The sequence below is a fragment of the Archocentrus centrarchus genome, chromosome 19 (assembly GCF_007364275.1).
Source record: "Archocentrus centrarchus isolate MPI-CPG fArcCen1 chromosome 19, fArcCen1, whole genome shotgun sequence".
In the NCBI taxonomy this organism is placed as follows: domain Eukaryota; kingdom Metazoa; phylum Chordata; class Actinopteri; order Cichliformes; family Cichlidae; genus Archocentrus; species Archocentrus centrarchus.
The window spans coordinates 11,264,203-11,770,900 of NC_044364.1; the positions used below are offsets into that span (position 1 = coordinate 11,264,203).

The following is a 506,698-nucleotide window of genomic DNA, read 5'->3' on the forward strand; positions in this document are numbered from 1 at the left end:
TTTTGTTTTTCAACTCTCAATGCCATCTGTTGAGTAATGAGTCACCTGTGAGGTCTGTAATGCCAGCACACGCGTCTCTCTGTGGGACTATCATAATTGCTGTCAGAGACAATTAGGATTCACCTCATTGACAACGCAGACACACCCATATCCATGCAAACACGTGTTAATTGCAGTTATACAAATCCCAAGGAAATGAATTGGTAATCAAGTCGCATATCTTTCTTTATTTTGCTTTGTCCATCCAAAGTCACAGCCAAGAGTCATAAACTAAAACACTCCTCTTCTTTGTAGCTCTGGGGGTCATTGTTTAATAAAGAAAGGTCTTAAAGGATTTTGTTGTTTTGCACAAAGTTGGCAATTAGCCAGCAGAGGTCAAGACTTCAAGATCAACTTAGCTCATCAGATTACTTACATTGAACTTTATTAGGAATTTACACAGGCCAAGACCTTTTTCACCACCAAGTTGGCTAATTTGATTTGGTTTTCTCAGTTGAGAGGATTAATGATCAGCCAAATAGCACGGGTCAGACTGACATCTCTGTTAAGGTAATATATACTTTATTTATCCCTGATTTGGAAAAAGCTTCTCTTACAGCAGTAACTATAACAATATTTTTGAAATCAACAAAGCAAAACAAAATGGATCGCCAAATGTAGTAAAAAAAAAAGTCACCACAGTCATTACATGACGAGTGTTGTAAGAGTGCAAAGTTGAAATACAATGAGAGAACAGATGATTCTTTGGTAGACAGATGTATTGCTGAGAGTTATTACATATGGCATAAAGGATTTAACATGTCTGTCCTTGTGTGTACAGTGCTTAACAAATTCATTAGACCACCTGTTATAAAAACTTCTGAATTGCCTGAACTGAATTTTAATTTTAGACCCAAATTTGAGCCGGCACATTGAACTTCTCTCAGAAGTCAGACATGAATCAAGCATAACATTCAACCACTAAAACTCATTTTTCAGGAATGCAAGTAAATAATTGTAATTTGGCGTCTCATTAATAATAATAATTGTGTGATTTACTATTTTGCTTTTTTTGTAAAACAGTAAATTTGATAATTTATGGATAACTATATTTTTTATCATTAAAAATATCATTTTGATTAAAAAGTTTGCACATACTGCTGGATAAACCATCACAGAAAGAGAAAAGATGATTTTAGTAATTACCAATATTGTTAATTTAGGGCAGCAGTGGCATGAACCTTACACTGGATGGTGGTCTAACAAATTTCTGAAGCACTCTACATCTGATTTAGCAGTTGTACACAATGACATAGTGCTCTGACTCAGATTCTTATCATTAGAAATAATTGGACAGAGTGAGAATGTAAAGAGTGTAACAAATTGATAGTTCTGTCTGATATCACGCAAATCCTCCTCCAGGATCCCTTTTTACCTTGTAGAGAGGCTGGACTGAAGTATAATGTAAAGCAAGCATTTTCCTTTGAGAAAATATATTTTTTCCTCTAATTTTTCTGTGGGTATGTGAAACAAAGTATCCACATTTCAATCTGCATTGCTACAGTCTAACACTTGGAAATTTGAACAACCATTTGGTTTTCTCATGTAGACTGTAAGACTGATTAAATGAGTAAGTTATTCCTACATGATCTCACCATTAGCAGTGAGAAAGATGTTAATTTAAACGTTAAATGAGTAAAATGCTTAACACTGTAATTACTTCCAGTGCCTCTGCTCCCACCTTTTTTCCCCCCTGCATGTCTGTGAATAACACACAGACACACACAAACCCAAAAGTTCATGCACCCACTCAACCAAGAACATTCAGACACACATACAGTTGTCTGTTAATCAGAGTAATTGTGTGAATGTGCGCATGCCTTATTATAGTCAGTTTCACTGGGCACCTGTGTGTATTTGTGTGTATCTTGGGGTCATGGCAAGGTCAGCAGCTCTTTCTGACACCAGACTTTTCAATGTTCATTTAAGCGCTGCACTAATTATTGCACTGATAATTACAAATACATTCAATATCTGTGGGCGCACATATTTGTCTGAGGTGATTCAACACATAATGAGATGGAAAGAAAGGAACAGGAGAGATGCTAATGCGTCACAGGAAGACTTGATGGGATGTTTAATGAGCAGCTTTGTGTGTAAAAAAGACATTCATAGAAGTGATGCTGCACAGCTACAGTCTAGCAGATGTTTACAAGAAGCGCAGTCACAGTAATATGTCTGTTCAGTGCTAGCAGAACAAACGTCATTTATTAATGAAGCGCTTCAGGTATTTTTAAACCTGAAGTGCATATATCTATTATTTTTTTCTCTAAAAGCAAATGTACTGCCTAAACGCAGTGTTTCCAATGCATAGACTTTACTTTGGCAGATCCACCAGGTATATTAATGGCAGCTAAACAACTTACTTTAGCCCTTTTTTTTTTGTATCTGTCTGGGAGAATGACTCAGTCCGCCACTGATTTACCAGTGCACAATACTTTCTTATTTTAAACATCAGGGCAACTAGAATCTGCTGCAGGTGGAGAGCTGCTTCATGTGCCAGTACAGTGAACATACAGAGGCTGTGATGCAGAGCGAGGACTATTGTCACCAGCTGAAGTCTAAGACTGTGGAGATAAAGTCTGGCATGGGAGACTGGAGGGAGAGGCAGCTGAATACATTCATTTGATATTAATTTGTATCACAGTAACTGGCACTTAAAAATGCTTGCATTATACATTATAATTCACTGCAGAAAGCTCTCTATATGTGCATACACAGCAACTTCCCTATTATTCACTGATAGTACTGGTAAAACTGGCCAAAAATAGGTGCAGTGCTGTGGAAAAGTATTTTCTCCCATCCTGATTTCTTAGTTTTTTGCATATTTGTCACATGTTTCAGATCATCAAACAAATTTGAATATTAGACGATGATAATCTAAGTAAATACAAAATGAAGTTTTAAAATGATGTTTTTATTTATTAAGGAAAATTTTATACCAGCATGGTGGTGGTAGTGTGAAGGTGCTTTGCTGCTTCACGACGACTAGCTGTAATTGATGTGACCATGAATGCTGCTCTCTACCAAAAAATCCTGAAGGAGAATGTGGGGCCATCAGTTTGTGCCCTGAAGCTCAAGCACACTTAGGTTATGCAGAATGACAGTGATCTGAAACAGACCACCGAATCTGCCTCTGAATGGCTTAAAAAAAGAACAAAATAAGGTTTTTGGAGTGGTCTAGTCAAAGTCTGGACTTAAATCTGATTGAGATGCTTTGGCAATTAAGTATGTCAATTATGACTAAACTTAAATTGCAGAAGTGCTTCAGCACATTGACAGAATCAAACGTCAGAATCAAAACATGACCTGTATAGTGAAACATATTTGGCATTGAACCTGTATTAGTTATGGGAGTGGAAAAAGGCATACATGTAAAAGACGGGAAATAAACCAAGCTGGGCCAATAACAACAGGTTTATTAATTTACAATGAAGCACTGCTTTTTGTGCACATAAACTCCAGAATATATCCTTTAATTAAACACATAAAACATCCTTCGTGTTTTTGTCCTTGATATTTCTCTGTTAACTCCCCGTTATATTCCTGCTATCTGTGTGGCAATCCACAGGTCTGTCAGTTGGTGAGCGAGTTTTTGTTTATCCATCAGTAACCTCCATCTTTTTTACTCTGTGTTCTCTTTCTCAGAAGTTTCTGAACTTCAGCAAGTGTTTTGTATGACTTACAGCTATATTTAATTGGCATTTCCTCTTGGCAGGCCAATCAAAGGGACCAAGAACATGAAATCATCACGTTTCCCCCGGCTATCGAATGAAATGGTTCCTGTGGTGTCAAGATGAGTGTGTTCCCATGACGACCATATGAGTTTTTGTTCCCGTGGTGATATGAAACTTATTCAAGTTCTTTGATTTCCCAATGGACCAGAATGAGAGAGAAAGAGAGAGAAAAGGAGAGAGTTGGTGGGAAGAAAAATAAATCCAGAAAGGAGGGAAAAAGAAAGAAGACACAGAGAAGACATGGAGTGAGAAAATGGAGTGATAAAGACAGATGGATCAAGAAAAATTGATTTTGAGAGGAGGGGGTTGGACGGATGAGAGGTAGCGATAGACGAGTCAAAAAAAGAAAAAGAAAGGTAGAGGCACAGGACGACTGGCATGGCTGAGGGATAAAAACAGATAGTTGTTTTTCTGGTTTTCAGGATCAGTGAATTGAACAGCCCAGCAGCAATCTTAAGTTTATCTCCAAGTTTTATTGCAGATTCATCCATCCATCCTTCCATCCATCCATCTATGCATGCATACTTCCATTCGTGCATCCATTGGTTTTCCCTTCCTTTTTTGCTTTCATGCTTCTGGTAATTGAATTCTTCCTATAAGGAGCAGATTTAAGTTTTGTTTTATTTATTTTTGTTTGCTGCAGGCCTGTTCAAGTAAAACAATCTGCTGTTTATCACCAAGTTAACTTGCAACCCAAACTCCTGAATAGAATTAGATAGATAGATAGATAGATAGATAGATAGATAGATAGAGTATGCACAATAAATAGAATACAAACAATGGAGGTAAAATTATAAAATAATACAAACTAAAATGATACTAACAATACAGACTAACAAACTATACTATTATACTATACTATACTATTATGCAAACTATACTAAGCTGTACAGGGGCTTAGTGCTTTGAGAAAAGGAAACAAAACAAAGAACACAGGAATATGAATGAGACCGGTAGTGCAATCTACATATATAAATGTGCAGAGGCAGATGTGCAAACAATGCAGTGCAGTAATACACAGTAATATATAGTAGTAAAGTGATAAAGTTTCTGATTTATGGGGTGCCAAATATCAACATAATTATGAAATGATGTTATGTCTGTTATCGTTCTTCAAGTGAAGCATTAGCAATTATTGCCAAACCTTAAATAGTCCAATGTTTTTCTTTCTTAAAAATTTGTGAAATTAAAATAAAGTACACCCTCTTTCAGTTCAAGGTTTTATGTATCACGGCAAAATACAACCTCAGAAGAACTACAGCACATGGCAGGATACACCATCTCATAACAAAAATTGCAGAAGCACTGTGTGAAAAACGAAGTATATACACACACAGTAAGATCATTAATTATTTTTTTTTCCAGGTTTTCATTCAAGACACATGATTAAAAGGCCAAATATATGCACCAGACAATGTGAGGCATGCAGTCACTTTCTTAGTACTATAAATTCTTGACAGATGTATGTACATTTAAACACCAAACATGTCGACAGTGGCCAACTGTGAGCATGTTTGTTCAAATCAGCAAACACTGGCTTATGTCTGTAAAACAAATGTCTTGTTGAGTACTTAAAAAGTGTCAGTAACAAACAGAGTGGCACAGATTGCATAAAGATGTGTGAGAAAAAAGCAGGAAGGTATTTATATTAGTTGTTTATGTACTAGAGCGTAACTTGGAAAAAAGTATCTTGGACATTATCCTGGAAGTACTGAGCCCGTGTCCAGCAGTGCCATAATTAGCAGAATTTGGGGTCATATGAATGCTGCTAATACGCTGGTTTCAATAATAGGTGAAGAATCCCACATAGCAAACTTTTAATCATTTGGGTTATTCAGACCTCTGCTCAGGGTAAAGCCTACAGAGTCCTGGGAAGAGGACTAATTAGTCAAAAGGAATGAAAACATTTGTGTCGGTGGACTATGGGTGTGTGGGACTAGTCGGGGGGTGGGGGGGTGGGGGGATTTAAGTGCACTGGCAATGCACTCTACATCTTATGTAAGTTCAGTAAAACTTTCTAGACAAAAACAAGAAGCCAGCAGATAAAGTTGACATTATTATTCCATTTGTGACTTCCATTACATTTTTATGCATAGACTTGATTAAAATAAAAAAAGAAAATCCTGAATTTAGCCACCAGGAAAATCAGTGTCATATTCATAAATGAGTTTCAACTTATTACTGGAAGTCACTGAAAGAGTTCTGTTTTGATGAACTGTGCTGCCACAGGTAAGGGCATTCGAGTGTTTGTCAAAATATATTTATTCACAGTAAGGTGAACCGCACCTTTATCATTAAGAAGAGATTTATTTTCTAAGTTAAAAGATGATAGATTTCACTTTAGGCCTTATTTAGGCCCAGAAACTGGACGGCAGCTCCCTGGAGCCTGTTTTCTACTCAGCCTCTCTTTAGCTTTACTTGAGTCTATAAAGAGACCAACAACATATTTTCTTAAGGAAGCAAGCGGACTCAGCGAGTATGTAAAAGCAAATTTGCATGTGAACTTCAAAGAAAAGGTTAAGCAAATGCATGTACGAAGGCAATCGCTGCTGTGGCCTTTTCACCGAAAAATCGTGTCAGTTTGCTTAGACTCGCTGATTAGATGTTACTAATCAAAGATCACTGTGACCAAACAAAACACAGTTTTTCATCACAAGTAAAGAATTAATCGTTTGATAATCATTTTTCTGTTCATTTTTCATCTCCATAAGTCACAAGGAACAGAGGGAGAAACAGATGCAAATTTTTGCTTGGCTTGTTCGAGGCAAACAACTGCAAAGCATATTTCCAAAAGATGTACTGTTCGGATACATCAAATCTGATCTGCAAACTAACTGCATGCTGTTCAACAGTGTTGTAATCGTTGTGCATTCAGAGACAACTGAGCAAACACTGATTAATTTTTGAGAAGATGCTGAGGAATGTGAACAGTGTGAGGCAGGTAAAATGTAGCATTGCCTTCTATCTTCTTTTTTCTACTGACAGTCTGAGCCAACAATATCTTTTTGTTAACATTTAGATGAAATAAAACTTTTGCTCACATGCTCGACCTTTTTTGTCCACTCACTGTTTTGTTAAAAGGGCCCTAATGTGGATTCCTTTCCAAACAGCCTGGTGCAGCAGTCTGGAAACTATGTGCAATTTGTTGTTCAGATTCCCTCTTCATGATTCTCATTTGAACAAACAAAAGAATTTAAATGAGGCTTAAAGCAAACTAAACCCCCACCAATGGCATTCTTTTGCCAGGTAATCTCTAGTGCATGTGTGTATGTAAGTGTCTTGTCTGTCAAGTGTCAGGTATGAGTATATAATTCAGCTCTTTCATCTGGCATCACAAACACGTGGATAATTAGGCCGCTGCACGCACACATGAACAGCTAACACAGGCTGATTGGACGTGCGTACTTGTCTAAACCCTAAGGCTCCTGTGCACCTGATACTGCAGGAATGAGAACACACGCACACACATACAAGATGCAAATGTGTAAACATGTCTACATGTGAACACACACATAGCTCGAGATTACCTAGCTCCAGGATGTTGTTGGCATTTGTTCTGTTTGCAGACTTGAAAAAGAAAGATATTTTTGTAAATGGGCCAAGAGCAGTTTTTATTTATTTTTTAATTGAATGATTTTTTTCTGGTCTAGTATAAAGCACTTCATATTCAGTAGTTAACTTTGATAAACCATCTGGATGTAGGTAACTTATTTCTATTGTTTTATGTAATTCCACATGAATTACATATATATCATATTCATTTTTAATAATATTTTTCTTCATGAAAAAATATTATTAAAACCAAATAAAAATAAACAGTAGAATAAAGAAATAAAAATATTAAATATAATCATCATCATCATCATCATCATCTTCATGAAGCTTATAAGGCTGCCTGTTGGTGACTGCCTCAGATTTCAGATGTTATCTGACTTTTTCTAGTGTATCCCTGGAGCTTGGTGGAGTCAGTGTGTGTGTGTGCAATGTGTGAAAAATGCATATACATTTACATTGGAAGATCAGATCATCTTATCTTTTTATCCCACTCTCCTACTCTTACTCTGTAACATGCTGTGTTGTCCTTAGCATCCAATAATCTGCTTTATATCCAGTGTGTTGCTCTGTTCTTTGCTGCGTGCATCTGTGTTACTGCTGTTGCAATTTCAATTACCCTAAAAAAAATTTAAAAAACAAACACTTAAAAAAAACATATTTTTTTAAGAGGACAATCATTTATTTTTAGATATCTTTGTGATCTTTGGCAAAACACTCCTTTTCTAAGGTGATATTTTATTTTTGTGAAATTGACTTGAGGTTTTGCTGGGTTGTGAGTATTACTGGCAAAGTGGTTCATACAGTTGCATGATGAATAGACTTGATTTAGTTTTTCATCTTCTGTGTGGCCCTGCCTTTTTCTGTCTCTTGGCAGATTGAGAAAAACAAACTTATCTATTTACTTATTTATTCATCCTTGGTGCTGAATGATGATATAAGGCTTTAGAAATAAATAGTCCAACAGGGACAGACAATTTGATGTTAGGCTTAACAGATGTGCCAAAACACTCTTGGTCCAGAAAGTAACCAGGAAATCTAGGCCTATTAAGCAGTCATTTGAGCCTTTTTTTTTTTGTTTATCAAAAACATCATAATACAGATGAAAAAGCAATGCTGCTTGGTGTCTAATAACCAAGAAATGCTGCATATGTTTGAAGGACACTTTTTGGACCACACCCTTGGCAGGAAAACTTGAGATCTTAGCACTTCATAGGCACAGCTTGATGGGAGAATAATTGCATAGTGAAGTATTTGTCAGTCTATAAAACTGGAACTGTCTAAAACAAGTCTGCTTAAATTAACATTCAGACATAAGTTTATAAACTTAAATGGAAAGTTCCCCTGAAATGTATGTGACAAGATCCACTACCATGCTGATGGGCTTAAACAATAAAAAAAACAAAATTTGGTGTGCTTTCACAATTATGTTTTTTCTTTATATAAAAATATTTGAGTGAAGACAGTTGCTTGATTAAATTGGTTGTAACAAATTACCTTTTGCTGATGATGTCAAGCAACTAAAAAAGGACTACAAATGATGATCATGCTGATTGCTTTCCGTGAATAAAAAAGGGGACTATCGGTCGTGGTCTGGTTTCCCCTTTGTCCTCTTTCCCGAAACATCAATTCTGTAAGGTAGCATCTCTTAAGCACTGGGGCATAGAGCCAGTGCATGACCAATCGAAAAATATGAATCAGATTTAAGTTGAATGAAAAATGTAAAGCAGAATTAAGTGAAATGATTCTTGTAGGGAAAACAAATATGGAAGCTTGCTTCTACCACTAAAAAAAAAAAAATAAATAAAAAAAATTGCCATCTTTAACTCAAAATTTCGAGAAAACAACTCGAAATTTTGAGAAAAATAACCCGAAATTTCGAGTTAATAAGTCGAAACTTTGAGTTACATATCTCAAATTTTCACGCTAATAACTCGAAATGTTGGCTTAGTGCTGCCAATCAGGAAGCTCCATGATCCGTACATCATTTTCTTGTTAACCGGAAGCAGGAAGCTGAAGGTATCAGCTGTTCCACAGATGGACATGAAAACACTGATGCCTTACTTTTTATGCAGCTTTTTTTTTCCTAGAACACATTTTGACCATTGATGGTCAAAAAGATGTTGACAATATGCTCACGTTTGCTAGAAACTGCCAGCTCACTGATACTGTCGCTACCCCATTTTGAAGGCGCATGCGCTGGCAGCATCTGCTTCCTGATTGGCAGGGCTAAGCCAACATTTCGAGTTATTAACACAAAAATTGAGAAACTGAGAAACGTGACTCAAAATTTTCAGTTATTAACTAAAAAGGTTTGAGATACGTAACTCAAAATTTTGAGTTATTAACTCAAAATTTTGAAATTTCAAGAAAATAACTTAAAATTTTAACTTAGTAACTAAGAATTTCGAGAAAACACGAATGGCCATCGCAGGACGATTTATTTTTTTATTTATTTATTTTTTTCTTAGTGGCGGAAACAAGCTTCCATAAACAACAGTTTACAGATGCATTGGTGGGGAAACTCAGCCCTCTCCATCTCCCCGCAAAGTTGATCTACATAAGATAAGTAAGAATGCAGCAGTCAGGCTGTCCATTAGCTGGCCTGCAGTGCAATATGACAAAGAGGAGGAGAGGGATCTATACAACAGGAAAATACTGCCCACTTCTCAGACACCCACCAAGCAGCTCATGCCCAGTGTCCCTGCATGTATGAAAGAGATGAGGCATTACTGGGACAAACTCTTTCACCACAGAGTTCCCGTCGAGGGCTATTCTGGCTTGGAGATTGTCAACGGTGAGGATTTGAAGCTCATCAAATCCCTGGTCGTGGAGCAGTTGATCGTGTCATTGCTGCTCGTACTGTATGCTCACCAAGTATTTGAGAGATGGTACGCAGCTAGTAACATAATTCCTTATAAGTGATCTGTTCTAAATGTGTTGTGCTTGCTTTAGGATTTGCTAGATAAGGGAAGACCATTTCAACTAATAGTGTATTTAGCTGCAGTTTCAGCCTGTCATGTTGGTTTTGGTAATGCATCTTTTGAACCTTTACAGTATGTTGACTTAAAGGCACTTTCATTCAAAACTGTCCCATTGCTGGCTTTGACATCAGTGGAAAGGACCAGTGAGTTGCATGTTTTATCAATCCACATTTCCTGTCTGCAGTTTTCCCTAACTATAATAAGGTGGTTCAGCACCCTAACTCTGCCTTCAAGCCTAAGGTTAGGGAGTGTACGTATAGCTCCCCCACACTTTCTCTATTAGCTTTTCACTCCCTGCCATTTGCTGATGAGAGCCAGCTTAATTCACTTTGTCCTGTTCACACATTAGGCATTTATCTAGACAAGAATAAGGGGTTTAGGAAAAGCAACCAGCTCTTTGTGTTCTGGGCTCCTTCTCATAGAAAGAAGCCTGTGTCCCACCAATATTTGCCACACTAGGTGGCAGAGGCTATTGTGATGACATATGAGTGCCATGGACTGCAGCACCTGCGTGCATTGAAGGATGTTTCTGTGGGGGACATCCGTGCAGCTGCTAGTTGAGCATCCCCACACAAATTTGTCAGGTTTTATTCCCTTGATGTGACTGTGCCCTCCCCCTCAGTGCTTAGTGTGGGCACTTAACTGCATGATGACCTTTTGGACTAGGTGCGAGCCTGCCTGGGTCAAGGTATTATAAGGTTTGGAGCATGCAATCCAGGAGTGGGCTGTATTTTTCATAAAGAGATACCAAGCGAGATTGAACCTTTTCTTTCTTTCTTTTTTTTTTTTGCTTGACCCACAGTAAGTGTGTCTCAGAGGAAACAATAGTCAGGCTTCATTATTTCAGCCTGAGCCTTGCTTTTGTTTTTTTCTTTTTAATCATTGTCACTCTAGTGGAAACACTTTGACCTTTTCTGGCTTGCTCCTTGGACGCTATTGTTTCAGTTTTTTCTGTTAGCCTTTCGTCTACTTGCCTTAGCAATACAGGACTTTCTTACATCTCCACCACTTTCTAAAGGTAAACCTGTTTCCTCATATAGAGAAATGGATGCTTGGGAGTATGCAGATTGTGTGCAGCCTGCACAAGCGTTACACCGATGTGCAATCAAACCATTACTTAATTATAATAAAATGCTGGGGATGTATGCAGCTAGCTGTGTTCAATCTCTGTGCTAAGCAAAGCTGATTGTAGAGATTTATTTATCTGAAGAATTTGTTGAGTTTTGTTTAACTGTTTTATTGCAGACTCCCAAATATTCATTGTCAGTGAAAACATGTAGTGCATTTTAAAAAATATCCCTTTAAAAGAATATCAAGTGGGAAAATACTGTACCTGTAGTTGATTTGAGAATTTTTTGATTTTCTTTCAAATACACAAAAAATAATTATTTAAAGGGAAATATATGCAGGTTGTAAAAATCCAACTACCAGAGAAAGGCTCCAGCTGTTATCCAGTTTTTAGTTAGTAAATAATCATAAAGGCTCACAGTGCACAAGGGGGTGTTTTTGAGAACTTGGCATCTATTTTCACTTTCAAAAATCAGAGTTGTTTAAAGACTGTTTAACAGGCCAGATGCACAGAGCCATATTGCACACACATCCACGTTCTATTTCTGCTCTGCACCATCTCTATTGTGGATCATCATAGATGACTGCATGGATGATACTTATGAGTGAAAAATAAAGGCAACATAAGAAAGAATGTTATTTTATACACATGGCATGTCCACTGATGTTCCTCTGGTTAAATAATTATGAAGAAGCATTGGATGTCTTCTGACTTCAGATCAATAACTAATCACAGTATGACCTTCATATAAAGGCATGCACATATACACACAAAGACACATATACAGTATATACAAAATATACAGTTGGGATGACTTCCCTATCTGGGTATTTCTTGGCATATAAATTCAGTTTGTGTGGTAAAGGATCTTCATGGTTGGAGCCCCATGCCTTAAACACCTCAAGGATTTGTGCTTTCTACTCTGTCCTTGAGGCCCACAAAACTGTTCACAGTCCCTGCTGCCACCCGTGCATTACTTAGCTCACAAATGGTAAGTGAAGCACTTAGAAATCAATATATCATTTCATACTTACCTTCTGAATAATTAGAAAAATTACTGTAAGAGAAAAAGACCATCAACAAAAAGGACCTGGATTACATAGTAAAATTCTGAATTTTGCAAACACCTCTCTTTTGGTATTTTAGCCTATTTCTCGTGCTCACAAGTTATACACTAAGTGTCAGTGTCTTATGTAAGATAACTAAAGGGTCAGGACTACTCAAGCATTCAAGCTTTGTACACCTGAGCACTGCATAGGAACTGCGTATAATAAATGTGAGACACTCAATTCAGCCATCAATGTATATCACTTTTTGTGCTAAAATGTAAATGAAAAACGTTCCCATTTAGGAAAAGATGCCTAAACAGAGATAAAAGTGGAGTGTAAGACTGGAAGCAACTGTGTTTGCACAAACTATGTTGACATTTTTGGTAACTTTGCCTCCACAGCACAAACGTGAGGGACTGATAACTAAAATTTATATTTCATATTTACCTTTTTGATTGAACAATTCATCTGTGTTTAGTATATTTCCAACAGCACTTGAAGGTATCAGAATAGGTGCAATAGCGATGGGAATCACTACGGTGCTGCACATTGATTTCAACAGAAGTGATGCTTGTTGCCCGAATGTCACACTGACTGCTACAAGATAACAATCAATTTTTGGCATTTTGTTACATCTGCCTCTGGGTACAGTATATATATTTTTAATTACCTGAATTCAATGCAGATTTGTTCTGTTACTTTCCAGGTTCATTTAGATTCAGTTACAATTAATACAGAACCCAATCATCCTGTTGTTGTCACTCTGGGTTCCTGCAAGTGAGAATGCACTAAAGTAAAGTTGACAAGGTGAGGAAGACGGATGAGTGACATTCTAACATTTGCTTTTTGATTTTCTGGAAAAATAAACACTAATTCACAGAGTCTCATCAGCATACACAAATGGGCCAGTGAATATTTTTGATCCCCTGATATTTATCCGGCAGGTGAAGGAAGAGTAAAATACAAACAAAACATCTGCTTCCTTATTATCACTAAAGATTAACTCTAACATGACATAAGTTGCAATAACTTATAATACAAAGTGACAAAATCATTAAAAAAGCATGGATCCCATTTTTATATAGTGAACTGCCATTGCATACAGGTTATATTCAAGTTAAGTGAGTTTGTTAATTTCAGAAACAACACATATTTACAGAAACAAGTAGACTGTTTATTTATTATTTCTGAATATTTGTGTTTATATAAAATATTGTCTGCATCTAACAATGTTAGATCCACTTCAGATCTCTGGGGGTCTTGCCCTTTGGTCGTACGGGCTCCATCTGGGGACTCCCTCCTTCCTCCTCTGGTGTGTGCACGTGGTTGCCATGGGGATGTGTGGCCTCAGGTCTTCTGAGCTCCTGGTGGGCTGTGGATGGCCCGTGTCCCCTGGGTCTTTCTCTGTCTGCCTCTGGATCCCCGGGGGGCGTTGTTGTGACTTCTCGCCCTCATTATTGAGTGTGTTTCATGATAAAGACACACACACACACTAGAACACAACACAGTGGGATTAAGTGTGTGTGTGTTTACATATACATTTGTATATAGATATATGTGTATGTGTGTGTTTCTGGTACTATACACTGCTGTTCTACATAGATCTGGACCCCCTCAGCCAGCTCATCAGCAAGACTGGCTACAGATACCAACTACAGAATTTACAAAGTGGAGAAAGACAGTAATGTCAGCATCTGTCATGCCTATAACAACAATGTGGTTACGGAATGAACGACGACTCTTTTCTTCCTGCCTGTCAAACCTGTCAGTGTCATATTGCTTGGACAGTACTAGAATTGAATGAATAAATAAAATAAAAATATTAAAAGAGAAAAATAGAGCTCTTCTTGTAAAAGAAAATATGTTTGGCACAACAATGCATTCGTATCATGATTCTGATTGCAAAAGCTGCCAGACAAGACAGGCTTTGAAAAAAGGAAAAAAAAGAAAAAAGAGAGGAAAAAAAAGAGAGAAAGTTTCACTTACGTCGGCTAACAGCAGCTAACAGTGGGGAAAAACAACAGCACTCACCGACAGAAGTCCAAGTATCGTGTCCTCAGACAGAAGTGAGCTTCACTGACTCGTCTCATATCGGACTTCTTTGGCAAAGCATTACAGCCTCCTCCAGAGTTAAACGATGTGAACACCAGCTGTGGTAAACAGTGGACTAACAGCCTACACTCACTACAGATGAGCAGCAGCAGAGCTGTTTGTCCTACAGCAGTCACTGTAGGTATGATTATGCACTTGAAATGGGTGGTGTAAGAAAACATCTCATTTGACTGAAGTCTGCAATCTGCTGACATCTAGCAGTGAGATTTTAGACACTGTAACAATACAATACATACAATAACAGGAATTATTTTTTATTTTTGTTATTCCATAGGGCCAAAAATCAGAACCATAGTTTTATTCTGGTCAAGCTCCAGGGCACTTGATGAATCTAGGATTGTACATCCTCTGTGGAATCACAACTAGGTGTTTTCATTGTAACAATGAAGACACCCCCCATGGTAAAAAGGTTCAATTATCAAGCCGTGAGGTACTCCACAGAAGACGAGAAGAGCGGCTATTATAAAAACAATGAATGAACAATGAAAACAGAGGCTGACCTGTGTTAGAACAAATCAACAGCACTATTATAAGAATATTAGAATTACTACTTCTACAAAGTTTAAAACAATCAAAACTAGGTGTAACAAATCAGGGAACAATAAGTGGATCACATATTGTTATCATCACAAGTCCTAGCAACATCAGTAAAAAGACTTATTTTTTTGTGTAATTTAAATTGAAAAGTTATTACTTATTAAGCAGTAAGGCTTTGGTTTAATAAATAAAAGGTGTCTTTGGGTTTTATTTCCTTTTCATTTTTTTCTCCTGGTGCACCTCTTTAATCCCGTGTGTGTAAATTTAGTGGCTGGTCACAGCTTATCACATATTACTTGCTTGTTGTTTGTTTACACCACTGGCAACACAGCCAGCAATAAGCTCTCCTGTGTGTGCGTGTTTGTATGTACTGTATGTATGTGTGTCTGACTAAGAGAGAAGGCGAGAATAACAGAGGGAGGCACACGGCCCTGTCTGTCTATATTAAAAGTTTCTCTCAGAAAGGGACTGTTTTTAATTGTGTCTGGAGGGTGCGTTTGTTTTGGTGTGTGTTGACCTCCCTGAGTGCATGCAGATGGTGCCTTGAACAAATATGGCCAGCAGGACCCACATCTGCCGATTTGTCTGGCTTTGCTGATCACTGTAGTCTCAAGGTTTACCTATATAACAGGATTGTTTAGATGGATGCACAAAGCCCTGACCCCAGCAGCATCCAGGACCTTTAGGATCAATTGTAATGCTGACTGAGGTCCAGGCCTTATCACCCAACATCAGTGGCTGACTACATTACTGCTACAGAGTGTGAATTGATTAAAATCACTGCAGTGGTGTGCTTCCTGGAGTACTTTGATGCACTAGGTTTTGAAATAAAAGTCCCAAAAGCCTGGATGTTTTTCATCTAATGGCAAACTGTACTTAAAGTACAGAAAGGGATAAAACAAAACAACAACAAAAAACCTAAATAATACCAACTGAAAAATAATCGTAAGGTAGTTTTCAAGTGTAATACCTGTAAAAAAACAAGCAAACAAAAAAACAATAACTTTTTCTCATCCTAAATGAATCTCAGACCTCATGTCAATGTGGATATATTAGTTTGAGTTTTGAATTTTTATGCTACCGCACTGGTGACAGCTGTGGCCGGAGGCATTATATCTTTAACTTTTCTTTCCATATCTACTGTCATCTGTCTATACTTCCAGATTCTTGTAAAGGGAATATCTTACTTAATAAAATACATTTTTTTTTTGACTATCACAAAAATGTCACAGTTGTCTGATGAGATAAAATGACATTTTATATCAAATAGGTCTGTAGTGAAGTCTGAACAGACATGGATAATAATTCCAGCTTCAGGGGTTGGCGACAGGCTTGTCAAAACTGGCCAAAAATCATGTTCAGATTTTTTTTTTTTGTAAACTTTTTGGCCACAACAGCTTTTATTGACAGTCTATAGAGACAGGAAATGGGGAAAGATATAGGGGAAGACATGTGGGCAAATTGGCGAGAGGCCTGGACTCAAGCCTCCACTGCCTGCACCGCAACGCGGCATATACATGTGGTTGCATGCTCCACCACTGAGCCACCTGGGCGCCCATCATGTTCGGATTTTTGATAAGAAAAAATGAACACACTGTGGTCTTAAAGGGATGGACATGGCCACCATCGATACTCGGGTAGACTGTTGAGTTTAAACAATGATCATTTGGTACTAAGGGGCCCAAAGTGTGCCAAAAAATATCTCTCACACCATTACATTAATCCACCTGCAGCCTGAATTGTTGATACAAGACAGGATGGCTTTCATGTTGTTTATGTCACATTCTGACCCTACCATCCAAATGTTGCAGCAGAAATCAAGACTCATCAGATCTGACAATGTCTTTCTAATCTTCTGTTGTCCAATTTTGGTGAGCCCATGCATCTGGTGTGGTCTTCTGCTGCTGTGTCCCATCCACTTCAAGTTCTGGTGTCTTGAGCATTCAGAGATGCTCTTCTGCATACTTTGGTTGTAAGGAGTGGTTAAATGAGTTACTCTTGCCTTACTATCAGCTGGCCATTCTCCTCTGACCTCTGTTATCAACAGGGCATTTTAAGAACTGCTGCTCACCTATATTTTCTCTTGTTTGACCATGTCTCCATGTGTAAATGCACTGAGTTGTTGTCATGTGATTGGCTAGTTGAATACTTGCAGCAAGAGCTTGAACAGGTGTTCCTGTTAACCTGGTTGGTGAGTATATAACTACTTTTATCTACATATTACAACATAAAGTAGGCATAGCAAGGACATTCAACATCCTGATTGGACCCCACTGTGAAAAACAAGGAACAGCAATTTAACTTTTTCTCAGTATGATGTGAAAAATTACCAAACCATCAAAGCTCTGCGGTGCTTCAAGCTCTTATCACTAGCTTGTTTTCAATTAGCACAGTTAACGAGCTGTCTGCAAATCAGAATTCAAAGATTTTCCAACTTGGACTCCAGCTGTAAATTGCATTCTCTGTATCAGAGTTAGGGTGTGAAATGACATTGCTGGTGACATTTTCCAGGTCTAAACTGACACTTCATTGGGCCGAACACTGGTAATTTTTTAAAATATATTATAGACACAAGCTTTTTAGACATGAGTGTTAAGTTAGCTAATGCATGTTTTAGCCTGCTCTTACCACAAACCATTTTTAATTATATAAAAAAGCCTGAAAATCTGATATTTGTTTATGTTCCTAATTAAGGTAGACCAAATTATGTTCCCACCAGAAACGTGTCTGGAGGAAACCAAGTTTGTTTTTTGGGGGTTTTTTGTAGTTCATGCAACAGATGACTATTCAAATAGTTTCTGCAATTTTTTTCTTTATTTTTTTATTTGTTTACATAATTAATTTATAATAGCTGTTGATGAACCTGTTTTTCATCTTTTAAATTTCCACCACCAAGCATGTAATGCAGACTTTGCAGGATTCTTATGAAAATACTACCTGTAGAACATTTTATACAATGGGAAAAAAAAAAACAACCATCTAATCCTTTTACAATAAACAATGAACCATCTTCTTCTTTTGGCTGCTCATTTTAGGGGTTGCCACATTGGATCATCTGCCTCCACCTCACCCTATCCCTAGCATCCTCCTCTATCACACCAATCTCTGCATGTCCTCCTTCACTACCTCCTCTGAGGTTTTCTCTTTTCCTCCTGTCTGGCAGCTTCATATTCAACATCCTTTGTCCAGTGTATTCACGATCTCTCCTCTGCACATGCCCAAACCAGTGGCCTTGCTTCTCTAACTTTGTCTCGCTGTCTCGCTGATGTACTTGTTTCTAACCTTGTCCATTCTGGTCACTCAATGAAAATCTTAACATCTTCAACTCTGCCACCTCCAGCTCGGCCTCCTGTCTTTTTGTTAGCACCATCAGCCCCAAACCATACATCATAGCAGTTCTCACTACACATATTTTTCCTTCTCAGTCTTCCAGTCATCACATTCAGTCTCTCACACTTTCCAGTACACAGTGAATATATTTTCCCTTTCAGAATTTTTACTTGAATCACTCATCGGTATGCTCTTTTCCATAGCAAAAATGAGTTTTCTTTGACCACATAATGTTAGCTATATTGAATATGGGCTTTCTCACTGCGTGAGACTGTGTGTGGATCTGCAGGTGACAGTATGCGGTAGAGTGTGCCTGAGTCTTTGGTTAATAATTGAAAAATGTCCTCAGGGCATGGCAAAGCGACGCGAGTTACTGTGCCCCTGAGAGAATGGTGCATTAATGTAAACTAGCATTCAGAGAGACAGCATAAAGATAGCAGTCATGAACAAATATACATGATTAGGCTGTTTTCTGTGTTACACAGTACTCATCTAAACCTGTTATGTCAAACAAACAACCCACAGAACAGAAAGATATCCAGGACGCCTTGCTGGGTGCTTCACTCATTCACAGCAAGCCAGTTATTTAAACTATATTTAAACTATTAAACTATATAGGTTGCTTTTTGACTTCATATTAATTTGGATTTTATTCTTCATTAAAAAAATTAATATAAATTAAGTTATTTAAATTTAAAGATAATCTCTGGCAAGGCTTATCTTTATTGTATCTTTAAAAGACATCAAATTATAACAGATTCTTCACCCACTTAGGTCATCATATCAGTAATATTATGTTAAGGAAAAAAAACCAAAATAATTTCTAAGGTTATTCGTCCACTTATGGTCTTTTCTTTTCAACAGACTAAAACACAAGACATACACTCAAAGGCCACTTTATTCAGCACACCTTGCTAGTACCGGGTTGGACCCCCCTTTTGCCGTCAGAGCTGTCTCCATTCTTTGTGACATAATTTCAACAAGGTGCTGGGAACAGTCCTCAGAGATTTTGGTTCATATTGCCATGATAGGTGCTCTATTGGATTTCCATTTGCCATTCTCAAGAAACCAGTTTAAGATGATCTGAGCTTTGTAACATACAGTGTCATCCTGCTGGAAGCAGCCATCAGAAGATAGGTCCACTGTGCAACAGTATTCAGTTAGGCTGTAGTGTTTAAGTGATGGTCAACTGATACTAAAGGGCCCAAAGTGTGTCCAGAAATTGTATCCCCCAAATAATTCCATTGCCATCATCAGCCTGAAGCAATGGTACAAAGCAGGATGCATTGTTTTATTGTTTATGTCTGTATGTTGCAGCAGAAATCAAGACTCATCAGACCAGGTGATGTTTTTTCATTTTTCTTTTGGAAAATGCCTCGGCTGATGATTTTGCTGAGCCTACGTGCAGTACGAGCCTCAGTTTCCTGTACTTAGCTGACAGGAGTGGTATCTGATGTGATCTTATGCTGCTGTAGCCCATCTGCTTCGAGGTGTTGTGCATTCAGAGATGCTCTTCTGCATAACTCGGTTGTAATGAGTGGTTATTTGAATTACTGTTGCCTATCAGCCTGAAGCAGCCTGGCCATTTCCCTCTGACCTCTGATATCAACAAGGGATTTTCACTCAGAGAACTGCAGCTCATTCTCTGCAAATGGTTGTTTTGAAAAATCCCAGAACATCAGCGCTTTCTGAATACTAACAGACCAGCCTGTCCAGCACTATTAACCATGCCGCATTCAAAGTCACTTAAATCACCTTTCTTCCCCATTCTGATATTCAGGTTGAACTTCAGCAGGTCATCTTGATCGTGCCTACATGCCTAAATGCATTGAATTGCTGCCATGTGATTGGCTGATTAAATATTTGCATTAACGAGCAATTGAACTGATGCCCCTTATAAAGTGGCTTTGAGTGGGTATCAAAGGTTGTATGAATAAATAAAATGGACAGTTGTTACAGCATTTCACTGGGTATCATCAGTCCTTCATAGACCATACAGTACATGGTATAAAAGCACTCTGTGATACTTTGTTTGTATCAATACCTTTAATCTTCTGGGTTAACAAACCTGCATGGAGCTCAAGAGCTAATTACCTATAAATTTTACACAGAATGTCTCCTACACTAGGTGAGGTGACCAATTCAAAAGAAAAAGAAAAACTAAATAAATAGCTGACAGTTTCCTTGGGTCATTTTTGCATATTCCTTCACCTGCCCACAGCTGTAACAGTTTTGATGTGACCTTGACAGCTGTATTAACAATTCACAACACGTTCTAACAAAATGGGATCTTTTGGCTGATATGTCGAACGAATACTCGGGAGAATTCACAGCGGCTCCAAATGCGTTGCCTAAAGCGAACCGTCATGAAAAAAAAGAACAAATGTGTCACGCTTAAAAAGCTGCTTCGTAAATAATCAAATTGTCACAAACAAGCAAGTTGAGAAGTAATGAACTTGGTGTGTGTAGTCATTATTATCCCAACAAAGAAACTGTCAAAATGATTTCTTTCTTTGTTTTTTTGTTTGTTTCTTTGTTTTGTCTTTTTCTGAACTTGTTATCAGTGATGTGTAACTAGGGCACTGCATCTCACATAAAGGAGCTCATGTATAATGTACTTACTTTTACTTTTCAGGTATGGCTCAGGTGATGGAGAATTCTGCAGCTCTCACACTGCAGTTTCTCCAGGACGTTGAGATACACTGCTGGCCTGACCAGGGTGCATCCCAGCGCTTACCCAATATCAGCAGGGACAGGCTAAAGTTACTCAATTGGAAGTGGTTAAGAAAATGGAAAATTTGCAGGTTACACAACAGTGACATGTGACTTCGGGGGATGACTCTGTAGCTGCAGAGCTTTTTAGTATTTTTTTTTTTTTTAGCTTTCTCTGTTTTGTTTCTTTTTGTTTTGCACAAAAGCTTCTCAGTGATTCTGACACACATTACATTTTTAATTGCACATTTAAGGGCATGGATGATGTGCATAACGACACCTACATGCTCTGAAATGTGATCAGTCCTATAGGTTTATGGGAGGCCACACCGATATCGATCACATAACATGAGGTATGAAACCAAGTTTGATGTTTGCACTGGACAATGATAATACTTACTGAAACGTAGGCTAAGAGGGACAACTAGTCAGGGTTGTGGAGGTGCTGGAGCCTATCCCAGCTGCCATAGGGTGAGAGGCAGGGTACACCCTGGACAGGTTGCCAGTCTGTCGCAGGGCTAACACAGAGAGCCAAACAACCATTCACACTCACGCCTATGGGCAATTTAGAATCACCTCTTTGAACTTTGAACCTGTCTTACTGTGAGATATAGGGCCACATTTCAAAAGAAATTCTTATCCCACATTAGAGGTTGTGTGGCACACTGATGTTATTTTGTGGGTTTAAGATCAGTTTATGTCATTCACTTTGGGAAGAAAGTAAGTCAAAGACACAGAAAAAAAAAGGAAGAATGAAGTAATCACTCTTGTCTCTTCTTCTAAAATGCCATCTTTGTAATGACCTGCTGTCACTTGAAGGGAAAACTTCTCTGAATTTAAATGTGTAATACTTACTGTTAACTTTCTGCTAAAAATTCATGTAATTACCATTTAATCACCACATTGCGAAAGGCCTTTCACTCTGATGCTTTATGTTTCAAAAACTCTTCCTCAACTGCAGCTCATAGCAGCAACACATTTCAAAAAGAACGTCGGTGAAACACTTTAAATGGACTTAGTCATCTGAGAGTTTTGTTTTGTGCAATAAGGGCACAGAAAGGGAAATTGCCTGTGTATACAAATGGCTGATGTGGTTAATAAGATGTAAATGTGTTTTTGATTCTCCTTTTTAATATGTAGATTTGTGGAAGTTCAGTGATAAACACCACTTTCCTGGATGATTTTACTGGTTTCTTCACTTTCCTCTTTAGGTCGAGGCATAACTCAGTAAAATGCAAAATACTTTAAGACAGTGAAATGGCTAAAGCCGCAAAATATAAAGCTTAGACTGCAGTTTTGCCAGTAGGCTGTTCCATGGATAATTGCTTTGAAAAATTGCAGAATTATCCCTTTAACTGGAAACCTATTCAGTGCCCTTGTTGGTGAAGTGAATGTGGATATATGAGTGTGTGTGTGTAACTTCGGTACGTTAAGTGCATGCTAATGTGTAAATGGGCTTTTGTGCCTGTTTGTGTGACTGAATGTATGAATTATTTACTAGTAATATCTCATAAGAAGTATATTATACAGACTGCACAAGACAAAGCCCTCCTGAACCCCATCACTGACTATAATCATAGCCTACAGCCACACAGTGGGAGACAGAGAAAGCTGGGGAGAGGGAAATAAAAGTGTCAAAAAGGGGGGGAAATGCAGAAATGGAAGAGAGTGCTTATTCCTCCTCACTCTGTCACTTTTTTGCATCTTTTTTTGCTTTTTCTATTTGCTTGTTTTTTCCTCTTAGGTTTGATTTATTTTTCTGTGATCGGTCTTTATGAGATTATGTGCACCTAAGTTGCCAGCTTCGGTGCCACAGTGCGAAAGAAAAAAAAAAAAATCAGAGTTTTTTTTGCTGAATTGAAAAAGAAACGTCTATCAACGTCCATCTCTCTGTCTGCTTTACTGCCTGTTATCATTTTTCATGGCATTTGACAATCTCACCGAGAGACAAAATAATAAGAGTTTCATGGGTCACATCATCCCTTATTAGAAGCAGATGATGACAAACTGGCCTCATTCTAACAACTGATCTGCCTGAGCTGCTCACTCGAGCAATCAATCAATTACGGTAATTTTACATTGATCATAGCCAAACTGTCCATATATCAGATGCAAGGCTGAATGTAAAACTGCTATTCTTTTCCATTAGAAGAAAGGCTTTTAATGTCAAAATTTTTGATCTCCTTGTCTTCTTTTCTTCTCCCTTTCTCTCTTTTCCCTCACCCTTTCCCTTTCTTCCCCCTCTGTCCCAGCTGTCAGATAACTACTGTTAAGTAGTTCAGGGGTAGACCCATCACTCAAAGTCCCTCTGTGCCACTTACAAAAAATACTAGCCCCACACTTATGATTGATATTCTTCTATATGTCGTCTCCTTCACTCTACCAGCCATCCATCAACCATCACACCTAAGTTTCATCACTCAGATCAGCAGCTGCTTTAGGGCTGAGGCAACTACAAATGTCTAAGTTTAGATCATTGCTGCTTTTGCAGCATCCTTGCCACTTAATGATCCATGTGGAAGAAATGTAAATAATTAGTAGCAATAGCCTTGCATTGCTGGGTGTGGCTTGTTAGTCTAAGATTTACCATTATAATTTAATTGCAATTAAAATGGTTTCCTGGTTGAACATATAACTGTTTAAATACCTCCGACAGAGAAATAATATGGACAAGTATCACACTTAAATTTACACTAATCAGCTATATCATTAAAATGGGTCAAGTAAATAACATCAGGTTCTGATGCATTGATTAATTGGGAAATCTGAATCCTGACCAAATACTCCCCCATAGCATTTCCCTGCAGCAGCAGCAGCGTTCATCAAGTGGAACAAGTCAACAAACCCAAAGTGCTGACCCAGTTTCCAAACTCCCCATATGCCGGTCAGATCAGGAATCCACATACAGTATGTGCCAGTCACTTCAGTCCACCTCTCTAGGTTCCTTGTCCGTGCCCTGACAAGTCAGCAAGTCAACAAGGCAAACACTTTTATTGCATTATTGTGTTGTATTGTGTGTTAATCAGTGTACAGTATACTTCACTGTTAGCATTTTTAAACATTAACAGTCTTCACTTTCTAAGATTTTAAGGATAAGGACTATTCAGTTCAATTAAATTTTATTTATATAGCGCCAAATCACAACAAACAATCGCCTCAAGGCGCTTTGTATTATAAGGTAAAGACCCTACAATAATTACAGAGAAAACCCAGCAGTCAAAATGACCCCCTTATGAGCAAGCATTTGGCGACAGTGGGAAGGAAAAACTCCCTTTTAACAGGAAGAAACCTCAGGCAGAGCCAGGCTCAGGGAGGGGCAGTCATCTTCTGCAACCGGTTGGGGCTGAGGGGAGAGAGACAGGACAAAAGACATGCTGTGGAAGAGCTTATGAGTTGAAGTTCTAACCATTCTCAGTTGCAGTATAGCGCTGCTATCATATGCCTAGTTTTTGTGCCATACTGTATGTTTTAGAGAGGCTCTTACCAATATATCAGCATTTTTAATGGTCAATAAATGAAAATTAAAAAACTACAGAAGAGATTGGAGAAACATCCTTCAACCATGTTATAAGTGTTGATGCTGCATAGTTTGCATAGATTGTTGCCAACTTCCCTGTCAGCAACACAAACACAACCACCAGCTGATCCGAGAACAGTCACAACTTACGATATTAAACCAGGGACTCATAAATAACTATACATAACAAATGTTAATGAAAATTTGTTTATCTTTTGTGTGTCTGAAAGGAAAATATTTTCAGTCAATTCATCTAATTTTTTAATCACCAAATATTGCTGTGCTGGAAAGCCATGTTTTAGAGTAGAGGTGTCAGGAAGCTTGTTTGCCAGGTGTGATGCTAACTTTTGCAGGCCTGCATTAAAGCAGACAAACACAATGTTTAATCCATGAATTTTCACTTTCTTCTCTATAGTGTATGTCTCCTCTAAAGGTGCTAAAAGGCAAATTGTGTTTTAATAACTTTTCTTGGACCATTGCACTTCACTTTACAATTTAAATCATTTAGAAACAACAGTGTGTGACTACACCACCTCTGAAATAATAAATAAACAGGACTATTCTATTATTATAATCACTTTCTTGTAAAACAGCTCATGAATGGAAACATACACATTTAATGCTGTCTAGAATTGTACAAATAACCTCTTTATGAAACCTTCTGTGTGCTAAATGGCCTTTGAGGGGAAAGAGTGGAAAAAAAAACACTGATGGGAGATTATCATTTTTTATCTTCTTAATCTTCAAGTCTGGATAAGTCTGCCTAATTGGGTATTCATTTGGTCAAATCAAGACTCTGTTTAGAATGATCCCCAATTAACCCATTTAACTCAAGTTTGGTACCCCTGGGAGGAAATCTCACATTGTTTTAAAGCTATTGTGATCTGAGTTTAAACTCAAATGTCTTAAAAGTGTGCTAAAAAATACTGAATGTTTTACAGGAAATCATTAACTCTTAACTTTTTCATTAACAATTAAAGAAGTGCCAACAAAAGTCCAAATAGTGGCTTTTCAAAGATTCTTCTTTGTTAAATAATAATAGAAATGGATTTTTAAATAAAAAAAAAAAAAAAAACAAAAACAAATGACAACAGTGGAAGTGGGGTTTTTTGTATCTTATGAATAACTCCCAGACATCAGCAAAGAAAGTTCTCTTGTAAATTTCATTTAGACAGTCTATATTTTGTTAAGTTCTTTGGGGCACTTTTATCAATATGTCACCATTTATCCATGGCATCTAGGCAGCTTGACTTGCAAAAATTGCTACCTTTTTTCTTTTGAAGCAATAGCTTTGATAACTAGGAGCGGGTTCCAAGGTAAGTAGAGTTCAAATTGATGCTGTCAGCAGAAACCACTGTTTCCTTTAGAAAGTGATACTTAAATTTTCTTAAAAAAACATACCACAATACCACAGAGTCTCCCCTCTACTAACACTCTGCTCTGTCTGTCAGCTCTGAATTTTTCTGTGTCCCCAGCTCTCTTCGCCTGTCATTTTATCTGTTGGTCTGTCATGCAGTGCAGCTCAGGTTTGAGCAGGGGGGATTAGAACCTACAACCATTTCTTCCTCTTTAATAGGATTTGACAGTGAGGGGCCAGTTTCCGTCTAAGTAAGTGTGTGTGTGTGTGTGTGTGTGTGTGTGTGTGTGTGTGTGTGTGTGTGTGTGTGTGTGTGTGTGTGTGTGTGTGTGTGTGTGTGTGTGTGTGCGCGTGCGCTCATCAGGGGTGACATGGTCTCTTGCCACATAAAAGTCAAGTCTGAGGTCATTGGTCTACTAATCCCATATGCCTTGTGTGTCTGAGTGTGTGTTTCCGTGTGCATGCTGGTGCCCGCGTCTCTCATCTCGGACTTTTCATGTCGTAATCCTCACGGGATAAACTTTGTGTGTGTCTGTTGAAGCATGTGACTGCGCACATGTTGAGGAGGGGAACAGAGAGTCAGAGACAGTCTCAAGTTCAATCCTCATTGGATATCCTCTTAGAGCATCAAGTGGCAAAGAGGAGACATAGTGTGTGCGTATGCGCCCCCTCTCACTTTATGAAAGGATTTGTCTTGTTTGAGAACCCTTACATGTCTTGAACTATGATTGGAGTGGGCTCATGCTGAACTTCATTGTTGAACGCATCAGTTAACCCCTTCTTGCAGCAGCTGTTTTGGGTGTAGTTCTACCTGAGTTTACAATTCAGTGCTCAATAATGTCTCATATAATCTTTTAATGGCTTTACTGTTTCATCTCAATTCCATTAATTGAAACATGTGCAAACATACATTGAAATACAACATATAAGGCAAAAACGTCTTTTGTACAAATTTAACAAGCTAGAAAGTCAATATTTGGTATGACCACCTTTATCTTTCAGCACAGCTTGAACTCTGTGAGGCAGCTTTCTGTAATTTCTTTAAAAACTAAAGAAATTACAGGAAAGTAATAGTTCCCCAGGCTTCTTGAGGGATATTCAAAGCTCTTCTTTGGATGTTGGCTGCCTTTTATTCTGTTCTCTGTCAAGATGATCCCACACTGCTTCAACAATGTTGAGGTCCAGGCTCTGGGGAGGCCAATCCATGACGGATAGTTTTCCATTGTGTGTTTTTCTATCCAGGTATGCTTTTACTCCAGTGGCAGTGTGTTTGGGATCATTGCCAGTCAGATGCTTTCCAGATGGTATTGCAGGGTAGATCAAAATCTGATGGTACATGTACTTTCTGCGTTCATAATTCCATCAATTTTGACAAAATCCCCAACATCACTGACTGAAATGTATCCCTAAACTATGTTTTATTAATGGTCACTGTTGTACCTCTTTCCTGACCTCCTCTGTAGTTACTGATTTTTTTTTAATAAAAACTGTCTTTGATTTATGATCCTATAGAAGTCTGTGGGAAAACAGCTTTCTGTCTTGACCTCTGTACATGCTTTCCTGCCATGTTTATGGGTTCAGTTTGGTATCACTCATTTTGGGTCATACCAAATTTAAAAAATTAAGTCGATTTTGAAAATCTCACTCATACTCAATTTCAAAATGGAGGATTTTCTGTGGTATGAAACTCATGCTCACTGGCTAACAACATATCAATCACAAATCAGTAACCAGTGAGGCTGGGGTGAGGTTGGGGTTTCATAGTCAGACCCACCCCTTCTCGTCACATCTGGTTTTTTGCAACTAAGTTGGCGACAGCAACAAAATCTATCTCAAGGCTTCATAACTGGACTTCAGAAACCCATTGGTTACATCAGAGTAGCTACATTCATCATTTTTACGGTCTAAAGTTCTATGGAAGGTCTATGGAAACCTGCTTCAGTTGAGCTTGATGTTTCCTTACACATATAAGAATGATTCCCAGGCTCTTCCTCACAGAGAGTGGTAGAGATTATTAATTTAACACTGGTATCAGATCAGCGCTTGGTATTGACAGATACAACAGCTGAAGTATTAGTATTGCTCAAACCTTCACATAGATCCACCATGCTTTAAAGATGGTGTCAAGCACTCCTCAGTGCCTCTTTTCTGTTTGTTTTTGTTCTGCAGTTTAATAAATATTCATCTTTTTTGAAGAAATTTTTAAACTTAGATCTGTCTTTTTATAGCACTGTGTCCCAGTCTTCCTCTGCCATGTCATGCCGTGTGTTCTTCAGCCCATCTCTTTCTTTTATTGGGTGGTCTTGCTTGCTTGTGGCTTTTCTTTGCAACCTTGTCCAGCAGGCCAGCATGCTGGAGTCTCTTTTTGAATTGAGTTTTTTTATATTATTATTATTATTTTTTTTTTTTGCTAATTGAGACCCAGTGAGGCAACTTTTTCTTTTGTTTTTGTTTTTTTTAAGACTCTGACTTGCTTGTCCTCTTGGTCAGTTTCCCTGATAGAACTTGTTTTCACTATTCTATGAAGTATGTTTGTATCTTTGTGCTACTTTAAATCTATAACAGACCCACAAAGGCTGATGCAGCAGACACTCAATTTACCAAATTTATTCCTTCTTCAATCAGCACAACAGTTTTTAGCTGCGCTGACATAATCAGCCTTTTAACATGATAAACTTCCATTAGGGAGCACAGTGTGTCATTTGAACGCAGGAGGCTGTTGTACATGAGCCTCCGCTGGCTCATTTGATGAAGATATTCCATCAAAAAAATGAAAGATTCGATTATTAATAAAATCCTAAAACATGTATTTGCTTAGTGACCTGTTAGGATGAGTTGTGTGCTTAAGATCTTTGTGTGAATAGGTCTTTCTTGCCAAGCGGAACAAAAATAGGAAAGGATGCTGAGATACCTGAATATGAGGATTCCACAGGATTTAAGTGCAATGACCAAATGTCCCCTTGTTAGAATTTACCCATGCAAGGTAAAGTCATATGCTTGATGACTCAATTTCATAGTGCAATATTGATATAGCCTGGCCATCTCTGTTGACTGGTGCCCTGTTTGAGCTGTGCTATGCCACATCATTATCCAGGCCACCTGCTTGTGGCTCGACAGATGGGAGAGGCTTACCTTGTGCGCCCCCCGACTGACAGCTCAAGCAGACGTTTGTCAATGACAACCACAACAAACTCTGCATGACACTTGTATGCTCAAAACACTTCCCATATGTGGCTTTCCAATGTGCAAACCCGTATGTGCCGCTTTTACCTCAGAGTCGGTGAGAGAAAATGCACGAAGAAATGAAAGGCACGAAGAGGAGGGTTTAGACAGCGCGGGGGTCATCTACTTTATACAGCGCTTATTTTAGCTGGAGAAACAAAAACAACAACAACAAAAGGATTTCCATACATTGTCGTACTAGAGGAGAAGCCACATTTTTTTGAAAACTTCAACAAAAACAGAACAATATGCAACATGACTTACATTACCCCTTGGTATAAAGCACAGGATGTTTCACAGCTCCAGGCCTTTATACAAATTACATTATGACTTTGTAAAAGGCATACTTCTGTTAAGCCTCTCATGCAAAGTTATTTTCAACCACTCTAGATACTTTGCTCTAGGGAGCCGTCTTTCTCGCAGTCAGTCAACTAACTCCAGCAGCAATGAACTGCCACTAAATTTTGTACAGATTTAATGGTCCTTGGACCACAATTTACTGACTTTGGAGATACTCTGTTTCACTAATGTCACAATAAGGTTTTTTTTTTGTGTGTGTGTGTCCTCTACCAAATACACTGAAATGACTTTGTATGGGCTCTGACTTTTCCTTTAGCAACTGGCACCCAAATTAAAAATACTCAGTTAATCATTTATTAACCTTTATGTAGATTTGATTTCAAATGTTTTAATTTATTTGATGGTCTAACAGCTGTCTGAGCATGCCAGCCTTGCCTGGGGAAAGGTAACCATCACAGGGCGAGCAGAGACAATTTCTGCCTTTGGCTGCCATATAGAAAGGACGCTTATATAAGCGCATTCACGTATGTAGTATGTTAAAAGGAACATCATTTAGTGCTAAGCAACAAAGATTTGCATGCTTACGCAGGATACTGAGATACAGTGACAAATATGCTAAACATTATATTTGCATCAGTGTGTTAAAATTGCCATTAAGTGGATGTTAGCATGCAGATCATGAGCTCACTCCCTGGATGTAGACTCTTTAAAAATCAGATTGCATGGCTTGAGAAATGGTTTTAGCATCAAACATGGAACAAAAGTTCAGTTTTAGTCCAGCCTCTTTTGATTGCTTCCTGTAAGAGTCTTTTTTTTTCTTTTATTATATTGAAAGTACAATTAAAAGTAAGCAAAATAAAATTAATGGTTTCAATCGTACTTAGAAGCACTTTTATTTTACCACAGCTCAGTACCCTGTTGAGCCATAATCTGTGCAGTTTATGTGTTGGCCAACTGTCCCCTTGGTTTTGTTTATATTATGCAATATCACTTGTTATTAAACTTTATGATCTGCAGTGTATATTCTGCTGAGGCAACAATGCAGCGCTGTTATCTAACTCGTCTAACTCGCCCATTTTACAAAAACATTGCAGGAATGCTACACAGTTCAATTGCATCATAAATCTCACATTTAGTCTTGAAATTAAGACATTAAGTCCAGATTTGACACTTGAATTACCTGTCATCTTTTTGCAGAAACTACCAAAATAGTATTGTTCCACTTTTAGTAACACGTTGTGTTCAGGCCGATCAGAATGCAGTAGTTTCTCATAATCTGCAATCATCAAAGAATGAAACACTCACTCAACATTATCTCTATGTAGGCCTTGGGCTGCGTGAGCAGCAGTAACACTAAGCTGTTTTCTGACGCTGCTAAAGCTCCTGCTCTCAAACTGGGATGTCACTGAAAATTACTGCTTCCTTTGTGTAGCTACAAAAAAAAAAAAAAAATGCTTATGACATGTCTGATATTAATACTGGAGAATAAATATAGAAAAGATGCAGAATCAGACACATTTTGTACCTGAATACACATTGTCCGTGCACTAGCAGGGCTCTTATGTAGTCTGTGAGGCAACTGTACAAAATAAACAGCTTAGGATGACATAGTCATGTGGGATTTAAGCCTGAGATTTGAGGTAAGTGTGTTTGCACATTTTTTTCTTTAGGCCCGATCAAACAGTATTGTGCTCACTGGTCTGCGGGATTTTTAAATCTTTACCTCTTTCTTACTGCATTGCATAGTTATGACTTTCCTCTTGCTGCTTTCTTTTTTAAATCTTTCTTTTTTAATGCTCCTCGAAGGCATAACGGGAAAAAATGCAAACACACACACACAGGTCTTATAGTCTAAATCACTCTCATACACGCAGTCACATAAATTTGCAGATGCACATAAAGAGAAAGCAGAACTTCTGATTTCCGAAACGTCATTCACGTCGCTGTTGCCTAGGGGATAGCTGTTTTTGCCACATATTCCACATTGGTGCTTGATAAATGCACCCTATATGGTGCTATGTGCATTCAGTTTGAATTTGAACCAGTGTCTCCAGGGTAATTAGTAATAGATCACTCTTCAACATTAAATTTTTAAATGTTCCATCATTTATGTTTTGTTTTTGTTGCCTCTTTCTCAACCCAAGCAAGACTGATACCATCCAAAGACTCTGAAATTACTTTATCTTAAGGACATTTTACATGCATGTTCAGAAACTTTATAACTGTTGAACTTTGTAAATCTTAATAATATAGCAAAAATTTTGTTCCACTATATAATTCAGCCTGTGACATTTTTACAGGCTGAATTTCACAGGAGCCAATAAATTGGTTGATATTAGCTATTTGCTAATATCACCCAATTTATTGGCTCCTGTGATATATTGTTTGATATTAGCTATATGCTGATATATCAGTATCTGTATTTATAACCAAATAAACCAAATAATGACCAGATAGGAGAAACACCCTTCATCCATGCTATGAGTGTTGATCTTGTATAATTTGTTCAGCAGACTTTGGCAGAGTATAAAAGAGTAATCCACAACTTACTGTGTCAAAAAAACAAGATTAGTTTTGTCATATTAAGGTACACCTAACAAATGTTAGAGAAATCTGTTTGTGTTACCAAATATATGTGTTAATATCAGCCTTAAAAATCACATATTGGCTGGGCTCTAATTCCAAACCTTTCAATGGGTGACATACCAGAACTCTAGCAGGACTATAAGCTAAAGGGCTATAAGACAGCAGATGAGGCCCTAGTCATGCAAGTTGAGGTTTTAAAGGTTAACATCCAGGATGTTAAGCAGCATATTGCAGGTCAATAGAAGAATGTAATTGAGCTTCCTCTAAAGCTCGAGGCAGAAGTAAAGTGAACTTCAGAAAACATGAGCTTGCAGACTGAACCAGGCACCCATCAAAAAGTAAGGCAGAGAAAAAAAATGATATGCAGAAAGAATGAAAACAGATCAGGGGGATCATTCAAGGGCTGACAGACGAACAGGACCACCATCAAGAGTTGAAAAGGCTGAAAGCAGGACTTGAGGAGCTAACCTCAACCAATCAGCCAATGGAACTTGAGCTGAAAGCTGAGGAAGAAGTCAGTCAGGCTCTTCAGAAAGAAACTGCTCAGCTGAAAGAAGAATTGAAAGAGCAGGAGGCCCTTGAAATTGTGCCAGATCCAGAAAATCTCAGACAAGAAGCTCCCAAGCATACTTCTAAAATCAATAAATTCATGTTTAAGAATGAATGGAAAGCTCGACCAGCTATCGAGTCCAAGGTCTGCTTTTGTGAGTGATTGAAATTGGATATCTGCTTCTAAAAGTGAAGTTTTTTAGAATATAAATTCAAATTGCCGGATGTGATTGTTTCGCACCAATATGGGAACAAAAAATAAATACCCCAGTCCATGGATGAAAAACTGATGAAAAATGTGGCCAAGAGAATATGATTTCCTGGCACTAAAGTCTGAGCCATCAAACATATTCTCACCCCGCTGTCTCATTCAGATGCAGTAGAAGATGTTACAGCTTCAGCAACTTCCTGATGACCTCAACTGTTGATTTGTTTTTCTGATGTTTTCTACTTTAAATTCAGTGTCCGTATATCTTATCCATGCACTGATTATATAATTACAAAATCTAACAAGTTAATCAATTTCTCTGAGGCATCTTAATTACTGTTGTGGAAAAGCATTAAAGAGCATCAGGCAATGGACATACTTCATTGTTGTTCTTATATTGATTAATCATGGTTCATTAATGGTGGTGGGTGAACATACTTTGTGAGAAATGAAAACGGCCAGAGATAGACGGTAATATTTTACCATAAGGAAGTCATAGTCTTCCTTCTGTGTGCAGTTGTTTTGCGTGTGTTTCAAAGGGACTGCTGTTGCAGCCTAATTATCATCCAGACAAAAATATTATTTTTAGTAAAGTTCAGAACTGACAGATATTTTAGGTTTCCTTCCCCCCTATCCCTTAACTGTGTTGTCTCTTTTATTTATCTCCTCTCCTCCTCTTCTTGACTTTGCTGAATGTCAAGGGAAAATATTGGCTTAAGATTTTTTTTTTTTTTTAAGGTGGACTCACAGATTCGTGAATGTTTTTCTTTCTCTCCCCTTTGCTGCCCAGCTCCCAACACTCATCCTTTCTTCTGCCTGTTTTTCCCTTCTTCATAACACTGCTCGAAATATAGAGCCATAATTAAAATGATCATCACAGCTATCAAGCTGGTAATGACCTCAACAAAACAGATGAATGTTAAATCAATAAGCACAGACCTTTGCGCATAATTATTTGGGCCTTTCTTATTCGTACAATAATAATTTCATTGCAGAGGGAGACAACCAAAGTAATGGAGGTGTTATTATATTAAATTATACACATAAAAACATATTGTTTTTTTGCAAAAGAAAGATTGATCTTTAACTGGACAGCTCATTTAGCTGAAACGATTTACCGAGCTGAAATGTCCTCGTGAAATCTTGGGTTCTCCAGTTGGTGTTTTTAAGGGCTTTGAGCTGGCACTGATTATAATTCATTGCAATCCTGTTTATTATCCATGTGGATAGTGGGTCCTCAGTCATTGTTAAGTTACCACTTAAAATCTTACAACCAGAGAGGGGTCATAGTCTTTTTTTCTTTGGACTTTTCATAGAGTACCATTGAGATTCACTTTAGCTCACTTGCTGCCCAAGTGTAGCTGCTCAGTGGAGAGGTGATTAAAGTTTAGCCAAGAGAGACAGATGTGCTCATACAGACAGCTGTGGCTCAGGAGGTAGAGCGGGTACTAATCAGAAGGTTGGTAGTTCGATTGCTGGCTCCTCCACACTGCATGTTGAAGCATTCTTGTGGGCAAGATACTGAGCCGCTGAGTTGCCCTGATGCATTGGTGTGCAAGTGTGTGAATGTTAGGTTAAAAGTGCGTAGACATAGAGAAAAAAAAAAAAGCATTTGCATGAATATGCATGCATAACATTATGACCTCCTGCCTAATATTGTGCAGTCCCCCTTTTGCTGCTAAAAGACCCCTGAAGATCTGCTGTGGCACTTGGCACCAAGATGTTAGCAACAGACCCTTTAAGTCCTGTAAGTTGTGAGGTAGGGCCTCCATGGATCAGACTAGTTTGTCCAGCACGTCCCACAGATGCTCGATTGCTGGTTCACCACTTTTCCTTCTTTGGACCACTTTTGATAGATACTGAGCACTGCAGACCGGGAGCACCCCCAAAAGAGCTGCAGTTTTGGAGATGCTCAGACATAGTCGTCCAGCCATTATAATTTGGTCATTGTCAAACTTGTTCAAATCCTTTCACTTGCCCGTTTTTTCTGCTTCTAGCACATGAACTTTAAAGACAAAATGTTGCTTCCTAATGATGAAGATATAATCAGTGTTATTCACTTCACCTGTCGGTGGTCATAATGTTATGTCTGATTGGTGTATGTGTGAATGCAAAGGCCGTGGGACTGGACTTTAACCTAGGCTGCCCCACACTCAGCCATGATAGGTTGTACATGCCCGACTGGGGCACCCTTTAGAACTGTGTATGGGACAAATGAAAAATATGACCTGTTGATGGCACTAGATTAAACATTTATGGGCTCATCAAAGTTATTACAGGTGAACCGGAGGGCACTATGGATGTGTGACCAAATATAATAGCAATTCATCCGTCAGCTTTTAAAATATATGAGTGAGTGGGGAGTTTGTTTTCTCAGTTGCTCTTTCAAAGTCAAGAAGACACTTTCAGCCCCAGCTTTTTCAGGTGTTGTGACTAAATTTGACTCTTGTGGAAAATATGAATTCTATCTGTTCATCACTTTTATATATGACTTTTGGGACATGATTCTTCTTCTTCTTTTGGCTGTTTTTTTTAGGGATCACTCTCGTGCTCACTCTATCTCTTGCATCCATTTGTGTCCCACCAATCCTCTGCATGTCTTCTCTGTGGTCTTCCTCTTTAACTCCTCTTTATCTCTTTATCTCCATCTTCAAAATCCTTTGTCCAGTATATCCACTATCTGTCCTCTGCACGTGTCCAAGCCATCTCAGCCTTGCCTCTTTAACGCTGTCCCCAGATCACTCAACCTGAGCTGTTCCTCTCATATACATAATTCCAATCGTGTCCAATGATCCTCATTTGCTATAAAGCAGGAGAACCGAGTGTCTAAAGCCTGACTGCCTGACTTGATAGAGGCTTTATTCCTTTCATGTACAATGTTTTGCCAGGGAAAACAACACACACAATCTTTTTTTTTTTTTTAAAGAAGAAGAAAATAAAATGAAGCCAGCAGAGAGGCACGATAACGTATTGACACAATTAGAGCGACTGAGCCAAGATAATAAAGTGAACTAATAGAGATAATTGAATTTTGTATCACTCTCAGTTATAATTTCACCTTCACTACCTACAATTACCATCTACCTCTCAGCCATGGTATGAATTTGATGATTTGTCTTTGTTTCTGAGTTGCTTAATCTCCTTCTCTCTTCCCTCTGGTATCCCTCCCTCCTCCCCCTTCTCTGCTCCTATAATTTCCTCCCTTTCCTTCTTCTTGCCTTTTTTCTTTTAAACAGCTCTTCCTCTTACAGCCTGTTAACTGACCCTCTGAATGAGTTTAATTCCTACAAATCAATACAAACAGACACACATGGATGAACATTACCCACACAAAAGGAAGTCAAGCACATGTGCAAACATGTATAATCATACAAGACTGCTCGACCACTGTTGTGAATGGGGAGGTGCTGCTGGTGTGTGTGTGTGTGTGTGCGCGTGTGATTGTGTGTGTGTGTGTGTGTGTGTGTGTGTTCATGTGCCTACATGGTATAAACGTCTCCAAATTTCCTGTTACTTGTTTAGCTGTTTGTTTCCCGCTACATGTACCAGACTGCCAGTAAGTGTTTGTTGCTTCCATTTCCTTTAATAAAGGCATGATTGCTTCTTTTTCATGTTGCACACCACTTTGATGCCGTCAGGCTTAAGGACTTATAGTGAATCGTGTTTAATGCTGCTTTTTCTTCTTTTTTAGGGATTGTCTGCCTCCATTTCACCCTGTCCTTTGCCCAACATCTCCATCTGTCTCACCTCTGCACGTGTCATAACCATGTCAGCCTTGCCTCTCTAACTTTGACTCCAAACTGCTCAATCTGAGCTGTCCCTCTGATATATTAATTTTGATTCTTGTCCATCCTAAATAAAATATTACATAAACCGTGTTACATTGCTTCTTAAAAAATATTGCTGCTGTTGTCACCACAAATAGAAAGCACCGTGCATCTCATGCTGTTGGAAGAATAATGTTCCCAGTCTGCATATTAAAATATGATTTATTTTATTTTATTTTTTTGCTGTCAATACTGTGTATGCATGCCATTTTTAAGTGTTTACACAATGGAGCCCAGAAGTAGAAATGCTAAGAGCTGGAACAGGTTGAGCACACGAGCGCTGTTCAGATGGGATTAATTTTACCCACCTAATATTATCACAAGACCTCTGTGTTTGCCGAAATATGGTAATATTCAGTGTAGTTTTTTTATTTTACAAATTACAGACACAGGAGATTCCAGGAGGATTTAGATCACAGACGACCTCTGCAATTATTGCAAATTACTAGAGGTACCCTGGAAATAGTCCTGTGTGAATAAGGATTTACACAAAATGAAAATAAGCCATTTGGCTTACTGCGTTTTAGCACTGAAACTGTCGTGATGTGTCTTCATTTACTGAGGACGTCACCTAAACTTAAAAAAAAAGAAAAAAAAGATGGAGGGTAAAGAGAAAAGTACATGGCTGAGTGACAAATGAAACAAGGAGAAGACAATGAGCAGATTGGGATCTGAGAGCAGTGATACTGAAGACTGACTGAGGTGGTGAGATAGATGTGATTGACAGGAAACAAGCAGAGAGGGAGAAAGGATGAGAAAGGGAACGAAGGAGACACTTAAAGACAGAACAAGGAAATTTAATTTCTTTCAAATCCATCCAGGTTATTAAGAACCCTTTATCAAAGCCTGCTTGAAGTTTAAAAAAGATCAGTGGACATCCCCAGAATTACTGCTACATCATTTGGGCTTACACTGCGGTCAAAGTTAGGTAACTTTTTAAAAAATTTCTTTCTTTCTGAAGACTCTCACTACTAAGACTCTAATGCAACTGTAATATATGGGTCTTATCAGGGCATTGTTTAGTGGTAGCTTTAAATGTGCCCTACAAAATGAAAACTTGTGACCTTTACTGTGTGAGATACAGTACTGCCCATATCAGCCCTATCTCACAGAAAGCATTTAAGGTTTCTATATTAGAAGTCTATTCATTTCCTGCCAGGGCAGCCTGCCTCAACAGTAATGAAACCTTGAAATGTAAATGTAGCAGCCCACGCCTTCAAACTTTTTGCAAGTTTTTAAGTGCACCTGATGGAACTTTAAACACAAGTTTAAAGATATCTAATGGTTTGCAGGAGTTATCACACTCTCTGACCCTTTTTTTCTAATCTGGCAAGAAATATGTCGTGCAACATGTCATACTATAAACACTCATGTCAAATAAGACAAGATGCCAAAAGTGCACAAATTTGATTGTTAGGGTTATATAATATTTGGTTATATAAGAACATATGTCAGTGGAAAAACTAAAGAAAAACAAACCGAAACATAATGCATCTAAGTAAGGTTTTGGACAAGAACAGAATCCATTCTTTTTAATGGTAACCACTCATTATATGTATTGTTAACGTTAGTGGAGACCACAGTCTAACTTCAGTCCACAATCTCCCATATTTATTCAGCTGGGTCAAGATCTGGTGACTGCAAAGGCGAGAATAATTGATTTACGCAATTTTCATAATTTCACTCCAATCAGAATACAAATATTTGATTAAAGAATTGAAGTGATGATGCAGAAAAACTGTATTGATTTCCACTGACCTGACCCTTCCTACTCAATGCACTCACTCAACTCAAGAACTCAAAGCATGCCAGCCAATGGAGTCACTGGATCCTCTCACCGAATGGGTCAGGAGTTCAGATTTTTCCTTTAATATGTCATCCATCTGTACTGTAACTTCTAGTTCTCCCTCACACATACAGTCTCTCTGTCGTCCTCTGAAAATGATCTCCCCGCTGCCCTCCCTTTATCGCCGACCTCAGCTGTCACATTATCAAAGGAATTGAAGAGAAATTGCATGTGTGTGTCTGAGAGGAGAAATGATCTTTTGTCAGTATGTGTCTAAGGGGGCTCTTTAACTTTTCAGCCCATTTTAGGCTGGGATGCAGCTGAGATTTTTTTGACTTCATGCCAAACTCCAAGCTGATATTAAAATAGATCTTGAATAGAGCCTATTTTCAAACTACCAATTCCTTTTCCTTGTCTGTCCTTGTAATCTTCACATATTGACATTTATCTGTCAATTTAAAAGTTTATTCTGAGTGTCCAAAGTAGAGAATAAAAAAAATATTTAACTTTTTTTTTTTAAATGTTACTGCACTGATTTTCTGCTTATTGTGGACATTGCACACAGACTCATCGTGGAATAGGTCCTTCACGGTGAAATATGGGGAAAAGGATTTTTTTTTTTTTTTCCTGAGTCTTTCTCGTCTGTACAATCCAATCTGTTCCCAGATCCTCTTCTTCTGATGGACAACATTGTGGCTATGTGGAGGTAGATGAGTCCCTTCTCCAACTGGATTGGCAGCTGCTTACAGTCACGATTTTCAATGTGGAGCACCATAATCTGCACAGATGCACAGTCCAGACTGTTTGAACTCGTTCTAGGCATTGTGTAAGCTGTCAGTGCCACAATGCGTCTGAGGACAACCTGCTAGTTTGGAAGAAAGCACTAAAAACTTTATTATAGCTGTTTTCACTGCAGAATACATATGTGGTTATTTGCTCATTCTAAATATAGCATCTTATAGTTAAAAAGCAATGTTGGCATGTTTATTGCTTTTTTTATTTTGTTTTATTTTATTTTATTTTAGTGAGAGTTTATGGACTTTTGCGCTTCAGTACTGAAGTAGCAGCCAGCAAAACTGTCAGTGGATTCAGGATGTCACAAGGACTGAACTGTTTGTTTTTAGACAGACTAAAGAGGAACTAACCATAAATTAAAAATAACATCATATACAAGGACAGACAGCAGCTCCTACACAAAATAGAAGGAAAACTTTTCAAGTGTGTGTGTGTGTGCACGCACACTTTTCCTTGAGTGTAGTTCTCTCACAGTTGTCTTCTTTACTTTTAATATTGAAGATTTAGGTGATAACTTAATCAAGTAAATGTAATTTTTGTGGCATTGCTCTGGAGATACTAATGTCAGTCTGTCTTTCTATATGCTAGCCACTGTCTGTGGTTTAGCACAATATCTTGAAGAGTTCTCAGAAGATGAATTCTAATTACTTTTGTGATCTCCTGACTTTCCCTCCAGCACCACTAAAAGGTTTATCCCTATTTTATTTTTTTTTAAGGAAAATGCCTCATGAATTTAATGCTTGATATTAGTAGTGCAGACACATAGCAAACATTTTAATTTCCATAATGAATTCTTTTGACAACTTCATCACCACAATCACAATAAGCCCAAAGTGTTGTCTTTAGGCAGTCTAAATTTCCCAAGGTATTGGGCACTTATGACTGAAAACTGTAGAACATCATTTGAGTAGCTGATGCCAGTTAGGGGTTGATGTTTGATATGCCATTTATTTATTTTGCATGGAAAAGGCTTATGTCTGAAGCCTAACCCACACAGGCTGATAGGTCAGTGAGCCCTGACCATTTGGCAAGTGGTTCCTGGAAGCTGCTGACTGTCCCTCTATGAAACTGGTGACAAAGAAGGTGCTGCACCAAAATCCTCCTCATGATTGCTTTTGTTGGTAGCAGATTGCCGTGGTTGCCTGTAGTTTGCATGGAAGGTACTGACTTGTCTGCACTCACCAACTACTAAGGTGTAACTTTTACTTTGAAGGCAAACAGTCTCTGCTTCCAGTTTGTGTCACACAGTTCCACTATCGCTTGTCAAGTAGTTGGCCAGTGTTTTCAGACAAGTTGGCATCTTCCATGCAATCTGCTAGCGACAATCCAGCAACCACTTGCCAACTGGTTGGAGAAAACACATTTTTTCCTGGTGGCCAGCATTATCAGGGAGTCACTGACTGGCTTCTAGGCCTCCGTGAATGGAGCCTAAGTGACCATTGCATGCCCAAGCCCACCAATACAAGCCCCTTTAACCAAAACTGCTTCTTGATGTGTTGTATTGACTTCCTAGTTAGTGCGTTTCCCTAGAAGTGCATAGAGAAACCAGGACGGTTGATCAAACTATCATCCATGCAATTAGTGGATAACCCAACCAACTAACGCAGCTGGTGTTGCAAATTTACTACTTAGCTTCTGAGCAGTCATATGTGCATGTACATTTAATGTCTAGCTGAGGCAAAATGTGACAGTGAAACAGTAATTAGTGCAATGCAGGGTCCACTGACTGCTTTAGCATGATGTCACATTGAAACATACACACATGCAGGTATAGAAATATCTATAATGATGCACATTTCTTCATATATAGCCTGCACTTACACACATCATCTGCGAACATAAAGTCTGCGTTACGCCCTCTTGCATTCAAGCTCTTTTGCTCATTCATGCTCTCATGCATCAGTTCATTTTGTAATCCTTCTCTCATTTTCACGCTCACATTTTCTGCCTCTGTTTCTATTTCTCTCTGAAAAACTCACCCACCCCTACACACACACACACACACACACACACACACACACACACACACACACACACACACACACACACACACACACACACACACACACACACACACACACACGTCTTAGCTGCCACAGTGACTAATGAGAATATGTGACAGCGCTGGCGGTAAGTGAGACGGAGAGCAAGTGGAATAGAAGGACACCTGAATTTGTCATTGAGGAAATGAGAGGTTACGGGGTTCAGTGCTTTCAACTTCCTCCTGCCCAACCAATGCCTGATGAGTATTTAGAATAGAGTTACAGATAGGGAAGACCACATCTGAAAGACCTAGATATGAATGTGACCTCTGTCTTTTTTATATTCATTTATCTTTATTCAGTTTGGTTTCCTGCACATCGATCTCTGCCTTAATTTGGGCCTTCCCCTCTTTCTAGCTATTTCACCAGCTTGCTTTCTGTCATCTCAGTCATTCCCTGCCTTTTCCCTCCCCTTTGGTATTCATTTACTGTCTCTTCACCAACACACACACTTTGTTTGTCTCTCCATAGTCCCTATCCCTGCTCTATTATCATCTATTCTACCCTTTGTCTTCCTATTTCCTCTACTCATCTCCCCTTTTCTTTTAATCCACACCCTCATATTTCTCTGTCTCTTTTTCTCAGGTGGCAGAGCAGATTAGTGGTTAGTGAGACTATCCCATTACTGTAAGGTTACAGATTCAATCTCAGAGGCAGACAGTGTGCGCATCAACATCCATGAGTCCTGTCAAAATGTCCTTGAACAAAATGTTGAATATACACCTGCACAGTCATTGTAAGTCGGCCTTGATAAAAGCTGACTGTCAAAATTGTAAAATTTCGCTTTTACTGTCCTTGACAATATCCGCATTGCACTCATTCTGTACTTTCTCCTTCATCCATCATAAGGGCTGTTATTACCCTAAACCATTATTTCCCACAATATGGGTGGCTACGTAGAGGCCTATAGTCTGCTTCTGTTAAAATTTTTACATCTAAAGAGAAGAAGGTTTCTTTTAGAGTTACAACCAGTGATCCATTTATAATTTACTGTATTAATATGAGTTATTCTAATAATTAAATGGTTAATAATTTTGCCTCAGGAATCATATAAATATAGTGGTGTCAGGCCTAGTTTCTCAGAGTAGACATACTATCCAAAAGTATATGGAACCAGATGGACTGCCCAACAGATTGTAAAAGCAGGACAAAGGTGGTGTGTGCGCACCATGGCATCTGCTCTTCAGAAGTAAAGTTAGACGTTAAGTCTTCTATTTATATTTTTATTGCCTCACAGCAATAAGATTTCTGGCTCAAACCTCCTGGTCAGTTGAGACCTCTTTGTGTAGAGTTTGCATGCTCCTCCCCATTACTTTTGAAGATATTAAGGTCCCGTAAGTCTGCAAAATGTTTATTTCAAGTTTCAGCTCAGATCATTTATTATTCAGTGACTGCATCCCCCTGGTTTTGCAGCTGTTAGAATGCCCTTTAAATCCAGATGAGCTGCTGCCCAAGCCCCTTTCACAAAAGGGTCTGTGAGTGGTGGAGAAAAGTTAATGTTAGTAGCCCAGATGTGTTACGGGAGCTTCGAAAGGGTTTGTGAACCTTGATGTGAACTGTTTATATTTCAGTCACTGTGCATAAACAGTGTTGTTGTCAACCTATAATTCACAGCTCTTCATGAGTACTATCTCAACTTTTTTTTTAAACTCTCTTGTCTGGTAGCTTAAGCAAGCAAAATTATTGTCTGCATGGCCTGTTGTGCCAAACGCCTTTGCTGTGCCAAGAGGAGCTCTATCGTAGGCTACGAAGTATCCCCTGGAAAGGTCATCAGTGTATTACAGGGCAAACACACACACACACACACACACAGAGGCAGAGAGCCATTTCAGCTTATGGCAAGCATTTCTTTAGATTGTGGGAGGAATGTAAAGTTCCACCTAAAAAAGGTTCAAACCCAAAGCCTTCTTGCTGTAAGGTGACTGCACTAACCGCTGCAGCACAGTGCCTGAAATCAGGCCAGTAATTTTTTACAAACCAGCAAATAGGCCTGGTTCCCGAGGAGAGAACCTTAATATAGAGACTGGCATTTGTCTTTCCGTGCATGCCTGTGGTAGTCTAAGGTGCCACTGAGATGTGTTTCTCCTTCATAAGTGAGATTGCTTTCATTTAGAAGAAAAATTCTCCCTTATCATCTTATATCAAACAAATGAACAAATCATCTTGTAAATGGAGAACAAAATGAGGTTTTGTCTTCTTTCTGCCAAGTGTCCTAGAAGACCATTTGCCACATCCTTCTTATCTGGCTTTCATAGGTTTATCACTTGGAGAGAAAATATCTGTTTTTGAAGGGATGAAAGGCATCAATAGGAAAAGGCTTTGAGTGTGTGAAAGCTCCTTGGAAGCTTCTGTCAAGTACTTAAAGTGTGAAAAAGCAGCTTGCAAGTATAATTTATCATTTTTTTTTCTTGATAATTATAAATAGATGCTTGTGAGTGGTTTGCATCTTCGCTTTGGGCAGTATTCCATCACATCAGAGGGCGTGCATCATGGTGTGTACATGATCTCTGTATGTATCTATCGAGGCCAACATTGGCATATGCTCCAAGGCCATTGCTTTCATTAAATAAGCTTTCAGATTGACTTGACAAGGGTTTATTAATATGTTATATGCAAAACAGTGCAACAGAAACACATAAACTGACTCAAAAAAAAAAAAAAAAAGAGAGCACAATCATGAATAATTTCATGAATTTCTCTGCATGTGGCCCGCTCTGTCAAACAGCGCTTTTCATTGTGCAGTAGGTCTTGCTTCGAGCTTTAGGAAGACATTTGTTTTTGTCACAAATCAAAAGGTACTCTCTCTGAGATTACAGGGACAGCATAAGTTTTTCTTTGAAGCCCACCACATAGGCAAGCCTTCTCCCATACTCACCTCATGCTCTAAACACAAAGTCTTGGACAGGAAAACAAAGGAAAAAATACCTCAAGTGGAACCTGATTTTTTGAGGCTGAGTTGCAGAGATGGCAAACAGCTTTCTGTATTCATTTGAAATATAAATTACTAGTTGGCATTAATATATACAATATAAATTAATATTTATGAATTAAAGTGCATATATTAAGATTCATGCAGTTGTCCCCATGTTTGCATTTATGCTCATTTGCTTGTGCGTCTGTATGCCTGCTGCCCCTCTGAGTCAATGACTGCAGCTTTCTGGGGTAACCTCTAACTCTCACCAGTCAATATTACAGCAATTACCGCCAAAGCATAAAATATCAATATATGGCATTTTTCAGAGGTCAAACTAGAATTTTGCTGCCCTGAGAACCCACACTGATATGAGCCGCCCTGCAATGTTTTCTCCTGAGTAAACTGTTAAGTAAGACTTTAATAGTCATTGATTTCCTAATGCAATCATTTGGAAAGATTTAAAGGCCTCCCAAACTGACTTTGGCTTGTTACTACAAGTGATGGGGTTCCTAGTATGTATGCATACATTTCTGCTAAGTTTCAGTTTTTGTTATTTTAGATGACATTTTTCTTCTAACAAGTTTGGGGGGGGGGGGGGGGATCTGTGAAATTGTGATGCCATGTGGTATGTGCACCAGATGTAGCAATCTTTGGATCACAGTGTGAAGAGAACATTTTAACATGTCACAGGGGAGAGGATTCAAATGCGTGACACAGACCAGGATTAAAGTCCAACAAACCAAGGTCATTAACAAGTGAGTCAAACAAAGCAAATAATTACAGTAAGCAGCAGGCTAAAGGCCAAAAACAGAAAAATCAATAGTAACACGAGGGAAAAGAACCAGAAAATGAAATCAACCAAACCACGAGGAACACCAGGAAAGGAGAAGCTGAAAGTAGGAATGCACAAGGAAAACACATAGAAATGGCTTGAAAGCTTGACAGCTAGGCTGTACAAAGACAATCTGGCAACTGGGAGGTGGAACAGCTGGTGCTATGGATATCTACTGAGGGGGGTCATTAACTGAGTGAACACAGGTGTGGCAGAAAATGAGTGGTAAACAGAACAAAGAACAGAAGCAAAACTAACAGGAGAGCCAGAACACCAGGGATTAAACAAAAAAAAAAGGAAGATGACATAACCAGACTTGAACATACCCAAAATCTAAAACCATGACAAGCATGCTTCATCGGGCTTCCTCACACCTCAGGATTTCTAGGCTCATAGGACAAAAATAACAAAAAGGGACGATTTTCAGGGTTAGTGAGACTCCGGAAAATTCCAGGGTGTTGATTTTAGAGCTAGAGATTACTTCATTCATAATTAAGATGCATTATTTTTTGATGATCGAGGTTTTTGCTTTTGAAGTTTTTCTGAAAGACTGTATGAAAAAGAATGTATGCTTTTGTTTATTAGCTAAGGGTTAGTTTATAGTCTTTGCAATGCACAGTTAACGATCAGAGGGGGGGTTATAAATGTTTAATTGAATATGTGATATTTATGATAAAACATGAGGTATTTTTAGCACTGTCAGTCAGCATGACAATAAATAAATCAGCAAGAAGGAAATAACAGGAAGTGAAGGAATACAGCTGCTGGTAAAATTGTTATTTATCCTAAACTATTTCCATTTATAACTTTTTTAAATTTGCCACAGAGAGCATTTTAATTTGACTCACCATGAGCACTCTAAAGTACCCTTATAATCATCTTTGAATTCTTTAAGTAGGAAAACAAAACTGTGAAGCTTAACAGTGTGATTTAGATCACTTTAGAGCAGTAGGGTTTCATCATTTCAGAAACAAGCTCTCCACTGGTGTTGCTTAAAGAGGCTTGCTGTTAAACCATAAAATTTCAAAAATCAGGAAAAAAAAATAATAAGGTGTAAAAGAAAGCATCGACAGCTTCTTTTGATCTTGAAAACTACGACCGCTGTCTTTGAACAGATTGAAATGCTGGAACTAGGGTCCATCCATCCATTTATTCATCCATCCATCCATTTTCTGTCTAAGCAGTCAAAGCCCAAACCTCCCTCTCCCTGGCCACCTCTACCAGCTCATCTGGGGGTACACTGAGGCATTCCCAAGCCAGCCAAAAAAATATAATCTCTCCAGCTTGTCCTACGTTTGTGTCGCAGCCTCCTTCTTGAAGGACATGCCCAGAACACCTCACATGCCCCAGAAAATGCCCACTAGGTATTATAATCAGATGCCCAAACCACCTCAACTGGCTTCTTTTGATGTTAAGGAGTAGTGGCTGTACTCTGAACCCCTCCTGAATGGCTGAACTCCTGACCCTATCTCTAAAGAACCCAGCCACCCTTTAGAGAAACCTTATTTCCACCACTTGTGTCTGCAGTCTCATTCTTTTGGTCACCACCCACAGCTCGAGACTGTAGTGAGGTGTGGTCAGAGACGTAGGTCGATTGATAAACCGACAGGTTTGCTTTTTCACTCAGCTCTCTCAAGCTGACTTGAGTGACCTGACCAGTGTTGTTGTGGAAATATTCAGGAACATTTTTTGTGGTTTTGACACTGAGGAAAAGAGCAATTAATACGCACAGTGACCAGACATATTGCCACTAAAGGCTATCCTCCAATATTTATGCCATTACTCCAGTCCACTCTCTTTTCCAGATAAGGTTAGCCCAATTCTTTTGCCTAAAGTCTAAAAAGGAACAGCCTGACCCTGTCATCTTCAGTTAGATAGATAAAAGCCCTGACAGGCCTTTGGGCTTGCACAGGCAGACATATGAGACACCTGAGCTGAAGCCCCAAGGTCAGAAAAAAAGACTACACTGTATGTGACCTTCTGAGCCCCGACCAAATTGAGAGACCTGCTCTAAGCTGAAAAATCAATAAGAGGCTGTCACAATCACTTATCATTAGAACTTAGGAGGGACTTCACTTGGCATGATTCATTCTCAACTGAGTAATTTTGGGCTTAGAAATACTTTATACCACAACTCTCCAACTGAGCTCGGGTCACTTCAAACAAGTGTGTGAAGAACTGAACTCAACTGCACAGTTCATTTCTCTATTACAGGCTTTTGTTATGTATAAGAAACAATTTTAGAACTGTTGAATTTGGGAGTTTTGCACAAATCACAACAAAGCGTCAAGTGTTGGAGATTAAACTAAGGAGGCTCAGTGTTATTTAACCCTCCGCATCAAAGTCCATCAGCCATAAGCACATTAACCATAGCCATGAATCCATAGTAACAGAAAAGGAAAGCAAACCACTTAAAGCTAAAAACTTTGAAACAATTCCACAAGCATATATTTATCTCTCCTTGTCTCCTCTCTGAGGGGCAGCTCTTTGTCCTTGTGTGTTTCTCTCAGTAAAAGCAGATCAAAATCTGCGCATCAGGAGGTCCAACATGATTTTAGCCGTTCACAAAGAGCGGCAGAGTGAAAGACAGTGCACATCTCAGTGTGTTGGCATTATCTGTTTATACAGAGAGACGTAAATATGCAAGCACGCGGGCTAACCAGCACGATGGTTATCACAAACTGGGCTCTTTGTGTTAGTGGGTCCATGAGACAGACAAACAGACCTGTGTAAATGATGTCTGTTGTGAAATTGCTGCTGTGGAATGAAGGTCACCGTTTTAGCATATCTTATTGTGCCGCATGAAACGGGAATCCAGCTGCATGAATAATGCATTCAGAGATGAAGTTGTCATGTTTGATGCCGCTGAGCTGAAGTGCAACTTATTATTATAGGAGGTGATTGGCAGATGATAATGACAAGTGGTATCGTGGATCGGCTGTTTGATGTCACACGCTCCTTTGATGTTCGGCTGAAAAAAGCAGGATCAAACACAAACAAACACGGATATACCAAATCATAACAAGAAAATCAAAGTTTGTCTGTGGCACTTGACTTTCTGAAGTTTGCTTAAAGGAGCAATTATGCCATCACTGATGCAATATTAGGTCAAACCTGTATATATATTTTTTTTTTACAGTATTTTTTCCTGATAATGTAAAATTGCAATTTTTTTTAAGAATATTCCTTCCAAAATCTTTCCCACTCACACCATGACATCCTGAATTAAATGCTCCCAGACAAGTCGGCTAAAGAAGTGTGTGTTTACCTTGTCAACAAGAAAAACAAGCACAGCGCCTGCAGCAACTATTTAGGAGCACTAACGCTCTTGTCAGAGCTAGAGCAAGTGTTACTGCCTGCCTGACAAATGTACAAACATAATATTTAATGTACCACTACAATATGCAACAACAAAACAAATAATATCCCGACACAGTTAAAATGCCTGGATTAGTTCTACTCTAGCATATACTATCCGAACCTCATTTGATTCACAATCCCAAAGCCATCAGTCACTGACAAAAACAGGCATTATAGTCCATGCATAGGGAGGAGAAGATGTACCACACAATCAAAACTAATGTCTCATATGTGGACATGCTTGTGTTGATCCGTCTGCTCTGAAGTTGTAGTTTAATTATTCATCAGAAACCCAGAAATATGGATAAAAAGCAACTGTTGTGTCTACAGTAAAACCAAAATTTAATTAAGGAATCAGTCAAGAATAATTGAAACACTGAAATATAATGCCACAGCGAGAACAGCAGGGTGCAGTGACTGCCGCCTTGCTGGCAGGTGTACAACCTGTTGCTGCTCGTTTTAAGCTCACTGTGGCTCGTCCATCGTGTTCCAGGGCTGAAACAACGATTAGCTGTTTTTTTTCTTTTTTTATTTAGACAGTGACACAGTGATGAATAACTAAAGTAAACACTAATAACAGCGTTGAATGCAGGTTTCATGTGGTTGCTTCAAAATAAAAGATGTCCTGTGTACAGCTGAGTGCAGCAGCAATATGAAATGTTCATTTTGCATCAACAGCAAACTATTACAGCTCTGACATTGTGTAAAGAGAGCAAACAGTGAACAGTGGGGCTGTGAACAGCGAAATGAAATTATACTGAAGGCATATCTCGTTTCCTGCGAGTCCCCAGGGTGAAAATGATGGACTCTGCCATTTAAAATTGAAACTACACTACAATAAGAGAGGCAATTACTGAACTTGAATACAATGAATTGCTCTCGTAGAACCACAAAACATGCTTTCATTAAAATTATATAAAATTTTATTAAAACTTGAAAATACTTTTTTTAACGGGGAGATTGCATTTGACTCAAACGAGAATGTCGAGTGATGAAATTTTTAAAATGTTGGCACCTTTGGATACACCCCCACCACCCAATTCATTAGTTACTCCATGGATTTATGCATATAGACATGTTTTAGACAACCTGCTGAAATTCAAACCGAGCACCAGAATGGGGAAGAAATTTGAATCAAGAGACTTTGAACGTGGCATGGCTGCTGGAGCCAGGCAGGCTGCACTGAATATTTCAGAAATTGAAATATTTTCCTGCATAATCATCTCTAATATTTACAGAGAATGGTCTGAAAAAGAGAAAATATCCGGTGAGCATCATTTCTCTGGGAGGAATGCAACTGTACCTCAACTAGCCACTTGTATGCAGAAGAGCATCTCTGAACCCACAACATGTCAAACCTTGAAGCAGATGAGCTCGGGCAGCAGAAAACCGCACCGGGTGCCACTCCTGTCAGCTAAGAGCAAGAAATAATTCATAATTCATATGGGCTCACTAAAACTGGACAATAGAAGATTGGAAAAATGTTCCCTGGTCTGATAAGTCTCCATTTTTGCTGTGCCAGTCAGATGGCTGAGTTAGAATTTGGCATAAAGAACATGAAAGTCCATCCTGCCTTGTGTCTACGATTCAGGCTGCTGGTAGTGGTTTGACAGCGTGGGGGATATTTTTTGGCACAGTTTAGCCCCCTTAGTACCAATGTCGCAGCGTACGAGAATACTGTTGCTGACCATGTCAATCCCTATGTGACCACAATGTACCGATCTTTTGATGGCTGTTTCCAGAAGGACATGTCATGTCCCAAAGCTCAGATCATCTCAAACTGGTTTCTTGAACATGATAATGAGTTCACTGTACTCAAATGGCCTCCGCAGTCACCAGATCTCAGTCCATGCCTTTGGGACGTGGTGGAACAGGAGATGGATGTGCAGCCAACAAATCTGCAGCAAATATGTGATGCCATCATATCAATGTGGACCAAAATCTCTGAGGAATGTTTCCAGCACCTCGCTGAATCTATACCACAAAGAATTAAGGTAGTTCTGAAGGCAAAAGGTGGTCCTTTGATTATGTAGCACTCTTTGTTCTTTTTGTCACTCTTTTTTTTGTCTCACCTCAACATCTCTTTTTTTTAAAATCAACAACTGTACACACTTCCCAAAGTTATCCTCTTCGAGATTCCTTGTTTTTCTTTCTCTCCCACCATCTAAAAGAAAAGATGTATTGTGGCATTGTCAACATGACTTCTTATTATGGAGTTAAGTGAGTATAAAATTGACTTTGGGCCAGAATGTGACAACTCTCTGAAACCAATTGTGGTTTGAGTCTGCAGGGTTGCTTATTTTGTGTGTGTGTGTGTGTGTGTGTGTGTGTGTGTGTGTGTGTGTGTGTGTGTGTGTGTGTGTGTGTGTGTGTGTGTGTGTGTGTGTGTGTGAGAGAGAGAGAGTGTGAGTGTGATAGAAAGCATGTCTTTGCATATTCTTGTGTTTCATCATGTCTGCTGTTAACGACATAAGAGCAAGTGTGAAAATCAGTAACAAATTGGCTTTCAAGTTGGAGATCTAAAGGGTACAGGAGAATATAATTTTACCTTCTGGGTTTCTTACCAACACCTGTGTGGACACCAACTACTTACTTACTTTACAAAACACTGTGGTTTTGCATGGAGACAGTGCAGAGTGTTGTCAGTTTTAACTGAAAACAGTAATTTACAGATCAATATGGCAGTTAACTTATTCCTACTCATGCAGTCCATTTTGTCATTGGGAGACATGTCAGTTTTTGTGCGAAGATGACAATAACTGCACATTTATGTATTTTAAACTACATTTATTTATTTACACAGACCTTCATAAACACACAGCTTGCACAACGCCTACTGTATCTGAATCAAGTGGATGCTTATTCTGTATATTACAGAGTTTTAATATCCTTTCAGTTTAATCCAGCCTACAGGAACTAGCCACTGCAGTTGTACAAGCTCTTGTTAGGGAAGCTGTAACCCTCAGTGAGCTTTAGATCTTCCCTCAATGATGTGCATCAGCCATGTGGTTAAGGCACTCCACACAAAGATCAATCAGTTTGAACCTTGCCCTCTTTGCTGATGGCCTTTATAGGGCCAGCCTCTGAGTTTACACAAGCTGACATGAGAGGAAAGTGGCAGCTGAGGAACATTATAATACCCCAATGGGAAATCCACTTTCCTGTGTCCCGCAGTTCCAAAGGGAATGTCAGAATTGTAAAATATAGTTTTGTTTCCTGTCACAGCAAACATGTAGTGTAGTATGTGAATGTATGTGAGAATTTGAGATTGAGGCTTTATTAGTTATTCATAGAGTCTTCTCTGTAGAAACAATACAACATTACACTCATATACACACCAGTACGGGGTACGTGCTGTGCTGACAAATCAACAATAAATGCAGAAAATCAGCAGCTTGCATGCTGCAGGGCTTCTGTTTTACCTATTTATTTATTTACCATGAAAACTGCAGCATTTTGAACATGCCTACTCTGTATGAGACAATGATACACATATTACTAATGGCATAAACCAGTGACATGAATGTAGTGCCCAGTCAGGACATATCAATCAAGAAATTAAGGACTATAATTGCCTCCCATCCATCCATCCATCCATCCATCCATCCATCCATCCATCCATCCATCCATCCATTTATTTAAGGGTTCAAGTGTTGTGCTTCTGCATACCTTGATTGTAATGAGGGGTTATTTGAGTTACTGTTGCTATCAACTCAAAGCAGTCCAGCCATTCTTCCACAACATCTGTTATTAACAAGGCATTTTTGCCCACAGAACTGCTGCTCACTGGCTATTTTCTCTGTAAACCTTAGAAATGGTTTTGTGGGAAAATCCCAGTAAAGCAGCAGTTTCTGAAATCCTTAGACCAGCCTGTCTGACACCAACAACCACTGCACGTTCAAAGCCACTTAAATCACCTTTCTGCCCCATTCTGATGCTCAGTTTGAACTTCAGCAGGTTGTCTTGACCAAGTCTACATGCCTAAATGCATTGAGTTGCTGCCATGTGATTGGCTAATTAGATATTTATGTGAACAAGGAGTTGAACAGCTGTAGTTAATGTAGTGTCCAGTGAGTGTATTGCTCATATGCACAGGCCATACATGCATATATTGTAATAAGTATTAGCAGCACACTGTTTAACTGTACTGAAAAACTACAAGAAAATGTATCAGCACTTATCGGCAGATTAGATTGTTTTATCAGTTTTCAGTGCTTGAGGTTATCTTGATCTTTATTTTTTTCTTAATAGGAAACTGCAGTACTCTGTTTTTTGTGATGATTGGTCAGCTGATAAAAACAACAGTTGATGTCACAAGTGCTCTGCTGAAAAAGGTCAGTTGTTTTCAACTTTTGAAAGTGCTCTGCTCAGCCAAAAAAAGCAGCTTGGTGTAGAGCTTTTTAAAGGGCAGCCACATTCTGAGCATCTGATTGTTTTTTATGTAAAAAGCATCTCTCTCACACACACACACACACACACACACACACACACACACACACACACACACACACACACACACACACACACACACACACACACACACTCTCATAGAAAAATAACTTGCAAGCCGTCTGCTCTGTTCTGGGACACGCAAATGAGATGGATTTCTGCATTAACCAAGAAAATGGCGGGGAAAAGAGGGAGAGAGAATAACAGGTAAATGGGAGGGAGATAAGTATAGACAGAGAAGTGAGCGATTTAAAGGAGTGACTAAAAACCCAGAAAGAAAGTGTGTGAGAGGAATAATGTAAGAGAAGTTAGGAAGAGAAAGAGCTCTCAAGTTCTGGATAGCATAACCAAGTGAATGAGAACGAAGCAAATAGAGAGAGACAGAGGGGAGGCGAGATTGCAGATGTCATGTTGATGGATGGGCTGACATTTCTCCTACCCTCACTAATGCTATCTCACTGCTGACACTGCTACTGTATGCTAACGCACAGGGACATGCATACACTCTTAAAGTTTTATCGTTATTGAATCTTTAACATACACATTGACGCAAGTGTGGTCTGCTGCTCTCACCCAGTCACCTCGATGCTTTTAGATTTTCTCCTTTTTCTTTTTTTGTCATTGCATTTGTTTTATTTTCAATGCAGAATCATGATCGTGCAAATATTATCTGTGCCAGCAGATATCAGGCCATAATCTAACTAGCAGGGCCTTAGGATTGTGTCTCTGCTTCGCAACATAGTCACACCTACAGCAATGTATCCACTAAACAAACTGGACTACAGCAAATGAGCAATCAATCCTGATATTTTTAGCGGGGTACCTAAAAGAGACACCAAAAGTAGGTTTGCAAACCATTTTGGGAAACCAGCAACATGGCTATCTTGAAATATGGTCCAGCTTTCTGTCAGCTACTCGTTTCATTGTCCTTGTTTTCCCAGGAAACATTTAAAAGTGGAATGTGTGATCTAGTTTGAATTGCAGATAGCATTCAGGTGGCAGTAATCGAGATCTCCCTCCTACAGACGGTTTACAGTTCATGAGGCACATAAATGGAGCCACTCGCATGGGTGCTGTATAATCTCTTCCTGTTTTGTTTTGAAAGTACTCACCTTGTTTTATTGCTTTTACTGTAATTCTACTTCCTCCCTATGTTTCTTTATTCTGACAATTTAGTTGATGGGCTGCACCATCAGCTAATTATCCTCCCACTATAAATAAAGCCATGCTTCATATATTCCTCAGTCTGCCTCAGCACTATTGTTGAAAGTTCCAGTATTTTCCATTATTTCAGTGATTCTTTCATGTATGACTGTCGGCCACTGTTTGATTTCTGCTTTTAGAGTCATCCCCATGAGTTTTACTTGTTGGATTTTTGCATTTTGTATTTTTAGGCTGTTTTTGACTCTGCCTTCTGCCTGCTACTTTGCTAATTTGCTTGCTACAGAGACTGCCTACTTGTCTATGACCCCACTTACGATCACTATAAAACTGCAGACTTAGACCTGGGCACTGTTTATTCTTGCTTCTGATTCTATCGTTGGTTCAGCACTTGGAGTTATTTGCATATCACCTTTAATACACAAAAGACCATTTAATGTGTTAAATGACTATTGAAAGAAAAAAATAAACTAATACAGGCTTTTTTTTTAAGTGAAAATGTGGTGGTGTCATAGGGTAGAAAAAAACATGTTTAATGAAGCAAGCAATTAAAGCTGTAAGAAAATAGTTTTTTATTTAATCATTTTGATCCTATCTGTTTGCAGTATAACAGGCTCACTGTATGTAGAGTAAACATGTATTTATGCTGTCAATAATACATTTTTATTTTCGCCAATGAAGTGATGTGGATCAGTTTCTCTAAAAATCATCTGGATGTGAAAACTAATTCAGTTTTTTGATAAAATAAGGGAGGTTTAACTATTATGGAGTCACAGTGAGCAATAAACCCTTGCACTGTTTTTCAGTTATATTGTGGAGGTGCTGTTAGTACATTAAACACTGAAGAATCACATGACAGATGAATAGATCCATTAACAACTTCACTACTCAGAAGATCAATAGCCATTGCCCTGTGCACTAAACATTTCATGTGCAAGCTGGGTATTAATCAAACAAATCAATTAATGAACTTGCCTTTGACGTCAACAACAGATCAAAGCTTATCTTACTGATAAATGGTTAATAGTTGCTAGCTTTCACACATGCACAGTGACACACAAATGTTGCTGTCAAACTCCATTCTTAAAGTAGCTACGTAGCACTTTTAATGGATGTAACTCAACCATGAGGAAGAAGAAGTCCATGAGAAACAACAGCAGTCAAAGTTCCAGTTCAGAATGAGCTGATATGTGTGAAACACACTGTGCTGGTCTTTTAGTTTCACATTAAGAGATATGACAACAAACCTTAACTTCTGCTTTATTTCAGCAAATGCCCAACTGGGGTATGAACCGGTGAAATGAGATTAAAAAGTTACTCACAGAGATGCATACTTTATACATATCCAGTCATATGAGAAACTAAGTACAGCATTACTGCTTCCATAGAACTTCAGAGGGTAAGTAGGAGCCAGATGCTGCTAATCAAATGCACTTTGATTAACTGATCATCAGTAAGTGTGACCACCTCTCTGAATGAAGTAGGTCTGGCACTTTGCTGATCTGGAGCATTCAGGTGTGAATGCCACAATCTACCCAGAAGTGGATGTCCCAGCAAGTTTACCCCGAGATCTTAGAGAAACAATTGTTGCTGCCTTTGGAAAGCAAATTCAAGACAGTTACCAATTTTCCCAGCATAAGGAAATTCGCTTCAAGGTCAGGATGCGCAATACACAGAGAAACCGCAATAAAAAAAAAAGAGCTACATCTCAGAATCTACAGGTTAACGTGTTAAATATTAAAGGTCATGACAGTACAATTAGAAAAGGACTGAACAAGTATAGTTTGCTAGAGAGGGTTTTCAGGAGAAAACCACCTCTCTCTAAAAAGAAGATGGCAACACAACTTAGATTTGCAAAGATTAATAAACTACAAGACTATCAGTACAAACACCACTAACTGGCAGCATAGTGGTGAAGGGGTGATCATTTGGGCTTGTTTTGCAGCCACAGGGCCCAGGCACCTTGCAGTCATTGAGTTGACCATGACATCCTCTGTATATCAAAGTATTCTAGAATCAAATGTGAAGCCATCTGTCCTATGGCTGAAGTTTAGCTGAAATTGGGCCATGCAACAGGACAATGATCCCAAACACAGCAGCAAATCTACAACAGAATGGCTGAAAAAGTAAAGAATCAAGGTGTTGCAAAGGCCCAGTCAGACCAAGTCTAGAGCTCAACCTGAGTGAAACGTGGTGGAGCTTTACGAGAGCTGCGCATAAATGAATGCCCAGAAACGTCAATGAACTGATACAATATTATAAAGAATAGTGGGCCAGAATTCCTCCACAACAATGTGGGAGACTGATTGTTTCAAGTTATTCCTGTTAATATCCTGGATCTACAAGCAACTAAATCATGGAGTGTAATCTTTTTCACATGCCTATAAGTCAGTAGAGAAACAGTATAGATTTGGTGTAAAATTAACTGAAATAATAAAACAACTAATCATTCTATCCATTGAAAGGTAAATATTTAGGGGCCTTTATTTCTAAGCATTATTCTAGGAACCTTTTGACTGATTTGGTTATTATTTCAGAATCTGAGCACAACACCAAACCTTCAGTTGCCAAATAATATGGACACTGACTGAGACGGAGCTGACCGTGTCAATAAAAAAGGAAAGAGTTCCACAGAGATTAGCAACTGCATTAATATCATGAAGCCTAAAACACTGTTCTCTGTTTGAGTTTTCAGAGTAAAGCAATGCAAGGTGAATTCAGGTAGGACTTGTATATTCCTGAAAATGTTCCATATAATGGTAAATTAAATTCTCTTTTTGTGCCTTTGAAGTGTAGGCTATGATCAAAGGCAGGGCTGCGAGCCGTATTTCTGCCATCATGAAGAATCCTCTTGACTCCGCAAACATTTATGTGTATGTGCGTGTCTGTGCGTGTCTGTGCGTGTGTGTGTGTGTGTGTGTGTGTGTGTGTGTGTGTGTGTGTGTGTGTGTGTGGGTGTTTCACTTTTAGAAAACAGTTTATGATCTTCTATATTTAAATTCAATGACCCAGGGGCCTACAAAATTTATTTTTAAATGATTTTCAAAAAAAAATATTCAGCTGTCAATCTGAAAATAGAGCAATGTGTATTTTGTAGAGATTGGAATGTTTTTGGGGTTTTTTTTGAGTTACAAGGTTCCAACTGATCGTCCAGCTGTATTACATTGTTTCCCATAGAAATACAACAGGAAGTCACAAGGCTCAGCGCCCCATGTTGTGGTAAATACAATAAATAGGATATGCCCAATTTATTTTAATCCCTAAACTTAACTGTCTTGGATGTTTTATTTTGTTAGAGAGTCATGGGAAGCAAATGAGCTAGAATTAGTCTCGTGGGTCATGTCATTGAAGGATGCTAAATCCATGTTGTCTTAATTAAAGCTCAGTGAATAGATGAAAATTAGCATTGCCCAAAGCCTCTGTGAACAACACCACCGGGAAAATAAAGTTTTTCAGCTAATAATTATGGTGATTGTGCATTTTAGTATGAACAAGGCTTTCCGCGGGTACAAGCAAAGCAAGCTATTACAGCCATCATCAAGGGAAACGCCAAACTCTTGATGGAGCCATCAGTCACTTTGAAATTAGGGACAGTTCACATCTCAAATGTAACTTATTAAACAAAAATCCTGAACAAACTGTAAATCTTGTGTACTCATTTCTGTGCCATGGTGAGGCCTCTTCATGTCTAGGGTGTAATTAGCATTATTTATTTCTCTAAACTGTGTGTAGCAGGAATAAAAACTTCATTTTTTAACTTTTTGTAACTTCTTTTTAAAGACACAAGTCTCATTTGCAGCCTTAGAATATAAAAAATTGAATTAATAGACCTTTTTTTTCTGACAGCTTATCAAGGCAGTGAGGTACTGAACACCACTGACAGACTTTCTAAATTATAGATTTCTGTGTGATTATGGCTGTATGTACTACAAACACAAGTCCCACTAATGCATAGTGGGCCTAAAATGCTACCTACAGGTCTCCTGGTGAGCATTAAAAGTATACAGCATATTAGTCCCATTTTAGATTAACTTTAGTGGCTCTGCTTTGCAGGTTAGGATTGATTTTAAAGTGTTATTGATCACATAAGGAACAGTTTGGACTAGTTCCCAGCCAAAGCTCCCTTGGCAAACTGCTTCAGTCATTTCACCTTTAATGCTGAAGACTAATGCCAACTTTACAGCAGATGATCCTTGAAGCACTTTGAGAGTTTGGGAGATTTTAACAACATTAGGACAGATATCTTGGGGTGCTGTATGAAAGAAAGTGTAGGGAATCAGTCAAGTGGATTCCAAGGGCTGCAGAGCATATATAGTTTTACTGTTTCTGCAAAACTTAATAAAAAATGTTATTTATTATGGTTTATGCATCTGTTGTATATTTTCAGAATGTGTGTCTGAATTCTTCTTAGATTTTTACTTGGCTTTCATAAGTCTCCATAATACGGCCACTTGATCCGCCACATGAAAATAACAGAATGGTGGCTGGTTCTTGGAAATGAAAAATAATTGAATATTGAATATAAACCACAGGTGCATAAACTGTAGATAATGAAACAATGCAGCACAAAACTCGACTTTTAGCACTCAATTAAATGAATCATGTTCCTTTGATTAGATGAGGTGCACCAATTTAGATTTTCACGACCAATAATTGTGAATTCTGTCATGGTCAATAATGACTAAGGGTGGGGGGAAAAAAATCAATACGGCTTAGTGTTGGAATATTTTGTGTGGCAATGTTGTATCTGTTATGAGCACCAGATATCAATATTCCTTTTGAACAGAAAACGGTCAACTTTTTTTTAATGTGAATGTGATGGCTTTCTTTGATTTCATGTTCATTTGTCTTTTATGTGTATTAACACCTGTTACTTATATGTTTGAAATAAGATTTGATTGATTGGTATAAATTGCAGATTGCAAAGCCAGAAGATGCTGTCGAGCTGGTTTTTTTTTTGTTTTGTTTTGTTTTTTAGTGAGGTCAGTGTGCGGCAAGTAGTTTGGTAAAACAAAGACAAAAACAGAAAAATATCAGAAATGTGCCACCCATTTACAGTGCTGTGAAATGTATTTGCCACCTTCCTGGTTTCTTGTCAGATCATCAGACACATTTAATATTAGACAAAGATAACCAAAGTAAATACTAAATAAACCTTTTAAATTATTTTGTTTATTAAGGGGAAAAAAAGCTATCCAAGCCTATCTGGCCCGATATGAAAAAGTAATTGCCCCCTAAACCTAATAACTGTTTGTGCCACCCTTGGCAGCAAGAACTGCAATCAAGCATTCACATCACTGTGGAGGAATTTTGGCCCAAAGTGCAGAACAGATGAATTGCAACAGTTGAAACAAGGGTTCCCAGTAGTAAAGTCTCAACCCAGCGGACAACTTCCAAAGTTCTGTTTCTCCACGAATCTCTCTTTTCCAACACAGAGTCTCACTCTCTCCAAACATCCAGATTAACTGTGCAGAGGACAAGATGAGGTAAGTTAATCATGGCAGGTTAAAAGGTGAAACAACAAGCAAGAGAACCGGTTTTACTAGCTGTGAAGCTGAGCAACAATCCAGAAAGACTGAAAGTGTTCCACCACCTTAAGTAGCAGCAGGATAACAGTAGATTGGAAACAGGTGAGCTTGTTACCTGCAGGTGTGAGAGCAGAGAGGTGGGAATCAGGACCAGTCCTGCCCATGAACACAAAGCAAGGCAGCACGCTCACTCCAAACTTATTCACACTGATCAAGGAGAGAGAAAAGACAGAACAAGAGAGAGAGACAGAAAGTGGAAAACAGCACAGGAGGACAGAGGGACCATGAAATGGCAAGTCATCCAGGTCCTGAAGCAGCAAAGCAGCCCCAGACCATCACACTACCATCACCATGTTCGATGGTTGGCATAATGTTCTTTTTATAAAATGCTGTGTAGTTTTACACAGATGTAATGGGACTCAAGCCTTCCAAAAAGTTAGCTTTTGTCGTGTCAGGCCACAGAATATTTTCCCCAAAAGTCTCAGGGATCAGTGGTTTTCACCTTGGAACTCTCCCATGGTTGCAATTTTTGCCAGGTCTCTTCTTCTCTTCTTGTTGAATCATGAACACTGATTTTAACTGAGGCACGTGAGGCCTGCAGTTCTTTAGATGTTTCTGGGTTCTTTTGTGACATCCTGGATGAGTCGTTGATGCACTCCTGGAGCAATTTTGGTAGGCCAGCCACTCGTGGGAAGGTTCACCACTGTTCCAAGTTTTTGCCGTTTGTGGGGGATATGGCTTTCACTGTGGTTCACTGGAGTCTGAAAAGCCTAAAAAAAAATGGCTTTTGTAACAGATCTCAAAACTGATAGATGTCAATGACTTTGTTTCTCAGCTGTCTCTATATTTATGTTTTGCTTTTGAGATCTTTTAGCCTACTTCACTTTGTCAGACAGGTTCTATTTAAGTGATTTTTTTTAATTCAGTAGGTCTGGCAGTAATCAAGCCTGCTTGTGGCTAGTGAATTATACTCAGCTTTCCAAAAAAATGTGGTTAATCATTACATAATCACGAAGTGCCATCATTTAAAAATTCCATTTTGTACTTGCTCAGGTGATCTTTATCTAATATTAAAATTTGTTTATCTGAAACATGTGAGACAAATATGCAAAAACAAAACCAGGAGGGAGGGCAAATATTTTGTCATGGCACTGTAAATCAAACATATGGACTTTTTTTTATTTTAACAAGGATGGAACAAAGCAGCTGAATATGACCACATGGGATATAAAAGCAGGGTCATATCAAAGTAAAATAATCTGAGAATACCTGAGAATCCACAGTGGAAAATGAGGGAAAGCCCCCGTTTTCCACTGCAGATGTTCATAGTATACTTAGATGCTCAGGGACACTGGAACCCAGGTGGGTGACACAGCTGAACTCAGGCTCTACAGGAAGTGAAGCATAAGTTTTAGGAAAGTTTGAGTACAGCAGAAAGGGTTGCATTAACTTGAGAGTGAGTAAATGAATTACACTTTACACTGTGACTTGATATGACCTTGTTTTGGATTTCCAGTTTAGCCCTTTTACTTAATTCTAACTTAATCAAACTTGTTTTCAGTTAATTTATTTAAAGTAAAGTCAAAGACCTCATCATCTCAGTTTACATTCCAAGTGATTACATTCTGGAGAGAAACTCAACGATTCCTTATGAGCAGCCACTTCAGTGTTTGAAAATAACTTTTTTTTTTTTTTAACTCTGTCCTGTCTGGCAGGTTTTGCAAGCAGAATTATGATAAACTAGAGGCAGACAGAAAAAAGACCCAGTTGTCCCGGGCCGCCCGAAGCCCCCCCAAGAGCAATGAAGACCCATGGCTACACATTCCAATGACAACTGCTTGCCCACCCCAGCAAAAAGGGAGAGATGGCCCCAGATGATTCCCCCCAGCTGATGGGCAAGAGCCCCAGAGAACCCAAGGCAATTAGAAGCCAGACGCCCCACCCCACCACCCACAACCACCACCCCATTCCGGCTCTTTCATTTTTAATAGGAAGAAACCTCTGGCAGGAACTGCGCTTACAGAGGATAGCCATCTGCCTTGGCTGTTTGGGGTGAGAGGAAAGAGAAGGCAGAAAAGAGGACCATGGAGAGGAAACATATAGCAATAAACAGTCTATAGGTTTGTGGGGCCACAAACTGCAGCTCAAGGGCCAGACACAGGAAACAGAGGAAAAAGTTTAAAACACAAAGTTAACACCGTGCAATACTGGCATACAAATGCATGGGAAGTGAAAGAGAGCAGAGTAGAAGTGCTCATTGCATCATGGTTCCCCAGCAGCCTGGGTCTAGCGTAACAAAAGGATGATTCAGGTCACCTTAGCCAGCCCTACCTGCAAGCTTTGTCAAACATCAAAGTTTTAAGTCTTAATAGCCGGGTGGTTTGCCTCCTAAACCCAAACTAGGAGCTGGTTCCACAGGAGAGGAGCCTGATAGCTGAAGGCTCTGCCTCACATTCTACTTTCAAAACTTTAGTAACCTCAAGTAAGACTGCACTCTGAAAGCATGCTGTGTCTGTGCTATGATATACTCTAAATTCTGACTGAAAACCCTTTTTAAAACAACCCTTGCTGTGCAAATAGTAACATAACTGATTTGCAACAACCCTTCCGAGGGTTTTAGAAATAAAGTATAGCTTCTACAGTATAATTTGCAGGTTTGCCCTTAGGTCCAGACTTGAGGAGGAAATCATTAACTGCAAGGAATTTGCATTAAAGTATTAGAAATAACTCTTAAATATAATATTAATTCATCAGTTTTAGCATTAACTGTGAAACTGAGTGTATGCCTCCACTGTTTTACAGATGATATTGTATCTTCTGGATTGAGCCATTCTAAGCTTCTCCATAATCGTTTTTTCTTTCTGTCATGCTGGTACAGGTTGATGTGAGTTCCATCTGTCTAAAGAAGGCTGTACCACAGCTGGTCTATTTTTTCTAGATGATACTGGTAAAGCTTTACGTATCTAGCCTTTCTATTCTTAAGGCTGCTGAATGTTTGCCATTGTTGAAAATCCTTGGACTTAATAATACAGTAAGTCAACCTCTTGGAGGATGAAGAATAGCTTACACCTGTCCATGAAACACATTTTTATTCAATTGTCCTTTGTTCTGCTGAAAAGAGATGACTACATATTAATTTAATTCCCAAAGCCTTCATCATGCATTCGATGGGAATACTCAAAATTCAAATTGTACATTGCTGTGCAAAAATCTCAAACCATGCCTCATTTCTTTATATTTTATATTTAGAATAATGGGAAAAAGGTGCAGTGATTTACTGAAACATGCAAACATAAAGGAAATACAGCATCTAAGGAAAAGACTGAGTTTGTACAATTCTAACAAGCTTGAAAGTTATTGTTTGGTATGACCACTTTTAATCTTCAGCACAGCCTGAACTATCTGAGCCAAGCTTTCTTGTAATTTCTTCTAGTCTTCAGGAATAGTTTCGTTCTCTGTCAAGATGATCCCAGTATGATGCCTGCTACAGGATTGTTGGGGTCTAGAATCTGGGGAGACCAATCCATGACTGATAGGGTTCCATTGTGGTTTTTCTATTCAGGAATTTTTTTTTTTTACTGCATTTGCAGGTGTTTGGGATTATTGCCATGCTAAAGATGCTTTCCATGTGGCAATGAATGGTGGATCAAATCTGATGGTACTTTTCTGCATTCATAATTCAATCAATTTTGACAAGATCCCCAACAATACTGGCTGAAATGCAGCCCCAAACCATTACAGAACCTCCCCCCATGTTTTACAGATGGCTGCAGACACTCATTGTTGTATCTCTCTCCTGATCTCCTCTGTACATACTACAGTGATTTGAACCAAAAGTTTCAAATTTGGATTCATTACAGATGTATCTCTCAGGTCCTGTTTCTTAAAGACATGACTTTCAGGTTGTGTTCATCTGCTGCAGATGAGTCATAGGTTAGTCTTAAGTGGCTTAACAAGCAACAGAAATTCCTCTGACAGTGGTCAGGTACAAGGACTGGATTGAAAATTAGTTGGAAAAAGCAGCCAATGTCCAAAGAAAAACCTTGAAATAACATCAAAAAGCCTGGAGAACTATTGCTTAAGACCACTTTTAAAAAACACAAGAAAGTCTGGAAGCAAAATATAATGAAATGAGCTTTGGCTCAAGACTTTTGCACAGCCTGTACTATAACTTAATATGTTTGGCAGGCAGCTAAAATAAGAATAATCCTGTATACTAGTATCCAAATATTTATGGACTTCACTCTATATTATAATGTTTTCAAATATTTATTAATAACATGTCCTGTACAGTCAGGTTATGATGTAGCTTTCTGAATGATTCACAAACAGCAGACAGATGGGTGTAGTCATTTTTTAAAGAGGAATGTGTAGCCACTGGAAAAATAACCTTTACAGCAAGCAGTAAAGCATCATTTGTATTCAAACTGCCACCAAAAAAAAAAAACATCTAACACAATGAACAAAAACAGAAACAAATTTGCATTTGCATTGTGCTAACTGTATCATTTACTTTAAAAACTCTCTATTTGATGGCGAGGCTCAAATATATATGTAAGTCTACTGAGTCTGTGACAAAAAAATAAGAAGCTTTGACTAAATTCTGATCAGATTCCTTGGCCAGGGTTCATGCATTTTTAAAAATGTCCTTCTTTCCAGCGCATCATTTAACACTCTATTGCCTTTGATACTTTCTAAATTCACCACTTGGCAAACAGGCCAATGGCAAAGCACTGTTTTCTGAACTCCTTGTTTTCAAAGATGCTCTCCACAGGCAATCGTCATTTCACACACAGCCACACACATGCATTTGTGTGAAAGAACGGGCAAAATGCCTTTAAGAAAGTCACTCATAACCATCCAAACAGAAAAAAAAAAAAAAAAGCTTGGAAGTCTTCATGCTGCTTCTTCCTGTGTTTTAGCATATACTTTATTCTTTCCTCTAACATTCACACACATTGAGCATTGAGTGTGTTAGTATTGTTTCCTCCTGTTGGCAGTTGTGTGACAGCTAATTAAGCCCTTCAGTAACATGTCTGCTCTGGCACAACAGACAGACATTAGTCACTCTTATTCTTCACACAAAACATACACACATGCACCACACACGTGCACACACACCCACACCCACACACACACACACAAAACACGCACGCAGATGTGTTCTAGCACTTCAGGGGACATTACATTGATTTACTTACCTAAATCGAACCTGACCTTAAAGTAAACGTTACTCACACCAACCTTAAAGTGAGTCTTTATACTGAAAGTCAGTGATTATCATGATTCCCTTATTTCATCCCCCAAAACCAAGCAGATCCCCAACATGTGGTAGTGAAATTTGCACTTTTGAGAGAACATGTACACACATGCATGCCTTCACACTCCTTTTATGTGGTGTCAAAAAGCTACTGTGTGTCCTCAGAATATATTTAACCTATTTCTACTGGGAGAAGAGCGCGCGCACGCACACACACACACACACACACACACACACACACACACACACACACACACACACAGATACTCATTCATCATTCTTTTCTCCATGCATGTAGACATGCACATTCCTCTCCATCACTTATTTCTCTAATGTTAAGAGGTCACTGCCTGGGAGTTGTAGATAATAATGAATTATGATTTTGTGTGCGAAAGCACACCCACAACTACATTTTGAGAGGTTAACACACATTTAAAAGACTGTCTGCGATTATATGTGTTTGTGTGTGCTTTTGTGTGCAGTGTGCTGATGTTAAATATTCACTTGACAGGCCATAAAGATGGATATCTTCTCATTACATTCATAATTACATGACCTTTAGGAAGTCAATCAAAATGGATGTGTATTTTCCCCAAGCCTTTGAACCAGTAACAGCGTCACCAGCATAATACTCAGTGTGTTTCAGATCTGTACTATGTTTTTCGCCACTTAATTACATCTAACATGTTGACACTGAACCTATCCTATTTAAATTCGATTGGAGTCTCTTGAGCTCTGCATGAAATCTTCCCCACCAGCTTCAAACTGGTTCATATATTCTAAAATATCAGAAATATCCATGTTTAAATGTGAATGACACAAATCTTTGAAAGACAAAGTGGAAGAAAATGAATAAATGGAAATTGAGTGCACTTTAAAAGAACAGCTTCTTTAATAATTTAAGATAATTTGTAGATATTTGGGTATATGTTTTTTGTTGTCCCTCTTAAAACAATTATTTTAATTTCAACTGTATTGCCACAATGTATGTTTAATATAATGACACACTTTTTTATGTTCTTTCTTTTGATGTCTTGTCCTATATCCTTGCACCCACTTGGCCAGCTTCCTTTTCACTCTAGGGTTTTTCTCTTAATGAAGATATATTTGGGAAGGTAGCTGAACAGTGCTACAGTTCTATCACTTGAATGACACTTTCATCCTAATCTGTATAAGCATACCAGCGTACACAGTGCTTCATTTTTACACCTGGGAATTGCGATTTTTGCCTTTGTCGGGTTTTATTTTTATAATTAAGATCTCACTTTGGAGATGAAATTCCAGGTCTATTTTAAATCCAAAACCTTACTGGGAGAGAAACTTTTTTTTATTCTTGAGATGCGCTCTTTTGAAGTTCATCTTCTTTTTTTTCCACTTTCTTAGTTACACCAGTCTCTAAAATATTTGCAACAACTCTCTAATATTGGTTCCAAATGTCAGAATTCATAAAGATCTATTATTGTTTGTATGTTTAAGAACTCTTGTAGAATAGTGTCAGAAATACCTTGTGTACACATATGTCAGTGAATCTCACATAGGGATTGAATTTGGTTTCTTTTATTAGTATATATGATAAATTCAATATAAAGGGTAGGTTATGCAATATAAAATCAACCTTTAAAGTACCGAATATTCATATGCAGTAATTAAGCCCTTGGACTTTATACTGTTTTACATGTCTGTCTAATATCAAAACAGCCTGATAATGACAAAATGATCCTAGTAGCCAATTATACATTTGTAGATGAGACTGTTCAACAACTGGATGTGTATTGTAAGTTTTAAACGAATGCCGATGTGGCCATGTCGGGAGCTTTGTGAGGCTATACTTACGTGATACCAGGTACTGCAATAAAAGTAAATAGCAGAAGATGACATGAGGATGGATAACTATGATGAAAGATACAGCCACAGCACTGTTAAAATAATAATTTGGCTGTATTAAGGCCTTAAACACAAGGCCTTAAACACAACCAATAAACTATAACAAAGAAAACAGAATAAAATCAAAACATAAACAAATATATTGGCTACTAATATATATATATATATATATATATATTATTATATATATATATATATATATATATATATATATATATATATATATATATATATATATATATATATATATGTGTGTGTATGTATGTTAAGCACTATATGAAAAAATCAGTGGGTCATTTAAGGTCACTATTGTCCAGTTCAAATGGCTGGTTGATCTGAAGCAGGTGGTTAGTGTGAAACTAATGCCCTTAATCTGTGTTATAGAGTACAGTTTTTCTGCTGCACTTAAGCACTCAGTATGCAGAGTTCAGTTCCATATAGGCTGTGACTTGTCATCCACTACAAATGGAAAGTTATCAATCTTCTGTGGGTCTCTGGTAGGTCTGTAAAAACTCTGTTCTCTATATTCCAAAAGAAAAAAAAAACCTGACCTAGAGAATTAAGTTTACAAGTTTAGCCATAAACATTACTGCTTAAAGAATAAAGCTAAAGTGTAATTAGCTCTATGTTCCATTGCTAAATTAGTTACACACCCATGAAATAAAAATGTTCATGATACAGAGCAATCTCATCCTTAATTAATTCCAGAGAATGAATCCATACAGCTCATTTAAGGCAGGAGCATTATCCCTTTGTGTACCCTTTATCATAAAAAATACAAGCAATAAAGCTGTAAAACAAGAACAGTCCATGAAACTACTGAAATACAGGACAAGTAGATATCTTACTACTCACAACAGACCATTTGTGCAGCAAAAACACAGCGTGAGTGAGCGTAGACCGTTAGCTTTAACAAACTATAAATTTACACTGATAAATTTAGCAGCGTTAAAATTTAGCATGTTGGTTAGGTACCTTATTTGTTCAAAGCTACCAACCATTGAAAAGTAGCATACATTAACATAGAAATGGACTTCAGGCCTGCAAAATCAGGTTGGAAAAACAAGCATTAAGTTTTCGCCTGCTTTGCTGTTTGAAATGACAGCGTTTCTCTCATGTAGCAGATATAGCTAGGTCTGGTGCAGTGCTCTGCAACGCTACCAGCATTCAGCATTTCAACTCTCAAGGTTTTATTCTAATCTGTTCATCTACTGTGGATTAAAGGCCGAGGCTGGCAACGATATCCCTGACATGCAGATTTTGAGTAGGTATGATTTTCAATGTTTAACAGCTTGGTGTATTATGTCACTCTTTGCCGCTTACAAAAGTGATTTCAGTCCTCCACTGAAGGGCCTCGGTGGACAAATGTTTCACCGCTGTTCATCTGTCGGTCTCTCAGTACGATTATGTGAAAACCAACAGACTGAATTGTGTTCATCTGAGGCAGGCCATGGGCAAAGAAAGGCCCCATTCAGTTTCTTGATGCATACTTTCACTTTCTTTGGAAATGTGGATTTAGCCTTGACAGTAGACTGCTCTGCTCCTAATTTCACATACAGCACTCTCTGATCTTGCTTGGAAATGATGAGTTATTGAAGTAAATTTATTAACTGAACTGCTAGTGGTTCTTCAACCAAAGTTTGTAAAACATCAAAGGAGCCACAAACAGGATCAGTGTAACATGACTTATTTTTCTGTACTGCAGTGCCAGGCTTTTCAGTTATGTGCATTTCAATTCCGTAATGAGTTTGAACAGACTATAAAATCTGGGTGTAAGTGTGACAATTGTGTCTTGTGACTGGATGCCCCTCCAACTCTGAGGCAGAGCAGATGTTTGAGAATGCTTTTTACTCTTTTCACAAGCAACCTCTCTGGTGGTGCCCTTGACAAAGCACTTAACTCACCTGCTCCAGCTGAGCTGTATTGAGCAACTCCCCGAAGTCACTTTGTTAAATTAAATGAGGGTGATACAGGTTGTACTGAAAAAAAGGGCTGCCAGTGCATCTTTAGTTAACAAAAGGTATGAAAAGACTGATGAGACTGCAACAATTTTGTCCAGCTTTTAGTTTTATCTTTAAGCAATCTTTGGCATATTACAGTTTTGCTTTTCTTGGGATTGTTCTTGGATTTCTTGGGATTGTAGTCTAATACAGCTACTATCTGCACCTATTTTCTCTCTTAAAATATTTTTGCCTTTGCTCATATTTATATGGACACAGATATAACAGGTATAACAGGACAGAATGACTGTTATCAGATGTTCTTGTTATTTATGCTGCTATACAATTGACAATCAGGGATCATCTTAATACAGTGAAATGTTCTGCTTATAATAATTAGGTCTTCCCATTCATGTAGATGCCACTTTGACATGCGCCACCTTACAGTAGAGTCTACCTAAGACAACCAGCAACCAACCACACCATGAAATCTGCTCAGGTACAGCTCAAGGAACACAATGGTACACAATGGTCCACTGTATAATCAGGGACAACGCAAATGTCCTCAAGGTGCGATCAGCGCTATTATATACAATAAATAGTTCTGTCACTAGTTAGCTAACATAAAGTAAAGTGTAAGTCTGTTAGCAGCAACCAACCCAGTGATGTCACGTCTGTACTGGCACAAGATGGGGCTACACATGCTCTAAAAGCTTGAACTTTAAACACTTAGTTCTTAAATCCAATTTCACAGCCAGGGTGTAAATCTATGACAGTCTTTTAGATTAACCTCTATGCATATTGTATATTTTAAATGAGTGTTCATCTCAGGAAGTAATTTTATTTAAGGAAACACAATACTATCAAAACTGCCTTTTAACCAGAACAAAAACACTGCCTTTTAAACCAGAGACAATAGAAAGGATGATTTTTTTTTTTCTGTTATGTATCCCTGTGTCTCTGACCAAAGCAGCACAACTGAGTAAGTAACTAATAGCAGCATCACTGTATATATCATCTGTCTGACTGCCTCACTAATGGACTGATACACAGATTTACCCATGCTGCCTGTCATATTGACTGACATGACTGATGCATTACGTGACTGGTTGAAATGACCATCTGACACAGCAGCTAGCTGACAGATATCTCTAGCTTTCTGACTGACTACACAACTGAAAAATCTAGAGAGTGACTGGCTGTGGGGACCGCTGATGGACTGTCAGTATATTCTTAATAGAAGGTAAGCAGCCAACTGTGTCCATGCCATGAGAAGCGTGGTGACCAGTGTGCTAATAGCATGACCTCTTACATAATGCTAAAAGGAGAGGAGGCAGGAGGATAGAGTAAGAGATAGTGGCAGGATAAAGGCAAGAATGCGCATGAAGAGAAGAAGAAATGTGTTTAATACAAAGAAGAAACTGTAAATTGTGGTGAGAAAAGGCCCCTCTTTTTAAGTCTGTTGTCATGGATCTGAAGAACAGGCCACACAGCTGTTAAGGACAAAGAGGAGAGACTGATGAGAACCAGACAAGGAGAATTAGAAGATCAGTGCTTTCAGTATAGAATACAGGCCTAGAAGGAAGGAAGGGAAGACACAAGAGCAACACCTGAGCATTGGGGTAGTTAAGTTTCACATAGGCTGACTTTGCAAAAAGATTGTCTCTATGTCCCTTTAGGCAACACAGAATTTTGATTGGATGCATGGTCATTTAATGTGTGCAGTAATGCAGCTGAGTGTCAGTGTCATTATACTTTTATAGTAAGTGTGCCTGCCCCAGCCTTCATTGTGAATGTGCGTCTTTGTCCCCCTGGGCAAAGGGCACAAGCAATGAACGCTATACCATAAAAATCCCTATATTCAAGTATGAATCAAGTACGTGAATACCATCTCCTTGAATCGTGTTCACCGCCTGGGAGTTAAGTGACCGGTCAGTCAGCTGTAGAATAACTGTGCCTGGCTCTGGTTTTGGGACAATGATTACAACTTTAAAAATTAAACACTGTTTTCATAATGCCAGAGATAATAATGTTGTCAAAATGTATTTTTCAGTAACGTAAATACATAGTGCATTTGAATTAGGGGTGTAAATGTTCCTCAAATGGAAAATATTTTTGCTGTATCAAAAGCTGTTTTCACTCATTTTTATTGTAACAAGCTTCGATGTATAACTGGCTAAATATATATTCAGTGAAATGGAAGAAAACATGAAACTAAATAACAGTGTTAAAATTGCATTGTTTGACCAGCGTGGCATCATTTTTTCTGCGCGGTTAAGTTAATATAATTAAAATTACATTAACTGTGAGAAAGCTGCTGTTTTACTGTGCATGCTGTATAAGCTGTGGAGTTGTAATGTCACATGAAATAACAGTGTTGTTTAAACCCATCTGTGTTCAAAAATCATATGTAGTTCAGGGTACAGTTATTATACAGTAGAAAAATAGAGCAATAGATACAATAAAATAGAAAATTATCATGAGTATAATTCATGTTGTAACTAATTCATGAAAGGGATTTAAAAACTTTTGACCGCAAGTTAGTGGGAATACTCCTTTAATGTGCTCTTCCCTCCTCTTCCAGCGAGAGTAGTTACTGTAGTGAGACCAAAGAGGCGTGACACAGTTGTAAAAACATCAGGAAAATTTTCGTGTTTGCTTGAAAAAATATGGTTTTCTCACCCGAGAGAGAGAGAAATAATAAGGTGACCGTTGAAGCTCTGTGAATAGTAACCAGGGAAGTTTCGGTGAGTTTATGATGCAAGTTGAGTCTGAAAGAAGTGGGTTTTTTTTTTTTTGACAAGCAAACGAGGTAATTGAGGCTTTGGTTTTTGATCGGTAAAATTGGAAACCTGAATGCATAGACTTTAAAGTTGTATTTTGAGTTCATGTGAATAAAACCAAAAGCAGATACACTCAGTTTGCATGATGATTTGAGTATGATTTGAATTACATTAAGCTAGCGACTAGAGGAAAAGCTGCTGCTGCCACTTTCCTTATCTCAAAGAGGCAGAAATTGTTTATTTTCTTTTTTTACGGTAATTCTTGTGTTGTAAATGAAGTTTCCTGCATGGCCTGTTGTGCAGGCCAGTTGTTTTTAAATGTATTTATTTAATTACATTTTTTTCTGGGAGGGCTTTCTGGGCATCGGATGAGGCCTGGACGCCCCCCTCCCTCCTTCTTTGTTTCTGTGGTGGCTGCAGAGAATGTCCAAGACATAGGATGGCAAACCTGACCCACAAGACTCACACTTAAAGACACTACCGCATGGTTACGGTTTGATATTACCCATAAAGCGAACAGGATTAGGATCCCCTTCTGCTGTCTGGTTTGAACTGATCACTGAACTGAACTGAAAGTGATATTCTGGACCATAATGTTGAGGGTTGTTATGTCCTAATGTTTTTTTCTTGTTTTGAGCCAAAATTGATTTTGATGGTGTTCCAATGCAACTCTTAAGTGATTTTGTTAACATTTTATTTCATTTCTCATACAAGGAAAAAACTAAAACTCTATTCAGGTTGACACATTTGTTAACAAATGAACTCATACTACTAAATTGGGTCTATTAACCCTGCATGGAACAGACTGGTCTGGAAAGAAAGATTTTAAATGAGCTCTGATTCCTAAACAAAGACCTAAAGCTTTAAATAAACAACCTATCTGTGGAATTTGAAACAAAGTGGGGTTAACTGAAAGGTGCTTTGAGTTAAGGAAATTAAGTGTGAACTACTTAACACTGACTGTGACTGTATTTGTTATGTGTTTTTGTTTTATTATTTGAAGGTTTCTGGCTCTGGTCTTTTCACTGCACTTTGCTCGGCCACTCCTGTGAAACAAGAACTGGTCCAGTAGCGTGACATAAACATAGTTAAGAATAAAGCTGAAATGAATCATATTCTTCTAACACCATTGTGTTTCATCAGGGAACAATGGCAAATGCACTTATGCCACAAAAGTTGGTGTGACACAGCAGTGGTTTCTTGCTGCAGCCTGAAAATGTGCCTCTATTAAGCCATTCTCTTTTCTTATACCACCTGAAATTAAAGGGATACGTGGGACACTGAAGGCTGCACCAATCCTGGAGTCCCAACAGCACATCAACACTGAACAATTATGCAAAACCCTGCATTATGTTCCAAGCTGCTGTTTTTAAATGAGTCATTTTAGTGCTATGTGCACAATGTCAAAATTTGTTTTGGGTTTTTTTTTTTGTCAGTTCTGAAGCAAGTGAGCTGAATGGGAGATGATGTGGAATTCTTACATTGCTTTGACCTTTGATTTTAGCTCTTCAGGCCAGAGTGCCTGTTCTAGTTTGTGCTATTTGACTCTTAAAAATAGGAGTTCAGCTATCTCATATATTCTCAATCAAAACCTAAACTTTATTTCATGCATTTTATTTTCAAGCAAGTATTCAGCTTATACAAATATAGAAATACAATATATAAGGCAAAAACAGTTTAAACATTATAGGCTTGAGGCCAGTACCTTCACCTGATGCTTCCCTATTCCTCTGGACAGTTCACTACACTCAAGGCCTTTTAAAAAATCACATTAATAGCAGGTACCCAAATAAATCTTTCTTCCCTGGCAGCAATGCCATGCAAAGTTTGAAGAAGTGTAAAGGTAATCCACCTTGCATCTTCCTCCACTACCAGGCACACAATAATGCCATACAAATGATTTAAGGTGCTGATAAATGGAAAGAGATTTGGTTACAGTCATCTGCCAAGAAATGTAACTAGCTGACAAAATGTAGTTGAGATCTGTGCCAAAGTCTCCTCTAATATTTTGCTAGGAAAATGGGAAATGAGTGCAGTGATTACTGAAAAGTGCAAAACATACAGGTAAATACAGTATATAAGGCAATTTTAGTGCCCTTGAAAGTCATTATTACCTTTATTCTTCAACACACAGTCTGAACTCTCTTAGGCAGCTTTCTTGTAATTTCCTTAAGTAGTCTTCAGGAAGAGTTCTCCAGGCTTCTTGAAGAACATTCAGAGCTCTTCTTTGGATGATCCCACATTGCTTTAATAATTTTGAGGTCTGGGCTCTGGGCAGACCAATCTGTGAGTGATAGTTTTTTGGAGGGGGGGGTGGAACCTATCCCAGCTGGTCAGGTACAGGAACTAGATTGAAAATGAGTGAAAAAGCATCCAAAGTCCAAAAAACTTTGAAAGACTCTCAGGAAGCCTGGAGAACGTTTGCTCAAAACCACAAATGAGGGGTATCTCAAGACTTTTGCACTATACTTTATATCGATTATCCTGAGGTCTATAGCCTGCAGTGTTACTGTGCCATCATGAATATTCAATCCCTTCAAACCAGTGCTGCTCAGATTTTTCAGCTTCCTACAGTTTTCAGCTGAACAGGCTCACTGTAGTACATGGGTATTAAGCACATCACTCATGGCAGTTGCAGGGAGGAAAGAAGTCCAGATTTCCCCATCTGGTCTCCTACTTGATGTTTTATTCATTTGAATGACCCTGTTTCCTGATCTATGATCTTAAGAGACTCAGCTACACACACCAATGTCGCCACTCTCCAACATGCTCTGCAGACTTTTCCCTGTGCTAATGCACAATTTCTAGGTAACTTTCATGAACATTGGGTCTTAAATTTGAAGATCACCTTAAACATTGCATGAACCATGTGCCCTGTAAGTAAACACTATAATTCTTTAATACGCTTTACACCGTCTGACTTCCAAAACATTTGTTCAAACCCATCCTGATTCCAGCGACTGTCTCTGTCTGTCTGTGTCCTTCACTATGGCTCATTGTGATTTTCATATCTTATTGAAGGACTGCCCTTACTCTTTCAATGAGGTGCTGTTGTGCTATTAGTGAGGCATACACACACGCTGACATCTTGAGTGAGCAACAAGGTGAGGAAAAACTCAGGCTGATGGATGTAATTTTCCTTCATCACTTCTTGTCCTTTCAGTTTTTCTTTGTGAACATGTCCTCTGTTTGCCCTCTCAAACTCATATTCACAAAAGTAAATGAAAATTAAAGTGCATTCATGTTTTTCACCTAATTTATTTGCTCTAGTATAATTTCAGTGTGAGTCATAGGCTACTGAATATTGCAGGTGCTTTAGGCTTCAGTCACACAGGCTGAGAGACCCATTTGTGAACCCCTGGTAACCACCTATTGCTATGGAAAAAATGTGTATTCCCTGACAGGTAGTCGATTGGTTCCTAGGTAAAGTCGGTTGCAAAATGGTTGCTGCACCAAACACCTCCTTGTGACTGGATTAAAGGTTTGCACGCTTCCATTTAAACTACAACAATCTACTAATGACCAAAGCAATTGCAAGGAGGTTTTTGTTGCAGCACTCAACCTTCCAATTTTACCCAGGAACTACCAGGTTTGGTTCCAGTCAGCAACACCCTGGCACAACCACATTTTTCCCTAGCAACATGTGGTTGTGCCAGGGTGTTGCTGACTGGAACCAAACCCCGAGTGCACCTGATTTTACTGCTCCTCACATACACACTGCATGCAGAGTGGAGCTGACAGCTGGTAGACAACATGTTATGTTGCTGTTGGTGCTTTCTCTGTCACTATGTTTGATTACGCCTAACATAATGACAACTTACCTGACCACACCTTGTGGTTAATTTAAAACTACGGCTAATGCATTGTATTGTAAGCAACATGCAACTGAATTGAATGGATGAGTCATAGATCATATTGATTTTTGAATTTCATCACTAAGCAACTTGTTGTTTTTTTGTTTTTTTTTGGTTTTCTTATGCAATCATTTGTTTTCATTTTTTAGTTCCTGCTCCAGATTTAATCTGGACATCTGACCTGCTGTTGCTGCAGACCTTTTGAATTGAATATGTATGGCCCTCCAGTAGATCTCTCATTTAAAGATCTCAACAAAGTTGCAGGTAGTATATTTTATAGTTCTTAAAATGTTAAGTAAATAACCTAATGGTGTTTGTTTGTTTGTTTTTTTAATATTTCTTCCATTACTGATTCTTAAAGTCCTCTAGGGGAATTAACTATTTTGTAGGAGAGCTCTTAGAATTACAATTCCAGTTAACTAGATTTAATGTGCTGCTGCTTTCAAAAATGCATGGAACACTGCAGTGTCCACATGCTAACAAACTGAGTCCCACAAACTCAAATTATGGTTTTAAAGCATTTGAAAATAAGAGCCTCCAAAATGACTCTTATTTCTAAGTATAAAATGCAGGGATTGATGGCTTCAAGCAGCAGAAATAAAAATGCAAATATATAAATAACAAAGCTGCCTGTATGCTGTATCAACTCTTATTGCTTTATTTTTGGTTCAGATGCAGTGGCAGAGCAACCTCAAAGTCTTCTTCGCCCCTTAACCACAAATTCAAAGGGGAAGTACCTGAGCCGCTCTCTGCGTTTCAGTAATAACAGCCTCACTGACCTTGTTGGCCTCCAGTACACGCTCAGCCACTTTATCGCACAACCATCAAAGCTTGGATGGCTGGATCTGTCCTTCAACAAAATCACCTGTATCGAACCTGTAAGAATGCTTCTTTCCTTTCAGCATTTTTTTCCCCCGCTGTTTTTAATGTACGATTACACATACGCTATTCATTAATAGTACTGTCACGGTCTCTGTTTACACTACAATGTACTTTTTATGGCTTCATTTGTTTACAATCAACATTTCTCTTTCAAAGATATTGTAATTTCAGATGTCTTCACAAACGAACCAGAATGTTGTTATATTTAAATTAACAACTAAGCTGTGTTGCAGGTTTTGTGTGAGCTGAAAGAACTGTGTATTTTGTATCTTCATGGGAACAGCATCTGGGACCTGTCAGAAGTGGACAAGCTGGGAGAGCTCCAGCATCTGCACACAATCACATTACATGGCAATGCCATAGAAACATGCAAAGGCTACAGGTGCAACCTCGCTTTCAACAATTTCACTTAAAACAGACACTCTGTTTAGATCTCATATGTTGCAGTGGGTGGAGTCAGATGGGTTCTAGATAGTTAATAGAGGTGGGACATCCCACCATACTCGAGTTATTTTTTGCTGCAAAATGAGACTGTCAAGCATACCAACACTGCCACTAAAACCTGCTATAAATGTTGCCATAAGACTGAGTCAGCTTGCTATCAGCCTGCTATTGAATGAGGTCAAGCTGGTAATTACATGCAGTCTGTTTCTGATAATACAGCGATTAACTGTGATAAATGGCCAGAAATCACATATCTCTTGCTGTCTACATAGACAGAGATTGACACTTAACTATTGCATTTGCGCTCAGCAACCTTCCTGTTCTATAAGAATATAACCAGAATACAACCAGCTGGCCACCAGTTGAGTCGAGTCCCCTTGAATTGTACTCATTGACAGACTGATGGCACCATGTTGGCAATCTGTCTGTGTTTATCAATTAGACAGCAATTATTGAAAACTTTTGACGGACTCTCTGAGAGTGGCTACAGTCAGTCCAAGTCAGACTGTGACTGTTTGCTGAAAGGTTGCCTCCTATCATGCAACCTGTACAATCCCCTTGCGATCAAAAATAGTCTTGAGTGGTCAACACCCTCAAGCCCATTTAGTCACCACAAGTTGCAGATACAGATTTGTCATTTTTATTTTGTAGCTGCAAGAAGGTTGCTGTTTCCTTGTGTTACTAAACTAGCTTGCTCTGAATTAGGAGGTAGCTTTATCAAGCTAAGTGTGTTGATGAGATGAGCCCTCTTGTTCATAGTATTCCCAGATTATTTTAACTTATTCACTAAAATATTTATATTTGGTGAACCTGTATCAAGGCAATATCACCATGCAATATATCATGATACTATGCTGTATAGACCTTTTCCCCCTAATGGTTAATTGCAAGAGGTTACTACAGAAGAAAACCGACATTTACTGACCAAAAGAAAAAAAATCTGGTGTAAAAAAATTTATAGATCTTGTGGTGTTCTAAGCATAAAAAGAGCATAATCTAACTCTAACTAGACCATGTTTCAGGGGTGTTTTCAGGACTTTTGTTTGATGGAAAATCACAGGGGTGGGAAGGAGAATGTTTGGTCAGAAATATATGCAATGTAGAAAACATTGAGCACAATTTCCAGGGCCATGCAGCCCAGTGCCCTGATACAAGTGTACAGTACACTGTATTGCCAAAAGTATTTGCTCATCTGTCTTCCCACGTCTATGAACTTGAGTGACATCCCACTTTTAGTCCATGGGGTTTAATATGATGTCCCCCCACCCTTTGCAGCTTAACAGCTTCAACTCTTCTGCGACGGTTTTCCACAGGGTTTAGGAGTGTTTATGGGAATTTTTGACCATTCTTCCAGAAGTTCATTTGTGAGGTCAGGCACTGATGTTGGACAAAAAGGCCTGGCTCACACTCTCTCTAATTCATCGCAAAGGTCTTCTATTGGGTCAAGGTCAGGACTCTGTGCATGGATTCCACTCTAATTAGTGATAACGGCCTACTGACACGGCTAGCAGGTGCAGGAGGGCCAGTCTGAACTACACTTATGGGACTGATAACTGTTAATAAAGTGCATTTAAGGACTGATAACATTTGAACTGGCTGAATCCGCGCAGTAGCTGGCTGCTGCTGGGAGGGACTACGATGAATCCAAATCCACTCCAGACATCCACTCCAGTCCACGTCACACCGGAACAGTGTTCCTCAATTAGAACAATGTTAACAACCTTTTTTGACCGGCTAGGAGGTGGAGACGGCCCCTCGTGGCCCTTAACTATGGGTCTGATAACTGTTGATAACGTGCATTTAATGGACTGAAAACATTTGAAGTGGGTGTGTATAATAACCACTAACAGTTGATTGTGGGATATTTAGAAGTGAGGAAATTTCACAACTTGTTGCACAGGTGGCATCCTGTCATGGTACCACACTGGAATCCACTGAGGTCCTGAGAGTAGCCCATTCTTTCACAAGTAATCGGAACACCTGAATTCAATGACTAAATACTTTTGGCAATATAGTGTATTTCATGAAGAGTGGTGCTGCACAAGAGCCTGGAAATTGGTTTGTACTGAACTCGTTTAACAACGAGGCAAAACAAGTATTTAAAATCTACATGAGTGAATGTAATCTATTAAAGTAATAATATAAAAATACAAATTGAGATGTAAAGTAGCTATTTATGCAGAATAATATTTTGGTGTTGATGCCATCCATCTGAATTCTGGTATTAAAAAAAATTTGTAAAAATTTTCTTCATTCAAATATTAACATAAAAGTACAACTAGTACCTTAAAACATCCCCTTAGGCAGATATATTAAAGTGGCATCATTAGGTTGTTGATGACAATAGCAACATGTGTCTTTTGATAGATGCATCAGTGTTTAAGCAGTGCTTTACAGTTATAGGTAGCTGAGATATTTTTAACTAATTTATGTTTAACATGAGGTCAACAAGAATATAAAAAACTCAATTCAATTTTATTCATGTAGCACCAGACATTCACCTCAAGGCACTTCATATTGTAAGGTAAAGACCCTACAATAATAGAGAGAAAACTCAAAAAAAATCACACAACCCCCTATAAGCAAGCACATGGCAACAGTGGAAAGGAAAAACGCCCTTTTATTAGGAACAAACCTCCAGCAGAACCAGGCTCAAGGAGGGGCAGCCATCTGCTGCGACCAGTTTGGGGTGAGGGGAGTGAGACAGGACAAAAAACGCATTGTGGAAGAGAGCCAGAGATTAATAATAAATAATAATTAAATGCAAAGTGGAATATACACACAGATAAATCAGGAAATACACAAAGTAATAAAGAAGAATAAAGTTCTGCTAAAAATTGTTTTCTTATACATATATATATATATATATATATATATATATATATATATATATATATATATATATATATATATATATATATATATATATATATATATATATATATATATATATATATATATATATATATATATGTGTGTGTGTGTGTGTTTTTTTCATAATTTTACTTGATAGTAAATACTTTGGCCTTGATCAGTTATTTAAATGAAACATACTGAGAAGTTCAAAGGTCAGACATCTTATTTGTGGAACTGCCAACAACTTATAGAGATATGAAGTGTGACAAAGAGCCCCAAACTCTACCTCTTTGTAAGGGGTTGCTGTGACTTTTTATTACCTAATTGACATATTTGATAGAAAATAGTTCCTTCTACTTGAATAGATACATTAAGTACCATAACCTGGAAATACCCAAGTATAGAACTTTAAAACAATACATAATTACAGTATTTGCAATAAATAATGTACTAAATTAAATCATAGTATTCATATATCTATTGCAGCACCTACAAATATACAGAGAAGTATCACATTGAGATACGTGATACTTCTGATACCTTATATACCTACATTAGGTATCTCATCTTATTAGGTTTAGACATCTTAGGGATAAAGCTTCTTGATTTAATTTTCATCTCATTTCATACTCTCAGTTATATGAAAAACCAGCAAAGTCCAGACAAGGTCTATTTTACAAAGATTGAAAGGTATCCTTATTCAACATCGCATGAGAAGGCTGATATGAATTCATTACATGGAAACACGCAACATGTCCATGGTGCCCTTGGAGTCAAAGCTGACTTTGATGTGTCCGCTTTTGTGTGTGTTTAGGAATTACGTAATATCTGCATTACCTCAGCTAAAGACAATGGACTTCAGCGGTGTGACACGAAATGAGCGGGCCATGGCAAATATCTGGCATCACCGCACCAAGCGTAGCAAAAACACCAGGGAGAATGAACTAGACCCAGATCAATAAGTCTTTTTGCTGATGAATAAATAAAAAATCTTTCTGCTGAATAAATGTGTTTCTCTTCTGATCATCAATTTGTTGTTTTTTTTCCCCTCTCAGTTCTTCAATTCTCACTACCCCCTGTTATTTACAGTTGGTCTAATAGCTGGTGAAGATTCTCACCCCTATTGGCTGTGGCTATGGTCACCTGCTTGATTATTGCAGCAGTAATTAGGAGGTCTACATCGGGCTGTAGTACCACTAATCAGTCCCACAGTGGTCAGCGTCATGAAATGAAGTCACAAACAGTCCAATACTTGTACGAATCTGCACATGCTGATATGGCTCAGGGGTTATCAGTTGAAGTTGGAATTATTGTGACAGCTTAGGCAATATGAAGGACCTTGCATAAAGTCAACCTCAATGAACTGCATCCCAAAAATACAAAACTCTTTCTTTCCCTATTGGGACATTTCATATTGGAAGTACATTCTGTGGTTAGATGAGTGTAACATAAATTTGTTCAACTCAGAAGGGATCCAGCACATTTGGCACAAACTTTGACGGGAGTACCTCAGTGAATATGTAGTCCTGACTCCAGCAGTAAAGCATGACGATGGCAGTGTGACTAACAGAACAGGAATATTCCTACATGTTGACAATCTAAATCATGCTGCCAAAATCATGCAAGAACTCCAAAAATATATTTTTAAAAAATGTGAAAACTGCCTGATCGTTTAGACCATATGTCACCTGACCAGGTGCTTTGCCCAGTTAAATTAAGGGGCACTTTAAATATATAGTCACAGCCGGAAGTCATAGTCACACATACACCCACATAACAAATGTGACTTGATTTATTATACATATACATAACCAAATTTGGGTCCCTTGTGTTGCCATCTGGTCTTGTTAGAGAAGAAATATGCACCATTTAGACACCATCTTAAAATAATGGCTTAAGTCATTTTTTAAAAAGTTTTTCAGAAAAGACCAAAAAAAACTGAACCAAACATTGAAAATGTGATGATTTAGGCAAAAAATAAAACTTTTGTTAAAAAAAAAAAGAAAAAAAAAAAGACTTCTGCCATTATTTTAAGAGGGTGCCCATTTCTTTGTTTGGTATAGAATCAGTCCATTGGTTTCCTAGAAAATCTTTAATTGGTGTGAATTAAGTAGTGGTCAGAATTTGTGTCAGGTGGTGTAGACATATTTAATTCTCAGTGCAAATCACGACTTTTAGGTGCATAAGACCCCAACTGATACTTGTGTAAGTTTTTTTTTTTTTCTTTGGAAGTATTTAGACCTCTGTTTCCTTTGAAACCTGCACTTACGTGGTTCTTTTGAAACAGCATTTAGACCATGTGTCAAACTGTGCAGTGAAGCCAAAATCAATGAATATCTTTCAGTCACGATGGCAGCTGCTCTCAGCAGGATAGCCCGCTTTGTACAGTGCTTGAGGAAACACTTGCATGCACTTTGCAGATTTTGACGACTAGCTATTGCACATCGACTTCCTTTTTTTTTGACATTTCACATGTTGAAAGCTGTAGTGAAGTAGAATAAATGCATCCCATAAGTCGTCACAGCCATTGTTCACATTTTTAACACTTATGGCCAGTCAGCATAGACCTCTGCCTTAACTGTTTCACAGAACATACAATATTCTTTTGTATTTTTTGAATTCAGAATGACTCAGAGGCAAGTGTATCACGTTCCTCGCATACTGGTTTTCTGCATCACTACACACACACACACACACACACACACACACATATATATATATATATATATATATATATATAATGCCCATATATCATAAATTTTAACAATACAAACAATGGCAGTAGGACACATTTTTTTAAATAGCTCTATATAGCATTATTATCGCTTTGACCTTTAGATCAATCTATTTACCTTGAAGAAGAGTTCAAAGGTCAAATGTGATGATATTTAAAACTTTTATACAATACTTTATATATGTTGGCAATACACACATCATTGTAAGAATCATAGTTTCCAAATTATAAGGTTTTTTGTCAATTTTCATCCAGTAAATCATTAAGTTGACCTTGAAGACCTTGGTGGATGTAAACCAAATTTTAATGGATTGTTAACATGTCCCCACTCTACACCTCTACAAAGTTTTCTTAGAATTCATTGAAAATGTTTCAAACTCTAGTGTCTACAGAAAGAATGACATGCATGCACACATGCATGCAAAACACTACCAAAAACATAACCTCCTTGACGGAGGTAATAATAAAAAATTAAGTTAAAGAAAAATAAAAAATAAGGCTGAGACTGTGCAAAATTATAGCCAATAATAGTGTAAATGGGATTAATAAATAACATGGACGCTATAAATCTGATAAACAGCACCAGGAACGATTGATACAGATGTGTGTGTGGAATCTTGTATCCTGACAGGTGTGTTCACCTGTTACAAAAAGGAGAGCTGTTGTACAGTTTTATAGATACTGGTAGGAATGATTACCTGAAGTGTTCTTTATGTCAGTGAGTTTGAATAAGTCTGAGGGAGAATGGGCTCTGCTGCGTCTGTAGGGTGGAATGAAATGGGTGCAATGGGTTGTCCATGATGGAGAGCAGTCAGTTTGGTGATGTCTTGTCCCTCTCTGACTAAAATACCTCCAGACTTTGGCCAATGATGGTTCCAGCCTTGCGGATTAGTTTGTTGATCCTGCCGGCACTGATGCTGGCCCCACCACCCCTCCACAGAGAACAGAAAAGGAAATGGCACTCGCTCCCACAGACTGGTAGAAGATCTCCAGCATCTTGCTGCACATGTTGAAGGATCTGAAGTTCCTCAGAAAGTAGAGTCTGCTTATCCCCTTCTTGTACACAGTAACACTGTTGGTCCTCCAGCCAGGGCTGTCATTCAAATGAACCCCCAAGTAGCTGTAGCCACTCATCAAACCTCCTTATGTGATTTTTCTTCTTTTTTTTTTTTCTTAATGCCTCAGTCACACCAGCCTAGAGACCTGGCAAGACCAGTCACTATGAAAAAATGCATACCTGCATAGCAAGTAGTTTTCAGTTGTTTACAGACAAGTGATCATCTTCCCTACAAACTAAAGGTGGCCGCTGCAATCTGCTAGCAGTCAAAGCAATTGCATGGAGGTTTTCAGTGAAGCGCTTTATACATCTTTGAGACCAATTTCACCCAGCAACAGTGAGAAACCACCCACAAAAATGAGCATCACAGAAATTACATTTTTCCTTGCAACCGGTGGTCTCTAACCCTGTGTGACTGAGTCACTTTCACAGCGACTGCCAGCAACTGCTTGCAACCAGTCAGGGAATACTTTTGCTTATTTCCCATTACCACTATTCCCTCAAATGCATTAATATTTACACTATTCAACTGTATTTATAAAGAACTAATTTTCTTTACTTTTACAGCAATTTGTTACATTATCTCATGGCTCAACTGCACTACTTAGTTTAGAAATAAGTACCTGTTGTGTAACAGCTAGTGTAAGCTACACCCAGCCAAGTTGTCTGGTTTTCTTTCATTCGGAACAGCACAGCTTGTGCCTTGACAGGATGACAGTTTTATGGTTAAAAGAAGAGCCAAAAGCTGTCTGGCAAATGCCTAATGTCAGGAGGGGAAAAACAGCTATAGCAAATACACAGGATCTTAAATTAATTAAATGTGGTTTTCCACTTGTCAGTCTCTGACATGCATAAATTACGTGGCCACCATCACAAACCACATTCGTCCATCACTGTCCAAGCTAAACACTCTATGTGGTCACTTTCACCACAGCCACACATTCATATTGTGAGATAAAAAAGCTCTTATCTTCCGCACTCCTGTGTGAGGAAACTATCAAAGTCAAAGCTATCATCCCTAAAAGGACCAAACAGAACTGCACCTAGCACCATGTGGCTTTGATGTGGTCTGAGCAGGCAGGCGACATGCACAAATCCCAGTAATCCGCGACACTAAAACTGTGCTGCACCGCTTGATCGTCAGTGACACACTCCCCGCTGTGCCTTTCCTCCCACTAGGTGCTGTTGTTCCCTGCTCCCTTCAGGAGAAGTGACATCACTACAGGACATACCGTGTTTCAGCGGATTGTGTTTGTCAAGTCTGAAAGCTCAAGCTAAAGCAGACAGTTATATTTTCAGGTGGTGGTGGTGGTGGATGGTGGGGAGTTGGAGGGCTGAGATCCAGCGTGGGAGTCATAAAGGACAGAGTCCAGAGAGTTTTATTTTATAAGCCCAGATGTGTTTAATAAATCATTTTTCCCAGACCTAATTAAACACTTACTGCCTAGCCCTGTTAAGCTATTAACATCTGCTCTACCAAATGAACTAGGAAGAGCTCCAGCACTAGATGGATTTAATGGTGGCAGGCAGAATAAATATAGTGTTCTCTTTCATGTTGTTCCTCTTTTTTTTTTTGCTATTTTCTCTCCTTTTCTCCCCTTTCTGTGTGGTAATGTCTTGTTGTCTGACTTTGCAATTGCGTCAGCATATGCTGCTGCTGCTTATCATTTTTTAGATCATTTAGATGGGAAAAAATGCTGTTTCTTTTATCAAAGAGGACATAAGTTATGAAAAAATAGGTATTTTTGTTTCCTCCATGTGGTTTAAGGCTTGTTTAGTGAGTTCCAGTTTAATTTTGAAAAATAGTTGTACTTGCAGTTCTGCCTCCCACGTTTGTTCTGTTTTTTTTTGCCCCTATTAAAATTTGTTAACCCTTACAAAGGACACTGGTACCATGTTGAAAGGTCTGTTACCCACATTGCCCCTGAATTAAGGACCATTACAGAGGCCATGAGATTAAGAAGCCAACTCTTTCCCCATTTGATGGATTATTGAAATGCTAGTTAGCTACTTTGTTCAGTTAAATTCTAATTTATGTTTTGAAATTGTTATAATGCATCATTAAGGGTGCTAAATGGAGCCCGTCTCTGAAAAACCGAAAATCTCTGTAATCCTTTACACACCAAAAAGCTCTATCAGCTGAAAATTATACACCACATTTTGACAGTTCATTAGCTTTTAGCCTTGAAGAAGCTTATATTTTAATAAATATACTTTAGCGTCTCTAAGGTGGTTCAATAATAAAAGATACAGATCTCCTTTATCTCCAGTTTTCTCAAGCTTAAACCCACCACTTTTGACTAGGGTTTGTAAATCGCAATGAGGCAACTTTAGATTAGGGACTTTAGAGTAGGGAGCCTATGAGAGTGCAAACATTCTGAATTAGAAAGATTTACCACAAAAAACTTGTAGTTTTTTGTTTGGTTATGCAATAATTCACCACTGTTATGTGCCCATACTAAGCAATACATATTAAGATCATAATTCATCATCAACAATTTCCTTTGTACTCTATCAATAATGCCCCAGTAAAACAGCATGCTACTATTATGCAAATATCTGTCCCAAATATCTACACTGGAGATGACAGGTGAAAATTTTGCATAACATCTAGTGAAGAACAGCCACAGTTATGATAAAACCCAAGGTGAAAAACAGAACCACTGACTGAATGGCTACAACACATCAAATGTACCTGTGGAGTTTTTCCCTCTTAAATAAAAGCAAGTATTTATACATACATTTCTTGTTATTCACTAAAAAAAAAAAACATTTTGTTTTCTCCAAGTCTGAGAGAAGGTTGAATTTCTTGCATCATAAAATACACTGCTCAAAAAAATGTAAGGAACACTTCGAAAATACATCAGATATCAATGGGGGAAAATCATGCTTGATATCTACACTGATATGGACTGAATAATATGTTAGGAATGAAAGGATGCAAGATTGTTTGATGGAAATAAAAATCGACCTACAGGGCTGAATTCAAAGACACCCCAAAAATCAAAGTGAAAAAATCACGTGGCAAGCTAGTCCATTTTGCGAAAATTACATTGCAGCAGCTGGTATGTTTGTATGGCCCCCACAAGCTTCTGTGCATGCCTGACAACATCGGGGCGTGCTCCCAATGAGCCAGTAGATGGTGTCCTGCGGCATCTCCTCCCAGATCTGGACCAGGACATCACTGAGTGCCTGGACAGTCTGAGGTGCAACCTGGTGGCAACGGATGGACCGAAACATAATGTTGCAGAGGTGTTCTTTTGGATTTAGGTCAGGCGAGTGTGGGGGGCCAGTCAGTGGTCATTTTGTAGCTCTGGCAGTGCTCATCCAATTCCTCCTTGCACAAAGTAGCAGATACCAGTCCTGCTGATGTGTTAAGGACCTTCTACACCCCTGTCCATCTCTCCTAGAGTAACTGCCTGTCTCCTGGAATCTCCTCCATGCTCTTGAGACTGTGCTGGGAAACACAGCAAACCTTCTGGCAATGGCACATATTGATGTGCTATCTTTGAGGAGTTGGACGGCACCTCTGTAGGATCCAGGTATCGCCTCATACTAACCGTAGTGACACTGACCATATCAAAATTCAAAACTAGTGAAAAAACTTTCAGAAAACATGAGGAGGAAAAACATGTCAGTGGCCTCCACCTGTAAACCATTCCTGTTTCTGGGGTTGTCTCATTGTTGCCCCTCTAGTGCACCTGTTGTTAATTTCCTTAACACCAAAGCAGCTGAAACTGATTAACAACCCCCCTCTGCTACTTAATTGAGCAGATCAATTTCCCAGAAGTTTATTTGACTTGATGCTAAACTCTGATTAAAAAAAGCGTTCCTTTTTTGGGCAGTGTATTGTATTTAATGAAGGTGATTTTCTTGAGATTTAAAATCATCCTCTTTTCTTTTTTTTTTAGATCCATGGTTACAACCTTGAAATCTTTACAAATTTTCTTCTTCAGTGTTTTTTTTTTTTTTTTTTTTTTTGGATGTATCAATATGATTCTGTGTTAGTTACTTCCACAACTGATGATAAGCAAATTTGTCCATTCACTTCCCAAAACAATACCAATAAAAGGGGGAGGCAGTGGTTCTAGTGGTTAAAGTCTTAACTGGGAATTTTTAACTTCACTTTATTACCAAAGCAGAAACGGCAGAAATATTAATTGAAACTGACTTACCTCAAACTAGAGGTTATTCAGTGTTCACATTTTTTTTTTTTTCCTTTCGCTGTTATTAGGGCCGAGGAAATCTATTAAAGCTAGACCAAACTCAATGAGAAAAAAGTGAGTTTTAAGAAAAAAGAAATGTTTTTGAGCCAAGATAAATAATCAGTGTAAACCTATATGAATAAAAATCACAAGCTTTAATTAAAAGGTAGAATTATTTTTTTTCATCTATCTATCCAATTAGGTGCAGCTTAGGTCCACACTGCCGTGTCTCTGCAACCCAGAAACCGGCAATTGGAAGTGAATTTCACCTTTATGGCTCAATATTATAAAATCAATTGCATTCCCTCAGTTATGTGATAGCATTTTTAACCACATGCGCCTCATGCTGAGCCACTTATTATTTCCATAATAGCACCACCAGGTAGTCAGTAAAATATCTACTTATTGTACTGACTCACTTGAGCATTAATAATCACTTAATGATAATTCCCTTTTATCCACATTGTGCTTTATTAGAAAAGGCAAACTTCTCTCATACTGGTGGTTTTTAATGATTGGTTCAGGCTTACTGATCTTGGCTTCTGTCCCATGGGCTCAATAGGATTTGGTGTAATCCCAAAGAGCAGAGCAGAGCAGATGGACACTCAGGTAAGATCACTGTGGTATGAGGCTATAATTGGCCTGGCCCTCTGATGGCAAACACCTTTTACTGGAAGCGATATGAAACTTTTAATTTGTGTAATCAGATTTCAATTTAAAGTAGCCAAACTCTGTAAATGTTTTCACATCAATTTATAACCAACAGGGACATTTTTGTTTAGAATTTTTTTTTTTTCCCTCACCATGCTGTACATGGCTGTTACAGTTATCATGAAGGAGCACAAAATGTCTACCACATCCATCATATCCTGACTTTTTCAATAAAGTAATAAATAAAGAAGGTAATTACAAGATGAACTATAACAGAGCTGAGCAGATGGCTGTTTTACAGCTATCACGCCTTCTATCGCATGTTTTATCAGCAAAATATAAAGCCATGAGTCAAATCAGTTCTTAATTTAGGCACACTGTTGTACTCTCAGTACTCCGGTCTGCATCTGCTGCACAGCACTTAGTACTTGAGCATCTTTTTTCAAGATTTAATCCTGAAGTTGTCTCGTGGTAATTATAGATTTTTTTTTCCTGTTTCCATGCAAGATGTTGGTTAAAGATGAGAAATAGTGCCAACATTGTGTTTCTATTATAACACGGTCACCGTACTTATGGAGAGTACAGGGATTTAAAATCCAACCTCCATAAACCAAAACAAGCTGGCGCCAAGCCTTTAAATGACAGCAGATTAACTCCTCTGATAGCTGTTAATTATTTTTTGTGCCACAGAATGACAACATATAAACACAAATATGTTAGTTTTTGTTTATCTAACGTGTACCCTTTCAGATCTCTGAGTAAATTTTGAATTATGATTTGAGGAAGTTTAATTTAAGAAGTTTGTTTATTATTAGCCGACCCACTGTTTGTAGCTATTTTTGTCTCAAATAGGCTCATGTGCAGCTTAATTTTGTTTGCACATAGTCACCACTTCCTAAATACTTAGACCATTTAAACAACTCTGACAGAGGTGGCAAAGGATTACTCAGTTTTAGATCCCCTTCTTTCAGTTTACTGTACTTTGCTGTCCAGATGAGCAAACAGACTAGACACTGACTAAATGAAGTCTGTGTTTACTCTTCTTGTCTTCTCGTAGCCCATTTCTATGCTGATATATTTTCTTTTTTTAGTGCCAATTTGGAGTTTGGGGAAAAGACAATGACTCACAAAATAAATAACCCTTTGCCTTTGCCTGTGATGTCATCTATTCTCAAAATAAATAAATAAATAAATAAGATCAGTAGCTTGAGAAAAATTGTTATAAGGATGGTGTGAGCTGCAGAGGTGGATTTTCTTTAGAGACTGATTAACCCACCCTCCAGACTTATATTCAAGTCTTTGCAGAGATTCTGCAGGATTTCAGCTATGCTTCGGGAATCTACATCCTGTATCTACAAAGAAATTTGTTTAAAAGGAGCTGGCTGTGATGCTTCTTTAGCCAGCATTTTTTTTTACATTTCATCTTATATAGACTTCTGAAACTTTTATGTAGAATGATTTTGAAAATAGTTTAGCAGTACTTGCAGTCTTATACTGATATTCTGTATCACGCGACCATCAAGGGTGGCACTGTGTGGGCGGTTTATGTGAATATTTTTCTATAGCAGGGTCAGTATGGCATTGCTTTCTTGTACAACGACATCCGTGGTAGGTGACCTGTGGGGTAAAATCTTTAACAGTATGCATGGAGTCTCGTACCGAGGCACTGTATTTTTTTCCTCAGAGTTTACACATCAAAGACTGTTTACAGGTCTTGCGAAATATTACAGTATTTGTGAAAAAAAGCCGCATGAAGCCTTTTGTGGTTATAGAACAAGCTGTGCAAAATAACTCAAGTAGTGGGGCCATGTTTGAAAATGAAAAAGAAAAAAAAAAAACCTGTAGGTGTGGGATTTAGAAAGACGAGACCTTACCAGCTCTCTGCAGCCCACTCCTGATCTCTGCATGAGGATGGCGACTTTAGGTTATTTTAACTGTTACCAGTGAATATCTGAATAAGCTGCTCATGGTTGGCTTGTGTTAAAGGTAAAGTGAGCGCCAAATTTTGACAAAAAAGAATGAAAGAAATACTTTTATCTGACCATCATGAATCTGACAGTGCCACTGAAGTGATGCTTAATTGGTGGAGTACTCTTCTACAGTAAGTATAACTTTGAGGTACTTTTCCATTTTACTGCCTCATTAGACATGTCTTGTTCACGGGTCATTTGCAGGTTTAGCTTTACATGGATGGATGCAAAACACATGATAAAATGTTCCATCGCCATAGACTTGACTGCTATTTTATTCACTGGGAACAGGTGTATAAAATAGCAATAACAGGACCTTTGCAGCTACCCTGTGCTGTGGAACAGCTCTTTGGGCCCTTTGTTGCTTTGCTGAGAAGTTTTTGCAGTGTGGTTGTTGCATTGTGCAGCTGAGGGAGACTGCTGCCACTGAGGAGTGCCAGTTACTGGGATAACTGTGAGTCTAATGATAATAAAGTTTAATGTATAATGCCTGGATAATGTTTAATGAAAACTTTACTCCTTGGACTTTAAGTTGATCTGCACCTTTTAGAGTATGTATCCTAACTGTATTTAATATGCTTCTTTTAAACACCTGCCGTGTTAGGATTACATGCTATCTTTAATATATTTTTTATATTTTATATAATTATATACTACAGTACCATTAAAGAGACCTGATCAAATTAGCAGTCAGTCTTCAGAAACGGAGACTCCACCCGGTCCTGCATAGTTGGCAGGGTGTGCCCTTTTGCTGTGGAACTGCACACCTGTAGAATGGTCTTTGTTGCAACGCCAAAACAAAGAAACATAACCAGATCATTTTTAGTTTTAGCTCTGATCCATTTACTGTATTTCCACTGCCTTTCAGTCTGTAACGAAAATAAAATGTGTTCAATTTCAGGGCAGATATGTTGTCCTGATTGAATCAATTTCAGCCGACTTGTGGTTTTCTTTCTTTCTTTCTTTCTTTACTGCTTTTTAAGAGTGTGATAGAGTACTGATTAATTAAAATTTAATAGGATAGTCTTGACAGTGATCCAATGCTTCCCACTCCGCCATGCGACGCAAAGACTAGAGCGGAGCGGGACACAGCAGAGCAACCACCCGGTAATCCGGGCGCTTTTTGCCGTTGAGATAATTAGATTATGGCGCACCGATGGTACACCGATCACCATCTCTGTAGCTTGCTGCTCCTGCGGTACATACACAGCTACCATAAGACAAGTAGTCTCTCTCTGACTGCACAACGCCTCTCTCTTCCTTCAGCTGGTGTCGCTGGGTCTCCCTCCCTCTCTCTCTCTCTCTCTCTCTCTCTCTCTCTCTCTCTCTCTCTCTCTCTCTCTCTCTCTCCTCGCTCTCTCTCTGGTTAGGAAAGCAAGGGAGATATACTGTTACTCTGTCTCTCTCCTACAGAGCTCGTAGTTACCTTGTGACTCTCAGACTGGGGACTTAAACTAAAGAAGACTAGAGAAGACGAAGGCTCTGAAGAATATCGCCTCTTTTTTCTTCTTTTTTTGTGACTTGAAAATAAACTACTCGATGTTTCTCTCGTCTTGAAGGAACCGGCAACGGAATTTCCTCCACCCCCTCCACCAAAGTGGGGTCAGTCCTTATCCAAGCGGGCGGGTGGATGAGTTGTGTGGATGTTATTTCCTGGATTTTTTTCCCATCGGGCTGTGTGTTACCGTGGCCCAGAGATAGCAACAGTGTGCGGAAAAGTAGATTTGTATGTTAAACATATGGCTTCAACGAGGACAACACGGTAAGTCGTATAATGCATCCATTTGGAGCCCGTGTTACTTTACTGGCTGAAACATCTCTGACCTATAGTGTGTGTGTGTGTGTGTGTGTGTGTGTGTGTGTGTGTGTGTGTGTGTGTGTGTGTGTGTGTGTGTGTGTGTGTGTGTGTGTTGCTCCGTAGTGACTTTAGGCACCCAAAGCCACCGTTTCTGTTTCATGTATTTGCCTGCTCCTGGCTGCTGCTTCTATTTCTAGAACATCATAAACCCACACAGTTCAAACTCCTCCGTGGGGGTCTATTTTCTTTTTGGTGGAGATGAAGCAATATGCATTCGTATGGAGACAAAACATCGTTCCTGTAACCAAAATAGGATAAAGACGGATGCATGATTATAGGTGGTGACACCTGCTCTAAAAAAAAAAAAAAATCTTCCACATTACAGTATATTAAAGTACTTTGAATAGTTGAATATGTGAGCTTTTTTCTCTTCTGTTTATGCCCCGATGAGAAAATTCGCTCTCCGTGGTGCTGAAACAGGCTGATGGGATTATTAATGCTGGTTTAGTAAACTGACGTCGACTTTGTACAAGACGACTTTGCATATTTATAAGCAGTTCGCAGCTTTAATCTATTTCAAATCTTGTCGAGATATTGATTATTATTACCGTGCTATGATCTTAATAAGAGTAGATCAATAACGAACTTCCGTCATTTTTTTTTTACCTGCACGGCCGTTGCTTGATTGTTTTTTCTTTTTCACGTGATTAAGGTGGATAAACTGAATTAATTTGTATTTATGTTGGTCTTAAGGTTAAAATCCATTCTAACCACGTGGTCTATAAGTCACTTTTTAAGTGAGCATGTGTTCCCAACACTCTCTTGTAAGTGATCATTCTCGTGTCATTTGAAAGAGTGAAATTCATTTTCAACAAGTAGACAGCGAGAGATTCCACGCTACGGTATGTGGGCTGTCTCTGGACCGTCTATTGCAATGGTCCCATCCGAAGCAGGTTACCTCACAGCAGCCTGTGTGTCTCGGATTATGAAAAGAAAGAGAATCATCCGATTACTTTAAATTACGGCAAGCTGTCGCCTCCTCAACACAAAACAACCAGCCAGGGGAGAAAGTCAGAGGTGGCATGAGATAGGGGTGATGTAAAGTGTGTGTAACAAGTAGAACATGTTTCTGTATTTTTTATCCTTTTAAGCTTGATGCCGATGCTCTTATAATTGCCCGTTTATTATAAACCTAATCCCGGACAGAGTGTCTGCATAGTAACCTTTATATTATGTGACTCTTGCTCAGTCATGTGTGAAAGTGGCTGGCACACACAGGTAGAGCTAAGCAGTCAGTAATGACAAAAAAACAGTACTGCCGCGGTGATATTGTGAAGCCAAGTAAGAGGCTGTGTGACAGTGTGCTCTGTGGCATTGCTTGCTACCTGCTTGTGCATTGTGGTTTGCTGTAAATACAGATGCAAGCAGGTTGTGTGTGTGTGTGTGTGTGTGTGTGTGTGTGTGTGTGTGTGTGTGTGTGTGTGTGTGTGTGTGTGTGTGTGTGTGTGTGTCTGAAGAGAGGGGTCAGACAGACAGAATGTGTTTTGTGAACCTGGGACCCATCCACTCCTCACCATGTCAAATCCTGTTAGTCACGCTGGATGACAGAGGCACCAGGACTTCGATTTAAATAACTGTGGCTTAGTCCTTGCCTATGAATGGGAGATTTTCTATGAAGTGATCTTTTTTTTCTTTTTAAGTTAGTTACTTATTAGTGCAGAAGAAATTTGCTTTAACCACCCCTTCATTTAACAAAGCCTCTGTCTTTGCTTTACCAGGCATGACTGTAACTGTTGCTTGAATCTTAAGTCTTGCACTAACTAAAACATGCCGTTGTTTTTTTGTTTGTTTGTTTGTTTGTTTGTTTGTTTGTTTGTTTGTTTGTTTGTTTGTTTGTTTGTTTGTTTGTTTGTTTGGGGGGGGGTATGTTGTAATCCACAGAAATTAAGCACAAATTCAATTTTGCTTAAATAATTTTTCATGATGGAAGGATGGATGATGAATGGATGGATGGATGGATGGATGGATCATTTTTTCATGTCTTTTAAAACTTTTGGGGGAAAAAAGCATGTCTTTTCTGAGTAACCTGGTCTAGACATTCTGAGTATTTTATGATCTGAATGACAGAAACCCTCCTGCGCTGTCAAACAGATAAAGCTCTGCTGAGTTGAGGGATTATCATTAAAAATCTGGCAATACTTAATTGATGCTTTCTGCCTGGTTTTTGGAGTGGTTCTCAATCAGGGTCCGTGAGACTCAGAAAATTTAAACAGACTGTCTGGCAAGGTAACTCCTCCTAATCTAGATCCCAAGGTTCACAATTAGCAGTCACTGCTTTAGTCACACTACTCCCAGTGCTTCTCTGTTTCACCTGTTTTGTTTTAAAATGAATGCGACATTGATGTTGAGTCCTTTCGGATCCAGTTCTTACAGAGTTTTGTTCTTCAGTTTTGTACAGTACAATCCACTGCAATAAAAGAAAAAAAAATGATTTGAGCTATTAAAAATGCATTAAATGTCAAAGGTTTGAGAGGCGCTATTAGAAAATCAATACAAAACATTTCATATTGTACCAACATGAATTTCACACATGATGAAGCAGAAAACACATTAGAAACAAATGGATCTCAAGAATGTGAACGTGTACAGGAAAAGTTCTGCTCTTGGCTATCTAAGCTTTTTATCACCAGCTGCCTAGTTTGCTACTTAACCAACAGAAATATACCTAGTCTGTTAATCATTCCTTGAATCAGATGTCTTCATTGTTTAAATAAGATAATCCAGTAGTTGCTGCTTGCTTTTTGTTACAGGTATGTGTTAGTAATGCTGCACCATGTGTGAGAAACAGAACAAAAAGGGCATCAGTTGGGACTATAAGTGATGTCTCTTTTTAACATTATTTTTTCCACCCATCCATCAGTTTTCTTCTGCCTATCCAATTCATGGTTGGGGGGCTGGAGCATATCCTAGCTGTCATAGGGAAAACGGCAGGGTACCTTCTGGACAGGTCACCTGTCTATCACATAGCTAGCACAGAGAGACAGACATCCATTCATGCTCACATTCATTGCCAATTAACCTAACCCAAACTGGACTCTGGGAGGAATCCAGAATACATGAAGAGAACATGCAGACGCTACAGTATTAGTGGATTCAAATCCAGGACCTTCTTGCTGTGAGGCAGCAGTGCTAACCACTGCACCAGACTGACACATATGAAGGGTAACTGATGATCCCGGTTTCCACAGAAGTTCTCATAGGTGTGAGTCATCGCTATAGACACATGGAGATCCCCCACCAACAGTATCAAAAACTGCGACAGCAATGAAATACTCATTCAGTTGTCTTAAATTCTGCTTATTTGGTTGAGACATTTTGACCTTGCACAGCCTAACAACATGCAAATGATAATCAGCTGGAGTTTGACTGATTAAACTGTCACATTCAGCTGAGAATGAACTTCTGGGTTGTACAGCCGTATTCATCGTGCCACTTCACCTTTCTCTGTGTCAAAGTATATTTGTCTTTCAATACTGAGTCAAGTTCAGGTTTTCTTAAAGATAGGAAAATATGGCTCCAACCATCAATACATAAAAAAAAAAAAACACTCTTAATCAACACTTTTTCAGTCAATTGTTGAAATTGGTATTTGCATTTCAATGTAATGTTTTAATTCAACACACCTTAAGATGGACTAATTCTTAGACCAATACCTGGTCTACATGTTCCAGCGAACAGGATGGTTCTATAAGACAGCTGCAGTTAATGCATCGTGATTTCTTACTCTCTTTGATCATAGCTGACATAGATAGCAGTGTGACTTAATCATCAGATTTATTCCAAAGAGTGTTGTGCAGTGATTTTGTTTTGTCCTAATTTCTCGTGAGGGCTAGAAGGGCTTAATATTTTGATACCTCTTTTAATTCCAACACTAACTATAATTACAAAAATGGGCCTTATTATTATTATAGCTTTATTTACATCAACACCTCACACTTGTAATATCTGCTCACTCTGCATTTGGCCCAGTCCCCCCCCCCCCCCCCCCCCCCCCCCCCCCCCCAGGTGGCCAGACTACCTATTAGAAAGATGTCATGTTGAATTAGCTACACTCGTGTAAGCAGGCCTGACTATTCATATTGCTGAGATGTGCAGTTTTTATCTGAGTGTAGAGGTATGTGCAGCCTTCGGAGACATTGGCCAATTTCTTGTATATATCAAAAGCATATGTTCTCTACCTGATCCTATTAGGGATTTTGCAAATGTGCCATACTCTCTTCAGTGGCTATGCATTACCGGCAGAGTGGATCCAATTTCTATGTCTATAGCTGATTTTTAAATACACGTTATGATTAGAAGAGCTTGTGCTTTTGTTCATTTTGTTCAACAGAATTCCTTTTCAGTGCTTCTTTCAAACAGAGTTGTCATGCCTCTGCTGGGAGGTACTGTATATTGGGCTTAATGCTCACAACAAGCTGTTATAGATATATCCTCTTTGAGTTCGTCTGGCATCTCTACGCAGGAGCAGCTGCATCAAGCTAAAAACATATTTTGGTTTATGCTACACCCTGTTTGGTTTATACACACTACTTAGGTACACCTGCTCAACTGTTTAATGCAAATATCTAATCAACCAATCACATGGCAGCAATTCAATGCATGTAGACAGGAGAAAGCCAACCTGCTAAATTTCAAACAAGTATAGGGAAGGAAGGTGATTCGAGTGACTTTGAACTTGGCATGGTTATTGGTGCCAGACAGGATGGTCTAAGGATTTCAGAAACTGCTGATCTGCTGGGATTTTCCCACACAACCATCTCTAGGGTTTACAGAGAATGGTCAGAAAAAGAGAAAATATCCAGTGAGGGGCAGTTCTCTGGGCAAAACTACCTTGTTGATGTCAGAGGAGAAAGGCCAGACTGCTTTTGGTTAACAGTAACTCAAATAAGCACTCGTTACAACCAAGGCATGGAGTTGAGTATCTCTGAGTAAACAGCATGTTGAACATTGAAATGGCAGCTGCTGTAGATGTTAGATTCAACTCATTGTCATTGTGCACACAACAAAATGATCATTCCAGATCACTCATCCAGAGATGAGCATCTGTGGTCATGTAGCCAGAGACTGGTGCTACCGTTAGGCAATGTGGTTTAAGTGTCTTGCCCCAGGGGTACAACACAGCGCAGGGACAGGGGCTCAAACCAGCAACCCTCCGGCTGTAAGGCGAGCACCTACCCACTGCACCACTGCCACTTGAGCAGAAGTCCTCACTGGATGCCACTCCTGTCAGCTAAGAACAAGAAACTGAGGCTGCAATTTGCACGGGCTCACCAAAATTGGACAGTAGAAGACAGGAAAAGATGATGCCTGGTTTGATGAGTCTCAATTTTTGCTGTGACATAGGTAAGTTCAGAATTTGGCATAAACAACTTGAAAGAATAGGTCAATCCTGCCTTTCATCAACAGTTCAGGCTGCTGGTGGTGATGTAATAAAGTGGGGGATATTTTCTGGCACACTTTGAGCCCCACAGTTCCAACGGAGCATCATTTAAATGTCACAGCCTACCTGAGTATTGATGCTGACAGTGTCCATCCCTTTGTGACCACAGTATAATCATCTTCTGGTGGCCACTTCCATCAGAATAATAATCAAAACTGATTTTTCATAACATGAAAATGGGTTCATTGTACTTAAATGGCCTCCTCCAGTCACCAGAGCTCAATCCAATTCAATCCAATTCTTTGGGATGTCAGAGAACAGCAGAATCACATAATGCATGTGCAGCTGACAAATCTGCAGCAACTATGTGATGCTGTCATGTGAATATGGAGCAAAATCTGTCATGAATGTTTTTAGCACCTTGTTGAATCTGTTTTTTTAAGACAAAAGGGGGTCTGAACCAGTACTAGCAAGGTGTACCTAATAAAGAGACCAGTGAATGCATATTAATCCGCTTTCTTCCAAGCAACACAGCCATCATTCGACCTTTTTTTTTGTAAGTAAGAAATAGCTATTTATGGTTTCAGACAATTCTAACAGATCTACTATATTTAATTGCTGTGGAGCCAGTTGAGAATACATAAAACTCTTGCTGCTGGCAGCATGTTTATAAAGAAATCAAACATTGTGCCCAACATAATGAAATGCATATTGGATGCCAGTCTATTCTGTGAATGTTTTATTTATTCACAGGAATAAAGACAAAGATGCAAGTGAGAGTTTACTTGAGCTTATTTATTCTTATGTGGGCACTTCACACTGGGTAAAGTTTTGCCTGACTTCAATTGTTATGCTCCAGCTTCAGTGCACATGTAGCTGATCCTTATTGACATTTTGTTATTCTGTCTGAAAGATTGAGTTTATATTCAACAATACAACCAAGCTGATTGTTCCTAACAGGATTATCTGCCAGCTTGCCAAAACACAGCCTTGAATCTGCATATCTGGCAACCCAGGCAGGAGAAACAAAGAGACAAATTAGCAAAAGCTGTCTAACTTATTTTCTTTGTGACCAAATTTTCATTTTGTTTATTACTTGCGAAGGGTGTTACAGATTTGATTGAACTGTGCAAAACAAGCAACCACTTTTAATAATTCTAACAGTCAGTTTTCAAGCAAAAACAAAAAAAAGAGTAAAGAAAAACTAAAAAAAAACAAGGGATTTAAGATGGAGTTGTTGTTATACTTACCTTCATGTCCCACCCTAGATTCCAGTTCCCACAGGATTTGCAATTTCTGAAACTGGGTTAAAATTAGTTTTTGGTTGTCGGTAATGGATTTCTGCACAAGAAGAACCTTACTAGTGTGAGTCTCATGGTGAGATTAAATAAAACTCATTTTAATCCTGTGTGGTAAAAGTTCTGAGAACCCCCTGCCCCAGTTTAATACCCGAAGTAGCTTTCTATCTGATCAGGGGCTCCTAAAGCTCTCCAGTCTTGGACCCAATATAGAGAGAATTTGTCGATGAGCCTTAGACATGGTAGACACGCTACAATGTTTGCTATGTGGATTCACCACCTCCGGTGTGGATACTTACTCATAATTTGACATATTGATGCAATGATACATGGCCAACAACAGTTAGTTCAATAGCAATCTTTTTAGTGTGGATGGGACTTTAAAAATAGGACATAACCAATGGGCAATGACTTAATGAAGTACCAGCCTTTCACCCATGTTGCATCCACCTAGGGCAGCATCCTTTTTCACCAGTGTTCTCAAAACACAGCTGCAGCAGTTATTTGAGGTCATAACTCCATTTATTCCTGAGTATAACAGCATCTCGGGAACAAAATAACATTTTCAGTGTAAATCAATTTGACAACGTAAATGGACATCAGACAGGCAAGGCAGGTATAAAATAATTATTTCTCACAGCAAAAAGTATGAAACAAAGACCTTGCACATATACAATCCACATAAACTACGAGACAAAATTTAACAAGAAAAATGTCCTGACAGGATATTCAATAGTGAGTTAATTACAAAATGATATATTTACACTTTTGATTGTTAATAGGCAGAACAATTGTATTTAAATTTACACTTATAGCTGCTCTTGTCAATATTTTGATTCAGATAAAAGATAAAGCAACTATGTGCCATGAACCAAGTGTCACTAGTAGTGATGAATGCAGAGAGCATTTTATACAAGCATCTTAGATTTAAACTAACTGTCTTTGTTTTCCACACCTTACCTTTGTAATCATTGTTAATTTAAGGAGCACTGGCCAGCTGTAAACACAGACAGATGCAGCAGGCGATCAAAGTATTACCAAACCAGGTTGTTTTTCTGAGGGTTCTTTCTAGTAGACCACAAAAAAGTTAATTAATAATAGAATCAAAGTTCACAGATTGCCAAGAAATTGTCTCAGAGTTGCAGTGTCTGCTGGAGTCAAAGGCATGCAAAAGGTGCCTGCTTTAAAAGGTCACTTTATAATGATGTTCAGTTGTAAGTCATTTATAAGCTTTTCGTTAATGATAAACTAATCCTTTACAAAAGATTAATATGCATTTGTAGACCATTAATAAGTGAATATCTGCCTGTTGCTGTTGAAAATAGCTATAACAGTGGTGACAGTAACAGAAAATTTGTGGATGGTTAAACAGTGATCCTTTAAATATCATCCATAGGCAATACTTCCTTTTACCCAAGCATCCAGAAAATCTTTAATATACAGAGATAAATAATTCATCAGCTGTGTATTGCCTTCCAAACATAACCCTCTGCCGTGCCTCAAATGCTCTTTTAGCTCCTCTGTAGAGTGATGGGTGTGTATTCATGCACTATTATTGCTTGCTGTATACAGCATGGTGTTTGTTACAAGGCAAACACTTTATATATCTGCATTGTCCGTTATCTATGAAGTCTTACTTTCTCTGAGAATTTGCTGCATTTGGACAGTCACAGATGATTGTGCTGGAAAGTTAGCATTTCTCATTTAAGATCAGAAGATGCTCTGTGGCTGTAGTGTGATACACTCCAGAGTGGTAGGCACTTTTATCTAAACACACACACACACACACACACACACACACACACACACACACACACACACACACACACACACACACACACACACACACACACACACACACACACACATCATCCATAATTGCCTGCAAAAAAATTCCACAGTAACTGACGTAAATAAAACAGGAGGTGTGAGTGAGATTTGGTGTTTTTATGCATTTCTTTATGATTCATTTGCTGTTTTCTGTGTGTCTGGGACAGAATATACAACTATCTGTAACAATAGAACAGTGTTTTTGTGTATGTGTGTGTGTGGGTGTCTGTGTGTTCGCAGCCACATGCTAAGCCACAGAAGGTTTCCAGTGTTAAGTCTCCCCTCTGGCTCTGTAAGAGAGAGAAGGAGGGAGATTACAGTGCCTATTGCCAACTTCAAAGTGTCTGCTGGTGTTGTGCCAGGTCAGCATGTTTACACAGGAGAATTGGTGTTGGGACACACACGATCATAGTCACACACACACACACTCTTCTGCATGCACATGTGTAGACACACCTTATCGCCTGTTCTGGCTCCTGAACATGCACGTACACACAACGCGCACACTGCCCACAGTGCATTGGTCTTATCAGTGGTCCCAGTGAGTTAGGGGAGACATTTAATCAGGGTCAGCGCACAGCTCTTGGCATCAAACTGATTCCACCATCTCTCTGTCTCTTCCTCCTCTCTCCATGTCTTTTTTTTTTTCAACACTCACTCACTTTTTCATGTAGTTGGCTAAATATTGCCCAGCAACAAAGTTTTGTTCCAGAAAAGTTAAAACTGGATCACTGGAGGCTTAAAATAGTGTAACATTTGTAAATTTATAAACTTTCCCAGCAACTTTTGGAAAAGACTGTAATAGTGTTGCCAGCTTGAAAGATACTGACTTGGACCGGTATAAAAAATAAAGTGGTTTGCGTTAAATCAGTAGTTGGACGTCCTGGGAATTGCATATATTTGCTTCTGCTGGTGAAGTGTTAATTGAAAGGAGTGTGATTGGTTATTTTGGCATAACACAACAGCTGGAAATGGGATCTGTCCTACAGTTACACCTAAAGAGATCACCTAAAAAGACATTATTGACATAAAAACAAACAAAATGACAAAACAAATAGATTCTTCTTAATTTTACTTTTTTTTAAAATTCTGAGATATATGTATATACACTAATTGGTCACTTTATTAGGTACACCTTGCTATTACTGGGTTGGACCACTTTTGCATTCATAACTCACTCATTTCTTTACGGCATAGATTTGGCAAGAGGCTGAAAACATTCCCCAGAGAATTTTGGTCCACGATGGCATGATAGCATCACACAGTTACTGCAGATTTGTCGGCTGCACAGCCATGATGTGAATCTCTCATTACACCACATCCCAGAGGTGCTCTATTGGATTGAGATCTGGTGACTGTGGAGGTCATTTGAGTACAGTGAACTCTTTGTCATGTTCAAGAAACCAGTTTGAGATGATTTGAGCTTTGAGACATGGCTCATTATCCTGCTGGAAGCAACCATCAGAAGATGGGAACACTGTGGTCACAAAGGGATGGACACAATTCCGGTAGGCTGTTGCATTTAAATGATGCTCAAATGTTACTAAGGGGCCCAAAGTGTGCCAAAAATTATCCCTCAACCATTATACCACTGCCATCAGGCTGAGGTGATCTAAGCTTTCATGTTGCCTACTCATGTTGACCCTACCATCTGAATGCAGACTCCTCAGAAGAGGAAACATTTTTCCAATCTTTTGGTGAGCCCATGTGAATTTCCAACAAGTGGTTATTTGATTTCCAGTTGCCTTTCTATCAACTCAAATGACTGTGGTCATTCTCCTCTGACTTCTGGCATCAGTAAGGCATTTTCACACAGAGAACTGCTGCTTACTGGATATTCTCTCTTTTTCTGACCATTCTCTATAAAAACCTAGAGATGGTTGTGTGGGAAAATCCCAGTTGATTGGAACTTTCTGAAATACCAAATATCATGATACACTCAAATTCACTTAAATCACCTTTCTTCCCCAATATGATGCTCTGCAGGCAGTTTGGCAATTGGTTGGGTTCAAATCCCGGTCAGAACATGCATCTATCAAGGTTCCCCACGCTAGACCCTCAATGCTACCCAAGCCTACCTCGGAAAATGAGAAAGAAACACATAACTAAAGTCGTGCCGGCTTAGATGTCACCTGGCTTAACAAGCTCTGCGTCAGGTGTCGAGGAAACAGGCCATACTGATGATGAGTGGGCTAGTGGAACAAGGCATCCACAGACAAGAACTGAGAACATGGAATTGATGGTATGCTACCATGCCAGCTGATTCAATGAGATATGCAGAATATATATGCAGTGTTGCATTGCTGGATGAATTTTAGGTGTGGGAATTTTCCAGTGTTCAGTAAACAAAAACAAAGAAGCTGAAATCAACTTGACTATCTTTATTCAAAACTTCGTCTGGCACAGAGCAAGAATCAAAATTTCTGGGTGATTTAATTTGAAGAGTTTTACATTTTAAATGAATTCAAATCATTTTAAGGTCCCAGGAAGGGAATGCTTATGGATATAAATTGAAAAACTATGGGAATAGAAACAGACAGAGACATATAACTATACACTTCAGATGCCAGTTATGGCGACTTTAATGCTCACTTTTGTTTTGAACAGCAAACTTAATTATTCAGTAACTTCTAAAGAAGCTTGGAGCTTCAAGGTTGTGGACCTTTAGTTTAATTCCTTACTGTTGGAATTCTCAGGTGTTTCTCACATTCCAAATTGCAAAAAGCCTTGTTAGGAATGAACACATCTTTACACAATAATATGTTGCAATGAGTAGCTTCAGCTGAGCCTCATTCAGAGTTTTCTTTAAAGACAATATGGCACGACTGAGCATCAAGTGGAATCCTAGACAAGCAGCGAGATTTTAGTAGGATCAGCAGACTGTTATCTGAGCTGCTTTGTCAGCTGTGTCATGTCAAAGTGGGGCAATGCTGTCTTTGTTTTTATGAGATAAAAAACAGTGCGGGTTTTTTTCCCCCCTTTTTTAGAGCATTAACAACTTAATGTTCTTTGATGTAAAGGATCTGATGTATGTTTGATGAACATGCTGTGACTAAGAAGATAATTGAAAACACAAACACTCACCTTGTCACCTACATATTTATCAGATTCCCATCCAACGGTTTCTCTTCTTCTTGTCTTTCTTACACTCTGTATTCTTCTCTCTTTTTTTCCCGCACCCTTCCAGCAACCTAAAACTGGCAACTTTATGACCAATTATTTTCACCTGTTCACCCGTGTGTTCTCCCCCGTCCATTCTTCATTCTCCCCCGCTGTTGTTAATATTTAACAAAGCTGTCAGATTTGAAGTGTATTGAAGATGGTAAGTGTTTCTCTGTTGCTATCTCTGAATACCCATGACCTTGTTTTTCAAGACAATGTTCATTTTAGATAGCATTTTTCTTTTGTTAATGTTCTTTGAGACAACAGCACTTTTGGATGATTGTTGACTTACATGTTTATTGCTTGTTTATCAAGAATATAAATTTCACCTAATGTAAAATGTATTTATATTCTCACAGTTTTTTAAAATATCTTTCATCTTAGATGGAAATAAACTAAAAGCATCTGAATAATGTGATCCAACAAAAACAAAACAAAAAAAAAATCATAAATTGTATTTACCTAATCACTCCTTGAATAATTTATAAAATAATGATTGAAATGGAGCTTTGTGCCCAAGTCCTGTGCGTGCTGATCAGTGCTCTGCAGATCATTGGATCAGCAGCTTTGCAGCTAGACTCAGGTGACAACATTTAAGCAGTGTTGGCAGCTGTGAGCTGTGTGCAAGCCTGTTCCGGGGCAGTGTGTCAGGCCTGCATAGTGAGTGTTGGAATTAGTTCACTAGGCTGACAGAGGCAGGTTATATAAGTCTGAAATTTTAATGTAGGGAATTCACTGAGAACAGAGAGCCCTGGTAGGAGCTAATAGTGGCATGTGTTTGATTCCATGCCAACTACTTGCAAGAATGTGTTATAAATGTGTCCATTACTCATGAATGCCTGCTTAACAAAATGGACAAAAGTAACTTTGGAGTGATAGAATTTAAAATTTTCAGAGAAACCTACAGGTTCTTGAAATGTAACATTGTAGACAAGCAGAAGTTTTTGCCTCTAAATTTCAACCCCCATTTTTTCCATCACAGAAGTCTGTCATGGCCCAGTAGACACTTATGATAGATGTCATTCCACGTACGCCTACAGTAAATGAGTGACAGGGGTTCCCTTCATATAAACATCCATATGTCATTTCTGACAACTAGTTGGACAAACTCACAACTTTTGGGATGTTTCCTTCCATTTTACAAGCTATAATAATATGGTAGCTGTGTAGGTGGTGCCATTTTTTTCTTAGACCCTATATACATTTCAGAAAAAAGAAATATTTAGTTTAAATTCTTTACATTATGATCAATTAGATTATGATTCTGGCTTTAAACAAAATATTTATAGACTTATAAAAATACATTAAAAATGCAATTTATAAAATTAGGGGACAAAAATAATAATGGAAAAGCAGAAATTTCTGCAACACTGTTTAAGCGGTGAATAGGGACTCTGAACAGGGGTAATACAATAATACGCACAAATGTTTAAATATTTAATATCTAATTTTGAAATGCAACTAGTGCATGTCCATGTGTAGCTTCTGTTGGGCAAAACATTAACCGCTGACCGCTGCAAGTTCACTCATTGTTAGCTGGAGTTTTTCCAAAAGAAAAAAAAAGTATCTGACTAAGTGAAGTTGAAGCTGATATGACATTAGAGGTGAAATCAACCACATTAAATGAGATGTGAGATTTATTGCCACCCGTACAGTTATGTGACTGTGAAATAATTGAGGAGAAGGGAGGTGAAGGCTATCTGACTGATCAGCCATGGTCACTAGTGGCAGCACAATCTGTCATAGTTAACACCTACTTACTCCATGTTAACCATGGGGCATGCGTCATTATTCACTTCCTCACATATGAATGGCAACATGCAAATACACCAGCACATGCACACTGACTATGCTTCATTGTGTGATGCATTGAATATCTCTTGTATCACCAGCCAGGAACGTTTTTTTTTTCTTTTTTGTTTTTTAAATCTGGTAGCACAAAGATCTGTCCAGGAAGAGAAAAGGAAAATATTTATCAAGGCTTAAAAGAAATAAAGGGTCAAGAAGAGTATAATTTTCCTGTTCAAGTATGTATTTCTTTCTAGATTTTTCTTTCTAATTCTATTAATAAAGGAAGACAAAAACATCATATTAATACACAGCCAAAACCATTAACTTTTTATGCTAGATTTGCTGCTACTCTCCTCACATACAGATCTCGGACTCTCATTATCTTCCCACTTGTCAAACCTAATGAGGAGCTAGGCTCCATATTTTGGTGTAGAACAAAGACAAAAGAGTGGTTATGGCTATATTGACACATTGTTCAGCTCAAAAAGAAGGTGATTGGACTTCTTTACCTCTCATCCAAGAGGATTTTTTAGTTCTAAAACCAATCCCTGTGGAATCCCTGGTATTCAAACCCTACTGGGGATTGTCCCATTTGAAGGTGGTCAATGACCCAACTATTAATTATGTGCATCATCACATGACCAAGGTGTGATAAAAGGTATGGGTCATTACCACCAGGGGTTTCGAGTGAAACCACTGTGAGACCTTGCTCCATTCCATCATGTGAACTATTGAGGTTGCACGAAGTAAAGTAAGGTAGTAAGGTATAGTAAGTAGCTTCAACCTCTACTGTGAGTCAAGGTCTTTCACATGACAATCTTTCACAATGGACATAGGACATGGCCTCTTTTACTCCTCATTCAAACCATCTGTCTTCTCAGTCCAAAATGTGAACACTGGCATCCATGAATGAGTGTCCTTTATCCTTTAGGTGCAGATGTACAGCTGAGTCTTGTCCTGTCAAAGTGGCTCTTCTATGTTGTTATCATTCATTTGTGGAGTGGCTGTTTGGTCTCTCCAATGTAGAGGTCTGAGCACTCCTCACTTCACAGCATACATTGTATTGCTTAGCATGTGTTTGGGAGTTTTGTCCTTGGGATGAACCAGTTTTTGTCTGAAGCACACTGGGATGAGATGCTTGGAGAAAGTTCTCCTGAGTTTGTCTGACAAATGTGTTACACAAGAGATGAGAATGTTGTTCCATTTCTCATTTTCTTTCTCCCTAGCTGGTGTCTGACCTTGTTTTCTGTGAATCTTCGCTGATTTGATGAAGGCACAGTTGGGCTAACACATGTTTTAAGAGCTTTCTTTACGTGTGTGTGTGTGCTCTTTTTCTTTCCCTTCTGCCTTAGAGGGAATGTTTTATGGCTGGTGTTGCAGGGTCCTGGTCATGCCAAGTTTGCATTTCAGTGGGTGGTGAGATTCAAAGAGTAGGTAGTGGTCTGTGTGTGGGGGTACCGTTCCTGGACTCGAGGTGCTGTATATTATAAGGTAAAGACCCTCCAATACTAGAAAGAAACTCCAACAATTACATGACCCCTATGAGCAAGCACTTGGCAGCAGTGGGAAGGAAAACCTCCCTTTTAATGGGAAGAAACCTCTGGCAGAACCAGGCTCAGGGAAGGGCAGCCTGGTTGGGATTGAGGGGAAGGAGAAGGGAGCAGAGGGAGACAGGACATGCTATGTGCTGTTTTGGACTTCCTGTTTTATTTTGGTAATGTGTTTCCTTTTGTGTCCCCTGTGCTTTTACTTCATGTCGTTGTACTGTCTGCATTTATATTTTATTTTGAACTAAGAGTTATTTGTGAAAAGCAGCCATACTGGCATACCTGGCAATCACCAGTCTCTGGAAATGTGTGTATTTCCCAAACATTTTGAGTTGTTGCTTAAGCTTTCTGGCTGTTGCTGAGTTAATTTGGTTCCGATGAACATGTGGCACCAAAAACTCTTTGTGATTGCCTTGGTTGCCTGTAAATTGCTGTGGCTGCCTGTATTTTCCATGGAAGATGCCAACTTGTCTGCAAACACACAGAGTGATATTGAAACATGAAAAAGTGCAATACAAACCAGAAATGGAGAACATTTGCCTTCAAAGTAAAAGTTCTGCCTTACCTCAGCAACCAATATATTGCAAAAGATGCAGCATTTACTTTGAAGGCGAACAATATCTGGTTTGCGTTGCACTTTTCATAATTGTACTGCTTTGCGAGTAGTTGGCGAGTGTTTGCAGGCAATATGGCATCTTCCATGCAAACAGTCAGTGACATTAATCTGCTGGTGACCAAAGCAATCTCAAAGAGGCTATAACTTTTTGTGACCAATTTCACTTAGCGACTAGCAGCAACCTTCAGTGATGACTTGCCCACCTGTCACAGAACACACATTTTACTCTAGCCAGTGGTGGTTGCCAGGGTTTGCCGACTGGTCTATTGGCCTCTGTGACTGTGGCCTAACCCTATTCTCATGTCCCAAAATAGTTCTGGCTCTGAAATGACAAGACAGCAACTGCTACAATGCTATAATCATTTCAAAACTGCAGTCCACAAACCATTGGATAACTGCATCTGTTACACAGACATGCAGTCTTTGGCAATAACTGGCTTGAGGTCTTGAGTTAACAGATATTTGCATCTATCTGTCAACCATCTGGTAAATGAATTGCCACACCTGCTCATCCTGTGCACTTACTTTCCTATGCCTTCTCAGCTACTTCTTAAGAATACAGGAGCAAGTAGAGAACCTTGACTTCATTTACATTCATCATTCTCATACTCACTGAGGAAACCCTGATAAGATTTTCATTCTGATACCAAATGAACCTTGAATTCAATTCTAAGTTTTCTCACAGCCAGCCAGCCTAGAGCTGTTTTTGCATTCAAAAAGCAACTGAAAAGAGCTTAAAGGGATTTGTTTTATTAAAAGACCTTAAAGACAACTAGACCTTAGAAGATTTGACAAAACATAGTCAGTGAACAATTCGTTGGTTGTCCTTTGTGGAATGAATACATTGGATATGCAGCTAAATTGTCCTCATCTGACTTAACTTCCCTCATTCTCTCTCTTAGTGTCCACTAATTTAAATCTCTCTTGCTTTATCGCCTTTGCTCTAAATTTAAATAAGTCATTTGCATGACTGCAAGTAGTATTGCTGTGGCAGTGTTACCAATGTATCATTAAAAGGAACACATTTACACCTGACTGCTTTTAGTGCTTTAGTGCATAATTATTTGGAATATCAAATATGTGACACGCTGTGATATTTGTTAGTTTTCTCCCTTTCTTTTCCTGTAACTCTCCAACACTCTTTTCCGCCAGCTGTTCTTCTTTTATTTTTAAGTTATCGTATTTATTTTGTCATCAGTCTTTTCTCTTTTTATTTTTCTATTCACAGTTTGCTTCCACTCTTTTCATTTTCTTCTTCTCTTTCCACTTCCAGCTTCTCTCTTTGCTGTCTTGCTTTGCCAATTCAGTGTATGTTCACAAATTGTGTTTCCTTCTTTTTGCATCGCAGTTGACACAACTAATCGATATATATATTTCCGCAGCCTACGTTTTGTTTTATTGTGCTTTCCACCTCGGCAATAGTAGACTGATTACATCTGGAAAAGGAAAGCCCTTTGAGGCAGATGCGAACAAATTCCACAAATTGCTTCATTTATTTGGTAGCACTTGAGGTAATGTAACTGTGACAAGTGTCAGTTTTGTTGACATGAATATGTGGCAATGTAATGCTGTCTTTTAGTATTCTAGCTCCAATATGGCTTCAAGTGCTATTGAAAATATTAAAAATTGCAACACAGTGGAAAACAAACTGGAGACCTTATAATGACAGCTTGTAGTGAGAGTTCGTTTTAACGATACTGAAAATGTGACGTCAAGCAAACATTAAAACATCTCACTGCTATACCAACAGTTAGCTGGCTTTAGTTAGCAATAAAAATTTTCAAGATTTATTAAATAAATCTTAAATTTATTTGGATATTTAGTTCAAATGTAGTGTTTGTGTTGAATGGGGGCAGCTGTGGAGGGATGGTCAGGTTACTTTCTTATATTCTTGTTTATTCTTTTCCGTTTGTTTAGCTGAAAGCTTTAGTTTCTACAGCAGAATCTTATTTACTCTGACTTCAACTCTTTTTTCACTTATTAAATACCCTAAATCAGTGTTAAAATGCATGCTTACTTTCTGTCTCTTACTAAATCTTTTTTCTGTTCAGTATTTGGGTGCAGTCAGGAAAATTGTGTTATTTGCATACCATCTCTTCACACTAGCAGGTGCCGAATGTCCCTGTGACACTCGGTGAGGCTGGCAGAACAGTGTGAGCCTGGTCAACACACCGTGTGGAGTGTGTTTGTGTTTCTAATGCTGCTGCATTATGTCCCTAATCAGCATGTTGCAATCCCATCGAAAGTGTTATGTTAATAGCCGCTCAAACTCCAAATGCAGGAGCACGTATTGCTGCAAATCTCATCTATATGTATTCTCTCGACTTCATTTTGACAGCATTATGCAAGCTTATGCAAGAAAAAAAAAAAAAAAAAAAAAGCAGACTCAAAATGTTGTCTACATGTGCAGGATTATTGAAAGCTACTCTTGTTTTATGTTTCAAAGCCTGCTTATATGCTGAATGCTATTTTACACAAAAATGAAAAAGTTTGAGTCAAAAGGAATTGGGGGAAAAAACATCAGCGTGCTTTGTATTTTGCTGTTCTGTCACTAAGGTTCTGTTACAGACCATCCTGCAAGCAGAGAGTCGCAGATCACTTGCTCTCCGTCCAGCACACTTGAGCTTGACAGTAAACCCCACAGTAAGTTGCTCAGCATAAGGCTGTCAGCCATCTGTTGGAACTGAAATAAGAGGGAAATTTCTTGTCTTGTCTTGGCAGCATACGAACTGTGAAGGATACAAAGAAAAACAGACACTGACAAACAGACATGCACATACACAAGCAACGCAGGCAGACAAACAGACGGACTGACAGAAAAGACATAGACAGATGTCGGCTGTGACAGTAAAAGGAAAATATTTTGATTTTGATTTGTTGTCTTTTTCTGTACACACACATACAGTCATAGTGACAGCAAGAACCTCTCATCAGTCACGCGCAACGACAGGAAGATGATCACAAAAAGGAGCTGAACAACTTAAAACAGCATGTCAACATCTCTATTCTCATTTACTCTTTCAGGTTAAGTTTTTTAGCTTCTTTATCTTACTATTTTTAACAAAAAACATGTTATCTATCAATATTTCATCTGTCTAAAGGCCAAAGCTTTGTTTCTTCCCTACCCAAAGCATCTCTTTTTTATTTGTTTACTTGTTTCTAATGCTCTTTAACCTTTGTTTGCCATTGTTTCTACCTTGTCATCCTCTGTATCCTTTCATCCTGCTAGCTATACCCACTTGTCATGTTCTCCCCACCCTGTGATCATTATCCTCTTGTTAAGATGTGACATATCGACCTCTGATAATAACGCTTCCAGGTCCAGGCCTTTAATGCATTGCCCGAGGCACCTGTCTTTCTGTGCTCTTCGTCTTTTTATGTCCACAATTGTCATCCTGCCTTTTTACAGACTTTTATTAGGACTGTTTATTTCTAGCACATCTTTAAGCTGAACTTTTAAATGCTCACAATGTCGCATACACCAATATTTTAACACTTTTGAAACTGTCCGTCTACTTAAGATTTGATTAGGAGTTTTTGGGAATGGATAAATGAAACCCTGACAATCATCTCCCTGGTAAAACTGGTTGTGGTACAATGACAAAAACTGAACCATATACAGTATGAACAGACGCTGATGTTTTCACATACAGCAGAAGTTGGGTCAGACTGTTTCTTACAAAGTCAGAAATATGGAGCAGGTTATAGCAAAGAGGAAAGAGGATTCAAATTGGGAAAAAAGATAGCAGAAAACAATCCTTGTACACAAACTTTTTCTTGGTAGAAAATCTAACAGGGATGTAGAGGTGATGTTTAAGAAGTACCTTGAACTGCTAACATGGCAACTTCTTTTTAGAACTATTTTTCACCCGTGACTAAACGTTGAGAAAAGACTGACAGCCGTTGGTGATTCACTGTCCAACTTTTTGCTTGGTTATCTTTGTTTAGATAAGTTACAGCTGCACATTAGATTTTGGTTTCTTTCTTTCTTTTTCAATCACAGGATGAATAACATTGAAAAATACCTATTATGTAATAATGCTAATTAGCTATGCACTCGGGTTGCTAATGCAACTTAGCCATTTGGAGTATTTCATATCTGGTTAAAGCATGCTAGTTTGCGGAGTGATTGTTTGGATAAAGAGTGGACCAGAAATACATTAGAAAAAAAGTCAAGGTATGAGCCAAACCTTTAAATCAAAGGAGTCGCCTTTTAAGTTCAGAACTCAAACTCTGGCTCGTTCCTATTCTCTTTTCTTCTCTGTCGATCTTGACATGGACAAAGTCTCAGTCTTTGGTTTGACTTCCTCTTACCTTAAGTAATCTCTTGTTGTCACTTCTTTTTTTCTCCCCCATCCCGCCTCTTGTTCTCTGTTTTCCCTGCTTCCCTTTTCTGTTTCCACTGCATTTCCATGTTTCCTCTTCGTTTCCTTTGTGTGAGCCTCTCCCTCTCTCTCTACCGGGTGTATTTCCGCTCCTCTCTGGAGGAATAAAAGTTTTTGAAGTTCTACCAGAGGAGAAGCGCCTTCAGCCCTAATACACTTCATCCTGGTTACTGATGCTTACAGCATGGCCTACTATTGTCTGCCAGAGTGCTCTGTCAACTTTAGCAGGGAATTAAACATGAGGCAGAGACTCTGCCCAACACAGACATGCACACACAGAAGGAGTCTCACAGTTGTGATCCAGAACTTTTTTTTCCCCACTGAGACAAGTTCAAAAATGTATATAAAAATGTGTTTTTATTGATACTATGAGTTTCTTAGATGGTTTACTGCTGTATTATATTCATTCTTATATTGACTGTGTTTGTGATATAGCTGTCAGATTGAGCCAAATTGTGTTCCTTCCCTGTAACTGTCTAGTACTTCAGACTTTTATTACATCAGCTTTCACAACACCGGCAAACACTGACGAAGAGTTTTGTGGTGTAATATAGTATACATGAATGTGGCACAGCTCTCCTTAAATAAGGCAAAATCGGACACTTTGGTGTAGTGACCAAAGCAAATGTAGTGCTTCAACATGAACTGCAGCCCTGTCATTGGCACTCAGAGGGTTAACACTACATAGTTATAATGCAAAAATACTTTCACTAACCATTATTAGGTATGTTATGTCATGCACGATGTAAAAACATCTTTGATGTTAGCTCTAGCTGCAAAGACTCCACTGTTAAATCTTTAAAAAAGAAAGAAAGAAAGAAAGAAACTGAATTACCATTACTGTGCTGCTGGTTTACTGGCCTTTTGAACTTAATGCATGTGCAGCATGCATTGTGAATTGTAGCAATGGTATAGTAAAGTTATATATATTCAACCAGGAAAGCCAATTGGCATAAAATCAATTCTGTTGCACCACTACATTCCTTTGTAAAGAAGAGTCCCCCCCCTGTTTTTTTTTTCCTTTGATTACACATAAATGTGGTATCCTTTAAAGGGGATGCCTGACTACAGCAAATTTGGGACACATTAACTTTATCAATATCACTTTAAAATAAGTGGCAGCCCTTTCAGCCCATCAGTTTTCTCAAGCCTAATAATTCTGATAAAGGCTGCTGTGATTTTCTGTCTGCATCTCTTTCACTGTGATTGATCTACATTTAGTAAGGAAACTTTGGTCATGTTGTTTGGCAGAAGCAAAGTGTAATATTATTTTACTGAGGCAAACTTTCATTCAGAAGAACTTCCTCATCTTCTCCTGAGCTTGCATATAGGCATATCATATTCAGTGTTGACATTTAGGCTTATTGAATCAACAAAATACATCTGTATTAGATCAGTATGTGATTACAAATATCTATTGATTTACCATTCCCTGTTGATTGATAATAATCAAATTTAAAATCGTTCTGTTCACATACAAGGTCTCTGTGCTCGTCCTGCTAGACCTCAGCGCAGCTTTCGATACTGTTGCCCGTAACATTTTATTATAGAGATTAGAGCATGCCATAGGTATTAAAGGTACTGCACTGCAGTGGTTTGAATCGTATTTATCTAATATGATTCAATTTGTTCATGTAAATGGGGAGTCTTCTTCACACACTAAGGTTACTTATGGAGTTCCACAGGGTTCTGTGCTAGGACCAATTTGAGGCCTTGTTTACACGAAGCCGTTTTCACTGGAAACGGTGTCGTTTTGATACCTTTCAGCCTTTCATTTACACGATCGCGTTTCAGAAACGATCCGCGTTTACACGATGAAAACGATGTAGTTCCCATGCCAGGCCACAAGTTGGTGTTGGTTTTTTCTTTGCAAAGTTTGTTTATGCAAGACACGCATGCGTGGAGTTACATAGTAGGTAGTGCGGCAAATTGTTCTTTACTTACAAAACGACCAATGTGAGAGGTTTTGTGTGGACTGACGATGAGGTTGGATCGCTGGTGCACACAACGCTGAATTACAAAATGGTAAAACACAAGAAAAGCATAAGAAGCACTCGTGAATCCGCGAGTACTGTTTATCAAATCAAAAAAACTGTGGCCGTCGTAACCATAGTGCGCATGTGCGAGTCGAGCGTTTTCAAATCACCCAGGTTTCAAGTGTTTACACGAGAATGCAAGCCGGTGCATTTCTGAAACGCCCCACTCTGGACCCCGTTTCCGAAACACATCGTTTTTACTCCATTGTCGTGTAAACAGAAGAGCGAAACGCATCAAAACGACACCGTTGTCGTGTAAACGCAATGCTGAAACGCATCAAAATGACGCCGTTTCAAAATGAAAACGGTCTCGTGTAAACGGCACCTTATTTACACTATACATGCTTCCCTTTTGCAGTATTATTAGAAAGCATTGCATAAATTGTCATTGTTATGCAGACGATACCCAGCTTTATCTATCCATGAAGCCAGATGACACACATCAATTAGTTAAACTGCAGGAATGTCTTAAAGACATAAAGGCCTGGATGACCTCTAATTTTTTGCTTCTAAATTCTCATAGTACCAAATCACCCTAATAGAGCACTTTGCTCTCAGACTGCTGGCTTACTTGTGGTTCCAAGGCTATTTAAAAGTAGAATGGGAGGCAGAGCCTTCCACTTTAGGCCCCTCCTTGGAACCAGCTCCCAGTTTGTATTTGGGAGACAGACACCCTCTCTGTTTTGAGGCATAGGTTTCTTCCTGTTAAAAGAGAGCATTTCCCTCCCACTGTTGCCAAGTACTTGCTCATAGGGGTTGTCTGATTGTTTGGAATTTCTCACTACTGATGTAGGGTCTTTTCCTTATAATATCAAGTGCCTTGAGGTGACTGTTACTGTGATTTAGAGCTATATAAATAAAATATAATTTAATTTAATTTAATTAAAACAGTTCTGTGCAAAAATCTTCTATTCTAGACCAAAAACAAGACTTGATTTTGGCCATGAAATTTTAGCATTCTGCTAACACATGTTGTTTGGTCCATTAAGGATTTATGATAGGACAGGACTCAGACACAGATTCTGCAGTAGTTTCATCTGAGTGAATGGTTGCATGTTGGCTGTGTCAAAGTAAACTGGCACATTATCATTTGCATCTGAACAATGCATAACTACCTTCTGCACAGAGGCATGCACACAAAAACGAAAACCCTGCTAGTGCTAGGAATGCTAACAGCAGCAGAGCAAGCTGGAACTTTGTTGTGCACAGTACAAACTACAACATAATTTAGCCGCAGAATGTGATTAATTGATGCAATTAATCACATTCTCCGGTGTGTATTTAAGTGCAATGAATCAATCGATTCATTGCACTTAAATACACACACAACATTTGTCAAGAGAATGTCTTGACAACTTTTTTCCTTTAGCTTGTATTATGTTGTGACTGTTTTCCTAGTGTATTCTTCAAGACACTATAGCTGATTAGTCTGCTCATTTGTTTGTAGTGTATCTCTAACACTTATTGGGTTTTCAGTTTATTTCATGTGCTATGTATATTTTTTGTGCATTTCATAGCTTTACAAAGTTACATGGCCTAAATTCCACTATAAAGGAGTTCTTCAAACTACCCTGTCTAACATACGGTGCTGGCTGATTTGCATTGTTTGTAGTCCCACCCTGTTTCCTGCAACTTCTGTATGTCATTATGTAACACAGTGGCATAATTTCTACCTAGCCTTCTCAGTTGGCCCTTTTAAAAAGAATAAACAACTGCCTCACTTGCAGTTTTAGATCAAACTTGAACAGCTGAACTCGATCTGGGCGTTTCATGTTGGAAGGGGGAGAAAGAAAAGATCTGTAGCTGTGTAAATTTTTCATAGAAAGTGATACCGCATCAGTATACAGGATGAAAACAATCATGTGTGTAATATGGGCACTCAAAGTGTTGAAATATTTGGCACTCATAAAAATGAGACCCAACTGCCCTCATGCATAACACCTCTGTGATAGACCCTGAGGCAGTTTTTTTTTATTTTTATTTTTATTTATTTATTTTTTTTTAATGTCCGTATCACCACATCGTACTGGAGTAAACACAGTTTGCTCAAGTAACATAAAGGTAACTGTAATGTCTATAAGCATGGAACAAAAGAAAGAAGCCCAATAAGCACAGGACCTCACAAAATGACAGGATGGGGTCACCTTCCAAACAAGCACATTCATTTATAGAACTTCTCATTCAACAATCATTACCATTGGACCAGCTTCTAGATAAATCACACACTGGCATGTCTTGATTTTCAACAGAGTTTTCAATTCTTTATAAAAACCCAAAGATAAACTGCTCACCCATCTTCATCTTTTAGGCCTTGTGCTCAGCAAAGTCACTGACAACACTGCGAGTCCAAAGACCTGGCGATATAATCATCCTCTCTTCTCTCCTTCTTTTTTTGAACACCACTTTTTTGCTTTGGTTTGCTAAAATGCTGCTATGCAGAGAAACTATTCTATAAGACACTTGCCAAAAGCCAAATTGTTGCATATTTGACGTCTACAAGTTCCTGTACATTTTCCACAAAACAGGAAGTTTAGGAAGTGCTATACTACATTTCCCAGCATTTCCCACCTATGCCATCAAAACATTTCAGAAAAGCCACCTATTTTTAATCAATGGAGTTTAAAAATAAGTGAGTAAATATTTGCAGCTAAAATTCAATTTATAAGTTAAATGTATACTGCATAAATAAAGTTAGGTTCTATCACAAGATAGAACCATGCCTTAAACTTTAGTGTAACACAGCAAATATATGCATTCTGTGCAATGTAGAGGGACCCACTTAATTCTGAGCTGCTTTTACCTTCTGGGCCCTGGGGTATTGTCCTGGTTGCCTCATTGGAAGCTGAGACAGCCTTTCTCTGTTCAGACAGCATGTTTCTACAATATCCGAAGAGTTCTAAGATTCCTGCAGGCTTTCTGTGACACTGTCATATCTAAAGCACATGTAGAGATGGAAAAACTTGTTATTAATATGTCATACTCGGTTAAGAGAATCATTTAGTATAAGAGGCACTCTTTAAATAAAGCTGCTCTCAGTTCAAGTCCCAGTGACTATGGGGTTTCCCCTCTGAGGTTTGGTAGAATATCACAGTTATATTTTCATTGTCAGCCAACTTCATCCCCACTCAGAGGGTTGGGCAAAAGTAATTTGACTCTGTCACAGGAATTTCTGCCATGGGAGATTCATAAATTAGTCCCTAATTAAACAGACAGCAGATTTTGCATGAAGGGGAGCAGTTAATGTTGTCCAAACTGAATAAGCCTAGTTGAGTTCAGTATCAGTATATTAAGGACCTACTCAGGGTAATCTTTTATGTAGATTAAATAATGTTCTCAGTGTGACTATGGAAATAAGCAGATAAAGAATGAAACAAGCCAATGCTAAGAAGGTTAAGGTGCTTTCATAATATAATTCACTATCTTGTGTAATTCACGTAATTTAATTCTGTGATTGGAAGAAATTAAACAAGATACACAGTCAGTGTCAATGCTTGTAAGATGTATCCTCCATATTCATATGACATATCAGGAGCTAAAGATGTAAATAACTCAAATGTGCAGAAAAATATACAGTGCTGATAATAATAATAATAAAAAAAAGATGAAAGCCCAGCATGGAGGTACTTGATTTGTTATTATCAATGTTACTCAATTCTGTATTTAAGTCATGATATTTAACGCACAAATATCGCCATGGTTTGTGGGAATTCTGGTCCATTAAATGCTAAAATTGCAAGGGTTTGCACATTATTGGACATTTAGGCTTCAAAATACTTAATAGGCAGACCTTAGATCATGCATAAAAGAGGTCAGGTGTGGCTCATACTTGACTGAGGGTATTAGATTAATGTGGAGTTGTCTGTCAGTCTCACGACTGTTTTGAAGACTAAAAGATGTTTTTTTGGACTTAATTGAACTCACTTTATATGATGCTGCTACAAACCAATCCAAGACCAATTAATAGATATGTACACATAGAGTCAGTCAATATACAAATGTTTCTTTAACTTCAAAGGAACTTTTTCCCCTTCATCTCTGTGTTCTCCCTATGACATTAGATGAATCTCATCCTAAGCGATGTATGCACACGCACACACATGCACACACAGAAAGGCTGCATACACACCAGCTTATATTTCTCTCTTCTCTGGAGCATTTCAAATGTGGCACATTTTCCACTGCAAGATCTGAGATGTTTTTAGCACCACTGGCATTTTACATTGCACAAAAATATTTCCTCCTCTCTCATCATCCACAGGTTTCTATATTTCCCATTGTGGTGGCAATCCCTGTGAAACAATCATTTACTTTCATACACAAGCACAAAGATTGATCAAAGATGTTAGATTGCAGTGAAATGGCTGTGAGGTACAGAAACAACGAATATTAAATGTTATTTGAGCTTTGAATTGTGAGGGTGTCTCACTGTGGTGGTGTAATGGAGAGAAATGTCAATATGGAAACCATCTTTTTATACTGTGGGGATACATGTGAGAAATCTATGCATAGATTTTAGAGATGTCAAACTGCTTATGTGAGGGTGAAGTGTTTTTCACCTTAATTTGAGACTAACCATATCCATAACCCTCTGCATGTTCTCTCTGCTCTCTCAGAAGACTTGCAATTAAATACTTATGAAACTCCCTGCTCCCCGTTTCTTTTAGTTGTGGTAAGAATTTCTAAATGTGCTTCCCCATCGCACTTCACTGAAATCCAAGCCACAGGTATAAACTCAGCACCTGTGAATTTACTTGAATAAATAATTTTTTCTCTATTTTTCACTAAGTGAGGCCGCCAGACGTTTTTATGCTGCTGCTTTCAGTGTTGCGCCCTGCACAGCTAAAAATTAGTCAATTGATTGTGACTGTCTGCTATCTCTCTCTCTCTCTCTCTTTGCACAGCTGGATGCTTGGTGAAGCATGGTGGTGAAGATGGTTAAAATGCATTTAACGGGGCTGCTGTCATGGGGCTGGTGCAAATGGCCAAGTGTAACAGGAACGGGAGTCCTATGTCTGCTGCTGCTATCAACCTGTCTTGGCCAAGACACGGAAGGTAAAGAGAATCTCTCTTTGCATCTCCCGCTCCCTTTCCTCCCTCTCCACTTTGTCCCTTTGTCTTGTCTGATGGGTCTCATAAATCAGATTCGAATCAAATCTAATATCAGAATTGCGCATGACTTTTTTGACTCTACGTATAGGCAGTAAAGTGCAGTGCATGGCCCAGGATTTTTGATTTTTTTCATAATTCATATGTGTGATGGTCAAAGATAAATAGTACATTATGCAATAAGACATTGTGTAGGGATCTTAAATATAATCACTTTTCCTTATACCATCTACTGCAGGCTTTTTCCTGTTTACATTACATTTTATACCCATTTTTATCAATACTTCAGAATTAGTACCATCTGCTCAAGCCACACTTAATTATTGATTCTATTTGATTTTACAACTTACAAGCAGTGTACCGTGTAACAATAGCCCTCACTGCTCACTCTGAAAAAAGTACATTTTTATCTCAATTATGCATAAAATGATGATAAGCCTTTATTTTTTTCTTGCCAGATTACCACTACAGCTCAAAGTGATCTTGGCTCAGCAGACTGAGCTATATTTCAGCTGTTGAAATCACAGTATGATGATCTGAGTATTAAAAGTAAAGTGATGAAGCTGTAGGTGGAAAGGAATGGAATTAATGGTGTTTAGGATGTACACTTGAACACAGTTGTTCGGTGTGTTCAGCAGGTAAAGTCTTGGAGGAGTTGCTACAGTTTGTCTCAGTTGCTTCTGTCTGTTTATGCACTCCCAGACTGACTTGATGAAGTTGAGATCAGGACTCTGCGGGGGCCATACCATCTGTTGCAGGACTCCTTGTCTCTGAAGATGGTTCTTTATGACTCTGGCTGTATGTTTGGGACTGTTGTCATGCTGCAGAATGAATTTGGGACTAATTAGACACCTCTCTGTTGGTACTGGATGATCGATAAGACTAAAAAATTGCTAGTAAACCTCACAAGGCTCAAAAAAACAGCTGGAGACTTTCAGACTTTTTACCTTGCTCTTATAGATCATGCAAACCTAAACATTCACTATTGCAGTTGCACAGCAAACCAATCTCAAAAGTTAGAATTACCAATTTAATAGAGGGCTTTTAAAGAATAGTATATGTGTTTTAAAGAACACACATGCTAAATTTTATGGCTCCACTTGTTGTGGTTTTGGAGTCTATTATAGACCAGAAAGGTATAGCCAAGGGCATAATATGAGTTTCAACATAAATGTTTAGGTGGGTGTTACGATGCTGAAGTTGTTTTGCAGTTTTGCAGTCCTGGTGATACAGAGTGTCTTTTGTCCCACCTCAAAACATGTCAGTAATCGGCAACCAGTTTAACATAAGCAATAACTAATGGGAAAAAGCTGCTACAATAAGTTATTGTAATGTTGGAAAAAGTATCCATATTCAGATTTCTCTGAGGGCAAGCCGAAGAAAGGTGAAGGCTAAATGAAGTCATCACCCATGGGAGAGCTCAGCATAATACTCTCTTGGCTTTCTGCTCGATTTATCTGAATATTAATATTCCATTTAACTCTTAGTCCTTAAGATTTATCTGGTTGGCATTTAAGTGACAGGAGCGTTAGTCAAAGGTGAGCATCTTTGAGTGCCTATGCTTCTGTGCAGATTGAAGGAGATCAGGCACTGATCAGCCACAAAATGAAAACAAAACAAACTCGCCCCAGGTTCTGGTAACTTGCCCAAAAATAAGTTTTAAAATGACTCAACTGGTTGCCAGCTGGTTGTATTCTGGTTATATAAAAGGAAAGTTGCTGAGTGCCTGTCGTTTTGTAGTTAAATCACCATCTTGCAGCCACTACATTATTATCTGTGGTGGAATTTCTGAACTTCTGTATTAAATGTATGAGGTTTTGACTCTGAATCTAAGTAGTTAATGTGAATTTCTGTTTAAAGTGAATTTCTGTGTATGTACACAACAATAGATTTGCATTTTTTCACAGTTAATTACTGTATTACCACAGTTTGCATGTAATTGCCTATTTGACCCCATTCAATTGTAACCTGATAGCAGACTCACTCCATCTTATTGCCATTTTAAGCAAGGATTTCAAAGGCAACTAGATCGCAACATCATTGCACATAGTTGCAATCATTTTGGTAGTGCTGCAGTCTCAAACTTCCGTTTCCCCCAGTGTGCCTGTAGCAATTACACACACTGAAATGGAGGAGTAGCCTACAATAGTCTTGCAATGTCTCCCTGTAAACTTGTGGTAGACAACATCCAACCCTACCACATATGCCCACTTGGATTCAGTTACACCGGTAATGCTGCTATTCTGGTGGAACTGCTTATAACAAGAATAGTATGTTTTAATGAGTCTGGATCCCCTTTTGACACTTCGTGTTATACTCAGTTTTGGTCCTCTCATGACATGAGTGCTGGTGTTTTATTAATGAGCCCACGTCCCAGGATGAGCGGTTGCTTTTAGCTGTTTGGACCCTCGCGCGACAAGGGTACTAGGATATTTTAATTAGCCTTGCTCCCTAGGTAGGACTATATTTACTCACTTTTCATTTGCCAAGTGTGAAGTGTACCAGTATATTTTTTAATGAACCTCAATCCCAAGATGATTAAATATACAATGAGTCAAATCAAGCTTTTGGGCAAAGTTGTTGAAAGTTGTAATTTCCCCAAACCCTTATGCTCCTATTTGTTCTCATCACTAGAAACTTGGCACAACCTCTGATTCTGAATTCATTTTGACTTGTGGCACACAAATCTTACTTTAGCTGTTGCCATCACATTCATACCTAATATTTCTCAGCGTGACTGGTGAGAAACATTAAATTGAAGTTTTAAGTTGACTGATTATGATCTAATTTGAAGCTACATGTGTACATGCTGCTTCACTGGTTATTTTAATTGACTGTGACTTATCGGCATGTGTGAACAATATTCAACACGTGTTGAGTGTGATGTTCACAATGCTCTATTCTAAAGAGTAAATACTTGAATTTGCTCTGTCGTACCCACCTCCATAATTTTCTGTATGAGAGCATGGGAAATTTAAAAAAAGAGAGAAATTCACAATATATAATCAACTCAATGTCACACCTTTCCCTCTTTTTCTTTGCCCTGCCCTGTTATCATAACTTTCTCACGCCAGGAAGCTTTCTAGAAGATGTTCTAGGAAAAGAGTGTGACACAAAATGTCATGAGCGTGACAATCTGCTTCTGCTTACTTCGTGTTCACCATGAGGTGACACTCGCACTGTGAATGAACTCACACTCACTGCTGTGTGGTCAAATTTGCATTGAAAGTGAGGTTATAAATAAATGTGTGGATTGTGGCACATGTGTATGACAAACCAGCACAAAAGCTATAAAGCTGTTAATGTACTGTAGTGAGTACTGTGTATTCACTACTGCTTTTCTGGTACGGGATGTTAAACATACACCATAAAACAGTTCTTTGTGTTTATATTTAACTCGAAAAGCCATTTCTTTAACTGTTTATGAATATGCAGTACTCTGCAAAAGACTCAAGCCGCCCCTCATTTAAAAAAAAAAAAAATGTTTTGCTTTAAAGGAGCCAGACTTTTAAAGTGGTCTTGAGTAACAGTTCTCCTGGCTTTGTGAAGGCCTTTCAAAGTTTTTCTTTGGACACTGGTTGCTTTTTTCAGTCATTTTCAGTCTAGTCCTTGTACCTGATCATTTTCAGACTAATTCTTTTTTTCTTGTTAAGCCACTTAAAGCTGACCTATAAATCATTCAAACATAAAAAGGCACCTAACTCAAGGGATGAACCAGTGCTGTATCTATACATCACAAGTTTTGGGGTCGTTACTTAAAAAAAAAAAAAAAAATAATGTATTGCACATTGCTCACTGCTTTTCTTAAAAATAATGCAATATGATAATTACTCCCTGTAGACAGTAATTTGTTACACTTCTCATTACATTACTTTTGTGTTACTTTGTAACATTATCTGAAATACGTTGTCACATAATTAAAAGTTAACAATAGAAGTCTTAGGCTACAGTGCCACACGTCAGCACAAATGCTCATCCTAATGAGGGCATATACAATCTCTCTGTGTTTACATACGAACACGAAACCAACAACACAAAGCAACGCTGAAATACAGCCCAAAGAGACTCCAAAACAATCACCACAGTTACTCCACTGTAGAAACATGAACAGGTAGAATTGGATGACACAGTGGTACAAGCCTGAATGCTCGTCACTGCCCTCAAATTCAGGCTCTAGCTGCTGGGCTTTGGTCAGCAGACACTCAGCCTTGACATCACTCTGGGTTCTTTGCTAGCTTTGTGTTAGCATACTGTCTGTGCAAGTCTTTGTAGAGTTGATGACGTGTTAGCAGAATAATGCAATTGTTTCTGTCCTGGACGCAGTGTGCACTTTACCACACATATTGTTCTTTTGTACAATAAAAATAAATGTAATCTCCATATCGCCAACAGGTTACATTACTGCATTACTGAAAAACGTAATTACTGGGTGTAACATGCTCCAAAGTGACGTGTTATATACAACACTACACAAAACAGACAACTTCGCAAAGAACAGTCTTATTTTTAGGCACTTTGTCATTAGCAGCCTGTCCCAAAACAAGGAGATTCCCAAATCAACTTGTTCGTAAAAATCACCTAGCCGATAACTTGGGCTATCTCAGCATGGTATGCAGCATGTCCTTAAAAAATTTGAGGAAACTGGACAAGTGGAGGGCAAAAGAAGTAGCATGCCTAAAAATGTGTCTATAGTATGTCACAAGTATCTAAAGCATCCTTTTGATCCACAATGCGTTGCCATGTGAAAAGTACCTGACTGGCAATAGCTTCATTTTTATTGGCTCAGCTGTGAAAAAAAAAAAGTTGAGCTTTTGTCATAAGCCTTGCGTTGACTTCTGTTCTACAAAACCTTTGACATTGGCCATAACTCGAGAACAATGTGACCTTGGATGTTCAAGTTCACACCATAGATGCAGCTATTAAAAATCTCAGAGGAGTTTGCAACCTTGACCTGAAGTTAAAGGTCATAGGTTAAGTTTTCTGAAAATCTTGTTAATATAATAACTTGAGAATGATGTGACCTAAGATGTTCAAATTCACGCCATAAATCAGGGTTCTAGCCAGCGGTTGATTGCCTGCTTGCTGAGGTGTCGTCGCACCGTGCTGAGAATTTCAGCAGTTAGCTACCAGAGCGGATCACTATCGTAACAGTTATCTAGCGATGAGGCAATTAGCATTAGTAAGTGGTTGTTTGGTGCGTTAGGTCGTAACCAAAGTGGATCCCCCCACGGTCGTATGTTTGGTACCGAGAGGTCATATGATCATCCTTACCTTTAATATTTCTCTGGCTAGAACCCTGATAGATGCATACTGTTCAAGCTAAATCCATCAAACTTCATGCACTTGTTCCCTATCACAAGGGCTACATGGTGATCAAGGGACATAAATCTGTCATGTATTTGACAAAATGATCCTTTTCTTGGGAGATGACTGTAACCAAATGTCTTTCCATTTATCAGCACCTTACATTACCTGTATAGCAGTATTGCATACCTAATAGTGGAGAATTACTGTAGATACAAATGAAATTGAATTAGCTTTAAACAAGTTTAAGCTTTGCACAGCATTTACTGCCAGGGAGGAAATACTGTTTGGGTAACTGCTTGTCCATTACTACAAGTTTAATGAGATCTTTTTTCAAAAACTCTAGCCTGCAATATTTTAGACCCTGTTTTATGCAAATATAGCAATCACAGTTTTAAATAGACTTTCTAATATCTATTTGATTATACTTTGAAGTGTTTCACTTTTGGCATCCAAAGTAACATTAAACTGAAATTTGAGATTTATAATACTAGTGCAGTGGCCTCCATAGACTTACAAGACCAAGACTGCTGCAATACTCTACTGTGACGCAGTCTTGTTTCACTCCCAATAACTTGTATTAATCTAAAATTCTAATGCTGACGTCTTATTCTGTGAAATCATCCTCTTGATCATGATCTTCTTTCAGTCAAACTCATCCTGTGACATCATGGTCATATATGATCTTGCAGCATAGCATACAAAGCTATCTGAAGTGATATATTGCGTCATGACTACATTTGCTTTTGATGATAAGGGTTTTGATGATGATGATGATGATTGTTTGCTGAGGAGCAGAGAAGAGGCCCCCAAAATGAGACCACTCCTCATCCTAATCACCTCAGGTGTGGCACTTACTCGTCCTTAGCAGTACATCAACCATGTTTGAGGTGGATGGGATGAAGAGATGTTGAAATGAGCTAAGGACACACATACACAGACATACATTAATTTGTTAGTAAGACATTTTGCACTTGTGTGTGTGTGGGTGGAGTTTTCAAGGTGATTTTAATATTTAATACTGCTTTTCTTGGTTGTTTGGGAATGTCGCTACCATCTTTTTTTTTTTTTTTTTTTTTTTTTTTTAAATCAGCTTCTTTTTGTCCTTCTCTGTCCCTTATTCCCTGGTTACCATTTCCTTTTTATACTCCCATCTCTGAAGTAGACTAGTATTTCTTTAGATTGTTTTTTTTTTTCTCTACCTTTACATTTGTTTTTGGAGCCTTACCCCTCTAACAGTTATTTTTTTTTCTTTATATTCCACTGCCAATACCCCATTTGCTGTCTCTCCATTCTGTATCTTACTATCCACATACCAATTCTTATTTATGAAGATAAGTCAGAGAGGTTTACCACACCATTTGCACTTGACTGACACACACAATTGAAAAATGACACAAAATTTAGTATGGAGAACCTCAGTCTGCATTTGCATGGTGTACTAGTGAAGGACATACTCAAAGTTCCACTGAATAGAAAGAATTCAAAGTTCAAATTAAGAGGGCAACAATGAAGTCAAGGTAGAAAAGAAAACAGAACAAAAATGATTAAAAATGATTACTGTGCAAAGGTCTTGAGCCACCCTCCTTTTCTTTATATTTTGCTAGGAAAGTGTGAAGTAGATGCAACAGTTTATTAAAACATGCAAACATACATGGAAATGGCAGTATATTGGGAAAAAAACAGAGTTTCTGTGATTTTTGAAGTTTGCAAGTCAATAATTGAAATATATTTTGCCATTTTGTCACTATCACAAGCTGTGGCTGTTGTTAGAGCCATTACCTGATTTCAGAAGGAAAATGTTACAGGTACCAATAGGCCAAGCAGAGTGCAGTTCTGGTAGTAGATACAGCAACAACTCAGGGGTGGGAGGAGTTCGGTGAAGTCATGGAACAAGACTTTAAGTCAGTCTCGAAGCATGTAATTCAGACTGGAAAAGTGTAGTAGGATGGTAACCAATAGAGGGAAGATAGTCAGAACTGAGGCAATTGCACTACCAGAAGGCAACATTGCAGACATCGAGGATAGCTACAAGTACCTTGGAATCCCATGGGCAAATGGGAACCATGAAGAGGCCGCTAGGAAAGGTGCAGCAGCCAAGTACCTGCAGAGAGTAAGACAAGCCCCGAAGAGTCAGCTGAATGGCAAAAACCGGATCTGAGCAATCTACACCTATGCCCTGCCAGTCATCAGATACCCTGCTGGGATAATAAGCTGGCCAAAGGAGGAGATAGAAGCCACTGACATCAAGACAAGAAAGCTCCTTACTGTGCATGGAGGGTTTCACCCCAAATCCAGCTCCCTGAGACTGTACACTAAGCGGAAGGAAAGAGGCCAAGGACTAGTGAGTGTCAGGACTACTATCCTGGATAAAACAGCAAAGATCCATGAGTACATCAGGAAGATGGCCACAACTTATCACATGCTTAGTGAATACCCAAGACAGCAGAAACCTGAGGAAGAAGAGGAGCAAGAACAGGAACCATCATGGAAGGACAGGCCCCTGCATGGCATATAGCACCGGAAGTGGCCAATATCGAAAAATACTACCAATGGCTGGACAAAGCTGGGCTAAAAGATAGCACAGAGGCCCTAATCGTGGCAGCACAGGAACAAGCTCTAAGCACAAGATCGATAGAGGGTGGGGGTCTACCACAAGACCCCAGGTACAGGCTGTGCAGAGATGCCCCTGAGATGATTCAGCACATAACAGCAGGATGCAAGATGCTAGCAGACAGGGCATACGTAAATAGAAAGTTATAAACAACAAAAAGAATTTCACTGGTTTACTATCGCAACTGATCGCTATCACCACAATTATCAAAGTGGGCGCAGCTATTAACGCTAGCAAGCGGCCATCCATTATCCAGGGGGGACACTGGATATCGGCAGAAGGGATATATATATATATATATATATATATATATATATATATATATATAAAATTCTTCAGTCCGTATTTAAAGATGACTCGAACAAAAGCTTGCTGTGGATACAAATTCTGGTTGCATACAGGCAACATATGTTGAACATGACACATGAAACAAAAGCAAACGGAGATCTTAACATCGCATTTGCAGGGCATGATGAAATGAATATAATATAAATAAAGATTAAATAATTACGATTCATAATAAATGTTTTTTTTTTTTTAGAACTATTTAGATGCTAATAATTGCTGTATGTGTGACAATGTTTGTGAATAGCTTTGTTCAGATTGGCCCACCTGTTAAGAAGAAGATAGGGCATATACGGCAAATAATATATATAATAATATATATACCCTATGATTATTATAGTAAGATTTTTTAACTTCAATCATACTCTATATTATATGTGTATATTCAATCATAATCTATATGATAAACAGTTTTATAGTATAGTGAATATCCAAACTAGACCTATAGATAACAATGTGAATGCTGCAGATGCATTCTACCAAGAAGCATTTGGGGTTACTGGGAAGGTGTTTATATATTTCCGCTATGTGTCTTCAGATTAACTGCTGTCCGATCACCACCACTACTGCTGTCAGCTGTGTTCAACCCTGCACTGGCTGGGAACAGACCTGACATACTGAGGCAGAGACAGAAAGAGAGAGGGGGGAGTCAAGATAATGGATAAGCCAGCACACTGACAAAGTGGTGATCCCTACAGCACTGAGTCCGTGTGTGTGTGTATACATCTCTTTTTTTTCCTTTTTTTGAGTTCAAGTGGGTTGACAATCCGTTTTCTCCAGAGATGCATCAATCTAACACAAGGTCACACTGTCTTTCTTTGACAATCCCCTCTTTTTACTCCTCTGTTCTTTCTCTTTTTCCCCTCTCCTCTCATCACAACTCCCCATCAATCCGCTCATCACAACTGCCTCCATCATCTCCCCTTTCTCTTCCATTTCAGCCTGCCCTGCTCTACCAATTCTCCCTTCGTTTCTCTTCTCTATTCCCCTGAAATAGTCTCCTCACCAATTTTGTCCCCTCTGTTCCTGCTCTGTCCTCCATGGATGAATGGATCGGGCAGAAAGGATGGATGGGTAGGATGGGTGATGGATGAATGGCTGGCTGGTTGGGTAGAGGAGTAAAGACAGAGAGAAATCGGACCCCAGGGACTGTAGATGGGTGTACCTGCTGATGGAAGCTTAAAAAGAACATGACACAGGAGAACTTTTAAAAGAAAAAAAACAGCCTTTCTCCACTCTGTCTGCTCATGTATTTCATCCTTTTACAACCATGTCTCTCAATTTTTGTGTTTGAAAGATCTTGTAGTATATTTTTAGGAGTCAAACCTGTCAGTCAGCCAGGCAGTCCTGTAGCAAAACAATTTGATGTATGCTTTGTGCTGTACTACAGACCTGACACAGTATTTGATAGAATAAATGGGAAAATACATTAGCCTGGCTTCTTGTTTTAACATTTTCATTTGTTTTAACACTGTGCTTTTAAATGGTCTTGAAAGGCCTTTTGTGCACATTAAGTAAGTTGCATTGCAAAGAATGTGTAATTTAACTTGCAAACTGCCTGAAACACCATGGCTGAACACCCACACATACTGTAGGAATAGTAGCCACATATTGTTCAGAGTATGAAGTCACTGCTCTTCTGTTTAGTGTCCCTTTCATGGAGACACTCAAACCACACATTTATGAAGTATATGAAAGGGTATTCTAGAAGATTTCTCAAGTTATAATTTTTTGCAGATCCACTCTATGCGAGGCTATTCCATCTCCCTTCTTGTTAAATCAATCATTACACTTCAGTCTTTTTCATGAGAGTGGACAGTTTCATCATAAAATGTTTACATCGCTATTTTTTGGGGGGGTGCCAGAGTCAAATTATGTAGCCATCAATCAAGCTTTTTCAAATTCCTCTCTCCTTTGAGAGAGCAATACTTTTTTCAGATATCCGATCAACCCAGACGTCTGTTGAGATTACGCTTCTTCGCCTTTATTGCCACAGTATGTTCGCATATTACTCCAGCATATTTTGCAGTTCACCATCATTGGGTTTTCCTTTTCACTGTCTATACTTCAGGCAAAGAAGCCATGCAAATATATAACAGATGGTAACAAGCAGAATGCAGTCAAGTACAACGTGCTCAAATGAGCACCACTTTTTCTCAATATGGCCTGGTAGAAAATGATTAAAAAGCTTTAGAAACTATTGTGAACTCAGAAAGAAAATTATTTCCCTGAAATCAAAAAGTTTGCAGCCCCTGCATTGCCCTTTAGACGTAATTAGCTTTTGCCACTCATCTGATGTACAACTGGATATATTCAATATATTCAAGTACCATAATCTATTAAAAAAATCATAACTATCAGGCTTATCCTAAGTGCTGAGAGTTCAATCTGTAGCATTTGGACAGAGCTACATTAGCTGTTATCCCTTGTTTCCAGTGTGTAGCTATGCTAAGCTACATTAACTTTAATTGCTTACTGTAGCTTCCTTTCACTCTACAGATAGCCAGAAAGATTATTGAAGTTCTCGTGAAAAAAAAAAAATGTGTGCATGCCAAAATGTGAAGATATTTCTTTGATATTAATTTACATAAATAAAAAATAGAAAATACCGTATTTTCCGGAGTATAAGTCGCACTTTTTTTCATAGTTTGGCTGGGGGTGCGACCTATACTCCGGAGCGACGTATATGTGACATTTATAACACATGAACCAAAATACTCCAGCCACTTGACATCTCCGTGAACTGCAGCTTTAAGGGAGTCTTGCGTAACCTGTGGGCGCAGTGGATGATGGATGGAGAGCACAGCTTAACGGCAACTGGGAGAATGCGCCACCCAACTTTCCTGGAAGTCATTGGATGGATCAAGAAAACATGGGCTTCAGTGACAAACCATCCTGTTGGGATTCAGAAAGGCTGGAATAATTGGAACTGCAGCTGACGACGAGTCTGACTAACGCGACACAGAAGAGGAAGCGGCGCTTCGTCTACGGCGTGTACGGAATTGTTTAGAAGTGACACCGAGGATGAAGAATTCAATGGATTGATGGTTTGGTTAACTTGTTAGTATGTTCTTTATGCTATGGTTATCTGAATAACTTAATGTTACGTTAACATACCGAACACGTGTTCGTTGTGCGTCATGTAGCTGAATGTGCTACGTTAGCATAACGTAGGTGTAACCGTGTTCGTCCTGTTCTTTAATCCATTATTATTTTAAATTGCCGTTCAAGATGGAATTTCTGCTCTGGGTCTCGGATTCTATCAACCCCCCCCCCCCCCCCGCGCCAAAAAAAAAGTGCGACTTATAGTCCAGTGCGACCTATATATGTTTTTTTCTTCTTTATTATGCATTTTTTGGCTGGTGCGACCTATACTCCGGAGTGACGTATAGTCCGAAAAATACGGTAGTTGTTAAAAGACTTCCCATTATTATTTCTACCCTGTAAAATCAGCTCACTATGCATCATTTGCAGGGCCAATCTGAGACATCATTAGATGAAATGAATCAATTATTTAAATGGAGGCAGGCCAAGGTGATGGCTCTAAAGGATCAGGGTTCTCTGTGGTGTTCTTCACTGTCATCTGGGAAGAAAGCAACCTTGGCTGGGCAATCTGTCATGTTAGTCCATGTCATCAGATTTCCTGTCAGGGATGCAACCTCTGCAGACACACAACTAATTTGCCATTGAATTATGTGTAATAGGTAATAGTAACAGGTTCAATAACTTGGCTGGCTTAGTTTTCACCTCATGAATATGTCTGTCTCGTGCGTGTGTGTGTGTGTGTGTGCATGTGTGTGTGTGTGTGTGTGTGTGAGTGAGAGAGAGAGAGGGAGAGAGAGAGAGAGAAAGATTATTTCCCTGGAGGGAAATTAATCTATTGTTTATAGTGAGACAATAAAGTAAATCGACTTGCATGGAACCTTAGATGCTGGTATATCTAATAATACCTTTTTCGCTATTTTCAGCATGTTGGTGAAACAAAAACAAACAGTATGTTTCAGTAGTGGGAGGTCTAACTTAGAAGGTTAGCAACCTTCCGAGCCTTAATTTAATCTTTTCTTGTTTTTATCCATCCATCCACTTACTTAAGTTTTCAGTTGCAATTTGATCAGGTGCTTGCAACAAATCATTTGGGTAGGGTTAGGTGCCAAAACCACTTGGTAAAGGTCATGGTTTGGGATAAAGTATAACATTTCACAGCTTAGACATGTGTTGGGAAGACATTCTGTCATAAAGTCCTGAAGTCAAACCTCTCCAAAGGGCATATCTGGGATAAAGCCTGAGCTGGGGGGTGTGGTTAAACCTGGTGGTCCCATCACAACATCATCTTTCGTTAGTAATCAGAATTTCTTTTATTTCTTGTATTTACTGGGCTTCAGGTTATCTAGGCTTCACCTAACAAATTTCTTATTTCCCCAATAGGTCTATGTTTCTTTGCTATGCCACGCATATGCTGTTTTACTCTACACAAATAAATGTAAAGGTTGGCTGGTCTATGATAGAAAAAAAATCTTCAGTTCACAGTGGGGGAAAAAAAAAAAAACAACATAAGTGGTTAATGAATGTCAAACTATTCTTTTAGTCAGGTGACAATAATACAAGATCAAATACATCAGTTTGTAGTGACTCATTCTTTGTATCCAATCAGCCCTGGCTCAGTACACACACACACACACACACACACACACATAGACAGATACAATGAGCATCTCACAGTTAGCCTTGACCAGTTCCCCCACTGAGTCACGGCCTCAGCATGCATATTTTATGGTAACTCTAGGATGTGTGGGAGCAGACTGGCATATGGGCTAGATTGCATAAACAGTGTAAAGTGGTGTCAGTGTGCACATGGAGTTGTGCGAAACATGTCCTAAGCAACATGCATATGTATATGTGTATCATAGCGACAGTTGCTGAGTTCTGTGTCTGTGTGTATCGAAAACAATACCAGTTGTTTTCAGCAAGTTGAAGCCAGTTTTGACTGTGGGCGACTGTTTTCGTCTTTGGCAGTCAAAGTCACTTCTCTCTCGGTTTTGTCTCTGTCAACTTTGTTCTTAATGGGGATGTTTTTTTTTTTCCCTGCCACAGCTGGCAACCTGTACCTGCTTATTTTGCCTGCCAAATTTAGATGGACTGAATCTGAATAGTAAATAAAGAAGTTATTGATTGAAACACTTTGAGTTTAAGGAAAAAAGATTGCTTGATGACGATAAAACTGAAAGGATTCAAACTTTTGACTTTCTTTTTTTCTGCGACTACTTGTGATATTGTCTGAATTTAAAAGTTTTAAGATTTTTTTTTTATGAGCGCTGCACCTTCAATGCTTCACCCTGATTCCCCTTCCTCAGTTCTCAGTGGAGCTTTTCATCAGCTTGACAGAAAGCTGGCATTAGATGGATTTATTCTCTTGCTCGTGCACAAAGTCATTTCAGTGATTATATTTTTTTTACAAGAAACTTTGAAAGATGAGAGCAAGAGTGTGTGCTTAAAGAAGATTCAGTGAGTGCTTACAGAAAGACAAGTACATATCAACGAGAGAAAAAAAATACACAGGTAAAGTTTTGAAGGTGATCATGACTAGACACTTGCAGGATATGAGCACCTGCATACTTGAGACCATTAAGTGTCCTGTGAGCCACTTTAATGGGTGGAAAAATATGCCTGTGACCTTTGTAAATGAAGAGCAGAGAATTTGAATTTCTATGAAAGTGACTCTTCACCAGAAAAACAGAGAATTGCTTTAATGCATTATTTAATTTGGAAACTGGTAACAGAGTGGCAACACAACTCATTTCATCTTTGTGCAAACACTTGAAAGAATTTGCTTTAATCAATATTGAGCTTGGAAGAATTTACTGCGGCTGAGAGAAACTTTAAATTAGCAGGACCTTAAAAGATTCAGCTCATTTCATCTGGGAAATCTCATCATGTTCATCTGCCACTTTAAGTTACAACCCAGGCTGTTTACTGTTTCATACTGTTTAATTTTTATTATTTGAGGGGGAAATCAGGCTGACAGGTAGAAAGAAGGAGGCAAATGAGAGGAGACAGGGAAGAGAAGAAACGGTGGAGAGAGGAAGATGGAGAAGCTGAGGTGTCCCATAGAGAACAAATGGCTGGTTAGTTATATATGAGGGGCATCAGCTTACACTGAAGGATAAAAAGGCAGTGAAGCAGGGGATACACATCTGTCATCTGCTGTTCACACACACACACACATGCACGCACACGCACGCACCAGCTGGGAGAGTGTGATGTAACTAGTAACTATTGTTCCGTGGCTCGAGCATCTTTCTGGGTTGCTAACCTGAAACGCACCCCTGAAAAAAGCTGCAGAGGGATAAAAGTGTTGTGCATTGTGGTCTGTCACTTTCAGGACAACAGCAAAATTGAAAAATGCTTAAACTTTGTGAATCTATACATTTTGTGGAAGAGCCACTTTATTGGAGGAGACTGCATGCTCTTTGAGTGCTTAGGAAATGATGATGGCCATATCTGCATAACACCCTTGCAATTAAAGCACATACAGCTTATGAATATGTTTAGACAAATCATTTGGTTTGAGGGAGAAAATATTTTCTTAGTTAAGTTATAAAATATTCAAAGCCTGCCTCAAAGCAATGACACAGCTTGACATCCAGGGAAATATGTGTGCTTTCCAAGAGATGAACAGGATTGTGCATGATGTAAGAAAAAAAAAACATATGGGTTACAGAATATGATTCTTCTGCTCCAAACGTCTTTTGCTTTGTATTTCCAGCTATCTATCTCAACAGCCTCATTGTGACCTTTGTGTATTAATGCAATAAGATTTGTACATTTCGTGGACTGAAAAAGAGGGAAAATCTAGGCAGCAATTGTGTTTTATTAATGCGATATAGACAGGTGACAGATTTAAATTAAAACCACCATAAAGTGTCTTATTTAGGTGGTGGGTTAATGAACTGAAAGTCAAAAAACTGATTGTGGCACTTGTGGCTGAGGAAGAAGAGGAGTTTATGTCTCTCTCAGAGTGTAAATGTTTGCATGATGATCAAAAGGCACCATGTGAACTGGTTAATGTGGCTGAGAAATGCTTTGAGAGTACAGCAAAGCATCATGGACAAAAACAATACTGTTGAGAAGTCAGAGGAGGCTGAATCCTTGCAGAAGCCAGCTACTGATTTGACCAATGAGAAACTGGCACTGGTAATTGATAAGGCCTTTTCACGCAGGAAGTGGTGGACTGAAACAATTTTTGCTGTGACTTGCACTGCAGTATAATAGTTTCCCACTGCATCGAGCAAAGTGGGGAACACTTGCATGTTCTGCAATCTAAGTTCAACACTGTTGAACTTTGACCACAGTGTGGTGTGATGTACATTCATATGACCAATAGAAATACAGACTAACAGGAAACTGTCCCACTTTCTGAGTTTCCAGTCAGAATTTTCAACTGGAACACCCCCTCAAATTGAATTTCATCACTGGGTTAAATAACTGCAGACCTGTCGCCCTGACGTCTGTAGTCAAATGCAGTACATGGAAGACGGAACTTAACACAAAGTGAGCATTTAATGCAGGATCAATGAAAGAAAATAGCAGTCCAAAAGCAGAAAGAAAAAACAAGGAGCCATGAGAAATAATTACACCAGGAGTGGAAATGCTTTGAGACTGTGGGAAACACTAGGGAGCACAGAGCAATGTGGGGTAACTCAACAAAGGACAAGGGGAGACTGAGACAATAAATACAAAAGGTAATGAGGCTTGGGGAAACAGGTGGGGAACAAATCATGGATAATGAGACAAGGGAAGTAGAACTCAATATGAAGAAGAGGGGATAACAGAATGCCAAAATAAAACAGGAAGTCACTAAACAGTAATTAAACTAAACATTTACAGATATTTCAATAAGGAGAGATAATTTGAAGGAACTGAACATGATTTATTGAAATACAGAGTTTGAGTAATAAACTATTTGGTGATTAGACTTCATAGCAGAATGGAGTCTAGTGATGGCAGGATTTAGGACGGGACCCCCAGAGTAGACGCTGGTGGTGGCAAAGGTGAAGCTGGTGGAGACATAGACAAGGAGGAGACAGGCCACACAAATGAGTCTGAATGGCAGCATAACAGAAGAGCACACTGTAAAAAATAATACAGTAAAAATGCAGTACAATGTACTGTTTGAAAATCAAGTTATTAAATTTTATTTTGATTTATTTAAGTTGACTTATTTTTTCCTTCACCACAGGATTGGGATTAAGTCAATTTAACTTAAAAATAATCAGGTAGACACATTATTTTATGCTGCATCTAAACATTTGTTATTTACTTTTTAATTAAATCATAAGTAGCATCACACTGTGTACATTATGCATTGGTGCTGTTCTAATATAATAGTACAGGTTAATCAAATGCATTTAGTTTCATTTACTTGAAAAGGGAAGTAAACTTAAAATATTAGGTTTACACGGTTAAGTTTATCTAACCTCTGTAAATACTTTCAGCATTTATATTTACAGTTTATTATAATACCCTACTTTAGCTAGTACTGTAGTCTACAGACTGATGACACAAAACATGATTCAATTTTAACTGCTTAATTGTAATTTTTTTAAGCATCTGAGATTATTACATGGGGCATAGTCAGGTTCCACTTTTTTTAAAAGTGAGTTGAAGGCAGTGTGGAATTCTTCCATAGATTTCAATTAAAGACTATTGGATTGTCATGCCTCTGTCTTATAATATGTGTCAGATTTTACACTATGGACAAAGAAGACATTGATCACCGCTTAGAAAACTCACCATTTTTAGCACAAGGATGAGCTATTTTTGCACCTTAAGACAAATACTTCATATTTTGGAACGTCCTTCTGCATGAAAATACAACAAACCGCAGCACTGACTTGTGATATAATCTCTGATGTCACACACTTGTAATGCTTTATCGTGGAAAGGCAGAGTAAGAGGGTAAGAGACAGAAAGTGTGATCATTGTTCCATGAAGTCTATTTTCTAGGTGAGCAGATATCCATCTTCCACCCTTCCTCAGGGACTTTCCCAACCATCCTCGAGAGCTGTACCGTAATATCGGCCTGTCAGGTGAATGTGGGTGTTCTTTTTTTTTTTAAGTGTATCTCACAAGAACAAGGAAAGGCCTGAATGTTGGTGCTCTTGTTTCTCTGAATGAGGTAGTTTTAAGCTTCTGACCAATTTTGAAATAATTTCTCCTCATTGTAATACAGTAAATGTCAGTAATGGCTCTGAAAGGTATTGGAAAAGCTCAAAGAGATTGGCTTTCTTTTTCAAATCTTACTTTGACTCCCTCGTCTTTGTTCTGATAGTTAATTCTTAACATTTTTTTCCTAATTTCTCTTTCTTCTTGTCCTCTCTTCACTGCTACCTTCCTTTCCCGTTCTCTCCTTCCTGGTGTGGCTGGGCTGTCCCTTGATGCAGACTGGCAATATGAGGGTAAGAGCATTCCTCCTTTTTCCATTTTGCCTGTTAACTGTGTTGTGTTCAGTCACTGTGCTGGTTTATTAACCCCTGCTAACCCTACAGAGATGGTTATAGTGGGTTATGTCTGTCAGTCTTTCTTTACTGTCAGCTCTTGCCTCCCTTACTCAACCTCACCTTCTTTATACTCCTTTCATTCCAATGATGTAATCAGCAGGTTTACTGAATTTCCTCTCAAAAATTAGAAAAATTATGTCATAAGCAACAGATTATGTCTGCCAAGCTCGCACTTGTTTAATCTCCATGCAGTTGCCCTTACACCTTTTCTTTAGTCATTGTACTACAAGGCAGTTAAAAAAAAAAAAAAGATCCCTCCACTAAATACTACCATTTATTCCTCAGCCATTTATGTCGCGTTTACCTTGAAGATGAACAATGATGTTCAACATTCAAAAAGTGAAACCTCAGGATGTATCTTTATATGTTTCTTTTTTCTCTGTTTTTCTACCCAGAGTGTAAACTTTCCCGTTCGGGTCCTCCTGCTACTATAGTTGCCATAGATGAAGAAAGCCCCAACGGTAAAGTATTCTTTTTTCTTTTTTTTCATTACTCTATGTTGCACAAGGAGATTTAAATAATGGTCCATACTCAAGGTGTGACATGCGGCCACTTTAATATGATTGCCACCTTTTAGCGTATGTTAGACAAACACTGTTGAATCATCTTGACCTTTTAAGAGATGCTGATTGGAATAGCATGTGGTCTGCGCTCATTATAATATTCTGTGCCAACTGGGTCATAGTTGAAGCTTCATCTCAATTGTGGAATATTGAACATTACGTTTTTCAGTTTGAACTCCGATTGTGGTTTTCTATGATCATTGGCTATTTCAGTCTGGTCACAGTAACTTCTTGGCATTTTTACTAGTTGCCTGGCAACTAGTAAACTAGTACTTGGACGTGACAACAAGCTCTTGGTTTTGAGGTGAAATGTGATCATTATTGAGTTTTGAAGTTACTTGCTGGTGGATTTTGTTACCTTTGTTTCCCTGTTTCCAGACATTCACATTAAACAGACACCTGCAAAACATCCTCTCATCAAACCAATTACAATAACAAAGTTCTTTGGATGGAATTGTATTGAGCTCTAATACGTTTTAAGAAAATCTTTTAGAGGCTGGGTTATGATTATTTTGTCAGTTTTTTTTTTTTTCGGCCAGTATTATTTGGCTTAAGTCTAAGGTAATTGTATTTTTAGATTTATAGCTAATTATGTTTCCTTTTACCTGAATTTCTCTTCTCTTCTCTTCTCTTCTCTTCTCTTCTCTTCTCTTCTCTTCTCTTCTCTTCTCTTCTCTTCTCTTCTCTTCTCTTCTCTTCTCTTCTCTTCTCTTCTCTTCTCTAAGGCCATCATAGCTCATTAGTGGACCCTGGTTTGATGGCTGTGCCATTTAGACCAAAGGGATGTAAACAAACACAGTCTTAGAGTCTGCATAGGTGTATATTTTTTGTGCAGACTGGGATGTACTGCAGAATCATTTTTGTATAATTCAGAGGAGATTATTTGTTGAGGGATCAAACATTTTCAACTGATTAATTTGTTCCTTGCTTTGGTCAAGTAGATCCGTTGTGCATGCAAATAAAGGTAAGGTATGGATAGACAAGTTGGTCTGTATGCTTAAAGTAGTCTCTTATCTCCACCCTTTAGATTACTGCTCGGAGAAGGTGACTTGTTGCAATGTTTGCCATGTCTACTTTTTCACAAAGTTTTAAATTGTGAGACCTGATTACAGTAATCCTAACTGACATAAACAAAGATTAGCATAGCAGAACCAGACAGAGAGGAGAGCAATGCTTTCTATTCACCCAGCTGGGATATCTATCTGTTGATGGTTTAATACATCACACAAAGCTACGAGCCTGTCCTTCGTTATAAAAAAGACTTCATAGGTCAATTGTGAAGGCACATTTTTACAACCTATACCTATGTCTTAAAATCAAGCGACCTCTAGTACACAAAAGGACATGTGAATAACGTGTTCACGTTTCTCAGTCATATTCCAAAGAAATACATAAATATGTATTTTCTGACATTTCTGAAAAGTCTATGAGAACTAAATGGCCTTATGTGCTACAGGAAAAGCTTAAACATTAAATGCGCTTTTCTACTCTACCTGAACACTCAAAGCACTTTATACAACATGCCTCAATCACACCCATTCATACAAGCACTTCAGCATCTTGCCCAAGGATACTTTGGCATGCAGACTGTGCAGCACCAACCTTCTGATTAGCCACATTACACACTGACATGCAGAGGTGGCAAAAGTGCAGAAGTACAAGTACTTTAACTTCTTAAGTAGAAGTACAAGTACAAATACTCTGGTAAAAGTTGAAGTACTTGTTGAACTTCTTTACTCAAATAAAAGTGAAAATGTACAGGCTCTGAAATGTACTCAAACTAAGAAAGTAAAAGCAACTCTTTGGAGGACGTTTCTACCAGCTACTTTGTGCAAAGCTAACTGAACCTTGTGCTAAATTAATGTAATCATATAAAATAATATTACATGAGAATACAAACGTTATTACAATCTAAATTTTAATCCTAATAAATGTACTCAGCTTGAATCTGTTATGTAGGACACAAGCTGTGAAAGGGAATTTAAAAACAGCTCTATTCTCTGTTGCCTACATTGTAGAAGGTGATGGTGCCTCCACACCTAAACACAAAAATGAGTATACGCAGGGGTTAAAGAGGAATTAGGAAGGTGGGAAGATCAGCTGAATCTCAACTTTCTATTGTGAGCGCTAGTAAATTTTCTTGGTGTGATCAGCTGACCTGCTGCTGCTCTGAGGTTTACTGCTCTGTGTGGATGAACTGAATTCAAAAAGATGTAACCCAGTATTTCATGGCTATCAGCTATCTTGGCTGATTTCCATCCCCTACACTGACCGCAAACAGGTTGTATAAATGTTGAATTCAGTGAATGAATCTAAGCATCAATGGCTTTGATTTAAACTCATCTCTGCTACACTTCATGTAACCTGTGACCCTGACCACGAACACAGCCTCTGTGCATCAGTCCAACAGAGCTATACTATAAATACAGTACAGCAAACTGACCTGTTTATCCTGCATTAAACTGCAGAATTTTCATACAATCTTTGAATTACACAAAGTTAGTATACCTCAGTTTGTTTTGCAGTCCTTACCTTTAACACAAACCTCTCCTCTTCCTTTCCTGTGATCCTTCTTACATCTTTCTCTATCTCTGTGTGATGTTATAGCTCATTCTTTTCTCTCCCTGGAAACACAGCACCTGGAACTTTAGCTAGCAGACACACTGTGTGACAAACTGCAGATACTTTTTGTGTGTTTGCTGATACCTGCCACAACATGTTACTCCCTTTATGCTCGCTCCTCTTCAGTAGCGCTAGCCAAGATGCTGGAAGTTCTGTGACCGCAACTCAGGACACTGGCCCTCGGTCCGATCCACTGTAACCCCTGATGATAGCACTATAAATAATACATAAATTATGTGGTTTTGCCTCTTTAATTTCTTTGTATGCGATAAGCATGATGGAGGATACGCCAGTAGGATTGTCTCATGTATTATTGTTCCTCCATTTAGGCTCAGATTGGTTTTGTGGTGTATTTTTATCATTCAACATCAGTATTTTCTATCCATATTTTTATATCATGTAATCTTACATATATTAATCACACACACTGAATTAATGGTCACACTATATATATTATTTGTCACCTATATTGTCACTCACACACTGGAATACTACATGCTTGACTGCATCATCAAAACTGCATCACCTTTTGATGATGCAGTTTTGATGATGCAGTCTTACAATTCTCATTTTAATCTCATAATTCATTAGAACAGTTTGTACTTTCCTCAATCAGAACTACCGATACCCCCCCCCTCCATGACCCTTAACAGGATAAGTGGAAGAGAATGGATAGATGACAATTCAAACTTTTTTTTTGATATCACACACTGTCAGTGTCAGTAGTGAAATTGCCCTTCAGAAAGCAATTATGAGCCATAAATTCTCAGAATAGTTGGAACAAATAGAAACACATTGTCATGGTCCTGGGTCTAGGACCCAGTGTTCTTGTTTTTGGATTTTCAGAGTCTGTTTTGTAATTCTTAGTTGATCTCTGTGTTGTTTGTATTTTAACCCTGTTTCCTGTGGTTTCCATATTCAGTCCTTGTCGCTGTGTTTGTTCTGTGGTGCACTGCCCTTAGTCTGTCTTGTGTATTGTTTACCTTCTGTCACAGTATCAAGTTTCCGTGTCTTATAGTCCTGGTTTCTGTCTATGTTTAGTCACTTCCTGTTTTATTTTGATAGTCCTTTGTGTCGTGAGTTTTGCATTCTGTTTAGCTTCCATAGTCTTTATAGTCAGATTCTGTTCAGCTATTTCCACTTGTCTCATTTCCCTGCTGTTTATATATTGCCTGTCTTTCTGTTCCGTATCGCATCAAGTTTCTTAGTTTTGTAAATTGTTCTGCTGGCTCCCGTCCAGCTCTGTCCTGAGTCCTGCACTGGGGTCCTGAAACCTGCCTGCCACAGCGTTTCATGAAAAACATGCTGTGAGCTTGGTGTCACAGGTGCACGTCATGGCACTGCTAAATACACACAAGCATAAACTATAAATGTACAGTTTGCTAGGACTAGGAACTGCCTTAATTCTTTGTGGCACTAAATCATCAAGATGCTGGAAACATACCTCAGAGATTTTGGTCCATATCGACATGATAGCAACACAGTTACTGAAGATTTTTCAGCTACTCATCCCAATTTCCTGTTCCACCTCATTCCAAAGGTGCTCTATTGGATTAAGATCTGGTGACTGTGGAAACTACTGGAATACAGGGTTTTTCTGACCCTCTAATCTCCAATGTTGGTGAGCTCATGCAAACTGTAGCCTTAGTTTCCTGTTTCTGCATACTTTGGTTGTAACAAGTGGTTATTTGAGTTACTGTTGCCTTTCTATCAGCTGGCTATTCTCCTCTTACCTCTGACATCAACAAGGCAATTTGGCCAAAACACTACTGCTCATTTCTCTTTTCTGGGACATTCTCTATAAACCCTAGAGATGGTTGTGTGGGGGAAAATCCACTAGATCAGCAATTTTTTAAATATTCTGCACAGCACAGAATATTTTTTGCCATGCCACATTCAAAGTCACTTAAATCACCTTTAATCCCCCCAGTCTGATGCTCAGTTTGAGCAGTGTTTCAGTAGGCTGGTCTTTACTAAGTCGTCATGCCTAAATTCTGCCATGTGATTAGCTGATGAGATATTTACACTGAGCAGCTTAACAAGCATAACTAATAAAGTGGCCAGTGAGTGTATATAGTGTGGCTTTACTGTACAGTACACTATACACTAGACAGTTCTATTGTTGAGAGGTGTGGGACAAAAAGGAGATTTTGACTAGTTAGGGACAGTAACCAAATACTAATGTTAATGCTACACCTTTATTTAATTTTCACACATTGTCTCTGAGCTACAAAATCATTTGTTTGAATTGAAAATACAATAGGTAATATGTTGGCCACATTGTTTAACAATCTGTGTGATTCATTTGTCTGTGTGGTAATTGTGTATATACTAAATATCCAAGAGTGTGCCTGTTTATGGCATAATCTTCCTAATAGGGCTGGTGAAGAATAATTTCGTCTTGGAATAGTTTGTATGCATTATGGCATGTATTGCTCTACAGCTGTGAAATAGTGTTACAGATTTAATAGAGGTTGTAGCTTTAGGGTGATTATCTTGGGTTGGTGTTAGCGAACGGGAGAGAGAGTCAAAGAAAGACAAGAGAGAAGAGAGGGAGACTAACAAGTTGGAAAATGGTTGCTCAATTTTTTTTTTGCATTTAATAGTATCTAATCAGCTTTGCTTACTGCTACTTCTAATATTAATGTACTGCTGTAAATATACTGAAGTTTCTTAATCTAGCTCACGCTGATAATAGCGTAGCTGCAAGCTAAATGAAATAGTTATTATTCTGCGCATTATATGAGGAGAAGCAGCAAAATGTAATGTTTTCAGTGTTTGACTAAGGGTCCAGCAAAGCTGCTTTAGATTATTGTTAGGTTAGGTATTGTTAGTTTTCGAGCAGTGACACATCAGGATGTGACTGAAGTGCAGACAAAAGTATTGGATTAACTGTTTAGTAATTACAGCTGTTTTCAGAGGCTCTAAAGTAACTGGACAAAATAACACGATTTTTAATATACTGTAAGGATTGCTTTTAACACTTGGATGAAAATCCCTCACAGTCAATGATTGCCTGAAGTCTTGAACCCATGGACATCACCAAATGCTGACTTTCCCTTCTTGACATGCTCTGCTAGGCCTTTACTACAGCCACCTTCATTCGCTGCTTATTTGTGGGTCTCTCTGCCTTCAGTTTTGTCTTCAGTAATAGAACACAGTTCTATTACTATTACACAGTTTCAGTTGGGTTGAAATCAAGTAACTGACTTGGCCATTGAAGAATATCCCATTTCTTTGCCTGGTGAAACTCTTGGGTTGTTTTTATAATATGTTTTGGGTCATTATCATTGTACTGTCAATTGGTACTGGCTGATTCTGAGCAGAGAGTATAGCCCTCTCAACCCCACTGAACACTTGTGGGATGAGCTTGGGTGTGCTGTTCATGCCAGAGTGTTTGTTAAATTAATAAATTGTTAAATTGCCAATATGTCTTGTTTCTTCAGACTTTAATCTACCAATCCAATAAATGTCACCAAACAAGGATAAAAAGCAGAATAAGCTGTTTGGCATTGGCAGAGAAGATTTGGCAAGTTTTTCATGCGCACAACCCTCATACTCGACTCTGCTGCTCAACCCACAAATGTATTTTCCTTGCAAATGAAGCACCATTTTAGGGGACATAAACAGGCTTTCCAATATATTTATTGCCAAGACATATTGTGACAACAAAGAAATAACCGATGAAACACAATATTCCCTACTTTTTGATTGTTGATTTAGCTGCTCTTTAAGTTTTTCCTACCTCTGATTTCAATTTTTCTGTCTCTCTGATAGGTTTATCAGAGGTTCTCTGTAGTTTAGTCCAAGTTTAGTCCAGGTTTACTCCAACTTTCTTTAACATCCTGTGTCCAACATATCAACTATCCCTCCTCTGTCCAAACTAACTTTTTCCTTTCTTACATTGTCTCCAGAGTGTTAAACCTGAGCTGTCCCTTTATAATCCTATCCATTTTGATCACTCCCATCAAAAATCTTAACATCTTAAACTCTTCCACCTCCAGCTCCAACCTCCTGTCTTTTTATTAGTGCCACCATTGCCAAACCATACACCCTAACAGGTCTCATTACCATCTTGTAAACATTACCTTTCACTCTTGCTGCAATCCTTCAGTCACAAATCAACCCTGACATACACACACATGTATTCTGTCTGGCTTTTACTTACTTCATTCCTCTTCTCTCTAGTGTATACCTCCACCTCTCCAGGCTCTGTTGCACCTGCTCCCTACACTACAGATCACAGTGTTGTCTGCAAACATCATAGTCCACAGAGACTCTTGCCTGACCTCATCTGTCAACCTGTCAATCACTATTGCAAACAAGAAAGGGCTCAGAGTTGATCCCTGATGTAATCTCATCTCATCCCCACCTTGAACCCATCTGTCACTCCTACTGCACATATCAACACTGTCTTGCTGTCCTCATGCATGTCCTGCACTGCCCTCACATAATTCTCTACACATCCTTTCAAGCTCAATCTCTCTGCATAGCCAATCAATACAAATCCTCGTTTCCTTCCTTAGTGTCCAGCCTCACATAAAGCTCACTCTAAGCCTTTTCCTTTTCCTATGCCACCTCTCTCTTTACCGTACATCTAGCCTACCAGTACCCCTGTCTACTTTCTTCATCTCCCTGACTATCCCACTTTTTCTTTGCTAATTTCTTCCTTTGAATATTTCTCTGTACTTCCTCATTTCCCCACCAAGTCTCCTTGTCTTTTCTCTGTCAAGAGGACACACCAAATACCTTCTTAGCAGTTTCCCTCAGAACTTTAGCTATACATTACCAGTCATCTGGTAATTCTTCCCTACCACCCAGCCAGTCTCAGCTCTTCCCTGAACTCTGTAACATTCTTCTTTCTTCAACTTCCACCATTTAATCCTTGCCATTGCAATCACCCACTTCTTCTTGTGGATTTGCAAAGTCATCCTACAGACTACCATACAGTTCTCCCTTGACACCACTTTGCAGTCTCCTCCCCTTTCAGTTTCACCTTCTGCATAAGATATAGTTCACCTGTGCAGCTTCTTCCACTCTTATACGTCACCCTGTGTTCACCTCAGCCATTTCCATTCTTTTCGCAAAATCCACCGCTATCTGTCCTTCCACATTTTACTCCTTAACAGCATACTGACCCAACACCTCCTCATCACCTCTGTTCCCTTCACCTACATGTTCACTGAAATCCACTCCAATCCCCACTCTTTCCCCGCTGGTGACACCCTCTAGCACTTCATCCAACTTACTCCAGAATTCCTCTTTTTCTTCTGACAGACATCCAACTTGTGGGGCATGCACACATGTCCCTACTCTCACTTCTACAATTCTACCTTTCCTTTCCTCTCATTCCCTCCGATTACACCTTGTCCATCTCCTCTTCCTATGTCTTCAGCATCCTGCTGGTCAACAGCACCAATGGCAGTCCCTGTTGACCCAGACCTTAGCCAATCTAGTTTGAAGATCTTATCTTTGATGATCTGCATTTTGATTGGGCAAAGATTGTATGTCAAATGCTCTTTGTTATGCAACTATACCCATTTTATCCAGTCTTAGGACTGGCACTTGTGCCCCTCATGGCTGGGTTAGTTTAGTCCAACCCTGGGTTAGGGTTATCGCTCAGAAAATCCTGACTTTGTTCATGGAAAGTGAATTATGTCAAATGCAACAATAAAAATGTAGAAATGCCAGCATAGACCTACACCTCCCTTTTCTTTCCCCCCTTATTTATTTATTTTTAATGTGAAAAGCTCTTGACCCACACTGTATCATGTACTATGCCTGTTGTATGAACATAAAGCTTTAATTTACCTTCTCACATACTGAATAAAATAGAATGAGTGAATTCATAATTTCCTGTGTTGAAAGAATGCCTTTGTTTCCAATAAGATTTTGTCTGTGGCTCAGAGTATAAGCCATTTATTTTCCTCTTTGCCCCTCATCTCTGCACTTCTCTTCCTTCTATCCTTGTGAAGGGATTGGTACAGCCTTTTTCAAAATAGTTTAGAACGGTGACACAGATGTCACAAGTAGTAAATGCTACATGACAGAATGGTATGAAACCAGTGATATAGTTGTAAATTATAGGTAGGCAAACTGCTATAAAACCTGAATAAAAGAGTAAAAACAACTTTGATGCTTTTAGAAATTCTAATCTACTGTAATATATCTTTTCTATATGTCTGTCATTGAACTATTTAAGCCTAAATGTAGGTACAGCAAGTTTACCTTGGCCAACCAACATTCACAACTGCTTTTGTCCTTCCTACATAATGCTATTTGTCTTAAATCTCTCCCTACCCCACCCCCTGCCCCCCACTACGAGCTCAAGAAGGAGGTAGATGCGATGATTACTTTTCAGCCCATGGTTCATACCTGGATGACACACTAGCAGCGTAGCCACATTAAGTTAAGCTAATGTCCTGTAAAAAATTCTATTAATGCCCTGCCACTATGCTCATTTTCTCTCTATTTACTCCTAATATTCTCTTTATTCTTTATTTATATCACCCTCTTGTTCAACCCAGTCTTTCTTCCCTTCTGCCATCTTCCTTATTCCCCTTGTTCTCTAAATGCTCTTTGTATTTCTTTTTTCTTAGGCAATTCTTTTTTTCTGCACATACCCCCACACCCTAACGGCTTCATAAGGTTCTGCCTGTATGCTTTAACGCGTGGGTCAATTTAATCAGGTGCTGCTGAGTGCCATATTTAGTCACACATCCTATAAAGTGAGGTCACTGTAAAAAGAGCCCATTTACATTAGATGGTCCGTGGTATCAAATTAGACACAGTTACACAAGATATAGGCACTATTTGTATTTTTCTTCTTTGCCTATCTTGGTGGGGGGGATGGGGGCGGGGGGCTGGGGTCTTAATTTTGCTAGACAGAAGCAGAAAAACCAGCAGGGAGATAGCCAGAAGATGGTAAGGAATGAAAGTCCCTTAATGAATTCCATTTTCTATCCCATTTCTCATATAAAGAAACCAATTTCATTAAAGTTCCTCGTTTATATAAAATCAGCAAATCACAGCAAAGCATTTGACATGGTTTCCATGGTAGCACAGAAGGCCATGACCCAATTTTATGTCTGGCAGATCAGATATGAGATCGCTCGGTGCGTGTGTGTGTGTTTATGTTGTTGTGCGTGCAGATGGGCGTGTGCACACAGACGAGAAGTTTTCCAGCAAGCAAACACAATTCTGCTTGCTTCTCAACTTTTCTCTCTTTCTCCACGACTAAATCTCTGTCTTTATCTCTCACTTCTAATTTCAAAACTTTCTAGGACTCACTTACACACATGCATACACACAGTGGTTTGTAGGTGCACATATGACAGTCTAGAAGAGAAGTTATTTTTATTTTTATTCTTTTGTGATTGCTGAAACACCAAGGCCCATTCTATGAATCAAATTTTCAGTGTTCTAAACTTGTTTATTGAACCAGTGAAATGTTTTTACTTGCAGCCCTTCTTGTATTTTACTTTTTTTTTTTTTACCCATTCCCTTATTTATTTTTATTCATTTTGTTTTTTGTGCAGCACTTTGATCAACATAAGCTGTTTTTAAATGTGATTTATAAATAAATTTGAGTTGAGCACTTAGGCATATTTTCACATCCCCGCCATCATTCATTTTCTTGGAGCCTATCCCAGCTATCATACGGCGAGAGGCAGGGTACACCCTGGAGACCTGCCTGTTTCAGGGCTAACACAGACAGACCGACAACCATTCGCACTCATGGGTAATTTTGAATCACCAATTAACCTAACCCCACTAACTGCATGTCTTTGGACTGTGGGAGGAAACCAGAGTACCTGGCAAAAACCCACACAAACATGGGGAGAACTTGCAAACACAGAAAGGCCCCATCCAAGGCGAATTCAAACCCAGGACCTTCTTGCTGTGAGGCAACGGTGCTAACCACCATGCCACCATGCTGCCCCAAAAATCCACAAAAAATTACAGCACAGGTGTCATGTCTTACACACAAAAAACACAATTCTTTACACTTGTTGCTAATAATCTGATGGACAGTCAGGTCAGGTCCTCCTTTTATCCTTTTGGGTGCTTAGGCCAGCATCAAACTCTGCGTTGCTGTTTCTGTTACTAAGTTTGTTTGTTTGTTTGCTTTTTTTAAATCAACTTGGAGGACCAGGGAGCACTCTTAGTCTGGCCTCTCCCTTTCCACCTGTCTGACCCATGCGACACTAGGCTCCCGCCGGCATAGCTCTCAGTTTCATTGAACAACACACCAAGGTTGTGATCCTCTAGGTGGGTGATGGACAACACTGTGTTCAGTTGTGATACAGCGCGGCCCAGCACTTTGCGGAAAAATGTTGCGACAACAGGGATTTTACTTCAGACACAGATACATGTGTAGCAGTGGAGCCTCATCACTGCTGATTATTCTTGTTGGAAATCAAGCTTGGCTGTGGTTAGTGTATCGTCTGCTTTAACATCATTTTGCATCAGGGTGACAACTTGTGTTGGTATGCCATGTTTAGAGATGCTTGGAAAGGATCAATGTCGTGTTAGCAGCAGTGGACGGTTGTTTCTAGCCTGGGCACAGTTTGCGCACACGCTCTTGTACATTCATGCAATAAAAGTGAAAATAATGTCCGAACTTCTCAAAAGTTGTAGACCGCTCTGCTGTTTTTCCTCCTCCTTCTACAGAAAATGAAATCAAGCACAAGTGCACATGAAAAAGACACAACTGATTGAAGAACTGATTGACTGAAGAGCTAAAATAAGTAATAACATCATTTGTAGGACTGTCTTGCACACACACACACACACAGTTACACACAATTGTGTGTAACTGTGTGTGTCTTTTTCACAATTGTGAAAAAGAGAGAAAAAAAAGAAAAACACCCCATGATTCAATACCTCATAGAACCGCTTTTAACAGCAGTAACTTTCTATATGATACTTATCAGTGTCTCACATCACTGTGGAGGAATTTTGGCCCACTCTTCTTTACAGTGTTGCTTCAATTCACTGAGGTTTGTGGGCATTTATGCACAGCCCACTTAAGGTCCCATCACAGGGTTTCAATTGGATTGAAGTCTGGACTTTGACTGGCCCATTTCAGCACCTTGATTCTGTTCTTTTTTCATTCATTCTGTTGTAGATTTGCTGATGTGCTTGAGATCACTCTCCTGATGTCTGACCCAATTTCAACCAAGCATTAGCTATCAGACAGATGGCCTCATATTTTACTCTAAATACTTTGGTACACAAAGGAGTTCATGATCAATTAAATGACTGTAAAATGCCCAGATCCTTGGCTGTAAAACAAGTCAAAATCATCACTCCTCTGCCACCGTGCTGTGCTGCTGTGCTGTGTTTGATTTTCGACAAAGGTGGTGCTATGCATTACTGTATCCACTTAAGATCTCCACTTTGGGCTCGTCTGTCAAAAGGACATTGTACCAGAAGTCTGTGTGGTTTGTTCAGATGCAGCTTTCCAATCCTAAGCTGAGCTGCCATGTTCTTTTTAGAGAAAAGAGCTTTCTCCTGACAACCTTTCCAAATAAGTCAAACTTGTTAAATCTGTTTGTAATTGTACTGCCATGAACTTTAACATCTAACAGGATAACTGAGGCCTTTAGACTGTGAGACTTAGCTCTTGTTTTTTGTTTGTTTGGTTTTTTTTTTTGCAATTTCTCTGAGCGTTGTTTAGTTTGACCTTGCTGTGAATTTGCTGTGAAGTCCACTCTTTGTGGCATTGTGATAACACACACCTGAATGCTCCAGACCAGCAATTTGTAAAAACTTTGGCTTTTATAGAGGCGATGGCATTTAATCAATTGATCAAGAGCATTTGATTAACAGTGCCTGTCTGCAACTTACCTTCTTGCTTCCTTTGGAAGCAGTAAGGGTGCGCCTAGTCTTTCACAGAACCGCACACAGTCCTGTGAAAACATTCTTCATGTGACCATAACTATAAAGTGATCGCTAAATTTAGCACAGCAATTAAACGCATTACTGCAGTACAGGAATATATAATGTGATTACACAAGTGAGTTACTTTAGAAAGTTTTACAGCCAATACTGTTGATGAAACCACTATAAACCAGTCTGGAGTGCTCTGACTGCACTGGTGAGATGAGCGTGAGGCAGAGTAGAGAGAGTGCATGTAATGGCCTATTTATGCTCACTGTTGTTACCCTCATGAACAGCGGCATGTGCCAAATGTGGCGTGACTTGTTGTGCACCTCTCCATTTTTTTTGACTAGGCATATGCAGCCAGGTTGGAGACATAAGTGTATGAGAAGGTTGATCTTTACCATTATATCAATACTGTTTTTCCCAGCTCTGTCCGAACTTTCGATACATCAAAAAGCAACCATTTAGAAGCACGTAGCTGGTAACTACTTGCACTAGGACAAAGAAGGGTAGAGAGGTAAACTGGAGGTTTATATAAAATGGCTTTATAGAGGAAAATATACCAGTGCTGTTTTCTTTGAATGTCATTGATGGCCTACCCAGCAAATCAGTGGTTTGTCAGAGACTTTGCATTCATGATAAAACCAATGTGGTGATCGCAAGCAAGCTTTAAGAGGAGGAGAATCTGGAAGAAAAGGATGAGAAAGAGCAAGAACGAGACCGCCCATTTCTGCCTTTCCAGAATTACAAAACAGCCACATCAGGGGTGAAAGGACTTGCATCACATGTTTTGCTGTAGTGTGTAATAATTGTCTTTTTTTCTTCTGTATATGTGATCTGAAAAAAAAAAACAATGTTTGGTTTGTTGCTAGTTTTGATAGTCTTTACAGTTCTGACAAAAGGATGGAAGGTTTCAAGAAAAGCACTATGATCCTCGGGTTGAGCCCTGAGTTTCACTGTTATGAAGGTGGTTCACAGAGCAGGTTATCTTAGCCTACTGAGCAACCAATTTGAAGACACTGAAGTTTTTTTTATTGTTCTTTAATGAACAGCAATAAGAAATATAGATCCCTAGGCAACTTTATTCCTTGCATTTTTTTCCCCCTGTTGGCTGCAAGGGATATGAGCCTGAAAATAGCACCTAAGCCTTGTACTTGCTGACCTTATATAAAAGTTACATGTAGGTGAAGCATACTCATTTTACTTCTTTAACAAATAATGTACAGCCACTGCTGTTTTGGGTGCGGCAGCTGTGTTGCCGTATAGTTAATGATATTTTTCTATTATATTTTGATTGTCTTGGTGAAATATGCCACTCTACTAGCAGTAGACCTGTTGATGTTTGTGGCTGACCCTTCTCATGTGAGCATACTGAAAACTAGATTGGGAAATCCTGGGTTGACTTGTCAAGCTAATAGCCACCTTCGTGTAACCGCTTAGGGTAAGTTGAATTTGTTTTGTAGTACAGGGCGCTGCTCTTTATGTGCCATCATCTGTTGAAAGGGCAGATGGGAAGTGAGATGTGTTATTAGTTATTGCTCCTAATTAAGTAATCCATTTGTTGCACTCATGTAAGAACAAATACATGGACACAGAAAGTCTTTGCTACATAATAAAAGCCTCCAGTGTCTAATAACAAGCTGCAGAATGGGGCACAATAGTGTTTTTGATTAATAATGTAGTGCGTAGTGTCTGGTAATGGGTCACATGTTTTGTTTTTTTTATTGGGGGGGTTGGAGCTGTACAAATTGAGTCAAGCAGATACATTTTGATTTATTTTTTATGTAGTTGTTTTTCCCCCTTTTTTCCCTTACATACTTTTTTTTCCCCTCCCTTCTGTTTAAATACACTATATTGTGAAAAGTATTCACTCAACCATCCAAGTAATTGAATTCAGGTGTTCCAATCACTTCCATGGCCACAGGTGTATAAACCCAGCACCTAGGCATACAGACTGCTTCTGCAAACATTTGTGAAAGAATGGGTCGCCCTCAGGAGCTCAGTGAATTCCAGTGAGGTACTATGGCAGGATGCCACCTGTGCAACAAGTCCAGTCTTGAAATTTCCTCACTCCTAAATATTCAGTCAACTGAATATTTACCAAAACATTTTGGACAATTTCATGCTCCCAGCTTTGTGGGAACAGTTTGGGGATGCCCTTTTCCTGTTCCAACAGGACTGCGCACCAGTGCACAAAGCAGGGTCCATAAAGACATGGATGAGAGAGTTTGGTGTGGAAGAACTTGACTGGCCTGCACAGAATCCTGACCTCAACCCAAGAGAACACCTTTGGGATGAATTAGAGCAGAGAGGCCTTCTCGTCCAACATCAGTGTCTGACCTCACAAATGAACTTCTGGAAGAAAAGAACATCACCAAGTATAACAAGGAATATATAAGACTAACCCTAAAGTTATGTCCAGAATCCATCAGTTCATATACTAACAATACAAACATCCTTGTTTGAGTTTCACTGACAGTGTCACCCACAAATGAAGACAACACATTTTTAAAGTGCATTTCATCATTTCTCATGAAACCTACCTTCCCTCGCTTAAATTGTCTTTTCTTCCTGTTTTTATTTGTGTGTCTTTCGCCTTTCAGTATTTTTCTCATTACCAGGTTACTTCACCACCCACCAGTGATTATGTTAAATGAATCAAGTTTTTTTTCCATTTTGCCATCTGTCTTATTAAAATGTTTACTTTCTTATACATTTTGATGTTTTTTTTAATTAGTTTTAGGCCAATAAAAGCAATCAAATCATTAGAACATTTGTTGTTTTCTGTCTGATTTAGTTTTTTGTTTTTTTTACTTTTGTTTTGTTGCCTTGAGTATTCCAGGAATAGTTATAGCAAAAGAAAGAAGAGTAGCCCCACTATCTGGTTCCAAATGCTTTTTTCACCCTCGTGTCACTGTCTTTCTCTCTCCCTCTCTGTTATGCGCTTCTCCATGTAATTGCCCTTGACTGTGGCTACATCCTGCATATTATTTCCAGGTATATATTTAATTTAGAACATGAAGAAAAACTGAGGGTTCTGTTTGAAATGTCCCTACTTCCTTTTCATTTATTAATCATTTTTGGACCAATTTTTCTGTCTGTTTCAGTTTAACTCCAGATAATTGAATTCTACTTTTTCCATCTAGAATCTCGGGACTCTGTGTCTGTCTCTCGAGCTGATGGGTTATTAAACCTGCTTTTATTTTATTTCAGGAACATTGTTGGTGGAGAACATGCAGATCAATGGTGTGGCTGAGGGTCCGGATCGAACCATCTCTCTGTCTTTGAGGGACAACCGTGATTACTGGGTGATTCTTGACCCTTCCAAACAAGCCCTTTACCTAAACAGCACGGGGCGGGTTCTGGATAGAGATGTAAGGCAACTGGGCAGTTTTATTTGAGCTTTTTTTCTTTTTAGTCCTGTTCAGTCACTGTGATATGGATAGAAAGCAAACTCTCTGATGTGTCTTGCAATTCCATGCTATAGTGGCATACAAGTACCTCTACTGTATGTCAGATTAAAAGTGATTAAATTGCTGTTTTGCTCCTACTTTTTCTTTATGACGATTGACCCCAGGAGACCCCCAAACAATAGAAGTTCATTTATATTTCAATGGCTTTTTTTTTTTTTTTTAACTTATACCATGGTTTGCTGTTGTGAGAAATTCATAAAGTTTTAGCTCTTTCTCCTCTAAGTAAACATCCATCATCCTGTTGTTTTGCTTTGTAAAGTAATCCAGCACTTGTTTTTGACTATGTGATTTGGCACAAAAAGTAAATACAAGTCTTTGTGTAGCCTACTCTGCAGTCTTTTTTTTCCCATGATAAATATACTTGATTTACAAGTGTACCTTTAAAATTTGAAGAATCTCTTTCCATTCCTGTTTGTCTCTTTTCCAGCCCCCCTCTTATATTCACTCCATTGTGGTTCAGGTTCAGTGCACCAATGAGCTTATAGGCACTGTGATTTTACATGAGGTCCGCATCGTTGTTCGAGACCGCAATGACAATGCGCCACGTTTCCAGCAGCCCAGATACTATGTTGCCGTCAGTGAGGTAAAACCCTGTCACACACAAAAACATGCACAATCTCTGTCTGCCAAGTAAAGCAAGGGGAGGGGGGGCAATACAATGGAAATTCTTTTCCTCTTTTATCTAAATCAAAAGCCATTTATCAAACGTACCTGCACAGGTGCTGCCAATTGTGGTGGTATGCACTGAAATCATTGATTTGAGACTGGAGATGGGGGGATGTGCTACAGCTCATTCATACAGGAATACAGCAGATCAAGTGTACTGTACACTAAGCTTTTCCAATGCTGTTCTGTCAGTCATGCCCTTTTCTACACTCTATACAGAAAATGCAGCAGCGTATAGATGCACACTGCCTGGCTTTACGTGTGCGTTTTTGCTGTCATACTAAAGTTGAATGTGAGCAATAGGAGGAAAAAAAAATCCTAGTTTTTTGGTGATTTATATCTGTTATTCTGGGGTTTCCAAAATAATCTTTATGATGCCAATCCCACAGTTAGTTTGTTCTCCAGAGTCTGGAGAAGCAAAAATATAACTAGAGAAGGTTCAAACTTAAGCTGGACAAGGATACATGTAGCCTGCTGCCAGCACAGACCTAGCGGTCCCGGCAGAATATCTCATTATACAGTCTTCCACAGCCTGTCCAACTCAATCTGTCTTCTCAGCCTCTCCCTTTCTTTCTTTTGGCCTCTCCTCTGTTTTTGCAGAATACCTCTCCCTCTCTCTTTCTCTCTCTCTCTCTCTCTCTCTCTCTCTCTCTCTTTCTCTCACACACACACACACTTATATGCCCCCTCACCACTCCCACCTCTTCATTATGTCAACTTTTCTCAACCTTTTCCACCTTTTCGCTGCCACACTCTATATATTTCTGGTTGTCGGTCCTTCTTGGTCACCCCGTCGCCTCTTACGCTTTTTCCACTTTCTCATTACTCCTACTGAAATAGTTTCTTCCATTCACTAACAAGATCCACTATACAATTAAGAAGATGCATTGTAAAAAAAAAAAAAAAAAATGTGATCCCTGTGCTGGGCCAAGGTAAATTCATTCCATTTGGTGGTAGTGAGTTAAAATATTAAAATATCTGGGTAATAATTTAAAAGTAGTAGCGCATTTATTTGGATCTGAGGGCAAGTGTGCTCATCAGGCAGACAACTAATTCACTTCTATTGCCCCCAGAACTCCAAAGTTCAGATGAAAGTGGTGATCATGCACTTTCATCTGAACTATCTATTCTTCTTTTTAGCTATCTATTTCTAAGAAATATTGGCTACAAGAAAGTGAGGCAGACTGATGACACAGACAGAGAATATATGGCTATTTATAAGGATGTCTAGGACACAGTTTATGAGTTCACTGTGTATTTTTTCTGAGTACAAGGTGATCACTGTGGCTGATTTCATGAGCTGGCACTGGTGCTTGAGTCTGGAGTTGCTTCATTACAGCTGTATCCAGAAGTGGCAAACTGACAGCTTGAGACATTCTGAAGACCATTGTGAGATCAGTGGGAGGCAGAGATAACCCTGTTGAGGGAAATGATGTAACAAATCATTGGTGCAGCAGCTAAATTAAACTTAATCGTGAATGTTTCTCGTGCTGTGTGGAGATTAAACTTCTGCTTTGACAAGTAATCACGGATGCTTTGGCACATGGCTGGAAAAATATAGCACAGCAATATATAAATTATGTTTGGTAAAGTTCTTTTTTTTTTTTCATGCAATGTGGCGAGTGTACGATTTGCACCCAGAAAGGTTCTCTCAGAAAAAATGAAATCAAAATGAATGGCATTCTTTCTGAATGTCTTATCTGTTCTGTGTATAACAGTGAGCTATCTTTTTACAAAATTTAAAGAAACTAATGATAAAAAAAAAATACTGGCTCACTGATGACAAGTTATTGTAAACAACTGTAACAACAAATTATTGTATAGTAATGTGCAAAAATCTTGAGCCACCCCTCATTAGGCCATCATTTCCAAGACTAAGGCTGTAAGTACCCTGTAATTACTTGTAATTACAGGTATTTTTACAGGGATGTACCCTATACATTGATGTCCTGCATAACTTCTAGATAATTTAACCCAAAAACCAACAATGTTTCCCTGATCCTACATTGTAGGTATGCTTTTCAGAATGATGTACCCTGTAAGTAAATTTAAGTTCTGCGTAATTTCCTGAACTTATGTCCTTAGTCCTGGAAGTTATTCAGGACTTAAATGTACTTATCAAGTATATCCCTGTAAATACATGTACTTACAGCCTTAGTCGCGGGCCGTATTAGAAAGTGTTACCAAATATTTTTCCAGGAAAATGGGAAATTCATGCAGCAATTTATTGAAACATTTGCAAACATACAGTACACAATACACAGTATATAAGGAATAAGAGTTTGTACAGTTCTTATGAGCTTGAAAGTCAATATTTGGTATGACCACTTTTATTCTTCAACACAGTCTGAACTCTCTTAGGCAGCTTTCTTGTCATTTCTTTAAGTAGTCTTCAGGAATAGTTCTCAAAGCATGGTGGTGTACTTTTCATCATTCATCAGCTTCAACAAGATCCCCAACACCACTGGCTGAAATGCAGCCCCCAAACCATGACAGAGCCTCCACTGTGTTTCAGAGAAGGCTGTAGACAATCATTGTTGCACCTCTCTCTTGACCTCCTTTGCACATATTGACAATTGACAGAATTTTTAAATTTGGATTCATCACTCCATAAGACCTGTTGCCACTGATTTTCAGTCCAGTTCTTGTGTAATTTGGCATTACACAAGAACTGGACTTCCTTAAGAACAGCTTCTTGACAGCCACCTTTCCATTGAGACCATTTCTGATGAGACTTCAGTGAACAGCAGATGGATCAGCTGAAGGGGCAGATAAATCTCACAGGTCTTTGCTGGATTTCTGTCCCATTTCTTAAGGACATGCCCTTCAGATGCTGTTCATCTGCATAGATAGTTTTTTAGCCCTGCCACTTTTGTCCCCCACTTGTCCAGTGTGCTCATTTTTTTTTTAAAGATACGCTGCACACCATGCCTAGATATGCCAAGTTTTCAGCTATTTGAAAATCCTGTTGTTGGTGCAAAAATGCTATTTTATGTCCAATAAATAAATTCCACAGAAATTGACCAGGTACAAGGATTGGACTTAAAATGAGTAAAGCAGCCAATATCCAAAGAAAATCTTTGAAAGACCCACAGAAATCCTGGAGAACTATTGCTCAAGACCATTTTAAAAAATGATGAGAAAGTCTAGCTCCTTGGAAGCAAAATATAAAGAAATGAGGGGTTACTCAAGACTTTTCCAGAGTTTAGTTTAGTTTCACCTGAAATCGACATGAATTAGCTACAAAGCATGTTTGGATGGTGTTTGCTGTTGGTATAACAGCGACAAGACATCTTTACCATCTCATGGGCACCATATGTGCTTAGTACAAAAACCTGTAGCTTGGTACACACCGATTTACCACTAAAAAGTCACTACATTATGAGTACATTTATAGGACCAACTTCTGCCACTAAAGGGTTAAAGTTAGAGGTTTGTTTTTGCACTTACTTTTTAAAGCATGTTCCAGATTTTTACAGAATATTCTATTGAATTAATTATACAGTAGTTTGTTAATTCATTTTATACTGTGAAAGGATAGGGGTAATTAACCTATGGCTTCTGCCTACACCTTTTTGGTCATTCCTGTGATCTGTTCTGACATTGACATTTTTTAATTGTGAGCATTTTGGTCACACAATTTTTTACTTCTAGCCGATGGAGTGATGAGTTGTACGAAATCCTCCCACTAGTGAGATGGAGAAAAACAGAGGATGGAACATTTCTTAAACTGCACTGCCTGTCCTGTCACCAAAAACTGCACAATCTCCCTTCTCATGACAAATTTGAGCACAAATATATATAACAGTTATTTTCTGTGCAGTGTCAAGCTCCCCGATAGTCAAAATGCATGTCATTATTTTAAATGTGTCCTTTCTTCAACATTGTCACATACTGTACAGAGAGTAGATGTTTTTTATTATGCTGTTAGAAAGGGAAGAAATACATTTCAGCTATCCCTAAGACAGAAATGCATTATTTTGACTATGAAAGAAGGCAAACACGATGGGAAAGACAGTTAAAGATAAAAACACAGGACCAGCTTGCAGTGTATACATTAATTAATTAATGTACACATTCAAGACATTCATATCCAAATTACCTAAAACTGTGCCTCAGAAGCATATCAGAAAAAAACTTTACCTTGGTTTAATACTGTGGTGGAGGGGATATAGCCCTAAAAAAAAAAATCTCTGAAATCTTGGCTGACGCATTAATGCCTGAATGTCTTAGAAACAAAGTCACAGGGTGACTTTCTTCCTTGAGATCATAAGACAGGCAGAAGGGAAATACTAAACTGTTGTGGGAGAGTATTGATCAACTCTTATGAAAAGAGCACCTGAAAAGTGTCTCCATACAGATTAAAGCAAATGGGACCACAGATAATGATAGTCTAGTTACTGCTAATGGTTTTAATGATTATTTTCTTAATTCTGTTTTGGAGCTCAGTGCTAGTCCTGCAGAAATGGAATCCCCCCATGGTTTTAACTACTAAAACTACTTTGACTTTTGATCACATAGATGATGAGAAAGTAAATAAAATGATCTTAACACTATGAAACACGGGAGCCAAAGACAAAGACCTGGAGTCTTTACTTTTTTTCCCCTAAAAAAAATATATATATAAAGACATTTTAACTACCTCTATTACTCACATTATAAATTTATCACTGGAGGAAAGCACATTCCCTAGCACATTAAAAACCACTATTGTTACTCCTATCCATAAATCAGGTGACAGACAACAAGCTGGTAACTACAGTATAATACTTGCAATTTCAAAAATGGTTGAAGAGGTTATAGCGGAACAGTTGATGGCCCACCTAAACAAAGAAAATCTCCTGCATCCCATGTAGTTTGACTTTAGAGCTAACTATTCAACAGAAATAGCATGCTGTTACTCCATTGAAGTCATTATGGCTCGTCTTGATAAGGGAGGGATGGTGGGTACTGTTTTTCCGGCCCTGCGTAAGAACTTTGATGCAGTTAAACATTCAGTCATCCTCCCTAAGTTGTCTAAATTCCACATGTCTGCCAATTTACTAAACTGGATTCAGTCTTATGTTTCTGACCACTCTCACTGTGTCTGGATAAAAGAAAAAATATCCACCATGCAAAACATTGCAAAGTAGCTACACAATTCATGTGTTACTCTGAGAGAAAACAGTGGCCATGTTCTTTCAGAATAAACATGGTGTTCTCCCAAACATACCTGCAAAAATAAAAAACATAAACATGAACACAATGATTCTATCTTACTTTCATTACTGTCTGTCAAACTTAAAGTCCATTTAATCCCTTCACAAACAAGCTCTTAAGGTTATAGAAAGAAAATCCCATCAATGTCACCTTTGTCATATACTTACTAAATATAATATGTTAAGTTTTGATAATCTAATATTGCATTCAGACACACGTTTAGTGCATGAGGCTATCCAGAATGCTGCTCTGCCATCTTCGAGGAGATTTGTCCAGCTCTCCTGTACATGTGATTAACAGTTTGATATTTGTGTGGCTAAATCTGGTACTGTACAAAGCATCTTCACTCTTTGTGCACATCGTCCCTGAAAGAAAGAAATAAACAAGCAAACAAGACAAAACCAGTGTTGTGCTGAGAGTCTGTAGAGAAAGATACAGAAATTCTCTTTTTCTGTTGTGTTTTCAGCTGACTCCAGTTGGAACTACTATCTTTTCTGGTTTCTCGGGAAACAATGGGGCAACAGACATTGATGATGGTCCCAATGGGCAGATAGAGTACACCATCCAGTACAATCCAAGAGACCCGGTAGGTCATCCATTTGCCCACTGATCTCTGTCAACATGGCGCGCCATGGTTGCAAATCCACTAGAGACCAAGCAGCAAAGCTGCATAAGCAGTTGTAGTGTTTCTCCCTCTTTATTCTTCCTCTTTCTTCTTTTTGACACTGGAGTCTAAAGCTGTAAAAGTTTAGGAAAGTTAACTATTTCTTCTTTGATGTTAGAAGACATCATCATTTTAACCATCAGCTCGAGTTTTTAATATTAAGTTACAAACTGGAGTTCCAATGCACGCTCCTAATGAGCTGCAGGAAAGTTAAGCAAAACACAACCAGCATTCACAGAGGAGGACTCATAATGCCCCATTCATTTTTAAAGATTAAAAATTAACATTAAAACAACATTTGGCTCAAAAATTTGAATAATGCCTCATGAAAAAAAAATGATTTTTGATACTTAAAAATAGTGACTCACAACATTTGATTATCTTTATACTTTAATTAATGTTTAATGCTGTTTAGACTAAATTACTGTTTCAGGGTTTAACTAACTGAGCTCAGTAAGACTGATCATGGGCATTTATGGTCACATACTGCATTCAAAGATTAGTGATTATTGCTAAAGTCTGCATAATTAACTCAAATATAGCACAGTTTCTTTTCTGTTACTTTAAGTCTTCACAAGAAGCTTTATTAATATGATAAAAACATTGTAATATCCTGCAAGCACTGAGGTGCAAATTTTGAGAAAAGTTCATATCTGAATCTGAGGTGTTTTGAACAGATTGCCATCGATTTTTTCTAGTTTATTTTTTCTTTGAGTATTCCCTGGTTCATAAACATTAAAAAGTCTTTAGTTTTGTTTTTTGTTTTTTCTTTGTGCATTTTTTTCCTCTAATGCATGCCTTGTCAAAGCTCTAGGGAAAGAGAAAGGATGGCTGGTCGACCCTGGCTGCGACTCACTCTTGATGTGTGTAATGTATCTGTTTGTCTTTCAGACAGCTAACAGAACCTTTGACATCCCCCTGACACTGTTTGGCTCTGTAGTTCTCAGAGAGAGGCTCAACTATGAGGAAATAACAAGATACCTAGTCATCATACAGGCAAATGTAAGAGTTTTTTTATTTTTTTTTAACATGTTTATTTGTGTTTTATCTGCTTGCACTTTGCAGCTGTTCGAGGTTGATTCATTTTTGTTTTTTGTTTTTTTTCATATATTAAAAATGAAACTTTTGAAAGGAAAGGTTTTCATGTCTGACCTGTTATAAAGAATAGGTGAAATGGGGTAAACCATGTCCTTCATGAGTAGGAGCACAGGCTGCTGCCTGGAGTGTTGTTTTTATGCAAATTTGTATTATCATGATAACATTAATGTTATGCAGCTTTTCTCACTATTTCTGTATTGTTGTGTGAACCTTAAGGGATCTCTTAGAGCATCCTTAATTATCACTAATGCTTCTGTTAACCTAATTGTTTTCCTTTATTTCTGAGCTCTGTTTTATGTTTTATTTATGAAAGTACCTTATAGTTATTTTCACTCAAAGCACCATCATGGGAAAATGGAGCTGAAGTTTGAAGCATCTAAATTGAAGCTTCACAGAAAATTGTTTTTTGTTGCTGATTGTGCCAAAAAAAAAAATTATATATATATATATATGTATATATATATTTTTTTTAAAATATATTTTGTCAAGAAAATCTTGCTTTCAAAAGCAGTTTTCAAAAAGTATTCTGCAAAATATTCATACATGTATGTCTCAAGGCCCATTTACTGTAGCCTGAAAGCACTATTGAGAGTCAACAGTACACTGGTAGATTAATGTGTTTCTGGCTGCTTGAAAGGGTGGCATATTCACTGTTTGTCTAAGTACAGTGTTAAGAGTGTTTTGAGTAGTTTTAAATTTGCTGACTATAAATTCATAGCAACAGCTGAAGTTTGCTGACCACATGCAGCCAGTGAAAAAAACACTTGGAACAAGGCTAACCTGCTAAGCTGCACTTTTATTATCTTTTTTGTAAAGTGTGGTCATTATCAGAGTCAGAATAGACAATTATCAGGGGTATGCTCATTGTCTGACTCATCAAACGCAAGTCATTAGCCAATGACTGCGCAGTGTTCTCAGTTTCAGCTCCATCCCTGTCTTGTCATATACAATTTCCAAACATCAAGATGGTGATGGCAAAAATGCTCAGTTTGGGGCTTCATAACGGAACTTCAGTAATCACAGGAATGTCACAGCTTCTCAGCAAGCATAGCTTATAGCAGTGAAGCCAGCAGGGGGCAACTCTTCTGTGAAGTTGATGGAAATCAAGATGACTTTTTTAAAACTATCTAAAAAAATATTGGGCAGAGTTTAGATTTTTTTTTTTTTTTTTTGCATTCCTTTACTGTTGTCCACTTTTACTCTTTAGCTGGTATGTAACTTCTGGCTTGGTTATTAAAGATTTTCCACCAAAGTGTGTTTCAGGATCTTTGTAGGTACAGTGTTTTAAAGAGATTATTTCTTGGCAGAGGCCCCAGTCTCTTTATTTTACTGTGAAGTAATTGAGAGTATAATGTAATGCAATGATTTGCTGTGATTAAGCAGCAGTAAAACAGGAACTTTAAAAATAAAATTAATTAAGGTTTTATTCCTCTTATCTTGTTTGGCTGTTGTTTAAGTTGTGCAACCTTGGAAGGATTTAATGGCAGAAAACAGTTTTATCTGAACAGAGGTGGAAAGTGTCACCTGATATCTGATGGGAATCTAAATGATTCAAACTTAGAATAGCAGATAATATCTTATGGGTTTCTCTTTTTTTTAAGTAAGAGTGGCTGCATTGTAAAAGTGGAGAGTTTTACTTTTTTGGAATTTTACTGTAGTTGTGCCTTATTTGGCCATTTATTTCTGAGAACATTATAAAATAAAACAAAGTGTATATTTTAATGGTCTTTATATAAAAGCTGAAAGGACAGCAGTTGTGTTGACTTTTCAGGTCCTGTTAACCAAACAGTTCCTTTTGCAGCTGGGTGGCAGAAGAAAAGCAGATGTAAATATTAGATTTAAAAAGATGATACATGACCTAAAGAGACATGAGTGTTTGTGAGAATCTTTACTCTCAGTGTCTCAGTAAGACTGTTGTTTTTGTGATTTTATTTTTTATGAGGGTTTCACTGAAACCCAGCTTAGGGCCTACTGAAGGTCTTCTTTTGAGTTAAAAATGAATACTATGTGAACACATCCATTTTTTATTTTCTGTGTATGAAGGTCATAAATTTTACTGTTTCTTTTTTCAAAAGCCTCAGACCTTCCCACAATACTAACGTTCTCACTAAGAATTCTAAGATTCAGTTTTCTTCTTTCAAAATACTCAGCCATCAGGTGTACTGGTCATTCAAATAAAATCTGTTTCTTTAAATACAGAAAACAAAACTTGCTTGAGTCTTCAGTGGCATGCAAACAAAACAAAGGCTGCCTGTAAGTCTAAACCCATGTGGGAGTTTCTTCTGTGAACAGAATACCAACTTGCATTACACCAATATACACTACTCAAAAAAATAAAGGGAACACTCAAATAACACATCCTAGATCTGAATGAATGAAATATTCTCATTGAATACTTTGTTCTGCACAAAGTTGAATGTGCTGACAACAAAATCACACAAAAATCATCAATGGAAATCAAATTTTTTAACCAATGGAGGCCTGGATTTGGAGTCACACACAAAATTAAAGTGGAAAAACACACTACAGGCTGATCCAACTTTGATGTAATGTCCTTAAAACAAGTCAAAATGAGGCTCAGTATTGTGTGTGGCCTCCACGTGCCTTTATGACCTCCCTACAATGCCTGGGCATGCTCCTGATGAGGTGGCGGATGGTCTCCTGAGGGATCTCCTCCCACACCTGGACTAAAGCACCCGCCAACTCCTGGACAGTCTGTGGTGCAATGTGACCTTGGTGGATGGAGCGAGACATGATGTCCCAGATGTGCCCAGATTCAAGTCTGGGGAACGGGCGGGCCAGTCCATAGCTTCAATGCCTTCATCTTGCAGGAACTGCTGACACACTCCAGCCACATGAGGTCTAGCATTGTCCTGCATTAGGAGGAACCCAGGGCCAACCACACCAGCATATGGTCTCACAAGGGGTCTGAGGATCTCATCTCAGTACCTAATGGCAATCATGCTACCTCTGGCGAGCACATGGAGGGCTGTGCGGCCCTCCAAAGAAATGCCACCCCACACCATTACTGACCCACTGCCAAACCGGTCATGCTGAAGGATGTTGCAGGCAGCAGATCGCTCTCCACGGCGTCTCCAGACTCTGTCACATCTGTCACATGTGCTCAGTGTGAACCTGCTTTCATCTGTAAAGAGCACAGGGTGCCAGTGGCGAATTTGCCAATCCTGGTGTTCTCTGGCAAATCCAAGCGTCCTGCACGGTGTTGGGCTGTGAGCACAACCCCGATCTGTGGACGTCGGGCCTTCATACCATCCTCATGGAGTCGGTTTCTAACTGTTTGTGCAGACACATGCACATTTGTGGCCTGCTGGAGGTCATTTTGCAGGGCTCTGGCAGTGCTCCTCCTGTTCCTCCTTGCACAAAGGCGGAGGTAGCGGTCCTGCTGCTGGGTTGTTGCCCTCCTACGGCCTCCTTCACATCTCCTGGTAGCGCCTCCAGCCTCTGGACACTACGCTAACAGACACAGCAATCCTTCTTGCCACAGCTCACATTGATGTGCCATCCTGGATGAGCTGCACTACCTGAGCCACTTGTGTGGGTTGTAGAGTCCGTCTCATGCTACCACGAGTATGAAAGCACCACCAACATTCAAAAGTGACCAAAACATCAGCCAGAAAGCATAGGTACTGAGAAGTGTTGCTTCCGGAGTGGACAGTTTGATTTACTTGGAGTTATATTGTGTTGTTTAAGTGTTCCCTTTACTTTTTTGAGCAGTGTAATTTAGTCAAAACAAAACCAGCAAAATGTTAAAGACAACAAGCCTGTCAAAGTATGAAAGTACTTTGTCATTTTTACAATAAAAAGAAGCATCTTGGGAAAAAAATGAAAGAGGTGGGGTTACTGTAGCAACACTACTACTTAAGACTAGCAGGTGAACCAAAAAAAAAAAAAAAACAATTTTACACATGATACCAGAAATGGCCATAGAAAGTTTGTTTGCTTTCATTATTTTTTTTTAAATGTATTATGTTTTCTCTTCTTATTTTATGTGGGTGAGATCAAAATTTTAGAATGGAACTTATCTTTGCATTTAAAGTAGAGAAAATGGGCTTCTTCTTTCTCTACTAATTCCGTTAATGCCTTGAACGTGCGGAACACCTGACAGATGTTGAACATAATTTCCTGTGTATATTTTTGAATAATTTTGGTTAATTTGAGCAACAACAGATGGGAGCATACTCACACTCCCAACTATGCCCCTATTTGTTATTCAGCTTATGTGGAATTTGTTTAATCTGCTGTTTTAATGTATAGTTTTCCTAAATTTGGGTCATGCAAGTTAATCAGAGATTCAGGAAGTACATTATTGTGTATAGACTAGTTGAGCAAACAAATTAGTTTCTTATCATATCCAAGCTATCTGCAAGTGCTGAAAAAAGTATGGGAATGCTGTACATTACATAAAATATGTCAAATTAAAAAAAACATCCTTTCAGTATTACTACAGTATTATTACATGTCTTTCAAGGCTAAATCTAGCCAGATAATTGTGCACTATCACCAAACAAATGTAATTAAAGTTCTCTGTCTGTCTAGGATCGAGCCCCTAATCCAAGTGAGCGTCGAACAGCCACCACCACGCTAACTGTGGATGTACTGGATGGTGATGATTTGGGTCCCATGTTTCTACCATGTGTACTTGTGGGAAACACCCGTGATTGTAGTCCCATCACTTATAAGGCTAACGTGCTGGAGCTGACTGAACCGGTAAGTCTGTGTTTGCTGTGTACTTAATGTATATAGTGTGTTATATTTGTGTGTGTGTGCCGCAGAGGGAATGTTTTGCTTTAATTGCTTCTGGTATTGTGCATTACTTACTACCTACAGTTGACACTGTTAACATGTATACACTCATCAACCAGTTTGATGCAGAAGGTACAAATGTTCAACTTCTCATAACACATAAAACATGTAGACATGGCCAAGGCAACCTGCTCAAGTTCAAGCCAAACATCAGAATGGGGAAGAAAGGTGATTTAAGTGACTTTGAATGTTTCATGGCTGTTGATGCCAGATGGGCTGGTCTTAGTATTTCAGAATCTGCATGCCTTGTTAATGCCAGAAGTTAGAGGACATATCTGGACAGCCTGAAGCTGGAAGGAAGGTAACAGTAACTCAAATAATCACTTGTTATAATCAAGGCATGCAGAAGAGCATACAAGAGAGTTCTGAATAGGGGGTTCAACCCAGTCCTGGCAAAGTGTACCTAACAAAGTGACCAGTGTATATATCATGCCTTCAGATTATTATTTTGTACTTATTAGCCTTAGATTACTTAGATTTAATCAGTGTTTTGATAGACGATGTCTATCCTCTTGTCTTCGATCTTTCAATGCCAGTGCAACCCCATGGTTAAAATAAACATATGAAAAATGTATTTACTCAGCTTGGAATTTGACATGTACAGCATTTTGCCACCAACTAGAGAACGTGCAACTAGAATAGATGTTAAAATTTCCCATATGTTCTGAAAAAAATATGCAATTTCATTCTGAATGTGATCTCTTGCAGAACCCATTTAAAGTTTTCATAAACAATTAGAGCCATTTGAAAAGGAACCCTGATATTTTAATGATAGAAAAAAGTTGTCATGCAATGTGTGCTGCAAGTTATAATTTGCATAAAAAGAGGATTTTACTGTGTCTATACAAATGATGAATGAGTATCATTGTGTTACAGAAAATGCCTTGTTAATTTCCTTCAAGTATGGTAAAATTGTATGGTGGATGGAACTGCTTTCTTCAAATGTGTCACAAAATTATACTCTGTGTGGCCTTAAGAAACAGTTCTTGACAAGCAAACTTTATCTATGCTCGTTTTGATAGATCCCGCTATCACTCTCTTTTGTGTGAACAAGTGCTAAAAGGCAGATTCTGCAACACTGTACCCAGTATGCTTACACAGCTGTATGTACTTTTGCACTTGTATCTGTGGCATTTAGCTGATGCTATTATCGAGAGAAGCTCACAATATGACTTTGTAAACAAGAAAAAGTTGCTTTAGGCAAAATCTTCAACTCTGACAAGTCAGCAGTGCATTCATCCCTTACCACACATAGACACGCACCCGCACACACCCTTGATGGTGACAAGGTAGCGGTGTGTTTATGCCTTAATGTGCACCCCCCCTCCATTCACCTACACACACACTCATGCATAAAATAGTGTCAAGCCAGTACCACAGCTGTGGACTGGACACTGTCTTCTTCGTCTCTCTAATTTAGACTGAGATATTTGTCACATGTACACACACGTGCTGACTCTGCTCCAGACAGGCTACGCCTCTGCCTCAAGATCTTTCTTTTCACTCACTCATACATACACACACACACACACACACACACACACACACACACACACACACACACACACACACACACACACACACACACACACACACACACACACACTTCCCTTTCAGCCAGGAGAGACACTCTTGGCTGGGAGGAAAAACAGGAGTAAATCAACTTTACACCTTGTGGTTTTCAGAAGGAGTAAGTGTACATAGACAAGGACAGGGTTTAAGACAGAGCATTAGGGGGATGTGGAGGGTGGGGAGAGGGGAGTGAAAGAGAAAAAAAAGAGACTAGGTAGAAACACACAATTTTTCCTGGGAAAATTCTTGAGGGGTTTAAAACCCGAAGAGGCGCATGAAACAAGTTGCATCAAACGCAAAGATTGTTTCGTATTTGTCGATTTGCTCCCAATACAGAGCCGTTGCTTACTCCAGATGCTTTGCTGATTTCAGTTTTTCTGATCTTCTGCAATCACAGCAATAAAAGATCGAGTCAGTCATATAAGCTATGGTTGCTTGGCCTCTTCATTCTGCAAACTTTATATTCACTATTGATGAATTTCAGACTTCATTCTCTCTTTACAGTAGTTAGGAGCAGTGCAGAAGTCAGAATAAGGCTCATATTTAGGAAACCTAGTTGACTGCAAGTGCCGACATGGTAACCATGAAAGGCAATCATTAAGAAAATACTTTAACAACAGATTACCCTTTGCAAATGACTGCTGTGTATTTACTGCAACTAAAAGAAAGTAATCGGATTTTGTTATCAGAGTTCTCAGCCTGTGAAAGGTTATCTATCTTTTGTAGCTCTGCATGGAGATTTAAAAGACATGAGCATTGCCAGGCATAAAAAAATATAACAAAAGCCTTGTAGGTTATGAAAGGAAGGTGTAGAATAAAGTGACTTTTTTTGTTTTGAAGAGTTCCATTACCAGGAACTAAAATTTGTGGTATGTCAGCCTTTGCCTCAATAGTTTTGACTTCTGTTTCAGTTCAGTGCATAACTTTAAAGTTCTTCTTTTTTAGTGCAAAACACAAACAAAAACTGAGCTTTCATGGTACCTTTTTAGTTATTTGTCAAGGTAGTTCATTTTTCACAGAAAGTTAAGCGCGGCTTTCGGAAAGTATGCATATGTTTTTATAGATTTACTTTGTCCAGTAGTTATTCAAAGTAGGAGAGTCTTCTTTACATCACTTCCTCACCTCTAAATAGCCTCTAGAAGACATCGGCCCTTTTTTGCTTTAGATTAATCCAGCACCCCTCAGGTCTTGAATAACAATGAATAGCTGCCAATCCTGTCCCTGCATCTGGTGGTTGGATTACCACTACACTATCAAAAATACTCCTGTCTGACTTACAGTGTGACTATTTTAGCCATTTTTAATTGTTTCTCTTTAAAGTTATTACAGCAGCTGTAAAATGTCCTCCTTCTCAGTAATTGCTGTTTGTGTACACAGTCATATACAGTATTCAGCCGGGAATGTGCACTTGCACAAACTTAAATGGCCAGCAGGATGCTAGGCTAGGACTGTGCTTTTTTTTTTTTCCCATCAGATGCCTTTGATGCTTTTACTAGCAGTGTCGCAGTGTTGTTAGACGAATGAGCAGATTGTGTGCTTTGACAGTGGCAGCTGCTCTGCACGTTTCAGAATTACTGAGGAGAAAGGAGCAATTTGAATTGTACCAAGCTAACATAAGCACCATTATCAAACCCATCCACAGCGGAAAAATGAGAACAGCTTGCAGAAACCCAAGAGAAGGGGACAGGGTGATGCTGTGCAACAGTTTTTTGTTTGTTTAACAATCACAGATTTAACCTGAGGTATTAATGATCATGTAAGTTGCTGGGTTATATGTTTATACCAACAGCAGAATGTCTCCCGCTGGTTTTGGCGAGGAAGGAAGGACTGAAGACATACAGTGAGATAGGTGAAATTATAGAAAGAATGGAAAGGACAGCAACAAGCTGCTGTTCCTGGTACAAGAAAATTGGTGAGGGGAGGTAAGGGGAGGAATGAGTGAAGAGGAGAGAAAAAGGCACCATAATAGTTTGAGTCCTAATCAGACTGATGAGAGATGACAACCTCAGAGCCTTGGAGCCAGCATAACTATTCTCTCTGTGTGTCTTTCTTCCTCACACACAAACCAAGATGCTGGTCATTATGCCGAGGAGTCGGCTGTCAGGCCATGTTCACACATACGCTTCAAAACTACTGCAGCCTCTGCAGCTCAGGATTTTATAGCTGTAAGAGGAAAAAAAAAAAAAAAACCTGATTATTGAATGATACAGTAAGCAACTCGCCCAAGACTTGACCAATAATTTAGTTTATTACATCACACTGCAACCGACTGGCAACAAAATGCACGACGCAAAGAATACAGTGCCGCGTCTGTGATGTCAGTGCTTTTCTACGCTGATAACAACAAGCAGCAGTGTACTTCCTCATGTAAATGAACATCTGTTATTTATTCCCATATAGTTATATGGGAGTGTGACAAGTCTCCGTTGCACCATGAAATCTTGCCATGCACTTTTGTGTAGCTCAGTACTCGGCACAAAGCCTCGTCTGACCACCGAATGCCCTCAGGGGGTTTTTCCCTCCTCTATTGATCTCCTGGCTGCTCCTGGGATCAGCCACCTGCCTGCACAGCTGCTGCCCATTTGCTCATTAGTTCCTCAGTATATACATATCTATGAAAGGCAGTTTGCCAGGTGCTGCTCCTTAGTTACTGTATTGTCAGAATCATTCATGTCTGCTTGAGACCTGTTGCTGCTGTATATCCTGCTGATTTTGCAGTGTCGGTTTGCTTGATTCTGAAGCTGAGAGTAAGCCTTGAGAGCCTGGCAAGTAAAGAGCCTTAAAATATTAACTTGCTATGTTCTTTTTTTGTTGTTGTTTTTTTTTTTTTTTTTGCCCCTCCCTTATTATTTATTTTTAGTTACATTAGACTCTTCATAAGAAATTTGGTATGACTAAGCTTAAGACTGGTAATAGTGGAGAGTTCATCTTCGGCAGTTTGCTTATAGTTTGCTGTTGTAACCCCAGTTTTACAAAGTTCTGCTGAGCATGAATCAGGCAGAAAAACCACAATATGGAAAACAAAACAAACAAACAAAAAAAATGGGAATTTTAAAAATATTCCATGGTGTAGAAGCTGAAATAATTACATTACAGAGGCAATCACTCCAGAGCAATTTTCATAATGGTTTGAAAGTGTTCAATATAAAATGGCTTTGGCAATTAATAGGCCTTATTTTTTTACTATATTTTTGTAGATTCTTTCCAAAATCATTAGTCGCCTAATCCAAGCACTAAACAGCAATTCAGTGGCAGTGCCAAGCCCCTGAAACTTGTAAGTGGATTTACATTTGACTGTTTAAAATTTAATTTGGACCATCTCTTTTAATGAATGGACATAAATGATGTATCATTTTATAATAAGGCAATGCAATGAAGAGCTTTGATTAAAAATATCTGCATACTGCCTGAGAACTCTGAATGAAATGAGCGCGTTTATAAAGTCAAAATCCCTGCTTTAAAATCAGGTTGTGGTCAAATAGTCTTTTCTGTTTAGGAAAGTTCCTATCTGTGTGAAATGAGCCAGTAAGAATAAAAGTGGCAGCCATGATACGAACTTATATAACTTTCCAAATTCTTAAAAAAATCACGCATGTTTTTTTTTTTTCCATCAGCTGGTTAGCTGGTTCGGGCTTAGCATCAGTTGACGATAGTTATGGTCTCAAATATTTCTCCATGCTTTCTAACTGGCAGTTTGAAGAGAAGTGAGTGACTTCACTGGAGATGTGTCACAATCATACCAAAGTTTGCGTACGCCGGCAGAAAATGCAGTGAGAGTGATGGAGTAATTGATCGTATGAATGATAAATTATTTACAGTGTCACGGTAGTTCTTGTGTTTTGTGTGTGTGTGTGTAAGTGATGTGAAAAATGCTGTCAGTAACTAAAACTGGAGTGACAATCTCGTAGTGACCTGGTTGTCTTTTCGAGGGCTCTAACTTCTTCTTTGCTGCATTAACATCTCCCTCTCTGTCTCCCCTCACTCCTGACAGATTCATCTCCCTTCTATATATTTAAGCCCTCTTTTACTCCACTCCATTACTCCCCATAACTTTGTCTCTGCCCGTGTTTTGCTACCTTCCTCTTCAGGCAAGGAAGAAGGTTCAGTGAAGGCTGGTAGATTTTAAGTGGTGCATGACAGGTGCAGCAGTTAAATATTGTATCATAGCTGGTGTAGGAGCGCAATGTGTATGGTGCATGCATGTCTATGGGAAGATGCTCATATGCTTGTGCACATTTAGAAATTCTTGCAGGCTTGTTGTTCTGCTTTCTTTGGCATTTTATTTCCTGAGTGATCATAATTTTTTCCTATAGACATTTTATATTTCTCCCATCGGGGGTCTTCACATTGCACAGACCACAGCATATTGCACTGTCGTAAGTCAACATTATAGTCTGGCCACATTCGTATGCAGATGGAGCCACATTTTCTAACTCCTACTGTGTATTTGTGTGTGTGTGTGTGTGTGCGTGTGCAATATATTTTCCCATTTATATGCTGTGCTTGTATAATAAATTTTAGTGTGTGGATGTGCATATTTACCCTCCTGTGTGATTTTAAATGTACTTCAATTTTGTGTTTTCTTCAACAATACATTTTCCTGTTTTGCTGCGAAGAGATCGTCTCCCTTTCAGTATAGTTTATACATATAGTTTATACATTAATATAACTTTGGCCAGACAATCAATAATCAAATAATTTCTATATCTTATACTATATGCTCCTTTTATATTCCCCCTAATTTTAGCAGTTGCTTTAAGTAGTACCTGTTACAACTGTTTATTGTAAACTAAGCTCTAATCTCCTCTCTTTACACACAAAGCTGACAGTGAAATGTTAAAGTGCTTTGTTATTTCCCCGTTTGGTTGTTGTTTCATTGGTTTTCTCTGTGTAAAATATTTCTCCAGAGCAAGGTGAATCCCCTCAACGTGACTCCACCCATACAAGCTGTGGACCAGGACAGAAACATACAACCTCCCTCTGACAGACCGGGGATCCTATATTCCATCCTTATCGGTAGGTTGCTTCATTTTTATTAAACATTTTAGGGAGCGATCAATTAATGGCACAATGGTTCAGTGGTTAGTGCTCACCTAAACAATGTTTTGTTTTGTCTTTTTAAACCCCAAAAAATCCCAAATTCCTTAATTCTCTCCTCTAGTTTTAACCCTGATTGGTGTAACATTATTTAATATTTAGCAATAGATTTGACTCTGTACTTTCAAGATGATCTTGTCAAATGTAGATCTGTGCTCTCAGAGTTCATAACCTAGATTTTAAGGCCCAATCCCAACGTCCACACTCAAAGACTCACAGACTTTAAGGTGCGCTCCCACTAAGTCTGTGAAGACTGTCAAATCATCAAGTGCTTGAGGGACATTTTGGGCCCTTTATACACACTTTCCATAAGTTTGCATTTCTGCAGACTTTGCGTAGGGGAATTACCCAGTTTATAGACATTAAACTTGGCATTATGAAAGGAAGCAAAGAAAAAAAAAATTAGGGAAAAAAAGTAAAAAAAAAAAAAAAGAGATGGAGACACATACACTCTCTATATTTAAAACTTTATTTGTTGTTAAACCGTTCAGTTAGGGCTGGATCAGGTGACCCCCAAACCATCCCTTACTGTTGTAGGCTCAGGCTGCTAGGGGACTTCCCATGATACACTGGGCACTCCACTTCCTACTTTTTAAATTCTTATATGCACTATTATATATCATTATCTTTTGTGTTCTGCCCTATTTATTGTTCATGGTTTGTGCTTTCTGTAATTTCTTTCGCCTCACTGTCACTCTCAATTGGTAGCGGCAGATGGCTGCATCTCCCTGACCCTTTTTTTGTTTTGTTAGTTGTTTCTTCCTGAAGCTCTTCCTTCCCACTGTTACCAGGTGCTTTGTCATAGAGGATCTTTGGATCAATGGGGTGTTCTCACTAAATCTTTAGGGCCTTTACTTTACAGTTTAAAACACCCTGAGGTGACTGTTGTTGTGAACTTGAACTGCATAGATAAAAATGAGTGGAATCAAAGTGAATGAATTGACACTCCTAAGTACTACAGGTGCACAGACAGGTGCCATCAGGGTGGAGATTGGGACTGGGCCTAAACTGTTAATTGTTAGAAAATGCTCCCAAAGCTTTTGATGAAGCAACTTAAATATAGAGCAATAAAAAAAGGCTTCTTTTAGACAGTATGCAAATGATAAGAAGTTACAAAATTAAAGAAGTGGAATTGTGTCCCATTAATGCTTCATAAGTATCTAAAGCTAAAATGATTTATAAGGCAACTGTGCACCATACAGGACATCTTGATTACCATTTGAAACTGTAAAATGCACTGTAACAGAAACGTCAACAAGTAAGGATGTGCATAGTCTGTAGAAGTGCAATGATGTGACTTGACATGGGTTTGATTAAATTTCCTCCCCGTGAAACTAATCTCTCTCTGAGTGAGGATTATTTGAGAAAATGTTACAAAGGGCATAAAAGGATGTTGCTGCTTTGCAGCTCATCCAACGTGATGATTCTAAATCTAAAAACAGCAATTATTCTTGATAGTAAGCTGAGGAATGTTTAATGTTAACTGCAGTGGTTTTAGTTCTACTACTTCTGATTTTGAAAGAAAGAAGAATAGGCTTATATCTGTCAAATAGTCAAAGTGCCATGAAAATAAGCCTTTACCATGGCTGGTAAAAGTCCACAATGCAAAAGGTCACCAGAAAAAGAAAGACACAGGGGAAGTTAACAGACACTGAGACAATGGGGAATACATCACTGTTTATACACAAAAGCACAATTATACACAAAAGGGTATCAGAGAAATAGAACACAGCAGGTTAACAAAGCACAGGTAAAGATAATAAAGGACAATGAGACAGAAGGGGAAGTAAAACTGAACATGAAGCAAACAATAACTGCAACTAAGAACTAAAGACAGAAAATGCTGAGGAGATACACAAAGATGAAACTGTAAACAATAAGCAAACTAAGAAACAAACAAAAAAATATAAAAAAACAAAAAACAAAACAGAATTTAAAAGTCAAAAAAACTCAAAACCCTGTATCTAAGACCCAAGGCTATAAACATAAAAACTTTAGTCCAGGTGTACTCTTGCTGCTTATTATACCTTGCCCTCATTCTTTGTGAACTTCCTACAAATCTCCATTATTGCTTTCAAATAAAATATTTAAAAGAATTAAAAGAAAGGGCTGTTGCAAATTTGAGATGCTGAATATATTCCCCTCAGCCTGGATTTCCAGGTATAAGGTCATACCTCAAGAAGAGTATGGGGAACACACAAAGAAATTTATGCAGAACATTTAATTCCAGGTGGAGATACAATGTGCAAACATCTGTATCCACAAACTGTCTTGGAGCTTGCCATCTCTCAGAAGCCAGTCAGATCAATGCTAGCTAGCTGTAAAGATGTAACACAGGCAGACAGAAGTGCACACTCGAGAAATGTGATTGTGTGCATGTGCCTGTGTTGCTGCTCTTTTTACCGGAACTTGATTTCCCCATTGAACAATGTAGACTTCCAAGGCACCATAGTATCTATGTGTGGCATGTGCATGTGTGTGTGTGTGTACCTGCTGAGAGCTGAGATGTTTAAACTGGGAGCATTAGCCAGGCCTTTTGCCCTCTTACTCCCCCTGTCTTTCATACTCCCTCTAGAAACCCAGCAAGCAAACATATATTGATTCTAGCACAAATTGCTGATGCTTCCTCCCCACTTCCATACCAGTATATCTCTTTTTTTGTAAATGTTGTTTATGCTTTGCTCTCACTGTCTGTGTGTGCTGTCTGTTCTCTTCCAGGCAAACCAGAGTCCTATGCAGAATATTTCAGCTTAAACAGAACCACAGCGGAGCTTCTGCTACTAAAACCCATCGACAGAGAGCTCTACCGCAGGTTTGATCTGGTGATCAAGGTGAGAATCAGCAGCAGCTTTTAATAAAAATCAGGAGCCCTTTTAATAAAATTGTGTTCTTGCATGTTTCTTCTGCCTCAAAGAAACCTGCTGGTTCGCTGCATAGTGCTTTTTTAAATGCCTTTAATCCTCAAATATCCATCAAGCTGTTGATCAACAAATTTGTAAGCTTAAATAAAGACTGTTTGTATTAGGTTTATTTATTTCCTGTCAATTAAAAGTAGTCTGCCCTGAACATAATAAATAATTCTAACTGTACAGCATTAGCCCCATGTGTATGCATGTGTAGGCATTGTCTTAGTTTGGCCAGTAATATAATTACACTGTCAAACATATATCAGGTTCTGCTTTACCAAAATTTTAAAAAAGGAATTTCTCTTCTATAGGACGTTTGTGTTGCATGTGACTCTTTCTATATTCTTAAATACTTAGGGAATATTGCAGCTAATAGAGCCTACACAAAACAAAATAAACAAAACTAATGAATAATGAGGAGAAAGGCAACACAAGGGAGTACCTCAACAAGGATAAATAGCAGAAATGCACAGTTCTTAATAAACTACCTAAGGTAAATTAAAAGGATTGGCACACACTTGTGTGTACAAAGCAATTTAGAAAGCTTTTGTCAAACAGAAGGACTTTGTCAAGTAGGTCTTTGGTCAGTTATGTGACCAGGAACCCAATAGCTTTACTAACAGAGCTTCATGTTCTTTATAGAGATTTAAAATCCTTCTCAAAGGACAACCATCAGCGACAATCCATCGAGTCCCTCTGAATGAAAGATATATGAGCACTGGCATTGACTTTACCAGCTGCGTTGAAGGATTATTAGAGCGTGAGGAAAAAATCTGATGTGCCAAAAACCATTTGGGTTGAAGTCCCGATATGTGATGAACACCAAACATTGATGTTCATCAAGCTCACTGGTGAACACCAAGCTCGCTAATGTTGTCCCTGCAGTGAAGCATGGTTATGACAATATAATGCTAAAAGAGTGCTTCTCGCCATCAGGGACATGGAGACTGCTCAAAATGAAAAGGGAACATGAATAAACCAAAATACAGTAATTGTTCTTTTTTTCATGACAATGAACCAAAAAAGCATCCAGCCAAGATGACGCTGGTGTGGATTTGAGACAAGTCTGAATGCACTGGTTGACTTGGAGTAAAACCCACAGAATATCTATAGAAAAACCTGCAGATGGCATCCATCCATTGTGATGAATCTTGAAAGGTTCTGCCAACAATCCAAGAGTGGAAAGCCTGTAGAGACTGAGCCAAGAAGACTCAAAGCTCTAATGACTGCCAAAGTATTGGATGGAAGGTCTGAGTACATTTGTGATGAAAGATTTGAGTTTTCCCAACATGTTTGTATTTGCTCATAGTTATGTCTACATACTGTACTTCTAATGTTAGTTTTCCCAAATGCAAGCAAATGTAGGTGTGTTGTACATTTTTCAACAGTAAATAAGCAGCAATGCCAGCCACTGTGTGGTTACTTGGAGGAGAACTTAATTTTAGGTGTGTTTTAAAAAAAAAAGAAAAGAAAAAACCTTGAAGCGAAGTACACTAAAGCTCAGAGAAATAAATCTTGAACCAACAGTACTTCAGCAGCACTTAAACCTTTGAACTTAAGGTGTACTACACAAAGCTCTTTGATCTCTTTGGAGAAATTGCTTCATAAAATGACTGACTGGTAAAACAGAATCACTGGCACAAACAAGAAAGCACAACTCGTGCTTGTTACTATTCCCAGCATGTTGAACTGGAATGCATTGGTACTGGCAGCATCTGTCATGTCACTGTATATAATTTTGTCAAGCACTGTGAAGAAATACAGGCTTAGCAGCGTGATTTGTGGCTGGTCAATTGCAGAAGATTCAGAGCTAAATTGATTGTTATTACACTTTTCTCTGTTCCCTTTAGGCAGAACAGGACAACGGCCACCCCCTGCCGGCTTTTGCCAGCCTTCAAATCGAAGTTCTGGATGAAAACAACCAGGCACCCTACTTCCTGCAGGCCAGTTACTATGGCTACATCAGTGAGGCATCACCAGTGGGAACCACCATAGCGACCAACACCAGCCTTTCTGTACCACTGGCCATAATAGCTCTGGATAACGATGTGGAGGAGGTATGATGAAAATGTACAAAGCTGTGACTGATTTAAAAACAAAGAAAAAAAAAAGTATCGTTGTTGCTGACTGAACAAAATGTAACAGAATAAATAATGTAAATGTCAACTGAGAAGAATGCAGCACTTTTAAAATGCTTTGGATTTTTAGTATGTATAAAACCCATACAACCTTTTGATTTGTTGCATCTACTTCCTTTATAGCTGAGACCCAATAAGACGCCTGTAGGTATCAGCTCAGTACTTTCCTTCTATTTAACCTCCTTTTGCAGAGTTCTGACTGTGCTTCTGACAACAAAAACACGAGTCAATTATATTAATGCTCACTGGTGTTGTAATGCTACGATTTAATATACTAAATTAAAACAGACCATTTCCTTAGCCTCATACTTACTGTTATATTAGAGTTTGTTTCTGTTGGTAGGCCTGTCAAGCTCTATCTTCTAATGATTTACTGGTTGAAAATAATATAGCCGTTGAAATGACACATGCTTGATTATAGGCAGTCAAAAGCAGGCTTTTTATTTCGACCTGCCTGCTTTTCACACACTGATTTAACAGCTCTGCTCTTTTGTCTATAATTTTTTTTTTCAGACAGAAATAATATACGCTCACTGAACACTATTTATTAGGTACATATTTCAACCATTGTTAAGGCAAATGTCTAATCAGCCAATCACGTGGCAGCAACTCAGTGTAGACATGGTCAAGACGACCTTCTGAAGTTCAAACTGAGCATTAAATGAGAAAGCAAAGTGATTTAAGGGACTTTGAACATGGCATGGTTTGTTGGTACAAGACATGCTGGTCTGAATATTTCAAAAAAAAATGCTGATATCCTGGGATTTTCCTGCACAACTATGAATGTCTCCAGCACCTTGGTGAATCTGTGCCACTGTTACTGGACAATACTGTGTAGAACATGTGTACACGAGAAAATCTGAATCTTGACAGGCCTACCTTATGGCTGCAAAGCTATGACTAAACAATCAGGGCAGGGGTTTATCCTTTGGTCACCTGTTAGAAGCACTTTGGCTCTCTTTACCTTTGTAATCTAAAATCCTACTCTCAGCTGTGTAAATAAACCAGCTCTTGCCTGGAAACAAAATTAAACCATCATGTAAACAAAGCTAGGAGCACGGTGACAGTATTTAATTGTACCATACAGAAATAAAGGATTGGTTTATTGAAGTGTCCATTTTCACCCTGCTTTTTTGCTCTACTGAATCTCAGCTTTGTGCCTTGCTTGCAGTGTGTGAAGTGCCCTATCTAATTTCCCTCTGAATCTGGATAGTAAAACCATTTCCCTCTTAAATTGCCTCTCAGTAATGTAAGATATTTACAGTGCTGCAACATTGTTATCGCCGATGCATTCCCAAGAGCTTAGTTTGTTTAAGATGTAGCATAGGCATTTTGACAAAAACAAGCTTTGGTTCACTGCTTTCTAAAAGACCCCAACAGCTTGGAATGGGCTTAGAGAGGATAATGTGTGCATTTGTGTGTGTTCCTAGGACTGTGTGTTTGTGTCAAGTGATATACATTGAGTTATTTTTAATATTGCTAACCCTGGCCTTTCCTCCAGCGTTAAGCACCAACAATGATGATTAGTCCTAATTGCTTTTATGTGACATCCATCACTTTTATTTATGTGTGTGAGCATAGTATCTGTGTGTGCCTGTAACTCTGCTGCAGTGTGTATGTGCATGCTTATTTATGACTCAATATCCACACCGGCTACATCGACAGTATTATCAGCCCCCCCTCCCACACCCTGCTGAGCCAGCCTTATCTGGAATGAGAGCTCCCTCTCTCTCCCTCATGTACACACACACACATATACACACGCGCACACACTTATACGCAGTACACACACAGAAGAGATGGCTGTGTAGGTAATGTCAGAGGAGGGCTTGGATGAGGATTGCCTCTCCATCACTGAGTATACCACACAGACACACACAAACACACACCCATTGAGCCATCTTCTGAGAATTTGTTATGTCAAGAAAACACTGGGGATGTTTTTCATTCATATTCTTATCCGATCTCTTGTCCAAGCACTTCTTTGTTCACAGCTGTTTTGCTTATGAAGCGTCTGGATTCATGATGTTTTGCCGGTGATGTATTCAGCTTTGTAATATATATATATATATAATTATTTAAGAGAACCACAGTTCAACAGCTGGCTCTTGCCTACTTTTGCTCATCAATCATCCTCTTGGCCAAAATTTTTTAACTAGTTTAACAGGTTTAAATATATAGCAATTACTGTAGATGAGTGTCAGACATGAGGGAATGTTAGCTGAGCGCAACCAATCCCCCAGGGGAGAATTTAAAGGTAAAAACAAAAAAAGTTCAATGTTGTAATGCCTCGATTTATCTTTCTTTTCAACAGACTCGGGATCCGCAACTTCAGTTCTCACTGGACAGTTATTCTCATGTTTTCTCCATATCTGCTATTGGAATCAAAAGATATCTCACACTGGTGCAGCCGGTCGACAGAGAGACGCAAGACTCCTACACATTCACGGTACTCTATGGACTTGATGTCTGTGTGCGCTACACAAAATGTTTGCATGTGAGGGAAAGGGGATAGATAAGTGTCTGAATACATTTGAATAACTCCCCCTCAAAGTCAGATAAAAGCAGGGGTCTTTTTTTTCCTAAAGAAGAGGTGAAAACTGGAAATAAAATGACACCAGAAGAATAAATAAAACAGGGAGACAGGGATGAGGAATTTAACCATATGACTAAGCCTGAATTTAAGCCATTTTACCAGTAAGGCGAGAGAAGTGAAATAAAGTGAGGAGTGGAGAAAATGCAGAGGATGTGAGTACAGGTGAAGCACCAAAAAAAAAAAAAAGAGAAAACAGATCTGGAAATAAGAGAGCAGGAGGTTACAGAGAACACAAACAACAGACCTGCTGTGGAGGGAGGCGGAACGCTAGACATGAAGAGCAAAACTCAAGAGAAGTCGAAGAAAAGGACAAACATGGAATGAGAGCAGAATTTCGCTTGCCTTCATGTATTTAATGGGTGATTTGATTTTCTGCGTTAACATTACTTCTAAAAAATTAGTTTGGAATGACAGTATTAATAATTGTACTGTTGCTTGTATTCAAGCCAGTAATTAATGCCTCTGTCACTTATTGTAGAAATGAATGTAGAAAGCAAGACTAATTACAGTGATTACATTCCTTCTGTGTACACATCTTTCCATATTTTTTGTTCTGCCTCTGTCTGTCATATCTGGTACATTTTCCTCTTCTTCCCTCTTTTGTTGATGTTCTGATGTTCTCCCTGTCTTTATTATCAGTGGAATCTAATCCAGCGGCTTCTTCATTGGTAGGGCATGTATAAGCTTCCGAGCAGAGTATCAAAATGTATCTCAGTATATGATGTACAGCATTGTTACTTCACACAGCAGCTGTTATCTGACAAGCTCAGCCTGGCTCTGTCTGTGTGTGTGTGTGTGTGTGTGTGTGTGTGTGTGTGTGTGTGTGTGTGTGTGTGTGTGTGTGTGTGTGTGTGTGTGTGTGTGTGCACGCAGCATAAAACTACATAGCTTGATGTGTCCTTGAGTGTGTATTGAGCAATTTGGGAGTTAAAGATGGAAAAAGCAGAAGGCCTGGTATATTGATTTAAAGGCAGAGGTGTACAGTAATCATCATGAAAGCCTTGGAGGAGAAATTAAACTCAAGGCGGAGGGAGATATGAGAAATGGTGGGTGATTTTCATTTGAAGAAGTGAATCAGCTTCTTGGCAGATGAGCTTATGGAGAAGATTGGTATCAGTGAAGAAACTTCTTTCCTGCCGATATTCGCTTTGAATGATTTCTAAAACATGACTGAAATGTACATTTTAGTTTGGATTTTTCTGCTATTGACTCATTTACGAGAGAGTGGAGTGGAGTGACAGTAAGAAGAAAGATGAAAGCAGGCATGGTCACAAACCAAATTTGTCATGGATGTGAAGCACTGTAATCTGCACAATCATCACATTTAATTGACATTTGAGTTTTTTTGTTTTGTTTTGTTTTGTTTTAACATCCCGGAGCATGAACACTAAAAGAAAAATGAGACTAAAAATGTGCTAGTGACATTAAACATGATTTTTAAAAAAAAACAAAAAACATAGCTAATATGATTAATTTTATCTCTAAGTTAATCGGGCAGCTAAGCCGTGAACAACGACCCGACCGTGTTGTTTTTGATATTTGTCTCGTTCTTTCAGAAATTTTTGGTGGGTGAAGTTGAGATTTGCTTTGTTCATGTTAGTTCCTATAAAGCTACAAAAATGGATGATTTAAAGTGGCAGGGTGCAAACTGCAATAACAGCTTCTACTTAGAGGAATGGCTCAGCATTTTAGTTTCAGAATAACATTATTGATCGCTTGACAGTAAGCAAAAGCCAGCCAGCTTTACATTTATTATATAGTATTCTTTCAGTCTCCTTTTTAAGACATCAGTGAAGCATAACTCCCAATGCTAATGCCATTTATGTATATACATTTTGTAAAAATGTACACATTACAATGGCGACAGTCATTGGGAGTACTGCTGCATGTAGTTCTGAGAGAGACAGCCAGAATTTCACACGGAGCGCCTCTCATGTCAGCTAAGAACAGGAAAGTGAGGCTTCAATTTACATAGGCTCACCAAAACTGGACAGTTGAAGATTGGAAAAACATTGCGTAGTCTGACGAGTTTTGATTTCTGCTGTGAGATTTGGATGGTAGGGTCAGAATTTGGCAAAAACAACATGAAAACATGGATCCATCCACATATCATCAGTCGGGGGGATATTTTCTCAGCACAATTTTGGGCCCCTTAGTACCAACTGAGTAAGAAACAAATACCATCGCCTACCTGAGTATTGTTGCTAAACATGTCCATCCCATCTTCTTATGGCTGCTTCCATCAGGATAACGCACTGTGTCACAAATCTGCAGCAACTGTCTGATGCTGTCATGTCAATATGGACCAAAATCTTTGAAGAATGATTCCAGGAAAGTGATAGAGAGAGAGACAGGGGAAGACACGCAGTAAAGGGCCACGGGTGAGACACAAACCCGGGCCACCTTCACCACTGCATATGTGGTCACCTGCTCACCCACTGAGCCAAACTGGTGCCCAGATTCCCAGCACCTTTTTTGAATTTATGCCATCAACAATTAAGACATACTGAAGGCAATCCAGTACTTGCAAGTTGTGACTAATGAAGCAACTGGTGAGTGAAAGTCCTATAGAAATAAAGTTATGATTATTCCTATTATCCACAGAATCCCACACCTGTGAATAATTTTAGGAGAAACACGAAGTCTTTCTACATCAAACGAAGATGTCAAGCACAGATTCAGTACACAGACCACCCACCTTCTCCTCATCAGGGTTCTTTTAATCAAGGCTTTTTTTTTTTTTTTTTCCAAGGAGGAACACTTTGGGATTTTTTTTTTTTCCTCGCTTTGTTAACACTGTTCCTTTCTCTCTCTTTGTCTCAGCTTGTTGCTTCAGACGGCGTCCAGCAGAGCACTCCAGTTACTGTGACAATAACAGTGTTGGATGCTAACGACAACACTCCCACTTTTCCCAATGTTTCCTATAATGTGAACCTGTTTACTAATATGAAGCCGGGAGAAACTGTATTACAGGTATACACTGTCAATGGTTAATGACACACCTAATCCTAGGAATATGTTAATGTTTGGACATGCATCACATTTGTGTGTGTGTGTCTTTTCCTAGCTGTCAGCAGTTGACTCTGATGCAGGTCAAAATGGTCACATCACGTATCGGATATTGGCTGGTCACCATGGACACTTTCTCATAGGCAACAGGTAAATGGATCAGTGGCACTGTAAGTTTTTTTTAGCATTGAGGGAATGTACCTGTTTGCTACTTTTGCTATTTTACATGAAAAGACTAAAGCTGCTATCAGTAACCATTAACCAGTCAGCTCTGCATAAAAGATAGCATCTAACAATGACAGTGAGTGAAATGAATGAGCCCATGGGCCTTAAAGCTCACTTGGGGCTTAAGGTTGCCAGGAAACCAGCAGAGCATTGGAGTGATTAGAACTGGTGGCTAAGATGTTGTTTGGATAAGTGGTTAAGAAAATGGATTGAGAAAGCAAAAAAATAAATAAATAAATAAATGTCAGGTTTTTGCAAACTAGAAAACATGTAAATTAATGCACGAGTTCTGTGCATGTATTGCATTGCTAGCAATAATGATGGCATGAAAGAACAGCTGTGTGCGAGCATCTATTTATTAGTATTATATTAATAAAACAGGATGCCATTGGCAAGACTGTAGGTGGTTTACTTATGTAGCCCAGGTGAAGTAAGAGAACCTACTATGAAAGCGTGGTAAGTATTTATAATCATGTGAACTATTTCCACAGCACTGGGGTCATCACTGTGGTGCCAGGCGTGGTGCTTAGTGTTGGACAGAGCTACGCGTTGACTGTAGAAGCCATGGACAATGGGCCTGAACCTCAGAGAAGGTAAGGTTTTCTCATTTTGTGATTCGCCAGGCATTTTCTGTCTGTCTGGTGATGAAGCTTGAAAGGTCATCAGATTTCCAGAGTGTTCGTGCTCATTGTCAGCCACTTCACATCACAGTCTGTCACTTCCCACTTTGTTACTCCTCTATCTGTTCCCCATTTTAAGATGAGTCATTTTCATTCCTGGAAATAAGTATCATAAATTATGCTTTTAAATTGGAATAGGACTGAAAAAGAGTGAAACAAGAAAATAGATAGTGAAGGGGGGCAAGGCAGAGTAAAAGGGTGCCTCAAGATACCCTCTTCTTCAGAACAGAAAGAAAAATATACTATCTGTATCTCGAAAACGGAACAATTTTAGCAAATACAGACATACGTGGCATCTGAAATGCCACAGAGAGTGGAAGAAACAAAACGTAGTACACTATGGTCTGTTTTCTAGGGATAAGGACAGACTTGATAAGGTGACTTTTGTTCCCTCCTGTTTACTGCTCTTCATCTCTACATCATGACTTCAATCAATAAGGACCATAAGTTTCAGCAACTCACAATTCCATGCCATTCCCCAACTAGCTTTATTAACTGGGAAAGGCAGCTGCTCCTAATATATTGTAAACTCTGTGTATGTATTGATTTGGTAGCTATAGGTTGGCAGAGACGTGAGTTTCAGCAGTTACCATACAATATTTGAGATCAGAAGTAAATCCAACCACTGGAACACACATTGATATAGCAGCTGCACTTTTAGGGAGTTTGATTTTGTGAGTGTTTGGTGCCGCTCCATGCTGCAACTTGACGCAAGAAACAAAAGAGACTCACTGGGAACAAGCCATGAGCTTTTGTGCATAGCAGTTATGCTTAGACCTTTTGATGTACATCATCCTTTTTTTTCTTCCACTCAGTTTTTTTTTTTTTTGTTTTGTTTTCTTGTCTTGTTGTATATCATCAGACAGACGAACACCATAAAGAAGACTCTAAAAAGCATCTGAGTAATTGGCATCAATGAAAACAAAAGCCATTCACACTGATCTACAGCACCAGCTTGTTTTCTGATACTCAAAGCACACTTGGGTGTTGTTCTTTGTATTCCGCACTTGGGAATAGCTCAGAAAAAGGACAAATTAACACTGCGTGTCCTTGTAGAAAGGACAAACAAGCTGAGTCCCTGCTTCACAAATGAGAAGCGCAGAACAAAAGTAACACTCAGGTGCAAACACAGGGAAACATTTAATCAAGATTTTTCTTTTTCTTTAAATAGTTCTTGAGGAAAAGGCGCAGGGATATACTGAAGGTAATAATCACTTGCTAGGTTGGCTGGTGTGAAAGGAAGCTCAGTTATAAGCTGAGCAGGTCAATGGGAAATAAATCTGAATTTCTGATTATAGCATACATTTGATGTGTTTTAATATTTGGATATTTAATTTGAACTGTCAGTGGGCATTTGTGGAGACTCTTGTTCCATTCAGTATCCTGACAAAAATGCAATCGTATTCAGTCAACTTGCCTGACACCAGGTTAAATGCTGCAATGTAGAAAATGAACATTTTTGCATATAACAAGGTGTGTGCATCAGCAGTGTGCAGCATGAGTAGTGTTTGTCACTCCAAATGAAGTATCTGTGCCTATATTTCATTCAGATATTCCCACAGCTCTGACAGAATAGCCCACTGTACTCATGCAATATTACGTATGCAAATGCATGTGACAGTACGTGCACCAGATTTGAAAACACAGTGCATCAACTCACTTAAAACGTATGAGGTAAAAGCTTACTTATTGAAGGGGTTACACCCTGATAGTTAGCTATTTTTCTTAGAGGTCATAACCTACATTAATAGATGTAAAATTATTAGGCTCTTACTACATCCAACATAGTAAAATTGCCATTGCAACTTTTTACTCGAAATTGACTGGGGTTACATTCAGGCACAAAGTTGACACATTCAGATACAGTCAGATTAATCATAATGTGTTCATGCCCAAAAGATGATGTACAGTAGAGATCTCAATTCACAGGGTCAAGCTGCTGTTATAATTTCCCTGTTTACATTGGATATTAAGAGATGTCCTTTTTCAGCGAAACTGGCAGACAAAGGCCACAGTTCTTACTGTGTGCAAAAATGCAGTTTAAAGGTCTAACGGTTATGAAGTTAATTCAAAGGTTCAGCAGTCTCAGACTGTTCTAGTGGGTTTCTTCCTAAATGTGTTTGAAACTTACACTGCTTAACAATTTTTTTTAGACCACCTGTCATAAAAACAAGAAAACACAAATATTTTAGAAATCTGTGAAAAATGGGTTTAAAGCTAAAGAATTATATTATTTGGAAATAATAAACCGATTTCATGTCATTGTCAAAGTCATTGTCCTTTGGGAAGTACACATGTAGGAACCATCCGCTCACTTTTCCTGTGTCTTACAAAGACATGGCGTTTGGAACCAAATATGTCAAATTTGGACTCATCAGACCAAAGGACAGATTTCCACTGGTCTAATGTCCAGTCCGTCTGTTCCTTGGCCCAAGCCATTCTCTTCCTCTTGTTGTTCTTCCTTAGAAGTGGCTTCTTTGCAGCAATTCAACCATAAAGTCCAGATTCATGCAGTCTCTGAACAGTTGATGTTGAGAGGTGTCCTACTTGAACTCTGTGAAGCATTTAGGTGGGCTCTTATCTGGGGTGCTCTTAACTTGAATTAGAAAGTGTGTCCAAATTTTTGACTGGTACTGTACATAACCATAATACATCTCCTAAACTGCAGCTGTCCCTTTCAGGAGTTTTGCTTGCTTTACATTGGTGTTGTTGGGTCTGCTGTCATTTGTATGAGGAAAATGAAAAGATTGAATAAAAATCAAGGAGAAACAGCACTAATTGGCTGGAGTGACTTAATTTGTTTTCAGACAACTGGTCTCAGAGGTTGCAGCCGTGACCCTTATTCACTATGTTTAATTGATTAGACAAAAATATCAAAAATATCCACAGCGTTGGACACAACACAACAATCGAGGTGAATTATCAGCAACAGAAAATCAGTGACAGTGACATGGGTTGTCTCTTGAGTAAGGACACGGGTGTGCCCTTGCACTTTGTGTTTTAATATTAAATTCAAATGGTAGTTAAATTTGTCTCAATTCTCATTTTTCTATTTTGGCAAACTAATAATAAAAGGCCCTGTGTCTTTCACCGCAGGCACCCAGAGTTCAGGTACTTCACAAAGCAGTAAAATTTGTTGCAATTGCTGACCTGATCACTGCCCTCAAATTTACTCTGAATCAACCTACAAACTCTAATAAGTTAATTAAATAAGACAGATGATTTCTAATGTGTAGAGCAAGAATAACTTATGGCTTGCATACCTTTCTTAAAATGATTGCATTGCTCTTTGGAACAAGATTTCTCAGTCATCGCAGAAACTAGAATCTTTTTCATCCTTCCAGCCATGAAGCGGACAAATCAATATAGAATGTGAACTTCTGCAGATTGAGGTGGTTCCAGTGATTGGCATAGAGATTGTCCCCAAATTTCCTCAGACCCCCATTTATCTCAGCTGAAAACGTAACCTGCATGACAAATCAACATCTCTTCTCTGCTACAGTATCTGATTTGTTAAAACTATGAATCAGGGCCCAGAATGAGCTGTGACATCTTGGTGGTAGGTAACAAAACAAAAGTATTTTTCAAGCATTATCTCTGTGTTAGAAGTTTGAAGCCTTTAATGAACTCTTAAGATATATGTTTCATTCATACTAGAAATGTGCTTTTCATGGCAAAGATACATGCACATCAGAAAGTTTATGCTCAGGGGTCTCATTTATATTTTCATCAAACTGAAGATTGAGAGAAAACAGAGCAGCACCAGAGAGAAGAGATAAGACAGAATACGATGTTAGATAAAAAGCAAAGTTGCAAAACAGATTAGATGATTTTTTCCTGCATCTTACATGCCATGTAGTGAATTGTGAAAGTGGGCACAAGCAATGCTTGGATAGGTTACGAGAAAATGTGTGCTCAATGTGAACTATATTGGGAAATACATAATGAGAAACATTAAGTACATTACTAGTTAAAGTAACTGTAATTTATGAATATGAGCTTATTCATGGGAGAATGAGAATAGTGTGTTTAAAAGAAGGACTTAACTAATGGAAGTTTATTATTTTTTTCTTTGTTTTTGTTGTTTTGGAGGTTTTTGATAGTACGGTACACTAATTTATCAGCTAAAGCTAGTGAGCTTAGTTAACAAGGTCCATCAATTGACTGTGTATCACCCGGATATGAATACTTGCTAATTAGTGCTGAGTGAGATACAAACACTAGAATTTCACTCACCAAAACTGGAGCACAGACTTCTTGAATGAGCTGTGTATGCAGTTAACCACACAGCAAGCAATATTATTTTATTTAACTGCAAAATTAATTAGCTCCAAAAGCTACCAACATCATACATGCCATCAAAAGGTCCAGTTCAGTGACTTGAATTAGCTGAGGTGATGCCTCGCAGACAGCCAGCAGCTATAACAACCGGTGTTATTTGCCTCTTACGGAAAGATCATGCATATCTTTTAGAAATTAATTCAGGTTTTTTGCTACTCTGAACTTCTCCGTGGACACTGATTTAATTTTACTGCATTCACAAAATGACAAACTTGTAAAAAGGTCAAAAGTAGCTGGCTACGTTGTTGCTGAGTTGATAACTAAAAAAAGTGTTGCTCTATAGCACTTTATGACATCATTCATGGACATACATGTTCAGTGCTGTGAAAAAAAATTTGCTCCCTTCCTGATGTCTTCAGCTGAGAAACAAAGTCAGTGACTTATGTCATTCTGGAAAGTGTTACAAAGTCATCGATGTCATAACAACCAGGAAATCCTGAAGGAGAACATCTGGCCATCAGCACGCTTGGGTGATGCAAGACCATATACTCAGACCTTCTGAGTTTAGTTATCTGAGTTATGTTCTCGGTTATGGTTATTTGTAATTTCTGGTTTCCCTGTGTCAAGTTTGCGTTTTTGACCGATGTGTTTAATCATTTCCTGTTTAATTTTGCTTGGTTTTGTCTCTTCTGCATTCTGTTCAGTTTTGCTTCCTGTATTCCAATCTCCCCAGCTGTTCCCGCTTTCTTCATTACCTTGTGTATATATTGTTGACATTTTTCCCCTTGCCCTTTGTCACATCCTCCTTCAGTAGTGTGTTTCCCTGTTCTATGTTTTCCAGAGTATCCTTGTCAGTTTGATTATTTGCTCCTGTAGAACCTCTCCAGGTTTCCTTGTGTTTTATGAGTATCCAGCAATAAAGCTGTGTTTTGAGATTAAGTCAGTCTCTATCATCTTGCATTTGTGTCTGCCACTGACTATAACAGAAGTATGTGAACAGCAATAAGTGTTAAACGTTGCCATATGTCACTTTGAATGGTGACTCAAAGCTGAAGCGAATGACAATCGCTCACAAATTTATGTACAGACTGTATTCAACATTAAACAACTGCTTTCTCTCAATTTGTGTTGAAGAACTTAAGGTAGAGATACGTGATTAAAATTAAAGATTGTGGCTTTGAAAATGGGTTCCAGAGTGGGATGTTTTTGAAATGCTCTGGTCCGCCTCTCCATCTAATCAGGGAAAAAGCAAGTTTTCTATAACAGGAGGTACTGGCACATGCACCCTATGGTTGTGCGCTTGTTGTTCCATTACAAAAAGCATTAGAAAACACACCCCATCAAGTTATGGCCTGGCATGGAAACTACAGCACTTTCAACGTCACTTCCGGTTCAGAGTGAACGGCAATAATTTTTAATACTTTGCCGTCTGCACGCGTTACTTTTCAAAAACAAAAACAGCCCAGGAGTCAATAGCAGAATAAGCTGTTTGGCAATAGCAGAAACGATTTGGCAAGTTTTTCATGGTCACAATCCGCATACTCACTTCTGCTACTCAACCCACAAATGTATGTGGCACCATTTAAGGGGTACATAAACAGACTTTCCAACAGTATGCAATTTGTTGCTAAGGAGCATGATTTTCCTTACTTTTTGTGCTAAGTTTAGTTCATTGGACTTGTGAACAAATATATCCAAAGCAGCCTAAATGTGAAATGAGTCGTTGTCAGTGTGAGTAACTGCCATCTAATGCTAATATTTGTGCTAAAAGCATTAAATGTATAAAGAGATGCCAAACTCAATAATGATTTGCTGGACCACCAAACTTTAGAAGTCTGAGCAGGTTATTTGTGTTTCCTGTAACTTTGAAGGGTGGCTCAAAGCTGAAGTGAACGACAATCACTCACCAATTTATATTCAGACTGTTGTACTCAAGATTAAACAACTGCTTTCTCTTCAAATTTGTGTCAAAGAACTTAAGGTAGAGATATGTGATTAAAAGTACAGACTGTGGCTTTGTGTTTGTATGCTTACACAGTACAAAGAGGAGCATTCGTATACAACCATATCTGTGAAAACGGTAATAAATATTGAATTAGAAACAGTAGAAGGACTTGCAAAGAGAGATTCATTCAAAGGCAGAGAATTTTAGGATGTCATACTCTAAGGAAAAATAGGCCTCAGCTACAGTAGAAACCATGACTGAATCATCTCCAATCGGTTTTCATCAATAATGCCATCTGAATTGTGCTAGTAAAACACTGGCTCTCAGTCTCTCTGGTGGCTTACATTTTCCAGACTCTATGCAGTTGTTTATTTATTTATCATTGTGAGCGTATACAGATTTTGTGGGCTATTGTTTAGACCTGGGGTTCTTTGCCATTTTCAATCAATGATCCAGTTTGAGTGGAGTTAATCTCTCCCTGCTCCCCGTGCTGAAACTCAGCACCCTCACCAAGTATGAACATAAGCTAAATCCCTGCAGTTTCTTTTTATCAAATTCATGAACAGTCAAGTTTGAAGTTAAAAGCAGGCAATGGGAGTAATTTTTTAACCTGTTAATGAAGGGTTAGTACTTTAATTTATGAGAGTAGTGGCACTTGTTTTTGCAATTTAATCCAAATCCTCTGTCTGCTGTTGTGGGCCACAACACTAAAAGGAAAATAATTCTAATAAAATAAAATCTGCAGACCTCACTGACCCTCTGATGGTTCAGTCATTGCGAACTCACGCAGTAATGATAAAAACGATCTATTCTTAAATGGATTTCAAGTGGTCGTGGTGATTTTCTAAGCTAGAAAATATAACTGAGTTTTGGGAAATGTATTTGCAATAAAAATGTTTTGATTAATCCTATTAAAAAACTGTTGATGCAATAATAACATTTTGTTTAAACATTATGATGGTTCATGGAAGTGTTTGAACAAGCTACTACATTACATTCATCTCTACCAAACCAAACATCCAATAAACTAATGTCTAATGAAATCATGAAAAAGACAGAAAGAAGGCAGAAAAGAACAAATCTCACATTGTTGTTTTATGAGTGTGGGAAAAAGAAAAAGGAATTTTATTCCCACATTATAGTCATCATTATATTCTCCCCCAAAAGTTATCCCCCAGCTCTTGTGGATTTTAGTACTTGGTGAGGATGTGTAAAGGATCACAACTAAATCAGCTAAATTATCTATAATATTTGTGTAGCACATGTCAGTGAGTACTGTGATACTAAAAAAATAGAATAAACTATATATAGTACAGCAAATAAGCAGCTCTGTCAATTGTAGATCATTACAATAACATGTTGATTTGCAGTAAGTGTTATGCTGATTTAAAAATAGCATGATTTTATTTTATTAAATAAAGCTGTTACTACTCCAAATCTAGTTTGTTTTTTTTCTTAGCGCTTTATATATTAGAAACTTGATCTAATCCCCTTGTTCTTTTCCTAAATTTGTTTTTGGTTCATACTTCAGTTTTCCCTTTAAAAACATTATACAGGTAAATCATCATCTATCTATTTTAATCAAGTCTTGGTGTGTACAATGATATAATTAAATGTTTATGGTAACCCCTCGCTACACTGTAAACCCAGATTTTGAATCCACTTAAAAATATTGAGTTCATATTACTTAAAATTGCCTAGAATGTGAACATTACTTGTTAATGCTGAGTAGACTGTACTTTTTGATGGTCTATCTTATTGTAATCATGTGTTTGAGTTCAAACAACTTAATATCATCAAGTTTTGCACCTGCTAAAAATCTAGTTTATACCAGTTTTAACAGACTGGATTAATGTGCAGCTGCATGGTGGCATGATGGTTAGCACTGCTACCTCACAGGTAGAATACCATCTAGAAGGTCTGAGTTCAATTCTGGCTTGGCCCAGGCCTCTTGCTGTTTGGAATAGAAGACATTTGGTGTTTTTGTTTGGTTTTTGTTCACAACGCTCTCTCATATAGTTTTTTTTATTGTTCCATGGACAAATGGTATTTGTAAATGTTAATGTACCAGCATTCAGCAGGGCTGAGTTTTATTATGTTTGGTTACCAAATTTAAACAGACACAGTTCAACTGGGCAGCATGGTGGTGTGGTGGTTAGCACTGCTGCCTCACAGCTAGAATAGCTATCTGATAGTCTGGGTTCAATTCCACCTTAGCCTGGGACTCTTGCTGTGTGGAGTTTGTATGTTCTCCCCGTGTCTGTATGGGTTTCCTCCCATAATCTGAAGACATCCAGTTACTGGGGTTAGGTTAATTGGTCTGTCTAAATTGCCCACAGGTGTGAATGGTTGTCTGTGTCAGCCCTGCAACAGGCTGGTGACCTGTATGGGGTGTACCCTGCATCTTACTGCCTTGTCAGCTGGGATAGGCTCCAGCCCCCACCCCCCACCCCCACACAACCATGAAAAGGACAGGGGAACTGATTGATCAAAAGACATTTTATTTTTTCATTAACTATAAAATATAAGTTTGGTCAATAAGAACATACAATTTAGTTCAATTGGATATGGAGTAGTGCTTACTTAATAGGCTGAGTTAAACGAATTGTTTCATTACTTAAAAAATCTAAGGCAACGAGTTACCTTGGTTTTTTAAGTAGATTCAACTTATCCGGGTTTACAGTGTACTTCGCAGTTCACTTTTCACAGACTCACTGTTTCGTGGGTTTTCAATCAATATTAGTGTAAAATATTTATTGCGGTATTTTCGTTGTTTCGCGGGTTTTTGCTGTACTCGTTCTTCACATGCATAGTATGTGTTGTACAGTAATGTATATATTTGGTGTATAAGTGTGTGGGGAGGGTTTATAAAAACTTAAAATAATGTATAACTACTAAAATAATGTATAAGTATTAAAATAAATATAGCATCCCTACTTCGCGGATTTTCACTTATCGCGGGTGGTCCTAGAATGTAACATCCGTTATGAGTGAGGGATTACTGTGTGTTCTTTTGCAGGATCTAAGTTTACTTGGGTTTACTTGAATGCATTAGAGATGCACTGATTGCAATTTTCATGGATGATTACAATTTCCAGGTTTTACTTATTTTTTTTTTAAGAGCAATAATTGACAGCATATGCAAATAAAAATGGTTATTAGTGTTATCAGTAGAACTGCATTGTTATATAATAAAAATAACCTTTCTAATTTTCCTCAAACTACAGTAAATTCTAGGATCCTCTCTCACTGAATCAGCTGAAAATAATTTGTTCTGCTACTGGAAAGAGGTAAAAATAATTAACTAAAAATGAGAATTGAAGATCGCTTTACATCCACCTTTAAATGACAGATTTTAACCTTACCAAGCAAAAGCAGGTCTAACACATTTATATAAAACAAATATCAGTTTGCAACATCACCAGATAACAAGACATTGACCTTTTTCTCTTTTCCATTCATCTCCATAATTTTTCTCATAATTGTTAACATAATGCTATTGGTTTGTCGCTGGCTCTGAGCTCTGCATAGCCACTTTCCCTTTTTTAGCTTCTTTAAAATATCTACGTACAGCTGAGTGAGTGCTATAAGTGTCTGATTAGATCTGTTTTTACAAACATTTCTGTAGTGGTCCCCCCACAGTTAATTTTGGTGAACTTTGTGTCTTCACTCACAGTTAAGGGCTTACACACTGATGACTTAGTGTGTGTGCGTGATGTGCATGCATGAAACAGACCGGCTGGTAATCGGACATACATGAACCAAGCAAGTTGGAAATCTGGTTTCTGGACGGTTGATCGGTGTTTCTTTAGTTTATGTACTTTGATGTAAAAAAAGACCAAAAAAAACATTTTGTTTGTTGTCTCATCACCTCTATGTCTCTGCATTTTAGTTCCTGTCTTTTTTGGCCCCAGTCTCAAAACGTCCCTGTCTGCTCTAGTTGATCAGTTGGCAAACCAAAAGCAATGCAAATTTGGTGCCATACATAACCACTGAAGCTGCTAACTGATCTTTATTTTTAATAAGATCAGAAAGATATTCTGGTGGCTTTCAACCATAGCGGGGTGTAAAAGATGGCTGTAGCTACTGTGATGTCACACGTTGGTTTCTGAAGTCTGCACGCTCATTGAATATTGACTTGTGATTGACAGTGAGTGTGGGGGTACGTTGCTATTTGTACCTTGTTGAAGAACATCTGGTGTGCTTTCCCCATAGCAGTCACATTTAAGAATTAGCATTAGCAGTTGCAGTGCTCGTTAGGGGAAAAATAGCAGCCTATTAGGCAGCTGGCTATATTTGGATTTGTTTGAAGGTGTGCCAAACTAGCAGCTAGGCATCATGCCACTATGTTACATACTGACACAAATAAGTACCAGAACAAAAGCCTATAAATAAGGCATTCTGCAACTGTTGGATAGAATAACTCACGTTTTGGCCTTTGTAATTTTATTAAACCCTTATATGCTCAGAAAAGCTGTATAACAGACTGTGACACTAAAGGAGTGGTTAAAAACTCAAAGCGTAATATAGCCAATTGAATTAATAGCTTGCATTCTGAAGGACAAGCATGCTGCACTGCACATTATACTTTATAATATTTCATAATAAAGGGCACAATAAAGAATGATAATACAGCCCTTATAGTGTACATTATACACTATAAGGGCTGGACACATATTTTTATTACAGTTGAGAAACATTTTCTCTTAATACAACTTCAACCACCTTCTGTATGAACGAATCATCGAAAAAGCCACAGGTTTGAACAAGTCACATTAGAAACCTTCAGCACTGCATTAGGAACCTTGTAGTAGCTCAGCAACGGAGTACTATCTACTTTCTTTGTCACTTACACTGTTGACTTCACACTCTTATTGATCAAACTCAGTATGAAGTGCAAAGAAACAAACACTGGGCCACCACTCTTAACTTAAATAATGGGCCATTCACCTTCCCTGACGCTGCTTCCCCCCCCCCCCCCCCCACCCTCTAGCATTGCCTCCTGACATTCCTCTGCTGTTTTTGTTTTTGTTTTTCTCTGTTACAGGGTGTTTCTTTGCACACTTGCTGTCTGTCTTAGTTGCCTTACCCCATTTTTTCTTTTTTTTTACCCTTTAGGTCATCCATTACTACAGTCTATATTGATGTTTTGCCACCAAACAACCAGAGCCCTCCTCGTTTTCCCCGGCAACAATACAACTTGGAGATCAGTGAAGCTATGAGGACTGGGGCTACACTTCTTAATCTGCAGGTACACACTGTCATACCAACTGTTATGTATCAGTGGTTACCAGGTTTTTGACAGCATTTAATCCTTATCCAGCTGGCATGCTGCATTAATACAAAGTACCAGAAATGACCCACTGGATATTGCATATCTACAAGGGAATATTTTGCTGATAGAACCTAAAAGTATACGTTGGTGCCTGTCTCTGTTTCCATTTAAGGCAGTGGATCGGGAGAAGGACCCCATAACCTACAAAATCCAAAGTGGAGACATCCATGGACATTTTGCACTACAGCAGAAGTATGTACTGAATGCTCACAATTCTTATGTCACCATGTGTTCAGCTGTATGTAGGAGTATACAGTTCTAGATTGTGTGTCTGAAGTCAGTTTTGATAAGTGGTTAGCAGTGGTTCGTGGAGGTTGACGGGTGAAATCGGTCGCAAGAAGGTGCAGCACCAAAAACCATCTGGTGATGAATTTGTTTGCTAGTAGATTGCCACAGTTGCCTGTAGTTCTTATGTTTGTCTGCAAATGCTAACTACTAGCTCAGTGGCAGTACAATCAGGGGCTCATGGAATATTCCTGATGCTTCTAATTTTCACAATAATGAATGCAAACTTAAAAAAAATTATTATTTAATCTATTTTAATAATGTGACTATATTCTGATTACCCCAGTTTATAAAACTGTATCTAAATACATTTACTCATATTTAGTGATCTAAAAAGGCAACATGTATCTTTGACTTTGAAAAATTGGTCATTCAGGACTTGGACTCCACCAAGGATCTCATGAAGACACACACATAGTCACTCCCACACTCACAGACATACAGACTGAGCTGGGCTTTTGTTGTATTTATTCATTCATTTCTCATTAAAAATGCATTTCTGAAGCTGCGGGTAAGATCTTATCTAACTTTCTAGAGGGTGGTATGGTGGAAGAACAATCCCAGCCGTTGCAGAATTATATAGATGGGAGAAAAAAAATGAGGGAGAGAATGAGTGGTTGGAAAAGGAGATAAGAGAGCAGGGCATGGGGAAAAAATGAAGAGCAAAATGTTAGAAATGTTACAAATCACAAGCAAGAGTGGCAGTAATGTGAGGATTTAAAAGCACAAAATAAAAGGTGTGAGTAAAGGAGCTGGTTGCTCAGAAATCTTTCATAGGAATGTTTGGTGGGTTGTGCCTGACATGGTAAAATTTTCCAATGCATGTCAAAATATTTTAGTGTCTCACCTGTGTTTTCATTATTACGATGCCATGGGAAGAAGCTGCTAGTTGTTCTTTTTCCACTGCGCAAATATAGCATAGAACTTATGGTGGTGTAGGAGGGAGTGATTTTTTTTTTCTTTTTTTATCTTTTTTTTCCTCTCGTTTTAGAAGTGCAGCCTGAGTGCACTTTAGGATAATAACCAAATAGGAGCCAGATGATTAAAACTCTGCATAGCAGAAATGTGCAAATGTGTCATTTTGTCAGATTTATAGAGCCTCATTTGTAAATCAGAACAAGCCCGATTTTAACCTTGGCCTTTAGCTGTGGATGGATATAGGCATGCCCCTATTTGATAATTTACATATAAAATCCATCCATTCATTTTCATTGAGGATTGAAGCCTGTTCACCCTATCTCACAGGGCAAGAGGCAGGGTACACCCTGGACAGGTCACCAGTCTATCACAGGGCCAGTATAGCGATACAACCATTCACACTCACACCTAGAATCACCGATTAATTGCTTCAGTTACACTAGGGAAAGCAGTGGTTAGAAACCATGACACAACCAGCATTATTGTGATCATCCGCAGTGAACTTGCAGTCATGCTGCATTTTGAAATGTTTGCTTCAAAGACAGGGTGTCATGAACTGCTGCGGCTGGCAGGAGTGAGGACCTCTAAGCAGACACCAGAGACACGGGGGGTAAACTCAAAACAGAGCTTTAATGCTGGAGACAGGGTTGCAGAAACACAAAGGGAGCAAACTTAAACTGACTGACAGACTGAAAAACTGACTGAAGACCGCAGGACGAGCACCGATGACAATGACGCGACAAAGACTGACTGGAACACAGACAATATAAACACACTAGGTAATGAGGGGATTAGGAACACCTGGGAGGGAGACACAGGAAGGAAAACTAAACACACTACACTAGAAATCAGACAGTACCAAAATAAGACAGGAACTTACATGAATGAACCAAACCCAATAGAAACTGGAAAACATAACTGGAGCTCAATGAAAACAGAAACCAAAAGAACTAAACAGAAAGTACTGGGCACATGGCGCAGGATCATGACACAGGGACCAGGTCTGCAACCATTTGCAGTCATTTGCCATCTTCAAAGGAGCTTTGGTGGCAAGACAGTGATACAATTGCAATAAGATGAAGCCAATCTGCTATCAGTTTGTGACTGAATGTGGTCAAGTTGGCAATTGAATGCAATCTGGTTGTGATAATACTGCGATTTTCATAGCCGCACAATAGTTGCCGTCATATTTTTTACTCTAGTATGACTTAACCATGACCTGATGACACACACAGACACAGGGAGAACATGCAAACTCCACACAAAAGGGCCACAGCAGGCCCTTGGTTCTACCCTAGGAGCCCTCTTGCTGTTAGGTGACAGTGCTTGCCACTGCACCACCGTGCCACTAATAATAATAAAAAATAATAATTAATTTTAAGAAATATATAGGCTTACTGCTGTCACTATATCAGGCTTGACGTGCTCTAAAAAATGTGTGTATGCATTCTCTCTTCGGTTACCTATTTGCATATGGAATTCACATACTGTAGTTGTTGTGCATATACCTCATTTAAATCCAGCCTTTGTTCTGGTATTAGCATTGATATAACGCATTGTAAATACATTAAGGGCTAAATAATCCTGATTACTGAAAATAAAACCACATCTTGAACTTTTAGGTTTATTACCAATTGCCCCCCCACCCGCACACACACACACACACACACACACACACACACACACACTGAGAGAACATTTGTTTTCAGAGCAGTAGATTTATGAAGAAAATGCGCTGCTCATATGAGAAAATGAGACTGTGCGAGTGCACCTACCCACATAAGCATGGAGCATCTTTTGCTTTGTATGAAAAAGCTCTACATCTTTTCCTCTGTGGGCAACTCTTTTGCACATACACACATTTTCTCGTGCATGAGCACACGCATCCTGGTACACACTTGTCAACAGAGCAAATGTGCAGTTCAGATGCTTTCTAACTCATTAAAGAGGCTCAAATTAAAAACACTTCAATCATTATTTAAATCTTCACTGGAAAATTCAAGGCTAACATCAAAGATTCTTCCTGGTTTTGATTGGTCAGACATTCCAGACAAGCTGCACCGAAGCAGAAAATCTTCTACAGTACATTTTTACTCTGACTTTAATCACTTGCCTTTAATTTGTACGTCTCTTTTGGAAATTTTTATTATTGAATTGTACTTAATGAGTAGCTTGAATCAGAGTTCATACACTGCTCTCAAGATTTAATTCATTCTCCTTTATGAAAATTCAAGATGCTGGTCTTTCACCTTTCTGCTAGTCTTGTGTTAATTCATGATGAGCAAAACATGCCAAGTTACAGCTGTATAAAAACCTTTTTTCTTTCCACCTTTGGCCAGTGAAATGTGCATTTTACTGTAGGTATTGCTACTTTATGCAAAAATATACTTAAGGCTCCAGTGCAGTTTTAATTGTTTGCTGTTTTTCAATTATTTTACTAATGTTAAAGTCAGTAGACAATCAACACTTTTTTAATTGAAACTTTCCATCTTTTTACCACACCACAGTGTGCAGTTTCACCATATTTTGCCCAGTCTTTCATTATGGCTTTATTTGTTTTTATAAGCTTCTTTTGCCTGAAAGGTTAACAAGAACTATGTGTGTTTTGTTCTCTCTCCAGTTCAGGGTATTTGGTTCTGAACAATCCTCTAGACAGGGAGGCTCTGGATTCTTATACCCTGGTGGTGACGGCTTCTGACGGACACCCAGAAGGAGTAAGAAACTCACTTGTGTCATATAGATGTTTGCAGATTGTTTTACTTGAGTTGTTTCTCTCCCTCAGAGGAATTAAAGTGAGTGGCTCCGTGAAGGGATTCTACATCCTTCACAATGAAGAGACACAAACAACAGATGTGGTGTTATCTGAAAAAGAGGATTATTATAGATAATTGTTTTTTTAAGTACTTGTCATTCAGTAATAATAAAATAATAATCAAGCAATCTTCACAATTAAGAGTAAAAACTTATTCATAACAATTGACTGTAAAGATATGGATGACTAAATATTTGTTAAACAGCCTCCAGGCCCAATAAATATTAGTAGAAATGATGAGCCACATGCTAAATAAGGCTCAATAATATTTTTTAACTGGCAACTGATAGCTTTTTATATATACTAACTGTATTAGACCACACTGTTAGTGCAGTAGTACTCAACTAAGAACTAAGAAGGCGTGTTTTTCAACACCAATATTATTCATAGAACTTGATGTTTTGGTGTTGGTGGAAAGATTTTGTGCTTTTTGGCTACAGGGGCATGCACAAACTCTTCGATGTGTACACCCCCAGAGATATAATTTCATTTCATTCTCACTGAAGGCGAGTTCTGTATCTGAATGGCATAAAGCATGCAAACAGTAAAGATACTCAGTAAACAGTAAAAGTAGACGTGAGTGAAATTTGAAACCAAAAAGGGAAACAAAATGCTGACTTTTGGTTTGCTAAGTTACTCTTTAAGCTGTTTTTGATGCTTATTTTGTCTGTTTGTCCATCAGTTTTGTTTCATATTAAGGAGGCCTAAGGCATTAAGTTCAAGTATGGTCAGTGACCTTTATTGCATGCCATACCTTTTATGCTTGTTCATCTTTCTCACAGTATTTAAAATATATATATATATATATATATATATATATATATAGTAAATTAGCTATAATATCCTGGCAGAACAACCATACACTGGCAGTTATTTGCACTTACTCGTGATGTTTTGGTCCTTAAACTTTACCACATAACATCTTTCTTTCACAGTCAGAGTTTATGATCCATTGCTCTCATTTGCAGCCGCTTTGTTTGCCATCTGAAAGATGAATTTCTTTTGACATATCTGTTGACACAGAGAATACCTGAATGATCTCAAAATGCTTCACAAAGCATATCTCACATACATTTCTGGTAATGGAGAGAAATTGTCTTTTTTGTTTGTTTTTTTTATTTTTTGCCAATAATCCGACACTTCACATTATGAATGTTTAGCTGTGCAGACATAAGAGAGAAGCCTGGCTTTTAGTTTATGCTTGCAGTTTCTTTATGGCTTTTGTTGTTAAATACTGTACGTTATTTAACTATTTACAGCATTTTTCATGTGTTCAATCCAGCACACCACTACCATTGTCTCTGTGGAGCAACTGTTTGAAAATGTGCCATTTTCCCTTATTTTAAAGAAAATCACACCATCCCCATCTGTATGATGGCAGGCTTTCCATATTGCCTTTCCAGGTCTTAGTCAGGAAACCTGAATGAATACACAAAAATACTGAATGTCAAAAAGGTTCTTACTTAATATGTTTATTCAGCAACAACAGCTATTTTGCACTCTCATTTGCACCCCCCCCCAACACACACACACACTTTCTAAGTTTTCTCATACTCAGTTGCTCTCTCATGAAAATCAAATGAGCCCTTCTTCCTTCCCCCTTTTCACCCTCCTCTGCTTCTCTGCTCCTCTCCCCTCAGCAATCCCCCAGTGTAGCAACCCCCCCCCCCCCCCCCCCTCCAAACCACACACACACCAATTAAAACAAAAGGTAAAGTTTAAGATTCCACTGAGGAGAAAATGCTGATTATAATACTGTGACCTTTTTTATTATGGAATATGGAGGGAAAACGGCAAGTGGGAGAAAGAGGTATTCATTCTGCCAGTGCTGCCCTAACAGGGGTTTCATGCTTCGGTCTTATTACACGCACTCTTGCTCATGCAGCCATGTAGTTAGTCTATTGCTCTCTGGACCTTGACAATTAGTGTATTATCCTTGTGTCCCAAGGGTCCAGAAGTCAGAAAATGGATAAAAGTAGTTTAAACATTTGTCTGCCTGACACTTCATTATGTTTTGAATGAGAGGAAAAGAGTATAGGATTGTGAATAGAGAGAGAAAGAGAGGGTATACAAGAGGGGAATGATATCAGCTACGGGGAGAAACTGAAGGGAAGACAAGGAAAGAATGAAACAGAAAAAAGGAGAGGAGGAGATTGGAGTGTAGTTGCCTTACACAGGCCCATTAATCAGAATCACCTGGAAGGCCTTGGATTGTCTTCATATGGATCCACATACACACACACACACACACACACACACACACACGCATGTTTGTGTCCCATATTATTAAATGTCCTGTTGTGAGAGTGTCAGGCTACAAAGTGCCTAATTGGCTATTTGGCCAGTGAATCCATCATGCTGCCACAGACTGAGGACCCTACAAGTTGGTGCAGTAAACCAGCTTTACTGTAAGGACAGTTTGCATTGTGGAATGCAACAGAAACTGTCATCAAATGGACTGCATTAGGCTGTATCATGGCATTAGTAAATGAACGAGCTTCCTCCTTTAAATCCTGTTAGTTAGCGCCGCTACAGTGATGAATGTAAAAACGTATTATTCTGCGAGTTAAACAGACAAGGCCAGACTTCTTAAACTAACAATGTGCTCATTCTTCATTCACCATCTTTGTATGGCACTAAGCCAGTTCATTGATCCAAAGATGTAACTGTGGCTCAGGAGGTAAAGCAGGTCATCTACTAATCAGAAGGTTTGGTGGTTTGATTCCTGACTGCTCCAGTCTGCATGCCAAAGTATCCTTGGGCAAGATACTGAACCCCAAGTTGCTACGGATGCATCCACTGGAGTGTGACTGTGTGTGAATGTTATACAGAAAGGACTTACACGAATATGTGTGTGAATTGGTGAATGTTAAAGCACTCGTGAGTGTTTTTTCCAGCGTACTATAGAGGACAGCATTACAACAGGTTGTTGCTTGCTAACTTAATGTAGTTTTATCTGTATTCAGAATCAACGTGTTCACATTATACACACATGCGCCAGTAGAGTTAAAAAAAATGCTTTTCATTATACACTATATTAATACATGGGAAAAGCAAGGTCAGGGGCATTTACTGTAGCTCCAGAAACACAGTAGCACAGTGAATGCATTTTCTAACTGATTATTATAAGCGGTGCAGGATCAAATGTCTGGGGAATACAAAGCACATTACAATACACTGTAAATGTATCTGCTAAATCAAAGTCAACAGCAAGTCAGCATCAGGTCTTTGTTCTGGGTCAGGCCAGGCGATCGGCCTTGATCCGATCTTTAATCCTTCCTCAGAGGGTTCTCTGTATACTCACTTCATGTGCATTTCCTGTTGTGTTGGAGGACACAGTCAATAAATGAAATGCTGACCCTGCTGATTCCTTCACAACTGAAATTGTCTTCCACACCTCTGCATTTCTGTAGTTCCTGCTGTTGTTTTAAAGGACTGTCAACACTGAGCCTCTTGCTGGGAGTTACCTGTTCTCCTCTCTGATTACTGGTGTCAGAGGGAATCTGCTGAAAGCCTGCACTCTTTGCTTTTCTCGTTAGTAATTGATGAAGAACATAATCTACCACAGTTCTTCCAATTTCATCTAAATAAACAGTTCCTGGTCTTGCACTTCTCACCGGCCTCCTCTTCCTTCCAGTCTTGATTGTTGGGATGAATACAAGTATGCAGCTTGTACTGTACACCCTGCTGGCTTGTGTTGGTTTCATCGCATCATTAGCAGCAAGTGCGAACAACTTTGCGTGATTGTTTAACTTCTGCCTGGTTGCCTTTAATCATTAAGAGTGCATCACGCTGCAAAATTTGTCTGAGTGTGTGTAGAGATTTTGAAAGTGGAACAAATGAGATCTGCAGATTGTGTGTATGTCAGGTTCTCCTGAGTGACTGGTTCAATAAATAGGTTCAACACGTGGAGCATTTGGCTCAGAGAATGTGATTTAGTGTTTTAGCAATTCAGAAAAAAAAAACTGCAGCGTTGTCAGTTATCAGCTGTGACATTGCATTGGCGGACCACTAAAAATAATACAGCTAAACCATTAAAAATACGGCGTCACCAGGAGACTGATTGTTAAAACTTGGCAGGTGGCCACAGTGTCAGCGAAATAATAAACTCTGAGGTGTGCGGCTATTTAAAAGTAATGTTCTCAGACTTCCCGAGGCAAAATGGAGCTTCTGCTATCTCTTTCCTTTGTGTCTGGATGCGTGTTTGACAGCATTGCTCACAGACTGCCTTTCATTGTGTTATAGCTCTCTCTGCTTTACATATATTGGCATCCAGATAAACAGTTTTGTCAGGTGTGAGTTTTTAACCTTAGATCACTTGCATCACCATGTTCCCTGCCAGCCTCAATAGGTTGTTGTCACCTCTGTGATTGTCACTCTCCCACACACAAGCCCACACATACTGCCTCTTCTCTTTTCATCCCACTGATGTAAACTGGTGAGCCCTTCCTCCTCCCAATTCCCTTCTTTAAAAGTCAAACCTTGGATGACTCTCTTTCTTCCACTCATGAAAGTCAAATTAAGAAATTGGTGACATCTAAGCAGCTTCGCTCTCTCCCTCTCCTGCTCTTTCTCAGTTACTCAGTGTGATATAGTGTAAGACAAATTACATCCAATTAGAATTTCTGTAAAACAAATTTTCCCTTACAAACCTTTGCAAATTTACTTCAGCGCCTCAAGTTTGTTTAGGTTGATTTTTTTTTTCTTTGCCCATCATAGACATTTTTCTCAGTCAGTTTTATATCAGAATCCATTCATCATCTGTTTTGCTGACAGATTTTCTTTCCTAGAATCTAAAGACAAAAGTTCAGGTTCCTTTTTATTATTATCATTATATTTGTATTCCAGATAAGTTTTTTTTAGCAGTGGCAAAATCCCTTTTAAATTAGGATGCTGCATATTTTGTTTTTACTCACACAAGCCTTAAACTCTGAATTCAGTCTGAAACCAGCCCCTCTTTAACCCTTGCCTCCTTCTACATTTCACTCTCAATTATTCATTTAACACTCACTGGCCTGAATTCAAGCCAAGTGAAAAGTCTGACACTGTATTTTCAATGCCACTACCTCATTTAAAGTCATTTTCTGAAAGCACAAAACGCCTCATTATTTACAGGGTGTAAACTGATAATACCACAGCAAGAATGCCTGCTTCCAGCAGGATGATGCATCTTGTCACAAAGCTCAAATCATCTCAAACTCCCCTTATTGAACATCAGGATGAGTTCACTTTAAATGTCCCCGACAGTCACCAGCACCTTTGGGACGTGGTGGAACGGGAGATAATGATGTGCAGCAACTCTGTGACACTATTGTGTTGTTATGGACCAAAATTTGTGAGGAATGCTTCCAGCACCTTGTTGAATCTATTCCACAAAGAATTAAGGAAGTTCTAAAGATGAAAGGAGGTCCAACACAGCACTAGCAAGATGTAACTTGTAAACTGACTTCTGAGCATATTGTATGTACTTGATGCATCACTGTGTGCTGCTAACTATTTTTAATCATAAATGTCACCACAAAAAAAAAAAAAATACTTCCAAGGTGTAAAGGGTTAAAACAAACTTTTTACATCAAGAGAATGAACAAGTGGGCCAACAGTGAGCAGGTTTTTCACTCTATTTTTAGAGTGAACAGTTCTTACTAGCACAAAGGGACAGGGCAGCCAGGGCCTGATTACAACTAATTTGCAAGGAAAATGAGCTCTTTAGTTAGTTATATAAGATGAGGTTAGCAAGAGGGACTAAGATGGTAAAATAAAAATTCAGTGCATCTGTTTCAGAGGGAATAATAATCAGTTTTCAGATGTCTGAAATAAACGCTAACACAGTCTTTTGTGTGTGTGTGTGTGTGTGTGTGTGTGTGTGTGTGTGTGTGTGTGTGTGTGTGTGTGTGTGTGTGTGTGTGTGTAGACTTCTACAGCAACAGTGAACATTGTGGTGACAGACGTTAATGACAACGACCCGCTGTTCGATCCTTCCCTGCCAGTGAACCTCACTGTCATTGAGGAGCAGGATCATGCCTATGTTGGACAGGTCAAGGTAGGAAGACACACACACACACACACACCCACTGCTACACACACCACAGTCTAAATCATATGCAGAGAAAGAGCCTGCATGGCCAAACTTATTTCTCTAACATTTTCACATCACCGTTGGCTACATGTCTTTGAATACATTTAAGCACTCACTGTAATTAATATTGGTAGTCCACATGTATAATTGCAGCATGTTTGGATGCTAATGTGTTCATGCTCCACTCATTCCTGATGGTGCATTTGTCTTACCTTTTTAGTGTGTTTCCTTAAACTAATCCTTTATTATAATGATGAGTCATGAACAAGACAGTTTAGTTAGCACTTTATTTCACTCTATCAATAACTGATTGTTCATGCTCAATTAAAAAGCCAAACACAGCAGTATAGCAAGAAAAAAGAAATTACTCTTTTTTCCTGTTATTTCTCTAGTGGCCCAGACCAGCATGTTTGAACTGGTTACACAGCTCTTGTGTTATTGCAACACAGATCTTCATATTTGAATCTAAGCCTTGTTTCTGTGATACTGATGTAAGGTCACTACCATGAGAGACATATCATTTCTTCAGAGTTATGATGGTACCCTTTTAAGATTCATTGACATTTCTTTGTTCATCACATTTTTCATCTTAAAATGGAATAATTTGCATTACGCAGGCTGGCTTTTTTTTTTTTTTTTTGTCCTCAGAAGGACAGAAGGATCCCGCAATGTGACTCTGTAAACAGATTATTGCCCCCACAGCATAAGTAATGCAATACACACGCACACACACAGATTCACAGAGGCTCTAATTGAATTCAGCTCTTATAATCTTTTACAACTGGGACCAAAGATCACTAACATAACTTCTTAAACTGTGGTAGCTTTGTAATTAGGACTGTTATTATGCTCACAGGACTTTGAGTGCATATTGCATGTGGAAGTGGCTACAAGGTACAAAGAGGCAAACGCATGTTCTGTGGAGCATGTGTGGAATAGTGTCTTTTAGGATTGAATGTTTTAGGTGTGATTTTACTTATTTGTTTTCTGTCTGCATCTCTGAAACTCAACACATAAGCCACAAAATCTTACACCAAATAAGAAAACACTGCAAATCTCTTGTACTGCAAACATTCCAAATTTTGATTAAGATTACTAACTGGTATTACTAACTGATTACCAACTGATAACAGCAAACCTATGCAGCTGCAATGTTTTAAACAAATATTTGATAGTAATGATATTTCAAAGTCAGACTCAGTTATTTTATTGCAGTAGTTGCTAGTAGTGTTTTTGGTATAGAAGTTGATTTTGACAAGAATTCTTGGTTATGTGTGGAAAAGGTATTGGGATAATCTATTATACATAATCTATTATACATAATCTATTATATATATATATATATATATATAATAGGTTTAAAGCTAGCACTTTAAACCTATATATAAATAGGTTTAAAGTGCTAGCTTTAGTTTCACCTACATCAGCACTCTGGCCTCCACTTTCCACAAAGACTCCTGGTCTTGTTCCAGACCTAATAACCAACTTATGTATTCCCCAGACAGGGGCCATGGGTAAATCTGACACTTTGATAGGCTCTGATCTTTAAAGATGCTCACTTGGTTGCATGCTTGCTTGGATTTGTTCCAAGCTTAATTCATAGGCTTTATACAGCAGTGTCAGGGGGTCTTTGATCAGTCTGACACTTTGCCAGGTTCTAAATGTTAATCACGCTTCTTTGCTTCAACACTAGGACTACTCCTGAGATAAATACATGGCCCTTGTACACCCTTGTCCATAAGTTTTAACAAGTCGTGTTTTTAACAGGTTCCAAACTTTAAAAAAAAAATTCAACAGTTTCTTATTTGGACCATTGGGCACAATTCCATCCCTTTTGCCTGAAGAGGGCATTTCATTCCAAGCATTCCAAATTTTTACTCTCATTCAGACCTTTGGCCATGTTCCAAATTCAACATCCAAAAACCCACCCTAATCTATAGAGAGGGCACTTGAAATAATTCCACTCCTGAACTTCCTCCCTTTCAAGGACCCTTGGACATATTCCAAACCAAAACGGACTATGTGATCCCTCAGCGGGCTAAGCAAGGCACGACTCTGGGCCACATTCCAAACCAGGGTCCGTAACTGTAAGCATTAAAAAGATTTCCGGAAGAATGAATAGACCTGACCTTGGTTTGCTGATTCTTGTAGGTAGACAGGGAAGGGGGGGGTTGCTTGAAAATGTGAAAATGCTTGGGTGGCAGGAAGAAGTAGGAGAACAACACTAGGGACTAAGAGGTGGCAAGAAGGGAGAGGGGAAATGAAAAAGCTAAGAGCCTCATTCTCAATCTGGCTGTCATGAATTTAACACATGGTTTCTATGGAAATAATAAAAAATGCTTAGAAAAAGGATAAACTCAGTGAATTCAGACAGACCTGTGACAGATTAGTGACCTGTGCAGGATGTACCCCGCCTCTTGCCATGTGACAGCTGTGATAGGCTCCATCCTCCCTGCAACTCTAAATTGGATAAGCAGTTAAGAAAATGGTAGGATGAATAGATGCTGTATGACCAATAAAAGTTATAGTATCAAATGGCCAATGTACCAAATGAAACTCCATCAATAATGTAAAGGTCCTAAGTGGTTCAGACTCTTTTATGGTGGATGGAAGTGAATGTGCAGTGTTTACGTACGAATAAAAAGCCACAACCTGGGGTGAATTTTTCATTTGCATTATGTAGTTGCAAATGGAAGCAAATGCTGCAGAATTTCTAAAGCAGGTTCTTTTAAAGCTGGCATATTATACTCTTCCATGTAGCATATTTTCATTCTTACACCCTGAACAGGTTGCCAGTCCATCGCAGGGCTAAATCAGGGAGACAGACAATGACACACTCTCATATCCGCACCTATGGCCAATTTAGAATTACCAATTAACCTAACATGCATGCAGAGAACCCATGTAAGCAAAGGGAGAACATCCGAGCTTCACATAGAAAGGCCCCAGCCAGCCTCAAAGTAAGGCAAGGAGGTTTGACCCTCCTTTCTATGATGCAACAGTACTAACCACTTGCCACCCCAGTTCAAAAAAAGGGACATCACCATGCCAGAAATTTAGGATTTGGTACCAGTACAAGTAGAATTACATGATTCTTGATACCCAATTTGATACTAAAACAAAATGATCATCCCGCATACTTAAACATAAACTCAATTTACAACACTGACATGGTGGCAGATCATTTATTTACAATGTTAATATTATGCTCTGTTGAAAAGACAGAGTGAAATGTTAGGATGGTTGGCGAGTAGCTTACTACTACTTACTTATTTTAGCTTATGGAACAAAGTTGAATTCTCAACGGCAGTGCCAGCTCAGACAAAAAGGGAAAGTGCATTTTAGGATAACATAAGAAGGAAAATACTTTGGACGTTTTTAATATGAACTGAAATTTATTCGCCTTGAATTCTTTAAACAGATCTGGATGCCGCTCATTTAGTTGCTTCACTAAATTGAAAATATATTCCCCATTGGTTCAAAAAACAAGAGAAGAAAACTATAACATTGGTTGCATATTGCCTTTTGGAAATCAGTTATCATCAATTACTTTAATTATGTTTTAGGTCATGGGATATATATTTCCATTTCTTGGAACTATATGTAAATAAGGACAGCATAATAGGTACATAAATAAAACAAAATAAATAATAATAATAGATTTTAAAAAATGATAATAGCATAAGTCACTGGGCTGCAGAAGTACCACTTTCCATTGATGCTTGTCTTTTAACAGTCCTGCTCAAGCAGCATAGCATAACGTTACACACAGCCTCGTAATCAGATGCTTCATATCAAAGTGGCTGCATGCTCGAGTACCTCTTAATCAGATTAGTTTGGTCTATCAGTCAACTGCAGGGTTAGACAGTCATGTGCCGTGATGACTGGGAGGCCTTTCTCAACTCTTAAACCTGAGAGAGAGGAACACATCAATGAAATGACCCGCTACAGATTGCAGATCATTGGCTCTTCATGACATGTTTGCCTGTCCCTGTGTGGCTGATAACTTTCTGCGTACTGTTAGTGGACACGTGCTGCACAAAACCTGCCTGGCATTTTTTTGTTTGGTTGGTTGGTTTTTTTGTAAATTGCGTTAAATTGATTTGTAGGGAAAACATTTCTAAAGGGAAAACCTTTAAAAAGTAGGCTACAGATTATCGATCTCCCTTTATACTGTTTGTACTTTCACACTAGCCATGAAGTGAATCATGTTTCTCCACAGAAAACAACAATCTACTCTCATTAGGGCCTGAAAATGTAAACCATATTGTGTATCAAATATAAATGAGTACTTCATTAATATGCCATTTATCATCAATTTCTTAGCAATTTCTCAGATTTATTTTGTGAGAAATTAAGAGGTTTACTAGTAACACAAAACACACAAACAAAAAAACTAAAAAGGAAAAAGTGTGAGTGCATTTGACATTTGCGTGTACGTGAATGTGTACCACCTGCTGAAAACTGTCATTTCTGGTTTAACATGTTGCCTCAAAGCAAAAGAAGCTGAAAAGAAACAAAAGATAAAGAAACAATCCCACAAACACACACTAACATACAATGTAGGAACAAGAGTACTGGTGATGGCTTGTCTATACAGTATGTAACCTACTTAGAAATGACCTACATACCACTATGATACACAATGATATTGTGTTATTAGAGTAGCAAAAGAAATGTGCTCAGAGGCACATGAAAAATATCTCAGTAATTGAGTTTCAGTTGCAGGTGCTTCTTTTAGGAATTAAATTAGAGGTGGAGGTGAGAAAGTGATAAAAACAGAAAAGGGAGGGAAAAAAGCAGGGGAACTAGAAGAAAAGAGGCGTGAGCACCTGAACAAGACAGACAGAACTTGTGATTGTAGAGAGAGTTCATATTTCAGGTTTCAAGGTTCTTTTATTTTTTTTTTCAGGAGTCAGTCTCCGTTGAAAAGCTGCAGACATAAGGCAGCTGAGACATTAATTCTATTGTGTTCGTGGCTTTCAACTGTCTGGCAATGTAATTACACTTAGATAACTGTGAGAAAGACGTCAAGGGAGGGATAGGACTTGAGGACAGAGAGCAGGAGAGGGAGGATAAAGGCAGAGAGAAAAGTCACACACGGCAGATGCGTGAACCTTCTGCAGCACCTGACTCTGGGAACTGCAGCCATCAATATGTTTAACATCAGGTGATTAATCAATGTAAAGGATTTAGTTCAGTGTGTAAAATGTTACGTCAGCTTTACTGTAGGCAGTTAAAGGCAAGTTTTTATGTGAAATGACAGTCTCCTTTTTCTTCTCCTTCAAGTTTTGCCACAGCAGATTATCTGCCTGCATCTCACCGTGTCCCTAGCATCCTCTTCTGTCACACCAACTCTCCGCATGGCTTCCTTCACTACATACATGAGTCTTCCTCTTTTTCTCTTCCTTAGCAGCTCCATATTCAGCCTCCTTTGTCCAGTGTTGCCACTGTCCCTCCTCTGCACATGTCCAAACCACCCCAGCCTTACTTCTCTAACTTTGTCTCCAAGGACAGTCAAGGGCTCTGAGTATACTAAATGTAGATTCACTGCTCCCATCATCTTGACAAAATGCCCCTTAAACCATGGGTATAAAATTATTAGGAAATGCACTGTAAATGGATAAGAAGACTGATGCCAGTTTACTATTTGTCCAAGATGAGGCTTTGGTGAGATTAACTTAGCACAAAGACAAGCAAAAGCTAGCATTGCTCACATTGCATGGGTTTAAACCATAATAAAACAAAGGGAAAGTAGCAGTTTTCCTTTTTACTCATTCAGTAGACAAGATATTTTAATCATTTTCATGTAAAATTAAAAACAATTACTTTTAATTATATTGCAGGATTTTAATATACTCAACAATTGATTACCTGGAAATAAAATGAATTCATCTTTTTAGTTTAGTTTAGTTTTACATAGGGACAAGCTACAGCATTCATAGTCTAAGCTAGTTTGCAGTGTCCGTTCCTAGGTATTAATAATTTATACCCAAATTTGTGCCGGCACACAGGACTTCTCTAAGAAGTCAGAAATTAATCTAGCATAACATTCAACCACTAAAACATTTTTTTTTTTGTTCAGGAATGCCCGTAAATAACTGTAATTTTGCATCTTAATCAAAAATAATGTGCTTCACTATTTGTTTCTCCTTTTTTGTGAAACAGTAAATTTGAAAATTCATGGATAATAACAGTAATTATATTTTAGCATTGAAAATATTTCAGTTAAAGAGCTTGCAATCTTACATTGAGTGGTAGTCTAATAAATTTGTTAAGCACTGTAAATGTGCTACTACACAATAAAAACATTTAGTGTCTTTTGGACAGAGCCAGGCTAGCTGTTTACCCTTGTTCTTTTTCCTAAGCTAATTGGCAGGCTTTACAGCTAACAAATGAGCATGTCTGTGGTCTTTTCATCTTATTCTCTGCTATAGTTTCCCAAATTTTCAAGAGTACCGATTTAGTTTTATTTATTTTCAAGCTGTAAAACTGCAGTTTTCTAGCTTTTTAGTTTTTCTCTCTTTTATTTTCCATGTCTCACTTCTTTCTCACCTTTCTTCAAACAACCTGGGATAATCATCCAATATGTGTATGCTCCATTAAATTTCTAACAGTTTTACGCCCAGATAGTGATGAATCACTGAATACAAATCACATCAAGAGGACTTCGTTTTTCTTTGAGTCTTCATAACGCTGACAAGACAGAGTCTAATTTTCATTCATTCTAATAGTCGCTGTGTGAGATGCGATGAAACTTTAATGATCCAAAATTGGGGAAACAGACTAAAATGGGTCACAGCATTAGCAAGTAGTGACTGCAGTAGAGCAAATGAAGCAGAAGACAAATATGAGTTGAGTAATGGGGGTTAGATGAAGTTATTCAACTGACGATGTTGACAATATTGCTATTAAAGTTGCAACAGTCTTTAGATAAGGATATTTTCTTATTAAGTGATGATGTATCGTCCCTGTTGCCTGTTTGCTTTAGTGGTTATTTTTTTTTTTTTTATCAAAGATGAGTCCTAAATCCTGTTTAGTTGTCTTTCTGCCATGTTCAGCTTGTTTTATTATCATTTATGTACAGCACGTCTTTCAGCTTTGAAAATTGCCCGATTTATACTACAGCTTTCCGCCTTATAGTGTTTTTTTGAAACCAACAACAACAATTTGTTGGGTTCAGAAATGAATCACCATGAGACCAGCTGAGATTTAATTGTGGATATTAAGTTTAAGATCATGGATTTTTGGTAGCAAATAATGAGATTACAGACTTAATACTAATTTTGACGTGGATGAAGTCATCTCTTACACATTGCCAGCAGTATTCCAAACTTATAACCACCCTTAAAGATTCCTTGGTGTCTGTTTGCTTTAGGAAATAGAGGGAACATTGGCACCTGGAAACAGCCGATTATGCAAGAACCAACAGGATACAGAAACACTGAAATTCTAACAAACAAGTTTCATAATAGAATGATATAATATAGAGTAATGGACTTTTAGAGCCACCCCTCTTTTCTGTAAATTTTGCTTCCAAGGAGTCACACTTTCTTGTATTTTTTTAAAATGGTCTTGATCAATAGTTCTCCAGGCTTTTTGACTTTTTTTTTTTTTTTGTATGAGTCTGGGTTTGGCGGTTGCCAGGAGTACGGTATTTGTGTGACTGCACTGTGCCAAGTGTAAATTTTGGTGGAGGAGGAATTATGGTGTGGGGTTGTTTTTCAGGAGTTGCTTTCCACCCCTTAGTTTCAGTGAAAGGAACACTTAATGTTTCAGCATACCAAGACATTTTGGAAATTTTTATGCTCCCAAGTTTGTGGGAACAGTTTGGGGATGTCCCCTTCCTGTTCCAACATGACTGCCTACCAGTGCACAAAGCAAGGTCCATAAAGACATGGATGAGTGAGTTTGGTGTGGATTCTTGACCTCAATCCAATAGAACACCTTTGGGACGAATTAGAGCAGAGACTGTGAGCCAGGCTTTCACGTCCAAAATCAGTCTGACCTCACAAATGTGCTTCTGGAAGAATGGTCAAAAATTCCCATAAACACGCTTCTAAACCTTGTGAAAAGCCTTTCCAGAAGCACTGAAGCTGTTATAGCTGCAAAGCGTGGGCTGACATCATCTTAAACCCTATGGATTAAAAATGGGATGTCACTAAAGTTCACATGTGTGTGAAGGCAGATGAGACAATACATTTTGCAATATTGTGTATCTACAGCAGACGAACAGTGTCTGAAAGTTATGTCCTTAAGAAATAGGAAAAAAATCCAGCAAAGACCTGACATAGGACCTGAGAGATGCATCTGACCCTTCAGTTGATCCATCTGCTGTTCACTGAAGCCTCATCAGAAATGGTTTCAATTGAAGGATGGTTGTCAAGAAGCCATTTTTAAAGAAAAGGAAACAGGGAGAAAAGGCTGAGCTCATCTAACTTGAGTGAGTGTAAAAGATGATGGAGGCTCTGTCATGGTTTGGGACTGTATTTCAGCCAGTGGTGTTGGGGATCTTGTCAAAATTGACAGTTACAGATGCAGAAAAGTTTGTATCCACTATGCAATACCATCTGGAGAGCAACTGATTGGTAGCAGCTTGAAAATGATCCCAAACACACTGCAACTGCAGTAAAAGCATACCTACATAGAAAAACACGCAAAAGAACTCTATCAATCGTGGACTGGCCCCCCAGAGCCTGGACCTTAGTGTTATTGAAGCAGTGTGGGATCATCTTGACAGAGAAGGGAACAAAAGGCAGCCAACATCCAAAGAAGAACTTTGAGTGTCCTTCAAAAAGCCTGGAGAACTATTCCTGAAGACTGCATAGGCCTTTAAGACCTATAATAGAACAAGTCTGCCAGAACATATCTTTACAGTTATACATGCTGTAGTACCATCTTGTGGAATATTTCAACTCACCATACATAAATAGAATTTTCAGAAACCTAATTATAATAAGTATGAAAGAAATCCATAGTAACTACAAAAAGTGCACTAACCCACAAAGAAATTGAAAACCATTTTCTGTATCTACATATTATGCTAAATACAGAAATACCATAGCTGTACATGCTAATGCACATGAGTACATTTTGTTTAGTGCTTCCTATATGATTTTTTCGCGCCCGTTAGAGGAAGAATACAGTGCTCTGGGACACGTTGAATGCATGATATGTAAATCCTCTGGTTTTATATGCAAAAAGAATTAATTCAATTTTAATTATATAGCGCCAAATCACAACAAAGTGTCGCCTCAAGGCACTTTGTATTGTGGGTAAAGACCCTACAATAATACAGAGAAAACCCAACAGTCAAAATGACCCCCTATGAGCAAGCACTTTGTGACCGTGGGAAGGAAAAACTCCCTTTTAACAGGAAGAAACCTCCGGCAGAACCAGGCTCAGAGAGGGGCAGTCATCTGCCACGATCGGTTGGGGCTGAGGGTAGAGAGACAGGACAAAAGACACACTGTGGAAGACAGACAGAAAATAACTAATGATTAAACACAGAGTGAAGTATAAACAGAGTAAAAAAGGTCAGTAAAAAGAAAAAGTGCATTATGGGAACCACCCCCCCCCCCCCCCCCCCCCCAGCAGCCTAGGCCTATGGCAGCATAACTAAGCAATGGTTCAGGGTCACCTGATCCAGCCCTAACTATAAGCTTGATCAAAAAGGAAAGTTTTAAGATTAATCTTAAAAATAGACAGGGTGTCTGTCTCCCGAATCCAAGCTTGGAAGCTGGTTCCACAGAAGAGGGGCCTGAAAGCTGAAAGCTCTGCCTCCCATTCTACTCTTAAGTATCCAAGGAACCACAAGTAAGCCAGCAGTCTGAGAGCGAAGTGTATTGGGGTGATATGGTACTATAACGTCTTTAAGATAAGATGGGGCCTGATTATTCAAGACCTTGTATGTGAGGATTTTAAATTCTATTCTAGATATAACAGGGAGCCAATGAAGAGAAGCCAATATGGGAGAAATGTGCTCTTTCTTTCTAGTCCCTGTCAGTACTCTAGCTGCAGCATTTTGAATCAGCTAAAGGCTTTCCAGGGAGCTTTTAGGACAGCCTGACAATAACGAGTTACATGGGTCCAGTCTAGAAGTAATAAATGCATGAATTAGCTTTTCAGCATCAGTCTGAGAAAGGATGTTTCTAATTTTAGAAATATTGTGCAAATGCAAAAAACCGGTCCTACATATTTGACATATCCTGGTCAAAAATGACTCCAAGATTTCTCACAGTGTTACTGGAGGCCAAGGTAATGCCATCCAAAGTATCTGGTTCGACAAATTGTTTCTAAGATTTGTGGGGCCGAGCACAAGAACTTCAGTTTTATTGGAATTTAGAAGCAGGAAATTAGAGGTCATCCAGGCCTTAATGTCTTTAAGACAATCCTGCAATTTAACTAATTGATGTGTGTCATTTGTCATGGATAGATAAAGCTGAGTGTCATCTGCATAACAATGAAAATTTATGCAATGCTTTCTGATAATGCTGCCTAAGGGAAGCATGTATAATGTAAATAAAATTGGTCCTAGCACAGAACCCTGTGGAACTCCATAATTAATCTTTGTGTGTGAAGAAGACTCCCCATTTACATGAACAAATTGGAGTCTATTAGATGAATGGGATTCAAACCACTACAGTGCAGTACCTCTAATACCGATAGTATGCTCTAATCTCTGTAATAAAATGTTGTGGTCATTAGTATCAAAAGTTGCACTGAGGTCCAACAGGACACGCACAGAGATGAGTCCACTGTCAGAGGCTGTAAGAAGATCATTTGTAACCTTCACTAATGCTGTTTCTGTACTATGATGAATTCTGAAACCGGACTGAAACTCTTTAATAAATAAACCGTTCCTCTGCAGATGATCAAGGCCGGAGATTGGCCTATAATTAGCTAAGACAGCTGGGTCAAGTGATGGCTTTCTAAGTAACAGTTTAATCACAGCCACCTTGAAGGCCTGTGATACATAGCCAACTAATACAGACAGATTGATCATTTTTAAGATTGAAGCATCAATAATTGGAAAGATTTCTTTGAACAGTCTAGTAGGAATGGGATCTAATAATGCTGGTTAGGTGGAAGTAACTACCGTATTTTCCGGAGTATAAGTCGCACTTCTTTTCATAGTTTGGCTGGGGGTGCGACCTATACTCCGGAGCGACGTATATGTGACATTTATAACACATGAACCAAAATACTCCAGCCACTTGACATCTCCGTGAACTGCAGCTTTAGGGCAGTCTTGCGTAACCTGTGGGCGCAGTGGATGATGGATGGAGAGCACAGCTTAACGGCAACTGGGAGAATGCGCCACCCAACTTTCCTGGAAGTCATTGGATGGATCAAGAAAACATGGGCTTCAGTGACAACCAAACCATCCTGTTGGGATTCAGAAAGGCTGGAATAATTGGAACTGCAGCTGACGACGAGTCTGACTAACGCGACACAGAAGAGGAAGCTGCGCTTCGTCTACGGAGTGTACGGAATTGTTTAGAAGTGACACCGAGGATGAAGAATTCAATGGATTGATGGTTTGGTTAACTTGTTAGTATGTTCTTTATGCTATGGTTATCTGAATAACTTAATGTTACGTTAACATACCGAACACGTGTTCGTTGTGCGTCATGTAGCTGAATGTGTTACGTTAGCATAACGTAACTCATGTAGCTGAATGTGTTACGTTAGCATAACGTAGGCGTAACTGTGTTCGTCCTGTTCTTTAATTCATTATTATTTTAAATTGCCGTTCAAGATGGAATTTCTGCTCTGGGTCTCGGATTCTATCACCCCCCCCCCCCCCCCCTCAAAAAAAAAAGTGCGACTTATAGTCCAGAATCAGAATCAGAATCAGAATCAGAATCAGTGCGACCTATATATGTTTTTTCTTCTTTATTATGCATTTTTTGGCTGGTGCGACCTACTGTATACTCCGGAGCGACATATAGTCCGAAAAATACGGTACTGAAGTTAACTCAGAAAAGTCAACTGGAGTGAGAGAGCAGTGCTGAAAGCAGCTGAACATGAAGATAAGATAAGAAATTCATGAAGTCACTGCTAGTTAAAATGAAAGGAATTGCCCTATTGCCCTATCTTATGTGGTTGCAATTCTGCCAGCATTTAAAAGCACTTATGCCAATGGGAGCACCAGGTCACAAGGGTTAAAGAAATAAAATTGCTGCCTATGAGAGTTCAGGCTGTATTGAAGAAAAAAAGGTAGTCATACAAAATATTGACTTTCAAGTTTGTTATAATTTTACAGGCTCTCTTTGCCTTGTATACTGTATCTTCATTTATGTTTTCAATAAATCTGCACTGCTTTCCCATTTTCTTATAAGTATAATGAAATCACAGGTGGCTCAAGAGTTTTGTGCAGCACTGTACACTTACTATCTACACTTACTATGGTTAGGATTTTTTTTTGTCAAACTACTACCTCTTAACTCGTGAATGAACTTGCATGCTTAAAATAATGCTTTGCTAATAATATCAGCCTTTTCAGTTGATATTTTCCCATCTACACTGTTGAAAAGAAGTATTTGAGACACTGCCTGATTTTGCAGGTTTTCCCACCTACAAAGAATGGAGAGGTCTGCAATTTGTATTGTAGGTACACTTCAACTGTGAGAGACAGAATCTAAAAAAAACATCCAGCAAATCACATTGTATGATTTTTTAAATAATTAATTTGCATTTTATTGCATGAAATAAGTATTTGATACAATAGAAAAAACACAACTTAATATTTGGTACAGAAACCTTTGTTTCCAATTACAGAGGTTAGACATTTCCTGTAGTTCTTGACCAAGTTTGCACACTGAAGCAGGGATTTTGGCCCATTCCTCCACACAGATCTTCTCCAGGTCTTTCAGGTTTCAGGCTGTCGCTGGGTAACATTGAGTTTCAGCTCCCTCCAAAGATTTTCTGTTGGGTTCAGGTCTGGAGACTGGCTAGGCCACTCCAGGACCTTGAAATGCTTCATATGGAGCCACTCCTTAGTTGCCCTGGCTATGTGTTTCGGGTCCTTGTCATGCTGGAAGACCCAGCCAACGACCCATCTTCAATGTTTTTACTGAGGGAAGGAGGTTGTTGGCTAAAATCTCATGATACATGACCCCATCCATCCTCCCCTCAATACGGTGCTGTCCTGTCCCCAAGCACCTCCAAAGTATGATGTTTCCACCCCCATGCTTCACGGTTAGGACTGTGTTTTGGGGATTATACTCATCCTTCTTCTTCCTCCAAACATGGCAAGTGGAGTTGATAACAAAAAGCTCTATCTTGGTCTCATCTGACCACATGACCTTCTCCCATGCCTCCTGGATCATCCAGATGGTCATTGGCGAACTTCAAGTGGGCCTGGACATTTGGGCGTGGGCAGGGGGACCTTGTGTGCCCTGCGTGATTTTAATCCATGACGTGTGTTACTAACAGACATCTTTGAGACTGTGGTCCCAGCTCTCTTCAGGTCATTGACCAGGTCCCCCCATGTAGTTCTGGGCTGATTCCAGACCTTTCTCAGAACCATCCTTACCCCACAAGGTGAGATCTTGAATGGAGCCCCAGACTAAGGAAGACTGATAGTCATCTTGTGTTGTCTTCCATTTTCTAATAATTGCACCAACAGTTGTTGCCTTCTCACCAAGCTGTTTGCCTATTGTCCTGTAGCCCATCCCAGCCTTGTGCAGGTCTACAATCTTGTCCCTGGTGTCCTTAGACAACTCTTTGGCATAGTGGAGAGGTTGGCGTGTGATTGAGTGTGTGGACAGGTGGCTTTTATACAGGTAACAATTTCAAACAGGTTCAATTAATACAGGTAATTAGTGCAGAATAGGAGGGTTTCTTAAAGAAAAACTAACAGGTCTGTGAGAACCATAATTCTTTCTGGTTGGTAGGTGATCAAATACTTATTTCATGCAATAAAATGCAAATTGATTGTCAATCTTCCTTAAAAATCATACAATGTGATTTTCTGTATTTTTTTTTTTTTTTTTTTTTTTTTTTTTAGATTCTGTCTCTAACAGTTGAAGTGTGCCTACGATAAAAATTACAGAGCTCTCTATTCTTTGTAGGTGGGAATACTTGTAAAATCAGCAGTGTATCAAATACTTATTTTCCCCATTGTATGTTGAACCCAGCAACACAAATGTCCCACCTGCACCTTGTAAGTGTGTTGTAGGGGAAGTGCTGCCACATGTGTTTCCTCATTTTGTCCTTACTTTTTTGGCTAAAATCAAGAGGAGGATTTGACACTATCTTAAACATGTCCCCACTGAGGATATTACTAAACTCTGGGATTGAGGTCAAAGCACTGCTGTGCTAAACAGTTGGAGTTTGCTAGATGGCTGTAGGCTCTTGTTCCACAGTGCTTTTAAGTAAGCAAAAACAATGTGCTTTTTGTGTTACCTTGATGTCAAATCGATTTTGTCAGAGTTTCTTTATCCTCTGCTAAGAGTACAGTTATTAATAGCTGATGGTTGCCAAGTTATTATCTTTGTTAAAAGAAAATGTATCCACATTTTATCTTCTTTACACTCAGAGCCCCTTGAAGTTGTGTAAGAAAATGGTTCTGACAGAGATAAACTATAAAATCAAATCAACAACACTGAACTTGTAAACAACAAGCATAAGTGAAATAGTCATCTTGAGAATGCCCTTTGATCAACAGACTTTCACAAAGGGACTCAGGCTTATTAGTTCTGCTATCAAGACAAGAAACCTTATGTGACCCTGGATTCCCTTTTGTAATTTAGATTGTAGACTGGATGAAAGAACAGTAAGGTGTGCCCGTTAACCCTCACCTTCAAAGTGCATCACAATGCCACCTTCAAACTACATTACTAGGAATTACTGTGTACTAGGAAAACCAAGTGCCTTGTGATCAGGACACCCTGGGCACCTTTATTCAGGACTTATGATCTACAATGGAATCCAAATTCATTATGTTAGCACCAGGGGAAAAGAGACGGTGCATAATCAAAACTTTAATTAAAGCTAATGTTTAAGCGCACATCCAGGAGCGGGCGCTCCCGTAGGTACTAAGGGGTTAAGTTGGCCTTAAAAATGAACAAGCAGAAAGTGAATTTTTGTTTCTTCTGGAATTCAGATGCATATTGGTGGCAAAGTTTTACAAATTACTATGAAATAAATAAACACTGTAACTTGGGAAGGGATCTGATTGTGACCTGTTTCTGGTTGGGGAGAAAGCACTCCCTTAAATCACTAGCAAGCAAGTATTCCACACTCCCTTCACTCTTCTGACCTCCAGCAGCCCACATGACAGCAACATGACTAGCAGACCTGTTCATGATCACATTTATCACTGCATTCTTGCAACCCCTTGGTACACTAGTACATCCAAAACAACAACAAAAAAAAAATGATCATCTTCTGCAACTCTTAATTGTATGAAAACTTGATTTCCACACATTACAAATTTACCACCCCAGTTAAGAGCTCCTTCAGGTTTAACCTTAAACATACAGAATCATCCTGTAATATTGTAATGTTATATTGGTCTTTCATTTTAGTCTTTCTGTCCATCTTTTGTTGTTACTATGTTGGTCCTTGTGTTTGTTTCTGTGTGTAAGTTTGTCTTTACATACTAAGACTCATACTGTTACATATAAAGACTCAGTCACACAGACCTACAGACTGGTTGGCAACCGCTTATTGTTAGGGAAAATTCTTCCACTCACTGGAGTCAAAGAGGTCATGGTCACCTGTAGATTGCATGGAAAACACAGACTCTTCTGCAGACTCTGAGTACTCACCAAGCAGTAGTAAAACTTGAAAAAGTGCAAAGCAAACTGGAACAGAGAACATTTGCTCTCATAGTAAAAGTTTTACCTTACTGCTACAGCCAAAATGTTTCAAATGGCAAAACATTTACTTTGAAGGCAAATGGTCTCCATTTTCTCCATTTTCAGTTTGTCTCACTTTTCACAGTTTCACTACCTCTCCGAGAGTAGCTGTTGACTGTTTGCAGACAAGTATGCGCCTTCCATGCAAACTATAGGCAACTTCAGAAATCCCTAAGCAACCAAAGCATTCAGTGTAGCATCATATACTTCTTTGCAACTGATTTCACCTTTTGTCTGCCAGCAACCTCCAGGAGCTATTTGCCAAAATGGTCAGGGAATACAGTTTATTCCCTCACAACCTCTAATAGCCAAGGACTCACTGACCAGTCTCTAGGCCTGCGTGATCAGGGCCTAGGTTTAGTTATCTCTAATGTTTACGCTGATTCACGTTTACATTCAATCCCTAAACTGTATAGATCACTGCTACATTGTTTTTGACAGTTTTTTCTTAAAAGTCAGTTCTAAAACAGGAAATCTGAGGGAATTAGATTAGTTTATTATTGTAACTGTTTAACACTCTAGGATGATAAGGTTATTTAATAATGCTGTATAATCAGTTCTCTAATTATTTGAGCATAATTCGCCTACATAGACGTAGTACATGCACCCACAGCTTTCTTACTGTTAAGAACAAGTATGAAGCAATTATTTTTAACACTTGCCACTGACTCTCAAATTATATTTTACTTCTGGGAACTTATCTGAAACAGCAATGTAAGCAAACGCTAGGCTCACACACACAAATACACGTACACAAGCCATTAACATGGCTTGTGTTCTCCTCTCCCCTGCTCTGGCCTCATCTATTTTAATGCAGTGAGAATGCTGATTGGACAAGATGAACATTTAGACAGGGTGAAAGGAACAACGGCTTGCAATTTGTCACCTTCTCACCACCTTTTTTTTTTTTTTTATTAGTTGAAAGAGATGATGTGGAGAATGGTTTGACTGCAGAACAGATGTAGAAGGGTAGCCAGATAAAAGTGGTGCAACAAAGGAAAGAAGACAGTGATCTACTTTCTTCCAAGTGAAAATTGAAACCACTGTCTCATTAACTCTGGAAACGTTTAAGAATTGCTGGTGGGAAGTAACTTTAACGCCTTTGGACAACCTGCAGTGAGAGGAAAAAGAGAGCCAACAATCATGGAAAAGAGAGCAGATCCCTCCGGTCTATCTTTATCCCCTTGTCAAATCAATACTTTAAAAAAGTTTGGATTTTTTGTATGAAACCTGCAGATAGGAGCAATAGCTGAGAGAAAGTTGAATAAAGTTGAGGTCAGAAGATAGGGAGAGACAGATTGTTTCATGTAACTCTGACCCTCTTTACTGAAATTCAGTTTGGCAAAAAGTTGTCAAAAAGTTATCTAATAAAAATGAGTTGCAGATGCATACCAATTTGACAAAAGTGCCTTATGAAACTGTAAGCCGTGAAAGGCTGTTAATAATTCTCATCATTCTTGAGTCATTCCCAACTATATTTCCTTCTCACACATACATTCATTCACCCAATTACCCACCCAGTATCTTTCCTGATTTCAAAAGAAAAAACATCTAGTTAACAAGACTTAAAAATTGGTAAGGGTTGTACATCATTGATTTACACATGTATTTTGTTTGATTTGAGAAGGCTTTTAATTAAAAAGACTGACTCACCTCAAAGGCAGCCTCAAGTGCTGCTTGCATTTCAAAACAGCTGATTAAAACCTTGAGTTCCCTCTCTTTTTATGTGTGTTCATGTGTTTTGTTTTTTTTCTTTCTGGTTTAGGCTACAGATCCAGATCTGGGGGCAAGTGGTCAAGTCCATTATCGGCTTGTCAACCACCCAGGACTGTTTTCCATCAATGCCACTGGAGCTATTACAACTGCAGTGCGACTGGACAGAGAGGTCAAAGGAAACTATAGATTTTGTTTCTAATCATAGCGGGGGGCATTGTGATTCTGGGTTGCATGTCCATCCATATGTTCAGTTCTCTTGAATCTAATATCTCTTGATGATCTTGGAAGACTTTTTTCCAAATTTGGCATAAACGTTCCCTTGGAGTAAAAGATGAACTCTCTGGGCACCAGGTTGGCTCAGTGGATGAGCAGGCGACCACGTGTGCCACATGTCTGTGGTGCAGGTGTCTCAGGTTTACTCTGACCTGTGGCCCTTTCCTGCATGATTGCCCCTACATCACTCTCCCCACTTTTCTGTCTCTCTTCACTGTGTACTATGTAATAAAGGCAAAAAGACCAAAAAATATATATTTGAAAAAAAAAAAACTGTTTAAAATGTCACAGTCCAACTCATGAACCCATGGGCTGAGTACATAATGTCAAAAATTTATACAAATATCTAATAGGATATAGTATTATACTAAACTCTTGAGCTACCCCTTATTTCTTTATATTCTGTTAGGAAAATGGGAAGTAGGTGCAGTGATTTATTGAAACTTGCAAATATAAATATAAATACAGTTTATGAAACAAAAACAGTGATTGTACAATACTAACGAGTAAGTATGACCACCTTTATTCTTCAACACAGCCTGAACTCGCTTAGGCACCTTTCTTGTCATTTCTTTAAGCAGTCTCCAGGAATAGTTGTCCTGGCTTCTTGAGGAACATTCAAAGCCTTTCTTTGGATGTTTGCTGCCTTTTTTGGATGTTCTCTGCCACATTGATCCCACACTACTTTAGTAATGTTGAGGTCCGGGCTCTGGGGAGGCCAGTCCATGATTGAAAGTGTTTCACTGTGTGGTTTTCTATGCAGGTATGCTTTTACTTCACCGGCAATGTCTTTGGGATCATTGTCATGTGGAAAAATGAAGCTGCTGCCAATCAGATGCTTTCGTTGCATGGTGGATCAAAATCTGATGGTACATTTCTGTATTTATAATTCCATCAATTTTGACGAGATCTCCAACACCACTGGCTGAAATGCAGCCCCAAACCATGACAGATCTTCCACTGTGTTTTACAGATGGCTGTAGATACTCACTGTAGTACCTCTCTCTGGACCTCCTCTGTATGCAATGATATGATATGAGCTTTTTTGGATTAATCACTCCATAAGACCTATTACCACTGATTTTCAGTCCAGTTCTTGTGTAATTTGGCATACCTCAGCCTTTTCTCCCTGTTTCCCTCCCTTAAGAATGGCTTCTTGACAGCTACCCTTCCACTGAGAGCATTTCTGATGAGGCTTCAGTAGATGGATCAACTGAATGGTCAGATGCATCTCTCAGGTCTTGTGTCAGGTCTTTGCTGGATTTTTTTCTATTTCTTAAGGACATGACTTTCAGATACTGTTCATCTGCTGTAGATAGTTTCTTTTTAGGCCTGCCAGTTGTCCACTTCCCTGTGGCAGGACACACTGCACATAGTGTTGAGATATGGCAAATTTTCAGCTAATAGCTCACTGAGAATCACCTTATTTGTCAGACTGTGTTATTGTTGGCATTTTGCATAGGTTCAACTAAAGAAATGTGAACAAATATGCATTTGCTGCTAGTAAGTATTTATGCTTGAATGACATAGGTCAGTGTTTAAAAAAAAACAAAAAACATTCCTCTGAAAATTGTCAGGTACAAGGACTAGACTGAAAATGAGTGAAAAAGCACCAATGTCCAAAACAAACTTTGGAAGACCTTCAGAACTATTGCTTACAACTAAAAACTACAAGAAAACCTTTGGAAGCAAAATATAAAGAAAAGAGGGGTGGCTCAAATGTTTTGCACATTACTGTAAAACAATGAAGTGTTGACATATCCAAAAGGTCAAAAGTTAAGAAAAAGTCTGATTGACATGAATGCAACCTGTAATTTGACTGGTTTTTGGAAAGAAAACTATGAGCAAGTAATTCTTGTTTGCAGCTTTGCTGATGTTTGATTGTCAATCTCTGTCATCCTGAAGGTTAAAAGCCATTACCATCTAATCGTTGAAGCCTGGGATGGGGCAGAGAATCCTCGGCGATCCAGATTAACACTCTATGTCACCGTTCTGGATGTAGACGACAATAGCCCAATATTCACCCAACAAACTTATAATGTCAATCTACCAGAGAACAGCCCGAAGGACACTGTCATACTACAACTAAAGGTGAGTGTCTGTAAAGAGGAATAGGTGTGTTTGTAGCTGAACAGACAAAAAGAAAAAAAAAATTCAGTAGTCCATCGCAACTTTTAGTATCTAAACTTTTAGTACACAAACCTATGCATAAGTTCTGGAGTGTAAACTAAAGACCATGGCAAATAAATCATCTCTTCTTTCAGATTGGTTTTAGATTAATACAGTAGTATTTGCCAGCAGATAAACAGTGCAGCAAAGAAAGGTATTTTTGAGAAAACAGCCTGCATTATAAAGTGTAATTTTTCCACCAGATAACTCTGGCATGTGTATTTTATCTGATTAAGGTCCAACTCAATATGAATGTTTAAACAAACAAATGAATGGATTCCTAAAGGAACTGTTCTGTATTGCTTATGTTGATTTTATGTGTGTTAATTGTTTTTACCCCCTCGCCAACATCGATCTAGAGAAAAATAATTCCCCAACACAATGTTCTTTTTTTTTTTTTTTTGTTCAGTGTATTTTTGAAAACAATCAAAGCATTAGTTTGTTTCTTAATTAACACATCACCTGTTCCTGTGCTGTGTTCAAATATTTTCAGTGTTTGGGTTATCATTTAAATTAAATAGAGGTTCATAAGAACTTTTTTATATAAAATCTTAGCAGTCTAAATGCTGTTTTGCATTTATTTGATATACAGATCAAGGCAATGTGTCATTAGTGCTCCTAATAAAGCCCTCCAAGTCCAAAAAATTTCTTAATGAGTCCAGTCTGTGAGACTAATTTTAGAGTTGCTTATCAACGTTTGATTTAAAATATTTTATGTTGCACCCAGTGGTAGGATATATTAAAAATCAAAGTTATAGTTTGATAACACTTGCACATGCACTGGGGGTTGCAGTAGAACGTAAAATAAAGCTACACAGCTATACTGTGAAATGATTACAAACGGTAAAATAAGATATGGACCACCAGCTAGAATTTAAAGGTTATTTCCACAGGCACTTCTGACAGCAGCACAACATAGAGCTAATGAAAATATTATAATGTGTTTCTAGCTCTAGTATTTGTAGAGTCTTGTCATACTGGCAGATATAAATTCACATTGCAGTGATTTTACTCTCCTTCCCATTTTTCTCTATAGGCGATAGATGCTGACCTCAGCTCCAACCTTACATACCGAATCAGAAGTGGAGGCTTGGACCAGGACATCACTCAGCTGTTCCACATCAACTCCAGAACAGGCGAGCTTTCAGTTCTCAAGGTTCTGGACTACGAGGCACTGGCTGACTCAGAGCCCACGTACACATTCACTGTAGAGGCTCTGGACACAAAAGGAAGCATGCCTCCAGGACTTGCCTCTGTTACTGTCAGAATAATGGTGAGTGTGTAGGTGTGTGTCTACAAGCTGGTTTCTCTGTCTGGACAGAAGATAAGTGAAATTTGCTACACTTTTAATAAAGTGTCTTTAGTTTGAAGCACTGTATACAGCCATACAGGCTATGGATGCGATTTACTAATCACATTGGCTAGTGTTCGCTGATAACTTAGCACTCCACCCTCTAATCCAAATATGGCCACTTCTGACTCCAAAAAAACCAATATGGTAATAGTCATAATGTTAAAATCCACTTGAAGTTTACGTCCACTCATCATGGGCATGAATGTTGTGGTAATTTGGGGCTTTTAATGATTTCTTTGAACTGTTCTTTTTCCATGGTGGAATGATTGCACAGCATACATCTTTAATGATTTTTTTTTTTTTTTTTAAAAAAGAACTGGGTGCACAAGCTTGAATTTATTTTGGATTTTCTCCACACAGGGTCAAAAATATATATACAGGCCTAAATATATAATTACGCTCACTTCAGTCTTGTAATAAGTGGTTTTGAAGGTTCTACGGTGTCTTCTATCTTGACAAGTTTAACTTCTAATTAGCAATCATGATTGATCATAGACAGGATTTGTCTCATTGCATTGACCAATACTCAGAAAATTAGGAACGTACAAGGATCTCTAAGAAAGAGAACTGTAACTGCAGATTCCAAGATCATCAGTTCAAATACCTGTACTTAGAAGATTCAGACTGTCACCCTCAGATGAGAGGAAATCGGAACATGTTCAAGAACAACCCAGAACCACCAAGTCTCAAGCCTGGCCTGAAATGGGAACTGCTGGAATTCCAACATCACTGTCTACAGGGAGGCAAGTTTATGGTCAGACGAGACAAAGATTGAGCTATTTGGCCACAATGATAAGGTTTGGAGGAGTAAAGGTGAGACTTTCAAACCTAAGAACACTGTACCAACTGCCAAGCACGGCAATGGCAGCATCGTGCTCTGGGGTTCTTTTGGCAATGCTGGTACATTGCACAAAGTGTATGCAATAATGAAGATGGCACACTACCTCCAAATTCTTCAACTTTACCTCAAATCAACAGCTAGACAGTTGAAACTTGGACACAACTTTGTATTCCAACTGGACAATGATCCCAAACACACATCAAAACTGGTTTTGGTATGGATAAAGCAGGCTAACATTAAGTTTCCCAAAGCCACAACTTCAACCCTACTGAAAATTTGTTAACTATTCTTGAAAGCCAGGTCCATGCTAGGAAAACCAACCAATTTAAATGAATTCTACCAGTTCTGCTAAGAAGAGTGGTCAAATATTCAGCCAGAATTATGCCAAAAGTTTGTTGATGGATATCAAAAGCAATTTGCTAAAGGACATTTAACTAAATATTAGTGAGGGTGTATGTATATTTTTTACCCTGTGTGCATTTTGGATCCAAAATGCACACAGGGTAAAAAATTCTCTTTTAAAGTTATTAAATATGTATACTGTACAATCACAAAAACAGTTCAAAGAACAAGCTATTCTCTATGACATTATGACCACTGACAGATGCACATACAGTACATGTCCTTATATAAATGTGAGGGTCAAGTTCATTGTACATGTATCTCAGACTTCTAAATGATAGTATTGCTTGACCTTGAACTTGTGTTTAAAACATGGCTACCATTAGAGTAGTACATGCCATTATTTGCAGTTAAGGAAACACATCATATATATAGCACCTTCATTTTACACAGCTAGTACTGCATACTGTCTTTCTGCTTGCTGTACCATTTTTCTACAGACATGCATCTATGGAAATTATCGTTGATCTTATGTTGTGAAGTTCTGATATCAGAGGCTTTAAAAGTTATGGAGAAATAAGCTGCCAATTCCTGTCCTTTTTACAACATTTAGTTTACATATTGTTTTAGTTATTACTTTTTTCTGAGTTTGACAACTCTGAAAGAGAGTTTTCAAGTCCATCATCTAACCAGCCAATGGAAAATTAAAGCCGCCATTGTTCTGTGGTGTCCTCACTTTCACCCTGGCTGATGTTTTCTAGTACTGCTGACACCTGCTATGATTAAAACCCCACAGGTTTTCATGAGCACTTGGTTTATTCTACCCACTACAGCATTTATTCTATTCAAAGATAAATTGGAATCCAAGCCAAAAAAAAAAAAAAGACCTCAGCATAAGCAATAGATTATAGGCTCTATATATGTAATATCCTGCAATGTGCTCCCTTGTTGAGCCCAGATATTCCCAAACCTATGAAGAAATAAGTACAGCAGTTTCTTGTTATTATTGCTAAAACTTCCAAAGTTTAAGGAACTCTTAAAGGAAACAAAAAAAAAAACAGCTTGGTGTAACACACTTTAAAAATGCTAATGCCATACCATCTCTATGTGTTTGTGTTAAATCTCTCTCCAGGACATGAATGACTTTTCTCCGGTATTCAGCCAGTCAGTGTACCGAGGCATGGTTGCCCCTAATGCTGTCAAGGGAACTATTGTAACCACAGTGATGGCCAATGACTCTGACCCTGCGGTGAGCATTATCAGACGCAGCTATTCAATCAAACTGTTTCACAGCCAGTTCCTCAAATTGTGTACTGGAATGATGCAAGATAATGGTGCTTGTCTTCAGTCAGTGTGTATATGTGTATGTGTGTTTTGAATGACTTTTCACTACTATCTTTAGTGGAGATGGGGGGGGGGGGGGCTGTAACCTTAGTGTATCACCAGGTGAAACCTCAGGAGAACCTTTTTTTGCTCAGCTTCTTTGTTATGTAGGCTGCTTTATTCTGCTTATTGTAAATGAGGGTTAGCTTACTTTTGAGTGTTTTTGTGTGAGCTGATAGTCTGATGCCTTTAACTGCAGGTTAATAAGGTGATGACATGCAGCGACGCTGTTAAAATAGCACTTTTTTGGAAATATTAGGAACAAAAAGCAACCAACTGATACATTTGCAATTTTACTCACAAAACAGTTGTTATGAGAAAGGATTGGGAGTGCTTTTATTTTGCGTTCCTGTTAAGGATGCCATGAGCTCTTTTTTTTTTTTTTTTTTTATCCTCTTCCTTCATGCAGGATCTTCAGTGTTGTCATATAAACCTCTTTAAAGCACCACTTTCCTTTCAATATTGTGCTTGCTGCTTCTTGTGTCAGCTGAGCTGGTTCACACTTTAGATTTAAGCATCAAAGATTCTCTTGGGTCAAAAAGCAACATTGTAATATCCAGGCTATATGCTGTAAAGGACCTCCCAGTGCCTAAACAAGGTACTAAAGAGCACCTTGTTTGAGCACTGGAGCCCAGGATATTCATATATCTCTATGTGTAATTTCCATTACACTCTCTTGATCTAAAGCATACCTCAAAAGTACAAGTACTTTCAAGAATTTGTCAACATAGAGTTTTGCTGACTCACTCTGAGCTGCTATGTGAGGGAGTGTTACATTGGAATACAGTAGACAGTGCCTGAAATGCTGCTCACAACTGCAGTGCTTCTGCAAAAGCAAACTAATTTTAGAGGGACCGATGGTTAGATTAAAAAATGTTTGCGTAATTAAAAAATATCCATTTTGTCTTACACTGTCTACCTCATATGCTGGAGTTTCTTTTTAACTTCCCTTGTTGGACCCTTACTCTTTCAGTGTTAGAGTCAAACAGGATTCTTATTGAAAATATGACCTTAGCGGACTTGTCACTGTTGTTTTTTGCTGGTGGATTTAGAGCCTTAAGGGAGATAAAGTGAATAAAGTCTGTATGACAAGTAAGACATGTAGCAAGAACCTTTCATCCTGGGAGAATGAAGAGGAAACAGAGGACAGGTATATGACTTTTAGCTATCAGAACAGCTTTAGTGGCTATCCATGCTGCAGCTCAGACAATTACATAAACCGTGAAAACCACAGACAGTTACAGTAAACTGTATTTAAGAACTAAGTGAGAATTACAATATTGTGGGGCTTCTTTCTATTCCATTTCTTCCATTCTTTAATAGTGGATAGTGTTATTTTTTATTAAAAAGGAGAAAAAAATAAACTTTTTCTGTCAAATATTTTTCAGTTTCTGACCAGTAATCTAGCAGAAGTGTCTGGCTTCCTACTTTTTTTTTTTTTTACCAGATTGTCAGTGTAGAGTTTCAAATTTGAACAAAAGGTTTAAATGTAGCGGTCTCATTTTCATGTTTGTCTTGGGGTTTGTATATCTTCCCTTTTTCTCCTCATTTTTTTTCCTCACTATTGGATCTTATGCTCATTAAAGCATAATGAGTATTCATAAAATAAGTAGATATTTTAATGTAAATGTATGTATTTTCTGATATTTTGTGTCAAATAGTAACTTATGGTTTCAACAGTTAAGAGATTAATTCATGACCATTAAAACCTCATTTATTCAAAGTAATGATATGTGCTGTATCTCCTACCAGTATTTCTATACAGAGACTTGACATTTGGATCCCTACTAATTGGTTTGGATATTAAATACCGGTACTGTGAATCCACACTATTTTTTAATTACAACTCAGAAGATGATAGAAAAAGGAATAGTTGCAGTTTTCCAGAAACAAGATGCACTTCGTCCTATAGTTTTGTGCTATCTTAGTATTAAAGTGAGCACTATTTTTGCTGTCTTCATAGGGTACCCCAGCAGGTCTGGTGCGCTATAAGGTGGACCAGGAGGTGTATCCATACTCTGCCAGTATATTTGATGTAGAAGAACAGACTGGACATGTGGTTACCAGAGTAAACCTGAATGAGGAGCCCAACTTGAAGTTCAATGTAAGTGTGCACAGAGAGCTTTTACTTATGAAAATGGGGGACTATGTATAAAAATGGCTGCGAATCCTAAGCCGTTAATGCATTTTATTTTTATAACACCTTAAATTAAAGCTGAAAGTCTGCACTTCAGTCACATCTTGATTGTTTGATTTAAAATCCACCGTGGTGTTGTACAAGGCAAAAATTACAAAAACTGCTGCTACATTAAGTTTTCTGTGAAAGGTGCAGCTACTGTGGCTAGCATTCACATGAGACCCATCAGAATTGTAAATCTTTTGAATTATTTTTAGTTAAAACCTGGTTTGAAATTTGTAAAGAGTTAACAGATCCGTCATAACTTGAGAAGATCTATTCTGGTGCCCTTATTTTGCTTTATCGTCTGGATTCTGGTATTCAGTAGGTGGAGGTGTGGCACAACATCATACAAAATAAGTCAATCATTAGATCATTAATTTCACATTTTATGTGCTTACATATAGTACTTATGAACAGGGCACTCTTAATAATTCTCTGTGCGCAGTACAGAGTATACGGCAGTAGCTTATTAGTTTCAAATCTCACTTCTCCCAGTTGCATTCCTCAATGGGACTTGGAGCCATGCTAATTTCATCTTTTCATTGGGCTTTAATTAACACAACAAGGATTCAGCATCCACTGAAGATATCACTCAAGGGACCAATTCTACCTTGTTTGCTCCCAATAACTCAAACAAAATGAACCAGTCCAACAGTGTGTACAATATTTGCCTTATGACTGAGATAAACCTTCTCTAATGTACTCATGCACAGTCAGAAAATTTTAATGATGTGTAGCAAATTACTACCCAACTTGCTTGCCTAAAGATGCCACAGCATTTAAAAAAAACAGAATTTGGTGGGCAATTCAGCGTGCATGAGTAATTGTGCAAAGCAACCAATTGAAATCGTCAGTCAAACGAGAAAAAAGTTGTGACAAGAATCAGCAAGGCACTTAACTACCACATGTCCCCACTGCTAAAGAGTTATTTATGCGTGTAGCAGTTTCCTCTTTAGTTGCTGCATGAATATTAAACAGGGTGCATGATCTGTAGCATTCACCTGACTAAATAACACAAAGGAAACGCAATTTTTCAGGGTGTTGATATTTAAGGTTGGCCCTCATTAGGAATCCTTTGGGTCTGGTTAACAGCAGTTACCCCCCAATTAAATGAAGAAAAAAGACTAGGCAGGAAAACTCAAGCACACCAGTGGGATGCACACTCACTCTGTTCTGCAATTCTCATCCAAATAATGTGCAGGAAGAAAAATGTACACATTTATTCTGGTTTATTGCGGGCCTGTCACGCATTAGCTACATCTCATTTAGCGAGCGTAAATGAGAGGAGCGGCGGCATCAGGCAGCCATCTTGCATAAGCAGTGGCAAGTTGTGATGTTCTGACTTTGTCTATATTTGTATGACAGTTGGTGGTGGTGGCCTATGATGATGGTGATCCTGTAAAGGAGAATAAAACTCTGGTAGAGATCACAGTCCTTCAGCCCTCTGTTATTCCTGTCTTCACTCAGGAAGAATACAGGTACGTGCACATGCATACAAGTTAGAAAAAGAAAAAAAAACATAATTTTTGCTGTCCAAATGAATGCAACCATTAAATTATTACAAGGGTGGCATTCCTGTGGAACGAGAGGCAGACATAAATTCTCACAGTTAACTGAATAAAAGCATAAAAAATGTTCCAGTTGCTCCTCCCAACCAAGATGGACGATGTGTTTCTTGTTTGGCAAATTAATGAATTGCATTAATATAAAGGGTGATTAGAATATGAATGAGAGATTGTAAGGCAGAGAACTGAATTAATTTTGTCTGACAGGTTAAAATTTAAAACACTTAATTAGGTTCAGCCACATTTCAGCACAGACCCCTAAATATATGTGGACATAACCATGCAAAATAATATTGCAGAGCATCAGAAAACTTTTTTTGGTAACGGTTTTCTCAGACGCTCTGCCAGATAATAACACAGAAGGTGCTAAGTCTGAACAGCATGATTGATGTTTGCTGCTGTAATTCAGTTTTGATTGCAACTGAAATGACGTGCTTTACTGTGCTCAGATTCTTCCCAATAATTAAATATAAAATACATGAAGTTTGGCAAAAATTCTCTTCCCAAAACATCAACTTTTAAGGGTCAGCTTTCCACAGTGTATTTGAATTCCTATGAATTCTATAAAGGCTGCATACACTCATCTTTGAAGAATGTTATTTTTGATAACAGTAATTTTGTCATCAGCCAAAGGACACAACTAATCTACAAGAGTCTGTAAGTTTTAATATTATATTGTCAAAATATAGACTTAATCATAAAGCAACAGTATGTAATATTTTTTTTCTTTTTTTAATAAAGAAAACGAAATTGCAATTTTTTAATTGCATCTGCATCTACATGTACTGGTCACTTTATTAGGTACACCTGCTCAACTGCTCATTAACACAATGTACTCATATGTACTCAGCCAATCACATGGGAGTTCACTGTATTCAAATTAATGAATTATTTTATTTAAACACTATTCAAATGGCCTCCACAGTTACTACATCTCAATCCGGTAGCGCCCCTTTGGGATGTGATAGAACAAGAGGTTCACATCATGGATGTGCGGCAACTGTCAAAATGGTCCAAAAATCTCTGAGAAAGGTTTTCCAGCACCTTGTTGAATCTATGCCGAGAGGAATTGAAGCAGTTCTCAAGGCAAAAGGGGGGGGGTCCAACTCCTGTACCTGCAAGTTGTACCTAATAAAGTGTGAGTATAAATGTCTCTGCACAGGAGATCTAAAAGGAGCAAAGGGTATTTTTTTTTTTTCCAAGACAGCACACACACATACGCTACACACAGTTTTTTATTCGCTCTGTTGAGCCAACTAAAGCCAGCTCAGCTACACCCTTACCTCATCTGCAGACACACACACATTCACTCTCAAGTCATCGCCATAACTCTTTCAGTCAGTGCTTGTTTTGTGAGGTCATGGTGTCACCTCAGGTTTTCTTTTCTGTAATTGGCTGTGGCATTGTCCTATAATCTCCACCTATTATCTATTTTTTTTTTTCTCTATTTTGATCTGTCATTCTTTCTATCTATTCCTCATAAAAATTGTTCTCTATCATGCTTTTTTTTTTCAGCCCCTTTTCTATGTCTGTTTGTCCCCTCATTGATCTTGGAGTGAATGAATTGCTCTCCTTCCATTTGTTCTTTTGTTATGCTGCCTGTCAGGCACAATATCGAAGACATCAGACTTGAAAAATGAAAATTGCGGGAGAAGATGCTTTTAAACATCATATTTTTCTAAATGTTTCAAATATGTTCACGTCACTGGACTTTCTGTTACAGCTTGGGAGTGAAGGGGTGAGAGTGTGAATAATAGTTTTGTATTGTTCCTTTATTCACTCTTGCAGGTTTTGTTTCCTTTCCCATTCCTCTCACTCCTCGTGTCTGCCTTCATCAGATTTCAAAGTGATCCATATTTTCATATGCGGAACTGTGCAGGCAGTTATAGCAATGCATCTCACTTTTCAAGTGGCTGACATGCCATCTGTCTCTGACACCTCAATATTCAACATCAAAACGTGTGATAAAAGTATATCTAAACTGACATTACAAGTTACTTCAAACCTTTTGACTCCCTTTATTCAAACACCTTAGCAGTGTTACGGCCAAACTCGTGAGAATGTTTGAGGAGACCGTAATTGCAACATTAATGTCAAAACAGACATATGTCTCACTTTTTTTACAGACCACATCTCAAGACGTCAAGATTTGTCTTTCACACAGAGTAAAGCTCTTGTCTATTTTTAGGGAAAGGGTTGGAGGCAAGAGAGAGAGATGTCATATAATACTGCATTTATGAATATGTAACATAGCTTCCAGCTAAAAGAGTGTGCGTGTGTCTGTGTGAGCGTGCACTTTTTAGTATTTTTCTATATTTGTTAATTATCACACAGTATCACAGTATTTGCATGCTTGCACACATTTTTGTTTTGTGCACACTAAAAGTCCCTTCTTGTGGGTATTGCTTTTTGTATGTGTCTGTCTTTGGGTGTGTGTGTGTGCATGTTTGCTTTATACAGTATTTTAGTGTGTATGTGTATATAAAAAAAAAAAACTGTTTTGTGCACGCCTGTGTGTTGCTGTTGTTGTAATTCCTTGTCGTATTCACAGTGTACAGTGTACCAGCTTTGAATTAATTATCTCAGCTTTATAGAATAAAAGCTTACCATTGTACCAGTGTGGTTTTGAGAGCTAGCTAATGCAGCTTAATGATTTTGTATGGTTTCAGCAGACCAGCTTCCAGCCATGGCCTAGTCTGCATTAGCAATATTGATTCTTGTAATGAAAAAGAGAGTAGCACTGAAACGGGGCATCTGTTAAAAGCGGCTTTTTGAAAATGTGCAGCTTTCCTATTTCTCCATCGAAAATGTAGGAGTATTTGTTTCATTTGGTCTGTGTGTATTTGATTTGAAAACCTTTACAAAATACTATGTATGAGTTTACATTCTCTTAAGGGATCATAAAACCTGACTTTTAGCCAAAATTTTGACAGTAAAATTTCACGCAAAACCAGACAAAATTATTGGCACCTTCAATTTGATATTTGATTGCACACCCTTTGGAAAAAATAACTGAAATCAATCACATCCTATAACCATCAACAAACTTCTTACACCTCTCAGCTGGAATTTTGGACCACTCTTCTTTTGCAAACTGCTGCAGGTCTCTCATATTTGAAGTGTGCCTTCTCCCAGCAGCACTTTTAAGATCTCTCCACAGGTTTTCAATGAGATTTAGATCCGGACTCATTGCTGGCCACTTCAGAAATCTCCAGTGCTTTTTATCCATCAATTTCTGGGTGCTTTTTGAAGTATGTTTGGGGTCATTGTCCTAATGGGAAGACTCATGACCTAGGACACAAACCCAGCTTTCTGACACTGGGCGCTACAGTACATTGCGACCCAAAATCCTTTGGTAATCTTCAGATTTCATGATGCCATGCACACAGTCAAGGCATCCAGTGCAAGAGGCAGCAAAAAGCATTTTTGAACCCCCAGCATATTTGCCTGTAGGTACTGTGTTCTTTACTTTGTAGGCCTCATTCCGTGTTTGGTAGAACGATGTGCTTTACCAAAAACCTCTAACTTGGACTCATCTGTTTACAAGATGTTTTTCTAGAAGGATTTTGTTTACTCTCGTACATTTTGGAAAACTGCAGCCTAGCTTTTTTAATTCTCTGTTCAGTAGTGGGGTCCTCCTGAGTCTCCTGCCAGAGCGTTTCATTTCATTCAAATGTAGTTCGCGCTGACACTGATGCATCCTGAGCCTGCAGGACAGCTTGATTTTATTTGGAACTTGATTGGGGCTGCGTCTCCACCATCTGAACTATCCTGTGTTGCAACCTTTCATCTGTTTTTCTCTTCCGTCCATGTCCAGGGAGATTAGCTATAGTGCCATGGGATGTAAACTGCTTGATTATGTTGCGGACCGTGGGCAAAGGAACATCAAGATCTCTGGAGATGGACTGGCTCTCGAGTCGTTGGACAGTCCTTCTCCTCTTTCTGTTCTCCATGCTTAGCGTGGCACACACACACACAATGCAAAGAGTGAGTCAACTTCTTTCCTTTTTATCCAGTTTCAGGTGTGATTTTTTATATTGCCCGCACCTGTTACTTGCCACAGGTGAGTTTAAACAAGCCTCACATATAAACTTTTTTTTTTTTTTTTTTTTTTTTTACCCACAATTTTGAAAAGGTGCCAATAATTTTGTCTGGCCCATTTTGCGTGAAATTATATCAATTTTGTTTTTTGTCTTGTTCCAATAACCAAAAAGAAATAAACGTGTGTGTAACAAAACCTGTGTAACTGCAATAATTTTCTGGGAGAAGGACATCATTTTCTGGAACAGTTTCAGGGGTGCCAACACTTTCAGCCATGACTGTATTTCCACACATTAACAGAATTATTTGAGAAAACACAAAAATTATACTAGGGTCAAAATTATTAGCCCCCTTAAAAAAAAAGCCCTTTTTATTGAGTCTTAGCACATACCCTCTGTGCAATGTTGTGCTTTAACTTTGTAATGCTGAAAGTTTGTAAAATAATCTGAGGGTTGTTTTTCAATTTACACAAGGGTTTGAGCTGTTACTTGGGAAGGCATCATGCCAAAAAGAAAAGAAACAAGAAGCACTTTGAGAGTGCAACCCTGTTGTGCCAAAGCAGGTCACTCTCTGGGCAGTATTTATTTTTAAGGGAATAGTACTGTATTTTGTATATATCCATTTTGTTTTCTTTGTAGTTTGTAGTACAGTAAAAATCAGATAAGGTCAGCATGAAAAATGTTTACTTTGATTGCACAAACATTATGTAGGAGTAGCTAATGGATAATAGTTATTGATTTGTAAATAACTGGACATGAATAACTTGAGCCTATTATATAATATTATACTACAGCATATTTCTACTGTACCTAACAAGGCAGCTCATTCTCTTTCTCTTGACAATATTTTCTTTAAAGATGTAACACATTTTGGGGCCAGCTTGAAAGAAAGGCAGATGTGAAATGATAAAGTGAGATCAGAGGTCAAATGTGGCATAATGTATGGATGCAAACTGTGATATTTAGTATCCCCATATATCATTCCCTATATGCTTTTATGTTGTCAATACAAACAATGGCAGTAAGAAACATAGTTTTAAATAACTCTATATAACATTATTGTCACATTGTCAAAGGCTCTGAAAAGAAAACTAGTGAGAGTTGTGTCTAAAAACCACAGAACTGCCAAGACACTAATGAATGACTTAGCCAAGTCGGGAATTGTAGTCTCAAAGAAAACAATCACTTCCAGGTTGCAGACCAGGAAAACTCCAGTGCTGCAAATTCCTTCAAGTCAGACTGAAGTATTCTAAGGACAACCTGGAGGAAGATTATTCATACTAGAAGTGCATCCGTCAGATAGATATGCTGCTTGTGTTTAGAGAAAGAAGAGAGAGACATACAAACCAAAGAACACCATCCACACAGTGAACCACAATGGTGGGTATTATGCTGTGGGGATGCTTCAGTGCATCTGGAACTGGGAATCTCATAAAGGTGGAAGAAAGAAGGATATGTAAAGATTTTGAAAGAAAAATCTTTACATATCAGCAGCAAAACTGGGACTGGGTCATTGATTGTTTTGTCTTCCACAATAACAATGACCCAAAACATACTTCACTCCTGGGCTACCTCCTGAAGACCAGCGTGAATATTACTGACTGGCCTGCACAAAGCCATGACTTGAATCCCACTGAAAATCTGTGGGGCAAACTATGCCAGAAAACCATCAAATCTAGAGGGGCTAGAGAGATTCAGCAAAGAAGAATGGGCTGGCGTGTGAGACTTGTTGACAACTACAATAATTTTGACCCTGGTAGTTTTTGGTTTTTGTGAAATAATTTTGTTTCTGAGTGCAAAGTAAAGTAATGTAAGCATCTGAAATAAAACTAGGATGTTTGGAAAAGCTGTGTTAAACATTCCTTGTTCTGTTTAACAGCACTTGAGAAATACTTTTTAAAAAAAAAAAAATTTCATAGGGCAACTCATAATTCTATTCTCATGTGTATGTGCAATAAAATAGTAATGCTGTAAAAGCTTAGTCTGAGTGACATGTCTTGGCTCAGTTCTCCAGCAGACTGCTTCAAGGGCAATTTAGGTTGTTCACATCCATACTGGGTGAGCAATATAGGATATATATATATACCCCACACTTTCACCCCCAGGAGTTTGTAAATTGTGAATGTATATTGAATAATGATGGCTGAAAGTCAGCACTTAAACCTTTTATAGTCAGTGTTTCTCTTCAAATCCAATAAGCTAGAACCAAAATAACACTGTCCTTCTACTTTAGGATTATTCAAAGCAAATATTCAGAAGAATCCAAAATGCTTATGCATACCGCATTTTTTTTTCAAAGTGGCTAACCAAATTTTCAAAAGATGTAGCATTAATTAAAATGATCTCTTCTCATTTAATAACGCCAGAGACTATAACATATCAAATGGAGAATTTTCACAGTATTTTGAAAATGTGAATTATGATAAAATCCTAAGAATGTCTTCAATGCTATACAGGATGAAATGTGGTTTGTGTGTTGGTGTATAAAAAAAAATAATATTCTTTGATACAGCTGCAGAGCCACACATAGGAACACACGTGCTCGCAGTATATTGAGACTGAACATGAGTCAAGCTTTGGCACTGCTTGTTGTTTGTGCATTTTCTCCCTCTGTGTTCTTCATCTAATAAAACCTGTAATGAGCCATAGAGGAAGTTTGTTAAATCATTGTAGCCACTGAGTCTAGAATTGTGAGTAGAATTTCTCCCCTTCCCTCTTTTTCTCAACATAGTGCCATCCTTGCACCTGCAGAATTAGTATGCAGTCAGTATCATGTACACATGAATAGTTATCAGCACCCAGTAGCAATTATCAGCATGAGGCTAAGTGAACAGAAAGAAAATATTAGCTTTTCAAAGATTATTGAAACCCCTCCCTCCACTCTTCTGCTTGTACATGTGTGTGCAAGTATGTGTGTATCTGTGTGCGCAATTGTGTGTCTGTAGGTACAGGACCCCTACCCCCACCCCCACATGCCATCAAAATGCCTCATTGCTTGCTTGTTAATGAGCCTAATTCAAAAGTAGGGAGACATCTGAGAGCTTAAATGCCTCTAAACATCAAAGCTTGGTTTTTAATTTTAAAAATATTTGATCAAAAATGGCTGTATGTTGCTTTATCTTACGTCATTACAGCGATGGCTGTAACGCGCTACACAATGGCAAGAGACTCAATCAGGCTGTTTTGTATCAGCTTCTCTAAATGGATGCATAGAACACTCCCTGTTCAAGAATCAAAGAGCAGTTTTGTTGAACTTTTTGCAGATGCCATTGAGTGAAAATCAGCGCTTGCGCTGCAGTGACGTTCGTTAAGTTTATCAAGTGTTACAGCGTCATGACTGCATCTTTAATCTTGTGTTCAGAAGACAGAGAAATTTTTTTTTCTGCTTCTCACTTCACATAATCCGCGCAGCTGCAAAATATAGACAAGTTGGTGTTTTTTTTTTTTAATGCTTTGTAAAGCTGACAATCTGAATCAAAATGAATCAAACTCTATTTCTGTACCTTTCATACAAGCTAACAGTTTGAGGACAGCATTCATGCTTTTACAAGTTTTTTTATGATTCATGTTCTAAATAGGTATTCTCCTTTGGACTTGGGACTAAGTATTTATACATCTTTTTTCTCTTTCCATGCTTTCCAGCTCCATGCCTTTGTATTAAGGGTTGCTAAGATTCTTTTACTCTTCAAAAGAATTTAAGCACTGGGATTTGCAATTGTTAAGCCATAGAAAGCATGAGAGATACAAACACCATCAGTCGCCCTAAATGTTTCATTGTTTACATGGCTGTGCAATGCTGGATCAACAATGATGAAATTGTAACTTGGATGTTACAATAAACAAGCCAAAGACAGTCTGATATTATAAAATACCACCTCACATTTCTTTATATTTTGCTTCCAAGGAGCCAAACTTTTTTGTATTTTTTTTAAGTGGTCTTAACCAACAGTTCATCTTTTAAAGTATTTCTTTATTGGCTGCATTTTCACTCATTTTCAGTCCAGTCCTTGTGCTTGACCATTTAAAGATGAGTTATTCTTTTGCCTGTTAAGTCACTTAACACTGACCTATGAATCTTTCAAGTATTAAAAAGGCACCTAACTCAAGTGATGAACCAGTGTTGTGTCTACACAATAAAACAGACCACTTAACAAAGAACCAATTTTAAACTAAGAATAAAAGTCTGTTTTTCAACACAGAGAGAGAGGAGTTTTCCCAAAGATTCCCAAAGAGCTATTAGCTGAAAACTTGGCATATCTCAGCATGGTGTGCAGTGTGTCCTTAATAAAATTGAGAAAACTGGACAAGTGGAAGACAAAAGATTAGCAGATGTAAAAATCTATCTGCAGTAGTTGATAGAGAAAAGGCTGAGGTATGCCAAAATATAGAAGACCTAGAACTCAAATCTTCATCATTGTGCACACAGGAGGTCAGGACAGAGATACAACAGTGTGTGTGTGTGCAGCCATCTGTAAAACATAATGGAGGCTCTGCCGTGGATTGGGGCTGCATTTCAGCCAGTGATGTTGGGGATCTTGTCAAAATTGGCGTAATTATGAACACAGAAAAGTACCATCAGATTTTGATCCACTGTGTACTGTAACAACATCTGGAAACGGCTTCATTTTTCAGCACAACAATGAACAGCACACTGCCAATGCAGTAAAAACATACCTGGATTAGAACACACACACACACAAACACACACACACAATGGAACACTTTCAGTCATGGATTGGCCTCCTCAGAGTCCAGATTTCACATTATTGAAGCAGTGTGGGATCAACCTGACAGAAAACAGAACAAAAGGCAGCCAACATCCAAAGAAGAGCTTTGAATGTTCTTCAGGAAGCCCGGAGAACTGTTCCTGAAAACTATTCCTTAAAGAAATCACAAGAAAGCTTGCCTAAGAGAATTCACACAAATATTGACTTTCAAACTCAGAAGAAGTGTAAAAAATTGCTGCACCTATTTTCCAGAAGGGAGGAATGAGTCACTTTCTCCTCTTGAAATTTATGGTTTAACTGTTACTAGAGGTTTTGTTACATCTCTGCCCATCTAGCTATACTTTTTTTTTTTATTGTTTTGAAAATGTTGTTCTTGTGAGCTGGTCCATCAAGAGGTACACTGAAAAATCACTTACAAATGTAGTGAATAACATTTCAATCTTGTTTCAATGCAATGTTCTGTTGGGAGCCTTCACATCCCACAGCTTTCAGCTGGATGTTAATTCACAATACCTGCCACCCACCTATGTATTGTTACAAACCAAAACCAGAGCACACAGTAAAATTAGATTTTAGTTTATTTAAGTTACTTGTATGTCAAGGCATTCCTGTAATAACAAGGATCCAGTGATGAATCTGGCCAGTAGAGCCTTGTGCTGTCGAAAAGCTGCAGCGTCCTTTAGGGGCAATGTTTTAAAGGAGTTCTTGCAAGCTAATTACTGAAAATTTTTACTACCCTTATACATTTATTGCCCTCCCACAGTCCATCTCCTACCCTAACCCTACTTCCCTTTGTTTTCTTTACCTCTGCTTTGCCATTAATATTACTTTTATAGCATTGCTACAACTTGTGTTACCTTACAGCAGTGCTACCCTGTGAAGTTCCACAGTGCAGCATTTTGGATTCACTTTTTTTTCCTTTTTACTATGCATTTGTTTCTTAGCACATTATTTCTGATTGTGAGCATTTGTCTGGTCTTACAGTTACTATGTAATATATATGTAATACAATAATAGTGCAGAAAAAAGTAAATACAACATGTGGTATAGGTGTGGGATCAAAAATGTAGACATATAGTGCATCCTCTTCCGCTTATCCTGTTCAGGGTCACGGGGTGGCTGGAGCCTATCCCAGCTGTCATAGGGCACGAGGCAGGGTACACCCTGTGCAGGTCACCAGCCTGTTGCAGGGCTAGCAAAGAGAGACAGACAACATTTCACACTTATGGGCAATTTAGAATCACCCATTAACCTAACCCCGCTAACTGCATGTCTTTGGACTCAGGGAGGAAACCGGAGTACCCGGAGAGAAATCCACACAAATGTGGGGAAAGCATGCAAACACCACACAGAAAGGCCCGGGGGCGTAAAAATTGACCAGTGATGCATTTTTTTGAACCTGAAATCTTCCAAAACAGACAAAGGGCCAACGTGTTACACATTTTCTCAAATGCTGTGGTCACATGGGCAATATTTTTGAGTAACCATGTATAAAACTGACACAACAATCACCCGTTAAATTTAGAGTCACCTACAGAAAAGTACCCCTAGCTTCAGTCAAAAAAGACCTTTAAGAATAGTCTAAGTGATTCATCATTTGCAGCCAGTAAATGGAAACATTTTCAGTTTTATTAGCAAGTGCTTGTATTGTTTATGTTGTCAATATGGTCAGCCAAAAAATGTGACACCATAACTATATCATTTTTAAGATACAACCTTATTAAAGCAGTGTGAACATTGCTCTAAAATTATGGTACTCTCAGATACAAAAATCGACATCTAAGCACGTCCAATATGTTGCTCTACAAAGCTTGCTAAACAATACATTTCAAGGTCACCTTGTTTTACTGTTGCACACAAACAGACACATGGTGTGCTTTTGGCAGTTTTACGACTGAGACGACAAATGGCAAACGGCATCAGTGGTGTTATTTGTTGCTTGCAGTTAGGAGACAGCGAGAGAGATAGTGGTGAGGGAGTGAGAGAGAGGATGAAGTGGGAGACCGAAATAAGAAGGACACGAAGATGCCGGGAGAGGATAGTGGCACTGAAGCAGTCTGGTAGCGTGTGAGTTTCAGATAGAAGGTAAAAGTAGCAGACGGGAGAGTAAAGGAAACATGAGAAGTGGAAGAACAGGGGGGAAATACAACAATAAAAGTTTGAGGAGGTTAAAAAAAGGAGGAAACAAGTGACAATGCTGCCAGAATCCACCATTTCAAAAAAAAAAAAAAAACACTGAAGTTGACAGACAGAAAGGCAGACACATGCACACAGACAAATCCACATACAGGCAGAAAAGTCTTTAAAGTGGCAGATGAGCTGACAGACTGAAGTAGACTGAAGCAGACAAGCGGGTAAAGATTCAAACAGAGGAATGCTGCAGTGCAGATGGACGATGAGATATTCAGTCTAATTGATAGGCAGGCAGACTGCCAATCAAGACATTCTACTAGCTTTAAAGATAATGTTCAGTCAGGACTCAGTCAGGTAGACATCTGTACACTCACATATTGCTGATATGAACACATATGGTTTTCATGTGTAATCTTTGTGAATTCACACTTTCAGCTAACACACAAATTTAAAAACAAAAAACAAAAAAAAACATGCATGTTATTCCAAAAAAAAAAAAAATGCAACTCCTAACTTTGCCTAGAGCACGTAAAGGGTTAAAGTGAGCCCTCGATCAAATAGTTTAAGACTACACCATTCACCTGCTTGTGTCTGAAGTATTACTACACTAATATGAATGTTTTAAGTTTTTAAAATAGAGACTGTGGTATGACTGCATGAATTCTGCAGGTTCCCATGACCTTAAGCTAACCAGAGGTTCACATGAAATTCTTGAAAAGGATGGCAGACACAGTCAGAATAGGTTTGAATAGGCTGATGTCATTCTACAGGGTCCAGGTTATTTCACTCAGTTGTGCAGTTTCCCTGCCTTTGACACCCAGATTACCAGACCAGCAGATCAAAGGAAAAAGTTAAATTGGGTTCACTGTAAAACCCCAATTTTGGACAGTTTCTTTAAACGGAAAATCTGTTGCTGACAATGTTAGACTGCGTATCCGTCATTCCCTGAAAGCTTGGCCGCTTTCAAGTTCCATGTCGCATTTTGAAAAGATCTTGATATCTGTGGTTACTGAAATGTAGTTTTGGTTGTATGTTGTGTTAACATCAGTACAGAGAGAAAAAAAAAATTGTTTTAAGCATGCACCCAAGTCACACCACTACTACCCAAATCCTTCTACAACATTTGTTGGTTTGGCCCTTTGAAGTGCACAGGGTATTGGACATTTACTGCTGTATTCTGACAATGTGCTAGTCATGTATTAGCTGTCTTTATATCTCCACATAAAGCTACACCATGCTGGTATCAGGTTGGAAGGCCTTTCGCCTTTAGAACTGCCTTCATTCTTTATGGCATAGATTCTCCAGTTTGCTGGAAACATTCCTCAGAGATTTTGGTTCATGTTGACATAATAGCATAATGCGGCTGCTGCAGATCCATGGTGCAAATCTATCATTTTTACACATCCCAAAGTTGCTCTTTTGCATTGAGATCTGGTGAGTGTGGGGGGCCATTTGAGTACAGTGAACTCACTCACCAAACTTGGACAACAGAAGATTGGAAAAAAATGACACCTGGTCTGATGAATCTCAATTTCTGTGACATTTAGAGAGTAGGGTCAGAATTTAATGTAGACAATATCAAAGCATGGATCCATCCTGCCTTGTATCAACAGTTCAAGCTGCTGGTAGTGATGTAGTTTGGGGGATATTTTCTTAGTACAATTTGGGCCCCTTTAGTACCAAAGCCTACACCACAGTATTGTTGCTGACCATGTTCTACCCTTTATGACCACAGTATACCCATCTTCTGATGACTGCTTCAGCAGGATAACAGTGTCACAAAGCTCATGTTAATGAGCAGTTGAAGAGGTGTACATAATAGCGTACTGTAAGAGTGAAGTCTGTGCACTTTTGTTTCCTAGTATGTTGACACGATGGTTAATATGTAATATGTGTATTAACACAGAACGCTAATGACCAGTTATACTGCACTCCCAAACACTGAGAAAGTGAAAAAGAGTGACTGCCAATAATTTTCAAATTATTTCTTTTTTCAAACAAAAAAAATCCACTAATATGGCGAAAACTAAATTATAAATCCAATTAATATATTAGTTTCAATTCTGTATTATTGCATACTTATGTAAAAATGGGGATTTAAATTTATCGGCTTTGGGCATTTAGCTGCTGATGTCACATATTACTCCAGAAATTGCTAGAGACATAGATAGGATGGCCAAAAAAATAAGAGAAGACAGCTTGTGAACAAGAAGCAGATAACATTCACATTAGTAATTTCATCAGCAAGGGTCGTATCTGTTGGAAAATACATTTCAAGTATTTGGTCAAGAAAAGTTGTTCTCTCAGTTGTCAAGGCTGAAGGCTTCATTTTGAGTCATTGCAGTACAATGTCACACTAATCTTTTTCTCATTTTTCTTAAGTAATAGTACCTCTATAGAGTATGTCTTTTTTCAGTATTATTGTTAGATATTTTAGTAATATTTTTATATAATTTTTGTATCTACAAACCAGCCATGTCTTTATGCCTGATTCCCATAGCTTCACAGTTCACCTTCGCTAATATTTCCAAATGTAGACAAACATTCACTCAGAATCAAAGATGAACTGAGCAGATTGAAGTGGTTTAAGGTCACAGGCTAAAGTCGCAGTAACATCATGTCTGTCCTCTGAGATATTTCAGGACTGCAGGAATTTTATTATACTCAGTGCAAAAGTTCATTTGTTCCAAGAGAGAACTAATTGGATTGTAGTTGTCAAGTTCACTGTGACCTCACAAAATATGTTTTGGGCTATAAATTAGAAATCACATTCTCTGGAAATCATACTCATATGTAGGTGGTTTGCAGTTATGAAGCGTCTAATAAAAAAAAACAGAACTAGAGAAAAGAGAGGCGATAGCAAGAGTCTGAAATAATGATAATTATAAACAAAATTACTATCTCATAATGATTCTTCATTAAAATTCAAGAGACACAAAGCTTAATTAATAATCTTCAAATTGTAAAACCACACATAAAGGCACAAAACGTGATTTTTCTTTAGACTGACTGCATTTCTTTTTGTTTAATTTCATTTATCTACTATGAGAATCAGAAGTGCAGTTGAAAGGAGAAAAAAAAAACATACCATGACATTTAAAACATAAAATCATCTCACCTTTCTAAGCTTGCAATAGCAAAAAAAGACAAGAGGGGTTTGCTGTGAAGCTAAGTAACTGCATTTCTGAGGCTCTTCTGACATTTTTGCAAGAGGCTGAGTGGAAAAAAACAACAAAATGTATGAATTTTTTAATAGGCTGTTCTACAGTAATCTGTCTACCAGTTTTTTCCCCCACTGGATGTTATAATTCTAACACCATCTTTGCGATTGCAGAATTATCCACTAGAATCTGAATTTCAATTCAGAATTCTTTGGGTGCCATGTCTCCCTCTCTCTCAGTCTCTCTGCTGCTACTCAGGACCTAACCTAGAAGTGACTGTCGATACAATATTCTGCCCTGCACCAGTCCAACATACTCACTGTACCACAATACCACAATACTGCAAACTATCCAGTTTTAACCTGCAATTACCGTCTGCGAATAACCTTTAAATAGCATGAAAGTATCATTTAATTTGTTGTCAATGTTTCACTATATGAAATAACAAGATAACTTAAAAATACTGCATATGGAGCCACTGTGTCGGTAATGTGAATGTCCTAATTTATTTAACATTTGTCAGGACATTTAATATAAGCTTTAAATTTAGAAATTATCAAACGGTACCTGCTCATCAGTTCTTACTTTTAAAAATAATCTTTCATCACCCTCTCCTGTCCTCTCTTACAGTTTCTTCATCTCTGAATGTATCACACGTTAACCTTTTATTTTTCGCTTTGTAAAATAGGCTACAGCAACCATACCTTTAATTAGCAAACACACTATGTTCTAAATTGCACAGAAATCATTTGGTCATAGTTGTGTTGCTTAAACAATGCACTTGAAAAACAATGCAGTTGCCAGTTGAAAAAAGGTTCTATTTATGCTCGCTCTTCTTCTGGAGCTAGATCCTGAAGCACAGCAACTGCAACTTTATGGACATGTGAATTCATGAACACATGACACGGGTGAAGGAAAAAAGGATGTGTGCCGGTGGGTGGTGATTTAAGTCTCCGTGGAATCAGCTGAAAGGACCACCACACTATTTACAATTTATTTGCTTGATAGGCAATTTAATACATAATACTATCAGATTTAATTACTCATTAGCGCATTACTCAAGTCACTGCAATGCCGTTCTGGATCATTTCAGCCCACTTCAGTATCTGCTCCTTTTAACTTTATTTTTTAATTTTCTATGAAATGCAAACCCTCATATCTTATATTCTATGCTTTAATAGCTAATGTGAACGTTTCCTTTTTTTTTTGTTGCACCAAATAAAAGTTAACTTTCAGAAAAGTGATGAACACCTGGTTTAATGCACAGCACGACTGTAAAAGCATTATAGCAAACATAGGCTTGTTTGAAATGATCTGCGCTCACTGCCGCTGGCTGAGGCTCCACATTGTAAGAAAAGAAAATGCAGTGAAATGATCTTTTAAACAGACCATATAAATGCAGTCCTGTGTATGCATGCACATGGCCTCAAATATTTATAGTATGACTCAAGGCATATTTTTTCTTATTCAGTTAAAAAAAAAAACATGTCAAGATGTCAATACAAAGACTCTATTATGCTTTGTAGCAACAATAAATTTAAAAGTAGTCCAAGCCAAGGTTTTCATTAGATTCAACAGTTTGAAATATAATTTTACTGCATATATACATGAAAGTATACATGGTTGTGAGCTTGCATGCTTGTCAGCCTAGGAAGACAGAACACCTACAGGCGTTATGCTGGATAATAATTTTTACAGAAGTGATATTAGATGAATTTTCTTCTCACAGAAAATCTGCATGCAAGCACAGGCATATATTTGTATTCCCTTTCTTTCACTCATTCTTTTTCATCTTCTGTTGCTTTTATTGCATGTTTATTTGAATCAATATAACTATCCATCTGATACCATTTCACACGTTTTATGTGTCAGTACTTGATTGTTGCTTCACTCAAGTTCAGACTGCTTGAGATGTACTAAGCCGTTTGACTTGGAGTTGACAATTGTGTCAAAACTGTAACGTAAAAGGTGAGAAGAGGGCCATAAAAGGGGGAAAATATGCCAAGACATTTGCTGACAGAATGCAGAAAAGGAAAAAAAAAAAAAATCTGTTTTAGAGACGGGAAGACTGTAAAAACCAGAGAGGGTGATTGACAGGAAGGAGGAGTGACAAAACTGGAGAGGCTCCATGTGAACTAGTACAGCTGAATGAAGAGAGGTAGAAGAGAGAGATCTGGGATTAGAGACAGGAGAATGCCAGAGGGTACAGAAAATGAATTTTGATTGTTCAGTCAATGCTGAGCAGAAATAAGAAACAGAGAAAAAAAGTAGATTAGTTACATGCCCTGGCAACTGTAATAAAATCACCAATATTGGCTCACTATTGCAATATTTTAACTACAGCGTACTGCTCTAATGTCACATTCTAAACAAACTGAAAGCAACAGTTTAAAAATCTCATTTTGAAGTATCTGATTTTGTCACTCCTCACTTCTTCATCAGAAAACTGCTCTTTCAACCAGCATGTCACTGCAAGCTCACAAGGTCATATTTGTTAACTAAAAACGGATGCTGTCCAGCACTAAAGCAGGGCTACAGCAACATTTCCAGCTAATTAGAAACCTACTGAAAAAGCCAAGATAGAGGGAGCCGGGAGATGTGGCACCAGCAGGAGCGGAACAGCAAGTTGTCATCTTTTTGTCAAGTTACAGTAGTAGCGTAGCAGTCAGAGCTGCTAGCTTACCAGAAAGCAAACTGGGCTTGTCGTGTTGTGCTGGATTCTGTGCTGGATTTGAATGGACCCACCTAGATGGCATCGAGACAGTGCATCAAAATGTACAGGTGATATTTGCACCAAATGCAGGAAAAATAGGATGTGAAAGTTCATAGAAATGGCTATAGCAAGAACACTGAAAGGACTGTACAATATTTGCTTTTACACTCTTTATAACCAACCATGAGTATCCACTTTACTTGATAAAGAAACACACAACCATGTCCATTAATTGATAGCTGGCAAACTAAAGAAGAGAATTACTCTAAATATAAAACTATGCCTTGCTTGGTTTGATGATTTTGCCTTTGGATGTGATTGTTTGACAAGTCATGTATACTGGTACTTTAATAGCCAAAACATTCAGCAGAATCGACTTCCACCCACTCACCACTAATTTTCAATTTCACAAACTTCCGTTGTTTCATTCGGATATTCCGTTTTAAAGGGCTTACAGTGCCTGGCTAGTTGCCTGAACAATCAGATGAATTTTCCTGCATGTTTGTGTATTAGGCTGCCTTGCAGTTTGAACAGTTCATCTTTCTACCAACTGATATCCCATATGCTCTCAAAGGATTTGTAATGAAGCTGTAATGATCTTGATTAAATATTATTGAAGTCATATTTTACATATTTTGACTAATTATGTTATTAACTGATAACGAATTAAACTGAACTTTTCCGCAAATCAGCCCATATTGATCTATCAGCATGTAACCAGGCATGCCCTCCCACACACTGCAAAGCATTAGATTAAACAAGACTTTCATCTGAGATGCAAAAACAACAACAAAAAGCTTTTGTGCGATGGTGTTGGGAAAGCAAAATGGAGCCAAAGCACTGCCCCGCGCTGGACACAGCACAAAGGACCAGACAAGAACTGCTGTAGAGAAATAGAGAAATGAAAAGGAGCAGTATGAGGAGGGATGGAAGAATAATGACAAGAAGGGGCAAATGATGCATCATAAAGAAACGGGAGCTGAAAGAGACAAGATAATAACTGAAAAAAAAAAAAAAAAAAAAACAATAAGTGGGACAAATGGATGACTGTGGCTTTGAGAGAAAGACCTACAAGGAGGGAGGGTATCATCGCCAGCATCTATCACTTTCCTCATTATCCTGTCTGTCCTTTCACACAGACTGATAAAACTCTGTTAAGACTATGTCCTGTAAACTGTATTCATTCAGAATGTGTACTTTGGGTATGTTTGTGTGTGTCTTTTGGAGCTAGTTCCAGAGTTTATTTTCAAATTCTGATGACATTGCACATGTAGTAAACTTCCAGTGAATGAATGAATGACAGTCAATACAGTATATCGTTTGTGTGTGTGTGTGTGTGTGTGTGTGTGTGTGTGTGTGTGTGTGTGTGTGTGTGTGTGTGTGTGTGTGTGTGTGTGTGTGTGTGTCTGTTGTTATCAGTATCAGTGCAGCTTGCAGCACTCAGAACAGCAATGATTAGAGTGTGCAGGACAGGGGACATAAGCTTGGTAATGAGCTTTGTGGGTGTGCAGTTTTGTGTGTATGTGCACTTTAGATGTGCACATATTGCAGCGCATGATCTTTCAGGTATGCGCATGTTTGCATGTGTGTGTGTGCACATGCGTGTGTGTGTGTGTGTGTGTGGCCATTCACTCAGTTTTCTTCCTTCACCCCTGTCAAGTAGCCACTGTGGAGATGGAGGGGGGGGGTAGCAAATAGCTGGTAGTTGCTGAGGTCTGCTGGGATGGTGGTTGGAAGCAGCAGCCTGAGGGAAAGAGAGAGAAGTGGAGGGAAAAAATGCAGGAGGAGGAATCTAGATGGCATGAATGGATTGAGTCTAAGTGGGGTATTGAGATTTTAGTGGGGATGAAGGATAGAAGCGGGGGGAAATAGACACGTAAGAAAGGGAGGAGGAGCATCAGTGCTGAAAGAGGAATAACAACTTTAATATTCTTGTGATAATTAAATAATTTGATTGTTATCAGCTTTGATAACAAGCTTTGTTATCCTGAGATATCACAACAAATGAACTCATTATCATGAGAAATTTCTTTAAAATGATTATAATCAGAAGCATTCTTGGTTTTATTAGTACACAAGAGGAAGGAAATGTATTATTTTAATACAATGTAAAGATTATTTGCATGTACAAGTGCCCATTTCCCTTTGTTAGCCTTTTATCTTTGCACTATTTTCCCGTCAATTCATTACTTACTGTACATTGTGTAATAGAGGAAGAAAATAACCTCAGTAACAGCAGCATGGAGCTGTACTGCAGACACATTAGATCTTTTTTTCACAGATCTTTTGCCATGCTACCATTCACATAAGAATGGTGACTTTCGGAGTTTTGGTAGGCAGCACAGTGGTGCAGCAGTTAGGACAGTTAACTTACAGCAAGAAGGTCCTGGATTTGAAGCCACTGGCCAGCTGGGTCCTTTCTGTGTGGAGTTTGCAGCTGGTCACTCCCACTGTCCAAAAGAAGTGTGAATGGTTGTCTGTTTCTCTGTGATAAACTGGTGAACTGCCCAGAGTGTACCCTGCCTTTTGCCCTATGACAACTGGGATCTGCTTCACCACTCCTGAGACCCTGAACTGGATGGATAGATGGATGGATGGATGGATGGATGTTCTTTGCATGTAGAAGCGGTGAAATCTATTTGGATATGATTTCAGAAACAAATGACAAAAATGCAACATCCAATTTTCCTTTTCTCTTTGCACTCTTTTCCTGTCAACTCTTTAATTACTGTACATTGTGCAATAAAGGAAGACAATAGCCTCAGTATCAGCTATGCAACATTTCACCCATTGCTAAATAGCAGCAGTATGGAGCTGTACTGCAGACGCAATAGATCTTTTTCACAGGAGATCTTTTGACATGTTTACATTCACGTAGAGTGAAATGAATGATGGCTTTCAGGGTTTGGGTATATATGCATGATGACTCACTGTCACACTGTCATCGCTTGCAATGAAATAACAGAATGAATAGCACAGAGGTCTCACTAGTATCTTGTCTCCTTTTCTTTGCTTTTCCCTGTCATATTTGGAAAACACTTCTATAATACACATCCTGAAGTTATATTTCCCGAACCACTTTATTTGAGTATGTATTTATTCGATTAGCTTCAGGTTTACTATATTGTTGCTTAGAGGTGTGTTTGGATAGAGCAGGTGGTTAGAGAAGCTATTGACTGGGCTGGAAGTTACAAACACACTCTCCAACAGTCCCATTTATCACACAGTGATGGCTTGATAGCTTAGCGATTTGGTAACCCATGTTATAATGTTTAGCCAGCTGTGACTGTTGTCCTAATGACTGGACTGGGTTTATTTAATGGAGCAAAACCTGCTGGAAATTTGAGATTTGCCAGAATCAGTCAGGGTTGTAAGTAGGGAAAACTGCACCACGTGCAATAAGACGCAGGTGGACGAAAACAAGACCACGCATGGGTTCCCTTTGAAAGCTATTGATGGTTTAATTTCACCGCTTGGCTCAGGCCACTAATGGGACCTGTCAGACAAGTTGTTTCAAATGTGCTGTATCAGAGCAAGTTTCATCCAAACATAATGTAAGCTTTCTTTAAATGACCAAAGCCCATTAACATATGTCATATGGTTTATATCACTAATTAAGGGTGGATGGATCATCTACTAATTTGTTGCTTAAGCCACAAGTTGATACCAGAAAATAATTATCAGCTTCTTTATTTTAAGAATCACACTGTCTTTATGTGTCACACACACACATGTGAGAGATGCAGGCTCCAGCTTCTGAAATGTGAGGATTTGGTGCTTTTTTTTATTTTAAACCACAGTAAACTCATGGAAATTACCAGTTTTCTTATATTTGAGTTAAGTTACAGATTAATCGATTTTAAACAGAAATAATACCCTTGAATTTTAAAAAGAAGTCCAGAGATTATTAACCAAATGCCCAATGAGCTTATCAACCATCCAAACCCTACTCCTCCTACAGTATTGGTCAGATTTTAGTGAAACTTGCACACACTGATCACCCAAACTGTGCTCGAGGGTAAGGTCACATTTGTCATTTTACCGGCAATAACCTGTGAACTGTGATGGATCTTGAGCCAGATGAGCTGCTATGCCATTGATGATCTGGGGGGTTTTTTGCTGTCACAATTGGCTCTGTTTTAGCATCTCCTTGCCCTTTAATGTGAATGCTAAGCAATTGAGAGCACCAGCAACATCCCACATTAGAGAACACAGTAGAGATCACTGACAAAAGACATGGCATTAATTAGGTCAGGCATGGCACAAAAGGAGGGGTGGAGGTGGGTTGCAAAGCAGCTTTGCAGATGCACAGCAACTATAGGCAAACGAAAGCAACTTACTGTACGTGGTGCACCCTTTTTGATTTGCTAATAGGATTTGCAAAAGGGTAACAGCTGATCCAACAGCCAGTGTGGGCTAGTGCTGAGGTCAGCTGGTCTGCTGGTTGCTGGTTGAGCTGCATTTTGTGGCTTGCCTGACAAATGCCATTCAGTTAGTTTGTGTATTTTAGACAGGCATTGTTCTCATTTCAGCACTGGACTCCACAATCGGCACATAAATACTTAAAGAACCTTTGTGCTGCCTTTTATTTTGTGTGTGTGTGTGTGTGTGTGTGTGTGTGTGTGTGTGTGTGTGTGTGTGTGTGTGTGTGTGTGTGTGTGTGTGTGTGTGTGTGTGTGTGTGCAACTCATGTTATCAGTGAGCGCAGAGGTTGTTTTGACTGTTCTGTTTTGTCACACTGACACCGGCATCCTATAACTGACATTTGGCTGTAATACAGCAATACACTGATGATCTATGGTGTTTCACACTTCTATACAGAAGAATATAAACACGAGTGTTGTCAAAGATAAAGTGAATTTGTTTATTAAACACTCTTGTTCAGCAGCCAAGTCTTGCTTTATCTGCAAACACAGTTTTCAACAGCGACTTCTTAGGTGCTTGTTACACAATCCAGCACTTTGAAATGTAAACACTGCTTATATACTTTTATCTTTGGTTTTTGAATCAGGGACCATATAGCTGTAAGCATAAAGGAAGGAAAGACAATCTTGGAAGTATTTTACAGATTCAACTCTCATGTCTACTAAACTTGCCAAAATCCAATTGCCCTTTGAGAAAAGGTTGGCCCACAGTGTACACATACATATTTCATTTTCTCATCAGTTTATATTGATTGACCGATCCATTGCCAGGTTTCTGCCAGTCAGTGAGGAGGCTGCTGTTGGAACCCCAGTGGGAGTCATCATAGCAGCTGCTGTCAATCAAACAATCGTGTACTCCATCATTGAAGGCAACGAGGGTGGTGAGTAAACTTGGCTGGTTATACAGAGTTTTCCTGTGTAGGTTTCAGTATGGACTGGTGTTCAAAATATATTCCTGACTGCTCGGGAGACACTACATTCCTTCCACTTCATTCTATAAAACTTTACTTATTAGCTATCTGCAACCCTATCACCCTGCACTATCACCCTGCAACCCTGCATTCACTATCTGATTTATACATTTATATATAACTATATCCTACCCTTCTGTCTTTCTTTATTGTTCTGTCTTATTCTACACAGGTGTGTTTGCTTTAAATGAAACAACAGGGGTAATTTACACTGCCAAGCCCCTGGACTATGAGACCAATGCCAGCTATGTTTTGAAGGTAGAGGCGGACTCCATGAGAGTGGTGTCGTCAAACCTGCGAGCTCCCTCAAAAAGTAAGTGCCTGATTGTATTGCTGAGCTCGCCTCCAAAATGGCAGGACAACTTATGACCTTGGAATGTGTCACTGCAGAGCTCCCTTTTGCTTAGGGTTTTATACTGGTGCACTATATGGACAAGAGTACTGGGCCACCTGCATATTATATCTGTAGGAGCTGCTCAGCCATGGAGACCCATAACATGAAGCTCCTGGCGCACAGTTTCTCCGCTGATGTTGATGCCAGATGAGGTTTGAAACTCTGCCGATACTGAGTCAGCTGAGCATTGGTGATTTTTTTATGTGCCTCAACGCCACTCTAAAACTTTGACTTTGCACTAATACCGCTTACAGTTGATTGTGAAATATCTAGGAGGGAAGACATTTCACAAATTGACTTGGCATCCTGTTACAGTACCACACTTAGAATATAGGTGTCCTTTACCTGTTCTTTCACAAATGTTTGTGAAGGAAGACTGTATAACTATGTGCTTGATTTATACACCTGTGGACTGAAAACAAGTCAGAGATTAAGAGGCCCAATATGTTGGTCCATATAGTGTATATACTGATATACTCAGTTCCTCACACTTCTAGAAGTTGCATGGACACAGTGGAAGGACACATGAGCTACGATTTGAATTCAGTGGACTATGTCCTATGCAATATTCTCATATTGTCACAAATAAGCAAAATCTGATATCATGCAGACTTTATACTCAGGTTAAAGATCATTTCCTGCCCAATTCGACATTTGCATTCTCGCATGCACCTTCATCGGGGAATGTCTAGAAAAGTTCAGAACTGCAGTGCATCTGTTAAAACAGCTTATGTCTCTGTGGTGCTCTCTCTCCACTTGTGCCTTGTACGACTTTTTCTTCTCACTTAGATCTCTATCAAACTTGCAGGTTTTACCAGTTTGCTGTCCTTAATGTTGATGTTGTAAATTAAGAAGCTCGGCTTTCTTCCTGCTACTAGATGTGTGTCTCGTTGGCTCTCACTGGAGGTCTTGGCACATGCAATTATATAACAGCCCAGAATGTATTTCTCAAATGTCAAAAAGCATTTGCTATGATCAAAGTGGGAAAATAAGCTGGCAAGCGGGCTGGAAGATTGAAGATCATATCTGTAAAGCTGTAACTTTTCCCAGTCTGTCCCAAGCATCGGTACTCAGTGATCCAAGCAGGTCAGTTCAGTGTTAAACCAGCCGTAATCTGCGTTTTTAGTCTTTAATTTTTTCTCAAATTGCATGTGAGAGTAAGTGTTGACTGAAACCGAAATTGTGGCTTTCTCTCCTCTCTTTAATTGTTTCTGTCTCTTCTTTCGGTGTTTTCCATCCGCCTGCTGGCATTTTTGCTTTGAAAACATATCTGCATTCTTCTTAATTGATGTTCAGCTACCCAGGTCTTTCTTCCTTAATTATAGTGTTTACCGCATGCTGTTCTTGTTTCATTTAAACGATTTGAATTGAAGAATTCTGCTGGGATTAAAGCTACAAGTCATTGTAGTCATTAGCAAAACTCCTTCAGTTCTTCTCGGTGCACATTTTAATCAGGAAACAAATCAATGAGAGATTTCAACAATATGTTAATCCTGCTTTCTAATTCAAGTGAAGGTTTGAGTTAAAACTATATGTTTTGGTATTCTGTTTTAAGGATGCCTGTTATAGAGAAACAGAATATTGTTTGTATCTGTTGTTTGCTTTTTCATTTTAGCAGTTTGAGTTTCTTTGTCTGTATTGAAGTAAAAAAATCGTGGGATGTGTTCTGTCTTTCTGACATAATTCACTTTTTAACAGACTCAGGTTGATTTATTGTGTTGCAGTTTTACGTGGGTGTGATTCAGAATTTCTTGTTGATAGCCAGATAAAGACTGAATACGAGTCATTCTGAGGTGCAATCACTGAATATAAAAGACAGTAGCTCATGGGCTAAATGTTTTGTCTTAGAGTGAACATTTGAAAGATATGTGAGGCATTTAAAACAGATCTTTCCATGCGTGTGTTTGTGATGGTGAAACTGAATTATTGATGCAAACTGTGATTTTTTTTTTTTAATCTTGGCATGGACATTACTTATGAAAATAGTTGCCTCGGAAAAGCCAAGATGTCTGTGATACTGTCAACAATCATGAAGAGTGACGTTTCTTGATGCATGTGTTTCAGAAATGTGATTAGATGCTTCAGGTCAGCATCACCGCTACTCTACTTACATACTCCACATTCAGCAGTGCCTTAAATATCTCACAGCATACTTTCAGATGGTGAGCGTGAGCTCTGAAGTCCTTTAGACCTTATTCAGCTAACTATCGCACACTTTATAAACCTTTAAATACCCTGAAAATGCAATTTGCCAATGATTTTAGGGACATTTCAATCAAAATGGAACCACAGCTGTTTGGGTTTGGTTTGCAGTACCAAAAGTTTTTAATGAAAGCTGATCAGACCCTAGCCTCAGAGTGTTGACAAAAGCGATGAGATTATTTTAATCATATTTTTCTTTCCAGGCTTTTAATTGTAGCCAAATTAATTATGGCTGATGAAGGAAAATGCTTGTGATTAAGTACTTTAACTCTGTTTTTTGTTTGTTTGGTTGGGAGGGTTTTCTTGTGGAACTGGGTTGGAACTGTGGCTGTAAATTTTCAACTAGGGGAGATTCTTAATCATTGTCAGACCAGATCTAGACACGCTAAGTTGCACATATAAAGGAAAGCAACGGTACCAGTTTAGCTAAAGTAGACCTGATGTCACTGTCAGCACCCACAGGCAAAGGTAGTAATAGATAGTAATAGCAGCTGCAGATGCCATCTGTGCCACCTGCCACTCAAAAAAATACCTGCCAACTGAAACTTGAGGGATGAATCTAGGCAGCATCGACCAACTGCAGTAATCGGTCAGTGCTGCCCGGTTGTGGGCGCTTCATATGCCTGACTGTGTTTATCCTTGTGTATGTTTTACAAAAGTATTCCACAGTGTATTTTCTGTTTCTGTTTTCTAGCTAACACTGCTAAAGTGGTGATTGATGTCCAGGATGAAAATGACCACCCGCCAGTATTCACTAGACCTCTCTACATTGGAGGAGTTGCAGAAGATGCCAAAACTTTCACTTCAGTCTTGCAAGTACAGGTACAACTACAGAAAGGCCTGCCTATTCACACAAATTATATAAAATATACTAGTTAAATAAACTAGTTAATTATAGAGTGTGAAATGCATGCTTTTACTTTTTTTTTTTTGTTTATATTAAATAGAAAAAAGATTTTTTTTAACGATTGACTGATAAGGGCTTTTTTTCTTTGTCTGCTGACTGAGAAATCTCTCTGTTTCTCATTCCTTTACCTAACTGCGAAAAAAGATTCACGTAACTGTAAACAACTTGAGTGTCTTGCATATTATTAAAATGCCTTTCAGGACCCAAAATGGGTCACGAAGCCTATCTCTTTCAGTCTCTATCTTAGAAATAGCAATATGTTTTAATGAACCTGGATGTCACAAGAGATTCAGGCAGGGTCCCTGGCAGAAAAGTATGCGCTTTAATATTTTATTACAGTTTTTAAGATCATTCTTAGATATTCCTGCTTCATTAGATCGCCCCAGTGAGAGTGACAGGAACGATGAGAGCATTGGGAGAGCATGTTTCACAAGTTCAGAAAATGTGCTTTCCTCACTCATGAACCCAGTATCTCAATTTGCGGTTCCTCTGGTGCAGACACCTGAGGTTGTGGGCTTACAGTACATATGATTTTTGTGTTAGTTAAAACTGTTCGATTGAAATTGCTTTACAGTAACCTGCTTTTTGAACATTTTAAATAAACTGAGAGGAAAGGCAAGTCACAGGCTCGTTTGCACAGAGTGAGGCAATAGATCTGAAGGTTAAAGGAGGAGAAAGGATTGATGGTTAGATAAAGAGAGCTGACAGCCTGCAGAGAGACAAACTGAGTGGACAGAAGAAAGCAGGGAAGACATACATGATCTATGGTGGATGAATAGATAGCAGTGGGGGGGCGTCTAGAAAGATGGACAGGGATGCTAGCTGTACGCATGATAGCATCAAATGAAAAAGGGAGCGAGACAAAAGCTTCAGAGTGAATTTGAGAATCTCAGCGGTTTCGTGCAAGTATGAATAATCCGATCACATTTGTCTGAAGCACGTACATTGTCTTCAGGCTAAATTTTTGGTCTGCGTGTTGCTATATGCAGGACGGTCCTCCCTTTAGAGCAGAGGTCCCCAACCCCCGGGCCGTGGACCGGTACCGGGCCGTGGGACATTTGGTACCGGGCCGCACATAAAGAATAAATAACTTAAATTATTTCCGTTTTACTTATTATCTGCGCCTAAACTATATTTTATTTTGAAAAATGGGCGGATTCGCTCCGTTACTTCCCTCCATGACTTCCTCTTGACGTGTCAAGACGTTTCTGCTCACATGATACGTCACCGCTAAAATTAAACCCAGAAGCTTCAGGCCTGTCTAACGAAATCGGTTGGTTGACCTACATAACGCTTCTTTAAATTTTTGAGTGCTCAACAAGAGTAGAAAAGCGCTATGTAAGAACTAGTCCATTTACCATTTTTATTTATCAACACCGGGGATAGCAGTGAGGTAGACCCAGCCATCAAACTGACTCTCCAGCGCTTGACACCGCGGCTCTGCAGCCACGCTCCATGTGAAATCGGCCGAACCCAGTCAAACCAGAAGCCAGCAAAAATGAGTATCAGAGAAACAAGCTCAGGGGGCTTACACTGATTCAGTGTTATGGTGAGTTGTATTTTTCATGCGCTTTATACAGTAAAAATCACCTAAGTCGAAGTCGCACAAATCGGGTTTTCGCTCTAGTTGGATGGCATCTGCAGGTCCTGATTTTTTCTAACATTAATTCCAATAAAATCATCACATAAATCCGTCGGATATTCACCTACCTCGGATGAAAAATCTGGTCCCATTGTAATAAATTTCCAGTTAAATGTGATCGCATAAACTGGATGAGTTTAGCGCTAAAACCCTCCTCAGCTCCTGTCCGCCCACTTCCATGCATCGGCTCGTTCATGCACAACTACACACACACTAACAACGCCTGGAAATTGTTTTAGTGTTTATATCAGTTCATTTCACCGGGGACAATCGTGGCAAGTGTAAGCTACAAACTTGCACTTAGGAGTAAAATTTCAGATTATAAAATTTGCAGAAGCAAATTCATAGATGAAGCAGAAGCCATTGCACTGGGCCATTTGAATCCGACTGAGGTGATTTCTACTGTATTTGTTTTTGCGGTGTATCTTATTTTGAAGGCATGTTTTACCATGGCTCTAACAGCTGACCAGGGAGCGCTGTGGGCAGAGAGCCTGTTATTCATGTTGAGGCGGGATGTTACGAGAACGCTGCTGATAGAGTTGCATACGAATACAAAGTGGATTCACGTTTTTTATTATTATACGTAGAAAATATCACACTTGGTTATGGTCGTATCATTTATTTTGACGTATTTATTCGCCACACCTTAAAAGCCGGTCCGTGGAAATATTTTCTAACACGAAACCGGTCCGCGGCTCAAAAAAGGTTGGGGACCACTGCTTTAGAGTGTACAAGTTATAGTGCACATGGAGGAGCTCATCTGTTATTTTGTCCCTCAGAGGATGCCATAACACTAATATTGATTAGACGGCATCAACAAACCAACTCATTGCATTCATTTTTTTTTTTTTTTTGTTCTAAATTCATTAATTTCACATTTTTTCTTTTCTTGTTACTTTTCTTGCTGAAATTGTGCCTCCATAATGTAGTGGTTTACACATTTGCTTGGCAAGCAATTCCAGCAGAGATACAAATCCCCTTTGGGGTTGAGTCAGGAAGGTCATCCATTGTAAAACTCTGCCAAATCAAACATGCAGAGCTACCCACTGTGGCGACCTCTTGTGACAAAGGAGCAGCTGAAGGTAGATTCTTCTACTTTTCCAGCTAAAATTAATAAAGTGTGAAGATTCCATATTGTAAGTCTTTCTCTTTCTCCAGGATCCTCCTCTCTTTTAAATGGCATGTTGACCAGAAATTGCCTTAAAGCAAAGGGCTGCTTGGTGAAGTTGTGTTGCTAAGGACACTGATAAATTGATAATATACTAGACAGAAAGTCCAGATTTTCCAGTGTGGTGACATTTTTTTTTCTCCATCATGACAATTACAAGGTAAACAGCAAAGCTACAATCCAATCTTCTTGTAATGGGACCAGCGTCTGTTTGGTTAGTTCAGACTGAAATGTTTGCAGCTCTTGTTCAACTTTCTTGAAGTCTCAGAGTATTTTTTTTTTTTGTGGCCACTTCTTTCATATATTTCATATTTACAGGAAGTTCGGTAAGTGTGCAGGCGCACAGGCAAATCAACTGTGACTTTAGAATGACACCAACCAACTTAGCAGGACAGAGCTGAACCCTGTGCAGCTTAAACCAGTGGATATCACTCCTGCACATTTTTATGTATTGCTGAAAAGTTATCCTCACTCAGCCATGCACCTCTGCAAGGAAGTGCATAGAAAAAAGATCAATACATTTGTGGTTCCCTCAGTGCTCCCCCACCCAATCTCATCGTTCCTTTATTACCTTTGTTTCTTCTCTGTTGCTCACTACCATTTCTTTATTCACTGGCTATGACAGAAAAACATATTTTACTTTGTTTTTATCTATCACAGTGTTATATTTGATGTGGTGGGTGTCTGTATCTACATTTTTAGCCCTTCTTGTAATAACCCGGCATAAAATCAATGTCTGTCTGAGTGTGTGTCTGGATTTTAATGTGAGATTTGCATGGATATTGAGCAAGGGAAAGACACGATAGTTAGCCAGACCGATAGATTAAATGATCTGCATAGATTTCAAAGGATCTCTTTACCCTTCTTCTGATTCAAAATATCACATTAAAAAAAAGAACTCAAAGCCTTTGAACAGGTTTTAATCCAAGAAGGAAAAAAAAATCCAGAAAAGCAGCAATAATATGTGACCTCAAAATGAGTAAAAATTATAACAGAGGCATGCTATCAGTCCTGAACTACTCAGTATACATGACAGCATCTTGTATAGTGTCAAACACCTGGATTAATATGATGATGATAAGGAGGCAAAGAGCAGACCAACATAGTTAAAATAATTACAGCCTTTATTTATTTAAATTTATTTTACAAAAAAAAAAAAAAAAACAGTGAGTCAATCGTAGTGTTTACATCCATGATGATAATGGTGACATTTCATAATAACAGTGATTATGGTAATACTGTTGGCGGTGTAATTATGATCACAGTAATACCATGTAATGGTTCTTATTTTTCTTATTTTCCAGGCCCTGGACAGAGACACTGGTAACTACAGTTTTATAATATACCGGCTGATCATCTCTCCTCCAGCAAGTAAAGACACTAAAGACACCAAAGATGGCTTTGTCATTGAGCCATACAGCGGCGTTGTGAAGACGGCTATCATGTACCGCAATATGAGGAGGTCATATTTTAAGTTTGAGGTGGTTGCTACAGACAACTATGGTCAAGGACACAGCAGCAAAGCAGACATAGTGGTGTGTATAATTTATGTTTTTACATTGATTACATTTTGATGGCAGGTTTACGATTGCTTTTTAAGATAAGGTTTTTCAGCATATAACCTAAAATGAACTGGATGACATGATTAGTGCAATGAGATTTTTATTGCTCCTAGAATAGTGTGGGGGAAGCTACACTGAAAGGATAGTTTTGCAAGTTACTAATGACTTCTTACTGGAAGAAGTGAACACAGCAAAACGATGCCCGCAGGGAGAATCCGCGTTTGGTTAACTAAAGCTGATGAGAAAAGTAGTTCAAACTACTTTAAAAAAAAAAAAAACGATAACATTGACGGTGCACATTTGACATGAAATTATAGCAAAATGTACTACAAAAAGAGAAACACGGACTAGTAAAAAGTCACTCAGCTGAGCTTAGTTTTAGAAGATCACACATAGATCACACATTAGCCAAAAAGTATTATATTCCCCTTTAGGCTTTGTGTCCAATGTCTAACAGTCTGACAGCTGCCTTTAAGAAACTAGAGTCCAGGTGGGGGTGTGGACCAAGTGGGGTTACTCAGTTAACCAGGTAACTTCTAGAGAAGGCTGCAACAGCTGTTTTTTGAATATTTTTTTATACATAATTAATACCTATGACTAATTTACACCCAGTACTCTGCAATTTCTGTAGTAACCTAGGCAAGAGAATGGCAAAGAAGTACATGAATTACTGGTATCACTATACAAATATGAATGCAATCAAACCACCACCAAGCTCTAAAAAATATAATCAAACTGCTAAATTACATGTGCCCCACTGCTTCCTTACACTGTCCCATAAATCCTTTAGCAGATAAGTGTGAAAACAAATTCAATTTGTTACAAACCCGAAGGACAATTTCTGTAGAAGGGAAATGTTATTTATTCCACTGCATTTTTTAAATCTTTTAGACCCATTTGTCTTTTTTTTTCTTTTAGTTTATTTTAAATGCTTTAGCAAGTTTTATCTGTTTTCTTATCCTGCTGTGTAGGTGTCAGTCGTGAACCAGCTGGACATGCAGGTCGTTGTATCAAACGTCCCTCCTACATACGTGGAGAAAAACAAAGAGAAGCTTCTAAGGTAACATTGATGCTTTTGTCAACAGAGTAACCAGCTTGAGTTTTATGTTTTGCACTTCCAACATGGTAACTGCAGTTTATCTAGAAAATAAAAGTATGCTTCGTTGAAATTGTTGTGATGTTTGGAAAAGCAAACATCTGATCCTCTCTGAAGGAGTTGATTTTAATTTTTAATGCTGCACTTAAACATAAAGTATGAAATGAAATGTACTTTAGTGAAACTCTCCTTTCTGAGTAATGCAGGAAACCTGTGCAAAACTCTAAGGACAAGTGTTCTCTTTACTGCTGAAGTGTGCACATCATCATGCCAAGATTTAAAGTGCGTCTAGCAAGGGACTTCAAACATTCAAAATGATTTGAAATTAACAATTTTGAACTCATCCCCAAGTGATGGAGATTTTAACCGATTGCCAGTTTATACAAGACAGGCTTCAGCTCATGTGTGTTTGAACCTCCTGGTAAGTCTTCCAGCCATCAAAGAGCATGCTTCTACGTCTGAAAGAGATTCATTTGACCTGTATGTGAGGTGTGCCAGTCCAAAAACATGATCAAAGCAAAAATACAGCTTGGCAAATAACTTCTTAGTGCTTTTGGAATAATTATCTCAGGACAGAAAAAAAAATTAAACATGTCATTTGGCTAAAGTAACATTAGATGGTTCTGGCAAATACCAAAGAAAGCTTTATACAAATAGAATTTCATATGTAAAGTATAGTGGGGCAGCATTAGGGCTTGTGTCCACCTTGTTTCTAAGGGAAATGCTACCTTTTGATGCCTATGGTGTACTTAATTTTTCCATAAAATCATAGTACACCTGTTGATTGTTTTTAATAAATGAGTAAAAGAAAAAGTTTTCCTATTAGAACTGTTGAAATACGGCAACTTTATCTCACACTGTTTCAAAGCAGATCAGGTGTTTTCTTGTCCAAAAATGTCAAAAACACTAAAGGTTAACAAATCAGGGACCTATTTTTCACTATTGTAGCTGCCTATCCTCTGCTTGGATAATATCTTTTACTAGACTCGGATAGCCAAGATAAATACCCACAAGAGTAAAATACTTTTAGACATGTTAAGTAGCAGTTTAACAAAACTGAGGAGCACATCAAGATATCCCTGTTACAAGCCTGTAATAGTTTATGAAAGACTGTGTATTTTTCTTTAAGTCATTTAGTATTGAAATTACATTTATATTTCTAGTTTGAACAGTTTGAAGCCCCTGTATTGATTTAGCTCGGGTGTGTCTCCACAGGGGGAATTTAAACTCTAATTGTCACATGGGGTTTTCAACAAGAGTAGTTAAAGAGCATAAACAGTCTTGTCTATGAAGGTAGATCTGCTCTTATTATAATGATGTCCTAGAATGTCCTTGTAAGAATAAAAATTAAAGTGTTTTGTTAAATTAGAACACAATGTCTATATTAGAGACATGCAGACCACCACTAACAGATAAGCCACAGTTACAGAGCACAGTTGCAATTGTTAATTGTTAATTAAAGTCAAGATGTTCTGGTTTTGATACAGTACTGTGTAATAGTGCTGTTCTTTATGAATCTAAATAGCCTGAAAGTGTGACTGCCTTTATCCTTCAACACAGCCTGAACTCTCTTAGGCAGCGTCCTGGTCATTTTTTTAAAGTATAGTCTTCGGGAATAGTTTTCCAGGCTTTTTGAAGGACATTCAAAGCTCTTCTTTTGAAGATCCCACACTGCTTCAAAAACACTGAGGTCCAGGCTCTGGGGCGGCCAGTCCATGACTGATGGTGTTCCATTGTGTGTCTTTTCATCCAGGTATGCTTTTCCTGCATTTGGCAGTGTGTTTAGGATCATTTTCATGCTGAAAAATAAAGCTGCTGCCAATCAGACATTCCATCAGTTCTGGCACAATCCCCAACAATGCAGCCCCAAACCATGACTGAGCCTCCACCGTGTTTTACGGGTGGCTGTGGACATACACACTGTTGTACCTCTTTCCTGACCTCCATACATATTGATGACGAATAAAAAAATTTCACAATTGGATTGGAACACTCCATAAAATTTGTTGCCACTGAGTTTCAGTCCACTTCTTCTGTAATTTGTCATAGTCCAGACTTTTCTCCCTCTTTTCCATCCTTAAGAATGGCTTCTTGACAGCCATCCTTCCACTGACACAATTTCTGATGCGGCTTTAGCAAAGAGTAGATGGATCAACTAAAGGGCCAGATCCATCTCTTAGGTCCTGTGTCGGGTCTTTGCTGGATTTTTTTTCCCCCTATTTCTTGAGGACTTGACTTTAAGATACTGTTCATCTGTGTAGGTGGGGGGGGTGGGGTGTCCTGTTTCCTCAAATTTTTACCAAGTTTTTAGCTAACAGCTCTTTGAGAATCACCTTGTTGGTGCAAAAATACAGTTTTAAGTCTGTCAAACTATCTTTGGCGTTTCTTGTGGATTCAGCTAAAGAAACCAATGATGTCTTTTTACACATAATTTAGTAACAAAGTATCTAAAGATACAAATTAAAATACTAAGTTCTCTGCTATGTGTAGACGCAGCGCTAGTTCATCCTTTGAGTTAGGTACCTTTTTATACTTGAATGATTCATAGGTCAGTATTATGGCTTAACAAACAATAAAGAAAAAACATTTTTTTGAAAATGGTCAGGTACAAGAACTGGGCTGAAAATAACAACCAATATCCAAATAAAAAGACTGAATGACCTTCAGAAAGCCTGGAGATTTATTTCTTAAGAAAAAAAATTAAAGTCTGGCTCCTTGGATGCAAAATATAAAGAAATAAGGGGCAGCTCAAATTTTTTCTCAGTACTGAACAGCTTTTGTATTGCTTTCTCTTTTGTCGAGAGTGATTTTAACATTACCTTTCTTTGTTACCTATGCTACCCTTTTTCTCCTTTGTAATCTGCCCCCTACCCTCTCTCCCCTGAAGCCCACATTCTTTAAAATATCACTTGCTATATTCAAAACACCCGGGGCTTGAACCCCGGAGAAATGACCTTATCGCCACATTAGCGGCAGCTAAAAGGTGAAATACTAAATGTGTTTTCTTTTATATGAAGACCATCAAGCAAAATAAAAAATGCATCCGTCACTGTATGATATGGTATTTTATATACACATTCAGCAGTGGGCCTTTCTGTACCAAGCAGCAAATACTCTGCACAGCTGGTGCTGGACTGGCGCTTTGTTTTGCCATGCAAATACAGTATAATTTGATAATGATGTTTTAAAGCACTTGTCATATTTTCTGTCTGATTCACACCCACGTGCACATGCAGACACACATGAGTTAGTGTTCCTGCTGTGAGCAGGTGTTTCTGGGGGAACACAAATCAATACTGCACAGCAGGAGTCCGCCGGGCTGACAGGATTTTTAAAAAATGTGCATGTGGCGGTGTGTCCATTTGGTGTGTGTGTGTGTGTGTGTTTGTGGTGTGACCAGAATCTGATGGCTTTGTCTGTGAGTATTTGCTTATGTCTATGAAGCTGTATTTTTCTGGGCATTGTATCTGTGGGTGTCGTTCTGGGAATACTGAAGGGGTTATAACAGTTTGATGCTGTATATCAAAATCAAATCTCTTCAATCCTCAGCATTTTGGAGCGTTACGTCCAGGAACAGATACCGGGAGCAAGGGTTGTTGTGGAAACCATCGGGCCTCATCGCCACGGGGATGGGATGGAGCAGGAAGACTACACCAAATCAGACCTCATGATTTATGCAATCGACCCACTGACTAATAGAGCTGTAGCAAGACAGGAGCTCTACAAGTAAGAACTTTACTGACAAGTCCATGAAAAGTGCAGTGCCAACTACAAATGACCAAACACACATGACATGTGACATTATTTAACAAAAATAAGAAAAAAATGCAGAAACAGTGTGTGAAATATTAAATACACCCAACATGACCCAACAGCTTGTAGAACTTGAAGTAACTGGTTTTTGTATGAGTTTATCAATCTCTCATATATTGTGAGGGAATTTTGCTCTGCTCTTATTTACAACCGTGCTTCAGTTTACAGGCATTTATTTATTCACAGCTCGCTTATACTCCTGCCATATTTCAATCAGGATGAGGTCTGAAATTTGACTGGGTGATTCCAGCACCTTGATTCTTTCTTTTTTTTTTTTTTTTTTTTTTCCCAGTCATTCTGTTGTATATTTGCTGCTATGTTTGGGATCAATGGCCTGCTTTGTGACCCAATTCAGGCTAAGCTTAAATTGTGTAATATTTGACTCTAGAATACTTTGGTATACATTAGAATTTTTGGTTGACTCAGTGAGTGCAAGGTGCTCAGGTTGTGTAGATGCAATGTAGATGGCTCTGTGCATTATGGCTGGATGTCTACGCTCTGGTCTTCTCTGTCCAAAGGACATTGCTCCAGAAGTCTTGTGGTTTGTTCAGATGCAACTTTGAAAAGCTAAATCTGTTGCTATGTTCTGTATAGAGAAAAGAAGCTTTCTTCTGGCAACCCTTCCAAACAAGCCATACTTTTTCAGTCTTTTAACATGGTAACTGAGGCCTGTAGTCTAAGATGTAGCTTTTGAGTTTTTTGCAATTTCTCTGAGCATTGCACAGTCTGACCTTGGGGTGAATTTGTTGACCACTCTTGGGAGACTGGCAACTATCTCTTTAATGTTTTGCCCTTGTAAATAAGCTTTCTCACTGTAGAATGATAGACTTTAAATTGTTTGGAAATGGCCTTATAACCCTTCCTAGATTGATGGGCAGCAACAACTGCTTCTAATGTGAGTGTGTTAACACATAGCTGAATGCTCCTGACCAGCAAACTGCCAAAACTTACCGGCTCTTACAGAGCTGCACACACAGGCTGATGATCAATTTATCAAGTTCATTCGATTAGCAGAGTCTGGCTGCTACTTACGCTCTTAATTCCTCCGGATGCAGTAAGGGTGTACTTTGTTTTTCACACAATGTTTATGCATTTTGGCTTAGTTTGTGTTAAATAAATAATGAAATTGCATAATATGTCATGTGTTGTTGTTCACCTGAGGTTGTATTTACCTAATTTTAAGACCTACTAAGGGGCAAATTTTTTTATTATTGTGTCCTAATACATAAAACCTTAACATTTCAAAAGGGTGTACTTTCTTTTTATGTGATTGTATGTTTCAATCTATACTAATCTCTCAGTCTACTGTAATTCAAACCCAGAAGAAGTGAAGGTCCTTCACCTCTTCTGGGCTCTGTTTTTAGGCTTCAGATAATCTAGCCTATGGCATGGGACTTAAGCCTTTTTAGACAGAATCAGGTGAGTAGCTTAAAGAGAAAGTAACTCATTGGCCTAGTGTTTTAAGGAGAAGGCTTTTACCCAGGAGAGTGAGGTGTGAATCCATAGATTATGTAGAAAATATAATGTCCAGTTAAAAAAAAAAAAAGAAGAATGGAAAAACCAAAATACGCAGTCAAAGGTTTCACAAACTAATATGTGAGGTCCCAGAGGCTACAACTGTTTTATATGCGGTCTATGTGAGGTGTGCCAAGTATGGGCTTTAGCTGTGAGACTTCATCACCACACGATAACACATAATCTTGATACCACTTGTGCTTATTGATATAGCCTCAGTGTGTTGTCAAATATCCCTGTTCTCAGTTACACTGTGTATCTTTAACCAAAGGTTTCTTGATGGTAAACTCTTGGACATCAATAAAGAGTTTCAGCCTCTTCTCCCTCCTGGTGGCCGAATTTTGGAAATCCGAACCCCTGAAGTGGTTACCAGTGTGAAGAAAGCTGTGCAGACTGTAGGCTACACAGAGGGGGCGCTGTTGGCTCTGGCAGTCATTATCATTATCTGCTGTGTACCTGCCATACTGATTGTCATTATCACCTACAAACAGTAAGTACAATTTATGTGCATTAAGCTACAGGACCCATCTATAATGAGCTTGTGTTTAAAGAATAAAGCTGATACTCCCTATAATTCCTGTTATCAACAAATGAATTACCCCCCCCCCCCCCCCCCCCCCCCAAAAAAAAGAAACTAAACTAAAAACAAATTTGATCAATCTACTGTTCACCAAAACCTCCTCAGAAAAGGTCTCAAGGAAGGGGAATAGGGAGAAAAGGCTGAAGTAAGCCAACTTTTTCAGCACGACAGTGATCCCAAACACACTGTCAATGCATTGGAAGCATTCCTGGGTAGAAACACTATCAGTCATGGATTGGCCTCCCCAGAACCCAGATCTCAGCATTTTTGAAGCAGTGTGGGATCAACAGAAAAGAAGGCAGCCAACATCCAAAGAGCAGCCTGAATGTCCTTCAACTCTTCCTGAGGACTGTTTAAATGACAAGAAAGGTGGCCATACCAAATATGGACTTTCAAGCTTAGTTATACAAAATCTGTTTTTGTCTTATATGTACACTGAATTCACATTTATGTTTGCACAAGCTAAAATAAATCACTACTATTTCCCCCCATTTTTCTAGCACAATATAAGGAAATTAGGTGTGGCTCAAGACTTTTGCACAGTGTGTTAAGTCTTTTGAAGAACTTTGTGATGTTTTCTTTTTAATGCTGATGGTTTCACTTCATGCACAATCATGTGATGACTGGAAAATGTGTGCATGAAGTTAAGTTATCAGCATAAATTTGGCTCGACTAAAATTATAATGTATGCATTTAGGTGTTCAAAACTAATCAGTATGAACGGAGGATTTGGCTTCTAGTGTAATAAAGATAACAACCCATATAGAAAACTTATCAATTTCTTTCAAGAGCATGTAGGCAGTCGAGCAGAACTGACAGTCTCTCTTTTTCCACTGTTTATCATCACCTGGGCCAGTCAGTTCCCTAGATTATTCAGCATGGCAGCCTGCCCCCAGAGCGCCAATTCTAATAGTTTGTTTAGCTAACCACAGTGAAAGGCTATTAATTTTATCTGTCGCCCAAACACACACAAACCTTTTCACACACACACACATCTGAATTAAATCAGTGCATTTTGGAAAGAGCCTTTCATCCTGCTGAGAAACAGAGACAAATAACAGACAACAAGAGGAAATATGAAGACAGAAAAAACATAAAAGCAATCATCAGCATGATAATCACTAGTATCTTTTGCTAAATTACTTTAATGAAGACCAATTGTCCAACTTTGCTTGTAAATTGCAGTAAGTAAACTTGGCTAACAAGAAGTACTGTGATTAATGGCTCAAATAATAACTAATCTCTCTCTCTTTCTCTCATCTGCTGCATCTGTCGCCACCAGATTCAAAGAGTGAGTACTGCTTTTATTTTCTCGAGATAAAATATTAATGTCATGGCTGTCTTAAACACCTTTCACTTTGATTAATCTGTTGACTTTCATTGTACAATAAGACAGATGAGATCAGAAAGAGCTATGAAACGGAGAGGACAGCAGACTATCAAACAAATGAATCCTGAAGAACACAGAACGTAAATGTCCAAAGCAGATGCTTTTATTAGAGCGTGTGCGTTTTCGTTTGTGCGTCTGTGTGTGCGTGCATGGTCGAGTAGGAGTGCACATCAAGATTATGTAGAGTGGGTAACAATAGCACTCCCACCTTCTTAGTTAAAGTGAGAATATGAAACTGTAAGCACTCATTTTAGCAGTGTCTGATGTTTGCAAACATTTACTATATTCTGTTGAGTGATTCACAATACAGAGTCAATGTGCATAGTTCTCACTACTTTACACTGTGATTTATTTGTCATACACTATCACTTCAGTAGTTGGGGACATACAGTAGGTAAAACCTGACTTTAACATGTTGTATCGCAGCAGGAAATAGAGGTTTGTTCATGGCTCATGAAACTACACTACCCTGCCAAAAAAAAAAGTTGCACACTAATATTTCTTTGGACTGCGTTTAGATTTTGATGATGGCACTGATTCACTGTGGCATTGTTGTAGCAGGCTTATGCAATGTCACAACATTTATTTCCATCCAGAGTTGCGTTAATTTTTTTTGCACTGATGATGGGAGAGTCGGACGAGCGTGTAAAGTCTTCTCCAGCACATTCGAAAGATTCTCAGTGGGGTTAAGGTGTCCTCATCTTGGAATAAGCCCCGTGCCATCTGGGAAGAAAAAAAATCACTTGATGGAAAAACCTGGCAGACCTCAGCCACAGAACGTTGCTGAACTTAGACCTAAACAAATGAAAGAACCCCAGATCACAACACTACCCCCACAAATAGGCAATAGGCTTCATCCACCTTTCTTCTTTCCCTGATGCACATCTCTCTGGAACAGAGTAAATCTGAATTCATCAAACATGACAATTTTCCATTGTTCCAGAGTCCAATCTTTGTTTCCTAGTGAACTGAAGCCTTTCTTTCCTCATTAGCCTCACCAATAAGTGGTTTTCTTAAGGCTACACAGCAGTTTAGTCCCAGTTCCTTGAGTTCTCTTCACACCGTCTGTGTGGAAATGCTCTTACTTTCACTATTAAACGTAGCCTTGAGGTCTTCTGTTGGTTTTTTTCCAGTTTGATTCCACCAAGCCTTTAACTTATCTCCAATAATTAATCATTCCAGATTTTTTTCTGACCATATTTCTTCCTCAAAGATGATGGTTTATAATTATCTGTACAGGTTTTAATAATGCACTGGGCAGTTGTTAACCCAGTTTTTGTAGTTTCATCAGTCCCCTTAGCTGTTTTCAGTTCAGTTTGACCCTGATCAAATTGAGTAACATCTTTTCCTCAACCACGGCATGTTTTCCAACATGGTAGTTTAAGAAATAAGAAGCTACTCACTGCATTACTTAGGGTTAAATAACATGCCAGCCAAAACATATTAATCATTGCAGTAATTATCCAACAGAAGGCTCATACCTTTTGCTTAGTTAATTCCAGGTGGTGGATTTTTTTTTTGTTGTTGTTGTTGTTTTTGGTTTTTTGGCTGGGCAGTGTAATATTTGAGTGCTGGAGAATCTGTGAGGCTTTTCTGAATCTGAGAATACAAGCATGACAGTATGCTGCGTAACAGTGCTACACAATCTTTTTCCTTTTATTTTTTTTAAACATTTCACTATGCTGATATTTCCTAATCGCAAGTTTGGACACCCCTGTCTTAGAGCAATTGGCACAGGGAAAATCTTAAAGCAGGGATCCTCAAATCCAGGCCTCGAGGGCCGGTGTCCTGCAGCTTTTAGATGTGTCTCTGATCCAACACACCTGAATCAAATGGCTGAATTACCTCCTCAGTATACAGTCAAGTTCTCCAGAGTCCTGCTAATGACTTCTATATTTGACTCAGGTGTGTTGGATCAGGGACACATCTAAAAGCTGCAGGACACCGGCCCTCGAGGCCTGGATTTGAGGATCCCTGTCTTAAAGGATCACCAGTATGATGAAAATGCATCCTTATGGAAAATGTAACTGTTAGTCTTATTGTGGTAGTAGAGAAAAGGTCAAAGATTACTGCATTCAGAAGTCTTAATCCCCAATGACTCATGATTCCCTGTAGAAAAGCTGACAGAAATCAGTTCCTTAGTTAAGATAACTCAGTCAGAACCAAAGTGCAGGTGAACATGCTGTTATTTCCTCTGCAGAGCACACTGGACAGTGAGATGACAGGTTTTTTTTTTTTTTAATAACAATATATTGATAGAATATACCCACAGAGGAGACATTTTGGAAAAAGTAGAATGTTAGAGCACAAGCCCTCCTGCTTGATTCTACCTACTGCACTATTTTCAAAGGTTGGTTCAAATGGCTTTGCTTTGACTTTAGATAACTAACTCTGCATTTCCTCTCTGCTGTGTCCAGGCGCCAAGCAGAGTGTGCCAAAACAGCCCGTATCCAGATGGCACTGCCAACAGGCAAACCTGGGGGAGGCACTGCCAACAACCTGTATGAAGAGCTGGGTGACAACGCCATGTAAGTGAAGTGTGAAAGTGGCATTTAAACTTATGAGCCAAAGCACAGTCGTTAGCTCGCATTTTGACGGCTGTTGAGCTTCAGACTCTGGCAGCGTGGGTGCTTTTTGAAATTTGTGGTGCCCATAGCGCAGACTATTTCAACACATTTTCAATATTGCTATGAACTATGTTCCTGAAGCTCTACATGCATTCTTGATTCCCTACAAAAAAGTTGCAATTTACAAATGCATAATTTACATATTATCCCAATGACAAACTACTGTCATTGATACAAATATACATGTAAAGGAAATCATTTGAAATCTGAAAATCTGTGAAAAACTTCAAATGTAACCAGAAATCAAAATCTTTGTAGGAACCACACACTGTTGTGTAAGAAATCAAAATGCAGAACTGGGAGCCCAATTTCACAACCTATAACTCCTTTGCATTGCTGTATTTCATTACTGTGTGCATCTTGTAAGTGGACCTTGCAGCCATTATCGGGAAAGTTGACTGTGTTGATTCTTCAGGTCACTAATCAACACATATCAGCATGACTGACAGACTTGTTGAACAACCATATTTAAAGGCCTGGCAGCAAAGAGTCGCAATCAGACTAATTGGTGAAAGCCTTGAGCCAGCCTTATGTCCAGCTAATAAAAATGCTAACATGGCAGGAAAACAGTCTCTATCAGATTGTTGTGAAGCTTGTTTCTTTAACTAGAAGTCTGGTCAGTATTTTTTTTTAATTACTAAGCAAATCATACAAAAATGCAGTCATAAATTTTGCAGTTTGAATAAAGCATCCTGAGCTATTTCTTGACAGTAACTCACACACACCCCTTTTCACTGAAGTAGAGCTCGCTGATTTATCATCACACTCAAGTTGCTTTTGTTGAACTTTCCCAAATCACTCCTAAGGTGAGAGCCTTTGCAAGGATTTATAGGCTGAATTATAATATCCTTGGGCTTTTTGGGCTTTTTAGTCTGGAGGCATCGCCTTTCCTTCATTGTACATTTTCCTCAGGCCAAAGAAAGTGACACAAGCAGAGATGACACAATCTTAATCAAGCCAAGCTTGTAACCCCCACATCAAACTAACACCAAACAAAGCTCTGAGTTTTGAATGCATTAACAGAGATAAACTCTGAAATGTTATCTTCACACAGTTCAGTCACACTGAGCTCGTTCTTTCCAAGTTTACATATTGTAATGCATACTAATGTTCTTTCTTTTTAAAAGACAAACTGAAGGTCAGCCAATCTGCGCATAGAGCAGTAGTCGCTTTGAGGGCAACCTACCAGTTTTCCGTTGATTGTATTCACAAGTAAAACACATATTAATCTCAGTCTCCAAATTTGGTTATTAATGACTGCAAAATTGTGAGGCCACAATGAAAAATGTTAGGCTGCATGGAAGAAAACAATAAGTCTCCTTTTGTTTATTATTGGTCCATTAAAAAAAACTCCATCAGATGTTGACAACTTTACTTTCACATAATCCAAAATTGTCAATATTCCATCCATCCATCCATTCGCTTCCGCACATCCTGTTAAGGGTCGCGGGGGGGCTGGAGCCTATCCCAGCTGTCATAGGGCGAGAGGCAGGGTACACCCTGAACAGGTCGCCAGCCTGTTGCAGGGCCAACACAGAGGGACAGACGACCTTTCACACTCACATTCATGCTCTCATTCACACCTATGGGCAATTTAGATTAGCCAATTAACCTTGTCAATATTGCAAAACAAATAATGAGTCAGTGACACTGATGTTGTTGAGCCTGTTCTAAAAATTCCGCTGTACTAAAATCTGATGCAACAGATCCAACATCCATTTTAGGTATAAAACTCATAGGTGGCCTTCTCAGTGAATGTCCCATGCTTGGTAACCTTTGAAAAATGGCACTATTCTAAACCCAGAACAGGAGGGAAGAGGTTAATGACGCATTTGTATAAATGTCAAACTTTTAAGTTTGGGCAGTACACTGGTGGAGTTGTTAGCACTGTCGCCTCACAGCAAGTATTTTACTGGTTGAAACGCCACCTGTGGCCTTTCTGTGTGGAGTTTAGGTCCCCCTGTACCAGCCACAGCTTCCTCCCACAGTCCAAAGACAAGCATGTTAGGTTAACAGGTGATTCTAAATTGGCTAATGGATGGAAAGTGCATGGAAAAAAATACCTTGTGAATGTATGGTTTAAAATGTGTTTTGCAGTCTAAAGTGCTTTGAGTAAGACTGGAAAAGTGCTAAATGCAAGTACATTAAATTAAATCAATCAGATCTAAAAATTATCTTTTTCTAAATTGGCCTTCATGCCAGATTCTTTTTTTATCATGTTTGCTTTGCAAGTAACTTATTTGTTTAATCATATGGTCACGAGCCATTGACAGTAAATTGAAGCAATACAAATAAGCTTTTAGGTGATTATTGTGAAATTGCTTTTGCTTTTTTTTTCTTTTTTTTTTAAATATCCTCTATCTCAACTCACTATCTGAACTAAAGGGTTTTATTGCTTATCTTCTCAATGTAGCCTTGTTTTTGTCAGTTTTATAGCAAACTGTCTTTAATTTATTCCCACTTGTTACTAGTTTGATAAATTTGATTCGGTTAAACAAGATTCCAATAAGAGCCGTATGTACAGACACCATATTAACAGTTATCTGAAAGGGTTTTTTTGGATTGCTCATGCACACATACACTGAAGGCACACAGATAGTTCATTTAAAATTCCTTACTGGAGCGTTAAGAAGAAGTTGAGAGGAATTCTTATCAGCATTACATGCATCACCGGTTTCCTGTCTGTCCTTGATATGCCTCCCCACTCCCATTAACATGAGAGCAATTCATATGCAAGATAGTCGGAGCTATCTCCTAATGACAACAAGGGATTTCCAATTGTGTGTGTGTGTGTGTGTGTGTGTGTGTGTGTGTGTGTGTGTGTGTGTGTGTGTGTGTGTGTGTGTGTGTGTGTGTGTGTGTGTGTGTGTGTGTGTGTGTGTGTGTGTTTGTCATTGCATGTATGTGGATGTGAGATGACTAAAGCCCAAGTGATTCTCTGAAAAATGTGTGCTGAAATGAACTTGGATATGAGATAATTGAAATAAACGCAGCCCGTAATTTATAAAGACCACCGCAGGCAATAATTATTTCTATTGATAAACTGCAGCTCATGTTTAACTCAAGTGGGAGGTTCCTATATTTGTGTGTGTGTGTGTGTGTCTGTGTTTACTAGGATTTCTCCTGTGATACATACACTTAATATATGTTCTGCATCTCTGCCTTCTTGCAGGAACTGAATCTCTAAAAGCCATAAAACCTGGCAGAGTGCAAAAGTTTGCACATTTATAATTAAAGCCCATTATCAAACTGCTCAGCAGACTGATTTTCAAGGCTTTTTTAAATGTAATTACCTTTGGCTGTTCTCTTGACAGACTTAGCTTTTAATGTCTGTTTTCAATTACCTGTGAAAAATTAGATGTTCTTAACTTATTATTAGCAGCACATTAAATGAAGCATGTTTTTTTTTAATGTTAAATTAATAGTCACATTATTAAGTGATACACCATATGTCATCTGTTGTGCTGGCTAAATAACCAGATGTGTAGAATCAGTCCACACCCTTTAAATGTGGTTTTGTCCAAATGTGCATATTTGCAGAATGTTTCCCCTAATTTCCATGGCAGTGTAGGTTTTTGTCTCTGTTTCTTTAATGACTTCAGGCCAGCAAGTATTAGAAAAGAGCTTAAAAAGGAACAATTTAAGCCAAAAAAAAAAAAAGGCAAAATAATACCATATGATTTTATTTGCATGAGAAACAATCAAATTAAAAAGGAAAAACTGAAACTAAACATTTTAACACGGACACTCTGCACTTTAACGTTTCTTCTTTAATACTTCAAGATTTTTCTGTTATTTTACAATTACTTGTTTTTCTATCAAAACATAAAAAAAAAATGTATAAAAAGGTTTTTATTGAAAGGCTTCCATTTGTAATCTTAGACAATATGTACTGAGGATACTTTATGCAGTCCCCATTTCTGCAACAGCGACCAAATCTTTAAAGGTACCTGCCCCTTTGGAACCCACTGGTTTTCTGACCAGTTGGTGAGTGGTTGCAAAGAGGTTTACAATGCTGCACTGAAAACATCTTTGCGATTGCTTTGGTTACTGGCAGGTTGCCACAGTCACCCACAGTTTGCATAGAAGACATCGACTTTTCTGCAAACACTCACCAACTGCTAGCTGAAACTGTGAAAAGTGCTTTGCATGCCAGAAAGAGAGACTGTTTGCCCTTTTTTAAACATTACACCTTTTTGAAGCATGTTGGTTGCAGCCATAGATGGTCTAAAAGATGGATGTCGCTACCACGACGTCAATCACTGGTTTCTGAAGTCCAGTTTTGAGTCCTCAAGATACATTTTCTGTCACCATCTTGGTCTTTTGAAACTGGATATGATGACCTGACTATTAAACTGCATGCTCATTGGCTACTGACTTGTCAATCTCAAGACCATAAACTCAAGTTTATAGAGGTCCTGGCAGAGGGCCAATTTCCCAAAGACTTCTATAGGACAGGAAGTCTTTTTGCAATCTCGGGTATTGTCCCCATGTGGCCTTTAAAAAGTATGTAAGTTTAAGGCACTTCCTTGTTTACTTGAATTTTCAGACCCTGAAGCTATGTATATCTTTTACAGTATGTTGTCTGTTTGCTCCAGAAAGTCACAATTTTCCATTTGAAGGTGAATGTTCTCTGTTTCCAGTTTGTGTTGCACTTTTTCAAGTTTCACTACCAGTCAGTGAGTAGTTGGCGCTTGCAGACAAGTCGATGTCTTCCATGCAAACTAAGGGCAACACCAGCAATCTGCTAGCAACCAAAGTTTTTTAGTGTAGTGCTGATTTGCAATCGACTGCACTTGGCAACAGCCAGCAACTACTTTTACAGTTTTTCCCACAGGTTGCCAGGTTGCCAACCAGTCTCTAGGCCTGTGTGACTGAGGCTTAACTTACACATCACACTGTTACAGTTCCTGTACTTCCATCTTACCCAAAAAAGGGCTTTTGTAAATTTCCATGTTTCGATTTCTGTACAGATGTTAACACTTCTGACAAAATGTCTTAAAGTTGTCCCTGTTTTTCCCTGTGCTTTGTATATTTCAGTATTTTTGTGAGGAAAAACTAATGATCACTGAGTTCACTGAGATGAGAGAAGTAGCATTGGATGCTAGGAAACAGATAAAGGCTGATAAGCAATGACGGACTAAGTTTTGAGGATCTGTTATCCTGACATAAGACGGGATTCCTAAAGTTAATTAGGAGTTGTTTCAATAATACCAAATGGGGGGGGAAAAAATTCCCGTCTTACAGTTTTATTGTAGATAATGCTAAATTAAGACTCAGAGAAGTTTCTGTAATATTGCCTGGAGTTCTTATCTTTCACAACTTTGACCATTTTATCATTCTTCATCATTTATTTCTAATGTTCATCACCTCTTATCATCTTCATTTATTCTCTTCTACCCACCCTTATCCACTGCTGACAGACAAAAGTGAGTAGGATGTTGAAAGCTGTTTCACATCTGTAACGAGGAGTGTAACTATGTGAATGTGCTGTGAAATTTTTGTTCTAATTTTGTCCTGGATAGTAAGTAGTTATTGTTTTTTATATGTCGGGTAAGTTGGTAGATCTGAGAGCAAATGTGTTAACTGTTAGATTCATTGTTCTTTTACAGTTATATGGTTATGAGGTATCAAGAGTCTGCAGAGTTTCATCACAAACTACATTATTGAATTAACTGATTAATGTACCTTCATTACTGAGGAGGTCATAACCAGTCTTTTGTTGTAAGAAAATCTGCACACTCTGAGCTTCGTGACACAGTAGTCTATCCCCCGTTAGATGTGGCATTGTTTATAGCAGTGCTGCAGAAGCTTCTTTGTGGTGTGCTTAAAATCTAGTTTCCTTTGTTACTCAGATCTTTTTTTGTGCTACATTTTTTGCCCCCCTGGTTAAAAAAAAAAAAAGCACAGAAATAAAACATGTTACCACTTAAGATCCCACAACCTTTGCTTCCCAATCTTTTCTTCATTCATCTGTTATTGTGAGGTGTGTTGTCACTGTATATGTCCAACCATAGGTCTAGGAGACAGTCCACTTTTATCGTCCTTTCTACCTTTTTTTTTTTTTTTTTTTTTTTCGTGATTCTGTTGTTTTCTTTTCTCATTGTAAAACATTTCATTTTATTTTTATCTGTGCATTACAGTTCTTTCATTTAAATTTCATTCAGTCCCTCTTCTTCTTCCGTTTCATTTAGCTTTAATTTATATAGCTACATTTTTCCTATTCATCATTACCCTTGTCCCTCATATTTTATCTGTAATTCTTTTTATTTTTTCCTTCATTCCATTTTCTGTCTCATTTTTTTTCCCCCCTCCATCTATGTACCAGTCGCTCAAACCACGGTGGTGCTGGCGGGAGTGGTGGTAGTTTGGATGAAAGTGACCGCCAACGTCTGATCTCTGATTTTGCCACTCGAGCGATTGCGGCCCATCGCCAGTGCATTGCTAATGGAGGAGTGCTCCACAATTTACCCAAATCTGAATCCAACATCACCTTTCTCTCTGACGAAAACCCCCTGACTATCAAAAATCCCATCTACCATGAGGATGGAACTTTGAGTAGTCCAGAGACTCTTGGAAGAAGCCAGAGAAGGAAGGATCTTCTTGGGAATTTCTCCCCTTCCAGTAAAGGCCTCAGAGAAGCCTGGCTGAGGCTCAGCTCTCCTGTGTGTGATGTGGGGTTTGGTGGATACAGTGGCAGTGATAGTGGATGGGGATCAGGGGGTGGACACAGCTGGACCCTCCCATCAAGATTACATCGAAGAGACATGTATGATGCTTTGAGGCGCCAAGTAGTTATGGATCCTGTTCAGTGGGAGCTGGAGCTCTTAAAGGCAGAATTCAAAGAAAGTAAAGATGCTGGTCTGGATTCAGGCTTTGACCGTGGACTGGATTCAGATGTAATGGGAAGCCCGAGTCTGGAACCCAAACTGACCGTGAAAGAACAAGCCAGACAGTTTGAGCAACAGGCACTCCAGGAAATGAAGCAAAGGCAAAACAGAGATTCCAGAGGATCTCTGTCACCTGATATTCTACTTTCTATTTTGCCAGAAACTCCTCAGCATCATAAGCATCCCCCCACCCACAGTGTCCCATCTGCTCAGAGTAAAGAGGGTCCCCCGAGTATCATCATCACTCAGAGTGATGGAGGTACCCCACCACCAAGTCACAAGCCAACTCCTCCTGTGCTACGGCGCTTTGGGGCAAATATGACAGGAAATCAGGGTTCAGAAGACAGACTTCAGGTCCACTTAGAAGTTATTCCTGATCCTCCTTCAACGCCTCCACCACCACCTCCACAGCCTCATGCCTCCACTCCTCCCCCATCTCCTCCTCCATATCACCCTCCTTCCCAACCTCCTAGCTTTCCAGCTTCACCCATACAGCCCAATCATACAGAAAAACAGGCTCCTCCTCCTCCTCCTCCTCCTCCTCCTCCTCCTCCTCCTCTACCCCCTACACCTACACCTCCCCCGCCTCCACCTCTCCCTCCACCTGTGTCGCCCTCAGTACTCCGTCCATCCACGTTTGTCCTCCCATCTCTCTCAGAGGTGCCTGCTCTGCGGCCTGTGTCCCTCCGACCCCCCCCACCACCCCTCCCCGTGGAACCTGAACCTCCCCGAAAAGAGCTGAAAGGAATCTTAAAGAACATCCAAAACATAGCAGACATTGAGAAGTCTGTGGCCAACATGTTCAGCCAGATAGATCAGAAGCAGATCCCACTCAAAAAGGTAATGAAGAGCCGGGCCTCCATGGATTCCCTGGATTCTCTTGACTCCTTGGATGCGTTAGCAGCTGGAGGGGGAGAAGGGGGAGATGATGGTAAAGAAGGAGGAGGAGAAGAGCCTTCACCTCCACAGATTCAGCCCAACCCAAACATGAACTCCATCGTTGAAGAGCTCGAGAAGCGATTCCCCTCTCAGTCTACAATGCTCTAGCCTTTGCTTTTCTGATATGGAAAACCCTCAGAGGAGAATTTATTAACATTGCTGCAGAGTTGACCACAAAGCTGTCAAGGAACTGATGTTCAAAGTAGCATCATGGGGTGATCTGATTATTTTGCAACATGCTCTGCCCTTCCACACCATGGCTTCCTGTCTTATACATCAGAAAAATAACTTTGCCCAATATACTGTTAATGCTACAGGAAAAATGGCTTTCCTCTCAGCTGATGGTACTTCCCATGAACAGAAAAGAAGAAGGTCAAAAGTTTTGCGAGTGGGTGCTATTGAAACAAGAGTGCTGAAATATCTTTTTCAGGTGAATTAAATTACATATTCATCCACAAAAGTTATACTCCATCAGCAGGCGTCAGTGTTATTCTCACAGAAATTTGATAAGATACGCAGTTGTTGGCAGACACTTGCTGTAATGAGAAACTGATTACAAGTTGGACTCGGTTTTAACACTCCCTCTGAACTTTGAAACAAGTTGATTATGGCTGTATCGGATGTGAAGAAGAAAATCAAACAGACAAGGAAGAACACTGTTAACTCAGACAGCTTGGAGTGCTATTTGCTGGATGGGGATCTTTGTCTTCAAATGGTTAGTTTGGCTGCAGTATTTCTGCTCTTACAGAGCAACAAGCAGTGATGTTTATTGATTGATACAATTACTGCCACATTGAGTTTTTCCATTTGATTTATTCTTTGTTACATAGTTACAAAGTGCTGTCATATTTACTGTAACATCACAGTCTTTTTTTCTTTCCCTGTACAATTGCATTTTCTGTCTTGCCCTATCAGTGGGTTGCTGTCTGCAAACAGATTTCCATCTTTCTTATTAATTTGAGTGGTGCATTGTTCATCCTTTTCAATCCTGTCTCCTAAAAATGTTTCATATGCACAGCTCAGCCACAATATTAAAGCCACCTTCCTGTCTGCTTGTTAAATCTGAAGTAGCGTGCCATTTCTAGGATCCTTCAAAAGCAAATCCCCAAAGCAAATAAACACAAAGCCGCTATTTTAGTTAAAAATAGTCCAAAGCCTCCCAGTTCTAATAAAGTGATCAGTAAAAATTTCCTTAATGAAATGTAGCGTCCAGTCATACATTAGAAAGAGGATTTACAGGAGGTTTAGAAGATAGTATTGCACTAGATACCAAAATGACATATAAAGAAGAGACACTGTCATTTCTAAAAACTTTGCACAAAATAAAAGTTGTAAAAAAAAAAAAAACTAAAGGTTTTGGAGGATGTGTGAAGTTAGGTTCTTTGACACATAATGATCTGCCACCCCATATGTAGCTACAGAGGCATTGTTAGACTAAAATAAACACATGAGGCTATCTCTTGTTTCCTTAAACAGTGTCTGAGCATTTTTTTTTTAATGCAGGAGAGCTCATTGTCTTGCTGGGGGAAGCTGCTACCATCAGGCTGCCATGGGGGTGGGGAGATGCTGTTTGTCTCTAACAATGTTTACCTGGGTGGTATGTGTCAAAGTAGCATCTGTGCCAGGGCCCAAAATTTCACTGAAGGACACTGCATTCTAATGAGATTTTACACTTTACATTGTTTTTTCCTGTTCATGGTTTTAATGTACTGTAGGTGCCTAATGGGTGACTGAATGGTCCAACAATTTTTGATGGTGAGGGCGATGTAAATTCAAGCTGTTCTTACAAAAAAGGATGGGATGGAAAATAAGCTGCTGGCTTCATAAGGAGCTGTGATTTCAAGGGTTGGGACTGTGTTTGGAATTTGAGTGAATTTCTTTTAACTGCTATTGTTGTTGACTCTGGTAATTCTGTAAATGGCCTGTAGCATCTGCTCCTGTAAATGTAAGGGGATTTCCACACTCTGTGTCATAGTGGTGCCGTAGTGTAGTGTAGTGTAGTTACATTTGCATTGCATTAACAAGTGGAAGATTTTTGGTTCAATTCCAGGAGGGGACACAAATCCCTTTGGAGTTACAGCTGTTAAATCAAACATGTGGAGCTACCTGCTGTGGTGACCCCCTTGTGAATAAGGGAATTGTTGAAAGTAGCTTTTACCATGTTGTGTGTCATAAGTCTCTGTGGACTCCAGACTTTCCCTAATCTTAACGAATTACTGCCAAAGTCAAACAGCTGTTAAAAAATCCCAGTAGTGCAGTTGTCACTATATTTTGTATCTTGTAAGGTAAGTTACTAAAATGACTGTTATATTTGCTGTTGCAAATAAACTGTACTTGAAGTACAGGAGACAGGATTTAGGAGGCAGGGTTGACCTTTTTATATTGTCAACTTAAGGAAATCAACTCGTGGCTACAATCTTGTGTCTTTTGTGTATGCTACACTCATTTAGCTGATAGTTTGTGTTCATAATTTAAAAGAAAAGCATTCATTTGTCTCTAGTTCCTCAGGGTGATTCGCAGCTCTCTTTGTCATTCTCCATCTTTTATTAATTTCTTAATTTGATTCATCTCATTAGGAAATTGCATCTATTCTTTTACTTTTACCTCTGGGCCCATGCTGTCTGCACATCCATAATGGTCCCAGGGTTTTCTGATGTTCTATAAGGTTATGTGAATTGTTTTGTTTGTTTTCACAGAGACAATTATGATTTATGTAGATAGGTGAATAGCCAAACTAAAAACAAATCTACAACATTTATATAGATTGATATTTTTATTAACAATATCCACTAAATTAAACAAACATAAAAAAAAAACATTTTATAGAGGGTTTCATGAGGAAGAACTTTTCTGGGTACTTAATATGTGAATAAACTGAAAAATACAAAAAAAAAAAAAAAAAAAAAAAAAAAAAAGGCCAAGAAAATTTGATTTTTTTTTTTTTTCAATAAAATATGTGTTGCTACTAAAAGGAGTCCAAGACATTGTGTGTTGCATCCTGGGATCCACCTGCCCTAATATTGTCGGGTCTTTACCTTGCATCCTGAGGCGATTGTTGGTGTGAACTGGCAGTGTACAAAATGTGTCAGGAAGGGTATCCAGCATAAAATCTGTGCCAAATCAGATGTGTGGGCCCATCCACTGTGATGACCCCTTGGGAAATAAGGGAGCAGCCAAAAAATACCAAATAAAATTGAGGCTGAAATTATGCCTGCCTCCTACACAAAACCAGAAAGAGAAAGTAACAAAGGAGCCAGAGGTGCCATCACAGTAGCATACAGTAAATGATAAAATGTGCACAAGTTACAATTGTATCATGGTATTCTTTCTCCATTTCAGTTGGCAGAACTTTCTTTTATTCTTATTAGATGCGATAAGTTGTACAGCTCTGTCCAAATGTGCACCCCTTGTGCGCCTCTGGACTGCTTCCAGTACAGCTGCTGTAAGTCTCATTTTGACCACTTGCACTTCTACAATTTCACCATAGACTTCAAACTTGCACAGAGAGCAAATAACTCACTCAAGCATTCTCTCTAGAGATGACAAATGGGTTTTCAGCTATGAGAAGGGGGGAAAAAAGCAGTTTTCAGTTAGAGTTTGCATTGTCCAAGCTCAAAGATGCAGCTTCAGGTCAAGACCATGGCCTGCCATGATACCATCCTCTGCCTACAGCTAAAATTGCAAGTTTTTTAGGAGTTTTCTTTTTTACCAATAAAATTGTAGTGCATCAGCTAGTCCACAGGTTGCTGTTAATACACACTGGTGTGGTGTGTGTTGCAGGAGGATGAATGCATATGGTGAGACATGACTATGGCAGAAGTATTGCAGCGCTGCCCAAGAAAATGACCTTGATAGGGAAATTGGGCAAATTTAAAGGCAAAAAAAAAAAAAAAAAATCCCCCAAAAATGTTTTTGTTTTGTTTTACAGGTGAGTCAAGAAACTTAAATGAACCTACTTCCTGTGCAGGAGAATGAATCGTGAAGCCTAACTGCGCAGTTGTGCATGAAGCAGTTGGCCAGAAAAACAGATCAAAACAGCAACAATAATTTATGGTGTAGCATCATGTTGAAGAGGCAGACTGAATAGCAGTGTGGAATTCTGTTCAATTCCATTCTGAATACTACATTTTTGTTTTGTTTTTTCAGATGGGGGCATTGGGGGTGGAGGGTTGCAATACATTGAGACTGTCTTCCAGGGGAGATTAACCCGTGATTCTTACCAGGCATATTATCAGTGACTTCTTCCCTTTCATTCCCTTTCCTCTGAATAAGTGATATGCAGCATTAAGTGGTGGCATATCTAGTGCTTTTTCTGCTTTTTTTTTCTTTTGCCGTGTCTAATTTGGCCACTTTTGTACAATTAACACGGGAGACTGGAAGAGATGGGTGCTCACAAAGGGCTGATATGATTTAAAAATGTTCACTTGTGATGTAAAACCAAGTTTAGTTTTTTTGTTGTTTTTTTTTTTTTTTTTGCTTTGTCAGCTGCAGATTTCACTTCTAATCACTAACACAACTTCAACAAGTTCTTCCAAGACACACAATGCCATGAAGTGAATCAAAAACCCTGATGGTCATATCTCTGCACTGTGAGAGGATTTATAATGTGAGACGTCAAACTCAGACATTTCGCTTTTCTCCTGTGGATTTGTGTTGTAATGTCAAAACACAATGTTTTTGTTTTTGGTGTTTCTTTTTGGTTTTTTTGTCATTTTTGTTTTGTTGTTTTTAAACAGTGCATTTTTCTTCCCATCACAAAGTCATAATTCCACTATGAATGTTGTACTGTCAAGATTTGATTTAATAAAAGGCTCCATACACCCAAAACAAAAGCCCAATCACACATTCACACAAGAGCCTCTGCATAATCAGGAATGTGAATATGTAGACACACACACACACACACACACACACACAACTACACAGTAGCATTAAACAGGTTGCAGGCAGTGCTACTGACTCAGCTGGCTGGGCTGGAAATGTTTTATGTCAAGATTAGCTCTCAACCTCAGTCTGTTGCGTGTCCTTACACATACGCACACACAGCAAATCGTCGTTGTCTCTCAGACACAATTTGTTTGCAGCCTTTCAGTTCTTATTGTGTGCTTTTACTGGAGAACAGACACCTCTAAGAAAGTGTATTGTTTTTGGCAATTATTTATCATTTTGCTGAAAACTCAGGCACAGCACACAGCCAGAGAGAGTCTGGTGTACTTTTAAAGGCACAGGTTTGTGTCACTGAAGCAGCAAATAGCCACTGAACACAGCAAAGGAAATGGTAATGCTTCAGTGTAAAGCTTCATTATTTTCAACACAATGTGTGTCAGGCTACATTAGTGTGATCCATTGTTTTGCACTTTGCTTGGATTAAGCCAAACTCGAGCTGTCACACTCTGTTTTCGCTACACAATAGCAGTGCCACATCTAAAGAAAATCTGGAAGGAAAAAAAAAAAAAATCTGTTATCAGTTAGTCGTTTCATTTTGTTTACCAGTATTTCCTCTTTTTTTTTTTAACCAAAATAAAATAACAAGTTTGACTGTAACAACTCTGCAAAACTCTGTCCACACACACATATAGGAGTTTTGGTAGACCTAGGTCACTAAAAATTGAGCTTTTGAAAAGTCTAACCAGGATGTGCAGGTGATGTTTAAGATGTAACTCAAACTGAATGCCCTTCCTGAAGCAGCGGCTTCAAAATGTAGTGGTTAACATGTTTGCCCAACACGCAAAAGCTCCCTGGTTTGAGACTGGGAGGAGACACAGATTCCTGTGAGGGTGCAGATCCATCCACTGTGATGGCCCCTTGTGAATAAGGGAATATCCAAAGGAAGCTTTATGCCCTCCAGTTTCTCTGGGCTTAGCAGTAGGAGTACATTAGCTTGTGAGCCCTAAGGCTGGGCTTGTGTCACCTCCTGGAATTGAACTGGTTTTTGTAGTGATTATGGAGTAACTCCACTTAGCATGGCTCCAGACGTCTTAAACCCTGCTCACATCTTCAATTTTTTTATTAGCAATTCAAGCAGTTTTGAGGTTTTGCTCAGTGGAATTACAGTGGAATTGCATTTTAGATTTTGGACTACCTGACCAGCTCTAATTTAAAAATAAATAAAATGTTGGCATTACAGGATGCTATGACACAAAATAATAAAATCAACTCTATTAAACAGCTTTGGCACTGGAGATTGAAGCGTTTTAAAAATGCTGAATAGGTATTAATGTAAATAGGAGAAGTGTTTAAGGTAATATCTGTAATGGCCCTGAACTCTCAACCATATTTGCAGCACACCGGGGCACTTTCTTGCTCTCCGATCTTGATGGTTTGCCCCATGTAAGTTTAGTCAGACCTGGTATTTTCTAAATAACGTGTGTAATGAATGTAAAAATCATTGAGAGGAAGGAATGTGGCAAGAGGTCGAGAAGGCAGAAATAGGCAGAGAGGGTGAAACAGGTAGGAGAAAAATGAAGTAAAAGGTACAGTAGTGGTAGAAGAAGCAAGAGAAGAACGAGAGAAGAGACTGTTACTGGGTGTCATAGTCTGAGTCTGTTCTTTAAGAGCTAATATTTCTCCCCTCCTGTTTTTCATACGCACTACGAGACAAGGCGGAGAGGACACAAAAAGCGAGAGTCAGTCATGTCAAATGTGTGTATGTCTGTGTGCGCGGTCGAGATCAGATAGCCGTCTGTATGTTTTTGTCTCGAGAGGACTTAATGATGTGTCTGTCAGAGCAACAAGGGCAAGAGAGAGAGACTTATCCTCCCACGGCAATAAACACACACATACAGATTATGCTACACACAGTGCCAGGCACATTCTGATCGCAGCTAAAATATGCATAGTAAACACACACTTCAAGATACAGTGACTGTGAATAGGGTCATTTCATTTTAACCTGTAGATCACCCAAAATCCTTTACCCTGTCTGCTCACATGCCCATCAGTGGTAATCCGCCCCATCCAGCCGCCTCAGCTTCATATTTTAGCTGCGTTTTGATACCCACTGGAAGGCTGGAGCATGTGTGTGTGTGTGTGTGTGTGTGTTTAAGAGGCACATCTGAATTTCTGAAATGAATTAATGAAATGCTCGAGCGATTTACCAATTTGTGTGGATGCCTGCGTGTGTTTGCATTTGAAGAACAGACAGGAGAATGTGATGTGTCCTCCAAAAGTCTCCGTTTGTTGATGTGTGATACATCTTCATTTTGCCAGCTCATTACCTTTGTTTCACATGACAGTACACTCTCTGCTCTATGCTTAAGACAGACCAGAGAGGTTATTGGCTGTTTTTCTTTATTTCTCTTTGTATTTTTTTTCCTTTTTTTTTTTTAAATCACATGCTCTTCCTCTTCTTATTAAAGTTTCTCCTACCTTTAATGTGTCTACCTCGCTCTCAGTTGTTGTTTCTTGCTTTCTTTTTGTCATACTGTCTTTAAGGGTTTTGATTTTGTTTTTTAGTGGGGGGGGGGGGGGGGGGGGGGGGGGTTCTCACAGCAGCAAGTATTAATTTCACAGTACTGTAAACATCATTAAGCTTTTTTCCCATACATCATCAGCTTAGCTGCTGGGTGGATCCAATCAGATATACTGTGAAATTAATTGTGTTTGTTGACATTCTGAGTGTTTAGTTGCTGTCCAATCATGTAAGCTTATTATTGAGGGATAGAAGAAAAGAAGTCTCAAAAGTTACATTAAAAAAAAAAAATGGCACTACTATGTCAGAGCCAGCAGATAATTAGCTTTACTTAGCAGGAAAGCAGCTAGTATGTGCTACAGCACCCTCAGATGTGAACACTACCTGTTTAGTTGCTCACCTCTTCCCCCACACTGGTCAGGCTTCTTTTGTAAAGTGTTGCCAAACCTGAACTGACATTTTATGACTGATTAGTATAGAATACTTTAGTATTTGTCCCCTTCCTAATTTCGTAGTTTTTTGCATATTTGTAACATTTTCATGCTCCCAAACACCTCCAAAAAAAAAAAAGGTTTTGGAGTATCTTAGTCAGAGTCTGGACTTAAATCAGATTGAGGTGCTTTGGCATGACCTCAAATGATTGAAAATGAATTAAAACAATTCTGCAAAGAAGAGTGGGGCAAAGTTCACACAGCAATGTGAAAGATTCATTGCCAGTCATCATAAATGTTTGATTGCAGTTCTTGCTGCCAAGGGTGGCACAACCAGTTATTTGGTTTAGGGGCAATTATTTTTTTCACACGGGGCCAGGTAGGTTTGGATAATATTTTTCCTCTTAATAAATGAAATCATCATTTAAACACGGCATTTTGTATTTACTCGGGTTATCTTTGTCTAAATTTGTCATCTGATGATCTGAAACATGTAAGTGTGACAGATATATACAAAAAACAAGAATACATTTTCACAGCACTGTATGGCTGCACCGTGTATTTCCAAGCACAGCTCTTTGCTGATCATGATCATAAATACCCATGTGCTCACCTACTAAACTCATAATTTACACGTTTTCTGAAATACGATTTTATGATTGTTTTGGTTAATATTGACATACACCATTAACAGTGTTCGCAACAATAGAATGAGTTCATATGGGTTGTAAATGAGATGTGAAATTGCATTTGTAAAAATATAATCACAATATTTACAAAGTTACACAAACAAAAGTGAATGAATGACACAACGGCTTCAGTTTCCTTCCACTCTTTCTCTCTTACATAGCCCTGCTCTGTTCATTTTTCTCAAAGTACACACAATCACTTATCTCATCTTCTTGCTTCCTCCTTGGTAACTGAGTTCATGTACACTTGTTGTCAAATGTTTCCACTAAGCCCCTTCTATTTTTTAAACCTTTCCCATACAGCAAGAAAAAAATTATATCTATATGATGAAGATATATCTATAGCAGGTTTTCATACTTTTGCTCTCTTTGATCTTGTAGGCGTGGATATGGGCAACATGAGGTAGGTGTTTTGTGTGTGCATGCTGTAGCTGCATGTGTGCTTCTTATTTTTCATTGGTGTGCATTTACGCTTTGCTTTGCTTTCTGCCATTTTTTCAATCAAGAAGAAGCATATACAGTATGCAGTACATATAAATGACTTTATAAAATATAATGTAAAGGCCACTGCAGTACAGTGAAACTTTACATTTAAATATATATTAAAAAAAAAAAAATCACACACTTATTTTAGATTCCAAAAAGCAGACTCTTTAGGCATGCTGGACATTTCTGCCAGATCCCCATTGTTCAATATGTGCCATCGGTGTTACTGTTGTAAAAAGTCATCCAGTCGCTTGGGCAGTACATGCATTTTCAAACTCAATTTCAGCTTAAATTGAGTTCAAAAGTGATATAGACTATTTGATAAAAAGACATTGCTTGCCCCTACAATCTGATAGATAACATCAAATGAAAGCATATACATATATTGGATCCTGTGCTTTCTAGACACTGAATGAGGGGCATCAAGTATTGATTTTATGTTTCTAAAATAGATGTACACATTTGAGGGACAGCACTCAAATGCTTCCATTTTGTTTGTTTTTTTCCATTCACCACTTTTCTGTCCCTGTGGTAGACGCAACAACTTCTCCGACCTTCTCTGCTGCGGCCTGAGGTACTCAGTCTCTCTCTTGTTTCAGTACTTATTTACTCCCTATGGGTGTTTTATCTGTTGAAATATGGGTTTGTGGAAGTGTTAATGCAGTCAAAGTAATCACTGTGAGTGTGTTTGTACACATAGTCTTGCACTATGTGTACAAACACACTCACAGTGTGTGTGTGTGTTTGTACACATAGTCTTGCACTATAAAAAAATATCTGTGTGTGTGTGTGTGGGGGGGGAAGCTTCTAATAAAGGTCTGTCAATCTAACAGGAACTATCAGTGGAATCTGGCATCGATCCTGGCCATGACTACTACACACAGGATTATTACAACTATGACCATGGGTTAGTAGATCGCCGCACCTCATATTGTATTTGTTTGTGCACATCCTTTTTTTTATTTATTTTTTTTATTGTTTTGGTGTTTTATTTGTTTTCATTTAAAGTTTGTCGAGCTTTAAAAACTTTCAGATTAGCTCTAAAGTCATCAATAATGAGGCTGAGAATATCAAATTCATAAATCTGTTGGCAAAAGAAAAGTTCTTTGGAGCTTTTCTTTTTTTGTTCATTTAGCAACAAAAGTAGTACCTCAAGCAGTCTTTAGGAAGAGTTCTGCAAGTTTCTTGGGCCCTGAGTCTTGGACCCAGGGTTTTGAGTTTTTTGGGACATTTGGGTTTTCTCTAGTTTTTGTATTTTCTGATTTTTGCTTCTGTATTAGTCACATTTTCATGTTTTAGTTTCATGTCTAGTTCTGTTCTTGGTGTCAGGTTGGTTTGTGCTTTTTTCCTTGTGTACCTGTTTAGTTCTGCCTCCTTTATGTGTCCATGGCTGGCTTAGCCCTCGTCTGTGTTTATCTTATGTGCTTTGTCAAGTTAATCTTGTTTCCCTATTCAGTCGTGGCTCTCTTCCTCTCTTATTTTGAAAGTCTCTTCTCTGTGGTATGGTCTTTTGGTTTTCTAGTTCCTGTTCTGCTATAGTTTTGTACATTGATAAAAGCTCAGCAATAAAGCTGCGTTTTAGTTTACCCCTCATTTCAAGTCCTGCATTTTTCCAGCTCCTGCCTGCCACACAGCTGACGACATCTTAAAGGACATTCAAAGCTCTATTCTCTGTCAAGATTTCAATTCAATTCAGTTTTATTTATATAGCGCCAAATCACAACAAACAGTCGCCTCAAGGCGCTTTGTATTGTGGGGCCGAGTACAACAATTTCAGTTTTATCTGAATTTAGAAGCAGGAAATTAGAGGTCATCCAGGTCTTTATGTCTTTAAGACATTCCTGCAGTTTAACTAATTGATGTGTGTCATCTGGCTTCATTGGTAGGTAAAGCTGAGTATCAATCTATGACTGATATTGTTTTTTTGTGTGTGTGTGTGTGTTTTCTATCCAGGTATGCTTTTACAGTATTGGTAATGAAGTATTTTACTTATTTACTGTAGAAAGTGTAAAGTTTTTCATATACAGTCTATATTACGATCCTGTTCATCTCTGCTTTTCTTACCTGTTGAAACTCGAGCTTTGGCTCCTTGGTTGGGTTTGGGATCAAATCAGCTTATGCATCACTCTGAATCCTGGGGTGTCTGGTTGCTAGCTTTGTGTTAGCATCACAGATTGTATATAAAAAAAAGTATTGACTTTGCTTTTGCAGGTTGAGTTTTGATGTTGTGTTTGCAGCACTGGCTTATTATTTCTGGACTGAGCAGCACAATCTGTGCTCTACTGTCACAATCTTGCCCCTTAGTGCAATAAATTAATAATGATTATTGCTCCACAAAAGTTGTATTTTTTTTAATCTTTCCTGTGAACTGAGATAAAGCAGTTGTTACTGAAGTGCAAATAAAAACATCATCATACAGATTCTAACCATTCATCATACAGATAACTGAGATAAACGATTGATTATTATAAATTCAGTAATCATATTATGGTTACTAATGTGTTACAGCCCAGCATTACAGACAAATGTAATGTGATTACAGTAAGCCATTACTCTGGAACTCTTGACACCCAACACTGTCCATAGATGGAATAATGTTGATTATCTGTTACAGTTTTTTAGTAAGTCTGTTCCTGTAGAAGGATGTAGTTACAGAGCAATGCAGCATTTACCAACAGTTACACACAGTGGAGAAAAAAACTCCAGGAAATGAAGGCAGGCCAACTCTGCTATGTTCTATGTCTAACCTTTGACTGCTACCAGCGATAGGAAGGGGTTCCCTACAACATATTTCCTCCTGCATGAGTCTGGACCTCACTATGTGCACTTTATCCAGCTGAGTGTCATGTCAACCACGTGGCAGCCGCACTGACATCAAGCTGATTACATCAGTCACACAGTGTGCAGGCTACTGTGAAATGTTGACACCGGCGACCTGCCTCATACTGCACTGCTCATGTATCCATCTAACTACAGGAAGTCAGTAGATTTCAGGAAAGGGATTTTGTTCAGTGTGTGTGTGTGTGTGTCTGTGTGTGTGTGTGTCTTGTATTCCTTGAAGTTAAAAGGAACACAGTATTAAACACACACATTAGGTCAAAGTGTTCATGAACAAGCCTGAAGAAGACATTTGCTTCCCTTGCGCGTGCGTGCGTGCGTGCGTGCGTGTGTGTGTGTGTGTGTGTGTGTGTGTGTGTGTGTGTGTGTGTGTGTGTGTGTTATTCACACTCACAGCTTGCCATCTGTGATACATTGTGTAATTTTTATAATTTTAGCTGCAGACTCCTGAGAACTTGATTTTATACACCCACCTACGCACAGTCATAAATGCACAGTGGAAGAACACACACACACACACACACAAATTCTCTTATGGCAAGCACGTTCATTCACTCATGCTTACACTAACTCAGGTACTCTCTTGCTCGTTCTTTGACACACATGCATAGTACACACACACACACACACACACACACAGCTAATTTTATCTGCCTAGCTTTGCAATACTGTAGCAGCTAATCAGGCAGCCAGCCGTGGAAGCAGACAATAGGCCAGATGCTGGTGGCTTAGAGCAACATCCACAAACTCATGTCTGACTCTGTTCACACACTGGATCAGCAAATCAGACTTTGTGCCCCTGTGGGACTAAGATCTAATCGCGTTGTTTGTTTGTAAATAAAAGGCGTAAGTAATCTATGTAGCAAATACAAACCACTTCTTGGGCTTTAGACAACATTTCTTATTCCTGAGTTTTGTTTTTCAAAAAAACACAATGGGTTTTACAGTATACACTTCCATAGCTACAGTAATCCTTTTGGTAACCATTTAGAAGCCTGGTTGGCAACCTTTTGACCTTTGCTTTGAACTTTCTTCAAAATACCAGGCCAAAATGGGATTTTCTCTGCATGTGGGAATGTAGCCATCTGCTGCTGGCATGATTCTGATTGGATTTATACAGATGCAGAATATAACTTGAACCATTCGTTGCACAGGTCTAATGTTTTGATGCTATGTTTTTTTTTTTAAAAAAAAAAGAAAAACAACAAAAACAACAAACTGAGCCAAATTCATTTTGCCCTCTAGTCAAGAGTAAAATACTCAACCCATAAATGCTACAGAGCAATAAGGGATTAAATCTCGCTTTTCCAAAACTGTTACTGGCGTGGGTGTTGAGCAGTGTGACTGCTGTGTAGCTGATAGGAGCTTAGTTAGGGCACCCACATAAAAATGTGAGGACAATAGAAATGTGACGAGATTAGCTGAATGAAGGCAGAAAATACAAATAGATTAGCTAAAGTCATATCCAGCTTATTTTAGGTTCAAGGTGTATTAAAGGGACAGTTCAAACCTAAAATCATATTAACCCATTTTTTTTTTTCCTCTGGTCTGTAATACTTTCTGTCCACCTCCACTGTTTAGGTGTGAGTTCCCTAGTTTTGGATATATCAGCTGTAGAGGTGACGGCCATCTTGAACTCAAGATTGGGCTGAGACCAGATGACTGACTTTGCCATTGAAGAATATTCCATTTCTTTGCCTTGAGAAACTCAGGTTGATTTTATAATATCCTTTGGGTCATTATCTATTTGTCCTGTCCATAGCTGTCCAATCAGTTTTGCAGCATGTGGCTGAATCTGAGCAGAGAGTATAGTTTTATACGCTTCACAATTCATTCTGCAGTCACATCACCAATAAACACTGGTGGCCTGATATGATATGATATGTTTTGGATCACCATCCCTTCTCTTCCTCTTCCCAGCTGACATAGGGTAAGAGGTAGGGTACACACTGTACAGGTTTCCAGCCTTTCACAGGACTAACACAGAGAGACAGACAACCATTCACACCTATGGGCAATTTAGAGTGACCAATTAACCTAAACCCAGTAACTGCATGTCTTTGGACTCTAGGAGGAAACTGGAGTGCCTGGAGAAAACCCATGCAGACATGGGGAGAACATGCAAACTCCACACAGAAAGGCCCGGGCTAAGGCGGAATCAAACCCAGACCTTCTAGATGTTCTAGCTCAGCTCAAATCTTCTCTCCTCGTGTAAAAAGACAAAACACACACAATCAATCCCATGCCGGCCAGCTGCGCACTGCCCGTCCCTCCTGACACCCCGCCCCTCAGAACCCACTGGCCCACCTCTCCCCTGCAGCCGTGCCCCGAACCATACCCCGCCGCCACAGAGGTGAATGAAACTAAATACTCGGTGGAACCCCCCAGCAGCCTAGGCTTATTGCAGCATAACTAAGGGATGGTTCAGGGTCACCTGATCCAGCCCTAACTATAAGCTTTATTAAAAAGGAAAGTTTTAAGCCTCATCTTAAAAATAGAGAGGGTGTCTGTCTCCTGAATCCAAACTGGGAGCTGGTTTACTTCTCCATACATTCTCTACATTCTGGTACAAGTTCATCTTGGTTTTATCTGTCCAAAGACCAAAGTCTAAAGGCCTTCCTGTCCTTGAGTGTAACCAGTAGTTTGCACCTCGTTGTAAACCTTCTAAATTTCCATTCATGAAGGTGTCTCTCGATTCCAGACTTGTCTGCCTCCACCAGTGTGTTCTCGAATGGCTTAGATGTTGTGAGGATGTTTTTCTTAACCATAGAAAGGATTCTGTAATCATCCACTTCCAAAGTTGTCTTCTGTGGTCTTTCATGTCTTTTGGTGTTGCTGAGCTGACGAGCACCTTCTCTCATTTTAATAATGTAGGTTGTAATAATTTACTTGGTGATTATTTGCTTAGCCTAGCATTTGTCCCCAACTGATAACCAGCAACGGGCTGAATTGGCCCTTGCAGTGATTTGAATCAAAAGACCACTGTTACCCAGCATTGTCTGCTGAGTGTTAAACATATATCATTCTTCTCCACCTGTCACCACCTCTTCAACCTACTAGTGCTAAAAAGGACTGGCTATGCCATTTCTTGCTATTGTCTGACAGGCTGTAGCTTCCTATCATTGTAAGAAGGCCCGAAGCGTCTTCAACTAGATACAAGTGTAGATTAAATGAGGAACACAGCGTCCTCATACTAACACTTCTATGCATGAAAAATCAATTTGTATCTCATTCATTTAGAAACTCACAGCTTTGCACCATTTAAAGGGTCAGTTCACCCAACAGCTTTTTACCTGTCTATTCAGAAAGTGTATTTATCCAACTGAAGGAATCTGTGAAACTGATCTCAACAAATTTCATATCCAAAATATGATGACCATAATTTTTTTTTCTTCCAGCCAGTAGCACTAACATGACATCATGCAATGGCTGATCATTTACCACTGAAAGAGCCACCAGTGACCTGGTTTGCCCTATTTAGGTTCTGACACATAGCTACAAAAAAATACTATGAAATGCTGGCAGTGAGTGATGCTGGTATCTTGATGCTGCATTAGACAATTCTCTGACTCAGTTTACCACTGCCACCTAGTGGTCACAGGAGGAGGGGGTGGCGTGATGGATAAAGCGTGAAATGATTGAAGGAAAGACAAGAGTTGAAGAAAGAGGAAACTGGGAGAAAAGACTGCTCAAATGAAAGAAGGTGACTTACCTTTGAGTAATATCTCTGATCTGAACATTTCAGTTTGAGTCTGCAGTTTAAAAATTAAAATCCTATCACTGGGCAAAAGAGGACAGTTAAGATACACTGCCTTAGCTTTCAGGGGCCATACTCTTAGGCTTATAAGTGTGACACTTTTTATGTATTACCCAGTCTTTCTGTTCTGACCCCTCCATTTTTCACTCATTCTTTCTTCGTTTCCTTTTATCTTTTATCTCTTAACACACACCTCTACCTCCTTTTTCTCTCCCCCACACCCATCTGTCATCCACGTGCCTCTTCCATTTGTTTATTACTTTGCTACTTAATGTAATGGGAGGCCAACTTCTCACCGGCTGACTGTAAGCAGAATGATTACACAGGGCAACATTTCTGCATAGCTCTCTAAATGAAGCCAAAGGACTTGGAACACATTTGTTACTTTAATCACACTGGGACATATTGCTTTCAGAATGGCATTTGAAAAGATGGGCTTTTTTGACCCACTGGCTCTCCGACTTACTTGCTGCAGGGCACGGAGCCTACGTAGTGATACACAACACGTTTTTTTTCGGTCGATAGAGTCAGGCAGCGCTCCCGGCAACAGGCAACAAAGAGAGACAAAAGGGAGAAAATCGATTCCAGTGTTTTCTGCTAACAAAATGTCTCCTGGCAACAAAATGCTCCTTTTGTGATTAAGGCAGCTTTGCCTAGGCAGGTCGTTAGACGCTGCTCGTCATTGGCATAAACCACACTGTGGCCCTGTGTGTGATTGCTTTAAGTGTCTGTGGATAAGCATTAGCCAAGTTCATAAGTTTTGTTTGTAAGCAGCTTTCTCTCCTATCCTTATTTCTGATTGACTGACGCTGCACAATGGATTTTGTTTATTTATTAATATAGCCAACAAAGAAAATAAGCCTCAAAATAATACCTTAAAACCTGACAGAAGTAAAATTCTGCATTTGCTCTAATTGATTATAGCTGACTTGTAACTTCCTGTGTTATTTTCCCCCTCCCTCTCATTCTCTGTCCAGGTATGACCTCCCTCAATACGGCAGCCGCAGGAAGCTGATCTCCCCCTCCGGCCTCTATGATGAATATGGAGAAGTCGTTGTTGACGATGACGGCAGCTACTACTACAGCCCACAAGAGTCTGATGCAGAGGTAAATGCAGGAAAATACATGAGAATACAAAAAAGGGGAATGTTGACCAGAAGATTATACTGGCTGGTAACTGAGTCCGTTAGATTTTCACAATATTTTCATAAAAGCCAGAGAATACTGGTGGCTTTTTTTCTTGCACTTTCAATGTTAAAAATGAACTTGTAGTTATACAGACTGATTTGCATATAGGGACTGGTTAAAGGAATAGTTTAACACTTTGAGAAAACTGATTACAGTACTGTGCTGTAATAGTGCTGTACTTTTTTTTGTTAGATATTCTTTGGACATTGGCTACTTTTTCACTCATTTTCAATCCAGTTATTGTACCTGATGATTTTCAGAGGAATGGTCTGTTTTTAAGCCACTTAACAATGCCCTATGAATCATTCAAGCATGAAAAGGCACCTAGCTCAAAGGATGAACATAACAGAACTTAGCAAAGAACCAATTTTAAATGGCATAGTTAGGCACTTTGTTACTAGTAGGCTGCTGCAAAGACACAATTTATTCCCTTTTTTTTTTTGTTTAATCTACAAAACATGCCAAACACAACACAGTATTGCAGATATAAAATAGTATTTTTGCACCAACAACATGATTCCCAAAGAGCTAAAATGTCTCAAGGGATGGGTGGCTGTCACGAAGCCATTCTTAAGGGAAAGTAAGGGGAAAAGGGAGTAAAGGCTGATGTATGCCAAATTACACAAGAACTGGACTGAAAATCAGTGGCAACAGGTCTAATAGAGTGATGAATTCAAATTTGAATTTTTTTTTATTCATCATCAATATGTACGGAGGTCAGGAGAGAGGTACAACAGTGAATGTCTACAGCTATTTGTAAAACACGGTAGAGGCTCTGTCGTGGTTTGGGGCTACATTTCAGTATTGACTGAGTACTGTCAAATTTTAATCTGCCAAGCAATGCCAAGTGGAAAATGTCGGATTGGCAGCAGCTTAATTTTTCAGTATTACAATGATCCCAAACATGCTGTCAATGCAGTAAAAGCATATCTGCATAGAAAAAACACACAATGGTACACACTATCCTTCATGTATTGGCCTCCCCATATCTTCAATATTATTGAAGCAGTGTGGGATCATGCTGAAGATGAACAGAACAAAAGGCAGCCAAGATCCAAAGAACAGTTTTGCATGTCCTTCAAGATGCCCGGAGAACTATTCCTGAAGAGTTCTTAAATAAATTACAAGAAGCTTGCCTAAGAGAGTTCAGGCTGTGTCCAAGAATAAAGGTGGTCATACCAAATCCTGACTCTCAAGATCATTAGAATTGGGCCTTTACCCATTTCCCAAGCCAAGAATAGAAAAGAAAGGGGTGGCTCAAGAGTTTGGCACAGTACTGTATTTGCTTTCTTGCCAAGAGTTATGTGAGAAGAAAACTGATACAAATATCATGTCTTTACAGTGACTGTCGGGCTGACCATAAAGACTCCAAGTGGGGGAATTGGCTAGAAGGAAAAACACAATCCTAAACCGAAACCCTAATTCAGGCTCTTCTCATCCGAGATAGCGACGTGTGTTTGGCCATATTTGCAAGCGCAAAAAGTAACCCAGATAAGGCCTGAATGTAGCTGCTAGTTGGGATCTGTATGTTAATCCTAAATGTTCAGCTATGCTTTTAAGGTTTAAGAGCCATGCTCTCCAATGCAGTGCACCTTTATTATTTTTATTACTATGTATCTTTTTAAACCTGAACACAATGGGTTATGAATTTCTTTGTTTTTGTATTTTTATAATTTATATGATTTGTTTTTTGGACTAATATCATTATTGCAGCAGGTGAGGAGAAAAGCTCAAGAAGACAAATCAGCTCTGCACCCTGTCTACCTTCAGCCTCAACCTATTCCACCCCCAAGAAAGACCCACGGACCCGTGAGGATTGAGGGTGACAAAAAACAAGAAGTTGATAAAACTATTAACACGAAACCAAAGAGCTCAAGCGCAGCTACCAGGCTGAAGGCTTTGATGCGAGTGAGTACAATGCTGTCTTCTGCGGGGAAACCGTCTAGACAGCCTCCTGCCATTCACCCACCATGGAACAAAGCTAGAATTGGACCAATAGAAGAGGGAGGCAGGGGAAGGGAAAAAGTGGAAGAAATTAAAGTAAAAGGAGTGGGAACTGGGTTTGAGAAAGGGGGAGCAGAGAAAAGGGAAACTAAAAGAGTAGGAAGAGATGAAGCAATAGAAATAAGGAGGGAGACAGGAGGAAGAGGAGAAATGGGAGCACTGGGGAGAAGCAGCAGAGGTGGCGGGACAAACAATGGGATGAGAAATGCAGTTGGAGAAGAAGGCATCTGGCCAGAGCACAGGGGAGAGCTCCCTGGACTGTTGTCCTCTGGCCAGTCTTTCAGCTTGGACGGCAGCGTGGTCATAGATGGGAGTTATTTCCAGACGTCCACTGAAGCAAGCAAACCCCCACCAGTGAAACAAAAGCTGAGCGGGGCCCTCAGTCTTATCTCCCTAGCCAGAAGGCTCCAGGGACCAGCCAGGGTGGGAGGTGAACAGTGGAGCACTGGTGAACGCTTTGAAAGACGAGAGGAGAACAGAAGGAAGATGTATAGTTCCATAGGAGATATGAGTGTTTCTGCTTCAGTGTCTGAGGGAGCTGCAGGAGAGGAGGGGAGGAGGTGGGAATTAGGAGTGGAGAACAACTCCATTGGGGGGTGGTGGAGAACAGAACAAAGATTTCATGACAGTGTTCAAAGTGATTCAGAAACAGGAAGTGGCAGCAAAGAGTCTCCATCAGAATTCAGTCTCTCAGATGCAAGCAGCCACACGTCATTTGCCTCACCAGAACAAGACTGGGCCCAGTATGACACAGATAGGGAAATAACTGAGTCCGACTCAGGAAAAGAAGAGGAGGAAGAGGGAAGCCAAGATGAGGAGAGAGAGTGGTCTGAGTCTGAGATGGAAGATGAGAGGGAAAAAATGAGTAGAAAACCCACAAAAAGAAGAGTTAGTCATAATTCTGTGAGCAGCAGCAGTAGGATTAGTAAAAAAAGCAGAAGCAATAGACGGAGCTTAAAAGGAGACAGCAGCAGCAAAGAGACCGATAGAAACAGCAGCAGGGATTCTAAAAGTTCTAGATATTCGGGTTCAACCGTTTCGAGTTCCAGGCCCAAAACTTCTAGGCAGTCTTCACATGAAACAACGGAGCGAGGGAGCGAAGAAGACAGCGAGGAAGAGGAGGAGTCTGAAGAAGAAGAGGTGAAAAATGCTGGATCGAGGAAGCCTACGACGAGCAGGCGTGCCTCCAGTCACGTCCAGTCTGACATCAGCTCGGGCCGGACGGATACCTCGGATGACTTGTCACCAATCATGGAGGACAGCGAGGAGGAGGAGGAGAAAAGCAGCGGCTACGATGGGGAAGAAGGTGAAGATCCAGAAGAGGAAGAAGATGGGGATTTGGGAGTCAGCTGAGTCGAGATTAAATCCTTTGCCACTAAGTAAGGTCTTGGTGAAAATGCTTGGACTGAGAGTGAAATCATTACCTGAGTGGAATTTATAACTTTAATCTCCCTCTTTCTTTCCTTGTTTGGTGTGATTTACACTCACCGGAATTTAAAATGTTGGCTTGTCCTCTGCTGCCCTCTCAGTGTCTCTTTTCTTTTTTCTCTGTCTTTTGCTTGCAGCTTTAACCCCCCCCCCCCCCCCACCCCCCCCCCCCCCCCCCCCCCCCCCTTTTCCAGTCAGCCTTTCCCTCGTCTTTACGAAGTGCTTGTCTGCTTTACATCTACAGTTTTTTTTTTTTCCCCCGAGCCGACTTGTCTCGTTTTCCAATTGTGAAAGCTTCACTTCCAGCTGATTGTTTCTCTCCTGCTGGTGCAGCTCAAAGATTATTTACTGACCTCTCTTTGTTGCACTTAAGGTTTACTCAAGCTTTTTTCATTAGTCATTTTTCTTTCTTTGCTCATTCTTCTGCTGGCAGTCAGCTTTTCCAGTTTACCAGCAGGAGTAAAATATGCTTTCTTTGTAATGGAGAACATATTCTTTCTTCCATACAATCAGGGTTAAATGGGAAAAACTTGAAGGGTTACATTGTGTTTGTGTGTGCGTGTGCACATGTCGCAGTGTTGACTCTAACTTAATAGATTATACTTGAATCATATTTTATGTTATAAAGGGTTACATCCAAGACCAACATATTTTCAAATCCATTTATCCTTTTTTCTTTTATTAAAATAAATAAAACAATCAGATGATCCAAAAGCTGTTTTGTTGAGTGCACACTGCTGACATGTCTTTGTATTTGCAGTGAGTGAAAGCGCTTCTTTCATTTTGCTGGTTTTCTGACTTTAACATTAACATTAATATTTAGATAGAGGTTAAATAATGGTTACAAATTACATGAAAATGTTGGGTCCTCTGACCTCTAGTGTTTAATATTCTCACTTTAATGCAGTCAGAAACTAGAAAAGGTTCGAAGGTTAGAAAAGGTATGTTTTTTAGTGTGGCGTTTAAATAGCTTCACTTCCCTACAAACTGAAATACAAACCCAATTCCAAAAACATTGGGATGCTGTATAAAATGTAAATAAAAACATAATGCAATGATTTCCAGAACTCAGAAACCCATGTTTTATTCACAGTAGAACACAGAAAACGTATCAAATGTTTAAGCTGAAAAAATCCAACATTTTAAGAAAAAAATATTAGCTCATTTTGAATTTAGGTAGGCCAGTTCAGCAGCTGGAATCTTCTATGAAGCCACGCTGCTGTAATAGCTGCAGTATGTGGTTTAGCATTGTCTTGCTGAACTATGCAGGGCCTTCCCTGAAAAAGACGTCATCTGGATGGGATCATATTTTCCTCTATAACCTGTATATACCTTTCAGCATTGATGGTGCCTTTCCAGATATGCAAGCTTCTAATTCCATAAGCACTGTTTAAACAACTGATATGTTCTATTGTGACTAAAATGTGGGTTTAAGAGATTTGGAAATCATTGTATTCTCCAATCCTTCCTTTGGTCAGTTCTCGCTGTGGAGAGATCTTGCAGTGCTTCGTGAGTGTAAGAGATGTGTAACCTAAACACATAAATGCTGCCTCAGTGTTCACAGTAGGTCGGATAGTTTTTTATTAGTTCTAGAATATACAAAGTTTTATAGCCACATTCGTGGCTCTTAGAATGGCTTCTTAAAAGACCGTACTCACCCAGAAAAAGTTGGAACTGGATAAACAGCTGGAAAAGTTGTATAAAAGTTGTTGTAACACATCCTCGTCTGAGTCCATCACGTAATGGTGTTCTGTCAGATACTGCTGTTGTCACAGAGGTACACACAAGGTGTCCTTTGGTGTTGCTGCCTTAAATCACTGGCAGTAGTAGCAGCAATGGATGCTGAGAGATAACTTGTCTTTTAAAGATAAATCGATCACAGTGTTCGAGGGAGGTGGTGGTCTCTTGGTCAGCCAGCAGACCATGTCCTGTTTGGGAGCTTTGTATTTTGCACTTTTGTGTGTGTGTGTGTGTGTGTGTGTGTTTTTGTGCTTTGTACTGTTGCTTCTACCTGCTGGTTATTTTCAGGCATCGTAAACGACTCGAGTTAAAACACACCACCAAATGCTGTTTATCCAGTTCGTTCAAAAGATGCGCAGGGCAGTCTTTCACAAACGTCCATAGGTAATGAGTTGGGAGTGAGACCTTTCTCAGTTTTTGCATAAGTATTTCCACTGAATGCATCACAGCAGTGACACCAAAGAACACCTCGGCGTGTCTGTAAGGCACAAGAAGCTTTGACAAGATGGCACTATTTGACACCTTGGGAATGAGACCCAAGCGTGTTACAATCACCTCTGCTGGCTGTGTGAATAACTGTTTGTTAAAAATTTTGCACTCTGGATACTAGCAAAGGAAGCTGTTCAATGTGAACAGGCTGTAATCAAACCTAGTTTTTATGCCTAAATCTAACCAAACCTTGGAAGGAAAACTTAAAATCATCCCACCAAATAAAGGTTCATCCTACCTACTTCAACACAGAGTTAAGAGGTAGTTAGTTCCTTTGAGTGGAAACTCTCCTGTATGTGATTTCAAGAATACTTATGAGTCAGTCAATATGACTATAATTTGACATTTTTGATGTACAAATGTGTTAACAATGGAAGGAATTTTTTTTTCCTGAAATGCCTTTAATTTCAGCTTCAACGACACTTCAGAAGGCCTTTTGTGAGTAAATGTATGAACCTAAAATTTTCCTGTGCACACTGCAATGCATTAAGATAACTGCTCACTTCAGTTTAGTGAAGGAGTTTTGAAGCATGACTGAAACACACTTTGCAGCAGACGACAGATGTGTCTTTTAAATCATTACTTTACCTTTCCTTCCTCTTATGCGTCAAGGAAACTTTCAAGGTCACCAGTTTAAAGTCACTTTATTGATTTATTTCTCCCAGCAGGGCAGTAGAAAACATCGGATCAAGTTGGTGTTTGACCGAGAGTACGAGACCAGCTCCACTGGTGAGGAAAGTGTGCCAGAAACCCAACGCATCCGTTTGCCCTCGACCCAGAACAGCCAAGTCAACATTAATGGAAGCGTCTACATGGCCCAGAATGGCTCCATCATCCGCACCCGACGTTCAGTAAACGCTACAGGTCCCACACAAACCACCACTACAAACAACAATCTCAAACTCCCCTCTCCTATCTTCAGCTCAAGGCTGGTGAAGCACTTTAAAAAACTAGACAAAATGGCTGCCACACTGGAAGAAAGAGTTCCCCTGAACAGCTTCAGAACAACATCAGATGGTGGGTGCAACACTCTCCGCACCTTCCAACGGGCAGGAGCGGCTGCCTCTGCAACAGCCACTTCCTCTTTCTCTAACACTGACAACAACAAAACGCTGAATGCGTTTAACACTCGGCAATCCAGCGTTTCTTTAGGGTCAACCAGCACCGGCAACACAGGCCCAGAAAGTACGGCGGCAAAATCGAACCTGCTCAATGCGGCACAGGGCAGCACAGAGCAGTCTCAGAGCTCCACGGAGAGAAACGAGTTGGAAGAAGGCGAGAGAGAGTCGAAGGTAGACGGCAGTAACAATGACACGGATGGACTCGTAATCAAAGAGCCACTGGAGTGCCCGAGTGACAGAACGCAGTCGGATGAGGAAGAATTATGGATGGGCCCGTGGAACAGCCTTCACATACCCATGACCAAACTCTGACTGAACTTGACGACACTGTGCTCGTTTCTTATTGCCAGGATCACTGAAACATTCAGACATAATTTTTGTTCATCAGTTGTGGAACTAATGGGGATACTCCAAGCCAATTACAAGAAATCTAATTACAGGATTGGTACAGTACTCTGTTTGTCCATGGTGGAAGATTCCTCACATATCAGCCAGAAGAACTTAATTTATTTTATTTACATTCAGAGAGATGATAAAAATATATTTGGAGAAAAAAAAAAAAGAATAAATTCCTTGGCATTTAATTGGCTTTTTGGGTTACTTATTAAATGTCCCTTTTGTACCTTATCCCCTGAAACTGAACTGATTTCAGAGCTTCGACACCTTTAGAAAACTGGACCTAGACTGAGAGGACTTATATTTCTACTTTGATAATAGAGGTACAGGTATGTGAACTTTTAAATGGCCCTTTAAGCGACTGGTGTCTGTATGGAACTGATTGATTCATTCAGTATTACGAGTACTGATGCAACTCATCTTGAATTTGCGGACATGTTTCATTAACACATGAAGTCGTGTATTGTTCACATTTGCCTTTTTATTCTTGTAAAGTTGCTTAGCAGACTTTATTGAAATAAAATTCCAGCCATTGAAATGTGATGTTTGGCTAGCTTCATGATATGCTTTGGTAAAGGGGTACATCCTAAGCCACAACCTTTGAGCCTGAAAAAAGTAGCCAAGGTTCAACTTCAAGTTACAACAGATAAACACAAATACCACATAAAGAAAAAATAATGATAAAGGATTCACACAGCATCATGTAGGATAGCAAAACTGCTAGAGACTACAAAGTTCATCCAGAAGGAAGAAACTGAAACTCACTGTGCAAAGGGTGCAAGTTGTCAAGTAACATTTAACCAGCCAACCGCTGTAACTGTCTGGTATACAGGGATGCTGGGTTCAGCTGTGGCTCCCCAATCACCCTTTTAGACCATTTACGGATACAGTTGTGGTCAGAAGGTTACACACACTCATCATAGGCGTGAATGTCACAGTAATTTGGGGCTTTTAATAATTTCTTTGAACTGTTCTTTTTCCAGGGTGGAATGATTCTACAGCATACATCTTTAATGACTTTAAGAAAGAAAAAAAAAAAACACAAGAATTGGGTGCACAAGTTTGAATTTATTTTGGATTTTCTCTAAACCACACAGGGTTACAATTGTAGATACAGGCTTGAATATATACATACACCCCCACTAATATTTGCTTAACTGTCCCTTAGCAAGTGGCACCTCATACAGATGTCTGGCATACTTCTGGATGAAAATTAACCACTCTTCTTGGCAGAATTGGTAGAGTTCATTTTAAATGGTTCATTTCCTGGCACGGGCCCGGCTTTTAAGCATAGTCCACACATTTTTAATGGGGTTGAGGTCAGGGCTGTGGGAAGGCTATTCCAGAAACTTAATGTTAGCCTGCCTTATCTATTCCAAAACCAGTTTTGCTGTGCGTTTGGGATCATTGTCCTGTTGGAACACCCAGTTGTGTCCTAGTTTTAACCATTTGGCTGTTGATTTGAGATGAAGGTGAAGAATTTGGAGGTAGTCCTCCTCCTTCATTATTCGTCCTTCACTGGGCCTTGGTGGTTCCCGGGTTGTTCCTGAACACTAAACAATTTTCTCTCATCTGAGGGTGACAGTTTGGGTCTTCTGCCAGACCTTGGCAAAGTGATGACACATCAGAATAACTTGGAGTTGCGTACAATTGTTTGAACTGATGATCTTGGGATCTGCAGTTATTTAGAAATGGCTCCAAGAGGCCTTCCCAAGGTCTCTTATGCAATTATAATTGTGTAAATCTACAATGCTCCTTCTCAGATCTTCACTTCCTTTGACTTTGTCATTGCTCTGGGTATTGCTCAGTCCAGTGAGCGCTGTCAAACAAATTTTTTTATGGTGGCAAAGAGAAACTACCAGATGTAGTCAGTCATGATCACTAACAACTTAAAAAATTATCACTGTATATAGTCAGATGGCAAAACAGCTGTTTATAAACACCAAACAAATGAATAATACAAATATTTCATCTTCTTCTTTGCAAGCTACATATCCATTATATAAGAGAAAGTAATTACAGGCACAATTAGCATCACTATTTGATGAACACAGATATGCATGACAACACATTCTAGTTACCCCAAAGTGCGACTGCACTAAAAATTGTTGAGCAAAATGTATTTACAAACAAACACATGCGTACACGTACCCTTGCCATTCATTTTGAGATCAGCTACTACACGTAACGTACACTATATTGGCAAAAGTATTCACTCACCCATCCAAATCATTGAATTAAGTTGTTCCAATCACTTCCATGGCCACAGGTGTATAAAATCAAGCAAAAGACAGTTGTTAGAGTTATTATAACAAAGTGGAAGCAATTGGGAATGACAACAACTCAACCACAAAGTGGTAGGCCACGTAAAATGACAGATCGGGATCAGCAGATGCAGAGGCGTGTAGTGCACAGAGGTCACCAACTTTCTGCAGTCAGTTGCTACAGACCTCCAAACTTCATGTGGAATTCAGATTAGCTCAAGTGCATAGAGAGCTTCATGGAATGGATTTCAGTGGCCGAGCATTTGCATCAAAGCCTTATATCACCAAGCGCAATGCAAAGTGTCTGATGCAGTGGTGTAAAGCACATCACCACTGGACTCTAGAGAAATGGAGATGTCTTCTCTGAGTGAAGAATCACTCTTCTCCTTCTGGCAATTTGATGGATGAGTCTGGGTTTGGTGGTTGCCAGGAGAACAGTACTTGTGTAAAGTTTGGTGGAGGGGGGGATTATGATGTGGGGTTGTTTTTCAGGAGTTGGGCTCAGCCCCTTAGTTCCAGTGAAAGGAGCACCAAGTACTTGCACTAAGTGCAGTTGTTAGCAACTTCATGTTGGCTTGATTTATTTATTTATTTTATTGACTTGAAGGCTAGCTTGAAAGCTAGCAAAATGGCAGAGAGATGTGCGTTACATTGTGCTAGTTTGAAATGAAGGTGAAAAAATAAAAACAGCAGTGTAGTTGAATATATACCTAGTTGATAAATGTTGGTTAGGTCTGATGAACCTGCAAGCTAAGCACAGTGTTTCCACAGCATTAGGAAAGGAGAATGATTCCAAATGAAACTGCTAAAGCTAATTTTAAGCTTGGCTAACAGTGTCAGTCTGGGTTCCAATTAACAAGGTTGTGGAGGTGATTTGGTGAAGTGTATTAAAAGGTAAGTGCACACCCACACGAAATTGTAAGGTGTGGAAAAATGATTATACTACAACTAGCATTCTTAAAACAGCTTTGAATTATTATATTTAAAACTACCTCTGGAAGGACTTAAAATAGTTAATTTCATTCTTGCTTGAACATTACATGAAAACATCAATACCACTTTCACACCTGTCCTATAAATATAAAAAGAGAGTTGGCCTCATTTCCTGGTTGGCAGCAGTAAAGAAAAGTCTCAACCCTAACCCAAACTATACATACTTTTTTAAGTGGATCAAAAAAGTATTGTAACAAGCTAATTGCTGAACTTGATGCTGGAACAGTAGATGCTGTTTCAGTTTCCACTCTTCATGCTTCAAGGTTTTTTGATTTATCCAAACGGGCATGCAAACAGTATCAATCTTCTCTTGCAAGAAAGCACACATTCCCAAAAATGTAACACCAAAAGTTTACATTTTAGAGGTTGTCCACTTCTCCTGTCATTAACAGTTAATTTAATTTTATTTAAACTGATACTGACAGAATGAAGAGTTTCCTTTTAATTATAGTTCCACCAGACCATAAGAAATCTACTTAGCACAGGAGGCCCTCTCCCTCATCAAAGTTGCTCCCAATAAAGTTGGGGAAACTTTTTAATTGTGAACCACATTACAGTGAATAATTTTATTTGAAGTCTTGAAAGAGTGGGATCATTAAGCTGCAGAATTACCAGGGTTTAAAAGTTTCACCTTTAATTGGATGACCACATAATTTTGCATTAAGGAAACCAACAGAGGGTGGTATATGGGTGGTGATATTTAAAACTGAGTGCTCCTTATTACCTGGAATTAGTGGAGTGTCTAAGAGTAATATTTTCAGCAGTTTCTGGAAAGAAGGGCACATCTGAGCAGCTAGCAATGATTCAACAAAATTGATTTTTAAAATTGTCACTGATTCCTCAGGCCACTGTTTTACTAGAAAAGACAGACTGAACTTGGCTCATTAAGCTATGACACAGGCACCAGAGATTTGATTAGTCGCTGGAACAATCTGAGACAGAACATTTCACCCAAAACTAAAGTGATTTATCATGTTTGCGTCATCCTAAGTGCTCAAAATATTTTGACTCTGCCAGGCTACGAAGGTTCGCAAATATGCTGATTCTTCACTTTGTAGCTGGCTTTAAATTGGCCACTTTATTTGGTACACTTTGATATTACTGGGTTGGACCCTCAGTTGCTATCAAAATTCTTAATGGCGTAGATGCAACAAGGTGCTGGAAACATTCCTCAGAGATTTGGGTCCATATTGGCATGACAGCATTACACAGTTGCTGCAGATTTGATGGATGCACATTCATGATGTGAGTCTTTCATTCCGCTGCATCTCAAAGGTGCTCTATGGAATTCGTATAAGATGACTTTGGAAGCTGTTTAAGTACAGCGAACTCAATGCCATGTGAAAAGGTGCACCTAACAAAATGAACACATTTTGCTGCTGCATCTACAAATGTAAGATAAAACTCCTATGCCAAGACAAAATTCTGTATAAAGAAGATCCAAAAATGTGCCCATCTTCTCTGGGCTCAAGGTCTTATCAACCATAACCTCAAAATACATTTCTAGAAATTATGGATACTGTGGCTTCTGGGAATAAGAGAGAGAGACTAAAGTATTTTGCATTTTTATTGTGAGACATGACAAATAAATCCACCGATTATCATCCATTTAAAGATTCAAGTAAATAGACAAATGTTCGCTTGACAGTCATGGCATAACACAGAGAGTGGATGTTAAAGTGTATAGTGGACCTCTTATGGAAAGTGCTAATGATGAAAACATAGCTGGCAGCATACATGTGGATATAATGAATATACCAAAATGTAAAATAAAGTCTCAAATTGTCAGATTTAGTCCACATTTATGGAAAATAAAATGCATTTAAAAATGCTGTTGTGTACTGCAGAATAACATGCCATAAGTATGAATAGTACACTAAATATTTTACAGTAAAATATTTCTTTACATATCTAAATAAGTTTGAGTAAAGTCAGGGCAGTAGAATTCACCCTCTGACGTACTGAAATAAATAAACACGTAAAACTACTTACAGGAACTTACACAAACAACACAAATGCCAACCAGGGCTTCACATTAAAATAAATAACTTCAAACACACACATTTGTCTCAGGTTAAGAACTGTTACATTCAGAAACGAGGTCTACGGGTTAGGAAAAAAGGAAACGAGATCTGAAGGTGTGATAGCTCATAGATTTATAACTGAAAATGTCCCTTCCTGTGCATTTCACACACACACTATAGCTGATATCACTTTCATCAGGCGTGTAGTTGTAATGACCATTTTATGAAGGATTCGTTTTTGCTTCATGGAATGGCTTTTTCCCCCTAAGTTTAAATGAGAAACAGTTATAGTAACAAAAGCCTGACTGCATTAAAGGATTACAGCTTAATTATCATTGATGCAGAGTAGTGGTTTCTGGGATCAGAGTCTCATCTACCTTAAATATCATAAGCCTTAGGCCCCATCCTACGGCCTTATGCTGAGCAAAACATAATCTGTGCACGTGAATAATATTAATTAGGTAAAATTTAACCCATTAATTCACGGTCAAACGTTGAAAATATGAGTTAAAGTGGAACACGTCGCTCATTTGTGAGTATTAAAAAGATGAAGAATGACAGATCTTCACTATTGCACTAAAATTCTAACTCGTTACTTGGCACTAAGCATTTTTTTCTCTTACTTAAAAACAAACAATGTTTTAAAAAGCTTCTTTAAACAAATCTAGTTTGTTAAATTTATCGCGTGTTGGAATATGGGTAAAAATGGAAAAGATGACTTATTTATAAAAGTCGGATTTATTTATTTTTAGCCTAAAATTGATTTAGCAGGAATGGATTGAAACACCTTTTTTGTTAAGGAACTCTCAGAGGTGATTTTCTGAGTGACTTTTTGTGAGAAAGAAATTATGTAAGATTAAACATACATTAGAGTACAGCAACTGTGTACATTCTTTACATTAAATTAGTCTTGTTGATGGACTGGATTTTGTATCGAGGCTCTTTTTTCTGTCATAACCAAAAGTTTTACATCTTAATGGTATTCATTTTTTTCGGTATATTTGGTAAAGTCCTCATGGATTGGGACGATTACACAAAAAGGGAGGAAACAAAATGATGTTATTACAAGTCTTAAAATATATAACTTATCAAAAGACAGAAAAGGGGAAAGTGGCTCCAAATGAATTCTGAATGTAAATTTTGATGTGCAGAAAAAATAGAAAACCTTTAAAAAAAAAAAAAAATCTACAGTCATTACTTACATTAAATATCTATAAAGATGCTGCTTTCAAAATCAAGGATCGTAAGTACAGATCAATAAATTAAAGAAATTAAAATCAATGAATTAATTTAATAACATTCAATTCTGTGTGGGGAATACCAAGTCTGACAAAACCTCCCCCCCGAAAATCTACTTGTGCTTTCTTTAAAACTTAATTTGCAACTGGGCTGAAATCGAAAGCAATAAATAGAATGACATAACAATCAAGTCACCGTCTCTAATTAGACAGTAACACAAAAACACTAATGACAACAGCAAAAGGAAAACAAAATGTGCAAAATGCAGTTTGAAGAAGACCAGGATGTTCTTCTAAAGGATCTTAGAGCTATAATCATCATTGTACCAATAAAGTGGTGTAGGAAATACTCAATAATAACAAAAAAAGTATAGGAATTTGTGCTTGATTATGTCTTTGTTGTAACAATGCATTATGACAATAAATCTTATTCTGGTGGAAAGCCTGTTTATTTCCCCCTAAATGGTGCCACAATTGTAAAGAAAATGCATTTGTGGGTTAAGCAGTAGGGTTGAGTCTGTGGGTTGCGCCCACAACAAACCTGCCAGGATCTTCTCTGCCAAACAGCTCATTCTGTTATTGAAGATTGAAGATTTGGCAAGTTTTTCATGAGCAGAACCAGCATTAATCTGCTGTTCAACCCACAAATGCATTTTCCATACAAATGTGGCACCATTTAAAGGGAAATAAACAGGCTTTCCAACAGTATAAGACTTATTGCCAAGAAGCATCAATACAGCGAAGAAATAATCGACCAAACACAAACGTCCTTACTTTTTGTGCTAAGTTTATATCAGGTCCAACATAGATGCTTTCACATTTGGTAATCTTTAAAGTAATGAAAGCTGGAATTAACTACCATTATATTCACACCATTCAAAATGCACTGTCCCATTTGTTACCATTTCTATCTATATTTTTAAACTTTGTCTGGAAAGATGAGAAGTGGCTGACTCATTATTCGTGCACAACGATATGAGCGCTAAGATACTTCGTTTATCCAAGCAGATCATCAAAGATACAGCTACAAAATGATCAAATGCTGGAGGCAGTGTTGCAACAGCTGAAACCAACATAGGACAACTTTACCAAAACAAAAGTTGCTCCACATTTGCCAAACATAATAGTGTGTGCCTACAATGTCTTAAAATGCTTCTTATATATCATCACCTTTAGGGCAAATACGGTAGTGTCCAATAAACTGCTTGAAGCTGTGATGCTTCCATTTTACAATATCAAAACAGAATAGAAATCTCTGATTGGGTTCCCTCACTTTTGTTGCCTCTCTCTGTGAGCTTTGCCCATCTGCACTGCCCCAAAATGTGCTCTTACAGTACTGTGAAACTGGAACAGTAAGAAAAGAACCAAACAAGCCAGCTTGTCAGCCTCCTTCACAATGCCCTCAACCAAATGATCCCATACCTGAGGAAGCAAGAACAATACCATTTCACCCTCTTGGCCCTTGTACTCTCCTACATCTCTTCTGTGTACTAGCAAAGGGGGTAGTTTACTTGTTTACAAAAGATTTATTCAAACAATGATAGTGCACAGGCCACTTAGCCATTTTGTGGAGCCATAATCATCCTTGAACTATAAAAAGGAAAATAAACACTCCATAGTTTGTGTTTTACTCTATTTCAACAAATCTAATGGCCATTTAGCAGCCATTAAAGCAAACGTATACCAAGCTTTATTCTCTGAATGTGACTCAGGGAAATATTTTATTCCCCTCTTATTCATTTCAAATAGGAGGGGATACCCTCAGGACTTCAATAAAAACACCTGCCCCAAGAGGAGCTGAGCTACCAACCCACAAGGCCATCACAGCTCTTAAGTGACAATGGGCGGGCTCTCCAATCTCCTGTTTATCAGTCAACCAAACAAAAGGGCTCATCATCTGTCACCTAACCCAATAACGGAGCCCGGACTGAATCCTGTCCTGTCACATGCTCAGTTAACACAAGGCAAGGTCATACTCCTTCAAGACTTTGAGAGGAGGGTATCCCAGCACTCGACAACACGAGACATACACTGAAACACCTCATGAAAAAAGGAATCCTCCGAGTTAAGCAGTAGTCAGCGCAAGTATCTGTCTCCGGAACTCATCTGTAGATCTTCCAGTTCCTGAGGAGGTAAAGCTTCCAGGCGGAGGAGGTCAGAGAAGAGGTGGGAAGGTGGACAGATAGGATCTCCCCTCTAAAAGAGTTGGAGGAGGCCTGTAGAAACCTTCCAGCCCCCACCCTGCCCTCTGCCACCCATGCCCTCAGACCCGCAGCTGCAGACAGGTACCCTGCAGAGGAGATATTTTCATGTTTTGTGTTGGTTTTTTTTGCTTGGTTTATATTTGTTAAACAAGCTGTGAGTTTAAAGAAGGACAGAAGTACCAGACTAAAAACACAACACAGCACTTATTAATAACACAGCAATGATTAAGCGCTGCTACACTGCAAAGTGATCTTCTGTTATATGTGAAAAATGGCTGCTGTTTCAATATTAGAATATATGGGGTTGGACAGGGAAAAATGTAAACAATTTAAAACAACAGACTTTGAAGTAAATTGCAAAAATTACCACAAACACAAATAGAAATTTTTCTTTGTCATAGGCATTCCTGTTAGCAAATTATTGTGCACAGCCTGCACATTTGTCACATGGTTTTGCCTCTTCAGAGCACCTTTAAAAAAAAAAAAGATCTCTTTTAAATTGAAAGTTGAATATGAGGGTGATGATTAAACAGATAACTGCCACTTAGCCTTATACTGTATGACCCGTGGCCCTCTGAGCAATATTTGATCATGTTACTGTAGTACTCATGTACTCATGTGTGCCCTTCAACTTCTGCAATACATACTTCTGCTGTTTGTACATAAATCTGCGCACCTAGACGTGACAAACTGCTAAGGAATGCTGCAGTGAGCCAGCAAAAGTGGGTAAGAAGAAGTCACTTTACTTATATGACATCTATAATACATTTACAATTTTAAATCTATTCAATCCATACCCTCTATTTTTCAAAAGGAGTGGCAATTTTCCCGCTCACACCGAGTTCTACTTTTCAAATGTTAGAGGTTAGAGATAACATACGGTACCTCTGTTGCTTTTCCATGCAAACACGGCAGGCAGAGTGTGAGCCTCACTCCTGGAGCTCTGTCAGAGCCACACAGCATGCAGCTCTATCATCCTTACTCTGGGCAGGGCCATCCACTCCGCCGCCCGTCGTCATGCTGCGGCTGCGACTAGTCAGCTTCTTGAGCTCACTGGCAAAGGAAATAACTTTCTTTTTGTCCTCCCTCACCATCTGGAAACAGAAATGAATCTGTGTTAAAGAGATGCATTTACAACATAAGAAATGTGCCAGGAGGTTTTTGAGCAGACTCATAAGAGCTGAGAAAAGACTTATTTCATGAGTTTTCTTAATGTGCATGTTCCGCATAACTTTTTCTTATTTCTTCAGACCAGTTTTATCTTAACACTGCTGAAAAAAAAAATTAAACCCATAGAGCTTACATAAGCATTTAACTTTTATTCAACAAGGCAGGACATTTAAACACATTACTTCCAGGGGGTCAGAGGAAAAAAATAAAACTCAAGTGCAAAAGGATGATGAATAAATAAAATGCTAAGAGTATTAAAACATACAGAACACAGAGTTAGATGAGCACATTAGTAAAAAAAAGCAGCCGAAAAACACTAGAAAGGAAATCACAAAAGCAGACACAAAAACAGCAACATAGCATATGAAAGATTTTGTAAATAAGGGTAGTAGCAACAGGTATAAACGATAAAGCAATGTTAAATGTTAATGTTTTAAATACCAATTTGGCCTTCCAGCTCTTCATCACTCTGTTTTCGAACAGCACAAAATGGATGCAACTCAGTAGATGAATATCAATTCAGTGATATTGGTAAATGTCATCCTATTGGCTGATATAACAAGGCCACTATCAACGATATAGATGTTTGCCCAATATATCCCAGAATGCACAGCGTGTTAGAAAGAGAGTGGCTGAGAGAGATCTTGCACATATAAAACTGTCTTCTTCGTGGAAATGCAAGAATCAAGCACAACCACACAAGCAAAGCAATAGAGCAGAAGCAAAATGAGAAAAAAAAAAAATTCAAAAGTATTGATACAATACACATAAGTCTCTAGGACTAGAAATTGGTCATCATGCTCAGAGCTACCTGCTCTTTCAGTTTAAGAATAAACTTCCCCGCGCCCCGCCAGCGGCTCTGAGCTTGGAAGACGCACTCGTGATCCAGCAGCACTCGCTGAAGAGGCTTGGTGGATGAGGACTTCTTGGATGAGCCAACATCCTTGGCCACTTCCTCCATCAACACGTAGTCACATGGATTGGGATTACATAGGATACTGTAAGAATACTTAGCCTTTGACAGGGTCTGGCCAAAAAAAAGAAGAAAATAGAGAAATATCAATGAAAAAACTAGCATGTAGATTCTAGTGTGAGCGATACCCACAGGATACCATTTTTTTTTCCTGCAATACAATCTTTGAGTTCTTGTGCTCCTGGACTCACCTGCTGTATGATGTCCTGAGCTGTGCTGTAGCGTGGAGCTTTGATTACAGTGTGAGGCTGTTCTGGTGAAACTTCATGGACCTGGACGAAGAACGTATCATCCTCTCCTCCTCCTCCTCCTCCCCCACTTCCTCCTGCTCCATCTCTGCCTCCCACAGTCATCTCCTCCTCTCCTTCCACCACCGTGTTTTTCTCATTCAAGTTCTGCAGTGATAAAAGCGTCACAGTGAATTCTTATTGCATGACACAACCACAAGGTGGAGCCAGAGTCTGCATAATAGTCCTCAAAAGTTTTGACAACAACTTATTATGATAACGACATCTATCTAGGTTATCTACCAAACATGTGTACCTCCTCTCTCGTTTTGAGGCAGAGTCTCCTCACATATCCCTCCTCAGTGTTCCAGCTAGAGACCACCCTGGCCACCTCCTCTTCAGGTGCTAGAGCTCGATGCTGAGGGCAGCGCTTCACCTCGCTGCGCTCCTTCAACAGAGGAACCTTCTCTTCACACAAGAAGTATTCTGATGGGTTTCCTGATGAGGCCACAACCTTTGGAGAAAAGAGTATGACAAAGAGTATGACAAAGATAAATGTATGACAAAGTATGACAAAGATAAATGTGAAAGTTGAGCTACAACTATATTATTCCTGCATTATAAAATCTTTGATTCTACAGCACTAACCACGTCCAGCAGCTGTTTGGCAGTGGTCTGCTCCGTAACAGAAAAAACTGTGAAGGGTTCAGGACCAGGAGCACCGTGCACTGTCACCCTGTGCTGCTGGGTAGCATGCTTCTCCTCAGAACTGAATAGCTGTGAAGGGAGTCAGAGAGATGCAAGGCAGCGGGGTGTTATAAAAACACATTGAATCCCATATGGTCCCTCTTATCTTCTCCACAGAGTGGACTGTAACAGCACAATTTCTCTGGATTGCAGTCCATCAGGTTAAAAACATTACAGTGATATGAACAACTCTAGCCTGAGCTACTGTTTTCAGCACCAAACCTGAACAAGTCTTACCAAAGATGAGGCAACAGCGCCCCCTGCTGGACCTTCCTCTGTTCTGTGGCTGTAGATAAATAAGCTGGACACTTCAAGAGGCTCGTTGTGCTGTGTTCTTAACTGTACATGTCTGTAACCTGCAACGCAAACACACAAAACAAAAAACATATCTCAAATATATTTTATTTAACACTACACAGCACTACTCTCCTGAAACTTTTTAACATGAAAACCTTTTAGTGCCTTAAAATAGATCGAGCACATCGTCTTTATCAGTGCACAAAATTCCCATCTACAGCTTAGTGCCGCACTTTTTTTTAGATGTGCATTATCTGGGAATCATACCTGGTTTGAGGGCTTTCAGTGGCAGAGTCCTCTGAGCTGTAATCTGAGAACTGTTGTTCTCCACCACGGCAAGTCGCAGGAAACACATCTCTTCAAAATGCACAGTGAACTGAAAGTGTTCGTTCCACATGGGGTTGAGGGTGTTGCGGTGGATTGGTTTGGTGCGGAAGTGGCAGCTGTCGATGGGAATGCCCAAAACATCCAACTCAATGCAGGGGCTGCCAGCACTGTTACTCGGACAAACGTTCTGACCAGAGACAATCTGAGTAGAAAAGAAGAAAGGAGGCGTTTTATGAGGCGTTTTATGAGTAAAGTGTATCAATTAGGGATGTTAAACATAAAATTTACATGTGTGTGATATCATTTGAGATTAGTCCTGTCACAATGCAGGTATGTCAGTGAGGACAGGAAAAAAACTTTTAGGCTTATATGATAGTTCTAAAACTGCACCATGTACAGTAGCTTGAGGATATAAAAACAAATTCATGTTTTTCATATGTAAAAAAAAAAAATCTCATGTATTCATAAATGTTTATGGGATATTTATGATTTTTTTAAGTAAAAAAATACATTTACACATATATAGAAACTTAAAAGTTTGTAAACAAGCATCTATGGTTTGAGAAAATTAATGTGCACCTCACTTGAAATTGAAAATTTGACCATTTTCACTCATAAGCTCTAGAAAATGTTGGGAGGATGAAGTCTGAGTGTGCATGAGGGAGTAGGTACACACTCTTGCTACCTGTCTGAATTTGTACCAAGGAGCTGACTAGACTGCTGGATATGGCTGCGCCAGGTGTGCCAAGTTTTGCTGGGTACGTCTTCTTAACTCACTGTGAGGGAGTAGACAGCAGGGCTCATTTTCTCCACATCCCGCTCCATCGGACAGAACTGCTGATAAAGTGGACAGCTACGATCCCATAACACTGCTGGCTTCAGTAGGTAGCCACATCCGCCATTGGCCTCAAACAGCGCTGTGTTCAACTGCATGGGCAGGTCTGAGAAGACGAGAGAGTAAGGGAGAGGAAAGACTTAAGTGACACTAACAAAGAAAAAAGAAGAATAAAATAAAATTTGGAACAAAACCTCAACTCGCAGCAATGCTCCTTGGGAGTTTTACTAAAACAGGTAATAAAAAAGGCCGCCTAGTTTGGATACTGTTGGCTGTAGTGTTTCCTGCAGTTTGACAATTTAAAATCATTTTTGGCTGGTTGCTGGTGTAGAAGATGAGAGACTGTCCTTTAAACAAAATGTCCACGTTCAAATGAGTGCATGTACGTTTCTTCTTGCAAACAACTTCCACTCCAAAGAGGAAAATGCAGAGACAGGGAAGATGAAGGAGAGAGTGGGAATGAGGCAAAGCTCAATAGAAGATCAGAGATAGAGAGAGTGTTTAAATTCTAAAACGCATTCTGGACAAAATGACTGCATCATCTGTCAGAGTGTAGACAGCAAACACTAGACAGGAGAAACTCTGTGAGGATGAAAACCAGAAGCCACGGGAAGAAAAAGGAAAGAGGGATAGAAAAGGAAAAGGAGCAAAAAGGAAAAAAAAAAAAAAAAAAAACAGTACTGGAGAGCCAACAACAATTCTCCCCATAAATAAAAAGGCATGTAAGAGATTATCACTTTTAAAAATATACAACATAAATTGCCTCATCATATAGATAAGTCACCCCAAATCTAACTTGGAATTGTAGATTTTTTCCTCCTAGGAAAAATGGGCTGCAATAAATGATAGAATGATCTGTCATTTCTCTTTTATCATCCTCTAGCTACTACAGTGTAATACTTATGTATAAGCACCAAATTCCTAAGGAGGTGCTGTTTGCTAGAAGTGAATGTCCTTTCATATATAGAATACGCTACTCACCATCAGTCTGATAATTGAGTGCCACCAGCTGAATCCCATGCTGCCAGAAAAGCAGAGGGTTCGGGTTTGTTGAGTCTATCCTGGTGGCCGCCGGGTAGGTTCTGAGCAGCTGGCACTCTGTGTGCTGGATGAGCTTTTGAGAGTAGCGGCGGCACAGGCGCTTGGCGGCATTCTCATTTACAGAGGAGATGTGGTAACACTTTGGTGTGCGGATGATGGCGCTGAGTGAGGTGGGGGGATTGAGGACAGGAGACGTTTGCTGATCTTCCCAGCTGAGCCGCTCAGAGCCACCTGCAGGCAGGACAAAGAGACACTTAAAGGCCATGAAAACTTCTTAATGTGCTTCTTACTTGGAGTGAGGCAACCCTACATGAAGAACTTTAAGTTAAGCTAGAATAGCTGGGTGTTTCTTGATAATATGCAGAAAATCCTCCTAATACTGTGACTCATTCTGATGTAATTTCTATTCTTTCCTCATTCATTTTTTTTTTTTTTTTGGCCTTTCCCCTATCCCAGTTAATTTCTTGGTTTCTCTGTTCATACATACATATGTGTATTATACAACACTCCCATTTTCAGACATGAAAGAATGGCAGTTTTACATCCGGGTTTATGCTTTCATATGCACACACACAAAACAATCTCCCAGCGATGACTACCTCGGCCGTGCTTACCTTTCCCGGGGGTGCGGCTCTGGGTCGTGGCCTCCCCAACTGCGCTGCTGCGAGAAGGAGCCGTGCCAAATATGGACTTCCTGCACTTTCCTCGATCCTTCCCTCTGCTAGAGCCAGCTGGAGACAGAGTAGAAAGGCCTGTGTTCCCACACAGAGGAAGCAGACAGAAGAGAAGCGTCATTAATGAAATGCAGACAGACTAGAGACACCACAAGTATCCCAAGAGTCTCTCCTTATTCTTAATTTGCTTCAAAAAAATTCAGATCATTTTTCTCTCAGGATTCGCTTGAAATTAAATTTATTTCAAAACTTATTTTACTAGCACTGGAGTTTATTTATTTATTACATCTGCCAGAAAATGTGCTCTATGATCTATATTTTTGGTGGTTTTGTCCCTTTTTATGAATGGTGATTTCTTTTAAATTGATTTCATACACACTACAGACTACAACCAGCCTGCTGTCTGTCTGAATTTAAATTGGCCCACTTGCCCTACTTCCTCCTTCTCAGATCTTTGGTCCTTGGAAACAGTAAAACAAATAGAATATCAGTGGAGACACTGGCAAGTTTCTCAGGGCAGATGTCAATTAAAGAAAAGAGGAGGCAAACAGAAGAGGACACTTGAGGGAAGAGGCGATAAGAGGCTGATGTTTAAGGGACAAAGAGAAATCTTTGAGATAAATGTTAGCAAGCAATCAAGGCAGATTCCTGTAAAGAGGAGAGATAAGAGATGTTTTATAAACACATAAAAAACTGAACTGCTGAACTCAGAGCAGTTTAGAAAAATCTAAGCCAATTTGAGCAGTTCTAATTTTCTGCTCATAGGAAGGCAACAAAAGTGTGTGAGAGAGTCAAGGGTGACACGACAAAGACCCTAGGTTTGAATTTGAACTACACTAAGCCACCAGGACATCCGCAAAACATTTTCTTACTGTCCAGCATAAAACAACTGATGTTGTGTTGTTTGGAAAATAACATTAAAATGAAGTAACCCTATCTTTCCCATGGGGGGAGGATGATTCATCATCTTAGTGGGTGTCCTGTGTGGGATAGGAATGGAGTATAACACAGGGATATTGGATGTCTTGCAATGAAGAAAACATGGGGAAAGGTTTGACCTCTTAAATATAACATGGGAGTGGATTAGGGTGGGACAAACGAAAAAAAAAAGAGAGTGAGAAACAAGACTGAATTGAAAGGGGAGAGTAGAATACAGATTAGGGAAGAATTAATCACTTTTTTACTGGGAAATGAAGGAGGGGAGGACAAAAGGAGATGGCATATACATTAAGAATAAGAAATGTTTGTTCTAATGAGATCCAGGGGAATAGATAAATCTGTCTGACAAAGAGACAGAATGATCCCTACCAGGGAATTTCACCGCCTGGCAGTAGATGACGAGGTCGGACAGCTCCTGGGCTATCTGTCGGCTCTCCTTCTATTCTGGGGAAGGTAGAACTCCTCGCCAAGCTCCATGTCAACACCTACAGGTGGCAGACAGACGCAGAACATGGAAAACACTGTTAACATTTTACTTGGACCGGCAGTAATGTACCGCTGAAACAGGGGCTAAACCAAACTTTCATGCCAGCTTCCTATTTAAATTTTATACTCTGGCATCAAAACATACATCAAAACATGTTTTTCTTTTTAGTTAATGAAGGGTGGTTCTTACATCCTATTTTCTTTTGTCTCATTTTCTTTAACTGTAATTTGGTGAATTTAACTCTTGATATCTCTACCTTTCCTTTGCTCTGCGAAGTGCTATCAGCTTTCTTCATCCTTTTGGGTATTTCATCAGCAGGTTGCTCTTCTTTGTCTGCTGAGCTCTTGCCTTCTGGCTTGTCATCCAGGATGTTATCTATATAGAAGAGAATAATAATGAACTGGTTTTAAACAAACTGATGATGCCGAGCTGACTGTACAGTAGCATGCACCCATCGTGATTAGCGTACCTTATACCTGTCAAGAAAGCAAAATATGCAGCTGCCTTTCTTTGTCCTTAAAGCCAAAATCTGTACTGATACTTGCAAAATCAACATTGCTTTGCATGCAATATTATTCAAATCACAGTATACTGAATGTAAATCCCACACCATCCCTAATTCATATTCCTCATGCTCAAAGCAGGCAAGATTGGATCCAATATATTTAAGGCAGAAACTGGCCTGTCCAAAACCCATAAATAAAATTTGTGCATTGGAGTTCCTCCTGATATATTTTATGTTAAATCACCAATAAGACATACTGTGCACCAGAAGAAGAATATTTAGCATCTGGGAATCTGCTGCTTGTAAAAACAAACCCACTTCAGTGAGGATTGGAGTTTTTCTTGTTTTCTCAGGGAACAGAATAACTGCTAGTATTACCTGCACTTCAGCATTTGGCCAGTGGATTTAAGTTAATGGTTTTTCTGCTCACATACATTAACAAGTTGCTGAAGCATTTATAGTTTACTGAATACTGGATTTCCACACTGACCGCTGCACAGGTGGGAACAATTAAAGAAGAATTTTCAACTGAAACCAGTCACCTCGTAAATCTCTACTGACTACTCACAGAGCTCGGGAGCATGCACCGAAGCAAAAGACCACAAAGGCACCTCCGTACTAATATTTAAAGCACTGTCCCTCAACTGTAAACAGGAGCAACAGCAGGGGAGTTCTTCCCATTCCTCCCACTCATTAATCGCAGCCAAAACCACACAAGAACCACATCAGCTTGAAAACGCAGAAGCGCTTTATCACAGAAACTTGGAATTTGCTTCTTGAAAAACAGTTTATCAAAAGAAGCTGACCCTGAATACTTAGGCTATAGACAGCAGCCAGAGAACTGAGTTGGACCAGACTGTGACTGGAGGGAGCTACCACTCAACTGGAGAGGGTGGCAGGTTTGGCAGCTTAGTTCTCAAGTGTTTGTATTTGCAGGGCCAGCTGATATACTAAAGGCGGATGGTGAAATGAAGACATCAGGGTGGGGTGAGATGCCTTGCTTGCTAACATTCAGTAGCTGATATTTCAGAATAACAAGTAATTTTATCTTTTTTTTTTTTTTAATTGGTAAGTTCCTGTGACAGAGACAAGCATAGTGGAGGAATTAAGAGAGCAATGTTGGGAATGGGACTGGGATAGGGTAGTTTCCCCTGGTCTGTTGTTTAGTGCAGGGGCAGTGCGGGGCCTGAGAAACCAGATGGCTTTGTTTTGTTTCCCTGATGAGCCTGCCCAGCCACTGGCGAGGTCACGGACAAACACAGTATGGAAGGATGGAGGAAGGGAGGTGATATGTTTGTGGGAGAAAGAGACATCACGCTAATGATATAATATTTAATCATATATGAAAAAATATAAATATAAATTTGTTTTTCCTCTTTTTAACATCCCGTCCTGTCCAAGTACTGCATCTACACAACTGAGGAGAGTTTAGAGGAGGCAGTGGGGAGGTATCTAGTCACAGCCTACATTATTAATATTTCTTCCAGGGAGACATGGTGTAAGTGTTGAGGCAAGCTGGGAGGTTGGGATGCTACTGCAATTACATAACAGTGATAAAACAAGTCTACATCATAACAAACACTCCTGATCACTCACTAATCATCCTTTGTTAGCAATCTACAAGTGATTAACATAATCAGATGGCACCCTAATAATATTATGAATGAAAGCAACTATAAAGCAGGACCTGTGGCAAACCTGAGTTTTAATATCTGTACTATCTGTGTTACAGATGGTTGCCATTATTTGACAGTGCTGCCTGAGGCAGAATGTTCTGCGGTGGTGCCTGATCATTGGAGCCGTCATTATTACCACATTATTATTCCTCATTCTTGTCGAACAAGTCTTTGATATCAAATAGACTGGATGGAATATTTGTTTTCCTGCATTTCACATATTATGTAATAATGAAATCTTGAAATGCTTGTTACCGTGGAAGACTGCTACACTACACCAGCACATAATCTGGAGAAAGCTAGCAGCTTTAACAGGAATGCAAGAAAATATCGGATTAAGTCCAAAGCGGCGATGCAGAGTGCTAGCACATTTTTCATACCAATACATCCCAACGGACGTGTCTAGTTATTCTGCAGCAGAAGACAGCATGTACAGTAGCGTGCAAAAGTCTCGAGCCACCTGTCATTTCTTTATATTTTGTCAGGAAAATAGGTGCAGTGTGCAAATATAAATGGAAATTCCTATCCAGATATGTTTTTACTGCACTGGCAGTGTGTTGGGGATCACTGTCATGATGAAAAATTAAGTCACACAGTTAATCAGACACTTTCCAGATGGATACAGTGGATCAGAATCTGACGGTGCTTTTAAAGCCATTACGACAACACCGCTGGCTGAACTGCAGCTTCAAACCATGACAGAGCCTCCACAATGTTGTATTCAGTGCTTGAATGATTCATAGGTCAGTGTTAACTGGCTTAAACAATAAAAAAGCAGCCAATGTCCAAAGAAACACTTCATAAAGCCTGGAGAACTACCGCTCAAGGCCACTTCAAAATAAAAAAAAATAAAAAATTGCAGGAAAGTCTGGCTCCTTGCAAGCAAAATATTAAAAAGAGTGGTGGCTCAAGACTTTTGCACATTGCTGTGTATTTGCACCAAGCAATCATAACATTCCCTTAAAACCCAGCTGTATGTAGCATATTATGTAGCAACTGGTAAACGCTAATAAGCGAAATTGCACTTCCAAGGTGTTGTAATTTTCTCAAGAACAACATGAATCTGTGAAAGAAACACCACCTAGCACAACAAAACCAGAAGGAAACAATGATACTCAGAGAGGCACATCACAGGTGCGCATTTACCTTCAAGACCAAACGAGGCAGTAGAGGCTGCGAGGCCATCAGCTAAGTGGAAAACAGGCAAGATAAAAATAGGAAGGGGAGGGCGTAAGAACAGGGTGTCAAAGTAAAAAGAGATTTAAGTGTTAAAAAGGAGAGAGACAGAATAAACTAGTAAACAAAAAACTGAACAACATAAGAATCTATGTGTGAGTCATGCACTATTCAAGCCTGAAAGAAGGAAACCTTGTAGGTCGCACAGTCAAGCTCAGTTCTTCTGTTTCAAATCACATACCACAATGCGGTTCTTCTTACCGTCCGATAGAGACTCATAGTCATAGTCATAGTCGTCTTCTTCTTCTTCATCTTCCTCATTGGCATGGTTGTTGGGTGAAGTAACTCCTGGAAACCCGTTGCTTGCTTGGGCTTGCATGTGGGCGAGCTGGTGAGCCTGCAAAAGGGGTTAAAATAATAATAATGATAATAATTTTTTTTTTTAAATTAGAAATTGTGTATCTGAAGTATGATATAAACCTCCACTTTATGTGCAAACAGACAAAATCCTATATATAGAGAAGCTATAGTGTATGGTATACTGAAGCATTTTATTCTTGCTAGGTTGAAAGTTCTGATGGGGTGAACCTTTTAAGCACAGCTCCATCCATTATTCATGTTCGACAGCACTAGATGTTCAATGTGCTAGAGCTACCTAGAAGGTTCTTATTTATGAATTATGAACAAGTTTTGCTGACATGTGTGAGTGTAAAGGATGCATTTCTTCTTAACCTTCTGCTTGAGTATGTCCACTGGTGCCTGGTGGGCTTTGAGCTTCTTGTTCTTGAGGAGTATCCTCCCTCGCAGCTGCAGCGGCGACGGTAAATGAGGGTCATCGCTGAAGTCGCTTTCAAAAAGGAAGCGTGTCACAAGCCGTTCGCCAAAAACCGTCTAAAAAAAATATACATATATATTTTAACATGGAACACGTCATCAGGAAACTGAAGTCCAATGTTGTGAGAAGTATCGAGTGGTTGCAGAAGAATCTTTAGCTACAAATAAAGTAATTTTATCTATGCAAAACCACATTACAAATAAACAAGACGATGGTGATGTTAGCTGGCCTGAGGCACAGAGCTGTCTGCAGATAAAAGACATTTTCTTTATCAAGCTACTCAGAAGTCAGTCTCCAAGGAGGATGAAACGCTGGGAAGTTTTGCGAGATGAAAGCACAATGATATTCCACGATATAGCTGTCGTGCCAAGATATCTGTGGGTTTGATATCTTTTAAAAAAAAGAGAAGAAGAAGAAGAAAGGGACAGTTGTGGCCTCAAGTTTATAAAAGCAAGCTTCTGCCTGGACGTTGGCCAGTTTGAATGCCCAGAACAGCTGAAAAAATGGGATCAAGGAAAACAAATGAGTGGAGTTGTACAACAAACAAGACTACTTGAAAGGGTACGTTATTCCCTAAATATAAAGGAGAGAATAATTGAAATAGGCATGACTGCCTAACTAAACCCTTTGATTTTAGTTCCTTCAATTTTATTGTTTTTTTTTCTCACAAATCAGTGTTGCTCTGAGCCACCTTAAGACAGAGGAAGCTTTTAATTGTGTGAATTTATAACTTAACTCAGTCGTTCTACGAGATGTCCTATATGAGTGAATAGAAGGCTTAATTTTCATGTGCGCAGTGACATTCTTGTCTTTCTCACTTACTAACCAGTCACTGGAAAATTAAACACCAGAAAGAAATTAATGACACATATGAAACATGTTTAAGGACAGACACAAATATAGCTGCCATCATACCTTGAAGATTTCGGCCATTTTACGTTGCTGTGGGAGGGAGCAGTGGTTCTCTATGGACAGGATGACGGGCATATCAGAATTGACAAATGCAGACCGGTTAATTGCTTCCACCACATCCTGAAGGACCACAGGAGAAAAGAAATTCTCAATAAAAGCGCTACGAGTCAAATATGTGACCGTTTCCAATTAAAGGCAGCTGTAGGCCCCAAATTAGATTACAAATAAATAATTGTGAAGTGTCTGAATTAATGAAAATTCCACTTTGTTTCACTGTCTGCACTTTCTGTAAGTTTTCTCCAGATCCGTCATCATGAATACATAATATATGAGAGCAGTTGTGTTTGAAGATGTGGCTCTGAGACTTCCACAAAGTCCATAAAATGAAAGCAGGCAGTAAAGAGAGCCAGTGATTGATTGTTTCTGCTGCTCCAACAATGGACTTCTCCTTTATGAATTAAATTATTCATGTGCATTTCGAACCTTAAAGGGTATCTTAGTGGTGAGTGTGTGGCCATGGTAAATAACAGGCATGCCGTCATCTCCGTCCCAACAGTCTAACTCGACACTCCTACAGCCTTGCAGCAGCACCTAAAAAGAAGCAAGACATTCAGAAGTAAGTAGAAATTTTCAACCAGCAGGATAATCTTAGTGTACTGGGTTAAAAATCATCCAACTTACGTGACTGTAGAGCTCAACAGAGGACTCTCCTTTGAGCTGGTGCCCAGTCAGATATGTGTTATGAGAAGACTCAATGTAGTAGTAAGACAGAGGGTACTGAAGCTCCTCTGGATTCATCTGAGATTCCTCATTACGTGAAGCAAAGTTGTCCTTGTCCATCAGGAACCTGATACAGACAGAAGGATGCCAACAGCATGTGATGCTTGTGCACTGATTACAATTAGCAAGCTATCAGTTAATCAAACTGTTGTACTATAAAAGTTCATTGTCAGTGTTTTGTTATACAACGTGCAGTGTTTTTAACATGGACTTCTAATTCAGTAGATGCTTACATTTTTATGTGCTTTGAAATATAATTATCTATTTTTTTTCAATACCTGGCAAAACCTTCAAATGACATCCAACCCATTTGTCTCATTGTTGATGAAGGCTCAAATTTCTGCAAGAGAAAAACATAACATTGGTGAACAGCAGTCCCTTTTTCCTGCTTTTTCCTCAGGTTTGATCTTCTTCCTATCCATGGAGATGATTTGAAATTGTGAATTTAAAAATCCAGACTTTACCTGTATAATGCTGAGAATCTCATCGTAGCTTAGGTGCTCCCTCTGACAATTAACTAAAAAGTCATTGAGCTGAGGGATAGCCAATCCCAAGACGCCTAACGATGCGTTCTCCACCCCCGTGCCATTGGTCACAATGCTGGCTGCTGCGATGGCATCTGAAATCTGCTTCTGGTTGTCAGACATCTGCTGCCTCGTCCGGATAAACAGGCCAAGATCTGATCCATTACGGGTTAGTAAGTCTGCAGAGCAGAGGAGGAGATTAAGAGTTAGGGAGAAGTGGTGCTCATGTGCATGTCGTTGACTTATGTAACCGTTTGTTCTTTTACCAAGCTCTGGCTGCAGTCCTGTGTCTTTGTCGTCTATCCTGAGGTTGGTGTAAACAGGACATGATTCTGGACTTGAGCGACTGCAGGGGACAGCGAAGGTGTCAAACAGCTCCTTCAGATCCTTCCTGCTTCGGATACTGTTGAAAAACAAATTACAGAGTGGAATCCATTAGCTCATGTCCTTATACATACATAAACAAAGACAAAAGCATTACATTTTTACTATATTAAATTATATTATACATATACTGTCACAATGATGATGCTCAAATCAAATAATAAAGTGTATATAGAAGCTATCCCTGTGGACTGTAAGCTCAGGCTTATCTGTATAATGTCAATAAGTGTGGATATCCCTAATATGGTCAGGGGAGAGAAGCAAAAACAGCTTGTTCCAGACAGAAGACGAACTAACTTAAATCAGGATTAATTTAAACTGTGAATCATGCCAAGCAACAAACTATAACAGGTCTCCTTTAATCCCAGTTTTGCAGCCATTTGAACTGAGGAGGAGGCTGCCCAATCAGAAATACATTTATTTGTCTCCAAATTGCATTTGCAGGAAAGAGTTTGAAGAGCTGCCCAAAAGCTTTTCTCTTTGTAAGAAGTTTAAGGGGAAACTACTGGGCAGCATGAAAAAGGGCTAGAATTAAAACAACCCTTTGGTTGTCGAGGAAAATATCTGTGTCCATCAATTTGACTGGGAAAGAATTTATACAAGCTAAATATTATGAAGACAAGAATGCCTGGAAAATGTCCTTGGCACGATAACCTTGAAAAATATTTTTATTGCATACGTTTATCATCATCTTTAGCTACTATTGATAAGAACACCACAGTTATATAACAAGACGGATCGAGCTGCTGAAGTACTGCACAGAGCATCTACAATTATGCATACAGCAAACCGAGGCTTCGGGCCACATCTGAACATTGTGTCGGAAAAATGTGTTTCTAAAAAAAACAGGAAAAATATTCAAATGTTCAAAATATTTCCAACTCTGCTTTCAAAGCATTAAATCTTACAAAGCTGTGCCAAAAATGTAACAAACACAAGATCTAATCATTTACCTGAATGATTTGAAAAGCTCAACAAATTCAACGAAGCTCATTGTGCTGTCAGAAATCATGAGATTCTGAAAGCCTCTGAAACAGCCTTTACCCCGACCGTGCCATGATCTGCTGCTCCATGCCCTGCAACCCACACAGAAAAGGAAAACTATCTTAACTGGGATGGAAAAAATAAAGTGTCAGATGTCAGTGGGGTCAAACTTGCCCCCCTACAGTCATTTTTCACATACCCTGGCTGGGACTTAACATTTCCCGAAAGGATTGGAGAAGACTGCGGCCGGGACTGATTGGATCCTGCCATGCTGGAGGAAGAGGAGGAAGAAGAGGAAGAGGCTAGCAACCCAGGGCTTTTACTGGATGAGAGGGAGAACGGGCCGAGGAAGCTGTCTTCTGTGGAGGCAAAGGTGGCTGAGTATGAATAAAGGCCCTCCCACAGACAGATAAGATCTTGAATACTTGTTTTGTGATTTGGGGGAATAAAATATAAAGCATTTGGTTGGTTTTACAGACAAAAAAAACAGTCTGGCCTGGTAACTTACCTGGATCTTCTTGGTCGATGCTGTCAGACTCGGGCCCGTTTCGATACAGTCCTTCTTTACAGCTCCGCGTTTTCCTAGAAACCATCTCGTCATCGGTTGCCTCCCCACTGTCTCCCTATTTTGGGTGTTCAAACAGAGATGCTAAAAATTTGTCAGTATAAAAACCTACATCTATGTTAGGCAGCTGGAACAAAAAATGCACAGTAAGAACTCCAAGAACTGCAAAAAGAATTCTGAATCATCTCTAGCCATCATATTCTAGACAACATATTGATTAAATTCTAATAGCTCTTGGCAAGTCAAACCATACTGAAGGAAATCCAATTTATTGTTAAGCACTGTAATGCCAAGGAAGTAACAGAACTTACTGGCCTAAAATAGTGGACTGAGACACCACAGTTTTTCTTGCCTTTATCAGGAGTCTTGACTACATACAGTACTCAGTCAATTTACTGACCCTGACAAGAACCTTCTTCTTCTTCTTGGCCTTTTCGTTTGACAGAGGGTTGTTTTTCTGGGCTCCGACTTTGTCCCCACCACCCGTACCCATATTCCACCTCCGACCCCCAAAAAGCTCAATGGCCTGGGCCAGCGTAGGGCCTTCATACCTGCCATCCTCCTAGAACAGATGATGCATACAAATGTTAATGTCAATTAACCACAACACGTTTACATCATTCTTTGTGTGCTGATTTTTTGGAATCTTATAAAATGCTGTTACTGCCAGCGTTTAACAACACATGATGTTCAGTTTTCTTCAAGCAAAATAAATGAGATTTGTTTCTTTTAAAAAAGGCAAGACGAAGAACAATACCTTGATTTCACAGTGCTTTTAAATGCTTTTGGATTTTATAGCAATTTTAATCCATACTGTATAATAATAATAATAATAATTCAGAAATTCATGAAAGAGAGGTGTGTCGAAGGAAAGTATATATATATTTTCTTAAATAACTTCAGTTCAGAGTTTTACCTGATACAAACTAGCATACTGCCTCCTCAGCCACTGCAACCTTTGGTCGGGAAACTTCTTTAATTTCCTGCTTGCATTCACCAGCTCTGACAGGCCCTTGTAGAGCATTTGTGCCGTGTGATCAGGGGCCACAAAGTGCAGAAGTCTAACGGCATCAGTTAGGAGATTAGTTACAGTTTATAATAGTAGTGTAACAATAATTCGATGTGTAAGTGAATTTAAAACCAAATGAATTATAACAGGCACCAACCGATTGTCTGTGGTGCTCAGACCATAGAGAAGGCTGAGACCATTCTCCTCCACTGTCATCTGGCTCAGCTTGTTTTGCAAACATACGGCATGGACATCGACACCCTGATGACCCAGAAAAACTGCCTGCACATTCAAATAGACACAATGTTATGAACTAGAAATCGCTACACAAAATTTAAGAACAGATATTGGAGGTTTTTAAAATTGACATAACTTAAAAAAAAAAAAAAAGTTCTATTTTTAACAAACCTTTACTATTCCCAGGTCCAGCAGGCCTTCTGCTAGGCCTGCTACTACAGGCTGCCCTAATCCCAGTGGATGTTCTGTGGGAGAAGTGCCTCCACTTTGAGGTTTACCTGCCATAAATCGACAAATTTATGATTGTTTGAGCTGCAGTAACGGCAAAAGGAAATTAAGGAGCCCTTGCGTTAATGCACAAATTTACAAGCAGTTTAAACTGTATGTGCTACAAAAGAGACGGGGCTTATCTACTGTGGACAAACACGTACAGTATATTTAAAACATTAAATGACTCAGGAAACATGCTTTTTATATAATGCCTCTTTAAATCTGTTTAAACAGAAATGATGAGAAGAGGAAATTGATCTTGTCTGCTTGAGATATAAACATACAGTGAAAAAAAGAAAGTTTCCCTGCAGTTATTTCAGCATATCATTCTAAATAAAGTCTCACACACCCTTAAAATAGTGACCTGGAATCCTATCTGACTACAACCCACACTTTATTATATTTGGACAAAACAAATTAAGACACAAAGTGGTTCTTAGTTAAAAACAGCAGAAGAGGTAAAATGTCTTAATAACGTTGCAATTTACCCCAAGTGAGTGTTGTGTTATCGGGCTGTAGACGCAGCAGACAGCGAGCACTGAGGTGGCTATCCTGGTCATAATGAATGACCGTAGCCCCCTGCAGCAAAAACTGGTGAATATCTGGTTGCAGTGACAGCACATACCTGGAAAAAGACAACACAGTGATTGTGGCAGGTCTGTTGAGGCACGACAGCTGTGCGTGTTTGCATGTGCGCTTGAGCTTCTTACCAGGGAATGAGCTCCGTGCCATGGCTAAATGCTCTGTGCGTCTCCTCGGTCCCCTGGAACTCCACGTCTTTCACCACTGGCTCAGAGGACAAGTCACCTTCTGAATCCGACAAGTCTCCAACCGTGAATCTGTAGGTGGCCGGGGGTCAGGTGGGATTGGAAAGGAAGTTAAAAAAAAAAAAGAAAGAAAAAGAAATTAAATATCTACATTTCAAAGTTTCTGCATGCTCGTTTTCATGGCAATTTCCAAATGTACGTTTCTGGAATCATATTGAATTATATATCTAAAATCCAATCCAGTCAGGCATAAGAAATGACCTGCATCTAAAGTAAGATGATCCAAACAGAAAATGACCCTACTCTGTAAGCACTAGCTCGATCAAGCAAAAAAAAAAAAAAAAAAAAAGGCATCATGCATTGGTCATTGCTCATTCCTTCACTGCTTAACATGCTTCTACTTAAACCACAACCTGAAACATACTGATGATAGCAGACATCGTTCAAATTCCAGTGACTAACTGTGAACTTACAAAACACGTTTTTTTTCTGGTGTCATCTTAAATGAAACGGAACTAGAAGGGGAGTAGGAAACAAAGAAGGAAGAAAGGGAGTGAGAAGAAGAAAAGAGGGCACAAAGAGGTTTTGACAGTTTTCCGAGGCAAGTTTATTTTAAGTGAATGCTGGTGAGAAAGAGATCCAGAACACAGAAGAGAAATCCCACACCTATTTGAGTAAGGGGATTTTTTTTTTTATCTGTGGTCTATATTCCAGACAAATGTACACTATAAAGCCAGCAGAAATGAAGTTCATATTCTGAGCTAACATAAAATAATTTGTCTGTCACAGATCCCAGCTGGAATTAAATGTTTGTACACTGGAGTGCTGAGAACAACCAGAACTCTGTTCCTTCCTGTCCTGATAGGAAACAAACCTGTAATCTTTTTTGTTCTCTGCCCTGCACAGGTTTCATGTCAACAACCCTTCATCTCATTAACAATCTGCAAATGTGTTCCTCCACAAACCCCGGTATCTTGTGCTGCTGTTTATGAAAGAAAACAGCACACTAACCCAAAATAGGACTTTGGTGAACATCCAGTCCACTTAGTCATTGAGGATATCCCCTACATATAAAATATCTATGCATATATCATTGAGGCTTAGTGGCTTTGTTAAGTGCTAAGGCTGTCATAGCTGTACATTTACATGTGTCTGTGTCTAAAACGAGCTAATGGGTGCAGTACAGCTATTGTGATTTTGCTCAGAATTAAGTTGCCACCCATGCCAGCATGGCAGTATTCATAGTCCTGATATAAATCTGTATATTACGTTCTTTTACTGTGTCCATGAGTCATTGTCTGTGAATGACGAGGAAAATAAAAGTACCCAATTTTGGAAACAGACCATTGCTAGAAAGGGTCACAGTGCTAAACAATGTAATCTTCAGCCTGTCATACAGAGGGCCAAAAATTTAGCCAAAATAAAAAAAAAAAAAAAAAATTAGAGTTAAATACTAACTTTTAAAGCAACATGAGAGCAGGAAGTCAAAATGAAAGTTAATCAACCCACCAGAATGAAAAACTACCAAATATATGATCCATGATGTCCCTGAGTCTTCATGGACTGGATCACAAGCTATGTACCGTTTGATATTCTCTCCAGTATGTCTTAAACAACTTATACACACATCCCTTACACCGTGTTAAAATACACAGCTGGAAAGAAGACCCAGTAACAGAAAACAGACTCTATTCTAGCATATTCTTTAAGAGAACACCTCATTTTTCTAGGGTCTCATACTTGACAGCGCACACTGAATTGACTCAAAGCAAAGCTTCTGTGTCACATTAAAAAAAGGAAGAAGTAACAAAACTAACTGATTGTGGCTGCGGTCCTTAAAGGAGTTGTTTCTGGATGCAGGTGATGGGCCAGTAGAAGAGGGACTGGTAGATGCTTCATCAGGATCTTCTGCCTCTAAACTCCTGTTACAAGATCTGTAGAGCAGGAAAAGTCAAGTCAGACAAACAGTAAAGTAAAGAACAGGAGAGATGACTGCGTCAAACACTGTCACTTCACAGTCGTTAAGGTTGTGGCGTGCCTGATAATCTGGAGGATGTTGCTGACAGTAGCTTCCTTCTCTGGGACATGGAGCCCATCTGGCCCAGATCGTGACAAGTAATTGCGCTGGCCACTGTAGTCAGACACAAACTGGAGATGGACACAACAAAGTAAGAAGGATTAGACTGACAAGATATCAAATATGTCATGTTTCAGTCAGTTTTATCAGATGCATGTATATTGGTACATTCCTGTGGGTGTGTTTTGCACCTCTATCGAGTATTCTGTGTTATCTGGAGATGGTTTGAGGCTGATGATGCTTGCTGTGCCATCCAGTGCATCACTTAGTTCCTTTAGAAAAACCCCACAGAATGGCACCACCTGTAATGTAGACGTGGAAGACAAGAAAAAAAAAAATTTATAGTACAAGTAAGGTCAGTGAGTTGGTGGATCAAACATCATTTGAGTAAACAGAGGCCCACCTTGCATCCTGGGATATTAAGAGCTCTGGTCACAACCTTCTTGTACTCAGAAGAAGACTCATGCTGAGCCATGGCATCCTTTAAACTTCTCATGGTCTCGATGTCGGACTGGTCCATAAACTGCCACATCTTCAGCACCTTGCGAGACCTGAAGGGCAAAAAATAAAACAAAACAGTTAATTAGTTTCTTTAAAAAATAAATTATCTGCATATTTAATAGGTGGGCATATTTGAGTCATGTCATTGTGTTTCTTAAAACCTGAGTCCAGCCAGGAACTCCATGACACCATTGTAGTTTCCCATGTTCCAACAGCTTTTAGCAACATGGACCAGATATGAGAAAACTTCTCTCTTCTCCTCCATGGACCCTGCAGTCAGTACCAGCCACGTCACCCACGAACTCACCTGTATGTTCAGAATTTCGCATTTCAATATTACTCATTGTTACAATCGCAATCAAGCTACCAGATACATCTTCTGAGTATTAAACCACCAATAACAGCTGTACTTTATTGCTCTCTTATCTTACTTATAAAGTAAGCTGGCACACAAACTGCAGAGATTTAGTGACATCATACTAAATCCCTGGATAACCTTTTAAGTGTGTTGGTGTGTTATTACAAGGTTGGTATTAGGTGTGTTAAAACATAGGGAACATGAGAGGACATCTAAAGCCATATCGTGGTCACCTCAAATTTGTTAATGTGTGCGGTCATGTCTGCATTCATGAATTCTGGTCTGAAGACCTGTGCCTAATGTGGCAAGGTATGCACAGGACTGCACCAGCTAGCCACATTTACACGCCATACACCACTCCATACACATGCACATCGCGTGCACACACCCACACCCCAGACACAGACAAAAGAAAGAATGAGATTGAATATCTATCAGCTGTGCTGCGTCTCTGCACTGACTGACCTCAAACACACGCAAAAGACATGACAGCAGAAGCAGATATGTATCAGGCTTAGCCTCCCTTTACATTCTTTGTGGTGGGCGCACGTACACAACACAGGAAAAGATCAGATTTCAATCTGGCTGTTTCTAAATGTCCGGTGTCTTTTTCTCTTTGTATTAGTGCCTCACGAATGCATTCACACACACATAAAGACACGCTCACATTGAAACTCTTTAATCCACTTGGAGGTGGTAAAAACATCCCCCTGACCCAGAGCTCTATTACTGGGTTATGTAAGGATCAGTAAAGCCCACTAACGTCTGACCTGACAGGGACTAAAAAAAGACACACACACACACACGCACGTACAAACACACACACACACACCAACTATTGTTGCTATTGTTGTTTCCATTTTGATACCGCCTGATGAAAAACTGGTCAAATGTTCCAAAAATGTTCCCATACACACCTCTGACCAGTCCGTGAATTATAACACAAGCAAGTGCAGAAATGCAAAAAGTAAAATCTCCCGTCACAAGATTCTTGGCCCACTGGACACTTTTTGTTCCCAAAAACAAGCTGCACAATCCTATCAAAGTGCCCCCCCACCAGACTTATTGCAATTAAGGAGATAGCTTTTTTAATAAGCTGAAATTCTTCTGACATTTGTAATCACTGTCAGCCAGATCAGATACAGAGAATCAGTTAAAGAAATTCCCTCCTGGGGCTTTTGAGGTTTCATTGTTACCATTTCGGTGGAGCAGAAGCTCATTCTGCAATCTACTGTATTTGGTTACCGAAAAACAACACAACAGCCTCACAGTCTCTTATCTGCTACTCCCCTGCTCTTTGCGTGCCACGCCTGAAAATCTGCTACCAGGCACTTTTAGCATTATGACATAATGCAAAGCCATGTCAGCATTGGGCTTTAGTTACAATCACCATCTAAATCATTCTGAGCATCTGCAAAGTGGCTTTTTGCACTGCCACACATCAAGGGCTTGCACTGAGTTGGCACCTTTTCAGATATTCCAGATAAAGTGTGCACGCAGTGCTGTGCATGACAGACAGCAGGACAGGATATGAGGATGGATATATTATATAGTGGAGGCTAATAGAAGTTCAAAAACACACTCACATACACACACTCATACAAATTTGGATCTGGGTACATGATCCCCCACCCCTTTGATCTTTGTGTATGTATCCACCTGTCCATCTGTCCATCCTGCTGTCTGTCTGTCTCCATCTGTGCTTGTGTTATTAGGTAAACTATGAGGGTCAGGTTCTCCTTGATACACGAATTACATAACAGAGGTTGACAGAGAACCATTACAAACTCGACGCAGGAGCACATACTGGTCCCGTCAAAGCTAAACAATCCAGACAGACACAAAGCGGCCCAAACTCCTCAGAACTCCCTGCCTCCCAATTTTCTCCACAGGCCTATACTTTTCAGCTGGATAGCGTTTCACTCCCATACATGCCTTAAAATTGAACATGATCAAAATTACAGATTTGTTTACTTGATTTACAAAATCTTGTCTCTGGTAAGAAAATAAAAAGCTTACACTTAATTAGCTATTATCTCAACACTGTGAATCCAGTCTGTGACAGTTTGGTGAAATAGTAACCAGGGTGGCCTCATGTTGACACTACATAATAAACCAGTTATGTCACTTATAGACAATATATCCTTTGGGATCATATAATTTTTTTTTATTAGCTAGTAAATTACCTAATAATAATTTCACCTTGAAATATATTCGAAGGAAAAAGAAAAAAGGAACATAAGGGTTTGAAATAGTTAAAAAATGAAAGCCAAAAACCAACGTCCTGACACAATCAAAGGCAGCTGAAGGGTTCACCAGTATCAACAGGAGAGAGTCGGTGCTGTCAATATGACTCTTGTTCCACTGTGACCATATATGGCAACACTGCATTTTGGAATACTATCTTTCGTGTTTCTCCTCTGGCTGGCTTAAATGAAAACCAGCTGATGTAAAAAGGCGTGCGACTTAAAGATGATATCATCATACCCAATCAATCTCTCTAACACTTTCTCTTTCTCAGCAGTAAATTGTGCATTCTCAAAGTCATTCACCATGAAAAAGGCAAGGCTCAGGGGTGTAACTTAAGCCGGCGAACACCGCTGTGAGCGAGTGTGCTTGTGCAGTCTCGTCGTGAGCTTCAGTTGTGAGCTCATAAGTCAGTGTTACTCATAGAGCAAATAAAACTAAATTCTAAAGGGGGGAGGAACACAATTACTGCTCTGCTATTTCATTTGATTTTACACATTACTGTCATATCACAAGAATTGCATTTCAGTGTCACTGACAATGCCAATAATATGTTGGTTGAACTTTTATGGTTTAATGTTAATGGCATTGGCAATGCCATTAACATTAAACCATCAAAGGGCAACCAACATATTATTAGCTGAAAAGTGCTCTCATAACATGAAAACTATCTCCATATGGCTCCTTGGCTCAACTTCATTAGATGCATCTGCGTAAGATGTGCGAGTCTCCTGTATGTACTTCACATAGCTGTGTATAAAAAGTTGCTCAAGGCTTTCAGGACCTCCAGTATTTAGCTCCATTTGTTCAGTGTCAATGCTTCTACCCAGTCTGAAATCCTGCTGTAAACTCAGAGCTGTGGAGAAATAGACTAGCTGTATAAATTACTATTGACTTCAAGCACAAAAAAAAACAAAACAAAACAGATTTTAGGATTTAACAGTAACTGCTTTTTTGTGTGACTGCATGAACATCTGCGCTAAAAGTTTATTCCTGGAGTACAGACAGAATACAGAAATATCAGCGTGAGAACTCGAACACATTCTAACACGTGTTCACAGAAAGGTCTTCTCACCTCGTTGAATCGTGCCACCAGTTCCTCCACAGCATTGCTTCGCTGAGTAGGCATGGAAGGCGCTGACAGTGAAGCCTTGAGGTTTGGGTGGCGTTTAGTTTGACACTCGGGACTGCCCAGGTCTCGAGTGAGGAAATAGAGGTAGTCCAAAGGGAAGGCCTGCACACAGACAGCACGCTCTTAGTGCACTGACCTGATGAAGTGAATGATTAAATCTTGACTGGGATTACTGTTTAATTACAGTTTCTACTTACCACCTCCTACTATTCTCCTCATCTTACCACTTACAAGAAATATTTTGCCAAACCTTCTCACAATAAAACAACTGCTGTACAATTTGAACAGAAGTGTGAGGTTAACGTTGATAACTATAACTGCATGTTCCTTAGCATACATTTTTCTGCCTGTGCTTCGGCCCCATGTATATTTCATATTAAATGTCTTATACCTGCTGGTAAAGCTGCTGCTCTTGCTCTGTGAGGATGCAGGCGATCTCCTCGGGAAACTGAACAAGGTGGCGCAGCTCTGCCAGCTCCTTGCTGATCCCGCTTACACTGGGAGGAAGAGTGCTGCTGCTGGTCATGCTGTTGGCCAGCTGACGCTCTGCATGCACAGATAAAGAGGACAGGACAGACAAGAAAAGTTATCATGAATTTTTAATTATTTAGTCAGGGTATACACTGTTCAAAAAATTAAAAGGAACATTTTTTAATCAATTAAACTTCTGGGATATTGATCTGGCCAATTAAGTAGCAGAGAGGGTTGTTAATCAGTACAGGTGTACCAGAGGGGCAACAACAAGACAACTCCCAAAACAGAAATGGTTTTACAGGTGGAAGCCACTGACATTTTTTCTCTCCTCACCTTTTCTGTTTTTTTCACTAGTCTTGCATTTGGCTAGGGTCAGAGTCACAACTAGTCGGATGAGGTGATACCTGGATCCTACAGAGGTTGCACAGGTAGTCCAGCTCTTCCAGGATGGCAAATCAATGTGTGCCATTGCCAGAAGGTTTGCTATCTCACCCAGCACAGTCTCAAGAGCAGGGAGATTTCAGGAGAAAGGCAGTTACTCTGGGAGAGTTGGACAGGGCCGTAGAAGGTCCTTAACCCAGTAGGACCAGTGCCTGTTCCTTGGAGCAAGGAGGAACAGGATGAGCACTACCAGAGCCCTACAAAATGACCTCCAGCAGGCCACTGGTGTGAATATCTCTGACCAAACAATTAGAAAAAAACTTCATGAGGGTGGCCTCAGGGCCTGACGTCCTCTAGTGGAGCCCAATTGGCATTTGCCATAGAATACCAGAACTGGCACATCCACCACCGATGCCCTGTGCTTTTCACAGATGAGAGCAGGTTCACCCTGAGCACATGTGACACATGTGAAAAGGTCTGGAGGAGTCATGGAGAACATTACGATGCCTATCTATATCTATCGGGATTTACAGCTAGTAATTTGATAGAAACTGAAGGAAAAAGGAAAGCTGCATGAAGAAATGGAAGCTCTCAAAAATGAGAGCAAAGCAGACACACCCGTTAAAAGAAGGTATCACAGGAATGAGAGAGAGGAGGGATTAAGAGTCAAACATTATCTTAACAGATACTTAACTTTTACTACGAAAGTTTAAAAGCCTCGTTTTTCAGGATTTACATGGATGCCCCAAGTCTTGTGATCCATCAGTGCCAGTAAACTATATACTCTCTATTTACCTACCAAGTGAAGCCCCGCTTCACCCACTGGAAGTAAACACCACTGATCACCTGCCAGTTCCTATGTTTGGATTTCAGTTAGGCCCATTAGTCTGTCTGTTTACACATATACGCACAGACACACATCTGCAAACCTGTCCTCATCTTTGCTAACAAAGAACTAACGGATAGTTCCTACAGTTGTGCTGCCAGGTAGACATACTGTACATGGTTGGGATCAATGCCACATAAACAGAACTTTCTCATTGCAGGAGCTTTTCCAGAAATCACTTAGGGAACACTTTGAGAAGTTTCACCTGTGTTCAACTGAAAAACACAGGTGAAAGTCAATGGAATAAATTAACTTTTCCAAGAGCCTGTGCTCCTAAAGTGGAACAAAAAAAAAAAAAAATTATATTCAGACAAGAGCAAGCAGATGTCACCAATATCACTACGTTTCAAAAAGTTGAGAGGAAGATGTGAGAGTGAAATGTTTGTCACAGAATAGTCAGTTAAGTGGTTTTATGTGTTGGATTAATGAGAATTAAAAAAAAAAAAAACCCTCATGAAATCCAAGGAGACATACTTGAAATTAAGTGAACACCAGGAGTTAGACAGACTCTCTCTGGTCATTGTCAACTGTTATACACAGAACACCCCCCCCCCACACACACACACACACACACACACACACAAACAAAACTGCGGATGAATACAGAAGCAGACACACACATAAAGGTTGTCCTTGGTAACCCTTGAGATGTGCAACAGGTAGGCATGGCAACAGCAGTGGCTGCACTGCAGGAACAAAACTTGCTTATTTACACAGTTTGATTTGTGGATCCGGTCTCACACAGCTTGTGTAATGAACTCTCGGTGCATACATGTGTGTAGGATAAGAAGATGGACACACTAAGCATAGGTGACAAGGAGGAAGGAAGGGAAGCAGCAAAGAGGGATAAATAATGTAAACAATGAAATGAAGTAGAGTGAAGCAGAAAGAGATCAGGTGAGCAGAAAAAAAGGCTGGCAAAAATACTTTGAATAAGGAAAAAAAGAAAAAAAGGAGGGTAGAGAAACAGAGAAAAGTAAGCAAAGCAAATGAAAGATAGAATATAGACAGGAAGGAAGAAATAAGTAAAATAACTGGAAAGTTAATAGTTTACATTATAGAGCGCGTGGTAGCCATCTATCACAATTAGAGAGATAGCATAAACCACTAAATCCTTTAAATGTCCTCCAGAGAGATATAGTCAAAGTTATAAATGATGGTGCATTACACATTAAAGGCTTGAGCACATTTTTCAAAGACACTTGTGCATTTAATGAATCAGAATAGAAATAATTTGACAAGTGAAAAAGAGAAATGTGCCTGCTTACACAGATCGATAGATTATGTAGAATAAATACCGCATGTGCCTAACATGCCATTTTACACAAATACTATGAGACAAAACCATGGTAACTTGCATAAAAATCAGAACCTGAAGAGCCTGAATCCAGGCTGAAGCCTATATACCATAAAGTCAATATGAAAATGTAATCGTTCACATCTGTCACTGCTCAGGTCTTCTCTTCATATTGCCTCAAATACTGCCATTTTATAAGCTCTATCTGAATGAACTGACCTTAAACATCAGTTCCTTAATGTGACCTTAAGACTATTGTGTTAAATCATTAAAAAGGACAGTATCTTCACAATTCTACCCCCAGAAGTGTTATTACATGCAAGCCTTGTGAAGTGGAAATTGAGACACCCTCAAATTAGTCATATGAATTTCATGACCATGTAGTGTTCTCAGTCATTCATTTATTCATCCCTTTAAACAAGGAAACGCACAGATGGACAAAGCTGTCAGCCAAGGGAGTTGGGGGGGGGGGGGGGGGGGGTTGTCTTAAGAGATTCAGAGAAATCAGTGAAATGAAAATGTGCATTAAAACAGAAAACAACAACAATAACAACAAAAAATCCAAACTGTAAAAGACAATTACGGTTTTGTGTTCGATTTATTTAGCTTGCTTTAGGCATGTCATCTTCAAATTCTGTAGGCAAAGCTGCGCTGCACTGTCAGCAGTGATGAAAAAAAACACTAGATGGAAGGAGGCTGAGGATTAGACTGGACTGAGAAAATAGGGTCCTTACAAGTTACACATCATAATCATTAGTTTGAGCAACACTGATGGGTAATATTGACCGTGCATCAAGATAGAGAGAGCGAGAACATGTGACCATGATGTCCCTGAACTTATGGATATGTATGGGTTTCCTCATCTGTAATGTATGATGAATACAAATGTGTGTGAGTGTGTGTGTGTGTGTGTTAAGGAGTGGATTCTAAATACAGTGGTGGATGAAGTGCATGGGCTGAACATCCTTTTTATGGTTAAACATCTGTTTTAATAAATAAGGATGCCATTAAGACAGCCAGGAAATCAGCAGTATGTGTAAAGCCTAAGTTTTCTATGGCTTTTGATTGTTTTTGCTTTTCTTCCAGTTTTGTCTTCTGTTTTAAGCATGTGTTTGTTTTGATTAAAATTTGATCTTACCACGTTTTCGTGCTGTGATGTCTGTTTGCCTGTCCCATAATGTGCATAGCACTTTGGGCTACTCTGGACCTTTTAAAACATACTCTATAAATACGCTGATTCGAATTAGATGAGTTTGTGTTAGATACATCAAAATCAGTATTGTAGTTATCATCGAAATAAAACAAGTAGGTTTTACAGGTTTGGAACGTACAATTCTTAAAAACATTAAATATGTCTGTTTTGAAACACATTCAAACTTAAACGTAAGACTTTAAGTGTAAAATTTCACTGAAAATGGAAAAATAAATATAATCTTCTTCTGCCAATCTAATTTTTGTCTTATTCCTTCTGTCACACCACTGATTTATTTCAGTCACGAACATTCAGCAACATCATCAACCAGCAAGAACGACATGCAGTGAGCACCTGCTTCGAGGGCTTCGCACCATGGCAAACCAAAGCAACATGAGGAGGGTCTCGCCCTCCTCTAAAAGCAATGTGTGCCTGGTCAAACCATGAAACAAGATGAAAGGAAATGGGAGAAACATTTCTTGAGTGAATCACATTTATTTACACTAACCAAAGGAGATGAACCTTGAATGTTATTGTTTGCCAGCCAAGTGCATGCACACACACTGCCTGTACTGTTCTCCGAAGCACGTTTGGAGCTGATGACAACTTCTCCATGTGCCCTACATACTTGAGCAAGCAGGTGCAGCACAAACAGCTTTACTCTAAGGACTAAGGCTGTTTGTGTTGCACAAATGTGTCCTTTAAACCTATAAATATATTAACACTGTACAGAATACGTGTTATTTTTGAGACTTGAGTCACAACTGATTTTGTTTGAGAGGAGCCAGACCTTGTAATTTTTTTAAGTGGTCTTGAGAAATAGTTCTCTGGACTTTCTGAAGGTCTTTCAAAGTTTTTCTTTGGACATTGGCTGCTTTTCCCCTCATTTTCAGACCAGTCCTTACACCTGAGCATTTTCAGAGGAATCAGCCTGTTGCAAAAATGCACAGTTTGTTCCAATTTCTTTAATTTAATCTATGAAAAATGCCAATGACAGCACAGTTTGACAAGTATAAAATACTATTTTTGCACCAACAAGGTGATTCCCAAAGAGCTATTAGCTGAAAACATGGTGTGCAACGTGTCCTTAAAAATTTGGAGAAACTAGACAAGTGGAGTACAAAAAAAGAAGTGTCAGGTCTGAAAAATGAACAGCGTCTGAAAGTCGTGACCTTAAGAAACTGGAAAAAAAATCCATCTACTGTAGATCCATCTACTGTTTTCCAAAGCCTCATCAGAAATGGTCTCAGTGGAAGGGTGGATGTCAAGGAGCCATTCTTAACAAAGGGAAACAGGGAGAAAAGCCTGAGGTATGCCAAATTACACAAGAACTGAATGGGGAAAAAAAAAAATCTGTGGCAACAGGTCTTATGGAGTGATTTGAAAATTTTGAGTCAATTAGGCATCGTCAGTGAGTGTCTATCTAAAGCCATGTGTAAAACACTATGGAGGCTTTCACATTGTTTGGGGCTGCATTTCAGTTAGTGGTGTTGGAGATCTTGTCAAAACTGATGGAATTATGAACACAGAGATGTACCATCAAATTTTGATCCACCATGTAATACCTTCTGGAAAATATCTGAAATGGTAATGATCCCAAACACACTGCTAATGCAGTAAAAGCACACCTGGATACAACAAAATATACAATGGAACACTCATGGATTGGTCTCCCCAGAGCTGAGACCTCAACATTATTGAAGCAGTGTGGGATCATCTTGCAAAAGTATGGAACAAAAGGCAGCCAACATCCAAAGAAGAGCTTTGAATATCATTAAGCTTGGAGAACTATCCCGAAAGATTCCTTAAAGAAATTACAAGAAAGTCTAAGAGAGTTCAGGCTGTGTTAAGGAATAAATGCGGTCATTACCAAATATGGACTTTCAAGCTCATTAGAACTGTACAAACTCTGTCTTGGCTTGGTTTGTTTGCACACATTTCTGCTGCTCCTGCTTCACATTTTCCTAGCAAAATATAAAAAAATGAAGGGTAGCTCAACACTTTTGCACAATACTGCATCCAGGAGAAACTTTATGGCCAGGAGTCCTTGGTTTAATTGCTGACTTGCCACACCTTCAGCACACAATATTCCCCCGCTTTCTTCTGTCCCTACCCACTCACGCACATGCACATGAAAATGCACAGACGTGTGGACAAATTCACACTAGAAAAACCAACAAGCAGTAGTATACAGTAGTAGTATACAAACTAACACATGCACGGCAGCAAACATAAACACTGAAGAATAAACAGTGTAATTACTCGGAATACACAACTGCAGTCAAATTCACAGACACACTGCAGCAGCGGAAGCAATGAGCATTGATCTGTCTGACTGCTGACTTATCAGGGAGTATCCCTTTGGGATCAGATATGAACTCTCTTACACACAGAACCAGGTGCAGATGGAAGTGAGGTCAAGGAAAAGAAAAAAAAAAAACAAAGACAAATATACGAAGTTCAAGGTAATCAAGCAAATAGGTCCAAAAAGTCACAATGTCTTAACTGTCCTTGCTTTTTAAAACTTCCATTCATATAGCAGGTAATTGGATTAAACTATACTGTGAATGAGACCCATAATTTTATACTGGGAAGCACACTTGTATCAATTTGCTCTGTATAACTTCAGAGCAAATTGATACAAATGAGGTCACACACATAAGTGCTTTCTGTTTGTGATTACAAGGTGTGTCGAAACACATCCACAGCCACGAGTGACACTCTTGGGATCAATGCGGTGTGAAGTTACCCAGATACTTGCAGCTTTGTATATATCACAATGTCAGGATTTGATATGAACACTTTCTCATGGGCATTCTTCAAAAGGTTGTGTCATCCATCACGTTTAAATAAGACAATGACTTTTTAAAAATTAAGAATCAGTGTTTTCTGCTGCCCTCTGCCTGTAATTTTGTGACAACAAGCAATGGCAGTTGGTCAATATCACGCCTTTATTCAAGAACCGATGTGCTTACTCATCAGTAAGGAATTTGAGATTAAATAAATGAAAACACAAGTGGCACAAACACTAGAACCACAAGACAGTTGTATTGCTCAAAGCGTGCACCCATTGAAAAAACATTAGTAGTAATATGCAGCAACCACACACGTCACAGAACGGGATTCTCTAGGTTTTAAAATGACTAGTAATGAAACTTTAATAATTAAGAGAAGCAATAAAGAAATGTGTCAGTTGGTAACAACATAAGTCACCAACAGACATGACACAATCCAATGCAATGTGAACAAGTGTAACATGTTTAACAAAACATAGCACCGCAAATTCCTAAATCAGATGTCCTGATCAGCATGCTCTCCCTCATAACAACTAAATGAAGACCAAGCCACACAATATAATTTAATTCATTTATACAGACACAAAACACATGTCTCTGCACATGCAAAACAGCATTGCATTGTGCACTAATGAGTCACTGAAACCTGCATGAAGCCACAATTTCACTTCTAAACTGTGTGAAGACGCAGCACCACATTGCAACTCACATTTCCAGTACTCACTGATCATCTTGTAGTCCGTCCTGTGAGAGTGCTTCATGGTTGCTAGTTACAGCTGGCAACTCTGCCACCCACACTGACAGCTCAGTGCCGGGGTGACCGAGGTACACTTGTCCACATTTGAGCTGCCGGTCCCGTCCCTCCTGCAGCTGCCTGTGCGTTCACTCTCTCACTAGCTCCTTCGCTCACACTCTCTCTCCCCTCCCCTCTCTTACTCCATTTCTAACTTGAGCTCTCTCCAACTCGCTCTTTATCTTCTACTTTCTCTCACTGACTCAGGTTCACTGCCTGTCCTAATCAGCAAGCAGTCTTTCCTCGTTGTTTCCTGGCTACATTCACTTTTCTTCTCCTCTCGCTTGCTCTCTCTCTTATTACACACAATCTCTGTCTCTCCGTGTGTCCCACCCCCTCTTCACTGACACTATACATAGTTCTCAGCCATGCGCTAAAGTCAGACCCAGCAAACTATCCCGCTACGCTGTCATAATTAACACTGTACTTGCCTTAAGTCTTTGAATACGTTAAGTACAGCCATAATGAAGCTGTATTTTAAGCTTTACAAGTGAAAAGGTTTAATGGTTCTGTGTTTATCAAATCACAATAGGAACGTCAATGTATATTTAGCAATAATGGGCATACGAACAATATGTGTTTTTGTAATCCTTGAGAGTTCCTTTCACTTTGATTCCCCACCACATCTGCTGTCAATGGGTCTTAAATGCTGCCCTACAACACAATGTACAATGCCAACTGAGAGGAAGAAAGAAAATGAAAGAAGCAAGGAGAAAGAAACACCAACATTGAACTAGAAGACAGCCTGTAGCTATGCCATTTACTTCCTTCTCAGTACAACACAGGAAATGATCTCAAGAAAATCACTTTAAACAACTCCCACTAAGAGCTGACATAAATATGGCTAAATCCCACTGGTCTTCAGCAGAGGGGGGGGGGGGGGGGGGGGGGTTTGTTGTTGTTGTGTGCATGTTTCAAGAGGAAAAGAGCTGCAGACATAAACATTTAGTGCCAGGATTACACATACACTATTTTAAAGAGACACCTACTTCACAGTCGTGAAGGATCACACATTTATGCAGACTATATTTTAGGAATATATTTTGTTTTGACTGTTTTTACACAACCTCCTCACTTATACTGGAATCACATTAGGAAAGTAGCTTTTCATCACCGCTATTAAGTGGAGGAATAAATACATCTTCACCAGCCTATTGATTTAAGACGGGCATCAAAATTTGTGCATTTATCTAAAAAAGCATGTTATCGTACTAAATAGAAAGTGAATTCAAAATGATATGCAAATCTAGTAGATGTAACAGGCAAGGCCCTCTAACAATGATCCAGGATTTCCTTATAATACTAATAATGCATATAAATAAATAATAATATAGTGAACCCAAGCTGTGAGCATCATTCAAGTAGTAATTCGTACAAGAACTTGGCACAAGCCTATTTTCTGAAATTAGAAAGATAAATAGAGTGAAGGAACCTTAATAAAGCACTTGTCATTGTTGGCATCTTGTGCTAGCTGGCTAACTCACTAAGGCAACACTTCAATGAAGCTCATGAATATAAGATGCTTTCTTAAACAGAGCAAGAATAAAGGAAATAAGGCTGAAATGAGGCTAGAGGTTGTATAAGGGGAGTTATCTGCTGAATCAGAAGGTGAACCAGGATGTGAGAATGAAACTGACTCATCTGCAAGTCCAGGTTGGTGAAGAAGAGGTAGCTAGACTGGCTCAGTGGTTTTTCAAAAGCTTTTGTCAAAAGAACACTATTTATGAAACCAATTCTACTGGCGGCATGCAATCTAACACCTCACCGCCTCGAAAAGTCTAAGTTCTTATTTATTTATTGGCGTTTTCCTCCTGCTGTTGAAGTTTAATGAGAACTCTGATTTAATTTCAGCCTTGGCACCTAGCCTAACCCACCAAACTCTCCAAAATTTTTGCACATCTTATATTCATTTTACTCTAAAGTAGATTAAAAAGGGTGCCAGTATCATCTACTGTATGAATTACTGAGTGTGGTGGAAAAACATGCAAAAACATTAGCAACTGTACACATAAGCAGACATTTGTGCCTATTACTCCTGTCATAACCTCAAACATCAACAGCACTTGAGCTGGCATCAGCTGAGCAGGCATGAAGCTTCACACACTTCATAAAGACAAGCTCCACATAACATTAACAACTGCTTCTAATTACCAGCATATTCACCAGTGACTTATGCTCTCTCCATTGGTCTGTATTCCTCTTTACCCTTGCACTTTAGGAGCATACACCACTCTGACCTTACCCTTCTGCTTCCCAGTTGACATTTCTTTCCGATACCAGTATGCGGGTTCATGGATGTCACACGTTTACGGTGACAAAACCATCGACTGTCACGTTGCCCCAAACACGTGCAAACACAACTTGCATTCATCATTTTCAAAATGGTCCTCCCATCCTGCCTCTAGAACCAAATGTTGATGCTACAGTAAGACATAACGCATTCATATACTATGTCTGAGGAATGAGCAAAATGCCTTCAGTTCTTTATAGTGACTGAGGCATGTAGAGAAGTCTTACAGAAACATACCACCTCTCACCACTCACAGGAAAACTAAGAATAAACCAAGGCTAGTCAGACAATTATCCTTGCAATCCTTTAGAACATTTGAGACAGAGATGCAGATCAAGTTTTGAAATAAACACTCTGTATCTAAAGTTTGAAAATTATCTTAAATATAGTCTGAATATATTAGGAACAATATCGATCTCCTCATAATCTTGTTTTTAATTTATTAGGTATGAGATCCACACCTATACAGGGTATAAATATAAATATACAGTGTGCACGCAATGCAAATAAGAAATGAATTAAGGGAACGCTACTGCAATAAATATGTCTGCATATTAATCGTCTGCTTTACAAATATATAACCAATATCCAGGAGGTGTTTTATTGAAGTTTGAAGATAAAAATATCTGTGATACAGTAAAACACACTATGCTTCCAAAGCTCTGTGATTATTTCAATCCCACTTATGAGTGACAAGTTCATGCTGAGAGTTTCTATGAAAATTTGCCAGCAAACTATTAAAAACAGAGAAATTAAAATCTATGATGCATATCTTTATTTAAACTACATAAGAACTAATGGCTATAAACTACATACAAAGTAAACATAAGAAGCTTTATTAACTAAACAATTAAGAAAACTTGCTTACGGTAAACTCCATTACATAACTTAGATCGTGAAGCCGTTTTTTTTTTTTTTTTTAACTAAAGATCGGAATCGGGTTGCATCACTGAAGAGAGGAACAATACCAAAAATGGTAAGAAAGCAATAAAAACACCAACACTATCCAAGTTTGAAATTTAATCCAGAACTTGCCCAAGTTCAGGATAATGAAATGTCTTTTTATGACATCAGATAATTACTTTAGCCTTACAGTTAATGTCTTTAAACCTGTGCCCTGACAGAATGTCAGCTGGGGGAGTCGATGCCTTACCTCTAGGTAGGCATGCACTCCTTAACTCTAGGCTTGTAAGTGGTTCAGAGCTTTAAAAACAGGAAAACTACAATAAGTGTTTGTTACAGGTTTATCATCATCTCTGGAGACAGACACCGTTTTCTACTCAACTAAACACAAAAAAGTAGATCCAAGAAACAGATTACATCACATCAGCAATGTATGCCTTTTTAAAAGCACAATAATGTGGTTATGGGTAACCAGTTACTTTGTTGCTTGAGTATATGTTCTAGATAGCAAAAGGTTTGACAGGGAGCTTTTTATGCTATGCATGAGCATGCTAGTCCTGCCAAGACTTCTAAGCTGCTATGTGTGCGCGTGTCTGGCTCAATTCTGTTTCCTGTAACACCCATTAGAACAGAACACTGTGTCATGTTAAAGATATGCACTGTGTAAGTGTGTGTCTGTATGTGAATGCGTGTTGCCTCAAAAAGCTGGTCTGACAAAAATGAATGCTTTATTATTATTAACACGACCGATAGCAAGTCAGAAAGAAAGAAACACAAAAATGTGTTTGCATGCTTGTGTGCGTGTGTGTGTGTGTGTGTGTGTGTGTGTGTGTGTGTGTCTCCTTGATCCCGTCAGAGACAGGCTGTCCGCTGTCTCAGTGCCAGTGGAAATTAATGACAGTATTGGCTTACGTTTAAGTCATACGTAACATCACTGCAGAGAAGGTAGACAGACAGCTGAACAACAGATCAACAACCTGACTGGCTGGACAATGAAGTCATGTGGAGACTGAGGAAAAGGCAGCGAGAGTGAGAGAAAGAGGTAAAATACTATGTGCATGATGGAATTTAGCTTATTGTCTTATCTTTTCAGAATTGACATTTTAATGTATTCCTCAAAGCATTTAAGAGGCAGGGCTTGATGCTACTCTCATGCTGTCAAGGGCAAGAATGTTTAAAGTGCATATAACCTCTTTTCAGATACCCTGATGTGTGAGTGTATGAGTGTTGTGTAGACCCTGTGATGTCAGGAAGGTTTTTCCTTCTTTCTTAAACCGCTAGAGCACCAGTGTACAGCACTGGTGCTCAAATGGTTTATCTGGTTTGCTGTATCTAAATTGGAGAACAAAAAAGAAAGAAACAGACAGAGAGGGCTACGAGGAGGGAGAGAAAGCAGCAAGACAAATAAAGAGAATGGAAAGAGGAAAAGGTCAACCACTGAGATCATCCCTAGACCCCAACATACCCAGATCACGCTGTGGATAAGGAATCATGTGGGAAAAGTGCAGCGAGGAGGAAAACGAAGGGAGCAACAGACCGCAGGGGAATAATGAGAATCTCAGAAGTTCCCGCTTCACTTGGGATCCAATTTGTGCACCTCTGTTTATTATCGTATGAGCAGAAATAAGAGCCAATTATCATGTAACACAGAGATAGGTATCAAATTAAAGGAAATGCCAACAAAAGTGTCTTAGTAAGGTGTCAGGCCACCAAATGCTGCCAAAACAGCTTCAGTGTGCCTTGGAATAGATTCTCCATGTTTCTGGGGCTCTGCTGGATGGATGACCACCATTGGTCCAAAAGATATTCCCTCAGCTGGTGTTTTGATGGTGATGGTGAGCACTGTCAGTCCAAAATCTCCCATAGTTGCTTGTTTTGTTGAAATCTGATGGCTGCAAAGGCCATAGCATTTAAGTCACATCATTTTCAGACTTGTCAAACTTTTCTGTGACATCTCATGCCCCGTGGATGGAGGCATTGCCATTATGGCAGAAGCCATGTTTCAGCACAGGATGCAGGTGATTACTCAGAACAATTTTGTATTGATCTACAGTGACAGTTTATTCTAAGAGGACAAGTGTGACCAAACTATTTATTTGTCACCTGTCTGCATATTTAAGTTGCAATAAAACTAAAGGATCACGTAGAACCACATTAAGTTATTTTCCAAAGGTTACCCGCACGCAAACAGCATAATGCCTACCTTTCAACACAGCGTGGCTGTTGGGGCACTGGGGCAACGGGTAAAGGAGTGCGGAGCGAGCACCGAGAGAGAGCGTGGCCTCCAGCAGTGCTCCAGTTAGCAGGGAACACAATGTTGTCTTCTGGCTACAAGCACGATAAAACCTGGAAATAAAGTTTGTTTGCAACTTTAATCTGAATATCTTATGTCCCACCTAAATTGCCTTGATTGTGTAAACAAATTATTTTAATCCCAATCATTTCACTTGAGACAAATTATGTTCGTTGATATTTCAGAGCAAAAAAAAAAAAAATCCAAACCTGTGTGGATAAGATGGATGGGTATTAATGTAGGGCCAGAGAGACTCCCTGAGACAGACACTTCCAGGGCACAACAATAGGAGCTTTTTAGCAGGATGAATCAGGTTGATTTCCTCTCTTTCCTCCACATAGTTGTTAACCTGTAAAGGAAACCATTAACAAAATGGTCACAAGAAGAAAAAAAAAAAAAACTGTAATTTGGCATCTTAATCAAAAAATAATAATGTGCTTTGCAGGCTATTATATAACATTTGAACCAGAGGTCATTATCATGAGTTTCTTAGCCATGGTCATTCAATTAAAGGGAAATCAACACTTGAAAAGAAATAATTAACTGAGTACTGCCATGGAGGTAGGAAGAAAGGGAGGAATAGGACTTAGAGTGAGACAGGCAGATACGTACAGAGAAGGTGAATAACAAGGAAGATGGAGAGGAGAAGGCTGGAGGAAACTGTCAAAGGGAAAAGGAGATGGAAGAGAAAATACTGAGCTTTACTGAGTGAACATTTTGACCTTTAATTCATGCTCTTCTCAGAACAAAATCCATCTAACTTAAAGGAAACAATTACCAAAAAATATTGATTGTTCTTTGTCCTCATGTGAACCTGTGCAGCGGCTCTCCTGGCACAGATTTCAGAGAAAAGCTATTAAGAAAAACATTTTGTGGCACTGTAAGTGGGCAGTCATGCTGAGGATGGATATCATGAAATTGGACAAAAATCAATACTGGTGGCAGAGTGGAAAATGAGTACAATACAAGTTTAATAAGCACATATTGCTCGAGTGTATCATCAGCGACATTTTTCATATGAAGTGCTAAATAAAACCAAAAGAACCAAGGTTGCAGAAAAGCTACATTTCCCAGACTCTTTGAGCACTCCACACTACAAACGTCATATTTGTATTAAACACTGACTGGCACTGGTGTGACATAATATGCACATGCACAAGCTTGCACATTATATCTTGGTGGGATGGGTTTCCTGCATGGGGTGTAGGCCTAGCTGTTGTCAGATCTGGACGATCCCCAGGGAAAGGAGACATACCAGCCTGCACGTTTGGAGAGGCAGAGTCAGAGTAAGAAACACAAAGAAGGAGGATTTTTTACAAAGTCCTCCTTCTCCATTCCAGCAATGAGCGTAATTACCAAAAGCCCAAACTTTAAACAACATTAAGAAGTGTTGGGGGGGGGGCTTGACATTAAACATTTTTGTGTTAATCGCCTCTCCCATTTTTTTTCTCCTCTTATCTAACATTTTTCATAAAAGACTTTCCTCTGACTGGCATCTAGAGACTGTGCCTGTCCACTTAACAGACATTAAGTCTACTACTTTAAAAGGGTAGTTTTTCACATTGGATGCATGCAAAGCTTGACCCAAGTCAAACTTAGCACTCGTGCCTTTTAATATTTATTCTGCATTTTTAAGGGGAGACTCTGAGTCAATTAGAGCTCGATTTTCTGTTTCCCATTACTAATAAACATTCATGGGTAGAGAAGTTTCTCTGCTTGTTAACGCTGCATGAGTGCTTCAATACTGAGTATCAAAGCAGCAGAAATGCCAGTGGGCCAAGAAGCTGCAAATAACCCCAAAATAAGAAGAAATATGAACTTCAGAATTACATCTATAAACCATTTAGAGGTGCAACAGCCTGCCTAGTCAAAGAGAAAGTATATTATTTTGACAATCAATTAACTGTTTTATGCATTTTTATCCTCATTTTTATGGATGGATTCAATGATTTTTCTTTATTATGCTGGATATTTTTTTCCTGGTATTCTCCTCCTATAAAATATTTGCTAGTTAAAGACGATTTTGTAAAGCAACCAACTGCTTCAAGACTCTTAAATATGAGTTACTGTGATAATGAACTATCTACTGTACAACAGCTTTTGAGAAAGAACAAAACAATTAATCCCAGACTAAACAATGGCCCATAGGTCTAGTAGCTCTTTCAGACACAAGAAGAATCCATTATGTGGAAATCACATGGGGCTACTTAAAGTCAGTTCTTCTCCTGTAATACTTTCTCTTTCTTAAGTATAACAAATCTTTTAGTAGCACTGTAACACAGAGGCCTGCAAATTGAAAGACGGGACTAACGAAGTAAGAAAAACTGTGCGCACGAGCACATAAGTGTGTTAAAGTGAGCTCCACTCCAAAGGACGCTGCAGGGAATGTGCTGCTGCTTTTGATCGACACAGAGCAGCTGTCCTCACACATACGCACCACACACAAGCGCAAATAAATAGTCATTTTCAAACTATGGGCAAAACACATGGGGAAACAAGCAGAATTTCCAGTCAAAAGGAAAAAAATAAATACACACACACACACACACGGTACTTAGAATAAGTCTGTTTGTGTATATATGTACAAAAATATAGCAGCCTGAATGATGCTCTTGATGGTAGAGAATTAAAATACTGGTGAAAAGCAATGAGAGTATTAAATGGTTTTTAACATCCTTTAAAGAGAACTAATTTAATAGCTCACCGGAATACTCAGTTTTATCTTTTGTAATTACAGGTCACCTAGTACTGACATGTCTGGCACATTTTTCTTCACAGTATAGACCACTATTAAGTTTGCGAATCAGCCAGTTAATTAGTTGCCACTAATACTGTATCTCATGTTACACTGTGCGTGAGCAGGAAATGCTAATGACTTAAGCTCAGTATAGGGGAATTATAAGTGTCATGCGCAGCTGCACCAACTCAGCTCCCATGAACATAAATTAAATATCATGAGTATGGCTGATTGCCTTAACAATAATTGTATACAGCTTGGAATATGATCTGTATTTTGGTACTTTCTGGGCAAATTTAACTTAAATGCATCCATCCATGCTCCTTAGGCAGCATCCTTTAATCTATGATATCTTACATGATGTTGTTTCTCCATTCATGGACATTTGGAAAGTGTTGAAGCTTTCAAACTGAGGTCTTTAAACTGTCACTGACTGAATGGTGCTAACCTACCTTCTAACTTCTAGTACTGCAACCAAGGTTAGGTCCTGGCAGCTCACATTTGTTCATACACTTCTTTTGGATAGTTAGCGTCATTTTCACCTTTGAGTTATACTGCTGCAAAATGGTATGACTAATCTGACAGTCCAGTTCGGACTATAATCATAGGAGTGCATTTGTTTGAGCCTTGCTGACATCCATACAGTTTACACTGGGGAAAGGACAGGGATTAACTGTGTGGTGCGTATAGTGACTTCACTACCTAATTGGGCATAATCATGAATTAAGAGAGAATTAAGGAAAAAAAATTACACCTGACACACGAGTTATGAGTTTAACACAACCTACAGAGATGAATGAGTTTCCCATTAAGTCCCATTAGTGCCCTGCAGGGTAATTTCTCTGCCTGGTAACAGCCATTCTGGGAATGGATTAGCAAGGGGCACTGCAGGGCACCACACAGACTACTGAACTTTGAGCTGGAATGCACACAGTCAATGACACACGTATGCAAACACATGCTAAAATGCAGACACGCAAACACACTGTGACTCATGCACGTGCAGTAATGTATATCATACCAGAGACATGAAGTCATGTATGAGCACGCTGGACACTGAAGAGGCTCATGCAATCTCTTTGAAATCCAAATGTCCACATCTTGAACTCTTTACTTTGATGTCTCTGACCAATTGCACATGCACACTCGCAGTGACACCCTTTGCCCTCTGTTGACAGTATCTTTCTCTTAGTGACACCGATGTGTGCGTAAACGCTCCTCTGCAAATACTTCTGTTTATATATTATTCAAACTTTAGGTACCAAGGCACAGCATAGCTCAGCTGCCAATGTGAAATGCTACAGAAGTGTGTGCGACTGTATAGTACAGTCAGCTTCCCACCATTGCCATATATGCACACAAAAGTGCACACGGCCACAAACTTTAATCGGGTAATGATATCATGCAATTAAACACAAGTGCTCACATGGGATTAGACAAATCATTGTAATAGAACCCCCCCCCCCAAGCTGTATTCTCCCATGAAGCTGACATTCAAGGAACAGAAATGCATCAATCTGTCTTAAGTCTACTTTTAGAAGCATCCTGGAGGGTCTAGGTTGGCTGGGGGTGGGGTTCTTTTATTCTGGGCTAGGTCACTTGAGATATGTCAGTCTTAACCTTTCCCATCCTTTGACATTTTCCAATCCACTGTGCGCTTTGCGGGAGAGAAGAAAATTTAGGTGTTTGTTAAAAAAGCCATTTCTTATAGACATGACTGATTTTATGATCGAGAAATATAAAACATGCAAATGACAAAAAGCACAGTGTTCAACTAGAAAACAAAAAATGCACACAAATTTTTCAATTCATTCTATTATCCTATGATTACTTTAATGAACTGTAATTCATATATAATAGAAATTAGAAACTTTTCCCTTTTCCACATTAAAGATTAACACAAACACATTGTACTTATCTGTCAAATCTAGACTGCTTTCATATTAAAATAGCCATGATTTCTCAGATTTCTAAAACAAAAGCTTTACTTTGGGGGGGAGAATTTTTTTTAAAAATGAAAGAACTGAACTAGAAACAATTCTAAAGCTGCAATAAGACAAATGAGTGACCATATTACAACATCTTGGGCATATCATTTGCAAAGCAACAAAATGAACTCAATGAATAATTGATCTGCTGAATATCTCCACCACCTCATTCCTGTACTACTATAAATCACTAGAGGTTTTTCGTGTAACACAGCCCAAACCTGCAAAACTCAATCATATCATTCGGACTGTGCGTTTGATCTAAGGCAGCAAAAGTGGAGCCGACAAAGCTGGAAAACGTGAAACCTGCCCACCCAACGCGACAAGCGCATTTAAATCAACTGGGCCTAGTCTATTTGAAAATAAGGTGAGGGGTGAGTTATGGACAGCAGCTCTTCTATCTCAGCACCCAGACACGGTAACCCCACCCTCCCAGCAAAGTTTAAACCAAATCAAAGGACATAAACCAAGTAAACCCAAACATGCCAAGAAGACATCCCACCACTCGGGCTGAGCATGTGATAAGGTGCAAACGTGTTTCTTACTCTGCAATCACTGGTGCAGATTTATGCGTATGCACACATCACACCATCCTCTTTAGCCTAGCAACCTCTAATCCTGGTTTGTATCACTGAGAAACTCTCTGAACTGTCCTGTTCTAGTCTAACTTTTCTTGCCATTACTGTCTCCACAAGGTAATGTTTGCTTTCCTGCACCCTGAGCCTGGACAGTCTCACTCCTAACTGAGCGCGGCGCTCATTTTGTGTTTGTGCAAGCTCCTAAAAAGCCCCCACAAAAATAAAAACGCATTTTTAGTTACAGTGTTATGCATTAAATGAAAACTATGCAGTCCCTTGTGCATTCTGTAAAGCGTTAATGCGCAATTACTTGCAACCACTCTTTCTGGCAGACACCACAGCTTGCAAATGTCCCACTTGTGAGTCTTTGAGTCATTGATTTTTCAGCAACTCATCCTTTCAGATCATTTCAAGCTCTGGTATACTTCTAAGCAGTCTTGAACATGCATGTTTCTTTCAGTGATACTCAAGGACACCGGGGCTCATCCCCCCCGTCAGATTTCGTCAGATTTCCCTAAGTGGCATCTGTTTCTCAAACTAGAGTCTCTTCTGTTCTCCAAGCTCGTGCTCCGGTGCCTTCCTCTTTCTTTTAAAGTCAAAGCCAGGTTTCTCTGTTCTTTGAGCAGGGTCACACACGTCACTGTGTTAAATCTGGCCCTCAATTAGACGATTATGAACTTTTTTTGTATTTTGTTATAAGGATAGCATTGCAACAACTGAAAATGGGCCTCTGTAGATATTCAATTTAAAAATCATTAATAATAAACTGACATTTACAACATTTCTGATCCTTTAAATGCCATTTCAAAGAGAAATTAAACATTCTTTAAAAAAAAAAAAAAAACAACAACTTTTGAGTGCTGTTCTGCATGCATGTTTTTTACATGTGTGTTCAGTTGATAGTGGCTGTGTATACACGTGCACTGTATTTACTGTAAGATCTGCGTATTTATACTTTGAACAAACAGACGTCTAGCCTGCAAGCCCATCTTTTGAAGAATAAGTGTTTAGACTGGAGAAGCCTCATGTCTGAGTCTGAGTATCTGCTTTGAATAATACAGTAGACACCATACTTTGGGTTACATAAACACAGAATCACTTGAGAAAGTCTCTTTTATCAAAACATGTTAAGAACAAATTAGGAATCAAGAGCGAGAGAACTGGCCAGGGGTGGCAGGAATACATTCACACAGTCAAGCACCTGCAAGACATTAGGGGAAAATTGCTTATAACTTGCTGTAGAGTCAAAACTGAATATTCATGAACACAAAGCTCTGTGCAAAACAATCCTCTACCAAGTTTTAATGCACCCTCTTGGCCTCACGATTATGAAACATCATCTTAGTGAGAGCTTTGGGCTCGTTAACCACATTAAAAAAAAAAAAAAGATGGAACTGGAGACAAGGGGAGTGTGCAGTACAGCAGAAGCACAACCGGACTGACAGCAACATCCGCTCGGTTGACACAGAAGACATAACTGAAGGCAAGCAAGAGAGAAACCATACAAAAACTGCTACAACATGAGAACTGAGAAACAGAGTTTGTTGCTGCTACTGAGGAAGCCCCCTTTTGTCTGATTCACGTCTTACTATAGGTCAGTGCTTCTGTGGGTGGGTCGTCGTGTTAGCATTTCTAGGGGTTAGATTCATGCAATATTATTCTGTCATCGTAATGTGGATGTTGAAAGCATGTGGGCATTTGGGATCCCACAAAAAGGAAAATGATTCCACGGGATTCCCAGGAATTATGCTGAAAGATATTCACTGACATTGACTTGGTTTATTTTCCTGTAACAATAAAAGTAGCCCAATCTAACTTGGAGAAAAATTTTAAATAATACAAATCCTAGGTTATCATAGTTACAAGAGGTATATATATTAGAAATAAATTTAAATCAGTTTCATAACAGTACATTATTCGTGAAATACCACTACTAATACCACTTATGACGCGCTGCTACAAGAGCTTTTGTTGTGTAATCAGGTTTTAGAGTTTCATACACCATTCCAAAACCCAGTCCTAAAAGGAGTAAACCCACAGGGTGAAGGCAGAAGTATAAAAGGTCAGAATGATAGGAAGAAAACAATTACAAAAGAGATCAACAATGTTTGAGGAAGGTTTGTCAAAACAGGAAGAGAGGCTCAACAAAAAGCAGGAGTAGAATTAAGAAGATGACCAAGACAAGATTAAGTGGAAGAGGAGGTGAAAATGAAGGGGACAAAAAAAAAATGAGTGGAAAGGATATGAAAAAAAAAGAGGTGCAGGAAATACAAAAAGGGAGGTGAAAAGAGGAAAACACAGGGGAGCACAACAGAGGAAATGGAGAGCCAGGGCCAAGGGTGACTTGAATCATAATCCCCCGCTGAATTTCACAAGGAGCCGTTTAACAAAGATCCAAGAGCTGGGCCCACCTCCCAAGCACTGCCTCACACCTTCAACAACCTTAGGGTATTACTGTGTGTCCTTTGTGTGCTCAGAGTTGAGAGCACTGGAAAACACTGTGATGAACAAAAAAACCTACAGGCATGGAATTTATTAGAACCCGAAACAAATGTTTACTTGAACTGAAAAACAGCAACAATGACGACAACTTGCTGCACATTGGTTTAGATGACATCAAAAGATTATAAGCTTGTGGTCGCACTTGTTGGCCATCCTTTTAAGATGAGCAATAAATAAAAAAATAAATAATAAAACAAAACAAAAGCAAAAAAAAGGGAAATGAGCACTACATTGTGCAGCAGTTTTGAGGAAGGTATCAATAATATTTTTAATTACAGCTAAGTTATTAACAAAAGAATCACAAGTGGTTATTATTAATAAGAAAACATCCTTCCCTTTTAAGCTTTACTTGTAAGCAGACAGTTTTGGTTATTTGGGGGGTAAAAGGTCTTATTTGAGAGATAAAAAAACATCAGGGAATTTTGGTATGATCATTCACATCTATACAGCTATAGCACTATTTCACGTTAAGGTGAGGATTACCCATCCATTTTAATTATAAGTGCACTGTTTGAAATTACAGTGTTGTGCACACTAATCAATACATGCAAGAATAGAAAGCCAGCGTGCAAAGTGAGCCACAAAGCAGAGGGCCGATGGGTATTCTTGCAATGATTTGTGCTGCAGCTAAAATGCAGCCCACAACCAAGCAACCAAGTCTCCTCATAGTTAATGAACAAAGTTAAAGTTTGAATCCTTGCTGACAAACACGTTCCCATTGCAAGTCATCGATTTAGCCTCACAATAAGAAGGAAGGACTTAAATTAAGGGAAAAAGAATGGAGAAGTTTGAGGACAGACGTGGAAGAGCAACAGAGAAGAAACATGACAGAGGAGAGAGAACAAGGAAAAGGAAAAAGTGGGGTCATTGTGAGGGCCAAAATAATCTGAAACCTATTACCCAGAGCACCCAGTGGGACCCCTCTACACCACCATGCTCCCCCGCTTACAGTTCTCATGATGTCATACTACTGCGAGCCACTACGCTCTCTTAGATAACAGCACACAGCTCTGGTCGGACAGCCAGAGATAAGCGTGATGAATGTTTAAGCATAAATTACTCCACCTACTATATGATAACATAAATGTTCTGGATATTTACGGGAAACATGATGGCAAATTTATTACTTCTATATTACATTTATGTTACGATACAGTAGATATTAATGTTGCTTTTCTTACCTTGACACCATTAACTGACACCTGAGATTAAAAAGTCCTTCTCCAAAGTTAGCTTCTTTCTTTCTTCCCCCACATTCAAGCAAACACAACACAACAGCGACGTTCAAATGCATTTTGACAGCATTTGAACACTGAGACTTTCCCTGTGCTCAGTGTTGCATAAGACATTCTACTTAATGAACTACACCAAAGCCTGTTGTTGTAACACTCGTGAGACAGCAAGATCTGACAGCACAGTCCCCTACAGCCACAAGACAGAATGAAAAGATGCTTAAAGCTGGAAGTTTTTTTGCTCTCTAAGTACAGCAAGAACTTGTAGTGAGCAGTGTACTTACTGTGGCACAGAACAAGCTGATCTATTGAAGAGAATGAAAGGAAGAAAAAAAAAAAAACACAGATCTCCAATCCCTCTTAGACTGTGCAAACTTAGAGAAGTGAGAGAGGAGGGCTTGACCGACAGAGAGCATGAGAGAAACCAAGGAAGAGAGGGAGTGAAAGAGATCTCTAAAAACTAACAGAGAAGGGAAAGGAGAGAGAGAAAGAAAGGTGGGAAAGAAACAGACCTCTCCCTAACAAAGAGGGTACCCCCATATTAGGTTAAGAGGCAACAAGCCCATCACAACACAGCAACAAGAAGGAAGATTTTATCAGGGAGCACACTATAAACACACAAAAACAGAGGCAACGCTGGTATACAAGGTTTCAATCGATCCTTCTCTAGGAGCCTGTCCAATGTGTAAACAATGTCTGACCGAACTTAAATGGGGCCTCTGTGTTTTCATTCAAAACAATTACACAGAACCTGCAATTAATCACTGAAGCCCTCTTTTCTCAACAGACCAAAAAAAAAAAAAAAATCAGTCAGTTAAGTCAATCAAAAATAAGGGAGAGATACTAAACCATTTACTGAACAATGAAGTTTTAATCACAATAAGCTGTCGCACTGTATTTAGCAAGAAGATAATGTGTAGCTCCTGCATAAGGTTAGGAAATTCATCTAAGCCTATTCTGAGCTTTAAGGAAATTATACTGTGCTGGTATAAATAGTCCCAAGAAAAAAAGGAAAAAAAAAACACAATTAACTACAATCTCCCACAGTTTTACCAGAGTAAGGTGTCCTTTTAACCTTTTAAACTAAGCCATGGGAGGTGGTATATTGTACAAAGCTGCAACAGATCAATTCAAATGCCTTCCTTTGTTTGACCTGCAGCCGAAGATGCAAAAATATTCAGTTAAAGATAATACGCCAAGAAAGTTCTCATTAGATATGCTGCTACTAAGGAATGTGTGGTACTGCTTATTACAAAGGTCCTCAGTTAATTTTCTGTTCATTGACTCAGTTTTGAGCAACATTAAATTATGATTTTTCAAAAGCAAAAAGCAGAACCCTCCTGCATAAAAGTTGTCACCTTTAGAGCTTTAAAATGACTAAACAATATCCACGTACCAGCCTGGCTATTCAGGTGACGCTATGGGACCAATAAGCTAATACAGGCTGAGGTACAGCCACTTTATGCTTGCTATTAGCTTTGCTCCGCTGAGTGTTTCTATGCCAACCTCTAATTAAGGGACCAGTATTGCAGCTCTTCTGTTGAAGCCAGCTCACTCATGGTAGCCCACAGCCCTTGGAGTTTATTACAAACTAACTCTGTATTATTATTATGTGTGCAAACATGCCCTCTGCTTACACATCAGAAACAGTCAACATATGAACATAGTTACATGGCTAAGCAGAAGCAAACAAAATACGCTCGGTGGATATGATCAATTTACTAAACACGCATGGTTACTTGTGTTTTGAAGAAGCACAAGTGGCTTTTGTGAGAGTCAATATCCTTTATGCTGAAGTGTTATTAGAGCCAGTATTAACAACTTACGGTGATGAATCCTCTCACCGACAGAGAGGGGAGAAAGACTCGGTTACTGCATGTGAAGGTGTTACTTTGGCAGCTGTTTGAATTAAGTTGAAAACCAAAGCCTTATGTAATTCCTGCCATAATCGGGAATCAGAGCGCATCCTCCAGTGTGGACACACATAATCAGAACAGTCACAGGTCTAACAGAATACAGTACTTCCTATTGCGTGTGCCTAATCAAATGGAAAAACGAATCTGCTTCATGCGCAGCTGACATCAAAGTGGTCTTCAGAACAAAGCAAACAGCTGGCCTGCCCTCAGTCTTTGCTTTGATCAATACGCAGTTAATGAGTCTGGTCTCCTAAGCCAGTAATGAGGGGTCAGATTCATGCATCATACAATATCTACTGTTTTAATTGTCTTTAGAAGACATGTTATTGGATCAATATTAATTAAGGCGATGGCACACTGCAGTTTGACATGTTGTCAACTGACTGCAAATTTTTCAGCCACTGAGCAGAGACGCCAGCCAGTCTTTTTTTTTTTTTTTAAGCACACTCGAGTGCTTAAACTACCACACAATCTGAAAAGCTCATTATTGAAAACAGCAATGTAATGCAATGTTTATTTAAAGAAACCATGCTGCCCTCTGGTGGATATGCATGTAAGTCATGGCGGGGGGTCAACTACAGCATCCATCTAGAAAAGAAAACTACTCAAGTGAAGCATCATGTATATTACATGATTATAAACTAACCATCTTCTGATATTGGGACACAGTGAGGGAGTTGAACAGGTTAATGTGAGCTTCAAAGAATGTGACAGATATTATTTGTTTGACATTTTAAAGGCAAGGCAATTAGTGTAACACTAATTGATAATAGTCTACATATCTATAGCAATCATGTTATCACATAATTATTGTTTCAGCTCATCTTCTAAAACAAAATGTTGAAAAACATTTTTAAAAATGGCCGTTAATATTTCCAAAAACTCTGACATTTCAACTTTAGTTTGCTGATTTTTTTTTTCCTTTCTGACCAACACGCTTCATCTCAAAGTACCTCCACTTGCAAAGACACAGAATTAATAAGACGTGTAGAGCCTTCTCCAAACACGCACGCAAACACACGAACCTACACACCAAACTGAGATCAAAGAGCATCAGTAAGTTGAGTTTGTATGCCAGGAATTTCTGATTTCTCATGAAACATTAATCAAGACTCAAGGTTCAGCAGCCTTAGATGCTCACATACCAAAAATACTCAGCAATCCAAATTCATCTGCACAATAAAGCATTTTATCCTCCACTAGGTGGCACCAAAGGCTGACTTATACAGCTATGCTCAGGCCCACTTGAACCAGCTCTCTCTCTCCTTATCACAGCAGTTGCCATTATAATTTTTTATATTTAAAAAAAAGGGGGGAGGGTAAATGAGCAAAGCACTTTAATGTAATGCTTTTTCAATCCAGATCAAAGCTGAAGGACTACATGGCTACTGCTCATTAACTCTTATGTTGTAGGCTATATTTTAGGCAGCCACTTGATGAACCACATGCTGTCTAGCAGCTTTGATTGTATTTTTGTATGGGAGCTCCCGCAACTACTCAGATATGCCTTATCAGTTTAGTCAATGGTGTTCGATTTAAAATTACACTGAAATAAAGTCTATTTTATTAAGCCCATTCAGGCACTGCCTTTGATGATGCATTTTAGTGCTGCTACGCAAAAGCAGAAGACGCAATTAAACCATCACTCCACAGCATCCTGCAAAGCTTAAGGGTTTAATTTTGGCTAAATCCCCTCTGGTTGACCTGTTATAAACTAAAGAGTTAGGAAGGGGAGGTGGCTGGCTATTTTCTGCACCAATTGTGTTATTCTTTGAGTTTCAACAATAACAGCATTACCCACAACTGCTTCATGCTTTCACTTTATCTGTTTTGGGGAATATTGCAAGTTAATCTGCCTCCAAATCTCTTTCGATTAAAATGCTAGAGTGCTGCTTAGGGGTTATGTCCAATATTAAAATGTGATTACATCACTAGAGAAGTATGGAAATAGTGTGACACATGTAGAAACCATGTTATCAGAAGGTGATAAATTAGGAGAGGTCAAAATGGACAAAAGGTTTAGTTGTGTGCACATGTTTAATCTTATCATTCTGCATGCGGTTTTAATGTGACATCACAGAAAGCTATGTCAAGTATTTTATTAGCTTCCACTTGGTCATCTTAGTTTTAGTTTTACATAGTTACAGATTCCCTGCGCAGACACTTCCCTAATTCTGGAGATGTGCGATTTTCCCACATTGTCACAGAAGGGCGAGAGGCCTGAACTAACATCTAACACATGCACACATTCTAACCCAGTGAAGGGAAAACACACAAACATGCCATTTTGACATCTTTATGTCACTCCAAAAGACTAGCAGATAAAATCTGGTTCAACAAGTACAAGCGTGGCATCCACACGTGCTCCTGTGTAGCGGATTTTAGTACACGTACAAAAATCAAAAGAGCTGAAAATGGAGCTCTGCCATGTGTTAACACCTGAGCGGCCACACTGTTTGAGATACTGTCACAAAACAGTACTGCTTGCAAAGGCACGCAAGACATTTACTGTCCTACCCCTTTTCTATATTAACAGCCATTTGACTCACCAAGAGTGTGTCAACACACACACACACACACACACACACACACACAAACACACACACACACACACACACACACACACACACGCTAATCTCTGGCTAGGCTATAACACCCAGCTGGGCCAGAAAGTGGCCTGCTCGGCACATTCCTTTGTAGTGGCACAACACACACAGAGAAAATAAGAGGGATAGACACAAGGTTAAATGAGTGTGACATACATTGTGGGTAAGACTCTGTGTGTGTTCCTGTAGGGTTGGTACGTGATTTTTATTTTATAATAAAAAATCAAGAACTAAAACCGGGGTTTTTATTTATTAGATTCTGAGCTAAAAAGTAGGTTCAGCATTTTTTCTGGAAAGACTATTTTCTCAAAAAAATATTTAGGCGTCTCTGTGAATGCAGAATCAGGTTTTGCTCACTGTAATAATAACAGACATCCACAAAAGCCACCTCATTAGTACTGAGTTGGACCCCTTTTGCATTCATTCTTCAGAGATTTTGGTACATAATGACATGATAGCATCACACAGGTGCTGCAGATTTGTCAGCTGCACATCCATGATGTGAATCTTCCATTCCACCACGTCCCAAAGGGGCTCTATTGGATTGAGATCTGGTGACTGTGGAGGCCATTTGAGTACAGTCAGTGAACTCTTTGTCATGTTCGAGAAACCAGTTTGAGTTTTGTGTTGCATATCCTGCTGGAAGCAGCCATTAGAAGATGGATACACTGTGGTCTTAAAGGGATGGATATGGCCAAGTAGCCTGTGGCATTTAAACAATGCTCAACTGGAACTAAGGAGCTTTTCTGACCCTACCACCTGAATGTCGGAGCAGAAATCGAGACTTAACAGATCAGGCGAATTTTGTTGAATCTGCCATTAGCCAATTTTGGTGAATTGTAGTCTCAGTTTCCTGTTCTTAGCTGACAGGAGTGACACACAGTTTAGTCTTCTGCTGCTATAACCCATCTGCTCCAACCTTTGATGTGTTGTGCATTTAAAGACGCTCTTCTGCATACCTCGGTTGTAATGAGTGGTTACTTGCATTACCGTTGCCTTCCTGTCAGCTCAAAGCAGTCTGACCTTTGACATCAGCAAGGCATTCTCCCCCAGAGAACTGCTACTCACTGGATATTTTCTCTTTTTCAGAGAACTTACTGTGAATTTTCTTTCTAAAAAGAACACGGCAGCAAGGCTTAAGTCTGCAAATTTGCACCTGAAAAGATTTCTGGATCAATGTCCGCTGGGCAGACCAGTGAAGATGTTGGCCATAATGGTTTTTGAAAACCAAACACAGTATATCTTCACATAAAATACCTCATACCAACTGTCAAGCATGGTGATGGAGGGGTGATGATTTGAATTTGTTTTGAAGCCACAGCACCTGGGCACCTTTTAATCATTGAGTCCACCATGAACACTGTGTGCCTAAGTAAGCAGGCAAACAAGTATGTATCTAAGTATGTAAATATCTATGTATGTATCCATCCATTCATACATCCTCTTCATTTATCCAATTCAGGACTGTGGAGGGCTGGACCCTCTCCCAGCTGTCACAGGGTGAGAGGAAGTTTTCCAAAGTATTCTAGTGTCAAATGTGAGGCTGTCTATCTGACAGCAGCAAATCAACACAAAAGCATGGCTGAAAAAGAGAAGTATCAAGGTGCTACTATGGCCCAAAGTCCAGATCTCAATCTGACGGAAATGCTGTGGCAGGACGTTAAGAGAGCTGTGTTTAAATGAATACCCAATGAACCTCAATGAACTGAAGTAACATTGTAAAGAAGAGTGGTCCAAAACTCCTCCGCAATGATGTGAGAGACTGATAAAGTCATACAGAAAGCAATTACTTTAAGTTCCTGCTGCTAAGGGTGGTTCTACAAACTACTCAATCTTTGTGTGTGTGTGTGCGTGCGTGCCTGTGTGTATGTCAAATATATAATACATGTAACTAAATTATACTCTTTGCTGATTAGGCATACAAATAACAACAGCAAGTTTCCTGCACTAAACTGGCAAGCCACAATGTTTTATAACTCCTGTTTATGCTGCAAATATACATGTGGCATGCAACTTTTACAGCTTGGCATCATCTAGATATTTTTTTCCTTTTACTTTCACCACGGAAACATTTTTTTTCCAGCCATTTTGCAGAGTACACACAGTAAGCGACTGGTCAAATATCGCCTTAAATGTGGGCGATATACATGTGGAGTAGCTCAATCTGTGAATTTAATTATAATTTAACTATAATTTCAGTCGCCTTAACCCTTTCATTAACCTTAACCTATTTAGATCAATATGTTTACTCTATGTGCTCCCAGAAATCACCATTTCACACTGTAAGCTATTTAATGTGGTCACAATAAAGGGAAATTAGTTTTCCACATATACAGCACATGTTCTTTATGCATGAACCGTTCTCTGCAAATATGTCCTTACAGAAAAGAAAACACCACTAGTCTATTTACTGAAACAATTACCTGAAAAACCAATCAATGTATGTTTAGCTTATGAGAAAGTCTATCATTAAATGAGAGGGCTAGGGCAAAGGTTTAAAGGGAATGCAGCATTCAACCGAGCGAACATGAAAGTGTTTAACAAGAACTGCCGTAGACCAAAGGCTGTATGTTTATTGCATGGGCCAAGCCCAGCTATATTTGCACACCAGAAATAATTAGCTGTAATTCAGTACTGCAGGTCAGACAGGCATTAGCCACAGCCTAAAGAAAGGTTATCAAATTTGTTCCAGAAATGTACATGTGTGAAGCACTCAGACTTGGTTTGGGACAAAGTTCATTTTTATATACTGCTGAGAAATTCCACAACTAAATTTAACACACACAGCTTCTTCAGTATGGAAATCTCTTTGCTACTTAAACGTTACCGGCTTCAGGTTTAACAGTCACATTTTTTTTTTCATTTCAAACTGAAAGCAAAATGAATGAAACTGAAGCATATGTGTGTATGGTTCTCATTATCACCAACAGCAAGCACAGGGGAAATTGAGCAACTTAAATGTTCCTGTGTTTTGTCTGAAAGAGAGAAAAACAGGGAAAAATTCTACTGTAATGAGAGCTGTACCACTAGAATCAGCCCACGCCGGAAATGATGTGTGTGTGCAAAGATTGTTGTTTTTGTGAATGAAACCTGACTGTAACCAATTTGGGTAGACGTCCTTTTAAACTGAAACTGTAACTGTTCTAACAACAGACATACAGTACAAGGAGCCACAGTACAAGAGTGATGGCTCCAAGAGACATGTTGTACCTTTGGGATCTGATTTAACAGTAAAATAAAAATACATTAAATAGTGAGTTAAGAGAGTAGCTCCATCAGTCAGTTCACTTGTAGAGACACTCAAAAGGCTTCAGGAGTAATATTTCTAAAAAAAAAAAAAAAAGAATAAATTCTTCTTCTTTCAGCTGCATCCCTTTAGGGGTCACAACAACAGATTATCTGCCTGCACCATTCTCACACTATCTCTAGCATCCTTTTCTTTCACACCAACCCTCTGCATGACCTCCTTCACTACATCCATCAGTCTTCTCTGTGGTCTTCCTCTTTTTTCCCTTCCTGGCAGCTCCAGCTTCAACATCCAGTGTCCAGTACATCCACTACCCCTCCTCTGCACGTGTCCAAACCATCTCAGCCTTGTCTCTCAAACTTTGTCTCCAAACTGTTCAACCTGAGCCATCCCTCTGATGTACTGATTTCTAAACACATCCATCCTTGTCACTCCAAGTGAAGATTTTAGCATCCTCAGCTCAGCCTCCTGTCTTTTTGTCAGTGGCACCGTCTCCAAACTATACATCACAGCAGGACTGAAATCTTCAGTTTCACTCTTGGACTCCTGACACTTGTCTCCACTCACTGGACCTTGCCTGCACTCTCTTCTTCACCTCTGTTGTGCACTGTCCATTGCTTTGGATGGTTGACCCCAGGTAACAACGGGAGATTCAAAGGAAATAAACATGTGAAAATGAAAGCTGAAATTTTAAACTTGGAAATGTAATCTGCTTTAATAAGCAGGCATACACCAGAGCATTTCAAAAGCATGAACAGGCCTGAAAATAATCCAGTTCCTTGATAAAATTCAGTTTTAAAATCACTTAAATTAAGATAAAGTCCCCAAAGAATCACTAGATTTAAGATTCCATTGAGTGTGCTGCTAACAGTGAGGTGAATCTACTTAATTCACTTAGAAGAATCCTGAGAACACGTGGTGGATTTTTGAAACTTGCATTTGCAGCCTTGACTTGCTTCTTCAGCAAACCATAACCTTAGGCTCAGTGATATTCTCAAAGGGTTGTATGGTTTTCCATCAAACTGCTTATCCACATGGGGTTGCAGAGGAGTGGACCTTGGGGGGGTGGGTGGGGTTGCTTAGGCGAGATGTTGAGTATGTCCTAGAGTGTTAACAGTTGTTCTATAAACCAAAATCACAACAACAACAACAAAAAAAACCTTACATTTTAGAGATGCAGCATAAAAAAAACCACGACTCTAACAACACATCATATTATGATGATTATATAAGTGAGTTTATACTACAATTTAACGACAGCCTCCTATTAGTAGCTGATTCTCTCCAACTGGCTTTAAAGATGCTTTGTTCAGCAAACATCAGTGACAGACAGCACAAGTCATTTTTAATCTATTTTCCCACCACAGATATTCCTGGAGCTGGACACACACTGGCTGTAGATCTACTTATGACAAGACATACTGAGAGAAACAGGAAAGCACAGAACATCCCTAGAGAGGACAACGTATCCCTGCTCCTAAAAACTACTTTCATCCTCAGTAATGGGAAGAAGATATATTTATAAGCATCCATCTCTCAGCACAATAACCACTTAGCCCACACAGTTCATGTTAAAGCTTTTTAATGGTCACTTACAACTTAGCCCGACATCACTGCAGTTTAATAAAAGGACTCAGCAGGGTTCTAATTGGTAGACTCCACAAAGGCAAACGTAAAATGCTTCTGGCTACAGAGACTGTTTGATCCTTATGCCAGGTACATGTACGAGTGCTTTAACCAGCATAACAATATTTAGACACTTCCCTTTCCATTTGCGTTACACTTCGGTGATACTTTTGGCACAATCATTTTTAAAAGACTGGAGATACAAAAAGTGAATCATGGAAAGCATGAACAAAGATTAACAGGAAGTCTGGCAATTACTGCTAAATGCTGATGAGGATTTTTGGAGAATATTATAAAAGAAAGAGGGAAGCTTTTTGGAAAATAAAGTTGCAAAATCATTAGGCATAGTAACTGCAGAATGATTCTGATATGTGCAGAGATAGAAAAGCAAACTTTTGCTCTGATCAGAGAAATAACACTTTAAAATCTTAAATATTTTATAATATTTGTGTATAGCTTGTACTGAAAGGTGTTTGGGCCATGGGTCATGCACATGATAATAGGTAGGTTGGTATAGGCTCATTAATTATAGTACATAAAAACATTCAAGTTCATAGCTTTGTCTTGGGCTGAAGGTTGTTTTTGCTTCCTCTTCCCAACTCTCACTATTCCCTCTAAAACATTCACACACCCCTCCCCCCAAACCCCCCACCACCAACAGGCAGGTTTCTCACTTTGCTTCCATGGTAAATTTTCTTCTTTTTCCACTGTTAAAATTTCATCTTCTCCCTCTTTCCCTCCTACCCCCCCCCCCCCCCCCCCCCCCCCCCCCCAATCACTGCCCTGCTTCTGTCCCTCCTTCAAATAATCCTGTGTTCTTTGGCTCGCTTCATTAGCTGAGGCAATAAACACACAAGGCCACAGGATACCTCCAGAAAACTCCTCAACATGATTACTGCAGAGTCAGGCATAAATGCCACATGCAGGGGGCCTGTGCACTGTAAAGTCTGATTGCTTAGGGGTGTGTTTGTGTGCATGCGAGCACACCACAGCGTACCATAAACGTTTGCACGATTACGGCAATTAATTTGTGTGCATCCTGTGAAAATGTTAGTGTGCGCTATACTGCATATTATGACAACCTACTGACACTAGACAACGAAAGAAGCATGCTGTAGTTCTCTGGTTTAAATAGTATGTTAAATTTAGTGTCTCAAAATGCACACTCTATACTATGCAGCTTGTTGTAGTTGTCTGTTGTATATCAGCCAATAAAACAACAAGATACAGAAAATAGATGATTTATGATTCTGTGCATCCACGTATCGCTGCATGGTTTGTTAAAGGATGCACTCCTCCTCTAATTCTTTTATGATCCTGATGACAGCTTATTTCTCGGTGCTCAGTGTTGTCACAGTTTCTCTCTTGACCCTTCACTGGAGGAGCTTAGATGGTGTTTTTACAAGGGAACTGCTGGCAACTCCCCAATTTTCAATAGGCACATTATTAAAGCAGCTCTCCCTGGACTCCCTAACCCATAATTCTGCAACCACAAAGGATTCATAAAAACACTTTGGCAAAGTCAGAAACCACGCTGCAGCATGCACACGAGTGTAACTGCGTGTGTTTTTATGGCACGAGTGCATAAGCGCCCTCCACACGTGAGAAACTTTAGACAGTACTTGGTTCTGTTGTGGCTATCCACGAACAATAAAAAACCTCATCAAAATTATGCATGCACATATAACAATGCACATTTCAAAATTGCATCATAAAAATTTAACTTTTTTTTTTTTAATTACAGGCACACATGTGCCTGCACAGACACTCCTCCACTTGGGGCCTGATTTGAATTAAGCGGCGTAAATGCTTAAAACTTTTTCTCCACCTAACTCGTAATGATTATATCTGAAGCGCCATTACTGAAATTATGACCATTCGATCTTGTGTAATTTAGTGATGGCACTGTGTAGTCAAGGTGCGGAGTTTCAGTCTCCGTGTGTTTTTACAGGAAAAAGGAGGAATAAGATAACAAAAAACTAACAGGAAAGCATGTGTAATGCTGCTGATTCTCAGTCCCCACAAAGTATGTGCACCTCTAAGGCTGGAAAGCATGGCTTATTCATTGTTTATCTGCTGAAACTATTGCCAGCTACTTGCAAATACACTCTTGATTTTCTCTGCAAAGGTTGCTAAAGTTGAACAGTTCCTTTGACAAGTTTTCATGTGTGCAAAACCCTCTCTTGCTTGGAAACTTGATAAAGAAGAAAAAAAAAAACAGCAGCATGTCCTGGCTCTCCGTCTGCTCTCAGTCTCTTTTCCTCCATCTTCCACCACTTTCTAACTTTCTCACCATGTCTTGCTCACTCACCCTCTCTCCAATTTCCATGCCTGTAACTTTAACACAGATGCCAATCCTGCTCAGGCCATTTAAACTCACACACGCGTGCGCACACACGCACACACACACACACACACACACACACACACACACACACACAGAAGGCTCAGTCATTCGGTCTGTCAGTAATAAGGGGAGCAGAACCAACAGAGAATAAATCATTTTTCCGCAGTAGGGGCCTAACCTGAACAAAAGAGCCAGTGTGTGCACAATTTGGTGTGTGTCAGAATATGTCTCTGTTAGTCTATTTACATATTCCTTGAACAAATTATTCATCTTTCACGTATTACAGGCAGAAATTTCAATGCAAGCAGAAGAAACCAAAACCCCAAAACTATTTTTCTCCAGTGAAACAATCAATCACAAACACTCTTGTGCCATGACAGATATTAAGTACTTGATTTTTTTTTTTATTCTGGTAGCTGAGTTTAAAAAGCAAACCACATATAAACCCAAGGAGCAGAGATGAACCAGTATTGGGACAGTGGATCAATAACAAAATGTAGTGGACTTGAATAAGATATAGCTTTGCTATGTGGTCTCTGCTCTGTGCGTGTGGGGAGCTGATCAGACCCAGCCTTGTGAACAGGCAGCATTGCAGAGAACGGACAAGAACAGACAGGCAAAAATTGCTCAGGGTTTTGGGTGGCCTTGTTGGTCCAGTTAATTAGCTTGCCTATCTGACAATAATATATTGGACACAAATATATCATGCTTTGCTACTAGAGACTGAACAGCATATTTCCTGAACTCATAAAAAATAAATCTTAATAACCCTAGGCTTAGAGCAATTATTTTTAAAAAATGGCTGCTAGTAATGCTGCAGCTGAAATCCTTTTAGGGTGCACTGATACAGTTATCTCTTAATGGAAGCAGCTTAACAGTAGCATGGGTGTGAAAGATAAACAACCCATGACAGGATAAATGCAGCTCACTACAGCACATGTCTTCTTCTATTATCTGTATGTATTCACTCTCTTACCTGATGCAGCTTAACTGCAGCAAAGCGAAGCATCTCTTTGCAGCTTCTGAAGTCTTCTCCCACACCACGCTTTATGTTAGGCCATAGATCTTTCTTAGTGGAAGTCCAACATCTGTGATCAACAACCACAGTCCAGACATCTTCTGAGATGCGTCCTGATGGCAGTGTTCTGACAATCGCTCTGGTGCCAGTGCACACTGACTTGGTCACCTTATGGAAAGAAGTATTTCAGCCTCTTGTATTCAGTTAAGCATACTTTATATATATATATATATATATATATATATATATATATATATATATATATATATATATATATATATATATATATATATATATATATATATATATATATATATATATATATATATATCAGAACATATCAAATAAATCTGTTACTCAATTAAAATAATTACCTTCTGATTATTCCTCAAGAACCGCCTCACCAGGACAGTTGAGCGCTCTTTACGGTTCCGAATAAACTCTGAATTATCAGAGTGCACCTCTACATCCCCCTCATCACTGCTGCTCTCCTGGCTGCACCTCCTCGTCTCTTCTGCACGTGACCTCTCATCATCGCCAGTGTCTGATGCCATGGTTTCAAGAGAAGCCTGTTGAAGGAAAAGTTTCTCCAAATGGCATTTGTTAACCCGGGGCTTTCTGTTGAGGCCCTCTAAACTCGAGTACCCATCTTTGAGGCGGTGTTGATGGAAGTGGCCATTTTGGTGACACTCACGGTGGATGAGGAGAGGAGAACTAGATGGAGATGATGTCAAAGAGCTTGGTTCGCTCGAGGAACTGCCCCGAGATGAGAGGTAGGGCGAAGTCTAAAAGACAAAACATGAGAACAAACAGAGCTGTGTCTACAGTGAGCTATCTCATGTAGTAAATCGTTACTTTACAGGGTAGTGAGGGTTGCTTTACTTATCTTGTGCTACAAAACAGGGTTAGCACCATTTGCTTAATTACCTTGTGGAAAGCCAGCATAGACACAGGTAGGCTGCCACGCCGGATGTGTCTGTATTTGGGGCAAGAAGCCCTGGAGCTGAGGCAAGGACTGTGAACAGGACTGGAGCCGGGGCTTGGACTGGATCTAGCACTGCGGCAACTGTAGGTGTTTGCATTTGTGTAACGGCTAGACTGGGTACAGAAGTAGTGGGTGCTGGCAGATCTGTTAGTGCCTGCATCCACGCTGCCTCCAGTGGTGTCCAGCTGGCACAGAGATTCCTCTGAACTTTTCCTAAGTACTGGAGTCATTCCTTCAATTTTCTTGCCAGTGGACAGCTCTGGATAAGGTTTCTCCTTATTGCTTATGATCGCTGAGCTGTAATCGTGCCACTCATATTCTTTGCCCAAAACAGTGCCTTTCCCACTGTCACACGATGACTTCCTACATAAGAGGAGTTTTGAATGACACATTTGGTCAGAGTCTTGCCACATTTCCTGGCCATTATTTGCATGTTTGGCTTCTCTGCTTGGTCTGCTCCCAGTGGACAGAGGTGACGCAGACTTTGCCAGTACTGCGGGCCCAGCCTGTGTCTGGGTTCCTTCAGTGGCCATCGCGTCTGCCTGTGGTGTCTTCCTTTGTCCTTTGTCTCCCTGCGGCTTGGAAAAAGAAGAAGCACTTTACTGATGATGACAGAATGTAGCAGAAATGCTGAAGTTGGTTTTGATTTAGGGTTTTTTTTTTTTTTTTCGCCTCTTTTTTGTCTGAAAGTGGCTGCACTGCTGTTAGAGCTGTAAGAATAAAAGGATTTGACAGAAAATTCAGCGGCAACTATTGTGATAGATGAAAAACAGAAATGGTAAACCAAGTATCTTTGCATTTTGAACTCTTTAAAGATAAAAAAAAGACATCTGAAGACTTTGCCTACACTACTAGTCAGTATTTCCTGAAATTTTGTAGATAGCAGTTCCAATGTAATTTGTGACTCAGTAAGTCACTGAGTAAGCAAGAGGAAATGAAATCTGCTGTGGCAATAAGACTTAAATTATGCAAAGTTATGGCATTCTCATGTTTACCAACTCAGCTGCTTTAGATAAGCAGTATTACAGAGTCCAGATGCCTCTGAATGGAGACAAATAGGCTGTAATTTGGCCTCAATAACCTGTTTATTTACATAATGTTTATATTGCATCAATTATATCACCATTAATATTTAATCACAAAGATCAATTTTATTATAAAGTCTGTGATACAGTAAGCCTACACAATGTTTCTCATTCAGTTTTTATGTTCCACCATGGTTACAGGCCTTTGCCGCAGCAAATGATAACTTCAGCTTCTAGTGACCTCTCGAGTGACTAAGACAACACATCCGTACTGAGTGTGCTCTGTGTACGCGTGTTGTGGAAACAGAAGCTTGTGCAGCTGTACAAACCAGCAGATAGAGAACCCAGCAGATAGGTGACCCTGGGGGGACTCAGGAATTTCCCTGATAGTACGGTTGCCGCCACAGCTTACAAGGCCATGCGTGTCCCTGTGGGTGCTGGGTCTGTCTGAACCTGGATGTGGATCTGCAGCATACCTAACCAGTTTCAGGCCCTGAGATTGAGAAACAAAGAGAACACAGACACACCAGCTATTATTTCAAGGGTTTCGATTTTCAACTTTCATGCCATTAAAAAACAAATACTAACAAAGGACATGGAGTCAAAACTAAACTGAAAAACATAAAAAAAAAAAAAAAGACAGGGCCGTGTTTGCCACTGTGTAGCATCCTCTCTTTTTTTTAACGACAGTCTGTAAACATCTGGGAGCTCAGGAGACCAGTTGCTGGAATTTGTGGGAGACAGTGATTTCTGGAAGTGTTCCTGAACTCATGCAGTGATTTCCATGACAGAAACATGCCTGTTTTTAATGCAGAGCTGCCTGAGGGCCCGAAGACCACGGGCATCCAGTACTAATTTTTGGCCTTGTCCTTCACGCACAGAGATTTCTCCAGATTCTGCACTGTAGACAATGACATATTCAAAATCCTCACAATTTTACATCAAGGAACATTATTTTGAAATTGTGGTGAACAATTCTACCAATGTTTACTTCTGAGAAACTTTGACTCTCTAATATGCTTGACTTATACCCAATCATGTTATCAATCTGTTGCCAATTAACCTAATTAGTTGCAAAATGTTCCTCCAGCTGTTTCTTCTTAGCACAGCTTACATTTCCAGCCTTTTGTTGCTCCCATCCCAACTTTTCTGAGTGATAATGATCCCACCAAATTCAAAATGAGCTAGTATCTCTCATGAAATCGCAAAATGTCTCACTTGGAACATTTTATGTTTTCAATGTTCTATTGATCTGTTGTTTTTATTTACATTTTACACAGAGTCCCAACTTTTTTTGAAACTGGGGCTGTACAAAGAGCATGAACTGTAGAGCAAAGATGCACAAGACACATTTTATACTCATCAACCTGGCTGCAGCAATGGCAATAAAACAATACGGCTTCATCTCCTAAGGTGTAGCACTTGCATTATGTGCATGGTATAGTTCAATTATTAAATTTGCTTGGAGATCATCAGAAGAGGAAAAAAAAAAAAACCTCCCCCTAACATTTCTTGTCCTCAAACACAGAAACATGTTTCACCAGGCAAAAGGTTTCTACTTGCTGCTATCACAGCTCGTTTAGGTTGATATACAAATGCAATACAGTTGCCTTTGAATAATGGCACATTATTTTTTTTTTTTAAAGTCAGCATGCATGATAAAGCTATGCTCATGAATATTTTATGGCAAGCATTGATCACAAAACATTTTATAACATAGCACGCCTCTAGGATGTCTCTAAAAGGACATTAATAAAAAAACAAAAAACAAAGTGAAAGTGAGAAAATTTATGAAATATGTCGTTAACAGATACATTCAACCAAAACATGTACACATACTAATTGTGTGGTGTCTGGTATCGTCACGGTGGCCAGCAATGAATAAATCCAAAAAAATAGCGTCCAAAGCCTTATAATTAGAGTGACCACAGCCCTTTATTCCCTGCCAAAATGTGTGGGCCTCACCAGGAATGTGGGACTGACCCAGAGAGGGTGGACCAGCTAAACATTTTTTTTGTGCGTGTGTATGCGCGCGCGCATGTAGGAGCGAAAGAAGAATAAAGGCACAGACACACATCGAGGTGAATGCATCCATGTCTGCAAAGACTTTTCAAGGCTCAGTGCTACTTTCACTCAGACAGAACTTCAACTAAAGGGATAAAAAAAGGACAAATGCTCCATTAATAACCTGCAGTGATATCCAACCTCCAAACAACATCTGATTTGCAGCTTAGCTGTGCCTTTTTTTGATCAGATTGATTTGATAACTGAAAACAAGCAATCTTATAACCTTTACCAAAAAAAAAGCCACACTTACAATCAGCACTGCTTGATTACAAATGTTACAAATCTTAACTGAACAATGTAAATATTGTGCTTATTGCACAAATTTGAATTTCAGCATTACATCTTTTTAACTTAAACTGCAACACGTGGAAGCGAGCTCACCTCACTGGCGTAATGTCTGCCTAGAAAAAGCCTCAGGTGCTGCATGTTCAAGCTAATCAAAATAAAGTCACCATGCAAGTTGTTACTGCAGTAGGTAACTTTTTTTCATTACTCTGTCAAAACCAGTGGAAAGAGCCCACTACAATCTGCAACAACAAGAACCTCACCTGTGTCACAGTTAACTAACAGGTTTAACCAGAAATATCAAAAGTTGACAAAATGTGCAACATTACACACATGCGATGAGTAGTTTCTGCAACAGTGTTCACTGTGTAATGTGGTCACTCCTGTTAGATATGAAATCAAACCAAATGTGTGCCACTTGCTATAACTCAAATGCTATAACCTGTGTGTACATGCTCGTATTCACAACCACCCCAAAGCACTAAACAAGTTTGGCGTGTATGATGTTATGAACACCTGCTATTGGGCTCGGGCGTGGTTTAACAGTCAGCACAGACAAGCCATGACTAAAAACTGTAAATCAAAATAAGAAATAAGAAAGACATGCAAAACACTGGTTCTGTAAACATAAACCATGTGTTCATCACCTGCTGTTTTATAGTATGTACAAACTGTCCCATTGAGGCACATGTTCGTGCATGAACCTCTCAAATTATGGGTCAGGAGGGCAGTGCTAGGATAACACTTGGGTTACTCAAGGCAAAAACCTTTACAGTGTAGCTTTAAATCCTGAAGCCAAGCACTAAGAAGCATGATGGACAGCTGTTCTTGCCATCAAATCACTCTGAAATTAGCAACAGGATAGCATTTCCACATTACTTAAAATGGATTTGTGTGTGAACAAAGTGAGATTTGGCATAACAGAGCTACAAATGTTCATTTAGGGTCTTTCCTCATGACTACATTTAACTCTTATCCCTTATAGAAATACCATAAAAAGTTAATGACAACTAAAGAGCAGCTGTTTTCAAAAGGTGAGATTTACGTGGTAGAAACGGCTATTAAACAAAGCTCTGCAGAAAGTAAAGCTATAAAAACAACCATGAATACACACACACACACACACACACACACACACACACACACACACACACACAGTTCAAAGTAGCTCTTGTTATCAACTGAACTGTGACCCTGGCTGGGAAAGTAAATGGCTCTTCCCGGCTAAATCTCAGCCCACGGCTAAAAACACAGACTGAAACACACACACAAGCACACACCCACACGCTGGAAATTAGGTCACATATAGTGACGAGTGCACTGACCAAGAAAACAATCACTTCTACTTCACTTGTTATATTATTAAAATACTCTCCCACAATCCTCATGCCAAGCTTCTCTTTCAATAATATTCCTCTTTCTAAGATTAAAGCATTTGACTGTAATTATAATGTGGCGATACTTACATTTAAAGGTAGATTTGTGACTCTAGAGGACTTCTGAATTCTAACTCTCCAGATTTTCCAGGTGATTCAGGATTCCCGCTTGTTATCTTTTTAAGAGAGAGTGAGAAACAGAGAGACACGATCAGTGAAAGATAGCAAGTGTATGTGTGTGTGTGTGTGTGTGTGTGTGTGTGTGCGCATTAAAGAGAGCAAGAGTGTAACAACAAATGACATGAGGGATGGCCTTTCAACACCAAGTTCAGCAGCCAATCAAAATGTTTTCTCGACTTTGAGCGTGGTTCTCCGACATTCACAGTAAGATTTACTTTGACATCCATGTGACTGACAAAACATATAAGCTGGCAGCAGCACATGGCTTCCTAACTGTGATATATTTGTGAAAGTCTTCTTTTCTAATGGGATACTGCACTATGTTAGTGTTTTTTTAAAGCTGCATTTTTACATCAATGATTATCATTTCTCAACACTACAGTAAAAGTGTGACATGTTAAGAAGTATACTTATACAATCCCCAATACCAATATGTTCATAGTCAATATATTAATGAATATTGTGTTCTATTATAAAATATATCATATTATATTCATTAAAACATTATTTATTCCAGAAACTAAGACTAAATATTCACAGTTTTAGAAATAATGGAAAAATAACAAATTAATAAGTTAAATAAGTTCACAAACACATGTATTCTGTTTTTGTAAGCTTGCATTTTTTTTTTCAATAGGACCATGGGAAAACTCATGAACATCAACCACACCGATATAAAGGCTAGAAGTCGGCATATCTTCTACCTTCTATATGCAAGTACATCCAATAAGATCCAGTATTTCCCATGCTGCAATAAAGTGCACCACATGGTGATGAAAGCAAAAGGGTATGATGTCAGCACCTCTAAAAGTCATAAAAAATCTGGATATAATCATAGTCAGATGGTTAACAAAGAACTGAGTATGTGTTTTTATGTGTGTTAGTTGTTCCCTTATTTATCTCGACAGTTTGGTTTACAAAGTAGAGTGCAGAACATAGTGAGTATTTGTCAAAAATATTGTCATGCATTGCTGTTTTTTGTTTTTTGCTGTTGTTGTTATTGTTTTGTTTTTTTTAATCAAATCAACTTAAAATTAAAAATGCAGCAAACAGGAAAAGATCTAAAAATTACAATCTGGCAGAGTTTCACAGTTACGCGAGACTTGTAGATATCTGGCAGCTGGATTTTTCCAAGCCTCTTGGACAACAGTTCTTTTGGGAATTTAGTCTCTTCTTCTGTATCTTTGTGTAATCCCAGATGGACTCAATCATGTTGACATCAGTGTTCTGTTTTGGCCATAACATTTATCACAGGACTCCTTCTTTTTCCTGTGACTGAAACAGTTCTTTATTACTCTAAATCTAAACATCTGCTAGATGTACAGTACATCACAGTACTGTGGACAACAACAAAAAAATTGGCATACAGAATGTGAAGTGGAAGTAAACTGTGACTTATTTAGACTATCAATAATAATTAATTTGGTTTCATGTGGTACAAAAACGCCTTTCCACATGTATGAAGTTTAAAATTTTATGTCAAGTTAAAGTATTACCATTTTAAGGGCACTTAGTGTCATGAAGTTGTAACTTGAAGGTTGTTTGTGGTTTTCACAGTAAAAAAGCTAACTTTTTGCTACTCGGATTTTCACACTTTGATACAGGCAGTGCACAGGTTGGTCAGTCTGGTCTTACAGTCTAGAGTGACTGCTCGATCTATCAGTAGCTGGTGCTTTGCTCCTCTGGTATTTCTGCCAAGTCCTTTCTGGGCCCTGCTCATATATTGAGCCATGTACCTGCTCACTGCTGAGAGGAGCTTCCGTGATGTGCTGAGGCAGGTTATTAGGCGGTAGTTGGATGGGGTTGGGCCCTTACGGGGATCCTTGGGGATCAGGACTGTCTGGCCTTCAGTTAGCCATTCCGGGTGCGTCTCATCCATTAGCAGCTGGTTCATTTGTGCTGCCAGGCGCTCATGGAGAACCTGATTAACAACCCCCTCTGCTACTTAACTGACCAGATCAATATCCCATTAGTTTAATTGACTTGATGCTATATTCTGATTGAAAAGTGTTCCTTTAAGTTTTTGAGCAGTGTATAGGTAGATGGGGTGAGAGAAATACGATCAGAAAAAAAGCTGGCTTTAACAGTGCGTGGCCTTAAAGGCAGATACTGGCACTGGATGATTCTGAACTGCAAGTTATGCAAAGATACTCTAGCAGAGTCCAAGAGTAAAAGTGCAATTAAACCTTATAAAGTTTCATGTTACTTCCATGTCTTTTCAAACTCAAAACATATGTAATGAAAACAGAAGTAGCTAGGCACCTAAGATCAGTATCACCAATTTAATATAAAATCAAATGTGAAATATGGTCACAGTCTTCCTTTATGTACCTGAGTTACTGTTGATTAACTGCATCTGACATTTCAAAGCTACAAGTTTTTTTTTTCTTCCCAAAATTAAAATCCACCTGCAAAAATTGTGCATTTGAACATGAATGCCCCTTTTACATAACAACCTTTTGTTTTATAGATCAATCAAAAGGAGCAACAATTTGGCTTAATGAGTTTGTCTCAGGAGGTAGAACAGCCCTTTAATCTCTGGCCTAAATCACTCTGTGAATCCCCTCAATAGGGGGCCTTCAATCTTGCATAAAAGCCTTTTTTTTCCCCCCTCATTTTCATTCATGAGGGATTATTTCACAACTCATCAAAACGATGACTCACAGCCTGGTATGTGATTAGATCCACCCTTACATGGAGCACAGGAATGCAAATCCAATCAGTGAGGTACTGTAGACGGTAACAGTGTGGTTACTGATTAAAAAAAAAACTCTTTACACTTAATATGTTCAATTACTTTTAGGCTAACTTTAATAGTGCTTAGTCATTGGGAAAAGGACAGTAAAAGACAGAGTAAATGGCACTGAAGAAATACAAACAGAAAGCGAGGGCTCTATTCAAACTGACCTGAAATTCCACTTATCCTCCTGAGCCTCTAAAATGCTTCACTAAATACTTCACGCTGAGGTTTAACATTGGATCTTTGGCATTCCACCGGCACAAAGAGCAGGCCAAAGAGAGAAGGAATCCCCTTCTCTGTTGTGCAGGGGTCACAGAAGGAAAAAAAAAAAAAAAAAAAAGGATGTCATGAGAGTACAAAAGGACAATGCTCCTACTGGCGTCACCCAACTGTACGCAGTGAAAATGCAGGCTTCAAGCAGATTATTTCTTTAGTCACAAATACTTCACTGATGCCAAGAGCACAAGGAAAGACTGCAAAGAAAAAGATATTTTGGAAACACAATCAAGCAGGGTAAAAACAACTCTAAAAAAAGAAAGAAACAATGGAACCACCAAAAACTTTTTTTTTAATTACCCATATTTTTTGATAAATATGTGTGCATTTATTACTTTGGAAGAGCTTAAACATACTTAGAGAAAAACTACTTTAAACTATATAACTTCAACTAGATGTTCAGTATTGTGGAACTGTACTGACAAACTATGCCATACAGCCAAGCGCAAGATCCAGTAACAGAAACTCCTCCACAGTTTGCACTCTTTCAGACAAAGAACACCCCCTCTCTTCCAGGGGGGGGGGGGGCTGGAGGAGAAAAGATGCATCATATGACTACAATGACTACAATAGAATCACATTCCTTAAATTGCATTCCTTAAAGTTTTCACAGTTGGAAAACGAAAGAAGAAAAGGGTCGGTGTTGCTGGGAAGATTGAACAACGTGTTTCACAACGAAATGAAAACCACCTCAGACAAAAACGAAACTCTTTCTATTTACAACGTATGCAAGACATCTTTGTTTTTGTTTTTTTCCCCATTTTTGGGCAGAAAAATATTAACTTTAAAGAACAAAACAAAAAAAAGACAAAAATTATGGTGGTCCTGGTTCCACCCCAAAAAAGCAGAGATGCCACATTAATGTGTTGCAACCCTGCTAATGCCTCACCCCGATCAAAACAAAAATCTTCACAAATCAGCAGATCAAACAATGCAACTAAAGTTCAACAATTACACAATTTAATCTTAAAAAAATGTGAAGAGATGGAACTGACCCATACCTGAAAGGCAGAGCTCGGCCAAATTTGGCTGGACCTGGACAATAAACTGCAGTTTATCCATAATCAGAGTAACAGGGCGGCTTTTCCACAAATGCATAAAGGCGTGTATTAAAAATCATTCAAATTAACTATTGTTAACATTTGGGACACAAAATGAGTCACAAGGCAGATTCTGGTGTGTCTCCATATAACAGGAGCACTGGTTATGGTCATGTTAGTCATGGTCACATTAATGAGCCACAGTGGAAAAGTTTCTGATTCATCTGAGCAGGGAACCTACCCATGCCTAATATGTCACGAACAATCAAAGCCAAAAACTGAAATTTTTTTTGGATTCTTCAAGATTTTACCAAAATCATCAACCAGATCAGCTTATAAACAAGCAAAGAAGTGCATGAGAAACAGGAATATGATGGATTAAAGTGTGAGGGAAAACGTGCTGTCAAGTTGACCTAACTAGCACCCCAAAAGTGAAAAGAAAAAAAAAATAAGATAATATCACTTTGCAATCTTTTGCAGGTTACCTTTAATTTTACAGCAGCTCCATGTGTCAGTAAGCAAGTGGTTGGTTTCATGGAGAATGGTGCTGCAAACAGAACAGGCTTTTCATGCAAAGGATCTGGAGAACATATGGCTTTGATTAGAGGGCAGGGCAGAAAGAGACAGAGACGCCAGTGGAAACTGCACAGAAAGAGAAAGAAGTGCTCTGTGTGTGTGTGTGTGTCCGCACATGTATGTACAACAGTTAGAGGTTGTACAGGCAGACTCCAACATGGATGAGCCCTTGCACACTAGTGTATATGAGTGAGCGTGTGCTTGTTAACAAAGGTACAATAGAAGGAGGAGGAGACTACTTTGTAGGTGTAGCGGTGTGTGTGTGTGTGTGTGTGTGTGTGTGTGTGTGTGTGTGTGTGTATCAGCAGTGTATCAGCAGCAACAGAAAGAGTATCGTGGTGGCATGACAAATCTAAACCATTGCCATACGGCCTGCTGCCTATGGTATGAAACTTTCACTGTAACCTTGTGTTCTCCATATAACAACATGCTTGCTAATTAAAATCAAATGATGAACATCTGTAAAATCTGTAATGAGCATTTTTTTTTTTTCTTTTTAAAACACATTCAATTTTTGGGAATAGCCCAGTAATTGTGTGAGAAAACATATGCTTTAGCTACAGCAGCAGTCAGGATGTTAATAAAGTATTTATTCTGGGCAGATAATTAATCAGCCAATTCACAGTTTTTGTCCAGACAAGCCCACGTCAAGGTAAGTTCATACCTGACACCCATCTGAGCTGTAAGAAAACTGGATTTAGCACTCAAACCTGTTCCTTAGGATCTGATTTATCGGGATCATACATAAAATAATTGCTTGTGTTGTTCATACATGCAGTCTTTGCTATACAAGAGAGAATACATTACCTGTGTGTACCTTAACATGAAAACTAACAATAATTATCGAATGAAGAGATTTTTTTAAGCAGTGTTTACAAATCTTCAGCCCTACAGTTGGACTCGACATTTTGAGGACTGTGAGCCATCATCCAGTGGCCCAACCCTACTGGCACACACCAAGCATTATTAGTCCAGTACGGCATTTGGGAGCTTGGCGTAATGACACATGAAACTGGAGTCTGTCCACCAGGCAAAGGAGCAGCTATCTGAATCAGATATTGGTCTTATTCTGATTCAGACACTGAGATCAGACATCAGTGACAATGAGCCAATCTATGGGGGGAATCAATTTAATACAATTCTGTGTTTAATATGCAAGTGGTACACTGGCTGCTAGCAGGGAAAAGCACACATCTGCTATGCCAACAGTTTTTGTCTATATTAAAAGCGCAACAACTGACCAGCCAGGGACCGGAATTAGCTGACTTTTCAGCATCCTTGGCCCGAACAGGTGACCAGCTGGTCAGCCTCAGGTACGTCCTGTTACGAGCTAGTCTACTTCATGCGGCATGCACATGCAATACACACTGGCCACACCTGTTAGTGTGCATTTCACTGAAAAAGAATGATATGCCAGCAAAATATCAGCAAGCAAAGTGCGTGCAAGTAACTTAGCAATATTAAAGGGGTTTTTTTGTGATTTTTTTTCTAAAAGGCAAATATTTTAGCATTGCTGTTAGACCAAGGATACACAAAAACAGGGAACTAATGTGCAGCATAAGTTGCAAAAGGGGGTGGGGGAGTGGGGCACCCCTTTTTTTGAGAACTCAATTCTTCATGGCATGAATTCGGGGAGGTGCCAGGAACATTCCTCTGAGATTTTGTGTGCAATCCATTAAGAAGCAGCTAAACAGGTGCACCTTCTGATGATGACATGATGATGAACACAAGGACTTTTTTGGGCGAATCAGGTTAAGGTATTTTTCCAGTTGTCCTTTCTCACATGTAGCAAAGCAGTAAATAGTTTGCACCACCGCACCACGTGGTTTAGGTGAGGAAGCTACTCGGAAGCGAGTATGCAGGACACATGATGCCAACTCTCTGGCGGTCAATGCACCAGATAAGCTATTTGCGCATCTGTGCAATCTGACAAACTGAATTTGTACCAGCAGGCTGGAAGGTTAAAGACCAGCTAATGTCGGGTTTGACTGAGCCAGCCTCTCGTCTTCTACCACACACCTCTATACTTACTTCCTCAATACATGCTTGAGTTTATGGGCTTTTTCAAAACAAGTCCAACCAGACCATCCCTGTCTGCTGCACATTTCTATCTCATGACATCCTGTTCTCCAACTGCAGTCACGTGTCATAATGTCGAAACACACATACTGGATGGAAGTTAAATAAACATACAAAGCAAACAAACAAACAAATATTAATGTGGGAAGAGTTGAAAGTTTTGTTAGTGAAATAAACCATCCGCTCACGAACGCTGTAATGTTCAGTTCTGTAAAATCCATTTAGTTCGACTTTATGGTCATTTTAGAGCTTGCAGTTTGTGGTGCTGCTGAAATATGTTTATATTACTCTGTCTACCCCATTCATAAAAAAATAAATAAATAAATATATCTTTTTTTATAAACAAACTAACGAACTACTGTTAACAAATACACTGCAAACTGAGGAAAAAGTGCATATCTCACTGTTTACGTGTCTCCTGCCTTTATGATCACATCCATTCACATTTCCATGAAAATCATATTCATTTGCTGACTTAAAGGCAACGCTTGCAACAACATTACATACAACTGAGGCAAAAGTCGCTACTGCCCGGGGGATGCCCTGTGAGGGACTCTCCCCGCGTAAACAGTGACCTCACCTGTCAAACTCAAAAATAACACGCGCGCGAGGACACGAGTGAAAGTGCAAAAAAATGTCTAAATAAAAAGACTTTACACAGAAATAAGACATCCACACACAGCACTGCAGATTAAAGCACACGTGTTGTTTCTGCTCGTAAGGCTCCATTTTTTAATAGATAACTGAAACAGCGGCACGCTGACAACCGCATATCACCTACATTCATTTTCAGCACCCCGGACGCACACACACACAAAAAAAAGCAACAGTTTTATGCAGCAGGCTGATTTGGTTACATGCTGAGCTCCTGGACAACAGTTTGGGAACCACAGATGCTACCAGCAACTTTACAAACAAACAAACCGCTCTCTCTAGCAAAACACTCACGAAAGCTTATCTAAACTCAAAGTGCGGTGGCCGTTTGACTCTGAGGGTACTGCGGCACAAACTCACCCGCCAGAGGCGTCAGAGCCGCTCAGCATTCACTTAAACGCCGCATGAAGAGAAGTACAGAACACTTTCTGCAAAGTTCTCGGTGACTGACCCGCTTCACAACTCTCGCTGAGACAGTTGATGGAGCAGCTAGTCTGAAAGCGCTCCCGTGATGCATTCAGGGGCCCTCGGAATACTGCCTTCAAATGCATCAATAACACTCGTTTTTTTTCCCCCTGTGTTCTCAAATCAACCTTCATGTTTAGTTTAGTGGGCAGTCGTTCGTAATTTTACTACAAATTACTTATTATGCAATGTTTTAGCTGTGAAGTTGATGCAAAAGTCCAAATTTCGATGCAGCAGTTCATTCTTATCCTTACTGGGGGATATGACTGTGAGACCTCTGCGTGAATCACAATTTATGCAGTCTATTTGAGTCTTACTTTACTGTCAAAAGGGCATCCTGGGCTTTCTAGTGATGCCACATTTGTCGGGGTTTGACTAACAAACAGTATAGACTTTCTTTTTTTCTTTTTTTTAATGACAGGCATTGCAGCTTTTATTTAGTGCCCTTTGTAGTGGACAGGACTTAATAACTCCTATTTTCAACCTACACTATATTGCCACAAGTATTCACTCACTCAGTGAATTGAAGTAATCTGTTCCAATCACTTCCATGGGGGCAGGTGTATAAAATCAACACATAGGCATGCAGACTGCTTATGCAAGCATTTGTGAAAGAATGGGTCGCTCTCAGGAGCTGAATGAATTCCAGTGCGGTACTGTGATAAGATGCCACCTGTCCAGCTGTGAAATTTCCTTACTACTAAATATTCCACAGTTAAATGTTGGTGGTATTACAACAAAGTGGAAGTGATTGCGAAGGACAGCAATTCTACCACAAAGTGGTAGACCACATAAAATGGCAGAGTGGGGTCAGAGGATGCTGAGGCCCAGTGTGCAGATAACTTTCTGTCACTGCAGATCTCCAAACTTCATGTGTCCTTTAGATTAGATCAAGAACAGTGTGTAAAGAGCTCCATGGAATGAGTTTCCATGGTTGAACAGCTCATCCAAACCTTACATCCCCAAGCAAAATGCAAGTGAGCGAGTTTGATGTGGAAGAACTTGACTGGCATGCACAGAGACATATTAAACCAGCACCCTCTACTTGAATATTTCCAGATGTCAAAGACAGCGTATAAATATCAGCACCTTGGAATATTTCATATCAAATCTACTGTGATGGTATTTTAAAAAGTCGGTTCCATAACCTGGAGGGGAGAGAACCACAGACTGAATATACTGTGAAAGATGGATGTAGCCACCAAGATATGGCAGTCTTTTTTTTTTCTTTTAAACAGATGTTACAAGTGATGGCTGACTCTGACTAAGAAACTGAGGCTACTGTACGCTCACTCAGTAGCCAAGTCCTGATAGTGAGTTCACACCACGCACAAAAGTGATGACATCCAAATCCAATGCAATGAGGTGAAGTAATGTGCCAGGAGATGTGAAAATGTGTCACTGTAACTTGATTCCAGCTGTCGGCTGTAATCCTCCTCATCCCATTGACCATTGAGGTTAATGTTTATCAGTTTCCAATTTGACTTTTTTTAAAGTAATAGGAGGCAAAAATTCACACTATAACTCATGCGCTGTTTTATCTTCTAAAAGGGACAATAATTAATAACCTGAGCTTCAAGTGTGTACTTGACCTGCAACGTACTGTCAAGTGTCATTTGATGAGAAGCATGTTTCAGGAGCTTTTAAAGATGACAGATTGCACATAAGAGACAGATAAAATTAGGTATTATACAGAGTGTATAAGAGAATTTCTGCCCTCAACTGGTCTAAATGCAGCTTTGATGAAAGTCAGCAATGCTATAATTTTTTGTGTCGCTTGCCAAGAGGGAGGGAGACACTTAGGGATGACTCTTCTGTTGTCTATCTTTCTGTCACGCTTTCAATATCTCATATGGACTTCAAACTTAGAGGGTTCATATCCATGAATACACTTTCTGAGAAGCCTTTGAGCAGGCGACACGTGTTCTTTGGGACGCTCTTGTTTTATTCATTATTATGTTCATGGACCTGGCTTATATCAACTGGTGTTCTTGTTCATCTTGCTACTGGCACGCCTGCATCTATAACAAAAATAAAACAACATCATTAAACTGAATATTACAACCAGTCTCCCTCCAGGTCCATTAAAAGACAATCAGTACCAATGCTGGACAGGAATAACTTAAAGAAAAACATGGGTGTTATAACCGTACGCCTATAAAATTTATAGATACAGGTTATTGAGCTATCGTGGTCACAGAATGCTGTTAGAACACTGTAATAAAAGGTAACTTGCACGTCAACACATGGTATATCTGCAAGACTAAATGGAGACAGAATAAGACAGTATGGAGCCTTTCATTCAAGAAGGTCAGCCTGACACAGAGATAGCTTAACCTCAGTCTTCCATAATTTATTCTTTCAATCAATAAAAACAGTAAAAAAAAATACTGAAAACGAAACAGAAACTTTTAGGGTAGAATAACTTAAAATAGTGAGTCCATTATTATAATCTAATAATAATCTAAAATGATGTATAACGGATAATGCTCAATAATTACTGTTTTCATCTATCATCACTCACAGTCAGGAAATAGACACCTGACGCTACTGAGGCTACTGTGTCAGTTCAAAATGGGACACTGTTTATTATTGGACAAACATGTGTAAGCGGTAAGGTGAAAGTGATCAAATCTAGCAAGAATAAGACGGGATTAGTTTAATGTGACATAGCTGATGGGTTAATGAATTAAGGATTTTATATTATTGTGAGGTGGAGCAGGCTGTCTACTAATTGGAAGTTTATAGTGGTTCAATCCTTGGCTCTTCTAGTCAGCATGTCAGAGTATCCTGGGACAAGATCCTCGAATTGTCATGTGTGAGCGGTGTGGCGAGCAGGGTGGACCCAAATGCAGAACTCCGAAGGCAGGACTGAATGAAAGTGATGAGTTTATTTACAGAAAGTAATCCAAAAATATACAAAACTGAGGTTGCCAACATGACAGCAAACAGGAACAGAACCACAACTTCATGAGGGAGGACGCGACAAGGAAACACAGGGGCTTAAATACACACAAGAGGTAATGTTGGGAAACAAGAAACAGCTGGGGAACACAGGGCACAGGTGAACAGAATCTAACAAATTAAACAGGGGGAGCGAAACTAGACATGACACACAGGGAGCACTGGACTATCAAACTAAAACAGGAAGTAAACAAAGACACAAATGCAGACTAAACACAACATGAGGAAATAACATAGACAAGAGGCCAGTAACTATTAAACGCTGAACACCGAGGCGTAGAAAGACAAGAAAAGGATACAAAACCCTGACTAAAATGCCACACTGTAATATTACAGTATGTTAGGCCAACTTGCTGCCAGAGAAGAAGAATGAGTGAGACTAACAACTGCAACTAAAAACTCAGCTAACTTCATATTTTAAATAGTAGAACAGCTGGGCCAACCGGACACCAAAGAGAAGCATTAAGTTGACCCAACAACTATAATAAGGTGTGAGAATTCGATATTTCACCTTGGAGAAAAGTTGGGCCAACTTTGACCCAAGAAAAATAAGTTGAGCTAACTTAAAAGTCTGAATTATAAAGTTCTGTCAACTTAATAGTTTGAACTGTGTATGTCAGTAAGCTGTGTGGCTCAACAAAACAGCAAAACAATGAGTGCTACTGTTTGGCTCATATCTCAGTTGGTGTGGGCAGTATGTTATCTTAGGCGGGACCAAGACTTGATAAAAGTCCTGCCAAAGTAAAGGTCCAAAGCCAAAAATTCACTTAGCCCATTCTTTTATTATTATTATTTCTTCTTTTTTCATCCATTCCTTAACTGCTCAGGAATTTGTACTACTAAACGTTTACTTTACTAAAAGTGCTAAAGTTTGAGTGCTGCATCAGTGCTGTATCTCTGCCTTGCAGAGGAGCCACATGTTTTTGAAGACCTTAATTGGGCCATGTTAATATGCTTTCTGCTTGTGCCTTGTATGTTTCCAAATTAAGGTGACTGAATAGATCATTACAGTACTATGCAAAAGTCTTGAGGCACCTTTCATTTCTTTATATTTTGCAAGGAAAATGGGAAATGGCTGCAGCAACTTATTGAAAAGAATACAGCATATAAGACAAAAACAGAGTTTGGACAATTCCAAGGAGCCTTAACTCTGTTAGGCAGCTTTCTTGTTTCCTAGTTTCCAGGAATAGTTCTCCAGACTTCCTGATGTTGGCTGTTCTCTGTCAAGATGATCCCACACTGCTTCAGCAATGTTGAGGTCCGGACTCTGGGGAGGCCAATCCATGTCTGATAGTGTTCTACTGTGTTTCATTATCCAGGTCTGCTTTTACTGCATTGACAGTGTGTTTGGGATTATTATCATGCTGAAAAATGAAGGTGTTGCCCTTGCCAATCAGATGCTTTCCAGGTGGTATTGAATTATGGATCAAAGCCTGACCTGTGTCAGGTCTTTGCTGGATTTATCCCCCTAAGTTGTCTGTTATGTGTAGACACAAGAGTGTTTCATCTCTTGAGTTAGGTGACCTTTTTATGCTTGAATGATTCATAGGTCAGGGTTAAGTGACTTAGCAAACAGAAACACATTCTGCTGAAAATTGTCATGTACAAGGACTGGACTGTAAATGAGTGAAAAAGCAGCCAATGCCCAAAGAAACACTCTGAAAGACCCTGATAAAAACCAGCAGAACTATTGGTCTAGAACACTTTTAAAAATGACAAGGCTCATTAGAATCAAAATATAAAGAAATGAGGGGTTGATTGATACTTTTGCACAGTACAATTAATAATCAGTGTGCATATTATTAAGTTATATAGTTCATGTAAATGAAAATGGGGTCCGCATAGTCAAACTAGATGGGAATTTGTAACTGTAAAAGATGACAAAGCAGTCCTTTACATGCAACACACAAAGAGGGTAATCCCCACAGGTCACTTCATGGCACAGCATGAAGTCTGAAATCACAGTTTCTTTGAAGTTTCGTGTTATGCGGTAAATGCAAGACGTGTAATAATCATGCTCTTATCATGGCTGTTTTATAACACGCCAAGCCTAACCGCAATATTTCCTGTAACTGCAGTGTAGCCAATAGCACCTGAAGGCAGCATTGCTTTCCCTCTCATTTAGCCAACTGAGCCGTAGACAGGAGGACAATAGTATAACCTAGACTCCACACTGCGCCTCTCTAGCAGGCTGCGTGCGTGTGTAAGTGTGTCACTCCATTGGAATGTCTGGCAACAGTTTCTCACCGTAGCCAGCCATTCACTTATTTATGCCGCATGTCCTATAGGTTGTTGCCACTAGCCTAGAATGAGTCACTCCAGTTCAGTGTTTGCAATGTTCTTTACGACCATTTGGTTTAACTCAAGGGGCCATCGCAGAAATCATTTTGACGGCCAACTACGGCAAACAGCTGCCCCAGTGCGGTGTCTTCCTCCGTGCTCCATCGGCTGCCGTCCTTTGATGGTGGATCTCACCTTAGCGAAACAGCCAGATCACGGAGAAACTATGAAGAGTTTTGGAATTTTGCAACTTGTCCTGACCGATAAAGGCGACATCCCATGGGGGCGTCGGTATTAATTGCGCCACTGCTTTAAACGACTATCATCACTCCTCGACCTGAAATGAACGGCGCGCCGCCGCCGCCCCTCCGAGATATTAAAAAGCACGTGCTCGAAAGAGATACCCTTTTCCACTTGGCAGCATGTAACTGCATCCACACGTATTTCAACTTGGAAAATGAGGGATTATTTTCCCAATCCCCCGCCCCCTCACACACTCCACTGATGGGAAGTCTTATGCCATCCGACAGGAATGTGCAACCCTTCCATCCCTCCAGCTCTCCTCCACCCAGGAGCGTGCAAAGTGCAAACCTTTGGGAATCCCTGATTCCCTGATGTAAAAAAAAAAAAAAAAAAAGGGAAGAAGAAGAAAGAAAAAAATGAGGGCGAGTGGCTCTTCTAGCACTGTGCAGCTTTTCCACACATCAAATGCGACTTAAAGCTTCGCCACAGTCCTTTAAAATCTGATAAAACTATAGCCCCTTGAAAATTAAATTAAAATAAATCTAGCTGAAGCCGTAAATGCAGTGAAAGATTATGGAGGCAAGATTATGTCAATTAAATGTAAGGGAATATAATGTAAAAAAGAGGAAGTAGATAAAAAAAACGTGACTGTAGATACTTAGCCCTCTTTATAGCTTTACATAAGTTTCAACTATCTAACCCTGTCAGTTTATAAGCTCGATGAAAGCAACAATTAGCAAATGCACACACCTTGCGAGAGCACAGTTCCATGTCTTGTTAAATCCTTGAGCACACATCTCTGACTGAAAGATGAAAGAAATCTACATTACAAAAAAACTCCTCATTTTGTTTTGGAAAAGGGCCTCACTGATTCATCCAGCCCCTACCTTGATATGCTCACATATGCTGGGAGTCATAACTCCCCAGAACAAACAATAAGAAAACACACGGTTGAAGAGAGCATAGCAATAAAACATTAAAAAGTGCGGGATGTTTCCTGGTTTCTGCTGGAGGTGCAGTGGTAATTCTAAAGGGTACGGCGCACAGCTGCTCCATTCTCCCCTATGGGTTGAAACTTGGTAGACACAAACTGAGGCCACACCTCATCTGCAGTGCTGGACCAGGTGTTCATGGAAAATTACTTTTGAGACAAGACTATTTGAAATATAGCCCCGAAGATAACATGCAGGCAGCGGGGAACATTGTAAATTATGTTACTGAGTTGATGACTGTGAGACAGAAAATACATAAAACACTTATAAGCAGTGACGCAAAAAAAGTGGGTGTGCACAACGGGGGGGGGGCAAAGCGATGCGGGGAAACTATTTCTCTAGTCGGGATTTTCTGTATCTAATAGCTGTGCATATGATATGATCAATAACAGGCACGGCGCTGATTAGGAGCCTCTGTGCTCCTTCACCTCCCCTCCTCCTGCCCCCCCCCACACACACACAAAAGGTGCTCCAGCTTTCGAGAATCATCAGAAGTTAATAACTACAGACCAATTTCTAAATTATGTATTTTGGCAAAAAAAACTTTGAAAAATTATTTGCAGACCAACTAAAGATTTTTTTAGAAACAAATACTATTCTATAAAATGCTCAATCTGGTTTTAGAAAAAAAGCATAGCACAGTTACTGCCACTTTAAAGGCTGTTAATGATCTTATCCAAGCTCTTGATAGCAAAAAAACATTGCGTTGCTTTGTTTATTGACCTATCTAAGGCATTTGACACAGTAAATCATATACTATTGATTAAAATTTTGTACAGGATTGGGCTTTCACATCCCGCTACCTTGTGGGTGGTTGATTACTTGTCAAACAGATCCCAGAGAGTTCAATTGGCTGGCTCCACTGCGTCGCTGTCATGGTCCTGGGCCGGTGGCCCAGTGTTTTTTGTTATCTTTTGTTTTGGTCCTCAGTTATTTCTAGTTCCTTGTGTTTCCTGGTGTCAAGTCTGCATCTTTGTTTCCCTCTTCTGTCTTCCTGTTTTACTTTGATAGTTGTCTGGTCCCTGTCTGTTGTCTTCAGTTTTGCTTGCCCTAGTCTTGTCAAGGTAATCAGCGTCACCTGTGTTCCCACCTGTTTCCTCTTCCATCATCAGCCCTTCTGTGTATTTAAGTCCCGTGTTTTTTCTCCCTGTTGTTGTATTGACTTCGTATGTTCTCCTGCTGTGTGTCCTGTTTTTCCCTGGAATTAAGCCTAGTATTTTTGTCCTGAGTTTTGCCACTAGCTCTACCTAGTCTGGCTTTATGTTGAGCACTACTAAATAAAGTGGAATTACCTTTTACCTTTGCCTGGCGCGTCCTGCATTGGGGTCCTCTTTCTGCCTGCCGCACAGCCATTACATGACAGTCACTTCTTACAATTACAAATGGAGTACCACAGGGCTCAGTACTTAGCCCACTTTTATTTTCTATTTTTATTTTTCTATTATTTATTTTATTATCATTTTTACACAGATGACTTAGTAACCTATTGCTATTCTTCTTCACTTTTACAGTCTGCTTTCAATGTGATTCAAACTCGTTTACATACACTGAGGATGGTTTTGAATGTGGATAAGATGAAAGCAATGGTCTTCTCGCACTCCAGAAGACTATCTGAGATCCCCTTATTGCTTACCACAGCTCTAGGTGTACAAATTGAGTTTGTCACTAACTATAAATACCTTGGTTTTATATTGGATAAAGAGCTTTCTTTTAAAAAGCACATAGCAGATTTAAGAAGAACGCTGAGAATGAAGACTGGGTTTTATTATCGCAATCCTGTTTTTCTCTCCAAGCTAGAAGAAAATTGATGTCAGCAACCTTCTTACCACTTCTGGATTATGGAGATGTTTTATATATGAATGCTTTAACCAAATGTCTTCATTCCTTCAATATTGTCTATCACTGTGCTTTGTAAGGTTTGTAACAGGCAACAGACATCTTACACATCATTGTGAACTGTATGCAAAAGCTGAATGGCTTCCCGTGAGTGTACGGAGATACAATCATTTGATGATCCTGATTTATAAAAGTCTACTTGTTTTGGCTCCAGTTTATTTAAAATCTATCTTACAACGATCTACTACTGCCCATTGTTTACGCTCTAACAATATCTTTCTTTTGCTAGTTCCACGTGTTAGAACAGAAAAAGCGAAGCAAGCGTTCAGCATTATGGCTTCGATAGCATGGAATCAGCTGCAGTCTGAATTCAAGCTGTCGCATTTTATATCATTGGATTTATTTCGAGCAATTCTTAAAAATAAGCAATGTGAGTTAATCTGTGTCACTGTTTTTGAACTGTTTTGTAATTTGTAATTTGTTAAATTTGTGTATATGGTAACCAGGTTGTTGTGTTGCAGATTTTCTGCCCAGGTCCCTCTTGCAAATGAGATCTGGATCTCAATGGGGTTTTACCTGGTTAAATAAAGGAATTAATAAAAAAAATAAAATAAAATTTGAATCGTGTGCCTAAAAATGTGTCTGCATATACACCTCAGAAATTATGTAGCTGTGCCCCTGACTGTAGGTGTTGTAGTCCATCTGAGTGTGTGCTTCCCTGTGTTGTATCAAGTCAGCATTTCTCTTTGTCTATGTCCTGTTTTGCTCTGGTAATCCTTTGTAGCATTGTATTCAGTTTTACTCCCCCTGGTCTTGTCCAGCTGCCCTCCCTGGTGTGTCCTATCTCCCTGATTACCTCGTGTGTATATATTGTCTGTGTCCTCCTCTTGTTATTCATGCATGCATGTTCAGACATAACTGCATTTGTGAGCTGTGTTGGTTTAATCCGACTGGTTTAAACACTGTTCCTGTGGTGACAGCATTTTGGCGTTTTCACACTGAGGTCAGGTTGCATGGATAGACTAGTGGACCTCACTTTTATACCTCTGTGTTCTTGGGGTGCCACCTCATCATTTTGTGGTATAACAGCTTAAAAACATATTTCCAGCACTTTTTGTACCACTGGGCCCAATTGCTGACAATTTGTGTTCAATATTATTCCACTGATGCTCATAATCTATGAGGGCTGAACTGTTGAGCCATACTGTAGTAGCCAGCTTCTTGGATTGTCTGATCAAGGACATTTTTGCTGCTAACTATCATTCATTTAACCTTCTCTTTGCCCACTTAATTTTTCTGTTGTAGCACTTCTTGTTGTTTGATGTTTTGTATTTTTCTTTTGTATGTTTTTTTTTTTGCTGTAAAATGGACTTTGCATTTGTGTAAGAACTATATTATTATTATTATTATTATTATTATTATAAAATAAAAATAAGTTCTCAAAATGTCCTTGGATGTCCAAGGGCTTACTGAATGCTTGTAAAAAAAAAAAAAAAAAGAATACTCTTTATAGGCAATTTATAAATTGTAGAACAAAACTTAATGAACAAAGGTATAAAACATATAAGAATAGGTTAATTAGTATCATTAGGAAATGTAAAATAGAGTATTACAATAAGATATTTAATGAAAATAAGGACAATAGTATTATTAGAAATAAATCAACCAAAGCTAATTATCCAGATTATTTTATAGAAAACAATATGCCTATTACAAATAGGAATGGGGCAGTTAATAGATTTAATGATTTCTTTGTTAATGTGGGTCCAAGACTGACCAAGGAAATATAAAATATACCATCTGAGCAGAATAGTGTAAGTGAGTTTTGTGGACTTAAAAATCCAAATTCAATATTTTGAAACCAGTAGAAGAAAGAGAGATTATTGAAATGTTAAATAAATGTAAAAATAAACTTTCAACAGACTGTGATGATATTGATATGAGTGTAGTAAAGAAGGTAATTGATGGAATTGTGTCCCCTTTAACATATTATGTGATCTATCATTCAGAACAGGTACATTCCCTGAGAGAATGAAAATAGCTAAAGTTTTTCCTTTACACAAAGCTGGTAATATTCATGATTTTACTAACTATAGGCCAGTCTCTTTACTTTCACAATTCTCTAAGATAATGGAGAAATTGTTTGTGGCAAGGCTTGATAATTTCAATGAAAAAAGCAATATTTTAATGGAAAGTCAATATGGTTTTAGATCAGCCAGGTCAACATCATTGGCAATGATAGAGTTAGTGGAACATATAACGGAATATATACAAAACAGAAAATATGCAGTGGGGATATTCATTGACTTGAAAAAGGCCTTTGATACCATAGATTATAAAATATTAATACATAAAATGGAAATATATGGAATGAGAGGGGTAGCAAACAGCTGGTTGAAAGTTATCTTGATAATAGACAGCAATGTGTACAAATTGGTCAGTCCAAATATTCATGTTTGAATATTACCTGTGGTGTTCCACAAGGCTCAGCATTGGGTCCCAAATTGTTTTTATTATGTATATTAATGATATATGTAGAGTGACTAATGTTGTGAATTTTGTTGTATTTGCAGATGATACAACTATTTTTTGTTCTGGGGATGATTTGAAACAGCTTTTGGAGGATGTTGGAAAAGAAATTGATAAACTTAAATATTGGTTTGATAGAAATAAATTATCTTTAAATTTAACTAAGACAAAATTTATGTTGTTTGAAAATAAAGAAATTAACACAACTATAAACTTGGAAATTAATAATGTACGGACTGAACAAGGCTTTCAACATATGTTTCTAGGAGTAATTTTGGATCACAAGTTATGTTGGAAACCCCGTATCAAACACATGTGTAATAAGATGGCAAAAATTAAAGGGATATTAGGAAAAAACAAGGCATATCTTGAATAATAAAACTCTGCACACTCTTTACTGTACAATGTTATTGCCATATTTAGAGTATTGTGTTGAAGTTTGGGGTAACACATATAAAAGTTCTCTACAAAAAACATGTATAATGCAAAAAAGAGCACTAAGAATGATATATAATGTTTGGTATCAGGAACTTACAAATCCACTTTTCTTTAAATCACAACTTATGAAATTTATGAATTTAGTAAAATTTAAAACTGCTGAAGGAAATGAGTTTCATGGTATAGGTGTCCCCTCACCTTATGTACATTTACTTGCCTGAGAAATCTGTTTTTGATTGGAAGATAAACATAACTGATTAAAAATACAGAAGCTTATAATGTTTTGTGTCATCATGAACTTTGTGTTCTGACTGTACAACGAACCACACTGATGAAGACTACACAATGATAGAAATTGAGACTTTGAGGTCACCCTATTGTTGAAGTTTTCTGTTCAAGACTGATAGATAACCTGTGACTATATGAAACTGTAAGCTGAATTAGAATGGACCAGCACTTCATGTCATTCCCAATGGCATGCAGTCCTGAACCAGATTAATCTGTAAAACTGTCTGAAATGGCTTTATTAAATTTAATAATTGGACTCCTTATTCCATTGTTTGTGTCATTCCTGTTCGATAAACGAACACGCAGAAACCTAAAGGCTTAAGCAGCACACACTCTTATTATTTAAATTATTTTTAATGATCTGAGTTATGTTATTAATGTTGTTTCTTTTGTTTCTGTTGTATATGTAAATATAGGTACATATGCATATATACATATATGTATGTTTTATTTTCCTAAACTTTTTTCTTTTTAATTTTGATTGTTCGAAATAAATAAATAAATAAAAAATATTATTATTATTACTACTACTATTTTATTTTATTTTGTTATTCTGGCCGCAGAGAGGATCCTGCCAGTCCACAGCAAACACCTGATGACTAATGGGGGTCTTCAAGCAGAACTGGTGAAAAAAACAATTACATATTTTTCTATTGTTCTAATAGTCATTTCTGAGTTGGAGCACAGCATCGGTCTCCTCCACAACAGGTCTCACCAACAGTGTGTTGGAGCTGTGTTTAGCTTCCAGGTGCTTTTTCTAAATGTGAACCATTTACAACAGTAAAACGTGTATCTGTGTTTGTGTAGATTGTTTTAAGAAGAAGTACGTGGAGGACGGTAAGCTGGGTCAAGGAGGCTTTGGTTCAGTTTATGCTGGGAGGAGAAAGATAGATAACTTACCAGTGAGTATAACACATATATTCTTACATCTCGTGCATGTTGCCACCATTTCCCACACTAACCAAAGTATTCCTGTCTTATCTGTAGGTGGCGATCAAACATATCCGCAAGAAAAATATGCACTGTCATCAAGTGGTGAGTGATTCAAACATTTAAATGTTTCCTCTTCCTGTATCTTTGCTGTTTATGAGGAAACTAGACAGAAAATCTTATGCACTCATTCACGTTTTTTTTTTTTTGGCCTTCAATGGCAAGACACGCATAATACAACTGGAAGCTTTCCTCATGCTGAAAGTGGGAGCTGGACCAGCAACAGTAGGCGCTTCTGCAGCCGTCGCAATGCAAGACTGGTATGAGCTAGAGTGGGAGGTTCTGGTCATGGAAAGACCAGTTGCAAGTGTGAGCTTGCTGAACTATATGGAGAACAATGGTGGATGCCTGGAAGAGGATGCTGCTAAGGTACTAAAATCCGACCCAGAGAAGCTCCAGGGAGCTTGTTTGATAGTTGCCACACTGTCGGGAATCAGTCCCTTCTTCCGCTCTGTGACCGTCCTCTTTGTGTTTCAGAACATCACGAAGCAGCTGGTGGATGCAGCCTTAATGATGCACACCAAAGGCATCATGCACCGAGACATCAAGGCCGAAAACCTGCTCCTTGAAACCGGCTCCAATGACCCTCGAGTGCAGGTCATAGACTTTGGATGTGGCTGCCTGGTACAGGAAGAACCATACTCCAGCTTCTCTGGTATGACATCTGGCTTCTGCTCTTCATTCAGCCGTTGCTCTGCAGAGTGATGATTTTGATTTCAATCTGAACCTGTTCCTCATCCTTCCTTTCTGTCTCTTCATTGCAGGAACTGCACCGACTTTAAGTAGGCGTTTGGCACCGTGAAACCACGATCCACTATTTTGAACCATGTTAGGAGGCACTTCTGCAACAGGATCCTCCATTTCTTCAGATTTAGCAGTTTTACATTTCTGAGCCTTTTTCTTTTCCTCCTGGAGCAAATTCATCTCTACCCTATTATCTTGAATTTCTCTCTCCCAATCATATATCTCTTCCTGGTAATCTGCAATTATCTTGTTCTGTTTTTCGATTTCATCGTACTTCTTCACTATTTCATTTTTAGCCATTCCCCGTTGTTTTTCAAGATTGTCTACAACTCCCAGAAGCGTTGAAATCAATTTCCCTTGTTCCACTGTCAGGCTTTTAACCTGGACCAGCTCAGGAACAATGCGGTTGTTTTCATGCAGGAGAGAATTGGTCTTTTCCTGAAGATTACACAGTGCCGATTTAATTGTTTTAATCTCTGTCTGCATTTTGGCCTCCACAGATTCCACTTGGGCCTGTTTATCATCTTCAGCTTCCCTCACCTGATCCTCAAGCTTAGATATTTTTTGTCTCAGATTTCCAATCTCATGTTTTTGCTCAGTCACATTTTGGAGATGGGTTAGTTCAGCAGTGAGACTCTTGTTTTTTTTTTTTTTGAGATAAGATTTTCTCATTTTCCTGGACGGAAAGATTTTCTCATTTTCTCTGCTTCATTTTTTCTTAACTGAGATTCAGAGTCACCTCATCCCTACCATCAATCAGCTCAAACACTTTTTCATTTTGTTTTTCTGTCTGAAAAACATTCAGCGCTTCTTTCAGGCTGTCAATCTCTTTTTGGTTTTTCTCTCTCAGGTTTTCCAGCTGGACCACTTTAGTAATGAGCATTTCATTGCACTCATTTAACATAAATGCCATTGTTTCTATCTCCAAGTATTAAGCTTCAAACTTGGACTTGTAATCAGTGAATGCAGTACGTATATTTGAGCTGATCTTGTTCGCCTTGGAAACTTGCCTTATAAAAATCATTCTGGGCCTCTAACTGGAGATCACACATTCTCTGTTGAAGTTCCATAGGCTCAGTTATTTGACATATTAAGTCTGGCTGATTGCTCTCTTATCTCTAAGACAGGCGCAGAAGTGCTGAATTTCTCCTGTGACATTGTTTGTTTGTTTAAAAAAATCAAAAAAATGTTGGCTGAATGACTTCTATACCAAAGGCTGATATTGCTTTCTTGACTCTTGTGATTTGCAAAAACAGAAAATGGAACGTGTTGAACTTAAGAAGCCTGTCACCATCCACTCTGTTTTGTGCATCCTGCCCTCTACTGTCAGAACAAGATCATTACATATGTATCACCTCCATGCTGTCCCAGTGATGCTGTGATGAAAAGCCTAATGAGAAAACTATTGATCACAGCACAAGTACTATTATTACTGATAACAGAAAATCACATTTGTTGACTATATATTTGATGAAACATATTTATCCTGATGCTGGCTGTCTCTCCACATATCTTGGGAGGTGACACTGCCTCTTTCCATAGGAAATCACACATATTTGTCAGGACTCTCTACCGCTAACATCAAAACACCAAACAAAGCAATATTTCCCCTGCTATGCTGCCATAAACTTGCAGAATCAATGCCGGGGTGCTTTGAAGCCGTTGCCGCATGAGGTTTTTGTTTTGCCTTTAATTTGTCAATTTTTTTTCTCTACCCTGAAACAAAGAGCTATTCTCTTGTGGTTCAGCCTCTTCACACTTCACTTAGCTGAAGAATTACCCTGCAACTGTGGCTAAACTCAGACTGAGGTTTGAACCTCCATCTGTATGCAGTTTGTCCTCTTGCAGAAGGCCCGGGTCTTTGCTTTCGCAAGATATGGGTTATACTGTGGCACAGTGCAGCTCAGTTATTATGCATGGATACACACAGCTCTCCAGTGTGTGTTGTGTGATAAACAAAGGCACAGTTTGAACATGCACAAGCGTCCCACTCAGCCAGGTGCTATTTTGAGCAGTGCAACTACCTGACTCAATGGTTTGTTAAAGCTTCTTTGGCCATAGCCTGGTTTGCACAATTGTACACCTATTGAGGCATTAGTGGTGCATTATGGTTAACACCATGGGTGTTCGGACAATAGTTTAAGTAGAAACAATGTCTCTACACAGTTTGGGCATATTCCACAAGTTTCTGTTATGTTTAAGTGACTTAATAAAGAGCAGTTCTCAAGTGATTTATGAAAGGAAAGACATGAGGCAGTAAGCGTTACAAATTCAGAGAGAATTTATTAAAGTTATAATATACTAAAATCTTATCCATCACTGTGCAGAAATACATACATCTGGGAGAATATGCTTCTGTAAAAACATTGCAATAATAATAATAAAAACATATTAAAAGGATAGTATAAAAAAAACCCCTAAAAACAGCTTTAGCAGGACTTTAAGGCTTGTAAGTCTATTCCCCTCACCAGCGGATGAAAAACACATTGTGTTTACACTACCAGCATTCAAGTCATTTACTACAACTGAATAATACTAATAATACTAATAATAATAAAAAAAATAAATGTAAAAGCAAATCAAACTAAAGAAAATTAGCTTCTGGACATTTGAAGTGACCCTAACATGTATGACCAACAACAACTGATAAATGTCACAGTGCCTTTATTTTCTTCTACTTAAAAAAAAAAGAAAAAAAAAAGTGTTACTTTCTTAATCAGTAATTTTGTTCTTTACGCAATATGTTTGAACATGGTTACGATTTAGCCCAACCACAGCAAATTCTATAAAGTCCAGCGTTTTTGTATTGCACATAAAGTGACGTGTTCATTGTTTATTTAGTCTTCTACAAACACACACTGCACCATACCATACAGGACCCACATAATCCAGCTGGATGACTTATACAAGACAGTGAAACAGTGTGCACAATACCAGTTACTGCATAAAAGGAATAATTATAACAGGAGCGAGCGCGGCTGTGCTGCAGACACAGTTCTCTACACGTTGAAGGAAAAAGAGTGAGGAGAGCGTGAAAAACAGCAAAGACAGCACTGCAGGATATAGAGTAGCAGTCTAGCACCACTAATTGCCGTCCCTTTCCAGTTGTATTGGACCCAATTAAGTTGTGTTAAATACACGATTGCAGTTGCAAATATGACTATGCCAGCCATGCCACTGAGAAGCTTGTTGTTAAATGTTAAAAATGACACAGAACATACAGACAGCTGTGCTGGAAATTCACATTTCGTGACATAAATGTTTTCCAGGGGGTTCCTTCTTACATCAGTGACAGCAAAACACTCTTTGAGCATGAAAGCTACAGCTTTTAGCAGAGCAGCCCCTATATTCCTGCTTTAAAATATTTCAAGTCTCTGTAATGTTTGCTGGCATTTTACAAATGAACTAAAAATCCAAAAGACTTTCACCAGCTGAACTGGACTGGAGACAGAATGTATCCACTTGTAATCACAAGGTGAGAAGTATTGAGTTGCTAAGGCCATCATTTAAAAAAAAAAAAAAAAAAAAAAAAGAAAACAAACAGTGATACTGCTAGGCCAAAACCTCAACATCTGCCTTTAAATTAGAGGACAAAGGCTAAGCGTTTTGCAGCTGTTCAGCTGAGCCGTGAAGGGTATCCGATGAGTTAACAAACCTGCACTTCATTACTCCATTTCACCTTTCGTCAGCCTGCTTTAGCCCCTTGAAATAAATGAGGAAGATATTATTTTAAGATACTTGAAGCACTCCTTGTGTGCAGTTGCTTACCAGCTGATTTGCTGAATTATAGTGACAGGTTACTCACACTTTCTCTACCCTCCAGCAGGGACAAAGCACAAATGACATCCTACTTCGAACATCACAGAAGAGATATTTTTGAACTGCTGAGACGCCAACGGCATGCTAAGATAACAGGTGCTAGTCAACTGACTCTTGTGCTGATAAAGAAATCAGTGTGTGGGGGGGAATAAATGTCTTAGGTACATCACGCTCTTAGGATTGTGCTTCTTATTATATTCTCGTGTATTTGCGCAGCTATCCGAGAGTTTCCCAGGACAGGTTGCCGGCTGCGGAGCAGCTCTATTAAGGAAAGCTTTCCTATGTAAGGCACTTTAAATATTGTAAACTGATGGAAAAATGAATAATATTGGTAGGCTCATTGGATTAGATTTAGGAAGATTCTATTCTGGGCATTATTAACATTTAAGAAACCCACCCATTTACCTAACTGCTTATTATACCAAGTGGGGCTGGTGCCTACAACAGCTGAAAATGGGCACGAGGTGAGGCATAAGCTGGACAGGTTAGCTCTCTATGCTGTGCCCAACAACCAATTACCTAACGAGCAAGTTGAAGACAGGACACCTGGAGAACAATCCCAAAGGCACAGGGAGGACATACGACCTTCTAAAACAGTCAACCACCCAGAACCTTCTGTTCTTCTATTTTAAAGGCACTGCCACACCCTGCTGAGAAATCCCTGAGAAAATAGTACAGCATGACCATGTTTTCAAGTACAAACTTACAACCAATTTTGGAATATATTATATTGTTTGTAGTGACTTGTTGTATTAAAGTGCTTTTCTGCTTAAACTGCATTTTCTTTTGTTATTGTTGATGGCAGACTGATCATAGCTTTGGTGTCAGTGCAGAGACCTAGCATTTATTTATTTTTTTGAGTTAATCCTTTGATGGTAACGAGTAAAACCATAATAAAATAAAATAAGCACTCTTAGCATAATGTGGTTGTGCGATCCTCTCTTTAGCTATTTTAATCAGGTTAAAGCGAAAGGAAAATGGGATCCTTTAATGTATTTATGCTGTACATTTTATTAAGGTTAGCTAACCACACAGCCTCCTGGGAGCAGCATATAGTTTTGGGGAGAAGTCTTTTTTCCTCCTATAGTTTCTTTCAAAAATGTGTTGATTTGTACAAAAATGCATGCATTAAATTACACAGGTTGACTCTTAGAATCAACATGTATAGATGCATCAAATTCATTTCTGAATGCATCACAAGCTCAGACCCCTATTAGATTGGGCCTTATCCATTTCGGTTTGCATAGAAATAACAAGTATAATAAACGGGATTAAGAACATATGATAGTGAAAAAAAAAAATTAAGTTATACTCAGTCATTAAACTAACAATATGTCTACTTATCAGCTCCTACGGGAGTTGCTATACCACCTCCTAACTGCTACTCCGCTGGTGCTCACCACTATGCACAGCGCCCCTCCGAGGCTCCACCAGGTCGGTGCACGGTTGAAGAAAATGAACTGGAAGATGAACGCCAGCACCACATCCACAGTTCTCATCAGGGCTACGGGTCCTGCTTTCTCAATCTGCAGCGCCTTTGTAAGGAAGGTCTGGCCAGCGATACCCAGAACGGCGATCAACATCAGCATCCAGCGGTCGCGGCCACAGAATGGGATTTTCCATTCACCCAGGACGGATACAGTGATGATGCACTCGATGAAACCGATGACAGCGTAGTACCACACGGAGAGGTAGTAGTGGACACTCTTGCCCAGCTTGCGAAGAATAACAAATGTACAAGCAGCTCCAATCGCCCCTATAGATAAATTAACCAATGAGGAAGACACAGAATGAATAAAGCAATTTGTAGAATAATGAAACTTAATAAATCCATGAGAACCTATCCATGAAGGACAGATAAAAGGTATTTTTATGATCTGCTGCTTCAGAGCAGTCATTAAATTGATGGAATGGCTTAAATGAGTGACCTGTATGTTTGAGTTTCATCGTGTGACATTCAATCATTTAAGTTAACAATATTACTCATTGTTATAATTTTAACATCTGCTATAATTCACAATTGAAAATATGAAGGAAAAGAAAACTAAAGGCAAAGAAATTTGAATAATTTCTTTACCATTCATTTTACACTTGGTTAGCACAACAGAAAAAAGCAAACATGGCTTCAGAACTAGCAATCAATTTAACCCAATAAGGGTATCGTGTTCTGAAACAGAAACTACTTGAGTACTACAAAAGAAAGTCGGCAGGCCTGAGCCTGATCATGACTGGAAACAACGTATCTCATCTGTTTGCATTCAGTTGAAGGAATTTCAAAGCTCTTCTTTGGATGTTGGCTGCCTTATGTTCCCAAGCTGATCCCACACTGCTTCAATAATGTTGAGGTCCAGGCTCTGGAGAGGCCAATCTAGAACTGACAGTGCTCCATTGTGTTTTTTGGGGTTTTTTTTTTCTTCCCTATAGCTTTCCAGACTACATGCATAATGGATCAAAATCTGATAATGGATCAAAAATGGGGGAAAGACCCAGGGTAAGACACGTGGGTAAGGGGCCGCCCGCACCGCAATGCAGCATAAGTATGCGGTCGTCAGCTTCACCACTAAGCCACCCGGATGCCCTGATTTCATCAATTTCAACAAGAATTCCAATGCCACTGGCTGAAATGCAGACCCAAACCATGACAGAGCTTTCACCGTGTTTTATAAATGGTTGTAGACATTCACTGTTGCATTATATTGATGATTTGAACAAGACATTTAAAAGTTGGATTCATCACTCTCTAAGACCTATTGCCACTGTTCTTTTTTTCAGTTCAGTTCTTATGTAATACCCCAGCCTTTTCTTCCCATTTCCCTCCCTTAAGAATGGCTTCTTGATAGCCACCCTTCCACTGAGAGCATTTCTGATGAGGCTTCAGTGAACAGCAGCTGGATCAACTGAAAGGCCAGATGCATCTCTCAGGTCCCATGTCAGGTCTTTGCTGGATATATTCCTAGTTCTTAAGGACATAACTTTCAGATAATGTTCATCTGCTGTATATACACACACACACACTTATTTTTTTTTTTTTTAAGTCTGACACTTCTTTTGTCCTCCACTTGTTTATTTTTCTCAAGTATTTTTTTAAGCATGCTGTGCTGAGTCATGTTTTCGACTAATAGCTCTTTGGGAATCACCCTGTGTGGGCAAAAATATTTTGGGCAAATTGTGTTATCTTTGACATTTTTTCAGCGATTCAACTAAAGAAATTAGAACTAATTCTGTGTTTTTGCAACAGGCTGCTAAGCAACAAAATACCTACAGATACAATTTAAAATTTTTTTTTTTTAGTACAATTAACCAAACAACACTAGTTCTCCAGGCTTTCTAAAGGTCTTTCATAGTTTTTGAAGCTGGCTAATAATCTTTCTTGCCTTAGCCAAGCAAATAAGGTCACATGGGCTCTGTCAATGTTCACAGATGCACATTATATCCATGGGAATCCTGACCAGAAGCACAAATGAAACCTTCAACTTCGACCTGAATGATTTTTGCGTATGTGGAAATGTTTAGATAAATTATATAACACATCACCTGCAAAGGCAGCTATAGTCCCCTTGATGTGGTTCGTGTAGTTGCCCTCAATGCCATAAAGGTGCTCGCCAAAGATGAATGGTGGTCGGGCAATGAGGATGACGCCAGTGAGGGTAAAAACGGTGAAAACACAGTCCCAGATTGTACATTTCTCCTTCAGAAAGATCCAAGCCAAGAGGGAGGTAAAGACTGGATTACTGAGGGAGTCAGCGAAAGAAAGAGTTAAACAGGAAACACACAGGGTGTGTGAGACATGTAAATGCAGGTTTCAAATTCGAGGAGGATGGAGTGCATTTGTAGTGTCAGCATTATCTGATGTAATCTGTAATAAACGAGGTTTGAAGCAGCTCTCACCTGAACATGATAACAGTGGCATCTGCTAGCGGCATCTGCTGAACTGCATAGAAGAGCAGGATCATGGCATTGGAACCAATGAAACCCCGAAGCACCAAAAATAAACGTTTATCTCTGGGACCAAGGAAACCTGTCCTGGAGGAGCAGAGATATGAGGATGATGGATGAAGGGATGGCTGAATGGAAGGATGACTACTGACAGATAGCGGAAGTAATAAACTGGAATTTCAGGAAGGGACAAATTGAGAAAATGTGAGTACCGTAGGGGGTTAAGAGATGACAAATTAGTGGACGGCTAAGGAAAATGACACACTTAGGTAATGTGGGAATGACAGTGAATGATGCATGCATGGATGCGGCTGAAAACAGGGAGCAGAGGCAGATCTATCTGTAAGTGATAAATCAAAGCAAAAATGTCGGGTGCAGGGGATGAACAGAAGGATGGGTGAGTAGATTCAATGCCATCTTTAAGTTATGCTTCTCAGTATTAAAGGAATCATTACCAATCTAGTGAAATTAATTGATGGGGAGAAAAACGAAAGAGCCAGGAGCTCTATTTTTATCCCTCCCATTAAATTTCTTAAGAGTAATTATTCTTTTGGATTTTTTAAAATTTTGTTTGCTTGTGGGCGTATTATTCTATATATTATGACACAATAATTTCTTGGCACATGTAGCATATCCATGTGTCTGTTACAACTTAAAAAAAATAAATAAATCACACCTCAAGTGGTTTATTTAATATATTTGATTTCACTTAAGAGCTGATAATGAGATGGGAAGTTAATTTTAGGTTGTTATATACCTTTGTGTGGGAGCATTGTTCAAAACCCTTTCCCACACTGAATTTAAAAATTGCACACTTTTTTCATCAACAACAGTAACATTATTTCAAAAACCTCATGTTTGGACAGTGAAGCCAGGATATGTGCCTGTAAATGTGCTGGTGAAAGAGCATAAAATGCCAGATAAATTACAGGCAAGTCCATGTGCTGTCTCACTGAGTTTATCCTTTTAACATTGCCATGGCCTTAATTATGTCACATACATTATGTGTAAATCTTAAACCAGCTACCGAAGCCATGCTTACTTGTGGTAGATGAGTAATGGTGCACAAAACAGCATCTGAAAGAAGCAGCGTATGGCGCTGATCTCTATAGCATGAATTCCCTCTATGGTTTTCACCAAGAGGGAAATGATGGAGAACAAAACTGTGGCCAGGAAAGCATAGAACAAACCAAGACCTGGGCATCTCTTTGGTTTCTCTGGGTCTGTAGAAGAAGAGAAAAGAAGGCGTAAGTCTAAGAGAGAAGAATATGAGAAGTCAAACCCCTTAGGAAGAGGATCACTTCCACATTGAATTTTAAAAATATACCATATTTTGTTGCTCTTGATACAATACTCCATACAAGATGGGGGACTGAGGAGCAGGATATGTTACTGAACCCTGTGTGACCTGAGTAATTCAGCTGCAAAACCCACAAACAAAAGATATGCCAAAGTGTGGGCTGTAGTGTTTGCAAATCCCGACTGTGAAACAACTGATATGTGTGCTGGGATTGACTTTCAGCCTGGGGTTACAGAAGGATTTTTCCTGGTACTCACCAATCTGTTTGCTTTCTAAACTTTGTACCAAGCAGGAGATCGGTAGTGTTTAGTCATATTAAAGTAGCTGTCATCATTTTACAACAGGACTTTGCTTTAATTTTGCTACATAATTGTTTAAATACTTAATCCGGCAAAATATCTGTAAAACATGAGGCACACAGATGGGCCTGATAGGTGTTTACTTTTATACCATGTACTGTTTTATCCCACGGAGATTTGGCACCAGGAACAAAAGTAAGCAAAATAAACCAAACCTCAGACTTCCTTGTTAATTTCCAGTATAACCCCCTTCTTCCTTGTGCAGGATTAGACCAGTAGAAAAAACCCCAATAAGGCCTATACTAGTTGAACCAGTCTTGAACAGTCAGCAGCCATACCTATAAACTACGTGCTGCTTAAAAGTGGAGCAGTTTTTGTAAAAGTGCAGAGTCATGCATCCGTTTTAAAGGATGATGAAAAATGATAAGCTGGCTTATCAAACAACTGGGCCGAGCACGTCCTCTATTAGGCATAATCACTGTAAGGGGGACGCAGTTTAATCATATTTTAGTTATTATTTGGTATAGTATAACTGCATTCAATATTACCGTTTTATTCTTAAATAATTAACCATATAAAGCAGACGGACCTAGTTTAATTGATGAGGGCTAAAATTATCAAAATTGTCTTAAGTTTATATTTCAGTTTATAGGCTAAAAACACACACGTGATATCACCGTTAACGCCGATAAGTGACGTTACACGGTTGTATAACAACGCGGTGCTTCACAGGAAGTCACGGTTTGTGTATTTATAGCTTAATTTCTTCGTTTTGCCCACGTCCCGAAGTTTACCTACAGGAGAAAGTCCTTAAATTGGGGAGCGTGGTTACTTTATGCTAAGTGCGTGCGCGTTTCTACCTTCAGGTAATGGCTCACCTCTGACGCAAAACGCCGGTGGGCACAACGTTTTCTCCTCGCTGCCTTCCAGTGAATTTTCCCTTCCTCTCGCGTCCTCCTCTGTCCCCGCATCACCAAAATCCTCCTCCTCATCATCATCATCCTCGCACGAAGCGCGGCAGTTACTGCGCAGATGAATCCTCTCTGCTGCCCCGTCGTGTCGGTCGCAACCGCTGTTTTTGTCATGGCTGTCAACTTTGTGAAGCGCCACAGCAACGTCGTCCTCTACGGATAAAGCCCGCTCGTACGTACGGTGGTTACAGTCTCCCATGCTAAGATGCTACAGCTGAGCGACAGCATGCCTCGGTGAGAGCACCGTCCGACGTTACCAGTGTCCTGAGTGACTGAGAAGACAAGGTTAAAGACTAATCTTATTTTAGGGACAGCTTACACACTCCTGTGCGGTGTTGAGTTAACCCACAGGGGGGCAGAAGTGGACCCAAACCTAGTCTGCAGGGCAACTTAAACATGACCAAACGTTCACGCCCATTTCCCACAGAGCTGTGGAGATAAGCCAAAACTTTATATAGTCTGTTTATACACGCAAACACGCATAAATGTATTAGACCATCATCCAATACCTAATATATTTCAACATAATTGTTAGTTTTCAACGAGTTTTTGACAGGTTTCTAAAATGTTTGTGTTTTAGTGCATAAAAACAAAACACAAGCTTGCTTCGCAATCATATTTAGTGACAATCACTCAGAAGAAATGAGATTTCAGTGAATCTTTAAAATATCTTTGTAGCTGGAATTAACTTTGGACATTAGTTTTTTCCTCAAGTAACACGAATTTTGATCATTAATGGATTGCTACTCACGTGATAGTAATTTCATAATCAAACCCCTTATTCTCACCACCATGTGGTGCCCACGGTACAGTTTTCACCTGATTATCAAATCAAGAGGATCAGCTGAATCAAAACGGACTCAGATTTCATTCAGTTCGCGAGTATTGATGAACAAACAACAATAAGAGAACCTGCTAATTTAGTATTTTATTACCACTGTACATAAAGTAAAATGAGAACAGTTTGCAAGGGAATAGCTAATATCCTCTGTCCTTACTTAACTAGATAAAACTGACACAAAAAAAGTCTACAGCAGAACTATCATGTTACACCAAATCTTACCACTATAGGTACACTAAACTCTGCACTAAAAAAAAGAAGCATCAAGTGTGGTCCCCTCTACTTACAAAAGTAACATAATTTATACAATATTGTAAAAACGTAAACATGATTTTTTTATTTATTTTTTTGGCAAATTGTTGTCGGTGAAGTTTTTAATTGTCATCGATCTTCTTTTGTGTCAGAATAAGAGGAGCGCGTGAAAGCATAGGTAGTATGTGCGGCACAGTGGTTGGCTTTTCGTTGTGGAGTAAAGACAACAATGGTTTAGTCAATGAGGGAGAAAAGGGGCAAGGGTGCAGTGAAAGAGAGAGGACTGGGCGACACAGTGGGATGCTTCTAGCGAGGCATTCATCAGAAATCAACACCATGAATGTATCGTGTGTACAGTCTTGTTCAACTGAGAGCAGAGAGGATTATTTTTTTAAACTCAGTTTCTCACAGTGTTTAGTAGATTTGTCATTCCATTGATTGAAGTACTCGTCTCTAAGGGTGAAGTAATTACAAGCTGCCAACTAGCTGCCATAGAAAGGGCACAGTTCTCAGCAAGTAGTCCAATTTTTACCTGCATTTGGTTTGAGGGTAGTATTATTATCAAGCTCAGGTCTCAAATACTGACAAATTACTATATTGCTAACTACATCACTACATCTATAATCATTTAAATGTAAAAAAAACTAAACGAAGGTTCTTGTACATTTGTCAGATTGTCAGTCTTCTACATGGTATCTGTCAGGGCTGTCACTTGAAGGGTTCATGTGACAGGATGAAATTTATATGCCTGGGCGGAAGGTGATGTTCTCACCTTCAGTATAGTAAACAGCAACTGAGACTAACCCACAGTGCTTAAAAGCCACACACCTGTTAGTATTGAAGGTTAATGTCCCAAAGTCTACAATGTATTTAACACTGGAGGTAAAGTCAGGTCTGCATGTCTTCTAACAATGGCACCTTTGGGGTTGAAAAACAGATGAAGTGACTTCACAGCTTCAAATGGAGAATAAGGCATTTCCAAATATTAAGGGATTACGCTGTAAATACAAGGCAGGTAGGCCACTGCAGCTGATTGTAAAATATGTTTTCACTGTCATGGAAATGATGTCAGATCTTCAAATGAAGCCATTTCAGCCACAAACTAAGCTAAAGGTCATTATTTCTGACAAATCTTTCTTTTTGTTTGAGCGAAGGTGGAAATAGTTGGTTGATTAAAATAGGACTGACGAGATCTACAAACTCAGGAGAAAGCATTTAGAAGGCGGGCCTAATTGCTCAAATCGATCATGAGATGCTTGTATATCTGAGTTTTTCCCTTGAAGCTGGATGCGAGCAGGAACACCCGGCCGTCAATGGAGACCAGGGAAAATGCCCGAGGCGCCTGGATATTCAGCTCCTGAGATGGGACAAACTGGCCCCTCTTGGTGTCCCATTGGTAAACCTGCGTCAGTGAGTAATCGCTGCCCAAGATGGCGTACTGCCAGTTGCCGGTGGAGACGGGCTGGAACACCATAGAGCCACGGGAAGGAAATGTCTGGACCTCCTTGAACATGGCACCATCCCAGCGCATCACCTTGGAGTCCCCGATGAATCTTGTCAAGCATATAAACAGATCACCTTTGAAAAGGACAAAAGATTTCAAGGGGGCTGTTTAGTTTACGCATTCAGCTCCTAAATGTGGATCTGACACAGGAAAGCTCACAACAGCGGATTATGTAATCCCTAAAATAATTCATTGTTTGTTACAAATATTTATTCAGCTGCAGGAGACATTTCAAGCTACATTATTCATGCACGTTCACTCATTTTATATTCACACATTGCATGCTGTGATCATAAGTTGTGTCTTCCCTGCCTGCTCGTGAGCAGAGTCGTGCTGATCTCAGCCTCTCCGCTTTGTTTTGGGGAAAAAGAAGAAGTGGATGCAGATGTTACTCTGGGAAGGGTGCTATTTTGGTTTTATGACAGGCAATGCTTTCTCTCAGTTTTTCTTTCAACCCTAACTAGGCTAGTTGTTACAGCAAACCAATAATACTCTCATAATATTATGTATAGAGCCAAAAGACTGCCTGTTGTGAGAAGGCTGAGAGTCTCTGCTAGGAGGCAGAACACCTGGTGCACCGTTTTTCTCTCTGTGGGGAGAGAGACCAGGAATTGCAAATTCATTCCCTATCATGTCTTTGGAGACGTGAGTACTGTATGCATATGGAAGCTGTAGTAAACCTTGAAAGAAAACAGCTTTCTTTGAATGAACTTTTCCCCAACATCAGGTAACAGCCACTAATAGGTGAGCTGCTTCTTATGAGAGAGAATTATATATATATATATATAAAAAAAAAACACTATCATAATATTTCACAGTAATGATTTATGGGTAGGTTTTATGATGGTGACATCGCCTCTTATCACCTTCAAAATAAATGCCAATGGCATGCTGAGCAAAGAGGAAATAAAGCATAATAAATCACATTTAAGCACATGAGTCATAAATGTTTTTACTAACCACATCAAAGAAAATGTTGTGTCCACTATTAAACATATGGCACACTAACTAAATGAATATTAGCATGAAAAAGTGAACAATGGCATTCTGAGGGTGCAACTAGCAGAGGCAAGTGTTAGAAATTAGCTGCATAGTTTGCACCGTGTCTTTTTGCACGTGCTGTCCTCACCTTGGACCCGGAAGTGTTTGACAGAGAAGACGTCCTCCATGTCCGGTATGTCGGTTCTGCGTTCAAACTTTTTCTGGCTCCTGTTCCACTGGTACACGACAGGCCTCTGGGAGCTACTTGACAAAATCAGGTGGGGTTTGTTGGAGATCTCCAGATATTCTACATCTGTATCCCTGTACCAAGGGTGGAGTGACTGGTGAGAGTAAAATCCATTGCCGTTCCATTTGTACACCGTTGTGGAGCCCGCCTATGAGAAGAACGTGCATAAAACATCAGCTCAAGTCAACTTTGTTCAAAACTTGTCCTTACTGGAACAAGCATTTTAATTAGGTACTCAATAGTGATTTACAGCTGAAAGCAATTATGGCACAACAAAAATTAGGTACCAAATTGCAAATTCTGGATGAAGCCAAACACCAGTGTGTGGTTGTGTATGCGCATGTGTGCCTGAGTTGCCCCCAAGCATATGTGAGACCATATGTGAACATTTGGCAATACAAGCTAATCAGCAGGAGCAGACACAGACAGACATGCTGCAGAGGAGGACGCCCGGGGAAGGATTGGCTGACATGGTGGGAAGACTAGATTAGAAGATATTTAGTCATACAGGGGCTGGACACAGCAAGAAGGACACGTTTACAGTGTTGTTGTTGTTTGAAAAAAAATGAACCATCGATACAAACTGTAAATTTATGCCGTCTGTCACGAAATGCTTTAATCCACTTTTGTTAAAGTTTCTTTGAGTAATAGTGAAAGAAAACAAAGAAGAAGCCCAACCTTGGAGCTGTCGGCGATGACGAAGAAAGACTCTCCGTCGATCATGAAGGTCTCAATGTCGTTGGGTTTGCGAATTTTCAAGATGTCAATGTCCTGGATCTTGATGAACTTGCTGGCGGAGGTGTCGTGTTTGTAAATGTGTGAGCCCCCAAACAATTGAGCCACAATGACAAAGAGGTGGCTGTCAATCACCATGGGCTTGCAGACGACAGTGGAGGTGCCTAAACAGTAAAAGAGAGGACAAAATACACACAAAAAAACTTGTTTTACTAAAAAGATCATTAGTAATGCAAGAAAAATTCATAGTGTGCTAACATTTTTATATCCATGAAAGAATCTCTAGTTACAAATATCGGAAGAAGCACAAAGTCCCTGAAACATCTGCCACTCTATAAGGTAATAAATAAATAATCCAAAAGCAAACTTAAGTAAAAGTACTTGTTCTGTGGTAAAATAGCCTTTGTGAGTGATATAAATGTCATGTGCATCAATGTTTCTGAAGACCGGACGCTAAGATCTTCAACATTCTTATATATAGTTTTTTCAGTGATCTCGAAATGGTCTTAAAGCCCTCAGAAGAGTCACCGGATAAATGTGAGGGGTTCAGAGTTGATTAATAGAAAAAGAAGAGAGAAGGAAACCACACACATAAATTTGTTTCTTCATTGCTTCACTTATTCACCTTTCTAGATAACTGTCCTTTTTGCCTTGAGCAATTATTGAAATGAAAGAATGCGAGAAGCCAAGGGGGGAAATGTCTTTTTGGTGGAAACTCTGACATCTAACAGGCATCTGAAACAGTTGTGTGTCTGTGTGTTTGCTTACAGTAGGCTGCATTTTTATTATCTTATTATTGAACTTAAAAGGGCTATCATTACTTCCATCTAGGAGGACATGTCATTGATTTAGTTTGTCTGTTTGATAGTGGAATTACTTACAAATACACAGACGCACATGGAAATTTTATTAAAGGATGGAATTTAGCCCAGCTTTGAAGTGATCATCATCATCATCATCAGGAGATAAAAAATTGTATCATGCAGATTTTTAGTGAAACCAACCTGACAGACACAGTACAATCAATATATAGTTTCTGACACATTTACATAATACACATTGAGGTCATTTGAGGTGAAAGCATTTACACAGAATTCCTCCACAAAACTGACCTTGCCCTTTACTTAAAAAAAACAAAAAACAACTCACTTTCAATGGTGTCATATGTTCTGAAGGTCATTTCCACGTGATCCCATTCCAGAAAGTTGCATGTCCCAGCAAAAGGCTGGGCAAACACAACATACTGTTCTTTACCAAGTGTGAAGGCGTCCACTGAAATGGACTCAAATTTCAGCGATTGATAGGAGGCGAACTCTGAAAAGTGCGACATAACAATTAAAGAGACACAAGAGAGATGCTAAAGCAGTTGCCTTGGCTTCTGTGACACAAGGGGACGTACAAGACAATACCTGCTGTGATGCAGTCAAATGAGTGAGGCAGCAGATCATTGATCCTCTTCCCCTGGTGAATGGGTGGGCCACTGCAGTAGATTTGGTCCAGAGTGGCATTGGTGTGATGCATCCACTCCACCAACCACTTGAGCTTGCAGTCACAAATCAGATTGTTACCTCGCAGATCCCTGCATGCATAAATGGACCACATGAACAATTAAGTAAAAGACTGATGTTAAGGCACGCCATTGTTAATATTTATTCTTGAAACAGGTTGATTTTATTTGAAACAAAAAGGCTTCTTATTTCCAGGAACTGTTCAGTTTGCTACAATACCCTCTGCTTCACCTGGCTGCTCTTTGGCTTCAAGCCAGCAAAACCACAGCAAGTGTCCAATCTCCTGGGTAGTGCTTATCACCCACTCTCAGTCTGAATTGCCACTAAGCTTGGATGTGGAATCTAGGGAATCTACAGACACATAAATTAATCTAGCTGATTGTGTCAGTGTGGCCCAAGCCAGTATCTAGCCCTTGTTTTGTGTAACTGACTTGTTGACCATTTACCCTGACACTCTGACATCCTAACTCAGCCTTTCCTCCTCTCTAGATTTGTAGTTTCTTTTAATGTTCTCAACTGCAGTATTGAATAGCTTCTATAATCCTTTACTGCCTTAGACTTCAGGGAAGGAAAACCAAGGAAGATATTTCATCTAATTACATTTTTCAATCTGGGTGAAAAAAGAATAAACATGTTTAAAGAGTAATCAAATACAATAGGACGAACCCTTGATGACCATGTTAGTAATATCTAAAGTGTATATTTGCATTGCAAGGTTGGATTACTGAAACACAGACTCACACTTTGGTCAAAGCGTCCATGCCCTTAAAAACATCTTTGGGCAGCGTCTCAAGGTTGTTGTAAGCCAGACTCCTACTCAACAAAAAGGAAAATAATAAACAAAGTGATTACATTAGATGTAGACTGCATCTCTTCAGACGTATCCATTTCCCTTAATGCGTTTTTCATTGGTTGTTGGCCAGATTGACTTGAGAAATAGTAGAATAAACCAAGGACAATACAGACAAACAAAGATGACACAAAACCTGAGTGCTTTTATTCTTCCTATTACATGTCACAGGTGTTTGAAATGGAAGGCAATAAAACATAAAATAGGATATACTTTGGCCCAGATTTGGGAAATTCTTGTTGTTACAGCAGTTTAAAAACATTTATAAATTAATTTTTAAAACAGAAAACATACAATAAACAGACTAAATAAGTAGAATAGTAAATTAAATTAAGTAAAATGGTTAAGGAAGAGCGATTACACTGACCACGAACATGACACCTGTCCTTCACACACCAGACTTATGCATTACTGAGTATGGAGATGCTAATGCTCATATTTTGTTCGGGTTTACACTGGTCGTACTTAACTGAAAAGCAGCATTATTATCTAAACGGTGCTGCACTTCTCCACTGCTGTCAAGTGCAGGATATTTTTGCCAGCTAGTAAAGAAAACCCCAACAAAAACAAACCCTGGAGCGAGAGACTGAACTTCACTACGCACAGAGAGATGTGAATGAAAGGAAATGTTGGCGTAATCCATGAAAGCTGCATTATTTATTTGAAAGTTGGTCCACCAAGGAAAAGAGACCTTTTAACTTTGCAGTTTATGCAAGAATGCACTAACCAAACACTTGGGGTTAGTCCACAGTGGAAAGAATTCCAATATAACCCCGCGCATATGCCCTTTAGTAATGCATTTACTGTGTGCGATGCTCTTAAAGTGTCCTCTGATACTGGATGTAGTATCAAAGTTATCAAAACTTTTTCTGAAAGGGAACAGAAAAGGGGCATATACACTAAAATACTGTGGCACTTTCTGGGTCATGTTAGAAAAATCTTAACTCACAGTTTTGGCTGTTCATATATATATATATATATATATATATATATATATATATATATATATATATATATATATATATATATATATATATATATATATATTTTTTTTTTTTTAGTAATTTCTCAGTTGGAAATTGGTTTAATTCTAAATCAGTGAGACTCTGCTGCAGCTTGGACCTGAATTGCCCTTGCAGTCATTATTATCTGATCCATAAGAAAACTCCATTTGTAACATTATAGCTTTGCCAAAAGCAATCAGACTTGTTACTTATGTCATTAATATCATATAGTCAAGATTTCATTATGATAATTTCATCAAAATAGTACTAGCGCACCATTTATCTGTTGACGTTACCTTAGGCCTGAACCAGGCATTGCTATTTTCCAAGATGGATGGTCAAGTGTATGTTATCTGTCTGGTTCTTAGTTTTGGTTTTGGTTTAGATTTTGATTTTCATAAAGTGTCCTCAGTGTTCTCCTCTGTTTTCTCCCCATACTTTTCCCCATCTTATGTTTATTCATTTGTCTGTGTTTCCCAGTTTTCAGTTGTTGCTCCCTGTTTTATTTTTGTAGTCATTGTCTCATGTCTTACATTTAGCTTTACTCCCCCTATTGTCTTATTGTCATTGATTGTCTTCACCTATGTCTCATTTCCCCAGGTAGACTTCAATTTGTTCATGTAAATGGGGAGTCTTCTTCACACACTAAGGTTAATTATGGAGTTCCACAGGGTTCTGTGCTAGGGCCAATTCTATTTACACAATACATGCTTCCCGAAAAAGCTGCAAAAAAGCTACTTTTTGAAAATGGGGGTACTGGCACATGCGCACTATGGTTGCAGCTCCTATATCCACACCACCAACTTGTGGCCTGGCAATGGGAACTGCAGCGTTTTCAATGTATTGCGTTTCTGTGTAAACAGAGATCATTGCTGAAAAGGTTTTCAACTGCGTGCGCTACTTTGTGACTTTGTTGACTTTGCTGACTTTGTGTCAATGTGAATAAAAGATGTGTTTGAAGTTACTGGTATGTTGCAGAAGCAGAGGGACTTCTAGTTCAAAGAATTGACAATATATCTGAATAGAGATCACAGAACTTTCAAAGTCCCTTGTGGGATCAATATTTTCCTCATAGATTTTAAAGCACCAAATTACAAAAATTACAAAAAATTTAATTCTTCTGCATACATAGGCACACTAAAATTGAACAATTTTCAATGCAAATCTCTTTAAAAACCTATTTGCTTGAGAGTTTCTGCAGATAAAAGGATATTTTCTGTGACCCACAGACTAATATAGTAAAATTTGCACTTTTTAGAGGCCATACTTTGCTCACCATAATCATGTTGGGATAAATGTTGACAAACTTTTAAATCTCTCCTGTTTGATTTTATTCCTCCGAAGAACAATATTTAATTTATGAGATGGTGATGAAATGATGAATAAGACAAATATGCTAAGATTGTGTTTGCCCCATGCTGCATGATGTGCAAGGGAAAACAAGTTGGAGAGTCATAGTGTGATTATAGGTCACCCGGTTTAAGGTTGCAGCCCAGTTATATTTAACTTGACCGATAGATCACTCACACTGTCACCTACCTTTAGTTTTGGCAAGCTTTGAAGTGACATTGAGACACTGTTTAGAAATAAACTGTTATGAAAGTGTTTGCATCTTTTATGCACAATGAGTGTGATTTCTGTTCCCAGGGGATGCGATCTTAAGAAATCTTCAAATACCAGAAACACAGACATGTAGTATATGTACATATAGTAAGTTCAGGCTACAGGCTACAGAAGGTAGCACTGATGATTCTTTTCTACACATCAGAAAAGTGGATTTATACATTTTTGGGCAACTGTATCCAATATCCGTACTAAAACTATATGACAAATTCCCTTCTATGTTACTGCTTAAAATATATATAAACAACATATCTGCTAAAGCAATGACACATCCATATCTGCCCTTCTGTAACCTGATCCAGCTGACATCTTCAGTCACCTTGGGAACTGATTACTGGCAACAGCACTTTTGCATACCTTTTCATTCCAGACAGTGACAAAGTGAAACAGGGACAGAAAAGGCAAACTGATGGACGATATGTCAGAATACCTTGAAAAATAATGTCGATTTACCTTTTTTATCACCGATGACTTTAACAGTGAAAATGTGTGAAAGTGGCCATGCAGACAGTTAATGTGAAGAAAAAAAAAGCCATAAAAGCTAGAAAGGAATAAATGAAAGATAGGAAATTTGTCTGAATAGGAATTAAGGTGAAGATAATTAAACACAGGTAGAAGAAAGAAAAAAAAAATAAAGAAAATAACAATTAAATTAAAGTTATACAAAACCAAAATACTTACAGATGTATTAGTGCTTTCAGGCCCCGGAAAGCATATGGGGATATTTCTGCAATTTTGTTGTTTTCAATAAATCTGTGAATGAGAAGTAGAATGAATGAGAGTAATTCACGCAAGCCTAGACATAACGATCCTTTATTGTGACCCTCTCGGATGAACTCATTAACTTTTTGCATCTTCTCTGCGGTGGTGAGGTGTTTACTCCAATCAGGCTAGTGAGGGTCGTACATGATGGCTCTGGCTGGAAAAACACGTCAAAGTAAATTAAATCAAACACATTCAAAATGTAAACAAGTGTTTTCAGGGGTTTAAGTCAATTTGATTTAGGCTGTAGTTGTAGTTGGATGGAGCACCTACTCAGGGAACATCAGTGAAAACATGTTTATGGGCAAAGCAATATTGTTCACATAGATTTAAGCATGACATAAGGTTTAGAGTGCAATATTTCTAAAGAGGTTTAAGTAGTGCTGTTATGTTCATTAACGTGTGCCTCACATTTGTGTAATATAGAGAATATGCAGTAAGGATGCATTCTATGATACATCAGCATACAAATTAATTAACCATTCATAAATGAAAAACAACTACTTACAGGTATTCGAGATGTGGTAAACCTTGAAATGCATCCTCATCGATCAGGTCAAATGAGTTTGCTGTGAACAATCTGTGAAGAAAAAACAAACAAAAAAGAGACATCAGAATTTAGAAATTTAGATTAAATTATATATGCTACTTTGCGGATGTCTTAAGCCACCATTCATTTCTTTATATTTTGGTAGGAAAATGGGAAACAGGTGCAGTAATTTATTTAAACATTCTTCAACACAGCCTGAACTCTCTGAGGCAGCTTTCTTGTCATTCCTTTAAGGAGTCTTCAGGAATAGTTCTCCAGGATTCTTAAAGAACATTCAAAGCTCTTCTTTAGATGTTGGCTGCCTTTTGTTGCCTTCGCTGTCAAGATGATCCCACACTGCTTCAATAATGTATATGTCTGAGCTCTGAGGAAGACCAGTCCATGACTGATAGTGTTCCACTGTGTGGTTTTCTTTCCAGGTATGCTTTTACTGCATTGGCAGTGTGTTTGGGATCACTGTCATGCTGAAAAATGAATTTGTTGCAGATCAGAAGCTTTCCAGGTGGTATTGCAGAGCAGATCAAAATCTAATGGTACTTTTCTGTGTTTGTAACTTCATTAATTTTGAGAAGATCTCCAACACCACTGGCTGAATGCAGCCCAAAACCATGCCAGAGTCTCCTCCGTGCTTTACAGATGGCTGCAGACACTCACTGTTGTACCTCTTTCCTGACCTCCTCCATACATATCGATGATGAATAAAAAAACTAAAATTCAGAATTAGGATTTATCACGCCATAAAACCTGTTGCTGCTGATTTTCAGCTTAGTTCTTTTGTTATTTGACATACCTCATACTTTTTTAAAAAATCTGTTTCTCTTCCTTAAGAATGGCCTCTTCACAGCCACCCTTCCACTGAGACCATTTCTATCAAGTGTCTAACTTAATATATTCAACCAAAGAAATGGGAACAAACTATGTATTTTTGTAACAGACTGCTATCAACAAAGTGCCTAAAAATCCAACTTTGAAAGACCTTTGGAAAGCCTGGATAAGTATTGCTCAAGACCACTTTAATAATTAGAAGAATGTTTGGCTCCTTGGAAGCAAAATATAAAGAAAGGAGGGGCAGCTCCAGAATACTGCACAGTACTGTAAAGCAGTGGTACTTTCCCAAACACTGCAATTTCTTGACAGCTGGTTGTTTGTGTTTCATAACTTAACTGCGATGAACTTCAAAAAATATTGATTTGTGTGGGCCGTGCGCTATAAGAAATTCTGGTCATGTATGTTTACGTAACATCTGTGCCATCATACACATTCTGTAAATGTCAGTGGCAGTAATTCTATAGCAAACACAGAGAAAATGGATGTGAGAGTGGGCTGCTGTAATAGACTACCCACGGTGCATGTGCTTAATGAATGAATCAGATTAATCAAACAGAGAAATAACCACTCACTCCTACACATTTCTCATGAGAAATAGCAAAATACAGAAATTGTTATCCCCTCCCACTTCTTTCTGAGTCACTTGTTAAATCACTAACTTAAGAATGTATGTCTGACAGCAACATAATGTACACTTCCCCTCATCTACACCAGGGATTTTTAGTTATTATAAATCTAGCATTTGGCTATTATATAGAGTGGATCTAGTCTTTCAATTTTAATCAAAAATATCATCAATATTATGCAGCATTTCAGGGTTTGAATTCTAAAATGTTAAAATATTGGAAGGCAGCCACCATGACTTTTGGCTAACGCAGAACACAAAGCAGTGCCAATGATCAAGCATGTTTTAATGGAGATTGAGATGTACCAAGTCACCTTGAGAGAGAATAACAGATGAGGCAGTGCTCTCATTCACTCATCCTCAGCTATCTCCCTCCTTCTGGTCACGAGCTTGGTCTTCTGATGCATGATGCTACGTCCTCCTACAATTGTGGCTTCACGCACATTTAGCCTTGATTCACCGTCATCTTGAAAACATGAAGGAACCGGTGCCAAGAGAGGCGGACTGACGCTTGACCAGCATCTTATTATGTGCAGCGTAGAGTACAGTTGCTGCTAATTTGTGGATTTGCAAGAACGGGTTGCTCAATAGACTCAAGTCCTGTCAAGATGCGTAATAATGTAGGCTGTTAATCAAAAAGCACTGTTAAGAGAAGCTGCACACCGCGGTTGTAATAACTTAGGGCTGAATTCTTCAGGAGAGTAAAAGACCATGCTCGTTGTTTATCTCTGCCACCCTGTTTCTAAAGAACACACACAGACACACTGTAGCCATGTGGTCGATTGCATAATCCCGACACCATTACAGAGAATCCCCCTTTAAAGCCTGTGTACAAGTAGCTGTGAAGGCACAGTCTCACTTTTTAATGCAATGAAACACTGGGATAGATAGATAGATAGATAGATAGATAGATAGATAGATAGATAGATAGATAGATAGATAGATAGATAGATAGATAGATAGATAGATAGATAGATAGATAGATAGATAGATAGATAGATAGATAGATAGATAGATAGATAGATAGATAGATTAAAAAAAACTATTACTCACAGTAGATGCAGGGTAGGTGTGTGAGCAAAGCTTCCTCCAGTAATTTCATTAAATCCAGACTTGACAAAAGATCTGGATAAATGGGGAATAAACAAAGTGGAGATCTGTCACATGATATAATAACGTGGGCATAAGCTTTCTGACACTTCACCAGTTTATGCAGCATCACTTACAATGAAACGACGTCGGATGGGAAAGTGTGGGGCACAGATCGGACACCCTCACACAGGGCATTATCTTTTGTGCAGGTGCATCCGGGGGGGCATTTCGGTTGCCTCACTCTCCGTCCGTCAGCAAAAACCAAGCTGACAACAACGACCCAAACCAGGGACGTCCATCCTTTCCGCCGTCTCCATCCTCGCACTGTCCTGCACGGGTATCCCATTCCGTCTGTCCCGAGTCGAGTACTTCCACACACGCACACGCAACTTCTAAGCAAAACCTGCGAGGCGTTACCACGCTGGTGTTTTCAGATTGGTTTCTCTTTTTGTTTTTTGAAGCCGAGGTCTCTGTCTTGTTTGTTTTAATGATAGAAGCTGGGCGCTCTGAGGCAGCCTTCTATGCTTCTAGCGTCTCAGTAGGAAGGCACCAGTCCAGTGGATTTGTTCTGCGAGGGGCAGGATTACAAATGCGGGGCAGATGGGACATAATGGCAGAAAACATCTCAGATTTTTGTCATGGAAGGTTTTGTCTCATCCTAAGTAAAAGGCGAGGCTAAAAGCGGCTTTCAAAGTTGTCTCGTAGCCCAAATGCTGTGCTCAGAGAAAAAGAAGATGCCCTTAGAGAATGAGAGCGAGAGAGAGAGAGAAAGAAAGAAAGAGATGGAGGAGGGAGAGGGTGAGGGAGGCCCCAAGGTGCGCTTTTTTTTTTTTTTTTTTTTTTTTTTTTAAAACAGCGGTGCCAGCTATTATTTATGCGCGCTTCGGAGCCGTGCATGGCTAATGGGGGAGCAGCTATTCATGAGGCTCTGTGCAAATGCACCTGCCCCACTCATTCAAATGCTGCCTCTTTTCTTCCCTTCTCTGGCATAATAATGACATTAAATGTGAAAAGACGATGGGTATAATGTATGGTTAAAAATACATCAAAAAGACTACTTAATCAGATATTGGGATGTAAGAAATAGCTGCTAACGTCTGATCTCCAGACTATCAATACGCAGGGAAAATGTAGAGCAGTGTTTGATATTATTTTCATTAAAATGAATGTCATGGAATAGTATATATAGGAAACGCATCACAGAATTTCATGAATAAAATATTTTCAAGTAAAATTTCCATCCGTTTGGATTGCATGGTTTTAAAAAATGGCTTTTTAAAAATATATGATTAAATAGCTAATAGGGCAAGTTTTTTTTTTTTCAGTAATAAATGATGAGAGCTTTGCCTCTCATTTCGTCTTTCTTTCCTTTGAAGGGCCCTTAGAAGGGTTCCGCGGGTTATGGGAAGTCATGGAATACTGCATTTTTGTTCCCAGCCTGACTGCCAGCCTTTCACCCTGACCATATCTCATAACCCAAAGACCCAATTAAACTGAAACCATTCAAACAGCACAATACCATCTTTATTTTCCATCCGCAATTCAAACACATTTTCCAGTGTCCCTCAGCGGAAGTGAAAGATATGAATCAATTGCCAGCTGATCCGTGTAACTGGGCCATTTGTTCAAAAATGAACGTCGATGCCCGATGGTCCCCCCCCCCCCCCCCCCCTTTTTTTTTTTTTAATATATGATTCATTTCATAGACTTTCCCCCTAAAAAGTGGCTAATTGGATAGATTAGATGATGGATGAACTGATCAATTAGAAAAGTAGTAGATTCCCGAAATAACAGGCTGATACACATAAAGGAAGCATCGTTAGTTACACTAAACTAGATTCTCGGCGCCTCTTCGTTGGGTACACGTGTTAAACAAACCAGCTTTAATATCACACAACAATGTCACGATAAATGACATTTTCTTGATTTTTTTCTGATTTTCCCAGGAATAAGCCGCGTAGTCCAACGTCATCGTACCGCGACTTACTTTCTACGTCACCACACGGCGACCTGAGTTTGTAAACATTCAGTTCGTGGGAAAAGCCATGGACGATCTTGTAAAGGTAAACAATTTATTTATACATGATAAAGTCGCATCTCTGCTTTTGCAAACTATGGTGGGAGGATATGTAACAGGTCACGTGTTTGTCATTAGCCAGCTGCCCTCACAGATCCTTCTGTCGGTGCTACCCGCCAACGTTGTGTTGCTTCCTGACTGTTTCGCTGGTTACAGTCAGGGATTAAGCCCAAATTAGTCAAAACAGATCAGTCAACACGAAGAAATCAACGCAAAAGTGCATGCCTGCATGAAATTCGCAACAGGGTCGATGCACACCTGTTACCGTAGCCAAAATATCTGACTTTACTCACTATTTCATCCATCCTCATTTGAAGACTTCCTAAAAGTGACCCAAAATACACACACACACACACACACACACACACACACACACACACACACACACACACACACACACACACACACACACAAAAGTATATTGTTGTACAGGTGCTACAGTTGTTTCTACATTGCGGATGTTCCGGCGTTGTGTCAAAACGTGATTGCCTATGTTTCGCTGTGTATTTTTTGTCTAATATCTTTGCTTATTTTGATAAATAACCTGATGTCAACCGGGATTCTTAAGGGGTTATATATTAAAGAAAGATGTATCTACTTTTTGGCCACTTCAAATATCTTTATAGTGCTATTATGTTATATTTGTTGCAATTTCTGCTGCCCTCTTGGCCAGATCTCACTTGAAAAACACATTTTTAATGTCAATGAGACTTTTTACCCGGATAAATACAGGATATATAATATTCAGTTTTCCAAAAATTGATTGCAGGTTCTACATTGTGACAGGAATGTTTTTTTTTTCTGTCCCAAAATGACTTGATATCATTCACGAGTGATATGTTTGAGTTATTTGAAGTCATTTACAACAGTTCAAATAGCAGAAATCGTTTTTTGGCAGGCCATCACTTTTTGGCACAGTCAGATTTGACCTGGATCTATTGAGGTGAATTTTAGATCCAGCTTCCTGCAGAGACATGTACCTGCTGGTCTTTGAAGGATTATGGGATAATCTCCAAACAGCGTAATAGTAAAACAGCATAGGAGGGATCAAATATGATGCACATAAGGAACAGAGGTCATACAGAGGTCAGAGGGTGCCTTGACACTGACACAGTGGTGGAGCGGTTAGCGCTGTCCTCAGAGCAAGAAGGTTCCTGGTTCAAATCCTAGCTGGGGACTTTCTGTGTGGAGTTTGCATTTCCTTCAGGCACTCTGGCTTGCAGTCCAAAGACATGCATGTTAGATTAATTCATTAGTTTAAATTTTCCATGGATATGAGGATGATAAAGTGCTGTATGAATGTACATTAAAAAGTGACTTGTAGTTAGAAGCTAATTAAGTGGTCACTATGACTAGAAAAGAGTCGGTGGTTGTGCTTTGTACCCACAATGTAAGAAAATAATCTAACAGTAAACAAATTAGAATACTTTTATTCTCAGCCAACTGAGAGTAAAACAGATACCAAAAGAGGGGTTGGAGGGATTATAAAGGCACCTGAGCTGCCATTTCAGCGAGTGTGGAAAACACATCCAAGTCCCACACATACACGGTTTCCTACCACTGCTTTGAATGCATGGACTAGTTTGCAGCAAGCATGTTTTGTGTTCTAAGAGTTAATTATTATGGTTATAATAAATCCCAACAGTTCTAGAAGCCATTTTCACTTCCAATAAAATATCATAAAATCATTATGACTGTTGTAGACACTTATTATGAGGGAATGCTTAGCCTGGATCAAAACTGACCATACTATGAATGCAAAATATATAACCTTTCTATGGTAATTACTGTGCAGTAGGTGTTAATGCATAATTTCATGTTTAGTCTGTGGTTGGTCATTACCTGACACGTTTGGAGAGGAGACTGCTGAGACTGCTGTCACACATTGCAATACATGTCTCAGTGAGGATGTACAGTATATGCACATCTATCTATCTATCTATCTATCTATCTATCTATCTATCTATCTATCTATCTATCTATCTATCTATCTATCTATCTATCTATCAAGATAGATAGAGTAAAATGTGTCTATCGAGATAGATAAAATAAAATGTCTATCTAATGTCTAATGTCTAATGTCTATCTAATATGCCCCATTTTGCAAGCAGGTGTGTGGGTAGGTGCCACATCGGGCCATCAGATATGATTCACAAATGACTTCCTGTGTTTCCTCAGGTTCATGGGGGCGGCGGTTATGACTCTGACTTCAGTGATGAAGATGGACAGGGAGAGTCCTCAGAGAGAGGCCTTAAAAGGTAAAATGAAGACGGGATCACCAGTGCAGATGTATTGATCTTTACAGATGGTGATATGAATAAACACAAATGCTTTTAATAGACTTTTTTTGCCGTTAGCTTACATTTAGACTGGTGTGGATAGACGTCTTCATCCGCCACCATAAGCTTTCTGTTTTTATTTGCACCTTTTACAGGAAACGTGAGGAGGAAATCTTACAGAAGCCGTTCCAGAAAGGTCGGCACTCCAAGGTGGCTCACCGCAGCTTGCACTCGAGTGAAGTGGACAGGTACTGTGGCAGTGGTAGTGACTAATGGCATGTCTAAGAACTGCTAATGGTTTTTAGTTCCGCGCATTTGAATGTTAATGTCAGTTCTTACAGTCCAATTGGATTAAATGCTCTCGGTGCATCACTTTTTCACTGCAAACCACATTTACATTTCTGCATTTCTAAGTTACTATTATTATTTGTACTCCTGAATATTCAATGTCATGCACCATTTATTTATTTAGTCTTTTAGATAAAAATGCATCCTGTGTTTTTTAAAATTATTTATTTATCTATTTTCCAGAGAAGAAGCACAGAACAGAAGAGCTCACCTGATATCGATGAATGCTGTATCCTTTCTTAATTAACCTTAATTTCTTTTTTGGTGAGTCATGAAGAGACTGATAAAACATAATTTTTAATATATTAAAATGGAAGATGGTGGGCCATTTTAGGTTGTGTTAGCATTTGCAAAACTTAACATTCAACAACTAAATGACCTTAAGCAGATGTCTCCAGTTCGAGCGGCACAAGAAGTTTGTCGGTGACTACATACTGTACTATGGAGGACAGATGGCTGACTTCAAGCGCTCAGCGTGAGTATTCTTGCTCCCATTCGACTCTGGGAATCAGTCAGCTGCTGTCACTCTAGGCAAAATAATGACAATATGTCCATACACCATTTTGATCCAGTTAATCATTTCATTTAAATTTATATCAGTAGGAATTGTTTTTCAGTTTGTGCATGCTCATAAACTTTGTCATTTAACATTTATTCCCCTTAGAGGCAAGGACAAAACAGACCTAGATGTGCTGCGTGAAAATCATCGCTTTCTCTGGAGGGATGAGGACGAGGAGGACATGACATGGTGATCAACGTAGTGCTACCTTCTCTCCCAGGCGGCTTTAATAATAAATTTGCTTTTACTTATTCTGTTCTCTTCTGAAAAGTATGCATCTTAGAATGCTGAAAACAACAGTACTATGAGCCTTTTGACAGTTAATGATGTGAAGTTTGCACTGATTTTTCTTCATCACTTTCTGTTCCAGGGAAAAAGAGTTGGCCAAGAAGTATTATGATAAGCTGTTTAAAGAATACTGCATAGCCGACCTCAGCAGATACAAGGAAAACAAGGTGAGCGAAATGGAAATATAATTCATTTTTCTTACTGATTTTTAAACAGTTATACAGCAGCAGAAGGTGTGCTATACAGATATAAAGATAACATTACAATGCCTGTAGACGCCTCAGCAAACAGCACTGCCATGACCTGCTCCAATATTCAAAAAGATTACACTAATTGGCCATGCAGTGTTGCCATGTGTAAAGGTTAATATTTCCTTCCTCACATTAATCTCCATAAAAGTGGGCCCATTTTAGACAAAAGTTGGGGGGGGGGGGGGGGGGGGGGGGGGGTTGTTTTGGCACTCTGTCTCTATAGTGATCACTGACCCTTTTTGGACTGAGGCCAAGCTTTAAAATTGATGAAAGGCAACACACATGCTTCTGTATTTGTGCTGATGAGTTTTCTGTACCCAGATCTCTTTTACGCTTACACCTCCGACAGGCACACGATACAGAACGGCCAGAATGATCTATATTTATTGGAAGCACTGGAGGTAAATTTAAAAAATTCAATTTAAAAAGTCCAAGTCTATAAATACTAAACAAGTCATGCACCTGATTAGTTCGCTAATTATTCTGATACGCCTACGATTAAAGATACAAATGGCGAGCTGCAGTATGTCGGGTCAAAAGGACACATTAGCTTGTTAATGTGTTGACATTAACAAGCTAATGTAATAAACATAAACATAAATATCATTAAAAATTCAATTCTTTCTGCTTTTGAAAGCTAATAAGCTTGTATAAGCAACTTTCATGTATATGACTTTGCTCATTTATATGACTCTTTTTAAATCTGTGCCCAACAGTTTGGATTTCGATGGCGGACAGAGAAGGAAGTTGTTTCTGGCAAAGGTATGACATACCCCTGTTACATGCTTGTATGTTTCTTCTAATGTTGCTGAATCAACCACTTTGTATGAGAACATTTATATTCTGTAGTGACCTTAATTACAGTACGACATTGTGAGAGTGGGGAGCAGGTGGAGGTATGCTCTGGAGAGAAGAGGAATCAGAGTCAGTAGAAGCAAAACAGAGTAACTTAGTGTGAATGAGAGGGAAACTGCAAGGCGTAGAGGTAGTGAAGGTGGATGAATTTAAATACTCCAAAGCAACGGAAAGCACACAAGAGAGGTGAAGCAGAAGAAGTGGGTGGAGATGAGTGACAGTGGTGATTTGTAATGGAAGGATAGCAGCAAGAGTGAAAGAGAAGGTTTACAGGATGGTAATGAGACCTGCTATGATGTATGGTTTGGAGACGGTGGCACTGACATAAAGACAGGAGGCTGAGCTGGAGGTGACAGAGCTGAAGATGTTAAGATGTTCATTGGGACTGACCAGAATGGACAGGATTAGAAATGAGCACATCAGAGGGAGCGGTTTGGAGATAAAGTTGGAGAGGCAAGGCTGAGATGGATTGGACACGTGAGGAGGAGGGATAATGGAGGGATAATAATGGATATATTGGACAAAGAATGTTGAAGATGGAGCTGCTAGGCAGGAGGAAAAGAGGAGTACCTCAGAGAAGATTCATGGATGTAGTGAAGGAGGACATGCAGAGGGCTGGGAGTGACAGAAGAGGATGCTAGAGAGGGTGAGATGGAGGCGACCCCGAAAAGGGAGCAGCTGAAAGAAGAAGTGAGCCTAAATTACAGTAACTCTGAAAGCATACTTCTTGAGTAAAGAGTTGCCTTTTACACACTGATCATACTAATTTATTCTAGAGGATGGTTCCAGATTCTTATTATATAATATTCTATCTAGTGTGTTAATACTGCTGACAGGTGAAAAAAAACAAAAACATATGGTCCAGGTTCAGAAAGGGATTGGAAAACAGGATATTTTGATTTCTGTTTGTGCAGTGGCATTCTAAAGCCACATATTGGTGAACTTCTGACATTGCACAGCATGACGATCTCTATAGAATTAATAAGTAGTATTATAAACGTGACTCGAGTTTCTCACCCACACTTCACAACCTTCTCCACTAGATGGAGACAGAGATAAAGACAATTTGCACAGGAGTCCATTGCCTATGATTGGCGCTTCCCCTCAGGAGTCTCTCCTCATGCCAGGCTATTTTTTAAAAAAAATATGCCTGCTGCAATTTAGTTTGACTTAATGGCTTTCCAGAATGGCATCATAAATCTAAAACTATTTGACCTTTCATGTGAATTTTCTTTTTGTGCTTGCTTGTGGCTGGAGCCATGGATTAATCCGTCCATTGATACCTAACATTGTAGTTTCCTGTTGCCACTGGACTACCTTGAAAGTTTGGCAGAGCTTCCATGATTACGGTTACTATTATTGCTCTGGATTAGTACAACACCTCTCTGTCTGCTGCTCCCTTTGTGTGACAGTGATATTTATAAGTTTACCTGGAAGGACAATATCTGCTGCTCAGCAAGGGTAGCCTGCCTTGACAGCTCATTAATAAACTGCATGCTTCACATGCATACATAATCACACAGACACACACACACACACACAGAGTCATTTAACATTTAAATTATTATTATAATTATGTTTATACCAGTACAACCTCACAAACACACAAACAGTGTATCTGGGAAAGCTGACTAAGCCAATATGCTGTTCTGGATTAAGAAACTGTAATCTTGCACTCTGACAGTTCAACCCATGTAGCAGTACTCTACAGGAAGTGGGATTAGATTAGGGCGGAGGCATTTCACTTCAGCTGCCCCGGCTGTGATTTGTGTACATTAATAATTACTAGAGTCATATTCCTTAAGTACTGTTTAGAGCATGGGACTTTAAACCCACTCCAGTGAAATCGATACTAAATTAATTCTGTAAGTTGGACCTGATGCCTCCATTCAACTGTGAAGAATACACTAGTGCAAGTCTTTGTCATGGATTGAGTATAACATGAGTTTGATTTGATTTGCAAGCTGATATAGAGCATCATCAATCACAGACACTTGAATCTTGCCAGCAATCTGTTGGCGAGTCATCAACATGAAAGTTTTTGATTTATTGTTCAATTACCAGCAGTTCCACTTGGTCTACATGTTGCTAGTCCAAGCTGATGTGTAGTACTGCTCAGATGCTTACAAACTTTCCATCAATTAAACTGATCTTGTACCACCTCATATGTGCCATTTTACTTTTGCTCTGGCATGAATACCTTTTTTTTTGGAAGCCATCTCCTTATCATTCCTGCTTTCTGTGCACTTCAGATCATTCTGGTGGATAATGCTGACTAGTCTCCGTCCAATAAGGTTGGATCACAAAGAACACTGACCTTTCTTTTCATTGCCGTAGTGTTATATTGGATCAAGGAGTGCACGGTACCAAAAGGTTTCATTCTCTCTTCTGTTTGGGGGGGATCACAGGTTATCCTCCCACTGGAGTCTTGCTGCAGATTTTTTGAAGAATGAAATGTACTTCTGGTTCTTGCTGATAACTTTTTTTTTTCTCATCTCGGTGCCTTTATACTTCTGAAAGTTCTACATGAATTCCTGTAGATGGATATGAGAGAAAGCTAGAAATACCTCTTATTAACAGATCTTAAAGATACCTTGCAGAGGTTTTTTTTTTTTTTTTCAAACCAAAGTTATAATTTATGTTTGTATAGTTAGTTTTGTTTCTGCCCGTAGTAGAATAGTATGACACCAAGTTCCTTCTGGAGTTAAACTCACTTGCAGACACAACAAATTGGAGGGCACGTGGACATCTACACTGAGGTTCGTGTTCACCCTCTGACTATGAAATATACACGACTTGGAATCCAGTTGACATGTAGATCGTTTCTGTCATATGGACAGTTTTACAATGGTGACATATTGATATTAAACATGGCCAAAGTTTCAAATAATGAGGTCAGACTGCAACGAGCACTTGCTCTGGTTCCTTTTTTTGTTTGTTTGTTTTTGCTTTGTTTTGTACTCTTGGCTGTAAGCGCGTGTCGCAGACGAGTTGTTCTCATTGGCACAGATTGGCTCCAGCTGATTATTTACAAACCTCCACCAATCTGTCTGAGAGTGATTGCACTCAAACTGAGTCAAACCGGGATTGGTTGGAGACAGGTTGCCTCCCAACAGGCGACTTGTACGGCTGCTTTACGTTTGAAAGCATTAGAACACCCTGAACCTGTGAATTAAGGGTGTTGTACCTTCAACCTCTCGGCAATCAGTGGGTCAGTGATGCCTAGATCACCCGATTAAAAATTTCCCATAATTGGGTCAGCGCCATAGGTCAGAGGTTGAGTTTTTCTCAGAATCTCGTGAATGCGATAACTTGAGAAAAATGTGAGGTATGATGTTCAGATTCACATCATAGATACATCTACTAAAAAAATCTTGGATGAGTTTGAATCTTGGTGGAATTAAGGGCTGAATCTCGGTGATTCAGTGTTTGGAGAGTGACATACTTGTGAGACGGACAACTTCAGCTACGTTCTACCTATCTAACCATTTGATCCTGCCTCTGCTCCATCTTAGGGTTTTTTTGGGGGGGGGGGCGTCAGGCTTATATAATGCATTTACTCCACCCTTAAATGAGGAAATTCAAATAATGTTATATCCTATTACATCCTGGCAGTTTGCTTTCAATTTCTATTTAAATAAAATGAAAGTGACAAGCCAATTTAAGGGGTAAGATCGTTTCTGTTGCTTTAAATGATTGCTTTAGCTCGGCCTGTGTTCTAGGCAGGCTTTGCACGTACTAAGTATATCCTGCTGGGCTCTCATTTGCCAGACAAAATACATCAGCTCCAGAGAAGTAACTGAGTGTATTTTAAGTGTGAGAAGTGGAAGCTCATTATCCAACAGTGCTCAAAGCTTTCAGAGTTACCCAGTCTAACAGCGGACGGTGGTAGTGTCTCCGTTCCTATTGTTTCAGTGTGTGAGTGTCAGAGTGCACCTTACAAATGTCAAAATCTGAATATTTCTCTGTGGTTTGCAGGGGCACTGATGGTGGTTTGTAATGCTGTTTAGTCTAAGCACTGAACCCAAGGTCATTGTGGATGACAGACTAAATCTGATCAAGAGTCAGAGGTGGTCAGAAAAGCATTCATCTGATTCCTAGTTATATTTCTAATATTTGAAAAGTCTGCCTGAGGGAACCATATATTTTCTACAGGCTGCACTTTTATTGAAGGTGTTCAACTCTAAGGATAGGCAGGGTTAGAGTACAAATATTTGGCTGGAAAAACAACCTTGAATGCAGACAATGCAGGCCTGCCCTCACCTAGGAAGGATCCAGGAGGCATCCTAGTCAGATGCCCAAACCACCTCAACTGGCTCCTTTCAGTATGGAAGAGTAGCGGCTTTTCTCCAAGCCGTCCCCGAATGACTGAGCTGCTTACCCTATCTCTAAGGAGAGCTCAGCCACCCTTCAAAGGAAACCCATTTCTGCCACTTGTATCCATGATCTCTGGTCACTGCCCAGAGGTTGCAACCAAAGATGAGGGTATGAACATAGATGAATCAGTAAATCGACAGCTTCGCTTTCACACTCAGCTCCCTCTTTACCACAACAGACCGGCACAGCACCTACATCACTGCCGACACCACACTAATCCATCTGCCCATCACCCACTCCACACTCCCCTCACTTGTGAACAAGACCTCAAGCTACTTAAACTCTTCCACTTGGGGCAGAAACTCATCCCAGACAAGGAGCGGGCACTCCACCCTTTTCCAGCTGAGAGCAATGACTTCAAACTTGGCGGTGCTTATTCTCATTCCCGCTGCTTCACGGTTGGCCTCGAGCTGCTCCAGCGTGAGCTCCAGGCCACTGCCTGATGAAGCCAACAGAACCACATAATCTGCAAAGAACAAAGGTGAGATCCTGAGGCCACCAAAGCACAGATCCTCCACAACCTGGCTACGCCTAAAAAAATCTGTCCATAGAAAAACAGAATCTCTTCATCTTATTAATTAAAAACAAAACAAAGTACAAGCATTGTTATTTTATGGCAACTCTGTGCTAGACTATTAATTAACTGTGTTCGGTGACTTCACTTAGCTGGTTGCCTGCCAAGTCCTTATAAGAAGAGCAATAAATGTCATAAATGTCCTTGTTTGTGCTTGATTGCGTCTTGTAAATTGTTTCTCATAACAGTGGTCTTTGGCCAAAGTGCTTTTCTAGCTGCAGGGTTTTTATTTATTTATTTATTTATTTTTTATTGCAGCATCGCCAGTGACCACTGGGACAAATTAGCAGCACGAATAAGGTGCGGGACTGTATTCAGCTCTCTTAATATGTGTTTCAGACAGTGCTAATCTAAGTTAATTGGCTTCCTTGTTGTAGCGTCACATGAAAGTGGATTGGATTTTTTTTTTTCTAACTCAGCATGACATGTCTGGTCTAATAGCAATCCCTTTGACAGAAGTGGGGAAAAAAAAGACATATGTGTCATTTCACAGTATTGTGTGGACTTTTGGCAGTTATCCAAGAGTGACTAAAAAGTGAATGCACGCTGGCTCAGGTCGCTCCCTTTGACATCATCCAGTCACTGTTAATCGTGCAACCATCTGTCCTGTGGTAGTTATCCATCTTGATCTCGGGCTTCTGGCTGGTGGCATTATCAACCAATGACGTAGGAGGAAAGGAGTTTCCTCTCCTAACAGGATTTACTCGGCCGACCTGATGTCAGCTTTTTTTCACGGGGGCACGTGAGGCTCACCTGATGTGTGAAAATACCTGGTGCTTGTCAACAAAATTCAGTGGAAATCCTTCTTTTCTTTTATCAGAAAACCAGATACAGCTTCTGTCTATCTATGAGTTTCCCTAAACGCTTATCCCGGTTGACCAGTCCATCATTGTATATAAAACTTGTTTTATAAAGCAGCAACTCTCTTTGTGTCCAAGTTTTTTTTAAATCATTTTTCCAAATACAGTACCAGGGACTTGTTGTTAGGTTTCAAGTGGGAAATTGGGGGAGCCTAGGGACTAAAAACTCAGAAATAAGTGAAAAACTGCTTCCTGGCCTTGATTATATTTAGTTTTTGACATTTATTTGTCAAAAAAAATTGCCAGGGAACAGATTTATATTGACTCCACTCTCCCAGGGTCACAGTTGCGTGTAGCTGGAGGGCTACACACATTCAAACTCTCCATGTTGTAACCTTCGAATAAATCACATCCTTTTATATTTTATACTGAGCTGCTTCTCAAAGGGAGCAAGGGGATTCAGCATGATGTTCAAGGGCGCTCTGGATTTTTTTTTTTTTTATATGCAAAGCACAATTTTTTAGTTATAGATAGATATATTTGAAATTTTGTGTATGTGTGTGTGCAAATGAGAGAGAGCGACAGGCATCATGGGAAGTTTCCCGTGCGATTGTAAATGACGTCACTGATAATGGGGATGACTACAGGATTCTCCCAGGTCTCTGGGTATCTGTCACTAATCATGGTGTTAAGTTGGCGCTGAGATGAGAAGATGGCCCTGACCCAAGTCACACCCATGTAGTTCAAGAAAAGAACAGGGTATGCTGACATTTTCAACATGAGGGGTTCTCCACTGAGAATCTTTGACGTTTTAAGATCTCTTCAATGTAGCTTCTTGTTACAATGTGACAAGTGTATACTGGAAATAAAAAAAGAAACAACTCCCACACACCACATCAGAGCCAGAAGTTGCATTTTTTTCTGTAATGAAGAAGTGGTGCAGCAGCCAGTGAAACATTCAGCCATTCTAATGATGGGGCTCTAGATTGAATATTGGTTCATCTTTTCACTCACTTTGGTCTAGAGTATCTTGGATTACAATAAAATTTAGCTGCTGTTGTCCTTTGAGTAAACTCGGGTAGCCTCATCTGGGCTGTAGCCATTAGTGTCTTTTTTTTTTTTTTTTTTTTTTTTAGCTGACGTCATGGGATCTTAATCTCATAAAGCATGTGAAGAGAAAGTCTGGCCTGTGTCTCAAGTGGCTTGAGGCCATGACACCTGCGTCATCTCACCTGAATGTGTACAGAGTCGTAATCCTTTCCAGGTGAGGGCAGGCATCACTTTCCTCTCATGGAGTTAGGAATTCATGCCAAGACTGGACTTCTCTGAAGCTTTCGCTCCCTCTGCTACAATCTGGAGGAACCCCGGAGACCAGATCAGTGCCACCTTAAGCTCCTCTGGGGATAACAGGCAGCCTGTGCAGTGGCTGCAGGGAGGCCTGAAGGGATGAGACAAGGTGAAGAAAGAGAGATGAGAAGTAGAAAGGGGATAAGGGGGAAGGGGTGTGGAGATAGACTGTGGTGGGTAAAGGAGAGCAGCAGGGTTTGAAGGTTGCCTGACAGAATCTGTTTGGAGATTTTTAGTCTGTTTCTTGCACTCCTGGAATAAATCTTTTTTATTCTTTGCTCTTTATTTCTTTTGCAAATAAAATTTCTTAATACACACAAACATTCATCATAAGCTGTTTTGTGGCTTGTTTGAGCCCTCACCAATTATCAATAAAGAATGCATTTCTTCACTTGTCTGCTGCATGAATTGGTGTTAACAAGAGTTCTAAAAAAAAAAAGGACATGAGTGTAAATTTATGAAATATTTGGATTTGTATAACATGTGCACTGTTTTTTTTTTCCAGGTCAGTTTCAGTGTGGAAACAAACGTTGTGAGAAGGAGGAAGGCCTAAAAAGCTGGGAGGTGAATTTTGCTTACGTGGAGCATGGGGAGAAGAGAAACGCACTGGTCAAACTGAGTAAGAGTAAAAAAAAAAAAGTTCATTTTCTATTCTCATTCTTTGCAAAATGTTTGGCTGTGGCCCAGCGAATGGTCCCTATCTATGACCTTAATCATAATAATCCCCCCTTCAGGTATCATACTGCTGAAAATAATTACAGTAACTGGAGGACCAACCAGTCATAGTGAAGTCAGTTAAGCAGGAAATGAATGACTCTTTTAACAAGCTGGTTTTACAGGTCACATCGCAGTATATTATTTCTCTTCACCAAAAAAAAAATAAATCCCAATTTGTGCTAATTTTTAATGCAATATTTTGACAGTCCCTAATGTTTAAACAGTAATGAAACATGACTTGGCACCCCTGGTGCATGAGCAGGGTATGCTTTACTGGAAAAATGTAATACATAAGGAGGATGTTGCATTGGTTCATGAGCAGTTATAATGAATAATTCTTTTTGTTCTTTAGAGAGTAAAATAGGAGTTTCACTGGGTTCTTTCAGTCTTTCAGGCATATGTGCAGTACTGTTAAACATTACTGTGCAAAAGTCTTAAGCAAACCCCTCTTTATGTTTTGCTACAAAAATTGGAAATAAGTGGAATAAGTGGAAAACTGGAAAATGTATAGTATATAAGACAAAAACAGACTCTGTACAATTCCAATAAGCTTGAAAGTCAATATTTGGTGTGACCACCTTTATTCTTCAACACCTGAACTGTCTTCGGCAGCTCTCTTGTCATTTCTTTAAGTCGTCTTCAGGAATAGTTCTCCAGGCTTCTTGAAGGACATTCAAAGCTTTGGATGTTGTTTTATTCTCTGTCAAGATGATCCCACACTGCTCCAATAATGTTGAGGCTCGAGCTCTGGGGAGGCCAATCCATAACTTGATGATCCTCACCATACTGAAAAATGAAGCTATTGCCAATTGGATGTTTTTCAGATGGTATTGCATGGTGGATCTGATGGTACTTTTGTCCATTAATTATTCCATCAAATGCAATGAACCTCAACTCCAAACCATGACATGGAGCCATCTGTAAAACTCTGCCGTGTTTTACAGATGGCTGTAGACACTCACTGTTGGGGCTGTCTCCTGAGCTACGTACTGCCATTGATTTAAACCAAACATTTCAAATTTGGATTCATCACTCCATCAGACCTGTTGCCACTGATTTTCAGCCCAGTTCTTGTGTAATTTGCAATATCTCAGCCTTTTCTCCCAGTTTTACATGAATCAGCTGAAGGGTCAGATGTATTTCTCAGGTCCTGTGTCAGGTCTTTGCTGGTTTTTGCCTATTTGTCCAGTTTCCTCAAATTTTTTAAGGACACACTACACAGCATGCTCAGATATGCCAGGTTTCAGCTAATAGCTCTTTGGGAATCACCCTGTTGGTGCAAAAATACTGTTTTATGCCTGTCAAACTGTGTTATTTCTAGCATTTTTCATAGATTCACATAAAAGAAATGGAAATAATTTACGTGTTTTTGCGATAGGCTGATTGTAAAAAAATTGCGTAAAAATACAATTTAAAATTGGTTCTTTGCTCAGTCTGTTATGGTTCATCCCTTGAATTAGATGCCTTTTTTATGCACGAATGATTCAGAGGTCCGTGCTAGGTGGTTCAACAAACAAAGAAAACATTCCTCTAAAATGGTCAGGTCCAAGGATTGAACTGAAAATGGGTGAAAAAACAGCCAATGTCCAAAGAAAAACTTTGAAAGAAAGTTAAAATTTAAGGAAATGAAGGGTGGCTCGATACTTTTGACTTTTAAAGACACATCACTGCATATGAATATGTTTCCTCAGCGTACGCTTTGTGGTACTGCAATGGTGTTCGATAGAAGCGTGATTTCGAACCACTAAATACTGCACATCCAGCAGCTGAAACACTTGCCTCCTTTGCATGTTTCATTCCAAAGAAGCTGTTACAAAAAGTGCTAGGACTAACACAAGTCACAGTGAATCTAGTTTTACTGCTACAATAGGCAGGCTGGTTGTGAATATGTCATGTTGTTTCTGTTTTAGGACTTTGCCCTGAATGCTCTTTCAAACTCAACTACCATCACAAGTAAGCCAACTTTCATTTCGCCTTTTACATGGAAATGTAGCTCTGTTTGCCCATGAAGACTGATGTTTGAGAGTACACTTGTCTGCTAAAAGTAGGGCAGGTCACCATGGACAGTCAGCATGCGTTATTTTGTGGCATGCAGAGGTTTAGAATTTAGAATATGATTCATGTCTCTTGTTTGACCTTACCAGAGTATCATGATTTTAATCATAGTTTTTTGAATCAGGAAGCAGCTGTATGTATTATAGTGTATAGCTGCTGATGGATGGCAGTATCCACTGAGATGTGTTAGATTTCTGATACCAAATTAATTAATTATTTGGTTTGTTCCTTTTTAAAGCCTTGGCCACAGTTTAGTCAGTATAAAGGGTTCCACGTAGTGGCGTCTGAAGCGGTGAGTTGGCTGACGGTTTGGTTCAATTTGTGATTCTGTTCAGGAGGAAGGAGGTGAAAGCAAAAACAAAGTCTAAAATGCTGTCGGAGGAGAACCAGAAGCCACCGAAAGAAAAAACAAAGAAGAAAAAGAAATCATCTTCACATTCTAAGAAGCACAAACACAAAAAACACAGAGGTAAAACTCCTCTCCTCTCCTCTCCTCTCCTCTCCTCTCCTCTCCTCTCCTCTCCTCTCCTCTCCTCTCCTCTCCTCTCCTCTCCTCTCCTCTCCTCTCCTCTCCTTTCCTCTCCTCTCCTCTCCTCTCCTCTCCTCTCCTCTCCTCTCCTCTCCTCTCCTTTCCTCTCCTCTCCTCTCCTCTCCTCTCCTCTCCTCTCCTCTCCTCTCCTCTCCTCTCCTCTCCTCTCCTCTCATAAACTTTCCTTTAAGACTGTAATAAGATGGGAAAAAAAATCTTTTGCGACCTTGTTTACATCATGCTCTTGGAAATTATGTAATGACAATTTTTCTTATGTCTTTGACATTTAGGGCTTTTTTTTTTGGTAATAACCTCCATTTTTTTTATCATAAGGGCTCCAAGCATTCAAAATGCTATAATTTGTTCTGTCCTTTTCCCTCACTAAACTGTTTGTGCAACAACCCCCCCACATTAAGCCTGAAGTACTACACCCATAGGTGGTGCAGTCAGTGTGGCAAATCATGCACGTAGTATTTTTTCAAGAGTTCATAAAGGTCAGCAGAGGCCTTAATGAACTCAAATATTTGCAATCTGATGTGAGTCTGATCATGGCCGCTCTGTCTGTTTTTCTATAGATGGCTCCACCTCTTCCAGTAGCTCAGAGGAGTTGCAAAACACGGATAAAGGTAATGTCATGATGTTCTGATGCGCCTAGATGCAGATGCAGAGATGCACATGCCTCAACCTTTCTAGTGAAACTTGGTATTTTGAGATTAAGAAAGGTGACCTGCATGAGCTGGGCAGAGCCAGGGAGAGATGTGTCCCAACTTTTGACTGGTACTGTGTATGTTTGATGAAGGGCTGCTTTAACCCAAATAGCTGCTTTCGTGCCATACGATTCCATACTTTTTTTTTTTTCGAGCTGTTTGAATCTGAGTTCATGATCTCCTTGGTCAGAGCTCTGAGCTGTGACTCTCCTCCAAACTTGTGGAGTGAGAACACCCTGACACTCCCATAAGCCCTGTAGTTAATGCTATAGACCGACAGCAGGTCAGTTTTTTTTTTTTTTTCTCAGCAGGCTTTTTGTCTCCGTACTTCATTACCTTTATTTTTTGCTTTTCCTGGAAGCAGCGTGAAGTGAAGTATGACTTTGCCCCCTTGTCCTGTTCTGTTTGTTCAACCAAGGTCTGGCTGGATAAATGGATTGGTAGGTGGAGGTGTGCGCTCTGAGGTTATGTCACTTAGTTCCGCATGCAAGTCAATACACAAAACTCTTTCCGCATCACACACACAGCAATTATTGAAGGTGGGAGATCATTAAATTCAGGACTCTGGTGTTTCGTGTAATGTATTAGCAATGCTTTCATGGAGGGGGTAGAAATTTTAATATCAGGGAAGCACTTTGTGTCCTAGAAACTTCATATTGATGCCAGGGAAAATGAATGGAAAAATATGCTGCTTTGGCCCAGTATAGCATCACATAATTAGTGGCTTATGCTGATAACATATTTATCTACTACAACCTGCCAAAACTTGTCTCTGAATAAATTTGTGAAGAGAAATAGGCCATGAGCTTGTAGAATAACTCCTAATTCCTTTTTCGCAAGGTTTAGAGTTTGCTTCCTAAACATTAGCCGGTTGACCAAAACTCAGTGACAAATTAAAGGTACAGTCAGTTGTTTGTTTTTTTAAGAGGTTATTTAAGAAAAAAAATTGTACTCATAAATATACATTGATTAGTGTGTAATTATGTCTGCCAACAAATTGATGCATTCTCATAAACTTAGAATTAATCCATTTAAAATACATAGGAGTGGGCGGTGGTTTGTGGAAGCCGCCATGTTGGGATAGGCTGGAGCTTATCCCAGCTGCCATAGTGGGAGAGGAAAGGTACACCCCGGACAGGTTGCCAGTCTGTCGCAGGGCTAACGGGGGGGGGAGTGGAGAATCAGTGCCAAGCACTGTGTCTGTGTAGATTCATCCAGATCAAGGTTTCTTCTTTAATTTGTCGCCTCTCTAACAGAGGTATTTCTGTTCTCTCTATGCAAAATCTGAATTGTGCAGATAAACCCTCTCATTTAAACCAAGTGAGCAAAGGTCTTTCCTGGAAGTGTGACCGACAACTCTCTGAAACTTTCTTACTAGACTCTGAAGCTGGGGACGAGCCAGAGGACCAATCAGAAGGCGACCACTGGCGAGGACCCGCCCCTGCAGTGGAGGAAAAGTCGAGGTGAGGTTAACAGTTAACGTTTATTTTAAATCTCACCCAAAAACTGGAACCGGTTTCTGTCAAGTTCCACCGACCTTTAATGGGATAATGATAGTCATGCTTCTGAGCCATTTCTCTGACTGCAAATGGCTTATTACTCGGAATACCGGCTGTGCAGGTTATGGTTTTATAATCTGTGTAATGAATATTATTGAGACTGATGTTATTTTAATGTAAAAATAAAGCCATGATGGAGAACATAAAGAACTGCCTCTCACAAATCTGACATTCGCACAGACTCCTTTCTACTTTCAGTTAAGCCAGCGATAGTGGGTAGCTTAAGTGCATTTCAGAGGTCCGTTTGCCTTGTTTAATATTTTTCAGTTTTCCTCTTGCTTCTGCCCCTCTCTGTGTATTTGTTTGTGTTCCATATCAATGTTGTCAGCATCATTTTATATTGTACAGAGAACTGACACTGACCAAGTTATGCTGGGGTCCCCCATATGAAGCATCTAACAGTTTGTGTCACTATCATGCATGACAGGAACTAACAATTCTGTGTTCTGCTTGTTGTGTCTCTTCAGGGAGGAGGAGTTTGATGAGTACTTTGAAGACATGTTTCTTTGAATCCGCTGGTATCAGCGGCATCCCTGCTGTGACTACACTTCTCTGTGTCTCACAAAAAGTTAAAGGTGTTCTGCTTGATTCTTGACTGTATGTAGGTTTATTTCACTGTGACTTCCATTACTGCCAATGAAATAAACATCATGTTTACCTGGCCTGTCCCTGTCATCTTCTCTTTTAACTACAGGGCTTATGGGAGCGTCTTTTATGTGATGAAATAAATTGAAAATAGTCTTTTATGGCAGCTTACAAATACAACTTTGGTCCAGACAAAAATAGATTGCTGTTAAAGTTGGTGCAGAAATTTACGATGCTTTGGGATGAACTGTAATTAGGCTACTGTTAAAATCAGGTCAAAATTTAAATGTATAACCACTAATATTCCCATAAGCCTCTGCTGCACTTTGTGTTTAGCACCAACTGAAAAGTGTCAGATGCAAGCATGCTGATAAATAATATGCTACAGATTATACCTGCTATAACAACCATAATATGGTATGTGAAGTCCTGTTTTAAAGCCTCAGTGTTAGCATTATGGCAATAACCATATTGTGTTTTTGGACCTAGAAGTAACCATGTTTGGAAAAGAGAGACAAATACTGTACCTCCTAATTGTTGCTTGGCAGCATATGGATAAAATGCTAGAATGTGACTCACACACTGTGTGTCAAATGATTAAAATTATCATTGCTGTCATGCTATTTTATCAGCTAATGCTATAATATGCAAACTATCTGCTTGTGAACTCCTCCTAAAAGATCAGGAAGTAGGCAGCCAAACTTGGCACACAGCTACAGCTCAGCACCATGAAGGTTCTTATCTATATCAGATAATATGATGTCATCGTGTTGTCAAGAAACCACAAGCTAATGGGGTAAAATGATCAATTTTTAGCATTTGTGCACCTTGTAAAAACATGTATCATTTTAATTTCACCACAATAATTGATATCCAAAGAAACTGAATATTATTATGTGTTACAATACTATCGTTAGTCTGTTGCCTGATAGCCACCTAGTAACAGGCTAAAATGACATTTATATAGTAGAACAGGACCTGAGCATTGCAGGGGACCTAAAATATGGCCTAATTTTGATATAATTAGTCCCATTTTTTTATCTTTACCCTAGTCAGAGTATCAATAGAGCCCAAAACATTTTTGAACCAGGTTGTAAATATTCTTTTTAATGCTCATTTTAACATGGGAGTCTATGGAGATTGATTTCCTTTTGCAGCCAGCCTAGAGGAAATGCATATTCTTCTACTTCCATGTTGGCTTCATTTTTCACCTCTGGACCTTGCCCCTTGCTTATAATGCATAACTTTAAGCCGTAATTCAATAACCCCCCCCCCCCCCCCCAATTTGTTACTAAACCTGCATATATGTTGTACATAAGAGTCAAACCTTCTCTTACGAAAAGGATTATAGCTTGAACTGTTCTTCTGGCCAAGGGCAGAAAAAGGGAACTACAAATTGCTGGGGATTGAAGACCTTGGCATAAATAAAGACAATTACCACAAACTGCTCTGTCTGCCTTGTTTTCACTTTCTGCTTTCTTGGGAGAAGTCTTTTACTTCATGATTCATAGCCATGCAAGCTAACAGGTGGTTAAGTACAGTCCATTGAGCAGTAGCAGCTTGTTTTTGAGTTTTGATGGAGTATGATTCAGCCCGCAGCTACACTTGCGCACCTTTTCAGCTGATCAATTGTGCTGCCAAAGTCTGTTTTCCTGGAAAAAATGTTTTGCCTGCACAGGGCCTCGCAAATACCCAGAAAAGAATGTGCACATCCTGGTTGGCAATAACACTTTGGAATTTATTCTTCCTTTCCTCATGTTTTAGGATATGAAAAGAAATGCCTTTCTTTCAAATTGAAGAATCCCCCCCCCCCCCCCCCCACACACACACACACACAAAAAAAAAAAAAAAAAAGTTGTGTTAAATTTTCTACGAACTAGATGTTCTGTAAACTAGATACTGGACGATGGGTTGCTTTCAGACTAACTGTGATCTCACAAACTCATACTTGTGACTTAACATCAGGTCAACCTCAACTATCCAAGTTATAATAAGCCACTAAGTTTTTGTTCCAGTAGAGGTGGACCATGAAGAGAGCTGCACTCACTGACCTCCAAACTCTCTGGGGAGCGAATGATAAATTACTGTTCTGTGTTTCATGTCACATATTGCACATTGTCAGAGGAGGCCTCAGCAGTTGTCCTCTCTATGCGATACGCAGACTGGATTTGCACTGCTGCAGCACTCGTGCTACTTTCCCATACTTCACTGTGAAATCTCCAGTTTTCTGCAGGCAGAATTTGCACACAGCAGGTCACAGGTACAACGCTGAACAGTGCAGTGAGACAGCGCTGAATCGGGCAGGGATCAGAACCAATCCACTGATCCTCTTTCCCCAATGGCTCATCCAGCTTTGAAGCCTCTAAGATCCCCCAGTGATATATGCCTTGGAACGAGCACTGTCGCAGCTAAGCCCAAAGGATCTTAAGTTCATTCTCTCTGTGTTTAACTTTAATGTGCACAAGTCTTGCAGAGATGAAATGTCACCTTTTGCACGTGCTATTTTATTTTCATATAACAAAAAAAATAATTGTCTTTACTCTTATGCATCCATAAATTCCTTTATTTGCTTACACATATTACATGTCAATAATCATACAGAGGTCATTTCATACATCAAAATGATCATTTCTAATGTCTGAATGACAGGTGATGGATTAAGCAGAAAGTATATAGCACATTTTTTGTGTCACACAAAGGATCCAAAAGGAAAAATCAAGGGGCTGCTTTTTTTTTTTTAAATCACTGGAGACAGAACTGGTGGTGTAACATTTCATATAAAATGTGCGCAGCAAGATAAGATTATAAAATCACTGGAACAAATCTCTCACATTCTGTAAATGTTTTTTTGCACAGTTTTGGTTCCAGGGATTACAACAGCTCCTCGCTTCAACCCAAGCAGCAGACAAGTTAGCTTCCAGGTAGTCCCAAAGCCCTTCTGATAGGATCAAGTACCTCTGATTGATGCCCCATTGATTAGAGGAGACATTGTGTAACAGGAAGGTGAAAGCCACAGCTAAAAAGTGCACTGGGCTTGCACTGTAAACCGGCCAGATCAGTTCAATTTAGGGTTACGTGGGAGGTATAGATTTACACTGAGCTGAGCAGTTATTGCCTTATTTATCTTACATTTGCATCAATGAAGAAAAGAAGCAGAGAACTTTGGCCTGGTTCTAGTTGCATCTTCACAAACACAAGTCTCTGCACATACATATGATAAGGCTTTAGAAGCCTTTTTTTTTTAAAAACCTTCTCAGTAAGATGGTTATTTAAAGCTGTGTGGACCGCAAACACAGGCTGGCAATCAAATCCTGTCAAATCTTCTTACAGTAGAGGCAGAGCTCCTGCGACACTTGCCCGCTTACAAGAAGCAAAGATTACCTTTACAGCCTTCGATAATTCAGTTATTGAGTTTACACAATTTACATTTTACAATTTCTATGTCATAAAGCTCTAAACACATTTAAAAAAGACGTTATCTTTTTGAAATCAATAAGAAATTGTAAGTTTGATCTTAACGCTGGCGTAAATTTTGTGCCTTTCACCAATTCAGGACAGCAAAACACAGACTCGATGCCCGGATGTGATTCTAGTGCAAATTTGTCCACAGATTCAGAATGCCCTCTTTCAAAGCTTGTCTCCATCCTCCACCCAAGACAGTCCCAAGTACAAAATACTCAAAGAATCAAAAAATATATGTATATAGATAGAATTGCATATTAAAATAAATACACCTTCTCACAGCTTATTAGTGCCTTTAGAGGTAAGACACATCAGTCCTTGCTTTTGGTATCACCACTAAAGCATTGACAGATCCCTCAGATTGCAGTTTTCCTACTCTCATGGTGAAGGAATTCATTTCACCTCTCGTTACCATTAATCAGTGTTACTTTAACCCCTTCCTCTGGTCTGTAACTATAAAGTTACATGCCCCAGCCTGCCCTCCCTCCCTTTGTCAGGCCTGCCACTGTCAAAATAGCAGCAGCTAAGTGCGTTGTGCAACCTACAGTATTAAAATATACCGTGTGTTAACTGACTGCCAACAGCAGCACTGTCTGAATTGCCTACTGTAGCACTGTACATGCTTTGGCATGCATTCACCCCACATGAAGCTCAAGCTGTATCCTATTTTAACTACGTATAATAGTTTTCTTTGTACCTTATCATGGTTTACGAATAGTTGAGTTTACCCAGCCTCAGTTTTAAAACATGTAAGAAATATTTTTATTAAAACTATGTTAAAGGGAAATGTTAAGAATGTATGATTTCTCTTTAAAAATGTCCACAACATTGTTGAGCAGGGAGGAGGAAGATTCAAACACATCACGTTTTCCACAGTCGAAGAGCTTTTCTTGCAGCTTTACTTTGTAGCAAAGCCTCTGACTCTTCCTTCCTTGAAGAAAAGGTAGGTGGGTCTATTCCAGACTGCACTGCAGACCAGACCTGACTACACTGGACTACAGAGAACCAGTCTAGACCACACAGGGCTGGGCCGGACTGCACAAAAAGGGAACAGCGATTTACCAGACAGAGTTATACTGGTGTAGGTGAGACCACAAGGGAAAGCTTCGACGAGATGAGCTTTCAGACCGGGAAAGACTAGTGTTGTCTAGATTAGTCCTAAGCAGACTGTATCAGTCCAGATCCAAGCACTGGTGGAACTTAACAGATGGTGCACGTCTTTGATTTCCCTCCATCGCCACCAGCTAAAAATACAAAAAAACAAATAAAGATGTACACTTGTTCTTCTATTAAGCCAGCAGTTGGATGATTATACAAGGATATTATTACCTTTCTTGGCTTCCTCTTCTTCTAGTTTCTTCTTCTCATCCTCAATGGCCTTCATCTTTGCATTGTATACTTCAGCCAGCTCGTTCCAGTGTGCCCTGTTATTGTTCAGGCCGTCAAACATGGGCTGGATCTCTTTGTGGAACCTAGCGAATTCCTGCAAAACGAAGAAAAACAAATTAAACGTAAGTATGTGTTATTTACGTTATGTAATAATTGGAAGAATGCTGTTATTTTTCCCCCCTTGCACGAATATCACAGCACCAGCCTGCAAGGACAACAGATGCGTGGATGTAGCCTATGAGCTTATTCTAGTGTAAATACCATCTGGTGACAAATTAAAGATAATACCAGCACAAAGTGTCTTGTACATGTTTTCCAATGATGTAGAAGTGATGCTCAAACTTGAACCACTTCCACTCATTTCTACAAAAAAAAAAAAAAAAAAAAAAGATGTGGCATAGCGACCTAAAATCGCTAAGCTTGAGGATGGAACCACAAACCTTGGTGGCTGTTTGAAGGCCTACTGCTATAAATGTACTAATGAGTTGCAGATGGAGTCCTTTGCTTTTTTTCTGCCACGATTAGAAAAATCCTAAAGGTGTTCACTCAGAACATCTCTGCATCTCTGCTCTCAGGAGACAAACTGACCGAACCCATGCCAGAAAGGTGACCCTTTGGGGCCACCATTGTTTCCCAGAACACTGTGGGGGGGGGGGGGTTCGGCTGTTTCTTAAAATTTGTTCACCTGTTCTCTATCTAACCTTCCTTCTCAGGCCGACTGGGCTCAGCAGGTTAATCTCAATACATCTTGTTACACAACCTAAGGTGGTTGCTGCTGCAGCACTGCTTCTGTCACGCTAATAATGACACTGCATGCGAAATGACCATTTTGTAACCCATTAGAATGTTTTTGTTTCTGCACTGTGTGTGTTATTTTGATACACATAGCATTCACCTCCACCACCACAGAGTCAAATCTCCTCCTTTCTATTCTAATTATTGTTTATGAAATATTAAACATTTACACACATTTTCAGGCCTTTCACTTTTTGAGAGGGCTTGAAAATAAATATTACTGCCTTGGAAACACTGTAGAGGCTAGGAATAAGGCTAATGACTGTGATTACTTCCTAAGTTCCTTTTGGTTGGCTTTGCCTTTCTTAAAGTCAGTTCACTGTAGGATTACACTGTTACACTAGTGCTGGCGTGTGTTTAAATTCCAACAGATACAGATAAACTAATGCAACACAGACCAGACTCCCTTTTTACAAAACCCATGTCTGCTTTCTTATCTGTTTCACTTCCAACCACCTCTTCACTTTGTATAATGACCAGACTCTTTTGGAGGGGCAGTACAGTGTAAAAAGTTATTACCTTGTATACAAATGAGCACACAAAGTCGATGAAACCACACTGCATCTTGGGGAGCTGCTCGGCACAGTTTCTGTCCATCATGGGCTGAGAGAGGCAGAGGAAGAGGTTTGAGGTAAGAAGGGAAGCAAACAGTTGCTCTATAATGCTGTCAGCTCTATAAAAATAATGTGAAAGGAAGACCAGATAAGAAAGAGCAGGAGGGGGTGCAGCTCTTACAATTGGCTGCTGGTCCAAAACATTTCTCTCCAAATCGCCCTGTTCCCAGAACTCCGCAGCGACCATCAGAGCCACCTGGAGAGAAGACAGGGTGGCAAGCAGGACAAAACATGATGCAGGGAAACAAAAGGCATACAATGGTGGAAATAAAGCACGAGTGGCAACAAAATGAAATTGACATGTTTTACTATTTCAGTCCATTCTTCAATATTATGAGCCATTTTCAGTACTCATCAAACTATAGTATTCTCATGTACATGGGACATCACCTGACCAGGTCAGGAGAATGCACCAGCTATTCTACCAGCTATAAATATTAATAACAAACAAAATAATACAAATGGCCTATTTGTTCCCGTGCTAGCATGAGTTGTTAGTTTCTTGTGAACTCCTCTTGATATTTTTAAATCAGGCCATGTGTAGTGCTGTAAAGGTCACCTACCTTGCTCTGTACCTCCCAGGGCTTAGTGATGGCTGACAAGTCACACCCTGTCATCATCATGGCCCTGAAGGTGTGAGACAAGACACACAGTCGGGAAGGGGGGGGGGGGGGGACACGAAACATGCTGATGATTTGCTGCGGCCTGCTGTCTCAGAAATCTTCTCAAAAACATTTTTCTAAAGTCAACTCGACAGATGCTTCTCAACACATTAAATCAGTTTACATACATGACGATTTCCTTCCTGATGGGGTTGTTGGAAACATAAGCTGTGGCTTCTTTTTCATCTGTCATGGGCTCTGTGGCATTCACAATGTTCTGGAACATGGTTCTCTTTCTGTGTGAACAAAAGCAGGTGAGCTACCGGTCAGATCAACTGTACTACCTTCTTAACAGCAGCAGCTTTTGTCAGCTAGTCTTTAAATAGCTATTATATCATGTCTGCTACCTGCCCCTGATCCTCAGAAAACCTACTTGAAATAGAGGGCCAGATCTGTGGCAATGATGCAGACATCAAACAAGTGCTGCACATTCTCAAACTGACGCTTCTGGAGGTTGCAGAAGATGTTCAAGCTCTGTGGGAGATGATGGAGAGGGGTCAAAACGTGCGCAAGTCTTTTCCTTTTAAATAAGATCAATGAAATTACTGACCCAAGAATATGTCATACCTCCTCTGCCATGATGGTCTTGCTAAACTCCAAATGGTGTCTCTCCATGATGGATGAGCCATGAAGTTTGGCCAGAGGAGATGCACTCCTACAGAAAAAAAAATACACTGTGTAGACAGACATTCTTATACTCCCAAATGCATTAATTTAAAAAAAAAAAGAAGTTTTGACTTGCTTTGTTTGGTAGAGATTGTTGGTTCCTCTGTGGTCGATATCATGGCAGAAAGCAGCAGCCACCATGGCAAAGGCATCTAGATCAGTGTAGTATTTCCTTAGTTTTCCTGTCTGTAGTGGAGGAAAAAGTCAAATCACAGCTGACTGAATTGTACAGGCATATTCTTAATCTATATTAAAAGAATTGGATGTTGCGCAGGTCTCACCTGTAGCAGGCAGAACATAGTGTGGCCTACGTTGAAACCATGCCTCCAGTTGTGGTAGGTAATGGCACGGTAACCCTTCCTCACGGTGTACATCCACTTGGTCAGCGTCTGAGGGGGAAAGGGAGGGTATTATTCTAATATAAAAACAAAGTGAAAAGGATAAAAAAAATTGTAGAACTGGTGCACTTTCTTTCCATGCTGAAGGAAACCCACTAATGCCCTACAGCTACACTACAGAGAATCATTCAAATTTGTAGCTACAGTGCAACATGGCACGCTCCAACAGTCTAATTAAGGATCACATCCACTTCTTTGTTCCTAGCAAAACAGAGCCATGGCAGCCTGCCTGTTGCCAAAAAAGATTCACAGATGATGCCACAAACATTCCGTGTCCCCAAGGCTCATCTCTTCTCTTCTTATAAATAAAATAAAATAACAGCAGCAAATCAGTTCCAAAGGATTTGGAACATGATGATAATCTTTATGTTTGCATCACAACTTTGCTTCAAGATTATTTAATGACAAGAATGCCAAGTTGAGGAACTACAAAAAACAAAACAAAAAACAGAGCAGTTCAAGTACATCTTGTTCCAGTAGCTTTATCAAAGCAAGCGTCTGATTGTGTGACTCACTTCTGGGGGAACTTTAAACTTCTCAACAACTCCGAGCTCAAAGAACATGCGAATTCCAGCTTTGATGAGGTCAAACTCTGTAACGGGAAAATCGCTGAAGGAGAACAGGTAGAGATTCTCTCCGTTGACATTGTCTGCTGGCGGGATGTTTCCTCTCTGAACAAAAAAAAAAAAACAAAACACAGAGGGCATCCATGACCGAGTCGCTGAAATGCTTACAATGCCACTCTCCCGGGGAGATCTTATCTTTGTTAAACATGAATTGATGAGCAGGTAATGTTAAAACCACATTCACTACATGGAGGCTTACCAATAGTTTGTACATCTCTTTCTGGTCGCAGTCTTCGGGCTCGGCATCAAACTTCTCTTTGGTGTTCTGGTTATAAAAGGGGCCAAGAATCATTTTAACTGACATTTACATTGCATCCATGCATCATATTTTCATTATGCTATACTTTCCCAGACTTCAGACAAGTGCTCTAAGCAGTACCCTTCTAAACTCTTGTCTAATCTTCTCTTTCCAAGTGGATATATGATTCATTAGACCTTCTATCAGTCCTCTAATAGCTGGTAATGGAGGACTGCTACTCAATAAGCTTTAGCTTTTCACAGTGCATTACCCTTTGACTACTTTAAATTCCTGCTTAAATTGCTTCTCGAACAAATGTTGAGAGGTCAGAGGTACGTTTCAGGGAGGAAAAAGTTGATGAAAGGCAAGGTGACGCTAACCAGAATGGACTGCAGCTCTGCCGGGGTGCATTGGGTCTGATACATGAGCATCTCCTGGGCGATCTCTTTCCTCCACTCCATACGGTTCAGCTTGTCATAGGTGTCACAGTTCAGCACTGACCACCCAAGGAACTGTGTCAGGGCCTGGTACAAACAATGAGATCAAGAAAGCATGGGAAAAAGAAACAGCTTGAACATGGAGCAACTGAGCTGCGACCCTGCATAACCCTGATTTACATCTAATTCCTGTAAAAACCTTATTATATGCAGCAGATGTGTCGAGATACTTCCCTTCACATAATATATGCATAGTAATACAGCCGAGATGCAAATTTATGCTGCATGTTGGCTCAAAAAAAAGAAGGTTTTTTTTTGCTACAAAGCAGGTGTGTTAAATAGAGTGCGTTTACACACAAACAACAACATGACATTGTTGTCCCAGGGAACAAAGTGAGGGTGAGAGAGAACGCCAACCTCAGTGATCTGCTCGTCATGCTCATCAAATGGTTTGCCATCTTTCCTGTTGAAGAAAGTGGCGACGCCCACAATTTCTTCCTTCTTGTTGACGATCGGCAGGGACAAGACGTTTTTGATGACAAAACCCGTCTCGTCCACAGCCTCTTTCTGAAAGACAGAATGTGTTTTATACCGGGGTTCAGCTCTTATTTACGTTGCTTACGCTAATGTGCGTTCCCTTGCGTGTCCAAGCGCGAAGAGAGAAAAAGTTTTGTACCTGGAAAGTGAAGTAGTCATCTGCAGCCACGTTCATCATGTTGCAAATCTGCAGGCAGTCGCAAAAAAAATTTTTTTCACTGTAATGTATTTTCTTTAAAGTTTGTTGATTCCACATTATAGGCACATTTTTTTGTAATGTAATCAGTTGCTGATGGGTACACAAGTTAGTGGAACAGGTACAGAGAATTATTTTCATTCTTTACATGTTCTAGTGATTCAGCAAAAAAAAAGAAAAAAAGAAAAAAAAAATTGTACTTACAAAGCCATTCTCTGCCACATAGGTTGGTAAGCCGCTGGCCAAAGCCCAGTGATCTGCTGGGGGACCACTGAAAATGTGTGAAGAAAAGGGAGCACACAGAGCAGTGTGAACTCGAGTGAGAAGCATATTAAACAGTGCTGACTCTTATGTGGAGCTCTTTTCAACAGAGGTTCAACTTTCAGTGCAAATTTACTCAACTATGCCCCCCCCCCCGAATTACCTCTGATACAACTGGCAGATTAATGTGAAAATGTGGACAAGCACGATTGCTAAGATTTATTGAATGCGTCTGGTTTTCTTTTTGAGCTAGGAATTTTGAGTGTGTCTGTATGGATGTAGTTAGGACTTTTATTTTGAAAAAAAAAAAAAGAAGTAAGGAGTTTATATAATATTCTCAAGTCCAAGCCGGAGACACAATTTGGCCTGCTTTATGCTGTATTTTGAAATGAAATCCTTGACTGCATTTGTAGTATGTATCCAGTGTTGCTCACGGTATGACTTTGATTTCTTCTTTGCCTTCCAGGAGGTAGTCAATGATCTTGTAAAAGTTGATTTCCTGTACAAAAAAGCAAAAGCCCGATGATCTTCAAATTGTATTCTCCAATAAAATAGTCAAATGCCACAAGCAAACAAAGGGAGAAAAAAAACTGCTGGTCTAATAAAGATCTAAATGAAAGCCCTACCCTGCCGTCTGGTGTTTTTGGTCCTTTATAAGGTTCCACGTCTCCAAGTTTCACTGGCCATTCATCATAAAATTCCTGGAGGAAAATAAAACCCAGGCAATGACTGCATCAGGTTAAATATGCGTGCAGCTACCTACAGTAACTGCATAACTGAATCAGTTCTACATAACCAACCTTTTCTTTGGTCATGTCCAGCAGACCCACTGAGTATCTTTCACATTGTAGATAGGTCCTTACAGTGTACAGTGCTTTGTGGAACTGTCTCTCAATGTCTGTCAACTCCTCAAACACTTTACTGGCTGACCAGAGCAGCACCTAAAGTCAGAAGTACAAAAGTGAATGCAAGGAAATATTTTTTTTATAGATTTACAGTATAATATGAGCCTTGCTTTGAGCAAGTAACTAACACAGGGACACGGTATTTATCAGCGATTGCAGGTGGCACACATGACACACCTTAAATAGCAGCTGCTGGATTTACCTGACTTCTCCTGGACTCCACATTGAACATGTAGGCCGTGTAATGCTGCAGGGCGATGACTTGAGCAAAGTTCATGTACTTGTGGAAGAGCTAAGGACCAAATCAGATTAGACAGCAGGTTTAAAGCTGTGACACGAGAACTTGTTTTTGCTACAGTACAACTCTGCAACATGACTTGCCACATAAAGTTAACTGCGCAGGAATAATATGATGGAAATCTCATTTCACTTTTGATTACTGTACTCTTGTAAGGTGCAAGATTTTCATATTAGGAGTTAAAGGCTTTGCTCTGCACATCATCAACCAATTCTCTCCTTCTGAAAATCATCACCATTACCAGACACTATCACTAGACTCCCAAGAGTCTGTAAAGAACACAATTTCCTTCTGACCCACTTTAATCTTTTAGTAATTGTACCTCATTGTGAGTGTATGACTTCAGAGGCAGAAGTGAATAGTCTCTGATGCAGACGACAGAGATAACAGAATCATAGTTAAATCTTTATGCCTTACTTAAACTTCAGTGCTCAAAAGCAGTCACACCAAGTCACTCAGGTCTGATTGGCTCCCACTGACATAATTGGAGTGTTTTGCACCCCCACTGGTAAGATGTAATTACGGCAATAATCTTTATTTAGCTGCACAGTTGAGTGCAGGGTTTTTAAAGTAAAAGAAGAGCAACTATGCCTGGGTTTAGCCGAATCCTTGCAAAAATGCAGTTTAGAAGTTAAGACAAAGAGGGCGTAATAATCGTTTAATGGCACTCTAATATCATTGTGGTAAAGCACACGCTGCACGCCACTACAGATAAGCCCATATGCACACTTTTAATTTGTATTCTTACAGCCTCATCTTCTGGAGTGAAGCGCTCAGCTCCTATTTTGTTTAGCGCCATGACGACTCCGAGGCACTCTTTATCAGCCGTCACAGGGAAGGTCAGCATGCATTTGGTCTTGTATCCAGTCTGTTTGTCCACAAAGTCAGAGAACTTTGAGTTCTGAATGAAGAGATGAAGCAAATAACTTACATCAGGTGTGGGTAAATCCAAAGGGTGAACATCTCTAACAAATAACAATGTATTTGTAATGACAAAGGCCATGAAATTTTCCTATGTTCATTAACAACCAAAACCTTTAATTTTCAAACAGCTAAATTACATTTTTATATAATTAGTAATTAATATTCTAGTATTGCCTTCAGTTAGAGGAAAGAGACAGTCAGTGCTGCAGGCACATTTGTCATCGGGTATTTCTTTGTTTTGATGTATTGTCTTAGGCTGGAGATACACACATGACAAATAATTTTGATATATTTTTTTTTAAATAGCATAGCAAAGAAAAAGCAGCCTTTTAAGATGTGAAAAATATACAGTTTCATATTTTTTTCATAAAGTGCTACATTTATGTTTGTTCTGTTATTTGCCTCTTTGTCTCTTTGTCTCTTTGTCTGCCCTTATCAAATATAAATAAATACGTAGAGACGAAAATAAATGTTGGAAACAAACTATTCCGTTGCCTTTAAAAAAAAAAAAAAAAAAAAAAAAAAAAAAAACATTTTTTTTTATGGATGCTCATTTCTCAGTGGAAGTCGATACTCAAGCCCAAATAGGCATTTTTTTTTTTTTTTTTAACCCGGAGGTAATTTTTCACAAACAAACCTCTCATAACAAGGAAACAGCTCAACATAATTTAATTAAATTTTTTTTTTTTTTTTTTAATTTCAAAAATTCACAACTTCTCACCTTGGACGCGTCAGGAACATTTTGCGGCTTTTTGGAAGTGGCGGTTAAGCCGACAACACCGATGTCGAGAGGAAACACGATTTCGGCCTGCGGATCGACCAGGTTTGCCTCATATTTGGATGTCGGCGTCACGTCAAAGAGGGAAGTGGCGAGCTCAAGCGTTCCGTTTCTTCCTCGACACTGGTAGAAGCTGACCCTGTCAGCCTGTATGATGAGGGCGATTCTCTGCAGCACTTTGTGAAGGGACTGCTCCATGTTCCCCTGTTTCTGCAGCTCCTTGACGAGCTCGAAAATGATGGCTGCTTCTTGTACAGAGTTAACATCCTTGAAGGAAGCGGTGTCTTTGACGTTGACATCGGCGGAAAAGGCGGCGGTGAGGGCTTCAGCGCGCAGCTTCTTATCAAAGTATTCTTTGGCGAACTGCGGGTTGTTCTCCAGATATTTTTCCACACTATCCTTGTCTGCCATTTCTTTTTCTTTTATATAAATATATATATCAGAGTCCCCCCTTTTTTTTTTAATTTAGAAAAGCATCACTTGCAGGAAAGTGCCAAACTGGAGGATGGGAGCTGCGCTGGGGCCTGCAGGGCTGGATGGATCAATAGTGTCCGTTTGAGCCGTCGTGCATTCTCCTCCGCGGTCCCCGAGGGAGTAACACATCTCGTGTCAACCGACAGACAGAATAGGACACAGTGCGGCTTAGAGGCTGAAAGGATCAATGTGGCGCTAATTAACGTGACGTCATGACATTAAACCTCCTACTTAAGCGTCCTTAGGCCGCAAATCCCAGCGCTGATCATTTTATATCGGGCAATCCTTCCCAGCTGAAGGTGGAGGCAGGAGAAAGAGATTGTTGTCAGGTCAGATGTCAGGCTTGGAGATGTCGGTTCAGGGTCCAAAAAATCCCACTGAATAAAGTGTGCCATGATTTGGTGGCCTTCAGAGAAACTCACACAGGTGCTTGCTTACAGTATAACATTAATTTAGGCCGTGCGCTTTAACAGGACAGAGGCTTCATTAACGTCTTAGTAACGTGTTGTTACCTGTATTTACCTGATTCAATTAAAAAAAAAAAAGCTAAAAAAAAACTGCCATGAAATTGGCTGCTGTGTGTGTGTGTTTGTGTGTGTGTGAGTGTGTGTGTTGGGGGGGGGGGGGGGGGGGGGGGGGGGGGGGGGGGGGGGGGGTGTGTGTCTTGGCAGCACCCCATCTAAAAATCCATATAATAATACTGTCTTTTTCAAGTCCTTTTTTTTTTTCTTTAAGCCATTTGCACGCCAGTGTGGCTCCATATTGTAGTCCTCCACGCTGTAGTGCTTTACACATTCGACTGAGAGGTGAAAGGTTTCTGGTTCGATTCCAGCCGGAGACACAAATCTCCTTTGGGGTTATGTCAGGAAGAGCATCCGGCGTAAAACTGCCGAATGAAAACACGCGGAGCTGCCTCCGAGCAGCTGAAAGCATCAGGTCTGTGTAACTACACCTGTGAGCCTACAATCGTTGTTTACAGTAGCTATGAAATGGAGGGCTTTCCTAGGGAGCCAGCCTCTCTTTAGGTTTGTTACTGTTCTGTTATTGCGGAGGAAGTAGTTTACCTAAATAGCGTCAGTCTCTGGCAGTGGTTGTGTCCATAAGCGTCTATTTAAAGCTCACAATGCGTGGGCAGCCTACCTGCGCTCCAACCAAACCTTCATGAGTGCTAGAACTGGAAATTGGCCAATTAGCTGGACTTGATGGGTACAAAACAACGCCGGCTGGCTATTATTAACTGAGCGCCACTGTCTGCTTAGCTGCTGGCAGGCCTTCAAGAAAGGGAGGGGCCATTTTTGTTGTTTTGTTTTGTTTTTTTAAATTGTATTTTTGTTTTTGCTGTAAGGATTAGGAAGAGAAGCCTGTCAAGAGAGAAACTACAAAAGGTGTGTGTGTGTGGATTTAGCGTGTTCAAATTAATATTCCCATTTGTGAATATTTGCCAATTTCACAAATGGCAGAAGGTGGTTGGTTTCGAATGTTGAGGAGGCGGAAGTAGGCAGAAGGATAATCAGGTATTTTTCCAGCTGAAAGCTTTTGTGTATTATCCTGGTTGTGTTTGTATGTTTTCTACTAAAACAAAATTATTTTTTATTACAGTTTGTGCATTTTGGGTAGCTATTAAATGCAACTTTGCAAGCAGGTTACACTATGGCCAAAAGGACCAATTATTCATTCTATGGCTGTGCTGACTCTCATTAGATTTCCTGACTAAGAGAGGGGCAGTGAGACCGCAAATACCCCCACGCAATATCGTCATTTTCAAGTTATTTCAGTGACCATTGTGGGTACAGAAAGGTACCAGCAATTTTGTTCACGTCTGTATGCATTTGCACATTTGCGAGACTAAGAACTGTGAGATCAAGCATATCCAAAGACAAATTTTCTAACCATTATTTAAAGTTTATCTGCCAGCTGGCGTAGATGGAAGCCAACTGGTGCAGAGACTTTCTTAGAGGTTGTTTTCCTGCAAATGCTAGAAGAATAGAATAGAAAAGAATAGAAAGAAGTATTCAATAAACAACACAATATAACATAAAGGAATGTGCAATATCAAGGTGCCATACCACATTTGGCAGACATTTTATATCTATCTACCCTTTGTTTTTTTTTGTTTTCCTGCATGTTTGTTTATTATTTATTCATTTGTTTGTTTATCTGTGACTACTGCTGTGTATGTGTGCCTGTAATGTAAGGTGCTACTGGAACTTTAATTTCCCTGACAGAATCTTTCTAAAGGGATTAATAAAGTTTCATCTAATGTAATGTAATCTAATCTAATCTGATCTCTAATTTCATCTATCCTGCCATCCTCAGCCATCTATCTGCATGTCCAGTTCAGGGTTACAGTTTGGCTGGACCCTATCCCAGCTGTCATAGGTCAAGAGGTGATGGACAAGGGCTAACACAGAGACAGAAAACCATTCACACTCACACCTACAGCCACTTTTAAATCATCAGTTAACCTAACATGCATGTCTTTGGACTGTGGGAGGAAGCCAGAGCACCTGGAGAGGAACCCACACAGGCACGGGGAAAACATGGAAACTCCACGCAGAAAGGCACCAGGCTGCACGGTGGATTCAAACCCAGGACCTCCTTGCTGGGAGGTAATTCATTATTTGACATCACTGTGTTTTGGGACCTCAGGCTTCACGGATGTGAACTTGTTTTACCTTAGTTACATAACCCCCCCCAACACACACACACACACTCTCTCTCTCTCTCTGCTTTCTGTACTTACATATCTAGCTAAACAGAATAATAACATTAAATACATCGAATGAGGAAAAAAGTTATATGACATAATAAAATGATTGTCAAGGTCAGGAATTGGAATGTAAGTTAAAATACAGTTTGTAAAGCTTGAAAGTATCTTGCTGAATAAGTCCATGTAATGATAATAAGTAATTAATTAGAGGTGATTTAATGAGGTGACATTGACATATTGCACTCTTAATAATGCAATCGTGTTCAAGTCTGTACGATGCAGATCCAGTATATCTTCTTGACAATGTCGATCCAACTCTTTGGTACTTAAGGGCACATGTAGTGGTGGAGTTCAATTGGATTATGTTACATGGGGACATACTACTCAGTTTACCCCAAATCAGTTGTAGTGCATATAGCGCTGTTGCCCTCTTCAAAGCTCCACAGTTCAGCCGGGGACTGTGGATTTAGCCACGAGGCATTTTACTCAAGTTCCAATTTTATACAGGGATTGTTAGTAACTTCTTTTTCCCGTAATAAAAAAGAAACTGTCTCCTACTATAAGTAATACATTGCTATTTACCAATACGCACTAAATGTTTAAAGCTCTGACAAATCTGGCAGCGCGGTGTATATAGGTTCTAGGCCAGTATTCACAGTTGTGAAATGTTGCAGCACCTCTGGCCAAATTCCAGAGGCTATTATTTCTACTCAAGAGTGATTGCCCTGTTTTTTAGCTGGCCAGCTCTTTGGTTATGCAATCTGCAGATGTTTGGCTTCACTTTTGCTCCTCTTTATTCAGCTGGGGTCTCAGAGGCCTGGTTTTACAATCTTAGTGAAAAACAACAGCATATATATATATATATATATATATATATATATATATATATATATATATATATATATATATATATATATATATATATAATCTGCCTGGACAGATTTAAGTCAGACAAAAGCAGACCTGTGTTAGAGAGTAGAGTAAGTATTTCTTTCTCATGCCAAAGTGTGTTTTAACTGAGCAAGCACCCCAGATTACAATTAATGTAAGCCTGAAACAACTGGGAAACACAATATGGCTTTAAATATATATTCATGCTCGATATGGCGATAGAGCATGAACCACTTTGTTAGGCACAAGCATCAATAAATAACTTTCTTTAGTGTTCAGCAATAAGCACTCTAGAGTTTATCGATATGGATTAAGTCCCAAAGGTTAAAATACATGAAAGTCATCTTACAGATATTTTGTATAAACATTTCCCATTATTATTGACTGCTGTTTGAAACTCTAGACTTTGCACTTAAAAAAGACGTAATCATCTCTGTTGCACATTGATTATTTTCTGTGTGGACTCTGTCCTGCATTCATACAAACACAGTGCGGGGAGATAAAACAAAAACAACTGATGGAATGACACAGATGTTGGTATAAAGCATGTTATAACAGAAAAGACAAAAAAAAAATTAATATAATGATTTTTTTTTTTTAAACAGACAAAAATATTCACTTCTGTTTTTTTGGAGTTAAAGTTAAGTTTTTGTCTCTGTGCATGTGGGAACACAGTCTGAGCAAACATGAGCTATTACTTCTTTGAAAAGAAGGGTCCTATTCACAGCCTTTCTTTTCTATGTGCATATACAAGGACATTTGATCTTATTCTAGCTGTTCCTCTTGGTATCACCAGTCACTGCTTTCATAAGACTAGGAAACCTCAGCAGTAAGAGAACTTTTTTGGGGGGGTAGGGGCGGGGCAAATGCACAGAAAGCGCAAATCAATAGGAGTAGGGGTCTGCTGTTATGTAAATGTTTGTCCAGTGGAAGATAAACTAGATGTGGGGAAATCAGGTCTCCAGAAGTTATTATGTAATACTAGCCAGCTGTATTTAAGGCCAGCTCCAGACTGAAAATCACAGGATCTCTTTGGAGTCTTTGTGGTATCAAGGTAGACACTGACATGGATTTTTTTTTTTGTTTGCTTTTCCATTTTCAGCTAAATATTTAAAGACATCTTATTTTCCCGACATTGCTTTTTAAAAGACTAATTTGTAGCCCTTTGGAAGTATATCATGGAAGTATTTAATGGCGTCTTTTTACTCTTAACTGTGTGCACTCTCTTTCTTTTCTTCCTCTGAGGTAGAATGCTGCGTTGCGTTGTAGCCCTCTGCCTTCTGGCACTGTCCTGGGCACAGGACTGCCAGGTAGCAAACATCAAGGTCATGCAGAACTTTGACCGAACTAGGGTGAGTTGGAAGTATTAAATATGTTTTTGGGTTGTTTTTTTTTTTTAAGCGTTTCAGAGTCTTGTTTTTTTTTTTTTTTTTTTTTAAATAGCTTTGATTTTTGCTTCTCAGATTCATTTCTAATTCCACTGGGATTTTTTTTCTTCTTCTCAAAGTACGCAGGGACATGGTATGCTGTAGGGAAGAAGGATCCCGAAGGTTTGTTCTTGCTTGACAACGTCATAGCCCAGATAAATATTGAAGAAGATGGCAGAATGACTGCCACTGCTCAGGGCAGAGTCATCATCCTCAAGTAGGCTCTCTTCTGTGGAATCTTTTGAGGCTTTTGCTTTGAATGTGGGCAATTTGCAATGTGCTTCATGCATAAATCATTTTTTTTTTTCTTGTTTTTGTCTCACATCTTTTAAAATGTACTATTCTCACTGTTTGTCCTGCAGCAACTGGGAAATGTGTGCTCACATGTTTGCCACCTTTGAGGATACTGCTGACCCTGCAAAGTTCAAGATGAGGTACTGGGGAGCTGCAAACTACTTGCAGACAGGAAGTAAGTTATGAAGTGAACAGCACCTAACTTGAATTTTGACTGGAATTAATTGATTTTCAGATTTGAAAAAAAAAAAAAATCCTTTCATCAATGAATGACCAGAGACTGTAATTGTTACTTGATAGTCACTGCCAAGGGGGTTTTTTGGGGCTTAGGCTAACTGATAATCTAACATAATTATCAACTGCTGCACTTATTTTGTGACCCTGAAACTGGAAAATGAATAGTGTTTTGTTGAGTGCAACTCTGGCGTCACATTATGACTAAGTATTTACTATGTTATTTTAAAAAATGGGGGGTGAGTCATAATTTTAGACATGGTGTGCAATCAATAAAATACCAGTATCCCCAACTGGACCAAACTGCAGTATTATATAAAATATTTATTTTACACTGTGGCTGGAGGACACGCTATTTATCTTGTGAACCAAAAACTGTTCTGGTATTGACACTAAATGCCCCTTCTAAGCCTTTTTGACACTTTTTTTTGGACACTTTCTTTTGATGAACTTGGAAGTTGAAAAACTGTAAATGAATGGTTTAGTAAAAAAGTAACCTCTCCCATACCCTCTGCTTCACACTCTCCATGCTCTTAGATGATGACCACTGGGTTATTGACACTGACTATGACAACTACGCAGTCCACTACTCCTGCAGACAAGTGGACTCTGATGGCACTTGCCTAGATGGGTACTCCTTCATATTCTCCCGTCATCCAACTGGCCTGAGGCCAGAGGACCAATTAGCTGTCTACCAGAAGAAGGTTGAGCTCTGTCTGTTGGGCAAATACAGACGCGTTGCACACACCGGTGGGTTGGCTATGCTGTGATTCATTGATCTGTGTCTTTTATCAGTCTGTCAGTCAATAGGATGAAAGATCAAGGGACTGACTGACTAAATTAAAAGGTGAAAATTCTTGTAGTTACTGGACGCCTGCCAAGTTACTTGTTTCAGTAGCTGGACAGGCTTTTTTTTTTTTTGGTAATTATACAAATATCACCAATATTTAAAAAAATTTAGGACAATGAAACACTCAGTAATAATACATGTATGAGATAGACATATTTTTGCCATCATCTGGTTTATAGTGGTAAACAGAATTTCTCTTCCTTGTATTGCAGGCTTCTGTGACACCCCTACATCTCTTAACCCACAGTGACACTTTGCTGATCTTGGATTGAACCCCACCACTTAGCCACCTCTTCCATCTCTGCCTATCTTACAAAAGAAAGCAGACAGTAATTTAAAAATGCGAGGAAAGATGACTATAATTGGGACCTTCCTATAGTTCCCCATTAGTACAAGTTAATTTTATCATAAGCATTTTTTTGTATAGGAATTGCAGAATTTTGTAAATCAACCAATCAGATCCATAACAAAAGTGATAGTCTAACAGTGTGAGAAATAATTAACTGAACAAGTCCATTAAGTTAACCTTGACTCTCTGCAGTACTGCAGCTAAGAGCCATCATGTTTGCTAAAAAGAAAGCACTGATTGAGTGTTCTTCATTAACACGCAGTATCTTGTGTTATCCAGTGGGGTATTGTTAATAACTAAACATATACACATACACATAAACTCATGTGCTATATATTTATAGGGTCATACAGGAGTAGTTAGTTGTTTCGTAATTGAACGATGTATGCTTCTTGATCCAGTTTTTGAAATAAAACATTCATACCATTGTGGCTCATTTAATTCTTTATTGCCCTTTAAATATTTATTGATGTTCTTGGATTGCAAATAATGAATTGATGTTGTTGCTTTTGGATTGTCAGACAAAACACATCAAAAGTACAGCCAAGTAGAATTTTGTGCTTTTTTAAAATCTTTTATACTTGTGCTAAATCAAAACAAAAGAAAGAAAAAACAAAAGGGTGTGAAAGGCGCTTTATATTGCAAGGCAAAGACCCTACAATAATTACAGAGAAAACCCAACAATCAAAACGACCCCCCTGTGAGCAAGCACTTGGTGACAGTGGGAAGGAAAAACTTCCTTTTAACAGGATGAACCTCCAGCAGAACCAGGCTCAGGGAGGGGCAGTCATCTGCTGCAACCTGTTGGCGGTGAGGGAAGGGAGACAGGACAAAAGACACACTGTGGAAGAGAGCCAGAGATTAATAATAAATGGTTAAATGCAGAGTGGTGTATAAACACAGAAAGGGTAAAAAGAGGTGAATGAAAAAGAAATACTCAGGGCATCATGGGAACCTCCCAGCAGCCTAGGCCTATTGCAACATAACTAAGGGAGCGTTCAGGGTCACCTGATCCAGCCCTAACTATAAGTTAAGTTTATATATAAGGTAAGTTTTAACCCTAATCTTAAAAATAGAGAGGGTGTCTTTCTCCCATATCCAAACTGGGAGCTGAAGAGAGGCCTGAAAGCTGAAGGCTCTGCCTCCCATTCTTCCCAGGAACCACAAGTAAGCCAGCAGTCTGAGAGCAAAGTGCTCTGTTGGGGTGAAACAGTACTATGAGGTCTTTAAGATGAGATGGGGCTTGATTATTCAAGACCTTGTACGTGAGAAGAAGGATTTTAAATTCAATTCAGGGTTTAACAGGGAGTCAGTGAAGAAGTCAATATGGGAGAAATATGCTCTCTCTAGTCCCTGTCAGTACTTTAACTGCAGCATTTTGGATCAGCTGAAGGCTTTTCAGGGAGCTTTTAGGGCAGCCTGATAATAATGAATTACAATAGTCCAGCCTAGAAGTAATAAATGCACAAGTTAGCTTTTCAGCATCACTCTAAGACAGGATGTTCCTAATTTTAGAGATGTTAGGCAAATGCAAAAAAAGCATAAACAAACATATTTAATATGTGCACTGAAGTACATATCCTGGTCAAATATGACTCCTAGATTCCAAACTAATGTCATCCCTCTTGTGTACCAGCATAAATATTAAATGCTTGGTGCTTGCAGCTAATAAACTTTGTGAACACTGTACCTGCTAAATAACAACATGCTGACATTTACATAGGTCAAAGCTACATGGCAAAATACAACCAGCCTTGTAATATAGATTGATGTGACAATTAAAAAGAAAAAAATACAAGCAGGGCTGCTGCATTGGGAGGCGATTTATCTTTATTGCACATTTTTGTACAGTACAATTCAGAGCAAAAATACTTTGATGCACATAATTAGAATAAAACAGGATTATTAAAGGCAAACTTTTTGATAAAAGCTGGATATGATTCTCTGATCTTCTAAAAGACACCTAGCCCAAGTCAAAACACCCACATATAGAACGCACAGCAGTGTTTATATCATGTCACCTAGTCACATTGCCAAGGCTACAAGAATAGACATCTTAACCACTTTTCCCCTACCAGGAGGACCTTTAGTAATCCCTGCCTTAAATAGTTTAGTACAAGGAATTAACTCAATGCAATCTGATTCCAGCTTTAAACGACTGCAGGCTTGAAAAGTCAAGGTGGACATGAAAGTGAGCTTTACTTGAACAGGAAAGAATACAGTAACAACCACCCACATGTGACTGGATAAGCTCCCCCACTGCATTACATTTTAAGTCTGGTTCAGTTGAGGTAAATAAAAGTCTGTGGTTAGGGTTGGAGAAAGATCTTGGTCATGGTTAAGCAAGCTTTATCCAGCTGTTTACACGTTAAAACAGAGAAACACTGTGGCAGCAGAACAAAACCAGTAGGGACATAATTGAAAACCTATAGCTAATTAGGTGGTCAGAAAGAAGCTGAAACATTTTCACATAAATATTATCAAAAGAAACAGCATTACTGCTGCTTATGGGCCATTTTGCTTTCAGCAGAACCTGATGGAGGAAAATATTACACGAACAACAGAAGAGCTGTTAGCTGTTTATCAATGGAGCGTATTAGGCAGGTTTGTAAACTTTTATGCAAAATAACATTAGCAATATTCCCTCGATACAAAGAAGGCCATTACGAATGCAAAACATCATCTGGTGATACTCACTTTACTGAAGCAAAATAAAACGGTAATCACTGAAAAGAGACAGTAGTTTACCAATTAAAAACAAAAATGCAAAAATAAATACTGTGATATATATACACACACACACACAATAATAAACCCGAATTCACAACTAGTTTAACACACAGCAAAATCTAAATGTAGAGAGGCCCCAGACATAATTATATGAAAGGAATATTAAGATTCTTTTTCCTGTAAATGATCAGATCTTTGGTCTAGTAATTTTCTAATGGCAAGAAGAACTGGAGGACATTTTTGAGTGATTTGCACATTAGGAACATCATTCAAATCCCTTTGATTAAAGACAAAAATTTTTTTTTTTTTAATTTAAAACTAGACAAGTAGTAGTATTCTAATTGTTTGGGTATTAAGTGAAAAAGAAAACCAAACCAAAACCAAACACTTGTAGTAAAAACACAAAAAGCCAAAATGCTGTTATAAAAAAATCAGCATTTCTTTCCTTTCACAGACAGCATAGACCCCATCCTTCTTGGAAAATAATGCACAATATGTCCCATGATTTACATAAATGAATGTCCTATAAATCTGTGTTAAATGATCATTACGGCAGCTGAATTAGGCTGGTATTTCAAACTTATTGGCTGGCACCGGCCACTTTGCAGTAAAAGAACAGGATGGGATGCAAGCAGCCTCCAGTGATTTAAAAAACAAAAAACATCTGTCATCAGTGCTACGTTTTATGGAGTCAGTGTCTAAAACTGCCTGTTCATCATTTTATTTTTACCCAGATACAAATACAAAGGAGCCAGATTTCCTGAATGAATCAAATGATCTTGTAGAGTGATTCTTAACCCCACTGTTTTTACCCTGTTGGGTAAGTGGAGCTCCTGACACCCAAGCTGGGAATCACTCATCTCAGACTCTAATGTGCTAGCCTAGGCAAAGCAGTAGTCGATGTGAGTCAGCAGCTCCCTGTGACGACTGGTGGGATAAGGGGCCCGACACTTTGGGCACTCCAGGAAACTCTCATCCAGGAGGTTGGTGACTTTAGACGGGGATGTAGGGCCAAGAGGGTCGTCAATAGTGAGGCGCTCAAACTCAAGGCTATTGTATGAGCTGGGCTCTGAAAAGCGAGCGTTTGGCTGCTTCTGAAACACAAATCATGACAATACATCTGTTTAGCAGAAGCTTCGGTGCAGAGTGAAAGCTAACACATTTATCTTTCATAAGGACACAAAATGGGACCGAAGTCTTTGATGCCAGCATTTCTCAAATAGCATTCAACAAGAGCCATCACAGCTATATTTTTTTTTTTATTATTAAAGTCTAACACTTACAGCAGATTCCAGTTTTGCAATCTGATCACGGGCCTTGCGAAGCTCCCTCAGCACCTTATGTAACTGGTGCTGCATGCTCTGACGATCAATTTTTTCATTCTCAAAGTCCTTGGCAGAGAGTTGGATCTTAGGAGGGGCAGAAATAAATGGGAGGTAGAGAGCACAAGTGGGAACAGTTTGGATTGCAATACTTGCAAAAAAAAAAAAAAAAAAAAAAAGACTCATAACTGTTACAACTCTGCATTACATACTACCCAGAAGGGCTGTGCTGACAGATTTTCCACTCATAAGTGGGTGGTGAACACTTAGATTGTGCAATCAGTAATTACTGATCTCTCTCTGTGTTTTACATTCTCATAGTTCCTAGTGATGAATTTCTTTTTCCATCATTTGATAGAAATCTTTGTGTATTGTAATTAAGGGGAACAATTTGGGTAAAATGTATGCAAAGTGTTACCTGTTGCTCCAGTGCTGCAATTCTTCTCTCTTCTTCCTTCTGGCTCAGAAGTGACTTTTGCAGCATATTTACCTGTGAAGGACATCATTGAGGAAGGTAAACACACTTGTGTAGCACCATTAAAGAGTAAAACACACGCTATCATTCAGTTCTTTTCATTTGAAAATAACCCTGGAGTCATATTTTATTTTAATACACTTGGACATCTATTGTGCGCTTGCATTTTACCTAGTGAGACATAATTGCTAATGGATGAGGCCTATTTTATATGCAGTCCAATAAATGCAGACTTCCTTTCATGCATCACAAATGCTCTGATTAAAAATAAAAAAAAAAAAGAGAGAGAAAACCTTTCATAAATGAATAAATATTCGTGAATAGTGACTAAAGGTGAGAAGATACTGAATAGGTGTCTCACCTGCAGCAGAAGTTCAGCAGATCTCTTCTTCTCCTCTTCCAATCTGATATCCATATTCTCCAGTTCCACCCTCATTCTGTCTGCCCGCTCCGACAACACCTTTCTCTCCTCACAGACTGCATGTCTGGATGAATGGTTTATTTATTCAAAGTCAGTAATATTCATGTTTATAGTACTTAAACGGGAGTTAAAGCTATTAACAGTCACTGTTTATGCATCCGTAAGGACTCTGTATTCGAGAACCTAGGCCTGTAAACTATTCCACTTTTTAGAATCATAAATAAATCAATTGCATTTACACATTAAGTGTCCTATTTAACCTGGAGTTTGGCCACATCCACCTTTGTTAGGTGTTAGGAATTTATTTACCTGTTGCTAAGTCGTTCTGCCTGCAGATCCATCTTTGCCTCCTCCAACTCTTTGCACTTCTCCTCATACTTCCTCAGAAAGGACGACAACTCGCTGCACTTGTCATTGTACTTCCTCTGTAGGGCCAGCATCTCCTCTTGAACCCCCATGACCTGCTCCTTCTGAGAGCGCAGCTCAGCCTGAGCTTTCAAGGCCTACAAGGTGAGTATCAAGCAAATTGCAGGATGGTTTATACATTTTGCCTACTCTGCTCTTCAAAGGAATTCTGCAGAGCAATTAAAAAGATGTCTGAATACAACAAATATGTATGCTCACTGAAGGTATTCCAGTTGCTTTCTTTAAAATGGATGCGAAATTCACTGAATTTGCACATTGTTTGATAGAAAGACTGGAAGATTTGTTACCAGCATGAGCAGCACACGCCACAACATGCAGGATGTAAAAATAGGGCCAATCTGGCAACCTTTTTAATCAAAATGAGTAAATAGTGATTACATGAAATCTTTTTGGCATTTACCTGCTCCCGCTGGACACTGAACTCCTGTTGGGTTCTGGTAACCTGCTCTTTTTGGCTCTCCAGTTCTTTCTGCATCCCAGACAGCAAGCGGTCATGGTGGCTTTTCAGCTGAGATTCCTTTTCTGGATCTGCCAAGTTGGCATGGGCTGAAATAAGAAGTGTCAGTAAGCAAATTAAGATGCTAATAAAAATATTAGTTGCACTGAAAATGTTAATTTTTGGCAGTCAGAATCATCTATGTGGAAGATATATGGAAATCTCTACTACTTAACTAGAAGCCAAACAGGCCTGACTGCTACTGCTGTTGAAAATAATTTTAATTCCTGCATTATTAACCATTAAATATTTTTCTGACTGAAAGCCCATTGCTGCATTTTTTTTAAACATTTAAAACATCACCAAACTCCCATTCAGATTTCATGCCATGTGTTTCTCAAAAAAAGCTGGTTGTCAGGCCAAAAGAAAATTTTCCATGTGTTGTGTCATTGTTGTGAATAATAAGGGGGATAGTGGGAGAAGCCAATTCAGTTCCCCCCACATTTCCTACCCTCTGGATTGGCCTCTTGTTTGGTTTGTTGCTGCTTTGCCTGGGCCAGCTGCTGCTCCAGCTCTGATATATGGGCCAGGACAGACTGCACATAGGCCTCTCTCTGCTGGTCATACACCAGCCACTGCTGGTTCTTCTCCAGAGCCTGATAGGGAGATGTACACACCTTACAGTGACAAACTGCATCCTATATGGTATATGTAAGCATTACAGCTGTTCAAATTCATAGGCACATCATTCAATGGCAGGATGCATACAGGCATACAGACACAGACAATTTAAATCATTTTGCTGGACTCACATCTTTCAGTTGATCTTGCACAACTGCCAAGTCTGCAGGAGGTGCCTGTCCATTCTGAAGAGAGAAAACTTTTTAGATGCATTGAAGTTTATTTCATGTAGTCTTAGCATCAACACTTAAATCTGATCTAGCCATCATAAAAATGTTAATACTTCCATTAAAAAAAAGGATTGGGTTTTACTTAGATTAGCAAGTCCTAATAATAAGAAAAAAAAAATCTATGCATTATGCATCAGAATTGTGGAGCTGCTGTCTGCACCTATGCCTTCTTGTTCTTATAATTAATCTAGACATAGCGCTGTCTTTAAAGGTGAATTTAAAAACAGCTCAATCCAAGGCAGCCAAAGCTCTCATAGAACATAATGGACCCTGTCATTTCTCCAGCAATGCGAGAACCAAACCATGTGATGATTGCAGCTCATTTGTCTGCCTATTTGCCAGCAATTTACACAAAAACTAAAGACTATGAAACTTGGAGAGTCAGAACTTGGAGAGGAAGGAAGAACAGATGGATGCACTCTCTGAGTGTCCTTGTAGTTTTATAATACCTCAGGTGAGCTGTGGTATTTATGTTATTTAGGGCAAAAACTCAGACACTAAAAACTGCAGGTTACACAGGCTTACACAACAAAAAAAAACAAAGTTCTGCAGGTTTAGGCTGTTCATCTTCTAAATTTTGAATGATACAAAAAAAAAAAAAAAAAAAAAAAAAGAAGCAGAGCAAATTATGAGTACAAGCACCGGATTTTATGGTATCCATGTGAGAGGAGTAGGCACTAACTCTGGACCAATTTCCATCCATCTCTAGATTGACAGACTCATCTCCCATTTCTGTCTTCCTAATTCTGATGTTAACATGGCCAAACCCACCAGCAGCTTCCAAGGTTTTATGGAGTATGCATCTACATGATCATCTATATGCTAAAGCTCCATGAGCATTGTGATGGATTTAAATATGAAATAGGTGGTGTAGTCAGTAGTAACGTAACATCTGCTAAATGAAGGGGAGAATATTCCTGAAGGAAAAAAAAAAAATACCATGAAGATATAAAGACACAGGAATCCAAAAATCCATAGACAGTTGCATAAAAAGGTAGCAAGTACCAACTACTTCTGTCACATACCAATTAATCCAAGTATTTCTGTACCAAGTACCACCAAGTATTGTACTGGGGATTTCTGCCAGTTCACACTGTGCACTGTAATGCTTTCCAGCCTTGGGCCCAAGCTAGACTTGAAATAGTATTTAAAAAAAACAGTCTAAGAACATTTACATTCAAACAGCATTACAACCATTCTGGTGACCTTCATAAGTAACAAAAGAAGGGAAGTTAAAAAGAAAGAGAGAACAGAGAAATCTCGGAAATCTTCTTGTAATAAAATCTACTTTATTGCCTTCAAACTCTGTTCTTTTGATTCCAAGTAAAACTTGCACCACAAGGGAAGCAGGGAGATTAAAAAAAAGAAAAAAAAAATCTTTTGTGACAGAAATGTTTTGAACATCACTGAATAATGTTTTCTGTTTCTTTTTTGTAACTGATTATGATTAAAGCAGCAGGAGTTTAATAAAATATGCAGGGAGAGACCTCCATTTGAAATATAAGCTAAATTGATTTTTATGTTTGTAGTACTAAGAACAGGGTTTCAGCCCCCACCCCCACCCACACCCCAAGAAAGGTACTTTTGTCCACAAAGGGAGGTATGAGATGACTGAGTCTTCCTCAAGTCTCTACTTGTGATTTTGCCACCAAATCCTCTTCAAAAAGCCAAGAGGAATCCTGATGGGCAGCAGGACCTGCTGCACTCAAAGCATCAAAAGGCCACCTTTAAGGGCACACAGTGACGAGAGAAGTGGCACCTGCAGATTCACTGAAGGCTCTCACACAGCTGAATATGAATTATTCGATGCTTTAGTCAAAGTGGGATTTGAACAAAGATGTTATTTTGTCTTTCACTACTGTAAAGGGTGTGATACTGTCAAGGTTATGGTTGGCAAAGAAGACAAGGGAAAAACATTTTTCATTAAGAGCAATGTGTTATTTGAGACTTTCATTACAACAAATTAGTAAAGCTTCTGCAGGTAATGTGGTTTGATGAAGAAAATAATTGGAGGTCACACAGTGCCACCTAATGGACAAATTAACAGCTGCATTTCCAAACAAAACCTCATTCCATGCAGTAGTTATTGAAAAAAAAAAAAAAAGAAAAAAAAAAAAATGATCAGAGGTGGTGAAATGTTTTAGGTGCATCCATCTCTGATTGAAACAGATGCAACAGCTACTGAAAAGCCTTACCACGGGGAAATATTACACTCGTATTTTACTTTTAGTCAGCCTGCAGTGTTGTAACACAAGTCAAACGACACCTAAAACAGAATTTAATTTGACCAGATTGTTACAAAACAAAAGAAATGGGTCTACTGCATCAGCAGTATAGATATAGAAGAGGGAAGAAAATAAATCAGAGGAAGATATTAGAATGGGAGGCAGAGGACAGAAAGCTGTTGCAGGATTTAATCCTAGACCAGGAGGAAAATTTGCTGTCAGAGGAAGGGATATAACTACTCAAGCAACTCTGTTCCTCAGTGATTTCTGACAAAAAAAAAAGTCCAACTTTTTCTTTTTTCCCCCAAGTTTGTCCCTCCCTTTTATTTTTTCACACTGAAATTAAAATGATTTGTGTTTTCCCATGCTTCCTCATAGATACAGCGATCGTAAAAAGAAAGAACACCCTCTGGGATTTCCACTCCTGGGAAGATTGTGGCATTGTGTAGAGGTGGTCACTTGATGACCAGTTAATCAAGCACATTTCATTAGCAGTGCCTTGCTGCTGCTCTTAATTCCTATGGAAGCTATAAGGGGTGCATTGACAGCATTCATCTGAAGTTGTATTCAAATAATTCTAAGACCTGGTAAGAACCAGATGATTTTAAAACTTGACTATGTGCTTACCAGTGTTATAAAATTAATACTACTTTTAATGACCTGTAGCAGCAGCACAGGTAGCCAGTCAGATACATTTTAAAAACAACTACATTATAAGAAGAGTACAGACTGCTAATAAGGGGACTGGCCATTTGTAAAAGGATACACTGATTCTGACTAATGAGAACATCAAGACAAATATAGAGGGTTTAGCATCAGCCTACCACCACCTGGGTTTCCAGGGTCTGACATCGGGCAGAGACAGTGGCCAGCTTGTTTTTCAAATTCTCTGTCTCCTGTGACAAACTCTGGAACAACGCATCTCTCTGCTCCGCTTCCTTCCTCCGCTGCTCCAGCTGGGCTTGCAGCGAAGCTACTACCTGAAATACACAAAAAAACAAAATGAAGCAAACAACTACTTGACTAGCATCCAAAACAACTATGCCAACTTGATTCTTTTTAAGCAGGGATAGCTTGTGTTTTCCAGGCAATTATCCCCTTCACACAACTGACATAGCATGGCTGGCTGACAGTCTGCTGGCCCACTCAGCAGCTCCATTTTTTTTTTTAGCGCATTTCTTGATGAAGGTTAATAAGGGAGAGGCAAGTGTGATTAATGTCTGGGTTAAATAAAATGCTGATATTCCATTTGTCAGAGTGTGTCACTTCCAAGTTTGGTTATTCCAACTACCCTAAATTAAACAATTTCTGCACCAACAAAAAGGAGGCGTCACAAACAGACAAAAACAAGAGTCTACAGCATAACTAATATGTTTTGAATGTTAATAAATACAGAAAGACCCACTAGAGACAGAGATAGTTTATAAAAGTCAAGTGAACTGCTCATAACACCATGTGTTAGTATGCTGTTTCTGTTAGTCATCAAAACTTCACTTTGCTGAGCTGCTGTCAAGATGAGATAGAAGCCATTTCCCCCCAACTGTTTTTGTGGCAGCTTACTGGAATTCTAGTATGATTTTTTTCCCCCTCTCTTTCTGACAGTTGTCTGCTGCTAGCAATACATATGCCACCAATACAATGGCAAGAATGCAACAAATCTTCAAAAGTTGAGTACTCTCAAAGATAAAGCTGCAAGTCTATCTTGTCATTCTGAGCAGGAAAGTGTCCAACTATCTGACCACGTTCACAGAGGACTTCTTGATGGATATATAGCTATAAGAGTCGACTGTATATGTGATTTTTAACTGTGTATTTCTGCAGCATTACGTGTACCTCTCCTCCTTTGGCTGACAGCTGCTGTCTCAGAGTTTCCAGCTCCTGCTCTTTAACCACCAACTGCTGGTTGTTCCTCTCTCGCAAGGTCTCAAGGGAAAGAATCCTCTGAAACAACCAACATTAAACAGATTAAAAAAAAAAAAAAAAACAAGGTAGCCCTACAGATGCTTAATGTCACTGAGAAAGCCAAGATTTCCTTTTACCTCCAGCAGCTTGTTATTGTCCGTGTCAGGCGGTTTGATGTGTCGCTTGGCCAGGTCATCAATCTTCTTTCTCAGGTGAGCGTTCTCCTTCCTGACTTTGTCCAGCTCCGCCTCAGCCTTGGATGCTGGACTGCTGGATTTAAAACCCAACTTGGCAGCTATGGTCTCTTTGGCACTTTTAGATGTCATGGCTGCTTTGTTGTTACTAAGTGCAAAGCTCTGGGAAGAAAATAAAGTGACCGTGTTGGTGTTGAATCCACCAGAAGGTATTCAGTTTAATTTGAGTTAAAGAATTTTTGCACAAATACTCCAAGTGAAGAGCAGCTCAAAGCACACCCTCAGCTAAACACAGCGAAATGGAAAACAGAGGCAAAGTGGAGCTGAATATTAAAAAATAAACTTTCGTGAGCTGAGCATCATACTTTCATGGACATCAATATAGCCCACTACATTGTTTTTAAGTTTATTTATTCACATATTGGATTAAGTTTAACTTATCATATTTATCTTGTATAGTCTCAGTTCTTTTATATAATTTCATATCATTTAAACAGAGAAAAAAAATAAATACTTGACAGCTCACTACACTATCAAGTGCCATGCGCCTGTTTTTTGTCGCAAGAAAATACTAATTAAGGCAGTACCAATTTTCCTGTCGTCTACGTAGTGTTCAAAACAAACATTACCGACACAAAAAACCCATAAAATATTTAATACTTACAAAGCGAAGATACAGACGGAATATATCCACTAAATACTCTCTGTTTATGGCGAGACCGTTTTTTTTAAACGACACTTTCGTTTCCTGAAGTTTGAATCGGAGCGCGTTTACGTCACGTCCGTGACGTGCAGCGGGGTGCGTATGGTTATGTAGCCTGGGGTGTCCAGAGTAGTGATATGTTGGGCGGTGCAATAGGGCAACAAAAAAAGTTCTCTCATAATGTAATTTGAAATCCTATTTATTTAATGTCGTACATTTACATATTACACTTTCAAAATATAACCAGTTAGGAAGGAACACTCGTTTTGTTTTTTTTTCTTCTGGCCTTTTTTTTCTCTGGGCAAAGGTTTCTCGTTTTCTTAGCCCGGGCTGTCTGCTGCACTTAATCAAACGAACGATTAGCGACAGATAAGCGCTAGTTTGGCCTGTTTAACCTACAACGTGGAAACAACTGGCTGTTACCTTTCCAGTGCACAAAATATTTAAAGAGCATTTTATAGAAAGCCCAGTGACTTATAATTTCTCAGAGACTGACAATGAAGTGAAATGTGGAAAACAATTTGGACCAATTACTACAAAATATAAGCAATTATTTGGACAGTGATTCAATATGGGTTTAAAATAAATAAGATTTAACTGGCATGCAGAAGTTCAGCTTTAATTCAAGGGATTTGACAAAAATATAGCATTTACCATTTTGGATTTACAGACACTTTTATTATAACACTGTCTCCACTATATTTAACAGATGATAGCGTGGGTTATCTACAGTAAAGGGTAAATGAGCTGAACACTTAAAAAAAAAAAAGTTTATCAAATAAACACATATATGTTAAATAAAAAATCCTCACCAGCAATAGTTTAATGGAAGACCTAGCTTTAGGGAATCCATCCATTCATCTTTTATTTATCCAACTCAGGGTTGCAGAGAAACTGCAGCCTACCCTAGATGTAAGGGGATGAGAGGTGACTCTGGGCAGATCGCCTGTCTGTTGCAGGGCTAACACAGAGAGAGACAGACAACCACTTACACCTGCAGCTAAGTTAGAATCACCAATTAACCTAACCTGCATGTCTTTGGACTGTGGGAGGAAGCTGGAGTCCCTGGTGAGAACTCACGGAGGTACAGGGAGAACATGCAAACTCTACCGACAAGAGCATCAACCAGCTCAAACCCTGGACTCTTGCCATGAGGCAACAGTGCCAAACACTGCACCACTGCTTCTGAGGTTAAAAAAACAAACAAAAAAAAACATCATATTCAATTTTTCTTGGTCTCAAACTGGGCAAGCCTTCTAATCTTAGTGTTACTGGTGGTTTGCATCTTGAAGCAAACCCTGTCTTGATTGTAGACTTTCACAATCATTCACAGCCTAACCTCCTGGAGAGCATTAGCTTGGCAAGATGTGGTGAAGAGTTTTTGTTTTTCCAGCATGAAAATAATTCAGCAGCTATCCATTTTCAGGTTTCTTCTGTGCTCTTCAAGGCCTTTGTGGTGTTGCTGTTTTTTTTTTTGGGGGGGGGGGGGGGGGGGGGGGGGGGGGGGGGGGGGGGGGGGGGGGGGGGTTTGCCTAATGAGGCCCTTCAACATCGCTCTGGGGCACATATTGAAAGTTCCCATGAGCAGCTAACTAAATGCAAATTCAACACTTGGAAGTCAACTCCAGACTTTTTGTCTCCTTAATTTGTTAGAAAATGGCAAGGAAACTGGAGACACCTAGCCATGAAACCGCCTTGCAGTCGACTGTCTTTTGCAACTGTAAAAATGGGAGGAAAGTGTCTGTATTTTCCAAAGAGATAACCCAGTATTCAAACCCCTTGAATTAAAGCAGGTCATATTTTGATTGCCTCATTTCAAATCCCTTGTTGTTGTGTACAGAGGCCAAATTCAGGAAAATGATGTCACTGTGTGTATAGTATATGGAACCTACTTTAATCACTTTACATTTCTACAATTGCTTAGTGTGTAAAATAAAAAAGCAGACATGAAGACAAGGAAGGAGCACTGAAGCTGGTGTGTGTTTTATTTTTTACCTTCGGGCTAATTTTGATTAAATTTAAAGTGTTAATACTATGCATGAGCTACGGTGGGCCTGTGTTTGAATAATAATACTATATTAAAAATAGAGTTCAGTCTTGAGGGTTGTCACTTCTTAGCCTCTACAATACAACCATGTAAATACATTAACAACATAACCTTGATGCCTGCACTGGTAGTATTTCCAGTGTTTCATTAAGTTGTTATAATTAGTAATTTCTTAGTGTGTTGTTGTCACCGGTATTATATTTTATCTAGCGGGAGCACAGGACCCACTGTGTACTTTTAAATAACCTTGTTTCAAACAGCAGCGAAACAGCACTCAGTATTTCAGCTCATGCCTTCATCAGAGTAAACAAAAGTAATGAGGAGTCAGTAAACACGAAATAATCAGGCTTGTCACTCATATCAAGCACCAGTTCTTGCAGTCAGTTTCATACACATGCTTACTGATTCTTGCTGCATTTCATGGAAGATCAGAAGGGGCTGTGAGAAGCCAGCAAAATATGTCCAATAAATTTCCAATATCTCTAAAATGTGCAATTCTTTAACACATATTGCATCAAGTCGATATGTGCACACCGAGCACGAGCAAAAATCGATTTATTAACGCGGATGTAATTATTAAGTCATCCAAAACGACTCTCCTTTTCAAAAGCAGCGCACCCAGATTGCCAATTCACATTTGGGAATTTACTGTTGGCCGGGAAAATGTGTGTTTCTGTTCCAGAAAATGTTTCACTCCAGTGAAGTTGGGCTTGTTTTCTGTGCACTTTCTGTTCTGGGATCTAAAGTTTTACTTGTTGCCTTGTTTTTCCCACATACACTATACAGCCACAGGGGTCTTTAAGCATATAAAAACTCCACTAGTGGGGTAAGTAATGCATTTCAACCTAAAAACCAACCCTGAATAGAATTATTCTATTCTTCATGCTCAAAATGTTACTTCAGTGGGCTGTTGCGGAAATGTACGGAATCCTTTCAAATCTAAATTAAATCTAAAAAGTCCTTCAAGGTTTTATATGAATGTGGAGAAAAGATGGTGTGAAGTAAAGGGCAAATTCCTCAAAATTCAATATGGATCTAATCAGACAAAGGTGAAAACTGCAACTAAACACACAGGGATGGTTTTATTTGACATATTGCCTGGAGCCAATATTTTGTAGACCTCTTATGGCTTCGCTGTAAGCACAATCAATTCATTTTACTGAGGTAAGACTTTGTTGGAAGCTTGCTTTCAAGATCGTCTGACCTTGCATCCCAACCCAAAACACATTTATTTATTGTTTTTAAATCAGGCAAAAATGGTGAAGAGGCAGCTGGTTTTAAAATTCCTCAGAAGAAAACAGCTTGAAATCAATATAGAGCATTCTTATTGGTTGTCCAGTGTAAATAGTGGCAGACAATTGTGAAGTTTGCTGTTTATTTTCCAACACTGCATGCAGTTCATATGAGAGCAAAAGTTGCGATGTGGTCTAACATATTTATTACCAGCTCATATGTCAATCAAATGTATTCTGCACTCTCATTAGTAGTTGCTCAGTGGCTTGCCAGGAAGTTAAGAAAAGTTAATCATGGGCCCTCCCCACTTGTCAGCAGTTATTTTGCTCGTACTTGCGGGATGCTATTCACTTTCTATGCTCTCTAGTCGCCACGTTGCTGCAAATCGCTTCCAGTGTGTAGCTTAATATGAAAATCACATAGAGCAATGATATTTAAGTTACCTTAGCCTGCCTGCAGATGCTGTTGCAAAATGCAAGTCACTTGTCAACCCACCTCCATTGCTGCTCCTCCTTTCTGTGCTGTGCCCTACTAAATCAATGGCACATCAGTTGTTACTGATGCCTGCCCTGTTTTGGTCTGGGGTCTTACTGCTGCTGTTTTTCCTGCCTTAGCCTTTCTAGTATGCATGAGGAAAGGCAGTGGGTCCTAGTTAAGAGCCATACTGTCAGATATACTCTAGTGGTCCTGACTCAAATACATTGGAGACTGTTGTTCCTGTTACCGCTGCTGTATTTGATTGATAGATAAAGATTATAGGTGTCCAGGTTGCTGCATGAAGGTGGTTTTTAGTAGCTAACTATTCATAACTGTACTTATGTTGTTTGTTTTCAAAAGATTTCACACAATTAAATGTAATATGAAAATTGGTTAAATTGTTTTGTTTTTCTTCTTTTAATTATACAAACCTGTTCTTTAATTAGTTGACTGCTTTCTGTAGCTTGTCCAGCATTAACTTCCAGCTTATGTGGATGTTACACAAGTAATGGCAATCATCATCCCAAGATACTGTCAACGCAAGTTGTCTAGAGCTCTGGTCCATGGAGATAAGCAGAGAGATGGAGAATTGCAGAAGTACCAATCAATATGGATCTCCAAAGGTCCGGAGCCAGATCTGACATGCCAAAGCCAGAAAACTCTTCCCTCCAGGTTTGTCCAGCCAGTTAATTAAAGACAACAGGAAGACAACAAAATGGCAAGAAACATGCCTCCACATTAGTGAATCTGTAAAAGGACTATGATTTATCCGGATTGAGTTAAACACGGTGCTTCATTTTCATTTTCAACATCTGTTTCTTGACTGATTAGCAGAACTGCTGGACTTTTAGTCTGTCCCCAAGTTTCCTCATCACAGCCAGGGAGGAACACGGCTCGTGGATCAGTCCCCTGGTGAGCCATGTCTGCATCATCAGCAGAGTGCACGCACTTCTACCATTTTTGCAGCAGACCTCCTGCTGCTCTGCATCACTGACCGGGCTTGCTCCCATCGCCTGGAGCTGGGTTTCTGACCTGTGAGAGGCACACTTTTACACACAGCCTTTCAGTGGAAGATATTTTGTGCCCACAGAGAGCCATAATGCATGATCCAAATCATCCTGATTAGATCAGATCAGATGAAACAAATGAAATTGGCCTGAAGCAAGTAAACAGTGAGGAGTTTGCATGATCTCCTGTGTTCCTATGCTATATTTTACTCCTATATTGAAAACACAAAGGGGTGGAAGATTTTAAATTTGACTTAGCTCTGAATGTGAGCATTATTCCAGTTAAGTAGTCGAGGTAAAATGTTCCCAAGTCTTGTTGCTCTGGAAACTTATGTAATTAAAAAACATCCCAGACCTCTTCAATTCTGAAATATTCAATTGAAAAAACAAACTTATGTGCATAATATAAACATTTTAGCATTAATAGTGTATTCAAACTTGCAGCAGTTCTACAAAGGGTACAACGTGAAATTCCTCATCCCCTGATCTGGCATGAAGGAGCAAAAAAAGACTGAGATGGTAAACACGGAGCCATTGTACCAGAAATAAAAACTTAACTGACACCATTGACTGTGTCGTCAACTCAGCTGTGAAAAACTATGACAAATACAAAATTCATTTTACAGAGAAATCTACCTACAGATCAGCAGTCTGCCTGTCCAGCCTGAAAATGAAAACCACGATGCATTCTGAATTCTTGTAAATCACTGACATTTCCTGTCTGCATGGCAGAGCCTTTCTCACGTCCATCACTTTGTTTGTATATTAATTATTTGAAATATGTGTTTATTTCTCTGTTTGACAAGGCAACACCTTTATAGTTATTTCCTGGCTCCTGACATGCCGGCTGCTTAGAAGATAACAGCGATTTTGTCTGAGTTCTTGTGAATTTGTGCACCAAAGTGAAGCAGTCCTGAAAATCGGTCTTTTTTTAAAACAGTTTATTACCGTGACTGATGATGTCCTGCATGAATACGTATTTTTTTCCTAACCTGTGTTTCTGAGCTCCTCTCATGAATTTGCTGTAGTATGCACATCTGTTCATCAATCGGAACTTCAGCAGCATTTGGCTCAAACTTTGATGACAGCTGTGGTCTTGTTTCCTTATGCTGCCGGACCACTGTCAAACAAATTTTGATTTGTGTTTATTTAGTCTATACATTTAATATTATAGCAAATGGGAAAGCCCATTTTCGGACTTACATATCATAGTCCTGTGTTATGTGAGAAGTTGAGGGCCCAGTTGCAGTATAAGTTGGGCAAAATTTCAACAAAACTACAAAAAGGTCCAAAAATGGAACAGTAAATGGACTAGTACTTACAGTATATTGCACCTTTCTATTCGGAACACTCAAGAAGCTTTTTACTGCAAGCTACATTCACGCAGTGCTTTATTCTATGCCTTTAAGCACTTTTTAAATGTCACATGCACACTCACTCTGATGGGGGCAATTATGGGTTCACTATCCTGCCCAAGGACCCTTCAGCACGTGGACTGGAGGAGCCAGGGATAGATGGACAAACCCGCTCTTCCTCTCAAGCCACAGCTCCAAACAGAAAACCACAAGGTGAGGTACAAAAGGCGTGAGGGAGACACAACCATTAGAGCACTCCTGGATACAATACACATGACACGAGGAAGGGAAGACAGGACAACACTGAAGGCTGATTAGGGATTAGGAGGGGAATGAGACACGGGTGTGTGCAGTCAACAACAGTGCAAAGATTCACGAAAATTGGGAGAGGACAGGCAGGCAAAACTAACACAGGACATGAAAGAAAACTAACCTTCAAAGTAAAACACTTAACAAGGGACCAAATCATAAACATGGAAATGAGACAAAGGCAAGGACAAACAGAATCACTGAGGAGACTACTGCTACTACTACGAATAAAAGATAGGAACCAAAACACAAGATAATGCAAAACTAAAACTCATTACTGGAATACACATAAAATGTGCACAGACACCAAAGGCTAAACAGAACCGAGACTCATAATATCCTAGAATCACAAATAAAGAGAGAGGGGGGGATTCAAATCAGCCAATCGAATGACGAAATTCAAATGCATCATATGTCATCACAATGTCACTTGTTTCCACCTGTATCAGTTAAGCAGGAGTTAGCTACCATGGTGATGGCTTTCTGTGTGACTGACTGTAACCATCTGTCAAAATTTCTCTGAAATGGCCTTGGCACTCCTCTTGCATAAAAACTTTAAAAAAAATCCAAACTGTAACTCAAATCCACCTACTTTAAAAACCCTGAGTGCCCTGAGAAGTTGTGCTAGTGAGCTATGTTTTTTTTTTTTCTTCTTTGGGGGGCAGGAGAGTTTCTAGTGTTAAAATTGTGGTCATGGGAGCAAGCTAGAGTAAGAGGTAGTTTTTGCTTTTCTCCAAGAATCCTTGATCGAATTATAATTGATCTCTATGGGCAGCTAAATAGCACTACTCTCACTCAAATGCCTACAGATCAAGAAGTGTAAGTCTGTCATCCTCGAAAAAGACATTGTTTGGAAGAAAATGAATTTTCCTTCAACTCAGCAATAAAATGATGCCTGTAGAGTAAAAACTGTGGGCTCAGCAGCAGGTTAGGTTCTCCAGCTGTCGGTTAATTTATCCGTAGTATCAGGTGCAGTATTAGATCTGAAACATCAATTGGAATTACATCGATTTAAATTCTTAATTCATGAGGCAAATAAGCAGAAATAGATGGACAGTGCATCCATACATGACATGGAAAATATAGCCAAACAGAATATAAGTCAAAACATTTAAGATTGAATTCATAATACTTGCATTAACATAAGCTATAAGGACAATACAAAACAATGGTACATTTACTATTGCAATTACACATACAACAGTTAATTAAACATTCCAATGAATATGAGTTTATTACTATATAAGTGAGAAGCACTTAACTTGCATACTGTGTATTATTTATGTTCAGTCAGTCATTAAAAGTCTTTCAGACTGAAGTTGTAATTATATATTATGTAGGGTGATGACTTGTGACTAATAAATTAATAATTGTTTGCCATTATTATCACTTTCTCTCCCTTTATTGTTATTTAAGTCCAGCTTTCTCGCCCTTCATCTCTCTCCCATCACCCCTTCTTCCATCATCTCCCACTCTGCAGCCTTTCTCTCCCTCCCTTTCATTACTTTGGCTCTCTTACACTTCATCTCTCTCTCCCATCATGCCTGAAAGACTTTTCACTGGCTAATCACAAAAATGCTCACTTGGCAACATCTACTGAAAATGCAACTTTTAACTGGAGCGGTTTTCATATAACTCTTCGACAGTCCTTAGGAGAGTTGGTGGCTGTCCCGGCTGACATTGGGCACGAAGCGGCGTACACCCCGGACAGGCTGCCCATCAGTCATCATTCGCGCATTCACTCTGACTTCTAATTTAAAGCCACCATCATCTAAAATGCATGTCACGTGTGAGCTCCTGCAGAAATAAGCGCCCACCACAACGAGGGGAAAACACTCCACATTGAAAGGCTCCAGGTTCAGGTTCACACCCAGGTAACGGCGCTACCCACTGCAGTGGTTTTAAATAAAATACGTGCATTTAAATTTCATTTCTATATGAACGTGAGTGACATTTGTTTATCCTTCTCAAACAAGCACATGCATCTACACCTCCTTATTTTTTTATTGTATCCTTGTGAACTCACAGTTCCTGTTTCAAACCTTCCCAGTTTAATGATTAAATTATTGCTCTTCACCCTCCACAAAACCAGCCACAGCCATGCATGCTATAACAATGTACACGCCGACAAGCCAGGCTGGAAGAAAGCAGAGTGAGAAAAAGCTGGAAAGATTGAGATGTGACTCAGACCATGAGTTTGCAATCAATTAGGGCCCTAATAGATATTCCCCGGGCCTCTATGTTTCAAGGAGAAAAAGGAAACTTATTTTCAATACCCTGACAGCTTGATTAAATGTTCCACCCAATGACATTAGAAAAGGACTGGGATGGATATTTTTGTGTAGCTGTAAAATAAGCAGCCATTATCCCACCAATGTAATAATAATGTTCCACAGAAATGCTCATTACAAAGCGTAATTAATGAACAACCAAATCCTGCCAAGCCCAACTCCAATGGATTCCAGGCTTGATTTCCCCATGCTGTTCCATGTGGGCAAATTTAACTGAGATAAGGCTAATGAACTGCTCTGCTTTCTGCTGCAGAAAAACAAAGCTCACGCTGTTTGAGACTTCTTTTTACACTTCCGAAAGCCAGAGAATAAATTAAAGCAAGTTATATTGTGTCTGGTTTTGCTGTAGTTGAACTAAGTCCAAGTCTGAGTCACCAGGGACCAAATCTCAAATATTTCCTCCAAAATATGAAGGAGAAAGTGTAGTATAGTAAAGTATAGTAAAGTGTAATATAGCCTCGATAGAACAAATTAAAAACACTATTCAGAAGAACACATTTAAATATGACGAGGTCTAGAAATGATACTTAAAATTAAGTGTTTAATTTAATACAAAATGTTTAATTTTATAATATTATCCTTGAGTAAACTTGAATAAAAAACAAACTGTGGAGCAGATTTCAGAATATCTGAGTGTTAATATGCTCCATGTTTTTTTTTTTTTTGCTTTAATAATGAAAGAGTGCACTCAAGCTGCATCGTCTCCAAAGGTGTGTGCAAAAGTGTTCCCAGCACGATGTGAGAATTTTCTAAAGAGCTCCATGTGGTGTCAGGAATACTTGACTTTCTCAGATTTTAAGTGGCCCCCAAAATGATCAGCGAGGTTTAGGTCAGGTCACTGCAACTGCTACTTGTCCTCTGAGAGAGCTACAAGGCAGGCTTCTTGAGTTCTTTATTACTAGCCCAGACAGTGTTGATAGAATTGTTTTCACCTTTTGAGTTTGTGTTTGATCATATCAAAATATGATGAGGACCCAGGAGGTTTGAGGTACTTTGGCAGGTGTCTTTCTCCCCCCTCTCTCTTTCTCTCTCTCTGTCTGCAAAGAGATTTTTTTCAACACAACAGAGCAAAACTATACAGTCATGAAACTTTATATTAGGGTGGTTAAGATCAAAAGGAAGGCAGTTCAAAGATTTGTATAGTCTGAGCCATTAGTAATGAGCATTCTTCTAACAATTTAGTAATGACTACTGAGCACTCTGGGGATGGCAAATTTTGGATCATCAGAACTTGAGGTATTCATCCTCTAATGCTGTGATTACTTAGGGCTGCCTGACTCTGGCTTATATACAATTTATTCAGTCTTAGAGGGCCATGCACTGTCGGCTTTCAGTCTAGCCACGATTTGACACTGACAAAGCCTCACATGGCTTTCTGACACTTTTACTTATTTCTGATGCCATGTTCTCCAGGAAAACTGAGGACAACTCATATTAATAGTAGGTGAGCAGTAGCTACAAGATGATGGGAAGGGCCCTCAAGAAGCCTGTCATTTTAAAATTTTTGATTTTAGCACGATAATAAATATACTAAAGTTAACTGTACTAACGATTTCTTAAATCTTCTTGTATCTTCTCTTGTTTTTCTGTGTGAAATGTTATAAGAGTGCCCACCGATAATGCATATCTGTATTATGTGATACACCAGTGCGTGGGAGTCCAAGAAAATGCACACTCATATTTACTAGTAGTACCTTTGCCTTTCTACATCTTACACCATGTCTATCTCTATGGTGTCTTGAGCTTATGTAACACATTCATCACATTATTGCTAAACATTTGTATCTGTTCTGAAGGCACCATTTGTTCTTCCTTTTAGCAGCATGAAAATCAGCTTGACCCTTCTACAGCTAGATTGCTCATCATTAACCGTATACAATGTATTACCATTGTGTGGTTTATTCTGAATAACTGGCATGCAATTTACTGCACTCAGGTTCTATTTAGAGCACCGAGAGTCCAGGTTTGAGAGTCCAACCCAGTTGTATAACTGTAATTTATAGGAGGCAGGGTTGGAGGGTCAGCTGCCAAACAGCATTGCATTAATGAGATTTGATCAAACCCCCCCAGCATATACGGTGCGCACGCACTGACATTAAGAAGTTAATGTTATTTGAGCAGTTTTCAGCGGCCTTCTTTCCCTCAGTCTGCACGTAGTAAGTCCGCAGCTATGCACTGAGCGGTACGCACTCATAATAAAGGCTGAAGACACGGAGCAGGACTTTGAAGTCTTTATTCGAACCAGTTTGTCAAAGTGTGACAGCAAGAAAAAAATATTGTGATGGTTTGATGGTTCAAAGAAAAAGAGCTGGTTTTGGTGAAGCAGGGTTTGTAAAAGTAGCTCTTAATTGCCACAGAACACAGTAATTAATCAGATGGGTAAAAAGAGTAATTAACAGTTAGACCAACCTTAATATAATAGCTCCTTACATTATCACACTATATTCATAACACAATAGTTTCATACATGTAATGGCTGGCTTCCTTAGCGGTAAACTGATCAAACAAATGACTAATCAGCAATCACAAAACAGCTCAGCTGTAACAAAAAGAGCACCTCTAAAGACTATTTGAATAAGGGCATTCAGGGTTGGAGTGCGGTGATTTCCTGTTTAATATTTCACTGAGATCCCCTGCCTCGGCTGTCTGAGTTCATGAAGGTTTTGTTTCTAATAGAGATTAAAAATTAAAACATAATGAATGAATAAGTACAATACTACACTGAAATATTAGGCACATGTTAAAAAAAGTAGGCTACTTTAGCTAGCTAAAATAGCATTTTAAAGCTAGGTGCTGAAATTAACAGTATGGATAAATGAAAGACCCAAATGTGGGTGAAATGGGTATGTTCAAGTTTGAATTTCTAACGTCTGTTTTAGTTTATTTGAGTTAAAATATATAAAATCTTAATAACTTCCACACTTATATCAGTGTGAACAAAAAAAGATGCAAGAAGAAGAAAATCTCATGAACCTACTTTTCGTGGAAACGAGCAGTTTACAATACGGTGGTTCACAATAGCAGAATACCTCTATGAATGCTCGTAAATGTACCTACGTGCATCAACACACAATCCTATAAGCATACAGACATATTTCACATAGTCACATGTGCAAAAAACAGAAGAGAAACAAAATAAGCATGACAACTTTGAACTGCACTGCTAAACTGCCCATTTTCTCCAAATCACAAAGACTGATAAACAATTATGCACTATCTAGATTGTGCCAGTATTTTCTTCATATACATGCATGCAAATTATCCACTGTTCATGGTGCAGCGTGAAGCTTTCTCTTGATGATTCCATTGTTTCACTCCGTTATAGGAAATACACTTTTGTTTTAAAGTTGACCTTAAAGTGAAGTTCTCTCCTGTGCTCAGCATAAATAACTTCTGTAGATTGTTGGGTAATGTTCCACATATTGCTTTGAACATAATACAATTTTCAAGTCAACCACAGCCTGAAGATTTACTCACTGAGATTTCAGAAACAATTTGTTGCTGTGACTTCTTGAACCCATCTTTTGTATCATCCTAATTGCTCTTTTCTGTACTTGTTGTCAGAGGTTTTAAACTGATGTTATATACTTCACCCCATAGCAAGTCAGGATTAAAGATGAATACAATAACTTAAGTGTGTTGCAGTCCAGCAGATACTTAATTTAAGCTCTAATCATTGACTTTTCCATTTTATGTTAAATAACATACCTCTTGAATTCAGTTTAAATGAATACACCCGGAATAGCTGAAGGTGAATTGGGCAAAAAGATGGGACGCCATTGTTTTGCCGTGGTAATTGTTTTAATAGGTGTAAAGCGAGATTACTTCAAAATCAAAATCTGCCGCATCCAGTGTTGCCCGTAGATTAATGAGGACCTACTTTGTCTATTCTGTTGTTCTTGGGAATTTGAAATGAGCTGTAAACATGAAGCTGAAAAACAAGTGAGCTGTGCATGATCAATAGCACGATCAGCTGCCAGAAAAGAGAGGTTTACTTTGGCACAACGGGCTCACCCATTAGTGAGAGATGTGCTCTTAGTAAGTACAGTATAGTCCTGTCCACTCACTGACACCAGATGAAGTTAAATACCTTGAAAGATGACAAAAGACCAAAGATCAAATATTAAGGAAACACGTTTTGCTTCAGAGATTATATTCATGAGATTTTTCTTCCCCTCCACGTTTGCTCTGATGACTTTCCCTCTTTGTCTGAGGCGATTCAACCTACTTCTAAGTTGAATTAAGTTGACCTTCATTTCTTTTTCATTTCCTTTTCCCCATTCTTAATAAAAATGTACCTTGAAATCTTTCTGTTTTCACCTCTTTGAGAAGTTATGGTAGATAGTCTTAGCTTTTGAATGGTATTCTAGCAACTCTGTGGTGAAGATTTTTCTCTATTAAGAGAATGAAAGATTATTGCATGATTCTTGCCATGGTGAAGAGTGACCTCAGCATGTCTTGACTGGCCAGTCTCAACCACAATCACTGAGGTCTGTTAGCCCCCTTTTTTTTCAACAGTCCTCTCTAACTCTGGTTGATTTGGCTGTGATCATAATGACTTTGAAGAAACTACTAGGTTTGCATGGACTGAGAAAGGCACAAATCACAGTGATGATGCATATGTAGAGCTGTGCCCAATTACCAACACCTCTCATGCAAATGAGGTTGTTGCAATTTTGATGCTCTCTGAGGCTGGATTCTGCTCGAAACACCTCATTAAATGAAAGAACAAAGAAGGATAATCATGGAAGGCCTGAAAACACCCAAAGAATGTTTAGTTCATTATGTCACTGCTGGTCATCTTAATATTACATTGTTCATTTTTGATGTTTTTTTTTTTTCTAAAATTTTGTCTACCACATCTATTTGCACCCTACAAATACAGGCACTTACATATACCATTAATTCCCTCTAATTAGAAATTAAGGCTCAACGTTAATGCTGTGTTAGATGCTAGAATGTTCCCTTTGGAGCAATATTAGTGTTTGATGATTAAAAATTAAATAACACAAAATATTTATATATGTTACATCAAACAAAGAAACCGAATTAATCTCAGATGATCTGCAGTCTCCTTAATATTTACTTTTGTACCTCTAATCCGATTCAACCTATGGAGCACACAGTAAATTACCCCCTGTCTCATCATCTCACTAATATAGAAATCAGATTGCAGTTTTAAGTTCATCCCTGTTGATCTTCCATCAGACCAGCTGAATCTATGATGGCTGTAAGTCTTCATATCGTTGAACTGCAGTTTCCTTTGACGACGTGTGTGCAAACTTACAAATTGACTTCTGCCATGAACGGACAGCTGCAGAGCTCCTTGAGTACATCAACATAAATATGTGCTTGTTTTTCTTCAGGCAAGGGCCAATAAAATCTACTGGAAATCATTTCTATAAATGCACAAATGTGATGGGTAAAGCCGCAACAAGTTGCTCACATTTTTGATGAGACTTGGATGAACTGCTTAATGTTGTAATACCAGCGCATGGCCTAACATTAATACAGTCTTGCTTGTCAGTCCTGGAGTTAGTCTAAAGTGATTCAGCACTGACAGAACACTCAATAATTATTAATGAAAGAAAAAACTATATATATACTCCTCTCTTTCTGCTCCTCTCCCACTCTGCTCCCTGTTTGTCTTGTCAGGGCATCTGACATATTTGAAACAATAAAGTGGTCTATAGTGGCACACTTTGAAAGTCAAATTTCACTGCTCAGTGATGAAATGTTTATAGCTGTGCTTCCATGCCATTAGCTTCATGCATGTACATTGGCCAAATGGTTACATAAACATGTAAAAACAAACAAACAAAAACTAGGACACAAAACTGTGTAGTATATAAAAATTTAAATATGAAATGAAATTATGTTCTTATATAAGTATAGACCCCAGCTTAAATTTTTTAAGCCCCCAAGTTGGGCTTGTTATTCAATGCTTAATGACTTTTGAAGCATTTGGAGGTTGTCTTGGTGTTACATGGGCAGACTGCTGATTTGAGGGGGGAAAAAAACTGTGTTTCTTGCGTCTCCAGATGCAGGCATACCTGTTTACTGAGAAAAGCATCCTTAGATGAGTAGGTATTTCTGGTTTGACCTAAACCAAATCAAAAAAGGTTTCCACTAGCTTAGCTCTGAATCAAACATTTGATGAGATTTAATTGATTACATACCCGATTTGCCGTGACAAGTAAGAAGATAAGTTATGGGGAGCGCGCTCAAAGCCAAAGTAGTAATACTGTACCTAATCACCTGCTAAATCACCCCAGTTTTGGTTCATTTCTGATGCTCGCTAATCACTTGCTACATCTTCTATTTTAACTGCACAATCCTCTTTCCAGGGTTTCTCTAATCCGGTTATATGGAGAATGACTTGGGAAGCTTTAAAATTCTCCTGTGGGTTAAAAGTCTAATTATACTACACACAATACACATCCCCACTTTATGAGAAATGCCCGCCACATTAAGCAGAAAACGTGAAACCCTTTGAACCCCTGAAAAGGCAAACTGGTGTGTTAAGGAGTTGTTACTTGGCAGAGCAGTGTTTGAGAGTCTCTCACAGAACATGCTGTTAACTTGTGCCTAACTACACAATGTGCCAATGTTATCTCTTATCCAGTAAAGAGCTGCGTTAAATCCTCTGCAAAATGAGGTGTTTTCATCATTAACACTTCTTCTGGCAAGGTCTACTTCCACCTCTCATCACCAATGGCCTATTCTTCAGCAGCGTGACTTTTCCCTTCCTTATACATCAATTTCGAATTCCTATTTCTTGACACTTAACCTTGTCAGGATAGAAAAGATCACCGGAAAGATTACTGCCACTGAGTTGCCAAGAGCAGCTCTGTTGTGGGTACAAATGTGATATTTTTGCGATTGGTGGACCCGATTTCACCCAGAAACATTTGTTAATATCTCTTGTCTGTTATCATAAATCTCATTTGAAATGTGGATGGAATAAAGCAGTGAAAGAAAGGAGGTGACTTCCATTATAATTACTGATCTGAAACCCTAAAGGATGCTGCTAATCTCTAAACTTCTCTTGTACTGAGAACAGTTTGTACCAAATAAACTCTTGTATATTTAATCCAATTTTTTTGGTTAAGTTTTTATTGAGGATTTTATGGAACTTTTTTCCTTTTATTTACTGACCTAAGTCCCTTTTGCCTTCAGAACTGCCTTAATTCTTTGTGGCATGCATTCAACAAGGTGCTGGAAACATACTTCAGAGATTTTGGTCCATCACAAAGTTGTCACAGATTTGTTGACTGCACATCCATGATGCCTAGAAACATAGCATAGATAGCAATGCTATGTAGCTGCTGTCAAAATTAAACAGGACTGAAAAATCTTATATCAAGCACTCATTATAACATTTTCCATGTAGAGCTCTGTTTATTTGTTTTAAGCTGACAGGGAGGGCAGTTGCACACTGATGAATGCCGAACATATCACATCATTCTCATTTTTCTCTACAACTTTATCTAATAACTTGTGTCTTGTTGTTTTACCACAGACAGGCACTATCTCAGCGAACGCTATCAGTACCCACATGTTGTCGCTGACATGCGGGAAACCGCACTTTCACCTGCAGTGAACTCCAAATGGAGGCGGACGTGTCAGCTCTTTCACATGAGGGATTCTCGCAACCGGCCTCTCTCATCTTGTCGCCCCTGTCGCCCCAGATTTCTGCTCTACCTTGGCAGGGCGTTTTCCAAAACCTGCAGAAAACTCTCTGTGAAAAATGACCAGCAAGAAGAAATTAAAGAGAAAAAAGAAATCACAGAAAAGAGGCGAGAAAACTGCCTGAGGGGAGCAGATTCATTTGACTTCATTTGACTAAGATTAAGCTGACCAGAGTTTAAGCAAGCAAAGCACACCTGGATTGTGACGGAGGCCCTATGCATTGAAGCATCTCTGCCTTCGTAGGCATTATGCAGCTCGTCTCCAATCTTTCGCTTACATTTCATGGTGAATGTCTTTATCATAGGGCTCATTGGGAATAAATCAAGTGAGCCTGTTTAAAAGATCACTGAGCTAACACGGAGATAAATGCATAGACACAAACTGTTAAATGTCCACAGTGCAGTGCACATCAGTCCTGATTCTTCTCCACAGTGACTGCAGCACTCTCTCGCACTAAAGTCAGAACCCAGCAGAGTTCCTGTGCTGCCCTTCAAGACATTTTACTTTCCACCATCCTTCCACAGGTGACTTTCCTCATATCAGCCCCCAGCTGACTTGACAGGAAGCAGACAATGTCATTAAAAACACACTGCATCTGCCGAGGGGGTGGGGGAGGAATGTTAAGTGTCCTGAGATCTGCCACTTAATGTGACAAGGGCATTTCAACACCCGGCACAGAAAAGGGACTTCAGCCTAAATGATGCTGCACTGTAGGCCATGCTGTGAGCTTTACCTCTAAATGTTCTTCAATTATCTTTTCATTTTTTCCTGCATTCACAGAGATAAATTAAAAACACAGTTTAAATAACCTTGTAATTTTTAGGCCACTGCATCAGTACTGCTAAATCATGGCCTACATACTGCATATAAAGAATATCACATTTTTTGTTGATTTTTTTTTTTTTTTGGTGTCTGTTAATCTATTTTTCCATTATCTCCCATGGCAACATTTGATGATGTATCAGACAGCTAGAGACTACAGCTCAGACATGAATTATGATAAAGTTTGCAGCACCCCAACCTCTGCACAAGGACCAGGAACCACACCCCTTCCCTGCCACATCAGACTTATTTCTAAATAAATAAATAACCCTCTTATAACTTCATAAATTCATTTCTTTGCTATTGTAACTCTCTTCAAATGTGAGACCATTAGCCTTTGTATTGCAGCTAGTTTAAAATGCAATGGTGAGAATTCTCACTGAAGCTGTATCTTTACGGGTTATTAGTGAATGGCTTTTATTTTGATTTTAAAGCTCTGCATGACACCCCCGATCTCATCAGTTCATTCACTCTGTTGTATCATTGCATTTTAAATGCAGCCACTGCACCTGTTATTTTTAAGTGCACAAATACATTTTACTAGACTTGTCATAAAAATGTTCAAATTGCTTATGAGGTACCCAAAGTGTTTCTTGAAAATATGTGTGTTCACTTAGTTGAAAAGTCTTTTACATCTCTTTATGTTATTTATTTTTATCCATCCATCCATCCATCCATCTAGAAGAAATTGTGTCTAAAATAGTTCCAGCATTAACCATACATAAAACATTTTCTTTTCTTTTTGCATACATTAAACAAACAAGGTATAACATGTTGATTCATGAGCTTTAGGGGATTTGGTAAAGAGCCACACCAGCTGTTTCCCGCTGTTCCCAGACATTATACTAAAGCTAAGCTACAGTAATCTGCTGCTGGCTGTAGCTGTAGTTTTATAATGGGCACATATGAAAGAGGATATACATCAATCCTCCCATATGACTCACGATTATAATGTTCAACTATTACTTAGATTTTTTTATTCACAAAAATTCTAATTTTTACCAGAGTGGAATGAATTTATTTGTCAAAAGTTTATATTGCACTAGAAATGTATTTAACTACTGCGCGTATATATATATATATATATAGAGTTGACCATATAAACTTAAAGCAATGGATTATATTTGCTAGAAAGTTTTTATGGAAAAGATTTCTCTTTATTGTAGTTAGTAATTGCATTGATATCTAAGTATGTTTATTTAGTACTTATACCGTTGACCTTTCATTTGATCATACATCTCAATTAATTCTGCTTGTGGCTATGGTGAAAGAAAGACTGCATGTACGATGCTGACATTTGGCATTTAGTATCTGAATGCAATTCTTTTCACAAGCGTACAATTCGAAGCTTAGCTCCAGAGGAATACCAATGCCACTTTCCCTCCAGGTCTGATGAGAGTACCTCATACTTCCTTCTGTGGATCTACTGAGGATGAATACTGATCTGAGCGTATATATTAGTCATGCTGCCATCAGGCATGAGTGAATTTACTGAATGTGAATGCTAGTATGTATAGCAATTTATTTTTAGCATATAGGGTCTCAAGCTATCACTCCTTTGAACAGCCTTCCTCTTGCCCCATGGCAGCTGGGATAGGCTCCAGCCCCCCTCTCGTGACCCTGAATTGGATAAGCGGAAGAAATTGGATGGATGGATGGATTTAAATTAGTCTAATAATGGCCCAACAAATTATTTTAATTTTAATTATACAAATTTAAATGTATATACAAATGTGATGTGATGTTCTCTTGGTAACTCTCTCCACATCCATGTTGATAAGAGGCTCCTTAGCTGTTTTGGGTTTTCTACTTTCTAGAAGCTTCCACCATGTGGCCTTGCTGATATCTTAAATTCTAGCCATGCATGGAGGATGAATCAAGGTCACACTCACATCACATGGAATTTTCTGTATGTGGAAAAGCATGTGGCCATTCCCAGTGCCCATTAACTACAAGACACTATCAAGTGAAACCTGTTTGTGGCCATTCCCTTGATAGTCAGTGCCCAGATTTATACATGTGTGTAGTGCTCAGATTCTGCTGGTATGCAGCAGTAAGAAGCTTGCCTTTCAAAATGAAAACATGAAAGTTTTTCAATTGAATTCACAAAATCACTGAAGTTATGTATGATGGGTTTGGTATGCTTGTGTCTGCTTAGCATTAGCATTCTGCAAACTCATTTGTCATTTGTCTCTCACTTGTTCATGAATTAGGATTAACCACTCTACCTAAGTGAAATGTGGCATTGGTAGTCATTTTGCATACTACCCAAGCTTTGATGCCCTCCTCATCTCTATCACTGCGGGACAGGAATTGAGTTTCCTCTGGAAAATAGACACATGCTGCTCCCTTTCATGTTTGTCAACAACCCCTACGGATATTGCAATGACGGGATATTGGCAATGGTGGGGATACTTCTCGGAAAAAAGGATTTTGTGCCTGAATAAAGAAATCATCCTACATATATCTGAGCATTAACTAAATCTGTCACAAAATATATACAAAGACTGGAATATATCTTCATAGGTTAAGCTGAACTTATTGGCACACTACAAAATTCTTTGACCAAGCCTATACCAATCTTTCTTTGGTACACCTAGTACCAGGTTGGACCAACTTTTATCTTAAGAAATATCTCAAGTTGCTGAAACATTCCTGAGATTTGGATTCATATTTACATGACAGCACCACACAGATGCTGCAAGTATTTAGTTTCTGTTCATAGCTGACAGGAGTGGCACCCGGTGTGGTCTTCTGCAGCTGTAGCTCATCTTGCTTCAAGGTTCAGTGTGCTGTGCATTCAGAGATGCTCTTCTGCATATCTCGGCTATAACCAGTGATGATTTGAGTTACCTTTGCCTTCTGCGTTTGCACAATCAGCCTTCTCCTATAGAGCAATTGAAGCTTGGAATATGCTTCCAAAGAATTTTAAAATTTATAATTTGTAATTTGCTTTCTGTTTTTGTAGAAAAATCTCTCAGCTAGCCTGGGAATGCTGAAGAGACGGAGGTCTGGGCTTCTCTGCTTAGGCTGCTGCCTCCGTGATCCATCCCAGATAAGTGGAAGAAATAGATTGATGAATATTTTTTATGGAATTCTGTTTACATGTGATTAACATTTTCATACTTGTGTTGTTTATTTTTTGGTTATTATATGTGAGTGTGTGTATTTGTGTTTTGCTGATCAATTTTTAACTGCATTTTATAGTTTTTTTTTTTTTAACCTACTCAGGGACTGCAGATGGAAATGAGCTCATAGCTAAATCTGGTACAAAGCATCTTTTCCTTTTATGTGATTAATGTATTTTGTACATAGTCCCTGGAAGAAACAAACACACTAAAGAATGAAACAAACATCCAATCTGGTATTTACTAATTAAAAAAAAAAAATTTGCAGAATTTTATGGGAAATGTTCTTATGTCCCAGGTCTAAACTGAATGACTAATCTGCCTGTAACGCTGCAAACTAGAAGTTAATGAAATAGTTTTTTTTCCCCCCTCTGTGCTGTCCATTTTTTAGTCAGAAACCAGACTTCAAAGAGAACAAAATGCCTCTTGTTGGTTTACAAATGCGAATCTTAGTATTGTGCAATGACACTGCATCATCAGTTTAGCCTGAGTAAAAAACGCAGCCCTGCTTCTAATTATTGGATGATACAAATAATCTACATGGAGAGATGTAATGCACAGAGATGTAATTCTGTAATAAAACTGCTGTGTAAATGATTATGTGAGGAAAAGAAGCTTTGTTCTGTATTGTGATCTAAGCATCTCAGTGTGAGTTCAAGGGAAAAGTTGGATTCATTTGGCTTTATATTTGTTAGAGGACAGCTTATTAATTGAGAAAGCTCATACAGGTCATTCATGTCTAATGCCTCGCTAATTTCGAACATTTGTTGTCATGCGACCTTGTTTCTGTGTCATATCAACTAAACCATCTCCATGACAAATGATTATCTAAATAGCTTTTTTCCCCCCAATTTTAGTTGAGCGTCAGTGCAATTGGAGAGAACATTATGCTCCTAGGAACATTTTGTTTTCAATAAATGAGAGACCACATCCATGAACTGTACTGAAGTTGTTACAGAGTGGCTGGAGTAGATTGAGGACCTACAAAGTGCAGGACCTCCAACAGAGATATTTTTGTGGAAAATCCTGTTTGTGTTAAGGCAACAAATTATTTTCAAAGAGAATGTAATGTCACCCCAATTAGGTTTCCTGCAAACCACGCTGCATTTTTATTTTGCAAATCATGACTGAATACCCTTATTCACTACAGGATACAATATATGGCTAAAAATTAAGTATAAATAAATTTCTGTTTTGCAAATCCTAAGGTTCAAAGAATGTTTCAGATCTTTTACATAGTGCAAATAAATGCAGCATAAGTGGAGAACTGTAGCTTGTGGCACGTAAACGCAAATATGTGTACCCTCAATATTGTCCTTAAATAGAGTAAATAGAGTAAATGTAAAGGCTTTGAAAAAAGTGACTTGTGCATACTTATAAAATTATTTATCAAGAAAAACATTTTTTTTTCTAACCAGAAAATTAAGGATAAAACATCAGCTGCAATAGAATTTGTAGAGCTATCATAGCAGAATGTTTTTGTCATCACTTTGCCAGTTTTGCTTGTTCTTTACTGAGATATATAGCAACAAAACATCAGTGAAGGGAGCAGAGGCAACTACTGACCCATAAGGGTGTTGTTCAGCATAGCCGTGTATGAAGAGGCTCTGAGAGTCTGCTGGCACAGCAGTGCTGACAAACCTCAGATTGCACCCGTGACAGAATTTATCATTTTTCAGCAGAAAAACTGGATCCCATCTGAGATGACTTTTGAGGATATGACAAACATGCTGGTTGAGCAGAGCAAAAGCACTCAGAGAGTGTAGCTCAGAGAGTTTGAACTTAGAGGACAGTGATGATTTTGATGCCAAGCACTTTCCATGCTAATGTGAGAGGTCAGAAAGAGCACGGAGACGACAGACACAAGCTCTCCTTGGTTTCAAAAACCGAAGATCAACAATAGAGCTCAGAAGTGCGCAGCAGCAGGTGCCTAGATAAATACATCTTGGCCTACGGGGTGGGGGCAGTGGAGGGGGTTCCCAAACTCCAGTGTGGTAGCTCTTGCAAGCACCTACTTAGACATAACCTCCCAGAGCACAGTGAACATTTGTGGGGATCACAAAAAGTAACCAACAACCTCTCCCCCAGGTACATCAAAGTCCTGTTTAACCAGGCCAAGCAGGGTTAGTCTGAAGATGTCCTGGCAAAGAATGCAGTAAAGCATACATGCTGGCCAACATGTTGAGGATATGGATTTTTGAGTGCAGTGTAGAGTACCTGGAAATCTGAACACTAAAGAGATCTTACAACTACTCCCAGCCAGCAGGAATATTAGATGGTGCAGAGGTTGTGCTTTCTGAATATCTGAGTCCATGGTGTACCCTGCCTCTCACCCTATGGCAGCTGGGTTAGGATCCAGCCCTCCTGTGTTATGTAACGATAACTGACCTCATCAGTGAGTGAATCCAGTGGATCTGGTATGCTGTGGAGTGCACGGCACTCTGAGGATTCTCACAAGATTTTCTTAGAGGGATGGGATGCAAATCAATAAAAAGTTGTACCTTTATCCTGCAGTTGAATGCTTCAGTCTTCATATGACTTGTCTCATCAGAATGAAAATGCCTCCACGACTATCAAACCATCAAACTGTTTTGATTTATGAACCATATGTTACGCGCACAGTCATCAGGTCTCAGCGCTCTCCACCACCAGCATCCAAACACCAAATGAAGGAATATCTTTTGGCAGAATAGTATTCCATCCTGCCAGCAGAATTCCAAAAACTTCAGGTCACATTAAAGCTGGAGCTGCTGTTGGTTTTACCCTCGCCTTGTCACTCTTTACTACATGACGATGATGCTGATGCAGAGTGAGTGTTTTAGGTAATCAGTGCATATTACACATTTTCCATGCCTTAAGGGGTGTAAAGGCATGTGTAAAATGATATAAGCAGCAGTGTGGCATTCAGAAAACATGAAATGTTAATGCAATTCAATGATACAGAGCTATGGCAGGTGAGTGTTAGCAATATGAAGAGGGCAAATACCAGGTGAACAAATCTCAGCAATTTAATAATAACAATCTAGTGACAAACTGTCAGCTACAAAGTGATGGGTTAGGAGCAAATCTCTTCCAATGTGGATGGGGCTTTAGTGGCATATATATTGTAATATTAAGCTTTCAATGCATCTTACTGATGCAATTCTTACTTAAAACTTGGATTACACTGTACAAATTGATATAAATTACAGAAAATAAAAATATAACTCAAGTCCTTCATAAGGTTAGTTTTTAAACAGGCAAACCAGTAAAAAAAAAATAATAAAAAAAGAAATATTTGTTTCTGGTGAAAAGCAGCAGGAATGGCTATTTTATTATATTATTTAGGGCACAGAACAGCATCCAAAATATCAGAACATAAAGGAAGCCTAAAAGGCACAAATGTAAAGTTATTTTACTATATCTTGTGGATTTTTGATATAGATGACACAGGTAAAGAAGGTAACACAGAAACCAAGTAATTAAAGTCTTCATCTATCTGAAATATTAAATAAAGTGAATTTTCTTATAAATATCATATTAAAATAATCAATTCATATTTCAGAACTGAACTGTTACATCTCTGTTGACAAATCGTGCATGTGTAAAATAACTTACCTGAACTTATGCACTTTAAAAGGATGCCTGTTCTAACAGTGGTGACTTCTTGCACAGTGGCAGGCAGCAGTGACAGTAAATTGAAAAGGCTGTCAACCTGACAACATACCAGCTTTTCAGTCTAAACAATACTTTGTAATGTAGCAGGCTGACAACTATTTTTAGAACTCGTCTTATATTTGTACCTCGCGCTCTGTAAAAAGGTACCACTTCCTAAACTCTGAAAGCAGATACACATAGCAGACAACTGCTTAAATAAACATGAACAAGGGAAGCCAGCAGCACAAAAGAAAGGAGCAAAGAAAGAAGAGATGCACTCAAGCTCCAACCACTTTTGCACTTCACATAGGTGCAGCTGCATGTGTATTCCAACCTGTGCACCACAAGGGACAAGAATGAAAAAGAAAAAAAAAAAAAATCCAGGCACAGATTCAACATTTAAAATATATTAAAAGAAAGAGGACAAAAACACCAGAGCATGACTGCATTATTAGAAAATAGAACCAGATTTGACTAAAGGAAATAGACAGTAACACATGCACCCTTTTGAGGAATATCTTAAAAGTTATAAAACAAACAAACGAACAAACAAGCAAACAAAAAAAAAAACCCCACCAAAATGTTCACGTTTGCTGTATAATTCACCTTAAAACTACAAGCTGTGTGGCTAGGGGTGTGAGGGTTATGCATGTAATATGTATTATCAACCATTCCAAATGGTGTCACTTGTGCTGCTGAGTTAATGGGTGGTGTGTCATTGCACAGTAAAGAAAGAGACTCCATGGGAGACAATGCTTCAGCTTGTATTGCATTGTGCCATCTGGGTTATGTCTGATTGCACTCAGTTCATGCACTGTGGCATCCCCTGTTCCCTCTCCTGGACTGATTGATTTGCTGTGGCAGTGGCTGTGTAAGTCTTGAAAAAAAGTTAGCTGAGGTAGTTCACACCACAGGGTCTCAGTTTGGCTCTTGCTTTATTTATGAAGGCGACTTATCCAATCCTACTAGTACATGCGCATCCTGATTTTATGTCTTCTTCTTTTTGGGTCATATTTTATTTGCATGGCACCTCTGTACTATACAGTTACTGGTAAAGTGGGAGGAGGGGAGGCATGAGAACTTATAGTTTTGAAGAGCCTCCACTTGATGCAGTTTTGTGAAAAATGAGCAGCTCAAGTTGTAATTTCCCTTGCAGACAAACAGCAATTGGTTCTATGCGGTACATTGTGAGATTGCTCACAAAGGCTTTCCATCATACATCCATTGTGAAACGTGGAGCCCAGGGAATGCAGCAGGGCTTTTACAGCTATCTAGAGTGTGTGACCAGCACTTAAACACATGGCCATGTCATTTGTGTTTTCCCTGTCCATCCTACTGTAACCTTCATCTTCAGTAATCATTATTATCTGCTCTGAAGCAGCAGCATCTGTCATATTGATCCTTCTTAAAGTGAATGAACAAAAGGCTACTGGAACTCTGTAAAGATTTTACGAGAAGGGTGTTGTTATGTTGACACTAATATGAATTGAAAGCTGAGAAAAATATTGTGGCTGTTCCTTCGACTGCGCTCTTCTGGACAGAGATCTTGGATATCATTCCTGGAATCTGCTGGAGCCATTCTCCCTTTTTGGGGGTCACTCTGATGTTGTTGCTGTAAATCCTAGTGGTGTGGATCAGTGAATCGATGTCTCGTTTAGTCCTGGCATACAGCTTGATGTCATCCATGTAGAGGAGGTGGCTAATGTTTGCTCCATTCTGTAGATGGTATCCATAGATGGTATCCACTTCTTCTCTAGGTCTTCTCTCAGCCTTTGGTGTTTCTCAAGCTTCTCGTGTTCCTTCTTCCTGTTGTTACTATTCCTTGGTATTGTGATCTATCAGTACTGCCTTCATACCCTGCTTGCCCACCACTACTATGTCCGGTTGTTTAGCCATCACCAATTTGTTTGTCTGTATCTGGAAGTCCCACAGGATCTTAACTTGGATATGTGGCAGATCCACAAAGTCGGATCTGCCACGTATCCATAATGTTTCCGGAGAGAATCTGACCTGTCACATATGTTTAAATGGATATTATTCGGATATTATCCGGATATGTAACAGATGTTCATTCAGAGTTTGGATTTTTCAGGGTCCAATCTTGTCTGTTTACGGAGAAATCTCCAAAACGTGTCCGTCAAAGATCCGGTGCGCATTCATCAGGATATTGTCCATATCTGTGATGGATACAGAGGTATCATACCTCGGATAGTACCGTATTTTAGGGCTTTTATTCTAGTGAACATCCATGATCTCAAGCTCCCTTGGAGGACAAAGGCCGCCTACAGGGTGAGTGAGGAATTTTTATTTTTATTTTTTTTTAATAAACTTGCGTATTTTAATTATTTACTGCTTTGTCACTGCCAGATGGCTATAGCGCTATCTGTCTCCTAGGTGCCTTTATCAGAATACAGTGGCTACATCCATGCCTTATCTATCACTCCCACTCCACTCCAGTAAAAAGGAAAAAAAAGGCAAATAAATTTTTTGTTCTTCGCTCACACTTTTTCTTTTTTTAATTCCACAAAGTGGCAGTGAGATAATCCCTCTCCAGTCTACTCTAGACCTTTGTCTAACATACATTAAGCATCATGAGTGTAATTGACCACCTAACCACATAAAATCCATTTTCAGCTCAGTTCATATTTTCCTAAAAGTGCTTGAAAATGTGGTCATCGCTACTGAACTCGGTGCATCTTTTTCTTCCCCCTGCAGCAAATACAAAACCAATTTCAAAAGTAGATTCAATGTGAAAATGTCCTAATGCAATAATAATGTAGCTCTTAAAAATGATTTATTTGTTCATGATAATAACCACTAATGAATATTTGCAGAATATATACTGTCTGTCTGGTGTGGCCTCCAAAATCACAGTTTTCCCTTTTATACATTAGCTTTTAAATTAGTCTAAATTAGTGTGGAAAAGTACACTGAATTATTCAGTTTATTCACATATCAGATTGAGAAAGTCTGATAAAACTCCTATTATGGACTAATTTTAAACCAACACAGCACCAGTTTGTACAATTCTAATGTAATTTTAACATTTTGTTACATTGTCAAACATTTGTTATTTAAAGGAAATCCATAAAATCCTGAGTCTCAGGGTCTCTGGGTCAGATCAGAAGGCAAAGGCAAAGCCTACACTCGTGTTTATCACAGTAAAAAGTATTTTGTTTAAAAAGTTAAGTGTTTTGATTCTACCACTGAGACTCACCCATGTCAGAAGTGTTCCTGCAAATGTCGGCTCTATGGCAGATAAGCATGATGGAAGACTTGAAGATCAACATCTAGCAGAAGAGTACGGAGTGAAGAGACAAAAGTGATGGACTGCAGATGAGAACCGAGGGGAAACAGATTATCCCTGCCAATGGACTGCTGGTGAAAACTGTCCGAAGTTAAGCAGCACGAGTGGGCAGGTTGCAGAGGTTACGACACATACTGATGATTAGAAATAGAGACTTTTGCTCAGTATACAACAGTTTAAACAACAGCAAAACTTGACATCCTGACAAGAGGTGCCAGGAGATTCTGCCTAGAATAGACTGGAGCAATTAGGAGCAGCTGCTGAGTAATGAGGACAATGCAGGGTGGGTGAGGATGAGCAAATCCAGATAGACTGAGAAGCTTTCATGATCTGCGAGGACTAGAAGCTAACATGGTAAAATAAAAATAAATTAAAAAAAACATCTAAACAGGACACATTTAAATTGGGGCTTTTTTAGATTTATAGCACAAGTATGGAAGACAGTTAGCTTAGTATAAAAACTGGAAATCAGAGACAGTATTTAAAAGATGGCTGTAGCCACCGTGTTGTTACCTAATGGTTGTTGAAATTTTGGCTGTTGCTATCTTGGTGTTTTATAACTAGAGGTGAAGTGTGAGGGGTGGATCTGACCAAGAAAAACCCTCACGAGGCAGCTGCTTTTATCTCCTTTTTTTGTGACTAATAGTGAAAATAGATTACAATAGTATAAACACATTAAGATCCGCACTCATTAGTTTAGTATCTTCTGACATCATAGATCAAGGGTTGTTTGGTCAGAGCCTTCTTTTTGCAAACAGTGAAGTCACACCGTACTGGCTGCAAAAAAACAGTGGTGGTTTAAAGTATTTCTGCACTGACTTCACTTTTCAGCTCACTAATTTTATTATTATTATTTAAAAAAAATATGTCTGAAAACTAAAGTGTAAAAGTAGCAAGCTGTGTCTTGTTATTTCTTGACTGGAAGCAATAATGTCCTGAGGTCCTTTTTGTCAATGTTCTGCAAAGCTTGCAAAGTAACCGGAGGAGCTGCATCCGCTTCCTGCCGGTTTCAGCCTTGTAATTACTAGATAGATGTGACAGTGGTATCAGTCTTCTTCTGTAGAAAAGTTTATTTTCCAGAAGTCCATGCTAATGCTATCAATTAGTAAAAAAAATTAAAAAATGAAATACTGTAAATGGTGTAACAGTAAATATGCACTATGAAGATTGTTTCTCTAGGCCTTTTTTTTTTTTTAGTATTGAACTGCAATTCAGTCCATTAATTAACACAAGCTGCCTCCGCCTTAAAACGGTTGCTACTAAAATCTCACAGAAATGCAGAAATTGACAACAAATAGTTCCACTCTTTCTCTCTCTGATCATATGACCTCAGTTCACTCTGAACTCAGCAGAATACTGAAGTCTGTATCTTGACAGCCTGTGCATAGGGAACATCCTGATTATAGCAGAGCCCTGACCAGAGTCTGAGGTCAGGACCACAATCTGTCTTGCAGGCTGACTTCAGAATCTCACAGGATCAGGAGGCTGTAGCTTATGGATGCCCCATAAATGACAACCACCCTAAGGGTTTCTATGTGTCGGGGGGAATACTTATAAAAGCATGAAGTGTCCCTGTCATTCCTGCACATCAGCAGTATAACAGAGAATTGGAGATTCTTCTGAAGCGTGATTTCTTTGGAAAACTTTACTCGTGGCCAGCCTGTGTAGTTTAAACTCTGTGATTAAGTCTGGACGTACATCTCCCGGTAAAGGTTTGGGTTTACTTACCA

The 506,698-nt window shown here is 39.0% G+C and overlaps 9 protein-coding genes across 12 annotated transcripts; 4 read left to right on the forward strand and 5 right to left on the reverse strand.

Moving 5' to 3' along the window:
* The first annotated feature begins 75,409 nt into the window (after positions 1-75,409).
* On the forward strand, positions 75,410-80,446 carry LOC115798793 (leucine-rich repeat-containing protein 51-like). Its single transcript, XM_030755761.1, has 4 exons — positions 75,410-75,539; positions 75,948-76,153; positions 76,391-76,539; positions 80,272-80,446. The coding sequence occupies exons 1-4, from the start codon at positions 75,488-75,490 to the stop codon at positions 80,417-80,419; spliced, it is 555 nt and encodes a 184-aa protein (XP_030611621.1). The 5' UTR covers positions 75,410-75,487; the 3' UTR covers positions 80,420-80,446.
* An 11,083-nt stretch (positions 80,447-91,529) lies between these two features.
* On the forward strand, positions 91,530-306,864 carry LOC115798232 (protocadherin-15-like). The gene is made up of 40 exons (XM_030755001.1): positions 91,530-91,836; positions 118,879-119,029; positions 136,787-136,801; positions 137,299-137,364; positions 153,190-153,350; positions 153,877-154,032; positions 159,781-159,900; positions 160,870-160,980; positions 165,634-165,804; positions 172,380-172,488; positions 175,288-175,400; positions 177,326-177,532; positions 179,928-180,062; positions 183,033-183,182; positions 183,277-183,368; positions 183,935-184,036; positions 195,468-195,600; positions 195,797-195,876; positions 199,508-199,601; positions 205,611-205,739; positions 223,410-223,529; positions 225,539-225,724; positions 226,839-227,075; positions 229,472-229,588; positions 231,686-231,826; positions 233,267-233,379; positions 255,436-255,545; positions 255,808-255,948; positions 258,926-259,053; positions 263,253-263,483; positions 264,482-264,570; positions 268,156-268,332; positions 270,206-270,424; positions 271,797-271,805; positions 274,322-274,432; positions 291,273-291,294; positions 291,913-291,951; positions 292,211-292,284; positions 298,950-299,079; positions 305,487-306,864. The coding sequence occupies exons 2-40, from the start codon at positions 118,897-118,899 to the stop codon at positions 306,252-306,254; spliced, it is 5,439 nt and encodes a 1,812-aa protein (XP_030610861.1). The 5' UTR covers positions 91,530-91,836; positions 118,879-118,896; the 3' UTR covers positions 306,255-306,864.
* A 4,280-nt stretch (positions 306,865-311,144) lies between these two features.
* plce1 (phospholipase C, epsilon 1) lies at positions 311,145-388,582 on the reverse strand. Its single transcript, XM_030755349.1, is given in 47 exon segments — positions 311,145-315,147; positions 316,044-316,155; positions 317,043-317,258; positions 317,396-317,599; positions 317,748-317,945; positions 318,080-318,208; positions 318,416-318,534; positions 318,743-319,004; positions 319,580-319,743; positions 320,619-320,909; positions 321,293-321,430; positions 322,661-322,732; positions 322,735-322,775; positions 323,033-323,153; positions 326,106-326,147; positions 326,397-326,532; positions 326,868-327,026; positions 327,886-328,002; positions 328,366-328,473; positions 328,564-328,729; positions 328,941-329,002; positions 329,127-329,365; positions 329,453-329,589; positions 330,524-330,646; positions 330,754-330,913; positions 331,063-331,177; positions 331,520-331,681; positions 332,036-332,180; positions 332,286-332,410; positions 332,537-332,643; positions 333,124-333,260; positions 333,346-333,474; positions 335,220-335,336; positions 335,441-335,550; positions 335,671-335,781; positions 335,883-336,030; positions 336,142-336,287; positions 339,661-339,819; positions 340,109-340,263; positions 352,932-353,074; positions 353,231-353,370; positions 374,777-374,986; positions 375,193-375,603; positions 375,746-376,381; positions 377,158-377,321; positions 380,647-380,732; positions 388,462-388,582. Coding segments are annotated over 44 exon segments (7,065 nt in total). The 5' UTR covers positions 376,337-376,381; positions 377,158-377,321; positions 380,647-380,732; positions 388,462-388,582; the 3' UTR covers positions 311,145-314,959.
* Positions 388,583-404,133: 15,551 nt separating this feature from the next.
* slc35g1 (solute carrier family 35 member G1) lies at positions 404,134-412,549 on the reverse strand. Its single transcript, XM_030754297.1, has 5 exons — positions 412,103-412,549; positions 410,668-410,848; positions 409,578-409,712; positions 409,224-409,420; positions 404,134-407,445 (listed from the first exon to the last, which is right to left on the reverse strand). Exons 1-5 carry the CDS (start codon positions 412,392-412,394, stop codon positions 407,033-407,035), a joined length of 1,218 nt encoding a protein of 405 aa, XP_030610157.1. The 5' UTR covers positions 412,395-412,549; the 3' UTR covers positions 404,134-407,032.
* Positions 412,550-413,123: 574 nt separating this feature from the next.
* Positions 413,124-426,332, reverse strand: lgi1b (leucine-rich, glioma inactivated 1b). Its single transcript, XM_030755257.1, has 10 exons — positions 425,732-426,332; positions 425,559-425,630; positions 423,011-423,082; positions 422,422-422,493; positions 419,005-419,076; positions 418,165-418,334; positions 417,905-418,069; positions 416,699-416,919; positions 415,922-416,168; positions 413,124-414,866 (listed from the first exon to the last, which is right to left on the reverse strand). The coding sequence occupies exons 1-10, from the start codon at positions 425,941-425,943 to the stop codon at positions 414,517-414,519; spliced, it is 1,653 nt and encodes a 550-aa protein (XP_030611117.1). The 5' UTR covers positions 425,944-426,332; the 3' UTR covers positions 413,124-414,516.
* A 1,253-nt stretch (positions 426,333-427,585) lies between these two features.
* Positions 427,586-445,575, forward strand: fra10ac1 (FRA10A associated CGG repeat 1). Of its 2 annotated transcripts, none has more exons than XR_004021481.1 (14): positions 427,586-427,660; positions 429,853-429,932; positions 430,109-430,201; positions 430,485-430,530; positions 430,700-430,776; positions 430,966-431,049; positions 431,231-431,315; positions 432,116-432,161; positions 439,858-439,971; positions 441,980-442,022; positions 442,460-442,593; positions 443,229-444,618; positions 444,739-444,823; positions 445,387-445,438. XR_004021481.1 is itself a non-coding variant. In XM_030755197.1 (14 exons), the coding sequence occupies exons 1-14, from the start codon at positions 427,643-427,645 to the stop codon at positions 445,427-445,429; spliced, it is 999 nt and encodes a 332-aa protein (XP_030611057.1). In that variant the 5' UTR covers positions 427,586-427,642; the 3' UTR covers positions 445,430-445,575. The 2 variants fall into 2 exon arrangements, 1 of the variants encoding a protein (XP_030611057.1); XM_030755197.1 differs by having other exon boundaries at positions 443,229-443,279; positions 445,387-445,575.
* A 2,474-nt stretch (positions 445,576-448,049) lies between these two features.
* On the reverse strand, positions 448,050-459,313 carry pde6c (phosphodiesterase 6C, cGMP-specific, cone, alpha prime). The gene is made up of 22 exons (XM_030754335.1): positions 458,634-459,313; positions 457,737-457,889; positions 456,893-456,982; positions 456,586-456,726; positions 456,412-456,486; positions 456,220-456,284; positions 455,729-455,795; positions 455,468-455,515; positions 455,209-455,358; positions 454,735-454,878; positions 454,316-454,381; positions 454,006-454,161; positions 453,374-453,481; positions 453,169-453,278; positions 452,994-453,081; positions 452,800-452,900; positions 452,555-452,662; positions 452,328-452,391; positions 451,886-451,960; positions 451,670-451,753; positions 450,296-450,449; positions 448,050-450,210 (listed from the first exon to the last, which is right to left on the reverse strand). Exons 1-22 carry the CDS (start codon positions 459,099-459,101, stop codon positions 450,167-450,169), a joined length of 2,559 nt encoding a protein of 852 aa, XP_030610195.1. The 5' UTR covers positions 459,102-459,313; the 3' UTR covers positions 448,050-450,166.
* Positions 459,314-463,760: 4,447 nt separating this feature from the next.
* Positions 463,761-465,883, forward strand: rbp4 (retinol binding protein 4, plasma). Of its 2 annotated transcripts, none has more exons than XM_030754856.1 (6): positions 463,761-463,819; positions 464,015-464,117; positions 464,273-464,409; positions 464,555-464,661; positions 465,258-465,470; positions 465,783-465,883. In XM_030754856.1, exons 2-6 carry the CDS (start codon positions 464,016-464,018, stop codon positions 465,818-465,820), a joined length of 597 nt encoding a protein of 198 aa, XP_030610716.1. In that variant the 5' UTR covers positions 463,761-463,819; position 464,015; the 3' UTR covers positions 465,821-465,883. The 2 variants fall into 2 exon arrangements, with proteins under 2 accessions (XP_030610716.1, XP_030610717.1); XM_030754857.1 differs by having other exon boundaries at positions 463,792-463,819; positions 464,011-464,117.
* A 1,876-nt stretch (positions 465,884-467,759) lies between these two features.
* On the reverse strand, positions 467,760-477,707 carry cep55l (centrosomal protein 55 like). 2 transcript variants are annotated; one of them, XM_030755436.1, is made up of 12 exons: positions 477,626-477,707; positions 476,905-477,123; positions 476,699-476,806; positions 475,696-475,845; positions 472,542-472,595; positions 472,241-472,385; positions 471,694-471,839; positions 471,177-471,370; positions 470,808-470,931; positions 470,390-470,461; positions 469,933-470,058; positions 467,760-469,743 (listed from the first exon to the last, which is right to left on the reverse strand). In XM_030755436.1, the coding sequence occupies exons 2-12, from the start codon at positions 477,091-477,093 to the stop codon at positions 469,531-469,533; spliced, it is 1,521 nt and encodes a 506-aa protein (XP_030611296.1). In that variant the 5' UTR covers positions 477,094-477,123; positions 477,626-477,707; the 3' UTR covers positions 467,760-469,530. The 2 variants fall into 2 exon arrangements, with proteins under 2 accessions (XP_030611296.1, XP_030611295.1); XM_030755435.1 differs by having other exon boundaries at positions 475,690-475,845.
* Between the last annotated feature and the right edge of the window lie 28,991 nt (positions 477,708-506,698).

Coding starts and splice junctions, on each gene's coding strand:
- LOC115798793 (XM_030755761.1), top strand. CDS start 75,488: ATGTATGGCCCTCCAGTAGATCTCTCATTTAAAGATCTCAACAAAGTT. Junction 75,540..75,947: donor AGATCTCAACAAAGTTGCAG/GTAGTATATTTT, acceptor TTTTTGGTTCAG/ATGCAGTGGCAGAGCAACCT. Junction 76,540..80,271: donor GAAACATGCAAAGGCTACAG/GTGCAACCTCGC, acceptor GTGTGTGTTTAG/GAATTACGTAATATCTGCAT.
- LOC115798232 (XM_030755001.1), top strand. CDS start 118,897: ATGGTGGTGAAGATGGTTAAAATGCATTTAACGGGGCTGCTGTCATGG. Junction 180,063..183,032: donor AAGACTCCTACACATTCACG/GTACTCTATGGA, acceptor TCTTTGTCTCAG/CTTGTTGCTTCAGACGGCGT. Junction 299,080..305,486: donor CACAAGAGTCTGATGCAGAG/GTAAATGCAGGA, acceptor TATTTCTCCCAG/CAGGGCAGTAGAAAACATCG.
- slc35g1 (XM_030754297.1), bottom strand. CDS start 412,394: ATGGGAGACTGTAACCACCGTACGTACGAGCGGGCTTTATCCGTAGAG. Junction 410,849..412,102: donor ACCGGCGTTTTGCGTCAGAG/GTGAGCCATTAC, acceptor CTTCTTCTACAG/ACCCAGAGAAACCAAAGAGA. Junction 407,446..409,223: donor GACTATAGCTGCCTTTGCAG/GTGATGTGTTAT, acceptor ATTTATCTATAG/GGGCGATTGGAGCTGCTTGT.
- lgi1b (XM_030755257.1), bottom strand. CDS start 425,943: ATGGGATACCCGTGCAGGACAGTGCGAGGATGGAGACGGCGGAAAGGA. Junction 418,335..419,004: donor ATGGACGCTTTGACCAAAGT/GTGAGTCTGTGT, acceptor TTATGCATGCAG/GGATCTGCGAGGTAACAATC. Junction 418,070..418,164: donor ATTTGACTGCATCACAGCAG/GTATTGTCTTGT, acceptor CGCACTTTTCAG/AGTTCGCCTCCTATCAATCG.
- fra10ac1 (XM_030755197.1), top strand. Junction 430,531..430,699: donor ACCTGATATCGATGAATGCT/GTATCCTTTCTT, acceptor AGATGTCTCCAG/TTCGAGCGGCACAAGAAGTT. Junction 442,594..443,228: donor CAAACACAAAAAACACAGAG/GTAAAACTCCTC, acceptor GTTTTTCTATAG/ATGGCTCCACCTCTTCCAGT.
- pde6c (XM_030754335.1), bottom strand. CDS start 459,101: ATGGCAGACAAGGATAGTGTGGAAAAATATCTGGAGAACAACCCGCAG. Junction 456,285..456,411: donor CAAAAACACCAGACGGCAGG/GTAGGGCTTTCA, acceptor TTTTTTGTACAG/GAAATCAACTTTTACAAGAT. Junction 452,663..452,799: donor GATCTGGCCCTCTATTTCAA/GTAGGTTTTCTG, acceptor TTGTTCACACAG/AAAGAGAACCATGTTCCAGA.
- rbp4 (XM_030754856.1), top strand. CDS start 464,016: ATGCTGCGTTGCGTTGTAGCCCTCTGCCTTCTGGCACTGTCCTGGGCA. Junction 464,118..464,272: donor AGAACTTTGACCGAACTAGG/GTGAGTTGGAAG, acceptor TTCTTCTCAAAG/TACGCAGGGACATGGTATGC. Junction 464,410..464,554: donor GGCAGAGTCATCATCCTCAA/GTAGGCTCTCTT, acceptor TTTGTCCTGCAG/CAACTGGGAAATGTGTGCTC.
- cep55l (XM_030755435.1), bottom strand. CDS start 477,093: ATGACATCTAAAAGTGCCAAAGAGACCATAGCTGCCAAGTTGGGTTTT. Junction 476,807..476,904: donor ACAATAACAAGCTGCTGGAG/GTAAAAGGAAAT, acceptor TGGTTGTTTCAG/AGGATTCTTTCCCTTGAGAC. Junction 471,840..472,240: donor ACAAGAGGCCAATCCAGAGG/GTAGGAAATGTG, acceptor TTCTTATTTCAG/CCCATGCCAACTTGGCAGAT.